The 576,716-nt window shown below is 37.3% G+C and overlaps 1 protein-coding gene and 2 long non-coding RNA genes across 7 annotated transcripts; 2 read left to right on the top strand and 1 right to left on the bottom strand.

Annotated features, from left to right (window-relative positions):
- The first annotated feature begins 210,338 nt into the window (after nt 1-210,338).
- LOC114003583 lies at nt 210,339-218,784 on the top strand. The gene is made up of 4 exons (XR_003546300.2): nt 210,339-210,448; nt 215,481-215,526; nt 216,252-216,399; nt 218,676-218,784. It is a non-coding gene; the product is annotated as an uncharacterized LOC114003583 (long non-coding RNA).
- Nucleotides 218,785-278,082: 59,298 nt separating this feature from the next.
- Nucleotides 278,083-559,985, top strand: CHRM3 (cholinergic receptor muscarinic 3). Of its 5 annotated transcripts, XM_039388797.1 has the most exons (4): nt 278,083-278,260; nt 360,969-361,081; nt 424,234-424,335; nt 546,284-559,985. In XM_039388797.1, exon 4 carries the CDS (start codon nt 546,303-546,305, stop codon nt 548,103-548,105), a length of 1,803 nt encoding a protein of 600 aa, XP_039244731.1. In that variant the 5' UTR covers nt 278,083-278,260; nt 360,969-361,081; nt 424,234-424,335; nt 546,284-546,302; the 3' UTR covers nt 548,106-559,985. The 5 variants fall into 5 exon arrangements, 4 of the variants coding, with proteins under 4 accessions (XP_039244731.1, XP_027606481.2, XP_039244744.1 ...); XM_027750680.2 differs by lacking the exons at nt 278,083-278,260; nt 360,969-361,081 and adding an exon at nt 421,558-421,693; XM_039388810.1 differs by lacking the exons at nt 278,083-278,260; nt 360,969-361,081; nt 424,234-424,335 and adding an exon at nt 450,140-450,183.
- LOC120324754 lies at nt 281,207-283,484 on the bottom strand. Its single transcript, XR_005566285.1, has 3 exons — nt 283,388-283,484; nt 282,670-282,898; nt 281,207-281,265 (listed from the first exon to the last, which is right to left on the bottom strand). It is a non-coding gene; the product is annotated as an uncharacterized LOC120324754 (long non-coding RNA).
- Nucleotides 559,986-576,716: the final 16,731 nt, after the last annotated feature.

The following is a 576,716-nucleotide window of genomic DNA, read 5'->3' as shown; positions in this document are numbered from 1 at the left end:
GTTTGTTTGGCAGTTAAACTGGACAAATGCAAAAAGCCTTCATTTGGGAAATCAACCAAAAAGCAATTAGATAGAACCACAGGGAGAGGACAGGAGTCCCTTTTCAATTACTCGTTGAGTGATTTGATCACAAACAAACCTTAAGTAACAACTACGTTGTACAGACAAAGAAAACAAAAAAGCCAAGCCCTGTAATAATGTTTGAAATAAGTCACTGAACCATGATATTTGTTTTAAATCCATCAATATTCAGAAATCAGTGGTAACGAAGTGGCAAGAACAGTCTGCTCAAGCAGAGAGGAATATATGTATCACTGTGCCTGGCCTCAGGTTTTCCCTTGAAACAGGACAATTTGGGGGGGTGTTTACAAAGCCCAGCCTTGGCAAAGGGGCCTGGGTAACAACTGCCTGGGGTAATATGAGCATACACAGAACATGCAAACACAAACTTGACTGTGGAGGAGACATAAAGGAGGAAGGGAAACATAAAAGAAGCCTGAACACCTATAACTGTGGGGAGAAAGAAAAGAGTAGCAAAGCTACAGGCAAAACTTGGTTTGATGATGTAAAAAATCACTCCCCCAGCAGCACATCTCTGCCAGACAGAGCTGCCTCCTGGTTCAGATGCCAAGGTGTGCCTGTGCCCAGCAAGGGCAGCTACAAGTATGCCCCACATCCCACTGTGCAGATCTCAGTTTGTAGACAATTTCATAACATTTTGGAAGTGTTTAATATTGTGGTGTTTCTGTTGTATTACTGGTAGCTATCCTGCACTTAAGGTTCACTGACTGCTAGTGAATCATGTGTCATAGAAAAATTGATAAACTGCCTTGATCTGGAGTTGATCTTTTGATATTCTAGCAATCACATCCATGATTCCCAGACTTGTCGCTAAAAGCTGTTGGTAATAAAAGGTTGAATTATCATTGAAAAATAATTTACTGCACAGAACTTCTATCTTACAACTGAATAAAGCACATTTTGAACTTAGAGCAATGTTGCTATTTTTGTTTCTTATTTCTACCACTACGACTTGAATTGCAAGTAGTCCTTCTCGTGAGACAAAGCCAGAGATGGCCTGAGCAGCCAATACCAAGGGGATGCTGCAAAAGAACCGGGGAAAGGATTGTTCAGTTCTCCTGAATTCCTTCATCTGCAACCTTCTCATTTCCAGGAGTGTTTTTAATACTCAGATATTTTAGAAACAGAGAGCCTGTTCATATACAACTGATAGTTTCCTAGCATAATTAATTTCATATTCCCCTGGAAGGTCAAGTTTGTAAATATGAATGTCAGCTTTCAAGGTGTTAGGAGAAAAGGCTGCCTGAGACTGGAATTTGGCCTCTATGGGGAATATAGTTTATCTTACCTGGGATATTTTAGGATCACAAACTGTATATTTAAAAACCCCTCCTCCTTTGCACAATTAATTTAAGGGAAAAGCATTTGAAAATAGAAAACTTCTAGGAACATTTACAGGGAAGATAAATTTTATCTTCCCCAGCAAGACCCAACAAACATGAATTTAATTCAAATATCTTTTGAAGAACATTCTGATTTTCCTTGAGTGGTATTTTATTTCTTTTTAACAATGGGATTATTGGCAGATGCTCAGCAAGCTGTCCATCCTTATTATTTATCTACTCCTTTTGGAGCCTTTCTTTTCACAGTAATATAAAGAGCTATCTTTACTTTAAAAATTAAGGGATTAGCAGTTTCTCAAAAATGTAATAGACAGCAAGTTAACCTAAACTTTTCAGAATACATTTTTCACGGATTTAGAATTTAAAAACATGAAAAAAACCCACTAGGAATGTAGAAACGGGACCAAAGTGGTACCTAAAGGGCTGTTAATTCCTTATATTCAAGGACTCTCAAAGTTTTTGAATTTTGGGAACTTAAAAAAAAAAAAGTAGATGCATTTACTGTAAGTAGATATAGAGATGCATTTGAACCTACTCATGTATCTAGATTTTTTTTCCTCTACAATCTTGAAGTTGAAAACACAATTAATAAAGAAGAAATCACCAATTCCCACAAGATAATAGAATCTAGGTGTGAAAAACAGCAGCTATGGAGAAATATGTAATGCTACCAGGAGACCTCTCAGCTGTTTTCCACATCACTCAAAAACCCAGCCATTTTATTGTTCTGCCTCCATTAGAATAAGATGCATTTAAAAGTGAGATGCAAAAGATGTTGCTAATTTTAATTGTTAGCTCCTCTATTTCTTCATCTGAATATGAACACATTTCTAGAGAGATCTACTCTAGTCTTCCTTATTTTGCTACCTTTCTTGAGGAGTTGAGAGACTGTTAATTGAAGCATTTCACCAAGTTTACATAATGAAACAATGTTATTTTAACATTTTGACATTACTTATCTACTTAATGCCAAGTGAAGTCGATGAAATTAATCCAGTGACTCAAATAATGCATCTTTTGGAAACTGCCTTCAATTTGACAGTAAGAATTGATCATGCTTGAGATGAAATTAAAACAGAAAGTGTGTCTTTTTCTTTTTTTCTTTTTTTTTGTCTTCCCTTCTTTTCATGAATAGAAATCTTTAGACATTAAGAAAAAAGGCATTAAAAATTTTATGCTTTGTAGTTTCTTAAGTGTAACAGCTAAAGATATTGGGACACACAAGAAGCAAAATTGGACAAATGAGCAGAAAAAGGCAGGAAGTTTCAAAATTTGATTAGCCAATGGGAGCAGAAACTGTTTCCTTTGGCACCAGCTCTGTTCTCAGGAGCCTTTAGCTCTGTCTCTCACAGCCAAGTTAACACTGAACTTGAGGTTGTAGAAACCTCCGTGGAGGCAGCCAGTGTGATATTTTCCCCCCTTTTCCCCAAAAGAATCAATTACTTTTATGATTACAAGGCAAACCTAAAAACTCTTCCACTCTTGTTTTTGTATACACAGGCAACCTGTGGTTTTGTTTTCGTTTGTTGGGTTTTTTGGGGGGGCGAGGGGGTGGTAAGGAGGGGTAGTTGCTTCCTTTCACCTCTGAATGATAAGAAATCACCTGTATCTGAAGATTTTGTGAGTGCATGAAACCGTCTTTGCTGAACAGCTTAGAAATTACTAGGCCAATCAGTATTTCACAGTTTTATGGTAATAAAATTTAGACTTCCACTATAAATAGGAAAGAAAAAAGGTCCACTAAATAGTGAAGAAAATTTCAGTAAGTCCAAAACAAGGATATATAATTTTCTTCATTCGGCTTCTTTAAACAATAATAATATAAGGCTTTTCAAATCTATCTCATATAAACCCATAGAAATTGACATCTGTGGACCATGATCCTTCTGGATCTAAACTAGTACTTTATAAAACTATTTAACATCATCTTCTCATTAAATCCAGTTTTTTCTCAGTTTGCAAAATTAGGTCTTATTATCATACACCAACTATAATAAGTGTAGTAACTAGCAGAAATACTTTACAAAAATGCCTCTGAATAGCAGCACAAGGGAAGTACATTGTCATCTCTTGTTTTCCCTAATTTTTTCTGAATTTATTTCTGAATTATAATTTATTAATTTATAAATTTTAAAAAACCAGTTCAGGGGTAGGGAAAGAATATGAAGTATGTGATTAAAACACATTTCTCATTTTTGCTGGTTAAAACATATTTTTAATCAGCAACTCAAATATTAACTTTCCAGTAGTATTTGAATGTAACTTGAATTCCTCATTCCATTCCTGCAGATGAGTTAATATATGTCTCACATTATGAGCAAACAAACAAGTAAGCAACTCCTACTCTTGATGGTTCCTAATTTTGTGTATAACTAAGTGCTAGTGAAACATACACTTAAAGTGGGCATATTGTATAATGACCATTTTCCATTAATTTAATATTAAACTATTTACCACATTTCTGGAGAACTACAAACAAAAAGGGTTTAACCATGAACTAATTTGTTTAAAGATCAGATTACAATTTTTCTACTCTTATAATCACAACTAGAATGGATATTTCTTCTTAAAAAAAATGATTTTGACATTGAAAATATATCCTGAAAAAAAAAGAAAACAAAAGGCAAGAAAAACAATGTGAAAACAAAGACTTATTGAGCAGCAACACTTTTTTTACATCATCAAATTTAGTTGATAAAAGCAAGGCTTCACTTTAATACAAATAATTGTGCTAATTAGGAAGTCATCTTATGGAAAAGAAACAAAAAACTTGACAGAAGGATGCGTTAGCATTAGTTAACTTGTAATACATTCCAAGTCTTTCTATTCTAGGCCATCTTTCTACTAGGCCATCAGATGAGCTCTAAATATCAATTCTATGATGGCATGTTTGATTTGATGTACTTGATGTAATTTCTTTCAGAACTTCTGCCAAAATATCTGAGAAAAATTCAGATAGAATGGAAGTGTCCTGACATTTCTTGAGAAACCAGTGTCAACATAAGTTGATAAAATGCAAATTTAATCTTTTCCCTTCTTGCTATTTTAAATCATTCACCAGTTTCGTCAGCTAGTATATTTTCATTTTTGATCCATATGGACTTATAAAATACACCCACTCTTAATGCATTTAGAAAATTGACTGTCAGTTATCTCTACCTCTGGCATAAGACTCAGAAGCATGATATAGAGCTTCAACTATGCCAGGTGGACAGGGCATAAACTATATGGGTATAGTGCCATCTAATGCCATGGAGAGTTCAGAGATGTTGTGCTGTCATCACCTTCAACCTCTGGAGAGGTTAACAATACCAAAGCATTCAATGATCAACAGAAAATTTAAGTGAAAAGAGTTCCCGAAATAACCAGAAAAAATTCTAAAATAAATAGTACTGAATATATTTTTCTTGCTTTTACAAAACTGTGTCTGTTTTAAGGCATAACATTTTGAAATGTTTTAAGTACAGCTGAGTGAATATCTAGATCTATAGTTATAAATGTATTATATCCAAAAATTATGATTTTGCTGAGCCAAATAAGTTAAAGGGGTCTATAGACAGAAATATCAGTAGAATATCAAGAGAGAAGGCAGAAATGGCCAAAGGTTACTGCCATAGGAAGAGATATAGTGGTTTTTTTTTCCTAAATAAATTTTGACATAGGATGACTTTTAGGCTAAAAATCCCTCATCATCTAGTTATATTTACAATGTTTTCTACTATTCCCTGTGAGAAAATTAATCCTGAAGATATTTTACCTGTTTGATGCATTCAGAAAATTTTTGCTTTGAATCATTATTCCTTTGATTTCCCTCCAACTTTTGTTTTCCTGTTTAACTCTTTCTCCTCATCTCTTATGTTGCATGAGTCATCTTTATGAATCAATTTCTATTAGCTATCTTTGCATTCTTTGGCTTTGCATCAGATTCTCACAGCATCAGGTATCCAACTATGACATCTAAGGCAATGAATAATTCTATCAAACTGTTTTAATCAAACAAAATATTATGTATTTATGTGGTACAGAGCTGTACCATTTTCTGCTGCCTAAACCTCATCTTAAACCTTATGTTTTTTTTCATAAAACTAATGTTCTCTTAACACAACCCAGCCACAAGACACATTAAGATTTATTGCTAATCAGTTGACAGAAGTTCTTATGAGTATCAGAGTTTGTAAGTTTTATTCTCAACAGATTTCAGAACTGGGATATATATGACATTTCATCACAGCATTATATCTAACCACAGTATGTACTAGTACGATTGCAGACTAGAGGAAGCATCAGTTATCATATTCCTGTCACCAGAATGTATTATGTGTTATGAAAACAATTATAGAAAAGGCTTAACTGTCCTGTATCACTTCACTGCCCTACTTGTTTTCCAGTAAGCTGAGAGCTGTGCAAGAGGTCAAGAAATAATTGGCAAAATGTTTTCCATATTTTATTTTTGTCTGCTTATGCATGATCTACACGTCTAAAGAATGAATAACTTAAATCCAGGAGAGGACAAAACTAATTCATTCAATGAAATTTCCTTCCGTTTTCACCACAGTCAAGTTTTAGTAGTTGGTATCCAAGCTGTAGTTGAAATCCTGACTCCAAACACTATGCCTGGTAATCAAGTGAGCTTCCTGTGGTTGTAAGGCACATTGCTGAATTCTGATTCAAATAGGCATAAATATCAATCTGTATTCTATGTAATGAGAATTAATAGATGGAGGATAGCAGAAATATGCATGCTAGTTTGTGATCAAACTGGAATCACAGGCATGGGAAAGGCTGTAAACTGGTGCTCAAAAATCTGCTGATAAAGAGGCATTAGGCTTCTCTCAGGAAATCTGTTTCAGTTACTACCTATGTTTCACCTTTGCTGGTACATCTTAGATATTTAAAAATTTTCTCTTGCTTTCCTCTTAATATTATTCAAACCCCAGTTCCTTTGTACTTTCCTCATGCCGTCATACTTTCTACATTTGTGATGATTGCTTTCCATCTTCTGACAGCCATCGTCCATCCAGATTATATCTTTCCATCTAGTTTGCATCTGTTTTGAAGGGTTGAAGATAGGCAAGATAATCCAGCTGAGACCTTCCCAAATCTGTATAATGAAAGGATTATTTACTGTCTTTGTACTCCTGTGAATAAATCCTTCCATGGGATTTGACTATTGATATAGCATAGAATTGCTGGTTCATGTTTAAATATAATTTTCTATTACACCCAGGCTGTTTTCTGGTGTTTAGCTAGATGTTCTCAATCCTGCGTGACCAATTATTTCTGCAGAAGCACAGTATCTTGTACTTGTTGAATTTTAGTTGTTGTCTTTTAGTTTCCAGTTTTACAAGGTCATTTTTATTTTGAAGTCATCTTTCAGCAGCCACTCTCAGTTTGGATGCATCTGCAAATGTAATTAGCACAATCTCTATTCTTTCATTCTGCTTTTAAATGAAATATTAACCTCTGCAGAATCTCACTTGCACATCCTTCCATTTGGGTACACTGATACTTACTCTCTCAGAAAGGTTTGTCCAGTCATTAGATTCATGCTGCAGTGCTTCCATCTAGATAACATTTCCACAGGTTGCTTATAAGATTTATCAGATATGATTCAATTTTTCTGTTCCAGATTGAACATAACTCATTTAATTGCTTTTCTTGTACATTTTCAGAGTTCACTTGTTTGTTTCAGCATTTTTCTAGAGGTCAAAATTAATCTGATCATATCTGCAAGGTACAAACTCCTACTTTTTTATCCTTTCTGAGGACAGCTCCACTCTTCAATTTCATTTATTTTCTTTATTTTTCTTGAATATTCACATTCAATGCTTTGAACACTGAGATCTCATTAGCCAATTCTTCTAGTAACCTGGAATGTGCTTTAGCACACTCATCATGATTGATATGAAACAAATACCTCAATCTCCTAATTTTAGGAGATTGAAGAACAACAATAGCTGTTCATTAACATTTCAGCTTTCATTTAATACATCATGCCTCTAGTATAATAGATAAATCATCATTTTAACTTTGTACCTAGACTTCCTGCTTCTACAATTTTCCCCTTACTTCCTTTGATATCTTTACTCATCAGGAAAACATTGCCTGATTCTGCATGACACATCTCTGAAACACCACACTTATAAAAATCACATACAGGGACAGTGTTATTCCTATCATTCGTTTTGTACTATGCCTTCTTATGAACAGTATAACAGCTTAAAACTCTTGAAAAATATCTAATTTCCATGGAAATTGCCTACAATATTGTTTGCCCACAGGATGGAATTCTCATTCTCTGATTGATACAAGGCTAGCAGCGAATCTCATTTCAATTTGTCAACTATTTTGATACTTGGCATAATTAGACTGCTGGCTAAGAATATCTTCTGCATCCATGCTTTGGAGGCAGGTAATGACGACAGACATACTCACATAACAGCCTTTCACCCAGGAGGATCCAGAAAATGTTGCTGAGAACATGGTTTGAAAAGCATTTGCATTTTTGGATTGTTTTATTGACCACAATGAAAGAAACTGTTCAAGAATCTCACTCCAGGAATAAATAGCATAATATAAAGAGAAATATAAGAATTCTGTGTTTTGGTGAGCAAAACCATGGAAAATTTGAAACATCTGGTATCATGTATTATGAAGGATATTCTAAGAGTATTCATTTAATTTTATAATCTTTTCTTTCCTTGCATGAATCAAAGGAAGTATGGGAGCCATTGAGAGGCAATGAAAATCAAGTACTGAAACACTAGTCACAACTTACTCTGAAATATCATATGCAAATTATTTAGATATAATCACGTAGACTTGTGAGCATTCCCCTGATCTTAAAGAAAGACACTGTCAGAGAATCCATAGGTATGTAATAGTAATGAAAATAAATTTGTCCCTTGTGACTTGGCACTTTCCTTGCAAAGTCTGAGTGACGACTACTAAATAAAAGAGGCGTGTATACAAAAGCAGTTGTCATTTCCAGGTAGGTTTTATTTTCATTAAATAACACTTGTCCACAAAACAGGAGGAGAGCAACACTTCCTCCTTCCCTGGGGCAAAAACAAATTCAACCAATGAGTTCATCAAAGTCATTTTAGAAACTTATAGGATTCAGTGGTCTGCACGAGGAAGAAAAAAACCCCAATGATTATTTCCTGAGAAAAGTAACAGCAAGAATGCAAAGTCCTGAGTTGTCAGAGGGAAGGGCCAAGGGCAGCTAAATTTGAGCTACCGCAGGTAATCCTCAAAGTGTCACAAGAACACTGATACTAGAAGTCAGCTGACACCATCAGAAATTTAATGGAAAGGGAAGTGTGTTCAATGACACAGTTTCCTACAACATAAAAGTACAAAACAACAACAAAAAAATCCAGCATGTCAGTGATGTCGTGGGAAGACAGCATATTCAGAGATCATACCAATATTTTCTGAACCATCTGATTAGTCAGCTACAGAGATATTGATATCAGAGCTTTCTTTATACATGAGAACTGCAAGAATTTTCTTTTCAGTGCTTTTGCACAGAACCATCAACTTTCCACAGAACCACAGAAGAGAGACTCTATTAAAACCTAATTTTCTCCTGAAGCTTGAAATATTTGGAGGGCTTCCAGAAGCTCTGTACTGCCTAGACAGCATAAGAAACCAACAACAGGTATTAAGGATGAAGAAATATATACCGTTTCCTTTGGATGTGGATATGTTCTCCATGTGAGATGAAGGGCAATATGGAGCACTGATCACAACCTTGGTGCTGTTGTGGTGACTAGACTTAATTATTTCAGAAAAATTAACATATTTTTTATCTAGAAGCAGAAAAAGGAGATTAATCACATACCAGAGTCAAATGTAATTGGATCTTAAACACAGAATAGGCAAAAAAAAAAAGTGTTTAATTCATGGTTCACTCATATTTATAGGTCCTTTCTTTCTATTACAAAAGTGTAGTACCTCCTGTTGTGATTACTATTACCCCAGTGGGTTTTCTCAATGTATCTCTAGGCACCATGCTCAGTATGATAACCTTTTCAGGCTTTGTTCTTTCATTGTGTCTGCTAATGGAGAAATTTCAGCAGTCCCCTGCTGAGGGTTTTCTGTAAAAGGATAATGGTTGCCTTGTTGGAGGGACAAAAAGACCTATTTAGAAAAGTATGTAAGCCAGAGCAGCAGAGTTCAAGGCAGAAGAGGAGCAGATAACTCAGTAACTTTTACAAAGTCCTTTATGGATCACACACTGTATTACAATTTGCATTGACACAAGTTACAACTCCTAAGTATTCTAAGTTGTCCTAAACAGGGGGAAATAGAGCAGAATTTTTTTTTATTCAGGTTTGTTTTCTACCGCTTTAAATTTGTTTCATGACTGTAATGTAACTAAATATTTATGCAGTTATTTCTACAAATGGGAAAAACAAAAATCTCTAAAAAATAATCATGTGGCAACTGTTGGAATAGAAAATACAGAAAATAGAAGGGAAAGGAATGAACTCCTTGTAAGACTGAAGAACATTAGAATACAAATTTCCAGATAGACTAGTCATCTTGAGTAACTGCAGTCCTTTAGTACTGTAAGAATTAAAAAGTAAGTGCCATATTTTTTCAGGGAGGGGGCTGTTGTATGAATGGTTACCACTTCCCTAGCAGAGGAGATGGAGTAGCTCTGCCCATCACCTTCTGATTTATCCTGGACAAGGCAGGTCATTATGGAGGTAGGGACACCATGACTAATGTGGTCCTTAATATCAAGTATGATTCTTGCACTTGGGAAATAAGTAGTAGAGCAGAGCATGAAACTTTGGTGATTAGGTGCTACAGTTCATGAAGCATTGCTGGCAAAACTGCATATATTCTCATACTTTAACCTCATCTTTGTCTGTGTTTTTGCAAGACCAATGAACTTGAGAGAAACAGATGTTACCAGGACTCCTTTTCTATTACCAATGGTTGGAAGGCTATCTTCAGCTTTTATGGCATACACAGATTATCAATTTTTAGAATTCAACTTCAAAATATTAAAAAGGGATGTGCCATATACTTTCGTTACACATATTCCTCTTATATTTGCAGTTATGACTTATCATGTATTAGCCTGAAGGAAAAGTTTTTTTCCTCGGTCCGTGGTTAGACTAAGAATTATCTGGCGTTCCTTATGCATGTGAAAACTATTATGATAGGAAACTTTGAAGTATCTGAGCAAGAGGACTATGCTCAAGGAAATTGCACATTATAATTATAATATTTGCATTAGAAACTCTTATACTGGCAACTTAAAAAACTTGATAACTTTCCTGAAGTTATAGTGAAATCCTGAAAAATCTGGCCACTCTCTTTGATTCTACTACAGTATTGAACTCTAGCTAAGACTTTGGAATATTTAGAAAAGAAAAATACTATATATACAATTTAAAATATATACAAAATGAATCCATGTTAGGCACAGGGTAAATCCTATTGCTCCCATTTTGCTGCAGAAAGGTTAACTGCCTGTTTTTGATCATCCTTCTAGCATTTTTAGGTTGGAATATGTGAAATTTGGAAAGAAGGACTGTGTTTTTTGGTTTTGGTTTTTTGGTTGGGGATATTTTGTCTGAGACAATATTGAAATGCCCTGAGGGTTTTATAATGCATGTGCCAGAAAGATTCACTGAATTACTAATGACCTGGTGGGTACAGTGTTTCTGAAGGCAGACTTGCTTCAAAGCAGAGGCTGTGACTGACTAACTGAACACTGAGTGGGAAAATGTATGAAATGAGTAGAGAAAGATTTCTGAGCAAAAGTGATTCCCTGACACTTTACACAAAATAAAGTCAAAAGCCTTTTAAAAATGTAAGGGCTATAGAGGAGATTTTTGTGATTGCTCTTTTCTCAGAAAGACCGTGTAGGAAGTATGCTCACACACAAGATTTGGAGGGGGAAATGCTGAACAAAGGACACAAGATTTGGAGGGGGAAATGCTGAACAAAGGACACAAAATTTACCCTCTCTTCATAAGTGCCAAATGGTAATAGTTGACAAAGTAAATGCAATGCAGCACAGAGATCTACAGACTGTCAGGTGACTAGTGCTGTGACATGAAGAAATAGGTGAAATGACCCACCTTTCCTGTCCCCTGAAATGTCACCCTGTCTGCCATGCTGCTGACCCCACTCTTGGCTCTGCTGAAGTGCCATGTCACTGCTATATCACACATATTTAGATTACGAGGTTTAGCTACAAAGTCTTCCACCATTGAACACCCATCAGCCTGTGTAAAAGTCCCTATAAAATCTGAGTCATGTGACGGACATCCGGGAAGCACAGGCAGGAGTAAACATTCTGAGAATTCACAATAGGAAAAAAAAATTAAAGAGGAAGAATAGGACAGATCAGATTTCACTAGGAAATTTTGCTAATAAATTCTCACTTCTCAGCTTCTCTTGTTAAAGTTATAGATAATTTAGAAAGCTTCCTCCTGAATTTAGGCTCATTCTCTCTTCTTTATTTCCGTTAGTAGGAAATTTAATTGTTATTTCTTAAATTTATTTTATTTGTCTAGTAGTTCGCCTGGATGACATGTATATATTTCTGTATCTGTTTAGGAGCAAAGGAAGAATGATGTGCATTTAAAAGGTAAAAAGCTGTGTATAACAAGCACGAAAGCTCAGTTATTTAATGGATGTCTGGATGTCTTCCAATCTGCATGCAATAGTTTTTAGCATCATCTGGCTCTCTCATCCTCTTTCCAGTAGATTTTTATCCTGTGTATTTTTTTTTAAAGTCATGGATTTCATTTAATAATAAATTCCATTGTGCACTATGTAAGTTGTATGTACTTGTATATTACTCTCATTTTAAAATGTTATATTAGCTTTATTTAGCATACTAACGGAAATTGCATTTTCCCAGCTGTAAAATATAGCTTTCTAGCAAAGACATATTAAGCACATAATTCCAATTGGTAAAGAAAAAAACATTGGGAAAAGCTTGAAAAACACTGTATCTAATAGAAGAATATAAAAAAGAATTGTAGAAGTTCCTATCCAGCCCCATCCTCGTAAATCTTTATTTATCTTTCCTATACCTCAGTTCAAGTATAGTCACCTTTTGACCTCAGCAATGAAGTGGTCTGTGCATGCCAGCTATACAGGGTGATTTTATAACTCCACACATCCTTACACTAGTCATGTGTGTGTGTTTGTGTGTGTATATACACTTATATAAACGGTTTTCTTATTTTATCCCTAATCTCTTTAAAGCCTAATCAGGATAATCCACCATTCTGAAATTTTTATCTAGAAATCTCTTAGATGACCGTGAAGCTGAAACATGCTGATAAAATAGAAGCTGGGGTTGCAGGATCAATACATAAGACTAACATGTCTTGGAAATGGATATTGATTCCATTAAAGAAACAAGCTGCAAGTGAAAGTCAAAGGTTTTTCTTCCTGTTACATGTGGATCATTATGAATAAGCTTTCAAAACAAAAAAACATAATTCTCAAGGCAGAAATATAGTCATTGAATATGAGAGGGTAGCAGTTGAATAGAGACACAACTGAATAAGTTGTGGAGGATTTTTGGTGCATATGTGTAGCTGTCTATTTTTCTATGACCCTTAAAACTGTTTTGAAACTGAAGCAACCTATTATAATCAGAGAGCCGACCATACCACAACTCCTTACCAGCTTTGTAGTTGAGAAGGATTCAGAGCCCAGTGACAGGATCAGTGGAGAGGTCCAGCTCAAAGCAGGGGCATCCGAGGACAGGGCACACATCACATCTCCTCCTCCTTGGACCTCTACGCCTGCCCCTCTGGCACAGATGCAGGCATCACCAGATGTCTGGCTGAAACCTTCAAACCTGCAAACCAAAGAAAAGGCATTTCATTTGCCCACAGACCTTTTCATCCACTTTTGAAAGCCTGCTGACAACCGCCTCTCAGCTCAACAATGATAGTTTCTCAATGCACAAGCACCCAGTATTAATTCAAAATATAATACAAAGGTAAAAAAAAAGAGGACAGATTACATATTAGAAAACACTTTTATAGCTATCTATATGCTTATGTAACTATATATACATGTATGTATGTGTGCAGATATACATATTGCACATCTCAGCCTTAACTGGAGATGACAAACAAAGTTTCCAGAACATCAGAGAGACTACATAATAATCCAAATTACTTTTCACAGCTTTCTTCTCAGTGACTCAGAAGAGCCCGCTGGGTGGAGTCACTATCAAAGTACATGATCAGATACTTGTTCCTGTGGAAAAATTCATCATATCCTACCATGCTTTTCTTCAAATGCAGCATGTTACATTATACAGTACTAGCATCTATATCATCACCTGCAAGTACCTTTGAGACAATTAAAAGGAATAGGTAAAACAATGAAATAATATTTCTTACTTAAGAAAAAATGAAGCAATTTCTCCCGTTTTTTCAATAAGTTCAATAAAGAACAATATAAAGTAGAGCTTGCTATAATGTGAAAGGTGCCTCGAAATCAACAGAATACTAAATAATTCTTGCAATCTTATTAGAAACAAAACTAACAAATCAGAAACACCATGAATATTAAAACAACAATAAAAAGATGTATTTTAAAGTATTTTACCGATATTTAAGAGCAGGCACATACGCCTGAAAACAGGAGCTCTATGTTTATGCCACATTTAAAGACCCAGAAATTGCTCACTCAAAATACACCCAGGGAAAAAGAATTGAGGTTCCTCAAAAGAGGTAAGAAACACTCAGGTGAAGTTCCAATGGTTCTCATCCAGCTCTGGAGATGGGGCAGTTCCTGTTCCTGCCTGCCAAGGGATAGGTTCTGGTCTCCAGGAAGGGTCTCTGCAAACACAACTATACCTAATAACCAAGGAATTTCAGTGTCTGACACCAAGGTGCTATAATAAAATAAATTAGAAAATGAAAATAAAGTAAAATTATTTCTCCTTTCTTCATATCTTTCCTGATAATTAAAAATATTAGCACTTAATTAGGACTATTAGCACTTAATTTACACATATTCTGTTATCAGACTATGCCTCCCAGGAGTATGTTCTCTTTTTCTTCATTTCTTTCCCTACTTTTTTTCCCCGGTAAACCAGTGAATCTTGCCTTCCTTTCTGAAGTGTTCTTATTTTACTGCATTTTTCACAGTGATGCTGAAAATATGTCATCATTAAAGAGTTGTGTTCCAAGAACACCAAATATTTCAATTACATTTGTTAACTTGCTCGCGTTGCATAGCAAGATACTTTCCCTTCCCCTTACAAAACAAATATCTGATATCTATTATGCTTTGTTTGCTTTCTTCTTTCCTATCTTTCTCTTTTCAACATACATATATATATCAGTCAGATTTACTTGCCACTGATATAACAGCAGTGTTAATAACATAGAAATGATCACCTGGTTCACTTCCAGAATCTCTGTGCCAGAGTTAAAAAAAATAACCCAAATGCCAAAAAAACCCAGTCCCAAAACAATCTGCACCTGAACCCTCACAGGAGGCAACAAATAGATCTTGTGCTCATGAAATGATCTACAACATGCTAAAACCTGCTTCAGGCTAAAAGCAGTCCACATTTCATTAACACTCTCTCCTAATCAATGGATATTATCAATAAATAACATTTCATCCCAGTCATAGCAAAGGAATGAACAGAATACTCAATTACAGCTTGCTGAAGTGGGAGTTGTATTAAGAAAAAATTAAAAAGAAGCTCCTGGACCTGCCTTATTTGTATCTTTATTCTGTATTTCACACAGTGTTCCTCTCAGGGTGTGTAGAGGACAGTAGCTTTTCTCCAGTCGGGAAAAATGCTGGTGAGGACTTAGTTGCATTGTTATTAAAATGCACCATCACTTCTGCTAGTGATAGTGAGGTACAATTAAGGCTTAGGTGAACCCTTATGCCTGCAGCTGGCACTGAAGGGGAGTCATGTCTCCTAAAATGTGCTGGAGATCCACGGCGTGCTGAAATGACCTGCTGAACTCCAATGAGGTGAGGGGCCAAAGGCAGACAAGACATCCCAAAGCAGCCAGACCCCCTCCTGCCTGCACGGGCAGCACCAGAGGGGCAGTAGCACTCTTTTCCCATCCCCACTGCCACACAGGAGGCTTGGCTGTTGTGGAAAGTGATGAAAATCCCTTTGTACGGCCAACAATTAATTTTACTGAAATCTGAATGTAAGTAGCGGAAAATACATATGAGAAAGAACACAGAATTTATCTTTTTCTCTTTAAAGTACTTGAGACGCGTTAGAGCTTTCAGGAGGCAAGATATAATTTGCTGTAGGAAATGCATTTTGTCCATGGGAGAAAAAATGTCATATTCAATGAAAGTATAGCTGTCTGATATGGAGTTCATTTCAAGCCAGCTTGCCTTCACAGTGAAAAGGAAAACCCCTGCTTTTCACATGCTTCTCATGGCATTTTCTGTCTCTCAGTAGTTTTTAGCTAAGTGGAATTTGGCCGTGGAGGAATGTCATCTGTCTGCCGAGAGGCAATAATTCTGAAGAAAAGGAAAAATCTCTGGAAAAGCTTTAGAGCATATTTACAACTCATAAGACCTTTCCTCAGAGGTCCCCAGGAGAGTCCATCAGTGATACTTCTTCCTGTAGAGGTCCAGTAGAACAAAAGAATGTAATTTCACGGAAAAGTGAAATAATAGCTAATTTTCATCTTGAACTCTCCACTGTACAACTTCCACTACAAAACTTTTCAGGTATTAAAGGAATAATATAAAGACATAAAGAGAAAAAAATTCCAAGCCAGTCATATGACTTTCTGCAAATACAGTGTTGTTTTTTGGTTTTGATTTTGTTGGGGTTTTTTTTAAGAAAATCCACCCACAACAATTCCATTCAGGAATGTAACTTTCAGTAAGTTAGCAGAAGTTGCAGTTTACTTGAGTAGGGAGAGGAGAAATTTTATAACAGATACATAAAAAGTCTACCATTTTTTTTCTTTTACACTAAAAAAGAACATTTCTGAGCAGTACATCCAGAATAGCACTTCTGTTAGGGTGAATATAGATATCTAGCCATGGTAACATGAGTTTAAGGGTCCTAAATCTTGGCAGAATAAGTTTTTTCTCAGTATTGTGATGCTGCTTGACAGCTCCAGGTACTGAAGTACTTGGTTTGTTAGAGGCAGTTAATAAGGACAAATAAAAGTAAGACAGGACGCCCAGAAAATGAAGAAATGTTTTTTAATGTTTTTTAATCCCAAATGACAAAGATGGAAAGTAATTTCAGTATTTAAGGTGGAAGAGAATACGTTAGAAGAGGACAAAGGGCCAGGGATGAAAACACTTCAAGTGCTCAGCTTCACCTACAGTACTGTCTGTTAAATGACAGTATGTACATGTATGTATCTTATATGCAAGTATAGCAGGAGATGTTTACATAATGTCTTTAATGACTAAAGAATGCCTTCCTGTATCTGCAGATGCCAAATCAACAGAGATCCTAGAAATATACTTTATTTATGTTACTTTGAGTTATTATGCAACTGTAATTGCTTACTAATATTAATGTGATTATAACCACATGAAATAAAAAAAATAAAAATCACACATGGGCTCATTCTAAGGAAACAGAGAATGCAAGCAAAGTTTGAAATTGTAAATACTGTAGTAAAATTCCTTTAAAGGATCTGTCAAGTTTACTAAACACAGCTGCTCAGGTTCCTGCAAGCTGTAAGAATGAGAAGATAGATGAGAAGTCCGTAATTCAGAGGCTAAAATAGTGCTGCGTCTGTGAGCCCTCTCACTGCTTCATCTACCGGTTGTGTGTAGTTGTGAGAGAGCCGTTCCCAAAGACTATATATTTTTACAGTTGAATACAAGCAAGTTTATTTTGTTCCATCCCCAAGAGATGCAAAGGATCAGCACAGTCTGCTTTTATTGTTTCTTTTGGCTGGTGACGAGATATCTACAAGATGAACAGGATAATAAATTGCTCTTTTCCCTTTTGTTTCTCTCTCAGGCACTGTGGACAAGACTTTCATGAGCATTGCGGTGAGCACCTCTGCCAGCTTGATCCCTGTGAGTTCAGGTTTGAACACATTGACCAAGTCTAATTCATTTTCTTGTAAAATTTGGCTTTTTTGCTGTGTACACACACACGCTTATGCTAAACCTCATGACGATGAAAATTCCTATTTTGGGCTTTGTGTCATTTCAGGATTATTAAACCATTTCCTGGAAATGAATGATGAAAACCTACCATTCGGGGATTACTCAAGATACCAATAAAGAAATCATTACTCTGGTCACAAGCGGTTTTCACCTTTTTCCACTGTATGGATGTCTGACCTTTCTCTATAGCATCAAATTCCAGATGTGGCCAAACGACCTTTCCCTCATTGAAGACCAAGTCTCCAATGGCAACATCAGCTTTAGATGGTGCTTAGACTATCAGGCTGTAGAGATCCTAAAGGAAGAAATATAGATTTCTAATCCATGTGTAAGAGAAAAATAAGTGAATATGATTCCCATTGTAGAGTAGTGAATCTCACCCACATAAATGTTTTATACCCTTTCACTTTATGTAGCTACAGCTTGTTGGTGATTCATTTAAAACATATAGTTACTAATTTTCTGATATTCTGGGCAATCTTAAATCTCCTTAAAACACTTGGGAGAAAAAAAAAATAAAAAAACCCCAAGCTGAGATATTTCAAATGGCTACCCAAACCCGCAAGCAATCTATGTCACTGCTTGAGCTTTCAGGAAATACCAGCTTAAAAGTCATTCCTGTAGTCATATGGGATTTAATCTCTCAGTTTCTGCAGTTACGAGTCATGCTCAGAGGCATGTTTTGATGGAAGGCTATACAGCACTATGTGGAGTCAAAATAGTGGCATAAACTGGAGTGAAGTTTGGCAGTAACTGTTGTCATGTCTTTAAAGCAGAGATTTCTTTTCTCCACTGTCATGACCCAGTAAGCTGGTGGGCTGCCACATGCAGGATTAGATCACTATGATGAGCTGAAGGGGCTTTTCAGACATGAGAATCTGCACCAGTACTAAACCAAACAAGGTAATTTTAAGTTAAAAGCAGTACATACAAAACCTTCCCACTCCTTGGGAGACCCAGTATTCCCACACATGTTCTTAATAACTCATCTTAAAGCCCTTTCTCTTGTGCCAAGGCTGTGGTACTAGGAGGAAACCACTTTTGTTCACGTCCCAATTTTTCTGTAACTTAAATGAAAGTGCCTTGGACTTAAAGGAAAAGTATGTTTTGAAGAAAGCTTCCACAAAGTAACTAACTACAATAACTACGAGCACCGAGTGCATAATATGAAAGAACATGTGTGTTAATATAATGTTGATTTTTCTATAAATGGTGTATGAAAGTCAGTTTGTTTTCTTTGGCTGTAAAATACATGAATAATTGTGCATTAACATAATAATACAGTGAAGTGAGAGATTTAATTAACAAACCCTTGAAGTCAGAACATTTCTTTAAACACAAGAAATGAATGTACTATTAATGCCTCAAAATTTTTATAAGTGCACATTGTATTTCACCCTCCTGCACTTGCAGTTTACATCAGTGGCAGTATTTTCCTTCTGCACAAACCTTTCACCTACACTTTTTGAGGCTTTTTTGCAGATTATATGAATTCATTTAGGTACATTTCAGTTTTATGCATAAGCAACTGAAAAACATTGAGCTGGAGAAAATAGTAATGATGTTCGTTCATATTCTCCTGAGTATGACTGTGAGTAAGAATTGAGGCCCCATCTCTCTCCTGGACACATTTTGCCTGAGAGGCATCTTCCAGGGTGGAAGATGCATTTTGCCTCTTGCAGGGCAGCAGGGGGATTTGAAGGTACTGAGCAGTCATAGCAAAACTGGGGTAATAGGCATTTCAGTCTCCTGCAGGCTGTTTTCCCAGTGAAGAAGAGGAACTGAAGCCTGGTGCACAAACAAACATGACATTGCAGCTGACTTGGACAAATGGCAGTAGCATATGCTGTATTTTCATATCAATCTGCATTATTGGAAATCTATGCTAATCAGCAAGTCCATGGTAAAATTGACCCGACGGCTACAAAGGGAGCACTGTGGTAACAAATGGGAAACCTTTGGATGGAAACAAACACAGATTGACCTCCACAGAGTGAGGGGAGGAAGTGAAGTTCTTTTCAGAAGTGGAAAGATTGAGAATGATAAGACTTTGAAGGCAAACATATACTCCCTATCTGCCTAGGAGCAGTAAATCTGAAGCAAGTGTCATCTGTCTGAAATTCCATCTGCCTCAGAAGGCTTTTGTGGGAAGCTCTGGTTGATTGTTATGAAGAATTTCTATAATCCTGTTTTGAACGTTCAGCTGATGTGCACTGTCACAGAACCATCTTTATTTCTCCAGTTAGTGAAAATCTTCCATATAGCCAGAATATGTATGTTCCACATAGGATGTTGCAGGGTGTATTTCTGCATTTTTTAGTACTGAAGGAACATTATTTAATTTGTTTTTTCCTTCTCTGATGTAGGCTGGGTAGCTTGTAGAAAAGATAATCAGGTAAAAACTAGATAGGTATATTCAGGAAAGCTAGAAAATATGTATATAGACTTTACTGAGTTCAGTGGCATAAAAACAGGTACTTTACTAGATAATCTGTTCTCCATCTGTCTGCTCTCAGAAAATTGTATACAGTTCCACTACCTTTATTTTCTCCCCAGCTGTGGAATATGTTACTTGGAAACAATCAATCATTCACACAAAAATAACGTTTCCATTCCTGTCACCATAACTGTAATTCTCTTAAAAAAAAAAAAAAAGGGCCCTGAGGTGTTATCTGTTAGCTATTTTTAAGCAGCATTCTGTGAACCAAAATGTATACTTTAGTGCAAATTCTTTGAGGGGAAGTATTTATAGTTTAATTTACAGTAAGGAAAACACAGTAGTTTAAATTTTAGGTCTATTTAATTTTTCCGTTGTAAAATGGAAGTAGTTGTGCTGGTTTGTGTAAAACAGTATATGAACACTACTAATAAATGAAAGCTCAATAAATTGACATGACTAGAACCAAAACCAAGAAACAAGTGCAGGTGGGGCTGCTTTTTAATGGATAATGAAAATTTGAATTGTGTTTTGGGTTTGAAGCAAGTTTATTGTGCCATCCATCTGTTTGATGCCAAACTGGGTTTGAAATTGTTCTTTCTACCAATGTTTGCCATACTTTTGAATGCTAAATTCCACTACAGAAAATTGAAACCAGCTGTGCCTTCTTTCACCTCACCCATATGCTGCAAAATCTTTGCCAAATAAGCTCCACAGCTTTTGCTGGTAGGATATCTCGTTTCTTTTTGTTCTTTTGAGCAATGAAACAACTATCAGAGCTGAAATTTGAATGCCATCTGTGTCTCGATTGACATACAGAGGAGTTATCTCCATGAGCTGGAGTGGTAGCTGTTGGGCACTGCAGGAGCAGCATGACCTTGATTAGCGAAAATACGTGGGGGTAAAGGTACAACGGCACATGAAACACATGGCAGCATCAGCATAGCTATCTTTCTCTTGTCTGCACTGCTGTGTATTTCTCAGAAGAGATCTGAATCCTGAGGAAAGGCAACTAGTGGTATAGGTTGCCCAGAGAGGCTGTGCTGTGGCCATCCTTTGGTGGGGTTCAATATCCAACAGGATAAAGTCCAGCTTAACTTCATCTTATCTCAAAGCTCACTCTGCTTTGAGCAAGTGGTTGGGCTACAGACTTCTTGACGTTCCTCTCAGCCTGAGTTATCTGGTGACTCTGGGATTCTGGGATTCTGAGATGTATCTGAAACCATGCTTGGGATATTTTTTCTGTAATGGTAAGAGAGAGGATTTTCATGTTGCCAAAATAGCCCATTGATCACCATTTTCTTGTCTTTGTTGGCACAAAAACATTTATACTTGAGACTGCTATGGTCTATTTTAGTATTCAGCTGCACTTTATGTAGAAAAGCTAAGACCATGTTCACAGTGGAACAGGCCATTCAAGAAGCATGGTCATGGAGCAAAAAAACATCCAGCTGCCTTAGTTTTTACTGCAATTTTCAGATAGGTATTACAGCCTACCATGGGGGCTTGGAACAAACTTTTTCTACTGAGGTGAAGTTGTACTCTGAATCAGAAAGAGGAGATTCAAGGCTGAAGGACTGAAAAGTCCTAAGATCTAGGACAAAAAGAGAATGATCTTAAATATTTTCAGTTCCAGAAGATTTTGAAATGTTTTTATTTCTACCAAGGGTTACTTCAAGGTTTCCATCATGATAAGGACTCAATTGGAATATACTTGTACAATATGAGAGGAGTTTTAGTTTGGGTATTCTAAAGGTCAGCAAAACATGTTCCTGCAAGTATACTACAGACTCTGTGTCATTCATAGCTCATCCCAAGCAGCTTGGTTCCTCAGGTGCTGGAATTACGGAAGGACCTTTCTCATCTGCTACGTGCACTGAAAGTTTCCCTTCAGGTAAAAAGCAGTAGTTATGATAGCTCAAGCTAAATGTGTTTGTTCTGTCACTAATAACATATCCTGCACCTCACAGACTGAAATAAAACTTACAACTAATATTTGCCGTCAAAAAATATTCACCAGCAGGTTAACTTGTCATTTGCTCTCTGAAGGCAACGAATAAAATTTACTTGTCAATATCTTGTTTTATTTGAAGGAGCACCTTATAAGCTTCTACAGAAATGAGTCAAAGCTTAACTAGTTAGCATGACTCTGAGTAAAGACTCCCTCACTACAGCTTACTTGAGTCTTCATAAGAAAAAAAAGTGCTACAAAGAGAACATCAAGTACAAGAATTTTCTATGGGTTTAGGTGATAGGATTATGTCACCTGCCTTTATGAACTCCTTGTCTTTTCAGAAGCTTAATATTTTATCTGCTGTTGCCCTTATGCAATCTGATATCCTTTGATGGCAATAGGATTTTTTGTGTAGTCAGACTATGTGATAATTGAGTGAATACAATTTTTTCTGAGCATTCTGCATCCACTAGAGTAGAAGGGAAGTGGAATGAAATGTCTATGGTGGTAAGACTTCTTTGAGGAGGTAAAAATTGTTTACAACTAAAACTTCAAGAAGCTGTTATTAAAGAGACATGCCAATTTGTTTAAGTGCAATTTATTGCGAAAAAAAAAGTGCCAGAATGACCACAGTAAAATGCGAAGCACTGCAATTTGCTTTGACAGTGCCCTAAAGGACAAAATAAATGAACCTCAGAAGAGATTAATTTAGAAGAAAATGTTGAGTTGAATGTAAGACATGTTGGCTAGTGTTTGTGGTCAGAAAAAGGGAATTAAGAGTCTGGTTTCCTTTTATGAGTAATATATCTTTCCCATGCAATTTAAATGAAGATTTTACTAGTGTTATTCTTAGAGCATTATAGTTCACACCCCCAGGCGTTTAGTAGGTCAAGTTAAATCATCTGTGGATCACAGAATTTTCAACACCACTAAAAGTGGCAAAATCAAACCTTGAAACTATTTGGACATCAACTCACACATCTTTAAGGTTGTTGTGGTGCTGTTGGTTTTAATCAGATGTCATTGATGAAAATAATTTTAAGCCAGATATTGTGATTGAAAGAAACAGTAAAAATGAGTCAGATAATATGTTTTTAACACAGGCATTTCCTGGTCCCAATCTTCTCCTTTTTAGCACATGCAAGAATTAAAAAAACGTTCTGCATATTTCACTCTGAGTAATGGAAATGTAACACTACAACCTGTAAACAAATTATCCTCTCTGCCACCACTTGTTAGGTGCCTTCACATGTTGAATATTTTCCTGGAAAGCTTTTAGGCACCAGATCAGAACAGAAGACACAACTGGCTCTTTGTAGCTGACTTTATTACTCATTTATTACTTCCTCATTATATTTACAGGACTATATCTGCTTATTTTCATTCATATTATTTTATTATTTTTATTTGACAAATAGGGTAATTTCTCTCTTTCTTTTCAATATCAGTCTTATTTGTGTTGTTCCACCTTCTCTCCCTTCTCCTTGTGACTTGTTCTCAGTTGCCAGCATTCCATGCCTTCATCAAGCAGAAGATTTGTTTTCTTACTTCATTCGTTTCTGTGTTTCAGAACCTGAGTTGTTTTTCTTTTTCCTGGTTTTCTTCAGAGTGGAGCAGTGATTACTGCTCACTGGAGGACAGTACTGTGGGCCTCTTTGCTCTGCTGATTGGCTGAAGGGCTCATCTGGTACCAATGACCAGCAGGCACCCACCATAAGCTATGGCTGCTCAAGGAGAGCATATGTTAATGTGTTTTGCCAGTGGGATTTTCTTCTATCATTTTGAAAAATCCAAGACCCCATCCAAGGAAATAATCAGCTATGCAGGCCAAAATAACACAGACACAGAACCACTTATAGACCTGTGCTACCACTGTACACAAGTGTTCTCCCACGACACTGGTGACAGCCTTTGATTTTCTTCCAAAAGAAATCTTAATTGCGAGGTGAAGCCAGAAGACCTGTTACCAGACTTCTTGCTCATTGTCTCCACTACAAGTCAGAAGGAAATATCATGAGTCCACAGACTCCTGAAGAAAGCCAGAATAAGCAAAAAAAGAACCCAGATGTGTGTCTGAGTTCCTCCACATGTCAGAGAAGTTAATGTTTATTCTCATAATCTTTAAGTAAACCTGCACCTCAGACATACGTCTGTTGTGTCCTCCTTCATATCTACTATCCACATGGATAGAAGAACAAGTGAAAAAGAAGAACAAGAACGAGATGAACAAGTGAAAAATCCTGTTGAAAGTTTGACCACCTGTACATAAATATTTTACCAAAAACAGGACTATCTGTGTTCTGATAGTTCCTATCTCTCAGTTATTCAAATGCAGATAAGTAAACCCTATGTTACAAAACCAGAGTACTTGTCAGAAGAAATTCTATAGCCAGTCAACACTCAGGACACAGCTCTGATATTCCTTTTGGAATGTGAAGGAATGAATGTCATTGTTTGACATTCTTTAGCTGTGTCATCAGCAGTTTAGACATAGGGATTAAATGATGAAAGAAAGAAAGTGAAACTGCTGGTTAAGTTTTACTTGTGCCATTTTGGCAAGACTTGAGATTTCATTTTTCATTTCAAGCTCAATATTACTGCATAATACTGCACAAAGTAACTCCACAAACCCTGAAACAACAGAAGCCTAGCTTGCTAGGCTGTCATGCCCTGAGGCCCACAGCAGTGCCTGATGTCTAATAAATGTGAGGTAAAGATGAAGAACACGCTAGTAGTGTTTATTCACCTATTTTCAGAACAATCTGTTGAATTTAGTGGAAAGTGGGGACTTGCTTTATAGATAACAAATTAAAAACAGTAAGCAGAAATATAAGTACTAACATTAAAAATACATTCACATAAAGCCACTTTCTTTCACAATTGAGTCTACAAAGCATATAAAAGCTGTAAGACTTTTACTTATGTAGTGACATAAGTAAAAAACAAACAAAAAGTAGAGTAAGAAGTGGTATTGAGGGCTCATGAATTCAAGTAGATTTTTCCAAATAAACTTATTTAAGCACCTTTAACTTCCCATAAGTTATTCTCAACGGCCACATCAAAATAACTTTTTTTCTCTATCTTTTTATCTGTCTGTCCCTCTATATCACTGTATGTCTATACATAGGCCTAGATAACTCAGAAGAGTATCCAAAATACTGTAAAATTCTGTTTCTATATTAATTTTAGTACTGAAATAAATGAGGTTTTATGTGAATTACCTGACTGTCAGAAAAACTCCTGACTTCCACCTAACAACCAGGACAGACTTATTTGTCTAGTTTGCTTTGTCTACACAATTAGGTGGATTTCTCTACGATATTTTCCCCAAAATCTGACCTGATCTAGTTCATCATAGTGTTTATCACTTTGAATTCGGCTCAAGCAGAAACCCACTGTCATTAGTCCTAGAACTGTTCCCGGAGCCAATAATAAGCGTAAGGTCACAATTGCTGTAGTTGTCCTAGATCACCTTTTAAAATCCTTTTCTTCTTAACTGAGCAGTTTGATAACAGAAGGAAGGAATATGCCACTGAAAGGTACTACAGCTTGATCCTGAGAGTGAGCTTTGCTTTCAGACTGCATGCAATCAGTTTGAGTCTTCCTGAATCTTTTAAGAATATAGGATTGAAACGGATTTCTCTATATCAAATTAATATTATGAAAGCTGTTATCAAGAGTTGAAACTAAACTCAAAGTTTCTGGCTAGACACAAGATGAAGTTAGAAAATAAGAAACAATAAAACCAAGGCAAATCAGCCATGTTCTCATTAAAGTCAATAGACTTTTTGTCATTGGCCTCGATAGGGGAGGGATCTGTCCCAGATTCTTCACTTCTCCCACTAGAAAAAGGAAATTGAAGTCCGTGTTGCCGTTTTCCCACTCCTAATCTCATTTCCTCATTTTCCTCTCTCTCCCTCAAACCTAATTCTCCAGGGACTCTCTGAACAAAGTAGCAAGTATGAGTGGAGGGCTGCAGAAAGGGTGTGATAAAGCACACGCAACATACTTTAAGTTTTACTGGCTATTCAATGCATCAATGTGCTGTGCTTACAGCTTGAAATCTTTGCTTTACTTTAGTCTAAACTATATCTGATATAGATCCAGATATTTTACAGACAAACAATATTATCCTCTGACTGGCTGTTTGAGTAATTTTCACCTCAATGGTAAAAATGGGAAGATATTTTAATACCACTGAAAACACTGGGGGGCAGTGTGATCTAGAGAAGCATATGTTGGTGCAGCCACTCTGCCATCTGCCTGGGGTGTCACTTTCGGAAGGGACTTCCAACTTTATCTGGCAGCTCTGCTGTACCTCCTTGAAAGGCTGAGAATATGTGCATGTGCTCTGCCTTTTCTGGGGGGATGAGGCAATGTAAAATAAACTATGATGTAATGATAACAAAGTCTGACAGTCGAAAAGGTTTGACTTGCCATGAACGTGCTTTGAACAGGTGGATACTTGTTTCTTTGCAGGACCATATGAACTGTGAGAACAAGCAGTCTCTGTGGTGCCTAGATCTGTGACTGTGTCTGGCAAAAAAAGTAAATCTTGTCTATTATTTCCAAAGTATACTTCTTCCTGACAGCAGTATATGAAGACTGCTGTAAATTGTTATTGGCTGTTGCATGTTTTGTACTTGAGTTTTGTTTGTTTGTTTGTTTTCAGTTTATTATTTCTTATCATTCACAAAAGCAAGCAAGCAAACTAATAAAGTTTATAGCATCAACTAACCTGGAAAACAAACAAAGCATCTGCAAACACAAGGGAAAAAATACACAAACACAACATTTCCCTGGACATGCTTAAGTACATTGCTGATTTTTATTGTTGACATCAGAGAGTACTGTTATTCTTGTTGGCCTTTTAGTTCAGAAAATTCTGTCCTGTACTACATCAACTGAATTTTTAAATTATACAGAGAGTGGTGGAAACCTGGTGGCTTTTTTAATAACCAAAGTGTCTAATGCTGTAGTTTGATTTCTGTAATTGTAAGCAGTCATTCATAAGCATGATCTTTACAAATGGCTTTTATCTGAAAAATTACTCTAAGGGGATTGCAGTCTACAGGTCCAGCAAAAAAAATCCCACATTGATTTTCTAGTTTAAGAGCAGGGGAGATATTACTGCTTTAATAACGTCATGAACTTTGAGTCCTAGAAATGGTATTGAAGGGTAACTTCCACTCAGACATATTAGGAGGAATTTACACCTTGAGGCCTTCTACATGGTACAATGTAATATGCAATGTATGAGTTAGCTTGAACATGAAAGGCAGTATAGTTATAGTCTCAAAGAAGTCTTTCATTTGGTGCATTGTTTCTGGTCTTCAGCCAAAAGTTATATCTTCAACCAGTCACTTTTCCGCCTACAGTGTATCCAAAATAACTCCTAAAGCAAGAGTTGTGATGTCCTCTGTCCCATGCTCAATAGCCCTGCTGTTGGTATTAACTCCTTGATAGCATCAATAGCTGCATCTATGTTTCCTGACAGCCAGAAAAACCTGGAAAGGTGAAGAAAGTGCTATGAGAAAAGCTTTATTCAGAAAAGAACAGTCACATCGTGGCTCCATAAGGCTCTCCTGGAATATGTAAGGCTTTCCTAATCAAGCCATCAATTGAATGAAATTGGGCATACCTTCCTTTCTTAATTTTTCTTTGGTCATTTTTGAGAGCTTCTATGCTAAATGAAAACAAAACAAAGCCAAGAAGCCTAAGAAAAATACCTATGACACTATAGCTACCTTTGTGGTAAACCTTTAAGAAAAAGGTTCAAGCCTGCCTCATGCTAGTTAGACATTTTGGGGGGGGACTTGATTTTGTGGGCGGGTCATGCTCTTATTTTGGATCTGGTTTACATACATAATTTTAATTGTCTTTTGCTATTTAATTGTTTTTTCTATGTCTGTATATAAGTATATAAAGATAGAATATGTTGTCATATGCATGTTATACGTACCAGAAACCAAGATTCATATCAAATGTATCTAGAATTAAATAAGGATACTGTCATTCTCTGCCTTGTATGGAGGAAAGCCCTGAGAGCTGAAGCAGTGACAAAGATTGGCACTACCAGAAATATAGCTCATGATCTCTAACGTGCTGAGGAATGTTAGAGGGAGGTTGTTGTCAGAAAAGATAGAGAGATGATCAGCAGTAGTAAATTAGGGTCTTTTTTGGCATCATCAAGATTATTGGCTGACCTCATATTTCTGAATAATACCCAGGAATCCACCAAATGAGAAAAGAGCTACAAAAAACACTAATTAAATGTGCATTCTCTCTCTCTTTCAGACTGATTAGCACACATAGAGGTTAAACCCTAGAGAGTAAAATGTTCAGCTTAGAGAGTATAAGGAAAAATACAATGAAAATACACAAATCAATCTCATTGGAAAGTGTATTTGCTTCTACTCACTGGGGATTGATGATTTAGCCTACTTTCCTTTTCAGTCCACAAAAAATCTACAAGTAAAGTTCATAGTTACAGAATTTCTTTAGTTTCACTGAGAAATGCAAGAAAACCTTCAAGATTTGCATGCCAATTCACCAGGTTCACTTGAAAGTCCAGACATCCTTAAGAAGGTCATTCAGATAGTCTGAGACACTAGTACTTATTGCCTCTAAGTTGCATAGAAAATAAGCTTCTTTCAGAGAATAGACCAGGGCCTGGGATTTAGACAATGTGACTAGTATTCAGAGGGCATCAATAAAGTGATATCTTCAGGTACCTCAGTTCTCTAGCTCTCAATTTTGTTTTCAAAAGTTACTTCAGATGTGTGAAATGTGACAATTAAAATGCTTATTGCTACTCTAGGTTATTTTCCAAGATTCAAACCAGGGAACAAATTCTAATACTATTTGTAGGATTTTTAAGCTTGAATTTCCATAGCCTCTGCATGCACATTTTTATAGTCTGTATCGATAGACTTCAAATCATCTAATTATCTTTCATATCACATATGAACAAGTAAATTATCACTTCCACACCGACAATCTTTGTCATCTTTACCTCTTTGCATCTAACATTTTCCTTCTCTAAATGCAAACCTTAGCCTAATTTTCTATTTGTACCAAGGTGTACACCCTTGTATATTTTTATTTGCATTAAACTATGCTACACAGTAAAAAGTGGCATTTCCTTGGGGTATTCTAAAGCACATTTTTAAAGGTTTTTAGAAATGCTAAATACCAATAATGTCCATTAATTGCTCTGAGGACACACATATAATTATTAAAGCTAACCAAGACCCTGTTGAAGAACCTTTTGTTAAGATAACCAACAGTAGGAAAAGCATAGGACTCCATGAAGTGCTGCCTTTTGTAGCAAAGTACAGCCGAGTGGATTGCCTAATCAAACAGATTTTAAAATCCCAAGACGAAGTACACATGCAGTCAGAATAGCCCCATACAGCCTTCTTTAAAAGGTTGATCTTACTGGACATTTATTTATGTTGGGGCTTAAAACATCATGAAGAAAAATGAAAGGACTATGATCTTCCTCTGCTTCTTCATTGGGATTTTAAGGTATATGTACTATATCTTCAGGTCAGCACAAACTAGATTCATGTTGAACTGTACCAAAATGTGAGTATACCTTCTGCTTTACTGCCTTTTCCTGATAATGACAGTCAAGAAAACACTTCAAAAGTAGGTAAGCAATGTAGGAAGAGATACCCATGAGTCTGTGCTTTTGAGATTCAGAGAGTTCACTTTTCACAGGTTATTTCAGCTCCAACACCAGGGTGTGGACATTTATGCAAGGAGTTTCCTGTCCCAGACTGAGCAGACTGACAGTTCATACCATCACACCATACTATGAGAGATACACATAAGGAAAATTAGAAGTCAGGGCCCCCTTAGCATCTTCCCTCCTAGTCTGCCTTTGCGCATTTTCAGTCTTGTTCTACTTGGGCTTCTGGCCTCCCAGTTGCTTGATTTCCAGGTCCATGGACTCTGTTGCTATAACAGTTGATCTAAGCCACTTGCCTTTACTTGACCTAACAGGATCAAGTTGGATGTCAGGCTAACAACAAGATCTTGTTGCAAAACTTATGATTCCAGAGCTGATAAAATGTCTAATAGTAGACTGAATCTATCTAGCTGTCCAAATCCATCCTCACTATTCCCTTTCAACAAGGGGGATGGGAACTGGTTGTTGGATCAGGAGGCATGTACCTTAAAACGCTTCAGTGTCTGTGAACAACCTAGAGATCACAGACAGCAGTATTCTACAGCGAGAAGGTGGTGAAAACTGTACCTGACTGTCATGGTTGAGAGAATGATCCTTTATGGCTATATTTAAAGCTAATGCTTCCATCTAGACATTTCAAATAAAAGTTTTAGGCATAAGAATGACAGTGAAATCAGACATGGTAGTCCCAGATCTATCATAATGGTTCTATTCAGAATGTGTCTTTGAGATGTGTTACTGGTCTGTGTGTGGCTAGTGAGAGCTGACTAAGTGTTTCCCTTTGGTATCCAGTTGAATTGGAAATACAGAGCTGGATGTTCTCCAAAACCATCCTTATTTCTCCATTACAACAACTGAGTGGATGTGAAAGAGACAAATTGCATTCATTGAAAATGCATATTAGAAATGACATTAGTATTGTACACTGTTTTCTAAGATATAAAATTGATCACAAATAACATTTGAAGGTAGAGCATTTATTGACATGGAACAGGTCATTGCAGACCATATCAATACATACACATAACATCATTACTTAAAAGAATATGTGCTATGCAGTCAGATTATGTAAATATCAATGGAATACTAAAATATACTAGAAAGTTGTATTATGTATGCTGAGTTAAGTCCAGTAAACTGGGCAGAGGAATCTGCAATTCTGCTTTGGCTTTTCAGAGCTTCATCTATTGGCAGAAATATTCTTCCTTGTTAATCAAACAAATTGCAGCTACTGGCAAGGGCAACTTCATTACAGGAGACTTTAGTAAACACACACATACTGCTAGATACAGTGTCATAGACACAAATGATGAAGAAGAGAATGGAGAGGATGCTCTGATAGACACAATTTAGTATACACTTTTGTTAGATGGATACTATCGTCAGGAGTGCAAGTCATCCAGGAAAGGGATTTGGAAAGGGATTTGGTTATTAGTATACTTTTAACACCAGGGCACAGTGTTTTTTAAACCTCCAGGGAATTCTAAAAGGGAATATTTGTCATTGTTTATTGGTAAAAAATGGTTCATGTTGCCCAATAAATTTCATGGGTTTTCAGCATTAGAACGTTTTTCCTAATCTGATTTGATCTTTATCTTACTTTTTATTTCCCTTTTGCTTTCCTGTCTGACTTCCTTTTTACATTCTCTCCTCTCAGAGGAATTGAATGAATTACAAGATTCAGCCTCTCAACAAGCATCCAGAGAGAAGCTGTAAAAGGACATTACTATTTTAGCAGCAGTATTTCTACATATGTATTATTTAAACATATTTGCTGGAATTCCAAGCATGGAATGGTATAGTAGAAGCACATGATCTGAACAAAGACCCCAAGCATCACACACTGACCCAGTTATGCTTGCACATCGGAGATTGGGCACCAGAACAGCTGCTCTCCACTTCTTTCCAGTAAATCTGAACATGGAGCACTGCACTTGTGAGCAGAGTGATTCCACTATGGATGTGTCTTTGTTGACAAGTTGCACCATGTGACTAGAGATCACAGTACCACGTACCACCACTACTGAATTTGACCCTGAATGTGGAGGATTGCAAAACCTATTTCACAATGGACATTTCCCCATACTGGTGGATGAATTGGCTGGGAAATCTCTTTGAAGAACTCACCAAAGCTATTGAGGGAACCACAGCCATGACATGAGGTTAGCTTCAGATTGCATTTTTGTGAACGACGTTGCAATAAAACTATAGGTTTCACAGGGGTGAAATGTAGGGAACTAACTCACACACTACTGTGGCATTTTTGTTTCCTCATGAAACTAAAGCATCCCAAATTCCAAAATATGAACTTCTTTTCCTGTACTCCATAAGTTTGTATATGGGAAAGTGGAGATCCTTACCTTAGACTCTTTCTCCCACATGAACAAGTTAGATAAGTGTTACAATGTACCTGTCCTATATGAAACATTTTAATTGAAATGTAAGTACCAGTACAGGTCAAGTCAAAATATCTCTCTGATGGAGTATACCTTTTTGAAAACTGACTTCTTCCTTTTGAAGATATTGATACTGATTTTCTTTGGAAAAAAAAAAAAAAAAAAAGAAGACTTGCTTCTTATTTTCATCTAAAAAGTATTTGAATTGAAATGGAAATAAATCATTTTAATTGACCCCAAGCCAGTTTACAGCCGTTTGGAGATTTGTTTCTGATTGTTTTTACTGTGCAGTGCACTATGATTACCATTTAACTGCGTAGTTATCTTACTGTGCTATATTCTTCTGCCCATTATTTTTGTTTTGGGCTTTTAAGTGACATCAAAATGCCATGTGCATGCTTTGAAATAACACAGTGTATATATTTACATTAGCAAGAACAAAGGTAGTGTTACCTGGATAACTGTGGAGATATTTGCAAAACATTTCCATTTCTTCATAGCAAAAACAATTCCTTGTGTGCTTCAAAAGCAAAGGAAGGCTCAGCTACATATGCTGTGCACTTGATGCATTCTGAGCTTTGGTAATTTACTGAATTTTAAGAAGGGCAATCAAAGTGGTAAAAACAATTCATAAGCAATTACCTTTAAAGCAAGAGGCATAAAATTTTTGATTAGGCAATTCAGGCATTGTTTAAACTGAAGTTGCAACTAGATAAACTTCATTTACTTAATATATCATCATTAGTTTTAATCAGGAATATTTGTTATTTTTGATGCTAGAAAAAAGTGAATGAAATTCTGATTCAAAATTCACACCTATCTTGATGCAGACAGTCTGCTGCAACATTGTTTTAGTGAAACTATCTATTTCTCCTGACATCCCATTAATGAAATGAACTTGTTTGCAAAACCATGATTCATATATGTGGATTAAGAAGGCCATGTTTTACAGTCCAATCTTAAACTATCAAGGAGGTGGATATGGTATTTGGTTTCTAATAGAAGAATAGTAAAAAGTTTACACTGAATTTGATTGCATGGTTTCCAAGAATTTTTCATAGTATTTAAATTGAGTTATTAATAAGTTTTCCCCATATTTACTTTACTGATACTGAAATCTATTCCGGTAATTTCATGAATAATTCTTCATGAATGTTACTTCTGCAAGTTCTTCTTTTAATGAGGCATCACCTACAGGATATATTGCAGCAGCCAGATTGAATAAACTAATTTTCCTAATATAAATATTTTTACTGGCCAGAAACTCTTTGATGTCTTTTCAAGCACTCCCAACAATCTGTCAAGTTAATTTAAAAAGGTAAAGATAGAAGCAACTGAGTCTGAGAAAACTTGAAAGGTACACAAATCCCATCCTTGTATTACCAATAAACTTCACTGCAGAAATCATGTTGTGTTCTACAATTTCAGATGTAAACACAAGAGAGATATAGAAATAATAAATATATTTATTTTCTAGCTATAGGAAGGGGATTACATTTATAAAACTGTTTTAGGAGTATTTGTGCTCACTGAAAGGCAAAAGGGTCAACTGTCAGTTTCTGATATCTTCAAACCTTTAGATGATAATAATTTCATATCCAAAATTTTTGTGCTTGACTAAATGATATTTTATTACTCGTTAAGTATAACACACATCATGGAAAAAAAAAGTCTGCACTGAGAAAGATTTTGGCTTTGACAAATCATCAGTTTAATATGATGAGGGGAGTAGGGGGAATGGTAATGGTTTTAAAGGGTTAAACCAGAATAGTTCAGTACATACACAGTAGAATAGTTAAAAGTCAACCTTGGGCTTCTACTTGAAATTTTTATTGGAATGGTTTGTAACTGTCTTGCTCTGGGATCTTGTTAACTGCATCTCTCAGAAGGTTTTAAGCTTAATGATTTGAAACTGCCCTTCTTTAACACAGTAGGAAATACATGTAAATCTTTGTTAGAGTTAATAGTTTAGATAATTACAGAAGTTTTCAGACTTGCTCTTTAATTTGACAGGCAATTTAGAGGACGAAGAAAATGTGTCACTTGTGAACCCTATCAGGAAAATGCTTTTTCCTCTCCGCTTCACTGCTCTCTGCTCTGCTAATTCAGAATGAGAATAGCAACACCTTTGCAACATCAAATTTACTGGCAAGATATAGCAGTTATTTTGCTTGGTGGCCATTTCAGCTTTGTGCAGAAACATAAGACTCTCAGACAAAGCAATATTATCCTACAATAAACACCTCGCTAATACACATCTTTTTCTCCATCAGCAAAATTGATTATTCAAAGTTTAATACATACAGATGTAGCAGATTCAGGAAATAATTTAATATCTGATAAATTAAAAGATATTAAGACCTTTATTTAAGATCTATAATTTCATAGCTTTCTTTGGGAGAGAATAACAGATTTTTGCAATTTCTAAAAAGAAGAAAACTGTTTTACTGTAGACCATTAGCTATACACTTAAATCAAATTTAAGAATCACAATTTTAACTTTGCTATAGCTTATGAAGGTTAATCTCAACCATTGATTCCTATCCTGTAAACTTGTCATTTCCTGCTTATTAGGAGCTTTACTCAATATATCTGACTAAAGAACAAATAAGATGATTGACATTTGCTAGTCTGTAAACACTGGGACTGACATTAATGACTAAGCCACAGGAAGTCATCTGGTCCTTGCTGGTTACCAGGTAAGTAAATGTGCCAAGAAGCCTTTGTGGGTCATAGAAGAGGTTATCTGCTTTATTGATTTTTATACATAGGGTTGATTTATAGTACTTTAGACAATAGACATAGCCTTTAGATAGACACAGGTACCGTGGCAGGACTGTATTATATATATATTGCATATATTATGTTATAATATATTATAGTATAATATAGTAACAATGCTGCAATTGTCATAGGCCCAGGACAGCACCATTGGACATAAGGGGGATTTTTTCCGTGGAGTAATACAAAAGATCCTTTTCTAAGCATCCAGCTAGTAAGAAACATTACACATATAATGTGGCCATTACAGCATGTGCTGTGAATGTCTGTAAACAAGTGAAATGGGACTGCTCTCTCTCACAGTCAAAGCAATCTGAGTGTTAGGGTTTGAAAGCCTTGAGAAATACAGACTGTGAAACACAACATCACAGTGTTTCTATGTGCTATAAGGACATTTTGCCTGGCAAAGAGGAAAATCATGTTGGCAAGTTCATTTGGGAGAGAGAAGAGAAAGCTGTCATACAGGAAAGAGGAGTCATAGAGCCATACTCTCCTAAGGGAATGCTACCACCAGCCTCAGTGTCATGTACCTGCCTGGCCCACACTGCAGAGGCAGCAAACAATAATCTTAGATTGTAAAGGAAAACTTTTAAACAAATTCTGCTTCTAAATTTTCATAAATTAATGCATTATAGACTAGGAATTTCACACTCTTTCACTGACTTTTATTACATTTCTGTTCCCCCTTACTTGAGAATATGCCCTGCAGACATGAGTCCACCTGCCCACCCATGGAAAGCCATCTTTCACAGGTCTGCCAGAGCTCTCTCAACCACATAAACTCATTTCTCTGATTAATTTGGTCTTAATACCCAGAGTTAAAAATTCCTGTTCTTTCTCCAGGCCAAAGTAGCATCAATTCCAAATGAATCCCAGGGATGATATTGTTACACAGGTAGTAACTCTCCTAAAGTTTTAGGCCACAACTCATGCACATCTCCTAGAGCTCTCATTGTGCCTCACAACCTGTCACAGCCCAACTTCCCTAATTCTCACTTAAGCAATTTGTAGGCAATGTAGACCACTTTAGCATCAAGATATTGAAAAGAAGGGGTCCTCTTTTTTTTTTTACTTATAATAGGAAAGTGTTGTATACTATTAGCTGTACTTTTGTAAGTTCCATTTGCTTTTACACATAGGTAACCACAAAGAAAAGCGATTCAGATCCCATTTAGATTTCAGTTGAGAGCTAGGTAACTACAAGCATTTATTTTAGTTGGTCATTGTAGATTGAGATTTGACCATGAACTCTGCATAGATCATAATGGTACAAATAATATTGTGGCACTAAATGCAACAGCTGGGTATCCTTTAAATCCACCTAGCTGCAAATGCTACCATTGATAGTTGTCTTCTGGCAACAATAAATAAAATGTCCATGTCTGTACAACAAGGGGACAGTTCCAATAGCAAATTTCATCATTACTAAGATAAAAAACAACAAAAACATTTCTTTTCCTGAATAATCATAAACTGTTATGCTGAAGAGTCTCTTAGGCACTCTGTGCTTTCACCCAATCTACATAGCCAGAGGGTAATTTTATTCACTGTGACTTGCAGAAAAAAAGCAACAGTGAATGTCACTTAACAGTAATGGATATTTGAAAATACTTAAGCCCTTAATGCTTTTTTTCTTCTCATATATAAGAAATTAATCTCCATTTATTTTCATGGCAAGGTACTGCTCTGTAAATTAGATTTTCAGAAATGTTAGCAGACTGTAGCAAGATGAAATGAAAAAAAAGCTTTATATATGGTGGAAGTAACAATACTGCTGTTATTATTAATGTTATTATTACTGTTATTTTTACTGAGATAAATTTGGGCACTGAAAGAATTTTTTTGTCAATATGAATGTCTGAGTTATGTTTGCCATAAGATATTGTCAAAGGAAAGAGTCAGATTTTTTTTTTCATTTCTGCAGTACATTTAAAGTAGTTTTTTTTCACAAGGTTCAAAAGACTGTTTATTTTACAGTGAGAAAGAACAACAACAACAACAAAGTGGCATTGGAAGTAAAGCAGCAGAAAGAATAACTAAATTCAGCAAACTGTAAACCTCACTGGAATCCTGCACATTTAAACAACTCCCTGTTTGCTGGATGATCTGCAAACATGAAAATAAATGCAACTGCAGACCAAGATCTTATTCACAGCCTATGCAACTGCAGACATAATGCCTATAGTAACTACTCACTGTGCAGAGCTGTCAGGAGATATAAACATGAGCGTAAACTACGAGCTAGGGTCATGACAGAATCTTGATAGTAAAAGCTATTGTCAGTCAGCTGTGATTCCTCCATAATCATAGATCTTGGGACTTAGAAAGTCCAGGTGGTACTTGCTGTAGCTAGGAGCCCTCAGGAGACTGATGGTGTTTCCTGCAGAAAAACATGCTTTAATATATTGGAAAGGCAATGTCTGAATGGCATATTTTTTCCATGATCCTCCTGGTGCATCATACACACAATCTACAGAATATAAAAGTGGCTGAAATGGTGAGCTCAAGGTCCCAGTGGAAAGTCTGGCTTCCCCAGTTCTTATTCAGTAAGTAATTGGAAGCAGTAATCTTATTTATTTTCTTAAAATAGTGTTCTTGTCACCCTTTTATTATAAGGCATGATAGTTTTGTTTTCACATGAAGTACTCAAATCCAAAGTTTCCCTAAAACTCTTCCCTAGTTTAAGAAATTTATGTTTATGCAGAATGAAATCTCCTGTTTGTCACAATATGAAACAAGCTAGTTGACATTAGAGTTCCCTTTAACATTTATGATAGCATGCTGAACAGAAACACTTCTGCCCTGGAGGGAAAAGCAAGACTACTAGCAGGTCTTTTCCATATGACGTGATGTGAGTCAGTAGAGCATGTGTAGCATTCCCAGAAAGTACTGGCAGCAGAAGATTGAGCTTCCAGGAATTGTATTACTTAGAGCACAGAGCTCCAGGTTTTCTCATTGCAAGGTCACTCCACAAAGTTAAAGGTGGAATTTCTTTAAATCATATGAAGCTCGACAGAGTTAAAAATATATAAAAAACCATATACAGTTGAAGGTAACATGGTATTCCCAGGCGCAGAACCTGTGGGCAATGATATTTTAGGAAGAATAACCTAGAAAATCAAAATTCCCCAAATCATCACCCGGTGTCACTGTTTCAGGAAAAGGAATAGTTTAGGTCAGCACACCTCAAATGCAAGCACTCAGTATATCCCCTTCTTTGAAAAATAATCTTTGCTGGCTAATAACAGCTTAGGCTATACATGACAGCACTCAATATAGCCATATCTACCTCTTTTAGGATCTAGCACAAGGTTAGGGATCTTGGATTTTCTGTCATGGACAAGTCTAAACAAGCACCAGAAGAGTTATGAAGCCACTGACACTGAATTTCAGCATGGGTGAAATTCAAGCTTAAACAAATTTGTCCACAGAATTGTTTTGTTTCAGTGCATGCCCTCAGAAACAGTGTATGCATTGGCTATACTGAGTATATTCAGGGCTTTACTTAGTCAGCTTCAATATAAATGGTTTGTTGTAAGGAAACATATTTCACTACCGTGTCTCATCAATATACGCTAGTGTACCTTCTGAAATTCCTGATTGCACCCCTGACTTCATACTGTTTAGTTTAATCCTACTTCTCTTCAGTTTTCAATATGCCCCTGCCACTGTATGGCATCCTCACCCTCCTGTGCAGCTCCTTGATTCAGATCTGATATGGTTTGAAGCTGGCTCTCTGCCAAGTCTCCAAACCTTGCCACAAAAACTCCCCCTGTCTCCTGAACCAAGGGAAAAGAAAAAAAACAAGAGAATTGAAACGAGAGAGAGACAGATAAAGCAATATCACCATCGTCATGGCCAGGCTTCGCGAACGAAGATTTGGGAAGGGCTCTACCCACGTTTGTTACAAGCGCGCTGGTGGCTGAAAAGGCCAATACGAGACAGGCATGTCCGGCTACAAAAGCACAGCAGAAAGACTCCTTAGGTGGTAAATTCTGCAAGACACGATTCTTTCTGCATTGTCTTTTCTCCTCGAGAGTGATCCTGTGTGCTTTCTCAAAGGCATCAGCAGCGTTATAGATGGTGTGTCTCCAGACCTCCCGACTGGGGCCAGAGTAGACCAGTTATGTTGATCAATATGGCCAAGGTTGAGATGTTGTTTCAGGGAGTCCTTGTATCTCCTCTTCGGAGACAGCCGGTGGCAAGTTCACCATAAAGCAGGATCTTAGGGAGGTGGTAGTCCTTCATCCTTGAGGCGTGCCCTGCCCATCGCAGCTGTGTTCTCAGCAACGTGGCCTCAATCACAATACTTGTGATTGCTGCTTGTTCTAGAACAGATGTATTAGTCACATAATCTGACCAGTGGATGTTTAGGACTATATGGAGGCAGCATTGATGGAAGCATTCTAGGAGTCTCAGGTGGCAGCGGTAGATGACCCATGATTCAGATCCATATATGGATCTAAAGCAATATATATAAATATATTTACATTTATATTATAGTTATATACAATTGAAATATATATACAATTTCAAAAGGAAAAGGGAAAGGGAAGGGGGAGGGGGAAGGAAAAAGGAACACAAACAAAATAAAATATACACGATCAATAGCCCAAGATCTAGCAACTAAAAGAATTAGCAAAAGGATATCTTACTACTCTCCTTGGGACCTCAGAAAGTTGCGCTGGAACGACTGTCGGCAACCTCCGTCTCCCAGGGTCAGCAAGGCCTTACCAGGCCTCACTCCCCAACATGACAGACTCAACAGCAGGCAACCTGCACCTCAAAGCTGCTGGAAGGAAAGAAGAACAAAGGTCTCTCCTCCTTTCTTCTTATACCCTGGCTTAAGTAAAAATCGTAGGGAATACCGGGTAAATCTGGGCACTTCCTTGGTTACAAACTGGTCACCAAGGAAGGCCTAGACTAAACTAGCACAAGATCATAAAAAAAATATTGTTCACCTTTTTAAACTAATGAATAGCTAAACATTCCCAAAACTTTCATTAGCTTGAGTAGGAGCAGGATGTCTTAGGGAGTATCCACACACTCCATACACATATAATTTTACAGACTACCCACAACGAATGCCTAGTGATTTGTAAATGCATTTTCCCCTTCTTTCTCCAGAGTAAGAGCTTCCAAGCAGATTGGGTGTTGGGAAATATCTGACATCTTTTCCTTGGTCATCTGTCTGCATTATAATGCAGCAGTGACCTTGAGTGACAGTTTTAAACTATACGCCATTCTTCCTCTTAAAAGAAATATGTCTTTCCTTTCTGCTTTGTTAAGCTGAACAAAGGCTGGAAATACTATGTTAAAAAAAATTTAGTTTTGGGTAATGTTACTTGGAAATTCATAACTGTTCTGTGTCATTTAACACACTTTCTGACTGTCACCCACAGCTTAGTCATATAGGATACATCTCAGGACACCAAGCCTTTGGAATCAGCAATTTAACATAAAGTTTTTTTCTTTCACTAATCACTGTTATGTATAAATCTGTACTTCCTAACACACTTAGCTCCCAAATAAAATTCATTTATGTCATCATGACTTCTCTGTTGTATATCTGGCCTTGATTCCCTGGAGAGAATAAATGGCAGTTTCAGGGAAATGTTTATCAATTCTTCTTTCTCCCTTCTTTCTTCACCTTTTTCAACCTTTACTAGATTTTACATGATAATGCTATGTGAAATCCACTGATTGTAATCAGGAAAAAAGAAGAAGAAACACCAGGTGTGTGAAATGGGAAATTTTAAAGAACTACTTTTCTCATTTCCAAAAACATATTCACACTAAAATTAAATTATACACAGTCTAAAAGTAATTTTTATCATTGAAGAGAAAAAATTCCAAAATGCTATCTGTCACAGTCTCCATATGTTTCCATTCTTTATATTAATAATTTGCCAAGAAAAATATCTAAATGCTATAGTCATTCCCTCCATTTTAAAAAATAATACATTGTGGAAAATACATTGGTTGTCTACATGTTTTCAACATAACTACGCAGGACTATATGTATAAAATCTCATGGCATAGTCTGCACACCACAGCTGGCATTACAATTTTATTCAGATTCTGATAGCTGCTTATCATAAAATCAGAAATTAACAGAGAAAATATCTGGAATCAGTGTAACTTCTGTTTTCACCCAAGTGTGCTGCAAAGTGATATGAACCAGAACTACTGATATTGCAAATTGTGCCTTTGTTTCCTTTGTCTTTTTGGGTTCTCATGTGGTAGGAATGAAGATATCAGGAAGAGGTTCTTCACTCAGAGCGTGGTTGGGCATTGGAACAAGCACCCCAGGAAAGTGGTCACAGCACCAAGCCTGCCAGAGTTCAAGAAGCATTTGGGCACCACTCTCAGGCACATGGTGTGATTCTTGAAGCTGTCCTATGCAACACCAGGTGCTGGACTTGATCCTTCTTGATCCCTTTCTAACTCAGGGTATTCTATGATTCTAAATCCTCCCTTCTGGGAAGGGACTGGGTGGTTGAAGAGGCCATACCAGACCTGAATAAGAACAGGCTGAACTAAAAATGACAGCCATACTCTTCAGCAAGGCTGTGATTCAAACACCTCCCTTTGTCATTTTGCCTGACTAAGCAGAAATGAATCATTACACAAAGACAGACTGAGAGAGTCATCATTTGAGTAGGTGTTCTCTATGAAAATTTTGAAAATGTAAAGTGCACATTTGGTACAACCCTCTTCTGCTCTTCTGAGGAGTATTGCAGGCACAGTTTTGTCGTCTATGTATCTGGTTCCAATTAGGTTCAATGAGGGCAGTAACAATAGTCCTGGTTTAGGTGTCAGAGTCAACACCACAGTTCACAGGCTCCTGCAGTGATTTAAGCCAGGCCCTGACCCCAGGCCTTTGAGTTTAATGGTTTCTAGATTCCTTCTTTTTGTCAGTCATTCCCTTGAAGATTCTCTGGATAATATGGAAGACCAGGGAGGCTAGATAAACAAATTATTGAAGGAGTTGTTTTCTAATGCAATCAACAGTTTGAGTGTAAATGCTTCCTTTACAGTATTTCAACAGATTCCTGTCTATTATAGAAAGAATAAAACGCCTACCTAAAATGCAAATCATAATACAAGTATCTCGATTGGCAAGATAACTTTGAGTGCATTTCATGTGACTATTTAATGAAGTCTTATAGTGTTCTTCCTGAGCACATGCTGAATAAAATACAAAATGCTCTATTTTCAGGGTGTTAAAATGAAATCAATTCTTAGTGCTATTGCTTGTAACAGAAACTAAATTTTAGTTCCCTGAGATGAATGCTTCTCAGAAACTTAGTCAACCATGACTAGAAAACAAGGTCATTATTTCTGCTTTTCTAATTCTGATTTTGAATGGCACTATTACTTTCAAGCTACAGGAAACAAACCTTCATGCTTTGTTTCTCTTCTTGAGTGGTTTGAAGGTACAAATTATCTCCCCTGCATATACAATGAAAAGATTTTATGACTTTGATTTAAAAGAGTATAGAGGTGAATTTGAGAGACATCTATTTTACTGGTATTGGCACAAAACAATTGTTATTCAACATATTTAAAAAATGTTTATATGCAAAATGTTTTCATTCTTAAAACTGAAAAAGAGGAAAGTTCAAATGAAAATCCAAAATTTAAATGAGGAGACTTCTCCAAGAAAATTTTCTATTCCAAAAAAAAAATTACATGTTTTCTTTAAAGCAATTAATTTATAATATCTAGCATTCCATCAAGATTAAAACAGAAAGGTTAAGCTAGCATTTATTCTTTATTAATAAGGCCAAACATGACAATTCATTACATTATTTTTCTGTATTTCAGATTTAATTTGTCACAGATTAAAAACTTCAGGCACTCATCTGACTTCAGCCATGGGACATTTAGTCCAGACTAGCCATTGCAGCTCCTTTACTATTCAACTGAGTGGTTTTGAAAGCATACTTTTTTTTTTTTTTTCCCTTCAAGGAAACAGAGAACTTACTTTCTATTTCCAAAAACTGGAGTTTCCTCATGGGTGTGTGAGGGTCTGAATCAGGGATTAACATTAAATTAACACAATGGATTTTTTCCCTTATTTTTTTTTACTGGATAACTCATTTAAATATTGAATTCCAAGGGGGTATGTAAAATTGACTTTCATTTTCGTGAGTATTTGTACTAAGGAACTTAGGGTTTCAAACATTTCCAAGTGTAGCCAGGGAATAATTACCTCATGTATGAACACTGAGGAAGTCTGCAGTTTCATGTCAGAAGTTGCAATGTTTCCAAAATATCTTTCCATTTTTTCAAAAATGCTGCTTTTACTGTATCCAAGAACTATATGAAGGCATAGGGAAACCATGTTACAGTAATGTTACGCAGATGAACTCCTCCCAGATGTCTTGGATGCACACTTTCAAATTCTGCAGCAGCCAAAGGGAGCTGGCAAGATACTGCACCTGGTGTTAACAGTGTTGTGTGATTCAAAGCACCATTTAAAAGAAAAGGCTAAATATAAAATTATAAGCATCGGAAAAATGCAGGAATAACTAAGAAGTCAAAATGAAGTTTACACTTACCTGTTGGTATCACAAATAAGGAAAAGAGACCATGCTATGCTAATGCTTGCTATTACAACCATTATTATTAGATTCTGAATTACTCTTACATTCTGAAATTTTTGGATAGCATTTTTCCTATCCCTCTGCTGTTTTACTTTGAATTTTCACATTATTGTCCTATCAGATTTGTGCTGACATTCACTGGAAAAAGAAAAATTAAGAAAGCCCTTTCTTGCTAAAACTGGAAGAGAAACCTTGAAGTCTGAGTATTTGTTTTACAATTGTTAAACATAGAAACTCCTCTTAAAAGTGAACTAAACCATCAAATCAGGATGTTTGTCAGCATCTGTTTCCCTTTAATATTAGTTTCATATCCAGACTCAGCAGACCTTTTAGCAAGACTGATTCTTCCCAGCAATTGAAACCTTCTTTGCAAATTACTCCATTGAGGCAGAACTACCTTTACCATGTCACGCCAGACTCCTGACAGAAACATGTCTGCAGTGACTTGGGTCTGAAGGCCGGGCAGCACAGAGAAGGTAGTTGTTGGTGAAACCCTTCCCTTGCTGGATCTGAGTCACTACTCAGCATGTCCCAACATGCATCCTTGCAGCCCATTTCCAAAGAGCGTGCAGCACAGCCTCAAAGCAAGCCATATGTACTTTGCTAAAGTAAAAGGTCTTCTGAGTGATCATCCACTTACATCTGCTCTGCAGTTGAACGTTGAACTTCCTGCTGGAAATAAATGACCAATATGTTTTCAAGTACTGTGGTCATTTTCACATGCTGTCCTCTTCAATTCACAGATTTCCATGCATTACCGTGCTTCTATAATGTTTCCATGTTTCTAGCCAGAAACTGTTCCTGCCAGGACATGCTTTCTTGTCCTTCCTCAGCAGAGAAGAGAGCCCTGCTCTATGGATACTTAAACAGCTTGCACACCTCTGCAAATCTCTGCACTGCACAGACTTGATCTCACCTGCACCTCCACTGTCTTACACCAAAATCCAAGAACAGGGACTCTATATCTCAACTGCAGTGCAATTGCAGCTCTGCCTCATTCTCTGAAAAAATTCCTAGGCCTATTCAGATTACAATCATATCCCTGCCAAGCTGAATCAGCTGATCAATCCCCAGCACAGCGATAGCTAAAGCAGTGACTGGCAAACCTATACCCAGGAAGATCTCTGTGCCTAGTGCCAGCTCTAGAGAAGCACGGTCTGTACTTTGATTAATTTCCTGAGTTTCTATTGCCAACTTCAATCTCTTGAAAAAGCACAAGGCAACCTTAAAAGTGAATTGAAAAGGTGTTTTGTTTATAATCTCTTGCTGAGATATTCCTCATTATGGAAGATGGTAGGACTGAAACTTACTTCAAATAAAAATGTTAAGCTTTTGTCAGCTGGAGAGGTCAAATATGCAGTGCATGCAACTGCAAGGATGGAGGTAAGGCTGATTTCTCAGGGATGTATGACCTGTGATTTTAGTCGGAGTTGTGAGCAGTCATTCAACATGTCTGAAAAATATTAAGCCTTCTAAAAGAGCACAAGCTGCTTTCTGATCCTGTTGCTGATGTATCTTATCTCCCTTTTCTTTCCCTCAGCCAGGCAAAAGAGATCCTCTCACTCCTGTTGAGGCAGAGAAAGTATCAAACCTTCAAAACCTGCATCTAACTAACATGGAATAAGACATAAGGTTTGTCCCCTAGCACCTCCTGCCATGTTGAAGTATTCTTTACAGGCACTGAGAGGAGAGAGCTGCACACAGGAGTCTGCTCTGCCGAGCTCTGGCTCTTTATCTCAGATCCCAGCCTCTGTATCACAGCAGTTGCTCCCCGAGCTTTTGGCCTCTTGACAAGTCCTATTCAGTAATGTAAACTAAATGAGTGCAGGTTTCCTGATAGTAACAGCCTTTTCTAGGAATTAGAGCTGAGGCTATCAAAGTTATAATTCTTCACTTAGAGAAATTTGATAAGAATAATTTTTTGGTCAGGTCTGGTCAGAGCTGATTTGCAGTCATGAGTGCTGTGGGCAAAAATCAATTTAGATAATCTAACTCCCCAGCAATCAAACTTCAGACTACATGAAAGCTAAATCTAGTCTTGTAGACCAAAATACAATATGTGATGTACAAGCTGTTTTTGTTTAGCTGACTTAAATTTAACCCTCATTTAGATGAATTTTTATGCTTTTGGAATAATTTAATCAAATTAAACCCAGGCCACAGTAATCTACCTTGTGTTAGGATTTTTTCCTAACACTGTTCTTCCTTTAAAGGTGCGAAAAAAATATTTTTGAGTGAAGAAAATATTTAAAAATACATAGTCTTGTAAACACAGATTAGTTAAAATATAGGAGTTGCAAATTTAGCCAAGTCACTTCCTTCTCTGTACCTCAGTTTCCCCATCTGTAAAACATCCTCAGCAGTGAAGCATTTTGAAATCCAAGAGAAAGCACTAGAGGTAATGGTACTGTCATCAGCTCTGTTTAAAGTTATGCCAAACAGTAGTTAATATGGTATTTTTCAGGAGGAGAATATTTTATCCTACTAGAGTAGAGAAGCACAGAATCATAGAATGGTTTGGTTTGAAAGGGATCTTAAATATCTTAGAGTTCAATCCCCATGCCGTGGTCAAGGACATTTTTCAGTAGATCAGTTTGCTCAAAGCCCCATCCAACATGGACCCCGAACACTTGCAAGGATGGGGCATCCACAGCTTCTCTGGGTAACCAGTTCCAATGTCTCATCACCCTCGTAGTGAAGAATTTCTTCCTTATATCTAATCTAAACCTACTGTCTTTCAGTGTAAAGCCTTTATCCCTCGTCTATCACAACATAGCCTTGTCAAATGCCCCTCTCCAACTTTCTTTCAGGCTTTTTTTTAGGTGAATGAAGACTGCTATAAGGTCTCCCTGGAGCCCTCTTTGCTCCAGGGCGAGCAACCTCAACTGTCTCAACCTGTCTTCATAGGAGAGCTGATCATCTTCCTGGTCCTCCTCTGGGCTCACTCCAACAGGCCTTCAACTAGATCAAATTGCTCAGAGTCCTATCCACTCTGACCTTGAATATTCCCAGGAATGGGGAGGTTTTACTGTGAACTGCAATCAGAAAAAAAATTAGACAAATCATTAAAGTCCAGAAAAAAATCCTACTGAGTTTCCACGCCTTCCTTCAGAAACTGAAATTCAGATTTTGAATACCTAGCTATAAAAGAGTTAAAGAAAACATTCTGTTAACTACAGACACCCTACTCTTTTGTATGTTGAAGACTAAAGGACTTTCTGCATTTGCACTCTTGTAATTTGTTGGATTTTTTTTTTTTTTTAGTATTGCTTCTTCAAAAAGCCTTCAGAAGTCACACATAGTTTCAGAATAAAGTTGGGAGCTTTGAACACAGCAAGTGCTTGGAAGCAGGTGATTTCAGAAGCTCAGAGGCCATGTCAGTTGCAGCTGCTGTTTTTCCTTGCCAGCCCAACTGCTGTGTGTGAATCCTCACCCAGATCTAGATCAGGAGTCAGATTTGATGGCATGAATGCATAGTTATTGATACAAAGTAGTTGTAAAAAACATGAAAATAAACATCTACTACGAAAGAAGCAATGCAGTTTAACAGGTCACACAAATTTGTTGACCTAAGACAGGATTTGAAAACAAAAGGTCTGTGTGAAACTGGCTCCAGCTAATGAACATACATTGTTAGTGTATACTGAGGGAAAATAATACCTGTTTGTGTCTGAATACTGTCATTAATATTTTGAGGATATGAATCTTCACTGTGCATACACTGTCTCGAATATGCTTGTGAAAATATTAACTTCTGTTTCTGGTTATTGTAGGCATCACAGTCCCACATATACCCTGCAAACTTGTCTTTGGTAGATCTGATCATTGCCATGATCTACAAACACACTTTTATGCTGCATGTCATCTGATTATGAACTCCCCTGTGGTCATGATGGCAGTGTTGTCCTGCCCCTGAGAAGACAAGAGGCACACTCCAAACACTTGTAAGAGGCACCATGAGCTTTAAATCTATGGGGAAATGTGATTAGTGGGAAACCCCTTGATACTTAAGTAAAAGGGGGAAAATAAGAAAACAAAAAAGAAGCTGAAATTTTATTTGAGATTTATGGTACTATCTGTACTTACCAAGGGTCTTGCTATTGTTGTCTAAAAAGTTATGGGGAGAAAAAGGCTCTCCAAGAAATTAGTAGAGATAAGGTAGAGAACAGCTCTTTTAATGAATACCTTCTGGTCATGGAGTCCAAAGACATGCCCACATACAAAATACTTACACTTTTATATCTTTACTGATTATCGTATCTAATGGGGACATCCAATCCTAAGACCCCTTTTGCCCTGGTATGACCCTCAGAACTGCCCCAGTGGAGGCCTTCCAAGGGCCTTGAGTCTTCTATCCAGTTTTGTTTACCATATCTCTTATTATCCCAGTCCAGGTGCATATACTAACAGAATGTTCTTGAAAAAAATCTATTGCCTTGAAGAGGCAGTTAAAAGACAGCTAAACAGAAGCTTCAGGAATGTGACTCACAAAATGTGAGAGAGTAACCATCTAAAGCTAAAAATCTTAAAAATTCTGAGGCATCACTAGTATCATACACATTCTAGTATGATACACTAAGTAATAGCATTTCGTTTCATGCACATGTCCTTTGTCTCAAGGGCAGAGCTTTTTCCTGAGTAATAATGCCATTGTTGCAGATCAATTGTTTCTTCTGTCAACTTCTTAATTTTTTTTTCCTTGGGGTATTAGGGAAGATGTCTAGACAGAAAATTTTCTATCAATTTCAGCCTTGATAACTCTGTTCAAAGTTGAAAGAAAACAAGATATAAAAACCAGACTTTTTATTTCTGTAGAAAAAGATGACTACATGGCAAAGTACAGGGTTCTTTTTCACAATGAAATCACCCTTGTCTAGGTCTGGTGTTTAGTCTTTGCCTGTGTAATTTATTTATAAGAGGTATTAAATATTTGTAAAGCTTGCTTCTGGTCTTGTGCTTCAAGGCAATAAAGAGAGAAAATGTTTACTCCTCTCATGATCTACCATGAGTGTTGCTTATTTAATTTGAAAAGAGCTTCATTCCACATTTCAGCTGTTTACTTGTTGCAGAAGTTTCACAGCTGAAACAATTTTACTGAAGTGGTGAATGCTAATATATAATCTTAGAAATTAGTCTACAAATAGTCCGAATAGGCAGAAGCAATTCAAATTCTTCTGAGCCTGAAGCTTTTCAAAAGCTCCTGGATAGTCAGGTGAGTGGATTTGGCACACAGAGATTTCTCCTCTCACATACATACATGGATCACCCTCTACCTAAAAACCATTCAAGTGTCCTCCTTTTCCACCTCCCTCCATCCCTGCCTAAGCACCATTCTCTGCTCGGCTACTTCTCTGCTTTACATGCTATCGCTGCACAGTTTTAGTGCTTAGAAGAGCACTAACAATGGCTCAATGCCTGACCAGTAAGCTTGCTCTGTCACTCATTTTCAGGACTCTCTCTAGGGCACAGGTTATTCAGAGGAGTCCTGTCCTTACCAGCCCAGCATTTCTCCAAGTACAAACTAAACCCAATAGAAACATAACCACTGGGTGTTTGGGTTTTTGCTGCGATACTCAGGCTTATCCTAATAGCTTGGAGTATTTGCTCGGAAAGTTGTCACTCATGAGAGTGGTGTCCTTCTGTGAAAGCCACTGACATCTGTGTCCCATAGCTGCAGCTCTCAGCAGCCATCACTTTGTGCTAAAGGCAGCCCCAGTCCAAGTCATTGGGCACCTCCCTGGGGACCATGCAAGGCCATGTTGGGATGTGGATCCACAGGCAGGCCAGTCTTGCTGGGGCCCACGGCCAGGCATGGCAGGGCTGTGGGCACCTGGAGTTAAACCCTGCTGCACCGTTGCTGGGGTAAGTGCTCTTGGTTCCAGGGGGCTGACATGGCGTCCTGGGCTGTGAGCAGGTGGGGGAAACCCTGAGAGGCTATGCAGGAAAAGTAACACCTGCAAATACCCTCTGAGTCCTGGCAGCATCTTGCTTTGAGATGGCTTCAGAGTTAAATAGTCCTGAAAGAAGACCTGCCTCGAGCAGCTCACATCGGGAATGTGGTATCAACAAAGTTTACATTTTTTAATCTAGAGCAGTACCAGGTCTGAAGAAAACAGAGAAGTCGTCACTCCCAGACAGACAGGACTTAACTCCCAAAACCAACACCATGTAGAAGATCCCAACAACAAAGCTTTCCAAAAGCAGCATGACCATCCCTGCCCAATGTGATCCTGCTTTGACACTCGCTGTCCAAAGTGAGGTTTTTCAGGCCTTTGAGATGGCCATGCACACACAGGGGAGCTCAGCATTTGGGTTCAGACAACAAATGTGTCTGCTTTTGGGGATGAAGCATGTGACAAGAGTTTGGGCTTGGAGCCCTGGCTTGGGCTTAGGTCCATCTATCCTGCAAACACGAAAGAGTTTCAAGAAATGAAAATCCAACAGGTGGATTCTGGTATTTTTCCATCTTGACATATCAGGAAAAAATTTGTGCAATTAGAAATGCTGCTATGATTTTTTCATAGACCATAGCATCCTGTGAGACTAATTAGCAAAAGACAGAAATCTTCCTAAAGATTAAGTCAAGAAGAAGGATTAAATGTTTTCCTTTTCTCTGCTTATTTCCAGTGATTCAACTAGAAATTAACAAAATGGTAGGAAAATACAATAAGATGAGAATGATCCAGCTATAGCACGAAACACTGTTACTGGTAAGTTTGTAGCTAACACTCTAGGTGGTCTTAGCTGTATTCCCTTGAGTCTTTTTCATTCGCTTTCTCACTGTATATGTGCCTGGAAACATGCCTTTCAAGCCATACTCTGTGCAGCTGCCGGATGAGACCAGTATCTAGCCTAGGCTTACACGGCATTATGTATTTTTCTTGAAGTGGCTGAAAATATTTATGTTCTATGATTCCTAAATGAATCAAGAAGAGCTAGGTTTTGTCTTCTCAATCTTTAAAAGATAATAGCCCACAAATGTGTATGAAAGTTATTCTCTGTAACATCTACAGTTTTTTACACAGGAAAAGCTTAAGTTTGATTTAGCTTAGAAAACAAATTGGAACGTACTTTTCCAGAAGCCAAGTGGGAACATCTGCAAAACAGTGGAATGCTGTATGGAAGCCACAGGGATAAAGCAACTGCAACATACCTCACAGCAGCAATAAGTGATAAAGCACATCACTCACTCTGAAAAACATCTTTGAGTGTCTGCCTTACTGTCATTATTTCCCTTCTTCCAGTATAAGGAGAAGCACGTAACAAAGTTATTTGTCATCTCCTATAAAAACAGAAATACAAGTTTAAGGTAATTTACTTTTGCCCACATTCCATTAGATAGCTGTCAATGGGTACAACTCTGCTAAAACAAACCATCATAAGAAGTGCTCTAGGAGAAAGACAACAGAGAAAGCTATTCACCAATTTCCTTATCACTTTTTGTTGTTTATGAGAAACAGTTATTTCATTACCAATCAGATTTGGCTTACAATTAAGGCGCAAATTAAAAAGAAAATTAGCATAGTATTTTTTAGGAGAAAGAAAAGATGGACAGAATATGATCGAATTGGACTTTAATATTATAGAAATATCAGAAGGCTGTGAACTTTGGGATCTTACTCTCTCATTCCTCCTTCCTTATTACGGTCAACATTTGCTGATGAAAGACTGTGGCAGCTAAGAATGCACCTTTAATATTACCCAGATTCTTCCAGTACAGGTCACCTTACTGTAGGCTGCATTGCCATGCCACACCAAAAGAAAGTCTACCTGTTTTAGAAGAGAGGTGCCTGATGATAAGACGGCAAGTTGAATATGAGTCAGCAGTACCCTGGCAGCCAGGAGGGCCAACCGTGTCCTGAGGGCATCAAGCAAAGCATCGCCAGGCGGTTGAGGGAGGGAATTGTCCCGCTCTGCTCTGCACTGTGAGGCTTCACCTTGAATAGTGTGTGCAGTTTGGGGCACCACAATATGAGAAAGATATAAAACTCTTAGAGAGTGACCAAAGAAGGGCAACAAAGATGGTGAAGGGCCTGGAGGGGAAGCTGTATGAGGAGTGGCTGAGGTCACTTGGTCTGTTCAGCCTGGAGAAGAGGAGATTGAGGGGAGACCTCATTGCAGTCACAACTTCCTCGTGAGGGAAAGAGAAGGGACAGGCACTGATCTCTTCTCTGTGGTGACCAGTGACAGGACCTGAGAGAATGGCCTGAATTTGTGTCATAGGAGGTTTACGTTAGATATTGGAAAGAGATTCTTCACTCAGAGGGTGGTTGGGCACTGGAAGAGACTCTCCAGAGAAGTGGTCACAGTACCAAGCCTGACAGAGTTCAAGAGTTTGGACAATACTCTCAGGCACGTGGTGTGACTCTTGGAGAGCGTCTGGGGTTAGGAGTTGGACTCAGTGACCTTCTGTGAAATGTCACAAGAAAACTATAAAAGAGGGATATTTGACAAAGGTTGTCTCATTGCTACTTTTTAAAAAACTTACATGGTCTGTCTACTTATGATCTAAGTAATATAATCATAGAATTTTTAAGGTCGGAAAAGGCCTCTAAGATCATCAAGTCCAATTGTCAACCCACCACCACCACTGTGCTCACCAGTAAACCATGTCCTCAAGTGCCAGTGGACACATTGGAAATAATTGCTAAGGTATGTGATACATTTATTGCAACCTTATAAATAAACATCCTTTTTCTCCTTTTCTCTCTTCCTTCCTGCTTTTCTCCAAGGGCTGGAACACATCTACTAAAATTCTAAGTTGTCAGTGGCCAGGATTGAATGCACTTCACACTTAAATATCTTGCCCTCAAAAATAGGTCACAAAGAAACCCCAAAAATAACACACTCTCCTTTTTTTTCAAAGTGCATGACCATTAATTTCTACCACTGGATATGCTTTTGGCATTATGGATCTCTACACCAACTTGAAAGTCAGTCATTCACTTAGATTCACAAGTCTGCAGTTACACTGGTTCAATGTGAGTTCTTGATGATCACTCTCAAAATCTGTCTAAGTCCAGTAAAGCAAGGCCTCTCCCATATCAATCTTTGGCACAAAGTTGAAAATAAAACCACAGTTATATCTCAAACATAACAAAACTAACATCTACCTCGTCTTATTTGTCCAACTGATTTAGGATGGAGGATTGGGTTCCAGTGAAAGATGGCAGCCTGGTTTCAGATTGTCTTTGAAATCAAACTCCTTTGCTTATTATCCTCTTTATGGTAACTACAGAGAGATGTTGTTCAAAGGTATTCCAAAGTAAATATGATTCTCACTTTTTTCCCTGACACTTTCAAATTCCTACCATAGCACACCTGCCCATACTCCCATGTTTTAAGATCAATCCAAGAAAACCAAAGATTTCAATTTCTGTCCTAAGTCACCAGAAATCTGCTCTCCTTTATTGTGAGCATCCATCTGCTTTGAAAAATATCTATTTTATTGTAGACATTATTTTCCTTTGCCCACAGATACATTAATTTCTTTGCACAACTATTTCAATCACATCAGCAGATCTTGACCAACAGAATAAAAGCTGAATTACTTCTCAGTTATATGGTAACAAAGTAATTCATTCTCCTGGTTTCTCTTGGTCAGATTTTGGTTTGGACTTCTCCACCAGTCATAAAGGTAGTGCTTTTAACAAATACCAAAACCAATCCCTTCCTGCAAGGCAAATTCTCTCCTGTTTCATCTCCTCCTTCTACCCCATGTGTCAGTGGGTAAATCACAAAGAGTTAAATACCTACAAGCTTCCCACACCACAAAACCGGTGAATTAGATGATTATAAATTATCAGGTTATCGAATCACACATTTTTCCTTAACTACTTGAAGGATGAAGTGGTAACAGGGATAACACTTTTTACCTCTTTGGTCTCCACCACTGTAGTATCTATGTGTTCTTATCTTCTGGGTTTTTTCTTCTGGTTTGGAAAAGTACCTGTAAGTATTTGGAAGAGCTATGGAGCAGTTGGTTCACAGTTACACCAGAGCTTTACCCTATGTGGTCTCTTTCCTTTCTCCAAGAAGAATAGATCAGTTCTTCAACTACCCATTAATTAGATCCAGGAGCAGAGTAGGATTATTTACAACCCTTGAACATGGTTCAGAGATAAGAATTACTGAACAATGCTCCAAATTCAAGAAAGACTAAAATATTCAAACAAAGAACAGGTGATGGAGTATTGAAAAATAAATATTTGGGAAATATCTTTTAATATCAGCTGCACTTCAATTTCAGTATTGTGTACAAAACAAGAAAATACATTCTTATAGCAGTAACTTTACATAAGGAGCGTAGTATTTGATCAACTTGCTTTGATCAGTTCCACATTCGCTTCGGCATGTATAGACTAGCTATGAGTTACTTTAATCTGTCTTGCAATCCATCAGTGATGAGATTTTGTGGCTAAACATTGTAGTGGCTTTGTTTCTCAATAAAAGGATAATGCAGAAGTTCTCCCTCATGGTAATAACTGTATTTAGTCCAGAGCTACAGTACTGTGGATATTGCCTAAGCAATTGCCAATGAATTCACTGAGGGAAAAGAACAGCAGTAAAAAGGAACTATTTAACATAAAGTGAAACTCAATTTGTGCTGTGAAGATTATTTGGCAGCTTTTTAATGTTTTTTTTTAATGTTGACAACATTTTCTCCAGATGTGGTATAATATATGGAATTTTCAGTTTAGCAAAGATGTAAAAAGAGGGAGAGGTAAGGATGTAAGATGATGCCACAGCATGATAGAAATAGACCAAAAGGGGTCATTCCCTCCTGTGCTCTGTGCTGAGGCAGCATAAATAAATAAATCTAGGGTACCTAAAAAAAATCTATACTGTCTTTACTGTCCTTAAAAGCTTTAGTGAAGGAGATTACATAATCCATTCAGATTATCATGACAGATTTCTATACTAACATGTATTTATGGCTTTGGAAAATTCCCCCAATATTTGACTTCAAATTCTGTGTTTGGGGAAAAGGAGGAGAATTTAGTCTCCCTTGTAACAGTTTTGTACATTTTATAAAACTGTCATCAGTCTTCCCTTTTTTAGATTAAATAAAGCTAAATAAAAACATTCAAGTATTCTTTTACTTACCTCTAGACTATAATACTGTGCTGAAGAAATGTATCTGAAAGAGCACAAAGTGCCAGTTTAAACATAACCAGAACTTAGTAAACAGATAAAATATTGACCTGCATCTTGTAGAAAACATTCCCCCTCCCCCCCCCCCAAAAATAATTTCTCATTATATTCTGGATCATCTGCTTAGAAGAATGTTTATTGGTTGGTCTTACTTATAATTTGGGAAATTGCTCTATTTACCACAGCTTTTATGACTTTTAAAACTTGTTAGGTTGTCATTCTACTATGTTCAATCCCACTTAGTCACACTTGGCTTAGCTCTATTAGCTTATTTGATGCCTTTGATACTAAATCTTCACTGGCATGATCACAGTATATCCATTTTCAAATTATTACATTAATATCTCCCATTCTCCAGATTTCTTTGAAGCAATCATTGACTGTAATCAAAAGCCTGAATGTTTTTGTGCAGCTGCAGATTTATCTGTCTGCCACAAACTTTTAATTACAAAGTAAGGAAAAGCGAACAAAAACATTTGCTTTACCAGAGTTTCTTCCATGAAGAGCTGTTTGAATCTGAAAGATCATCTGGTAGTTAAGCTACACTCTCATATCAAAAATTATATCATTAATATAAATTAAACCACTTCAAATACTCTGATAAAAAGGTAAAATATGATGAAAAGCAGTTTTTATTCAAAAATTACATATCAGACAAATTTAATTCCTTGAATCTCTACCTCTACTGCCAAATTTGATATTTAAAAAGACTTTTGTATATTTTTGATCTCCTGAACATTTATCCTACCATCACAGCTCATAGAAAATTAGGTTCTCGTTTAAATTTTTCACATCCTTCTAAAAAGCCATTTATTTTCTCCACATATAATCACAATTACATACCTTGTTTGTATTTAGTTTCCACAGCATGGTTGGTGATATCTTTGTAAGTGATTAATTGGATAGACATCACACGTACAAGTTTTGAAATCAGTATCTGAACAGATTCTTGTGTTTATGAAAAATATTTTTTACCATAAGCCACATTTCTGTGACTATTTATAATTTTTAAAAAGTGTTTTTATTGTTTAACGAACCACCGAAGAAACAATGTGCAGAAATACGCTAATATTCCAACATCTCTTTGTAACAGGTAACAATTTTTTTCAGAAGAGTAGAAGAGAAAGAGAGAAAAATTGATTTGCAAGTGACCAAGAGGCTAATACAGGATGCGAGGAGCCAGAGGACTGTAAGATTCATATACAGGGGTTCACTCAGCTACTACAAAACGTGTTTGATATATATTCATAGTTAGACATAAAAATTTTAAAATCAGTCTTGCAACACCAAGAACTCACAAAACTTTTAAGACACCGTTTCAACACAAACAGTAAGGAAATACTTGTCTCTTATTCAACCCATTTTCTCAGTGTCAGATTGTTAGTACACTGAATGATCCACTAAATTCTTGTCTTTGCAGGGTGACAGACCCTTTTCTGTGGCTTTTCTATTCTTCATTTTCTACCATTTCATGTAATGGAGTACTTTTAAACAATATTTTTCTGTGCATGTTGTGCAGAACAGTGGTTTGGTGGATGGCATGACCTTCCATGGATTAGAACTATATTGGAATTCTGTGATTTATTAATCAGCTATGAATTCTGTAGGAAATGGAACGCCAACCCTTGGTCTAGAAGAGTTCTGCATACTCTCAAACTTTCTGGATCCAGTACTGTGAACTAACTTCACGAGTCTGCTTTTAAAATGCCTTGTAAATAACACCTTCCATTAAACCCTCCAGAGGACTTCTAGTTTGATAATATTGTGATCAGATTCTGAATTCTAGCCAAATTTAATATTACTTATTTTATCTGGCTTGATTCCTAGGACTAAGTCCACAGTGTCCTTTGGTCTTGTTAGTTTGTGAAATAAGCATATACCATCTACAAATGATATTCGTGTTTCTCCAAGGACGTTACTTTCATGATGCCTGTGACTCTTAGCTGCCCTTGTTATAGACTATCCTTCCCCTTCCCAACCAGACAGAGGAGAGAGTAAGGTGGGAAAAAAAAAAAAACACAAATCGTGGGTTGTGATAAGGCAGTTTATATTTATGCAAAAAAAAAAAAAAGCCAAAGCAGAGATATAAAATGTTTTAGTTTTTGATATAAAATGTATCGTCTATGTGTAATGCTGTTGGTAGGTTATTCACATTCCTATCTGTTTAAATACCACTAAAATTTGAGGGTATGAACTGTTCACATTTTGTCTTCAGTGCAGAGTGCACTATGTAATGTTATTTAACAAAGTAAAATTATGAAGTCGTGGCATTAGAGAAACTAGTTTACAGACACAGAATTTCAAAATAAGGTTCTGAGAAATGATTGGAAGGAGAAATAACAACCTATGCCTTGGTTGTCTTCTCTGACCTCTCACTTTTCACATCATATGAGTAAATCAATGCATTCAGTGTTCCAACTACTTATTTATTTTCTATGTGGAATGCTTTCTCTCCTTTCTTCCCCCCTTATTTCTGTTTCTTCCATTTCAATTTACACTTGCCTCTGTCAGATGATGACACTTTTATTATGGTAAAATTTATGTTTAGGTCCACAGGATAGGTCATTAATTCATCTGCTGACTGTCAGTACTGTATCTAAGCTGTGTACTAACCTGAATGCCTAAGGAGACTCCTTGTTTAGTCACTAGCCTGTGCTGTGTGACAGTTGGCCCCTCTGAAATAGTCATTAGACAAGACTTCCTTATACTTCCATGTATTTGCCCACCTTAGCTTTTAAGGAAGTTTTTTGTGACCTAGACAAGTATGTGCATGCTGCTATTCATTGGGGTGAAAGAGCACTGTGAGGGAATGAGTAGGAACAGATGTATCAGCATTTGTGTATCTCGCCTGCCCTTGCACCTCTGGGCCATTTTTCCTTCCTCAAACTCCTTTCCTTCATGCGCTTGTAGCAGTACAAATTGGACTTGAAGATTGACCTATGTTGAACTTCTGTAAAAGTCTTGTCAATATTCTCTTTTTTTTCTTGACACTTGTCATGCCAACAGTCTCAGTATGGGAACACTTAGCATAGAATCTCAGCCTAAGAGATTTTGTGGACGTGCTTTTTCTCCACAGTTTCTCAACTGGGCTGCAATGGGAGACAGACACCTACTGATGGGCTGGAGGAATTGTGGCACCCACTGGTTCATGCATACCAGGTGTGTCACCAAGGGCTGAAATGTTTCCTTGGAGACCAAGAGTCCAGCTCTCACTCCCAGGAGCCCACTAGCACACCACAGAGGAGGTCCATGAAAGGCTGTGGGCAATACAGTGTCCAGGGCTAAAGCATCTTCCTCTCAGCTAATTCTAAGTAAACCCACAGTCTTTAATCAGAAATCTAGGCTCTAAAGGAATTCAAAGAAAGTTAATGAGGAAGAAATTGTGAGGAAATAAAATGTCAGGGTCTTGTAATTCAGCTGCTTCAGAGAGGCAGGAGTAATTATTCCCAACTGGGATTTTCCACCTGAAACATTGTCCAAGAGTGGTCCACAGAACTCTTTATGCAGCACAGACTGAGGAACTGGCTATGGTAACCAATCTGTTTTGTGGTTTACACACTCAGCCAGGGTGCATAAAAAAAGGTTTTATTTCTTCCTCTAACTAAGGGAAGTTAAAACTCTTCTATTCTGATTGAAATAATTGAATATTAATTGGACCATGAAGAGAGAACAAAAGACCTGCACGAGGGTTACAGCATTTATGTAGGTGTCAAGGCATGTTTAAATATTTTGTAATAATTATCTAGTGGAGCTGAGCATCATTTCTCCAAGGTGAATGCCCTTCCCTTCTTGTTCTCTGTGAGCAGCCTTCAACACCTTCTGAATCTATCTGGCTAGGTACATTGGAGACAAAGAAAATTATATGAAAAAGATCTGCAGAAATGGGTTCCCTGAAGGACTGTGGTTGTTCATTAGTTTTGCAGACACGCTTCTACCACTCCTTCCTTATTATCTCCTTAAAAATGTGGCAGCAACTCTCTTTCAGTCCTTCTTTTTTATTTTTCTACCTCTCTTCATATGGAGAAAGGAGGCTGCAACATCTCCTAGTATTCACACATTCAAGAACATGTAGGTGAATACAGAAAAAATGAAAAAGTAGTTTGGAGAGTGGATTTTGGCAACAAGATCTCTCATACATTTACAACTGGAATTGTCTGTAATTTATCTGAGCCTGAGATACTTCCTTAAGCAATACTGAGTCCCTCAGATTGCACCTAATTGATAGATATAGATGTTGGCATTTTTGCAAATTATGCATAATCTTGCAAATCTTTTCCTACCATGCTTTAGGGAGTCTTTGCATAGGGCTAGAGCTTTAATGTGGAGGTTGAGAATGGAGAAAGAGTCCTGGTTTTTTCACAGAAACCTACGTTCACAGATTGCCCTGATGCAAAAATTAGTCTTTCAGCAGAGAAAAGCTGGCATGGAAGAATAGGGGCAAAGTTTGTATGTTGACTGTGACAGCATATCTCTGCTTTTTGTCCTATGCTAAAAATCATTCTTTCTTGGGACAGCAAGATGCATGCATCTGTTGGAGCATGATTCAAGGCAGGGATGAGACATAACTTATGAGACGTCTCAAAAGAGAGACTAAAAATTCCTAATAATGGAGTTATGGTGCTCAGTAGAAGGCAATAATAGAGAAAAAGGTGGAAAGACATAAGCAGCTTGAATAAGAGGAGTTACCATATAATTAACAATGGAAAATGCGTATTTTGCATTGAAGGAAACCTCAAAAATTTGCACCGAGTTTCAAACAGGGCAATTGCTTGGCTCTGTGGCAATGCTTAACTAATACAGCATTAGCAAATGTCCTTTTGGTCATTTTGACAGTCATGATTTTTGTCTAAAATTGAAAGCTTCTGTTTCTCAAGTGATTGACACCTGGAAGTAACACTTGGTTATGAGTGATCATTTCCCCAGAAAAGCCTTACTGGAGTTACTTTGTCATTACTGCTTCTGTCCTTGTATGTGTTCATCTTGACACTTATCTTTTGCTTTTTCTGCATCTGATTTTTTTCTTACCATTTATACTGCCTGTGGAAAATTAGCCTCTTTTTTATGAGAGGCTGTGGGAAGGGCACTGTAAAATTATTTATCTTATTTTTAACTTTTTCAAATACATGTTATAGACCTTATGAAACTACTCATGGCATGTAACCCATTCTTCAGGTAAATAAGTAATATGAATTTTTAAAACTCATCTGAGTAAGAGATGAAAGCCCATATTATCTGTGAAACAGAGACACAACTTTCAACAGAAAGTTTGTCTCTCAAGCCAGGGACGACCTCTCAGTAGTTAAATACTGCAAAATATGTTAGTAACTCCAGTGAAGGTTCAACACATCTATAAAATATGATCACCCTCCTTCTTTTAAAATATAACTAAAGAACAGAAGTTCATTAGTTCAGTGCCTCTGCCTCCTAAATCAGAGACCAGCAGTAAAGAGAAACCAAAGTATTTAATTTTAAACAAATATGTTTCAAATATCTTTGTAATTGAAGTCAAATTAAATTTGATTTGTAAAATGTGACAAATCTCAAAAATTGCATCAAGAAACAACACAAGAAAAAAAAATTACTCTTTTTACATCAAAACCCAATGCTTTTGGAGGCTAAATGTGAAAAGTTTTGACATTTTGAATGCCACTATCTTGGTAACAGCTCTATAGATTGCAACTTCAATGCAGTAAAGCACTGCTTTGTAGTTACTGCCTCTAGCTAAGTTATGTTTTGGTTTTTATTCGTCTTTCCTAACACTCAACTAATAACATCATTAACCCAGAGTATTTTGATTCCAAACATGAAAATGTAGAGGTGAGTGCTTTTAGTCCAGCATGTCCCTTTAAAGGATACTTCTGAAGGGAACAATTATTTAAAGAAAACAATGACTAAAGATAATGTATAACACAGTACATCATATTTCAATAATTTGGAACACAAAACTACAAGAGTAGAAGAAAAGGATTTTAGCTTCTACCATTGCTATTAAGAGTCTGTTTTTCACCAAGGAAAAGTAGCCAAGCTCAGTCCTGTGCTTAACAGGTGCAGCTCTGTAACAGTTATGTTAGGTATTTCACACCATATAGCTGATGTTAAGCAATTCCAAGTGCTCAGTTGAGCGTATTGCCTTCTTTTTCTTCAGACAATTACAAAGATTTAAGAAAACTGGGAGCTGAAAATCACATGCAGCAACATTTAATCATTAGCACATTGTCCAAGGCCAGTGATTTCCAATCTTGATCCTGATTCTGGCTTGTTGTTCACTTCCTGACCTGTGAAACAGAGATAACATTTTACTTACATATTAAGATCCTCAGATATAAAACAATAATATAAAAAGAGCACTATTATATGTAACATGTATCTCTTTCTCCACATTATTTTAATTTTTTCCCTTGTGCTACATACACAAAAAATATAGATTGTTTTTAACTAGACTATAAATTCTTATATGCATTCTCAGTCATATACATTCAAAACAGTCAGATTAACTTTGAGAGTTGGGAAAGAAATTCATTTTTACTTTAACAGAAAAATAAATTTTACATGAACACTGAAAATTGAGTCATGGATTTGAAAACTGCCATGATTTTCATTTAATACAGAAATATTTTTGTTACGATGTTTGCAAACCATTTCTCATTTCTTTGCATAAAAATAACATAGCAAAACTATTCCTATGGGAACAGTTATTAGTTATCTCTGAGTGTTAAATGAATTCTGTAGCTTAGCAGGGTGCTCTTACATTATTCAGATGTACTAAATATTCCTATTTTTCTGTGAAGGGTGTGTCTATAAAAAAAGAAGGACATAATATTGCATTTTTTATAACATAGGAAATCATTAAGAAAAACAGAATTTACAAGAATGTGTAAAAGAAATAAACAGCAGATAGTGGTGGTTGTATGCACATATATTCAACTGCTAGTATCAGCTTTGAACAACTAATAGGACACCAAATCCCACTGATAAAAGAGTTCTCAGATTTTGGCTCTGTCCCACCCTTCTTGCTTTGCTGCAGGAAAGCGATGGCAGCCCGCATGGGCCAGAGATGCTGCTGCTCCCTGAGTTTCAGCCATCAGGAGCCAGGTGGGGACATATACTGGCTCTGTACCCAGCCATAATTACAGAGTCTTTACCAGAAGTAGTGGAGAAAATAACAATTAGACTAAACATTTCGGACACACAGAGAGGATTGCCAAAAAACCTGACAGATGTCAAACCAGGAGACAGTCAGCTTGTGTTCTGCTTTGATCTGTGTTAGGACAGAAATAAGATGGCCAAGCCTGAGAAGTCTGGTAAGGTAAGGGACCTTACCAGACTGAGGGGTGAAGTTCTCCTTGATCAGCTCTGAGTTCAAAGTCTTCCTTAGTCTTCCCTAGTGGAGTTGTCTAATTTATAAAACAGGAGTGAAATTCTTATGACTGTAACAACATGCAACTCTGAATATAAGAAGCTTCCTACATTCATTATATGCTTTATTTCTGATAATTTGTACGGTGATATTGAAGGAAGCATTATGCACTCTAATTGGTTTAATTCTGTTCTTACCGAAACATATAAAGAGATCACACACTGAAGTGCAAAACATAAACTGTTGGATGATGTTCTGGTAAGTCATAAGGATTTGTAATGCAAAATTACAGACACCCCACTAGTGTGTTCATGAATGGATTTTTTTTAAGTTTTATAAAGCTTTAAAATAAGAATTAGGATATAAAAATGCTATGCAGACTGGTAGGTCATTTTTTATTCTGGTAGTATTGCTTGTCGAATAAAACTGTGGCAGTTTCTCTTGTCTAAAATACAATCCAACTTTTTACTTTGGTTTAATGTTGGGTCCTTCCAGTTTTTCTTCTACTTTCAAAGTCAGTTCAAAAATACAACCACAAAAGTTGAGACTTAGAAATTAAATATTCTCTTCATTGCATGTTACGCACAAGGATTCTTCTGAGACGAAAAAAGTATAGGCTACAAAAATCTAATGGGTCTTAAGAACGAATAAGTATAGCTTCAGGTGATGACTGGGATATAGGAGGGAAGTTTAGAAGACACTGATATTCAGTTAGTGCTGATCTTCAGTTGGAGATCATGAGGGAGATAGCCTTATGGTTGCCTATATTCAGATGACAGCTGTCAGTATCTTCCAACGGGTAAAAATCTTACCTAGAGAGGGTATAGGAATGCTGACAGACTCCACATTAGTGGAAATCCATGAACTAAGCATTTTGAGAGTCTTTAGCTCCTCCAAGGTCAACAAATCAAGCACAAATATATTCCTTTGCCAGTAGGAAAATCAATATTCAGTTGTTCCAAAGATTATAATCTTCCATGAATTCTGTATTTTTGCTGATTTTTAGAAAGACCTGTTAGGAAAATATCACCAGAGATAGAGTGAGAATACATACCTGGAACTAAGAACATTTTAAGAACACTAATTAGTAAGTCTGAATGTAGAGAAATTTTACACAAATATGATAGAGAACATTTTACCTTCCTTTCTTCTCAGGTCCTTGTGGCTTTCCCTCTTGTGCAAAACAGTTCTGGAATTTTGGAAGCCCTTTCAGTTATTGACTGAAATAAAACAGTTTGCTGATATGAGTGTCAGATTCGTGAAACAAAATAAAAAGAAAATTATCACGTCTTTACATTTTCATTTCCTCACTTGCAAGACTTGAGTTGCAGTTTTTCTCAGACGTTGCACTTCAGTTTTAGAATGATAATGTATGAGCAATAAGTTTAATGGAGCATAAAATGCCTTTGTATAGAAAGCATGGTCAGAATTGCTTTTGTGATCTAGATTGCTCAAATGGTGCTTTATCTAATATAGAGAAGGCCTGAAAGTGGAAGTTGTTTATGCTATTGAAATATTCTACAGTTTGCTTTCTTCATTTTGAATACTCTGATGACAGGGAGGGCAAGTGAAGTATGTCACCTACCAGAACACTGCTTGCATTTCTCTGTCACATGTTTTCATGTGTGCAGTAACTACTGAATATTTTTCTTTGGATAAACTCCATTGCCCTCTCAGTGTTTCTTTGCCTGCAGTATCTTCTAGTTGGTTTCCTGTTATCTTAATATTCTGGATGGATAACTGTTTCAAGGTCTAATTCTTGAATGACCAGATAACAGCATCATTTAATATAAGTCTGGAAGTCCAGAACAGGCTTCAGCACAACATCGTTGGCTGTTAGAGAGCTGGGAGCAATCACAAGGAGATAGCAAAAAGGTTGGGATTCTCTTATTTTCTGGCTAATGTGCCATGAGTGATAACTACAGGGACTGAGTGGAGCATGCACAGCATATGTGATTGTCTCATGTGCCTGACAATGTTTGCTGACATTGCTCACTTCCTCAGAGACAATAAATCACAGTAAAGCTCATTCTAAATGGGGGATGTCATGAAGAGAATAACTCTGAACAGTTTTCATTAAAATAGTGCCAGGAGCAGAAAAACTGAGGATTGTATGCACCTCTAAGAGAATATTTCATTTGTCACATACGTGACCAGCATGTAAATATGATGGGTAAATCATACAGTTAAAATGAATTTTTCTTTACTGAGAAATGAGACTTGGTCATTGGAGAATTAGAAGTAGTAACTGCTTTGAGAGAGTGCAAGTTATGTATAGTCAGATGGTTGGTCCATTATAGGCAAGGTGCTTTAGGAAAAAAGTGGGAGCAAATAGGGAAGAATAACAGGATAGAATAAGAAACAATCCCAGATAACAAAGGAAGAGAAAGGGAAAATCTAGTGGGATAGAAAGAAATGGAGGTGGAATATAATTATTACAAAATAAGGTACATAACCTATATTATTTGTACATTTTCTTCTTTGGATCTGACTACATATAGGACTTTAAGTCTTGCTTTTTCATCAGTATGCGGCACTTCCAAATACCTAATCATGTTTGCATTTCTACAATACGTTAGTTGAGAAGAATTAGATTGACTTTGTACATCCCATAATGTCCTTTCTTGGATCTTGTCAACCTTAAAAGTGAGTTCATCAAAGGATAAATAGGAAGCTTTTTTGCTCTGCCACCCTGGTCTTCCTCCTAAAGAATTCCTACTGTCACTAAATTCAGAGGGGGGGGGGGGTGTTGCCTAAAAGATTCAAGGAGAAAAAAAAACCTCCAGGGTAATTTAAGTAGGAAGTAAGATAAGGGAAGATTTTAATGAAGCCTCTCAGGCTCTGGAAATATAAATCACATGCACACCCCCTGACCCAGGTGTTATAATTTTTATAACAATGTCCAGCCAATCCCTGTTCGTCCACCCCCCAGCCTTTGCCCTGTTCTGCCCCTGACCCGCCCCTCAGGAATTGAGTCTGAGGGAGTTTTGAGACCCCTTCTTCCTCATCTTCATCTTCTTCAGAGCATGTAAAGTCCTTGGAGGCTTTCCAAAGTCCTGGGTGATATCTTGTTGTCCAGGCCAGGGTGCAGATGTTCCTAAACAGAATGAAGGCCTATCTTGAAAAAGAGACTAAATGTTCTACTGGAATTTAGGGGGAATTGATATGTAATAGGGTAATAGGGTTGGGTATATGTAACTACTGTGCTAAAGGGTGAGGGATATAATACAGTGAGAAAGATACTACAACTACATTTAAAACCTACATTCACTACATAACTCTTCTAAAACCTATGAAAATTAAAAAAAACAAAAAACTCCAGGGCAACAGGGGAAAAAAGTTTTATTTAAGATAAATAAAAGCAAATTGAGGTTTTCAACTGCTGAATGTGTTTGAGGAGCTTGTTACACGAAAAACCTGAAGAAAAGCAAAAGAAAAGTATGAGATGATGTTCTCCTAGAAGAATGAAGCAAAATGATGAAAAGATAAAACCACTGTGTTGCCATGATTTTAGGTGTAAATAGGGGGGTTTATCACTAATAAAGTGATTCCTCAAAAAACAAACAAACAAACAAAACAACTAAGCAAACAAAAAAAGAGTCTGATGTAACTACCTGCTAATACCAAATAAGCCTGAGTCACACCTTTCCAAATACCAAAAAAATGAATGACCTTATTTCTTACTTAGGTCTAATGTTTAGCTGTGACGCAGAAATGTCTGACTCAAGAAGTACAGTTGTTCAGTTTTTTATGAAATAAAATTCCCCACAACATTAAAAGGCGAATAAAAACTGGCTTAGAAACTACATTAACATACTGATGAAGGGAATTTTCTCACTATTTTTGCTTCTGTTTGACTTCATGCTCCTGCAATGAAAAGATCCTGTGGGTTTTGAAGTAGTGTTTTCTAGAAAGAAAACTACGTGCACAAAGGTCAGGTGTTTATTACTGTGAGTTAATTCTATCTAGAAAAAGCATATCTATACTTCAGAAAGCCTGTAAAGAATGTTCAAATTATGTGTACATCTAGTTCTTTTATAATTTATAGTAGTTAATAATACAAATCATACTAAATTACATACAAGCTATGAAATACATTTTCATATACAAGAAAAAAGAGTATTGTTGCTTGAGCAGGAGACTTATGAACTTCACAAGAAGCACCACTGACTTCAATCACCTGTTCAATGAGCTTGCACTATTACACATTGTGAAGGGTAGCTGTTTGCAACCCTAGTACGTATACAGCATAAGAAAGACCTAATTCATATAGCTCTCTGCTGGAAATCAACTATAACTGCAGAATAAAGCAAACTCATCCACTTGATCTGGATACACAAGAACAGATGTTTCCTAATTAGAATCTAATAGAAACTCATCAGCATTATGTATCTGTTAAGTTTGCAACAGAAGACAAATCTCTCTTTGATATCTCTAAATGTTGTCATCCAATATTAGCAATTAGAGCATGGAAAATTTTCATAAGACTTGGAGATAAAAATAAAATACTTCTGTTTAATAATGGTAATAGAATTAGAAAGTTTATGATTTCTTACTCAATATTTCACTTAGACCATACAGACCTACAAGAAACATTAGAAAGAATGTTTTCTTAGTAAACAAATGAAATAGTACAATATATTAACTATAACAACAACAACTCTTCAACATGCATCACCAAGAGGAAATACTTCTTTTTTTCTACTGTTGGTTGGGATTTTTGTGGGTTTTTTTTAAACTAACCTGGAAAAACTGTTTGTTTAGGAATCAAAAACTTATGCATCATGAACTGATTGCCGATGATTCTGTGGAAATGTAAGTAAAGAAGTGTTCACAGGCGAATCAAAGGAATATCCTCTGTGTACAGATACCTGAGAGGCAGGTGGAGTACCTATTAAGCACTCATTAAGCACTGAAATGTCTGTTTTTTTTGCTTTCTCTGTGTTACATTAATTGGTCTCACAATTCTGAAAACCATTTGATTTAACGTGTATTTTGACACTTGTGCATAATGGAATACAATTCGAGGGACACAGAGTTATTTTAGTGTGATTTGATCAGACTGCATATTAAACCAACACATAACCATCTTCCTGCTCCTTCTTCTTTTCTCAAAGCCCATATCCTGGAAATCACCATCATTAGGTACCTCTGGACAAATACTTAATGTCTGCCCAAGGTGTGGTTGTGGGTTGAAGGTAAAATTTATGTTGAATAACGGTGAGTATAATCTGAGATAATAAGTATTTCGAAACTGAATCTAGTATTGTATATACCTGACAAATAATCCATAATGAATTTAAGATACAACAGACATTTTAAGATTAATCACCAACAGTCAGATTAAATAACCTGCTGTTCAGTTTGTGATGTGATGTACATTAATAGTTTTGGCATATCTACAGGCTAAAATATTAAATTAAACATTTTCTTACCAAAATCACAATATTTATACTTCAGAAAGCAACACTATAAGACTGATACATCCATGTGTCTATTTTGTCTATTTTTTAGGAGGCAATATGAGAAGAGTAATGCCATTTCAATGACAAATTATTGTAAGAATAAAAAGCACATTCTTAAGGATATTTAAGAATGCAATTTCATAGAGTCATAGAATTATTAAGGTTGGAAAAGACCTTTAAGATCATCAAGTTCAGCTGTCAGCCTAGTACCACCACTAAACTATGTTCTTAAATGCCACATTTACATGGTTTCTGAACACTTCCAAGGACAGTGACTCCACCACTTGTCTGGTCCACTGCCCAACTACTCCTTCCATAAAGAAATTTTTCCCAATATCTAATCCAAACCTCCTCCATGGAAACCTGAGGCCATTTCCTCTGTTATTTTTTAATTTTTTTAGAGTTCTTTATATGCAATATATAAATTGACTTCATATTTTATAATTAAAATGTTACCTAAGTCAACACTACACAGATGAATTCAAAGTAACAGACACCTTCAAGCAAATATCTCAGCTTTTCTCTCAGTCTGCTTTATAGTCCATCCCTTTAAGGTCAGGTTTTTAGATGTCCTAATTCTGAGGAGTTGGGAATTTCCTCATTAATTTTTCTGTTCAGTCTGTTTAAGATGACAAAAGAAGAAGACTCTTATCTGTCCAAAGGAAGATAAGACTTTTTGAAGCAGTATGACATTCACAGTAAATATTCCTGTATGCCACCCAAAAATCTAGGGGTCAGATATCAGTAGCAATTAAAGACCACTAAATGTCCTGTATCCACTAAACTCGATGTATCAACAAGTTGCCATCATTTATCCAGTTTTTCATTTAAAAGGCTGCACTGCAGTGACTCACTCTTGAGGTGAAACTCTTGGATTACAAAAAAGCTGCTTATGGACAAAGTGCTTCCCTGTCAGCTAAAGTGGAGAAGTGAAAAACAACACTGAGTGGCTGGAAAGCAGCCAGGTAGAAAGGGACCTGGGGGTACTAATTGACAGGAAGCTCAACATGAGCCAACAGTGTGCCCAGGTGGCCAAGAAGGCCAATGGGATCTTGTCCTGTATCAAAAATAGCGTGGCCAGCAGGAGCAGGGAAGTGATCCTTCCCCTGTACTCTGCGTTGGTGAGGCCACACCTTGAGTATTGTGTTCAGTTCTGGGCCCCTCAGTTCAGAAAGGATATTGAGGTGCTGGAGCGGGTCCAGAGAAGAGCAACAAGGCTGGTGAAGGGACTGGAGCATAAGTCCTATGGGGAGAGGCTGAGGGAGCTGGGGTTGTTTAGCCTGGAGAAGAGGAGGCTCAGAGGTGACCTCATCACCGTCTATAACTACCTGAAGGGAAGTTCTAGCCAGGTGGGGGTTGGTCTCTTCTCTCAGGCACTCAGCAATAGGACAAGGGGGCACGGGCTTAAGCTCCGCCAGGGGAAATTTAAGTTGGATATCAGGAGAAAATTCTTTACAGAGAGAGTAATCAGGCATTGGAATGGGCTGCCCAGAGAGGTGGTGGATTCACCATCCCTGGAGATTTTTAAACGCAGATTGGACGTGGCCCTGAGTGCCATGATCTAGTAAATGGACTGGATTTGGACCAAGGGTTGGACTCGATGATCTCGGAGGTCTTTTCCAACCCAATCGATTCTATGATTCTATGATTCTATGATTATTTACCAGTACTGCTCTGCAACTCTTTTTTCGCCACAGAAAACACAGCCAATATTGTGGACTCTAGCTAAAGGGAAAGGCACATACTTTCAACCTCTCAGTGGTGTGACATTCGCCGAGCAAGGTGGTCTTAATCTTATCTGTATCAACCCCCCTTTATCCATGCCCAGACCCCAGTACAGGTTTTCAGTATCGAAGACAACGTAGCTCGTGCAAAAGCTATTAATTCCCTTCCAAGCACACTGGTGATGCACTGGTGCCACTTTAGCAGAGTTCACAGAGGGTTTCTGGTTGCAGTTGTGTTGCAGGAGCATAAAATCCTATTGCATGTGCCTGCACTCTCATTGCACCCTCCTCGTTGCTAGTGGTCCCTGTATCCTCATGTCCATGGGCAAAACTGCACATGACAGTTCCCCCAGCCTCATTCTGTCAAAGAGGTCTGGGTAAGTCCAAGTGTGTTCAAGATGGAGGTTGATTCTTGCTTTTGGTTGTTTTTTTTTGTCTTTCCCACAAAGTTCATTTGAGAGTAGCAGGTTGCAGAAGGGAATGTGTGTGATGATGTCAGAAAATCTGATAGGGCAATAATCTCAAGCGGGAAAGTGGTGAAAATTTTCTTAGGGAGACAGTGTTTTATTTTCTCAAACAAAACTTTAGACACCCGAGTATGGTGTACCAGATCCTCACATTACTAGCTATGCTACTTGCAGACTGATATGTTTATTTCTGTCTACCTTTCTTCTCAGTCATTCCCTCAAAGCCTCTCGGTAGTATAGCAACATGTAATTGTCCTGCATTATATTTTAGGTTTCATAACAATTTTAGAAAGAATTACAATTCTGAGTCCCTCTAATAATAACTTCTTTTTTTTTTTTTTTGCCTGTCAATTACAAATTGTTCCCAACCAGTTCATCCACTTCTTTCTTTACTCAAAAAAAACAAACCAGAAAATAAAGCTGGGCAACTGTTTAATTTCAGTTTCCTTCTTTTGGTAGCTAACTTTCTTATTATTTCGTATTCAAAAGCTTGTTTGTAGAACATAACGTAGTGAAAGTAGTGTTGTTTAATATGAGAGGTCTCATGTTCTGTGCTCTTAGCGTTTGCAAGAGAATGCAATGTTAGGAAAGGATGGTTGGCCAGATGTTGAAAGTAATCTGAATTCTGGCTCTCTGAAATTCTTGAAAGCTTTATGATTTGAGGAAGCACACTCTTTAAAATGTGCTCAAGCATTATGGAGGCTTAAATATTCTTTTCTCCCTACTACTTCTTCTTTTCACTAACTCCTTCACTCACTTCCATGTCTATAATTTGGCCCCAGGTATCTAAAGATGGATGAACTCATCTTGGAAACAAACAAAAAATGAGAGAGAGAAAAACACACATGAAGATGTTTTGCATTCCCTAAAGCCCTGGTATTCAACCTTCAAATTCCCTGCTTGTTTGATGAGGTAATGGTATCAAAACCTGAGAAGAATTACAAGCTAAACCTAGGTTTTAGTGCTGTCACCTCTTTGCTGCATTCCCTATTGCGTCTGTTTGAAATATGCCTTAACTTCTTGAATTGGATACTGAATTGATATCAGAGGCATAGGAGATTAAGTTTGAGTACACAACCACTGTGAGAGGTTTGCTTTCCAGCTTGGATTTGGATGAGAAAGAATTTTTTTAGGATTGTTTTTAATGTTTTTGATGTGCAGCTCTGATATCTCTACTGCAGACAGCCTGAACAGCCTGAATCAATTTGATGGTCAAACCACAAAAGACGTCACCCACTCACTCATGGTCCTCAAAGCAGAAAGGAGGACACTTCAGTAAGAATGGAAAAGGTTCTTGATGTATGAAGTATGTCAGTTGTCTGTGCAAAGTGAGAACTGAGGCTTCACAGGGTAAATCAGTTCAAGAAATAACAAAGAGCTCTTATTCACTTTAGAGTGAAAAGAAAAAGCAGGCAATGTTTTTAAAGCATAGCTTTAATTCAAGTGAAGTGATTAGTAGCTAATCACATACTTAATTTTAAAAGATTGAAGTGCAAATAATTGATAATGTTACTTGAATTGTTTTTAAATATATTAATCAAAATTCCTGTCTTGGATTTGAGTGTTAGCTGATACTTCACTCATACCCACATGTATTTCCATTTTAATAGTCATTTATGCTCCCTCTGATCAACTTTGAGATGACTCTGACAGGAAAGATTGCATGTGCTGGTTAAAAAAAAAAAAAGTACAAAAGTTCTTCTAGTTGTCCTTAACAGACTCCTGTAACAAAAAGAATTTACTTTTCCAAAATCCAATGAGCATACATGACAGCTAAAAGAGGGTGATGTGTTTGATACAACCATTTCTCCTGCCTTTATTCACTATGCAGAGGAAAAATTGGGCAGCAAGTTGCATAGGTCCTTAATGTTCAGGGTGTCAGGAAAGCATCTGAAAAGCAACTTATGTAACCTCATCTGTGCTTTATCATGAATTGAATTGACATGATTCGTTCAGAACTCATCCTCCTCTAAGACTATTATTTAGCAGTGGCTCAATAAGTCACTGTCTGGAAGAGTGTCCCCACTGACTGTGTAATATCCTGATAGAGGCCGTGTTTTCTCGGGGAAGTTACACAGAGTTGTTTGAAACTCCCTTCTAAACTGTTACAATTACCTCACTTTAGATTTGGAGTAACTCCACATAACGTTAGTCTTACAACAAAGGTAAATTTTGTGCTATGTGTATGGCTAAGGTATATCTACAGGGTATTGAAAAAATGAGACTTTCAGGACCGGAAGAACTACAGGTTATTTCCACTCATGAGAACTTTCACTTCCTACTTGAGGTTAGTCCTTGAGAGAAACCAGTTCAAGAATCTGTATTGATGCCGCTAAAACTACTCAGTTGCGATTTTTCAAAGTAGTCAATAATTTCATATTTTAAGATAGATATGCATTTATAATAAGGAGTTCTTCTGATCTGATGTTAATTTTCCTGACAACCTACAGAAGTGCTTACAAAAATGGTATTTGAGGCATGTTATTTTACCGTCATGAGAGGCAAATGCACTATAAATACAGCTTCAAGTAAAATGTAACATATTGAAGATATATTCACTTCATTTACTTGTTAAATGTCCACTCAAACTATAAACAAATGGATACTTGAAAACCTGTATTATATGAATTTTTATTTGCATTTAATGACAATGACTTTCTGTTATCAGTGGCATTTCTTTTCATTTATTTTATTGTTTAGTTTTGTTTGTCTTCTTTGTTTCCCCTTAACTGACGTATTTTCAAAAGTTATGATTTTCTTTTTTTGTTTGTTTGTTTGATTTTGGTTTTTTTTGCGTTTTTTGTTTTGTTTTGTTTTGTTTTGTTGTTTTTGTTTTGTTTGGTTTTTTTGTTTGGTTTTTTTTTTTTTTTTTTTAGGAATGTTGCTAAAGAGAATCTGTATTTAATAATATAAGTTATATTTACCTGTCAGGCATAGGCAGTCAAGCAAAGGGCAAGCCAGAAATAGCTCCTATGAAAAAGCTGGAAAGCACTGGGCTTAAATAATGTTAATAATAATAGAGTTTTTTCATTCCTCAACATTTTTGAAAGGGGAGGAAAGTTCTTCCTTTTGCAACAATCAGGAGGAAATTTCTTTAGGTGAACCCCAGAGATATGTTTGCTCCCTCAGTGGGTTGAATATCAGGTGCATTCTTGCACAACAGCATAACATATTAGTGATACTTAGAACTAGAGGAAAATAATCTGCTTTTCATGAAATTACCACTTTAATTTTTTCACAGGACAAAATATACGGACATGGAGTCAAGATTTTTAACCCTGCAGAAAATCATATCTCCTATACTGGTGGACTCAGCCTCAGAAATCATAAAAATCCCTGTCTATTTCTTTCCACTTAACTTCAAAAACAGTCTTCAACACCTCAAAAATCTTTTAACAGAGACTCACTTTTCTGCTGAAATGTGGATGTGTGATGAGAAGGCTTTGCTAGGGTTTTTTAATAACTACATTTTTTAAAAATAAGAAATTTGAATAATTTTGCATTCAAAAAAATTAGGGAATGAACTAATACTGCTCAAAGCAACAGAACACCTTGGCTTAGAACATACCCTCTCTGATACCCTTAACATTAGCTCTGGTATTTAATTGAAACAGCTCTGCCTGTTTTGATGGGCCTTTGGAACTGTTTTGAACCTGCTTTTCAGGAGCCATAGAGCACCCGAGGAGAATTTGGGAAAAAGTAAATGTAACACAGCAACTTGGATTGCATGTAACAGAAAAAAAAAAAACAAAAAAAACCAAAAAAAACCCCACAAAAATTATTAACACTTTTGCTGTTCTGCAGACTATATATTAACAAAACACTCAAAATTCTCCAAAGACTGTGGCACAGAATAATTGAAACTTTCGATGAATATGGGACAAGGTTCAGCTTGTTAGGATCAAAACACCATCATATTATCTAAAACATGTAGCTTTTTGTGATTTTTGGAATTGCTGGTCCCTTTATGTTCCATAGCAGAAGCCTTAGTATGTGTGCTATAAATAAAATTAAAAATCACATCTGTGTTGGTTTTTTTTCATTTTAAAGGAAAAATTATTAACTTTATTAGGTATATATTTATGTGTAGTTATATATCACACACAGGCATAAAGAGTCAACAAGAAGACTCAGAGAATCTTTCTGGTATTTTTGGCTTTCATCAGTAAACAAACCTTTCAACTCTTCTATTATCTATATTGATACTTTAAACAAACATACCACAGCTTGAAAAAGTTGCATGTATTATCAGGAAGTACACTGAAGCGCACCAACTTTCCAGTTGCTACATCTAGTCTCTCTCTATGTCTCTTGCTCAGAGTCTGTGTGTATACACATATAATAAGATAATCTGGTTCCTGGTGTGGGGTGGGTTCTCTGCAAAATTGCTACCCTTTATTGACAAAGAAACCTGATTCACTTCTTAATTTTTCCTTGGTAAACGAGCTTGACGTGCAATGTCTTTATTGCTGTGGGATGGACAGTAGACATCTTTTGACCCCTAAAAACTTTTCAAACAGCGTATGCAATAACAGTAAGAGAAGAGCTGATATTCACTGGTCAAAAGCTGAACTTGGGCCAACAATGTTGTGTTGTTGCAGAAAAGAAACTCATATGTCAACATGAGAGCTGGAATTAAGCCCCATGGAAAAGCTCTATATCTTTGGTCAGGACTGTTAGGACTCGGTAAGAATACTGTGTCCAAGTTTGGGAGCACATGTCAAGAGAGGTGTTGATAAAGTGAGAAAGACCAGGGGAGAGACATAAGAAAAAATCAAAACAGTTGGAAGGACAGAATGGGGAAAAAAGAGCCATTACTAAATACTACAGAAGAAAATTAAAATTCACCCAGATCCTTTTGTCTCGATTTCTTCCTTCTTCTCTGATGACAGTTGTAATTATTTTCCATAAGGTTTAACATACTCTAAAGCAGAAGGACCAAAAATTTGTCCTTTTTGGCAAGTATACTTTTTCATGTGCTAAATATAACATTAATATTATTTGAAGAAAACCAAACATGTAAGCTCATCATCCTAATCAGGATTTGCACAATTCAGTTGTTACTTGAGTTACCTATGCATAAGAAGAGATTGTCAAGCGAAGGACATGAATTAGAACTGCAGGTGGTAGACCCATATGCTATTAACATCACCAGTGCTCTACAGTTTCTAGTCGTAAGGTTCTCTGTTATTCCATTGCAAAGGTATTTATTTTGTATGTTTGAGAAGTGATTGCTGGGAAGACCACAAAGCCCTGTGTGCAGTAAAGTATGCTTTCTATAGTTTCTATATTTAGCATCTACATTGTGCATTCTGGGGATAACCCTGAGAAGAGCCTTGATTTTATAGTTTCAACTTCTAGTGTAAGACATTTTTCATGTTCATGATCCTGGGAAGATAAAAATGTCACTGCACACTGGATGTGGCAGACTCTACCAACAGAGATCTTGCTACTTGTTGATGTGATGGCAGGTGCACTGGCGTGGAGACAGGCAAAACTTGGACATAAAAGACCTAAATACTTTTCTTGAGGTCAAGCCTATCTCTGTCTATTATTTTGGACACATTTCCTATGTGCCTTTTTGTTTGAGGTTGTGTTACTCTTACTTGGTTACAGAACATATTTACAAACAAGGATGCTTTGAAGAGTATATGGTGCTATGGCATTCTGTTATGGGCCACTTTGGAGAGATGTCTGATTAGATTATTTCAGGTCAGGTCACGTGAAAGAACTATAGAAAGCATGTGTGAATGATACTGCTTGAACCAGAGGTAACCTGATGAAAAACTGTATTTATTTCTAGGTATATGGACATTTATTATGGTAAAAGCTAAAAATACTGTGTGGTGATCTTCAAATTGGATATGGCAGTGTAATTGCCACTGCAAAAACAGAGTAAACAAGAAAATAATCAATGCATCTAGTAAACAATTGACACTCCTGTTCTCTTCTGTAGAGGCAAAGTAATGATTCCAATTTGACCTCTTCAGCTAGCTAGTTAATGAAAAGAACATAAACTCTTCAGAATTTGGAACACACTGGTTTGTTTCAACAAAGAGTTTGGCCCACAACATTTTCAAGAGACTTATTTTAGCACCAATACAAGTACAAAATCTTATGCTGTGCAACTCTGAAAGGACTTAGAAAGGTCTGTTCAACCTCTTTCTAACTGTGTCTGTCTATAGTGCGAAAAATGTTACCTTTGTCTTTTAAATTATTTTTTTCCAACAATTTTTATTGTTTCTTATTGTATAAAGATATCTGCCAGTTTTAAGGTTGTTTTTCTGTGGAATTTTTTTCCTTTCTTTTTCACCTACATGAGGACTCAAGTCTCTGGATTTAAAGAATTGGCAAATATGATGTCCTATAATGCAACAATTTATAAAAATAGGTATTTCTAATTGTCATTAGGAGGAATATCATGTCTGATCTTTCACACACATGTAGGTCCAGGAGAGCCTAATAAAGCATTTTTGGTTAATAGCCATCCATCACCAAAGAATGAAGAAATGGTTCTGGATCTGTGAGGAATGTGAGTTTAAAGAGAGAGATTTGAAAGGTGCGTGTCAATGAGCGTTGCTTTCCTGATAAATGTAGGTAATAGATTTTGTATCTCAGGGTTGCTCCTACAGTGATGTGCAACTTTACAGATTGAAATCTTGTAATTTATATATATATATATATTTAATGATAAGGGCATAAACTCTCACAGACTTGTCTACATTCTTTTCATCTTAGAGAACCCTTTAAGTGGAAGGACACCAATGTATCATAAAATATATCCTATTAAAGTCAAAAAAAGAAACTGGACTGAAAATAAAGGTTCAGTCCCTCTGTTCAATAGAGCACAGAGTAGTATTTACATCCTATATACTAGTTTAAAAAAGTAGTGTACTTCAAAACAGCACATGCAAATGTTAGTGACCTTTGATTTGTAATTTAACATAGTTCCTCCCATTTCTGGCTAAAGCTCACTTGATTTAAATTTCTTTAAATTGAATATGAAAAGCTCTAGTCAGACATATGGGCAGGGAAATAAAGCTTGACATTTCTCAGGAACATAAAACATCTTCATGCCATATATTTTTATCTAAAAGTATAATTTAATAAAAACTAATACTAAAATTGTAATACTGGCTGGTTTTAAATTTAATGTAATTACAAGGAAATGTATTTACATACTTTTTGGCTTTTTCTGAATTAATTCCTTAATGAAAAAAGGAAAACTTCCCACTAAGAAAAAGATAAAACAAATTTCTTTTGAAGGAAACTGTCTAGCAGAGCAGTTCTAAAGTTAGTTAAAAGTCATTCCCACTTAGCTAGAGAGCTGGGAGCAAGTATGAAAAAATCTTTTCTCTCTTCAACTTTCTGCTCCACAACTGACAACCCTAATATGAATTACAAAGATTGATGGTGAATTACTAGATTATGGAGCCTTCATACCTCAAGTGCTCAGCACGTTTACTCAAATGTTGACAGTAGGGGAATGGAGAAACATTCAAAAGTGGGCTTTTTGTATGCTTAGATGCTGTGAAATATCTTCTTAGCAATCTTTTAGCCTTTTAGATACCTTTGTTGAACTGAGTTCTTCAAGAAACTTAATAGATACCTATTTAATATAACAAGATAGCATGGACCCAAGTGTGGATCTCTTTACAACAGAAGCAACATAAACAACAAAAAGCACCCCACCCCCAAACGAAGAATGCCAAGTGTTTCTAAAGTTCTCTTCAGAGAAGCCTCATGAAATTAGTACGTAAGCTCAAACTGAAGTTTCACTACTGAAGTGAAGCTCTTGGAATTTTTTTCTGATTTGAAAACATGACCAAAAACCCGTAATACTTGAACAGACATTGAAATCTTTGTTCACTTTTAGACAATGGGAAAATGTAAAGAATTGTATATATTCTTTATTTTACATATATATGAGTATTTTATGATAATTTGTATACCCTATTTATTCCTGCTTTAAAATTTATATATGGGTAAAGTTGAAGAAAGAACTTTCTTTAATGCAAATGGTATTTCTTTACTGAAATCATTCTTCACTGTCTGATATGACAAAAATTGCTAATGATACACACCATTACTCTAATATTGCCTGACCGAAATCCTCAGGTTTAGTGTTCAGATGTTCCTAGGATTCTGAACATTTTATAACCTAACAATGTTTTGAGTATGGTAAAGCTGATAATTATTCAACATGAGGCTGACAGTTTCATTTTGGACCTGGTTTTAGCTTTCCTTACTGATAACATATCATTAACTGATGAGGAAAAAACTACTGTCACAACCACTATGATGTGCTTAAACTGCATGCGTTCTACACTTTGATAAACCAGCTAGACAAATTAATATAAAGTTAAAAAGAGTAGAATAGAAAATCTCAGAGGTTTTTGCTGGTCACATAAAAATTCCCCAGGTACTAGTATCAGTTTAATTAGTGAGATGGTTAGATCCACAGACCCACAGGCCTACATTCATGGCTGTGTGGTTTTGAATACTGTCCTCTGCCCCACGTTTGGGCTTTCCTCCTCTGTCTCTCAGGGTTCCACACCAAGGTTTAGATAATGGAGGAGGGGGAGAATACACAGTTCTGGTGGAACTGTAAGGGTGTTCCAGCATTTCACAGGTCTAAGACCATGTAGAAAACACACCATATCTTGGAAGAACACTTTTTTTACTCCACTATCCTTCACCAATCTAGGGTTTATCATGGCATCTACTATTGTGTTTTGTCAGTCTTTTGAAAAGTCTTTCAAAGAAAAGGGTTTTACTTTCTTCTGGAATGTATGCTGTATTTGAATGTGTGTGTTGCTTGTGATGATAAAGATGATTCCTTTCTCAGTTTCATTCTTATATTTTTGCCTTCACCCTTTTAGATGCAAAAAATGCATTTTTAACCACCTTATTCAGTACAAGTTTAACTTGCATAATCTTTTCATGTTAATTCTCACTCTCCTGTCTTCTGAGCACTTGAAATAATCTGTGACAACTCTCTGTTTTGTCTTCACCTGTGCTAAGAATGACACAAGCTATAGGGAGTAGAAACATTGCATTCCACCTTTATCTTATGATAGCTCTCTACGGAAGATCACGTTGACCTTTTTTGCTTACTTATCACAAGCTCATATAGCTTTATACTGCCAGCCCACATTGGTCATGGATCATGTCATGGCAGAAGTGGAGATATCCACGAGATTCTATATGCTTTTAAAGAGGACAGTGATAGAAACACTATTTGACAATGTTAAATTTTAAGCCAGCCTGTTTTGAATTTCTTGGTATGGTCGAAGCTTTATTATTCCATTGTTATTCCTTTAGTACTGTAGTTTTGACTTTTAGAGCAAGTAATTTCTGCTTATTACATGTCTATACATCTTGCCTGAGGAATATTCCAGTTTTGCGTTGCTTCCATGGGAATGACTTGTACCGTATTTATTTATAGAAAAAAAAATACCATAGAAAAGCTAAATGCCCTTTTTCCCTTGACCTTTCTGTTACGGCTTTGAAAAGAGTTTATTACTTATTAGGAATGATAAATAATCAACAGTCAGTAAGACAAAGAAATACATCTCAGTGAATGAATTATGCCCACAGTACAAGACAATAGCTAGTTTCCCATGAGAGGTCCAGAAATACAATTAGTGTTGTGTTTCTGTCTTACTCCATAATAAATGCATCTGTGACCTACTAGTTTGTTACATAGGGCCAGATTCAAGTGTGAGATTTTGCTGCATTTAGGAGTAGCAGCACTGAAAATCCCCCTCTCAGATGCTGCTCAGCTCTGTCAGGGCCTAGATTTGAAGGCTATGAGAAGTGGACTCTTTTTTATGTGCCCTCCCTGTTTCCTGTAGTTGAGATAACACTGGAAACCTTGGCACACATTTCGCATTTGGAATAGCTGGGCTTTAAAAAATAGGTATTCTCCAAACAGGTTAGTCCTATACTTATTTTAAGAGTATATCTGAAACATAAGTTTGAGATCAGGAAAAAAAAATAATTGCATTGTTCGCTACCACTCACATCTGTGAGACAGTGGTCAGAAAAGTCTTTGAGTCAGATATAGACCTTGGTATCTATCACCTCCTAGGAGGGTGTATGAATCAGCAGACTATTAAGGGTATTTTCCTTTTGTTGAAACAGTTTTGTTGCAGCAAGGATTATTTGCACTGCCTGGAAACAGAAACTCTACTAAAGTGAAATTTCTTCCCTATTATGGTTCTTACTTTAAAGAGAATATGTACTTTAGCTTTATAAATTAAAAAAAAAATCTGATTCAGAAAAAAAATCTTTTTTCTTCCTAATTCATGGACTGTTACTGTTAACAATTCAGAAAACACTAAGTGGACCTGAAACTATTAGTGTTTGTGCTAAAGGTAAATCATGATGCAGCTTCTAAATTTTAGCATTATTAACAACCATTTTTCTTATATACATCTTTCCTCCCCTAAGCTGAAGGTGAATCATTACTGTTTTTCAGTAGAGAAGTCCTTTCCACACTTATTATCTAAACATTGACAAGACCTTTGAAAAAACAGGGTCATGCCCTTCTATTCACAGAGAGTTGAGCTCCCTTAAGGTGATGAGTAAAAACACTGCATTGGGCATCACCTGTGCCAATAGGTGCTTCACTAATGAGTTCAATATTTTATATTAAATTTATCACCTCTGAAATTAAAGCAAAAAAAACACAACAGTAATTTTGTTCTTCAGAGCAGTCACCAGATCTTGTTTTCATAGTAAAAGCCGCACTGTCAGTATGACAAATCATGGATTTGTCAGACCCTTTGAGGTAGCTGAAAATGAATTTTGTTTCATGAGATCATATGTTTCCTTGTTAAATTTAACCATTTTTCTTTGCTAGAAACAGGTTTTTGACAGGGATAAGATGGAAGGAAGAGGAAGGGTTCTGTTTGTTTTCTTAGTAGTTTTCATTAGGTTCATTATTGAAGATTTATTTAAAGGCTACATCCTGTCAGAAATCCTCGGGGAAGAATAGGATGAGATCAGGGTCAGAAAATGCCACTGGCTGCTAAAGAGAAATGTGATACTATCCACTACAGAGCAAGATGAAGAGAAAAAGTTACGCTGAGCTGTTTTGTCTGCTATTGAAGCCACACTTGATTCTCATTCTCAATGGAAAAAGCTCAAGTGCAGAAAGATACAAATTATCTGTGCAAACACTGTTTTGGGGAAAGTATCTTAATAACTCTGCATCCAGGGAGATGAAGGTGCTGTTTTATCACTATAGTGGTAAAGAGTATTGATATAACTTTAACTAAAAATTCACAGCCTTGTGCATTTTTTACTCATAATTTAAAATCCCAGCATATACTTTATTTCTTGGCCAAAAATTAAAAAAAAAAAAAGAAAAAAAAAAAAAAAGAGAGGGTTCATTCTTATTTGGACTCTCAAAAAATTAATTTAGTGAGTGTAAAAAAAATTTCAGAGAGCATCCTGGAGACTTAAGTTCTTGGTGTTTGCAGAAGAGCAGTATGATTTTTCACTTTATAAGCAAACATGTCAGAACCTTTGTTACATTATCCAATCTTGAGCCTAGTATTCTTTGAGCTGAATAGTGAATTTGCCATTCCTTAATTTGCAGATACTCTTCCATCAGGTGTGCTTCAGTCCCAGTGTGGGAAAAGAGCAAAAAAACAAGCCCTGTTTTTAGGTGGGAAGATAGCTTGTTTTCTCTGACTTTATTTCTTGCTAACTGAATCTGACAATATCAAGAGCAATTAAGGTTCTAATATACAGCCTCAGACACCAGAGATTTAATGTAGACTAGGGTCACTTTTCATACAGGTCAACAAACAGCAATCACTCAAAGCTGTAAATCTTACCGAGAGTGATTTAAATTGGTAACCTGGTGTGGAGCAGTCCATATTCCTGAGATCTGAAAGGCAGAAGTGACAAGGAAATTGACATTATGGAATTTTTATGACCCCTTCATTACTTGCTCAGGGGTTATGAAACCATTACAAAGGAATGACAACATTATGAATGATAGAAATAATGACACCAGTAGTGACTGGAATAATTGCATTGAGGTTTATTATCATCAGGGAGAGAATGAAGGAAAAATAAGGGGAATAGAACAGGAAATGAAATAGGCAAGAAGGCAAAAGAAAAATACAAACGAGCATTTTATATGGTTTTTGAGGAAGGACAGAAAAAGATTAAACACTTTTCATAGAAGACAACAAATATTATTTCTAATTTTTTTCTTATAATTCTAGCTGCTACCTTTCTGACTTCTGTGTATTCTATGACTATTTGTAGGTAAGTTCAGGAAATATGGATTAGATGAATGAACAGTGAGTGGATCAAGAGCTGACTGAATGACAGAGGTCATGATCAGCAGAGTAGAATACAGCTGGAGATTTGTAGTCAGTGGTGTTCCCCCAGGGATCAATACTGGATCTAGCCTTATTCAACTTGTTTATCAATGATCTGGACAAAGGAATAGAATGTACCCTCAGAAAGTGTCCTGATGAAACAAAACTGGGGGGATACACCTAAAGGCTGTGCTGTCATTCAGTGAGACCTTGACAGGCTGGAAAACTGGGCAGAGAGAAACCTAATGAGTTTCAACAAAAGCAACTGTAGGGTCCTGCACCTGGGGAGCTTTGGGGCTGACCTACTAGAGAGCAGCTCTCCTGAGAAGGGCTTGAGAGTATTGGTGGTTGATATGTTGACCATGAGCTGACAGTGTCTTCTTGTAACCAGGAGGGCCAGAGGTAGCCTGGGGTGCATCAGGAAGAGTGTGGCAGCAGGTCAAGGCTTGTGATCCTCCCTCTCACTATGTGGCCATAGTGAGGCCACGTCTGGAGAACTGTGTCTGGTTCTGGGCTTCTCATTATAAGAAAGATAAGGAGCTACTGGAGAGGGTCTAAGAGAGGGTAGAAAGATAATTAGGGGTCTGCAGTATTTCTCTTGTGAGGAGAGACTGCAGGACCTGGGTCTGTTTAGTCTAGAGAAGGAAGACTGAGGGGCGATCTCAGTATGCATAAAAATATCTCAAAGTTGGATGCCAAGAGGATTGCTAGATTGTTTTCAGTGGTGCCCAGTGACAGGATGAGAAGCAATGGCCATAAACTAAAACACAAGAAGTTCCACCTCAACATGAGGTAGAATTTCTTTACATGGAGGGTGGCAGAGCACTGGAACAGGCTGTCTGGGGAGGTCATGGAGTCTCTCTCTCTGAAAACATTCAAAATCCACCTGGACACATTCCTGTATAACCTGATTTGCCTTGGCAGTGGGACTGCATAATCTTCAGAAGTCCCTTCCAACCCTAATTCTGTGATTCTGTGATTCCATTGCATGCTGGTTTTTCTACTACCTTTGCCTTTTTGCTACTCCATTATTTGTAAATGAATGAAACGCCCCTAGTGCATGAACCAGTTTTGCCTATAAAACCACCCAAAAGAAATGTGCAAGGCAACAAATTAAAATCAAACTAACTTAAGCACTGACTCTGCTCCGCTCATTTTTGTTGGCTTTGCGATTACAAAACATCATTCATTCTGTAGATGAGAAAAAGGGTTAGAATAATACAGACAATATGCAGAATAGCAAGTTCTGTTGAAACCTGTAACATCACTGAAATAACAATGAATACAGTCGTGCAAGTAATATTTTGATGGAAGTAGGTGCAGTTAAATTATCCCCTGAAGATTAATAAGAATGAATCATCAGAATGATGAGTAAAAGGGTAAGATAAATATTTTAAAGATATTAGGTATTTTAAATAATTAGTAGTCATTAAAGGAGTTATTAAATAGTCAAGTTTGTTTTAAAGGTCTTACCTAGATCTGCAGTTCTGTTTGAGTAAAAATCTTTAGGAAAAAAAAGCCTCAAACTCCTAAATACTTCACAGTTATTTTTATATACAATTTAATTTATTCACAATAGAACACAGGGAAGGTTTAAAAAACAAACCAACAAAAACACCGCCCTCCAAAAAAACCCCCAAAACAAAACAAGAAAAAAAACCCAAAACCAAACAAAAAAACCCCAAAGCTCAACCAGTGCACAGCTATGGTTGGGGTTGAAAAATAAAGGTCTACATTTCTTTAGCTCTACATCTGAAACCCAGCAAATAGCTAAATATATTTTGCGGCTACAGACAGGGCATTTCAAGGTATATGAAAGCTTCCAGAGATTGAAGGATCCCAGAAGGATATGAATGCACTATCACTTTGAACATAAGTACAATATTTTGTGACATTACCTCAGAATGTTATCTTCACAGAAGAGCTTGTGGACCAACATGTATAAATGTTCCTTAGCCGCTGCGAGGCAACAGGAACCGCCTTAATACTGGAGGAGGTTAATAGACCTCATGTAAATGTCCCACTGCTTCTTCTGTGAAGATAAAAATCTCATAAGATTTTCTTCATTAAACATGTCATAAGAGAGATTCTGCAATTGTTATTCATGCTGAGTAATATATTATCACATAAACAGCAGTAGTTGCATCAAAATGCGTTTTGTGATGGGAATGTCTTTCAGTAAATCATCCAAAATTAAGTCAAAGCTCCACATGGTGTCCAGGGATGGTTTAGGGGAATAAGATCATTACCTGCAAGTGTATTGGTGAAAAAAACAAATTAAATTCAGAAATCATATTAATGAGTGCTAGTATAAATCGGATCAGTGAGATATCAAATGTTTGAGATGAAGATGATGTGGGTCAGTGATGTAGCCTGCTCCACTCACAACTGAAAATGTAGAACTACCTTACAGCTTCATTCAGCATTTCACTTTTATACAGGACAAAAATAAAGTACATAGAATTAGAAAATTCACAAAAACAACACTTTGAAAAATTAACATAGTTTTGCTTATGTCTGCTAGAATTATTAGACAAAAATTATGTGCATTGACAAGGCAGAATATTATGCTTAAAATTACTTTTTAGACCATTTTGATTTGAAATAAGTCTATCAGTTAGTGAACAATATACTTTGTTAAGAAAAATTTGCCATTGCCATAAAACATCCAGGTGCACTATGTTGATGGACCTTCAAATCTGTATAAAATGTATGAATGAGATTTGAGTATTAATGACAATAACACATACTCTTGAACAAATGCCTTTATTTGACCTCTGGTGAAATTGTACCATTGGTAGGAGAGCTTTCCTCTGTATTCTAAGAAGACATCCACTAACCATGTGGGAAGAGGACATGTCCAAGCTCATTTTTAGTGTTTTGTACAGAACAAAGGTTTTAATTGGAACCATATTATCTCAGGTCAGCATAGCACTCACTTGAAGCTTGGTAAAGTGCAACTCCCATGCTAGGTTCAAATAGGGGTTATTGGGTTTTAGTTTCAAACCAAGACCTGGAGTTTAAAATCTGTATGTGCAAATCCAAAATTCAATGCTAGCATACAATTCAGCAAAGTATAAAAAGCCAAGTGTGTAACATATATTTCTCAGCTCATGTAGACAGTTGTGGCAAGAGACTGTGTAAAATGTTCCCCTATCCTCCCAGGAAATTAGTGAGAAGCACTGTCTGCCACTAATTTTCAAATAAGCTACAAAATCAAAGATAATCAGTATCTGTCAATGGAGTGTAATTTTGAAGGGCAATTACAATCAGTGACTATTTTCTTCAAGATATTGGTTTGCAAATAGTTGTGGTCTGGCGCCCGTTCAGGGTAGCGATTTCTGCCTGCTTGCTGAATGTGATGAGCTCACCCTGTCCTCTGTGAGCTGCCGCAAAACTCTCCCATCACTGCAGGATTTAGAAGCGTGACAGTATGTTTCCATAGAGCCCGAGATGCACTTTTACCATCTGAAATGTCGGTGTGGGTCTCTTGGTTCAGTGCTTTACCAGTTGCTGTGTCTAATTTGGAATTACTTTTGCTTTTACATGTTCTTTCTTTCTTGCCTTTCTATAAACTCCAGGCTGCAAACAGAAGCTCCTGAAATCTCCTAACTAAAAGCCTGTGCTAGTGGGGCATGATGACTGTGTCTTTACTGCTTCAGTCAGAGTAAAGATTTCCAGATGTTTGTCATGTTTGGATTTCTTTGATCAACTGTTAATATTATGTATATGCAACATACAACACACAAAGCATGTGTTCCAATTTTTAGGAGGTAACAAATTTTCTAGTATTTGACTGTTTTTTTCCCTTGTTGACTTGAAATTTTACAGTCAGTCCTCCAGTTGCTTTTTTTGTGTCAGTCATTGTGACCTTAGACTGCATCAATTTCCAGCATAACCTGATTTATAGAAGCCAGATTGTGACAGAGTAGTGGGGTGCTGGGAAAAAAAAGAATGTGATAGTGGAGACAAACCACTAGAAAATTTGTGTTATTAAATATTCCTTATATTTTAATTTTTTATGAAGCAAACATATAGGGGCAAAGTGCCTCATAAATGGATATCATCTATAGATCACACAGTACTAATAAAATTATTGTCAAATGTTGTGAATCGACAAAATTCCTGTGAAAACAAATCCACCATTGCATAGCAGCATTTGAAGCTGGGAACTCATGCAGCAGAAGCCGTCTGGGATTTCACAGCCAGCAGCATGTGACCTGCACTATTTGACAACAGCAGCCTCAACAAAGTGCCAGTTGCCAGACCCAACCTTGAAGGATCTTTTTCTGAAGACTGTCACAGCAGCATGTTTACACAGAAATGACTGTGAAATGTGTTGTCATGTCAGTGTGACCAGCTGTCTCCCTCCAGTGACTAAGAGAGTCATCTAGGTTGTGTTCCAGGGTGTTTTTGTTACAAAGCTTTTCACTCTTTCCCTGCGACTGAGCAGTGATACTTGAGCAGTGCCACTAGCACATGTGTGTTTACTAGTCTGATTGTGCAAGGTCACGTGGAGATTTTTGGTACTTTAAGGCCTATATTTCAGGTGAGTGGTTGTCTGAAGCTGTCTGAAACATGAACCTAAAAGTAAAGTTAAAAATCGTCCAAATTTGCAGTCAATTTTGGAAAATTGTTGATGTATATTTCATCAGCCCTGTGAATCCAGAAGCAGTAAGTTAAGGCCAGCTTGCACACAGCTTGGGTCAGTCTCCAGCTGATTCTACACATGCATACTTGAATGCAAGTCAGCTTGAGGCTCCTGATTATCTGAAAAATCTCAGTTCAGATAGGCTGAAAAAAGTCTTTCTTAAGATTTCCAGATGTGTTTTTCAAGTGCCCACCTGCTGACCACAGTGTCAAGATAGACTGCAAAGGATTTCAAGTTCAGATTCCATGTAGATACACTGGTTTTGGATCCAGAGTTTACTCACTGTAAGACAAATGCCAGTTGTGTCTTGCATGATACAGAAAACTAACGATGCACACTAAAAAAACCCTTTTGAGGTGTTTGGCTGGGCACTTTCTTCTTGGAAAGCGTGCTTTATTTTTCTGTGATGTAACTCCAATTATTTAATAAATTAATGATATGCAATACCACAGAAGGATGGAACTACGTTCTGTTGCTTATTTTTGAAAGAAAATACAGATATGGACTGAGAAAAATTAATATCTTTGAGATCAGGCACGGTGTCTCATTAATCTTGGGTGTGGAAGAACCAGATAAATTTCAGTGTGTATTTTCTGTTATCTAACTGGGTAGGTTTATTCTTTCCTGACAAGGTTCTAGTAAAAGAAAGTAGCAAAACTGAACCCAGAAGTTATAAATATATATTAAAAAACCCCTATCAGGTTGTAGTTGAACATTCATAAGGAGGAAAAATATTGTTTTGTTCTCTAAATATTTTTTAAAGTTTTGGTTATATCTTCAGGATAATAAAAATCCATATTAATAGAATTGGCAAGTAGATGTCAATTTTCTTCTTCAAAACTGTTGAAGAACAATAAAATTGAAGATATGTAAAAAAATAATATTGTGAAGCACAGTCATGTGAATGGTGAAAAAGAAGAAATATATGGACTTCTATAGAACCCTTTAATAGTATTTCTTAAAAAAAAAATTTCTGTATAATTAGCTCTGAAGTTATTTGTCCTATGTATACTTGTCTTGGATTGACCGATGAAGATGTCTACAAAATGTCTATATGGACAGCAGAGACTCTTAGTTTTTTCTTCAAAATGCTGAATTATATGTCCAAATTTAATAATATAGGTCTTGGTTTTGATTCAAAACTAAGTAGTCCTTGTTATCCAAAGTTTGTCTTATTATATTTGGAAAGCCAATTTACTGTTGTTGTCAAAAGAAAAAAAAGCTTTGAGTCTCATAATTTTATTGTGTGATATTATAACTACATCTTCTACATATATGATTAAAAACAGGAATAGAGTGAGCCCACAAAAACACAGTAATATTTGCATTTCTAGGTTAAGCTATTCCAGACACAATAGATTTCAAAGATAAAAAATAACATTTTTTCCATAATGAAAGAAAAGAAGCATATGCTTCTTGAAAATGAGTTGTTTGATGTCCCGAACAACAGAAAACACATAAAAGAAATGTAAACAGATTTTATTTTTAACAGTTACATTATAGATATGTATGTGTGAAAGAAACACAGGGAAAACCAAATTTGTCAGGGAAAAATGAATTAAGATGACAACTGTGCTAGAATTAAATCCTAGTTTTTAACATATTTTTCTTCATATGAGTTGATATCTTCACCTTGCTTTCTACAGATACTTGAAAAAGACATAATGATTCATGGGCATTACAGATATGTATTTTATGTTTTCATTTCATTGCCATATTGTATAGTACTGTTTTCTGACCAGAGAATAGCCAAACCCTTTGACTAGACCTCTTTTGGACCACTGTCAAAAGTACTGATGAATTTTACATGTATACTTACATATACATCACCATCAGATTCATTATAATTTTAGTCAGAACACGTGTCCACAGAAACGTAAAGAATAATAAAAACATAAAAATACACTATAATTTTATGAGAGGGGTGTACATAAAGGAGTCAAAAAACATATAATATTGAAGCTTAAGATTTAAAAGAAAGGAGGATGCTAACAGGATTTTATGGGAAAAGAATATTTGATTTCCTAGTAGAAAGCAAGAAAACTATATCTTAGTCTCAAGTGAGAATGAGCGACCGAATAATGCAAATATTAACCTATACCTTAAGATTCAGAACCCTGAGAAAAATGAATTCTGACTCTGTACTTCTACTTCATTTTGCCTCCTCCTTTGTCAGAAATGAACCTGTAAGGAAAATGTAGAAATTAGAGATATGAAAGACAGAATTAGTTACTTGTAACGGTCATGGGTGAGTACTTAAGTCATTGCTCTTCTGGTTCTTATTAAAGCACTTACAGAGTCATATTTCAAAACAATTCACAGTCCCATCTTGATAGGGTTATGGGAAAACTATTAGAGGTCTTAGATGGGTTTAATACACACTGATGGCAAGGTCTTCACAAGCTTAAGCTGAAAGGTTTGCAAAGGTGCTGCTCTACAAGTGATCTCGAGATACACGGCATTTTAAAATCATATCTGGAAAGACTTTCAAATCAGACAAAGGACTGTGTTAAAACGTGAATTATGTATCATCCTCCAATGTACTTCAGTCACTCCTAAACTTGTCTTCCCTTCTCTTGCTCCTTCTATCTCTCAGCCTGCCTCAAACTATACCGTAACTCTCAGATATCAGAAATTTATTGAGACAGGTTATACTTCTGTCACCTCATATTTCTTACATTCTATTTGTGAAAAGAGACTTAATGCCCATCCAATTTATGGCAATTGTAAGTTCATCACTTAGTTGTTCAAAGTGTGCCTGTTTGGTTTAATTTTTACTTGTAAATCAATTCCCTGAGAAACTACTGTTTGTTAGAAACACCTAAGTTCTTATACTAGTTTTCTTGCTAATTTGCGCAGTGAGCTTGGACAGGTCACCGATTTTCTCAAGAGGTTAGTCTATCCAGCAAACGGATAGCATAGTACACTTCTTGTCTTCAAAAAGTTAGCTCAGGTGTGAAGAAGGGTCTGTGCATGGCAGCCCAATGCTTCTCTGTCTGGACTTATTCACCTTGCAAGAGAGTTAAGCTTACCCTCAGGGATCTCCATCCACTATTACAGGAAAGGCTTACTTATCTTTCTGCTATAAACTTGAGTTAGTGACATGTTCACTGTACTACATCCCAATGTGTTTTAGTCTTATCGAGTCAATATTACATCTCTGTGTATTTCAGTGCATAAAAAGATCTCTTCAACAGGGAAACCTTGAGATTACTACACACACCCACGCTCCTTTTACCAGAGAACTCATTATTAGAAAACAAAATATCCAAAACTCAACAAACAATTTACACAGTGTCATTTCTGCAGGAACATATGCTTCCAACACTGCAACTTATACTTTCATCACTATTAGAAAGTTATTTCCCCAAGTTATTTCCTACACACATAGCATGCCCAGTGCCCCTGCTGAAACTGTTAAGTGTGTAGGCATACCTCAGCTTCATCATTCTCGATCCACAGAAGTGGACTGATAACACGCACTTAGCTACCACAAACAAGGTTATGCTGTAAAACAGAGGGGAACAGCAACCATGTTTTCTTATTTCCCTGGTCCTTTAGGAGTATTGGTACTCATTCCACAGCAAATTATATATTTTACATTTGGGAACATTTCCAACTGATTTGGGTCAAGTTTTTTAAGTACACAGATTACATCCTTTCTGTATTCCGTTATTTTTCCTTTGCATTGTAACTGTCAGGATCCTGCCTCTCTGACAGTACTTTGTTGCCTCCAGAAATAAGGCAGTATTTTTTCCTTTTCTGTACCACCTTAACTGAAAAGTCAGTACCTTTTGAGGATCTCTCTGTGTTTGCTTTATGAGCTCTATAATCAACAGTGTTGTCACTGCTTATTACAGCTCTTGATTTATAGAAAAATGCAACAATAGAATAAGCCTTTTTTAATTTTAGTTGTCTGATTTAATGCTTCATTGTTCTCATATTGCCTTGAGACTTGAATGTAACACTTGGATGTGTAACTTAACACCAAATGACACTAATAACTGTGAGGCTATCTATTCATCAGTCTTGTCTGGAAAATGTCATCTGTTATGCTCTTTTATACTACTTAGTCAATAAAAAATTCATACACCATAAAAGACACAGGCAGGGGACTCTGGGTACAGGATAATCAATTGTCCTAGAGTAGAGCTGGACTAAGCATTGGGTTGAAAGTTTACTGGTCAAGTAAATGACATGTAAAATAATATCAGTCTTTCTTTAAGAAAATCACCTACTATTGATTTAAGACAAGTGTCTTCCTGAAGGGTTTTTTATCCAGATAAAAGTCTAAATGCTTCATATTAAAAATATCAAAACAGTATATTCTTTTTTTTAAAAAAAATATTTGCTACCAATTCTGCTGGGTTTTTTGGTTGGAGCGGCTGAAATTCAACTGGGATTAGAATTTGCAGACATCCTGAAAATGTGTCCTTTTCTGTTTAAAAAGCAATATATATTAAAACAACAACAACAAAATGTCTGAAAAAAACCCCAAAACTCAACACACAAAAAAATCCCACTCAAGTATGTATTTCTGAATTAATTGACAAGCATATGGAGACCATGACCGCAATCCAACCAAGCCTCTAAGTACATACTCTTCTTTACTTTGGGTCTTCTTTCCATTTACTTTAGCGAGTGATAAATTTATTATTAGCCCAGGCAATCTCAAAATCTAGGAATAGTAGTAGTACAAACTTTTAGCAAGATAATGAGCAAGTGAAAAAAATTGTCAATCCTGGATCGATGAAGAGTCCTCCAAGAGTATAAATGAGCATTTTTACACAATTCTGTGTTTATTGATACCTGACCCATATTCATTCTGTCCTGTTTTTCTTCTTTCGTGGGTGGTTTCACAGGAATCTGATGTGATTGAGAGAAACAACTTCTGCTTTGCTCCAAGCACCATCAGAGATCTGATTCCCTGCTATTACAGGGGTGGCCCTATGGAATTGTTATACTTTCTTCATCCCAGACTAATCATAAGCTGGGTAAAATAATGTAATTATTCCTTCTCAAACATTTTTATTAAACCTTGGGGATGTTAGAATTTATATTCAAAGCACAGTAAAGTTCAGATCTTTCTGAATGATGACTGTTTCTCTTCTCTGATCGTGGCTCCCTGCAGTATTCAGAAAGCATGAATACCTGATTTTCAAGAAAAGTGTCAAGGACCTCCAAAATAAATATCAGACATATATTATGAAAGATTTTTTTATTATTATTATTTAATTTTTAATTGTAAACTTCTGATTTTTAGTTAGTTTTTCAATAGATATTCACCTCTGGCCTTCCAGGTGTTTCTTCCCTATTCAAAATTGACCCTTTCCCACTGGCATAGTGGTAAAATTTGTTTTGAAAACAAAAAAACCTATCTTGGGAAATTTTGAGTATAAAAGAGACAAGAAGGACTATATGCAAAAATAACCCCCTCTTAAGAAGTCTGTCATGAGACTGCAATTTTTACACATTGCTATTTTTTATTAAAGTTGTGTTCAGAAAGACATCTTCCTATGTATTCTTTGTGTGTACTTCAAATTTTTATTTTTATAACTAATTATAGCATCAGTCAGTCAGAGGAAGTTTTGTTTGATAGCATAACTCTACATTATGTGCTAGCTTCTGCAGCAGCACACCAACAGAAGCATGATTTATTCTGGAAAAAAAACAGAGGCAAGAGAATGAGAATATTGAGAGCATAAGCTACCAACCACTCTTGGTGGTTGGTTTTTCTGTGGGGGAAGAGCCAGAGGGGTCTGGAATAATCTTTCACCTCCATGACTATTGCATAAGAGACATACAGATATACATGTTCTCATTTGGTTTTAAAGGCATATGTAAATCCCCCACAGTATGCTCTTATTCTTCAGCAAACTAAAAATTGGTTAGTGGAGTAGAAGTGGAGCAACCAGGAGAGGGCCAGTGGGTGGGAACAATCTTTGCTGTACAGTTAGAACTTAATTAAATCTATTTGTACTCTTTGAATAAAAATGTGTGGGAAGTGGGTAAAATCTTACAGAATTCCACTGCTTCAGAGGAAATTTGTTTTTTGGTTTGGGGTAGAACTCTGAAAAGAAAAGCTGTGCAGGGCAAGGGTTTTTTTATCTTCTTAAATATGTACTACGTATAAAAATACATACCACAAGTATATATGCAAAATACACACGTACATACGTATAAAATACATAGGGAGAAAAAAAAATTGCCTACATTGCTATGGACAGTACTCAATATTCCCACGTGTTTATATACAGTCCTACAATTTAATTGAGATGACATTTTGCTGGGTTGTATCTTCTTGAGAAAGATCAAAATTTTTCTTAATTTTCTTCAGGGATGTTGTAAATAACTATTTTACAACATCCTCAGCTTGAGTCTCTTTTTGTCTAATAATTGATCGGTAATTATTTTTTAATTGCTCTAGGCATTTGTTTTAAACTTGGAATAGATTTAAGAGACAAAATTTGTGCAGATATTGATTGATGGCTAAGTGGCAAGTGTATATTTCATCTAGTTATTAGCATTTTGTATTTCAATTATTCTGAGAGCAAAGTGGGCATGATAGGACCAGTCCTAAAATATGGTAGCAAACAAGCTCTTCCCAGCATATCCTGAGGAAAATGTCTCTAGAGAGACCTCATCAAACACCATATGAGGGCTTACTGCATTGTGGCACTGATAGGGTTTGTATTGCTTAGTAGAACAGTCTGAATTGTGTGATAAATCCTGCCTGTTTGAATAAAAACCTGTAATAAGGCCAAATGAGAAGTTTTACACAACTGAGGAAAAAGAATAATGGAAAGCATACAAATAGAGCAGGACAATAGATATCTTGGAAAAGGATTTCAAAGAAAATGATGCAGGGATTCACAATGGATGGACAACTCAGTTGTAGCTGCCATTGTAATACTGGGTCAAAAAGGCCTAATTCAATCATTAGATAAATACAGATAGAGTGAGTAGAAGGGTAGAAGTGATTTTGCTTCTGTACTGGGATTTTTTGTCCAACATTTATGAAAAGGTTGTTCAAAATCTGAAGAGATGCCAGAGTGAAATGTAAGAGTGGGTTCGGGAAGGTACATAGAGCTTAGTGTGTTTAAGCTATCAAAACGAAGTCTGAGAAGTGAGTTGAATCATGAACATGAGCACCTTTAGAGGGAGAAAGGACTAGTAGCTGCAGACCAAGCCCAGGGCAACTGAAGCACATAATTTTAAACAGTAAGTATGGTCAATCCCTGGGCAAATGGTGAAGGGGTATAGATTTCCCATGCCCCAAGGTCTCCCTAAGCAGAAAAGAAGCCTTTTGGGTAGAAGGAGAAAAGTAGCAGATGAACTGACCAAATTTGAGTTAACCTGAGACCTGCCTGGAGCAAACCTTGAGTAAATCAGAAGTCCATTAAGATTATTGCAGAAAGTCAGGGCAGAAAAGGAAACTAGAGTCTACAGCTCTGCTCTGGCCATTCTCACCTAACCCAAGCCTTGCACACCACTCTGGGTTTAGGAAGAAAGACAAGATCCTGGTGCAGGAAATGTGAAAGAAGGATGAACTGAGGTAATGTGGGTTTAGATAACTGCTTCTGCCATAAAGCTGTGGTGCCCTGGGCAGGAAGAGGAAAGAAAACCCTTTGAGTAATGCAAAGACAACAACCTGAAAGGGAGCGTGGGCCGTGTCAGCCCTCGCTGACAGCCCAGTAAGACTCCAGGGCCCTATTATGTGTCAGTTTGCTTCTATGAGTCACTGTTGCATGCATGCTCATATATATATGTGTATACGCCCCCATTCACCAAAATAGCCACAAAGCTATTTATTATTCATGAAAAGTCCAATTTCGGAGTCATTGCCTCTACCTTTAGTCGCGGTCTAAGATGTTTTTCTTTACTAATAATCCAGTTACAATTTTAATAGAAAATAATTATAAAGATGTTGTTCTAAACATTTTTGTATGGGTATCCTCAACAAATTTTCCCTAAATATACATATGGTTTTATACAGTTCAATTTAGTTTGACTATGCGATCATTTCTCTTAATTTTTACCTTGCTGAATGGAAGGATTTCTGCTTAAACGTTGTGTGTTGAAGTAGTCATAATTAGAGAAGGAAAAACAAATATCTAAAGCTCTCGTATAGTGGTGACATTCCCTGACTTAATTTTGGAAAGCAGAATATTGAAATAATTAGTCTGACACCTCTTGTATTTCAAGCAGATTTCTTTTTCTGGAGGGTAATGTATATTTCGATCACGTTTTTTGTTTTTCTCTGAACTTCTCCTAACTGATTTCAAGTTGGATAGAAGCACATTTCTGGCAAATAGAACTGCTTATAGGGAGGAAGGGGAAAAGCCTTCTAGTTATAGTTGGAATGTTCTTTCCTCTGAATATGTCACTAGAAATATAAAGAGGTGTGACTCAAACTCCAGCATTAGAACTTTAGCCATAGATAATTTTTTTCCCGACAATTTTCCTTGTTGCTTTTTTTTTTATTTTCCTGTGGGTTCTCCATGAAATATATAGAGAGACGTTCAACACAATCCCAGACTTTATTTCTTCTTAGAGAAACCTTCAGTAACATTTATGGTAAACTGCTGTTTTTGAGACTTGTTCTACAAGTTAAGAATATGATTAAGCCACTCTTTGACATTCAGATTCTAACACTTTATTTTGGTACTGTTAAATCCTGAAAATACATTCCCTTCATACATATATTTTGCCACAAGCACTCATATATGTCTTCATGTAGAAGGTGCTTTCATGGCTTCATGAACTTATTGCAGCTTGGAAAATCCTGCTGGACACTCTGGATTAACACTTTTTCTGTCTGTTTTGCTGAACTTTTGCTGCTATTTTCACTCATAGTGCATAACCACAAATGTAACTACTTCTACTTGTAGACTGAAAGCTCGTTTCACATGCCAGTATACAGCTTTCAGAAGGTAACAACACACTTTTAAATTTTTTTCTCACTCTGTTTCAATTTGAACTGAAAAACTGGAAACAGGTATCATGTATCTATTTATAGTGCAAATACTAATCATCTGTGTGTTAGGGGTTCCTTTATTCTTTCAAAAATGAGTCCCTTTAATTAAGAAAACTATTCAGCTTGAAAATAAAATTAATAAATTCTATAGTGAGTGCTATAAAAATATTCATTTAACATTTAATTCTGCCATCCTAAGGAAGAACAGCTTCAAAAATCTGTAAATCTCAGTCCTTATAACATTATCCATCACATTTCACTTTGGTACTTGTGTCAAAATAACTTGATGGAGTCAATCCAACATTCCTAACATTCTCAGAGCATGGGCTTTTTAACCATAATGGCTGCTCAGCAAAGATGGGTGAATTTATTCATCAGTGTGAGAAGTTTTCAAGTGGGGGAAGGTGATGAATCTAGTGGCTAACAAAAGCCTCTACCAGAGATCCCCTGAAGGGATGGGAATTCAGAAGAGTCTATGGATGATCTCATTTGTATTTGCAGGAGAACTGAATAAACACAACCAGCAGTCAGACTTCAGAATACTCTAGTTATCTGTATGTATTAGCACATTTAGAGGATAAAACAAACTTTCATTCCCTAATAGATCTGTTGGATAGAAAATGATATCAACTTTGGGTCCTATCTTATTGCAATTAAATAATCATTGTAAAGTTTTCATTAGTGGTACCTCAGCAAAGACTAGATAGATCCTGAGGGTAGCTGTGGGAGATTTTAACCTTTTTTTTTCCCCTGAAAAGTTCATCCATTTGAGATTTTTAAAAAAGGTGACTAGAAACCAGCTGGTCAACTCGAAGGCTGGCAAGTAACTAGTAAGGAATCTGTATTATCCAGATTTGATTAATCCATATTATCCAGATTTGATTAATAGCTAAGACTCTGAAAATACAGCCTTCACCACCATTCTTAAACTTCTGGTAACATAGACATATATTAGTTTATCTCTCTGGGCAGGTCTCTGGCATTGTCAAAAGTGGCAGAATCCTGGCTCCAAATAAAATGAAAGTATACCAGTCAAAATGGGAAGATAGCAATATTACAATTTCACAAAGTGATTAGTTACTCCCCAAAAATTTATGTACTTGCATTAGATTCAGAATCTGCCCTTACTTCTTAATCTGATGTTAACATAAAAGGAAGGTCAAGATAACTTCTGCATACTATAATATTTTGTCTATTTCCTTACTTTTCTGCCCAAAAGATGAAACATGAGAAATACTGTCTTTTTGGAGTAATATTCATTGGTTTTGCCTGCCTGTTGTTGTCTTTACAGAATAAATGTTTCCTTGTAACGTCAGAGGTCATTTCATAAAAGTGTGGGGTGAGCTGATGAAAGAATTGCAACAAGCAAGTAGTGCCTTACAGTCTCTGAAAAGTGGTATGATGTTGTATTTCTACTTGCTGAGAAAATAAAGTAAGTTACTCACTTTTCTGTAGTATCTTTTAACAAGCCCTCCTAGCTGTGCAATAATATCCAAGATAGTAAAGATCTTCAAATGGAAAAGGGTAAATTGTGTTATAAAATAAAGGTGTTCCTTTTTTGAGATCTGAAAAATGTGGTTCATGTGTTGTGTTACATGTCCATAGGTGACTAGTTCTAAATCTGAAAAAAGTAGATCAGGAATTAAAGGTATTTAGATACATTTCTTTCAAAAAGAAATATTAAGAGAGACCCTTACACTTTCAGAAAAGCAATTTCAGTCAGATAAATGTGCATTTATGCAAGGTTGATTAGTATTATAAGAAAAAAATTTACAGAAACGACACTAGATAGACAGGAACCTTGATGCTGTGGTACACATAAGAACAGACTAACCAAAATTTGGTTAGTTACTTTTAAATAAGCTGGGTTTGAATGAAAGGTCCTTATGTTTCTTTTGTGTTTTGTGCTCTATCAAACCATTGATATCTGAATTACCATTGTGTAATTCAAAGAGAGAGGGAAGAGTCAAAAACTCAGGCTCTTACGGGAAAGTAAAATAATCTTTGACATTTCCCTAAATCCTTAATTCGTCAGTCAGCAACGTGGAATATTTTCTCTACTTTAACTAACCTCAGGAATCAGAGGCGCCATAGTCATGTGGTCTGATATTTGTATACAAGGAAGTAGAAGGTGAAAAATTGATTGTGGGTCATTCATACAAATAAAGTATTTGATCCTTTGTTGACTGAGAAAGGAGATGAAGATAAAGCAGGGTACTCGTATGTGTACTTCACTCACCGAGAATGCAAAGGCATGCAATTCAAAGGAAGACATGTTTCTATACAAAGCACTTTTAAGCTAAAAGTTGAAGTCCATTACTTGTAGAGTGAAGGATGTATTGAAGGGCATCAGGAGGACTTCAGGCATGACTGTGGATATGGGTCTGCAGGGTCATGTTTGGTGCTTTTTTTCTTTTCATTTTAAGCTTTATGAATTAAAATGTCTAGATTTGGCCTTTTTGAACAGGACTTATCTGCATGGCTCTGCCAGCAAGTACAAGTTCTGTGTCACTTCTGTTCATTTGTTCATTCTGTTCATCGCTTAATAATTGGATGGGCATTGTAATAACAAAAACTTTGTTGTGCTCCAAACACAGCTTAGGCAACATGGTACAAAGAGTACAGGATGTTATCTCTTAGACCATCATTAGTAGTCCAACTCTATTATCCATAAAATGAAGTCAAAACACTAGCAAAGAGTCTGGAAGCTGAAATCTGGCACTTAAGCAAAGAAACAGGGAAACTTTATTTGAATCGAGTAATTCATCCGTCTCCCATCACAATGCCTGCCAAAATAAAATATTCTTCTTCTGTTGAATGTCTAGGCCATGTTTCATTCTGGTTGTTATTTTATATGAGCTTCTTCACTTCTTTCTATCATTAGCTTTGTTTTCTGTGGTTTTAAAGCTCTAAAAAAATAAATTACTTAAGCCCATGAATAAAGAGACAAAACTATGTGAACCAACTAAGACTGCTGAAGAAAAGAGCATAATAAATAGATAGTTTCAAAGGAAAGTAAAGAGAAGTAGGTAGCAAAATAAGTAGATAAATTGCAACAAAATAAAGGAAATTTGGTAGCTTTTCTCAACAACTTCTTGTTGCAAAATCTTCTTATGTTAACCTAACAAATAAATTTCTGTATTAATTTATATTTTTTGCTGCTCTTTTTGTTTTCCAATTCCAATAGTATTTTGATTCCTGTTAATGAAATAACAATGGATAAATACCCTGAAAAGTTTGTCATAGGGATAACATTTAAACTTAAAGACAGAATATTACTTGAAGCTGCTCAAAATTAAAATCATCTCTAAATGAGTGATGTTCGCTGAAAAGAGGTTCAGAAACAAGATGTTCTCTGGCCTTGAATCTTAGCCTAATTATGACATCAAAATCAACAGCTTCTACTATATATCAAATGTGTTGGGCTTCACAAAACAAGGAATAAATAAACATTGACCATTCTGATTTTCTGCTATTTTATCAGAACAAGCTGCTTTCTCCTCGTGATAACTATAGAATGCCAGTATTACAGTTTTCCAATAAGACTTGTAAGGGTGTAGAAAAAGAAAATGGTATACCACAATGATTGATTGCTAGTAGTGATTTTCCTAGTAGTAAAATGAGAGAAAATCCTTAATGCAATAAAGAATTTCAGAATTATAATCCCTTCTTACTGCTACGCTTTTCTGACCAAACCATAAGGGCAAAAATGAAGTGGTGCTGTGAGTGTCAGAGTGGGAAGAGAGGAGATTTGGGCAAAGAAGCAAGATTAGTTTTGTGAAAGACAGACACACTTAAAAAAATGTAAAAGGATCCAGTCACTGGTCTAAGACTAAAACATATTTAGGAATGTTGGGGTATCCAAGACAAGCAGATGAGAGCAAATGTCTATAATTTCTAGCTGCATGCATATTTTTCCTCTGTTAAACGTGATTGATTACAGGAGCTCCAAACAAGAGATATTTGTATTTCCAGTAATAGGGACTTCTGAAATGGAGGAAAAGTATATTCCCAGAGTGCTCGTAAAGCTGTCACATGGGGAAAAGCTTTGAAATTTTTTGAAACTCTGAGTCTGACTCTCTAGGGAAGCCAGGATTCAAAATCTCCTCTGCTGATGAGGTTAAAAAGTTAGTGGCTGTACCTGGCATCCATTTAGATCAAGGGAAATATAAGAACATGTGGGCTTAATATCATGGGATTCAAAAGAGCAGCTCTGTGAGTATGCACCTGGGGTATACAATATGTTTGTTACATAAGATAATTACATGAAAAGAGCTCATTAAAAGAACATTATTAAAGTTGCAAACTAAAAATCAGGACTATTATTTTCTCTACACTTTTGCTATTGGGCTCATGATTGTTCTATGGATGTGGATGCTTCTATTTCTTACATTCTCTTTGTCAACACAGCGAAGGCTCAAGGACACAGCCTAAAGGACGCACACTGAAGCTCCTTTAAGGGAAAAAAATCAAAACTAATTAGGATACCATATAACTTTCAAAGATGTTAATCTGTGGGAGAGGTAACGAGAAAGAGAGGACACTTACTGGATGATTAAGCAGAAGTCCACTCTTCTGTATCCTTCTGATAGGGTTCTTGAGATGATGTGTATAATCTCCAGAATAAACTCTTGGGTCACTACTACCTTTGGAGCTATGTCCATATTACAATAAAACAGCCAAGAGTCCTTGAAAAGAAGAGCCCTCAAAGGCAGATATACAAAGAAAAGCTGAAGACCCAGTGAATTGAAAGTCAACAGAATGTAAAGGTGTTAGGCTTGAGCACTAGCCTGTTAAGTGAAAAAAATTGACTTAATTTGTTAGTCTTTGTTACATAAATTTGAAACAAAAACAGTAATGATTTATCCTACACCCTATTGGGAATTCAGACTCAGAAGGGATTTAGATTTCTGTCTAGCCTATTGGGCCTCCAAGATAGCTTACTTTCCCTTCCACTGGATATACATCGGAGTCTTCCCTGAAGTAAAACAAGTCACTCAACATTGAAACATTTAAATAGAGGTTACTATTTTCTTTTAATTTTTTTCATGTATTTTCTCACTGTATTACTTTCTATCACTTATCCTATCAATCTAATCTATCCAAAATCTACAGACACAGTCAGTTCTTTAACTGTTAACAAATCACTTAAGCAAGAATAGGTTTGAGTGGAGAAATCATTGTGTCACACAGGTGAATTTATACAAATATGTAGATTTTTCCTGGAATGAAACTGAATCTGCACCATAAACTCCCACTGTAGTTGATTATTTCTAGCTTTCAGAATAATTTTAAAATCATGCTACTTTTATTAGAATTGGAAGTAATGAAATCTCACAAAGCCGAATTTCCTGGTCAGGTGAAAATAATTTGAAACTGGATGGTTTGGGTTTTGTGGCAGTTTTTCACACATGTTTTCCTGATTATTTTCTTGTTTTCTATCGATGAGCTACTGATTTACTCCACTGAGAAATTAAAAGCAAAATTCAAGGAGTTAAATCCTGGCTTGGTTGAAGACAGTGGGACTTTTATTCCTGAAATGAATATCAAAGTGACACAACCCTTCCTCCCTAATTAATTGCATTAACATTTGGAAAAAAAAAAAAGAAAAAAAGGAAGTTTTGCCTTTGTCCACCCAAACAACCCGGAAAGTTGCATGTTTAAATATGGTTGTTCCTATGAAGTACTGAAAAACTATTTTGGAAACTTTCCCATCAAAGCAGCTGTGTCCTTTTAGCTTGAATCTGACTAAGGACCCTGTTTTTCATTCACATTGCAAGAACTACTGAATGCAAAGCTGTTAAAAGGAGCTTTTAAGATCACTTGAGCAGAGTTCACATTTTTAAATGTTAAGGCATTAACTTTTTGGTAAAAATATCTTATTTTAAGATGAAGTTATCTATAAAACATTTTGATAGTGAATGATATGATGCTTTTCAGTGCTTTAACCTTAACAAATAACTCTTAATAATTTTCATATATTCTTCTATCATTGTTTTGTTTTCTGTTTTGCTTTGTCGTTTGTTTTCATTGGAATTACATAAAATATTTTTTATATATATATAAAGACATATTGTTCTCATAAAGACAAAAAATTATATAGTACCGGAAAACAAGATTTTACAAAGAAATGTTTTTTTTATAAAAACAACAAAAATCTAACAAAAAGTAGGACATTAGTAGAATATTTTAAGCATATTGGGGTTTTGCTATCATGTAAAGTACAGTGGATCTCTTTAGTCACTGAAGAAATTAGGTGTATTCTATGTACTCATAATACCAGTTCATGCATGAACTTCAGTGTTTATTCTATCTAGACTCTGATGGATCATTCACTCAAAGGGAATGATTGCATGAATCAAATCACAAGTTATTGGACTCAGTAGAACTTCAGGGCTACATCCCAGGACCAAGGCTGGGATAAGGAGTCAAGCTAAGTGAGCATATAAAGCCTTTCTATAACTAATTTTCAATAAATCAATGTTTTCTTAAATTTTTTTTTATTCTAAAAAAGCCAAGTAAGCAATACTGTGAAAATATGAAGCTGATCTGTTAATAAAGTAACCTATCCTTCAGTGGTATTTAAGACTTTGGTGTTTCATCACAAATAGCTAGACAAAAAAAATTCCATATCCTTGACTGATTGTCCTATGCAAATGAAATGAAATAAACTCAGTGGGTAAAGCAAGAGAGAACAGAACAGAAAAAATGCTTTGCTCTTTAGTGACAGCAAAATAAAATACCATATTGATAATATGGAAATGACAAAAAAAATATCCCATTGAGGTACTATCAACTGTGAAGCTCTTGTTCCAGAGGACTGACTCCAGGAAATTAGAAAAATAGTCAAAATGCTCTTGGATCCTATTTCATTACTTTGCTTCATACATATCAATTATAAACTTTAGCCCATTGTCAGGGCTGACTCACTTGAAAAACAGTGGCTTTCTCACATCTGATTTCTCAACACCTGAAAAACTGCCATCCATAAGGTTATAAATACTGGAAAATATGGATGTGAATTCATTACTTTTTAATTATAAAGAGAGAACTTAAATGAAAAATAATAATAATAAAAAGGAACCTAATAGAAATTCTATTCTTTGCTGGTAACCTACTACAATATATATATTTATTGTTAGAAGCAACAAAAGAGGATGTGTTTGCCAGATGAAAATATTTCTCAAATTTCACTGTACTTTCATAGGGACTCAGGAAATGTTTTTCATTTATTTTTTTACAAAACCCTCATTTTGCATTTCTATTTGACTTTTTATGGTTTTCCTCCTCAGAAATCAAGAAGATGTATGCAAAATGAATCCCAAAGAATAGTCATTTTACTTTTTTACGAGTCTGTGTTTTCTCGTAATGAATACCTAGGTGGTTATTTCACATTTAAAGTAGTTCTATAATGGTTTTCCTTTATTACTTTAAAATGTGCATGTCAGCAGTTTTCACATGTGATTGCCTTATATCTCATGAAGCATAGACTAATTTCTAGCTTGTTTCGCATCTGGATAACTGCACGTTGAGAGAACAGAAAAAAGTAACTGTTACTTTCAGAGAACTCCTATTCAAGATTAGTTAGTGCTTTTGCTAATGTTGTTTTTTGGAAAACTGGCCTCTGGATCTGTCAGAAAATTTTCATTTGAAACACTCTGCCTTTAAACAGATTTCTTCGAGGGCAGGGGTCACTCCAAGTACCTTAGATAGGTAGATTAGGTAATTCAAGGTGTTGAATTAACTCAAATGTCACATCAAATGTTTAACCAATACTCCATGTGTCTCTTACAGATCTCACTTTAGTTATACTTGTTATTTGAACAAATGTCCTAGTTACCTCAAGTATCATCAATATCTGGCACTAGAAAACTACCTCAATGGATGTTGTTTGTTTGGGGGCTGCTATTTTAATCAATAAAAATTTATGGACTTCATGTTTTCATTTTTCCACACAAATTTCTCAGAATCAATGTAGTAAACCAGGAAAAAGTACAAATATATGCAATAGGATTACTACAATATTATGGTGTGAGAATGTTTCTATATTAAGGATAATTCTCATGAAACTTATACTTGGAAAAAAAGTCAACTGATGGGAGATCTAGGAAATTATACAGCTGTGAATGGTATGGCAAGCATAGATAAAAATTGAATATTTATTTTTTTTCTTAAACTGAGTGTTATTATTTGGTACCAGACTGTAAATAAAAGGAAGCCTTTCTTTTCCCAGAAGAGAGACAATTTTTACAGGAATTTTTTCGAAACAAGTGTAAGGTAACTTCAGCTGTAGCTACTATGAGTAATAACTCGAATTCAAATTCTAAGTCAGGAAATTTCTAGAAATTTCTAGAAATCTTCCCGCTGACTACTGGGAAGATAAAACAAACAAAAGATCTCCATTATTTGTTCTTATGCTCTAATCTTGTATTAGTAGATGCTCCTAGACAAGTGGTTTGCTACACCTATGATCTGACCAGGTTTTCTTGGTGAAGTAACCTGTCTACCAGGAAGCACGTTAAGAGTTAAATTACAATCCTTATAGGAAATGAGGTGATAATGGGGGTGGAGATGTGACTAGTTGGCTGGATTGTGTGTATAAAGGAGTCTCTTTCACTTGCCACATGTAGCCTTCTTGATAGTGTTGTTGAACACGCATGCCACAATTCACCATACGCTTTCTTTCAAACCTATCCGACAAATTTACCTGAGTGTAAACCTCTGAGAAGGTCTGCTCCTTTGCAATAGCATCATGTAATGTGCTACTGTTTCTCTTAGGAGTTTATCTGCATTATGCCTTCCTGTGTATGTGTTCCACTTATTTCAGATCATTGTTTGAAGTGATAAAAACCTCAAAACAGAGCATGGACTTCTTTTCAGGACCATTGCTCTGCCTCTTACTTTCTGTACCACAGCTGATGCTATAAATGATCTGGCTCATTTCCATTGCCTGACAGACTGAAACTGGAGTGGCAATGCCACTAGCCACTAACCATATGCAGGACTGAAAGCAGTAATAATCCAAAGCAATATAAATGAAAATCAATAACAAATATTTTCAGGGCATGTTTTGCATCAATTTCTAACTCTTCCCATTGAAAATTAAATTTCAAAGAAGTTCTCACAGTAAAGTCTAAGAAAAATCGACAGGGGAAGGGGATAGCACAGGCAGGTACAGATTCTTTTCACTGCTATATTTATATTCTAGTGTTTTACTTTTCAAGTCAGCTATTTCTGTGAACCTAGTTAGAGTGAGCTGTCAGGAAGTGTTCTCCTATGAAACATAGAAATGAGGAACCCTTGCCAATGACTCCAAGTGCTTAATGCACATGAGACTATTTCATAAGCAAATGCAAATTATGATCTATTTTGCTGGTTTGCCACAGATGATTTTTTCAAAGTTGTCTTTCATATCTTAGCCTTCTGTCTTTGGAGAAGAAAAGTCTGTTGTCTGAAGGAAACTGACTCCAAATGCTGTAAGTTAAGGTCTTCTCAGCTGTCCTATATTGTCGAATATGATTACTCTTATTTTTCATATAGTCATTTGATAAACATACTTACTGCTTTTATCCATTGATTTATGGATTTAGGGATTATAAAGATCAATTACTTACAGTGGAAATGTTCTAAGATCCCATAGCAGGCTCTATTCTTTAAAATTTTCTATTCATTTTTGCTATATTTATAAAATAATTTTAAATATTTGGATCCAGATTGAGTAAGAGGTTAATGTTAAATGTTAATGTTAAATGCAGTAAATTTACAAAAAAATCCCATTAATTTCAGAGAATTTTCACCCAAAAGTTTTATATGCTTTGGGCAGAATTCATTAGGGTTCTATGAGTCATACAAGATAGCCCAAATGAGTCATCTCATCTGTGCTTCCTACATGAACAACCCAGGGAGCACATCTTTTGATAGGACTGATCTGGTACAAAGATCTCAGAGAGAGATGAGGTTGCCAGTCTGAAAATGTCTTCTTTCCTCTAATGATGCAGGGTTTGTAGACTAAATGCCTATTTTTAGATGTCTAAATTCAGAAGAAATTAATTCAGAAAAAATATACACCCCTTAATGTTAAACATTTCATACCTTTAAATTTAAGCAAAAATAGTCCTCCTTAAAATCAGGGTACTCATAGGCTGAAGGGGGAGGAGGGTTGGCTTTTTTTTTCTTTACCTTCCAAGGTTATCAACCAACAAATTCATTCATTCATTCATTAAAGGCTCAATAATTATACTGTGTCTCAAACACTGGTTACTAACTGACTTAAAGGAAAACTACTATAAAAATACATGTATAGGACTGTAAGGCAACTTCAGACACAAAAGCCTCACTTGCGTCACTGAAAGCTTCCAGATAGGTGAGCCAAAAAGGCAAGAAGCCAAGACTGAAGAAGTCAGAAAAAGGCAGAACAGAGGGCATGGATGAAGAAACTTACAGCAAAGAATGCCTCAGTGTTAATTTACAGAACACCTGTTAGTTCAAAAGAATCAGCCAGAGGATTTCACATGCTGGCCCCATGAATATGCATGTAGACTGATTCATAGCAAGGGGAAAACTACCTTGAATTTACCAAATCTAGAAAACATCTGCCGAAACATAAATTCCTATGATACTAAAGCTCTGAGGTTGTTTATGCACTAAAATGTGCCTGCTAGCTTTTCCTTATAACACAGGGAAGAAATGAGAAATCTAATAATCGTTTCTTTGGAGCTTAAAAAAGGATACTATGTCAGTTGATAGTATGTAATTGAAAAAATATTTTAAAGTGTTTCCTTTTGTGTTGTAATGGTGGGATGTGCTCTGGGATATATTTTCCTTCCAGGAAAGTGATGCACAGCAGGCGACCAATAGATCAGAAGCTGAGTCTAAGGAACAACAAAAAGAGGGGTGAGAACTGACCGAGGGAAAGGAAAAGAAAACAAGCAGAGATCCTGCCCTGAGATCAGCGTGGCTCAATGAGTTTCCCCATGCTGCAGTAATTACTGACCTTGTTTCTCACTGTGCAGTTGCCTCCAGTGAAGATGAATAAAACAGAGGTGCCTGAGTTGGTGGGGTGCTCTCATTTAAGTGAGGTGAAGAGGACCAGACACAGGTCCCACAGCAAAGACATGGTACAGCTCCTGTCACAGTCTCTCTGTATCACCAGCCTGTGGCCAGATGCTTGTGTAATAACTGTTTTAAGGCACACAGACAATGACATTCCTCTAACGCCGCTCTAAAGTCAGAACAAAAAACTTCAGTAACAAACAAGAGATGGTTGCTTTCTTGGTTATGGTAATATGAAACGTGAAATGTAAGAGCTTTTGTTTGTTTTGAGGTTGCTGATGTTGATTGAAATCACTGCTACCACAGTGGATGGACTGCAAGCACCTTAAGAATAGATAGAGATTATTTTTCCTATATTTAAAGCTTAGAAATCTTACAAAGCAATATAGACTCTACATTAAAAAGCATAACCAAAATTAACCTCTAAAAATAAGAAAGAAAAAAGAATATTTCGCATAATTTTTATATGGGATTCTTCAATAATATTGGAAATTGGTCCCTTTTCCTAGACACTGCATAGGTGCTATAGAAAATGCCAAGGTAGATGGGTTTCTTCTCATTACCTTCTTTTTTTTCTGCAAAATTAGTAGTGGTTATAGTGGTTTTTTTCAGATTTCGATTGTTTTCAGAAGAGCCATTGTTCCATTGATATTAAAAAGAAAAAATAAGTAGTCTAATCTCATCCTGTGTAAGGAAATTACTTTTATTTTACTAAATCATGTGCGTGTACAGTGTGTTTAATTCAGAAAAAAAAATGTCTTAATAATATAATACATATTCCATTGTATTAGATGCAACCAGCTGCCAGAGAAGTAGCAACAAATGAGAGACTAACAGAATAGAGAGGATAATACCCTTTAATGCCTTTCTTATGGATTCCACAAATCCTCTTGATATCTTCATGTGAGAAGAAGTCTACATGATGCAAGAAGAAGTCTACAGGATGCTGCAGGCTTGGGCAGAAATTGCTATACAGGCTAAGTGTTGGCCTCTACCTGACTTCTGAACTGCAAGAAGGCTGCACTTCATTTCCTTATTGAAAAGAAACTATTGTGTTTATAATTTTTTGTGAATTGGAAGGATTTGTTCACCCTTAATATACAGTAAGTTTCAGTTTCACCTCTAGAAATTAGTGTAAATGAGATGTTCCACTAAATTCTGATAAAGACAGAAACATTTTGCTTTTGATGGTCCGTGAATTGTATTTCAGCAGAATCATTGAGAGACAAGTGTTTTGTCATAGTCCTTATCCACCTTTTTGGTACATCCACGATCTGTTTTTCTTTAGAGAGGAAGACTCCATCGTTGCAGAATCACAGAATGTTTAAGGTTGGATGGGAGCCCTGAAGCTCCCATTTTCCAACCCCCCCATTCAAGCAGGGTCATCTAGGCCTGTTTGCCCATGACCATGTTGTCCTAGTTAGAACAGCTGGGACCAGTTCATCACTGTATGGGTGTAACCCAAAACTGTGTATTCTATAGCCTTCCATGCCATTTCCCAGAAACTGTTATCAATAGACCATTTATACCATCTGTCCAGAGCAGCCTGACTCCTCAAAAATCTTTCTTATAGCTGTGTGATCAGTCCTTGATAAATACTTGAATTATGCTGCTTTTACTTTTATTCATGTGTTTACGTTTCAGAGAAAGGGAAGTTATGGCATTGCAAACAACTTAAAGCACAAATCTAAATTCTTTTAAGGTTCCTTGATTGAGAACGGGCATCATTGAAGAAATTTTCCTATTCTCTTTGTGTTTCTTTCCAGTATGTGACCCCACGAGTGACACTAAATAGACAAAGAAGGACTTTTATAAAGACTACAGTTATTATTTGCTTCTGGATGCATGTAGATAAACACAAAGAAGATAAAGCACATGCACATGTGTCACTCTTCTGCAGATCTGCAGGAATTGCAATGATGTCTCAACAGTTCAGTCACTGTCATCTTGTTTGTAGAAGTTAAAAGCCAAGCACGCACATGCAGTATAGGACTATAGGTTGTACATGAATGAAATGTCAATTGGTAGTCTGGATTCATTAGAAAAATTGGTAACTACATGTTTTTACATATCTCCAGTTCATTTCCAATGATAAAAGCATGCTCTCTGCTTATTACAATAATGCAATAAAATTCTGGCAACTGACATACAGATTTTAATAAGGTAATTTGTTAAGGAATACTTTTAAAATACTGGAGGTCTAAAGGTGCAACAGAACAATGAGAAACAAAGACTTTGGCTTTTCCTGAAGTAAGATTGTTATGCATTGTTACAAAGCAATTGTCATTGAATGATGTGTTCTGTGTTCATTATACTGCTCACTATAATTACGATCACAATTAAACCTCAGAAATTGTTACTGTCAGTTTAGGATGCATGAGGCTGAAAAGGCAGTTTGCACTGCAATGAATTTTATTATTATTAAAGGCTGGCTAATCATAGCCAGCTGCAGTTGACCAATCTGGGAATCTCACACATTTAGGAATGTGTCACCAAGTGTATTCACCTAATTTTGGGGTTGTTTTTCCAGTTACATTTCAGCCATCTCTTTGAGAAGAGCAATCTTAAACGACCTTCTTCTTTCACTGTCCTTGTCCAAACCAGCATGAGCAGATTACACCTTTTCTTAAGCATTTTTTAATGCAATTGGAAATACTTCGTAAACAGATTTGGACTGCTGTATTGTTATCATTAAAAGGACACTTCTATAGATTTGGAAGTAAGGTACAAAATATTAAATTTATGTCCTCAAATTAGACTTTGGACTCAGAAAATTTTCATTTGAAATTCTCTCTTGTAGTGTTATGAGATAAAGTTCAGAATAAATAGAATTTAAGTATTTTCCTCCAGATTTTCAAATTCATAGGCTTTGATTTTGAAATACAAATCTTTAGTGCTTTAGATGATACTACAGTGTAATGTTTGGTTATAAATCAAAATATATAGATTATATTCTAACCACAAATCCTTATGAAATAATAGATTAAATTTTGCTGTTTCATTGGTTGGTCCAATTGGAATTTTAAATTTAGTGCTTGAATTACTGGAGATTTGTACTTATGTGAAGCAGAACAGCATTAAATATTTAATACAATCATCATATTTTTCAGTGTTATTTGACTTATTTTTAACTTCAGTAAGTGCACAAATTTTTATATCAAAATTATTTCTGATCTCAGAGAGCAGGAGCACTTCAATTGTTGTGTTTGACCTCCCGTATAGAATCCCAATTTGTTAGCGAGTGAAGGACTCAAGCCCTTGACACGTATCAAGAACTGCTTTCGCTACTGAACTTAACTCTGTGAGTTTTGTAACATTTGATATTTATTATAACAAAAAGACTGTGCCATGTTTTGCTATCTTCAGTTACTCGTTCCTTAACTTGTAACTGAACTATAGGCCTTTGTGTTAGGGAGAGTGAGAAAAGTATGGGCTATGAGAAATCACGACAAATATTCTCTCAAAAAGTAATTATTTTACAAAATATGACATAAAATTTAGTTGTTGTAAAGTATGAAAAGTCAGTACATACTTCAAATTTAAGTCCATTGCTGCTTGAAAGCTTTATTAAAAAGACTATTCCCATAAATGTTACATAACTGCTATTGCAATATGCATTCTAACTGTAAGATAAATTAATTTTCAATTTTTCACATTCACCTTATAAACAAAATCAAGGACTTTAGAAAATAGTATCCATTTGTCAGCTGCAGAAGTTAATTTGAATTTCCTATGTTATACTCAATACAGCTATGCTCTATGCATATATGAGAATATGTAAGAAAGTGAGGGTCTGAAGTGCATGAGAATAGGAGGTAGAGAAAGGACTTGGAGACAGAGTCCAAGGAAAAGAGGCAGGACAGACACGGTATGTCCACGAGTATTTAAGGTGAAAGAAACTGACCCTGACAAGTCTGCATGAGAATATGAATAGTTCATCGAGGTAGTCTGTTGTCATGAAATTTAGACTTAAGATAAGATTTAGGTGTTTACCTCTGTACCTGAGCAATACCTTCAAGAAAGTATTAAAAAAAACTATTTGTGGAATTCTAATTGCATTATAAAAATGGGATTTTTTAGACAGTTTTGCCTGGTAAATCACAGTATCAAAGTATTCCAGCATTCAGCAGTATTCAGAATCTTGAATTTTTACATCACTCTTTATCTGTATTTAACACCTAGACTCAACAATTTCACCTGAAGTGATAAATAAATCAGGAGTTCATTGCCAAAGTCTCCAATGGTAGACTTGTTCCTGAAGACACATATGAGATCTCACACTGATTTCATTTTAAAGGTGGTCTGTCTATTTGAATTTGACTCTTTTTTTTTTTCTTTCATTTCACTTCAAATTGACAATTGTATCTGTTTATATCTATGGCAACAGCCACAAGCTTGCTCTCCTGATTTTCTTTTTTTCTGTATACATCAAATCTTATGCCAGTTTTTGTAATATAGGAGACACAAAGACTTTGTTTTCAGTGTGCTTCATTTGGTGGTTAGCTTTTCCACTTCTGTTAAAATAAACTTGCCTAATAGTTTTGAAATTCAGAGCATTATTAGTTGTTGTTCAGCATTTTAAATGCAAGCCTAAGCTTCCGTCATAGATAAAAAAAACCTCTGAGTTCCCAAGTCTGAACTGTTGTGCAGTTAGTATCACAGTGATGAAGGACTCCATGGCACACTGCCTTAAAAAGAAGAGCTAGGTTTCTGTGTGTCAGTAAGATAGTTAACTTCAAAATATGTAATTTTTAGCTCCTATACATTTATAAGTTTTCACAAGAATGTGCTGTATCATCAGATGAAAAACACAATAGCAAAAGTATCCTCACCCCAAAGCATCAAGGCCAGAAATCTGAAAATTTATTTGAAATTTGAATCTAAGACATAATACAAGGTTTTAAATTAGGAGTATTTCCTATTCTGCATAATGACCATAGCATGGTCATTACCCTTTATCCCACTGCATGCAACAAGCCCAGTAACATCTCTGACTGAAACAGAAGTTGTACTGTTGATGGCTAAGTACATACTCCTTATTCAAGTGCAATATTGTAGTCAAAGATCATAAATTATACCTGACAATAAATATTTTTGTATGTAATTCATGTATGTCATTGTAGTTCAAATACTATCTTCCTGAAGGACATTTAAAGCAAAGAGGTTGAAAAGCATGCATGAGGATAATCAGTAATAGGAATTAAAAGATAATACCATGGTCTTCAGTGAATTTCCGATCTAATAATTATTTTCATACTCAGATATTAGAGAATATTTTAAATGCCACTTAGATATACTTGACTTCTTTTAAGCTTTGTGTAGTGATTATAGTTCTCAAACCTACCTCTAAAGTTAATAGGTTTCAATTTCATATCAATATGTTTACTCTGTTCACTCATAAATGAATTAGAAATTAGAAATTACTACAACTTCATCATTGTAGATGATACTTGGATTTCTAGGTATACCTCAGCTGGGTCCTTAACAGCAAATATCAGAATCCAACTACAAAAATTCTTATGATCCTGCTTTTATTTGCACCCTTTTAATTTCACATGCTATGAAAACAAGTAAAAAGAATGGCCCTGGGAATTGTTAAGGTTTTATTGCAATTCAAGTATCTGCAGTTATAATGGAAATTACTGGAAAAACCTTTGAAAGCCTTTGAAATATGTTTATCATATCTTCTAATCCATTCCAACACATTTCACATCCAAAATATCTCATTTATCACTTTACAGAAAATAAAAGATAACTAAATAATCTTTTTTGTTACTCATAAGATAGCTGCAAGAAAAACTGAAAACAATTTTTCCTTACTGATGTTTTTCTTTGAACATAACCAAATCTATATGTTTACTGAAGACTTTTTCAGTTATTAGCGGGGAATTTGTAGGAATATAGAGCACTCATTTTCATTATGCAATTCTGTTTATAAGCATCTACAAAAAATACTATAAAATCTCTATATAAATGTTTTTAAAGATATACATTTACTTTATTTGTCTTAGTTGTTTCAAAAGAAGGATCCAAATTATGCATCCCTTTTTCTATTCCAACAGAACCAGAGACAGAGGAATAAAAGCTTTTGACATGTTCTTGTTGTAGGCAATACATGGCTTGTGTCTTGTCTACTGTATAGTAGACAAATTGTTTGAGCACTTTGAACAAGCTCTGACTAAGTTTTGAGGGGGGCAGCATTTTAGGAGCTGCTCTGATCCTGCAAATATACGTGGTTAGTGCATACCTCAGAGTCCACCAATCCTGGTCAGACAGCAGTGATCATTACTGGAGATGGGTAAAGAGGACCCCTGTGGGGGTTTGACCCCAAAGATCCAATCTCCAAGCTCCCCCACAGTTTACCTCAACACCGAAGAGAAATTTTCAGACAGGCACACCTCAGCATGGGAATTATATCAAAATTTGTTACTACCACACTAAATAATATAGAAACTAAAGAGCAAATAAATACACAGTATTAATATAATCCCTACCATCCCTGGACCCTCCCACATAAGTTCAGGAGAAGTTTTCAGGTCGATAGTTAAAAGTCTCTCTCTCATTGGGGTATTAGGGAAGAGGTCTTCTTGCACCCCCACCAGCCCTCAGCTCCTGCTGAGGTCTCCTCCTGAGCTGGAAGAGAAACACTTGCTTCATCAAATCTTCATCACGAAAGTCCAGGGAGTCAGCTTGTGAGTTCTTTCCCCTTGGTTCCTGACAGTTCCTTCCCAGAGAGTAAGATGTTCACTCTCCCTCTCCAGGCTGCAGGTTTCTGGGTCTTGCTCAGTCTTTCTATCCCAAATAGTTTTCACTAAAAGTCCTTACCCAGAAAAAGCCTGCTAGTTTGGCTTCTCTCTGTTTTAGTTGCTGCAGCTTCAGCTTCCACTTGTCACAGGAGGCATTCCTCCCCCCGCATTCCTCCTTCGGTTTTCAGCTGCTCCTGCCCAAACCTAGAGCCTCCTCCGAGCCCCTTGGCCCATCTTCCATTTCTTCAGTCTCACTCAAGGTCACTACCCTCTCCCCCACCATTATGGGGACTCCTCTGCCCGGAGTTCTTCCAGCTCTGCACATCGCAGCTGCTTCTCGGGGCTTCGGATCACCCCTGGCTCATCTCCTGGCTTGGCTCCAATGCTGAGCCTTAAGTCCACGCCACCGCCTCTCCTGGGCAGTGAGGGGAAAGAGCCTCCTAGCCTTGGCCACAGGCATCCAGTCCAGTTAATATACTGTCCTGAGCTCCCCGCAGCCTGGTCAGGGAGGTAAGAGGGCCTGGCTCCTCCCGTAAAGGAGCCAGCAGGCCTCTCTCCTCTCACCTCATGGTCTCACTCTCACACACGCTGCCAACAACTTCCGGCTGTTGTAATATCTAATTTCACAGGGGCAAAAAAACCCCAGCTCTGATTGGTCCCTCAGCAGAAACTCTCCTAGGACCAACTACTTCCAGCCCCCTCTAGTCCCCTGTTTGCAAACTCAAACCATTTTTAACTCTCAGACTCTTTCCTGTGCAATTAATTTTTTTTCACAGATGGGTTGTTTAAACAATTTGAAAAAAAAAATAACCAATTTCCTCAGTTACAGTAGTGAGGGGTTTTAATATTACAGAAATACTTACAGCAACAAAAATAGTGAGGGCATCTCACAGAATTATTCATATATAACTGGCAAGGTTTAGAGATAAAATATAAAGGACGTATCCAAAGCACACCCTTTACTAACAGATCTCCAGTCCACACTTTCTCTGACACAGATAATAATACTTGAAATTGTGGGATCTATACATGTTGATAGAAGTTGTTCTTTCTCAGAGGAAAAGCACTGTTGCCTTCAAAAGCAATTTGCTTTAGCACAGAGTTGACTGAACAATGAAACCATCTGTCTGCATTTACCACCATCAAACCAAGGCAGGGTCCCACTCTTAACTTCTGGTGAGCATCAGTGGAGCTCCACAAGCAGAACGACAGCAGATTGCAGTTTCAGCTGATGTCTGAATTCACCTTCCACTCTGTTTCTGGGCATAACCTGAAGGTAAATGTTACTCCTTCCCCTTGCAAGCTTTCTCATCATGGGCATCCAAGTACACCTTCCTGCTGCTTCACCAGGATGGGACAAAGTGCTATCTGCTCCTTTTACAGAAGTCCTGTAAGACACATAGTGGCAGAAGTTTATAAGTGACATGATGGCAGCTATTTACTATCATAAGTATTGGTCATTTTCAATAAGGTCATTTTCAATAAAGGATAAATCCCCAGCCACATAATTTGAGGGAAGTAACTAAAGATTAAAATTTTTAATTGAGTTGTTTCAGAATATTTTAGTAGCCATCCAAAAATGTCACAGTAAACCAAGACTAAATTGGAAGAAATACAAACAAAAGGAAGAGGATATTTACGGCAATAAACTAAAGCTAGGAACTCATAAAATTGACAAAATTTCTGGAAAAACATAAGGACATTTATAGAAAATTGAAAGATAAAGTATTTTTCAAAGAGCATGAAAAAAATAAACTGAAGTGAGTTGTATTGATCACACTTTTACTTGATTAGGGGGTTCATCTTTTGACTGATAAATCAACTCTAGCTGATCAATGAAAGTTGGCAAGCTCTACCCTTTCATTTCAATTACATGACAAGGGAAAGCATTCAGAAATAGATATTATGACAGAAGATGTCAGATGAGTACTTCATTCGTACAGTATGGTGAACTATTTTCTATCGTATCAGTAACTTTGGAAGGTTTTAACAGTTACAGGAGTTAGACATATTCAAATGAGGATTTTCAGATAATTTGAAAACTTGCATTTACATAGGTCAGGAAAAATCCCTTATTAACATTAGTTAATGTTGATTTTCAATAATTCATGCAACAGTCAATATTGAAAAAAGGCAATTGGGATGATTAAACTATTTATGTCTGTCAGCTTATCATAAACCCTGAAGAAAAGTGTGGACAAACTTATAATAATATGTTATTAATAAAGATTTAAAGGAAAGTAATGTACTTCTTGCCAATAGGCGTAAGTTTATGGAAAACAGATCTTGTCAAACGAGCTTTGTACCTTCCTATTGCTGAAAATAAAATCAATTATCTATGGAAAAAAAGAACAAGTAGCAAACTGTGGATACAGGACCAAGTCAGAGGCCTTGTATTGGTTGTGGGAAACTGTTGCCCCAATGTTTACAGGATGCCTACCTGAACAAGAAATCCCCCTGGAGTAGTCAGACCAAAGGAGCAACTCTTAAAATGCTATGTCTGTTTTGCCTCTATTTCCCTCAACCTTCACAGGTAAGGAAGGAGATTGGGATTATCCTCAGTTTCTTGGAATGGTCAAATTTTCAGGGGAATAGGAAACACTGAAAAGAGTTTCTAATAGTATGAATGTGTGCACAATTTGTGGATGTAAAAGCAGTCAGAGTATCTGTATTCGGCTTTGTTGCCATCTCACATAGGAATTCTCTGTATATTCAAGAAGTTACTGATTAAGAAGGCCACTGACAAACTGAAAAAAATTCATGGAGAAGCCATAAGAACAGCTGGAAGACTGGAAAGATGCTTGAGAATCTGAGAAGTCTTTCACTGATTGTAAAAGCTTAGCAAAGATTAAGGTGTGATTTGATAACCTCTTATAAGTGCCTATGAGGAAACAGGAGTTTAATAGTGGAGAATAGTTGTCCCATGGTTACAAATTAGTGTTACATAGATCAGACTAAAGAAATAAAAAGACATGAACACATTTCAGGCTTACTGAAGTACATAAAAAAGAAAGTGATTAGATTTTATTTATTTGTAGAAAACTGTAAAAGACAAAAAATATGAGGGTTTGATCTGAATCTTCTTCAATACAAAAGGAATCCCTATTCAGCCCTAGGCAAACCAAAAAGAAAGAAACCAAGTCAGACAAACAGATAGACAGAGATTAGATTTTACATTTTCACTGCATTTCTAATCTCCTTTTAGGTGTAGAATTTTGATTTATCGTGGACTCAGTAATATATGTGCAATGACTTCACAATAAGTAATTTCAAAACTTGGGCTGCTCATCCCAAACAACATTCATTTGATCAAAGATTTTTTTGCTCCAAGGATGGCTATAATGTTCCAGCTAAGACCTTATCACAATAATACAGAGATCAGAGAAAAATCTACTTCAAATGTCATAGGCACAAATTTTCTGCATGGAAATTGCTCATTTTTTTTTTTTCTGACTCTCTGCCTTTTTTTTCCCGACTCTCTGCCTTTTTTTTCCCCCGCCAACAACAAAAGGTTATTTAACCTTAATCTTTTTGCGATTCAGGTTATTTTGTAGGCATTTTTTCAGGCAGTGGCCTAGCTTATTATTCCTGTCTATGTGTAATATCTTGCGCTAGAAAAAATAGTATGGTTTTTCCTGGCCCTATCTAAAATCTGACAGGATTTCTTTGAATTTCATGATAATAATTACCATCTTCTTGCCTTGGTGACCCTTCATACTTAATGAGCACACCTTCTGTTTGCTTCTCTGGGTCATTCATACAAATATTGAATAGTTTTATACCCTGACCCTTTGGAGAGTGGGAGCTGCTTAGCTTTCCATTTACCTGTGTCATTTTCATCTAAACCATGTTTTTCCTTATTCTTTCCAGGAAAGGTGCACAAACTTGTGGTGAACCTTACTGGAATTGCAGTATAACTCCTCCATCTGTAGGAGGAAATGAAGCTTGCTAGGCATGATTCATTCCTGAGACACAAATGTTGGTGGTTATTCATTCCTCTGCTTTACTCAATGTGTTCACAGTTTTCTTGTTTATTGGCTCCATATTTTTTTCAGCAGTTGGAGTTTGGAAGTTAGGCACCTCCTGTATGAAGCAATGCACCATTTTGCTTTTCGTTTTTTGTTCATATCCATCTATCATAACTTATCAGAGGCAACCTAAAGCTCAGCTTTTATTTATGAATTCTTTCAGTGCCCTGGGAAGAAAAAAAAAACATCAGACGAAGGCAGTTTGAAAACACCTGATTAAGTCAAGTATCAATTTGTTCCTTGCTGAAGTCTTGATCCTTCATGCTTGATATTAGCTATGACAGCAAATGAGCTTTTTAGCAAGAGTGGAAAAAGTCATTAAGTGTTTAGAAATTTTCAGCATCATGTCAATCACTTTCAATCTCTGCAGAAATAAACTAACAATCTCTCGTTTTCATCCTACCTCTGGAGTACTTACTTGTAACTGGTTTCCCGTTGCAATTAATTTCCTCCACAAGTTTCCTTTTCTGACCTTGTTTTTCTAACTCAAACTTTAATTGCAGTGCTGTGTTTTTGCAGCCATCCTCAGTAGTTTGACCTGGTGTCTCTTTTCTATGCTGTTCACTTGGTGCTTAAAATGACAAAGAGATTACAGTCTCTCAGTTTTGTGCCCTTGATATTCTTGTAAATTATTAATTCCTTTTACACCTTCTCATACAAGCCATTTGAAACGATCTTTCCTTCCAATTCTCTGTTTCATTGAGGTCTGGCTTTCTGAAAGCTATTGTTTTCATTCTGCCCCAATTTGCACACTTTCTTTGGGTCATGAAGTTACAATGTCATGTTCACTCACACCCAAGTTATCTTTTAATCTGATGGCCTCAGAGTTCTTCTCTCTTGATTGAGATAATATGTGGAATTTCTCCCTTATGAATGCCCTACAGTTTTGCTACTACTTGGAAGAACTTGCAGGGCAGTAAATACCTACCTGTGTCCCTATTTCATAAGTTGTTTCTGTTATTAGACTTTTTTACTGACGATTACTCATTTAAGGATTTTAAAGGATCAGAATGACATCATCTACTCTGGTTTACAGTTACAGCAAGTATTTCTGCTTGTGATTGTTCACTGGCTAATTCCGTGTTTTGTGAGACTGACACTTAAACCTCTTCTATTTCAATTTCTCTTTATTTCTATTTCAGTGCCAGATGTGAATCTCAGATGTGGCTGAGGATTCAATATTTTGAGATAATCTCCCCTGTAACTCTCATATCCTTTCAAAATAAACTTATTTTTACCCAATTCCTTTGTTTTGCCTGTGTTGCCATCTTGCCTCTGACTACTTGTTCAGCACAGTGAACCTGTGTGTGTGTGTATGCATGTGTCCATGCCTGCACTTACCTGAATATTGAACTTAGAGGGTGATTTTGTATCCTAAGGAGACTAAATAATAACAGACAAAGGAGTGTTTGATTTCTAGAAGTACAAATGTCAACTAAGCTGCCTATAATACATGGATTTAAAAACCTTTGGGCTCAACAGGAATACTCATGAGAACAGTTTAGTGACTGCAGCAACCTAAAAAATGCTTAAAATATTTCTTGCTATGGAAGTAATGAAAAAGTTATCTTAGCAATGCATAGACAGAGACAGTTTCACAAATCTTCATAGATTAATAATCTTAAAACCTGTTATACATGCAATTTTAAAAAGCATTTAATTTTTGTTTTTCCTTACCATATATCTCTTTGGTCATGCCTTTCCATTTCCTTAGAGGTTTTGGAATTGGAACTAGACAGTTCAATTTACTTTGGCTCATGCTTCCTATAAGTCTGCATTTAAGCATCTTTTCCATGAAAGACAAATAAAAAGGAAACATATCAAGGATGCAGAGGACTGAGAAAATTGTAATGTTTTTCTATCTGGAATTAGAGTACCTAGGAATTATAATTTCACTCTACATTAAGAACAAATTATAGTTTGTAACCCTTTGTGTCCTTAATATCATGATTCAGTGAGGACTTTAAACATCTGTTCTACTTCAAAATATACTCCCAATTGCTTTATTGGATCAGGTCTTAATTCGCTCAAAAAGATAAATGGACCTTATGAAGGTCAACAAAATTGTGCTCTGTGTCTTATTTTCAAGTTATTTAATTGAAATCACAGAGATCAATTAATTCCAATGGAGCTGGTTTACAGATATTATATTTACATATTAAGTACTAAATTGAGGCAAAATTGAGGATTACTGACAGTCTAAAGGCTTTTGATTCCATAGCTTTCTGCAATGCAAAGCTATGTGTGTGGAAGAGTTTCCTGCTAGAAAATTTTATACAGATTCAATTCTTCTCACCTAGCATTTGGTTCATAAACGCGTGCGTCTTTCTTAAGCTACAAGCACATAGTCATGGAATGATTTTCAAACACAGATATAAAAATAAGTTAATGTAAATAAACAATAATGTTTATAGATGGGAAATGCTACATACTGAATTCCTCAGGATTAATTTTTGGAAAACTTTAGCTGTATCTTGTTAAGATGAAGTTTGGTTCTGATTTACAGGATCACTATGGAGTTCCTTATTAAACTGTCACTCAGAGAGTACAAGAGTGGAAAACCCATTACCGTTTTAATTAGGTCTGTGGTAGTTTTCAGGCTGGTGACAGCTGCCCACATGTGGCTCAGCATATATATTATCTGAGTGGCAACACTACCTCTGTCGTGGTAGAAGACTTTCCAGTTATGACAAAAGGGAAAAGGATGTTGCTTTGCCCCTTAGGGGGCAGTATTACAATCCAGGAAAAAGCTTCAAAGGATAGATTTATTTTCTTGCAAAATATGTGTAATGAAAAAACATGCTGCAGATTCATTGCATTTTGCTCTTTTTTGATTTATTTCTTACTCTGATATAGCTGCCTTGCACAAACACCCAGTTACATCCCTCTAGGTACAAATGTTACCAACAAAAAATTAGATGAATGAATACCAGAGAACTATATCGTTCAAATATGTTGTGTTTATTGCACGACTACAGGATTCCAGGAAATAATTCCATGATAAATGAGGTGTTTGTATTTCTGGACTAAACTGGGTAGGGTCAGGTGATTGGTAGCCCCCATATCTCATTATCTTTCAGCTGTTAATTGCTTTCAGTTCCAGAAAATGGGGTGAGACAGAATTTTCTAATGTGCTCTTGTGACATGGAGACAAACCAAATTTTCAACAGTGATCATGAAAGTAATGTGCCTGGACTGTCATTCAGCCTTAGGTTGCAATATACCTGATCTGTAACTGTGAAGGAAACTAAGGTACAATATTTGGAATGTTTACCTGCTCTAGAACAAGTTCATGAAGGCCTACACTTACCTCTGGTAAATGTGTAATAGAAAATCCCACCTCCATTGATAAGAACATGTTTGGAAAGGTTGATGAACTCCTTCAAATTGCCTTGAATTTGCTCAAAACTGTTATCATTTAGTAGCTAATACTTCTTATAAACCCTAAAACTCCATATGATCACGAGTAAAGCATTCAGTTGTCACACAGTCAGCATGCTAAGTCACATTTGAAAAGCAGAATATTCTTTGCTAAGCCAGGACAGTATTTCTTAAATAGTGTCTCAAAACTAGATAATGACTCAAGTCAGGCCCACCAAAAGCAATAGTATCACCTCCTGAACCCAAGTGATTTTTCTTTTCTTCTACTTTCAGAAGGAAAGCACTCTCTCTTTTTGCTCCAACGTTGCACCGGGAGGTGCTGCTCAGCAGTGTGGCAAACAGATATGGTACACAAACTGAATCATTCATTGAGTATTCATGGGCTGACACTAATACATATACTCGGGGAGCACGCTAAGTATCTGTTGCCACACAGGTTGCTGTTTCTGCTCTTTTAAAAAGTAGACTAGTCCAAACAAGAATCTGCTGTGAATCAGCGAACAGTCTCTCTCTGCCCTTTGTGCCAGGATCACATGCTGTGGACTGCTGAGAAGAATGCCTTAATTAATTTTCCCCCATCTCTGACTTTGATGACTCCTTGATCTTATCTTCACCAGCTTTCCACTCCAATCTCACTTTTTTCTGCATATCCTATCTCATCATATTTTCTGTCACATTTTTTAAATTCATCATTTAATACTGAAAAATATATACATTTTTTGACTTTTAAGAGATCTTGGACTGCTCAGCAGAAATAAGTAAAGTCTGCCAGTCAGAAGACAGGCCAAAATTAGTGTGCAATCAAAACTTTTCCCACGCATATAAATTACTCCCTCTCCCAAAGTCATAAAGAACAGATGGATGAGACTTTAGTATCATAAAATTCTGTTGACTAAAACAAGAAATAGTAATTGGGACAAGAAAAATCTTTCTGCTCTTCACTTTTTGGTCTGAGTTCTTGAACTTGCTTTCAGTAAAAGGACAGAATCCAGAGCTATTTGTCTGGAAAAATAAAGTTGTGATCAGCTAGTAAATGAGGTAATTCAGCCAGAACATTTGCAAGATGGAAAAAAAATGTTAGCTGTGTTTGCCTGAGAGCTTTGAGAACACTGAAGAGGATGTATGGCTGAGCTACTAAATTCCAAGCAATGGTAGCTAGAGTATGAGAGAGAAAACAGAAAGTTACATCAAGATTGCCTGTTCAGTGTTCACGGTCCATTCTTCACATGATGGAAGAATATAACAGTAGGTTATTTTTTTTCCTCTCTGAATTAAAGACTCTCTGCTCATGAATCTCACATGTCATCTTGCTTCCATCATGACCTCCTCTGGAGATCTCTGCTGGTCAAAGGTTTAAAAAAGTGATAGTAATCCATGTTAGAACAAGGAACTTGGAAACATGTTGGCCTTTTGCCAGTAAAAGGCAGTTTACATTACTAGCTTTCCTTGAATTACCTTTTTGGTGATATGGGTAAGACCTTTCAGACAGATAGTGGATGAAGAATCACATTTTGTATCTGTCTCCACTAAAGAAGGGATGCCAAGAAACAGTGGATTTTCAAAGGAAGGCACAAGAAATCAGGAGCCACTATGAACATTTCAGGCTTTTTACTGATTTTATCAAATTTATTTTAATGTCTGATATAAAAGAGAGTTGAAACACTGGATCATGATCAGTTTCTTTGACTGTGTTCTCGGAAGAAATATCTGTCCCCTCAAAACAAGTTTGGATTTTTTTGATCACCTTCACATCTCAAAACTTGCTTGTTATCAGAAGTAGCAACATGTGATTTCATGTGGGGGTGAAAACTAGTAGGGGCATAGTACATGAGCCTAATTTGAAATTATGGTTCTATGCTAGGGCTACTCAGCTAATTTTTTATATCCAGTGGAGAAATAAAGTGGCATATTGTTTCTGATTTTGATATAGAGAAGAATTTATGCTTCAGAAGTCAGTCAAATTCTCTTATTGTTTACACCTGACCAAAAAACCCCGAAAATTTCATTGTCAACTAAAGATTGCTACATCCACAGGTATACACTGAACTTCAGTATGAAGACTGTTGAATGAGTGCATGAAGGCAATGTGATTTAAATTATGAAAGGTTTCTAAAAATATCATAATCTCTTCACTGTGGAATTCAGCCCAGCACCTCTAACGAAACTGGCAATGTGCATCAGCTGAATTTATCATGAATCACAACGTATGAAACAGCACTAAAGTTACTAGTTTCTCTCGTGCTTATAATTATTCTTATTCCAATAATGACTCTGTATAATATTCAGACTACTTCATTTCTGACAACAAGAACTGAATAAAGGAGGCGGAGAAGTAAATACCGTTATTGCATATCCTAAAAAGAAAACAAAAAAGCCTTTTTTTTAATAACTTGGATTTGCCTTCCTACATTAACTGATCTCTTGCAACCAGAAATTTAGATGCTACAGTATAACACAGCAACACAAAACACCAGTCTCTCATGCCAATATGTTTATTTCCATTTGAGAGGCTAGAGGAGTATTAGATTTGTAGCAGCAATTCTATAAGGAAACACTTGATCTCCTAGCTACCATAATTATTATCAGCTGCAACTTACCAGGTTTCCTCTTATTAATGTTATCACTTGGCACACATTTATAATGCAGGTTTCGCCAGTTATTTAGCTGTCTGTGAAGTGGCTTAACTCCGTAAGGCTTGGTATTAAAAAAAAAAATCTTATTCATTTTGAGGAATATAAGCACATGGCATCATCTGCAATTTAGTTGAATAAAAAGGAAGTCAGTTGGGAAATTTCTACAGTTGGACTAATTGCATATAATAGCCTAGGAAAATATGGATATTATAGATGAAACTATATCCTTCAAGAAAGCCTCCTTACGCTAGACATTTTTTAGATCTCCTTCTCCTCCTTTCTTTGCGATAAACTACAAAAAATTTGAACCTCTCACTAAATTATCTTCCTTTAATTATTCAAATTTCAAATAGAATGTTTTTCATCTTTTGTCTTCATTTTCTGGCAGAAAGTAGAACAAATAAATTAATTCCATTAAGAGACATTAGAGGTCCAATATAGCATACTAAATCTGATCAATAATACACCAACTTATTGAATCATCTTGTAGTAAGTTGAAATTATTTTAACAGCGTACAGTCCAAAGTATTGAAACCAAATTCAAACTCTTTTTGTTTTACATGTAAGAATTAAAGGAACCAAACTCTGCTCATTTATGCCCAGGGATCCCACCAGCAACTTCAGACTTTGTATCAACCATTGATGCACACAAACATTGCCAAAAATTATATTCCTATGCTAGCATAGTGTCCTAAACATATCAATCTACTCCAATCTACATTGCTGGGGATGCAATTTTCTGAGTAATACACTAGAAAGAGCAGAATGTTCAGAAACCCAGCGCCTACACTGGTCTGAAGTTGAAAACAAGGTTAGTTATGCTGCTCCCTGAGAAGTCAGAATATTATTTTCGTCATGTCTGATGGGTGCTAAATCAGATTTAAAAAAACCAACAAACAGAACCTCTTTTTATTAAAAAACAATCAAATATGCTCTTTCTTTTTAAATAAAAATATGCTCCACAATAGAAAACTTATGAATACAGAAAGAAATCATAGAACCTTGCTGATGATTGATACACAACTAAAATTTATGAGACATCATTATTTTGTCAAGGGATAAAATAATTCCCATTTTCCACATCTTTTCTTGGTTGAATGGGAGTGTTCATAAACTAAATGTTCATTGTTAGAGCTATAAGTATATGAATAAATACACATATGTACATATATATATATATATACAAATGTACAAAAAAAATTCCCTCCAAGCAATGTATAGTATTCAAGGATACTGACAGTTATTGCTAAAGGGAACAGGACAATCTGTTTGTGTCCATGGTGGATTTGATGAGCAGAAGGGAATTTAACAGTGTGAAGGAATATTCAAATTAATCTTTATTAGAAGTGTTTGCAATGTGAATTAATATCCAAGAGGGAACAAACAAAAATAGATTATGTGGGAAGTGATAAGAGTCTTCATTTTTGGACATCTTTACAAGCAAGATGGAAAATACCAGGAAAAATACAGTTAATCCTACATTGGAAGAAGAAAGCTGATCAGATGATCTCTTGAGAGCCCCTAGACACCCGAAGCAGAGTTGTGTACATCTTTCTGGAGGGTAAAGACTGGAAATTCAACTTAAGTGTTTAAGAGTGCATCCACATGACTGTTTTAGTTTGGCTCAGGAAGATGCCTTCCATGTGAATTTTGCAATGGTTCCCTCACTGCACTCTGCATAACAGAGGGGCCTCGGGAGGTGTGAACTCTGTTCCCTTTAGGTAAACCTGTAGTGGAGGATGCACTCTGGGATCACGCTTAATAAATTTTAGTTGCTAGTAGTCAATCAGCTCGTGGGATCATACTAAATTTGTCTGGAGGAAAGTGACTGCAGTGCAGACAAAGGTCCTTGTACCATCTGTGTTACTGACAGAACATAAATTAGTAGATCACCTCACAATATGATGGTGTCCCTGCTCTTGTGGTCCTCTGCGCTTTTGACTGTTGTCCAGCTGCCAACACATAGGTGCAATAGATTGGGAAAAAACTGTGAAGACCTGGAGAACAGGTCTAGGACTGACTTCTGATTTCTCTTATATCAGAAGCTCTTTCTGTTAGACCTCAAACTCATTTCCAAATGCTTGAAAGGGACTTGTCTCTCTTGATGGTTTCTCAGAGTGTTTCATATTGCACTGAAACCCACAGAGGACCACGATCACAGATAACCTACAGCTAAAAGAAATTGTTAGTAATAGTGAAAAGGATTGAGAGCAGACACCAGCATTAAAAATGGAACGTTAAAAGGACAGAAATGGCTCGACTCTCAGAACTTTTTCCTGATGTTTGCAAACTACAGAGAGCTACTGGAGGTACTGAATGAAAGAGAGCAACATGCTAAATGTCAGTAAGCATCTTTGAGGTACAAACACACGCACACATGTACACGTAGTGATTTAGCAAGAAGCTCTGATAATAATTTGTCAGACAAATTGACCAAAGAATGCAGTGTTGAATTGTCTAAAATGCAAAAAGCGGCTTCTCTGATCAATTGCATAAAGATGAGATAAGGTTCACAACTTGCAGTCTGCAGACTTTTTATCATCCAGCTACAAACTGTTGCATATCCTCCCCCAGATCCTCTCATTTGGGAGGGACTTCAAAGATGCCAAGGTAGACAAAAGAAGAGGATGGTGGAATATTGTTGAAGATGCATAAATTTAGGAAAGCCTCAAGTCTTAAAAATCTGCCAATAATTGTCTTTCTCTCTTACAAAGCCATTTTTCTTTTTCCTGACAGGGTGTTACTTCTATTATCTTTGATTACAGAAAAACACAATCGCCTATTCAAAAAATGAAGGACTGGCTTCTCTTTTAAACACAGGCTGAGCGCTGGTAGGCTGCAGTATTTCACTAAAGACTGAAGTTAGACTGAAGATAGGAGACCCAGCAAGGAAGAAGATAAAAACGGCAGCACATTCCTGTGTGAAATGTTATATTCAGGTTATCTCAGAATCAGACACCACTTCCAACCCTGCGTGCGTGTGAACTGGCGCCTGCAGGCACCACAAGGTATCGTTTCCTCCCGCCACAAGTCACCATGGCAGGATTTTGAAATTGCACCTGAGTTTAACTCTCTCACAGATCCACCGTCCAATCTCACGCTTACCAACACCTGTACAGCTGCATTGCAACAAATGCCAAGGAAATGGTAACTCCCTGTGGAGCTGACCCTACCCAGGGTGCCACCTGTATCCCTACAGGCTGTTGAAGTCCATATATCCAAAGTTTAAGGTTCAGCGCCCAGCAAGTTTTCTTCCACAGAAAATGTCAGGTTTTGGGATTGAGGTTTTTTTGGTGAGGAACTGATTTCTAACTCTAACCATTAGATAATAAACCCCCCCTATTTACAAACAACAAAAAAACTTTTATTAAGGCCAAAGTCAGTGATCTTGACTGGATTGTAGATGATGTCATTTATTTAATAATCAGTGAAATTCTTTCCCACAGAAAGAATGAATGATACCTGAATCAGGGGCTTATCTTAAAAATACAGAGACTTGTTCTTTATGTGGTCTCTATCCAAAATAATCTTTGGAACTAAATTATTTTCCTCTCATATTTCACACCAGTATCAGTTGAAATGAAAACTAACTTTGACAAGTACAGTTTTACTCATTTATTTAGGGAAATGTCAGCACAGTATTTAAAGCAGGTATGGCAAAAGAATGATCCCTTAATGCCTGTTTAGGTATTTCCAGGAGTCACATCTGAAATTTTTAGGGAGAAAACACAAGAAAAATGAAGGTCGTGCAGTTGGCATATAAATATTCCTTTGGATATTGTCCATGACAGTTGGCTGTCATACAAGAACAGGTGAATTCCCCACAACCATTTCAGTGTTTGAGGAAGTTGACAATTGCTGCAATAACTAGTGAACACATAGTTCAGGTTAGAAATGTGTACCAGGAGACAAGGTTACGGATGTTTTCCAGAAGGCAGAAAACAAAAGGCCGGTTATTTAACTGATCCAGGTGGTAGAGGGCAGGAGTGTCAGGCTGTTCTGAATGAGTGTATGTGAATTATCCCATGTAGCTCCTCAAGGGAGCACTTTTTGAACACACAAAAGCTCAAATCAGCTCACTAGCAGCAATCTAGAATTCCAGAAAAAATTTTCCCACTCCTAGAGTAAATATAAGCATTTTTTCTCCTTCTGAGATGAATTATCTATTAGTCTTAATGACATAGTCTCTGAAACCAGCAACCTCTACCACTTCATATAAACCATGAGGTTCTTCGTGCAAACATACTTCGTAGCACCTTGTGAGCACAGACTGTGTGAGAGTATTTTTTTGAAAAGGTAATTACTGCATGTCACTCATGAGGTCACTGGAGATTGCTGCACAACAGGACTTTGTTCTCTGCTTTTCTGGGTAATTATGACAACAGAGCTAATTATCCAATAACACAGTTGCAGTCTTCCCTTTAGAAAATCAAAACGAGGGACAATTTTATTTTTAAATACATCAGATAGTCTTACAAAAAAACAAACGTGGTGCGTATTGTGCTGTACTGTTACAACATTACACTCTCCAAAGCAAATTCTCTTTGATTTCCAAACAAAAGGGAAATGAACTGACAATAAAACCAATCTAAATAATCAAATAATCAGAAATTATTTGCTTAAAAATATTTTTCTTTTTTCTCTTTATTTTCTTCATGTGAAACCTGTGAAGTTTACTAAGGTTACGTTTTTAAGCTTTTCTCTGCTACAACAGGGAAATTTTCCTCAGCTGAAAGTTAAGACTGACATAGACTTGTGGCTAAGAGGAAAGCATCAGATATCACAGGAGTCATGATAATATCATAGTGAGCTCACCTCATAGCTCCTGATTGTGAATCCCAAGTTGGTCGCAGAAACAGCTGGCATTGAGGTGACTGAGCAACTGAGGTGCCAGATTCAAGGTTGCTATCATGAAACAGGGACCAAAGATAACATACTTCTACCCTCACAGAGATAGTAGAGCACATGCTCAGGCACAAAGGTGCTTCATTATGTCTGTAGCCCTCGTAAGGCAAAGAACCTGTGGTGAGACTGCACTGTCCTGTTCCTTCTGCCCCTTCCTCTACCATCCTTCTGTGCTCTTCCCACCCTTTCCTGAGCACCATACACAGCTCAAGTCTTTTGGGACCCACTTTTTTTTCCCTAGAAATCACTCCAACAAACTTTCTTTTAAGTCTTATTTATTGAGAAAAAGAGTATATATTGATTATTTTGCCATGAGTTGTGTTTTGTGTATCTCTTCTCTTTCCATCCTTGCCCCCTTCCAGTCCACAAACCCAGATATTGTGTAAAGCCATGAATGATCAGCCAGTGCTAGAAATGGAATGTCAGCTTCATTGAGACAGCAGTGAAAAACAATATGAAAAGGTCACAACTGTGATAAAGTATCCTGGCATCTTTCTATTGAGAAAATTCAAGGCTTCTGATGACTTTGCGGAGCTAATCAGAAACAGAATGATTTGGATCCAAGCTTCCCCTTTCCTTGCATAAGCCCTTTTCATAAACAAATGTAAGCAAGTAAATATACCCCTTAACCTGGGTTAAGGACTATATGTAGATTATGGTATCCTAAATCATGAAGTGACCATGTTTGGAAAGGATAGTTTTTAAGCATTATCAATCTGATATTCATGCATCTGAATTTGGTTTCGTTACCTAAACATGAATCCAGAGCAGCTCCATTGACTTATCTTCATTCTTATTAGGGTTACTGTGAATAAAATAAAAATAAGACTCCCATTTTTATCATCTGATTTCCAAGTGGAAATATATGCCCTTAAAAATGTAAGAGGGCTATTCATTTTCATTTTAATGGGATTTCTTACAGGTTGCTAATATGCTACTTGAGAATTACTTCAAAATGCAAAAGGAGAAGTGTTTCCTAATTCTGGGAACAGGAAAAGGGAAATTATGTTTTGAGATTTATTCTACCAAAATATGCAGAAAGATTCTGTTGTGAGTGGATTTGATTAATTAATGCATTAAAGTAATTATTAATAACATTAATTAAGAAAGTGAGACTATCAAGAGAATACATTTCAGTGGACAGGTTAATACTAACTCTGAAAAACATTTCATGACTTGAGTGCATCAACTGGGTGCATGGAAGAGGGATTGGTGGAACGCTTCTCAGAGGTGGAAGCAAATTTGAACTATTCTGTCTCAATGAAAAAGGTACAATCGGGTAGCTCTTGCTTGCAAGGTGTCCTCTTTTTTTCTGCTTTTCTCTTTCATCTCAATCTCCTGTTGCAGGAGCTGCTTTCAAGACTCTTTGCTTGGAAGAAGGGTTTCGTACAGCTTTGTGCTGCAAGGTTAAGTGAACGAGATAGATTACTTGCAGTCTCTTTTGGGGACATCTGCTGCTCCCAAGCACTCAGTCTGGCTATGAAAATGCCACTTTTGCCCACACCTACAGTGCCACCATCCTAACCATAAAAATAATGAAGAAATTTATTTCTGAAGCTTTAAGAGGCCCTTCAAATTTCTATAACAAATTCCTCTCTACAGAGTCTAAACATCACCTTATCTTTACAAGCCTGTAATAATAATTAAGAAAAATAAATAAATAAAAAAAATTAAGCAGAGCTTTAAAAAAAGTGTTTGTAGACATGCTTTTCTGGTAATTGCACATAGAACATTTCTACCATAGGAGTATTTTGGATAATAAGGGCTGCAAAGACCAGTAAGCAGCACCAGTCTCCCTTCCAAAATACAGCATTTATTGCTTGAGCTGTCAGAGCTGAATGAATTTAGCATGTGGTGCTTATAACAGTGCATTAGCTGTTATGTGCTTGACATGTGGCAACAGCTTAAAACCATTTGAAAGAGGCTAAAGCAGGCTTCTGCACAGCGAGGGATCATATTGCTGGAGCAAACATTACTGCACCTGTGAGGGTAGCCTACAGACGCTGCCTTTGAGATGCTGGTTTGCATCTTACTAGAGAAACCTGCCTTTGTGGTGTGAGCCTGCATTTTGTAAAGGTTGTCTGCTCATCTGCAATGCAGGTGAGGGAAAACCAGACCCTGCTTCCCTGCCCCTCCTCAGTCTGAAAACAGGTGCCTTTAAAAGGATAAAGGAGTTATGTTCACTCTTACAAGAGATGTCATCAATGGCTACATCAGAACATCATTATGATATAAAATATGGTAGTATAGAGCAAAACCAGAAGGTATTTGGAGCTTCATTTTCCTGGAATAAGACATCAAGTATCAAGACTCTTTGAAAACAGCAAAGCAGTGCACTTACCACGGATGACAGTCAGGCTGTATCTTCTAAGTAGTTGCAGGTTTGAAGCAAGAATTACTCAGAAAAATCCAGTAGTGCATGCAGAACAAAAGGCCCAGAAGACTATTTTGATGACTTCTTTTTGATGCCTTAAATTCCATGAATACTCCTCTAGTATTTATGCAAAAGTAACAGCCATAAAATTACTGCTAAGATTGTCTTTCCTCTCCTACAGTTGCTACTGCCCAAAGTTTTTCTCCAGTCGTATTTTTAAATGCTTAAGGAAAACTTGCATGCTGTTATCAACAGATTTAGGCTGGTCCAGACCAAGGACAGGAATTAATTCCACGACCTCGGCTCTCTCCCAGACAATATGCTGCTGTTTTCCCCCTATGTTGTACAAGCTCTGCACCCACTCACTCACATCTGAGCTGGGGCAAACAACACAAAGGGGTAGCAATTCTCTCGTGGTCTTCTGATTTCTTCACAAAGACAATAAAGCACATATATCCACACTCTGTACTATTTTAAAGGAAGTTTTATCCTATAATTGTTGTACAATATCTACTTAGTAAATACAGTCTAATCTAATCTTAGCTAGGAAAATCAGTTCATCTCCACTTAACTCTCACATTGACAGATATACTTCGAGGAGATGCTGTTCTTCATCAGGGCTCAGTAACATAATTTTATGGGAAAGATTCATGTAGGCTTATTGACATGGTACCTAAATACCTCACACTTATGTAAAACATATATTTAAGAAGCATTTCAGTAAGAAAGACCCTTTTCTCAGAGCTACAAATAGTAACAAGCAAGGACTTACATCTTTCTTTTAAAAGTAGAAGAGTATATATCCATTCCACTTCTTTAACTGAATTCAATAATTAACTGAAGGTCTCCAACAGGATATGGAAGACAAATCTAGAAAATTATATTCAGGCCTAGACACTTCTCAGGAGTTACTAACTTAGTACCAGACTGTTGGCCATTTAAAGAATTGGCCATTTCTCCAACCTCAGCATTGCTGTTTTCACCTTTGAAGGGCACACTTTCAGATTTGTTACCTGGAGAAGTGAGAGAGATTGCACAGATCCTTAGCAGCTCCATGAAGTGGGGAAGAATGGGATTTTCACCCCTTTTTGAATGGTTTCTATGTATCTCTATCTTCTGGTAGCTTAAGGTAAAAAAAATTTGAGAGCCTCCTATACACTCCCTGTGGGGTATGATCATTAGGCTGCAGTGTTGCTCCCTCCCTAGTTTTCTCCTTCTGACTCAATGACTCCTTAAATACTGCAGGCAATTTGAAACTTTTGAACAAAAAGGAATGAAAGTTCCCTATTCTCCATCTCAGTATGTGTCCAGCTAGGGAAGTCTGAAGCATTTGTACAGGACTTCCTTGAGAAGGGTTTTAATCTCTTACGTCGTTTCTTGCATAATCTTACAAATGAATCTTACTTTATTAAAAACTGAGTCATAGGCTTCACTTTCCAATGGACACTGCTTGAAAAATATTTTTGTGGGAGGTACTTTGCACAGGGAAAATAATTTTGGATTGTGCAGAGCTTCATGCCAATGAAGGCGTTCGACACAGGTGAACTTCTGGTGACGGCTGGGCACAAGTGGTGCTATAAGAACTCAGGGAAATAACACTTTCAGTGTTAGATGTCACCTGGGATGAGGTTTTAAACCTTCTCTGTATGGGATTCAAGTGCTTAAATTCAAATACTTAGTCTAAAAAGAGATTTGCACAGAAAGCCTCCAAGGAAAGGCTGAGTAAAGTAATTAATCCAAGTCTTGGGGTTAACAACTGCAACAGTGATTAATATAGCAAGAAACAGTAATTCCTTTCAGTGCAGGAGCAGAGACAAATGGCATTTGGGAAGAAAGAAGCCAAACCAGGTGTCCATCATGGTTCCTTCTGATTTTGCAGACCTATGAAAGAGAAAGCTTCAGTAGCTATTACCAGTTTTATCTTCCTGACACATGAGCAGCTCTCAGTGCTGCCATCATCCTTCACTATTTCCTCTGTTCCTTTTGTTTGCTAACCCAAATCATCACACTTCACCTTCAAAGAGCAGGCAAACCCCTGAAGGCTGAGCCTGTCTCTTACTCTGTTTGCACAGGGCACAGCGTGATTCTGACAGGAGCTGCAGGAGCACACAAGCTTAGCTTAATTCATCAAATGCTCCTAAAAGGAAGGAGTAATTTAAGGGAGCAAACTGACTCCAGTGATCCTGGGGAAATGCAGACCGCAGATTTTTTTGATTGGATTTTTTTGGGGGGGAGATGGGGGGAAAGTTTTTTTGTTTGTTTGTTTACCCCAGAAGAATTGTTGGGTCAGTACTATGCTATATCAATACTGTTGTACCCTGCCACACCAGCACCATAACCAGGGCACTTGGTTTTCTTCCAGGATCTTCAGACATTGAATTCTGAAGTTTGATTTTTATTTTATTTTCAGATCTAGATTGTGTTATTTAAACAGACATTATCTATTTCTTCTTCTTTGAGGTTCTCTGAGCATGTTCTAAGGGTACAAAACTTTTTTCCATAGCATCTAGGGAGCCAGCACCCACTGGTCCCAAACTCCACCTCCTTCTCCTCAGGTCGCTGTCACAGTTAAATATGCTGTTTTGCAGAATGCTAGAAAGGGTACAAGTCCTCACTCAGGAAGACATTGTTCTCAGAGTACCCCATGATGTACTTGTATAGTGTAACTTAGTAAGCGGGGTCTGCTCTTTCCCTTAAAACACAAAGCCATTGCAAATCACAGAAAGCTGATATATTGACTTTTGAAAGTAAAGCTTATTTCTGCCTTATTAAGTAACTGCTTAAACAGCCTCTCCTCAGCTTCAGCAGCTAAAAATGTTTGAAGGAGCGACAATTCTCTCTTTCTCAAAACTTTACAAATCTGCATGAAAGCTATTTGAAAAAAATCACTATCCTGCTGCCTTAGGGGATTTCAGACTGGTTATTGAGCTAGGTAGCTTTGCTGTTGAAATGATAGTCTCTCTTGTTATAACTCTGACTACTGGGTAGTGTACTACCTACGTGACTAGCTTCAGTGAAAGGCCAGCTCAGATATAGCACGCTCTTCTTCACAAGTTACTAGAATTTTAAGTTTTCTGGCAGCTCTCAAAATCCCACATCTACCATTGTCCCCTTACTCTAACTAATGCAGTTCATCAGAGAAACTCAGTTGATTTGCTTTCCAACCTCTGGGTTTCTGGAAACTCATGAATAAATGAAGCAATATAGGCTACCTTTATTCTCTGAAAAATTCAGTCAGCTTGAAAGTAATGTACTGTCATTATAGATAATTTTCTTAGTTTATTATTTCATCATTTTTAAAGTCCTTGTGTTATTGGAAGCTAGGATTTTGCACACATGCCCATAGGTCATTTTCCCCTAAATGAATGGAAGGCGAACTAGATGGCTCATTTCTTTTACATCCTTTAAGACACCCCATAAATACAAAGACAGATTATAACAATTTACCTGGATGGCTGGTGAATCTTGTATGAATTTGTCCAGAAACTAGCAGACTAATACAACCATGACGGTCAACAGTCAGCTTGTGTTCTAAGGCTGTTTGCCAGCACTATGAGACAATAGCCATTATTGTATATCACTTTAAAAATGTATGTAGCTTCTGTTTTGTGTTTGTGGGATTTTTCTTCATTTTAGAAGCTTTGCTGAGCAGCAGTTTTCTTGTAATTATAGAAGATAATAAATGAATTCAACCCTAAAAAAAATACAGTAAGAGGAATGAAGTTGTGATGCTTTGTGACTGTTATACAATTTCTTATGATGAGTACAAAAAAGGTGTATAAACTATATCACAGTTCTGCAGTATAAACAGCTACTTCCTCTTAAGATGAATTTTGTGAGTATTGAAGACTATTTCCCATATATAGACAATCCAAGTATCTGTGAGTAAAGAAACCCAAACATACAACAACAAAGTACTGAGTTTTTGCCAGAACCAGTGGGCTTGACATAAAATATATGAAGGATTAACTTTGGTTAATGAAACAGGGTGCAAACTGTGTTCACTTCAACAGTTAGGATCTCCTCCCCTGAGAACATGCTCCCAACTTCACTCTGAGATCCCCTGGAGCAAACCAGGCTTCCTGAATCTTAGGAGAAACTGTATGCTGCTCAGCAAAGATAAGTTTCAGATAATTCTAGTGGTTTACCCTGTTGTAAATCATCGAAAAAATCCTACTGATGAAAAAAGTATAAGTATTTTTACAAGAGCTGTTGATTACACTCATATACTACTAACTCAAGTATTGCTTTTCAATTAGATCATGGTGTGCTCAGCCCCACAAGTCAGCATGAAGGCTAGAAAAGTCATCTGGTCCTGAATTAGTCTATTAGCATAAGTGTTTGTGACACTTTGTGTGTCAAGCTGATCTAAACAAAAATTGATACAACATGCTTATTAAAAAAAAAAAAAGGCAATCTTTCAGCTCACTTAAACTGCCACCTGAAGTTTTCCCTCATACTTTTTTTCTCCTTAACATTTCCTCCAAGATATTGCAAAAACCTCGGCTTCACTTTGTTCCTGTGTGCTTAGACAGAAGACTGTCCAAAATAGTTTTTTTCTTGTATGAACAGCAACAAAAAGGTACTGTAAGAAAAAGCTGAAGTTGTTAAGCAGGTTCTTACTTTTACAGACATTTACACTCATTTATGCACTGTGGGTTGCTAATGGCAATTATTTTGTTGTCATTTACCTAGCAATAACTACCACTTGACCAACAAAGCTTCCTCATGAAATCCAACACAAATAAGAATTCCCAGATCCCATTAATGATTTGATTTTGTCAGAAAAACACACAGAAAAAGAAAAAACAGTCTAGCAATAGATGAGAAACAGTCTCAGGCCAAAATGGATAAATACCATGACTTTTATTTCTTGTCTCTTGAGTAGGGAGGAAAGGAGGGAATATACCTCCTATATATGGAACTATAACCATATGAACAGGTCTTAATTGTATTTGACCCAAAATGTTTTCCAGTTTTGAAGATATCTAAAGATACCCATGGAAAAAGGATGGGAACAAAACCTTAAAATAGGCCCAGTTTTGGATACCTGATGTATGAAAGTCTTTCATTTGCATGAATACTGTCTCCATACTCTTTTCCATACTTGGCCTGCACTGGTTCTTTTCTACTAGACTCTTGAGGGGCCACTGGAAATGGGAAAATTAAAATAAAAGGAGAACATTTGTATTCTGCTGGAAAATGCATTTGATGCAGGGGATTCTGATTACTAAAGGGCAAAGAAAATCTCAGATTTGTGAGGAAGGAGCAAAAGGTGACTTTGACAAATCTCAGGTTATAAAACTTGAGATACCTTAAAATATTGAAGCATTTAGTGATCCGTCTCTATTTTCTCTATCAGTTTTAAGTGCTTTGAAGATGAGTGTTTTAGGAATCAAGTAATTCTGGATACACCTACACTAGCATTGCCAGCAAACATTGCTTGGACAGTGAAAATCAATAGTCTCTGTTGCCAAACTGTCCATATCCTGGTGTGGACCCAAGTTAACAAGAAGTCCCCCTTGTGAGTCCCTGGAGCAATCTAGCTGTCAGTCTGGGTCAAGGACAGGGACTGAAGGGGGTTGCCCTGTTCTGGAGGAAAAGTGCATTTTGTGGGAGAGATATGGGCTGTCTTGTCCACAACTCGTGTCCTGGACACGTTAATTTTTAATACAGTTACACTGTAACCCTCCTAAAAACCAGAAAAGAAGGTGGCGATACCTTACTTTGAGTTTCATTTCTCTCTCGGGTAACTCTGGCAGACTTTTAGGAGCACTTCCACTCTGCAGCATCGCAAACTCACACATAATAAATATAAATGGATAAATAAATAAATTCAGTAGGCTAAAAAAGCTTGGGACAGGCCCCTGGTTATATGTTATGATTATCCACATATTTTGTCAGCTAATTTGCTGTTTCTCCCTCTACAATTAGTCTCTGATAAAAATCGTCCTCTTCCAGAGCAATATTTTTCTGTTCTGTTATAGTTTACTACGTAATTCTCACTACCAAATTGCAGTGTCAACTTTATTGGCACAATTTAATTTTATTTACCAGGAAACAAAACACTTCAACCAGAATAACTGGTTTTTCAAAGTTACAATGAAGTGGGCTTTCAGAGAACAAAGTAAATATTTAATTAGCAACAAGTTATGTAAAGCAACTACCCCTATAGGAAGTGCACTTTCCCCTTCTCTGTGTAAGAGATTCATTGTTTCCAAAGAATAATTTTGTCAGAATAATGACTGTAGGGCACACTTACATAAAAGGAAAGACTATCATGCATCAGTAGTGATCATAAGTAATATTTAGCCATCATTTCTTTACCTTTTGACAAATGTTCAGAGTATTCAAAGCATATTAAAGAGGTCTCATTTGAATATCACATAAAGCTGTCTGCATTTTAAGTGTTTATTACATTGAAATCTCAGAAATACGTGTGTATTTATGTAAATTGACATTTTTAATGCTTGATGTATTCAGAAGGTGAAAGCATCTTATTGCTCTAAATTACTGTCTGGATTTGTAGAAAAGGCAAATCCCTTTACAAGCATATGAAATGAAAATAAGAGACTTGTCACAGGTTCTTGTTTTGCCTGGATAGTTTTTCTGCTGTCCACTGTAACCCTCATGTCTTCCTAGAAGTCGCTGTCCTACCCTGGCATTGTCACAGTGCTCTCTGACAGTCACAAAAATTGCCACAGCCTGGTCTCCCTCTGTGATTTCTTCCATGGGCAATGATGAACAATTAAGGATAATTAAGAGTGACTAATGAGATAGTCTCAGTGGGCTTGAGCTACTCTTTTAAAGTTCTGCTTAGTCAGTGACGCTTCACAGATAACTTTCTTCTCATTGTCCAGAGATTGCAACAGGGAGGAAAAATCTTCAGATGTGGATAATGTAAACACTGGAAAAAGAGGATAGAGTCACATAAAGGGCCCTAAAAGCTCAATATTTGCAAAATAGAAGTGCTTCTATTCCACTAGCTGAGGAAAACAGTGAGATATGGCCTTCTGAGGTTATTTGCAAGCCATATTGGGGACCTCTGACCATGGGATGTTTCTCTCAGATGACATATGGAGCGGCAACATGTCTCAGGGCTGACAAAGACGGTCACAGGGCAAACACAGATGAGTTGATAGAATGCAGGCAGCTGCTGAGGCTGTCTGTGCCACAGGCTTGCTGGCCCAGGGAGTTTCCCATGAAGAGACTTTACCTTGTCTTGGGCGAGTTCTTCCTGTTGACTCTCAAAATGCCAGCTGCAGATCCATAACATCTCCAGTGCATTGGCAAGCCTGAGCACTCACTGTGTTCAGTCATGGCTACACAGACTCAAGGAAGCCTGGATCCTTGTTTGCCTGCTTTGATTTGTCTTTACTGCCAGGGGACATTGAAAATACAGAATGAAAATCTATCCTGGGATGCTCTTGCCCATGTAATATCTTCCACCGAGTGATGTTTTCTTAGCAAAGAATCAGATATGTGGGCTCTTTTCAGTAACCCTTACATTAACAGTCTTGAGGGGGCTAGGTACATAAATATACATAAACCTTTTTCATAGTAACAAGAGATAAAGTCATTTGAAGAGCAATCCTGTAAGTGCTGAATCCATAGCTGATTCATAGAGTTATCCATGCCTAAAATTAAGCCCTAAGTGAAATGTTTAGATGACTATCAAAATTCATACATAGTGGTTTTGCATATCAGACTCTTTAACGGTGTATGTGGCATTGATAAACATGGTGGAACTGAGGAAATATTACACTAGAGATGAATACCATTATCTTTATTAAGGTTTTGCTTTTAATTATGAAACTATTTCACTGTTTTGTCATAATAATCACCCTAGGACCTACTGATGACTCTATAATATTATATTATAAAATAACATTAGTCTTGACAGTCTCAAAGGTATGTAAAATTATAGACAGTTAGATTTTAAGATTTAGGAAGTGCACTTGAGACATCTGAAAAAGGGAAAAACCACTAGGTGTACTTTCATGGTTGTCATCATTTTCGCCAGACAGCAACCAAGCCCCAAGTAGCCACTCACTCACTCCCCTACCAGCAGGACTGGGGAGGGAATTGGAAGGGTAAAAGGTGGAAAACTCATGGGTTGAGATAGACAGTTTAATAGGGAAAGCAAAAGCCACACACACAAACAAAGTAAAACAAGGAATTAATTTACTCCTTCCTATGGGCAGGCAGATGTTCAGACATGTCCAGGAGAGCAGGGCCCCTCACATAAAATGGTTACTCAGGAAGACAAACACCATCACTCCAAACTTCCCCCCCTTCCTCTTTTTTCCTCCCACTTTGTATACTGAGCATGATGTCATATGGGTTGGAATATCCCTTTGATCAGTTGGAGTCACCTGTCCTGACTGTGTCTCTTCCCGACTTCTCATACACCCCCAGCTTCCTGACCAGTAATGGCAGTATAAGAAGGAGAAAAGGCCATGGCTCTGTCTAAGCCCTGCTCAGCAATAACAAAAATATCTCTATATTATCAACCCAGCAGAAATCCAAAACACAGTTCCATACCAGCCACTGGGAAGAAAATTAATTCTTCCCCAGCCAAAACCTGCACAATGGTAATGTATCTTTCACAGTACAGAGCACTCTGGAACTGTGAAAACACTACCACTTATGCTGGACCTGAGTGGTAGCACCGTAGTTCATGTTTTGTAGTCTTTCACTTAGAAGGTATAACTAAAGTTATACCTTTATATGCCTGAATTCCCACCTAAGGATGCTGGAGACTTCCCACCATAGGAGAGGCTAGAGTACTTCTTCTCTGAGGAAAGGCTAAGAAAATTTTGATTAAGCCTGGAGAAGAGAAGGCTTTGGGATCACCTAATTATGGTCTTCCAGTACCTGAAGGAAGCCTACAAGAAAGATGGAGAGGGACTTTTTACAATGGCATGCAGTAACAGAACAAGGGGGAAGGGCTTCAAACTGAAAGAGATTAGATATTAGGAAGAGATTCTTTGTTGTGAGCATGGTTAGGCACTGGAAGAGGTTGTCCAGAGAAGTTGTGGATTTCCCACCCCTGGAGGTGTTCAGTTCCAGGTTGGATGGGGCTCTGAGCAACCTGGTCTAATGAAAGGTGTTTCTGCATATGGTGGGGGGTTAGAACCAGATGATCTTTAAGGTTTCTTTTAACTCAAACCATTTTGTGATGATTTGATTCTAAAGTATAAAATCTTGCATTTATCTTCTGCTTCAGAACTGCTGTCAAACTACTTGAAATGGGTAAACTGATTTAGCTGTGAGGATTGCAGTCTGATACAGAAAGCTCAGAACCTGCTTTTGGAAACCAATAAAATCACAGTTGCAGATACCATAGCTTTAATCCATCTTGATCACAAAACATGTTATAACCAGCTTTTCTGTGTGTTGGAACTCATTTATCATTTTGAAATGAGCTCACAGAAAGGATTAATTTTTTAACCCTCTTTTAGTTTCAAAATATAAAAATCAAGAGACAAAACCATTTATGCAAAATGGAAGCTGCATGCATTATTTCTATTATGAAAGTATTTTCTCTAGAAAGGTGGTAAGAACAAGGATTTGCATTTCTATCAGTCATTATTCAAGTAAAAAAAACCAGATAAAATATGATTTAAATCACACTTTGAAACTTTATAATAAGTTTGCTTGAGGTTTCTGGACACTACATATAAATCTCACCTTTAGAGAAATCATTATATGCAAACATATTATATTCTATAAATATTGAGCTCTTAGGATGATATATATATATATATGCTATTTTATTCCTATAGTCTAAATTCTGTATAGAATATAGAAGTTTACATTTTAAAAAATATGCATGCAATAGTAGGTTCTTTTTAATAAAGATAACAGTACTGGAAATGTCAGAGTTGCAATCAATATATTTTTTGACCATACCAAAACTTTTCAGATTAAATTAAACATTTGGAACTTGCCATTTGTAAATCAAAAGCAAATTTACAAAGGTGGGAAATCATAATTTTATTTGTTTATGATTAGAACTAAGGACTCAGAGATGTCATTACTTAAATTTTGAACAAGATGCTCTTGCTAGAGCAGGGAATAAGCTGGAGGTAAAATTCAGTCTTTCTTGAATTTGGAGAGAATCTACTATTGATATTTTAAGAAAGTCAACATTTGTTTTATCCTTCTTGCCTACAGGTCAGTACCTCCTGTCTAGTGCTTCAAACGCAGTTTTTGGGGGCATGATCATTCTGGTGCTGAGTGGATATCCAGCTTCATCTCACAGGTTTTGCAGTGCCTTTTAAGTTTACAATAAAGCATCAGAATCCTTTATGTGTACTGACTGTATCCTGCTTTTGGTTTGGCTTGTACAGTGTGTCTTCCTGCAGAGATGTAATGATTGCATCTATTTGTTATGTGAGCTGTAGGGTAAGTTATTCTAAGAAATACGATACTGCCAGTTATGCATCCAAATCTTTTTTAAAAAGTTGCTCCAAGAGTTTGATGAGGTGTCGTTACAGATGTATGGTCCATAGGATTTGACAATTCAGTAGTGTATTTCTTCTTTTAATTTTATTTGCTAAGTTTTACATTTATTTTGTCAAATACATACTGTTGCCTATCAGAGAAACATCAGTGATCCAATTCAGCAAAGATGTTAAATCTGTTTGTACTGGAAATTGTAAAATTTTGCTCAGAAACAGGAAGGCAGTAAAAAATCTTGAAAACATTTCACTGACATTCCCTCTAAATGACAGAAAAAGGTCTGGACAATTACTTTTATGAAACAGCCCTAAAAAGCACATTACAAAGTCTCATCTGAAAAGACAAACAAAGAAATAGAATACAGGATTTTTATTGGAGTTTCCAATGGAAGCAGAGCAGCACAAACTGAATACAACCAAATGCTACAGAGCACACAACTAAACACTACTTAGAAAATACTCGTATAAAAATTGAACTGACAAAACAGTAGGTCTAGCTCAATGCTCCAAGTTTCATACTATCAAAGACAAGATGAGACAAAAAATGCCTGTGTTTCATACTGCTTCCATCTAGATTTGGCTGAGATTAGTCACAACGGTTTATGTTTTAGTGTAAAGTTTTCAATATTTTAATCTGCTATGTTTCTAAGCCTTTTTAAGAAGGCTGTGTGATAAACTAATACACAGCTGTCAGGAGATTTTCTTCGGGTCTAAAGGTGCATTTTGCCACCTTACCTTTGTCAAAATGTCCACTGCTGATTCCTCCAGGTTGAACATCTCTCTCTTCTGTTATTGTCACACATTTAATTCACAGGGAAGTTACACAAAATGCAGCTCTCAGTTTTTAACTTCAAAAAATCTCTCCAGATATTTTATTCTCTGATCTGTCTCTCAAAGACCAAGAGTGGCTGCTTAAGGGGGGTTTTATCTGCTGTTTTCAGAACAGAAAACAGTAATCTACATGTTTACCAAACTGATCTCATACAGTGATTCCCCATATGAAACTCAAATTATGTAGTTTGCAACAAAAATGTGTCCTGAATGGCAATCTGCACTTCATTCTCACTTGTATTGTCATAGAACTCCTTTCATATCTTTTCTTAAATTTTCACTTTACCTCTCAATGAAAATTTTGTGAAGTTTTGCATCATAGTACAATAATATTCTTCAAGAAATATTTGGCTGCATTTCAAAACTACCCAAATGGTTTTTGTTCCATGCTTGTCTTTTTATATTGCTAAGTCTGTGGTGTGTCAACCCTGGTTGGATGCCAGGTGCCCACCAAAGTCTATCTGTCACTCCCCTCCTCAAGTGGACAGGGGAGAGAAAATATATCAAAAGGTTCCTGGCTCGAGATAAGGACCGGGAGAGATCACTCATCAATTGCTGTCATGGGAAAAACTTAACGAAACTAGTTTAATTTATTACCAATCAAATCTGAGTAGGATAATGAGAAATGAAACCAAATCTTAAAAACACCTTCCTCTCACCCCAGCCTTTCTCCGGGCCTTAACTTTACTCCCGAATCTCTACTTCATCCCCCCAGAAATACAAGGGGATGGAGAATTAAGGCTGCAGTCAGTTCATCTCACCTTGTCTCTGCCGCTGCTTCCTCCTCAGGGAGAGGACTGCTCACACTCTTCCCCTGCTCCAGCATGGTGTGCCTCTGACAGGAGACAGTCCTCTACCAACCTCTCCAAGGTGGGTCCTTCCTATGGGTTGCAGTTCTTCACAAACTGCACCAATGTAAGCCCCTCCCATGAGGTGCAGTCCTTCAGGAACAGGCTGCTCCAGCATGGGTACCCTGCAGGGTCACAAGCCCTGTCAGCCAACCTGCTCCAGCATGGGCTCCTCTCTCCAAGGATCCAGAGGTCCTACCAGGAGCCTGATCCAGCATGGGCTTTCCACAGGGTCACAGCCTCCCTCAGGCATCCACTTGCTCTGGCCTGGGGTACTCCATGGGTTGCAGGTGGATATCTGTTCCACTGTGGATTGCCATGGCTGTGGTCTGTGCTGTGAGCTGCAGGGGAATCTCTACTTCAGTAGTTAGAGCACTTTCTTCCCCTCCTTCTTCCCTAACTTTGGTTTCTGCAGGACTGTTTTTCTCACGTATTCTCACTCTTCTCTTCTTCAGCTGCTGTTGTGCAGCAATTTTTTCCCCTTCTTAAATCTGTTATCCCAGAGGCACTACCACCATTGTTGATGGTCTTGGCCCTAGTCAGCAGGACGTCCAGTTTGAGCCAGCTGACCTTGGCTCCATCAGACACAGGGGAAGCTTCTCACAGCTTCTCGGAGAAGCTACCTCTGTAGCCCCCTCCACTACAAAAATCTTGCCAAGCAAACATGATACAAACTCTCAATTTAACTTAATTTATAAATGTTACTGAAGATTTATTATCCCCTTTTTTGGAACAATATTTGGATGTGCTAAAATTGCAAGAAGTATTTACCACTTTAATATTTCTCCACATCTCAATAGGTCGTTTATTATACATTCGGTACGTACTCTTTAAGAAGATATATCCTTTCTTGTTTAAGGCAATATGAATTGATAATGAGAACAAACACATTTTGTTGTCATAAAAGTTGACTATTGCAAGTACTTTATAGCTGCAAATTGTCTATGTTTAACTAGTTCATATTTCATATAACAATAAAATGTGCTTTACTGTAAAATATTTTTTGAAAAATATTAACAATTTGCTGTTTATGACCTTTTTAATACAAAACAAGCTTGGATGTGCAATATATCATGAACATTTGCTCCTTCGCTTTTGTGACACAAAAATTGCATTGAGTAATCAACTTCTGGTTTTGAATTTTGATGCTGCGGTTACTTTTCTAAAATCCCACTGATTATTATCAATTTTCTTCACAACTTCTAAAAATGCTGCTTAGCGGTACAGTAAGTGACAGGTTAGCTAACCTTCCTAATGGCCTAGAAGGATTAGGTAACCTGCACATGTTCTATTTTAAGTACCTTTTTTCCTCTTAACGAGCTATTTCTATCACCTTACTTTGATACTTCATTAATTTAATTTAGGTACCCTCATCTGATATGCAAGCTATGTCATATTTTGCAACATTTTTCTCTTATATATTCATGAGAAATCTTTCTTACTTTTTTCTACCCTTTCATTAAGTCCTAGTGGACTGCACATATTATGTATTAATAACATTAGATTACTCCAAAGTATGATTTTATAATTGTTAGAATTTTTGTTTCAGTCATTAGTTTGGGAGCTGTGTGCACTGCTACAGCTGAAACAAAGCATCTAGGCAGCACCAGGAAAATGGTGTTCAGATGAATAAACAAGGGAGAAGGTTGCAGCTCCCAGGAACTCTCCTTGAAGATTTGAATGATGCTCGGAACAAAAGCAATGTCTGCATGAACATGCAGGTAGCACAAAAAAGAAACAGTTATGAGTCTAGCACTCATTAGATACACAGCTTTGCTCCAAGCAGAAGGTGGACTTTAGGTTTCAGCAGACATTAACATTTGATAAGGAAGAATAAATAATGGCTTGGCCGTAGGAAAGATTCAAAATGCAGCTGGAAACTATAACTTTGTCTGGTTTTGCATATGAACATATGTATTGCATGTTCTGCATTCAGATTCATTAAATATTACAAAACTATTGAGCATAAGAAAGATTAATGTTGCGTTGATTCAAATGAACAGCGACTGGGGATAAAAAGTGACTGCTGCTTTTTTAAAAGGAAAAAACACCTTTTCTTTTTTTTCTCCCCTCTACAATTTTGGTATTGGAATCGATTGAAAATGCCAACCTTTGGAATAAAATTCCTGTGTACCTACATTGTTTCATAGCTTTCTTCTCCATACTTTTTTTAGGCAGGTAAAGCACAGGTAGTCACTAGAAACAGAATGCCTGCATCAGCTGAACCTGTGCTTCAAGGCAGGGCTACAACACAGGAAAGAAAATGAGGAAGCACTACTTGCAGTATACTGATAAGGAAAGAGACAAACGTTGAAACATTCTCTACTACTACTGGGTGTTTCACCCCAGATGGAACTGAAGAAGAGGCAACTACAGCCTGATAGTATCGCTTAAATCTTCATTTCTATTGCTCTGCCATGAACTGATCTGTGGCATGTCCTTAACATTTTGTTGGCCATGAAACAGAGTAGAAGCTGCAGTTGTACTCATGTCTGGCATTGAAAGTCTCCCATATATTGCAGTTAAGATGATAACCACACCGTGGGCCTCACCTGAATAACAAAAATAAACCCAGTTAATGAGTAGTAGTAAAGCCTAAAGGCTTTAACACTGGGAATAATTTACAGCATAAGCCAATTAATGTTGCTAAATGCCGTATGACTTCCCCAGGGTGTGTACATAGGGAACTGCAGTGGCTCCAGTCCTTTTGTCTATCACTCCTCTGCCTGATTAATTTCAGGTTATTTCATACAGTTTCTTTAAAGATGACCATTTTTACTTTAAATCCATTGCTATTCACAACAGGTAGATTTTCTCCCATTTTAGATTTCAGATGTCACTGATGTTTGTCTTCTGTTTTCGCTGGATATACATGTGCATGTGGTTATGTATGTACTGAGCTGCAGCACAAATATGCCTTTAGAGATAGAGGCCATTAAACGTCTCCTAAATTGTAGACCTGAAGCTTTTCTTGGACCTTTTAGGATGTGAATTTTCAGCCTGTTCTAGTATTAAATGATAAGTATAGTGGCAGAAAAAAAGGCTTTTCGGTGCTGTGCAGGGAATGGAAGTTCAAACTTGGGACTTGCACTGAGGGATGTCCCCATGTGATGCCCATGTCAGGGGGTACCTAATCTTTCACTCTGAACTTGGGGCAAATGGATGAAATTTTAGCCATACTGCAATCTTGTTACATTATCAAAATAAAGCAGTGTACAGTTTTCAGGCTTCAAAACTCCCCTTGAACCATGTAGATCTGTTCTGAGATTGTTTCCACTGTAAAGGACATTTTTACATTCCTGATGAGATTTAGTCAAGCAGCAGAACAGTGAATCTCTGAATAATCCTGCATCTTCCAACCCATAATTTAATTTCCACCCCATAACTTGATACTTGATTACACTCCTATGTATACCTACACGCCCTCCATAGGAGTTTGTACAATAGTGCTGTTAGGGACAGATTTCACTTTTCAAGCTTCACATTTCCAGTTCAATCATTTCATGGTTTTCCCATTCCTTTCATAGTCCTAGGCAGCTATCCTTTAAACAGCACTCTTTGAGGACCCTCTGCTTCAAACAGTGAAAACTACTGGTCTGTAACAACATGATTTCGGGGTGGGAGGGGATTCTGGATCCATCATCTTTTCACAGGAGAGTTCATGCATTTCACATTAAGCAGTAAAAGAGGCCTTGAAGCAAATCTCTCAACCAGTGAGTAGCATACACACATTTCAGATGCCACAAAAGTGCTACATTCAGCTTGCTAATTAGGCTGCTCATTTTTTCCCTTCGCCTTCCTTCTGGCCCTTTGGAGAAATATTTTTTAAAACCGGTGTGTTAAGAATTAAATTGGTGCTTGGAAAACTTTTCTGAAAATAGCCTTTGCTTCTTTCTGCCTGGAGAGACTTGGTTAAAGATAAGAAATGTGTTAAATAACAATTCAAAAGTTAATGATATGAGAACTCTACCCTGGGACAGTCAGAGTGTTTGGATTAGAATTGGTGTTAGCCTCCAGCAAATCTCTATAGAAGCTCTGCTGTTGTGTCTTGACTCCCTCCCTTCTTTGTTGGAGTTTATTTCCTTCATTTATCCTCTTTCCTGAAATATTTTTTTTTTTTTATTAAATTGTGCTGAAGAAGTCATGTGGATAGCAAAGAAGCACAAAAAAGGTGTTGAAAGGTTGGGGGAAAAAATGTGTGAAATTTGTCTGGTTTTCCTCACCCAATTAAGAGTCTGTTACGCAGTCTGCATATACTGCCTGTGGCATTTTCCAATCCTCTCTGAAGATTTTGAACCAAACAACTTTTGAGAAGAGGCTGAGAGATTGTGGTTTGGGAAATGTGAAAAGGGATTGCAGAGGATGGGGTCTTTATTCTTTCTTCTACTACTAGACGAGTAGTTATAGCGAAGGGGCAGAGACATTGATTGAAAGTGCAACCTGAAAGTCTGAGAGGTAGCAGGCCCCTATTTCAGCAAAGAGCATTTCAATTATATGTAACAAAAAATTTTCTGAGTGTTGCTCAAATCATTTACCCAGAGATTTTTTTGGAACCTCCCACTTTGAAGAGATTGTAAAATCAACTGGAAAAGGAAATGACTACCTACAACTAATTTTTACTTTGGCCCTACTTTGGGCAGGAGTTTGGCTCAGATGAGCTTCATAGGTCCCTTCAAACCTCAATTACTCCTTTTTTTAATAATTTAGCAGTAGATCCTATGTCTGAGATATGATTAGAAACAAGGAATGTATTTGTCAAATCATGTTGCCATTTCATACTTTCTATCTGTTTTTTAACTTTCTCTTTTATTTATTCTGCAACTCTGACATTTGTGGTACAGCACTGTTGGGAAAAACATCTTTCTTGACCTGTCAAAATTATTTGCTTGATTGCTTAAAACTGTTCCTTTACCCCCATAAGAATCATTGAAATGTTTTAAAGATATGGCATTTCAAGTGTCCATTATAAAGTAAAATAAAAATATTTACAAGAATCAAGATAAAAATTAGGAAAAAAACCTGCATAAAAGAAATTTGGAAAGCTCACCACATCTGAATGTTTTGCCTCTATATAAATTTTTTATTATTCTCAGATCAACCTGATGCGCTCTCCGTGCTGTTAAGAAAGTTTCTTACCTTACTACAAGACTCCAGTGGTTTGAAGATCAAAGAGCTAATGATCATTATCATACCCAGCTGTAGTTACAGCACTTCCAGAGAACAGTAGGTAGTACTTAATGTAGGGCATGCAGCCCTTGTGGTTCTCAGGTATTTCCCACTATGACACTGAGTGGTCAAGAACATCTTAATTTTACTGTGACTTTAAATATTTCTGTTGATTTTTATGTATTGTAGCAATGTCTCCAGTGTAATGTTGTTTGAAGAGCTTCAGATAACATTCTTTGTCTATTTTCCAGCATGATAATAGATGGAAAATTGTTGTTCTGCAATGACAGATTCTGCTTAACTTTAGTACACTCTGGAAGAGAGACTTGTATCCTGTGCCATAGTCTGCGTAAATATGTATGAATTTAACAACTTAAAGATTAAGCCTTGCTTTCACATGATTAGAGAAAGTAAAATACCCAAAAGTTCCCACCATCTTGGGCCAGATCAGGTTTTTATCTGCCATGAGACCTTTGTGCCACAGTGGAGTGTAGGTCAGTCCATAGCTTGGTCACCTGGACTTTTCACTTAGTCCTTTCTTATATATATTTTAGAATCTTAAAATGTTTATCTAACCTAAAATATACCTATATCTATCATATTTAATATAAAAGAAATGTCAGTGTCTCATGAGGTTTTTTTTTACTGCAAACACTTGTCCATAATCATTACATGTATTTCCCAGTTCACAAATAAAATATGTTGCATTCTTTCTGGTCAATGTTTGTTTGCTACAAATGAGTTTTTTAACCTGCTGAACCCAGCACCTTATTTGCAAGTGATTGTCAACTCACAAGACTATGGTGATTTGTTTTAAACAGAAGATTGGTGGGTTATTAGAATATCAAAGTCTTCTAACTTTACTACAGGCTCAAACCTTTCTATGAGCAGTTGCAAGTGAAAATGAGAATAGCTCTGAAATTGTTAAACCAAAAAAATGAACTGCAGAAAAAGGTCAAGATTTGTTGCTGAAATATAAGCACTTCCTTCTAGAAAACAAGCCAGTTTTGTTCTTTTTAGCAAGGTCATGTTGCCAATTCATTTCATCTAACTTTAAGAAACTGCTTTTAAAACACTCAGTTTATTAGATTTAGGGTTTTGAGCTGATATAGATCGTTGTGGCACCAGCAAACCTCTGGACTTACGTCAACTTTGGATCTGGTTCTTAATTTTCTTTTTTTTTCTGTGTCTTGACCCATAAATAAAAGTGGTTATGACAAGATTTCTTCTCACAGGATTTTACAGGTCATGGATGGAGTCACCAGCAATAGGAACTCACTGAAATAATTTGCAGGTTCTTGTGTAACAGGATATGCTGCTATGTTCTTCCCATTCCCAAAAGGCAGCAATACAGTCCCAATGACAATAGAAGATGATCTACATGTAGCTCTTTAAGGGATCCTGCCTGCCACAAAGATCCAGTATGGACTGATAAGACATATTCACACCTCCCTGACCACCTGTGTCTCCTCCCGATCTGCTTCCTCCCTCTAGGAGGTGCAAAATGCAAAACCAATCTAAATTTCCTGTAGGAAAGGATGAAACCTGAAACTGAATTCGGCTTCCAAATTTTTGGAAGTATGTCAAACAAGAAAGTGAACAAGTCATTGTGCGTGTGTTGAATCCAAGGGTGCAGCCGTTCTGACTCAAAGCCTGGTGCTTCTGCAACCCCAGTGTGTGACCTGGGTTCAGTCTGACTGCAGAGACAAGTAAGGTTTGAGAAGGTCCTGGGCTGGAGCCACCAAATGGCAGGTAAGATGTTTCATGACCACAGATGCTGAGGCTATAACAGCTGGCATCTCCAGAATTCACAACCCCTGATATGAGGAAGTGAAGAAATAAACAACAAAGGGAAAAAGTGATTAGGGGGAATCCATGGTGGCTAACTCAGCAAGACCAAGGCTCAGCCTTCTCTAGTCCGAAGCAAAGGCTCATCAATCTGCCCCTGACTGAGAACTGCCTGCAAAAGTGTTTCATTCAGTGTGAGGAACATATTAGTGCTTAGCCTGGCACTGTGTTGGTCTTGGCCCTCTATTGCATGCATTATGCCCCAATAAATAACTGCTATGCTCTCTGTGCTGTGCCCAGATTGCTTGTAAAGTCTCTCTGCATACGGCAAAACATGCCTGAATCAAAGTGACTCGTGAGGGAGAGAAATGTATGCTATTGGCATAAAGATTCCTGTCAACTTCAGTGTTTGCATTTCACTATAAATATTTTAATTATTGATAAAATAATTATAAGGAGGGAATGGGGAGGTACAATTAATGGGAAGGGACAAGGGAGAGGGGGGGAAGGGAAAAAAGCAAAGCAGAAATGTCTCTGAACTTCACCTGAAGCACAGGTTGTTAATATGATATTGTACTCAAGCCAAGAGTGTCTTGAGGCATGAGCAGAGATCTCCCTCACGTGCAGAAGGTTGCTGAGACCTCTATAGTGCTCCACAGATTACCCAGCAGCCCTACTGTTGCAGGGTGGCCATTCATCCCCAACATGTGTCCAGGGGTGCATTGACTCCTTCAAATACAGTCTCCCCTGAGGTTCACACCAGGGTTGAGAACAGAGGAGGGAAAACAGGAAAAGAGCAGAGTTTGGCATAGAAAAGTAAAAGGGCAAAGGAAAGAAAAGCAACCTGCCATAAAAAGTGAGATATTTATCCCAGAGTGGAACAGAGGTAGGATAATTTTAATTTTGTCACATTTTTCTTGGTTTAATTGTATGTAGACATAGAGAGATATTACAGATGAGTTGATTATCAGGTAAAATATTAACCTTTAGTATTCCATACTCTTAAATGCTAAAATTGGCTTGAAGTATAAAGTTTCATTTTTTTTCCTAAAGCTGATGTAGATGAAACACTGATCGAAGAAAATTTTACACTGATCAAAAAAAATCTCCCTTGTAATGGATCTGAATGTATTTTCTTTCAGTACTGAGGGAAATTCTGTGTGCAATAGGACACAAAACAGATCATTCAGTTTCTTCTACTACAAATCTCCACGGAGCATGGAAAATCTCAGATACATCTCATTAGCTTTCCTGCATGTGGGTCTCTAATTATGAAGTGCTATAATTGATCATTTTCCTTTTCAAATTAATTTATAACATAAGAAGATTTGATTGCGGAAATGTACAAAAGGAATACTTTGGTTTGACCTTACAGCTTGTTCCAACTCCTTGGCTGGTATCCATCAGGATCATTAAAATCAATTAAGAAGTAAAGTACAGGACATCTATTGTTCTGCCCTAGAATCAATAGACCCTTTCAAATCTCCTATAATTCTAGGGATCACAGTAGACAGTTTAAAGAATTACTCTTTTGTAGAATCAAGGTTCTAATCCTGCATATGATGACTTTGTTAGGTTTACTTGCCTCTTTAAAGGCAAACACATAGGCTTTTGGAGATTGGAAATATAGCATGATCTTTAGAAGTGCTATGCAATCCACATTCCATCTCTGATACAACAGACATGCTGACTGAAAACTAAAGTATAGCTCATCTCTTTGCTACAATCAATTTAATTGAAATTGCTGAATATTCATCCTGCTAATGGCTGGTCATTTGTAGCTGCAGTTATATTTAGAAAAGAAAAAAAAAGAGATATTTGTATCTAAGTAACAAAGATGTGGCCCACGTCATAGCTCCATGTCTGGATCAGCTGGTGGCAGTCATTGCTGCAAATGAAATAAGAAACATGGTGAAGGACAGACTAACACTGTCTTTATGGCCCAGAAGCTACACTACTGCAGAAACAGTAGCGTAGTAGTTCTTGGAGCCAGAAACAAGCTTAACTTGTTTGGTGAAATAGGATCATTTCACGGGAAGTGCCTTTTCTTGTAGAAACTGTAAACTCAGAGCTGGGAGAGTGTTCACTCTTATTTGTGTAGCACCTGTAGTGCTAGAGGTGTCAGTGCTAATGCTGAGTAAATGTTAAATAACTCTTTTTATTACATATATATATATATATTTATATATATATATGTATGTATATATATAATGCTTTTTATTATTTAGTGGCTATTGCCGGGCTTTGGAGGAGCTGGTGCTAAATGTAATGTGTTTCAATCACAGTGAAATATTAGATACTAGATAGTCACGCTGAAAAGTAAGGGAGAACGGAATATAGTACCACACACCTTATTTATTACCAAGTTTAATACACATGAAGGAGAAAGAAATGAGGAAAGAAAATTCTCTAAAATCGATGCCTATTGTTATACTCACACCTTATTTGTGGGCTCAGAGGAAGCACATCTTACATATATAAAGACAAGAATTTATTGCTCATATAATCAAAACTGACAAAGTATAGTAGTTTTTCATCCATATCTAATTGTTGTGGGATGTGCACATCTCAGTTTCTACCCCTTTTCCTGGGGTTATGTTCCCGGGTTCTCTGCTCTGGCAATGGGAAGTGTTATGGCAAGCTCTGAGCATCTGGAGTCCTTTACCCAGAGGAACACCATGTTTGTGTTGATTGTTTCACCTCACTTGGCATCCTTCTTCTATGTTTGCTTTCATACCTCACTCTTTCCCCATTGGTCTGCTGCTCCATGTTGTGTCCAAACTTATTGCATTTGGTATCTTTTTTCTATGCTGGATGCTATTGTGTGTTCTCTTTTGCACACCTGGGTCTGCATTTCTTTGACTGGCCATGGCTGAGTAGTTTGTAGCCTTGTAATCTCTAGCACCAGCTTCTTCCCCATCTCATCATTCAGCTGCTTTTGGTGCCTCCACTTTTCAAGGCTGCTGTCTCACCAACCTGTGGTTCGACATGTGGCATCATTGTGTTTAGAGTCATCAGATCATGATGGTGTGATACAAATACAGAACAAAGGAAGACAAATTAGCTGTAGACAACCTGCAATTATGAATTATGTTGTTACAGCTAAACCACATTAAAGCAAAGCTTCTGGCAGGTCAAGAAAAGTTCAAACAGAGCAGGCATGACAATCCTCAGACCTGAGGCCTTGCAAACACAGTGGAACACTTATGGCCACTTGCTAGCAATGACAGCACCATATTGTAGGTTTGCAGGGTAACACTATTTGCTACATGTAAGTTCAGCAGTAAATCTTATAAAATTAATATTTTCTTCATCTGATAAAAACTTAGTTCAGCATTAATACATTGTCATCCTGCAGTGAGAAATAATCACTCATTTTTTCTACTGAAAAGCCAACTTACGTCTGTTTGCATATTCAGTCAAAGGACTGCTAGGCACTGATTACTGCATAATGTGTAATAAACCGTCATAGGTGTCTACATTAAAAAAATGAGTAAAATATCAATGCGTATACTTTACTTTAAAATGTGACTTCTGGCTTACTTAAGTATAAGACTAAATATAAGCATGATATAACTCACAGTCCTTAATACCATCTGTATTTGTTATCATCCACAGTTTAAGGGTAATTTGAAAGAACTTTCCTAATTTGTAGGAAGAAGTGCTCAATTTCTACACTGACGATGTGAAGACATCAGAAATTAATGCTTTTCTTAAATCAGTAAGTTATGCCTGTTCCTCTTTACACCTGAAATTCTCAATCTAATGCCCCATCAGACTGCAGTCAGCTCTGCTGCCATCTGGGCAGAGATAAAGGAGAGTGTCCCTTCCACCTCTAGACACCTGGCCAAGGAGGGACAGAAGGGACACTGAGGATTGGGTAGTGGGAAGGGAAAATGGCAGGGCATCCTCTCCATTGCCACCAGTCTATGGGGGTTACAGGGAGAGATCCTCTCTTCTTTGGTCATAAGTAAAGGTACAAATGCTACTCTTATGGCAGATTCACAGCAAGGATGGCAAGAAGATGGAAGGATCTCTACTGTGGCCCTTGTGAAGAAGCAGGACTCTGTTCCCCTGAGCTGTGCCCCCAGGCTTCCATTCTGGCATGCCTACTGAGGGCTTCTCCACCCTTTTCTTACAAGCAGCTTTAAATGCCTCTTTTCCCTAGGTGGGCCCCAGGAACATTTCTAAACTCGATGTGTGACTGCCAAAGAGAGAGGGAGGAGCTAAGCAGCCTGCTGCTCCTTGGCTCGCCCTATCAGCTAGCTAGGAAACTGCAAAATGCTGACAGCTGAAAATCCATCATTAAAATGTTCTTCAGCATCAGTTTTTCTTTCCCCTATCACCAGCAAGCCCCCAACATCAAGACAAGCAGGGTGACCCTGACAAAGAGCTGACTATTGGCTTGTGTGTGCCAGCTATCAGGTTTTATTACCGCTGTTTTCTGTCTTAGTGGAGCTACTTCTGATCGTGTGTCAAGAACATTTCCTGCTGCAGAAAGCAGTAATCTATTTTGTAAAGAAATAGATCACCTAAGGTACCTCCATGAGCCAGAGTGTCTTTCTTCCCTAGTAGTACTTTCAGGGTTCGGCATCCACTTTGGATGTTCTCTGTACAAGACCTAGATTCGCAAATATTTGAAAATCTAAAAAGGAGAAAACAGCATTTGCTTAAATCCTTCAGATTCAGCACAAACCACAAACTTCCCCTTGTAACTATCATTTGAAACACCTGACATTATAAGGGGCAGGATACAAGCAAACATGCTTATAGAACAGAGAAACTTTGGCAAGAAAATCCTCTGTTAATATTCATTAACTTAGATCATTTGTGTGCGGCGTGAAAAGCATCACTATGGAAAAATAAATTGCTGCATCCATTTCTTCTATAGAGCAAACATTGCAAGGACTGGTCTGCATTTTGTAATAAACTGCCCGTTGTTTCTTCCACTCTAACATTTTGATGTTTCAGTTTGTGCCATATTTCCCTCACAGATATCGATGAATTCCTAAAAAAAAGCAAAAGGATGCTTCTGAATACCACAAGAGTTTATACATATTTTTTTTTAAGCATGTTGAAATTTTCCAGGAAATCCTGAGATCCCAGTTTTCTGTTGTGCAATCTCCACACCCGAGTTGTTTATTCTGAATTTTTTTTCTTTGGCAATTGTTTGTGCCTGGAAGATGTGAACTTTTACAGATCTAAGAAAGAAACCATTATGTTTTCCAGCATTAAAGACTGTTTTTTTCTGCTCCCTCATTGTGTTTTTAAGCTTAAATTTCTTTCAGCTTTTTTATTTTCTTGAGAAATTAGACATATAGCATCTTATGTTACTCCTATAGATCATTAATTTTCTCCTCATAATTTTATCTTTCATGAAGTTTGCAGTATGATATTCTATGTAAACCCTTAAGTACTTCAATTTCTACATATATCTCAGCTCTCAAAAACACATATCATAATATTTTATTTTCAATGTTTACTACCTCTGGGGTGGAAAAAGCTCTTTATTGTTTTAATTAACCATCAACTGGCACAATTATTTTCACTTTTTTTTCTTTTCTATATTACACAGATTACAAGTCTTGAAAGGAAAAATCTACTATATAATAAAAAGCTTTTTAAAGAACATAACCGTACAAATTTAATGTAGTATACATACTTTTCTAAATGGCATGTGTTGTGGCTAAAATGGAGGATGCAAAAATCCTTATTTTTCAATTCCTATTGTTACATTTGAAAGAGAATAAAATTAAACTTATCTGAATTAAAAATTCCATTTCCTCATCTGTTATTTTTTTCTGAAAAACATTTCAACTAAGGCCTTTGAAAATATTTTATAACAAAACCTGAATACGTGGAGGATAATGATATATGGTAGCAAATGTACATATTCTGTTTGACTACTCTACAATAAATATAGGGAAAAGATATATAACCCCAATGGAGAGCATCTCTTACGTGATATTTCTATTTGCAGGATTAAAATAATCATGTTGTAGCAACATAGAAAAAATAGTTCTTTCTTTTTCTCTTGCATATGTAACTGACTCCTAAATGAAATATGGACATCTCCTTATTACAGGCTCTCAACTTGTCCAGTAAGAAAATGTACATTGTATATTTAATTCTATAGAGGAGAATTAAATGATCTTGAACAAATGATCTTGAACAGGAACTTTGAATGCAAATTACCTTCCTACACAAATTAAAAATAAGAAAATAGAAACAATTATAAGTACCTGTTTAAATCAAAGGGAAAAGGAGTCATTTCCCAGAATTTTTGCCCAAATTTGGTATCAACAAAAGCTTTGTTTACATAAATTTCTATAATAAATTAAAGCCGGGTCTCCCTTCTCACTTTCCTTTCATAATAAACTTTAGCCATTACAATAGGATATTGCTGAATGAAGGAAAGCCAAAGTTCAACAGGCTTTGCCAATGGAAGCAACTCTCCTGCATATTGTCAGTGTGCTTGTATTTGCACCTTCTTTCTGTAGCTTGTTATCCATGGGAACGTTTAATCTACATTTCAACCATATTCCATTTTCTTATCCTACTCTTCCATTACTACTGGGTCTGAGTGCAGGCAAGCATTATATATAGTCCAGGTGGTGCCAACAGGTAGTCTGTTTGCATTATGCTGTCATCACCATGATTTATTGAAACCACTACCAGAGAAAGACATTAAATTTACCTTATTGTCCCTCAAGGACCAAGTTTTAGAGCTTATAGTGGAGAGCAGAGTAGAGTAGATGAAGGCTGTAAGGCTTCCCTCAGCCACCAAATTGATTTTGTTATGTCCCTGTGATGCTGAACCACAGATTCATAAAGTTAGGTTGAAAGCAATGTTTTCATGAAGACTTTTCAAAAGCGCTTGTACACAATTTTCATGTCCTTTGTTAAACATGAAAATGCCAAATATTAAGTTCTTCCTATCTCAAGACACTGACACTCTGTTGATAGAGTAACACAGGAGATCTATTAAGTAATATTTTCCTTGCCATATAAGCCACAATAGGGAATCATTTCAGTCAGAATATTAGCACAGGAGTCATGTCACTAAGATCAACTTCAGGTCTTCTTCACCTGCGCAGAGAAAACAGTTGGAAGAAACGCTTATTTTAAATATGTCTACATTACCTTTACTTCCTGTCAAAAATTTCTTGCAGAAAAAGTTTCCATTTATCCTGTTGTGAAAACAGGTGTCTGTCATCTGCTTCAGGGAAGTGCAGTCTGCTGAGATATTCCTGCTTGGTTGTGTGAGAAGCGACTGACTGAGGCAGAGAGGCAGCCACCCACATCTGCAGCTAAGATAGGATTGTTCTCATCTTAAGAAAACAACACAATATGATCCAAACAAACAAACTGATCATTCACTATCTTTTCTAAAGGAATCGTGATAGTGCAATGTTGACTCACTTTAACCTTTTCGGTATCATGTCTATTTCATCACAGTTTCAGATTTTTTTTCACAGGGACGTACGAAATAAAGTTGTGAACTAGCAGAGGATGTTAAGCACATTGCAAAAAACTTATGCAGAAGCAAGCAGATGAAACATGAATCCCCCTAGAACAATGTACAGCTCTGTGTTTTTACCTTTCTTTTGTATTGACCATGCCCTTAGCTGAATGTCTCTCTTCCACCAAAGTCAAACTCAACATACTCTGTGTGCATACCTTTTTCATGACACTTTTCAACTACCTGCAGTCCCAGACCACCGGACCTCTAGGTTAAGTATGTTTTGGAGTTAGATACATCTGACCCAACAGCCTTATAAACCAAGCCAAACTTCATCCTCTAGTGAATGATGAAGGAATAAAAAAATACAGTTTTAATTTTAGGCGGGATTTCTAACACAATTGGATTGCTATGAGTAATGATACCATTGTACGCATTTAAGAAACAGTAAATTAAAATTTCTTGCCATCTTAATTTTAAAAATGAATTTTTTAGTACCAGTAAAACTAAAGTATAAACAAGTAACTTAGATGAAGATTCATGCTTCAGAGCATTGCACTTCAGGATTTTTTGGCATAGAGGGGGCACAAGTAGGCCAGCTGACCCAAACTAACTAAAGGGATATTCTATACCATATGATGTCAGCTTAGATATGAAAGCTAAGGAAAGGAGCAAGAAGGGGGGTGTTCGTTGTTTCCAATGGCTGCCTGTTAAGAAACCATTATGCATGCTGAAGTTTTGCTTCTCAGAAAAGTGGCTGGACATCAGGGCTGATGGGAAGTAGAGAATAAACCTTGTTATTTTCTGCTTCTCTTTTGCACATGCAAGCTTTTGCTTTTTGCTTTAGCAAACTGCCTTAACCTATGAGTTGTTTTCCATCTTATTCTCTCTCCTCTTATGGCTGGGAAGGGGAGTCATAGAGGGGCTGGGTGGGCACTTGGTGTCTAGCAGAGGTCAACCCACTACAATCATATAAAGATGTACTTAAGAGGTACTTCATATTGAGATTTGAAAATAGAAAAAATTTTAGAAGAACAAAAGAGAAGGATGTGCTGGAGATTTTGGCATAGAGGAAAGATGTAGGAGCAGATGACTAGGTCTCGTATTTGTGGCCACAAAAGACTGTGATCATGAACTAAGATGGAAAAAAAGGAGATAAAAATACAAAAAATAAAGACATCAAGCATGGAGCACAAGGGTACAAGATAAACAGCAGCTATTCTCACACAAAGATATGAGGAAGTCTGTAGTCTGTTTGCACAGGCAGTCACACTGTCAACCCATCCTTATACTTTCTTGTTTGACAAGCGTAAAAACAATCTTTCTGTAGCACCTTGTGCAAAAACTCTTAGCTTACTAACTCTATCAGTAACCTACTAGATGTTAGCACTCTCTGGAAACACTGTAAATTCCTTTCACTGTTAATAACTTTATTTGAAATGTGTATCTCAGCCACACAGAACATGCCACCGAAGGCAAGATCCTCCCACTATCCAGCTCCAAGGATAGCTGTTTCTTACCTCTGCTCTCTGTGTTAGCAAGTATGCTCACTTGTTGGTTGGTTCCAACCATGTCAGGGAGCTGACATGGGATGCTAAAGAGAAAAGCTCCTGTGGGGCAAGCTTCTCTCATGTTGCTAAGGAACCTAGAAAGTTGGGAACATGGATGATTCAGAGTTCCTTAATGGCAAATGAAAAAAAGAGGCAGTATGGTCTGCCCTGGTTCTGAGGAGTTTAAAGGAGAGATCCAGTCCCTGGGAAATCTGTGCAGGGGAAGAATTTTAACAACATAAACACCAAACCAGTAAGTGAAAGGAAGTGAGAAAGGACATGTATTCAATATGGTTATTGTTAAGGCTCTGGCTAAATATATGGCATGGACATGCTCTCTGGGATGCTGGGCAATCAGTTGGAAGAGAACGGCTGATCACAAAGATGGTAAACTAGAGGACTTAGCATTGCAAACAACAAAGACACAAACATAATTTAACATTACGACTGGAGTTATATACAGATAGATTCAAGGTAGCTTCTTTTTATTTAAGAGCTGTTCTGTATTGTTCAGCCCACAAATAGTAAGATAACTTCCAGAAAATATGTTCAGGGTTCTAGAAAATAGGACTTTAAAAAGAAACAGTTGAAGTCCTCCTTAAGTCTTAACAATCACAAAACTTGGCTATGTGTCCATGACAATGAGAGTATAATGTTGTCTACCTTATGAACTGATTTCCTTCAGCATGTATCTGAATAATGTGCCCTAATTTCAGCATTTTTGTTATCCAGAAAACTTCTGCTTAAAAAAGAAATTAGAATGTATACTCCTGAAAGGTTGTATGCTTTATAATAGAAAAACTTCTCTGACTCATATACCTAAACTGAATAAGAGAAAACTTATTCCTTCCCCACGAGACTCTTTGCAACAAATCTTATGCATTACAACATCTACATTGAAAATGGTAAGTCAGTCAAAATACAGAATTATCACCTTTAGCTCTTTTTCATACATTTTTCAGTAGGGTTTTTTACTTCTGCTTTATTCCATAGTTGCATAATATATGAAAATAAGCCTTTTGATACTCTCAAACTTATTTTGCAATTTCTCATTTACTGGCTTTTACACATCAAGATGAAAAATAATGTTCAAGGTATATATTTAACTTGGTTCAGAACATCATATTTCCTTTAACAATTGTGATTATTAAAATCATATCTAATATTAGAGCAGAAAGATAATTCAAAAAATCAAATAAGATGACAGGACCAATTATCTAAGATGTTTTATAGTTTAACTCATTAGTAATATTTGAGTTCAAAACTGGACATCACTACCCATAATGAAGGGGAAAAAAACAAACTAGGGTTTACCTGTGTGCCCTGGAATCCAGGAGGGCCACCCATGTCCTGGGGAGTATCAGGCCCAGCTGGTCAAGGGAGATGATTGTCCCACTCTGCTCTGCACTGGTGTGACCTCAGCTCAAGTCCTGTGTGCACTTTTGAGCACCCCAATATCAGAGGGATATAAAGCTATTGGAGAGCATCCAAAAAAGGGCCACAAATATGTTGAAGGGTCTAGAGCAGAAACCATACAAGGAATGGCTGAGGTCACTTGGTTGTTCAGCTTGGAGGAGACTGAGAGGAAATCCCATAGAGGTCTAAGCTTCCTAATGAGGGGAAGCAGAGGGACAGACACCAGTCACTTCTCTCTGGTGACCAGGGATAGGACTCAAAGGAACAGCAAGATGCTGTGTCAAGGGAGGTTGAGTTTGGATATTAGGAAAATGTTTTTTACTGAGAGGGTACTGGAACAGGCTCCCCAGGGAAGTGGTCAAAGCACTAAGTCTGCCAGAGACATCTGGACAGCACTCTCAGGTACATGGTGTTATTCTTGGGGCTGTGCTGTGCAGTGCCAAGAACTGGACTTCAATGATCCTTGTGAGTCTTTCCAACTCAGGATATTCTATGATTCGGCCATTCTGTGCATTCATAACTGCTCTGGTAATCTTTGAAAAGCAGACACGGAAACACACACTATAAAAAAAGTATCAGAATCCTGTAGGCATCCAATCTGTGGTGTTAAATATAAAGGAAAATATTTACATCTCAAATGAAACATAAGCAAAAATCTAAAAGAATAACGCTCAAAACCCCCTCCCCACCTTCAATCTAAATTTTTGAGAAGCTGTAACCTTATAGTACAACTCTATAATTGTTCTTAAGAAGATATGTTAGGAGCAGATTGACTGTGTCAATCTGAACTAAATTTCCCCAACTGAGTGAGAGAATACAAAAATCCATGTTAAACTATTTTGATATCTAAATATTGAGATAATACCCATTTCTCACGGGACTAGGCTGTTCACTGTTCAAAACCACTTCTAAAAAAGGTTAGTAAATTCAGTAAATGACATAAATGTGTTGTTGATGTTCTTTGTTTTCATATTTCAAAAGCTTGCGGCATCCAGTCAGGAAATATAAACAGTGACGTGTCAGTGGAAATATTCATATCCTGCACCTCACAAATTTTGAATTCTCCACTTCATCAATGTGTTTGAACTGTTCACGAACCCACCCATAAATCGTGAAAATGGTTTACATATGTGACTTGAGCTTGAAATCTATAGGCTTTCCTCATACTCATTGTAATATTTAAACTGATCCTAGTATTACACTTGTACTCATGTCATTTGCTTACCCAAAATGGACTGGGGAAAATACCTACATTCTTTGGCGAACTCAGGTCTTTGCTAGTGTTAATGGATTCATGCATATACTGGCCTAGATGAAGGCCACATAACTACAGAACTAGATAACTGCATGAACACAAGAATTATTAGAATCCTAGATAATGCTTACGGAGTGCTGCCAAAGAAAAGTCTTTAGGAAGAATGAAGTAATTAATCAAGACTGTACTAATAACAACCCACATATATTTCACTTTCAGTGTTCAGAAACTCCTTTTTAGGACTTTCTGTCCCCAAGCTCGTCATGAAGCACTCATGAAGAACAACAAAAAAGCACTCACTTCTAGATTTAGCAATTTGTGTCTTACATAAAGACACACTGATAGATGAATGTCTAGACTCATTAAATGAACTTGACACAGTTTTATAGGAAGTGGCAGCTGGTCTTAACTTGCTGCTTTGAAAAAGGTCTCTGTGCTGTCTTTGTGAGCAAGTAGCTAATATGTTACTGTAGGCAGGAACCACGCTTACATTAACATATTAGGCAAGATACGGCTCTGCCAGTGGCTGCCATATTTTTGTTTGCTTATGTTATAATAAATTACTATTTAGTTCAGGATAAAAATGAGTACCAAAGTCCCTTTAGGAGTCTATCTATTTGACATTGGCAGGCAACCCTCAAGTAGCTGCACAGTATCTCCACGGAAGAGGACTAGTGACCTGGAAACTCCTAGAGAAGAACCTCACGTCAGTGTTTTTGCAGTGATACTGAGGCAAAACAAAAGGCAGCTGATTTCTTTAAAATCCAAACATAGAGTTCATGAAGAAGCAAGAGTATTCAGGAAACGCTTCTTACATCAAACTTTCGCAGATCAGAATTGGTAGCCAATTTGAATTTGCTTGTCACCATTCCATTTTACCCTTATGCCCTGGCAGAGATGCAACATAGAGCATTTACCATGGCACAAAACCTTACGTTGCAGGTGAAATGGTGAAGATGTCACTCTGCTCAGAAGGAATTTACAGACCTTCAGAGAGGGACAGAGGTAAATTTATTTTCAGCGTATAAAGTTTCAGTCAATGATAATTTTCCTAAATGGATATTAACTTCTATTCAGGCAGAAAAAAATAACTGCAAGGAAATATCCATTGTGCAAAAGAAGCAATAGTCCTTACCTCTTAAATGCTGCGTGCTGTAGCACTATATCTGATGAGAAACTTGTTTAAACATGTCTTAAAATGGCTCTTTGTGGTCCCTTTGCAAACACGTGTTTCTTCTTCCCAGCACCCCCCACAGCAACTGTTATCTCCCAGGCAGGAATGTCCTGGGAAAGGTGTCCTGAGGTGTCCCATTGGTCCTTTGTTTAACCCCTTCCTATTGGCTGTTGACCCTTTACCTGATGGTTTTTTCTGTGTGACCCTGAACTTGTGATTGGTTCCCCTTTGACCCTCCTAAAAGCCTTATAAACCCCTTCCCAACAATAAACTCTCTCTTGCCTCCTCTCCACGCCCGGTGTGCTGTCTCTGTGCCTGCCATGGAGCCACGTGGGTGCTGGGGGGAGGGGAGGGCACCTCTCCCCTCCAGGCTCGGGGCCTGAAAAACCCTGTGTCTGGAGTCCCCCTTCCCCGTCCACCAAAACGTCGGAAATGGTTCTTCAGACGGAGAAGGAACTAGAGCTGGGCTCCCCCACGTCGAGGATGGGGAAAGGGAAACCCAGAGCGTGCCAAGTGATATAGAATCCCTTAGCGGACAAACTCTGACTTTAAATTTGAGTCAAATTTTCTTCAGAATTGTCAGCAACTGCACATTTTAAAATGTGAACTTTTGTTACCTTGTTTTATAATGTATTCTGTAGAATGTATATACAGGTGACAAGTAGCAGCTTTTCGAAAAATATTCCTCAGATTTTCTCTGTGACCAAAGAACTACTTTATTTTTTTTTTCAAATATTTAAAATTATTGCTACTCTCAAAAAAAACCCAAACAACAAAGGAACAAACAAAGAATCCATAAAAACAAGAAAAACAAGAAAACATCAGCCTGTCACAACAAATTAGGAATGTCATATTATTTGGTCTGCATGCTTCTGATGTGCTGTATATGCTCTACACATCACTACTAGGTGTGAGTGTAAAAGGTCTCACATTTCCGGATAACCTTTTATTTTAAAGCTCCTCAATTCATATAATCACACTCCAAGTTCTGTTCCTCATTTATGACACTCTAACAAGCCCTTACAACATACTTGTATGTATTTGTAAAGGCTTCTGTGCGGGACCACTGTGGAGAGAGGCTTAAGAATTTGAGTCAAGCAAATCAAACCGAGAAAGCTGAAGAAAACAAGACAAAAATATTGTATCTACACTTTTTTTCTTTTTTTTAAAGCCAAAACACAATACTATGCCACTGTAAGGGACTGAAATATTGTTAATGTCTTAAACATTGTTAAAATCATGGAAAGACTTTTTGTCAAACTGCAAAGGAGCAACTGCCCATCTATGATCACTGAAGTACACCCACTCCCCATCCCCCTCCTCTAATATGCCTCCTGACTAGAATTTCGACCTTGAGAGGAACTTGAATAAGATTATTGTAAACAAGGCTCAGGGAAGAAGAATGTATCCACAAAGAAAGCCAGACTCAGTAGTACTAAGAATTAGCCCTAGCTGGGCTCAACTGGTGGAGAAGGAGGATTTTGGATATCTGATGGAAAAATCTCTCCATACAAAAGAGAAGAAGTAAACCCCTCCACCTCTGGGAAGATCACATACACAACAGACTTTCATGTGAGAGGCAGTTGAGAAGGGGACATAAACAATGGGAGACCCCCAAAGCATTCCCCCAGACTTATTCCTGAGGCCTTCCACCACCAGAGGACTGCACATGATCCAAGTGATGCAACAAATCCAGAGTCTGTCACAAGAGACTGTAAAACTTCACCTGGGAAGGTGCCTGGGATCTCCTGAACATCCATTAGACATATGGGACCCTCAGCACTGAGAATGCCAGAAGCAGAAAAGGCCTCCGGTCTGTGTAAGCCCTGCTCAGCGATAACAAAAACATCTCTGTATTATCAACTCTGTGTTCAGCCCAAATCCAAAATGTAGTCCCATACTAGCCACTAGGAAGAAAGTTAACTCCATCCCAGCCAAAATCAGCACAGAAGGGAGATAAAACTAAGCTCAGACTTTCTATGACATGCTAAGGACAAGGTCAACATAGCTGTGCAGAGCTGAGTCAAGGAACATTCCCGGCCTGACAGCTCTGGTTTGGGGATGAGAAGAAAATGATGGTGGCTGAAATCTAAATTGTCTTTGGCCTCTCTTATTCAGCAGATGACTGAATAAGACTCTCAAAACAGGATAAATTCTAGTTTAGAGGTATGATTGGCCAAGAGTAGATCTTTGTGTTCAACAGCCTCTTGATGTCCTTGATACTCTGTGTGGCAAGAAAGTTTACTTTAATCCTTAGAAAGAAGCATCTACCTGTGTTCATGTAGAATCACTTCATGCCGATGTGTTGACGATAGGGGCCGAGCAGTCTTTGTCTGTGATCTATTTGCTTGTGTCATGGCACCAAGGACTGCAGAAATCCCTACCCCTCATCTTTTTTTCATTTTGAAAGGCATATAACTTTTCAATACTTCCCTGAGTGAAGACTGTTGCATAACTTTGGTCATCTTTGTCACTCTTCTTTTACTCTTTTGTAATTCTATTATATTGTTTTTGAGATGGGATTCAGGATTGCAAGCAATCCCCAAAGCAAAAAGGTGTGTTATGGATTAATGCAGTGACAATGTGATGCTTTTCTTGAAATACCCTAACATTCTTTTTGGTTTTGAAATTGTTTCTTTTCCTTCAAATATCATGAGTATTGATGATTGCTCTCAAAATGTCTGTTAAAAACATCATCATAATTTCTGTAATTACTTGGCTTGACAGTGTTATAAAAACACCTTGATTTCATTAAATTTGTAATTACTATAGCCTGTTGACTCTACATTGCAGATAGATTTTAGCATTTCTGTGTACTCCCAAAAGATCTCTGGCAGATTGTCATCACCTCCTGAACTGTCTGTTAGCATTATGGTCAATTACACATTATAATCATAGTTTACTCCTTCTTGCTCCCAAATCGGTTGTTAGTGTTTCAGGTATGATTGTTATTTGTTTTTCAAAGAGTATAAACACTTGTACTAGCTGAATATTTTTTGTAGATGATTTTAATGGCACTTTTACTTTGATATCCAAATGGCATGTCCACTGATGAGTTTAAGGATGACAGAAAGAATTAATTGTCTTCAGTAAGATCCATATTTTCATCATCTGTTAAGGAGTATAAATGTTTCCTGCAAGATTCATTTTGAATCTCACAGAAACTCACAGCAAAAAAAAAGCAAAAAGGCTTCTTTACCAAGCTGAAATGGGCAGTCTCTGATTACGATTTCTAAGTTGGATTGCCAGCCTACTCTACCGATTTCCTATAGCAGTGGAAAATACCCTTTGCAGATAGGACCTAACTCAGCTTCCCTGTGGACAAAATAATTGTCTCTTACTGCAGACTGGTTGCATTGCTAATGCATACCAAAAACTGTCATGGATTACCTGCATCCCTGCTGTGTCTTCTATTTGTAACTCTTACTACATTTCTCATCCATAATTGCAGTGCATGCAAAGGACGCCTTGATGCAGGCACAGCACTGCAAAGAGAATTGTAATCATAATAGGGTTTGTGTCTGGAAGAATAGCTGACTCAGACAGCAGCTCTGCGGATGGCACTGCACACACCACATCCATCTGGGAACAAAGCTGGATGAAAGTAGCATAAGGGGATTTCCGAATATTTTCGTGAAACCTTCTGAGTTTCACACCAGTGTTATTGAGGGCCTCACAACCCCCACGCTCACTGAACAGAAAAACTGGGATGTTTTCTCATTATTCAAATAAAAGATCTGCACAATTGCAATAGTTCAGGAACAATCCAAAGGAAATAATGGGGTCTTTCTCTACAAACACATACAGAGTGATTTGATGATCACATTATATGCTATAAATATGCAATCAGTTGTCTAAACTGATGGTGCCAGTGGTTCTCCAAGTAGTTAGGAATAGTAAACCTACAATAATATTTGTGGTTTGAGAAGAGATTGATCATACACAATGTAGCAACTATATCTCATAATTGGGACAGAGTCCAAACCCAGTTCATTCTTAGATTGATTACCTCTGGCTTTGGAGCCCATGAACTCGAAGACTGCAACTCTACATAGACCTCACAGCCACAACTTCTTCGTCAACTCTAAGAAAAGTCTAGAGAGGATGCATCTTCAAAAAATTAAATTCTCCCTGTTTGATGGGTACTCTATGTCATTAGACTGACGCATCTCTGAGAATTCTTCAAGGTTGTATCATGTATCTTCATTAATTGCTGACACTTTACTGTCATGGCCTCCAAGGCATGGTAAAAACACATGGTGGACAAGAATGCCAGCAGGTGGAAAGCAGTGTTAAAGGAGTGGTTACCAGTAGAAGCCTGTGCTCCTGGGGTGACTACAGTCAAGAACTTCATTCATCGTGCTGGAAGTGCAATAATCATATTCTTTTTCATTTTCAGACAAAATGTGGGAGCAATGTGGAGGACACCATCAGCATAATATCTTTAGACTTCGCTTTCCTTAAACAGATCTCTCTATGCCTCTCCTTTCTTCAGATCCAAACATTATTAATTAGCAGAACCTTCCTGGAAAGGATTTAGATTTGAAGCACATTCAGTTTAATTTGAAATAGATTTTATTCAATAGAGATGAACACAGGTTATTATATTTTAGGCTAGGTAACAAAGGTCTACATAAGAGTATGCAGTTGATCGTGATTCATAAATAAGACATGTATCAACGATGATGCCTGTTCTGGAAAAAAAAAAGCAAAGCATCTCATGGATGTGTGAGCAAGACACATATGAGATTTGAAGTAATTCTCAAACTTTACTCAGCTCTACTTTAACCCCTGCCTTTATATATAGTGCTGAACATTAAAGACAGAATCAAAATTGCAAAAGTTGTTGTAAGCTTAGAAAAATTATCTTCAAATAGGGATATTAGAAAAAAAAAAAGAGAGAGAAAGACTTAGTAAATAATATGTACAAAATAGCTACAGAGAGGAAGGAAATGAACACTATTGTCATAGGCAAGAAAATTTATAGGCTTGAATTACAGAAAGTACAGATGCCCTTGGGCTGGGAAAAACTTCTGATAGTAAAGATGATGAAGCATGAGCATGGAAAGGGGATGTTGCAGAATCTCCTGCTGAGAGTTTGAAGTATCAAGAATTAATCAAGAATTAATCAAGAACCTAGTATAAATGGCTTGGACACCATCTGGGCAAGTTCTTACTCGAACCTGTTTTCTGTGATTTTACACTTCTTTTGCAGAAGCAAACAAATATATTCCTTTTGTTAGTGTAAAATAATAATAAATAAAAAAAACCCAAAGCCAAAACCACCCCTGCTGTTAATTTCCAAAACGCATGGAAACATGTATACTGATGTTAATGGAGCAACATGACATCAGTGATGTTCTAAAATTCTCTTTCTAGATTTATTTAAGACAGAACCTGCTTTGATTCATTGATGATTAGCAGACTGAAGAAAATTTGAACCTGTTGGAATTTTACTTCCTTGACATCAGTGAATCCACATCCATGTATATTGGATCTAAAACTGGCACTGAAAACATACATGTTTTCACTTTCTTAATTCTAAAGAAAATCTTTTCTAGTTCCATAGGGACAAGCCCACCCATTCATTGTTCTCAGGCTTAACACACCCATCCATTCTCATTTCTGATCCCATTTGTTCTATTTTAGTTTCCTTATCTTCTGTATTTCCTTCTTGAATTCTAATATTTATTTTAAACTATAAAAGCCAGAAACTTAAAATTCAAAACCAGAGATTACTGCTGATTATGTTATCTTGATTGATATTTAATTGTTGGCAGGTACTCCATAGCTACTACTGAAAACTTCAATAACTGATTTTACTAAACATAAAATAAACAAAATCAGTAAGTTTAAAATCAAAAATATTAACAATATTTATATTAAATAATGAGTTACTATTTACATCTTAATAAGATATAAAATGAAAGTGAATATTCTACATTGGAATACCTCTTTGTTATTATGCAAAAATAATTGATTATGCACATGCTCATGTATTTCTACATGCAGTAAATGCAAAATGAATGCAACAAAATTCCAGATTAAATGCCATTATTAATAACTGGATCATTGCATATCAAAAATAATAAAAGACACATCCAGCAGATTTTAGTTTCATGAATATACTCCATTTCCTGTGGTTTTAAGACCAACAGTTCCAACTGAGCCACCCTAACTGAATAGGCTGTATTGTGTTACTGTACTTTCAATGCATCATGCTTTTGGTGAGTGAATTATTTTTTCTGATACAATCAAACTCATTTTATTCAGTGTTTGTAATGTGTTAAGATCATGCATACAGCCAGCTTCGCTGGCTTATCTAGAAAGTAATAGGTTAGTTACTTGCAATCATTCTTTTTATCCTAAGATAAATGCTAGATATGAGTATTTAGGCTTTTGTGTTGCAGGCTGGAGCTATAGACAACGTTATATTTATGACTAACAAAATTTGATACATGCTCATTGGGCTAAAAAAAAAGGATTTTACTAGTGTATAACATAAATCAATGAACACTGAAGTACAAGTGATATGAATCCTCTTGCAAAGACAGTTCCATACCTCCTTGGGTTCTGCATTTTCTATTACTGATGGATATAGTGATCGTCACTGTCTGAGACTGACCAAAATACTGCAGACCCCAATAGACACCCATTTTCTATTCCTTTATCAAAGAGTAATCTCTGTCCTTTGGTGACAGCACAGATTGTGCTGTTTTGGACAATATTAAACAATACCAGCATCTTTTAAAGGAAATGTCAGCACCTAATGAACAAAGCCAATGGGCTGCAATGTGATAATAGATTTTAAAAGAACTCCCGTATAAAGGGGTGTAAGGCATCGAGTTTTAATATGAAATTGTAAATCTATTTTTTCTACTGCGTAATCCCTCTGTCCTTTGAATCAGCATAAATAATATGTAGTACATGGCATGCCTTATGGTTTTCTGTTTCTCTCATGGTATGTCAGGAGCCATTTACCCTGAATATAGGAAAATGTCATCAACAATGTTGTTTGAGAATGATTATGAAATCCAAAAATTGGATTTCCTAATGGCAACAACACTTCGGTTTTTATACTAACAATTATAGTAAAAAAATATGATCGCAGGTTGTTATAAAGTGTGATGCTATAGTTCTTTTCATTAATGCAATAGGTAAATAACTTAATTTTAAAATAATACCACAAGAATCCCTCCACACAGCATCAATTGCTCTTGGTCGTTCTTGCACTCCAGGGCTATACCACCACCTCACACATGGATTAATGTTCTAATTATAGTCCTTCTCAGAGCCTACTTCACAGAGGACTCACACTGTTACTGAAGACTAAATATATATAAACATATGTTTTTCTGAATCATCAAATTAGTGGAGGAGACTGAGTCCCCATTTGAAAAGGGACTTGTGAATTTTGGGCCCAGATTCCACCTATGTGATCTTGGAAAGGATAGGATTTGGAGAAAAAGAGAAGAAATGAGATAGGGATAAGAAGTAGGGATCAGAATATACAAGTAATGATAGAAAAATTGCTAGAACATAGTCTACTAAAATGGAAAAAAATAGCTTGAAATACTGTGCAAGTACAAGTAGATAGTTCAGTAACAAATTGCAGATGACTTTTAAGAGTGATGGTAATGCAGTAATGGAAAGCAGATTTTCTTTGATTTCTCTGTACAACTTTATCTGAAATATCACTATGCATTGTATAAGCCTAATTGTTAATTTTTAAATTAATTTTCATATATACATGATGTGTGTTAAAAACAAGAAATATGCAGATTGATAATGAGCAATTTTAGATATTTTCTTGGAGGGAGCATCTAAAGTGTGTGTGTGAAAAATTAAGGAACCTTCATAACTTGCTCACAGTTTCTGCCACTTACTTAGTCCATAGGAATTTATTGCAGATGGAGTCATGTACTTCACTCATAAGACAGAAGCAACAATATACTTTATTGATATAACAAAATTCAATGGTAAATGATTCAATGTCAAGGTACATTTACTTACTGCATAGATGACAGGATCAGACAAAACTTCCAAGACCCTCCCACTGATGTTTAGAAAGCACACCCTTGCCTTCCAAAGTCCTTCTCAGAGAGGATTGTAGGCGTGAGTGGATCCACTCCTGGTTCCAGACTCAGTCAAGACTTTACATCTAAATGATTATGTATGCGTAATCAACCCTTTAAATCACTCAGGTAAGATTTGAAAGTTTAGTAGGCTATTAATCACTTACCAAATATCTGACTCAATAAGGATTCTCTCAGCCTCAAGACCTTAAGATGCGTCCCTAATCAGGGGAATATCCTGGAGAGCCACTCATTGTAGTTCGTGAGAGTTCAACAGCCCTTTGGCCACTATTTATGGAGTAAGATGATTGACTTATAGTGATATATGTAATATTTGGATATTTGCAAGGTGTCCAGGTCACCCTTGCAGCCCTTAGGTTCCACATTGCCATCTGTCCCCCAAAGTACAGAGAAAGCTAGATGCAATCATCACAACCCCCACTGGTGGTTATGGCTTAAGCTGAGGGGAGTAGGGGGCACACCACCACATAATTGTATTTTGAAATGTATGCTTCAATCGGCATCTAATCATCTATATGAAAATAATGAGATAGAGAGACATACAGAAAGTAACCTATTTCCAACAACAAATATTGAGAAATGCATTGTGGAACAGATAACAGCAACTATGCAAGTCACTGGGATGTAAAAGAATTAAATTAAAACCCCTGGTCCAAATTATTAAGTTAGATTTTCCTTATTTGACTATTCTAAATTAATCCAGAGCCTTCTGTTGTCACAGAAGTGGAGCATTTGACAAAATTAATATAGATCCAACGAAATACTGTTTTATCTGAACATCCATAGAATTGTAAAGGTTAAATCTTATCTTTCCTTCTTCTCAAAACTTGTAAATCCTTTAAGATAAGAACGTACTGGTGTCCTTATCCTTGACTGGCTTGACTGGGTACAGAGGACACTGAGTAACTTTTATTTTAGTGAATGCTATTCCTCTATTTCTTTCAAATTTCTGAAATCCATTTCCTAGACTCCACATCTTGGAAAAGTATTTCTAATCAGTGCCAACCTGGTCCGCTTTACTAAAGCCAATGATTTTCTTGAATTTCTTACAGCAATTTCGATGATTTTGATGAAGTTTAAATTTTTCCATTTTCTATTTTCAAATACCTTTGTGGAGTAAATTTGCTGCTGTTCTATACTGAAATTTTCTTTGTTGTTCTGTCATCTTGGTGCAAAGCAAGACTGTAAATGTTTAGTATGACTGTGTTACAACAAGTTTTTAAATTTTAGTGCTGGTATTACTTGTAGGACAAGCAATATTATTGTCTTGTAAAACTGCTAAATTATTAAATACTTATATGTGTTATGAGAATGTACATTCTTAGGCAAATGGTAGTATAGAATAATTAATTTTATAACTTTGAATTGTAAGATTTGTGCCAGAACATAATTCAGTTGGTCAAAAACTCCTTTCAGTCTTTTGTTAAGTAGTCGTAACAGATCTAAAATGCACATAGAGTCCTACTACATGCTGTTATACATAATCCATTTTGGGAAGTCATATTGCTTTGGATTAGTATTCCATGGAAAATACAATTTTCTAATTTCTCTGAATAAAAGTCTGCCAAACCCAATTTTCATTATGCATTCTCATACCATATCTATGATTTTTATTTATTAATGGCAAGACTTCTCAACTAAAAAACTCTGAGGAATTTATCTATCTTTAATATTTACTCACTGTGGTCAGAAGAGAGGACTGATTGATTACAAATCCTCTACGTGCTGCTATTTTCAGGAGGTCCTCAGTAACACATAGTGCTGGATCAACCTACTGGTTGACTGAAATAATTTACTTTTTTTTCTTGAAAGGATGTCAGTCAGTGCACAGTGGAAGGTGATGAGGGAAATCTCAGCCACACTAAAGGTCTTTAAAGTTCTTCTGAAGCCAATGAAGAAGTCTGAAGATCTGAAAAGGTAGAATAGAGCTGAGGATCTGACATTTCCCTGACTGGGCAAGGATATTCAGCCCCAGATCTGCAAAGCATGTTAAGATGTTTCCCCTATTCATATGATGGTGCATGAAGCCTGATACAATTACCGCTTCCTGAAGCATCTCAGGAATTTCAAACTTGAAAATGGCCAATTTTGGTAAAAATGTTTATTCACTAGAATGATACATTAAAAAAAAAGCCCAACCATAAATAAAAAAAAAAAAAAATCCCTTTACAGTCAACATCAGCAAAAAACAAATCTTCACTAGTACGGAAATAAATTGACCTTGAAAGAACCTATTGGATGACACACCGAGAATAGGTCAGACAAATATATGGTGAATGGTGAATGTTAGGCTTAAACTCCATTTAAGCAATTACATCAGAAGCACTACTTCCAAATAGGTAATTTATATGTGTCAAATACGTCTGCCTGTCTCTGACTTAGTATAATCAAAAGTAAGATTTTGCAAATCAGAGGAGAAATAACTACACAACACACAGAGTAAGGGAAAACAGGGAAGAGTAGCATTGCCAATGCAGATTTTATAACTGTTCCTTCTTCATTTGACTTGGATTTAGGAAAAGTTAATGTTTATTTTCAGATTATTTCCCAGGCAGAACTGAGCAAATATAAAGCCACTTTCTTTTCCTGGTGCAACTGTTCAAATTCACATAAAAATTAACAGGTTCTGTTTATAACAGCAGATAATTTTACCCCAAATATTTGCTCAAAATCAGTGCATGTCCTGAGTAGTTCATAAGTTATTCTACTGCAGCAAATCTACTGTGAGTCAGTAAGTCTTATTCTGCGAATAAGGTGACTGCTACAAAAATAATTCTCTCTTTTGAAAAAAAGATGACCTTTTAAGACTGTTCCAATCTTCCTGGCAAAAAATGTACAAACTCCAGCTCATTAATTCTTCCATTGTCCATATAGATCATCCTGGAATGAACTTATTCCTTCTGTCAAGGATACACTTCAGAGGGATAACTTCCACTGTGCTGCTCCAGCTGTAACAGGGCATTCACAAAACTGGGGCTTTACTCCATTTCTGTAAGAATGCTCCTGTTCCAATTCTAACATCACCTTTTTTTAAACCCTAGTGTTTATGAAAGGATTATGCAGCAATGAAGTTTCCAAGACATGTATGTGGTGGTATTAACAAAACAGGGCTCAAGTCATTCCCAGTTATGAAATCTCTCAGATGCTTTAAATTTACATCTAAATCTTACAAGAACTTGTTGTTTAAAAAAAGATTTGAGGCAACTCAAATTTTAATTCCCTATGAACTAATTGCCTTAAAAAGTCATGATGGAAATCAGTATTTCATGTGCTTAACATACATACACTGTGTTAAGCATGTTACTTCCATGGTTTTAGTCTTTTCTGGAAAACTGCCAGTAAAGCTGCAAGCAGCCTTTTGACACATTCAGAATAGCAGGAAACCTCTTAATGAATAATTATTTCTACAGAATTGTTTACACTCAGAAGTTTAAATAAATCTAACGCTTACTTTAAGTAGAACCACATTTGTCTTAGCATGCTGTTAAAGTGCATATAAATCATAATTTACCTTTGCTGCATAACCTAATGCAATCTATTAAGGAAATAGTTCTTTTAATAACAAGACTACAGGAAACAGAGAGCTCAATCACACACAAAGAGACAATAAGATTACTGTTAATACACTTTTAACCTTTTAATAAATCATTCCAATTAGCACACAGAACTGAGAGGGTCAGTGCCTGTTTTCTTACAAGCCCCATTTATGGACCGACAATTTTGCCACCCCAGAAAACAAACCCAAGTGCCAGAAATTAGATGGTGTCCCTACTCACTCCTTCATCCTCCTGGTAGCAGGGTTGGGATGTCTCAATTTTTTCTGAGAACTTTGTCATTAACAGTCAATATTTTTATAATTAGAAGAAATATGATTGAAAAGGAAAAAAAGGATGCAATTCCTATATTCATCTGTTGTTATATAGTGTAATAAAGACATTCCTATTTGGTCTTATAATTGAAAAAAAGGCATTATGATGCATAGAATTCTAACCTTCCTACCCATCTCAAATTGTTTACCACTTAACAGTTATAAGGGACTGAAGGTTTACAGTCAAAATATTTATTTGTTTTATCAGAGTAGATTTATGACATGCTACTGGCAAGCAGAAGACTATTCAAAGCTTAAATGACAGATCAATATAGAAAAATATTGACAATTTGAAGCACCTCAGGCATCTGTAAATTTCAGGAACAAACTTCCTCCTAATACTGACAGGGCCTTTCACTTTTGGCCTCCAGACAGTGTCTACCTTATCTCAACACCAAACAAACAATATGTCTGAGGATTCCTTCACAAAGTCTTAGCCACAGTTGCAAACGTGGTAAAAAAACATTTTTCCAGAGGGTTGTTGAATTCAGGAGCACAAGCCAGTTCTCACTGTGTTTTTGTCTTCCTCTTTCTTTTCCTTCTTGTTTCAAGCAACTTGATTAAACCATTGATAGCTCACAGGAAACCCCAAAGTTTGTTTCAGAAGAGCAAACAATTTTCTAATCTCCCTCTGATTTATTACCTGAGTGGTTGCTGGCAGTGAAATAGCCAGTAAACACACAGATTAATATGTCACAAGCGAAATCAAAAAAAAAGAAAAACAGAAGACACTTTTGACGTCAAGAGGGAGGCGCACACAGGTTTCTACAGCTCTTTTTTTTTTTTTACCCATACATGCACAACTCATGACTTTGAACTTCCTTCCAGGAAAAGGATGCATCCATTAAATATACCCAAGAAGTACATAGACTGCAGCAAACAAGATCACACTTTGTTCTGGCTTACAGAGTGTTCCTCCCATATTTTGCTGAAGGGTTTTTTATCTAGCTTTGACTCTACATGCTGTGTTTGGCTGGTGGCATCCTCAGTATGTCTCTCTAACCTTTAACAATAAAGCTCCAAAAGCATTATAGATCGCAGTTAACTTGGTAAGTGCGGCTTAACAGAGGCAATTTCTTGTTTTCTGATATTATATTGACTATCCCTGAGTTGTAGATTTTGAATTTGCTTATTCCAAATACATCTTGCTTTGTAGCGAGGTACCCTGGCTAGCTCTGCAGGACACTCAGAGCATTTCAGAGCATTTCACAGGACTCTCAATGAGCAACCTGCTCTCACACATGCCAGCCATTTAGTGGTCCCTCCTCTGGGCTTTCATGGCCCCAACAACATGCAATGTGTTCCAGCAGAACCCCATGCACATCAACACTGATGCTGACGGGCACCGCACATACCCTGTTGTGGCTCCATATAGAGCACTCTGAAATAAGCCACCAAAAGCAAGGGACAAGGCTGCGGCTGTTGGGTATAGATGGCACCTCATACAGGCACCATCCAGGAAAGAGAACCCTAAGGAAACCTGTGATTAGCTGAAAGACTATAACATTTCACATGGACCTTTGCTGGAAGGTAATTGCATCATCAGCTGATAGACTTCAGTCGTTAGAGTTCAGCACTGTAGCTTCAAGGAGCAACAGTAGCAAACTCCTACACCAGATCTTTTCCAGGTGTCAGATGGACTTCAGGAACCCCATCTTTATGACGAGTGCTGTTTACCTTCGTATCCATGGCAAACAACAAAAGCTTATCGTGTGCTGTTTGTGCAATTGATAAGACCAAAAGCAAATAGAAAAACAACAAAGTAAAATTAAGCTTTGGTTAAAAATTAATTAGCTATATATATATACCTGATAAAAACATGCAAACAAACATATATTATAAGATAAAAGCTCTAGGTAAGAAGAAAAAGCTTAGAGTTTAAAAAATAGCCAGGAGAATATTATGACACATCTAAGTATAGAACTGCTTCTGTATTACAGGATATTCTTGCTCTGGTCTTTTTCTTCATGGCTGATCCCTTCAGCTCAACTCAGGTCTTACACTTGAGATGAACATCTTTACTGTGGTTCTATTTGAATCAATGTTCACAGAAGCAATTTGTAACAATCTTCTCATAAACATATATGATAAAAAAGCAGGAGTATATTTACAAAAGTAGGCAGAAGAATTTGTGTTGTAATGCTCACATACTCTTCCTGTGAAGACAAGCAGGTGAATATTTTTACGGTATTCCAACACCATTGAAAGGTTTTCTTCTCAAATGCTGGCTACCAGATCCCTGAACAGCTGGCTTTAGGTTTTCTTTCCTCTTTAGTGGACTATAAAAAACCCCAAGGTTAACTGGCAGATCAGAATACTTGTAATCTTCCCATATCTCCATCCAACATCAAGCTTAAACACATATCATGCCATTAAAAAATGCTACTACTGTAGCAGGTTGAAAGTTTTTTCCTGTTTAAAAAATTGTTTGGAAGTGCCACATTCTCAAATCTGAAACTTTTGTGTGGGATCCTACCAGCTTGAATTTAACTGACTCTGCCAGAGAATTGCTGACCAACACGGAAATGACAGATGCCAGAGCACAAGGTAAGCAGGTGATTGGGTTGCAGGCTTGGAACATAATTAGCTTAAATGTGAAGTTTTTTGGCCCTGAAGATAAGAACTGTTTTATAGTGTTGCCCCTCTCCTGTGCAAAGAAGAGAGTTTTGCTTTTTTTTCTCCAAAGACAGGCATGTCTCCTCACTATCTTTGGAGGTACTATCCAAATTCTAAAAAGTAGTCATTTCTTGATTATTAAAATGGAGGAAATAGCTGTTTCTTAACTCTTTTTTTTCATACTTGAATCTAAACTCATTTGATTATCATCTACAGCTTTTCAGGAAACCTTAGTTTATTTTTAAATGCTCTCATTTTTTAGAATGTTTTTCTTAGAAGAATACATTTCCTTTATAATAAACTTTTGCTGTTTAAAGAGGGTTTTTTTGACTTAAAAGAGAACACAAAGTCTATATAAATGCTGAATAATAAAGGTAATTAAATGTAAAGTTTAGGGGTAATGAAATGGTTATAAAACCACCATAAAGTTCACTTTCTTGTGGACTGAAGAGTGCTTTGTAACATTTTTGTTCACTATCTCTCAGTAAACCTGGTGTCACCTCAGAGAGGAAAACAATTTTTGCTTTCTCCTCTTTCAGCGTGGGTTCTCTGATTTGGGTTAACTTGTTTTGGGTAAATGAGAAAAGGGGACAACTGTTCTTGGAGGTCTTTTCCATTTTGTTAAGATGATATACAGAACAGTAATGTAGTCTTTCTTCTAAGCCTGTAGACTACACATAGCAAACAGAAATACGCACTTTTCCTGCACTTTTTTTTTCTGTCTCAGCTAAACTTTGTATGGTGGTGGTAATCCAGTTTGCTATATACACAAAGAATGACCAGGCAAAATAGAGCAGAGTAATATAGTGAATAATGCATAGATAATGTAGATATTATATGATACAGTATGACAGAACAGCAACAATACCTCTAGGTGGCATAATATAATGACTTTTCCTGGCATGCAATGCCAGTTGATAGGAACCAGAAGCCATTATCTTGCCAAGAAGCATTTAGAAACAGTGTGAAACACTGACCTAATGCAATACAATTAATATTTTTTCCAAAGGTAAGAAAATACTCAGTGAATTGCTTGACATAAAATAATTTTTTAATTTATTAATATTTCTGTAACAGAAATTCTAGAATGGTCAAAATATTCAATAGTCAAAAGCAAGCAAATTCAGAGAATAAAATAACTTCTAAAAAAATGGAATGGGGAACCACAGTCTGTTATATTCATTCCTTATTACTAAAAATATTACTTGGTACAGAAATTATGTATGTATTACTGAATGGCTTTTTCTGCTGAGACTGGATGTATGGGTGATAGCAGTTGGGAAAGGTTCCTATGATGTGCCTCATTTAGAAAGCTGCCTGTACAAATGGTGTGTCCTCTCCTGTCCCAGTAGTTCATTGCGATTCATTGTCAAATTCTGCAGCTTGTTCCAAAGAAACCAGGTAAAAATCAGATAGATTTCTCATTTGTCCTCTGTTTGTCTTCTGCCCATAAAGCAGAATTTCCATGCATCCACTTTTCTGCAGCTTACCCATGGTCCATTTTGGCCACAAGCCATGTGTTTTTATTAATATGGTACTAAGCCAATGCTAATAATCTTTTCCTCTCCAGCAGATTTTATTAGATTGGGCTAACCTTAGTTACACAGCTTCCAATTTAAATCTGGCTCAGATTTAGGCACTTTACACAGAAGATAAAGTTCTTACATGTCCACAAAATTTCATTTAACCGTAGTCTCCATTAAAATACAAGGATACAGTATTTTACTGGCTCTAGAGTGGGAATTTTTAAACTGAGATTAGGTACTTGTGATTTAAAAGTATAGAGTTTTCACAGTTATCTATCATTTCATATAAGAGATCTAAATTCTATTTTGAAAGTTTTTAAGGCAGAGCAGGCTCACAAAAGAGGCTGTGAACATCATAAAATAGGAGACCTTGCTTAGAACAATTAATTAAGGGCTCATGTACCCATGTCCTTCTTACCTATACCAAAATGTCTCCTTTCAAGAGCTACTATATATCCTATACTTTTTATTTACTTCTTACTACAGCTGCTTTCTAGCTGTTTCTGATGTTTCTGCTTTCACTGTGTATGCTCTGTAGGAAACACCATGAAGAAATGCTCCTGAAATCAAAGTCAAAATAATTTATCTAAGAGCAGTTGAATATGTAGATAAAAGTTCACCATACTGCACTTAGATATCAATCTTGAAAGTGACTTTGAGTCAAGGAGGAGCTTTGATTGTTCTTTGAAAGCCCATTTCCTTGGGATTTCATCACAATATCTGATAAACTTGAGGGCTCCCCTAACGACTGCAGTAAATATCTGTCCACGGGCAGTCATTTAAATATGATTTCAGTTCATTAAGTTGGTATTTGCAATGAAAAACAAAACATATTTAGTTTCCACATCATCCAGGTTTTACTCACATTTTTAGTTCTCATTTTCTAAACTCTACTTATCTCAATCATCAGAGTTTAGTGACTGTGCTAAAATATATCAGTTTTTGTCCACAATTACCAGAAATTATATCTACTAAACATATTTTTGCCTTCCTTCTCCCCAAGTAATTTATTTTAGTGTACAGATATTTAAATTGGCTTGACTTGGTTTATTAATTCCCTGATACATCATGCCTATTAAATTGTTCTTTCCAAAGGCATCCAAATGTATAATTACCTTCAACACATATCTGCTCAATAATATCTTAGTGCAGGAATCAGATCTTTTAGTTTCTCAAAGACCTGTTTAATGCCTTGCTAACAGATAAATGAGTGAAAAGCATTATGCATTGACAACATTTTGTGTAGGAGCAGTCTATTTTCATGTGTAAATTCCAGCACCCATCAGAGCAGGTGAGGGACATCAGACTGACTACACTATGCTTTTTATACCACAGTGTGGTATGGTGCAGAGAGGTGTAAATAATAGAATGCTGTGTGGGACTGAGTTTATATAAGTCTGACTAGTTCATAGAGTTTGATATAAAGATACATATGCTGATATAAAGATACATATGCATGGATACTCACTAAAGCAACACAGCATATTTATCTCAAACTGTTTATTTGGCACTAGGCAAAAGAGAGTAGAGTTGTGCCTTGTTAGCAAAGAAATTACATGTATTTATATATACACAAAAGAAATCCAACAGAAGGGAAAGGTAAGTGTTCAAATTTCATATTGAAAGGATAAAGTCGTTAATCCGTGGGGGATAGGCAGTGTGTCGAGAAGCGAAGAAGCTTTCAGTTTTTAAATTAGTAAACAATTCATCCTGATCTTTGAAAATCTTTGAAGTCTGAATATTGCCTGCAGTATACAAGGTGTAATTGAAACTCCGTTTGTCTGAGATCAAACCCAAGGGAAATTGCCTGAACTTGAGTACACTAGTCAGTTCAATTTAAAACAGCCTTCTGAAGACAGCATGGGCTTTGCTTGCCTGCTTGTTTATTTTTTAATCTGGCATCTTCCTACCAATTGTTAGGTAAAAGCCCCTAATTAAAGGTGGGTGTTATTGTGAACAGTCAAATTGGTTTTATGAAGAAACAAAGTTTCTAGGAAAGATCTATTATGATCAGCATAGAAGGAAGCAGCACATTTGTCTTGTTTTGTGTCAACCTTATTTGTTCCTTGTCAGTAAAATAGTGGAGTTTCGAAGCTAGACATTGCAGCTTGGGGAAAGTAATGTCAGACATACTTTGCATCACAAATGAAAGGCAAGTAATTGCAACTGCCTTTAGAAAAATCCTAACAGGACATCTGCCTGTGTGTGAAGCGTAGGCGTCTATCTAAGAGCACACAGACATACCGCGTGCAACTTTGCAGGACACTTTATGTAACTTTCATAAGTTGCAGAAAGTTAAGAAAAGCATGGAATGACAGTGGGAACAATTCTCTAACTTTTCATTCCCCTGCACAGGACAAAGAACTCCACAAGCTGGAAACCAGTTGATCTGATGGCTGCTTATCCAATAGCAAGAAAAACAATACCCAGAAAATTATCTTAATGGGTTTTTTTCCTTGTGTTTGGGACATTGCAATTCTATCCTAGCTACATTTACTGGCAAACTTACTAAACAAACAAGGCTGTTCAAGCTCTCCATCTTGTACACTGGCTAAAAGTGGAAGTTTGATAATACACGCCCTTGTTATGGACTGATCATTATCTCTTTGTATATGGTTTGTGGGGTGCTATTTTTGTGAGACAAACAGAGCCAACAGAACCGCACAGAAGTACAGACTTTAGGTTTTCTATCTTCTGCCAGATAATTGTTAGCAATATAACTAGTGAAGGATCTATTTCTTTGCTCTAATTGGTAGGAAAACAATGCATACACCATGCACATCTTTCAGTGAAGAGAATCAAAAGGAGCCAGAAGCAGATAACGAAACAGATCTTCCACTTCTTTAAGCCATCTGGTGGAAATGTACGTGAAATAATACATAAAACTCCACTCGAGTCAAATATTCCACAGTCGAGATGTAACAATAAAGGTTAGCAGGACTGGGAATACCTACGTGGTTTAGATATACCTTACCAGTTAAATCACTGATTTCAAATTAATGCTAATAACAGAACTCCTGCTCAGAGCAGAAGTGGTAAAATACAGGATATGGGGAGCATCACTCTTGCTCTACAGTGCAACTCCTAAGACTGAATTATTTCACATTCTCTATCATAAAGCATATTTTTAAACTAAGCTATTAATTTATTTGTTTTCACTCTGTGGAACTCTGCCACCATGAAACTGCAGATAAGATTGAAGGATGAAAAGGAATACAAAAGTAGAATCACTGACCACGATTGAAGTGACTGAATCAGAACCACGAAAAACAGCCACAGCTACCACAGCAGTCAAATGCTTCTCAGAAACTTCTTTAAATACATGAAAAATTACTGATGCCTTGGGCCAGATCTTAAGATTGTACCATGTATTAATCTGTGTACTTCAAATTTTAGATGAGATTTGTCATGCCCATTATAAATGCAGCATTGATTTTTTTTTTCTGCCACAATCCTGTGCCTTATCCTGATCTTTGTAGTTTCCCGGAGAGTCATACCCAGGAGATTAGACACAGGGAAAGCTATAGGAGAGTTCTGAATGCTTCTTCATATACAGAACTAGGTGGGTAATATCAAATCATCTGAGGGATAATCTGTGGATGGGGTTCAAAACTACTCTAATACCAATCACGTTTCTGTCAAAGAAGCTGTATTGTGCCCATATTTAGGGAGAAAAGCAAACAGGGCCAAGAGGTTTTCTACTGTGTTTCACATCTGACAAATCTGCTTCATGTCCACACGGCCAAAAAGACCATAGTTTTGGGGAGAAACTTATTGTTGAACTCAGTCCAGAAAAAACATGTGAGGACCATTACCTAAACAAAGAATGGCTCAAGGGCAATTGCAAATAGGAGCAAAAATCCAGGCTGGACTGGGAGGTCAGATGAGTTCTGTATTTGTTAGCCTCTGGGCCACAAACAGATGATTAAAAAGCCAGAGCTGCATTCTTGTAAGCATTGCTATGCTCTGGACTGGGAGAGAAGAGGCTGAGCTCCCTCCTCTTTCTGGACCTTGTCTGTGCTGAATGACCTCGCTCGGTGATCATCAGCCCACAAACCTGGCTTCCTCTGAGTTTTGCAAGGCAGCAAGACTGTCACCATCAGGGCTTGCTCCTCTGTCTTTGTTCCACCCAGGTTTTTGTATAGCCAGGCTCAATTCTAGCATTTCTGAATTGAAATAATTTTAACTCCCAGTACCATCTCCTTAGCAATTTTACACTGTCACAGGAAGGTAATATTAATGGGTAGGCTACTCAACTTTTGCACATCAGTGCAGTTGAACAGTTGTGATTATAGTCTGTCTCTTTGATTACAAACAGCAATTTTAATGCTAAAATGACAACTTCCACATTTAATAGTCCCAAATGAAAACCCAAAAAAAAAGGTACATGACAACAAGGAATACTATAATAAGATATGAAATGTATAATCTATTATCCAACAACTACTGAATAGCAAAATATTAAAAAGACAGTGCAACCATAAAGTGCAATAATAAAAAAATAAACTACAAAAAGACATGGAAAACCATCAGCGGCTAATCCATGTAACCAGATATTTTTTGTTTTGTGCAATGAGTTGGTAGGAAACAGACAGAAGAAAATACTAAACTATACACTGAACTGTACTGTTGAACTACTAACTGGAGCTATCATTTTACTTTTATTCACTTTCAGAAGACCTTAAACTTACAGCATTGCAGATTACTAGTTTGGAAGGGAAGATGCAGTGGTTAATAACTTTGTGTAGATTTCTAAACTTTGCATTGGAAATTTCCTATGCATTTATAAATGTAACAGCGGAGTAAAAATATGTGCTTTCCACTTTATCAGAAAAACGAGATTTTACATTTATTTACATTTCAAAATAAGTATTGCATGCTGAAATGGTTAATTGAGGGTATATCTTAAAAGTAGACTAATGGCCCACCTGGGAAAATATTAAAACTGGAATTCAAACCTTGCTTTGTAAGAGTAATCAGAAGTTTCCTGACAATAATTTACAATCCACACAAGCAGAGTTAACTGAGCACTAAATTCTGAGTTACTACTGATGGACTACACAGCCTCTGCCGGTAGTCTGGTCAGGAGAGAAGCTGGTTGAAATAATTAAAACTGGATCACCAAAAATAATGTTATACCGTAGGCACTGCAAAATAATAGTGATCCCAGTATTATTATGACTGTATTTTTGCAACAGTAAGAAGTCACAAAAGAAAAATTATCATGGGTTGATGTACAAAAATATTTTGTTTAGTTGCTGTAATGCTCTAGCTCTTCCTAATCTGCCCAATGTTTGGATAATTTGCCAACCTGCCAACATTGTTTGTGGTGGAAGGATGTTCCCGTTCAAGAGACTGGAGGTACAAAAGCATTCAGGATTCATTGGGGAGACATGGGAGAGACTGCTTTTAGAGAAGGGAGCGCAGGGCTCAAGGGACATCCTGACCGTCTTTCCAGCACTGGGGCCAGGAGGCTGTAAACTTTGGGAACATGCACCCTAAGTTGCTGGTGGATCCTGCAGCATGGCTGCTCAGGAGAAGACTTTGTGTTTTTTCAGAAAGTTTTGGTCCTGATTTTCCAAAGAAACTCATAAATAAATTCCCTTTTCATGGAAAATGTAAATATTGTCAGTCCTCATTCCCACTCAAAACAAAAGCTTAAAAAATTGAAATTTCACCAAGAATGAAAATCCCAAGCTTTAGTAAGCAGGTCCCTTTGTTTGTCTTTCATTTGTTTAATCTCTTCTTTGTTTTGGATTTCTTTTTCATACTGTTTCATATAATATCATGAACTGGACAGTTGTTTCTTGAACAGCTTGTTAGAAAAGTTCTGCTAGGCACTTTCTTTGTTATCATTTGAATTTCTAAAGTACTGGATGTTATTTGATTGACGCAGAAATTGCATACATAAAATGAAAAATATATATTATTAGCTAGTAAATATATTCTGAAATACTAGCTAAGGAAAAAAAGGGGGTGTAAATTGATTTTCTATTTAACAATAGCAAAATTTACAAATTTTTCCAATTTTACATTTACTCATTTCTCCTGTTTTATTATACATGAACATGAGATTCTTCAGACATAAGATGAGCATGTTTCTTGCACATTCCTTTCCCAAAATGGACATTTGTCACCTTAGCATCAGTCAGACCCACCTCTGACACGCAAAGGTTTTGTGAAATAAAATATACACACATTTTAAGTTCGCAAACATTCTGTAGCTATTTCACTGCTGCAGTCAGTGAAAACATACACAGTGATAGTGGGGTCAAACCAAAAATGTGAGAGCTGGGTTAGCAGCAAGCACAAGCTCTGGTCCTGTGACATTTAAATCTTCATCACAGCTGACCTTTTGTTAACAAGAGCTAGCCCTTCGTGTTGTTCAAATAAAAGTTTGCTTTAACAACTTGCTTCTCAAAAGTGTGAAACACTTCATCCTTGCTTCTTAAAAATTATTTTATTATTACATTTCAAAGTTACCACTGATAACGAAACCTACAAACCTCAAAGTAAATGAAAGGCAAAGGCAAAGACAAAGAAAATAAAGCATTTCTGAAAAGGTTATACAAATAACTGTAAGAATCGTTAAAGCTTTTTTTTTTTTCTTTTGAATAGAAAGCTTGGTTTTCATTCTTAGGCCAATCAAGCACAACACACTAAAGGATTTTAAACCAAGTTTTAAAGTAGGCAACTCTTATACACTACATTAAAAGGCTTATACACTGATGGATCTTCTGCAGCCCACACTGCTTTTTATATGCAGGCAAGAAGAGTTTGCTCAACATTATGGCTTTGGAGAACGAGTTATACACAGCTATTTGTTACTTGAATATCCACCTATGTTCATATCCTGACACCAAAAGGTTTCCTTGGCTGCAACATCTTGTTCCAAATGTTTATAGGGCTTCTTTGTCTCACCTTTTGCCCCTGTCACTAGGGACTGTGCCATCACCTGTCCATGCCCTGAGCCTTGCAGGGGTCAGGTGGGGTACACAGCCCCAGGGAGTTGCCGATGCAGCACGAGTAAGCAGAGGACCCCAAGCCTTCTCTTCATCCTCCTGGGTATAATTGATGTCCCCACATCTGCTCCTCTCTCTCCCCTTTTACTTTGCTGAGGTTAAGGGTATAAGTCCCATCCTGAGATGACGTTATTTTAAGCAGACAAGGAAGCAGTTAAGCCAACATGAAGCAAGATGTTGATGACAAGCTTATAGTACAGCTCTGTGCCTTGTAAATTCTCTCGAGTCTTTAGATTTTTAATTTTGTCTTCAAAGCCCTCTGAGCGCCCAGAGTTTCATATCTGTTCCTTTCATGGTGATTAGATTTTCCTCTTTCCTTTTCATTTTTGCAGTTTAACCCACCTTTCTCTGCTAATAAAATCATGTCGGCAACCTCATCTTGTAGTCTCATTTCATTTGTGACAATCCCAGCTGGTTGGTTGTTTATTCTTGAGTCCTTTATTGGGTCTAAATAACGCCTTTCAGAGTCCCTCTTTTGCTTTAAATGTCCTTTAGCTGCCCATGACCTTAGGTTGCATTGTGATACTCTGGTTCACTCCTTTCCACTTTGAAATGCTAAATTCTTTCTCATTCTCTTTTTTCACCACAGTCGTCTGAGGACCCCGGCTAATATGTTCTGAATTTCTTTTGGCCAATCCCTGTGTGCCTCTTTCAAAATTTCCTTCATAAAAGCCAACTCCTTATCCTTTTCTCATAATCTCCTTCAAAATTCCCCCTGTAATTTTGCTACACTTCCCTTGGCCGTAGTTTCACTTCAGCACATGGCCCAGCTGCTGAAACAATACCCTGTGACCGACTGTTGTGCTTTAAACCAATAAAGCAGGTACAACTTGCCAACACTGAATAAACAGTGCACTGAGGTTTCTGTTTCGCACTGCTGGATTTTTTTTGTCTTATATTCTCCCAGTTCTTTACAACTGAATCCCTGATTTCTAACTTTCTTTTGCTGCAAATAAATCTTTCACAGAGCATGCTCTCCTGCAGCACACTTACACGGTGCAGGGGAGGGGAATATGCAAGTAAGGAGACTCTGCCTACAGATTTAGGTTCTGTATGGGTTACCTTTAATGTTTTTTGCATAGGTTCATGTATTTGGTGCTTAGACTCTTTCTGTGCCAAACAATCAGTGTAGGTTATTGCAGGGTAGGGCCAGAGGTAACCAGGGTGGAGGAAACACGGCCGGGAGCTGTTCCACCCTGGATATTGTGCTGAGCACAAGCCAGTAGGGAAAAGCTCCATCCATTCTCTTTAGGAGGCTTATTCACAAAGAAAGTAGAGACGAGGCATGTAAGAGCCTTTCTTTAAATGTCCAGCTAGGCATCCTCACCTTGAGCCATGGTCAAGCAGTAGAGGCGCCCAGGGTGCCCAACATGACTTTGACAGTGCCATCAAAGCACCAGAGCCACAAGAGCGGCTGGGGTGGATGTTTCAGCTCTGAGTCCTGGCTTCCCTATGACCACCTGAGACTCATAAATACTTAGTTACAGCTAGCTCTAAGAGTCACAGTCCTTAAGCCTCTGTCGCTTAAAAAAAGAGAGTCATAGCACAATTAAAATCTTTTGAAACATAGCAGGTATGCAATCCATTGGTGGTTCAAAGCCCCAGACATCAGAGTGAGAAGTAACTGTTCATTATGACGGAGTGGAAAAGTCAGAGCTACAGGAAGGGGGCTGTGAGTTTTCTTTCTTGTCCTATTTTCTTTGAAGTTTCAGTTTTTTGACATTTTCCTGCTGGTTTTAACCTCTCTGGGAATAGTTTCACTTCGAAAAAGAACTACAGCCCTTGCCACCACCACCATTTCAGGAAAATAACCAAATTAAAAAAAAAGATTCCAACCAAAAAAATATAAAAAAAATCCTTAAAAACCAGAAACAACAACAGTAAAAAAGAACAGTTGCAAGAAGACAAGAAAAATATGAAAACATGTCATCAACACAGCAGGACTACAAATCAGTGATGTCTGAAATATGGTCAGAATACATCCCTATGATATTGTGGCAATAAGCCACTTACTTCTTCTATAAATCAAATTATTTGTTAACAAAAGCTTGAGGTTCTTCCAAACTAATTTTGAAAGGAAATACTCATTTTCAAAAATGCAAGATCTCTAGGACGTGTGTTAACCTCAGGGCTCCTGGCTGGTTTTTCAAATTTTTATCTGTTCATTTTAATATAACAAAAGACACATAAGTGGTTAGAGACTGGTACTCATGTCTCTGTGTATCGTTCAGTGAGTTCTTGAAGGTATGAGTGCACACACCTCTGCTCTCTGCCTATAGCTGTGACAGTTATTAACCATCTTACTCACTTGTTTGAACAGACGGAGAACAAAAGGGGAAAAACAAGTGTAAATATGTTATTGGCGTAACCCACTTTTTTTTAACCTTTTGAAAACTGGAGAAGTGCTGGTGGCCTGCCTTGAAATGTGCAAGAGGCTCCCTCAGGCACTGTAGAGTCCCCTCCAGTAGATTGCTGCTGTCCTTCTTGCCTCCTGACGCAACTACCCAGAGATGTAGTACTGTCTTGGAGATATGGGTCCAAATGGCTGTGGATTCTTCCTTTAATTGTCTCCTGTCCTTCCAGCCTGAGTGATAGGCCCAGCACACTTTTTAAAGGCTGTTCCAGAAATCACAAGTAACAAATAGTTCATGCCAAATATAACCAAAAGGTGACATGATACCATGAGTTTAAGTTTTAGAGAAGCAATGAATGTTCCAAAGTTTTGTGACAACTGTGTGAAATGTGTTAGGACTGCATGATAGACAGTGTGGTTAAAGAGTTATGCAAAGATTTTACAGGCTCATAACAGAGCTTGTTCTCATCTATTGTCCAGTACAGCTGTAGACACTAGTGACAGACAGAGGCAGTGATGGATGGAGTGAAGTTTCTCAGTTCTGTCCATCTTCATCATGTTGGAAGGCTTTTATGAATTCACCTTGTAAACTAAGGTCCTCACATGAGGTTTTTCCTATGAATATCCACAAGTATTTAACAGGGTTAGCTCTACAGTTCTTAGGAATCAGTTGAAAATATTTTTTTTTTCAGTCCAAGAGGATCAAAATGAAAATAAACAATGTTGGAATACTCGCTGGTGAAATCACTTCATTAAAATAAAGGTCTGCACCAGAATGCCTCCTCTTTTCTCCTTCACTCTTTCCAGGTGTTTGGACTGGGCTACTTACTGGATGTGTTGATCTCCATGTGCTTCTCCATAAAAGTTAAAAATAAAAACATTTAACAACTTTGATTTAATCTCTGAGGCAATTTTGGAAAACAACTTGAGCCTTTTGTTTGAAATCTCTTGGGCATGGTTTTTGCAGGTGGCAGTGCCCCTGTTTGCTATAAGGAGAAGTGGTTTACCCAGAAAACCAAGGGCAGACCTTGAGCCCAAGTTCCTCAAAATTTGCTCAGTGTCTTGGCACATTGCCTCTCACCAGCCTCCTCTATTTGCCTTTCACAGGGTAGAAGCCCAGCCCTTTGTGTCCATGGGTACGGCTCTGCTTTGTGTTCAACGGGTCTGCACAGTCCTGCCTGCCTGCGCTCCTTGGGCAGGGGTGAACAGGAACAGGAGAACACATAAAGTAAGGTCAATCTCATCAAACACAAGACTTCAAAAGGAAGTTTCTGTTCACAAAGCTGGAATTCTACTGTAAGTAGTGTCACAGAAGAGGTGAGAAATCCTATTTTCTTGCCCTTTTTCTACTTCCATGGTCATAGTCAACTAAAGATTTAGAAAAGTCATGAGGTTGTCTTATTTTCTTCTCATGGGTATGAATGACAGTGAAAGAGAACTGTTGATTCCTGTGTGCTAATACTAGTATTCTTTTTCAAGAAAAGGCTCTTAGAGAAAAATGTAATTAAATATGTGTTTAGTAGACAAAGATAATTTCATTGCATTCTCTTTTTGGCCAAGAAATAGTCTTCCAAAAATTTAAAGTGGGGGTATTTTGCACACTTTGAAATCCTGCATGCTAACATTACCTCCTTCAGTTAAGACACAAGTAAAGCACCTGCACATTTCAGAGGCAAAAGTCTGGCACTAGTAGATTCAATTTTAATGGCAACAGACCTCTCGCATAACAACAAGAGGAACTGACACAACATGATCATCTTGCTATTGTTACTTGAAAATGCATCGGATGAAGGAACCTGGAATTCCTGGTTAGCATTCACATGCTGACTGTCCCTGTCATGCCAGCCTTTAGGCCCACAAATCACACTTCAAAAGTAGGGGCTTTCTCTTCTGCCTGCACCTTCCTGTACCAAGTCATCCACCTTCAACACTATGTCACCTTCCTGATGGGTGCCTGGGCCACTCTCATAGCTTTTTCACCTTCTTGTACAACACTGCTTCTTTGCTTTACACTATTTCATGACAACTGTAAGTGTAAAAGTAAAACCTGCCTCCCGGCCAGGTGCTGTGAATCTTAAATGCATTTTTCTATCTCAAGGGAGATTTTATTTTGTCTCAAGAAGAGATTTGGACAATTTGCAATGTACAGCTGAGGCAGGTGGCAGTGCCTGGCGGTTTTGTTCTTCTTTTAGCTCCTGTACTCAGTTTCTCAGTATGGCATTCTACAGATTTGCTTCCAGTATCTATATGGAGATAATTTTTTTTTTAAAATGCAATTTATGGTATAAAGAAGTGACACTTTTTTAAGTACTCAGTTTGGAAATACTTCTGCTTGAACACAGTTGTATAAATGAGTCTTCAGATGATATGGGTGTAGAAAACCAGCTTTTTGGAGTCAACACCACAAAGTTTGTTCAACCAGAAAAAAGCCACCTTAAACATAGTATTGCAGTTTATTTAAAAGACTCAAAATAAGTAAATTTCTAGACAGGACTTTCTACTAAAGTTTTAGCACAAAAAGAATTATGGGTATTTTTACAAAAGAAATCTAAGTACTTTTATTAGTTAATTTTGTGGTGAAAAAATTATATCTAATAAATTCATCTAGTTTTATTCATGGGCTTGACTCTTGGATTATGATTTTTTAAAATATCTAACCTTTTTTGAAATAAATCTATATCACAATTTTCCTTTCTGGACGATGCCAAAATTGACACCAAGAGTCTTTGTAAAGGCATTGTAAAGAAATTATTATAAGTTACTAAAATGTAAAGTTTAAAGATATTTAAAAGTGTAAAAAGGCAACATAGCTCTTCATTGCAGAACTAATAAGCATTCTGTTTAACCTAGAACCTTTTATCAGTCCATCCAGTGAGCTGAAAACTTAGTTATTGTAATAACAGTAATGGCTATATCTTACAATGCATTTCTCAGTCATTGACATAAAACATGTACAAAGAACATAAGCATCAGTTTCTGGCAAGAATAATAATAAAATATTACTGGTTGAGGGACTCTTTGCAGGGCAAGGAACGTGATGCGAGTGATGACAAGGCAAGAAAATGCAAGGAAAGATGGGGGGGCTCATACTGCCAAAAGGGTAGTGCATGAAAAGAGCATCCTTCATCTCCACTAACAGAATCCCTGTTGGAAACCTGATGTGTATTTGACATTTGGGCCTGTTTCTGTGAAAAGCAGAGAGTTTTTAGGGGTTAGAGAAGTGAGTAGATTTGAAAGAGCTCATCTCCTGAGAGAGGTTTTAAATATTACTTTATTTTTCAATGTATATGTTGAATTGGCATGCAGGGACCAATACGAAAGGTTTGCATCTTTACTTGCTTAGTGTAATAGTAAAACATATTTGTGAGGTCACTCTTATGTGGTCATTCTCAAAATTAGGGGAAAGATCAGGCAAATGCCTTCTTCCGTTGCAATATCTGCAACATTGGACTCTATTATATCTGAAATATCTATTAGCATTGAGCTCCATTGCATGAAGAAACAAACATATTAATGGCCAAATCTAGGAATAAGGTTTCAAGCTATTCAAAGATATGAGGTTCTTGGATCAGCAGGGTTAGCAAAATTCTCCCGTGAAATGGTTTCAAATTAGCAGAGAGCATGTTTTTCATCATCCATGGTAATAGAAGTTACACCATTTGAAACTCTACTCAAAAACACACGTTTTTACCTCTGCAAGGAAAGTTGTCTTAAATAAATAAATGTAAAATAATTATACAGGTCATCTTTTAAAAATAAAGTAATGAATACTTTTAGCATTCTAAACCAAACATTTTACATAATGCATTCAAATGACTACATTTTTCTAAGACACAAGATTAAGATTGATCAACCAAAACTTGCATTGGTATGCATACTACACATTATTTTTACAGTTATTTTGCACTAAATGTTTAAGAACTACACAGTAATTCTCAGTAGCTTGTTATCTGAGGCAACCAATCTTATGAGAAATCATGAATATAAACTATACTTCAGAAAAAGACTGTTGTTATTTTCATGTGTCATTGAGTGGAATGAACAGGGAATGTTTCTCCAATATGGTGACACAGAGAATATTTTTTTCACTAAATTTTTAAACTAATTTTATTCTACAGTCTGAAATATCATGTGCACTTGCATGATTAGTGTGTTAGAGGGTCTTATGGTGTTGCAGGAAGTGTTGTTTACTTCAAATATAGGTTTCTTTTTCAGAGCGACTTAGACACTGGATGTTTCCACATCTGACATGTATGCACTGAAGTCCATAATGTACCCAGAGTCCTCAGGCTTCCTACAGGCACCTTGGAGCTGGAGCCACAGAAGTCAGCTCTTTTAACAGGATACTGTGCTTGAACCCAACGAGCTGACTTATCAGTTTTCCGAATTCAGGCTCAGACGGCTCAATCACCCACCTTCAAGGTTCCAGAAGCAAGTTCCAGGAGCCATCTTTGCAGCTTGACTTTTGCTAACTAGGTAGCAGAAAGGTCAGTGCAGCTGAGAAGCCCTGAACTTCAGCCAGGCGAGTAAAGTGTCCAGGATGACCTCAGCACAGACACTACAGTTGTAACCGTGGCTGGATGTGAAGGCTTTCTCTACCAGAGCCTTCACTCTTTGGTGGAGAAAGAGGATACATGTTTTGGTCTTTCATCTTGAAAATCCCTATGTAGTAAAATATGACATTGATTTGGGTGAGAACTGTTCTCCTGTTCTGCTAAATAAGAGAAGTGGAGGCTACTGTCAGTCTGTCAAGGGACACACACTGTCCAAGATTAGCTCCATCCAGAACAGACTACTTCTTCCTCTTGCTCCTGGATTTCTTCTGGTACTCTGTGTTCCTAAAACAGAGACATTATTTTAGTTTGTGAGATGTCTGAAGCAATGTTGAAGCCCACCAAACTCTTGTTTCTGGAGCAGGAACCTGAGGCTCTGTGTTGCATGCCCCGAGATCTGACATGAAGGGGTAGGAGGATACAAAGTTTTCTGGAGATGTGTTGCAGGATTTTAGGAAGCCTAACCTAATTCAGTCCTGGAACACTGTCGTTTGGAATTCATCTTTGGAGTGAGCTACCTCTAGACTGTACTTGGAGAGAGCTAGCTGATGTCACCCCGCAGGAGAATTGGACAATAAGCTAATATTGAGGTCAGACAGGCATGAGTCCAGTACAAAAATTCTCCCCAGCCTTCTTTTATTTTGCAGCACAAAAATTTTCTGGAATCATTTAAAAGAATAGCTTCATCCTAATTATTCATGACAACCTATGAAGTGCACAGCCACAGCTGCACTCAGGGGTCACACTTGCACTGAAATGACATACACAGGGTAAACCCCCTGTTCCATCCTCCTCCTTCCTTTGCAAAAAGCAAGCACAACACTTACATGCTGTTTATACCTCAGTCACATTTCACTCTGACCTGAATGCAAGTGAGATACAGACCTTGTGTTTCAAGGGCAATTTTTTAGCTCAATAATTAAATTAAATTTGAGGGGGTAAGCTATATTGAATGGTTGAGAAATTCTGAGACTTATGCTAAGGATCTATCCAACACCTGTCAGGCGTAGCATGAGCTCTTAATACAATCCTCTCTTCTATTCATCTGCAGCACTAAACACTGATTCAGAAGTGATGGCTTTTATGCTGCTTGCTGCTGAAGTCTGAGCTATGACTCCTCACCAGTAGCACATCTCCTGAGAGTTAACTGCAGTGTCTCAAGGAATACCTCTGCTGCAGTGTTGCATGTCACGACTTTAACAGTGGTTAATGGGTTTGCTATTACTTATTTTATTTTGGGATGACAATGACAGATCTTTGTTTTAAATATAGATGTACTCATTCCAGTAAGCTGAAATGTAATGTCTAAACTACTTGGAAGTATCTCTTTAAACACATATGTAAGGAGAAAAGACTTCTGCATTGAAAAGGGACAAATTTTAGTGAGTGAAGAGAAACACAGGCTACAGAAAATACATGTAATCAGTTCTAGAAATGCAAAAGGATTCTGATACCACACAAGACAAACATTTTTTCCTCCCTCTCTATAAATTACCATTATGTCTTAAAACAGGAAAGTGATTCTGGATTTTAGATAATGGCACATTAAGTCTTGGTCTTTGTTTGGCAAAGCTTTGTACAAGCCCATCTCCATGTTGTCGTCCACATGTGCCTTTCCAACCATCGTCCTCTCCCTGAGGCTTGAGAGTGACATTCAGTGGAAATGGGTTTAGAGGAAGCCTCCTTCTGCAGAGACCTTTCAGCGAGTGTTCTCCCTATCCATCTTCCCATCTTACTAAGGTTACCACACATATAAGTGTGTGGAGTTTACATCTCTTTCATAGAGAGCTCCACGTGCCACCTTTCTGCCTTGAGGGATGCATTGGCAGTTGGGTGCAGCGCAAACATGCTCAGCAGTAAGTTTAAGACCAATGTCTGTTTTTTGCCATTCTACAGCTGATTGGTACAAGATAGGGAGAAAGAGGCTGCTTTACAAAACACATTTTTATTAAAATCTCTGAGATGAAGAATTGCCATCAGTATGAACAGACACAAAATAATTGGATACTAAATGTACAGCATAATTGACTTCAGCTAAAACTGGGGTTTTGAAGGATAATAACTGATATCTTTTTCCTATATAAGAAATGGCTTGCAGATTATGAATAAATAAAATGGAAGGAATTGAAACTTTAAAAAAAAGTTCACAGCACAAAATGTCTTTGAGAACATTAAGTGACTTCATGAATAAAGACTATGATCCAAGACGCTTTTAAGGATATGTTAAATTATAAACCAAATGGCGTGTTAACTATACCTAATACTAAAAGTTAGAACCATGCTTCATCTAGGATTAGATGCTGCAATAAGACAGCCTCAGAAAATGAAGATGGTGAAAACCGCTGTCAGTCTCTTTCTTTGAGCATGCCACTGTCAGCAACCCTGATGATAGCAAGCAGAGTTATAGGGAGGTACTGACCCATCTCCCTGCTCTCCATTCTGGCCAGGCATAGGCCAACTCTGGTCCAAATGCTGCAGATCTGAAGCAGGGTCCTGTAGAGCACAGGCTTCACCCAAGCAACTGGATTAAGTTCAAGCATTTATAATGCAGAAGCAAAGTAAGTTCCTGTCCACCTTCTGAGATCTGTGCAGACATACTCATAGGGTCTGAATGGAGAGTAAAATCCTCTGGATGTCTGTTTTCTCTGCAGGGTGTGCGTGGTCTAAATCAGCTTCTGTTTCTTTCTGTTCTAGAGCTGCTGAAATGAAAACATGAGACAGGTCCCTCAGATTGCATTTTCCTGCACGTCACATTTTTTGGGGTCTTTGAACTCTAAAAGAACAAGCACCTAAGGATAACACAAGTCTGCACCATGCAAGTAACAAGCAGGTGACTTAAAAGATCAGAATGGCACATATTCTTTAGTTGATGCTACAAGTAGCTACAAATTTCACTCCAGTAAGACAAAAAAAGGGTGATAGGAGTTAGTGTAAAACTAATATAGACCTTTATTTTTTTTTAATTTATTGATTTTGTACTTTGTTAAATTTTTTTCTCTTCAGAAAATGAAGAAATCACTAACATTATTTAAACTGGAATAATACTGCTAATGTTTGCAGTGCACACAATACTGAGATTTTATGGTTTGTAATTAATTTGACACTTAGAGCTGTATTGAAGGCCAAATCCATATGACCTGTGTTTTACTGACAAACCTATCCAATAACGCTTGTTAGGAATTTTTCAATTAAATAATTTTTAATTCAGAACTTTTCCTGGAAAAGATTCGGTCTAGAATTCCAATTAAATGAAAGAGAAAACAAGGGAGCAAGATGTATAGATAATACCCCATGAGTAAGTAGTCATGGCACTCTTCAGGACAAAGGAAACTCTGGTTCACGTCCTTCCTGTATACTCTTGAGCTCATTTTTTTCCATAATATTGCTATAATACTTTCTAAAAATTTTAATAGCAATTTTTAAAGTATTTTAAACATCATCCTTGTGTAGGACAGGGAGGTTATCTACTCTGCAGCCTCTGTAGCCTGACTATCTGAAAACCAATAGTAGAGTCACAGAGCACACATGTAGAACTGAACACATTTCTTTTTACCAAATAAGAGTAATTGTCAGGCTTACTGAACAAATCTGGGTCAATTAGATCTGTGTCATAACTTCATTCCTTTCAAGAGCTGCTTTTTTGCATCAGGCAAACAATAACTCTGTAGCTGCTGGTAGCCAATATTTGTTTGAATTGTGCAATTTTAGATAGAGATATATAGCAGCAGGAAAGCAAATTATGGTAGCAAAACAGCAGCAAAGTGGTTAATCTTTCTTTATCCACTGTGTCCTTAGAAGATTATATGTGGAAAAGATAATTTGTTTTATTGGTAGTTTCCAAAAGAGCCATGATATAAATACTCAGCTATCTCCAGTGTTGTGTACTTAATTCAGTGTCAAATTCTTCTCCAGCAAGCAGAAACTCAGTATTTACCTAAGAAGAATAGCAGATATGAAACAAAACTGTGCCTGATCATTTGATATAATGCTTACCAGCATGACCAGAATTTTTATAATTTTCTTGACGTGACATCAAGAAAAGGAACATCTGATGGAAATATTTATTTTCACAATCTTTAGTGGTTTGAAAAGCACATTTACCTGTATGAAGCAGACTTTGCTATAGCAACTTATGCTTTTTTCCCCCCAGTTCAGGTCATTTTTTGGGATAAATTACTCTAAACTGTCTGTAAATGCCACTGAAAATGATCAGAGAGTGTCTCTGGCTACTTCCAATACAGCATAAAAGGGCTAGAGCAACCCACACCTGTGACTCTTGGAGCACTGCTCAGAGGCCTTGCTTGAGATGTAAATAATTTGGGCAAGAGATATGAGACCTCATCCTCTCCAGCTGCTGCTGCCAAGAGGCCGTGTTCTTAAAAATTCAAAGCCATTACTCATTTGTCTTGACTCAGTCATATCAGATAGAAAACACAACACATTCCAGAAGCTAAGCAACAGAAAAGAAATTCTAAAAACCTGTGAAGCTTTCAGTGAAATGATGCAGGATGGAGTATCTCATCATCTGGTGCTGTTGACAAGTGAACTGAGGAAGCAGTCTGTATTCCCTGAACTGTATGACAGTATGGATGTTTCCCAGAAATAGAAATTACAGAAAATACAGGGGTATGGTAGCCTATTACAGTACTCCTCCCTTCTACAGGAAAGGGTAAACTACACCTAAGCCATTCCTATGGAGAAATACCTATCAAATCCAAATACAGTGGGTTCTCCCTTCGATGCCCATCCCTCAGGCATCCTGGCCAGCCTGTCCCCATGCCCTGCTAAGCACACACCCGCCAGCAACTGGAGTGGGAAGCTGTCAGCTTTTTCTCTTCCTGGGGACAGCAAGAAGGAAAGGGACAACCTGAAAGGCTTTTTCCCTCAGCATCGAAGGAACAAGCATGGATGGAGGGGCAGGATCAGCTCCTGCCATGCAGACAGTCTCCCCAGAAGCAATAGCAGCAATGGCAGCAATATCTTTGTAGCCCGCTCCTGCTTCCTTCATCCCAGGCTTTTCTCTTCCCGCAGTAGTAGCACAAGATTCTGACTGGTTTTGGAATTGTATCACCTTCAAACACTGTCAGGCTTAGCGGAGTGGGCAGGATCTTGGAGGGGCTAGTTCAGCCCTCCTATATCTTCTACAGAACCACAAACACATCCCTGAGAACCTCCAGCCTCAGGACACCTCCACAAAACTGCTTCACTCTTCTTTGTCTCTTGCAGCCCTCCAGTGACATCCTTCCTTACTGCAAGCTGCCACATTTGAGCTCTAGCCCAGAGCCCTTGTCCACCAGAGAATGTCCCATGCCACACACACCTCTCCCAGCATCCCTTCTTTCTCCCCAAACCACAGCAGCTCCACCTGTGCCTGATCCTTACATGTCAAGCTCTTTTGTCCAGTGGTGTTTCCCTGCACTAGGGTTTCATTCCGAGCATGGTACATCGATTTTCCTATCAGACTCATACAAAAAGCCCATTAACAGAGACATATGTCTGCACTTCCATAACACCTTATCTAACAGAAACAATCTTTCCTCTTAATAAATTGCACATGGCACAGCCATTAATAGTTAAGGCTTTGTAGCACCACTATTTGTTTTCAGAATGCGTTAACACTTGCTTCTACAATTTCAGTGTTTGCCCCTCTAACCATTCTCACTTGTGTTTGAGCTTTGGCTGAGCACAGGAAACAGTTCAAATAATTATTCATCTATTTGGACAATAATGGATAGCCCTTCTATAGTTACAACTAAAATCACTGTCTCATTTTACACTTCTAAAATTTTGATTCCACAAAATTAGTTTGACACAGAATTTTAGTCCAACATTACCTCCAGATTCATAGAGAAATAATTAAGCTGTCTTTAAGCTAAATTTAAATAGCACAAAGGAAAAGGCAGTAAAAACTGGTTTGCGGTTTGCATTTTCAAGTAACATTCCTTTGTCTACCTCAAGCTTCTTAAAAATTCATGCTTAAGGTATACTTGGCAGTAGTTTTATAATTAAAAAGCTATTAAGCTTTCATAGGGAAAAAATGAAAATGTGTTTTTCCTAATTAGCTAATCATAAATTTTTCAAGGAAATAGTCTTCTTCTAGAAAATGATGATTTGAAGAGGCAAAATCATCAACAGTAGTATGCTGATTATAATATATTTTTCTTACAAAAATCAGTACATCTCCCCAGTTAATTAAGTCTGTCCTTTGGTAGCAAGTTCACTTCACTGCCTGGATAACTCATATCCTACCTCCCACCACTGTCTTTATAGATGCTGCACAGTGAGATGCCAGGAAATTGAGCAGTTAAAAGTGCTCATCACCTCATCAGTTCCATTCTGAAAAGTTGAGAGAAACTTCTGAATCATCATTTTTCAATGAATTTTCTGAACCCAGAAGGAAATACTTATGTTTATAAGGGCATATTTAGCAATTTGGAAAAAATCTTCTGAAACAGATCTCTGACCTTCCCAGTTAATGCAGTATAATTGTAGTTTGGAGTTGTAATTCATTTTTCCAAAGATTATATAGATTCTGTGAATATTAGCTCTCTATTACAAACATATAAAGGCCAAACTGAGGACATATTTATAATAATGATTGCTCTTCACTACAAAGGAAGTACTCATATCTGGTCCCATGACTGGGACCAGATTACTGTTGTTTTACAGAAAATAAAGATTCACAAGCAGACTGGTAAAGTAGCTTATTTTTTAGAAGAAAAGTGATCATTAGGTGTATTATATTCCATACACTCAAGTCTCTCCTGCTCACAGAACCCATCTTAAAGATATAAAAACACTTTTCTCCAAACATTTTATAATTCAACATGAGATGCATATTTTCCAGGTGGCTTTTAGACATTAATGAAAAAAAAGACTTTTCAAAGAGAACACTTTCCACACCCATTCAGTCGCACACTCTCATACATGCTGCACCAACAGCAACTGAATTTCCTGCCACAGAGAATTTCTACCTGCCTTTGCAAGCTGTTATGAGAACTCTTACTTACTTTGATGGCTGATATCAATCTGGCAAAAGGCTCCTCCAGGTTTTTTATGCTCAAAGCAAAATACTTTCTGCAACCCCCAAGAGCTCTGAAAGCAGAGTCTATATAGCATATTATCTAAACTGACTTAGGCATCTTGCTAGTAGTAGTTCGATTGATTCTTGAATACCTAAAGTACAACAACAGGTATCTTTCTCCCTCATCTGTAAACCGAAGTTAAATGTGACAAGCAGGGAGAGAAAAGGGAAAAAGACAAAAAAATAGTGAATCTTTCAGTGGGGAATGTTTCTATTGCTAAGTAGTGAGAAACTAGCAACTGGGAAGTGAAGACGGGAGACCTGATAAGATCATCTTCTTCTAAACTCCACAATGAAGAGAGGACTTTTTCTGCCACTCCCTATCCCCAGAACAGTTATCCTACTTCTCAGGGGTTACAGTCTAAGTTGATCTCAATTCTGTTCCCACATTCCTGAAATAAAAAACTAAGAGAGAGGTCCCATTTCCTTTGCTTAGCAGTACTCAGAAAGAAGCTGTTTCCAAGAAAGAAAGTGTTTCATTGAAGAGGTCCATTGTTCCTCCACCTCAATTTTGTGGTTTTTTCATTGCCTCTCAGTTACTACGCCTGGAGAGTGTGAAAATGACCCTGGTACTGTAAAACTGAAACCTAAAAAAATGCATGCATCTCTTTTAAAACCATTATTCATTTAGTGTCAGACTGAGGATATTCTTGGGCATCTGATCTGCAGGTAAAACTGCCCTTTGTACTATACCACATTTCTCCACCACTGGGCTTCTGGGCTCAGAGGGCCAGAGGTGGATGGGAGTTGCAGTCTTGAGGTTTTACATCAGGGCACTATAGAGGGAAACACAAGAGAATAATGGCATAGAAGAGGAAAGCAAGAGAGAAAGTTTTTCATAGAGTTTAAGCATGGGGTAGATGTATGATTTCTCCCAAAGGATAAAAAGACGTGTGACACGGATGGGACTCAGAAGAGGGCACAAAGCAAGTCTTTTGCTCAGAAGAATTATTTCCTTCTTCCAGAACCTGAACAGCTTTGCATCCCCTCTGTCTTTCTATTCCTTGCCAGGTTTCCCACTACGAGTCCAGAACTCCATCCAGAACTCCAACAAAGTGCTCTTCTGTGTCCCACACATGGGCTCGTTTTAGCAGCCCCTGGCAGCAGCATTCATTGAAAAGATTCATTTTCCTGAGGCCTGGGAAGGGCAGTCCAGGATAGAGCATAAAGGTGAGTGCTTGCAAATGGAAGGAGTAGGTAATGAAGGCTTACTGAGGTGGCTCCTCTAAAGGTGATGAAAGGTACTTGGAAATGTAGTTCAGTCCTCTCACATCTTTATGTGAGAAAGCCCGGGGATGAGCATTCAAAAGTTGCAAAGAGATGCCTTCATGGCCAAGTGAAAATGTGAGGCGTGAAGATAGGTTAAGAAAATTCCGCAACTACGACATGGAAAATAGTCACTGCCTAAGAAAAATTAATACAGATTTTATAAGATTATGTCAGGTTCTGTCATTTTCCTTAGAAAGTATTTTACTCTCTGAAAGATGTGAGGTTACAGGAAAATCAGGTTGGATGAGTAAGTTCAAGGTTGTGAAAAGATGTCTTCTTCAATGAAGCAGCAAAAAGAGAATTTTTGTAGTTATGAGGAGACAGAAACCAAGAGGACCTGGAGATTCCTTTCCTTGGAGAATATCAAGAGAAGAAAAAACTGTTCTGCGGCAAAATATTTGGCAGTCCTATGTCAGTATGGTTAATAATTAAGATTAGATGAATAATTTATTATGTAAATAGCTATTTAAATGACAAGTCATTATGATTTGTTATGAACACTGTATGTGTAACCATAGATGAACTGCCAGTTTGACTCTGATAGAATAATCAAGACCCGAATTAATAAACGATGATGAGAGATATTGTTGACAGACATGTCTTCCATTTTGGAGTCTGGCTTTAGCCAATTTGGCCTTAAATGAAAGAGAAATCATTTTCAATCTACATATCCATTCTTTTTGTTAGCAGATTGTCTACTTTTGTTTGTGGATTCGCATGAGTTCCTGATGACAGCTGACTCACACACACTGTAAACCAAGAAATATCAAGCAAAATGTTGTTTGGTAGTGAAGTAACTAAAACATATAACCATCTAAATATTGACACAACTTCTGTCATATGAGCAGCAACATATTTTTTATGTGTCTATTTCTTTTAATGAGGAATCTAAAATGCCTAAGATCTTGTTAGTGAGCAATATTTTGTCTTCCATGAAGATGTCTTCAATACTCTAGATTTCAAAAGCAGCATGGAAGTAATACAGACACTTTTTGCCAAAGTTGTTAAAAAAGTAGAACCAAGGAGTCCTGGCTGTGTACACCGCAATGATGCTACTGGGCTTCTGCAAACTCTGTCAGAGGCTAAGGGGTGCTACTACGGACAGAAGCAGGAGCACAAGGTAGACACTGTGGCCTCTGCTGAAGGCTAAAGAAAGATCGAGGTAGCCTTGCAGTGGGGAGTACTGGCAGTGGCAAAGGAGATGCCAGTTCATTACACAGATGTGTGAACTCTCTGATTTCTATCAGGTTCTGTATCAGATTACCAGAGCCATCACAAAGCTGCTCTGGCTTTCCTTTGCTTTGCCTGTCCTTTCCTTCTGCTGTGATGTGTTTTCCAGAAGCACAGAACCAGTACTCGGCTCATTTTTCAAAGCCTGGTCATGTGATGAACACAGCAGTGTTAAAGTTATAGAGGGAACATCAGGGAGCCTGCAGCTGCTTGGACCAGCCACCAAAACACTGAGATTCTCTAACAAATGATCCAGTATTGCTTCAGAGATGGAAAAGATGTGCAGAAAGAATAAAGTATCACAAACCTAGTGCCTTCTAGTTCAATAGTGTCTGCTATTTAATTGCAGCTCATGTATGTAAAGATGTGTTTCCACTGAGGATACTAAAGATGAGAACAATCAGTTTTCTCGTCCCTATTAGGAATGAAAGATACATTATGCCTCATGCTATTTTTAAAAGAAGAAATGTCTTTAATATCTGATAGTAGCATTATGCTTTTACAGATTATATTTGTTCTTAAACATTGTTATTTTCATAACATTATTACACAGAAATTATTAAGGGGAACATTATACAGAAAGAGAAACTTCATAGTTCGTTAAACACAAAGGTTTTCTACTCTATTCTTGGTTCGTGAGCAGGGAAAATGGACGTGCAGATGTGAACTGAGGAACCAAACCGCTTACTATGCCTAACAAATTATTTATCACTTTGAACCGTTATGGGAAAATTATTTTAAGTAAGCTGATTTTTGATGGGAGTTAGATTCAGTGACATGGAAAATTAGTTAATTTATTTTAGATTTACCAGATCATTCATTTTGGTGTTATACTGTTTTCTTCTGACATTTTGAATAAATTGAAATTTCTTTCAGTTTTAATGTAAAGACTTTAAATGGAATCTAATAAAATAAAACCAAAAAAATATTTGTGAATTTTCAAAAAGTTGACTTTTCCTTGGTTTTCACTTGATGAGAGTTGAAATTTTGCCAGCCAAACAATCAATCAATCAATCAAACAAACAAACTAATTACCTTCACATGCTTAATTTGGAAGAGCATCAGGAAAGTAATTTTGTATGTATGTCAGTGGTATAGCAAAGGATAAATATTAATGAGGTAGTAAAGTTTACTCTCTTCTCCCATGCTTCACACATGCTTGTTGACTTTTTTCTTTTCTGTTGCTCCACAATCTTGCAATTACAGAAATTATATGGTATCATTGTCCATTAAAACTGTACATCAACTGGACATCCCACAAATCTTTTCCCAAATATGCGCTTGTTTTCCTGTAAAATATTATATGTGAATGTAACTGTGCAGCCACAACTGACAAAATGATGTCACATTAAGCTAGTCTTGAGTCTAAGTCCTTCAAGTCTGTGTTAGGATAATTGTCCCAAAAGATAGAGACTTTGAAGAGCTACTAGTAGAGTGAAAGTTGTATTGCTGTTCTGAGATAGGATTACTGTTCTTTCTTTTCCTAAGAGAGCTCAATAGCACCTTTTTTGACTAAATGGATCTTAATAATTAGAACTTTAGTGATGATAGGTCAAATGGGTTTACTGAAAGTCAAAGAGTGAAAATAACTTACAGAAAAAAACTATATACAATTATTTCCCTAATTGCTCTAAATTCTAGGCTACTGTATTTTTAAGTTAAAAAAAAAATTTAAATACAATTTTTACTTTGAAAACACTGAAAAAATGTGCTATTTATGCTCTGATAATTTTTGTTGTTCTTAGTCTGTGTAAGGGTTTTATAAAGAAGGATTTTGTTTAAGTTTAAAAATGTCAGGCAGTCCTGAAATATCTGATAGGGATATTGAGCTTTCTCGTTGTCGTTAATGCTGACCCACACAGATCTGGTCACATTTAAGAGCTCTGCTTTAGTCTATGCTGCGCTTCTGGCCTCATGCAAGAAGCACAGTACAAGTAAATGCCCTTGAGGAAGAACACTGGTATGTCTCGAAGAGGTGCTATTTCATCCTACTTCATGTTTATGCTTTAAGACATTAAATCACAGCATCCCTTTGTAAATCATGACTGTTTTGCCTTGGCTGTGAGCAAGCAGACTACCAGCAGCTCTATGGTGCAAAGCTGCCAGAACTTTGCTCTTCAGTCTCTGTCATCCTTGGGCATCACAGAGCCTGGGCAAGGCGGGAACAGAAGCAGAAACAAGAATAGGTTAGAAATTATAATTCCTAATACATGGTCAAGTTTTCCAGAGTTAGGCTAATCTGTAAGTGCTACTTTTTCTGAGACTGCATTTATATTTTTTATAGTATATCATTAAATCAAAGAATAGGTTTTAGTCATTGCTCCTGACATAATTGTTTCTTGCCCGGCTGCACGGGAAAATAAACTTTGCTGCAATTGTTTTTCTGTTTCTGTGAAAACTATAGCACATTCACCTTCGTATGATTTATGCAAGTATGATAAGACATGCATATAAAAACATTGTTTTCTCTTACCTCTAATGTCAATATGTTGTGTGAGGAAGGAAGCTGGGAGGAAATTGAAGTTTTCCTCTGAAAGATCATAAATCTTGATCTGTTATTCATTAATGAACTCCATGTAGCTCTTAATTGCCAGTAGATTTGCTGTGTAGAAAAAGAGCAGGGTAGAGAGTCAAGAAGGCATACAGGCAGCAGGAAACCACAGGTGTGACTAGTGCCTTCCTTACTGTAGCTTGCTGAGGTGCCTGACAAATACATTGAAAAAGTATAAAAATTTTGACGGAAATAAGCCTACTTTTCTGGCATTTGTCATCAAAATGGTGTCAAAAGCAAAAGTATTTTCTACTTAGGACAAATGCTTAGAGGAAAAGAACCCCTCTGCCTTTTAGGATCAGTTTGGTGATGAAGCTTGCCACTTCATTCCTTTATCAGCTGCTGAATTTGTGAGGGCTAGTGGTTCTTTACATGAAAACTGCTGAAAAAAAATCATAAAGACAAAGCAGTTTTGCACAGACTCACATGTAGACAAAAAAAAACCCAGAGTCTGAGGCCATAAGTAGCTATTTAAATAGTCTGTATAATATATAAAACTGCAAACCCCCACTATGTCTCACCATTGGGAATTACAGCCTTAGTGCCTATGAGAATCCCAGAATCATCTAGGTTGAAAACAACCCTTAAAATCATTTAATCCAACAGTAATATATTTTGAATGGCTAAAATGTGATAGGATGATCCTACCTGGGAGGTAGATTAAGAAGCTGTATTTTTTGCATTTTGATAATAGGTACTGAAATAACATAGACAGAAACAAACAAACAGGAGGGGATGAATTGCAGAATGACAGAAGGTAACAGGGTTTTTTTGTTTAAGTTGCCATTTGAATCTAACAGAGCTCTTCTTGGCAAGACAATGGAAAAACAGATTTTTCCAAAATGTCTTATCATATCCAAAGGGTACAGGCTAGAACAACTAAAATTTTTAACCCAAACAAACATGTTCTAGAAGGCAGACCAATTAATTAGTTTTCACATCAGTACTTTTCAGCTGTGATAGTGAGAACTCTGCTGTATCACACTTGGTTTTATGTCTGACAGGAGGCAAGGGAGAGTTATTGGAAAACCCTGTATCTTGTACGCTTCATGATACCCAAATTGCTGCCAGGCACTGGATGATGGGGGGATGTATGATACAGCACTCTGCAACACATATGCTGCCTGTCTCAGACCAGTGGGTGCTGCCCACACCCCAGCGTATATCAGCCATAGGGCAAGTAGAAAGGCACAAGCATAGTTCACCCAATGCCTCATCTTGATTCAAAGACACTCTGTGCTTTGTTTTAATCAGGGCCTTAATGCTAAATCATACAAAGACTGTTTGTCTGCCTAGAGAACATTTTTTATCATCAAGAGAGTCATATAGAAAAGATTAAACAATTAAACACTGTAAAGGGTCTTTCAATTGGAACAGCTGGGGGCTCATGGCTCTCTCCTGTCGTGCATGGATGGGCTTCATTGGTCTGGAGTTGCCAAATGAGGAGGCTGCCATGAAATATCAACACTTTGTTACTTTCTTTTCCTCTGTCCATATTTAAAACAAATTGTGTTCAACCAAATTATAAATTAGCTTAAGAAGTTGGAGCTATAGCAAAAACAGATATGACCACCTCTTCAGGACAAAGAACTGAGTATAGTTTATCTGAACAAAATCTATTTAATTGCTTAGTAGGAGAACAGGACACACAAGTGTCCACAAAGCAAGTGGGCATCTTGAACATATGGTGCAACTCATTTTTGCGTCTCCTCTGCAGCACAGACTTAACCTTTGATTTGTGCTTCTAGCTCAGCTATGGCTGAGCTTGGTTTAATTCTCTCATTCCTATTTACCATCCCGCTTTTTCTTTGTTTCCACCATCAGTCTGCAGACAGAAAGCTGACCTAAAGCATGGGTTTAGTGCTGATCTTTCAGTCTTTTCTTCTGCTTGTTTATTCCTCAACTTCCAGAACTTTATACTCTCTTTTGTAACTTCTGATTCCTCTTGATTTTTCTTTTTTTCTATTGACCCTTACATGACTTGACCGGTAAGTCCCAACCATTTTCCAGCAATACTTTTTCTGCTCCTTGGGATCTCTTCTTAAATCTTGTTATAGGGAAGAAGAGTATGCAGAGAACAGGAATGAAGGAGAGGAGAGGAAGAGCTGTCTTCACCAGAAGCTTTTTTCCTTTTGCTTCACATACAGACTAATTCACCTTCTGCTTCACATACAGACTAATTCTGTACTGATCAGTGTAAATAGTTGATTAAAATAGATTAAATCAGGAAACAAACAAAAAGAAACCTATCAAACAACCCCCAAAAACTATGAAAATATATGAGAACAGCAGAATTTGTGATTATTAGTTACTCAGTTCTGATTTATCCCTGGTTAGAAGAGTGCATCTACATTTAAAGCGCCATTACATGTTATCAGTCACACTTTTGAGACAGTACACATCTTACCTTTACTGATCTTAGATCATTATCAAAATTATTTTTTAATTATCTGCTTTCATTTGGGGGAAATTCCAGATATGTCCTCATTTTAAAGTTTTATTTAAAAAATAGGTCTGAACTTTCATTGCTAGACAGTTAAGCTACCTAGAAGGAAACTTCCTTGCAAGAATTGTCTTCACACAGTTAAATACCGCTCTCTGTTGGAATTGTCCAATAAATTTTAGTTGTTCCAACTGACATTATCAGCAGGCTTATATACTTATATATCAAAGATGGTTAGGGCTGTTGTATTTAAACAGTCCTAATGCAAAACTGGATGATGTAATTCATGAAGTGTGAAAAACAACCTTGCCACTTCTATTGAAATACTCAAATGTCCAAAATGCTAGCTGAATCAAAGCAGAAACATGGATTAATTTGTGTAGCTTCTCCACATTGACTAGTCTTCCATACAAGCTTCTGTTTTGAATCCCGGTCAGCAAAGCAGCAGTCTAAATCTTCCGTAGATGAAAACCAGGGGATTTGTGATGAAATTCATAATTCTCTTGGAAGTATCTCATCCATGCTAGATAATCAAAGGCATAATATCTTAAACCATGCTTGTGCGAGTGTGAATAATATTTTATTTGCCAGCCCCCTTAGTTCCTCATAAGATGCTAAGGTCAAGTTTGCTCCACTGTGGGAGCGGTTAATGTGTCAGAGAGTTTTCAAGAAGCTCGGGGAAAAAAAAAAGCCTCTGATTCCACTCACTTTTAGAAGGAAACCATAGAGGAAACCTTGGCCAAGATCACTGTAGATAGTGTGAAAGTTTTTCAGCTGGAGAGATTGTAACACAAAAAACCTTCAGTAACTGCAGAGTAAGGAGATGATAAATATAGGGTGAAAAAAGGAAATTCTACTATTGTTAATTTAAGTCTAATTTATTACTTGTTCTACTTCTCTCTGTAGTTCCTTCTATATTAAAACTGACAAAATTGGGGTTAAAAATTAACTTTCCACTACAATGAATAAGACAGGAACATTTGCCATCTCATGCTTTTTTTGTTCTACTTGAGGGTTTAGGAAGACATCATAAGAAAATTTATTTTCCCCTGCTCTAAATTTATATAGCACATAATACAGTTGTCTACAGAGCCACATCATATCTAACCCAGAACATAAATGTTAAAAATATTTTTTTATCGGTTATAGGTTCTCAACATCATTTTCTAATGCACTGTACTTACCTGAGCTTTTTTAAATCATTTCATCCTCATCTCCTTCTCTTGTTAACTAACATAACTGATAAACTTAGAGATTTGAGGTTTTTTCAGCTCTTTATTGAGCTGTATGAAAGAATTGAAAAAATGGGATAGAAATCTCAGTTTTTTACCATTTTAGGTTGTTGAGGACTAAGATTTGTATTCAGATTGATTTTCAGTTACAATGGATCTACAAGTCAATAAAGATGCTGATAAAGTATGGTTTCAAAACAGCAGGATATTAAGAAGTCTGTATTGGAGAACAATTTGGATTCAAGAATAAGACTATTCTTTTTAAAAAAAGAGAGAGATTCAATACAACTAAAAGACATCAAGTGAAGCAAAGCTTTTACTATTGTTACGCTTTTACAATTGTTACACTTCTAATTACCATAGAATTCATTAGCAGTGACTAACTGGTTTATTACTTTGTTTTTCTCATTTGGAAACAAGTACATGAACTTGGTTCCAGGTGGTGAAATTTTATTTGGTCTGGCATAGGAAAGGAATTTTAAACTTTGTCATAGCAAAGTGCATGGTCCTTTATAAAAAGTTGTTCTAAGCTCTGTAATTCCTGCAAAAATTCCAGTGAAATGCAACGCATGATAAATGTCTGAGTGGCATCTTACTAAATCAGCAATCTTACAAAATCAGCATCTTACTAAATCAGCTACCTGGACTTCAGCAAAACCTTTGACACCGTCTCCCACAGCATACTGCTGAAAAAGCTGGCAGCCCACGGCTTGGACAGAGGCACTCTCTGCTGGATTAGGAACTGGCTGGAGGGCCGGGCCCAGAGAGTGGTGGTGAACGGTGCTGCATCCAGTTGGCAGCCAGTCACTAGTGGTATCCCCCAGGGATCAGTGTTGGGCCCGGTTCTATTTAATATCTTTACTGACGATTTAGATGAGGAGATTGAGTCCACCGTCAGCAAATTTGCAGATGACACTAACCTGAGGGGGAGTGTCGATCAGCTGGAAGGCAGGAGGGCTCTGCAGAGGGACCTGGACAGGCTGGAGAGTTGGGCTGATTCCAACGGGGTGAGGTTCAACAAGGCCAAGTACCGGGTCCTCCACTTTGGCCACAACAACCCCATGCAGTGCTACAGGCTGGGGACAGAGTGGCTGGAGAGCAGCCAGGCAGAGAGGGACCTGAGAGTTTGGATTGACAGGAAGTTGAACATGAGCCAGCAGTGTGCCCAGGTGGCCAAGAAGGCCAATGGCATCCTGGCCTGTATCAGGAACAGTGTGGCCAGCAGGACCAGGGAAGTGATTCTTCCCCTGTACTCAGCGCTGGTGAGGCCACACCTGGAGTACTGTGTCCAGTTCTGGGCCCCTCAGTTCAGGAAGGATATTGAGGTGCTGGAGCAGGTCCAGAGAAGAGCAACAAGGCTGGAGAAGGGACTTGAACACGAGTCCTATGAGGAGAGGCTGAGGGAACTGGGGTTGTTTAGCCTGGAGAAGAGGAGGCTCAGGGGAGACCTCATCACTCTCTACAGCTCCCTGAAAGGAGGTTGTAGCCAGGTGGGGGTTGGTCTCTTCTCCCAGGCAACTACTAGTAAGACAAGAGGACATGGTCTTAAGCTGTGCCAGGGGAGGTTTAGATTAGATATTAGGAAGAAATTCTTTACAGAGAGGGTAATCGGGCATTGTAATGGGCTACCAGAGAAGTGGTGGATTCTCCGTCCCTGGAGGTTTTTAAGATGAGACTGGATGTGCCACTTAGTGCCATGGTCTGGTAACCACGGTGGTGTTGAATCAAGGGTTGGACTTGATCTCTGAGGTCCCTTCCAACCTGGCTGATTCTATGATTCTATGATTCTATGATTCTATGATACTGGTGCTGAACACAGCTCTGGATTAGGTGGAAATGAGCATGGCTCTTGCTTGCCACAAAGTTACACATTTCAGAACCATCCAGCAGAGGAGAAGTGCTTGATCTCAGGCTCCTGTGAGCAGAGGCTATCTCCCTAAATCCTATATAGGTCAGTCTGACAGGCAAGTGGTTCTTCCCACTCCCCTTCCATTTCTTAATCAGATGTCTGTGATCCTCACAGACAATAATCATGATATCTTAAGCAGGGTAAAGATCCTTCCTGCTGGATTTTAAAAAGTATTTTTAATAGTTTATCTTCTATTTACCACTTAAATATGGAAATTTCAAAGAAGTGCACTCTAGCCAAAAGACTAGAGAATTTTTTTGGATATAGGATCAAACACTTCCATATTGCCTTGGTCAGAAGTCTGTGTAACTTCACTGTAGGAGAGTTGAAGGGAATATGATAAGTACACAGATCAAGACTTCCTTAAATACATTGTTGATGCAGTTACACAAAGCCACTGCCCAGAAGTAACTGCTGTCCTCCCGTGCCCTGATAACTGATTTCAACATTTCACATTTTATTCAGTTCGAACACACATTTTAAAAATACTGATAGAAGTGTTACCTTTTTTTTTCAGTGGCATGCAAGTAAATGCAAACAAAATGCAAATATTCATTTTCTTTCACTGCATTTCGGAAAATACAGACTTCTTTGACTCCAGTTGCAGAACTTTGACAAGGTTTTCTTACTCCTGTAGAAATGCATCCTCTTTCTGTCTTTGTCATGTATGAACAGATTCTACATTCATCAACCAACTGCTCAGCCTTCAGAATAAAACTCATAATCTTGGACTGCAGTGGTACAGACCTCATTCATCTGTCTGGATAAGCCAGGAAAAGGAAGCTCTGAAAAGAACATGGAAGAATAGTCACCTGTTAGTCTTCTTGCTAGCAATTCCTTCTTATTCACCTGTTTTTTTTCCCCTTCTGTATCTCAGTTTTCCTAGGTCCTTTCAACAAGGGTTGGCACATCTTCTCATTCTAAAGCTTTATTTCAGAACATCATTTAGTTCTGTGGTTAAGCCTCCCCCCACCCCCCAGGTTTATGTTCCTGTTTAAAGATTTATCTTTAATTATAAAATTATGTAAACTAATTTACACACGTTCGTGATGCTTCTGAATCAAGTTTCAGCTGCACTGAATGTAAACTGTACAATATACACTCAGGGGGATTAAATCTCTTTTTTTCTTTCTAATAACTTAAATGTTCTGGCTCTTCTGAATATGTAAATAACAAATGAAAAAGAAGGGGAGTCTATAGGTTCAGCATTTTCCCAGAGAGGGCCATCTGTAAAGAGCACAGATGACTCCTGTGGTGATAATAGCCATCATAGAGCCCTTGTGTGTGGGCCACAATGTTCTGCATCAAATTAACCAACATACCTACACTGTCATGTAGGGTAAACCAAGTCATAAGAAACTGCATGACAAAAATTAATGTTTTTTTGGGGGTCACTCAATAGTTATGGACTAAGATGAGAAGATATCCAGCCTGGACACCTTATTAAGTGTTCAAGTACACAAGCCTGTCTATACTGTTCCAGTACCTTACTGGGAAGTGATCCTAGTGCACTTCCTGCAGATTTGTATAGATGCAAAAACAGAAATCTACAAAGACACATAATGAGATTAAATGACCATAGAAATTATATAGAGTTATTTGGGTAAAATAATTCTTGAGATATTCAATAGTGAAGAAAGTGATTAATTCCTAGAGAATATTTCCATTTTCTATTCAAGATTTCCTGTGGGAAGACTTTGTTTCACACACTTTGATTAAAAAAAAAAAATCAATGTAATAAATGTAGTTTTTACTTTTCTTGGATTTTGCTGTTTGGTTGGGTTTCTTTTAATATTCTCTTTCTTCTCTTCCAATGTTTGCTACTGCATACTATAGTACTATAGAGGTACTTTTTGCTTTGTCTTTTATTTTGCCATACTTACTTCAACTGGTTCTTCAGCTGCAGAAAAGGTGCAGAATGCTATAGATAATGAAAGAGTAGAAGGGAAGGACATTTTTTTCATCACTTGTTATATTCGTACCATTTTGATAAAATGCATTTATGCATAAACCACTTTGTATAATTGTTTTTCCTTCCCTGCCATACACTAACACATTTACAAAATACTTCAAAAATCATTTTAAACCTTATAGAGAATTGATATTTGTTATCTCAGGCTGTGACAACAGTGTGATTTTTAGAACTATAGATGTTATATCCAGTCCTAGCATCTGATTTATAGGCATCTATAATATGCAGCTGTTGCATTAATTACAACCACTCACAGATACAAGAAAACAAGATTCTCTACATTATGATTAAGTTTAAGTTTAGGCAGACAAAAAGGTGATGTGATAGCTCTCTTTATTGTGTAATAATGGTGCAGACGGTTCTTCCTTTTGTGTCTAGTGGTAACTTAATTTCATGGTCTACTGTGTAACTAGACTCTATGGACTACTAGAAAGCATGTGAGAGATTAAATTATTGATGTCAGCATGTTCCTCATACAGATGTTTAGAGAGAAAGAATTACTTGATAAAACAATTATTGCCTTCTAAAACCATGAAGGCAAATTCATTCTCCGAGGCATAACTTTGGAGAAGCAGTAATACTGAAGTTACACCAGAACTATGTATCCTAATTTTTTTCTGTCTTGAAAGAAAAAATGACCTTCACCTTGGTTAGGGACCCTCTGATATATAATTGGGATCCCAGAATCACAGAAAGTTTGAGGTTGGAAAAGACCTCTGGAGGTCGTCTGGTCCAACTCCACTTCTCAAGCAGGGCAATCTAGAGCAGGTTACTCAGTACCGTGTCCAGATGGCTTTTGAATATCTCCAAGGATGGAGACTCCACAACCTCTGTAGGCACTCTGTGTCAGTGCTCAGTCACCCTCACATTAAAAAAGTGTTTCGTGATGTTCCAACAAAACCTCCTGTGTTCCTGCTTGTGCCCTTTACCTCTTGACCTGTCACTAGACACCACTGGAAACACATATAAACACACTGATGAGATCCCTTCTGGGTCTTCACTTCTTCAGGCTGAACAGTCCCACCTCTTTCAACTTTTCTTTGTAGAAGAGATGCTCCAGTTGCTTCAACTTGGTGGTCCTTCACTTGAGTCTTTCTAGTATATCCTTGTCTTTCTTGTACTGGGGAGACCAGATCTGGACATAGCGCTCCAGCTGTGACCTCACTAGTGATGAGTAGAGGGGAAGGATAACCTCCCTCAATCAGCTGGCACACTACCCCTAATGCAGCCCAGGATGCCATTTGCCTTTTTTGATGCTCAGGCACATTGCTGAGGCAAAGAAGACATTTATTGTATCAGCTTTTTCCATGTCCCATGAATCAAGCTGCCCCATCTTGTTGAGCGAGGAGCCTGTGTTTTCCCCAGTCAAACTTTTGTCACGGAAGCTCTGGGCAGAATGTGGGCTAAAACATACTAGATTCCTTCTGCAGTAGGGCCTTACTGCAAAATACTGCTTCCAAATTTCCTCACCCCCTCTAATTGATTTACTGTATTTTAAATTCTACTGCCTTTTTAGAGCCTGCTGCCAACAGGGGAAGTAATAATGCCCAGAGCAAAATTTATGCTCTTCTGTACATCTTATTGTGTATGCACAGAGACTGGCAAAACCTGCACAAAGAAAACCTTTAAATCTTTCTGTATAGTTTATGCACAGGTGCACTAGCCCAAAAGGCCACTGAAAAAAAATAAAGATATCCTGATGGAAGACGTTTTTTCAGCTGAAACCTGGTGGCCTTTTAGGATTTTTTTTTTTTTCCAAGTCATGGTGAAGTTAGCTAAGGAAGTCCTTGCTGAACGAAGGGGAGGATGTTGTCACCAGTTACCCTTTAGCAGACTGCCTCCAGCAGTGTATCCTTGGCTTCCTCCTTCCAAGTCCAGGACAAGAGTTTATGCAATCCACATTGTAAATTTTTAGCAATGTTTGGTACATAACAGAAGTGTGTGAAATGAAATGCATCCTAGTTAACTAAGAAATTGATTTCAGTAACTGGAATAAATGTTTGCTAAAAAAAAATTAAATAAATATGTACTTGCTGGCAGGTATTTTTGGTGTTTGTTAAGAAGGTAGGGAACTTTATGTCTCATTAACTTTGTGCGTAAGAAGATCATTAGTACAATTGCACAAGCTTTGAGTTTCTAACTGAAATGTGAGTTCTTGGTTGTATAGATCTTTATCTGAAGAACGAATTAAAAGATAAACTTCTGCTTTATGTACTAGAAATCCCCCACTTTTCAGTATTACCAGGGAAGATGAAGGACTGTCGGGCTATTGTTCACGGCAAGGTTTCTGAAATCTGTGGTCCATAGGTCTTTGTTCCTTGGTAGGACTAAGTTGCATCTGGAATTGTATTTGGTAGAATAAGAGCTTTGAATATGCAGCAGCCCTAGGGATCCACCTCCCATAATTTTTGAACTACAAAATCAAAAATAAATTATCCAGCAACAGACCATGACAGAAAATCTGGACCAATATTAGATGAACTGGATCCCACCCACTGCTTTTTCTCATTGTGATTACTGCCATCATCAGAGGAACTAGGAGACCATTACAAAAATAGGCATTTGGGTGTAAAAGAGAATTACTATTGTGCTTAACAAGAAACAAAGAAGAATAAAATTTCATCATATGCATAGAGAAGAGTGTTGGCCTTTTAGGTGGGAACAATCCTGTACTGTTTTATAATGTTCAATACCTGATGAACTAAGAGTCAAAACCAGCTGGATGGTTGAAGAGAGACTTTATAGATACTAACTCTTATAATACCATGGTATCAGTTGATGTTATCAATAACAATGAATTCTAAGATTAAAGTACAGAACAATGAAAATTTAATATCCCATCCAGTCATTATGGAAATACTGTACAGCATATACAATGAAATGATCATAATTACACCTGGACACTGCCTAATTACACCACACCAAATTTAAAAATCTACATGCTATATGTTGACTTTTTTTTTGCTACTTTGTTTCTTCCCCCCCTTCCCCCTTAAATATATGTCTAACGCTAAGTGAAGGTTAAGGAAACTCCAGGATCTATATTTGCTATATTTGGCTATAATTGACACCTGTTCCCTGACCTTTTCATGGCTTTTGCAGAGCCTAAATTGGATTAAGAAAATACAAGAGCAGATACCTGCCAAAGGTAAACCATTTTTACTTTTTTCCCTATCATAATTTCCTTAAAAAAACAAAGAGAAAAAACCAAACCAGACATATTATTTTTCCTTTCTCTGTTATTCTGAAGTAATAGTACAGGTTTTTTTCTTTTTAACTCCCTGAATGTACAGTCAGTTTTTCCTACTTCTTAGAATAACTGAGCACCATGCACTGTGCTGTTTTGTGGATTTCCATATGCCATCCTAAAAATTGATCTCTCCTGCAATTACTGTGTGAAAATACCATGGCATTTACTGTAAGTGAAGGATTTGTTCAATTGCCTTCGTGGAGAGTTTCTCCATTCCTGCTAGGATCTCTAAATTGGCTGGTTTTTCACTCCAGAACTGCTTCACTATTGCATGATAAATGCTACCCTAGACCCAAGGAACCAGACCGCTTAATTGTCTAGATGCCTAATGATAACACCTACTATAAAAACAGTTTTTAATTATCATAACATTTTCTGCATTTTTAATGATACTAATGATTGAAAGTTTGGCCATATTATGAACATGCGGTACAATAGATTACAAAACTCCCAATTTGAAAACATAAAAAATAGTTTTCTGATATGGTAAACAAAGAAACCAAAATGGAAGGCATTTGAAAATGTTCAGATTTCACATTTTCAGATATTCAGATTTGCATTCAAATCATGACACTGATTTTGAACCATGTATTTAATATTTTGTTTCAATTTTTATTTTCTAGATTTCAAAATGGAAGTTTTGCCTCTGAAAATATGGATTGGGAAAAGAAAACGAAGCATGTAGGAAAGTTAAAACCTCCAAACAAGCATGTTCTTCTGTCAACTTGGACTTCTTGTAAACCATCAGATGTTGCCAGTTTTATGGCAAAGGTATCAGACTTCATAAATTTCATGGATTCTAAGTGACTGAATCCTGAGGTCAAATGAAACGAAAATCTTACAGATTTATCATAAACACTCATATATTAAGAATTTACCTGAGGATTTGTTGAGTGTTTTCTTACTAGAACTGAAAGTGGCTCAAACTAAAGGTCTTGGGTGAAAAAAAAGAAGTGGAAACCATATGAAGATTAAACATTATTCACAGCTTTCACAAATAAAACATTTAAATTTTACATAGATTATTCTTTTAAGATGAGACACAGTGAACCATTCTTGCTTTACAGAACTCAAGTAGGTGTATCACTGAACATATATCAGTATGCTACAGTAACTTTGCAAATATCTCCATCTAATACTTTGTTTTTCTAATACTGAGATGGAGCTTAATTCTGACAGGCTGCATTTCTCCTGGCATAAAGGGATAGCATAAAAATGATAAGTAAGAGGCGAGGGAAATCTTGTTTGTATGTAAGTGAATACTTACGCAACACCTTCTGAGGATAGCAAGGTAACAGAGGTTGCAATACAAAAGGATATGGAGAGGGCAGATGTGTTGGGGAGAGCAGATGCGTCGCAAAAACCTTCTTCTGAAGGAACACATATTACAGATTCAGAAAGGTCCAAAACCAAGAAGTTGTGACACACCCCTATGAAGCACCATTCAGCTCATTTCTGCTGCAAATTCTTTTTTGAAGGCCTTTCAGAAACTGCAGTGTGCTGGAACAGTCACTATTTTAATTTCCCCTGCCCTTGCTAGTCCAGCACCTATAATAAGGTAGCAGGACCCAAAACTGTACCTCCAATAAGTCTATTTACACATAGAAACTCTGGAAATAAAGGTGAGGCAGAAACAGCCTAGAGAAACCAACAATATCTAGGAAACACAGAGAGCATAAACCAACAGAAGCTTCCCCTGATAATTATTGTTTTATTCTTCTACTACAAGTTTCAATGAAATTATGAGCAGGTCAAAGTCTAGACGGTTTAAGAACATTTACCTAGGAGACGATAATACTTACCTGCTATGAATGAAAAATTAAATAATCACTTTGGATTTTTCTTGAGTAAATTGCAATTTCTGAAATTCAGGGCTTGATCAAACATGCAAACTGAGAAAATAGCCTCTGCAAAGCTCTTTGCTCTCTTTGAAAAAGAGCTTCAAGCACTAAAATAATGATGTACTAAGCAATAGAAGAGGCATTTTCTCAAACACTACATCTTGCAGGCTGCAATTTTCAGTCTGCTCAGGGACTCTTGACCATGCAAACTAAACTGAACTATTGCATGAACAATTTAAAAGGTATGGATGCTTTTATCCAAGCTGATACTCTAGCTGAAACACCCAAAATTAGATCATTTTGCTGGCACTATCCTGTCTACCTGTGAAACTCTCCATGGCTATTTGAGTTCTAAATTTAAAAAGGAATTATAGGGTCTAGGCAAAAGACAGAAACAAAAGAGATATTGAACTATTTTAAGATTACTAAAAGTCATATCTGAAAGTAGGTATCCTGCTTTGGTCAAAAGTGTGGAATATACTAAGTACTACCAGAGGATATCTGAATGCACAGTAGCTCACTCCCTGAACCAAGAGACTCCTCTGACATCCCAAACGGGTGACAAAACCCAGCAAGTTACTCTTACCTATAATATTTTTCCTTTGTTATCGTTCCCATTCACCACATAAAATAGCTAGGAAAAAAAAAACAACCCATCCACAAAAACCAAACCACAACCCACATTTGTCAATCACCTGTATTTGGACATAAACTAAATCAAGGGTTGGGTGTTTGTGGTCTTCTACCTTTTTACCGTCACTGTTTTTATTTCTGTTTATTAATTCTGTGCTGGTTTCACCAGTACTGCTGTACTTAGGAGTCATGAGAACTTTTATATGTTTGCATCTGTGGTCAGCCAGCACAGTGCTACAGCCCGGGAGGATGCTTCCTTGATGTGAGAGCAAGACAACAGTACCCAAGTGATTGGAAGCATGCAGCAGACTACCTATATAACTGGTCATAAACCACCACCTAAAGAACAAAAACCACCATTGAGCAGCACAAAGACATATTTATTAAAGGTTAGAGGAAAACATGTCAGAAGCAATGGAAGTACTTCAAAGACCCTAAGAAGATTAAACTCTTCAATTTTTGGCAATTTTTTATGCAAAGAAATAATATGTGGTAATATTTCATAGGCTGTTATTGCCCATTAATATTTTGGCTATCCAACAAGAACTAAACTGAAACTCTTTATCATTACAGGGAGAAAGAAGGAGGAAATACATCCATCTGGGGACATGTACTGCACTGACTCATTAATGGAGACTGGTGTATATCCCACCAGTATATAGAACAAAAGAATGATTCTCGGCCTGGTACTAATTTTTATTTTCCCTCAATTCCACTCCTGAACTGAAAAATTAGTTTGTAGAGTTCTGGCCACAAACATTGTGCTATCCTATATATACATACCCAAAAGATTTTCTTCTACAAAGTTAACCTCACTCCTATAAAATAGTTTATTAATAGGTGGACTGCTTGAAACATCTTTATAAGTTTGTCATGAACTCAGTTAAAGGCAGAGTTCATGAACTTGTGCGCCATCCTGCCTATATTACATCCATGTCATTCTCTCCAAAAATTTATAAACATATATATCTGGTGCACTTAGTATTTTGGAATCAAAGCCTACATTAAATCTCAAGAGGTGAAAGACTCATACGTTTGATCTACTGCATAATTTGGCACTGGATTTACCTTCTCAGTCCCCTGTGCAGTCCCCATACACCCCAAGATGTATGTGATTTAGTCAAAAACAATTACCAAGCTTAAGACAGAGCCAGCATGGGGAGGTTCTGTGGTTGGTAGTAGACAATCAGGAGAGGCAAACTATTGGCTCCTGCCACTCGCAAATCTGAAATTTCTGAAAAAGTTGTATGTTTTGACTACACCTGTTGGTATGAGGGAGAATCCAGAGGCGAAAACAAACCAAAACACAATAAACCAGCTTTAGTCAGCTAATTAAAACAACTTTAGCTCATACACCAATGAATTCTTGACTCATACATAAAGTCCAAAGCAGAAGTTTTGCCTGAATATTAAAATAATTTTGTAAGGAATTTAATTGATACAAGTGTGGAAACTAAACATGCTGCAAATTATCACATTGTGGAGTATATCATGGCTTGCAGCAAAAGGTAAGCACGGTAATGTTCACATGGCCAGAGCACCAATTTATGTCCAAATTCAGCAGAGAACTCCATGCAAAACTAAAACTTTGGATAGTGCTAAACGCACAAGTCAAAGAAAATAGTAATCTTTTTCCCTGTTGCTTTTTAGAGTGTAGTTTGCTTCAACATATTTGCATTCTGCTTGGATCTCCCAAGTTAGCCCCGGGGAAGCCCGAGGATCACGCCTTCAGGGATTTGCAGCTAAGAGAGGAGTGGGCTGCTCTTCCTCTTTGTTGCCATGGTTCCTGAAAAATAATTGGCATGTTATCACAAATGGTGACTTTCAGCAGCTGTGGCATGCGAGGATTATAGTCTTAGCAGATATATCAGTTCCCCGACTGACATTTTCAAGAGAGCTTCATGGTGCATGAGCAATATTGAAATGTGGCCTCAGGGATAAGAGAAAAGCCTCATATTTTCATCTGGAGTGTCAAAACTACTTCTGGTATGTAAGAGAGCAGGGACTTGGCTTTCAGATCACTTCTTTTTCCTGAACTAGGATACCTGGCGATCACTGCTGATATCTGCCATGAGTTCAGTTACTCAAGTGAATAAAGAATTTGTTAATGGCTCTGCTTTGCAATGGAAAATTTTGCTGATTGTTCCACAATTGGTCGCAACGCTGTTACTATTTTGATCCAATCTGGTAATTATTCAAAACTCAGTCATCAATGTATAATTTACGTGGGCTTCTTGGAAATGATAAATTTTATTTTAACAAAATTTCAGAGTGGAAAATCATGAAAGAATAAGCTGTCTATCTGAAGCCTAGATAAGAACATAATGCAAAAAATAATTCAAGTCATATGTCCATTTTATTCTCCAGTCTTTTAGTTTAGATTTTGGGATGATTTCTTTCTAATTGTGAATTCTTTGGAACTAGGGTCATACTATGTGCCTGTATATTCTGAAATTATTCTTATAGTAGCTAAACTTGAATTTGAGTCTTGGCTAGATTTTCAGGAAAACCTATCAGCCCCAATCTCTGTGTTAGAGAGTTCTGCTTCCCTCTTAGAAGACCAATCAAGGTTATGATAATTATGGAGTCTGAAGCATATTAATGTTCACATTTCAAAACGTAATTTCATATCTTCCACCTTTCTGTCCTACTTCTCAAGCTCTGAGCAGAAATACTGGAGAATGGAAGGAAGGTGGGACAGAATTTATCAACTCTCATCTGCCTCTATTGTGCCACTTTAATGAGAGGTTCACCTTCCATGTTCCTCTGTGAAACAGAGCAAGATGACAGGGGACCAAGTGAAATGAAGTAGCAGTGAAAGTGCAAAATATGTTAAAATAAGGTAGACCATGGAAAACAGCTAGAATAGATTAAATGGTGAGGAGCAGGAGGGGAGGAAGTGGATGGGTGGAAGTAGAGAGAAAATAGAAAAGTGAAGCAGATAAAACTTAGTTCAACCTGAGAAAGTACAGCAAATTTAAAGGTGCAGAAACTGAGAAGGAAAAAAGCAATCATTAAAAAGGAGAAGACCATCTTCTCAGAATACAGAAGCAGAAAACAAAATGCTGTTTAGGGAGGTGTAGGAGAAATGTTCAACAAACAAGGACACAGGGGGAGAGGACACAAGAGTAAGAAAAATAGCAACAAAAAGATCGGGAATTAAAAATGTCATTGAAGAACCGGAAAGCAAAATAAAAGATGCCAAAAAATTGGAGATAGGAAAGAAAATAGTATCAAGTAAATGAAATCATAGGTAACAAAGAAGAAAACATTTCATAAATAGAATAAAAATATGGAATAAGTGAAAGATATAAGCACACATATAAAGAATGACCACAAATGGCAATAACATTGTGTCATGTGGGTATGACTTAAGTTTGCCCGAAGAGCAGTTAGTATTTTTCTCACTGCTGGTCTGCAATTTGTTGATTAAAAGTATTAATATACTATACTAGTGAAAACATATTTCACAGTGAAAAGCTGTGTATCCATAATAGAAATGGACTTGATGTGTACATGGTCTGAGGACAGAGGTTCAGATAACTTGTTTTCTACACTTCATTGTACTCCCTTATCTACAGCTTTATCCTATCATGCTAATAGGATACCATGGTATCATGACCTGCAAGTGATTTGAATGAAATCAGTAGGACCACTTGCTGAGCAAGGACATGACTGTTGCTTTCCCTAGGGTCAACAGCAGAATCCCCATTGCTTTCAGTGAATAAAGATCAGAGAGTAAGATAATAGTGGCAAGAAAGAATGACAAAACTGTATACTATACATATTGAATACATGCACTGGGATGGGTGCACAGCAACATATTATGTTATATATAAATGTAAAATATTAGCAGCTCTTAGGAATGTGTCCCCTTTCCACCATTAAGTACAAATGAAAACCCCTACAGAACAAGGGGATGTCAAACGAATGCCTTAATATTGAGAAATATTGCACCGATAAGCACTAGCTAGACATTTTGTCCAAAAGGTATAACAAGGTCCTTTGCATATGCTATTTATAATCCAATGTTAGATAAATTATATTCACTCGGAAATTTCTAATAAATTTTTATGAAAAACATATTACTTAGTGAGTAGATTTTGGATGAATAGCAAACATTTGTTTTAATACAGTGTAAACAGATAGAATGTACATTGAGGAACAACAGCCGGAATGTGTTTAATTATACCTAGCTAATAGGCTTCCATCACCTCAAAATTCTTAGATGACCAAATGTCTATACAATAATGTATGGAACTTTTTTCACCAAATCAGTAAAACTTTTAAAGATCTTTGTCATGTAGGCAATAATCCATTGACAAACTTTTTTAAAACTTTGATCCTTCTGGAGTTACAGTATCTTCTGTTTTATATGGATAAAACACGGAAATAGTGTCTGACTTAATGCCATTAAAAAAAAATGGGAAATTTTATCATAACTGGTTTCACTGCCCTGAACTCAATGAGAATAGTTGTTTGATTCATATGTAACTTTTTTCCAACTTCGTGCACTAAGTTGAATATTGAGAAAGGAAGGAAATTATTTATTTTTTAACTGACGCTCTCATTTTCATTATACTTAGTTGTCATTTTCTTAGTATTTTGGAGACTCATTTCTGAGCACACAACTCACTAAGGGCTTGAAGTTTTGATAGTGAATTATCAAACTACATTTGTATGCAAAATATGTTTGCTAGAACTAACTTGCAGAGTATACCTCTAGGGTGAAAAAACTCCTGTAGGTCACTCAAGAAACAAAGCAAGTAGAGACATAATGGTGAAGCCAGAGAGTCCAAATGGCATGATTAAACAACAAAAGGAGACTGCAAAGAGTAGATAAAGATGTGTCAAGACTTATAATAGCTGGAAGTTTTCTGAATATTCAAATGAATTGTCTTTTAGTATCCACAGTATTAAATACTGAAACCTATATTTTTTGTTAGCATGACTAGAAAATAGCACATAAGGGAACATTTAGAATGATTAATCAAGGGGAGGAAAATGAGAAACAGTAACAAGAAGATAAATTCTATTACCATACTACCCATTCCTGTCACAAAATGCCTCTTATTGGACTCTATGCTATTCAAAATCCATCCAAGCTCATGTTTGCTAACTGAAAAAAAAATTACACAAGGATCCTCTTTCCTAGATCTTTGCTAAATGGGTCTTCTTACCTATGAATAACTTTATTTTACAGTTGTTTTGCTTGCAATGAGCCAATACACTATGGAAACATATTCATGAGTGAAAATAACTTCATATATCTTCATATATGGCTACAGTCATGCAGAAAATAGCCATCAGTCACAGTAAATCTAATAAAAAAATAATACTAGAAATGAATGTAGTGCTATGAATTTTGTCACACTGTCTGGGTTTGTGATTCAGTAGGATTTCACAAATTAAATAAACTGGGGCCTAGTATAATAAACTTTTGTGCTTACAGACAGATTAATTTACCAGATCCATCATACAGGCGCCTCATGAGCCAGGCCTGGACTCCAGCCCTACCACCCCAAAGCCACCAACCTTTGAGCACAAAGGAAGTGGGTTAGCTGCCCAAAGATGGTGATACACTCTGGTCTTCCCTGTAACTCAAGAAGGGCTGTAAATGGAAGTGAAGCTGTTTTCAGTTTAGCAGAAACGTGATGCTGTTGCTCTGTCTGCAAGAGAGGACAGTTGCAGTGGTGACATCCTGGCTAATTGGGGCAGCAGGTCCCCAGAGTATGCCCCTCATGATCACTAGGGCCTAACTCATACTCTCTCATCATTATCCACCTGGGAAAAAAATGTTGAGTTCCCCTAAATTTTGCAATGGCAATGAGGTAATTTATTCTCAAAGGCAAACTTGCTTGGGGCTAAGTACTAGATGTGGTATCCCAATGTAGAATAGATGCATGAACTTCCCCCACCGCATTCTACATGAAATCAAAATAGATACCCTTTCACTTGTACAGTAAACTTTCCTTCCATATATGCACTCCCAGTTTGCATTTGTATCTCGAAATTCTTCCAGCGACATCAGTTGAGAAAACATACAGCTCTCATCTTATGCCTCCTCCAGGAAACAAAGTCTATGTTTCATTTTATTGTCTGTAAGAAAAATTGAAACAAGCATCTTGAGAACTATTAGTCATGGTCTTTTCAAATTTGGGATCTCTAATGATATATTTTCTACAAGATTATCTCATTTTTTGTAGTTCTACAGTATCTCACATGTGGTCTTGAAGCTGTGTAAGTTCTGCAGACTGTTGCTGTGCTATAAATAAAATATCCATGGGGGCATTACAGAACAAAAGAAATCCCAGTATTTATAAACACCTCCTCCACAAGGTCCTCAAATATACTTGAGCGTCTAAGCCCTGTTATAAACACACAGACTAGGAAAGCCACAAGGCAAATATGAAGGCAAAAAAATCAGAATATATTTAAGAAAAATGGTCATTTATCTTGATGCATTTGCACTATGTTGGCTTAGTGCCCACAGTGGAATGCAGCAAAGAATGGAGAATGTTGAGGAGGATTTTTAATAAGCTTACTTTCCAAATGCATCTCCGGCTCTTCCCAGATCATTACAAAAATCAGACATAGAAGGCTGTCACTAGCAAACCTGATATCCTTTGTGAGTAGGGATATTCCTACTACTAACTTCATACAGCTATCAAAATATTTTATATCAAAATATTTAGACATGCTTTGCTTAATGAGAAGGATCACTTTGGAGAGAAAAATGTATTTCAAAAAAAACTTTATGAATCAAACCCAACCCCAAATCTTTGTAGCATATTTTGTAAAAGTCACCAAAATGTTCAAATCACAGTGCATATTCTTGAGAATTAAAAACAATTATGTGGTAAAAGTTAATTATCTTTTGCGGTAACACCAGCCAGTCTCATTTAAAACAATTATGTCTAATAGCACCCATTCATTGGGCAGAGATGGAATTCAACATATAGTGAGACAACATATGAGTTACCTGAATCCTTGGAGGCTATAATTTGTATCTATTTTCCAAGTCCTAATACCTCTGTAAATACACCTCTGCATTTTGTCATGCATCTTAGATCAATGTGCGGCTGGGCTGTCCCTAAAAAAAAATCCATTTGGTTCTGGAAGATGATTCAGAAAATGTCATTAATCCACACTCTGGACTACAATTGCATGGTGCTCCAATAGGGCACTGGAGTAACTACGTCCCACAGAAACAGAAAAAAAATAAGGTTGTTATCACTTGGTAATATTACAGGTCACAGTGTGGAAGTTCTTTTTAGCAGGCTCTGCTATCCACAGATTCTTCCATATTTCTTTACTATACAGTCCGTTATTTCTACATTATATAGTGTTAGTCATTGAAGCAGATCTTTGTTCTAGATGTCCTAGAACAAACCATCACAATAGGAAACCTGTCTCATTGAATTCAGAGGAAATATTTACGTTGTTTGTTTTAAGATTTTTGCTACCTGGTTAGTAGCATTGAAACATTTTGCTGCCAAACAAAGGACATATTTCACTTTTAAGTGTCTGGCTTTTAGGACTACGATGTTTTCAATACTGATATGAACTTATGATGTCACTCACTGATTTTCTTACATGTGTTTAAATACATTCTTTAAATACGGTAATTAGATGAACCTAATTTCTCTATTTCACTCCTTTTCTGTAATGCTTTCAATCACTCTATTACATCATTTACAATTAAAGGCTTGAAAAAATCCGCACACAACAAAAAAAAAATCCAACCCCGAGGAACTTGTCTTTAAATGCTTCAAACTTCAGTAAACATCAGTAATCTAATCAGGGATATTAGCAACTGGCAAATCAGGATCCCTTATTGTTTTTAATGACAACCTTGCAGCAATTTGACTATCTCATTAGAAAGTCTTCCTGTCCATTTGGAACTATTTTATGTGTCTTTAACAGGAGTTCTATCTGCAGCTTTTCTAACCAGAGCTGGCCTTTGCTATTTCAGTCCCCTGAAGAATTGAAATGCATCCATCCTCTTCTCTGCATCCCTATAATTTACTGTGCTCACCAATTAAGAACCTCTGAATGAAATTGTGAAAGGGGAGCCACCCAGTCTATACATAGATGGAAAACCCAATAGTGTAAACTTATATGTATTTCATGAACAGAACAAGTAAATTAAAAAAATCACCCTCCAAGTGAAGAGTTCAACGATTTGTTGTTTTTGTGTGGTGTCCTCACATCAGCATGGACACACACATTTTTCATGAGATTCAAGAAGAGAATTTCACCAGAAGTCACTCCACACCCATCGTGGAGAAAAACACTTTACCGAAAGACAAGATATTGCCTTTATGTTCCTTTGCTTTTGTTATTTTGCTAATACTAAAGGAAAGCTAAAAGAAGAGCTTCATGAGGCAGCTCAGCTGTAATTCAGACAGTGGACACTCCTCCGCAGCCCAAGCCAAGTCCCCTTCGTAGCTGGGGACCCAGTTCCTTCCAGAGGTCCCCATATTGGATGCTTCCTCTAAGGGCAGGGCAAACTTCCTTGCTCCAGCAGACCACCTTGGTAACCAAAGGGGCTTTGGTTTTTTAAGGACAGAAGTCCCAAATGAAAGAAAGTAGCAAGTCATGCAAGCTGCCGTGCATATGAGCTTAGGCACACATTGTCTCTTAGACCTCTCTGCCCATGTTCATGCCCTCTGTATTGCTCTTGCTGACCTTGGAGTGAAAGGTAGAGGCTAACTTCTGTTTTCACAGGAAAAAGATTAGAGCTACAGTTCAGTTACATTTTTTTAATCTTCAGAGGAACAAAGACACACGAACTGATCATACACTAACTTTATATTGCTTTGACTCCAGTACTATGTACTACATACTATCTTTACTCTGTAAAGGTACTCCCGAACAGAAGTATGTGAAGGAAATATTGGGATGACTGTGATTAGGGAAAAGGAAACTGAAGTCCTATTAGATTATAAGCAGGGATTTACAAGAGTATATTATAATAGAGACAACCTGTATGTATGTATTGGTTTTCATTGGGATAGAGTTGATTTTCTTCTTAATAACTCATGTGGTGCTGTCCTGGATTTGTGACGAAATCAATGTTGATAACACACCTGTGTTGAAGTTGCTGCTGCGCAGGGCTTATGTGGGTAAGTACTTTTAGGATGGAGTTTGAAAATAGGAATCAAAATGCTGGAAATTTGAGTTTTCATCAACTTTGATATCAAAAGTGTTAAATTGCCTTAGAGTCATTTTTGTATGCTGATAGTGGCTATTTATAAATGTTGAATAATATTGTTACATGATATCACATTAAAAAACCAACAAAACTGATCATGTTGGACTCTTCATTGTCTTTTTTTTTCTCTTTAAATACACTTAAGTTGCTGTATCTTAGGTTAACTAAGAGATTTACTTTTTACGGGACAAATTATTGATGAGAAATTCAGCAGTTATGCATGATAAAGGTCATTGTAACATTGTGATTTTTTTCAATCTTGATGCAATCTGTAAGCCAAGGAGGGCAGCAACACATTTTGTAAAACCACTAGCAAGTTGAGAAACAAAGCAATAACTGCATTTCCATTTAATTGGCATTCAGTTCTTTCTAGATTAAAAAGTATGCCTTGGAGCCTAAATGGGTTACTTACACATATTTCATGATTTTTATACTGCTGATTCTAAGTACAAAATAATGATTGCTGTCACCTCCCACAGCGTGTGTGTATGCACTCTACATCATACATGTGTCCTAGGTGGAAAACAAAAGAATAAGGAAAACACATTTGTTTAAAATCAAAGCTTTTCTCTTCTTTCAGCCTTCATTCTAGTGTAAGGTTGCAGATAATAATGCCTGATGAAGACCTCTGCTTTTTGATCCATTTGAAAATATAGATCTTTTTTAATTTCTTTTAAATTACAGTTAAATACTACAAATGTTCAAAACTGATTTTTTTTCTAACTGAAAATCAAAGAGACTAATGGAGGAGGACAGAAGGAAAGGATGCAGAGGGGGAAGAAAAAAGTGAATTTTTCAATAAAGCAACGTTCTTGTCAGAGATTGTTCTGTGACTCATTTATTTGGAGACACAACAATAAAGTAGGACAGTGGGATGCTGAGATGCTAATCAGGAATAGAGACTGTTCTTTCCCACACGCTGCAGTGTCACTGCAGTGCTTCTCTCATCTCTGAAATTCAGTCCTCAAGACATACATTCAGTTGGGTGATATAAAAGTAAGTCTTAAATTACAGCCTTTATCCTGGTAATTGTCTTTTTTATCTTTCTAAATTTTATACCTGAATGCTCTTCTTCCTTCTCTGTATCTGTCACAGCTTTTGTTCTTGCTTCAACATGGGGGCCAGCATTATCCTCAAATAAGGCAGAAGTCAAATGGTCCCAGTTGTCTTAATCTTCTTTTTATTCAAGCCTCTATTCTAAGACCTAATAATGTCTCCTCAGTACTACTGTGACTGCAAATTGACCTGTGATGCGATGTGACCTAGGATCAATCTTTTGTCTGCTGTTTTGGAACAGATGAAGTGTTATAGAGGTACCCAATATCACATAGGCTTTATAATGCCCATAAATGTACAGTTTTTCCTATCTTATTTGTAGTGATTTTGGTACCAGCATTACTTCTGACATATCTTTATTCATTAATTTTTAAATATTTTGCTCCAAGTGCTTCACATGAATATTGTTCATTTGGCCTTCCATATCGTACTTTATGTCACAGTTCATTTTTTCATTATGTGTTTTTACTCACACAGATTATGGTAGCTTAAATAATGAACACACATGGTACTCCTTCAATGGTTAAAATCAGAGAGGCTGGAGTGGTGACTGACATAAAATAATATACTGTAAAAGATCAAAGGAAAATAACCATTCAGAATAAATCAAGCAGAATTTATTTGCATTGCCACACAAACAATTCCTAATACCAGCTGCCTGTCTGGCAAACTTATGTGCCTGTATATGGGAAAGTCAAACTGAGTAGGTGTCAGAAACCACACAACAGATTTTAAAACTGATCTCCTAATGATCTTTCTCTGTCATAGCTTAGCTACAATATCTTTCCCTATTGTATTGGCAACCATGTAGAAGGTCTGTTTTCTGTTTATGTGCAAAAAAATGTAATCCAAGCAATTAGTGATGGTCCAAGACAGAAGATTTCCACAAAATTCAGCATGTGTACTACTTAACTAGAAAATAAATGTTTGTCAGATACAGTAAGGAAAAAGTTGAAGGATAAGTGAAAGGTCCAAATTGTCTTGGAGATAGAAGTTCAAATTTATCATTCACTGATCTTCCATTCTGGCTGTTTCCGTGAGTAGCAGTTTGCATTTCCTTTTTATACATAAACTAAAGCCTGACATAGTGTGGTAGTTTAGTCTAGGCCTTCCTTGGTGACCAGTTTGTAACCAAGGAAGTGCCCAGATTTACCCGGTATTCCCTACGATTTTTACGTAAGCCGGGGTATAAGAAGAAAGGAGGAAAGGCCTTCTCCCCTCTTTCCTTCTGGCGGCTTTGAGGTGCAGGTTCCCTGCTGTTGAGTCTGTCGTGTTGGGGAGCGAGGCCTGGTAAGGCCTTGCCGACCTTGGGAGACGGAGGTTGCTGGCGGTCATTCCAGTGCGACTTTCTGTGGTCCCAAGGAGAGTAGTAAGATATTCTTTTGCTAATTCTTTTAGTTACTAGATCTTGGGCTATTGATCGTGTATATTTTATTTTGGTTTTGTTCCTTTTTTTCCCTTCCCCCTTCCCTTTCCCTTTTCCTTTTGAAATTGTATATATATTTCAATTGTATATAACTGTAATATAAGTGTAAATATATTTATATATATTGCTTTAGCTGTCTCTCTCTCGTTTCGGTTCTCTTGGTTTTTTTTCTTTTCCCTTGGTTCAGGAGGCGGGGGAGTTCTTGTGGTGAGGTTTGGAGACTTGGCAGGGAGCCAGCTTCAAACCATACCACATAGGTAGTCTGAGAAGGCCAATAACTGCAGGTGAATGCCGTGCTGGCACTGCTCCTGGAGCGTGGGTAGCTGACTAGGTGCTCGGTGTGAAAAAGGCTTGGGAGAAGACTGGGAAGCTGGTGTACTACAAGATCCAAAATATTTTGCTAAATACTGTGGCTTTGTTTAGAAAGAGAATTATGGGTTCAAAGGGAAAAAAAACCTAGCCATGGCTCTCTGATCTTAACTGTTTGGTGCAGGTCTTGTTAAATTTTGCCATATCAGTTTTACAATTTGACATGACAGCCTAAAGGATGACCTGGACATGCCCAATACCTCAGATGACAGGTTTCTCCCTGAGATTCATATTTCGGACTGCTTCCCATACTCAACTGCACACTGAGACAGTGTCAGCACAAGATCATCAGTAGTAATGATGTCTAAAACATCATACAGCAATAGAGTTATGAAGCAGCAGAAACTACGTTTCCTCTGAAATCTGTCTGATTTTGTAATGGTTTAACACCAGTCAGCAATTAAGTCAAATAAAGGAAGTGGAGGTGAGGGTCTGAGTTATGAGTGCCAAGGTTGCAGGAGGCTAGGCCAAAGGGCAGCAGGTTCGATATCAAGTACCTGCTTGATAATGCTGAGCATATTGCCATATGGTATGGAACATCCCATGGGTCAGTTTGAGTCAGCTGTTCCAGCTGTCTCCCCTCTCAATGTCTTGTGCACCCCTAGTCTGCTTGCTGTTGAAGTGGGATGAGAGACAGAAGAAGTCTTGACACTGCGCAAGCACTGCTCAGTACATTAGCAGAGATAACATCTCTATATTATCAACACTGTTTAAAATACAAATCTAAAAGACAACCCCATACCAGCTACTGTGAAGAAAATTAACTATACCCCAGATAAAGTCAGCACAAATTTTTATAGGTTATCTTTAACAACCCAGAGTTGCCATTTGGAGGAGTGGATGAACAGTGAGGTTGGAGGGATGCTATTATTATTACTGTGAAGGACACTGAAGCTATCCTATGTGCAAGGAATGTCACTGCTGTATCCTTGTCAATAACTTCAACAGGGACAATGAGTCAGTTGGTGGTCTCCTAAAAACTTCCTTCCTTGCTGTACCTTTAGTTTCCAGCATGACCAAATGCGCTACGTGATTCTGCAGCTGCGATATGTTTCACAGCCACAGGGTGCATCACACTGGCAGCTGCGGGAGCAAATCCTCACGGTGGTGGTGGATTCATTTGCAATGGGACAGTTTTGGCAGACCAGACGGTGTCCATTATGGGGACCTCTCAGACCAAGAACCACAAATAAAATTTGTGGATTCAATAATATCTATAATTCCTAGGATATTTTTGCAGGGCTTATTTTCAGAAGTGTGCTCAACACGCATTAGGAAATCATCTCAGTGGGAAAAGATGCTTCTGGAAGGTGCAGACAGAGACTGAACAGCACTGATTTTCCCACTGCTAATGTAAAGCTTCTTCATTGTTCACATTGCTATCTAGCAGTTAACAATTATACAACAGGAAGGAGGCTGGAGACAATCAGTTAATGCTGACTTTTGTGCAGCATAGGCCTTGTAAACAGTACATTTTGCATTTGCTGTTGTATTTTTGGGTATTTGTCTATGGCAAACACTTAAGGTTGTAAATTGTATTATTTTTTATTTATTTTATCTAGGAAAAAATATCATTGAATTTGAGATGTTAACATATGAGAATGCTAAAAAAATTCTGAAACTGTTCTGGACATCTGAGATTTCCCATATTAGTTAGTGGAGAGGAAGTGCTTATAGGAAATTAAGTTAAAACAGCTACAAGTCTAGACATTGTTTTTATAAATTATGCAGTAAATGAACTGCATTGTAGTGTCTCCTACAAAAGTTTTCTATCAAACCTTTTCTTTTTAAGAGAAATTTTTGACAAAACTTAACCTTCTATGGAATACTTCATTGAAAATTGTAGATGGGCCATTAGGAGATCAAACCACTCCGAATGAAAAAATTCTTAGATTAAAAAAAAAAATAATTCTTCCATCTTTCATGTTGTGACAAATAAAAAGCAAAGAAAAGAGTAAACCTTTCTTTCCAGACTAGCCAAATTAGATTTTTATTGTGCCTCTTTCACTTGGGCAAACAATCTGTCCAAATGTGGTCTGGAAATCCTATTTGCAAATATGTCATAAAAATGTATTTTTATTTTGAAAGCTGCAGATATCACTTATTAAATATTTGATGTTTGTAATCAGTGGAAATCACACAAAATGTCTTTTCCTATTTCTTCCAACAAATAGTGAGTGCATGTAGAAAACCCACCTCATTTCTTGGGTAATGTCCAAACATTTTCCATTTTAAAATACTCTAGGTATATTTCTAACAAGGAAAATTTTCCTTTTGTTTTACTGTCTTCACTAGGAAGGCAGTAGCTGTAAGTCTGAAGAAAATTCAGTGTTAGGCTATTATAGACTAGATGAAATATAAAGAACAAGACCTTTGGTACTTCAAATAAGACCACTGTCTAAATAATAATTACATATGTTCCCCTTACCAACACTAATTACTTTTGCTTTCAGAAGTCAGAATGTATCCATGCAATAAATTACTTTGCAGATGCAGTTTCAGATATGAAATTTTAGACTCTGTTTACTGCATCTAAACTGCAGTCATGATTATATTACTATTTATTATTATTCTATTAGTTTCACTTTTTCAAATTTCTTCGCATTTAAATGAAGTTTAGTGTAGAAGTCCCTGCAATTACTGAGTTACAGTTCCACTGTAAAAAATCTGGAACAGGAAGTTTATTTTACTTTTTTTTTCTTCCCTCTTCTTTCCTGTCGTGATCCAGAGTTCTGAACCAGATTACTGACTCAGCGAGTGCTGAGTCAGGGCCACCCCTTGGGCCAGCCCCACACTGCCAGGTCATGATCAAGTCCACATCTTCATGCACGGGGCACAGCAGTTCTTGCTTTCCCGCTGCACCTCTGCAGCTACATCCTAGCTTCTTGACCTTTAACACTAATTCTGACGTTAACTGGTACAAAGACAAAACAAATAGGTAGTGTTCATGCTGGTCCATGCTAAGCCTGACAATTATGATGGTTGCAAGGCAAAATTAACCCAAATACTGTACAGTGCATCAGACTTTTACAGGCTGGAAGATGTTGAAGTCTGAGGATAAAATTAGTATTGACCTGACCACAAAAATAATTGAAGATTGACAAATAAATCCTGTGGAGTCTGTGGAATTTCAGCAGTGTTAAAGACTGAAGCATGATGCGATGTTCTGACCAAGACAATATCTGACTATAAACATTCCTAAAATTAAATATTTTCATGATAAAAAGACAAAAAAATTCACTGTTCTGACCAGCTCAAGTAGGTAAAAGCTGTGAGCATTACCAACCTATTCCTTTACATTTTTCCCACACTTTATATTATTATTGATTTCTAATCAAACTGGAATTAATTTAAAACATTACTCAGAATACACACTGAAGGCTTATAACAGCAGTGTCTAGTAGTAGGCCTTCCTCATTTTTCCTGGCCTTGGAAGTCGGCTTTCACTTGCTTTAAACTGTTCACAAAGCACAATGTATTGAACAGGCAGGTAGAATCACCAAATAGGCAGCTTTTGCACCTTGAGAGCTCCAAAAATGTAGTGTTTAGTTACAAAAGAATGAAGCTACTCTGGAAAACATCTTTTAGTTGTCTTTCCTGAGTACTTCAAGAGGGGTTATGAATTCTTCCAAGACATATTGAGTTTCTATCGTCTTGAAACCTGTGAGTCCTTCCTTGGTGTGCAGTCTGGTCTAAGTCACGATTCCTAGTGCCTGGGTCTTACTTTCCCTTTTGATTGTTTTCAAGACCAGCATAAGACTAGTATGTTATAACAAAGAAAAATTACATGTCAAAGATTAATCTATGGGTTGAAGAGCTCACTGAAATATATTTAAGAGTAAGACTGATTTAATAATATCACTGTGATTTGCTTGTTAAAAGATTTTTGGAGGGTTTTAAATTGTATTGGTCAAATATTTGGGGGATTTTTTAAATGCCCCCGCTGGACAGTTTTACCCTACCTAACACAACAGAGGAGCTGAATCATGACATCATACTTTAAGACCTGTCAAAGTAAGAACATTCATTCAGAAAATTCAAACTTTTTCTGAGAAGAAGGATAATAGACTAGTGATTCCTTCAGGGCATTATCACCAAATCAGGATCTGAAATATCACTGAGTCCAGTTTGGCCATAAAGATGTTAGAAAAGGACTGAATTTTAGATTTTATGTAAAAGATAGATCTCACAGTAGTAGTAGTTTGATAACAGTGGGCCCATGGGAGTAATAGGATGGTTTCATTTTCTTATATGATGTTTCTAAGACCAAACACTACTGGAAAATTTTGATTTAAATATGGCATTCCCATTTTAAATAGGCTACCTGGGAAGGTAGCCTATTCCTGGCTCTCTGGGAAGGTCCCAGATGACTGGAGGTTGGCGAATGTCACCCCAATCCACAAAAAAGGCTGCAAGCAGGACCCTGGCAACTACAGGCCTGTCAGCCTGACCTCGGTGCCTGGCAGGGTTATGGAGCAGATCATCCTGAGTGCAATTACACAGCACCTTCAGGATGGACAAGGGATTAGACCCAGCCAGCACGGGTTTAGGAGGGGCAGGTCCTGTCTGACCAACCTGATCTCTTTTTACGATCAGGTGACCCACCTGGTGGATGAGGGGAAGGCTGTGGATGTGGTCTATCTAGACTTCAGCAAGGCCTTTGACACTGTCTCCCATAATATACTCCTGGAAAAGCTGGTAGCCCATGGCTTGGACAAGTGTACCCTCTCCTGGATTAGGAGCTGGCTGGAGGGTCGGGCCCAGAGAGTGCTGGTGAATGGAGCTGCATCCAGCTGGCAGCCGGTCACCAGTGGTGTTCCCCAGGGGTCTGTGTTGGGTCCAGTCCTGTTTAACATCTTTATTGATGATTTAGATGAGGGGATTGAGTCCATCATCAGCAAATTTGCTGATGACACCAAATTGGGAGTGTCGACCTGCTGGAAGGCAGGAGGGCTCTGCAGAGGGATCTGGATAGACTTGAGAGATGGGCTGATTCCAATGGGATGAAGTTCAATAAAGCCAAGTGCCGGGTCCTGCACTTTGGCCACAACAACCCCCTGCAGCGCTACAGGCTGGGCACAGAGTGGCTGGAAAGCAGCCAGGCAGAAAGGGACCTGGGGGTACTAATTGACAGGAAGCTCAACATGAGCCAACAGTGTGCCCAGGTGGCCAAGAAGGCCAATGGGATCTTGTCCTGTATCAAAAATAGCGTGGCCAGCAGGAGCAGGGAAGTGATCCTTCCCCTGTACTCTGCGTTGGTGAGGCCACACCTTGAGTATTGTGTTCAGTTCTGGGCCCCTCAGTTCAGAAAGGATATTGAGGTGCTGGAGCGGGTCCAGAGAAGAGCAACAAGGCTGGTGAAGGGACTGGAGCATAAGTCCTATGGGGAGAGGCTGAGGGAGCTGGGGTTGTTTAGCCTGGAGAAGAGGAGGCTCAGAGGTGACCTCATCACCGTCTATAACTACCTGAAGGGAAGTTCTAGCCAGGTGGGGGTTGGTCTCTTCTCTCAGGCACTCAGCAATAGGACAAGGGGGCACGGGCTTAAGCTCCGCCAGGGGAAATTTAAGTTGGATATCAGGAGAAAATTCTTTACAGAGAGAGTAATCAGGCATTGGAATGGGCTGCCCAGAGAGGTGGTGGATTCACCATCCCTGGAGATTTTTAAACGCAGATTGGACGTGGCACTGAGTGCCATGATCTAGTAAATGGACTGGATTTGGACCAAGGGTTGGACTCGATGATCTCGGAGGTCTTTTCCAACCCAATCGATTCTATGATTCTATGATTCTATGATTCTATGATTCTACCTTTAGATGAATTGGAAGATTAAATACGAAGTTTTTTTAAGCAAAAAGTGATGCTGCTTGTATGTGTAAATGCTAGAACAGCTATACAGAGAATAAATCTGATGGAAGTATGTTCTTTCTTGACTACTGCTTTCTATGTGGTTGAAAGTAATTTTTTTTACTTTTCAAGTATCTACCACTGGTCAGATGTGGACATTGATCACAAACACTTTAAAATTGTATGAAGCATGCATTTAACATAACTATGCAAATGGATTTTGTGCTGAAAAGTCTTTTCCTTAGTGACAGATTACCAGTGAAATTATGTACTTTCCCTTGATTGTCTATTTCTTTGGTGGCTGAGTGGCTGTAGTTCGTAGTTTGCAATAAAGGTAATTTGCTACATCCACTTCACTTTCTCTTTTGTTTTCCTGGTTAAAAAAGTTAATGGATATCAAATGAAAAAACAGCTAATAAAATGAAGAAATATCAATAATATATGTATCTATACATTCACATTGTGCATATCCAAACCAAGGAAAGGTCTCAAAGTTGTTCAATGTGTTATATGACAGATTTTATGGAATTTGATATCCTCATGAACACCCCCAAACATGCTGCATGTGCTGAGTGGGACTCTGAGGTAAAGTCTGCAGCTGCCTCGGAGCAGGACTGCTACTGTGGATGGACACCCAACCCACTGCATAGCATGTGTATCAATGGAAAATCTTGCTCTACTCTTCTTCCTTCATGGACAGAAAACAGCTTGAGTGTACTGTGATTTTGCCATCATGTTCCTACCTTCAACAAGATGGTGCTCCTATTGTGTTATTTATGAGGAGTGACATGCCTTTGACAAAGAAACAGAGAGAGCAGAAGTATCCCACGTAGTTCCTCTCTCATCTCATAGCCCTTTCAGGAATTCACTATGGCTAGTTGGGCTCATAGGGTTTAGTGTCATCTCTAATAAAATTTAAACAAGTTAAATCACAGCCTTTCAGATTCTCTCACATGAATCAATCTAATTCTGTGCTGAATTTTCTAAGAGTTTTATGAATTAAATTGATTTTTACTCTTCCTGTTCATCCACACAGTTACATGAATAAATTTAAACTGAGTTAGTGCTATGCCCTGGGTTAGAAATTTATTTTCACTCACTAAACTGAGAAATGTTCAGCACTTCCAGAACTAAGTTTTCAAAAACTTAAAGGAATTTAAAGAACTTACTTTATTGCTGTGTCAGACTCCTCTATTGTCATAAGCAGAGGTAGTACCTATGACCTCTTTTCCTAGTTAGCCAAAACAACTGGCCAGGGATTGTATTGTATTGGGAGTGATTCAGCACAGATTTGCCTCTGATGGCACAGGAATCAGTGACCCCAGATTACAAACACCATGGTACATAGGCCTGATACAGAAAACAATAACCAGCATTTAGAGAACTTGAAATAATAACCAAGTCTTTCAGACAAACATAGAGACCAAAAATGTTATGAAAAAGAATCAGGACACTGGCTGGACAGATCTGGATGTACTCAGAGCTGGAAAGGACAAATGATTTTTTTATTATTATCATTATTATTATTATTATTATTATTTTACACAGAATCATTGAAAACAAGTGTATTGTACTTCTCATTATCTGTGGTTTAACAGAACTTTAACAGTATCGTGTACTTTTAAGTAGTCATTGCATTCATTAAGGATCAGCTGTCAAGTAAAACTGTAGCAGCCCTGGGTATGTAATTGAGTCAGGCTCCAGGCAGTTGTTGTGTAAGTTATGATGAAGAGCTTTTACCGGGACTGAAATGAAGGGATTGTTTTTCTTACACGTCGACTTGTCCCTGCCTGAAATACTTCTAGGGAGTTTTATAATCCCTTAGTTAAACCCTGGGCTTAAGTTAAAATACATAAATCAATGAAGGGATACTTTTTGATTGTTTTGGAATATAAATTACCTCCTTGCTTACTTAACTGTTTCATAGAAAAAGGTTTCTTATTTATTGACTTTTGCATTTCATGTAGAGAAATAAGGTGTATGAAAGTGACTTGACTCTGAAATCCTGATGGTTTGGAGGAGTCTCTCTTGTTCCAGCCTCTCTAACACTCTTGATGAAAGCAATGGAAAATCTGACTTTATTAGGAGAGAAAGAGAGATCAATATTTCAAATTATTTATTTATATAATTAACTATCTTGGAATAAATCAGGCTGTAGTTCCAAAAAGCTTCATATTTCTTACAGACAGCTGGTCAGATACTTGCAGGGAAAGCCATTAGCAAATCCCATGTGCGGTATTCATTATTTGTGCGGTGCATTTACAGTTCTTTGCAAAGCAAGTGGCGGAAGGGTAAATAATTTGCCTTACGGAGCAATCTGAGAGACTGTTTTTCATTAAATGTACAACTACATGAGCTGCTTACAGAAGGAAGACAAGTTGGAACTGGAGTTAAATCTCCAGGGAGAAAGTCACTGATCCAGCATGAGAGACACCTTGAAAAATTTTCTAAAACAAAAACGTGAAAACATCAGTGCCCCAGATGCATCAGCTTCAGTTGCCATGTGGGTTGCTCATTGAGTTCACTGCACCCTGGATTTTGTAGAGTTATGAACAAGTGTGACACGATGGCTGGACCATAAAATACTGCTAAAGGCTCTGCTGCTATCAATCCAAACTCTCAGCTGAGCTACAGCTAAAAAGTTCAACATGTCAGAGTAAGAGCCAAAGACGACACTGTGAAAGCCTGAGGTGTGGGTTAGTTGTCCAAGGTCACCAGTAGGAAATAATGTGGAGAAAGGCTGCTCTAAACCCTCTTGAAGAGAGATTTGAACAACGGAGATCCATTTGGACGAATACAAGAGGAGAGTATTCAATACGTAACAAACATCCTGGAAAAAAGCACAAATAGGTTTACAAAGTAGAGAGGAAGGGACTGACGGGCAGTGACACTGGCACAGCAACACTGACTTTTTAGTTCTGTATAGAAATGCAAAAGTAGATTCCTATGTGGAGCAATGCATGAAACATTAATGAAGAAAGCATTACTGCTACCATCCAAGTCATATAAGAAAACCCCAAAATATGAGGTATATTTGCAGATCTGTGTGCCTGCTGGCTTTAGGGCGAGGAAGCAGCACATAATATGTGAGCTCAGACACCTCCCTTACAGAGGCCTGTGCAGCTCCAGCTGGGACACTGGGTCCCTACCGTCTGCACTCAGAAGAGACATCAACCACAGATGGCACTGAAACTGGTGAGGCAAAATTATTAGGTGCAGAAAACAAAGCAATATCTTTGAGCATAACCATCCAAGCATCTAACCCTAGATATAAATTATCAAATTGTCCATGGAGAAATTAACATGAGGTCTACCAAATTGCTTAGTTCTTGGTCAAGGGTCAGATTTAAACTTGGCTAAGTTCTGAAGATGACTTGGGTTAGTCCATATGATCAAGTAAATGATGGTGTAGAACTTTTTATAAGAGATTATAATAATATTGTGGCAAATAAACCAAAAGCCAGAATGTATTCCAATGATGTTGGAAGAATATATATATGGATATGTATATATGGAATATACTCATCTGCTGAAAATTTTTACCAATGATCTCTGTGTACAGACTGATGATTGAAATTTTGATCACTTGTGACATTTCTGTGCATCTACTCTTCATGTTTTCACATTTGTATCTGCAACTCAAATGGTAAGGGAAAGGTGATAATGTGGTACAAGCAGAAGGCAAAGTGTCTCTTTATTCTTGGAATTCATCTACAGGAATGCCTCCTCTAAAAATAAAATCCCTGTAGGGAAAAGAGAAGGGGGAGAGCAGGGTAAGTGACAACTGTTTCATTTATCAATTCAAAATAATAGTGACACTTATGCAGCATATAACTATAAATATCTTAAGATTTATTATATCTTCCACATCGAAACAAGTTATAAAGCATTTTTGCTGTGATCATGAGCTTTTATGGACTCTTGTCGCTTATATGGATTAACAGTTGCAATCTACAACTTCCTTGTGAGGGGAAGAGGAGGGACAGGCATTGATCTCTTCTCTGTCGTGACCAGTGTCAGGACCGCAGGGAATGGCTGATGTGTCAGAGGAGGTCTAGGCTGGATATTAGAAGAAGGTTCTTTACCCAGGGGGTGGTTGGGCACTGGAACAGGTTTTCCAGGGAAGTGGTCACAGCACCACGCCTGACAGAGTTCAAGAAGCATTTGGACAATGCTCTCAGGTACATGGTGTGACTCTTGGGGGTGGTCCTGTGCAGGGCTAAGAGTAGGACTCAATGATCCTTGTGGATCCTCGTAGGTCCCTTCCAGCTCAGCATATTCTGTTTTTCAGGGGTTCTGTGAGCAATTTCATATACCAATGGAGGCACCTGGAAGAATGAGTACAAGAAGGAATGGGAACATATGAAAGAATGAGAACATATAAAAGAATAGGAATCTTAAAAAGAAATGAAACAGCAGCTGAAACTAGAAATTTATAAAACTGATTTTAGGAAAAAAATTCCAAAGACTGTAAAAGAAACTATGTGGCAGAAAGTTGAAATGTAAGTCTTGATGAAGTGACCTTTAGATTGATTAGCAGTGTTTATTTGTTTTCTAGCTTAACTAGATTTAGTTGCTTTAGTTGCTTAGTTGCTTTCCTGCTCAGAGAGAAAGCAATATAACATTTGCCCCCTCTATATTATTTACCTCCTCTACAATTACTTTATAGCATATTTATAGGATGTCTCCTCTTACTCATTTTCTTTCTAAATGAGACAATATTTCAATATCATTCCATAGACTAACCTTTCTGATAACACTTCTTGTCCGTTTGTGAACCTTTTATGCTGTCACATTGTTTTCTGACACAGAAGTGAACCAAATATTCCAAAGAAGAATCTATAATTGATCCTCATAATGACAATATCAATTTTTTGTGCTGTTTTCTAGCTTATTTTTCACATCTTGTCCTTTCAAGAAATGATTTGGACTTGAACAATTATTGGAGCATAAGGCGTGTGTAGCTCAAATTTCCCTGCTATTGTACAGCAGCCAGGGTTTTTTCCAATAATTCAATTAACCAACAGCTGCATACACTTCTCCAAGCATTCTGACCTCTCTGAAGGTGTTCAGAGCTTTCTCTAGTTATTTACAGCTCAAATGTTCACTCCTCAAATATCCACACTGAAGTTGTCCATCCTGCGTTGCAAGATGCATGCAAATTTCCTTTCTTCCAGCTGCTCCCATACAGCGAATCACACCTCATAACTTTCCAAAACTAATAAAAAAAACCCCAAAACCTAAAACCAAAAACAAGGACTTGTGAGATTTATGGTTGACTTTCCACTATAACTGTCTGAGAGGTCGCAAATGCATCAGATTAACTTCTTTTTATTAACTTCTTTCACTGTCTGTGAAGAGGAGAGAGAACTTGCCATTGAATGTTCTGAAATATGCAAAGTATTATTTATACATTACAATAAAAGGTAATTTTTGAAAGCAATGGTCCCAAACACATCCACCTTCCCCTTATTCGGGAAGCCAGTACCCAGAGACTGACAGTAGCTATGCCAAGGGAGAACCTATATGCCTGTCTTGTGCATGCCTTCCCACCACCAAGTCACCCACAGCTTTTCCTGGCACCCAATCAAGCCCTCTCTTGAGGTGTCAATTCTTGTATAACATAGTGCCACTCTTGTCTTTTCCTCTCTCACTTTCCTTCTTATTTCTGCAGTCTTTCACCCTCAGTAGCCCTCAGCTCCTTGTCCCCAGCTCTCTCCTCCCAGTGCAGGTCCCCTGCTTTCTCCTGCTACAAGCTGTACAGCCTCCTGTCCCCTTCACTCTGGGGACAAAAGTGCCTTGGGAAACGGATCATGCCTGCACCCTGTCCCCTCCATCACTCCTGCTGACCTTGGTCCAGACTGTGTCCTGAACTTGGTATAAGCCCACCTGCAGGTGTCACCTCAAGAAGAGTTTAGCCTTTTTAGTTGAGCAATCAATTTAGCCTTTTGTTCTCCCAAGACTTTCTCATTAAGACAGTGCACACAGCTAACACAATTAGCAATGCTTTGCTGTAGCCTTTTGCAATTCATTGCATCTACTCTTTTTCAACAGTTGCTGTTCTTTCTCCAGGTAGCATTTCTATAATTCTCTTAGAAGAAATTAAGGCAAATGTATTCTGCTTATTGCTTACAACTTTATCGTTTTCTGTATATATTTAAGGGCTACTCTCTTGCCATTTTCCTTACGCAGTGGAATTTTATAAATACATTAATATATTAAATATGTTTGTTGTAAAAGGTTGCCTACATTTCCTCGCATGCTGGTACACCTCTCGATTAAATGACTCATACAGATCAATGACTCAAAAGCACTTTATATGCAGATATATTCTGCATTTAACCTGCAGACCACCCACTGCCAGCAAATACAATTATAATTTCGTAATTGGAAGAGAGCTGGAGGGATGCAGGAGTTTGCATGCACACATGTGTGTGTGCCTCACTTGCTATACATGTGTGTATGTATGTACAAGTGTATGGATGTATAAAAATGTATATGTGCATACTCACTGAGGATGAAAAAAGAAAGGAAATGAAGTGAATTAAAATGTCTTGCGTAATACGATTGTAACACACTCAAAATGTAGCATACCAGCATACCAGCACCAAGTGTGCTATAAATGACGGTGAAGGTCTGCCTTAAGCGCAAGGCAGGGTAATGGTGCTCCAAACCTCCTGCCCTGGTTTGCCTGGCTTTGGTAGAGTATTTAAAGCACAGCACACAGGGAATGGAATGGGGGAAGGGTGATGCAGTGGTTCTTCCTCACCCACAATCACACCTTTCTGTCACTTCATATCTTTTGCACAATTAAGATTAATTAAAGAAATAACTGATGGGGATTAAATAATAGCATATTCTATGGGAATGTGTTTTGTCCAGGTTTTTAAAATGAAGGCAATACAAGAACAGCAAAACCTGGAAATAATTTGGAAAGAAGACACCTTGCTGTGATATGATTTGTAGCAACAGCTATGGTACAGTCACAATGACTAAGTGTTTGCAGTGCTAATAGGTGTTTACTCCCATACAGAAATGGCTGTGAATTTTTCATCAAAACATGTTTTGAACCAATCATTCTGGTTTTGTGTGAATTTTCAAGTTTAATTTTCTTGAAAAAAATTAAATATGGCATAAATTTTCTGTCCTTTGTGAAAGGTCATAATAATTTACTAGTAAAATGCTCTCTTCTGTTTTGGTACCTTATTTTTTTAAAAATATAAAAGTAATTCATGTTTGTATTGTCATTAAAACTGAACACTGGATTACAAAACAGAATAAAAGGAATGAGCTTGGTCTGAAAAAATAAGATAAAGTATTTCAGTGAGGTAGCAGGTCTCTTTAGCCATGTTAATAGAACTGAAGTAGAACATCCTAACAGCATTAACAAGCACTAGTGTTGTGCTAGTGACTGCAATTTCTGACAGTGAATAACGGTGAAATAAGAAATAATTCAGAAAATTGGAAACAATTTCAAATTTTTCCAAACAATTCAAAATACAAATGACAAGTTTCTTCATAAAAGAATGTTTTTGTAATATCAGAAATGAACACATATTTGAAAGAGAGTGGAAATGAAAGCAACCATTATTAATTTCACTATTTATTTTACATACATATTTGTAGAGAGACATTACATTATGAAGACCAATGTATTGCAGAAAGTAGTTATTACAGTTCTCATTTCAGCAGAGGAGACTGGAATATTTTTCCAGGCTTCATAGCAAAGCTATCACAGGGAAGAGGAATGGATCGCATGGAGCTGGGAAGCAGAAAACAGTATTGACAACCAAGACCTCAAATACTTGAGAAGAGCAGAGGGGCAGCTCCATGACTCTTTCCTTTCATGGAGAAATCATGGCTGTGGGTGCAAACTCCCAGCCAGCCAGTGTAGCATCAGGGGGTTGGAAAGAGCAGTAAGGCAGTGAGTTAATTTGTGAGATGTGACAGCTCTGAAAATGTAAAACTACAGGTGCCTACGTGCAAGTGTGCTGCATATCTTTGCCCTTCTCTTTGATAGAACAATTTTTCAGTGACCTTTTAAAAATAGTAAGCTGAAGAAATTTCAGTCAGCTGATAGGTACTCATGAGAAATAAGTTTCCTGTGTAGTTGATTATACTTCAGGCCATGTATTAAAGGTGTTAGGTTTAGACAGAAATATTTTTTTAATGCACATGTTCTTCAGCCATCTCACCAGATTTTTCCCATGTCAGCAGCTGGTCCCTCTCACAGTCCCGTGTGGTTTCTAGAGCAAGATATTTAGCAAGGAAATGTCATTTTAGGCAGTGATTTCCTTGAATTTTCAGTTCATGTAATTTGGATAATTATTTTCCCATTTTTCCAACTAATCATCCACTTTTAAAGTTAGAGGTCTGCTCTGGACTCCTGTAGTGCTGTGTGCAAGAGGGGAAACCATGACCGGCACATACCCACACCACTGGAGGACCTTATTCAGGGTGTGGGACTGGAGCTTTTGTTTCCTTCTCATGGGCCTTTCCATTTTCATCAGGTCTATTTAAATCAGGTGCTGAGGCTACAAAAATTACCCCAAGCACTTCTTTTCCTACCAAAAAATCCCCTAACAAAGCAGAGCTGATGGAGTACACATAATGAATTTTATATAATGGGATTTTGTGGTTACTTTGAATTTATTTTCAGCTATTTGAAAATACAATGCGGATATCATGACCATGGTTTTAGAACAACATACCTGGTTTTATTGGAAGGATGAAAAAGTGATATGTGCTCTGATGTTAATGAAAAATACTGTCCTAATTTCATGAAAGTTAAAATAACTATCCAAGATTGAGATTTCAGGCATATAAGGTTGGAAGAAATCTTCCAAAGTACCAAAGAAAATTTAAATTTAAATATTCAGTGAAAAAAAACACACTTTCTGCAAACAGCCTGGTAAGATCAAAGTTCTAGCACCTGTCAAACTCCAACAGCTTGGTTTTTTACTTTTTTAACTAAAGATTTCTTCATTCAAGTCATTTATGTAAGTGTCTGGAGAAGGTGAGAAACAGTGATTCCAGTGAAATCATGTGTGTTTTCTCAGATCTACTGCCTGCCGCTGCTCGTCAACCACAGCATTCGTTTCACATCTTACGCACTGAGTCATTGGAAAGGGAAAACATTTTCTCTTCTATTTCCCCAGATTACAGTGTCAGTGCATCACTGTATCACAGAGTATAACAGACTCCTCTCCAGCAAAGGTAAAAAAGTGAGATCACCCACATCCTGATTTTCAGGATTTAAATCTGTATGCCTCAGCAATAAGTCAAGTATCCCAACTATTTGCCAACGACATTATTTAAACATTACTTAACAGTTGCAAGGGTCCTGCCAACGGAGTAGTCAAAATGTAAATGAGCGTCTTGAACTGAGAGGGTTCCTAAGAGTGGGCAGTTAAAAACCTGCAGTCTTTATAAAGGAAACAATATAGGTGATAGTGGCAAAAAATTCTCCCTGCTATGTTGAATTGGCGTGTTTCAGCCTCCAGCTGCAAGGATCACCCATAGGGGTGCAAGGAGAAGCAATTTTCCATGCTTATCTTGCTAGTACTGACTGTGACCATGGGTTTCAATTAATGTAGGGCACTGGAAACAGTTTATTTACACAGGCATTCTTTCTGATAAGCTGTTTCCATCTTTTTCATCTTTGTTGCATCACAGTGAAGCAAAACATTGAAAAGTCTAAAGCGAATTAGTTGCTGCAGAAATAGATCTTGACAATGACCTACCTGGGAAAACATATTCATGTCGAAAATGCCAAGCAAAGGAGTAATTTATCTGATTAATACTGACTATTTCTTCACTTTCTCTTAGTTCTGTGAAGCTTGTGTCTCTAAACTTAGCTGAAATGTAGCAAAACCCCCACTAATCAATCACGATCACGCATGATACCTTTCAAAGAGCTTTCTTGCACTCCTGACTAACTTTATCTAGACTTAAATTGAACACTGCAAGCAAAAAAATTACAGACTATATTTAATCAGTCTCCTGAAACATCTAGTGCTCCTCAAGAGCTTCTGTCACATGCAGTTATTAAAATATGGTGTGGTGTAAAAATCTCCCCTTCCTACGTGACAGCCCACACCATGAGGCTACCACGGAATTTTCTGAATATCTTCCTAACATGCAGAGCCACCTTTCACTTTGGCAAGAACTTCACTCAGAACAATCTGTGACCCAAAAAACCTGATTGCTACTGCTTGCTTTGGTGCAAGGAAGGATAGTTTTTTCCAGACTAAGTGTAAACAATAAAGCTCACAGGGAAGATGAACAAAGTGGCTCCTTCTACCTCTTAAATTATTTTTACTGTCTTAGTTGACCTTGGCTATGTTGCAGCCTCTCAGCCAGATTCCTCATTTCCATCAGCATTACTTCAAACACTTTTCTCTCTTCTGTTCCTCTGATGTCTCACTCAAGATTGTAGCGAAGAAAACAGGAAAATTAGTTTAATAAGACATTGTTTTGTGCCCACCATATTCCTGGTTTGTGTTCTTTGCCTCAATCACTAGGTACAGGCATATTTGGCCTGGAAAAACAAATCAAAACAAAAATTTTTAAAAATTAACCAGTTGGGGTTTTTTTACAGTGAAATATAGGAGGAAAAGAAGCTTGCAATTGCATCAATTTCTCTCAAACTTCTGGGCAATTTATGTTTGCACATTCTTGACTGAGCTTTCCTACGCCTGCAAGAGCTTCCTCCAACACATTCCTGCTTTGCACTGTAGGACTGCTCATCACTCCTCAGTCAGATTCATTTATTATACAGTGCTCTGTTGATTGTACTTGCCTTCAAATTTTCATTTTGCATCCTCCAGATAAGTTTTAGATCTGCTAAAGGATCAGAACAACTCTATTTCATTAAAGCTTTTCTTCGTACATGATTAGTGATGGTGATAATTCAGGAACAATAATAGAATTCGGATAATGGTAGCTATGATGATTCTGAGTGCTTATGTTGGTTCTGGCTGGAATCAAGTTAACTTTCCTCACAGAAGCTGGGACGGGGCTGTTTTGGATTTATGCCGGAAACAGTGTTGATAACACAGAGATGTTTTAGCTATTGCTGAGCACAGCTTACATGGCATCAGGGTCTTTTCTGCTTCTCACCTCATCCCACCAGTAAGGAGACTGAGGGCTCACAAGAAGCTAGGAGGGGACACAGCCAGTGTCCCAGCTGACCCAAGGGATACTCCAGACCATTTTGGATGTATAGTTTCTTCCAAAACATTATTGCTTTTGGCTGGCTAACCACTACATTCTACCTACCAAATTATAAATTACACAATTTATCAAAGCAAGTAATCAGATAAATGGTTTGCCCTGCCTCCTTTGCATTTTTTCTGTCTCAGATCTTCTTCCCACTCACATGGAAGGGTGAACATCACAACATACCCTTCTTCAATCTTAACCTGAAAGAATTTGGGGTTTGGTGTTCACAACCTAAGTGTGGGAGGAAGGAGCCAGCTTTAGAGAAGCACAACTCTCCCCTGTGCTCCCAGGCTGACTCTGCAGCCTTTACATGGAAAGGTAATGTAGGCTAGAGTGCTGTAAACTATCCTAAATCTGCATTTTCTGATAGGAGGAAAGCCTGTAGGGAGTTTGGGAGGGAGGCATACTGGATCATAATTTTTTTCTGTACTGTTGTGAAACTCATTTCTCTAACATTGCCAGCTCATTTGACCCTGCTGAACTGGTGGAATAAGCTATTCGTTAATTAAGTTATTAACAATTTAAAAATAAAAATTGATACTTTGGTTCTAATTCAGCAGTCAGAAAATCATTCTTGTTCTAAAACAAAGGGTCTGGCAACTCATATTTCAAACTTTTTGCTTAAACAGCAGAACTGCGGCCCCTAGGACTCTGCAGAATTCCTTCCAGTTTCTGTTACTAATAATACTGTTCTAGAATGCATTCTGGCTTAAATTCTTCTACTGTTTGTTCAAAATCACCCAAATCACACACAATTTGAAGGTAAGTTTAAGTCTTTGCCTCATTCACAGCCCTCAGCCACCCAGTTTGATCAGCTAGCATAGAGGAAATGAATAATTATTTATCTTGTTTGGTATTCTTATATTCGGTATTCTTATATTCAGTATTCTCCTTAGAAGAATAATGATTTCCCTGTGACCAACAAAAAACTTCATAAAGAAGTTTAATTCTATGATTTCTGCAGAAATTCAACTCCTAATAGTTTCTTCTGGGCCAAGGAATAAGTAATGAACTCACTCCCACTTACACCTCCGCTTTATTAAGAGTGCATTTTGGAAAGTGAAAAATACTGTCTCTCTTGCTTGAAATACTCTGGTCCCACATGAGCTTTGGCTTTTAACTTTGATCTTCTGACTACTATAAAAAGTTTATTTGAGCAAGTGCGGAATTTTCCAAGCGCTTTCTCTTACACTGGATAGAGCCCAGCGTAACTCTTTTGCAGTCCTATGTCCTGCTGGGCCTAAAGCTCAGCCCTGAAGACAGAGCCACCTCCAGGTACCCAACACACTGACTTTACCAAATGAACCCAACTCCTCAGTCCTAACATTAAAGGTGATATAACTGTGTGCCTTTTCACTGCTTAACTCTTCTCTGTCAAAATGATTGAAAAGACCTACCTGGATGCTAACTTGTGCCATTGAGCACTATGGCTCTGGGTTTTTATGTTTCTTTCGCTTTGATCCCTTTCTGGAACACAAGCTGTACCAATCTAGCATCATCACTTCAAATTTCAGAAGTGAGAAAATGAAGCACTTGCTGCGTCTCCAAAAGCTGAAATGAGATGTGATGTAGTGTTTCTACATAACGGCTGATGATTTTCTCCTGCTGCAGTGAAAATTGTGACAATATATGAAATCATCTCTGTAGCTGACAGTTCAAAACATGTCTAAAAAATGCTAGTATGGGCACAGATAGATGTTCATTGTGATAATTCCTAGATGGAGAATTCTCAATACAATTTTTCATGAAAAAAAATATAAGGGGCAGCAAAAACTTGTAATAGGTTAGATAAATCTTCTGGACTATTCAGGGTTTTCGTATTATGCAACATTTTTTGATGACCAAAATTTTACAAAATAATTTTAAAAAAAATTTAATGTCGTTGTATTTATTGTAATGAGATGAATACAGGCAGCTTATATTTTACTTGTATACCTCTGTTATCACTTAACCCTGCATTAGGATCACATATTTTGTGTACTGATTACATTGAAAAGAATCAGGTTTTAAAGGGAACAAATTTAAGTTTCAAAGACTCAAATGGCTCTTTAAAGCTGTATCTAAACCAAAGTAGTTCTTCAGTCACACTCCACTCATCGGTGTTTTCTACTGGCTAATGGAAGCTGTTCAGCATGCAACGTGACACAAGCCTTTCTTCTGTGTAGAAGATCACTATCCATTTTCTAAGAGGTGTAGTAAATCTAATACAGAACAGTAGGTTCCAGTTCTGGCCGCAGACACATAAATGTAGGTGTGATGACATTTGCTATACATTCCCTGATAACCAGTACTCAAGGCTGAAAAGAATTTTCAGAACTATTTTAAGAGGGAAGTGTTGGCTTTCAAGTTGGAAGAGTTATGGTCTCTATGATATTTAATTTCTGTCTTTGAAGATAGTGTATATGTGCAGAATCAGAAAAAAATAATTTGTTCACATATTGTTTTTGTCAGGTTAATTTGATCCAATACAACATGAAATTTCTAATTTCAGTTAAGATTCAATGATTTTGACAAAGATGCTGCATATGTAGGGCAAAAATAATAGCTCCATTATACTGCCTGCCAGATTGAAATGATGGAAGTGATAAATTCTGAGTTTGAAGCCACTATAATTTTAATTAAATTTAGGAACTCTGATACTGCCTGACCACATTACTAAAATCACTGTCTTATTGTTAAATTGTTTTTGGTATTAAAAGATAAGACAGTTGTCATATGCATTTGTTTCATTTTAGTATGCCTTCAAATCTGTTGGTAGCATTCAAATGTTGCCCTTAAATATCCAAGTTGTTTCACAGTTGAGTTAATTTAAAGTTTTTAAAAAAATTGTTATTATTCATTTTATTATTTTTTTGCTACTGCTAGAAGAACTCATTGCTTTCTTCAATCAAATATTGACCAGAATAATATAATCTTCAATTATAACCACCTAATATCCTTTCTCCAGAATGAACATTCATAAATTAAAAAAAAAAAAAAATATGATAATCCTATTCCTGTTACACGGTTGGTCTTACTTCACGAACTCTTCTACAGCCCTTTTCATTCCTTCACTATCACAGTGGGAGCCTAGTGGACCATATATAGAAATAGCATTCTACATTATTCCTGTGCTGTGCCTTCTGGTTCAGGCAGGTGAGTAAACTCCTACTGCCACTGACAGGTACTGCCTAAAAAGAGTGCTGGACCAGTGTAGAGGTTTCACTTCTTTCAGTATTTTTATGTATTGCCCCTTAGAAATGGAGTGGTGGCAGCTTGTGGCTGATTTGGAGGGGAATACAACAGGATCAGAAACAGCTCAAGATTTTAATTCCTTTTGCTCCTTTTTAATCTTTATCTCCAAATGGTACTCCCTGGGTTTAAAGCCTCGGTTTAGGTCTTCCTTGCTGAGTCGGTGTTTGCTGAGTTTGACTTGCAGCTGAAGCAAGAAAGCTCCCAGGTGGGGATGAAGAGAACTACCAAGTTTTTTTTCTGAGCCAAGGGCTTTTCAGAGCTTAAGGAGAAGGTGGATGTTCATGTGTACATAGTTGGAGCCACAGATTTCTGGTTACTCATGTCAACTTACAGATCACATTTAGATGCTACAGTTGCCCCAGTTCTCCACTATATACTATAGCTCTTGTAATAAGCCATGGTCAATAAATTATAAAGCAAAAATGGAAAGAAAGACACACATCATCTCTTTTTTTCCACTCAGTCTCATTTGGTTCAGTTTAAATACTTTATAGAGTTCAGTTCCTGTGAAGGTTGGAAAGAAAGCAAGCAGGTCTCTTAACTAGCAGGCAGATAAATATCTGAGAGAATGAAGGATCAACTCACCAAGTACTGGTTTCCCCTTAACCAAAATCTGTGTTTTGTAACTGGGATCTGAGACCTCAGGGTTTCACAGTGAATCCTGAAACACAGGCACAAGAGGGGCCTCCCCAAAAATGGCATGCAACCACCTTTTCAAAGCTTTTGTTCTCTGAGGAAACAGAACTGCATTGAAGGATTTCAATTTATTTCCTTTACTTCCCGAGGTTTTGAGATCTGTTTTTGTTGTTCTTGCTTTGTACGCTCTGTGCTTGCTTTATAAAGAAAGGTATTGCTCAACTGTAAAAAATGCAAGGATGGAATGAAACAAAAGAAAAAGTCCTAAATGTATATGCATTGATTAACAGCTGGCTGAGGAGAGTGTGATGGCAAAAACATGATGGTCTATAAATAGCTGAAGGACAGAGTTAAAAGACAGTGTGGGAATAACAGAAGACATTTTCTATGAAATATCAAGAATTTATCATCAAAATATTGGGGTATGTTTATAAATGTTTAAAAAGAATGATCTACTGGAAGACTCTCTCTTTCTCTGTATCTTCCATATTTCCAACATACTTCAAAAGGAATAAGCCATCCTTTTCTGTGAATTATGTAACTACATGTTAAAGCAGCATTTGAAAATACTAGAGTTAATACCCAAAGAAGATGTTCTTAAATGCAAAATGTGTCCAGAAAATGAAGATGATCAGGATCAGAACTAACGTTGCTGAAGGCATGGTTAGTTATCAGTAAACTCCCTTCTCAGCAAGGAGTGGGACACAATCACTATCCTTGCTAGAAGGGATGGCTCAAGAAGGAACATGGATCCACAAATTCACGTCTAGGGTGTACTCCCTGGAAGAAGCTCACACAAGATAGGTATGAATTTTTATATAACTTCTAGATTAAAAAATCTTGGCAGATGCTCCCAGAACTACTTCTGATCTGCAACCAACGCAGCCAAGCCTATCAACTGGGCTTACACAGCCATATTCCTTTTTATGCTTTTGGGTTTTAACACTGTAAATCCTTCATTACTTTCTGAATCTTTCATTGTTTTCTACACAATGTTGTAGTCCAAGCAGGAGGGACTGACAAGACCCACTACAAAGCCTGCAACTTGGACTGAGTGCCTGGCAGTGGTTACAGCAGTCAATAAGCTCCTTGAAGCTGTTTTCTGTCTTAGTTTTGCATAGAAGGACACTAGTTTCTGTGCTCACAGGCTGTTCCACACCACATGCCAAAGCATAGCAAAAGCTAATTAGGACAATTTGCTTTGATGACATCTTTAACACAGAGGTACTCTGTAGAAATCCTCTTAAAAATGGGATACATTGGTTGGACACTCTGAAGATAAAAAATTTATTAAATTTTAATCCCTAACATCCTGCCCAAATGTTTTAGCTGTGTGCTCAGGTATAAAAAATGACATAATAATCACTTTTTCTCCAACAATCCTCTTCCAGGTCCCTGTAGGTTTGGGGTCATTGCTCCATCCATGGAGATAGCAGCTCTCAGGGCAGGAATTACCACTGAGACTTGTACCTGTTGGCAGCAATGCCTCCATGAATTCCAAAGCCAGGGGTTTTAATGTCCTTTTTGTACAGCTTTGGATGCCATCTTACTTAGTTGAACAAAATTTTTTGGATCTGATTTTGCCATCCCCCATGGAGACCAATGATCTGCTTTGGGGGCTGAGTATCTGGAAGTTGGGCACTACAGTATCCAACAAATAGAGAGAGGAAAAAGAAAAACCTGAAACAAAACAAAAAAAAACCATTATGACTATCTCCTGGAAAACAGAATTTCATAGAAACTAAAAGTTTCAGAATTAGAATGTTAGAATGCCATATTTCATGTTCAGAATTATACTTATTCCTGTCTGCTGATGACTGCTTAATTGGCTACTTCTGCCTCATGGGCCTGCTTTCAGTCTCTCATACAAACACAGCAAATCCCTAGCATAGCCTGTAATAGATAATTTAAAATGTTTATTCTTTTGACCAAGAGCAGGTGAAACTCCCATATTCATTTCTCCACAGTTTAGCAGGCTGTCATACAAAAAAATAACATAAACCACCCACATCACAGAAATTTAAGCACCAAAATTACATTCCTGAAATAAATAAGTACATTATACCAAACTTTGTAAAAATAAATTAAAATAAAACGGTTCACCATATGGGACTCTGTCAAGCTCTATGCCTGTAGGTGTGGGCTAGTCATCCCAAAACAAGTCTTTGTATCTGAATATTTTTATTTTTAAAACCTACAAGAGCAAAGCAACAACAAAGTTAATAATAATAATATGAGGTGACCGCAGTATTTTTCGCACTTGGTTCTTCCCATGCAGCAGATATAAATGAAGCCAGAGTAACACAGGCAGAAGTGTATACATGCTCCTTCTGTTCACCCACATATACAAGGGCAAATACAGCTCAAGTGACAAGATGAGTTTAAAAGACTTTTTCCCAGCTTTTGTGACTTTTATTGCAGAACATCATGTAGTGTGAATAATAAGGGCCACAGAAGTTCCCTTATAATTTACATATATAGACCATAACTTCTGTTTAATCTGCAGCATATCTTTTAGGCAGACTACCTTTTGGATAGTAAGATTTAAAGGATAGACAATCCTGTATTTTCTATGCAAATTAGTACAGTGTTTTTTACTCTTGCTACTTAATTGGATATAATTTCTATTCTGAATTTGTCTAAATTCAATTTCCAGGCATTGGATTTCATTATCCTTATTTTACTAAATTAAAGAAGTCATTATAGGAAGTCTTCTCTCCACTGAGGTACTTCTGAAGACCATGATCACATCACATGTTAGACTAATTAACTATCCTGAGTCTCTTAATTCTCTCTAGACCTCAAATCAAGTTTGTAGCTTTTTCCTGAACTTTCCTAATCTTTCAGCATTCTTTTCCAAAGTGTAGGTAGACTCAGACATGCTCCTGCTCCATAGGAGCCTCACTGTGATGACACAGGACTGTGTCATCTCCATCCCTTCCCGGCAATCCTCAGCTCAAACATTTGAGGACCGAGTTGACCTTTGTGGCTTTGACATTGCAGTGGGAATTTACATGCAAATTATTTGGCTCCTGGATGTCTGACTTTTTTTTAGATATGCCAAAAGTCATTTCTCTCTGATAAACCCATGTAACTGCTTTGTCCTTAGCAACTTATAGCAACTTACCAGTTTGTGTATAACTTACTATTTTTGCTAATAAAGACATTTTGTATTTTCTCCAAATCATGCTGAGCGTTAGTGAGAAACACAAGAAGTTCAAGAAATATATATGCATAAAGAGATTATAGAATTTGAACATAACAAAGCAATTTTGAAGTTGTACAATGAAGACTGTCAGTTTATTTGGTTTGTGAAACCAAATAACAAAAGATCAAACTATTTGAAAATGTTTAAAGTTGATAAGATACACTGTTACTAAACAAATTTCTAGTTCTAATTGAAAAAAGAATCTAGTTTGGCAAGAATAAATTCCCTACTCAAGCTCATGAGAATTTGCATGAGATGTACTTCCACCCTTTGGGTCACCTCAAGAAACATTCCCATGTAGCACTTATACAGCTCAGGTTGCACACCGTGTACCTAGTCAAGGTTGAATCCTGACTACTCTTCTTTACTGCCAAATTTCTATAATTTTTCTGCAAATGTTTCTTCACCAGTGAGCCTGAAGTATTTTAACACTTCAAATTTCCTAACTTTGTCTGTATTTTATTTGTGATGTTTGTTTCACTGCTATATCTTAACTTCCTGCGCCTTTAAAACAAGGTATCCTGCAAACTTTATCAGGAAACTAAAAGCCTGCACAAACAGCAAACGTGGAGCTTACAGTAAACTCCACTTTGCACTGGATTTGACTCACTTTTTCAGTGCTAAATACATAAAATATTCACTCCAAAATGCTGAGTTAAGTGGAGGAAAAGCTGTTATTTTAGATTAGTTTAGTCTGTCAGTGTCCCTGTAAGTTTGTGTGGTTTCTGCTCAGAAGACCTAGTGCCTAAAACCAGTCAGTTAAATATTAGGCACCTAACAGGAGTGGGGGTTTGTTGTTCTTCTGGAAGGGCAGCATACTGAAAGTGCCAGAAAACATATCTGGGTCTGGACTGTATTCCAGCTGCTGTCCTTCCTCTTCCCTTCTTCAGGTCTCATTGCAGAAGTTGAGGTTGGAGATCAGGGAGTCAGAAAGATCTCAGTCTGATTTCAGTATTCATCTGGGGCTTGTTGAACAGGACATTTGGAAAGAAGACTACTTTCTCCTTGACAGTGAAACACGAATTTTGTCTTAAAATCTCAGAAAGAAAATGATAAGTGGAATCCCCAATGTCACTTCCACAGTCATTTTGTGGAATACAATTGTGCTTTAAGAGCATTTAAGAGAGTACCTTGACTGCTAATTTGAGGATTCAACATACTTCAAATATAAAGACTATTCATTTGAAAAATACATGTGACAGATTTTCCGTAGACTTATTAGTATAATCATGATGAGCAAATTCAATGAAGAAGATTTCCAGGGAGGGTAAGTTCACTTAACAATAATGAGAAAGGGTAATTTATACTTAAATAAAGCTCTGCTAAGGATGAGCATACACAAACCTATAGGTCTTTTCATATTTTGTGAGAGAGTTTCCTCCCATTCAGATTTCTTTGAGTTTGTTTTTCCTTCACAGAATAGCAAATTGATTTTAAAAAAAGTTACCAAAAAAAGTTATTTAAAAGTTATTTTAAAAAGAAGGTTTAAAGACTATCAGGGTGACAGGTTTTCTCTTTTGATATAGTGACACGATTCACTCCTGGCTGAGAAATAGGCACTCTTAATCTCGCTTAACAGGTTTCCATGAGAGGGAAGGTACAATCACTTTATCCAATACAATAAAAGTTAAATTGAATCCCAGCCTCAGCTAATTGAGGAAGCAGCTGGATGCTCTATTGGGAAAAAAGATTATCTTCCTATATTCACAATGTATGACTGGAGGAACAACATACTCAGACGTTGCTCTGTACACACACACGTAATCCAAAATTCAGATGCATTCTTTCCTATAAGGAAATGCTATTGCTTCTTGATTCTGACGAATCAAGGAATTTCTTCTCAGGTAGACTGGAAGAAAAGTCAAGATCGTCTGAAAATTTCCCAGGCTAGAGACACAAGTTCCTGTCCTAAGTCTTATTAAAAACATAACTCATCATTTCCTTTGACCTTAATGAAAGCAGAATAGTTAAATCCAGGGCAATCATTTTATGAGACAGAGCTACATCTCTCCAACATACTCACACAATAATCAACTGAAACAAATTTTCAATAATGTCAGAGCAGCAGAAGCAGGTCTGCAGAACATAGCAAGTTCTGCATTTAAGCCCTAGTAGAGAGGTTGATATACTTATTTCTCACATTTCTATCTAAGCAACCAGCTCAATTACTATTTTTTAAGATGTCTGAAATAGAAAAAAATCACTTGATTTTTAGAAAACAGTTATTCTTACAGCTGTTACTCTAAGTACTGTTTGACTAATAATATATCCATATAATATAACAAATATGAAATTAGTCCTGCAACTGTTCCCAGAAAAGTGTTCCTTATTTAGTCAGCTGTGAAAATAAATTCAGATATTCCCTCGATAATTGGTACAAATGTATGGTTATGTTGATGACATCTCTTGAGAATGAACTTCAAAAATTAAATTTACTTGGGAATATTTCCAGCAACATATATAATTGCATATTTCAGAAAACATTTTCTTTGAACAACACACACACACTACTTCTGTGATCATCATTTTTGTGCATAATTTCCTTTAAATAGTCCTTTTAAAAAGCTGATAAGTCTAATCAGAGCTTACATAATTTCTGTTTAACATTTACAAAAGTTAGCAAGTCTTCACCAAAGGAAAACATCTCTGGAAAATAGTACAACTCAACTCACTGCTGAAAGATATATGTGAATACATCACCAACATTTTGCATTTTCTGGTAAAATTCAAGTTTTGTTAAATCAAACTAAATTTGACTATAGGAAGTTTGGAGAGTTACAACATTTTTAAAGAAATATTAATATTCCTAAATATGAAATATACAGGAACCAGTGCTCTTGCTAGCAGACAGATATAATCGTCTGTCTAATCGGCAAAAACACTGGGTAAAAATAAACAGTCATTGCTTAATGGCTCCATCCCAGTGCTCTTCAGCTGGTGCAGTTCCAGAGGCAATCCTACACAGAGACAATCACCTATACATTCCTACCAAAATTCAACCTGCAACTTCAGCTGATGTAGCAGCAGCCTTCTGGTTCTGTCATTGTTTGTGAGTTTTACTGAATGATAACTTTCTCTTTTGCTTATTTTTACAAAAATCACTTTTTAGAAGTGCTTTTGTTATACTCAACTGCCTTTATAGAGGCAAAAGTGCCTTTTCCCATTAAATGCAAATCCTGTACCCTTCTTGGCCCACATCTACTATTGTTCTCACTATCACAATTTCTGATACTATGAGGTATTCACGCAGCGCAGTTTGACCAAATTTGTTTCCTGAATCTTATCATGCGTAAAGAGATAATCTAGCCCACTGGTATATGTGAATACAGACTATTTTTTTATTTGTGCCTTCATTGATTTTATTAAAGAGCTCTTAAAACTAATATGCAGATGGATGTTTACTGAATTTAGTTCCAGCTTCTTGAACAAACACATGTTTTCAAAGCATTTTGGTAGGTGAAAATACAAGTGAACAAATGTGTATACAGTAGTGGGTGAGAGATTGTTTCATGTGCACTCCTTTTTTTTCAATTTAAATTTAAATTTAATTCGAAATGCTATCTTTGTAGAAGATTTTATTACAAACTAGATTGTTGAGACACTGTGGAAAACCAGACTGAACAGAGTTAAGAAGCAAGGTACAGAACTACCCAGCTTCTTGTGGTGTAGTGGTGGCTTTGAGCATTTTCTTATTCATACAATTTTTAATGTACAGCAGATCTCCAAGTTATAACTAAAAACGCTTCTAAGTGACAACGCGTATGATCTTAGCAAGAATTAGAAGGCATTATTTTGTCATTAATGCAGTAAAAAAATAGATGACTTTGTGGTTAGGATGAAATAGTAAAATTCACAAAACCCAGGATATATCCTCCTTGGTACTACATTTCACTGCATTACTTATGCTAATGTACAGGCTACCATCAAAACCATTTCATTTGAAAGTTATTGTTTTCAGGGAGAAAAATAACTGAATGACAAGAATCAGAGGCCCCAAGTTGAAAAGGGCCTTGAAGATTATCTAGTCCAAACTTTCTTGGCAAAAACATGACCTAGACAAAATGATCTGGTACCCTGTCTGACTGAATTTTAAAAGTGTCCAACGCTGTGGAATCCACATCTTCACTGTAGTCACCCCTTAAATACTGAAATGCAATGATAAGGTCTCCCCTAAACCTTTTTTTCTCAAGACTGAACAAACATAGTTCTCTCAGATTTTTTTTAAGTGGTAGATTTCCCAGTCCATTGGTCATCTTTCTAGCCCTTCTCTAGACCCTAATAAATTTTTGAAAACTAATATTTATCCCTACAATAATGCCCATTTTGAATTCCAGTGAGTTCAGAGGAAACCACGTAATATCTCCATTTGTTCCTCGATGTGTAAAATAAGCATAATACTGTTAATCCATCTGACAGGTGTGTTTAAGCCAAACATACAGATACCTGGAAAGAAGATGCTTCAAAAACACAAATCCAGAAAAGCTATCCCCGGTCTTAAACACTGTCTAGATGTTGTGCATGGTTCTTCTTTACTCATCACACAAACTAGACTTCACTCACCATACCTTTGACATTGGACTTGTGCCACCACATCAGCTGTGACTCTTTCTGGGCTTGTTTCTTTACCCTTCTTCTCACTGCTGGTATTTCTTTTCAGGCTGTAGAAATGATCCCTACATTACATACATTATGTAACTACTTAAAGCTACTACCTGATAACTTTAAAAGTTTTTTTCAACACATTCTTAAAACTTACTTAAAAAAAGAGGAATAAAGGTTATGCTTTTATGCAATTTTTATGTCTTTCAAACATATACAAAAGATAGAGAATAAAAGATAGCATTGGCTTCCTGGGTGTGTCAGTTTAAAATAGGATCTTAAAATATAATGCAAACTAGAGATTATTCACTAATAAAATTCTAAAACTATTTTTTTTTAACATTACTCCTCAGATACTTCAGGATAATTTAAATAAAGCTTCCTTGGGCATGCCAAGTATATATTTGTATGTAAAAAACTCCTAATCAGAATAGGATTAACAAAAACTCCCAATGAGACACATAGATCAGCCAAGTGAGATTTGAATCGCTAAAGATGCAAAAACCAGATGTTCATCATGATATATATAGCTCATACTCAAAAGATATATGACATCAAGGTATTCAATACAATGTCTTGGGTAACTAAATTTGCTTATAGGGAATTTACAGGTGCCTGCCTGAAACAAGGTGGTCTGCCCTGGTCTGACAGATTCCTTTACAATGCCCTAATTAATTTTTCTGACTATATGATTTAATCATCAAGTCAAGAAACTGAGCCCAGGCCTAAGCTGGACAAATTACTAACTTTGGGACATGACTCTCTGGATTGAAGTTTCGTTTTTTACAATGATAGTTTTTGAATTGCATTTTAGCAATATTGACTAAGCAGTGTAAACTGTCATGACCAAGTATCATCCAGAGCTTCCCAGCCACAGTTGCAAGGCCTCATAGTTCCCAAAAAATCCTGCATTTTGTTTCCTATTCTTTTTTTCCTCAGAACAAAAAATTATCGTACAGAAGAAGCAAGGAGTTGGCTTCTTAATTTAGCACTGTATTACTCAGCAATTTTTAGAGGCTTTACTGAAATGGGAAGGATACCAAATAGTGACTGGTTGAAATGAACATTTTTCTTCTCTTGTGATCAAATGGTCTGATAGGGTGGTACATCAATCCTGGATGGTGGTCTGGCTTTCCTCATGCCACTGTTGTGGCACCTGTATTTCAGAGAATTTTGTAAGAATGGGAAAATTTCCCTACGTGCCCTATTACGTGCAGTGTTGGTAAAATACAATTGCAGCACTTGATATACTATGACATCATATATGGTCTGCATTATAGGTATAAATGTGTGTTTATGAGCATGTGTGTTTGTGTGTGCATCTGCAAAGAGGAAAACCTGTACAAGCTGTTCTGTGCTCCCTGGTGCAATTTGCAGCAAACATTATCTGTTCAGCTGTGTCTGTACAACAGACACTCTGTCTGAGTAAAGACACTCTCTTGAGCATGAATTAAGTTACCCTCAGTATGAAAAGCATTTTATTGATCCAGTCCCTGATAGATTTCCTTTTGACTCAATTTTTACCTACAGTTATCAAACCATAGAGCTTTAAAGGGAAAATTCAATAACTGCTTTTCCTCCTGGGTACCGTGTATCTGGAAGACCTAGAGCTTTAAAAGTATCTGAACTTGTAAGAGGAGTCCCATTCCCCACCGGGGAAAGGTGGGGGAGGACGGGTTGGGGGGAAATGGCAAAAAAAAACCAGAGACAAAGCAGTACCTTGTTTCTTTGGGGAGATCAGGGTTCAAATTCATGCTTTTTCTGAGAGAGAAATATAACCGTCATCAGAATTCTTGACCATCAGGCTGTAAGTCATTTATTTTCCCATAGTTCACAGAAAAAAAGGACCTACGACAATCTCTTGACAAAACATAAGAAAAGCTGAAATCTCAGAAATAATTCCAGCTGTAGTACTTTAAGATGTATAACTACTATTGGCATTTTCCTTTGGAAGGAATATTCTTCAAAAGACGAACACATTCTTCAAATGAACAATACCTTGATTTATGATGACAACCTGTTTATGAAGTTTTTGTTACACTAGAAAGATTTTTGCTCTTCTGTTTGCTTTTTAAATGAAGCTAATACACTTTTGAAAGCTTTTGTGTCATCCTAGTGAGATGTATTATCCAGGGTTTGGGAGGAGAACTTCCCTTTTTCTGTATACGACTTCCTTTTTCCTCCTCTCACCCATATCCAGGTGTAATTTTTTTCCAGCATTGCTTAGGTCTTTTTTTCCAGTTTTTCTTGATTCAGATAAGTAATTAGAACTCCTAACCTTTGCCCAATATGTGTGACAGGTTAGACTTGGGCTCTGGTTTTACAATTGGAACTGCCCGTGTGCATGGCCCTGTGAAGGGACTGGTTTTGGCGCACTGCTCTCAGCGTGGAGCCATTCACACTACCTACTGTATTACTTGTGAGTAACCATTTGGCCTCTTTCCATGTAGCTTGCTTTGCTTTCATGCCAGTAAAGCAAGCAATAACAACTTTCTTTACCCTCTTCTTCATAGCTGTCTTTTGTTATTGCTGCTTTAGTAATATCAGGTGAGTGATATTGGCAGGTGTCTTCCCACAAATGCCAAATTGTAATTGCTTGCTGCCACAGGACAGTATAGTGTTCAAATTCCCGGGACTCACTGCTCTCACATGAAATATAAGGACTTCTGTTAAGAGCAATAAAACTTATTAATAAAAAAGAACAATCATTAATGATAAATGACTCCAAATGTCCATTATACAACAATCACGTGCAAGGGGTTGTGACCTCAAGTACTCAGATGCGCTCAATATTTACAAAGAATTACATTCTTCCACAATAGCAGTAATACAAGGAAGTTTGTCATGCTCAGATTTCATAAAATAACATCTTCAAGTACAACTTCCCTATCATCAGTAAAACAAGGAAGTTTTTGTGTATTGCAGTAATAACACAGAATTCAGATCCTGAAGAGCATCTTAAATATATTAAGAGGATTAAATGATTGCATGATTTTAATATGATTTAATACAGCAAAAAATATAAGGCAGCATTTGCCAGAATTTCTTCAGCAAAGTCATTGTTGCCAGAGGAGATACTTAGTATGAAAACCATACTACAGACTTTGATGAATGGTGAAGATAAATTATATGAGTTAACTAAAAACTGGGAGCAGAGTATATTTGATGGATTAGAACAGGGGTTAAAGAATGACACATAGACAGAAGGAAAAAATTCAGAGTACCTGGAAATCAAACGCTCATATTTAAAGGAATAGACAGATAGATAGAAATTCTATTTCCAGTTATGCCCTTGACTTGCAACATGACCTTGGCATCTCTGACATCTTTTGACATCTCTGTCTGGTTAGGCATAATGGTGTGATGGTTTTCTTGTAGAAAATACCCATTAAAAAGATTATTTCTACTGATTTTTTTTTGTTTGTTTGTTTTCTTTGGAAACAAAAAAAACCACTAAACCTCCAAAAACGTTAAGAAAAAAAAATACTGAAAACTTAAAAGAAAAGGTTAAAAGTTCAAAATAGAATTCCTCCTTTGCATTTTGCATCAAAGATTTTCAAGGAATGCAAGCACATTCTGAAAAAAAAAGTTTGTCAAGAAACACATCTTCCCATTAAAATTAAGTTATACCAGAAAAACACAGCAAATTTGGCCAACCAACACCATTACATGCCTAGTCATCTATATATTCATGAAACAAGAGTTTTCAGTGCCCAAAAGGATATGGCTTTCAGCCGACCAGGTGAACTGAAAGACACAGAGCTAGCAGTTTTGGAGTATATAACATGCTCCCTGCTGAGGGTATCCTCCATCTCCACGCAGGCTCTTATCAACAGCAGGACATACCTTCAGATGCATTCATGACAAACTTTCTAAGAATACACAACGCTGAAACAATTTGCTCTTAGTAACAACTCAATATATGATTCCTTCAATGACATTCATTTATTTTAATCACTTTGCTTAATTAGTCCCAATGATTGTTCATTGCTTTCTCACACAGCTTCTACTAACCCATGTATAAACTGGCAAGGGGTGACAAGAGTGTCTGCTCCGCTGACAAGAAGATGGAATTATTTCTGGATTCATTCAGACTATAGCACATATAATGACACACATCTGATAGGGATGTGATGAACACACCACAGTATACAGAGAGTTAATTGGTACAGCTTGGAACAAAATGCATGCAAGACTGACAGCAGATCTCCAGAGTCTGAGATGGAGTTCTTTTCCACAAAGAATATAAAACTGGATACAATATTATAGTCATAAGGTAAGTACAGAGGAAACACTGAAAGCTGGTGTATGGAACACAAAGGATCTATGGAGATCACAGGATCTCCAAAGAGTCACTCTGAAATGCCTTCCTTGCTCCATAATTTCCTGATGAAGCCAATGAAATGTCACTAACTTCGCAGTTTCATCACACGTTTGTTTCCACTTCAGAGTTAATTACTTGAGTTTTTTACTTTCCAGCTTCCTGGAGGTTCACATGGCAATGAGTTAGTTTTATTTTACAGCTGCAAGACTGATTTTTGGTGCTAGCTGTTCACACATCCCTCCTGGAGATGTCTGTAGTTTTCAGCAGCTAGTTTGGCTTTGAGCCAAAATTGAGGTTGCCTTAATATTTTCCTGGCTTCAGTGAGGTTGAGGTTAGTTCCCAAGAAAGACAAAACAGGGAGTGCTCAGTGGTTTCACTCTGCTTTTATACACTTTGTACACAAATAAAGCATGGACAGTAATTTTTAACACCTCTAAAATAATCTGCTTGTTATCTTATTGTGCTTGTTATTGCTTTTGCTAAAATCCAGCCTAAATAAACTCTTATGTCATGGCCACAGCTGTGCAGTTACATTTTTCTCATGCAGGAAAAATCCTAGATGACTGCAAGCTTGATTCCTGCCTGTCTCGTGTAGTTAAGTACAGGCAAGTAGACATGAATTGTTGCATTTTTAATTTAATATCTCGCACTTACTTTGGGAAGATATAAATAAAAGAAAGCACAAAGCAGTGAAGAAAAATTAAATCAATGGAAAATAGCATATATCTTTAACAGCTCTATGTAATCTATGTAAATTAACCAATCTACAGCAATTACAATTATTAGAAATAGCGCAGGTCTGTGTTGATAGCTTCTTAAATACTTTTTTCTTTATTTGCCATCGAACGTTACCTTTGCTGCAAACAAAAAGGATCTTGTTCTTTCAGAAAATGTTTAACATAAAGGTGACTAGCCTTTTAGTTAAGCTTTTTATGACTAAGGTCATTTAGATAATAGAAAAAGTAGACTTTTTATGCAAAGTCATTATTTAGAAGAGAAAATAAAGACTTTTATGTACACGCGATTGGATAATCAAGTTTTTTGAACACATAAGAATTTTCAGCATGAGACTAGCCCTGAAATGGATGATACTGAGTTTTTAAAAGTAGGCCTTTATAACACTTGTTAACTTGTTACAGGTAGTCACATAATGGCTGTCCAAGAACCTCAAATGCTGCCATGACATCTCTGACCTTTCTTGACTGCTTGCTAAACAACAAATGTACTCTAGCACCATCTCCCTGGCTCATGCCCAGCGTCACCAGGACTGAGCAATAACATGGGAAGTCCTGGCCACACCAGCTTTTGTGCTTGTAACAATTCCTTGGTATGTACAGATACAGCATTTTTCAAGGACACACTCAAGGGCATCTTGAGTTTTGTTCTGTTTTTTCTATGTTTCTATCTATCTATCCATTTTTGGTATACTGTACAGTTAAGAAATTAAAGGGAAGCATTACTGATGATCTATATGAGATTTTATTTCTGATCTGAGAGCAGAGATTAATCCTAAGATTCAGTCTATCACAACTGATATTTGTCTTTAGTTTCATTAAGAGACAGTAAAGTATAATTTCTGAAAAAAAGTAAAGAATACTCTTTGTCCCATATTAGACACTTTTTGAATCATTTTAAAAGGCTTAAGTCATGTTAATATGGCTTCTACTGACACCTGGGATACAAGACAGGAGAAAAACACAAGAATATTTCCCCCAATAAAGTCACAGAAATCTCTACTTTTATAATGTGATGAGTAATGCTGAACATCAGGTGGATATATGGTTAAATTATTATATGACTTAGAAATACAATATAGTAAATAAAAAAGCATAACACGAAATTGCATTACATAGGAAATTCACATTATGTATGAATACGCAAACCATAGAAGAAAAGGAAGATATATGTAACAAACTTTTATGCTTAAAATTAGAAAATTCTCAAAAAAAAATTACTAACCTATGAAGGAAGAAAACCTTACCTAACTTAGAGGTTATCTAAGTTAGAGTTTATGTATTAAAGGTTTGGGGGTATGCATGATGGAAAATCTCAGTCTGAACATAGCTTCAAGGTCAGAGAGACACTATATTGGAATAAACATTTAGTTGCTATTAATATAAAATTAATCTTTTTAGAGTAAATAAATCTCTACCTTAATGAAAAAGATAACTCTCTCTATATAAAGATAAGGTCCCTAAACTACCTTTGTGGTCTCTATCCTGGCTCATTTTTTGCTTCTGAAACATTTCCTGTTTGATGGTTCCCTATCATATAATTTCCTATTACCATAACTAAAATGAAGTCAAATGTATGCTGCTTATGACAGTGTCTCACATTTCCTAAGCTTTTACTGATTTTATATTCTCACTGAAGGATATTTTATATTATTTTATATAATCTTATATTTTTTAACAGCTGTAGGGTGACTAAATGAATGAACATTAAAGTGAAGGGTAGCAGCACAAGCATAGTAGGAAAAATTCCACGAGCAGCCTGCTCTGAACATCTGCCCAGGGAGCTCCATATTAAGGGAGGTGATATAAAAATGCTGCCCTTCATAGGCTCATCCTTTTACTTGCTTCCTTCATGTTTTCTCTGGTATTTGAACTTTGATCTCTGTCAGGCTTACAGTTCTTCAGAACTACTTTCATAGGCCTATGGAACTACACAGTGTTATGTGCAGCATTAATCTACTGCTCTCAAATCATATTTATTTGTGTGTGTTCATGTAGTATAACTTGTACTGACAGGAGTTCTTTAGACATGCTACAAAGTCAGAGGTTTTCCAGTCATTCTTCACTTAAGTGAATACTCAATATTCTTGCTGTGGCAAAAGATAAGAGAGTGTATTACACTAAATCATTATGTTTACATTTACAGTTAAGTCCGTAATATTGCAATGGAACAACTAAAGGCTACAAGGTAGAGAGTTCCTTCATTTCTACAGAATGTGAAATTTCATTACTCCTGCTACTACCTCAGGATCCAGGATTTACTTTCCTGAGGGCTTCCTCAAATGCTTCCGGAAAGGTCCTTTTTATAAGAATTATGAACACAATAAAGAAGGAAGTTAATCAGAACAGTTAATTCAATAACTCCATGTTTTGTCTTTTTCAATTAACATTCCATATCTAGCAGTGTCTATCTACTAATACGTAAATTTGGAGTAGTTCCTTTCCTACCTTTTAACTGACCATGATCTCTGAACATATGCATGCTTATCAGTATAAATATGTACATTTTAGGCCTTGGCTTCACAAACAGTGAAACCAAATATTTACAAAAATACACAATAGAATTGTACATTTATTAGTGAGATTCTTGTATAACACTAGCATGTAATAATTCCATGTCTGTGTTGGCATAACCATTTGCTTGCACTTTTTAAAATGCTCAGGATTAAAAAAAAGGAGGAAAATTGTCAATCTTCTCTCACAGGTGTATATACCCTGTACAAAAATAACCTCTAGAAAAAAATCTGCATCCAACTTTGAGAAGAGGTCACCATGAGCAAAAATGTGTGGGAAGGTAGAAGATAGGATCAGTCAAATCATAACAAACACAGCAAAATAAAATTTAAAAAAAATAAGAGAAAATTCCATCTTCATTTGTTTTTTTGCTGGTTTTTTTTTTTTTTTATATAAACTGTGACAAACTCTCTGCCTGAATCTTATTCTGCATTAGTGCAAAGTGCTTTTCAAATCTGTGAGTTTCTTGATCAATTACCCTAAGTGATTAAAATATCTGCTGGAATGCTGCAGAATATATTATTTTATAGGAACAATTTTTGCATATGAATATGCACATTAAAAGTATGAAAAATTCACTACTGACTCTGAAGCAGATAATTAGGCTCAAATTGAAATTTGTTTAAAAAAATCCCCAACAACTTGATTTGTGAACCCTTTGACTGCATAATTCCCATAAATTTAATTATACTGCAAATTCAGAAGAGTGGAACTTCAGCACTTCTAGGTTGTTCACACCGCCTTTTTTATTCAGAGCCTTCAAAATAGATCACAAATATTTATTTATTAATCCATGATCTTATGAAAAAAATGGTCTTCACATTCCTACCTCTTTCCATCTTCCCTTTCAAGAGACCACTGTTTCTCCTGGCTGCCCCAGCCCAGGATCAAGCAATTTGCAGGACTCCTTGGAAATAACTTCAGCCACACAGACCAAATTTTCCCTGTGAATAATTTCCACTTGAATGTACAGATCTTAGGGAAGCTGCCAAATCCTTTTCCTACACTGTTGAACTGCAGGGATTTTGCCACAGAGATGGCACCTAACTATACCTCAGGGGACTTCTGTGAGAATTTGTTAAGACTCCTGATGATGGAGGCCAACCATTATTGTTCATTCTTTTTTCAGATCTCAACAGGACTGTACTTATTGCGCTCTAATCAGCAGCATGACATGTTTTTTTGAAGTGATAGGGCACCAAAATACACATTTTCCTGTACTGAGTGAATTGGAAAATCATGTGGTTTTAAGTAGCTGTATAGGACAGTGCAGCAGCTTGTACTACAAAGCAGATGAAAAGATTTGCCTTGCTTTGGCTTTGCACTTAGAGAATCAAACAGTTAAGTGCCTGCTTTTATACAGTGAGTGATGAATGTGAATTGTGTGGATTGGAAAAGGCGTGGGGTTTTAAACACAGGCTCTTCCCATTTCGCTTTGGTGCTGTCAGGTGGCTGCTAATTGACTCCTGCTCTAGTGCCTGTTTCTGGATCATTACTGAAACTGTGTTAGTCATAGACTCCCTGAGATGTTTTACAACATTTCTTGAATAACAGGCAGCTGGTGTACAGTGACAACACACCGTACAGGCTCCAGTCCTCCACACACTTGGTATGCTCTCAGGAAGGGGCAGGTAAAACAGAGAACCCTGCAGAAAATTTCTGAGGGGAAAGAAGGAGGCATCTCCAGAAGGGGATTTCTGCTTCCCCATTGTTCTGTAAACCTTGGTGGTCCAAAAGTAAGAAAACAGGAATTGCAGGTGGCACATTTTCCTCCCTCCTTTTGGAGAAGATAAGGAGCAGTTCCAAATGTGATCCAGAAATTTGTCTTGAAGCTGTGTGAATTTTTTTCATGTGTTCAATGGTACTCATTTTAGGAGAGCACAAACTTCTACTCAGGCTCAAGCTTCCCAGCAATCAGCAACAGCCTCACTCAGATGAAAGGAATACTGCACAAGAGCATTGAAGATTGGAAGGTGCAAGCAATGAACATTAACGGCCAATTAATGTTTTCTCTGTTTTGACAGAGCTTGCCTTCAAACTTTGAAAGTATATATAAGCAACTTTCATAGTATCATAGAATCAACAGAATGGCTTGAGTTGGATGTAACCTCCAAGATCATCCTCCCTTGGAGGTTGGAACACCTTCCCAATGCCTTCAACTAGATGAGGTTGTTCAGAGCCCCATCCAGCCTGGAACTGAACACTTCCAGGGATGAGGCATCCGCAACTTCTTGGTACAACCTGTTCTAGTGCCTCACCAACCCCACAGTAAAGAATTTCTTCCTAATGTCTAATCTAAACCTACTCTCACTTTGAAGCCCCTCCCCTTTGTCCTGTCACTACACGCCCTTGTAAGCAGCCTCTCTCCATCTTTCTTGTAGGCTTCTCTCAGGTACTGGAAGGCTACAATTAGGCCCCAAAGCCTTCTCCTCTCCAGGCTGAACAATCCCAATTCTTTCAGACTTTCCTCATAGGAGAGGTGCTCCATCCCTCTAAATCAACTTGGTGGTCTTCCTCTGAACTCACTCCAACAGGTCGATGTCCTTCCTGCGCTGGGTTCCCCAGAGCTGGATACAGCACTCCAGGTGGAGTCTCACCAGAGCAGAGTAGAGGGGCAGAATCACCTCCCTTGACCTGCTGGCCACACTGCTTTTGATGCAGCCCGGGACATAATTAGCTTCATGTTATCATTCCCATCACCCTTTACTTAATTAATAGATACACAGACTAAAATAGGTTTAAACTTTTCCGTGTTTTTCCACTCCTCTCTATCACTCAGATATCGGTAGCATTTACTAAAGATTGTAAGACTTGAGTTCCCTTCAGCATCCAGCATCACCATTCCCAGTTAGTATTACCATGCTATTATGATATTGTGGAAACAGAAAATGTATATGAGTGTTAAGTTAATCACACTTTTTATCATATTTATATAGTTTCATGTATCATGTTCTAGGTACTAATGTGAAGACTTCCCGTGTTTTGGTCTAATCTGATGTTATCACAGAACACTTTGCTGATGTGCTGAAATCCTGGCTAACATGGCAGTCACATAGCCACAGATTTGCTATATGTATACTTTGGTACACCTTCCAGACTGACTCCTCTTCTCACAGTTTCTGTGCAAGTCATTACACATTCAAAATATTCCTATAGTTTATAGCTTTTTTCATTGTTTCTAGCAAAAGCAAAGTAATGGAAAGTGAATTATTTAATATAAGGAGTAGTAAACACATACTTTTTGAAAAATTTCCGGGTCAATGATCAAAAAATATTACCTGCATGATAGAGGTGAAGTTACATGAATTGGCAGAGGACCGACTTGTCTCTGTTGCTATGTGAAGTATCTCCAGCTCATTTGATACTCCACTGAAAAAACTCCTCAGTGTGTTCTCTATATGAGAACTGGACTCAATCAATTTCCATTAGTGGGAAAACTATCTCTGGACAAAAAAACCCCAAAAACCAACAAAAAGCAAAACCACACCAAAAAGAAAACAAAACAAAGCAACCCAAAACAACAATAACAAAAAAACCCTAACAACTTTTTAATTCACTATAGCAGAAACACCTTTTCATTTTCTTAAACCTGTCAAAACCAAAAATCTTGTTGGCTTAAACAGAAAAAGTAACTCAGGTGTGGAGATACTAAGGATAAATAATGGATATCCGTGTGAGACTATTCCAAAATTAACTTTTAGTCCCACAAAACTACTGAATTTCATTCTTTCAAGGTATTTTCCAAAACAGTACCAAATAAACCACTAGATGTTCTGGCTTTTCCCCACATAGTACGTACAGATCACCATAGTGGCTGTCCACATAGATCCCCTAGCAGCACTGCAAATTCACCTATAGAGACATGGTGGGTTGACCTTGGACAGCTGCCAGACACTTATCCAGCAGCTCTCTCTTAAATTCCCTCCTAAACAGGAAGGGAGAAGAAAATAAAATGGAAAGCTTGCAGGTTAGGACAGAGAAATCACTCATTGTTGCCCCTCATGAGCAATACAGATTTGACTTTGCAAGAATCACTTTAATTTATTGTCAATTACTAGCAGTTTTGTATGGTGACAAATAAAGCACCTAAAACACCCTCCTCCATCCCTCAGCCTTTTTTCCCAGGCTCAACTTTACCCCTTTATTTCCAACTCCTATTTCACCCAACTCAGGGTGGCACAGGTGGTCAGAATTGTAGTCAGTCTATGTCAGCTCTCCTCTGCTGCTCCATCCTCCTTGCACTGCTCCCTACTCCAGCCTGGGGCATCCAGGGCTGCTGTCCTTCAGGATGAACTTACTCCAGCCTGGGCTCTCTATGGGCTGCAGGTCCTGTAGGGCATGGCCACCTGCCACTCTGTGACCCTCCCCAGGGGCTTCAGGGAAACCATGCTCCGGTGCCTGAAGCACCTCCCCCCATCCTGCTACTCTCGGCTTGCTGTTCACACTGTGGTACAGTTTTTAAAAACATGAGGTGTTTGGCCCTTTCTGAAACACGCATTCCCCAAGGCACCCCCCAGCACGGCTGCAGGGCTCAGCTGAACCCTGCAGTGAGTACCTTGGAACTGGCTGGAATTGTCTGTGCCCAGCTCAGGGCGGCTCCTGCCTCTCCTTGCAGAGGCCCCTGAAACACACCCCACCAGCATCTCACCACCTGCACCTTACAGAGGAGGTAAGGGGAGTCCTAAATGCACAGTTTGACCCATTTTACAAATGCGTGATCTATTCTTAAAAGCATATGAAGTGAGTCAGATTTGAAAGGAATGCAGCTATCCAGACACTCTGAGGTAATGGAGCTTGACCTATGCATTTCTGATGAGCACTGGATGTCCGCACAATAGGAATAATATTTACCTAACATTTATTTTTAGAAGTTAGAATCAATTAAAATATTCAAGACCTGAATCTTACCAACCTAAATAATCTGAGGGATTTTTTAATCAGTTTAAAATATTCTGTGACAAATGCTTAGAAATGTATGCCAAGCCTCTGGTTTCTGCCCAGCAGACCCTCTCCCAATCCCTCCATTACTCTGTCATCATCCATACTTGATTGATGACACTTCAGGACTTCACAGTCTGAGATTAATGACCAAGTTCCCACATCTTGGTCATCTGATTTTGATGGAAGAAGTGGGATTTGAATTGTGGAGGTTAAGAGAGGAAAATATTTTTCCTGCCTTACAATGGCTGAAAGGTCATTCTTGAGCTCAAGTTGTTGAAATAATTTATTGTGAGCTACTGAGTCATAACAGAGTTACTGATCTGTCTTTTACTACAGTGATATTCTATTTTTTCAACTGTCTTTTTTTTTTTTTTATTCTGCAGTATTAAATAGCTCTGTCTGCAGTAACCAGAAATGTTTAAATGTGATGCAACTCCATAATGACACATCAGATCTGTAGCTTTTACAGGCTTACCAACAGAGAAAAGCCTTGATGGGACTACATGCTAAGAAACAGTGTTTTATTTGGGAAAACCATGCCTCTATCAGCTTGGAGTGCATCCTTTATTTTCAAAGTAGCCTGTGCATACTCACTTTCTAACAGGAGACGGTTTGAGACTTCAATGCTGATCTACTTTTTGCATTTCTACGTTGGCACTGAGAGCCTTCCTACCTCATTAAACTTGTCTTCTTTATTTTGTGCGCTTCAATGTTCTGTGCAGTTGAGGGGGGTTGATATATGTCTTATTATAGCTTTTAGTAACTCTGAAACATTGCCTAGAAGCTAAAATTGCTAGTATTTTACAAATCTAATTTTTTCTCCAAGTCAAATAACAAAATATTTTTATTTCCCCACCTAACTTAAAATATTTTTAAGAAGACATTCTGGATCATATTCCCTGAGTGAATATGGAAACCCAACCCCTTGAATAGTGTATCTACCAAAATGAGTTTCCAGTTTCTAACTACTTTGATTGCAAATCCTTCCCTCAGAATAACTGCAAATGTTTCTAGTTGTTATGTAAAACAGTCAACACCTTTTCTCCAGGAAAACTGTACAATCCTCCTCTTCACTCTCCCTTTGTTTTCCTTGTCTATTCTTTTGACCCTGAACAATGATTAAGGACTGGAGCTATGGCCTCTGCAGGAATATGGGTCTCATCATGAGAAAATGGCCACATTAGCAGAATTTCTGTAGTTCAATAAATGAGGAGTAGTGTAAAGCTATCATGGAAAATAAAAAGTATAGGAGAAAAAAACCAACAACCCACACACAAAGGAAAGGAAATGCTGGATCCTGTCATGAAGTTCTTGGGCTCCATGCTAGTCCCTATACAGATTGTATTTTGGCAACATAGCCTTCTGTGTGGGCAAGAGGCCCATGAGTTGCCACAGATTTCCAACCCTCCAGCTCAACAGCCCAACCACCCCTTCAAGAAGCTTCAGCCTCTCCTCATGAGGTTTCCCTTCACCTGTCTTGTGTAGAGTGTCCAGCCCAGCCTGAGGGGAGGCATTCTTAAGAGTCTGTTCCCATCAGACAAAGAGGTGGAAGCTAAAAACGAGCAAGGTAAAAGAATATGGGAAATTACAACACTGAAAAATGAGCTATTGAAAATCCGGTTTTAAAAGGGAAGAGCTACTGTTAGAGGAAATTTATACTCCTGCTGGGCATTAACAGGTGCTGCAGGAGGAAGGTGATGTGTTAGATTTTTGTTGTATCACATTATGAAAGACAACTTCATTTCTACTTACCTCATTGTTAGATCTGCTATTGCTACTGCATAATTTCAAAATTTGGAAATGATTATGTAAGGCTTACAGATGTCTTTAAAGGATTAATTAATTGTTTTGGAAGTGTTCCCCATTATGTGAGAGGAAAGTGCTATAAAAATCAAATTACTATGTTACCAAGTAATTGGCCTGGAATTTGACTTTCAGTCTTGACTAAACTAGCTTTGTGTAGAAAACGCTCCATCCAAACACACTTTTCTGATTGCATACGTTTTTCTCACAAATGAACTGACAGTTGTTACATCCAATAATGTTTGAAATTATCAGTTTGGAAAATTGTGAACCACTGTCATCCTCAGCAGACATTCTCTGAAACCATTATGAAACATGAATGAAGCCATATTCTCTAGAGGTGTTAGGAAAACTGCAAAAATTGCTTCTCATTGTTCCAGCTGTGCTTAGTTACTGGCTTTAGTGTGACCCTGATCATAAGCCATTAACGTGATTTTGATTTTGCTTGCACTGCAAGGATCACCTGAGTTTAGGGAGTGGTATGTCGTTTGCACTGATTTACATGATGAAAATCAGATAAAAGGCAGTTTGAGTAGATTGTGCCTAACATGATCCTTTTTTTTAGACAAGACAAATAATTTTCTTGACAAGGGTAATTCTTCAGACTTGATCTATTTGGCACTCAGTAAAGCTTTTGGCACAGTGACACATGGGGAATTGTTAGTTAAGCTGAAGAGGATGAGGATTAGTACAAGAATGTCAATACAGTAAGGCACTGGCCAAAGCAAAGACAATGAGGTGTTTTGTGCTAACAAACCATCAGGCTAGATGCGTACTGCTCATGAAACTCCGCAGGGAGCAGCAGTTGCTTGGCCTTGACCAAAGGGACGATCTGCCAGCTGAGGCTGCTGGTGAGACGATGGTCAGAGGCAGTGCTAATGCTGACTGATGAGTATCTGGTGATAAGACAAAAAAAATTGGAGTGACCATAAGATCACAGTAGTGCATAAAGTGAGAAATACAATGAGGCAACATAGGATAATACATGTAGAAGGTAAATACAGGAATTTCTGCTGTGAGCTGGATGTTGGCCACAAGGTAACTATTAGCCAGAAATGTGATGTAGCAGTGAAAGCAGCAAAGTGGACAATGGCTTACATTTCAGGGCACTCTCACCGCTTCTGAGCTCTTTCTAGCTGGCTGTATTTAGTACCTTGTCTAAAACTGGTATATAATTTCATATATATTGAAGGAAACTCAACTCAGAAACAAAGATGATACACCAACGCAGCTTGGGGAAGCAGAAAAGTGGAGAACCCAATTTAAAAAACAGAACTATGAAAGCACAGGTTTAGAATAGCAAAAGTAGGGAGGGCACATTATAAAGATATTAAAACACAGGAGAATGGTGAGCTAGCTCAAGTCAAGGCTACTATTGTCAGACAAGAGGAATGGGAATAAAGTACTCAGAAATAAATTGAGGCTTAAAATTAGAAGTTCCTAGCTATTACAGACATGAGGATCTGCTGTTCCAGAAGAGCAAAAAGGACAGGAGCAAAATGTAAAAGATGATCTTAATCATATGATCTTCTGAATGAAACTACATGATTCCTGATTCTATGTGACAAATGAGATCACAGGCAAGGAAGTGGTGTTGTCCAAGAAGGTCCTTCAAGGATAACTTTAAGGAGTGCTCAACAGAGATAACTGAGTTGATTTCTAAATGAGCTTGTTTGTGTCTTAGCTGCAAATAACACAACCACAGTGTATCCAGAAGATGACTGCACATACTCTGGGAACTGCAGTGCCATGAACAGAGGCAGAAAAAGAACAGTAAGTCAAGGATGCAGAAGCAATATCAACAAAGACATGGATGCAAATTCAGTGGTCCTCAACAAAAAGTGTATATTGTGCATCGCTTGTCCAGTTGTCCAACTGCATGGTGCTCACTTGTATATCCCCGCCTTTCTTGTAGTGCTGTTCTCTGTGAGGGCTGGAATGCTCCTGGTGACTTGGTCTTGATCCTACAGGGGCATCCCACATGGCAGTTAAGTTCTATATTGCTCAGTGAGAGGAGAAATAAGTTAAGATTTGAGAGATGTGCAACTTATGATGCCAGATTTGCTTCTTATTCATAAAAATAATCAATTAATGTTTCCTAGTTAAAAACACATACAAACCAAACAACCAAAAAAAAAAGCCCAAAAAACCAAAATAAAAACCACACACCAAAAAACCAACAGTATTCTAATATATCTTCACCTCTGTCCCTTCTTAGGAATATATTGTAAAGCCCTATATTATACCTAGGAGCTGTATTGTTCAGGTTTGAACCTCCGATCTCTTCTCAGTCAAAGATCTTGTTAAAGTCAATGGATATTTTCTGTAAAGGGTGTTATTTAGCAGTGGCCCTGAAAGATTTATTCCCATACCTTAGGCTTCTCTAAACACTTCCTTGCTGCCTTGACACTTACTTCTTTATACAAAACATTATCCTATATGTGTTTTCTAGGATCATTGATTTTTGTGTGTATACGCTTGCTTTAAAGACTCATTTTGCATGACTCAAGGTTAAATATATTTATGTTACACAATTTTACTAGGCAACTGAGCCCTGACTTATAAAGTATTGATACGTGTCTTAAAACATGGCAAATTCAAAGCCAAGCTGATCTCAGCTTGCTTTGAATCTTAAGAATGTATTTTCTAAAATACATTCTGCATTATGTACATAGATGAGTTTTGCCACAATCTCAGAAATTAATGAGGTTGTGGTAGACACAAAGCTATGTATTTTTTGACCCTGGTCTAATCATACTGTAACTTACCATTTGGAGGTTTTTTTTCTCCCCCATATGAGTGGTCTATATGTTAATAATATTTTTCACCTCAACCTGAGATCATTGCAGCTATATTTTTTGTGCTCACAACTGGGAAGCGCTTACACAAATACAAGTGACAAAAAGCAAAAGAGTCAAATTTGCAGCTACATCCTCAGTGGCATAAAAAAAAGTACACTATTTCTAATATAATCTTAAAGCCAGGGCTGCACCCTGTGAGCTCATCTCTGACATGTAGGGGTGCTGAGCCCTCGGCAGCTGAGGCGCAGAAACACCAAGGACAACTGCACTGTGAGTGGTCACCTGAGACAACTCAGTCATGGGTTTTTGCGGCTGCACCAAAACCCCAGCTTAGTAGTGCAGGGTATGGTTCTATTTCTGATGCTATTTTGAGATGCAAAATAAAAGGACAAGCATAGGTGGGCAGTAAAGAAATACACCCACAGCTCAAAAGCAGAGGAATCTTTGCACACCGAAATTCTTTAATTTTTTTTATATGTAAATAGTTTTCAGTTTTTGCTTTTTCATCCCACTGGTATTTTTTAGAGTGTTGTGAATTACTCATTGAATTAATTTAAAACCAGCAAACTAACAATTTTTCTTTCTAAGTGTTGAAAATTTAGTACCTAAATTTCTATATATTCTTTCACAGTCTTTGGTCATAACCATTTGTCACTAAGGATCCCATGGCATGTTCTGTGAAAACCCTGGTGTCAGGGCATAGTGGGCAGGTAATCCTGAATACATGAGGTGCAAGATGGACCTCCAAGTTTTTAAAATTTCATTCTGAAGGTAGTAGATAATTGAAACAATATTATTTGTAAGATTAATGGAGGATTGGTGCCCTTGAAAGGATATACTGCTGTTTTGTTTATATTCTCCAGAGCACTACTTTGTAAACTTTTCTCTTACATGTAGCCAAGAAATACACAAGCAGGCAAGCAGAACACATCCTGCTCCTTTATGCCATAGCAACTTGGTGGCGAGGAATGCAGCCCACAAAAACAAGTGCTAAGTGCTGAACTTTCTTTGTGTTGAATAATTTCAAGCTAAATTTATTAATCTTTTACAACAGAAGAAACACGACAGTGTGAGACACCTCAGTTTGATGCAATAATTTATAACATACTTTTACAGGATCTTTTAAAATGCAGATTTCTTATGTTCTTCTGATACAACATATTTTAATTGAGTATAAGCATATATTAATAAATTATTTGGGTTCCTGTGAGTTTGTAGCATATCTTGATTAGCTGAGAGGGGAGAATATTTTAAGCAGGCCTTTCGAAAAGTTGATAGTAATGAATAAATACCATATTAATACATGTTATGGAGCTATATAATGATACGTCATTTGGTTGATGTTATATGCCTCATTAAGAGGCATATTTAATATGCAATGGGAAACGATTTACTCTCCACAAATAGGACCACAGTCTTCAAGCAGTAGGTGCTCATATATCTCAATTAAAGCCAATAAAATCAGATTTAAAAAGGGGAGGGGGGAATAGAGAAAGAAAAAAAAAGGAGAAAAAAAAAGAGAGAAGAAACCATGGCAGACTGACAGAAGGTTTTCCCACATAATCTCATTTTCTGTGAGTCCCTGCTACTTCGCAGGCTGTTTGCAAGGGATGGCTTTGGCAGCCCTCTGCTTTTAACTCCCCGCACCCCGAGGCAAAGGCTGCGGACAGACCCCCGCCGGCTCGTCCCCACCAGTGTCCCACCAGCTCAGAGCCGCCGCGGGCCGTCGGGCCGCCCGACGTCGCGCCACGGCGGTGCCGCCCGGTAGCCGCGGGTTCCCCGCAGGGCCACCCCGGGGCACCCGCCGGGCCGGGCCGGGCCGGGCTGGGGTCGGCGGCGGGCGGGCGGGGCCGGGCTCCGTGAGCTCACGGCGCTCGGGCCAATGAGCGGAGCGGCGGCGGCGCGGCCGGGGTGTCCCTCGTGTGGCGGCCGCATGGGGAGGGCGGCGGCGGGCGCGGGGCGAGCGGTCCCGGCGCGCCCCCGCCCACCCGGGGGCCGGCACTGAAGGGGCGGTGCCGCTGCCCGGGCACAGGTGCGGCGGCGGTGTCGGTGGCGGTGTCCGTGTCGCGGGCGGGTGCGGAGCGCCCTCCTCCCGCCGGCGCCCGGTGGGGGATGTGCCGGCCGCCGGGGGCGCGCCGCCCGTGGGAAGCACACTCCTAACGCCACCTGGGTGCCGCGGGGAGCGCTCGGCGCGGAGCGGGCGTTGTGGGGTCGCCGGGAGCCGGGCAGGTAGGAAGGAAGAGAAACGCCGGTTCGAGAGGGTCTGGGGGGCTTTTGTTTGCTTGTCCTCTCTTACGTGCGCTGTTGCCAGCGGTGGGGAGCGGCGTGCGGTGCCGCCCGGGCCGGCAGCGCGGTGGGACTCCCCGCGGGGAAAGTTGGGGACACGGTCCCTGCGGCGGGGTGGGTGAGGAGCCTTAGGACCCCCTGCCCGCTGCTCCCTGCCCTCCCGGGGCGGGGGGCTCAGGCGGTCGCAGCGGCGGCGGCCGCCGGAGGGCTCCGCGGAGTGCGGCGGGGCTGCCCCGCTCCCCGCGGGGCTCGGCGGAGCTGCCGCTCCCGGGGAGCGCTGCGCCCCTCGAGCAGCGCCGCGAGGTGCCCGTAGGCTCGCCCTTCCGCTGAGTCGGAGAGGTCGGGGGCCGCCGCCGCACAGCGCGGCGTCTTGTCTTGCGGCGGCTCGCCCCGGAGCCCCGGGGCAGCGCTCGACGTGCCGCCGGCTGTCGGGCCGGTCCCGCGGGGGCAATGCGGGGGCGCGCAGCGCTGCGCGGCCTCCCCGAGGGCAGCCGCTGACCGTCCCCGCGACTGTGAGCGATGTCCGCTCCTTTCTGGATCCAACGGGGATCGCGCACCGGGGTGCGGGCCGGAGTTTGGGAAGGTAGCGGGGGGTAGGGTGTGCGCTGCCAGCGCACCCACGGGAGTGTCTGAAGCGGAGCCCGAGTATTTACTTAAAACCATAACTAGCAGTATTCCATTTGCTGTGTAAGTCTTGGGGCAGAGAAGCCCAAATGGACTCATGTGAAGGGCTATGGATCCACTCATGCGGGTTTTCTTACTGATTAACTGGTTTCTGATTGTCTGGGATTACTTTGGAAAAACGCAAATCCCAGCAAATATCTGTGCTGACCATATATAGAAGTAGTTGCAGACTGAAGAACTATAACTTCAGTATTGCTGACACAGGTTGAGAAACTTTAAAAACAGCAAACAGAAGTCAGGATATGTCCTGAGGATGTTGCCCAAGTGATATATTTTTTTGTGTTTACATCCTACATTGACTGAAATATTACTACTTTTTCTTTTTTTGTTTATGTACCTATACACCTCAAAGTTAGTGAATGATATATTGATTTTATTTCGCCTGCCTCTATATTTAATCTGGCAGTATTTGGTTTACTTAGTTGTGTTGGACCAGGACTGCAGTAGGAAACGCTGCTTTTTCCACGTTGGAAGCCTGGTTTGGTGACTTTCAGAAACGTGCTTCAGCTTGAAATCAAGCAGGTCACTCATACAGTAGCAATTTTCCGTGGCAATAAAGAAGTATTGCAGGGTTTTCTGATGTTGTGCCTAAAAAAGTTTTCATGTTTTTTGCTCTCTTCTTAAAAAAAAAAAAATAATATAGTTCTGTTATTACCAGAAGCTTTTATGTGTATTGCCCCATAGAGCACTATGAAGACTACATTTTTCCAGTGCTGAATCTCGTTCAGAGTAATGTGTTTTTACGTTGGTGTCCTGTGCATGTTAACAGAGTAACTCCAGCATTAGGAAACAAGAATCAGTTGACTTGAGCTGAAACACTGAAAACAATTTTCTTGGGTTGTTTTGAATGTAGCAGTTTTGCTGGATTTTAGTAACAAAGAAATGAAATGCTCCAGGGATAATCCGGTATGAAATTCATCTGACTTACTGCCAGCTATATAAAAACATGTTGCAAGTTCTCCTCTTCTACCAGATGCACTTTGCCACCAAACCCAGAAATTCGGTTTTTTATCCTTTCATGTTTCATTCAAAAGAAATAAAACCTAATTTATTGCAGAAACTGTCACGAGGTGTAAATTCATCTCATTTTCAAGTAGATGAATAGTAACTTTCTGGAGGGAACCAATGGCATACTTTGTATCATATATCTGTATATTGTCAAGTGCAGTCCATTTTTCTTTCTGTTACTGAAAAAAATTCATCTTACTCATAGTAATATAGTCTGCATCCAACAGCTTTATACATTTTAGAGTAGCAGCCTCAGTAGTTGTTTTCATAGTGAAAACCAGCCATGACCATATGAAACATCACACAGTGCTCAATGGTGCCTTAAATTACAGTTCTAAGTATTAGTATTAAGGAGTAAAATCTCTTGGTTAATTTGTAAGCTGGTGTAAAAAATTGTTGCACTTACTACACTCTTCATTCCAAAGCTATAGTAACTGCTTTAAAACTCTCAAACCTCCCTTTCTTGCATTAGTATTTGGGTTTTAGCCTTAGTGCTATCAGTGTTTTCAGGATCAAATCCTAAATGCTAAAGAAAATCTTGTGATGACTAAGGTAAAAAATTTCTTCTACACGAATACTACAGCATTATGGTTCATATGTCATATCTCCTGTTCTCTCTGTCTTGATTGTAGCAGACAACCTAAATGTGTACTTTGTGCCAACAATTCCTGTGCTTACGCAGCGTTATGTGACTCAGAAAGGGGTGCAAAAGGTGCTTGATGCTTGGAAAAAGTCTGAGTGGTCTGGATGACCTTAATTAATATTGTTCATTATCATATTACAGCTTGTTTGCCATTAAGAGGAGATGGTGTTCTGAGGATAAGACAAAGTATTTGTGCAATATTTGAAGGCAATGAAAGCTCTGCTCGGTGCATGTAAACGCATGGTTGCTTAGTTTAGTACATAATATGATAGAACAGTTTACTAATATTAATAGCGTCGCATACTATAATGGCAGATTTTCATTTAGTGAAGATATATAATAAAGCTTTAAAATAAGGAACAGTATGGATAAAAATATGTGGGGAAGGATATGCAGTGCCATCTCAGTATTCTTATCTGTATTTAAGTACCATATTTTATGAATATGTAACAGATATTTAAATGGATCTGTAAGCTTGGAATAAAAAGAAAGAGCCTGGTAACACCAAAAGTAGTCTGTTTTGCAAATCCATTCAACAGTGTTGCTACATTCCCTGTAACTTCATTCTGTGTCTTCAATTGAAGAATATAAATTCTGCCAGACTGCACGGCTGCTGTAATGTGTGAAGCTGTCAGTTAGAGATGCTGGGAGAGTGTCCATCACCTACACCTCTAGAAGCCCAAATTATGCCTCTCAGTCCATCCAGCAGTGTTGTAGCATGTACGAAACTATGTACCTGATGGTGTTGGGGTGCAAAACGTTATAAATAAATCTAGTATAAGCCTGGTGTGCCATGATTAAACTACGACTTCATGCTCAGGAGCTGTCTTATTTTTCTTTTAAGACAGGATAAGAGCAGGCTGCAACATACTTCTTGTACCTTGGTTGAGTGCCACTGTAACACAACCTTGTATATGGAACCCTGATTAGGAGATTCAGTGAGGGCAAAAAGAGAAGGCATTCTCCTGAATGTCAAATGTTGAAGTTACTGTGTGTTAGAACGATTAACCCTCTTGCATGTTCTAAGTGTGTGGTTTCATACTGCAGGCATCTGTTGGTGTAAAGGAGGGTAGGCTTAAGTGAATTTCTTTATTAAATATTTGCAAACTGAAGGCAAGGTCTTTTCTGTGGTTGGAAAATCTTTGGAAAAACAAAAGATGTCAGTTATATTACAAATGATAAATAATCAGTTGCTAGAATGAGAGCTAGAGGCAGCTTGATACTTCTGTAAATTAATCTTGATGGAGATAGTAATAGAGAAATATTTAATAATATAGCTAGGGTATGGATAATCAGAAAGTGTTTTCCTGGATATTATTCAAAAATGCAGCCACTTGTCAATGCCATTACCTTTCCTTTTCTGTTTTTTGTCCTTTCATTCTAAAGATAAACAAAAACCTAACATTTTTTAATTTAGAACACTTCCCTGCAAGCAAATTCAAAGTTTTGTTCATTTACCCAAGTGCAATACATCACTATAGTCACAGTATCAGAGTCCATGCAGACCAACCGTCTGGTCGATCTCTGTTGTGAGCATTATTCCTAAACTTGATCTCCAGGAAGTTGTGGCTGCTCTGCTAGTTCTTGTGGGCATAGTGAATGTGACCACGGGGTTCAGAATTGTCCAGTTAAATTCAAAAGAGTTGATGGAATTGGGCTCTATAATGATCTATATTTCTGGTTATTTTTTCTTTCCCCCTCTGGGTAAGGACTCTGTGTGATGATGTGTAAGGTTAATCTCTCACCATATTTAGATGATAATCTGTCCTTCTGCATTCCCAGTATATCTCCATGGGAAAAAGATTAATTGTGACATACAAAAGCTTGTAATACAAAAGTCAGAAGTTTATCTCTAACAAACAAGTTCATAGAGGACTGAGAAACTTGGAAGGAAGGGATTAAAAAAGTGCTTGGAGTTTCTAGTGCATGTCTCTGTATGTACATGACTTCTGTTAAAGAAAATTATCTAATCTCAATGCCAGTGGTTGGCCAAGGGGTTTTGTGCAATGTGGTTTACCTGCTTAGCTCTAGCTGTGTTTGTGTTGAACATTTTGTCCATTACTGCCTTATTTGACAGCATTAGGAGCCAGATGCTGAAGGTTCTTCACGGACCTTTAAGGCTCCACGTGATATATGAAGGGACCCCTTTTCAGGTCAAATGTGACATCAGTTGTGACATCATACATTGTCCTGCAGACTCCTTATTCTTGTATGTCCTTGTCCAAAGCAGAAGATCCTTCCAGCATCTAGGATTAATGGGTTTTGAGAAACCTCAGACTTTCATGCAGGAACGTTGAGAAGCTATCAGCTATAACATCTAAAGGATATAAACATGACAGTTTTGAAGGGGAAAAAGATGCTATCTATCATCCACAAGACTTTATAAAAAACCTCCATCATTTCATTATGAAATAAGTAAATTTGAGTTCAGTAATTATGTGGGTTTCTAGTAGCAGGAAATACACTATTAAGGCTGTCAAATTGTACATTAAAAAAAATCTTAATAAATACATACTGAAGTAGGAAAGTGTTCCACTTCCTTCAGCCTTACACTTTAAACAGGTTTGCAGAGACACACTATCCTTTATGGGATTTAAATAGCAAGTCAAGCCTAAAAAAAAGGAAAATTCTCTCTGAAACCTTAAATACCTTGTAGAAGGTACTGGGCTGCAACAAAATCAAATAATAAATAATTTGGTGAGATAATTGTAGTGTTGTTATAGAATATTAATTACCTCGTTCGGTTTCGTGTGACCTGGAAAACACTTATCCGCTTCATGGCTATTACTCAGGAATGAGAGTGAGCAGGTCATTGTCTTGAATGAACATACTTGCACTCACTAAAAATGCCAAAGAAAGGTCTCTGCAAAACTCTGAAAGAACAGTGTCAAATCTACAGAGAAAAGTATTAAATTTCTCTTCCTTATGCTAATGTAGAGGATCTTGTCCCACCGAGTGCCATTATGTATGAAAGGAGACACATCCTTGTGATCTTATGGGAATTCCTGAAACACAACAGAGACTGGGTCTGTCTTGAGGTATTAAGACAGCAATACTCATGCTGCACATACTGAAGCATGAAATATCCATTATGCTTGCTTTGATGGCTGCAAGTTCTATATTGGTCACCTATGCAAAATCATACTGCTTTTTTTGTTTGTTTGGTTTGGTTTTTTATTTTTTTTTTTATTTTTTTTTTGGCCAGCAGCCTTGTAGCACTTTCCCATATTTCTCTAGTAAAAATTAATAGTACTAATTGCCACTTCTTTTATCATTAATTTCTGAATCAACATGAAGTATTGCTATAGCAACTAATCCTTTTGAACTTCACTGCAGACAATTAGTAGGAGAATTCAATCTTAATATGTAATAAGCACAATAGTAAGAACTATTCAAAGGATTAAGGCGCTTTTAAAGGGAGTAATACAAACACTCAAAACTGTCATGAAAGAACAGAACCTGAAAATTTTCAGAATTATCTTTATTAATCATCTCCAGTTCCTATACGAAAGTGCATACTTGTTTCAAACAAAATAATTACAGCACATTGTGTCTCATCAGAGATAAAATACATCACCCTGTGGAATACTCTGCAGATTTTTATCTTTGATAATAATGTTTCAACATAAACTGCTGCATCCTTACTCAAAGTGTAGCTGCCCTTTAGCCCTGAGAGTGGATGTGCAGGAAAACCCTAAGCAGGTTTCAGGATTAGCTGGACAGCAAATAATCCAAATTTATGAGCTCAGAATTAGATAGTGCTTTATCTCTGCTTTTTCACCAGCATCTTTTTTTTTTTTTCCTTCCTCGAAATGGATTGCTATTTGCATTTTACCTTGTCATCTCTCTTGATAACGGGCAGACAAGGGAAGTTATCCATTTATGCGCACACGCACATCAGGAGGCATAAGGGGTGTGGAAGATCCAAACACCTGAGGAACATTGGAATAAAAGGGAAATATCTTACACTGCAAGTCCAAGATTGATATTATTGGCCATGATAGATTTTGAGGTAGTGAAAGCTTATAAATCTTTAGGGGGAGCTAGGTTTCTGAGGATGTTGATTGCACTGAAAGAAGATTGTGTGAGAACAGAGTATAAGGACAGGTGAAGGGTAAGAACAAGACAACTGTAAATTAAGGAAGAGTCAAAGAAGGGGCAGTGCCTGTAGGAGGGAAGTCTGAAGGTAGTGTTGTGGGAGCCTGTGACTCTTACATACATACAGGACAGAGAAAAGAAGAAGAGGGAACAGTAAAAGACACAGAAAAAAATGGAATAACATGATTCTAGATTCTAGGGAGAACATGCCTGTGGCAGAAATCCCGGGAAGGATGTGACAGTTTCCTGGGGGGGAAGGGTCGTTGTGTGGATTCTTGCTTCACCTCAAGAAGTGATGACTTCATAATGGTGCTTCACTGGATGTCAAGACTGCCTCTTCTGTGTATTATTGATATATGTTTCCGTATATGCAGTGCCTCTGACACCTAGCAGACCTTCTGTGGTTACTCTGACCAGACTGTTAACCTTACAAGTAATAATTGGTAGGACGTAAATATTGAAAATGAAATTGCATGGAAGGCCACAGCTCTGCAATTTTTTCTTGTCAGAACACGTCTTCTTGGAGAACCCTTCAAAGCTCTCTGCATAATGTCAAATGGTACCATTTTCAAGCAGTCAAAGCTTTAAATTTCCCTTCCACTTGTACCTCCTGGTTGTTCCTTTTATTAGCATAGTGATATGGCTTTGTTAACTGGGAAATCCTAAAGAAAATACTGCAATAAAAGCTAAAAGAGCATTACAAAATCAATAGTGAAGAAATGCTGAGTATCTTTTACTTGCAGCGTTCTTGGAAGACGAATGATCCTTGGAATATTTATGTATGTAAACATTGTTCTAAAATATCTATCGCAGAAAGCTTCTTCTAAGAAGCAAAGTCAGTTTAGTAGTGTCTCTTAAGGAGGTATGGAAAAAAGGAGAATTGGAGTCGTATCTTGGGCCTGGAGCTGCTGAGAGAAATTTGGGGAGATTTAGATCTAGTAAGGAGGCTTGTGGTGAAGAGTTGTTGATTTCACATGTCTTTATATTGTTTTTCTGGTCATTGTTTTGTATAAAATTATCTTATATTTCCTGCAGGAAGTGATGGAAAAAAAATCCACTCTTAAAAAAGACATAGATTTTCTCTGGAAGACAAAAACCATTGATCTCTAGTGTCTGGATGCAGTATAAAAAATAAAGGGCTAAAAGAGAATGACTTCAGAGCAAATGGTGATGAAAGAGATGAAGCAAATGTGTGTGGAAGAGAAGCTTACCGAATTACAACTCAAGGAGTAAAGGATTTTGCTATAGAAAATAGTTGCTAAAAATAATGCTATACAATGCAAAGGGAACTAATATAAATAGAAAAGCAATGAGAATAATTTGTAACTCCATTTCTGGAAGCTGCCGTTCAGTAGCTACTGACCAGTGATGATGTGTTAGGCAGATGTATTGGTTCTCCTTTTCCTTGGTGCTAAACTGCAGTGTGATATGGGAATATATCAACAAATCTGAAGACAGTGTCTGACTTTCCTGTTGATAGACAGTCATAGATATATGCCTTGGATTGTCAGGTTTTTCCTTTTCAATCACACAGCAGTTTTCACTGGAAAAGCATAGTGCCTACTAAGACTTCCAAATAAAAATACAAGTGACTGTTACTTTTCCTCCCATTCAATATCTCCATTCAAAAAAACTCAGTTGTTTTGTGAAAGCAACTATGTGGAAGGTGAAGATGAACTGTACTTTTCAGAAGTAGCAGACGGTGTTTATACTGTTCAGTACTGAGTCAGTAATTTTCATTCTCACTCAGCTCAATGAAAGCTGTGTTTGTTTGCTGAAGGGAATGCTAAAGAGGCAAAAATGTGCAAGCAAGATTGAAAAGAAGTTTGTTGGGTTGGCGTGGTCAGATTTTGGTAGCAGGAGGGCTACAGGGGCAGCCTCTGTGTAAAGCTGCTAGAAATTTCTCTAATGTTTGATAAAGCCAGTGCCAGACAGCTCCAAAACAGACCCACTGATGGTCAAGGCTGAGCCCATCAGTGATGCTGGTAGCATCAAGAAGGGAAAAAAGTTACTTTACACGACAGTAACTCTGCAGATGCCAAGGTCAGTGAAGAAGGAGTGGGAGGAGGTGCTCCAAGCACCAGAGCAGCCTGTGGTGAAGACCGTGGTGAGGTAGGCTGTCCTGCAGCTCATGGAGGTCCGTAGTGGAGCAGAGATCCACCTGCAGCCAGTGGAGGACTCCATGCTGGAGCAGGTGGGTGCCCGAAGGAGGCTGTGACCCTCTGTGAAGCTCGTGCTAGAGCAGGCTTCTGACAGGACCTGTGCAGAGAGGAGCCCACACTGGATCAGGTTTGTGACCTGCAAGGGACCCATGCTCAAGCAGTTCATGAAGGTCTACAGTCCATGGGAAGGACTGTGTTTGGAGAAGTTGGTAGAGGACTGTCTCCAGTGGGAGGGACTCCATGCTGGAAAGGGGAAGAGTGTGAGGAGTTCTCCCCCCGAGGAGGAAGGAGCAATTGAGGCAATGTGTGATGAACTGACTGTAGATCCCATTCATGGGGGAAAGGTGTTTTGAAGATTTGGGTTTATTTCTCATTATTCTACTCTGATTTTGATGGGGCAAATTTTCTAACATTACCAAAGTGGAGTCTGTTTTTCCCATCATGGCAATCAGTGAGTGATCTCTCCCTGCCCTTATCTTCACCCATAGCCTTTTATTTTCTTTCCCCTGTTCAGATGAGGAGGGGAGTGATAGAGCAGCTTTGGAGGCAGCTGGTATCCAACCAGGGTCAACAAAATGTTTATAAATACAGCAATAGGTTTCATATATAATCTTTAAAAACTGCCTAAGATGTGATAATTTTCTACTGCAATCTCTAGAAATTTAGAATTTTCTTTTGCAGTGATGTTGGCTTGAACACTTCCAGCTTGAGCTGGATAGAACTTAAACTAAGTTACAAATTCATATTAATTTGGACACAAAACTGTTTTAACTTTCTTTAATGTAAAAACTCTTTGGGAACTGATGAGTTTTTGTGTTGATATCAAAGTTTTAGGTTCATACCAGTGATTAAAAATATTGGATGTTTATTTTACTGGTAAAAAGTTAATTGAAGGATTCATTCAAATCTTATTTTCAATACTATGTTTTTGAAGATCATGCTTTATATGAGATATGTTTCTCGTAAGCACAACCCAAGCGATCCATCATTAAAAGCACGTTCTTACAAGCTTTAAAGCTGTTTACCTTTCCATCCAGTTTGGGGAAGAAAAATGTCATTTGTTATATTAATTTCTGCATTCATTGTGATTTATTGCCATCTGTGAATAAAATATTGAAGCTGAACAGATATCATGATTTTTACTAGTGTTTATTAGTCTTCTCTCCTGCCTCCTCCTCAAAAAACAGAGTTAAGTTGTTAAATGAAAATGATGATTCTGTAAAGATGCTTTTTTTTCAAGAATACTAAGCAAGCATGGATTTAGTTTTACAGATTTGTATTAGACGCTTTCTTTAATTAGGTTGGAAAAAACTCATTTAAATAAGTGCATGTTGAGTCTGACATCCAGAAATGTGGTTCAGTAAATAGGTACTTGGAGTGCAGAATTTTCATGAAGCATTACATGCTAAAGCTTTTCAGGGCTCTTGTGAGCAAATCTACTGCTGATGTAAGCTGCCAGGATCAGCTCTTGAATTATGGGTATGGTAAAATCACGCTTTTAAATGCCTGAAACAGAAGAATGAAGGCTATGTGACTTGTAAGCTGACAGCAGCAATCAGGAGGAAACCAAACATGATCTCAAGTGAACTTTGCTTGAAATAAAATAGTACACAAAAAAGCTCATTTCTCCTAATTTCTTCCCCACGCTTTTAGCACATGTACACAATTATCACTTGCTGTAATATTTGCAAGTTAAGAAAACGGAATTTCAAATATCAATATGATCGGATATGTTGTTTTCAAGGAGAGAATATTGGAATTGAAACAATTTTTAGCATATTGATTACTTTGAATGTAGCTAAATGTCTAATACCTAGCAACCTGACAATATTAGCATGCTGAGGTCTTATCCTTATTACATCAGTTTGAAAGTTTCCGTGGTACAGTGAGTCATACAGGCGACCAGTGTCCTTTTTTGTGTCAGATATCATCAACTTATTTCACTTCATATGTTGTTGTTTGGTGGGTTTATTTGTTTCTAGGAATAATGCACTTTTTTTTACAACAACTGTAGTTTTGCTTCTGCTTCGCTAAAATTTCACTGTCATTACTGTTTCTGTAGAAGTTATGGAGAGTAAAGGTTCCTTTAAAAAAAAAAAACAACCAGTCAACAATAACCCCCTGCCCCCCAAAAGCCCCCCAACCCCCCAAAAAACCTGAAAACTGCAAAGCAACAAACAAAAAACCCCACAAAGCCCAAACCTCATCTTTTTTATTTTATAAGGTGGTAACATTTTCTTGATATGGCTTACGTAATTGGATGGGTCATAATTTATTTGTCTTGTGTATTGATTTATATAACAAGAACACTAGAACACTGAGAACGTTTGTGTTACAGCCTTTTATGATTGTGTGACTTGCATGACTTTGACTCTGCTTTATGATTGTGATTGAAATTGGGTGTTGCAATGCCATTAAGGAGAGCATTTCTGAATCTTAGTGTTAGACATACCAAAACTCGGATTTCCAGGCTGTTTCTTTCAATTACTCAGATTTTTTTATTTTTTTTATTCACTGTGTGTTTGAAACTGTGGTGGTGTTTGTTTTTAGCTTTAGCAGCTACTTTCCTTCATTATGTATTTATTTTTTACTATATTAAAAATAACTTCTGATGGCCTTTCACTTGTTTTTTTCAATTTGTAATGCTGCTGCTCCTGATCTCAGGGTAAACAAATGTAATGGATTCATTGGTAACTGGGTTGAATCTACAAAGTTAAATTATTAATTTAATTTCTACATGGATTGTGGAAAGTCCTGCACCTACTTCATGGCCACTTACAGGTTAGTATTGTCAGTTTAGGGAATGTAAGATAATTACCTTACTGTTTTTGGCAGAAGTCCTAAAAAGAGACATTTCTGTAAGAAATTTGAGAATTCTGATGGTTAAGATGATAAGGTATGCTTGGGCCTGAATGTGTATACTAGAAAACTCTAGTTCTGATATCTCCCTTCACCCTCCCCTCTCCCCCTCCCCCAGTCTTTGATGCCAAGTATCCTGGATTATTAATGATTAAGAGCAATCAATAGATGCAGAAAATGTTCACTTAACATATTTGGATAGCTCATGCAGGAGGTTATGTCTAAAAGCTACAACATAAAAAGGAAACACTATAGAAGTGTTCTTACATTTGATAGATGTGTGTATACACCATCTGGCTGTGTTTCTGTCTTAAAGATGTGGGGTGACACCTAGCACTGTTAAGCTACAGGTTGGGTTTTCTTTTTGTTTTGGATTTGGACAAATTGAAGTTTCACTTCAGCCTGTCTTTCACTTTCTTTTACTTTTTTTTAAGCTCAGACAGTGAAAAGTGTGGGACCTTTTCTGCTCAGTTTTACTTGTGTGTTTTGTTTATAACATTTTTAAACCATGAAAACTGGAAAACTGAAAAATCCTTCATTTTTTTTTTCTACCAGAGATATTACCCTCTCCTAGTAAATTGAAACAGAAATGTGAATTCTAGAAATATGTGGCCAGTTGCTCTTGTTTTAGCCAATGATGTGCGTGGAGTGTACGTGTGCAAAACAAGGCCTGTCCTAATCAACTTAAGCAAAATAAATTGAAATAAATATCCCCAAACTATTTGCAGCAGTTACATTATATTAATTTAAATGAGATTAAAGCTATAATATGTGTAGCTATTTTCATGTGAAGATAAGCTTAAGAAATATTCTTCCTCTGATCCTAGTTCGGAGTAACAACCAGACCAGAACCTTTCATTTGAAGATTATAATTTCCCTCCTGAATTTCTAGTGTCCTTTTTGCACCCCTCTGCTGGTTAGCTATATATAATTTTTCCAAGTATTTTTGGTTATGTGTATTTTATTTAAAAGTTCAGTTCTGATGAAGTGATCTGTGTATATATTAGGACTTTTATTTGTGAGAATCATGGAACTGGAATAAATATTCTAAATAGGTAATTATGCACAAAATTATAAGAATAGAGGTTGTTATTCATAGGTTTGGGTAGGAAGTTTTTGTTTTGATTGTGCTTGTTAATCGATCTTGTGTGGATAAAACATGAATTTTATTGGAGAAACTTGAGTGAAATGGCACCCACGGGATAGAGTTGAGGTTCTACAGAATGAACCTGAATTGTATTGTGCGTGTGAAGGCAAGAACGTCATATTCTGAACCGGGCTGTAAGAGGGAAAGCTCCTTGATATAGTACTGCTGTAATAGTAATACGACTAATGGTGGATTTGTGGTGTTTTGGCATTTTATCTTTCTGGCAATATTTGGACAGAGCTGAGAGGTGACTGAGAAACTGACTAATCCATAGAACAAAAAGATGAGTAGCTAGTGACTTGTCAGTAAGCAATTTTCAACAGCTTTAACTTGGAGTTTCAATGATTTTAATGGATTGTTTGACTGCATTATTTAGTAGCAAGGCTTTACCTCTGGATTTAGTGAAATCTTGTGCTTTTGTCATGTCATTGGGATATCATGAAAATATGTGAAAATGGCTTCAGCAGTAATGTAGTGCAGCGTGCTTTGAAATGGATTAAATGACTCTATGTTAAAGCAAAATAGTTAGTGAGTGCTTGCTAGCCAGCTGAACTTTACCTAAATTAATGGTCATATCAAGTTAACAAAAAATTCTGATATAGGCAAAGAAAAGGTCATTGAAATAAGGAAGTCGTGTTCAGGAGTCCATACTGACACCAGAAGATGTAAAGTTGAATGTGCACAGTATGTTTGACTGAGAGGCTACTTTTCCTTGTGTAATTGTATATGGTGTGCAAACAGCTGTAGAAGTATATTGTGATATTTTATCCCAAGGAGCTTAATGTAAAGAAATGTGGGTTAGCATCAGAGTGGTTATAAATTAGCCATATTCCATTAGCTCACATTTACTTATGTCAGTTTGTAGCTCCTCTAAAGTCATCTTCAGCTTTGCACAGAATACCTACGATGTTCACTCAGCTTCTGCCACCCATGAGAATTTTAGATAACTACAGCTGAAGCTCTTTAGGCCTCTTGAAGAAAAAGAAAAAGGCACTATCTAAGCAGACCATGTACCAGCTGCTTTATTTTCCTTTTGCACACCCTTGGTGTTATACACTTCTGGTTCCTTCTGTATTGTTTGTGTTTGTTGATCTTTCTGAGATGAAAGTTACTGCAAATGTCATCTGAGTGTTAGTGTTGCAGTGTCCATATTGGAAAAGCAAGCGTATAATTAGTGACTTGTGAATTCCCCTGTTGATATTTAGAAGCTTTGACCACCAATCCTGTATTTTAGGAGCTGCTTGAAATTGTTGTAATGAGAGTGGAGCTGAAATGTGCAAAACTTTGGATGCTACAAAAGTGACTTCATTGCATAACGACTTTGATAAAAAACCTGAAAGAAATAACTCAGGACTGAGGAATTTGTTTTCTCTTCTGGCAAAGCCTAAAAATTAGTCAACTAGCTACAGTCAAGGGAACTTATCTGGTTTTTCAAGCACGTATTAATTCCACAACAGCTATATTACTACCTCAGGAAACTTTTAAACTCTTTAGCTTAGGTGACAGATGGACGTGATACTGTCTAATTTTCACTGAGTTAGTGCTATGGGATTTCCCCTTTGCTGTTCCTGTTAATCTTCTCTATTTAGTTAAAATTCAGAGAAAGGAGATGAGGACAGTTATCTGACTGTAGATGCAGGCTGGCCCCCCAGGAGAGTTTAAAGTTTATAATGATTCTAGTCAGTGGGGAGGAATTGTTGAAGTTTAAGTTTCTGTCATTCATAGATCTGAAGTGCAGTGCTTTCAAACTTTGGCATTACCATTATGCCTTGAAAATCTAGATAGATAATTTCCATTTCCACAGGACAGTGCAAGTTGTCTGATAGTGAGGTACTGGGAGCCTGGAGGCAATTGCAGGCGTGAGATAACGGCAGGTGGTGTTGAAATAGTTCATTAGCATGTGTTCCTGACTTGGACATGTACAAGCATTTGCACAGGCACCTCTCAATGAGGGAGAAATGTCAAGATGTGGCTCCTGGAAGTCTTTGTATGTAATCTTAAATGACTCTGTCATGGTGGGATGCAGCTGCATCTCAAGATGCTTGTGAGTTTGTAAACTGCTGGTTAGTAATGAATCATTTGTGCAAAGGATTTCATTTTTTATCCCTTGAAAAATGGAGCTGCTTGTCTGCTTCAACAAAAAACTCCCCTCCACCCAAAAGTTTTCAATATTCTATTGCAGTTAATTCCACAGGACTTTGACTGTGAGGTGGATCACATGATGGTGGTTTTTTTCTGGGTCTTCAACTAGAGGAAATAGTTTGGAAATGGGTTTCCAGATTCCCAGCCATCTGTTAAAGCTTTCTTTCTTGAGACTGTTTGTTATTTCTGAGGCTGCCTTATATTTCTCGCTAAACTGTAAGGCTGTAGTAGTCAAATATTTCCACAAACTGGGTTGCTGAAAAATCCTTCAGTGACAAATTTAAGTCAATACTTCTATGTGGCAGTATAGCAGATGTTTCACCATTAATGTGAACTGCAAGCAGAACCGTAAGCATGTCACAGGAGAGAAGCTAATCATGTATGTTGAAGAAAAAATGAGTGAGTATTAGTGCTTGTGGACTAAGGCATTTGGAAGCTCTTGTACAGGGGAAGACAAGCAGGATTAGGGTAGATGCTACAAGATTATAGCCTTTTTTTTTTTTTTTTATACAATGACATGGTATTTTAAATCACATACCAGATAAGAAGTGAAACATTTTCTCCCTTACAGTCAGGGACAGTACATTAGCAGGTAATTTTCTAGCTCCTGTTGATCATATTGACAGGCAATTTTTAATTAGGTAGTTTTAGCAGTGCTCTTCTGCCCAATAGCTCTTGCCATAATCAGGATGGAAAGAATTCCTCTGTATGCTCATAAAAATTGATTCAATTTTTTTTGTCCGTTTACGTTTCTGCTCTGCGCAAAATGAATTCCTGTGCTCGGCCTCAGTTGCAGACCACTTCTCCACCAGAAGTGCAGTAGTCTGGCAAGCCAGCAGAAAGGGTGGAAACATGAACAGCAATTGCCAGAGCATTGCAGTACATTAATTTTACCTTAATTATACTTTAGCCCGTGATTAATACAGGTCACTGGTGGCTGGTCATATTGTAGATCATGCTGAAAATTGTACAATGACAAGTACAACTCCTCTGAGACATTTTGACTACCTTGCTTAAATAATCATTGTTTAAGCATGGTAAGGAAACTGTTTATTTTGAAAATGTTTCCAAGAAGTCCTAATCCCCTTTTGGGGTAAATGAAATAGTTCATGCTATGAGATTACTTTTAACTGTGGAAAGCAGTCGGGTTGAATACTGAAAAGGAAACAGAAAAGATGATTGGCTGTTTTGCTTTCTCAGCAAGTAAAGTGAAAAAATTTCTTTGGATTGGGTAGATTTGCTCTTTAGCCCAAGGGCTGAGTGGAATGTCTTTGCAGGTCAAGATACAAGTTGATCAGGCAAACAAATGTGTTCTCAGGAGAAGACTTTGGACCAAGAATGCTTAGAAGCAGTCTAGTTCAATGCCTGCACATCCGTAAAACTCATCCCTGGATAAGAAGGGGGAATCATTAGCTTAGGATAGATCACTCGTTTGCCATACAAAGTAGCACCACATGCTTTGTTTTGAACATGTTGTAGTCATTTCCCTAGAGACAGCCCCAAACATACAACTCCTCTGGTTAGCACTGCTTGGAGATCATGGTTATTCTTTGTGTAACCAGCTAGCATATACCTGAACAAGAACTCCAGCTGTCACTGTCCTCTGTGTTTCTTAGCAAGCATCCCTCTTTCTGTCTTAATTGCAAGTCAGATGTTTTCTTTCTCCATGTATTTCATATCATGTCATGTTGCTTCAACAGCAAGGCCAGTGCCTGTGTCTCCTCCTCAAGGGAAGAGTTGCATGTGAATGACTTGGGAGATGGCTGTCCTGTAGCTGCATCCCCTGCTGTCACTATGCAGACCAATGAGCAGCCTTCCAAGAGTCATGCTTTGTTCTGGGTTTTCAGGTAAACTGAAGTTACCACTGCTTTGCCTAAAAGCTATAAAATGGAGCTACCTCAGGACTAGGTGGGCCGTCTGTGAAGCAAGGACAGGAGCGCAGCTGAGACTGACAGTCTCTGTGTACATTGTTCTTGTTCGTCATTCAAAGCCTTCTCCTGCCAAGGAGAACAGTATAGTCTCAAGTAAACTTAAGTGTTTTCTTGGGAAGTCAGTAATGTATGCTTGAACCCACGGGTTCAATTCCACACTGCCTCTGAGGATACTGTTTGGCCTGAGTGACAATTGTAAACTCTGCACATGGGCTTTTCTTTCAAACTGAAGTCTGTTTACATGCCCTTTCCTTGCTGGTTGAGTATAAATATTTGCTTGAGAGAAGATAATTCGGTTTGGTTTCTGTTTTGCTATCAAGAAAAATCTTGAACAGTAGTAATTTGGGTTAAAACCAAGTAATTGCAAAATCAATTAAATCTGTTAGCTTCACAGTTTTGTTTAAAAGACAGAAGATTTATACTTCTGAGATTATTGAGTGTTTATATAAGAAACTACATGAAAGGGTTAAAGTTGAGTCATAACAAGACCTAAAGCAAAGCAAATTATTTGCTGACAAAATCCACAGCAAAAAAATATTAAAAAAACCCCAAAGCAACAATGCAAATCCCTTCACGTGTAATTGTGTGTTATATTCTTGGGAGTTGTTCACTGGCAGCTTCTCTCAGGAGCAATGACTAAATACATAAGTGTATGTGTATGTAAGCACAGTTCTACAGCCTCTAATTCTTGTTCATATTGCAGGAGTTGGCAGGACCTTCCATAGATGGTAACTGCTCTTCAGTTTTAATTTCATGCACAGAAGATGTAATATGTCTTCAGAAGGTCAAAATTCCCTTCTTGTCATCACATACAGTTATGTGAGATATTTTTTTTGCTCGTAGGACCAGATGATAGCTTTCTTACAGTGATCTGCAAGTGGGAGTAGAAAAGAGTTCTTTTCACACAGTCCTGCATAATTACATTTAAAATGATGGAATGAGTCAAGGCTAAGTTGTCTGGGCATATATGCATGCTTAGAGGTTAGTATAGGTACGGTAACTACATTTCTTAGATAATTGTCCTATTCTTTTTATGTAAATGTTTGCAAGGATATGAAAATTGCATTCACTAATACCCTTCTATCAGTAGGCAAAAAATGAACAACAGGAAGCTCTCCCTGCTATACTTAATTCCATATACAAAGTGCTTGACTAATTTGGCCACAGAAGCTGTTCCACTCTCTCACGTACATATATTCTTCATTGCCTTGATATTGCAGGGATTTTGTTCTTCCGTGGAAGTAAACAAAAATGTTCCTTCTGCTATTTTAAGCAACAAGTGGAAACTTTCATGGGTGAAACAAAGAGTTGAAAAGTAAACTGAAACAGCTTTCAAGTTTAAGTTCAGTTTTGGGGTTATAAGCTGCTTTTGTAAGACTTCACTGTAGCCTCATTGCTTCTTAGAGATGCATGATTTTACATGATTGCAAAACACTTTTAGCATTTCCCTGAGGTAACAGGAGAGAGAAAAGACTTGTCTGAGAAGACTGAGGAGCTGGAAGCCCTCAGTCATCCATTCAAAGTCTTTGTTGCTTCTGTGGTGAGAATCAACTAATGGAGAAACCATTTGACTAAAACCTGTAACTGCTGTGTTTTTCCTTATCTTCATCTGGTTTTTGGTCTCTTCTAGATGCTTTGTACCTTGAGTCTAGAAAAACGCTACTCTTGCCAAAATCGTTCTTTAAGTGCTATAAACATATCCTTTTGTTTATATCCTCAAATTTTTTCAGGATGTTGTCTTTTATTACCCACTGTAAAAATAGAAATTGTAACTACTGATATGCCTCTTCTGAACTCTGATTTTTGATTTGCATTTAGCCGAAGGTGCCTGCAATTGCATTTCACATTTGGTACGCTGCTCTGCTTCAGAGGTAACAGCCAAGTAGAAATACTAATCTGTGGTACGAGAGTCATAAAATAATCATATGAAGCTCCTAATGATACCGATTTGTCACTTGGGATACTGAATAGCATTTTCTGGGGTGCCAGTATAGATCTGTAAGAAGTAGAACATCGTTTTCATCATCAGGCGCTTAATTGAGATGAATGAAGCTGGAATTGATACAAATGTTGTGCCCAGTCCTTTCCCGGAAGCACGCTTGAGGGAAATACGTGCTGAATTCTTCCTCTGTAAGAGTCAATAGAAATTAATTAATTCACCTCTATAGAAAGAGGGTCCAATTAAATTTATTATGTTGGACTGAAAATTTTTTACCTGATATTCATATAAAAAACCTTAAGAGGAAAAGCTAGAAGCTCTTACTATCCAGGTATAGAAGCATTGTTAGTGCAGCTCCAACTGCTTACATATTTCAGGTTTGCAACATCTGGGTAAAAACTGAAATGGAATGGTGTGGTGTTTGTTTTGTTTTAATTCTTTCTTAGCATCATGATAAATTAGCCTTAAGTGTTTATCTTTTCTAAAATCATCTTTTACTTTGCTGTTTTGAACTCTGAAAGCATGATGGACTGTAAGGCAAGAACACCCAGACTGAAGTTCAGTTTATTTTGAGCATAGGGCTATAGTACCAGTACTAGGTCAGCCTGAATAAAAACATTGTTTTTTGAAGACACTCCCACTTTAGCATGGTTTGAATTTTCTGTGGTATGGACCTTTTCTCTTTAATTTTTCTGTTTCTTCAAGTTCTGTTTTAAATAATTACCATTTGGAAAAATGAAAACCTTCACCAGGTGAGCTAAAGATTTATTGGTTTAAATTATTTTTGTAAACAGTGAAATGCTTCTTTTGTCTTGCATAGCTGGTTTAAACAATGTTTATTTTTATTATTAGCAGAACCCATTTTGGGTTGGAGCAAATATGAAATGCTATGTAATCTGAGCAATATACTTCGTTTGCAGGAGGTGTATCAAATACTGTCAGATGTCATGTTCTAAGAATCCATTCTGATATGTACTTGTGAAATTATCGATACTGTTATCATTGCAATAGGGTTTTTCTATGAAATGTGACATAGGTAGTACTATGGTTCTGTGGTACTATGTACCACACTCTAGTTTCCAAACTGGCCTAATTTATACAATAATCATAATTATCCTAGTCTGGTAATATCCATGTGTGTTGAGGAGATGAAATGGTAGCAGACAGGAGAAATGCTGTTGCAGCTGTAAGCAGACTGGATATAGTTGAAGTGCAAGGCTTTCTAGTATAGCTGAACCTTTAAAAACTACAAGGACGACCTCACTTGCTCCTGAAGCACAGAAGTCTGAGGCAACATATAAAACATGTAAAAATCTCACATATGCCATATGCCAGTTTAGGATAGGAGAGGATGCATTTAAACTGCAGGCTTGATAGAGTTGTCTAAATTGAAATTTTGGTGCTAGCTCAAACTTAAGGCTTATCTCTACAAAGGTCATCAGATATCCAGTTACAAATGAACAAAGAATTGGTTTTGAAAGCATAACTTATAAGTTTCCACCTGTGTAATGGTTTACACAAACAGGCTCATGGGATTTTGTTGCAGTACTGACACCCATGAATGGCAATTTCTATGAAGATACCATTGCGTGTACACTGCTCATTTCTCTTCCACTGAAATACCTATCTAATGCAGAATATGGTTTTTTTGTTGCCCTACCAAAGCTTTTGCCTATGCTATATGAGAATTTGTCACACCTTTTTGCATCGCGTGAAGTAACTAGCTTATTTTTATTGTACGGTGTTTTGCATTAATTGCACTTCATCAATCTATGAATTTGTTAAACACTGTGGAATGCAACAAAATCATTCAAGCTTTCATATATTTCTTTAAGATGTGCTAGTTTAAAAATGTAATTCATGGGTGAGGTATAAGTAAACGCAGTGAGATACTTCTGCCCAATTTTGGTATGCTGTTCTCTTTCTTCCTAAGACTAGATGAAACTGGCTTCACGTACGTGGTATCATTTGTTACTACACATTAGAAAAGAGATGGAGATTTTTCTTTAGCATTTCCCCAGCTGTGCATCACCATATATAACTCCTTAGCTTCAAACTGCATATTTCCTTTAAAATATATACCCATTAGCGGAAAAGATGAACATAATTTTTGAGAAATAGAATACAGTAAGTTGAGAAGACAAAGTTTTGTTGTTTTTTTTAATAAATCAGAAAAATAATTTAAGTGGTTTTTTTAAATTATTATTTATGCTTTTAGCTTATTGGTTTAGTTTCCTGTGAAATAATAAACATGCTCCTTTCATGGCATGTTTTCATGGTTTTTTCATGGGAAAACTTGGCAATACTGATGGGAATCTAAGCCTCCAACTAAAACTGTGGCCAATATCTAGAACTACCTCCAAAGGTCTTTGTATAGATTTGGTCTGTTTGTTTGAAATTATGTCATAATTTAGTGTTCATAGAAGTAATTTTAAAGTGGTACTTTCAATTTATGGATGATCTTCAAAAGATAAGTTTAGGAGATGTCTCATTTGTTCCTCAGAAGGGAAAGGAGATATTTGCAGATTTTGCTTGGTTCTTTAGTGCCTCTGATTGTGTTCATGGTCTAATGTAAATCTGGTCAACTTCCTTGGTCTGAAATACCTCTTGGATTAAATGAAATTTATAACTTATTCTTGTAGAGAAAGGAATAGGCATATTTAATGGAAATTAATGAGCTCAGTTTAATTGAGATTGACATTTTAATCTCTGTCTGAGTAACTGTGGTATATTACAAGGGTTGCTGCAGTGCCTCACATACTGGCTTTTATCTGTATAATGCATGGCAGTTGTTATCACGTCTTGCATCTTGGCTTATTCAGAAATAAAAGCTTATCCAAAGTAAAATGTATCTGCCATTTTCTAAAAAACTGCTTATTTTGCAAAAGTTAGTTCTTCTTTATTTGATTTTAAAATTCATTTTGGAGGTGAATTGAACTATGATCTATTCAGTAAATCCACACTGCTTACACAGAGTACCTAAGGCACACACTGCAATGTTTGCTAATCAAGGGGCTTAGTTTTCAGCCATGCGAGGGTGCAGACCCTTAATGTCCCCCTCCTCCAATGTATTTTAATTTTACTTTTGAATAATTCTGCTTTATTTCAGTGTTTTTAGTCTCTAGGGAAAGAGTATGCTACAGAAGAAACGAGCACCTAAAGTGCAGCTCAGAATTTGGGAATTTCTGTCTAAAGAAATTTATACCTTGCTTGTTAAATGATGGAGTCAAAAAATGCCTTGACACTTAATTTTTTTGCCACAATACAGGGAAACATGAAACATCATGTAGAAGGCTGTATACCCACTAGTACTAAGTGGTTTGGGATGGAAGGAATAAAAAATCCAATGTTGTCTGCAGAGAATGAGTGTGAACTGGAAAGAAAATAAAATCATTAGGAAGCTTTCTGTTTGTTGGCCTCTCTCTGTGAATTGGAGAGCATTTCTTCCCTTGACTCCTTTGAGCGTGCTAAAGCTTTAGGAGGCCCCAGTCACCTCTGAGATTCCTGACTGCCCTGGTAAGGGCTTAAAAAGAGCTAGCTGGGACTGGCACTGGGAAGTCAGCCCAGGCTGTGCAGCCAAGAAGGGAAGAAAGGTCACACAAAGGGAAACCATGCGAGGAGTCTGAGGATCCTGCCACCTGCTAGAGGAAGATGTAAGATTACTCCTCTGTAACTGCCCAAAATGTTGAAAGCTATTCCTTTGATGGGAGGTACCTTACATGTACAGACTGCAAGGCAGCGGAAGCAGCATGGTTTTTGTAGTCCCTTGGTGCTTGTTGAAAAGGGAGAGAACAGCTTCTGTTCCTTGCTTCCAGGACAGGTTATGCATTATTTCTGGTGAGTCCTGATACGAATGTGTAAGCGGTTCCAAAAGCAAAGAATGGAAGTTGGGAATGTGCTCATCACTTTATTGCACTAACTGCATTACCAATAAAACATATGCTAAATGGATTAAGAACAGTCTGCCATCTCAAAAGTGGCTCTTCAAAAAGAAGCCTGTCCATCATTTCAGAGCTTAAAATAATTTTTGTTAATGATCTAGAAACAAAGATGAAATCATTGACAATTATGCTGTCTACACATTTTATCAAAGCAGTAAACAACTATGACGGAGAAATCAAAGGAGTTACACGGTTGAAGCAGCCAATTTCTGAAATCGAGGAAGTCTGGTAGACCCCAGTCATAAGGCTAGGAATCACAGTCTGAAACACTTGAACTTTGAAAGAGCCATTGACCCCTAGGTGGTGCTGTAGAAAAAAATGATTGTGATATCTGTATATTCATTATATATATATATATATATATATATGTATGAGAACACATATATGGGAATATGTGTATACCTCTGAGTGTGTATCTAAATGTGTGTAAAAAAAACAACTGGTTACAGTTGGTGAGGCTGACCTTAGACACTTTTGGTATTTGTATTGAAAACAAATGTTAAGAAATGAGGAGGAAAACACTGAAAAGAGCAAATGAGCAAGAAGTTGGGAGAAATGCGTCTGGGAAAAAACCGAACAAAACAACCAACCGACAAAACAAAACTTCATAGCTCAGCTTGCTAACCATATCAAAGATAGAAAGTTAATGCAATAATGGTGCAGAGGGATTTTGAGGACAGAAAGCCTAATATTAAAGCATTCTCTCTAATGCTACAGTCAGATGCAGGATGACTGAGAGTGAAGTCCAGATTTTAGCATCAGCATAGACAGGTTACCACAATCAGTGAAGCTGTCCAGCCCCCAGCACTCCTTCATCACATCTCCATCTGTGCTGACAGGCCTTCTCTGGCAACTTAGCTCTAGGACACCTGAACACAGCAGATTAAATGATTGAAATGAGATTTGCAACATACAGGAGATCAGAAAAAAAAATCTTTGTGTACAGAAGTAATATTTTCTGACCTTAAGTTTTATTAAATGTTTTTATACCTCCAAGAACTGTCCTTGATGTTTTATAGTTGAATTGACTATTGACTACTGTTGCAACAGTACAAGGGGTAATGGTTTTAAACCAGAAAAGATTAGACTCAGACTAGATTTAAGGAGGAGTTTTTTTAGAATGAGGGTGGTGAAACACTGGAACAGGTTGCCCAGAGAGGTGGTAGATACCACATCCCTGGAAATACTCAAGGTCGAGTTGGACAAGCCTCTGAGCAACCTGATATTCAATCTAGTTAATGATATCCCTCTTCATTGCAGGGGGATTGGAATACATGACCTTGAAAGGTCCCTTCCACCCCAAATCATTCCATGATTAATTTGTCTGTACAGAAATTGTATGATGGCCTCACTAACAAGGTGGGTTTGGTTCAAATGTAACTCAGTTGCATTACATTGGTTAGTATCATTATTGGACACGTTCTCTTAGAGCCTTCAGTATCTCTGTCTGATCACTTTTCAGAAAGGGTGAAAATTGGCCTTTTTTGCCTTTGCACAGTCTATGTATTTAGATGTTTCTATAAAGTGATATTATGGGTATTGAATATTTTTAAGCCTTTGAGTTTTGTTGGTTAAAGGAAACCAGTCAGTATTTCTTCTAAAATAATATCTTGTGGATATTAAACTCTCAAAGTTCACTAGTAGTGTATTTTGAAGCTCTAATTTCAGCTAGTTGAACAGAAATCTGGAAAGTTCTATTTAAAGTGGGAAACATTTTTTAAAATAAAATATAAAAGTGATAAAATGCATTATCCTATGTCTGTGTGTTTCTTTGCTCCTGCTTTAACAAATTGTGTAGCAGAAATAGCTCTTCATAACATTTGGTTTCTCATCTAATGGTAAAACAAAGGAAGACCCAAGGAAGACCCGAGTCTAAACCTTTATTGCCATGGTTCAGAAGAATTGAAGATAATGACACATGAGCCTCGATGTGCTACTTGTTCTGGAGAACAATAGGGGAATAATTCTTTGCACTAATAACCAGATGATGTTTAAATTAAAGTTTTCTTCCATGAACCTGTGATTAATTTGTGTGTTAATAATTTCTTTTCACTTAAAGAAGATTCAGAAAAGAAAAATCCCATGTGCTTAAAGACCACAAAAATATTTTAAAAATTTAATGAGAGTTAATTAAAAAAGCTGATGTCTGAGTTGCTTCTGAGACTATCCTAGTAGTAAACTACTTGCCTAAAGACTCTTCCAATAATGTTAGTTATTAGTGGTAGTTGTGTGGGGGTTTGGGTTGTTTTTCTTGGTTAAAACTTCCCAAACCACTAATGCTGCTTCTCCTCGTCACGGCAATCCTAAAAGGGAGCAGCAGAGCGGAGAGAGCTCTGTTTTGGTCTGGATCCACAAATGCTGCCTTTTTTCCCCCATTGCACAAATGCTGCCAGGGATTCTTCATTCAACCACAGGAAAATGGGAATGGCCACTTCCTTACAATTTGTCTGATGAAGGAGATGGAGTTCTTGAAGAAGAAAACTTCTGTTTTCTTTACTTTCATCAGTTCCCATTCAGTATCTCTGAATAGATGGGTGGTCCCTGGACAACTGAAAAGAAAATGTCAAAACGCAGCTCTCTGTCAGCTTTGTCTCCATTATACCATTCAAGTAATTTTTTTTTTTTTAATAAGGAATAAAAAATTAATTCAGGTAAAGTTAATTAAATGGCTGTTTTGAATATGGTAGTACAGTAGAAATCCTGTTACAATAAAAGAAAGAAGATTGAGGCTGTTAACTTTCAGCACTGATCATGCAGTAGTATTATTAATACTCTTTTTATACTCTTTCACCATGTGGAAGAAAGAAAGAAAGATAAAGGGAATGTAAGGCTTGTGTGCTGGTGTGCACCTTATGGTTTGTTCAATCACTATGCTATTAATCTCTGTGAGGGTTTTTGGTTTTAGTCCAGGAAATCGTGGTGTATATTTATTGAAAGCAGTCTTCCATAGGGTTTTGAAATTTATCATTAATTTTTTTTCTTTTTTACCTCACATGCGGTGCATTCTGTGAGGTCAGTACATATGTGTGGACAAAGAACCTATTTTTGCATTATTTTCTGTTCAATAGTTAAATCATTACTTGCTGATCCCTGTCTTAGGTCTGTTATGTGGTTTTAATCCAGCTCTCTGCACCATGAATTTCTTTAAATTCTTTTGCATGGTGAAATACTGGAAGAAACCTTTATATTGTCATGGATTAGTAAGGCAAAATATCAAAATCTCAGAATTGTCTCTCAAATATGCTTTGTTGTTCCTAGGAAAAACAGCTCTCAAAGTAAAAGTTTCCCCTTCTGTGAAGGTACTTTGAATAGCAGGATGCTCCAACCTCCCAAATATTTACTTCTCCAGTGAAATTCTTAGTCAAGTACAAATAACTGGTTCTATCTCTGCAAGTCTCCTAAGTATTTGTGGCTTCAAAATCTTTAGGTCCGTGGTGCCGCTGCAGCTCCTATTGACCCCTTTTCTGCTGTTTCGTTGCACTCCTGCAGTTGGCTATCTGCCATTTCTTTCTCACTTATTCTGTAGACAGTTAAAAAAAATCACAAAAAAAAATTAAGGAACAAAATATTTTTGGCCTGATTGTTATGCCAAGCGTCACTTATCAATGTTGATATACTGTCATTTAAAAAGGAAAAAAAAAGGCAATTCACTCCTTCCTTCTTAGCATAAAAGCTTTTAGTAAATGGAAGGTGGGATGGGCTGGGAGCCAGGAGTCTGGGTGCTCTTTTCTCTCCTCTGCATACTGAGGTTGGTTGTTCTGAGCGGTTCGCAGTCCCTATTGACCAAAACCTCTGGTTTAATGTTGATGTAACAAGCATTTTGTATATATTTAACTGATACTATACTCAATCATTTTAGTGAGTGTTTGAAACAGGCATCAAATCTCAGCTGTTTAGCATGCTTTGATCTCATAAAACTTCCGTCATGAATGTGCAAAATACATGCTTGGTGGTATCCTAAAATCTGACTTCCTTAGTAGGGCACAGTTTTGCTTCAGAGATGAGTAATTCGGGAACTACACTACTGAACCTGCTGTTGTCCTGTGGCAATGCAGTGTTACAAGTAGTGACATAGAGAAGTGTGGGCAGGAAGGATGTCTTAAGGAAAAACAACAGATCCTATGCTAGCAGTTAGCTATGAGCATCTTCAGGAGTCCGTGGTACAACCAGCTGCATTTTATATTCCTTTTGTAACTCCTCCATTACCATGGGAGGCAGAGAGAGATCTAAAAGATCATGTGTTTATATCTGCCTTATCCACTCCATGAAAGGGATAGCGTAGAATGGGTGTTTATTATGAAAACTGTAGTAGCATAAGCAGTAGTCCTGACCCTGTGCTTTATGCACTTCGTTATTAGAACTTTTTGAGCACTTCTCCCTGCTCCTCTTCTTGCTAATTGCTCTATTAAAGGTTTCATAGTAATAGTAAAGTACGAAAAAAAAAAGTAGGCTTTATTTATAAACAGATTAGTAATGGATTTTAGTAAAAAAAAAAAGTAGTGTTTTTAAACTTCATTTTTACTTCTTGATCCCTTAGTGCTTTCTGCCATATGCTGCTGCATAAAGACAAATAGAACTACTGGAAGGGAAGATCTGCTGGAAAATGGTGCCTATTTGTGTTTTGTTAAACCAGTAACTGTTTGCTGGCATGCAATTAGTAAAAGAACAATAAATCAGATGTCAGTTTATTACAGAAATATGAGTAATATAGCACTTGAAATATTTATGCTATTAGCTTCAGATGAAAGCTCAAAGATCTGCTAATTTTATTTGCATATTGGAGTCTGATAAAAAAATGGCTTTGCAAGGCATGCAAATACCACCTCTCTAGTGATACTTGAACATGACAGTGTCTGAGAACCATTCTGGGGGAAAAAAAAAGCTTCCCTCTTGGGAGGAAAAGTACACTAAGAATATTCTAGATTTTTGACAACAATAATGCATTTTTGACATAATGGCATTATCTGACTTTCAGTGCAATACGTGCATAGCATCTGACCTAGAGAAACAAACTGAAGCAAGGCAAAGGAAGTCTTCAGAGGAATCTCCAAAATGCAAACTGCTTGCCTGTAAGGAGCAGTATGAAGCATGGGGCAGAGAGGCCTGCATACTGGCATAAGCATTTTCACTTTGGACAGAGAGACTGGTTTTGTAGAATGGTTATGCTTCTCACAAAGCTCAGCAGAAAAGAACATAATGTACCTAAAAAAAGAAACATAAGTACACATATCCTGTAAAATGATTTGTTTAATAAACTACTACATCCCCTAGTTGGAATAATTTCCTTGAAGATGATGGAACATGAATGTTTGTTATATATTTGACACTAAAACATGATTTTTTTTTTTTTTTGATAGCCACAGTTGAAGCAGTTGAACAAAAAAAAAATAGTCCCGTGAGCATAAGTAAAAGTTAAGTGTTACAGAAGCTAAATTGAAATCGGTATCCTTTATGGCTGAAAGCATGTGAAGACTACGACAGTGTGAGTTTAAGTGTAATGCTGCAGAGGAGCCTTCTTAGTCCTTCCTCTGTTTCCTGGTGACATTTGATTGTGTAAGTAGGAATGTTTTATATAAATTAAACTTAAAAACGAACAAAAAAAATGAATGAACACAAGGATATTGCACCACAGAGAAAAATAAAACAGTAAATATACCGTGACTGAAGACTACATCAGTTAAACTTTTATAGCTACAAATAATATCCACGTAATGGTGAGAGCGGGTCATTTCAAAATCCAGAAGCTTTAGACCTTAAGACGGGACCTGGGGAGTGAAAGGGCAGCCAAACAGAAAAAGTATTAAATATCTTCTGCTTCATTATAGAGGTAGATGTAAATGGTTTAAGGGGGCTCTCTGATCAGGAAAGGTTGCACATAAGGTCACTTTCTTTTTTGGCCTGAGGTTTTCTAAAGTTGGTCCCTACTGTGCTGCTGTGGAGAAGCTGTTTGGAGGCTGGGTTGTCAGCAGTGTCAACACACAGACCCTTTCCCTCCTTCCTGACGTTGATGGTCTTATGTGTGTGTGTTTGTTAGCTGCTTTGCAGTTTCGTCCTAGGGGGTCCATCATGGCATTTCTCTCTGACAGCACTTAGTAAAAGTACAGTCTGAGACTTGTGTATGTAAGTCACCAAGATATAAATACAATTGCAGTCATAAACAATTACTCTCTAGTAAAGGCTGGTGCACAGCTCCACTGTGAATTGCACAAGTACCTGTTATGTCAAACTGAGACTTCTTCTACTGGAGAGCTGAAAGCTTTGCCATATTGTCAGACATTCACAAATTCATGTTTGTGTTACCTGGGAAAAAGAGTGAGTGGCAAATGGCAAGTTTCTTCTGCTCTCCCAAAGGTGTCATCAAAATTACCAATTAAGACGAAAATCACCAATCTTGACTCAGGTGAACAGACCATCTTTACTTAACTTGCAAAAGGAAAAAGTATCAATTATATGTGTTTGATAAATAGCAGATACAATACCGGCTGCATTCCAAAAACCGCTAGCAGAAGTCAACAGAAAAATGAGATATCAGTCAATTTCATTACTACTTAAGTACTGAAATTTCACACTAGATTACCCAGGGTATGAGGAAAAGAGCTCATATTTACTATTTGTTTTCTGGAAAAGGCCAAATCAAAGCAATAGCAAGGATGTCTCAAAGACTACAGCAGGCAAACAGGTAGGAGTTGGTGGTGCCATCTGCCCTGAAGTGCTTGCTGCAAGGGAACTTTTCAGTTGATCTGTGTCTCTCGACAAGGTAAAAATGGTAAATCAATGTAGTTTTCTCTTGGCTTCTTGCTGAGTTTTGTGAAGAGAGATTCAGATCAACATTTACACTAAATAATAGCTATTATTTCAAAATGATCTCCCAGTTGTAGAAACTGAAATTTATTAAAATGTTCAAATGTTTTGTGTTATGACTTAAAAATTTTTTATTTCTTCTTGATGATAAATCAGATTTCTTAATCTGGATCCTATTTTAACCTTGTTAAAGGAAAGGGAAATAAAATGTTTTAACCTCAGTTTGTGCATGGTAATTTGGGATTTCTGGGAAGGTTCCTAGCTTTTTGATACATGTGCATGTCCTCCTTTCCACAGAATCACAAAATTAAGCTGTTGCTTAAGAGAAAGACTCCTGAGTGTGTGTTTCTGGATATCTGATTAGAGTCTTGATGTTCATTTCTTAATGTTTGGTCGAAGGATCCATGCTGCTTCTCCAGAAATAAGTTGGCGGCGTCTATTAGGCTGTTTGTTTTGGGGGGGAACCCAAATTATCAACATCCTCTGAATTTTTGTGTTAAAAACATTACTTATATTTAATTATTGATTTTAAAAATACATTCAGGGACATGGATTAATTAATTGGTGTTGGTGATTACATCTCCCTAAACCTTTCCAGCAAGTCATAGTTCCTGGCTAGAGTGAGGAGCTTTATTTTCCTCTCGGTCTTCTAGTCTGATTGAGCCGATGACAGAATAACAATGTTGATTAAACACACAATTTGGTGTTTATAAAATAGGTCTTGCTACACTTTCTTTGTAGGACCCGAGCATTTGACCCAAGTACTGTGCCTTGAGGGGTTACTGTAGTTCATCTGAGCTGTGTTTTTCCTTGAATTTGCAAGGAACTGAAAGCGTGAATGTGGGTGATGACTGTGGATTACTTGACGTGTAACATCTACGTAAGTCACAAGAAGGCAAACTTATGTCAGAGGTCTCTTGAATCACTATCCAAACACATCTGACTGCAAATAAATTTTTTTTTCAACTGTGTCACAGAGTGTTTCTACCCTGGAGATCGTGTTGATTCCCTGAGTCACTGATCTTGAATAATTAGAAAATAAATCTTCATGTATTTGATTTAAATAGTTGGAGTTGTGTCTCTCTGTAAAGAAACTCTTGAAGATTAAAATTTTCTAATCTTTGAAGTTTATTTTTGTGTATCTTAAAATGTTTCTTTTCAGAATAAATATAATCTTAAACTGTAGGCAGATGTGTGTATGCAGGTGATTCCACAAATTTAATTCAAACCAGCTCTAATTCATATTTTTAGTAAAAAGGATTTGCCTGTCTTTTATTGATGAATACCACATGCAGGCAGCAGTTTAGGTTGTTGGAAATAGATGGGTAGTTCTCTGTGTTATAAACAGTGTTTGGAGCTTTTTACATTCTTCAAACTTTGAAGCTAAAATTAAAAACAAAAAAAACCCTAAAACCTTTCCATTCTACACTGTAATTGAAGCAGCAGCTGTTGAAATGTTGAGAGTAAGACTTCTATGGTCAGGAGTAGGCAAGCCTTTGATGGAACCCCATAGTGCTTACCTATGAGAAAAGGGGAAACCTTGGTACCCATCCTTGCCTGAAGGACTTGCGTTTTCAAGTAATTCCTCTGATCGGGAAGCTATTGCTTGAGGGGCAGTGGTGGGATATCACTGTATCACCTCTCTTCTCCCACATCCCCTCCTTTTTTTAATTAAAAAGATAAATATAAGTGCTTGTAAGGTAGTGAGAGGGCTTGGTTTGATGGATAGTTTGAAGATCTGTAAGGAGTTAAAACAGCATGCTCTTGTTGCTTTGATATTGTTGGACAACAAAGGCCTGTATGGAATCAGAGGTTGGATGGTTTAAGGATGTTTGCTTGTGAAAACCTAAATCTCATAGAGGCTCAGGGACTAGGCAGTCCCTGAGACTAGAATATTTGAACACTGCTGCTTTCAACATACATACCTGAATTTCTAACCTAAATACCTCATAGGACAGAGCATAAAAATCTTTTCTAAATGACCGGGAAAAAAGATTGGCTTAATCATCTTGCTTGAAACAGGTATCCCCTGTGGAGGAACTCTAATGCAAACCAATATATCATGACATTTTTAATTGTGCTTCAGGGTGCAATGGTCATTCATGCTTATTTCAGTAAAAAAATATGGGTTGCAGAAGTCTGAGATAATAACTCTATATAACTTGCTAAGGACTTTTGTCAGTCCTCTTTAACCCCCAGTTCAGTTTGTAACTGTAGATAAAATGAACTGGGGGAGGGGAAATCAGTAAAACTTGCAATAGTAGTTTTTTTTTCAAATTTTTTTTTTTTTCTTTATACATATTCAGTGAAAGCAAAAATTAAAGTTCTACAGAGTCAGGAAAGCCTCCTTACCCCAATATTTAGTGTGATTTCAGGTTATGTAGTGTTTTAAGAAAGAATGTAAAATAAAATAAAAACCAAACCAAAACAAAAACTAAGTCTCTAACCTGAGGAATAGGACTTAATTCACATCAAGTTTGCTGGATGCATCAGTGTGTTAAATTTAGTTAATAATTGATTGATTATAAAAATACTATTTATTTTAAAACCTATTAAGAATAGTTTTAATTAAATATAAAAATACAGACTGACTTTACAAGAGTCATAGCGAGGTGTAGCAGCATGTGATTGAAAATTTTGTTGTTAACACTGAAACTGTAGATTAAGTTTTTCATATATGATGTGTTCGGATCACAAAGAGCTTTATTCAAATGTCAATTTGAAAAAGAATGAAATGTTTTAAAGTATAGTTAAAAGTTTTTCATATAAAGTTTCCACAGTATGTAGGGCTTTTCAGCAGTTTAAAAATAAAGTTATTAAAAACAACTGCCATTTTATGGAGAACTTTAAAATGTTATTTTTTTAATTATTCCAATTACAAATGAACCCACACACATGCTTCAAAAACTGTCAAAAAAAAAAAGAAATCTTTTGATATTAAATGCCAGCACACAATGTGAATTTGGTGAAGCATTTTGATGTCAACAAGCAGCATTCTCTGGTGTATAATTGTTTGATTGTAGTTTTTTCCAACTAGCTCTAGTATACGGTGGCTTATTTATGCACTTTTTATTTGTGTATATTTTATTTTGTATGGCGTATTTCCATTTCATCTTAGGACCTTTATAAAGATTAAGCTTTATAGAGCCTTTTTCTGCAGATGTTATCCTCATTAAACAGGAAGGTAAACAAATACAGAGGAAGGTTAATTGAATTGCCCTGCTGCAGTATGGGAGTATTGGAGCTGGAACTACAATTTGGGAATGATTGTTCCCAAGTCAGTACTTTAATCTAATATAGCACAGGAGTCTTTCCTCTGGTATTGTAAAAGTAGAAAAAAAAGAGGGCAGAAAACACAAAGTTAATGATAAGATCTTAAAGTTAAGCTCTAAGGTATGTTAAGACTGTGTTTTCCTGTTATTCCTATTTCCAGGAACAGCCTGCTTTCTTTCATGCTGTAGCAGGTAAGAAAAGTGGGACCAACTGTGGCCAACAGGAACCTTGCTGTTCATTTTAGGGACCAGAGTTGTAGCTGATCTTACATCATAGTTATGCTTTCTTATGTATTTCAGTAAGTGACAAGGCACAAATTTTTAAGGTCCGTTAAAAACTCAGCCTCACAATGAAGACCACTTTAAACCCATCTGTATGACTAATGAAGGAGGTTACCCTGTATTCATAGCAATGATTTTGTGGTAATTGACTCTTTAAACAAAGTATGTGGGGTTACTCTCCTGATAACAGTAAATCCTTGACACTTGGAAAAGCTGTACAGGTGATCTGCACATGTGTGGGTGGCTGCCTTCGACCAAACTAATCTAAGTATTTGTTACAACTTCAACTCCTGTTCGGTGTTCTTATTACACTTAAATGAAGATTGACATTTGGGATCTGGACATGAAACATATTGCATTGATTGTCTGATTTTGGAAGAATTATTTAGTTGTAGCCTTTACCTTTTACTTGAGTTTCTGTCAATCACTTGGTTTGGTGGTCCTGTTTGACTTGTAGTGGAAATTGAGGTAAGTAGTGATGAAATGGGGCTCATTTAATGCCAAACCCTTCAAATGCAAGGTGGTGCAAGGAGAAGAGGGGAACACAGAAGGGAGAGTGGCTTCACGGGGAGAAATCCTCATATGTGGACTGCAGAAGCATGGCCACAGGTGCCATGCTCTCTTTCACAGAGCCTATTTAAGGGCAGCCTTTGGGCTTCCAGGGAAGGAAGGAAATGCTTGTCAGTGGTTGAGAAATTGATGTGTTCGAAATCTGCTTTCTCACTGTGCTCTTTGGAGCTGCACAGAACACTGTGCTGAAGAGAAGCAAGGTTATGGATATGTTGCAACCTTTGCAGGAGTGATAACTTTGTAATTCTGTGTTTCAGCTGTTCGTTATCCTGAGCATTCAGCACAAATATGTTTATGGAAAATTGAAGACTTTTATATGGTAGTGGAGGGGCAACAATCCCTCTTCTCTCAGAGGGGTTTTTTAACAGAAGGCTTTTTTTTTGCTCAAAGCAAATGTCCAACTCCTTATTACTTTTTTGGGACTGTTTTTGTGTTAGTGTAGCTTGGTTTTAAACTGCATGTCAAAAAATTATTTACCACAGCATCTGTGATAATGTTCTGGGGACCTTGGCAAATATCTGGTAGTTTAGGTCCATATGCAGGTACTGGGTCCTATCAATAAATAGTTTTGTGATAAACAGATGAAAATTACTGGCAGGTACGCGTAAGGAAAAAAAGACAAAAAATTAAAAAATAATTGGATTTTTATTTTTGAAAAGTGTCTTTTCAGTAGTTTTCTGCCAGAGCTCCTGGCAGATAAACTGGCTTATTTGGGACTACAGCTTTAATGCAAAATTTGTATGCTCCCTTTTTCTTGCTGAAACTTTTGGAAGTATAACAAAGCTGTAATACTTTTGTCCTTTCTCTAAAAATATTGAAGAGACAGTGGAGCCCAAATGCTTTTGCATGGGTATGAGAAAGTAGGCTAACTTGTCTCCATGAAAAGTAGTATTCAGGGCTCCTTGCCTTGTCTCCTAAGGAAAAATAAGGAAAACATCTGTTTATACAAACATGGTGACTGTATGTGCTAGGGAATGTACTTCGACACTGACGAGCTGAAAGTTCAGGATCTAATTTACCTGATTGTAGCATGTTGGTCCGTATCTGTAATTAGCCTCTAGTCATAGTGTCTCTTGAAAATTTGACCTTTTTTGCTGAAGATTTGCAATGTCTGCAACCAAGAGCAGTTCTGTTATCCTCTCACAATGGGAAGACTAGATGTTTATGAGTTCTTTTCTAGTTTTCTTGCCTGTGTGGTAACAATACCAGTGGAATGTTCATAATTAAGGATACAGAAGAACAGACATGTATTGTGATACTCTGAAACACTCTTGGAAGTATTCACTTTTAAAATGAGTTTATTGAAACTCCACAGATTATTCCTCATGAGTGCTGTTGAGCTGTGTTTAGAGGGCTGTGGTAGAGCTGGGCCAGCACGTGAGACCACAGTGATTAGGCTCTGTTACCTTGTGATGCTGCTTCATTTTTCTGCTCTGTATAGTAGCCACTTCTGGTCTTAGTTCTACTTCTGTGGTTTTTGAGAAGCTTAAAGTGAAGGATTGCTGTGACAATTCCTTACTGTCCTGCAATATGAGTGGTGTTGACCCACACTGAAGGAGGTGGGGAAGGCAGCCTGGTTGTCCCTTACAAACCATTTCTGGAGTAAAGGCAAGCACTAGTGTTGGTTGGCCTGGGCACTTCAAGATGAAGTTGTACCGCAGCACCTGATGTACATATATCTCTCTGTAGCAGCAAGTGATTTTTTTCCGGTTCACAGTTTGGAGAAGAATTTAGAGACTTATGTAATCCTTTTCACTGTTAAGCTTAAGAAGGCCTAGCCAATTTTCTAAAAGTCCGAGGCCCACATTCACGATTGAGGTGAACTTTCCCTTTGTCTCTGTTTTTCTCCTGCACTGGTTCCAGGGGCCGGTGTAAATGCCTTCAAAGGGAGAGAGAGAACTGCACTGAGAAATGTAGGGACCATTTGGGCTCTTTCCCCAAGAATAAACAGACCAATCTGTTCTGTACATACTGTACAACAAGGAGAGACAGGACTGGTGTTACGAATATCTCTGAGCTGCTGGTAAGCACTTTCCATAAATACTCAGTATAAAATTAGAGGAAGTGTATTAGTTTCCTGTTGATGAGAAAGAGGTTACTTACAAATTGCTATTTTTGTCTCATTGTTGACTAAAATTTTGTAGTTACCTCTGAAGAAATATATTGTGAAATATATTGATCTCTGGATTGCCTTCAGGCACATCCAGAGTAGGCTGAGTCCAGTTCAGTAAGAGGGAGAGCCCAATGGGTGGGAGGCAGTGAAACGCCAACACATGAGCCTCTGTCTGGCACTGTATTGGTTGTTCTTAGTCTTGAGGGCTAGAAATTGGGAAACAATAACTAAAGTTGAAGAGTTTGGGCATTTTATTCACACCAGGGTCTGTTGGACTGTAGCAGTCACTCTAGCTCCTTGAAAAACAATCCCTGGTGGATGAGCCTGTTTGTAAACACTGACCCATCACCTTTGTTGGGAGTTGGCTGAATGGTGTGCCTGCAGGAGCAGAATAGAGCTCTGCTGATCAGTGATCTCACCCAAGATGTGTTTACTAAGCAGGCTGGGCATGGCAGGTGGTTAGTGGTTCCTCTCCTGCCCATGGCACCAGGCAGCAGATGGCAGGGCAGCCTCCTGACACCTTGGATGCCCAGCTCCAGCCCTGCCCAATCGGCTCAGCCTCCCCCTGCCTGCAAATATCGTGCATGCAGCAGCAGCAGCTGCTTTCCCTGGTATGATGGCTGACATTGCTATTTGCTCCTTCACTTTTCCTGCCCACTCCTGATTTGGAGCCGAGGTCTTAGTGCTCTGAACAGGGCCTGGCCCGCAGGTGGGCTTTAATCTGAGGTGCGCAGGAGAAAGCCCAGCAGTGCAGAAGAAAGTCCTCTGACTTGCAGGTGCTCCCAGGAAAAGGGGGAAAGAAAAAAAAAACCAACAGTTTTGAATCCCCTTTGAACTGGATACCATTCCCCCCTCCATTGTTCTGTGTCTTTAGGTCACTGTATGTCTTGTAGCTCTCCCTCGATGTCAGAGCAGAGGCTATGGGGCATGACTGTCCCTTTTACAGGCAGAGAGCCAACCCAAAATGAGCTCTGCAGCTCTTTTGTTTAAGAGCTGAAGTCTGGTGTGTCTGAATAATAAATCCCAAGCAGAGTCCCATGTACTTGAATGAAAACTACCTGCACAACCTTTTCCCCCCCTTCACAGTATAATCCCATTGACCCTGTGCTTTTTCTTGCTCCCTCTATCTTTTTTCCTCAATTTTTCTCTTTCTTGTTTTTTGGTGTTTTTTTTTTTTTCTTTTGCATACTGACAGCAACACTACTTCAAAAAAATTCTTAAATGAATGGTTGCAGAGCCTGTGCAGGTACACAGGCCAGCAGGGAGCCCTTTGGAGGAGCCTGGCCCTGTTTGCTTAGGGTGAGAGGAGATGCTTGTGACCAATGTGGAAGCAGAGCCTAGTGAAGAGGGGTGGGCTGTGACCTGGCTTCCCTTTCATCCCAGCACTCCCTCAGCTTCATCCACTTTGAAGGCATCTCCCTTAGGCAGGAACTGGGGATGATCTGGGAAAAGCAGGCCTGTGAGTGAGGGTTGTGTCCAAAAGCTAGGGCAGGCCTTCCCTTATTGCCTCTGCCCTAGTAGGTGAGGAATAAACAAGTGTATCCTCATGCTTTCCCATCTGTGCCCTATTTTTCCTTCCTTTCCTGTCTTATCAATTTAATCTGTACTATAGGGTGTTCCCAGTGAGTTGTCATAATATACCTCTTGTTTTGAGGGAAGGAAAAATATTTTTTCCTTCAGTTGTGTATAGAGAACCTAAGCACAAATATCTGCTAATTTTGGAGTCTTAGACTCCAAAATTCAGGCTTTCAGTTTGCCAAGAGGGTCACTAATTATAATAATTATGCACTCATTATTGTACCAGCTGCTTCAGTGTCCTGAATTTTGGAGCTAATTTAACATCAGGTAGCACTATTAACTTTCTTGCTCTTCTTACCTGAGAATTTAGCTGGTTTTATTTTCTAATTTTTTTTTAAAGTTATCACAAATTTACCTGCTATTTAGTATTGTATTTATCTGAAAATCCAACAACATAAGGTTTTTGGGCATTGTTTTTCTAACGTGTGGAATACAACAGTATCAGAATCAAGCTTAATTTTAGAATACCTGAACAGACAACATTACTGTTTTCTAGGTTTTGGATATAAATATAACTATTTTTCTGTTATTTTCCTATGGGTTTCACATCCTGTACAATTAGCGAAAGTGAACTAAATTTATAGCTACTCCATGTTTGAGTAAGAGTTAAGTTAAAAATTGGGATTACTTTTTTTTTTAATAATTAGACTATTAGTAGAAATAAACTATTTTTTTTAATAACTGAGCTATTTCTAGTAACTAAGTTCAAAATGAAGAGCTAAATGGTATGTGAGGTTTGAAAAGGATCAGTGTTGCTACTTTGTATTGGATTTTAACACATGGGTTTTGTTTATTTTAAGTTTGTTACCATAGAAGTATAAACTGAAAGGTAGCAATGATGACTTTGTATAATATGTTATATTAAATAAACTTGTCCTGTTAGCACTGCGTGCGAAGCTTTATTTATATTACAGTAAGCTTTTTCTGCTGCATTTACAATTCTGCTATACAGATAAACTAAGGAATCTCATGACAGTATGATTTATTTCTCCCTGCAAACTGCAAAATGTTAGTATTTTTAAGCCTATTTACCTGAATTAGTTGCATTTAATTTTCTGTTGGAGCACCATCAAACCTACCACCCGAGAAATGAAATAGATGAAAGTCTTATCTTCTTGTTCATATGCTTAAAGGATGGGCAAATATTAAATATTGTGTTTAGAATTCATTGCTGTTGCAAACAATATTCAATAACCCTTTAAAATATATTCCTGCCCTGCAATAACAGATGAACTGTCACCTGCCACCAAACTAAATAAATTAAAAGAGCTGGTAAAATCACACATAAAGCTTTGGCTGTTTGATCTTCTATACTGTACAAACGTACTCTTTCGGAAATCAGTGAATTTATGCTTCAGGTTTGATTGAGCTGAACAGGTGCAGCTGAGTGAGTGACTTGGCCTGTAATATTGGTGGTGTTGGTGGTGATAGATAAGCTGTGAAGGAAACACTGAGCCTGAACTTCCAGTCTCAGGACAATTTGTAGGGCTAATAAATCAGAGGGTGAGGGCAGGGAAGAAGTATTTCTGTTTACCTAAAGGAGCAGACGTTGTCTGCACTCCAGGCAAAAAGGCTGTGAAACGTCATAGTCCAGTCTTTTTATATAATATTTTCATTAAGGTACATACTTCTGACATGATACAGGTATAACTCCCTCTGTGAACATCTGTTCCTTTAAAAAAATGTATAAAAAAAGAAGTATAATTTCATTTCATATAAAGATAGAGCTGGTAGAATTAATTTGAAATACCTTGATGGTAAGTATTTGGAGTTAATCTCTTCCTCTTTCTACCCTTTTCCGCTAAAACTGTTTGACAAAACACAGGGTAACCTATTCTTTTTGTAAACTTTGCCTCCTTTGGTTGCTCAGCTTGATACAGTTTCTGTTCATTAGGAGCTTTCAACCTTCTTAGAAGAAGAGCTGACTCCCTTCATGTGCAGGACACCATATGGCAAAGTGTCCTGCATGAGGGCACACTCCCTCAGGCATTATGAGCCACCAAATTCAATGTGATTTGAAGTTATAAACTATCTAGCTTAAATATTTACAGGATTTTTAGTTATTTATCTGAAACTTTTGTAAAAATACATGAAAGTAATGCATCTGTTTTTTTCTGCAGAAGCTTTCTAACTTGCAGAAAATGATAGGTACCTGGCTTCCATGAAGACATTAAGCATTCATACTTTTATTTCCAGAATATATAGAAGCACAAAAGAAATTCCAGCTCTGCTAAGCTCAGTTGAATGTGCTGTGATCCACACTTAGGTTTTTGTGTTCTTCCTGGCTGGACCAGTATCTTGGTTACAAATTCGTTTTGTGAATGTGTGGTGTGGTTCCATCAGTTCCAATGTCCTGTGAACTGTTCAGTCTGTTTTCAAAGAATTTCCTCCAGTGTTCAGGTTTGGTTTAAGGCTTGTTGAACGCCACATTTGTTCGTGTGGGACTAGTACCCATGAAAACTAAGTGTTGGTATTTGGAAAAGCTCTAGATATTACTACAGTTTTAAATAATTGGGGAGTGGGAGCTACTACTAATGGGCTTGAGCAGATCACTGTGAAAATGTTAGCCTTTATTTTGTTAACTACCTGCTTAATTTTTTTCATTTTCTGTTTTTTTTTTTCCCTTGTTCTTTTTCCTGGAACAGTGGAGTGGGGGAATAAACTTGCAGTTCTGTAAACTATTTTTCTCAACTGTGTACTCTACTTAATACTTAAATGCTGATCCCATGTTTTCTTCTCCCCCCCCCCCAATGAGCCTCTCAACAAAAACTTGCAAAGAATACTAAGAAATAAATTTACAAGAAAACTTAGAAATTATTGAAATGTGCTCTAATAGATTCTAACCTAGTGGATCTGGTTTGTCTGAAAGCATTTTAGAAGTAGGATATTGTTTCCATCACTGTAGCAAAATTATACTACTGTGAAGTGTTTTTAAAAGAAATATTTGCTATTTTTTATGAAGGCTCCTATGTAATTAAAAAATGGACTATTTGGCTATGATAACAGATTTTCTCATTTGATATATTGATTTAGTAGTTATTTTTATTATTATATTGAAGATTGGTTTTTTGCATGAAACGAGTAATGCAAAATCCCTAGGGCTGAATATCAGGTAATAGTCAGTTAAAAGAACCCACCAAAAAAGAATGAATCAACAAAATAAGGATTAAGCAATGGTGTGTAATTGAGAAAGACACTACTTTTTAGCATCTGAGCTAGATACAATAATGACTTCTCTGGGAAATTACAATTTATCTGACAGCAACTGTGGCTGATTTAAAGTTTCATTAGAAAATACTATTATTTTGCCATTTCTGGTGAAGGTGAGCTGAAATGATTTGTGTAATGTGTCTGCAGCACAGCAAGCTGTAATTCGAATATAAATTGATACTACCTGACCTCTCTTTGTGCTTCCTCTGTCAGTAAAAAACCAAACTGAAAGCAGAAGGCTTTATGCATTTATCAGATAATGCTTACAAAATGCTCTGAATCTGACAAACAGGAAAGAGTAGAATACTTTGAAAAAGTAATGTAGCCAAATTGGATTTCTGGTATTGAGCCTGTCTGTTCTAGGTCTGTCTGGGTGTCCGTGGACTCCTAGGAAGGCACAGGGCAGCCTGTGGTCCGGGTTGTCTCCTAAAGCCCCGTGAGGTGTCTTACTTGTCTTAGGTGTTACTTAAGACATCCAGGTACCTATGGTTAGGCAACAGAAATGGCTCTTAAATTTGTCTTAGTTAACAGACCTGTAGACATCCAAATGTAGGTGTGGAAATCTCAGAGTGGAACTTCTCCTAAGAGCTTGAAATTTTTCCTTATAGCATAAGGTATCATCCCACTTTTTCTTAAAACACAATGCACAAGGTCAAATTTGCTGTCAGTGTTTCTGAATGTGGATCCTCCCACTTACATGAGAATTCTCCTTATGTACTTTTCTTTGACATATACATGTGTGAAGATTTTTCTTTCACTGCTTAGCTTATCAGTTTATCCTTTGAAAAGAATTAAAAGCTGAAACCCAGCATCATTTTTCATTATTTCATTTTATGTCTTTGTTATCAGTATTAAACAATATGTAGTCACATGAAAAATTTTGTGCTTGCACTGGGATGACTTTAGATTATGTTTTCCTTTATGCAAGTTGGGCATATTTCTGTGCATGTATGTTATTTTTTTCAAAGTAAATTCTTCCATCATTTTGCTCATTTCTTCTACTCTGATCTATCTGCAGCAGTTTTCCAGCCACATCTCTAACAGAGATAAACTTCAGCTTGTCTTTGTACTTTATCATGTTCTTATGTGGTTTAAAACTATACTGTTCTGTAGTCCTGTTGCATAACATTCATGATTCATGTTGAATTAATTTCCTCCAGGGCTCTTATTAATGTTGCTTTTTTTTCTCCCTGTATACTAGCTTATTATGAAGACACTCAGGTCAGAAAGGCCTGGTAGTGCTAGAAAACAAGAGCAGGGAAACAGAGACTAGTCCTATGTGGGGAGCAAGAAAAAGTTTATGTCACTGGGGAGCTGTTAAAATCTCTGATGCTTGGGCCTGGGGAGCAGGGTTTTTCCCATTGCTGTAGTTTCTTTCATATCTAAACCACTATTAATCTAAAGACTTTATTGTTAAGAAATAATCTGGTTTTGTAACCTTTGCCTTTCACTGTTGCACGAGTACTGAATATGCAGGTATTTAATTTAATTAATATCACACATTTCAACGTTTGAATTATGATGTGTACAACAATACCTTTAGTTGAAAAAATAAATGAACATTAAAAGTGAATGTGCTTCAAAAGTCTTTTGAGGATTTTATTAGCCAAAATACAGTTTTTAACTATCGTGTATGTCTGGTTTCATAAGAAACTTTCTTCTTATCTAGAGGCTTTCTATATCACCACTGTCAACATCAGGCTAGGTAGTTCACCTAGATTTTTTTATTACTTACTGTTCTTAAAAAGTCAACTTTCCCATTTCTTAACTAAACACCTTGAAACATTTTTCAGAAGGATTGTGTGTGTGAGTGCAATCATCCACAGAGTGCTAGGAGGAACTGTGAGTGGTTAAGCTGCTGGCATCCTGCATCTCACTCTTCTTGAGGGCATGTGGCTGCTGCCGTTCCTGCAGTTACAGATGGGATGCCTCAGAGTTAGGTGGAAAATGACTGTAAATTTTAATGTAATTTGGCTGCCAGAATCTCTTAAGCCACTTCTAAAACTTTAAGGTATGATTGAATGTTTCTTGGGAAAGAGATTTTCCCTAAATACTCATTTTTTTGTTGACTGAAGGCAGGTGGGTTTTCATTGAGCTGGTTTTTGAAACTGAAAGAATCAGACTTGACTGGAAGTAATTGTTCTCCATAAAATAAATAATCATGTAATTCTGAAAGATGATTCTGTGTTCTACATACCAGTCTTCTCAAAATTGTTTCTGTTGATATATCTGATCTGTTCATATTACCTTTATTATTTTTAATCATATCAAATGCCCCAGTGTATTAGTTTTATATCTCTTACTTCCTGTAATATTAGGCCAAAGCATTTACCATAAATTTTTGATCTGATACAACAACATACACTATTTCCTCCATACGTTCTTTTTACTTTACATTTACATTAGAGGAAGTTGCAGGTTGCTTGCAAGAAATCTGTTCATTGCTATGACCTGTGTAAACAGCTGTCAGATAGGCTTTGGTATCTAGGCACTAGTCTGACCTTGCAACAACAGCAGACTCAATCTGCCCTAATCCAGGGTCTCAGGCAGGATGAAGAGGTGCTGCAGGGAAAGATGTGTATCAGTCACGTGGTCTGGTGGGAGGCAGAGTAGTGCTCAGGAAGGACAGATCCCTTCTCTTCATGCTTTCTATTAAGTCTACTGGTGATTCAACATAATGAATAAATGAAGACCAAAGCTATGCAATGATATTCTTTTTATTAATAAACCAAATCCACCCAGTTTGGAAGAAGTCAAATTTCAAAATTACTACTGGAAAAATGTTGTCAAATATGACATTCAACTGAAGTAGGACAATTAGGGTTAGGTATATTTTGCTTTTTTGCATGTAGTTTTTTGGGAGTTGCAGAGTGTGTGTGTGTGTATTTTATTTATTTAACAATTCTATAAATAATTTATATTATAAAAGTGGTGAAACAGGGAAAAAATGAAGTGACTGGGTACTGCTTTTGATAATGTGCTAAACTATTAGGCTGGTAGTGAGAGTGATCATGTTACATGTAGTAGACTCATATTCAACTCACTTTTTTGCTTAGGGACACTTGAACATGCAGCTTCCCTCTCTGAAGAAAGAGCTCTGTTAACCAGACTAGAAATAACTCAGAAATGAGGTTTATTGTGCTGCTCTGTATACAGCATTAAACACTTGGGTAGAAGGGACTGGAACCAAATGTTTAATTTCCCAAAACATTAATCTAGCCACCAGGCTAGAGAGTTGCATTTTCTCATTACTCCTCCCTTTCTCCATTTATATACAGTTGTATAAAGGAGACAGTTCCAATTGTCCTGGAGTATTAGAAATTTTCAGACTGGCATATCATTTTCCAAAGGGTATAACTGAACCATGTCTAATTCAAGTGCAGGAACGAATGATTAGCCAAAAGATACTTCAGTAGGTCAAGTACCAAGATGTACATGGTTCCTCATAGAGACAAAGTGTTACTATTTTTACTTGCTTTATCTGAGAAATTTTTATGCCCTTAGGGTTGTCTCAAGGAGCCAAGAGAACTTAAGATCCAGTTTGAACTGAAATGACTGTGACGAAATTGCCTTCTGAGCTGCATTAGGAGAAGTGTTGCCTTCAACAGGATCATCAGGGAGGTGATCCGTCCTCCCTACTTGGTGCTGGTGAGACCACATCAGCAGTGCTGGGTTCAGTTCTGGGCTTCCCAGTATAGATGTGGGCACAGTGTAGCAAGTCCAGCATAGGACCACAAATACGATCAAGGAGCTGGAGCATCTTCTCCATAATGAAAGTCTGAGAGAGCTGTGACTCTTCAGCCTGGAGGAGAAAAGACTCAGGGGAACCTCATTGATGTATAGAAATACCTGAAGGGAGGGACTGAAGAGGAGGAAGAAACACATTCCTGTGGTACCCTGTGAGAGGCCAAGAGTCAATGAGCCCTGATTAAACCACAGGACTTCCTGCTGAACATCAGTAAGCATATTATTACTGTGAAGATGACCAAACACAGGCACAGGTTGCCCAGAGAAGCTGTGGAGCCTTACTGGACGGTGGACCTGGACTTCCTGCCATATGCGACCTTGCTTGAGCGGAGAGGTTGGATTAGAAAATCCCCAGAAGCTTCTTCTGACTTAATTTTTTTCTGTGAAAAATAAGTAGCTCTTTATTCTTCTACTCACAAGTACTCATTGACCATTTAAATGGCATGTACGTAGGTTTCTTATTCTGTCAGATTAAGATATGAAATACAATATTGAAAAAAGAACAAACCCAAAACTGTTAAAAAAGTGAAAACAAAAATGAAGTCTTCCCTTAAATTTGTAGGGGAAAGAAGCCAATCAGACTGATGTGATTAGTATGATTACATAAAACACAAGAAACTTTTGGCATTTAGATAAACTCTGAGGAGTTGTTTTTGATAGAGAGGATTATATGACACAAGAATCTGTTCTTTTAGTCTGAAAACCATATGTGGGTGACTTGAAACATTGTTTTGCTTATCTTGACAAAATAATTATTGGGAAAAAAAAAAGTATGACTTTGTGAGAAAAGGTAGAAAAAATGTGAAAGCAGCAGGTTCATTTCAGTATTAACCTGATTACTTTTGACTCCCAGATTACTGGAGCAGTGAGAAGCAGCACATGCAGATGTGGTCCTTGCTCCCAGCACCCAGTCACTAGGAATTTTGATATGTAATTTGAAGAGGGAAAGCTGTAGTGACTATGTTCCTGAAACCACTTATCTCTGTGCTGTTTGGATGCCATTAAAGCTGCAATTGCAAACAAGGCTTCAACAGAGAAAAATGTAAATTTATTTTTATTAATATATTCTAGGAAATAGAAGATTTCAAATGATTCTCTTAAAAAATGAAATGTAAAGCATGTCTTTATAATATTCTGAGCTTCATTGTTCCAGTGTGATGTTGGGAACCCACTTCTCCTTTGGAGTGTCATTGGTACGTTCAGGTCTCCATGATTTGGTCTTCTATGGCTAACTTAAAATAAAACTGGTATCAATGGAAAGGTTCTTGTTTACTTTGAGCTGGAGCTGAATGGTGTCTGACACTGCAGGTTTTGTCTCTGTATTCAAAACCAGACACGAAGGGGCTGTGCGTGTTTTCTAGATTTCGGTGTCGTTCCTCTTGGCCATTCCTTGATGACCTGACACTACATACTTGTTGCCATGGCCTCAGTTGTGATGCAGAATAGGTCGTGGGACTGTGCAATGGACTATAACAAGGCATGGTTGGAGGCTAAGAATCATCTTTATTACAAAGCTGTTTTCAGCCTTCATCACTTCCCTGGCCTGGATCACTGCCTGCCCACCCAGCCTCGGACATCTGAGCTGGTGCGAGCACTGTGGTGGCCAAGCAACAGGCAGGTAGGGCTTCCTTGTCCTCACACTGCCGTCAGGGACAGTGCTCTGCATTCTGCATGTGAAAATGCAGGCAGTACACATTATATGTCACTGGGAATCAAGTGAAGAAATATCATTGTATTTCTGAATGCAGTTTGCAAGCTGCATTGTGTATATTAACTCTGCACGATCAACAACGGTGTTTCTAAAAGTTGTCGCTTTAGTCATTTGTACAAACTTTAAATGTCACATAGTGGAGTCCTGGGTTTTCTATGACTGAATATGATCTAACATCTCCCTTGTAACTTGACTTTCACAACTGTATTTTCCATTCTTCTTGAGAAGATTTCTGTGCTTTTTAAAACAACAGGCCATGGGATTCAGACCAACAGCAGAGCAAGGTGTAAGTCACAAAGATCATCTTTCAAATTCCTTTTTAAAGTCTTCTCCTCCCCTTTTATTAAACCAAATCCTTTGCAATTATTAGCAAATATAACCTGGGTAAAGTTGATATCATTACTGGCAATGGAGAAGTTTGTCTCGAAGACATAGCTTGAAGAGGGTTGGTTAATATTTGATTATAGGAGACATTGCTTGTAAGTTTGTTTGTTTACTAGTAAACGAGATAGCACATACTGAATATCAGAGTGGTGAGTTCTGTCACTTTAAAGCTTTTTATGACATTTAACAATTGTTAAAAGAAAAAGCTAAATCCTTACTTATACTACATTCCAAAGGAGCAATATACCTATAGCTTTTCTTTTTTACCTCCTTTTAATGAATCTGTTCCTTCATTTATCTTGACTGAAGGAAAATAATTGTGTGATTGTAATAGCTATCAACAAGCAGGTTGGCATAGCATGGGTCCTGCTTATATTTTCTGCTTTCATTTCAGTCCTTTATGGTGATTTTTTTTCTCTCAAGTTTAATAATTATAAACCTTATGAAAAGTTGATTTTTTTTTTTAAAGATGAACTGAGAAAGGGTAAAATTATGCATTTGATATGTTACAAGAAGTTTAAAACCAGGCAGAAGATGTGCATGCTTATATGGGGAAGAAAGGGAGCACAGGTGCTAAACTGGAGAAAATTACAAATTTCGCCAGTTAACTTTGGACCACTACTTAGGCTACCCAGATGCTAGGTAGTGAGAGACTCCTAAGCTTTTAAGTATCCAAGTAAGCAATTTGGATTGGCAAAAAGATTTTTTCTTTCAATCTTCTAAAATAACTTTAGAAAACATTTTTTTAAAAAAGGAAAACATTCAAGAGCTGGAATCTGTGAAATAAGTAAATTAATTTATATTAATACATGTCATAATTTTACTTTGTAGTAATAGAAAATAGTGAGCAATAGCTGAACAAACAGCATAACCAAAGAGGAGAGATTCTCTATACATGTATTATCTGTTAGTTGCATATTATAATAAAATGATCAAAATCAATAAAATAGCAACATTTGAATTACTGAAGTTTCTCTTTGCATATTAAGGGAATTGAAAGTGATGGCCCTGCTTGACATCAGTTTGAGTCATTTCAGCTAATTTCATTTCAGTGGTCAAAAATAGTTTAAAACAATTCCATGTTTTCCTTGAGAAGTACTTTTTTTTCCTTTTGTTGTTGATTTTCCTGCCTCCATGCTCTTGAGAGCTGTTTTAATTATTTCTACCGAAATAGTTGATGGCTAGCTGCTCTATTTCAACTTTACTGAAAAGTGTAGATGCAAAAGTGAAAATTAGTATCAGTTTAACCTAATTTAAGACAGTTCTTTCTTTGAACATGTCCACAGAATTTTCTTACAGTTTGACAAAACATTTGATGGTGGTTTCTTGAGATTCAATTCAACTTCCTTGAACTGCATTTTCCACAAGAGAATGTAGCTTGAACTTTTAGTTAATTTTCAACAGCAGCTGCTTTTGAACTTAATTTTCAGTTAGTTTAACAAATGGAATGAAAAAAAAAAGTCGTCACCTGGAATATCAAGGAATATTTATTATTTCAATCAATGAATTAAGATTATTTAAATATTTCTGAACAGTCTTATGTTGTACAATTTTTTTTTCAATCTATAGAAAAGTTACTACATTAGAAACAGGAATAGTAATTTATTCTGCAGCCATGAGTAATTTTACAATGGAAGTCTGCTAGTTTCCTTTCTAGCATTTATTTTCCTGGTAAGCTGCTTTTAACAGATTTCTTCAGTGAATTTATTTTCCCCTTAGGAATTGTTAATACCTTCATTCTTCTTTTAGTTGTTCACATATATGTTCTACTGTCACTAATGAGAAAAAGCTGTGCTTGTTGGTAAATCTTGGGTTTTTTTGTATCCTGAAAAATACAGAAAATTGGTGCCTGCAACTTGTTGATCCTCCCAAAGAAAGGATTTGTGGAGTTGCTTAACAGCTCCTTTCTCCAGCTGTTCCTTTTCAAACCTCTGCTGCTGTTTATCCCTCAGCAAGGCTGCTTGGAACATGTGTTATGTGATACTGGAAGTGATCAGTGCATGGATGGGGTTCACTGCTTGTCTGAAAACAGTAAAGCTGGCAGCAGCAGACTTCTTAAATCTGTACCTTTTTTGGAACAGGGGGCTTGTGAATCTTCTCCACAATGCAAGGTGCAGTCTGAAATGCTTTGCCTTACTTTTTTTCACTGAAGTTACTTTCATTCTCTCCTACAGCATATATAAGCTATAAGCATGCAAATAACTTTTAAGTAATTCCATTAGCTTTGGCAGGATAACTTGAGTATGTAAAACTAGACATACTTGAGTACTTTATTCAATCAGGGACTAGATTTTTCATAATCTTCTCTTTATTTTTCATCTGAATGAGTGGGTCAGATTCAGGAACCAGATGTCTTACTTTAAGAGCTCTGCACTTTGTCAGTTGTGATCAGCCCATACTTTTTTTTTTAACCAACATTTATTTTCTTCCAGTCCAGAGAAAATTAGATCCTTGCTTTGTTAACAGCTCTTTTAAAGAAGGCATAAGTAATAAACCCACCAAATTAACAATAATTGTATCTCAGCAGCACAGCTTTGAGAAGTTGCAAGTAATTTTAAAATTTCTTTAGAGATAAAGACAACTAATTCTGGGGCTCTTTCTTGTAGGTGTCTCTTGAACAGTGAGGTTAAGTTACAATAAATGAGCAAGCTATTCAGTGTAACCTCTATGTTGTGCATTCCAGGGCTTCTGGAATTACTAGAATATTACATCAGGCTAAATGTTGTATAAGGTATTGAAGAAACTCTTCTTAAGCTGTGAGAGTGAAAGATCCTTAGTGTCCGTGTTTCCTTGACCTAAGATATATCTAAATTTTAATTACAGTGAAATGTCCCAAATGGCATTATTTCTGATTATATGCAAGTTTTGTTTATTTTCATAGTTTTCCAGAATTTTTTAGAAGCTTTTATATTAGCTTGTTAGCATTTTGAGGAGATGCAAATGTATCCTGGTATAAAGTACGTTTTCCTTCGCTTGGTTTTACATGCAGTCTATACAATGTTAACATTCAGAATCCAATGAATCATTTGAAAATATCACAAATCCTAGTGAGACTCTAGCTGTAACATGGATGTGAGCTTCAGAGACCACAGTAAAAATGTAAAGATTGATTAGTTTTAATTAAAGATAGGTGCTTAAAACCAATTTCAGGAGAAATACTTTTAAAATCAAAAACTACGTCATCCAGAACTATCATTTTATAACACCTAAGTTTTTGCTTTTTGGTTGTTAAGCAAGTGGTAAAACCCTGGCTTATTATGTCTTAAATTGATAGGGCAAGTTGGAAAAGAAAGAACAAAGAAATGGAAACTTCTGAATACCTATTAGGACTAGTTGGAGCGTATTTTATGAATTCGAATTTTTAAGCAATTCAGTAAAAACATGGTGGTTTTTATATTGTATTAGTTTCTTAACTGAGATACTGTGTTGTACCAGTTCTTAATAAAAACAAAGTTATGGTGGCAATAAACTTAATCAAGTCTCCGATCTTATAAATATAAATTTTACACAGTGATGTTCCAAAACCTCATATTGAGTAACAATTGTGTTCACTGCCATTAATATTTTTGATTAATGTATCACTATTTCTGTTGTTGTCTGAAAAATTCGTAATACCTGTAGTTTTTCTGTTTAAAATTAATCTTGCTAACTATTTGTAGAATAGTTTTCTTTCAGTCTTCTGGAAGTGTTACTGAATTCCAAGTGGCAGTTCCAGTGGTAGAGTACTTCTAACCCGTATCTTGTAAAATTTTTTAAAGGTAGTAGTTTGAAATTGCTGATGAAAAGTACTGTAGCTGCTGCTTAGCATTCTACTTACATGCTAGCAAATACATATTAAATAAACATTGCCTGGCTTTGAACTACATATTGGTAACTTTTGCCATTTGTCTATTACTATTTGTTAAAGTGCTAATATTTTATTTAAAAAGTAGTTTTACTTTTCTTCTGCATTGTAAAGAATTCTGGATCATGTCTTGTCAGTTACAGGTTTTTCACTATGTATGTACAGTAACCCATATGTACTTCCTGGAGAAGTAGCCCATCATTGGAAAGATTTCTTCAATTATAAATAAAATATTCAATTAAATTTGTTCCTTTTCAGTAGAACTAGTTTTACAATTGGACAGCACACTCTCTTTTGCATCTGCGTGAAGTCAAATTAGATGGTAACTATTATTTTACCGTTTTTGTGTCTTCTTTTTATAGCATTTCACAGATTTTCAGGAACAAGTCATAACAGATATTTTTCCCAACATGTTTCATTAACTCATGAATACACCAGCTTATTGTTCTCTCTTTCCTCCTTAACTAGTTATATATATAACTAAATTTATCTAAATTTTGTGGAAAAATCTGTTTTTCGTGCAACATGGATTCATGCATGAGATTTCTGATTAGAAGAGACAATTACATAAAGCATATAACCAGATGGTCACATACCCCTTTAAAGGTGTGTTCTAAGAAATAGACCTGCTTTTTAACCTAATCTTTCTTTTACTGTTTCTGTAAAGCACCTGGGTGTTTCTTGAGCTTAAAATGTTCAATCCCATGTCCTGTCCTTTATGTATCTTTTCAGGGGTTCTGATGTCTGAGTGTCAGTGTATCTTTCCATGTGTTTCTTCATTTTCCTATTTCAGGTTTGAATACAGTTCTTTCCTGTATCTCTAATTCATGCCATTCTTTTGTTTCCCCCTGTCATTTCAGTATGGATTTCTGGTAGATTCTTTGCATTAGATTTGTTTTAAGGAACTGTGATCAATCAATAAATTACATTAAATCACTTTTATAAAACTCTTTTCCCTTTTTGACTGCCTGTCATCAATTCACAAAATGTTCCAAGATAGAAATTCTTGCTTATGTATAGTTCTTATTTGTATTTGCAATTCTAATAACCTTGTCATTTTCCTTTTTGTTGCCATTTGGGAGCTTTGCTGAAAGAGTATATTCGGGTACTGAATCTCCCGTCTTTAAAATATGCATTCAAGTCCATTACAAGGCAGAATTAAAATAACTTTGGTAGTTTTAGTCCAATCTTTTTCTGAATTTCTGTCCCATAATAAAGCATAATTCAGAATACGTGCCCTTTTCTACTTCAGTTGGTTTGTGTCAGGGATACTGCAGGTAAAGGCTGAAGTACATAAAAGCTTGCTCAGCACATCACTACTGTTTGTCTTATCACATTAAACTTGTCTTAATATATTTCTTGAGAACATTTAAAGGGAAAAAGAAACATTAAGCTAAACTCTTCATGAGGAGAAAGACAATCATCCCCTTTTTTTGCCATCATATTAATCCTCAGAACCATGAAAAACAGCATATTTTCTTTGTTTTCTCTGTGGAGAATTCCTTTTTGGACTGGATCCCTAAACTATAACATTAAACTTGGTAGCTTATTTTGGTCCCTACGTGGCTTGTTACTGACTGCACTGATTCACATTTTCTCATCTTATTCAGGACTTGGAAGTATAAAATATAGATACCTTCTTACAATATGCCATATAGTACTTAATTACTAAATCTGCTTTGCCATGCAGTAGTCTTGTTTGAATGCCATCATCTTGGGTAAATGTGAAATGGTTACTCTGTACTGGCAATTCATTTAGTTTTACAGCTTTATTAAGCATTTCCATGTAATGAACCCGTTAAGCATGGCTTGTGTTGTCTGAACTCACAAAGCAAAACAGATCAACCTTTTATTTGTTGGTGACTAATCCTGATGCTTTCATATTGTTATAGTGTATTTACTGTCTTCTAATCATGCAAAGTATAATTATAAATATCAGAAAATGCTGAAGCCAGCTGCAGTTGTTGATGTTGAAGACATCAAAGTCTTGGTAACATTAGTATAACAGAACCAAGTATCTAGTAATTTACAAAGAGAAAAAATAAATAGCTAAGGGGTAGATGGCATTTTCCAGATCCTTTCTGTAAGAGAAAGTGATTCCCATTCCCACATATGCTGGTGAGCTGATTACTAAAGGAGGAAGCATTGTAAACAGTGTGACACAGAGTAAATTGCATCACTTGTCTTCCCAGTTAAAATACACAGGAAGCAAACGACACCTGTGCAGAGAACACACTTTTAATAGTTCTCTGTTTTATCTCAGGTGACAGTGTCTAATGGGGGGGTTCTTTCTTGTGTGCATTTAGCTTCTGTGCCCTGCTTTTTTTCAGCCTGTCTGATTTACCCTTCTCACTCATACAGGCCAGAGTCCTTGACTTTTCAGGCCGTTCTCTCTCTTCTGTTTGAAGTGTGGATTTGTGATTCTTGGGGGCAAAGGGATTGGATTTTTTTCCCCTACTAAATTCCAGAGGCTGCCAATGCAATTCAAAAATTCCAGCAGCTGTAAAGTAAAAGATTGTTTTATTTTATTCTGTGATATAAGCAACTAAAGATTTTTATAACCATTAGAGGCCAAATTATCCTTTTGTTACTCCAAATAGATATATTTGTATGACTAAATAGATATTCAGTGTGGATTTTATCCACAATGAAATCTACTAGGTAACAAATATATTTCTCTGACAAAGGTCTAGCTCCATCAAAAGAATGATCTAAATGGATGACTGTAGGTGGTTATGAATGTTATGATCATTATTAGAGTATTACTAAGAAGAATAGTGTTAAATGGCTTTCTGGTTGTAAACTTTGTTTTCTAGATATATTTTATTCCTATCATTAAATGAGGTATTTGAAAGGCCCTACACTGCGGCTGGCAACCTCAACCTTTCATTAACAAAACTTTCAACTGTTTATTTTCTTGCTGATTTTGCTTTTAATCAGAAGGAAAAATATTCGTATTAGTAGTCAAGTTGGCAGCTATAATTGTTATTTTAACTTTCTGTGTCCGAGGACAAGTAATGGATAACCTGTGACTGAGTAACTCTTTTCCTTTATTTGTAATAAAAGGGGTTTTATGGTCATTCATGTAAATATGAGGAATATTTTATGATAGAGTGGATCAGAAAACAAATCACAGGTGTGGACTGTATTTTAAATGCATATTAGTTATTCTAACATTAAGCCATGAAGGAAGGAAGGCCTGTTGTGTGCCATGTGGTTGACTCTTTTCCTCTGTCCCACTATAACCAAGCCCTTGTCTCTTTAAGGAAGCTACTGATATTTTAGAAGAACTTTTATAAAGCTAATGTTAATAACTGTCTTTTTGGTTACAAAAAAAGCAACAGAAAAGGAAGGATGTGTTAAGAAAACTACCGCAGATTAAGTAATTGTCGTCTTTTTATAAAATAATTCTGTAACTTGGGCTTGGTTCCTTCCTCTGCCTGAAAGGTATTTCCTCCCTGGGATGGTGCAGTGACTGCACGGCTATAGGGCATTTAGGTGTTTTTAAAGGCTGATTACAGATCCCAGTCCTCTTAATTTCTGCAGGTCATACGGTTCCCTTTTTTGCACTTTTTGCAATGGGTGTGGGCAGGGGTAAAAAGGGTTTTTTTGTGCATGTAAGTGGGAGGAGCAGTTCCAGGGATGTTTGGGCAGGTGTCTCTTGTCTCCGTGAGGATTAGCGGAGCCTGGATGTTCACGGAGAGAGATGATTCTTTATCCCTTTTCCCCCATGTCAGCACGCATGTTACAGCAGAGGTGTGCAGGGGGTTGGCAGACAGCCCCTCTGTGGTTCCTTCCGCCGCATGACCACATGCATGATCACATTGGCACCCTGCCACCCCCCTCCCACTTTTACTTGAATGATTTTTTTTTTCCCATTCAGGGGGCTTCTTAGTTTTAATTCTAGCCTTGATTAAGTTCAAATAGACCCCAGTTCAGGCTTTTTGGCTGCTGGGAGTTCCTGAGAACCCCTGGTATAGACAGGGCTGGCACCATGCCTGTTCCCTATCCTGTGTGCACATCTGTGGGTGATCTCTGTTGCCTGTGATCTCAGCCCTGCCCCTGCCTGGAGAAGGCCAGTACTTTTCAGATCACAGGAGTTACACGTGGAGTCTGATTTAAAGGTGTTCAAAGGCAGGACTGCATCCCATGTTTAAGCATTTTAAAGACATCAACCGGATGTCTCAATCTTAAGAAATGCCACTCCTTGGAGTGCTGTGATTTGTCAGTAAACAACCCCATGTGTGAAACGCTGTAGCTCCCCTGTGCTCTGGTGAGGTAGGGTAAATCACTGCAGGGTGGCTAAATATTGTTGGGTTTGGAGCACCAGTGTTACTTATGACAGGGATTTGCTGAAAAACGCATAGATTCTTGCATTCAAAGTTGAGAAGAATTATCCCTAGATGGGCAGGTACCCTAAATTAAGGGTTGGACCTGATGATCTGGGAGGTCTTTTCCAACCAGGTTGATTCTATGATTCTATAAAATTATTGTCATCGTCGTTGTTGGTAGTAATAGTAGTAGTATATTTAAAGTAAATTTTTACACATTCTCAGTTCAAACCTGAAGTTTCAGAATTGTGGTGGCAACGTCACCGCAGTAGGTAATGTTTAGTTAAAAATGGCCCAAATGATTAAAGGCGAATGACTGTTAGAAGAAGGGAAGAAAAAAAGAAAGGAAACACACTATTCAGACTACAATAATATACATTTGGACTGCAGTATGTGGATAAATTCCTTCAGACAGCTGGAATGGACACAGTTCTTTTATTCTGAGATACCACAGCCAAAAATGTGAACAGTTACTTTTTTTTTCCCCCAGAAAAAGAAAAATCCAATTTTTTTTTTTGCTGTCCAGGTCAAATAGTTTTCTTTTACTTAGTCCAGTCTGTATTTTTAATGTACAAATGATGCCAGAGTAAGTAGAATATTTTTGTATAATACAAGAACTAATTGTGTCATTATTAAGAATTATCAACAGTCAGAGATGTGTGTGATAACCCAGCATGGATTTAAGTGCATGCATCTGTGCCATTCTGTTAGGCTGAATATGAAATTGGGTGCAAATATGTTAATACGTCTAACCATTTTTGTCTGTTACAATGCTGTACAGACATGTAAAAATGAAGTTAGGTCAGAAGTATTATGGTATTAGTAGAACCTGTGAGTTTGTCTGAATGTAGACACATTAATCATTTGTGGTTTCTTATTCTGTGCACATTGCATATGAAGAGACTGGGCTTGAAGTTATGTAACACCTACACTGTCTGTAATAACATTATTTGCATTCTACTTATCAAGGGACTTATTTCAGAAAATGTTAATTCTAAGATCTTCTTACAAAGTGAACTGATCATTCTTTGTTTTTATTTGAAAATTTTCTTTGAAATGGATCAGGAAACCATACGTACTTATTTGCATTTTCCCTTAAAATGTATAAATTTAAGCCATCCACAAAAAATAAACACTACAATTTAAAGGTATTGCAGCTGTTATTTGGAGTCTTAACAAATACTGTAAACATCCTTTTTGCCTTCCATTTTTTTTTTCCTCTCAGATGTGTGAAGTTTCCTTTTGCAGGAAGAGGGATAATAACTATCTCATTTCACCCTAGGACCATCCAATATGCTTTTTCCTTTGAACTGTTTTCCACAATATCATGTCCAAATGAACTTTTCACTTTGAATAGTTTGTTGTTTTATGTTTTGGTCCCTACCTCACCCCCTTAAAAATCAAAAAAATTTCCTTTCTTCTTGGGTAAATCTAGAGTAACTCTTTTCTGAGAACTAGCAACACACAATAAGTCTGGTGGTACCCACTGCCAGATCAAGTGATGCCCAAACTCATTCCTGGCTCTGCTTATCTAGTGCTTTATAAGTGATGATGAGGCTAGTACTCTGGGGGAAGGGGGGGGGGAGGTATGTGGGGGAACATGTGTACCCCACATAATGTACACACATGTGTACATTATTATAATTCTGGCAAGTGTTTAAGTCTCTTCTTCTGACCACCAGAGAGACTGGAGTTTATACAGTGTCTGAGAAGCTTATGCTGGAGAAAGTATTGTCAAAATGGAAATATTCTTGCTAAATATCCATGCCCAAAAAAGTGGATAGTTCCGGTTAGAAAGGCTTTAACTAGTTATGATTGACAGCTGCTGTTTTTCCTTATAGTTTTATGTCGTGGAGCATTGTAGAAAGGGGTGGCACAATACTAAAAGGGGTGGGCTTACTGTTTGTTTCCCTTTTATGATTACCGTTAGTATCTTAGCACATAAATCTAGCAGAATTTCGTTTGCAAGATGGGTATATGTGTGAGGAAAGACATTGACTGTTGTGTGATACACTGTAAAACATATGATGTAATTTTCAGTCTTGTTATGTGTCAACTTCATAATTTGCAAAAGTGTCTTTTTTCCTAGATACATTTTTGAAAGAGATTTTACTGATTCAGCTGTATTTATCTCCAAACTTGACTAAGTTACATAATTTATTCAGATGATACTCAACTATGCCTAGATTTTTGTTACTTTCTTGTACAAATTACCTTTATCTTAATTTTTTAAGTTAAATGGCAAGAAAAAAATTCTCTGGGAAAGACAATTTCCAAACTCAGTTTGGTACTTCTGCTTCAAATTCTTAGTTAAGATTCTCTCTAGTTTTTGTTTTAGTATGTTGACTGTTTTCTTCAGGAAAAAATGGCTTGCCTCATTGCAATTTGCTAGCACACTTCTATCAGCTCTGCAACTGTGGGCTATTTGAAAGAAAATTTGTGAGAAGTGGTACCATGAGCTGAATTAAAAACAGCACCTGTCCCATCTGTATCAAGTCAGGGCCCATAAACTGGTTTTCTCTCAGAGAGGTCGTCTGAAATCAGTTACCTAATATTCTGCTGGGAGCTGGGGAAGTGGGAAAGGAGCTCGTGGCCTGGCAGCGTTTCCTGCAAGAGTTCAAAACTTTCTGTTCCAGTTTGCATAAAGTGTAGTTGTTAGCCCCCTCCTTTGGAGTACAAATGTGTAAACAGTAATCCTGAAAATAGTACTTCTGTTTCTACTAAGGAGGGTTCTTTTGTTTTGTTTTAAGAAATATTTTTCCTCTACTTTCATTTTGTGCTTCTCTGTGTTTCTGTTCACAGTGGCATATGCGTCTGCAAGTTGAACGCCCCACTCCTATCTACTTTTATATGTAATGCTTCATGAATTTAATTTCCTGGTGAAATTTCTTTCCAAATACAACTTGAAAACACATTTCTTCTTTGCCTTTCATCTTAATGCTTCTTCCTTGCTTTGATGTATTATTTAATTCTGTAATTTTATTATTTAACACCTGAGATCATGCTGAAGTATGATTTCTGAGAAGCCCACTCTATAGACATGCACTCTGTTTAAAGCTGATTAGAAATTTTCTGAAAACAAACAACAAATATTTTTTGAAAGTGGAAATTTCTGAGGCTAAACATCTTATTTTAAATACCTGGGTTGAGAGAATTTGGCCAAATTGAAGGTAGGAGTCTGATGAGAACCTGGCGGTCTCAGGAGCTATGGCTTTCTTCAGATAGACAAAAGCAAAGTTTGGAAAATAAAAAAAAGGACACATAATTTTATTATTGAATAGTTAATAACGACAACAACAACAACAAAAAGCCATTTCTAACTCCTTGCTCCTGGTTCCTTAGAAATTCCATAAAACTGATGAGAAATCCACTCATGGTTCTGGTTTTGCAGTCTTGGGTCCTTCATGGCAGGTAGCTCAAGTGACTCAGAAAGTCTGATTTTGTGCATAGAAATCAACTTTTGCATAAAACAGAAGAGAGAAGTGAACACTTAAATAAAGATTAGTATTTGGCATTGAGCCCATACTCCTGAAAGCACCATTTGCCTGATCCCTCTGGAATCAACAGTTAATACCATCCTAAAGGAATGGCAAAATATCAATTTAGTCCTAAAATTCTCCAAACCAGAACAAGGTCTCCAGAAGGAGTTACAGCTGGCTGAATTTCATTCTTACAGTTTCTGTATATCAGAATAGATTGGTGTTCACTGTGAATGGCTCCCTTGATTCTGAAAAGTTGCCAGCAAATGGTAATTTTCTTATGTATCTATTTATTCTGGATATCTGCTGCCTTGATTATCTCTTAAACATCAGGACTAAAGAAAAAAGTGATTTACAAGACCTTCTTAGAACATAATTATGGGAAGTGACACCTGACTTTTTCAAAGGCAGGTAGTAAAAATACTATTGTTATGGTCCTCCCTGAGAGATGAATTTTCTGCAGCACTCATGGTACATCTACGCGCACGGTGTTCTGCCAAGTGAAAATAATTGAGTTAACTTTGAATAAGCAGTCTAGTCATGTCAGATGTATGTTCTGCTCGAGTTAAATGCTGCTTCTCAGCAGTGTTAATTGAAGTGTTGTACTAATATTAACTGCCTTGTGCACATTAGTGACCTTGCACTTTTGATTCAGCACAGTTTCAGTGAATTTAGACCTTTGGATGTCTGGACAGTTCAGGTTATTTTCTAGTTACCATTCTGTGAGAAATAATTAAGCATTCAAAATTATGTTCTCTGAATTTTTATTATCATTAAGAGCATGCACATATACACGAGTGGGTTTTTGAAAGATGCAACAGTATTGCATGCCTGAAAGTAAAACAAACAAACAAAACCTCCTTAGTAATTACTCCTTTCCTGGTTTCCTTCTTTTGTGTTTCTTACTATCTAGTTTAAATTCTGCTTTAAAATATATCTTTTTGACCAGTATAAGAAACAGCTGAGGGGCTGTGAGTCAAATGAGATTTCTTCATCTGATGGATATAAAAAGAGAAAGTCAAAATATATTTCTACATACTGCATCTTCTAGAAAATGTGTTATTATATATTTGACTGGATAAAGCTCTAATATTTTTGACATTATATGGAATTTTTAGTATATTGTGGGGATTTATGACCTAGAACCCGAGCAGAGACCAAAGACTAAACTTGTCCTTCTCAAGAAGATCTACAGCACTGTTTTATGTGACTTTAGGCCAACTTCCTTATAAAAATAGGCTAAAGAGGGTTTTTTTTTTCCTTTTGAGTTCTATATTTGTTTTCATTTTTCAGTAACTTGCTATAGGTGTAAATATTTCTGTATGGATGCAAAAGCAATACTTTCAAGATTCTTACTAGTGATTTAGGTTTAATCAGATTTGCCCATTTTTCCTTTTTTTTAAAAAAAAAAATTGCATTTCATTTTAGCCCTTAACATTTAGAAAAGTTGCTAGACAGTTCCAGCTGGCAGGATTTTATATGTTGATGCAGCTGAGGACTTACTTACCTGATAATCTGCTGTTAAAGTAGTGAAAAAGATTCCTACTTAATTAAGCCATGTGTTAATGCCATAAAGTGGCATCCTATACATGGTAATTAGCTGCAACTGTTGGTCCCTTACAACTGGTATGTGGTTCAGACAGTGTAGGTTGTCTTGTCATGCATGGGGGAAATGTGATTAGGTGCCATGACGAACTTCATGTGTTGTGAAATTGCAGGGTCAGAGAATGTTTTTTCTCAGAATTTCCTTCTCTGTCATGGTCCAAAGTTGTTCAGGGACAGCCTCTTTGGAAGAGCAGAGGAAACCTGCTGATAATTCGTATTACAACATTGTAGTGGGTTAAGGACACTCTCTGAACGTGGTGCACAACCATAGGTTATGAGAACTGAAGTTGTTAGCAAAAAAATATACTTTAGGTGTCTTCGATATACTGAGGAGTGAGCAAGAGCCATGTATTCTAGCTTGACAGCAACTATAAGTAAAAGAGAGACTTAAAGCAAGATAATTATTTTCCTAAAAGTTGTAATCACACCCATGCTCATACCAAAGAATCCCTCAATCTGTAAGTTGTCTTGGAGAAACACTGATAGCTGTTGTGCTGTGTGTGTAGGGGCCCAACAACAATACTTGGTGTTCATCCTCTGGGAAGATACGTGGTAAAGACCCTAATATCTTAAGCCAAGCTATAAAAATGGTGGTAGATTGCAAGTCTCTCATTCCAAATGCTGTATTATGAGCACACTAATTTATGGCATGTAGCATTATCTAATGGCTCGGCTCATAAATGCAAGTCTTTATTACAGTTTCAGTATCTTCATCATTTTAGACAGTAGCCTCTGCCTCTCTTTGATGCAGCCAGATAATTTGAATTATATCATTAGCAGGAGAAAATGTTTTCATGCCAAAAGCTCGTGCTGATCAGCATCTTTTATATCAGCCTTCTACTTTACTGCTGTTCTGCGTGATGTTTCTGTATGTATTTCTGCTGAATCTCTCTAACTTTTTACCTTCATAATGGCTTACCATTCAATTAAAGCTAGTTGGCTGACTATAAAAAGAATGAGCAATGATGGATGGTATCTATATGTAAGTTAAAAATATTTTTGTAATAAGACATTAAAGCAGATTCTTAAGTTCATACTAAGAGTAAGGGCAATGTGAATGGGAAGAGCTGTGGAAATTGGGTTGGCTTACACTATGGAATGAAATTATCCCTCTTCAGAGAGGAACAATTCCTGTAAAGACCACCATTTTGGGCAATTTATGGGTTTTTTTTTGTAATTTATTTCTTTTGGAGGGTGAAGGGAAAATTTTTGAAATACTTTCATTTACTGAAGATGCAAGTATGTATTATTAAAAGGTCTGAAGCTGCTGAAATACTCAACTTAATGAGGAGAAAGTGATGTTTAAAGTCAGGCTTTGCATTCCCCAGTGGATGTACTTTAGTAAGCATCACCTTCTTGAGTTCAGTTCTGGTGAAGTTAAATTTAGCTTTAGTGTTGCCTTTGTCACATAAAGGTTCCCTTGATCAATACAGCAAGAGCTGGGTGAGTGTGGGAGCACCTCTTCAAAATAAAATTTTGATAGAGATAGTTGATCTCTAAAGCTATTCAATGTCAAAAAGTTCTGGTTGGCTTTCTGTTTGGTTTTGCTTGGTTTTGTTTAATATATGGTAATTAATATTTATCAGAGAAATGAAATAGAAGTTCTCTTGTGAAAGGTTCTTCAGTTACTGTGGCATGGTGGATAGCAGGATCTGTGTTATAAGCCCACCTGAGAGACAATTAAGAATCATAAGATGATGATAAAATTATTTTAATGAGATGAAAAGGAAAAACAGGAAAAAAATATTGCTTGTAATGCTTCTATCAATTTGCCTAAAGAAACAGTACTTCTTTATTCCTACATAACTACTTTTAAGAGGCTCTTCTGTGTTTAAAATAACATTTATTTTTAAAAGAATGTTAAGTATTAGACTTTGTAAACATATGGCGTATTTTCCATCTTCTTGATACAGTAAAATACTGCAGTAATACTGTTTAGTGTTTAGCCTTTACTGTGCTTGAATTAATATAGCTACTTTGAAAGGCTTGATAATTATCCTTTCTTCCAAATGGCAATTCAGACAAAGATTGTTCATAAATCTTAACGTGTCTGAGTGGTAGAAGGACAGCATTTGTTCATGTGCCAGGAAAATTAGGAATAATTTATTTTCCAAGAATCTACCCATGTATTCAGCTAAACCCATTCTTTATGAAATTTAAACTGTACAGCTTCTAGAAGACCCGTATACCAAAATAAGAGAGTCCTTAAAGTGTCAGAGAATGAACAAAGATCATTAAGTCAGAAATGTAAGTGTCGTGGAGATTTACAGAAGAGTGCTTTGTTCTGGTTAATAAAGTGTTAAGTTGAGCACTAGTTGAATGTTATCAATTCCATGAAACAGCTATTATAGCAGGTTGACAAAGCTGAAAATATGTAATAAAGTTAAAGTTAAGGAAGAACTTTAAGTTCAAAGGATAGGGCAAACTCATCCACATGCAACTTTGATGTTTGATACTATTTTCTCATGGGAGTGTTCAAAGCCAGTAGCCTTGGGACTGACTTGCTTAAGCCTCTCTCTGTCAGCTCTACTTTTAATTTTTTTTCCCCTCAAGGAACAATATTTTGGCTTTGCAAAATAAGTTGGCTTAAAAGAATTGGTATGTTTAAAAGCATGTTTAGTAACTAGCAAGTTTACTGAGAATCAAGGCAGCTCTATGGAGCCCAGGTATTTTAGAAATCTGGCTGCTTAGGTGGATTGACCAATAGTAATTTTTAGATGCTGTGCTTCATTGATAGTAGACAGATTCCTGTTTACATAATTCTATACTGATAAAATCTAGTAACGGGTAGAGAGCTAAAAACTGTCTTTATCCAGGTTATCTATGTGAAATTATATTATTTTTATATGAATAAAATGAAAATTGAATTGCTTATTGTGATTGGGACGTGCTTGTGGGCCCCTGCCTTTCCCCGTTCCACAAATACAGTCATGCAGCAGGATCTGTGTAATGGTATTTTCAGTTTTTCTCCTCTGTGCATAGAGGTGGTTATAGTTTAAAGGCAATGCATCTAGCTCTCCTTCAAATGTAACTAAAAGAAAATAAATAATGAAGCTCTAGGTAAAATCTAGGTTAACTCTAGGTAAAGAACAAAAAGGACATCTATTTAAAAGAACAAAAGTTTAAAAGAACAAGTTAAAGAACAAAAGGGCATCTATTGATGCTTCCATGGTTTTAGCTTTAGTCTTTCAATGAAAAAGTCATTTTCTTGTGCTTCAATATTTCACTCCTTTTATCGATCACTGGTTACATATGCATTAGTGTTTTTCTGATCAGTGGTGTGGTTATAATGCAAAGCCCCTGTGGGTCCTTACTTATTGCCTACTTGCTGCATGTTGTTTCATTACCTGGTTTTGACAACCACGGACTGGCTTCTTCTCAGTAGAAATTAAACCAGAAATCCCATTTCAGATACATACCAGCAGAGTTTCTCCTGATCTCTTTTCTACACAAGGTGATTACATAAAATCGATTATAAAGTTGTTTGAAATCTTAAATCATTTTTAAGGCAGGTAAAATAGAAAACATAGAGCCTTGTGATTCATAATTTTCTTTCCCCCCCTCTTGGTAGTTTACTTTTAAATTAATATTTCAATGAATTGTTCTTTTTCCAGTTTGGCAATTTTATCTTTGGATTCGTACATTTTCTGACTGCTAAGTTTTAAGGTAGTGCCTCTATGTCAAAAGCACTTCTAAAAAAAATAAGGTACAGGCAACTTAATTTTTAAATTTTTTAATTTTAAAAAATATATCAATAGTTAGTGGGTTGTTTAAAACAATTCTAAAGGAAAATTAATTTTTTTCTACCTGTGATTTTGAAAATTGGAAGTGAAGGTTTCTTTTTTTGCTGGTTCAGAAACTATACATGTATTTATTTTTTATCAGTATTTCATTAGTTAGAAAGCATGTGTAAGCTTGAAAATTAATTGGTAGGTTGATTGTAGAAGTAAAATTATAACACAGGCATAAAAGAAATCCTTTAAGAAAATATAACAAGCCTCTTTCATTTGATTTATGAAGGGAATTGAAATAGTCTTCAGTATTATCCTTAACACTTATTATATCTAATGGGCAGTTAATTTAAGTTTATTTAAGAAAGTGCAGGGAAGAAACAAAAGGGTTAGGCTACCGTTTAGGGAGAATGTGAATGTCAAGCAAGGTGGATCAGAAATGAATCAGCAATTTGCCATTTAAAATCAGATGGCTGATGTGATCTATCTCTTGGAGCTGCCGCTTGATGTTGTAAGGAATTATTTCTAGTGCTTGTTGAAAACCAAAAATACTGCTTTTAAAAAAGCACTTTCAAAACTATGGTTTTGTTCCAACAAGGCAACAGAAAATGAAAAGTCTCCATTTTGGCTTGATAAAAGACTAGAAGGATGCACTTACTCCTTTCTTCTCCTCCCCTTCATCTGTGCAGTGAGGGTGTGAGGTGCTGGTTGGGATGACCAGATTCAGTGAAGTCCTTTTTCTGGGCTTGGTGTGGCAGCTCACTCACTTCCCTGTTTTGCAAGTCTGTGTCCTTGATCTTTTGAGAAACATTTTTCATGGAAATATGAACACAGGGATGCTTTCCAGTGAAGAATGTAAGAGTTCAAAAATTTCCTCTTAGCCTTAGTGTATTAAGTCATGTGCTTCCTGTCCCGGACTGTGTTATGTTGGTGTAGTTAATTGTGGCTTACGTGAATTACAGATTTCAGAGTCTTCTCGAAGTTCCTAACAGAAAAATGTGACCATCAGGAAGCGAAAAATGTCATTATAAAGATGATTCTTCTGGGAATTACTGGATATGTTTGCTTGTTTGTTTGTTTGTTTGTGTTTCTTTTGTTTTGGGTTTTTGTTTATTTTGGACTTATACCTCCTTTCATCTTCTCTTCTATCGCTTGCTGCACTTTGGACAGAAGAAGCAATTAGAAACCTTCCACAGTTACCAAACCTGAAGTGGGCATGGCTTTAACATGTTTGACAGACTGAGCTGGTCTGGTAGTATAAACCAAGCAAATGCAAGTGCATTTTGAGATGATGTGCATATCTAACGTGAAGTCAAGCAAAAGTAAAATAAAACCAGATTTTCCAAATAGATTGAAACTATGTGTTTGACAGGCAATGTTATACATAAAGAAATAGGTTAGTTTGTTTGAGGAGGAGATGGCGAACATCCATACTATTTCTTTAGAAAAGACATCTAATGTAAAGGTCACCTTGTCATCAGAGCAGGTGATGCAGCAGCACTTGGTGCATGTGTTATGCTTCAGTTACTGTAAACTGACAGTGAAATGTCACTGTCAAGAAGTGGTTCAAGTTCCAACCCATCTGCTCTCTGTTGAGTGGTGGAATTTTCTAGCACATGACTAAGTCTTTGGGCAATGGCTAATTTAATCACCTTTGCTTTTAGGGCTTTTACCTGTTGTGGCTTATGTCAGGAGGAAAACAGCACCCTTTATTTCATTCAATAAGCATTGTGTGCTTGTCTCTCTTTCCTTTGCAAATATTTTTAAACTATCTTTGCTTATGTCTCTAGACTGATATCTTCTCTGGGTTAATTGTAATTGGCTGCTTTTTGTCTGCTGTTTGTTAGTTCTGTTTTTCACATTATAGACATGGTATCAATGTGCTTTACTAAATGTATTTCATGGCAATATCCCATCTGTATGGCCGGGACCAGCTGTCCAGGGGCACCATGTGGCTATTACTAAAGCAGTCCCCTGCTCAGGCTTCTTATGTGGCTTCTTCTGCTCCCCTCATCAGGTGGTGTCTCCACTTTTCTTTCAGAGTAGACCTACTGAATTTTTCGTAGCACAGACATAGCCTTATGCTGTAGGACCTGGGAGAAGTTGTTAGCTTTTGGGACCATGCATTACTCTAGCTGCATCCTCTCTCTTCGTGTACCTCTCTTTCTCTTCTTTGTAGTTGATCAGGCCTAAAGGCAGGGACAAAGCTTTCTGAACAGTCGCCTATCTGGGTGGGGGCAGGTATAATGATGGGGATGCTTTGCAGATCTGGGATGACCAAGACTGGCAGGGCTTCCTGGGTGGCCATGGGTTGGTACTCATCCTGAGGAAGACACTACAAAACAAATGATTCTTCTTCGGATGTTTTTTTGGTGCTGGGTGCCTTGCCGTTGCCTGCAGCAGGGGCACACCCCACAATCTGCTGCTCCAGTACCACAGTGCATATTCCCAAGGGCCAATGCAAGCCTGGAATGAAATGCATGTTGAAGGTCCAACATGCATGAAATGCATGTTGAAGGTCACTCTTACCTATGGGGAGAGAATGTATCTTGTGCACTTACCTGAAGACTTGGTTTGGGCATGAGTGACATGTAGGGTTTTGCTCTCCTATCAATCCTGCCACTAATAATAGTCCTGTTATGCTCTTAACATATACCACTGTCCTTCTGAATCAAAACCTAAATGTACCAATTCTGAGCAGTACAGTAACAGTATCATAGTGATTCTGAGGGATTCTGCTTTATGTGTAAGCTGCACAGTGTGTTTTGACAGTGTTCTTTATTTAGTCTTGTGATTGATTACTCCATGCCTCAGTGACATGTACAGTGACAAGAAAATACAAAGTATGGAAGAATTTAAAAAAAGGGTTGCTGTAGTCCAGGTGATAGGCACCGTGGTGAGAAAAAAAGCTCTTTGCATCCCTACCTCTGCCACAACTTGGTAAGATGTTTTCAAGGAAGTTATTTAGTATCTGTTCCCCACTCCCTGCCTCAGATTCACTCCTGAGGATTTACAGAAAGTACAGTGTAATTTATGGGTCTCTTCTAAAGATAACCCTGCTTTCCAACTTCAGGCTATAACTTATAGGAAGCAAATAATTTCTGTTGTATGTGAGATTGACAATGTCTCATTATTGAATGGTTAGAGGTTCAAAGAACAAATTTTGGTGATTGTAGTGTAATTTGATTTATGCCTTTCAGTATAGTAATAGATATGAAATGCAGCTTAAAATACTGAAAGCATCATCTGTTCTCCTGTGCTTGTGAGACAGAACAACTTGTGTTGTGTACTGCCAATAACTGCACATCAAACATTATTGGTATGTGGAATTTGTTGCATATGAGAAACACCCTTAGATTTTTATTTTCCTTTGATGGTTGGGAGTAATTCTTCTTTTTTAATAAGCATTTTTAAAAAATAGTTCTGGAATGTCACATCACTTCTACTGGCACAAATCTGGAGGAATATACATGCCTTGGAACACCTCTCTGCCATGGTGGGCAGAGACACAGATTCACTGAAGAAGAAAACATTGTTTTTGATTGCAAAATAAGTACTTTACTCTCAGTTTTAGTCTTTGAATTCTTGACTGTGACTTCATCTCCTCCAATATAAATCACCATAGTTATGCAAAGGCATAACTTTGAATGGAGCAGTGCAGTTTTATATTTTCTTGGCTTTCTGTTCCTGGAGCTGAGGTCTCTTCCCTCTGAATTTCTGGCAAAAACATGGAAAGTTAAAGATGATTGTATTTATATGTAAATGCTTTCTGTAGCTCTAACAGACATTTGTATTTCTGAGATAAAAGTATTGGTTACCTTTACTCACTTCCTTTACCCATCCTTTTTTCGTTTGTTTCCTTCATCATTTCTACTATCCTAAACTAAGTTTATTCCAGTTGGACATTGAAGTAATAAAGCAGAAATGAATCATCCATGCATCTGATGAGATAGACATCTTAACATGAAGTTTTATTTTAATTGCCTTTTATGGAACACAAGGGAATTCTAAATAGCCAAATGAGCTTTCTGTAGATATCTGTGATTAGTAAAACTGGCCATTCCCAGAAAATGAAAAACCACAGAAAACTTGCATTTTGACAATAGAAAAAGGAAAATGATAGAAATTAATTCGCATTTTTCATATTATTTGACTACATGCCAAAGCATTTTAAGTGTTTCAGAATTGCTCAACACGTTTACAGCAGGAAACAATAATAAACATTTAAAAATATTAATTTAAATTTTTATCTTTTTCAAAAGCAAAAATACACATTTAAAAAATGGGAATCCCTTTTGGGAAACCTGATTAATTTGAATCTAGGTGCAACTTGATTAAACTGGGCTCCTAATATAATTTCTATAACCTGAATCCTCTTCAAAGGTGGAGTGCAAAGTGGTAAAAAGACTTTCTCAAGGCCTTGCAGGAACAGTATGTTGAAACAAGGACTGGATCATCTTCCTGGTGAAAGTCAGGCTGATACCATAATTACAACAGCATCTGCTGACACTGCTGTCTTTGAAAGCAGATCTCTTCCTGATACTCTCCCAGTATAAACAGATGACTCCAAGGACGTGGCATGTCCAGATTTAATTTAGGTATCTCTAGCCAAGCAATGAACTGAAAAATGAGTAAGTTACCTGTGAGATGTTAGCACATTTCATAGAAAATTGTACAGCTATGGCTGTACAGCTGGCATGAGCTTAAGGGAAATTTTGCCTTTTACTTCTTCATAAGGAAAAATTGTCCTTTAAAATAATTATTTTCTCACATGGCATTGAAGGTGGCTTTGTATGTGGATTCCTGGTAGGTCCTTTTCATGCCTTAAAATCAGAGTTTAAAGGATTTTATAGACCCTCTGATTCTTTGCCTTTAGGAAGCACAGATTACATTTTTTTTTTAATTCTTGATATATGGATATGTACAACTGTGGTTTTTTGTCCAGTCATAACTTCATAAAGTTTTTTATGATATGCATGGTCATTTAAATACTTTTATCTGAAAGTCCAGAATAGTTGTAATAGTTGAAGAAAGACATTCTAGACTTCAGAAAGTACAGACTTAGAGTGGGTCCAGAGGAGGGCAGTGAAGATCATGAAGGGACTGGAGCACCTCTCCTGTGGGGAAGGACTGAGAGAGTTGGGGTTCTTCCGCCTGGAGATGAGGAGGCTCCAGGAAGACCTTCTTGTGACCTTTCAGTACTTAAAGTACAAGAAAAGTGGAGAGGGACTTTTTAGCAGGGCCTGTAGCGATAGGACAAGGGGTAATGATTTTAAACTGGAAGGGGGTCAATTTAGATTAGATATAAGGAAAAGATTTTTTTTTTTTTTTTGATGATGAAGGTGGTGAAACACTGGAACAAGTTTCCCAGAGAGGTAGTGAATGCGCTATCCCTGAAAACATTCAAGATCAGGTTGTATAGGGCTCTCAGCAACCTGGTCTAGTTGAATATGTCCCTGCTCATTGTAGGGGGATTGGACTTGATGACCTCTAAAGGTCCCTTCCATCCCAAAGTATTCTATGATTGTCTTTTAGGCAAGAAAGATTTTAAAAGCTCTACAGTGGAGAAGATATGACATTGTTCATTCAGGCCCAAAAATATAGAGCAACTCTCAATATTGAGCTGAAAATATGTCTGAGAAACAGACTCTCTTAAGAAGACACTATTCTTTCTGTCTGGAACCATGTATTACATTTGTTTCTTTTCTCTCTGACCCTTTTCTTTATCCTTTTCCATGTGTGACATCCATGTGCACCCGCTCCTGCTTTCTGTCTGCCTGTGTCCTCTTCAGAGCCAGCATTTCAGAGAAAAGAAATATACAAACCATTTATTCATTCATTCATCCCTTTCCTGCCTCTTCATTGTTCACAAAACGAGCAGGAAGCTATTTGTGCCTGGTGACTCACCATCAGATTTTACGAGGGGATTATGCTGAACCTCACTGATTCACACACTCTTGGCTTTGTTGGAGGTCAATGTCTTGGCAACATTCCCCTGTAAATACCATACAACTACGGAACTGTTGATCTCGAGAGCTTTAAGTTGTTTCTGCCTTTCCTGGTAGTGGCTTTGCTTCCTGTTCACAACAGTTGCCAACAGGGGGACATGGTGACAAATATTGTCTCTTTATTGAATAAAGAAATTTAACATTCAGTTGGTGTGTGGGTACCTGCTCAGCAGCAGCCACTTCCTCTCCCTTCCACACTGGAGCATGCGCTGATTTCTGCTTTCCTTAATTCAAAGAACTGTCGTGATGTGATGAACACTTAAAATCTGATGATGTATTGTTCATGGCCTTTCACTTTGTAATTTTCCTCCCCTCTTACCACAAGAATGCTTCCTGCCCCTTTGTATCTGTCTTTGCTCTATATCTTGCCATTCTTCAGGATGCTAATCTTTAAGGTCTTTTGGCTTAAGGAAGTGTCAACTCTTTGAAACCAGGGAGATTCCCATGAATTTAAGAGTTAGGCAGCAGAATTCCCACTGGGGATTTGGTATTTGCTTGTTCATATTTCTCTAACACTTTCTGCATATTTATGGGCACACACATGATGCAACTGTATTAAGATGTGTATCCAGTGGCATTTGGGAAGGTCCAAGAGGCAGTCCAGCAGGCAGTAACACAGTGTCATTAACTTTGTTTTCCTGAACCCTGCCAATGGCATATTACTTAATTTCTTGCAGAATAAGCCACTATACAGGTGGTATGCAAGACCTTGAAAAGGTCGATTGAAGGCTTACAATAGTGAAAACCAACAAATGTCCCATAGAGACAGGTTTTAGGATGTCTTTCTTTGTGTTGTTGTAGTTTTCTGATTTTTAAAAAGTTAATTTACTCTAAGAAATTGGAATATTAAGGTAGACGAAAGAGACAAAAGAAACTCTCCAGACATGAATACAAGTTTTTACCATCTGACACCCCCAGTCAGTCCTACTCATTCCCCTGTGTTTCTCTGCTCCTGCATGACATTTGCTTGAGCCCTTCTGTGTCTACTGGCACACACAGTTTTGCATAGAGCTCATTGTAGACTCAGATCTTCGTCTTTCTCATTATCTAATATCCAGTCAATAAAATCTCTATGCATAAGAAAATAGTAACAAATAGACCATTCTTCTTCACGGCAATGGGTTTGTCCCTTTGTGGCATGTTTTCTTACAGAATAAAAATGTGATTTCTAAGCTCTATTGCATGCCTTTCTCACATTATAGTAATTTACTCATTACTAGAATATTGCTCTTACCTTTTGCTGCTAAAACATAATCTTTTTCTCCCTAATATAGGGATGTTCAAGTAGATCTGGAATCTGAAACAGCTAATTCCATAAGTAAAAAAATAACTAAGCTTTATTTGTTGTTAATTTGTTTTCTGTCTTATGCCGTTTACGTTTTTCTATCATCCTCACTCTGGGTGGACTCAATTCAGAAATGTCAGTGCTGTAACAGGTCGGCAGATGGAATGGCTGCAAGGCAAAGCAGATTAAGACTGAGTATTTCTTGCCCATTTTTTCTAGGCATTCTTTCCTTACTGCTGTCTGTTTCCACTACGTGTTCATTCTGACACTTGTAGAAACCTCACCACTCAGAGACTAGAGTTTTCACTGAGATGTGAGGAAAAAAAACCAAACCACTTTGTATTGAGGATGTTTTTTCATTTTGTATTTCTGTGATGTTATTATAGCTGATGTTACAAAAATTGATTAACTGGCATTAGAAATTCTCATTCAGATGAACATTGGAGAGCATCTGAGTTGCAAGGTTTGCTGATGGTGTAAACTTATTTGGGATTGTGGGGGAAACTGAAAGAATTGCAGAGAGATTTTAGGAGATGGAGGTAATACCATACAGAGAAGCCACCACCACATGGTGGCTCATGATTGTGTCAAATGTCTGGAGGTGGGGAAATAGGTGGGGTATACTTGGGGATCACTTATGTTACTGCCTGGGCATTTACTTTTGGCCACTGCTGGAAGTGACAGTCTGAGCTCACTGGATTCCTTTCAGAGGCAGTGCAGTCCTCTTATGTTCCTATAAGCTTCTGAAAAGGCAGTGTGTTTAAGAAGCCAGTAAAGCTGTTTCAAACAGGACAAAGAACTAAGCAAAGGTAAAACATGAAAGAAAATAAAAACAAACAAGCCACCCATGCCTAAATTGTACTTGGGAAGAAGTAACTATAATATGGACAATTTATGGATATATTTATTATTAGGAAGTCTTCAGCTGTCTCACTTTGGTGGCTTACACTCTGATTTATAAAGAAAGATGGTAGCCTCCTTGTGAGAAATGTTTTCAGATCACAGGGCAGAAAAATCTTTAGTTTGGCTGCATGTACAAAGCGAACTTCAGCACAAATTCCACAAGATGAGATTAAAATCATACATTTACAATTGCTGTCTATTAGAAACCTTTGGATAAACAAACTCTGTTACAAAAATGATTTGTTTTTCCTGGAAAGAGATGGTCATTAATGTTTGGCTTATCATGGTCACTAAACTCTAAACACAGTTCCCTGTCACTAGAGTATCTGAGGAATTGCTGGTAGATAGTATTGATCTTTATTGATTTTATTGAAATATGTTGAAATGCAATTCCACATAGGTAATCATTAGTTCTCCTTTTGTCCACGAGATATCTTGCATGTAGAAGCCAGTCTTAGAGGTAACCCTGCAGTTGTTATGGTTTTAGCATGTATTTCAGTTTGTTCAGGATTGTTGAATGTCTCATTGTTTTCATTAATTTGTAGGTGTTTTGCTTTAAAAGCAAATAATTTTTTTTGGAAAGAATTGTGCAGCCGTCAGCTCCTCTGTGTGTAATTGGTACCTTGTTTGATGTCGTCGTTGGTGACAAGAAATCTACCATCTCAAATTAGGCTTTTTCTTATACAGAAGACTCCTTGTGTTTTTTTGGTAGTTACAGCTAATTTATCCTTTCTGAGGCAGCAGTTGTATCACTTGGACTCATTTTACTCTACTTATCCCTCATATACTTTCGTCTACCTCATTTTGAACTACAAATTTTTAAACTAAAAGCTGTCTACTAAAGTCATGATCACCACCAGTAAAGAGTATTAAGCCTACCCTAAAATTTATTTTACTATAATGTAATCTACCTTTCCTCTCACATTTACAGTTTAAGCCAATAGAATTTGGATGGAGAGAACGTAAGATTTGAACTCAGTCAGTTCTGTCATTTTCTTCCATCTAGGCTTTGCACATTTTGGTTGAAAGCTTGATAAGCTTTAATGTGATATTTCTATTATTTTTCATATCTGAAATGTGCTATGGAACTTGAATTTTGATACCATAGTAATGAATATTCTGTGAGTACCTAAAAGATTTATAGGAATTTCATATGTATCTTTCAACTTACTTGCACTGGGGAATAGGGTTAAATTTGATGCTCTTCTTCTATACAATGTTATTTTTGCATTATTGATCTACTATATGGAATACTGTAATCATATTTGAAGTCTTGATTTCCAGCAGTTTATGTGACTTTTTTTTGAATCAAACTGCAAAATAAATGGACACAAAGTGCAACAGGCTTTATGTGAAGAATGTCTAGAAAGAGCATTATCCTTTTATGAAAAACAACAGCGGTAGCAAAATACTGATGCAAATGAAACACTTAAGACAAGTTTAGTAATCAGGGCTTTTTAAACAAGGACTCCATGCTTTTTTAAAGACAAAACTAACAAAACATAAATCTAATTAAAAAAACATGTCCCCTCATCCTCCCTTATACCTTACGCTTTGGAAAAAAACCTCACCAACTTTTTTTAGTGTGTTCAAAACTCAGACTACTTTTTGAAAATCCTTTAATACTTTAAAAAAAAAAAAATCTTTGAACTGATAAAACAATACGGTTAGTCATCTTCTATGTGAAAAGGATGTCTTTTAAGAAATAAAAAGAAGAATTTCAAGGTTTCCATAAAGTTGCAAGTTGTAGAACTCCACATGCTCTACAATGTGCCTGAATGAAATTGAAATCTCTTTTTATGTGTAATCTGATTTAAAAAAATAAAAGAGAGACAATAAATAGATTGTAATTGTTAAATGAAATAAATTATACAGTTTCTAGTATTTTACCCAGGTATTGAGGTGCAATACAGGATCACAGTTTTTTTCCCTTGTATGTTTTTTAAGTACACAATTATCCTGTTATTTTGTATAAAGCAGTTATAAAGTTGCATGGTTCTGTGGGTAGTATGAGATAATGATCATGAGTAATAAGGCATAAATTGTGACCAAAGAAGAGCAATGTGCTTTAATGAAAGCATCTTTGTTGATGTTGTATTGAATTATTCTGGGGGGTCTTATTACGGGATTTTGAAGTAGAAAAAAATGGTAACCTGCCTTTTAAGCATTTACCAGCCTTGAAAACATTTTTCTCTCCGATGAGTTAAGTGTTAAGTGACAGCAAGTGTTGGATGTTTATGCTCTCCTCCGTCAACAGTTGCCTATTTCAGAGGTCAGAGGGAAAAGTAGGTTAGTATTGGTGAATACTTTTAACAGTACATAGCAGTGCTTATCATTCAAACACGGTGGTGAAGGTTTTCTTCACACACTGCCTGATCTCCTTAATGCAGGTGGAAACTTGCCAGCCTGTCCATAGCAGAAGGAGCGAGGCTTTGCTGCTGTGCTCACAGTGGTATTTCAGAGCATGGGGGCCTGAACTCTTCAAGTCTGGTTACCAGACAAGGAAATAAAGTCAGCGTTTGGGCTGGATGTTCTGGGGTTTCCTCGGAGTATAATTTTGCAATTACTAAAACTTTCTTTCTGGGTCTTTAAAAGGAGAAAAAGTCCATTGGCATAGAAACCTATAGCCTGATTGGCTGAATTAGCAAAGTTATATCCACTGAGAAGAGTGGTTGAGGAGCTGTTTCATTTTTACTGTACAAATACTGCTGTCTCTTGTGCGCAAGCATTTGTACCTCTTCCATCTACAGAAAAGGTACAGGATAAAGAGTAGTTTCAGAGGAAGGTGTTCTACTGGAGTCTATCAAGGCCGAGAACTATGATTTCTCTTTCTAATGGAACAAAACAAGTGATATGTTTCTTCTACCTAAAGTTTATGAAGTGCTTATCCGTCCATATTATAGCATGTTCTTATTTGCCTTTTGGAAGCTTTTTTAATATCTGAAGCTTAGCCTTTAGGTCATAGCTTTTATAAATTTAGCATAAGCCTTTAATCTCTCTTAAATGATTTTTGTGTGTAACTTATTCTCATAATTGTTACTAATAAAGCTACCACATACCAGGGAACAGTGCGTTCTTGTAGTATTAGAATTCTTTATCTTATTTGTTTATTTATCTATTAGCAGAAAAAAATATTCCCTTTCTCTTACTTACCCAAAAAAGACCTTCCTAGACAATATAACAGAGCGAGAGTAATGCAGAAAAAGAATAAAAAGAATATTCAGATTTGGCTAACAACATCTTGATCAGAAAAGCAGTATTTTTTTTAGGGAAAAGGATGCTAATTTTTTCCTTTTTTTCTTTTTTTTTGGGGGGGGTACCTGGGGTTAAGATACGATAAGAATTATGCTAAAGCAGTAAAAAAAATAGTTTTTTAAACATTGGGTTTTATCACCCATATAAAAATCAGTAATATAACTTGGCCATCTGGGGCTTGTATGGTATGTACTTATGCCTTAATAACAGAAGATGTCTGCTGAACCAATTTGCTCAGCAGTTTAAAGAGCTGCATATATTGTGAACTGATGGATATTCTCTGCTGCCTCCAAGCTTTTTGCATATTGTATGTATTACTAATTATAGCAAAATTACTTTTTCCTTAGTAATTTTGCAGTATGGTATTTTTACAAAAAAAATAAATGTAATCAAACTTTATAACTCTACTTTCTTCTCACCTTTTGTGATTTTCCTCCTACTTTCAGGTTGCTACTTCCAATACAGTTGTTTTAGCAATGAGAATAAAATTCGATGACTGTTTCTCAAGTATTTTTTCGTCCCTCAGAGGAAAAAAGCTCTGACACATGAGCCAAGTGGCTTCCTTTCCCAAGAGACAAAGAGTAATTTTCCTCGTTCCTGTGTTCTCTGATTTGAGGTTCTAGCAAAAAGTTGTGCCAATGCACAGAGGTGCTGAGAGTTCAGTACCTGTTTATTAGTCAGCAGAACAGGATATGAAGATGGGGAACATCCTTTACTATTTTGCGTGTTTCTGAAAAAAAAAACAAACAACAAACCAGGAAAGTTTGTTTTCCCAGTAATCCTTAAATCTTTCAATTTTCATAGGATTGTAGAATGACTTAGGTTGGAAGGGACCTTAAGGATCACCTAGTTCCAGTCCCCTGCCGTGGGCAGGGACACCTTCCACTAGTCCACATTGCTCCAAGCTGCATCCAACCTGGCCTTGAAGACAACCATAGCTTCTCTGGATGACCTGTTCCAGTGCCTCAGCACTCTCATAGTGAAGAATTTCTTCCTACTGTCTAATCTACACCTACTCTCTTTCTGTTTGAAGTCATTCTCCCTTGTTCTGTCACGACATGCCCTTGTAAAAAGTCTCTTTCCCTCTTCCTTTAAGCCTCCCTTCAGGTACTGAAAGGCCACAATTAGGTCACCCCAAAGCCTTCTCTTTTCCAGGCGGAACAGTCCCAGTTCTCTCAGGCTTTCCTCATAGGAGAGGTGCTCCATCCCTCTAATCAGCTTGGTGGTCTTCCTCTGAACTTACTCCAACAGGTCGGTACCCTTCCTGTGCTGGGGCCCCCAGAGCTGGATGCAGCACTCCAGGTGGGGTCTCATGAGAACAGAACAGAGCAGGAGAATCACCTCCCTTGACCCACTGACTGTGCTACTTTTGATGCAGCCCAGGATATGGTTGCCCCTCTGGTTGCAAGTGCACATTGCCAGCTCATGTCCAATTTTGCAACAACCCACTTTCTCACACTGTCTGTACTTATTTTTCTTCAGTTTAGATGATGCAGATGAATTGTTTTCCATTCTGAAGTGGAGATTGGTGATTGGTTGGATTTTTTTCCCTTCACATTGTATTTTTAGGGGGATTGGGGCAGAGAGGAGTAGTCAGCATTTCACACCTGCATCTGTAGAAGAAAGCATTGAGCAAGACCTGGGGCCCCAGAGGGTGTCTTAGAGCAACCAATTACATGACTATAAGGGAATCACAACTGATGAACACTAGACAAACACGTTACATCAGAAGTTGCCAGGTGAAGACAACTAGTGCAACTAATATGAAGGCCATTAAAGGAAAGACAGTTAAACAGTTATAAGGTCATGACTGACATCAGTCTGTGCACTGCATAATGGTCAATTACTGACTGCTTAAATCACCTTATTATAGTGAGACTTCTTCCTGTAATCCAAAGATGGAAATGACTGCTTTCTTCCCCCCCATCTTAAGTTTTATCTTTGCTTTCAAGAAACCAGGATTGTTTCCATATTTTATAATCCCAAGTAGCGCATATAGTGCATATACTACACCAAATTTGGTGTCCTTCATACCACTGTAGAGTAGGACGAATGACCTTTCTGAAGAAGTTAAAATCAGTCTGTCAACCCTTCACTTCTGAGCTCAAATCCACGTTTCTAGTGTTGGCATGCATTAAAGGGGAGGTGCCATGAAGCTGTTGAAACCTGATTTTTCCTAGAGAGCTTTTATTACAAGATAGTAGAGGTAGTATTTCAACCTGCCTTTTTTTTATGAACTGTTTTTGCTAAATGCTAGAATATGTGCTCAAGCCATTAATTCTGACTTTATTCTTTGTCTTCCTACTTTATTCATATCTCACACCAGCAAAAGGTACTGAAATAACTATGGAAAAACTGCTGGTTTAGGTGTTATGTAGCACAACAGGCTGATCGGAAACTTCTTTAGTTCTTCCAAATATTATTTGGTTCATACAATATGAAGATACAAATACTTGCTTTGCCAAGCAATATCAATGACTGCTCACAAAATTTAGATGTGTTGAGAAGCAATATTTTTACCTATGACACCTCCTTTCTGTTGCTGATATGGCAAAAATATTCTGGTGGGTTAGCCATTTTCTACAAGGTGGAAAAGACATATAAAGCTGTTCCTCTACTGCAAAAAGAAGGAATAAGTAGTTGACAGGGACAGAGCACAGTTGTTTCTCACACCCTTTTAAAAATTACACTCAGATGATGTTAAGTGTACAGTTTATTGCCATGCATCTAAGAAGTGATATTCAGAACCTGTTGGTATAAACTGATGTAATGCTGCTGCTGCTGTTCTGTTCCCTTACAGTAGCAAAACAAGTTTTTTCCTCACAAAGAGCTTAAAAAACCATGCGATAAATATCAAGTTATCATTGTGAAGCTTCATGCAGATCTGAAGTAAATAGCCTAAATAAGGACCATGGTTTGCATGGGAAATTAAAAGCAAAATGTTCGTCCAAATACTTCTAAAAAATATTCAACAGAAATAATAGGTACCACTAGTGGAGTCTTACCTAAATTTTTAAACCAAATTGATACTGTTCAGCAGTAATTTGTTACTAGAAATTTTATTTTAAAATAAATTACAATAAAATAATAAATAATTTACTATACATCACAGTGTTGAAGTGTTGAGGCAAATAACCTTAAATTCATTGCAAACCTTGTAATGAGAATGTAGTAAGGGGGGGGATGACTATGGAGAAAAAAACAAAGATAGATGCAAGAGAAATATAAATTATGTTTCATAGTTTTACTTGCTCTACTGCAGGTAGAATTCACTGTTCAGAAATCACAAGTAAATAGTCCTTCCTTCAAGTGAAAATCTCTTGTTTGGAAAGTTACTATCTGCCAATTCTTTGTAAAAATTGCCAATTAGTGTTGCATCTGGATACTTGTATAGCTGCACAGGACACTCAGGAAATTGCCATTTTTTAGAAAGCTTTTGTGGCAATGACACTGAGACATACATACAGTCTAAAACTGTCTACACAGCGAAGTGAATTCAGGATAAAATTTTTACTTCATCTTTGGATAACATCTAAGTCTTTTTGCATTCAACTGACCTTAGAACCTCTGCTCTCGGAGCAGGCTGCCCTTTGTGCTGTGGGTGGATACTAGTGCCAATAACCAGATTTTTTTTATTATTATTATTTAAATGCATGCTGCTAGATGCATTTTTAATTAACTGTGTTTCAAATGCAGCTTCATTCCACTTTTTTTTTTTTTACTTTTTTTTTTCATTTTTGGAAAATAGCATATTAATGGAAGGTCATGTTCTTTGCCCTCTGAGTAGTAGACTTTTTGTTTTAAGTGCAAGCTGAATTGGTTAAACTTTGAAAATAGGTCAGTGGCTAGGCTAGTAGAGTTTGTTTAAAGACCAAGAAGCACTTTATCAGGACTCATTAGACATTGTGGTTATGAGGTCTCACTGTTAAAACAAACTTGAGAGTTTCAAGCAGTCATATGCTACTCCACCGTTTTAAATGTTGCATATTTATATCATTAAAGAAACTTTGATTAAAACAACAGTAATATAAGTTGCTAGAGGCCAAAAAACTTGGTCATTTTCTATATGATTCAGTTTTGTTCGTTATAAGGGGCCAAATGCAAGTAATTTCTCTTGTAAACAACTATTATATTGTTAGTTTTTGGTGTGTTATAATAATCAACATGCAAATCTTTGCATGATCAAACCTAATGAGAGGTTTTAATTTAAATAAAGAAAACTATATAAATAGCAAGCAATTTGAATATAGTCCATGATCTAAAACAAGCTGTCCCTTACTTGTTTTATCATGAAAGCTCTTTAGCACTTGTATGCATTTACACAGTGTGTTGGTCCTGCTTTCCACACAGTGTGTAGCTTCCAGCACTGTTGTGTTTTTGTTTTCTCTTTGTTTTATTGTACCAGGTAATAACCATTTGTTTGACTAATTTAAAGAAACAAAAGAGAGTCAAGAATTATACTTACAATTAGAGGTGCAGGTGCAAAAAATAATCTCCTCTGCGATATAGTTTCGAGGAATGAAAGTTAAGGAATCCAGCATCTAAATATGTAGCCAGTGCAAGATATGCAGCTTGTTCCAGTGGGGTGCATGCAGAGCAGCAGAGACAGTCTCTCTGGGAATGACCGCACGCCACTCTGCCTGTTCAGGTGAGCAGCACTGGGACAGGCTCCTATAACACGACAATAAAGGGTATGCTATTGACTCCTTAATTTTACCTGTACAAGCCGAGCCATTTGCAGTTGTCTATTTGAAAGTAACCATTCATTGATTGTGAAATACACGCAAAATACCCGTGGTTTCTAATTAGTCTTCAGTGCAGGTTGTTTATTAGAAAAGCCCCTTTGCCTTCGTTGAAATGACAGTTTAGATTTCAATAGAGAATAAAGCTTGCAACCTACTTCTGTCAATAATGTTCGCTTCCTTCAAATCAACTTTTCTGATTAGTGACATCAATTGCTAATTCATTTTCCATCTGGGTGCTTGTATAGCTGCATAGGACACTCAAGAAATCACCCTTTTTTAGAGAGGTTTTTGTGGAGATGGTAGTGACACAAATGTACAGTCTAAAACTGTGTCCACTTTTTTGAGATGTGAATCCAGGATAAAGTTTTTATTTCATCCACAGATACCATCTAAGTCTCTTTGTATTCTGCTGACCCTAGAACCTCTGCCCTTGGAGCGGGCTGCCCTTCATGGTGGAGGTGGTACTATTGCCACTCCCTGTACCTGTGCTGGAGCACTGCTGACCTTACGAGGGCTGGCTGCAGGGACATGCGGTCCCAATATAATGCTGATGCAGAGAGACTGCTGTTTTTTGTGTAGTTATATGTGGGACTTTAATTTCAACTAGATGTTTTGTGTCCAGCAGAGAAGTCACAAACTCTTACTGTCCACATGTGCCACTTAAGTGCTGGGAACAGATCAAGACACTGGCTCCAATGAGCAGATTTTTAGTTGTTTGTATTTCAGATGTTTTGTCACTCCTGTTAATATTTAGTAGCTTCCTTCAAAAGCCTCTCTGTGGTGAATAGTACCTTATTTGGGTTTGTGCGTCCTCAAAAGATATAATGATGTTAGTCCTTGGAAGGTTTATTTTTTATTTCATGTTCATAAATAATTGAAAACATCAAAGTCTTTTTATGGCTTTTCATTTTGTTGGCAGTCAAAATACCACAGGAAGGCCAAAACTTGTATTGTTTTGGCTCTGCAGACATCTTCTTGAAAGATTTGAGCAGAATGTGTAAACATCATTTCCAGCTTTTTACATTGGTCACTAAAGCATTCTCAAATGCAGGTCAGAAATCTAGTCCTGTAAGACAAAGCCCACAATTTTATAATGGAATGATGGTCAGGGGCTTCTGTTAAAATGTTTTAATAACTTTGCAATTCACAGCAGTAAATCAGTTCTCTTGCATTTGAGTCACAGTGATTGATCATGTGTATGTAACTGGTCCACTGACATATAAAAGAATGCATTCACTTTAGACAGCATCTACGTCCTAGTTAAGACAGTGCAGTTAAACAAAAGTGTAGTTCTTCAGAATTGTAATGTGACTGCAGCAGTTTCCTTACCAGGCCCTGTTCATTGTGCATATTGATGGCTTTCTACATTCTACAGCTTCTCACACTGCAAAGAAGAATATGCAAAATTTGTGAAAATTTTGGGGAATATAGTTTTAGAGGAAAGGGGAGCATGTGCTCATACATCCTTGAGTTCTCTCATTAATTTTAAACTTTTTAAAGGAAAAAACTATGAGAGTGGAAAATTGTCTCACAATTTTCTTAGGCATAAAAAAGCACCAAACTTTAAAGGTTTTTTTCCTAGTTTTATTGTTGTTGTGTGGATTTTTTGTTTTGTTTTCAGTTGGGGTTTTATTTAGTCCTTTAATCACCTGGAAGTCCTTCAGTGAGGTCTAAACATATGCAAGGAGTAATTTAGGGGAAAAGCTAATTATCTGATTACCCACCTTACTGTCTTGGCAGGGCCGGGCTAGTACCCTGTCATAGGTGCAGAGCTGGAAATGATGAATGATGTAACAAATAGATCACTTTGTCTAAATAAGTTTTGGAAAGAGCTTATGATAAAGGTCCTGGTTCTTGCAGACTTTGAGGAAAAAAAAAAGAGTGTGTCCCATAAAAGACCCCAGGTAACTGTATGGATTCTCTTCTACATTTTTCCTATTTTATTTAAATTTACTATTGTCTTCAGGAAGCATTAAATTTTGAAAGTTTGTACTGCATAATACATAGACACAGCAAAGCTGTAAACTTGAAATACTGGTTTAAAATACTAACATATTCATATAAATACTGTCTTCATCAGTAAAATATTTTTTTTTCAAAACAGGTACATTTTGACGTGTGTTTCAGTAGTAACAGGGGCAGGTTAGGCAGTTTATTTTCTCTCTGTACCTACCCCTGAGCTGCTTCAACCGTGGTGGAAGTTTCCCATCCCTTTTTGCTTTGAGGAAGCAAAGAAAACCAATCAACCAGACACTAACAACAAAGTATAACCAACACACAAAAACCCCCAAACAAACTCAAACCACCAGAGCCAACAACCCTATATTTGTCAAATTTTCAGTTTGAGCCACTGTTTCAGTTTCAGTTGTAGCACTTCCTGGGAATTTGAAGGAACCATGAAAGAATGATTCCATTAAAAAATTCTTTCAAGAAGGCCTACTAAGGATTAATTGGGAGAAAACAAGATTGTTTTCAAAAAAACAAATAAGTTTTTCAGTGCCATATAGCCACTTGGCCTGGAACCCAGCTCTCTTGCTGTTCTGCCCATCAGCAGTGTTTAAAAATGCAGCATTTAAAAATGCAGCTTTGGGACAGATCCTCAAACAAGCTTTGTAGCACTCTGGCCTTCTTGTTTAGTGAAATAGAAACAAGGAATTAATAGGAATAGTAGCTGTTGATGGGGTGGTGGATGTTTCCTGTTCTGCACATGCTCTTAACCCAAGAGCATGTACTTCATGTTAGAAGTGTTGGCTTTGTCAACTGCCTGCCGATGTGTGTGCCAGGCTGCTGGCCAGACAGACTGCCTGCTCACGTGTGGTGCTCTTCCACATCGTTAACCTCTGTTGTTAATTTTGGCATGTGATTTTTGTGTGAAGTCCTACATCAGTGAAACAAGAAGGAAAATAAAATAGCATTTGAACAATATTGTTTTGAGTAAAATGCCGATGCATAAAGCTGACATCATTAAACAACATTGAATAAAAGATCTGAATCCCGAAGTCAGCTGAAAATCAAAAAATCTGCAAAATAGCTGCAAATGAAGTATCTGAGCAAAAACCATTGCAGTGGTTGCAAGAGAAGCTATTGCTGGATGGGGATGGTGTGCAACAGGCTCTTTTGTAACTGTTTTAAAAGTGTGCTTTAGAGAGCAGCAAAGCTGTATTTTAAATAAGGAACACTCAATTTTCACTACTTCAATGCTTCAATGTCTGATTATCTTTTGTGTTTTCTTTTTTTTTTAAGATCTTGATGGTTATGGCAAAATCTTTCTTCAGCTTATGGTATAATGGACTACCAGTTGGATGATTTACAGTCGTCTGAAACATGATATATGCTTCTCCTCTTCCGTGTCCATGGTGAGTTTTGTTTATGTACATACCTATTAAGTACTTCAGAGAAGGAAGTAAATGTTTTTTAGTGACCACATTAAATGTTGTTTCCATTGTTTTCATGTGGATTATCCTAGAGTTGTCAATTTACTGAATACATAAGCCCCACTCTTTTTTGTAAGCTGTTTGAGAATGTTTTAAAAACTTAAGTTCAAAAAATAACCATACAGAATTTTTCTCTCTTTTGGAAGATTTTTGAGCTGTGCAAAGATCCCAATACACAGTTTGAAACGTTATCTTTCCCTTCAGCTTCAAAGCATCTTCACCTTCATGTGGTGTGTCTTAGTTCAAATTAGATTTCAAGCAATTGTTCTTTTTTAGTAAGCCACATACCACAATGTATTTAAGAACAAAACAACTGTAACCATGTTACAAATATAATACAAAACACAGAGGAAAAATAATTGGAGAAAATATTTGGAAAGAGTTTTTCAGTTTTATTTTTGCACTGCATCTCTGTTTTGTGCCTACAATTAATCTGATTTTAGTATCTGTGAACAATGTTAAATATCGTATAAACAATAATTTTGAAAGCAAGGCTGCTCATACTATAACTGAACTATCACTTCTGATTTACAGTGTCCAGACACACAATAATGAAATCCAAAGCACTAGTTGTTCATTTGGCTAAACACATTGACCGACCAAATTTGGATCTTAAAATGTTCCACTGGCTACTCTTTACTACACCAGAAATAACAGCCCTCTCCAAAGAGGGCAGAGTTTCCTCTCCAAATATCAGGTTAAGTATTTGAGGTTAAAATCCCCATGGTTTCACTCTTCTCCTTTATAAGTGTTTAGATTTGCCTCTTACACTACAGTTTGTGAATGATACTGAATTTTATGGAATAGTTGCATTAGTCAAAGCCGTTTTTGTTATATGCTTAAGTACTGTAATGAACAAAGATCGAAGCAATGAAGTTTCTAGAGGTGTGTTTACACTTAGATAATAGAAAGGTGTGTTTAAATATTCCATATAAATGGATAGAGGTGTTTACCAGCAAAACTGGTTACTGTTATTTTTGGTGAAAATGGGTATTTACAGATTGAAATGGACAGTCATATAGCTCTCCTGTGGAGGGCATCTTCTGTCTGCTTCTCTTTTACCAATTTCAGCTGGCTTTGCATTTCAAATTATATGTCTCCCAGGTACTAACCACACAACTCTGAAACTAGGGAGCCAGATAAATAGCAAAGAAAGCATCGTCTCACTTGTTTCCACCTGCAAATCATTGAGGAAAAAAAACTGATGTTGTTTGATGCGTTATCTAGCACCTGTTGATTCTGCAAGGCGTTTCCCTGGGTATTCATTGAGTTCTGCATTGTTCCCTAACCAGGCTTTTTTTTTTTTGCCAAATTAGCAGATTTGCTCCAAAGACTTGACCTTTTCTTTTCTCTTCTTCCTTATCAGCGAGTGCCATACATTTCTGAGCCTGTTTTTTGCATCCTGAATATGCATTGTTTCATGATGAAATAAGGACTTTGTGACAGGTCTGGTGGAAGAATTAACTTCTTTAGACAGAGAAAACTGTCTATCCCATATGTGTAAATACTGCAGGATTTTGTCTCCTTTTGCAGAGATCTACTACACCACATTTTACTGCATTTATTCTCTGTGTTTGCCACCAGGAGAACAAAATCCAGTGCAGTCCACAGCAATTCCTTTGTGGCCAAACTGAAAAAAAAAAAGTGTGATGAGATCTTAAATTGTTTAAGAAATGTCATTTTACATTGGCCTGAAAATTAAAAAAAACACTGCTTTGTCAGTCTTATTTGTTAGAATTGTTCCTCTTTGCAGTCAAAATATTCAAGCAACGAGGATGTGCCTGTGAAAGGGCATCCTCATCCACTCCCCTTGCTGTTGTATCCACTCAAGGCTCATGTAGGCTCTCAAATGTCTGGTGAGTTACTCCACTGCTTCTTTTTAACCAGATAAAGCTAAGGTGGACATCAGGAAGTAAACTGAATGACACCACATGTAATGTGAAACCTAGAGGATTTTCTGCCTTTACTACAGTAGATTGCAGAATGATATCTAGAGGCTAAGTAAGCTTTACTCATCAAATTCAAACCCTACAAGAGAAGAAACAATATTCAAAATACTAATACACATTTAGAATCTATAAAATAATAATGATAATAATATTTCTAGTTTATTCTCAAATCCTATACCCCATTAGACCAGAAAAACCTACTACAGAAAGGTATGCTAAGATGATGAAATGGACATGGTGGTATTTGAGAAGAACTTACGTGAAAAGGCAATAAAATCTCTACAAGGAAGGAATACTCTAAATGCAAAACTGTACATCAGCACAGTTGAGTGCCTTCTGTATTTTCATTCTACTTCATATAGACAACCACTTGAAGAAACAACTCAGCAATTGTGAGATAAGATTACAGTTCTACTACCTGACTTTAAAAAAAAGGAAAAAAAAGAAAAAAAGGCATTGAGAAGAAAACATGGAGAAAGCCTAGCCCTATATCTCAGCTTCTCAGTTCAAAACAAGCTGTCAAAAACCATGTACTGAAACCTCCTGTACTAACACTAAACAGCGTAAGCTTGCATTTTGGATATTTCTGCTTCTGAACTGTTGTTTCAGCCTCTCTGTGCTGAAGGCTCCTCACAGTTTACAGATAGCGGTGCAACTGAAGTGCTCCATTTTAACTGTAAATAATCATTAAAATTTTTAAACCAATCAATTTTTGTTATTTCCATTGCTTTCTGCCTGTTGTGGAAATTCAGAGTTCTCTAGACAGCCGCTGAGTTTTCTTAGAGTGTTGCTCCATCAGAGTTCACACAGGTGCATTCAGTGAACCTGGGTCCATCTGACCACACCACTTGCTAGTTGAGCTATTTGAACACATCATGGGCTTTGTTTGGATGACAGAATAAATGGCATAGCAGATACAGTGAAAGAATCAAAATGAAGCATATATTATTTATGAAAGTAATCACAATCCTACTGAGATATATCCTGAACTGAGGTGCTTGCAGCTAATAGATAGAAACAAAGAAGTAACTGTTAATATTTGTCTTGAAAACTTCTGATTTAGGTGAATTTAAACTAGTTTTTTAATGTTGCTTCAGTACATTCAAATAAAGTAAGAACTCCCCTTTGCCCTTTTACTTTCATTTCCCTGAGCCTTTGCGTACTTCATTTTCAAGCTGATATTGTGATCCAGAAGGACTGCACTGTGTCAAGAGTCTTGAATAAATTATGTCACAGAAGCTTTGAAAGCTACAGAGAAACTAGCCTCAAAGTTAGGCCCAGTAACTGAAGAGGCATTGCTGCTGATGTGCTTTTTTCTAGTGATTTTCTATTAGTAGAGAATCTTGATTAATGATTCTCTATCAGCATGTCCTGATTAATGTGCTAGTCAATGGATTGTTACATCATTTTATTTCCTCTTAAAGACCATCCTTCTAATGTGAGTGTGATAGGTATTGGCTTTAAATGAAGTGCTGCAAACAATTTCTTTATCTGAATGGAGAAAATATTTTCACTTTCTAAAGGTTTGAATTCATAAACTATTTCTACCAAGTAACTACCTCTATGAGCTTTTTGCATCTAAAAAAAAATAGTAACTTTGTAAAGCTGCTTGGAATGAGAAGAGGCTCTGTGGTAATGTTACTATTGTGTTTAAATTCTATGCTCTTTAACTGCAGCAGGCTCTTAAAAAAAATACTGGGTTTAAAGATCCAGCAAACTTGCTTGAAAATAATTTCAGTGAATTAATATTTAATTTTTAGCTTTTCTGCTATGCTGCTGTAAAAAAGCAATGGCAGCCATTTTCTACAAAAGACTAAGGGCTTGCCAGTTTTTTTAGGGTAAGAAAAAAAAGCCACAAGTAAACACTAGTAAACTGATTATTTTTTGTAATTAGAATATTAATCTATATTTTTTTCTCATTAACAATTAATGACATAAGAATATATTAATTGCTTCCAATCTGCTTGTTTGATTTTTTTTTCTGTTCTCCTGCTATGAGGATAAACCTGCTATGAGGATAATCCTGCTATTCCAATGGATAACCAAGATATAGTACTATCCAACCCACTATCAGTTTGATAGGGGCGGATCCTGGAAAGCTGGAAGTGTTTAAATGGTGTGTGATCTAGGAGAGCTGTATCGGTGATGAATTACCTGTGGTGCCCAAGCAGCACTGGCTTCTTCCCTTAAAGTTAAACCTTGTTGAGCTGCATGAAATTAGTGGAACTAACTCAGTGAGATATCATTTTGAAGGGAGAGGTGGCTTTATTTTAGAAAATCTGTAACTGAGTTGACTTTACTAGTTTGTTTTCTTACACTAGCGTGCTCACAGCACTGAAATGCATGTTCAGGTGATCTGGCCAGCATTGCCTGTGTGCTGGAGGCCAGGAGATGTCAGCAGCTGCATCCTCGCCACTTCTCTTGGGTTCCTCTTGGGGGCAACAGATGGGTTTTAGGGATTCACCTCAGAATTTTGTTTACTTCAGCTTCTGCAAGTGCTAGGCAAATCGGCTGCCAGGTGTTCTTTCACGTTTCTCAGGGTGGCTGGGCTGGCAGCAGGAGACACATGGCATCACTGCCTGTGATGTTGCCTCTCTTGCTTGCTTACACTTCTGACCTACACAGCTGCCCGGTTTACAGGGTAATCAATTACACAGTTTTAATTCTGGATACCTAGCTTGAGAAAATATGCTAAATGCTTACTAGAAAAAACGAGGACCTAAAAATTACCTAGGATTAATCACCCAACAATGTATCTGAAAGTGGAATTCTGTTTCTTTTAAAAAAACCCTAAATATATCCAGCCTCTGTTTGGTGGACATTAACTGTTGAAGTCAGGTGGTTCTTTCAATATCCCTGAGAAACCTGAGTTTAACTCCCAGGTTTCTCACAGAAATGGTTCAATAGGGACTTTTGGGGGGAAAAAAAAGTATGTTTCTTAAAGCAATTAGCAATTTTTTTCTTTTTTTTTTTTCATATTTAGCAGGCAAACTTTCTTTCTGAATACTTATTATTTTGAAGCTTTGGAAGTTTATATTATATAAATATAGATGTTGGAAATAGTTTTTTTAGATGACTATAATTTTGAAATAAACAAGATGATATTGAGATATTTAATAACTATATGGCCCTGTGGCAGAGGAAAACAAGTCTTTGATAATCATAGTAAATAATAGTTAATAGAAATAGTTTTAAGAAGACTGTATTAATTTTTTTCCAATCATCTAAATAATTAGAATACTTATGAGTATTTGTAAGACCCAGGGACATGTTGGCTCCTCCCACTCCAGGCAGGACCATTGCCCACCCAGATGAGGGCAGATGTGACTTCTGCTGGCTGCCTGTCCCCTCTGCTCCTGGTCCCTACTCGTGCTGGGGTTTATTCTGTGACATGAATCCACCTTGGCACCTGAGAAGGACATGAGGTTTCTGTGGGCTTAAACCTCAAGAGTGTAAACATCTACCCAGCTAGAGACACTGCCATCAGCTGCATCAGCACTCTCCTTATTTACTGTCAGTTGTTGCCTCTTGTGCAATCAGCAGCTCATTGATGAAACTGTTCACAAATGTAGGCTGCTGAAATTTACAATGAGGTAAGAATTAAGTTTTCATTTTATTTTTAATTATTTTCAACATACCAATGTTATAATATAATTTTCCTAATAGCAGAGAATAGTTATAAGGACATGTGCCCAAATTAAGGATAATAATTTTAAGACTTATTTGAAAAGTACGTTCGCAAAGCACAATGTAGAAAACAAATAAGAATCACTGCAGTTCTGTGATTTCCAACTAATCAAATGCATCTGTATTTCCTCTAACTTTGATTATTCACAAGGCCAGCATCAGCAATAGCAAAGTTGTAGAAAAGATGGAGTTTCTGATAAACAATTTATATTTCTCAGCTCAGGGAAACAAAATCTAGGCATTTGAAAAAACTAATCGAGTACTTGAGAAGGAGGAGAATGAGATTCATAAGTTTAATTCATCATCCACAGTTCATCCACAGTTCAATTTTGCATTCATTGCTTTTAGATGAAGTCTATATTAAATCTGAGTAAATTTTTTCAGAAATTTAACTAAGGCTTGGGTTTTGTTTTTCTTTTTCATTTTTTCTTTTATTGTTGTCTATAAAAAATATAGATATTGGTAATTTTTTAGCTTGAATAGAACTATCTAATTGAGATCAGAACTGTTGCTAGAAAACTAGATCAGTGCAGATTTTTACAAGTACATTAGTCATAGTTTCTGATAGAAGAACTGCTGTTTGTAGATAATGTTCATCTTTTCAGACCCTCTGGTTTCAATGAAATGCTGTTTGATATTCTTCTTCTCCAGAAAATTAACAAAGTTGGAGTAAACTAGCATAAAATTCTCAAAACTTTGTATTTTGTGGAGTTGCTTTTGACAAAAGCATCTTTAATATCCTTCTCTGTTAAGTTTTTATCCTGCAGTGAAGTCTTCTCTCAGTGTCTTCTCCAGGCTGAACAGACCAAGTCACCTCAGCCACTCCTCATACAACTTCCCCTCAAGGACCTTCACCATCTTTGTTGCCCTCCTTTGGATGCTCTCTAAGAGCTTAATGTATTTTTTATATTGTGGTGCCCAAAACTGCACACAGTACTCAAGGTGAGGCTGCCCCAGAGCAGAGCGGGACAATCCCCTGTCTTGACCGGTTGGCTTAGTGAGACATAATGTTCATCATTCTAAGAATTAATATATGCTGTTGTATCTTAATTCAATTTCCTGTATGTCATTAACTGATGCTTTTTTAGGTGTGATGTGTGTGTATATATACAAATGTGCACATACATAAAAAGATAAAATTAAAATTTAAATTATACAGGGGCACTTTAAAAAATAAGTTGTTTGGGCAGAGAAAAGAGGAAAGGAGCGAACTTGGAAAGTAATCTCATTTAAAATAAAATTTAAAATTTTCTTCCATTGCATGCTTTATTTGAATTCTGAATCCATTACTGTGCATCTCTTATTACTCAGATCCTTAAAATAAAGACAGGATTCACCTGGTTTTTCTAAGTTGGCAATGGGGAGAGGCAGACAACTTCAGAAGGCAGTTCCTCTCTTACATCTATCTTAGGTACTTATCATAGATGAGGATATATTACCCTCTGGAATTGTCTGTGCATGCAGCATTTTTATTTCCTATTTTAAAAACAAGCCAAGATAACCTCGAAAACCTCAGTGCTTCCTATAGTTCATTTTATTTTGTTGGACCTGCAGCAATTGCATCTCTGGAGTGACCACACTTGTTCAAATGGATTGTACATTTTAAGTACACAAAAGCTGTCTCTCAAGATGATAGAAACTCAATGGTTTGACATTCACAAAAATAACATACTTTATATGTTGCATGCTACTTGATGCCTTTTTTATATATAAACAGAATATTAAATTTATTAAAACTAGGAGTTTTTTTGCAAAAAAAATAAAATTGGGAGAAGCAAGACTTTTTGAATAATTTTCTACTTTTTCTACTTGTTACTGGAAAAGAGTACTTTATAGCAGTAATACCCATTTAACTACTTTGTGCGATGGAATTTCTCTTATACTGAATCCTGTGTCACCTCTCTTCTAGACAATCTTTGCCTTATTATGTTATTGGGAGTTTTTTACTATTTTTTTCTGTTTTGGACAAGCTTGTGCTCCTTGTTGCCTTTCATGTTGCCTATACTAACTGAACTAATAAGAATCTTTGTCTTAATTAGATTCTTTTGCCTTACACAGGATCAACTATAAGAGTACAACAGTGCTTCAACGTAGCATCAAACTAGTGTCTTGCCTATGTTTACTCAATACAGTAGCTTTTAACCAAATAACCTTTGAATTCTGATGTCTTTGCCATGTCCTCTCGTTGGGAAGAGCTTTACTAGTTTAACATGTTTAATCATCTGTGGTAGACAGTCTTCATTTCCTCTCCTAAGTGAAATGGATGTTTTGGTGCTTAGTTAAATAGTCGGTGTTTCGCCACAGCAATGTGGGCATTTTAGTGGTGTGGAAATTATTTCCCATTGGAGAAATATATAGCTCTATTCAGGACTTGATACTTACAGTCCAAGTTTCGTCTTCAACCAAGTGAAGTTAATGGCTTGACTGCATTATACAAGACTTTCTTCTGTAGTCCTAACTAATCAATGCAATGCTTTAAGGCTGGAACGTTTTGAATAAGAGATGACACCAAGGTTTTCGCCATTTGTAATAATAAATCAAACTGTGTCATTTGGGGTTATGATGACCAGATTTCAGCTTGTATTACATCTTGCCTTATAAACTTTTTACTCCATTTCAATTATACAGTCTGCTGTTCTCTAGTTCTTTCTCTAAGCTGTTTTGTTGCTTGGCTCTGCTGTGTTCCCTCCTCCAGGTGACTTTGCTTCAAATGCCTGGAAGAAAATGATTCCACTTAGAAATAGGTAACAGCACAGTAATATAGAAGAGGTTTTAAAATATCACATGGTCACCCCTTTCATGCCTGAAAGATTGTTGATATCTTGTCTCTGCAGTATTAGAAAAAGAAGCTAGCATTGTTTTATATTAGGAAAATCGTTTTATCGCTTGATAGGCTGCCCAGCTACATTGCTATCAAAGAGCAGTTGAAGGCTTTTGAGAATAGAGCATTTGTGGGTGTGATCATACGCCGGGGAGAGGAGGTGAAGGATCTGCCTTAAAGTGATAAATCCTGTGAGAATTGAGGCATGAAACTTTCCAACAAGCGTCTGAAGCAACATTTTAGCACCTACAGCAGGTGATGGCAATGAGTCTGAAAAGCTCTGATTAAATGAATTCAAGTATTGGTGTTAGAAAATCAGGTCTCTCAAGAATAGGGCTAGGTACATGGAAAGTTGTTCTTGCCAAAAGAGGGTTGGAGGTAATTTAAATTGCAGTGCAACTCTACTTTATGTTAACTCCAAGCAAGGTCATAAAATAATCATTCATATGTTCTGAATGTGAGTCAGCTATGGAGCAGGAATACTCATAGATTTCTTTTGTTTGGAAAATTTATACATTAAAGCTGATTCAGGCACAAGCTCACCGTATTTGTTAAAGTTCTAATACAAATTTTTAACACCAGAAGAACTAGAGCCTAAATGAGGAGAAATGATTCACAATAGATTTTTTTTTTTCAATTTGAAATTTGCCAGTTCTCTGTCCTGTGCACAATAAAGATAAACCAGTAAATAGAAACCTTATGGTGTATGTAGAGGACACTGTTTAAATATCTGTGAAGTATATTAACATTGTGAATAAGCAAGACAGGGTATGCTTAAAAACAAAGAAGGTTTTCTCACAAAATGGAGGACTTCTTATCTGTTATATTTGGGTGCAGTCTAGTTGGACAAGACAGACAGATAACCTTTGGCTATTTTTAAAAGGATGTGGCTTTGGGAAGGGGTGATTTAAATTCTGTGTTTAGGATGGGCAAGGTGACTCCACACGGGGTGACATCATCCTGTGCTCCCAGTCTTTTGTGGGTGACACAGATGAAAGCAAGAAGCCTGTAACTGCAGTGCTATCCATGGGAGGGCTGCATGCATCCTCTGCTGTTACATATGTCTATAATCCTGAGCAATTTATAAGATAAGGGCTAATTCATCTGTTCACAGAGAGTCATTGTTAGTTCAGAGGATAAATAATTATCATCACCTTACTGAGTATTATGAGACTGCTAGCACTGACTTCCCCTTCTATTTGGTTAAAGAAAGCTATAAACCTTCCTTGTTAACTGTGTTTTATGCTGTTGCTTTTATACCACGTTTCTGTGAGCCATATAATTGTTGACAGTTTTTGATTATGTTTGACTTTTATTTTTGCTCCCAGTGTTCTGTGCATTTTAGATTGAATTCATGATTATACAGTGTGTGATTACTGATAAGCTCCTGACTATTTGAAGGACTGAAATAAAGCTCTTTTACTTTTCCTCTGTTTTTCCTCCCCCTTTACTTAAATTAGCCAGGTAGGAGAAGAGAGTTAAAACAAGACACCAATATTCATTGAGAAGAAATTTGTCATTGTGTGGTTATTCTACTGCAAAGAATGCTTTAGTTCAAAGGTATGTGATACAACACACTTAAAAAGCTGCCTGTGCTCAGTCTGGACTAAATTATTGGAATAATTAGACACTTCTCAGACTTGAAGAACTATAAAGCTATAATATTTTTTTTTCAAATTCTCTAATTACGTCATAAAATGTAATGTTTCAGTTTCCTGATGTGATGGGTAAAAAATCAACCAAATGGAGAAACGTTTTTATGATGGCGTGATTGGCTATCCCAGCCAGGAACAGCACTGAATCACCAGACTTGAGAAAGGGTTATACCACACTGAAGCTGAACATGCTCTGCCTTTCCCTCTTCCCCTGCTTCTGAGCCTCAGGCAGCACAGAGGTCACTATCTTCCAGGAATATTTTGGCCATCCCTACTCATTCTTAGGAACTATGACTTTCTAGGAAGTTTTTGAAAACTGAGTTTCTTTGTGTGTTTCCCAAACTCATGTTAACTTTTTCCGGCATCCCAAAATAACGTTAGATTCTGAATGCGTTTTTGCCACCCAGTAACTAAATCCATATTGCTTTTCCAATAAATTAATTGTAAAACTATATTGTGGCAAAAGAATTTTGCTTCCAAATATGTGAGCATCTATATGTTGGCTGTAACCCACTTCATTTCTATAGAGATCCAGAGATCATACTCTCCAGAGTACACTGGAATGACGGTGGTGGTTGTTCCCTGGCACAAGCTCAATAGAAAAAGACTGTCGTTGTTTCAGAGGGTCTTGAGGTGAGGAAAATGGAAGGAACAGGCATACAGGGAAACAAAAGACAAAGATAAAACAAGGCTAGCTATCGTGAAAGTGTATCTGCCCGACAGTAGCTGACACTGAGGTTTCAAAGGGAAGCCTCATGACATTTTATGACTTCAGGACTTGTAGCTGTTCATACATGAATAACGCAGTTAAGAAAATTATTAACAAGTTAGAGAAACAGACTTTTCCAGGTTACTTCACTTCTATGATATCCACAGAAAGTCTGTCAGAGCTCTTCTGCAGTCTCCTAAAGTTTGGTAGGTCCCTAAAATCTGGGGAAAACAAGTGTCTCATGGCCTACTGTGATAAGTGGTAAACTAAGATTATGTCTGTGTTTTCTCTGCAGTTGTGGGGCTTGTCCTCTACTAATGGAGTATATGGATACATTAAAATTCATAATTTGGGAAAAGAATAGGTGAGGGTAATTTTAGACATCTGTGACACAGTGGGAAAAGACCTGTATGTCAGTTTAGTAGCTGGTTTGTGTGCTCTTGCACATACTGGAGATATAAAGAAAATAGAGCAGAAATCAGGAATAATGGAGGTGGGGCTGTGCTTCTTTGGAAATCTCTTCCTTAGAAAGTAGGTCAAGCAGCTCCTGTCACTGTGATGTTTTGTTTATGAGAGAAAGGACAAAATGAAAATAATTTACTAGCACTGCTTGAGAACTGTCACCATCTACTTCTTGATGGAGTACAGGTGGCAGTAAGTGGTGTGTTTGAGTACAAGTTAAATTATCAGTATTAATTAGCTGTCTGAGCTCTCAATTGTTTTTCCTCTGTGAGTTTTTTCTAGACACATCTTGTGGGTTATAGAAAATATAATCAAAGCAGTTGACTCTACTGTATGTGTATTTACTTATCTCTGTTTTATATCTACTTGTTCAAATGTGAAACCTTCTCTGATTAACTCTGCTTGTTTAATCTGGCATAAAGTGGTGGTGGTTTTCTCAACTTTTTTTGTGCTTCAACATGGAGATTTTATCATTTACTTTAATTTGAAAAGGAAAAGTAAAAATGTGTGGACTAATATCAACTCCTACAGGAGTGATTTTCAGGACTTTAAACAGGAGAAAGTGGCAGTGTATCAAACTTACAAAATAAATAAATTCATCAAATTGAGATCAAGTGGAATGTGTTGATATTTTTGAATTATTCAATGATTCAACTTTTTCTGTAATAAAAGTCTATAAATATGTTTCTTATAATTTGGTTTTCGAACAGTGTCTAATTGGATCTAGGTTAATGATCTTATTAAGTCAGGTCAGGAGAGCAGTTTCTAACCTTAGTAACATGTTTTGGACTGTCTTGGTCAGTTGAAAATCAGTTTGGAAGTAACTTTTACTTGTGGAAATAAACTCTTCTCATATTGCTTGCAGAAGGAATTACAGCAATGTGCGGTGGAAAGTACGATACGACATCTGGCATTTGCTTGTGTCTACGTGTGCTGAAATCTCTTCCAGTCCCAGCACTGACAAAATGAAAGCTTTTGGTTTCACCGTGGGTCAGCTATGATACTGACATGGTAGTTTCCTTTCCATAGCCCACCATCTCCTTGCTTTTCTTCAGGTGTTGGGACCATCTCTCTGCTGATGTGCCTGCCCAAAACGTGATCCCGCACTGCTGTGGCAGGTACAGCTGTGTCACATAGCAGGACAGAAAGCCAGTCCTGAGCTGCACAATGCCAGCATAGCTCAATGTGGTGCTACAACAAAAGAGTTTAAATGGTGCCTTGAAGGTATGAGTTGTAACCTGACTTTCTGCAGGGGTGCCTGGGCTGTGTCTCCCAGGCACTGGCAGGTGTAGTGCAGAAGGAATGTTGTCCAGACTTAGCACTGCTCTCCAGTGCAGCTCCCATCCCTCTGTTTGCCAGTAATGCCTGTTTGCTTGTGTCCTTCGTTCCTGAGCTCATTCAGTGGTAGCAGCAGAGTAGGTACTCCAGTATTCTTTGTAAGTCTGATTGGGTTTGGGTTTGTTTCCTTTTTGTATTTACTGATTTGTCAAAATAATGATAAAATTGATGACCTAATGAGGTTTAGAGTGACCTTCAACATGAATAGAAATTTACCCTTTTTTTTTTTATGGGCCTCTTCAATATTTGCTTAATTCTGACTAGGTTAAGTCTCTACTTTATCTGTGTCTCTGCTTTTGTACAGTCCATTTCAGTCACTATCACACTTGTTTCTTCTTGCTTATGAAAGAGATTCCAGGCTGTGTTTTTCCCCTTACTTATTTATGGATCATAACAGATTATTGCTTTGTTTGCTTGCACTAGTTGCTTTTTGAACTTTGAAAAACTTTTTTTGGCATTTGTTGAGGTTCTGATGCTGGTTTAGGGTGGGTTTGTGTTTTGGTTTTTTTTTCCTTCTTTAATGAATGCCTCATTAAATGAAAGAGTAATTTTATAAACTATTTAAAAAAGTAGTTTAGGAGTTAGAAGGGAAGCTCTTAATCATTAGGGCACTTGGACTATGCAGCAACCTCTGAAATAAAAATAATCAATATATTAAATGGATCATATGACCCTTTGCTGTTGAGCACCTCGGTATCTGAATGTCACCTTGCTAAATATGTATGTATACAATCCCAGGTGGCTTTTAGAAGCGTACCTGCTTCAGTAATTTATCAAAGACAAGTGAGACATGGTGGTATAGCAATGTTACAGGACCGATGCGTTGGCAGCCAAGTCAAATCATGTCTGGAGAACATAATTATTTATCCATATGGGACCCCCCTTAAAACAAACAAATACAAAACTTCCCAGATGCAGCTCTTCTACAGAGCAGCCACTGGCATCAGGAAAAGCAGAACGGATAGCATGGTACCTCAAACTGAGTCTTTTTCTACAGGCTGTCAAGGCTCAGTAATCTAATCTGTTGTGTTGATGAGAACTGATGGAGTTAAGCACTGCAGGGTAGGGCCTAGAAGGAAGTTATAAACAGAGGTCTCGAAGCACTGGGGAAGTGTGTTGAAATCAACCTTCTGAACAGTGTGCATCGTAGCTGCCAGAGTGAAAGAAATGGCTGGCAATATTTCAGCTCCTGAAAGGTATGTTTCAAGAGTCTTGGCACAAAAAAAAAAATGAACAGATATAGATACTAAAAAGCAAGATGTTAAAATATATTAAATAAATGCTTTTTATTACAGCTTTGAAGTACTTTTGTATCTGACAAAGAACATTTACCAAAAGGGTTGTTAAGCATTGCAACGGGCTGCCCAGGGAAGTGATGGAGTCACCAAACCTGGAGGTACTTAGAAGACATGGATGGATGGCACTTAGGGTCTTAGTTTAGTGATGAACTTGTCAGTGCTGGGTTAATGGTTGGACTTAATGATCAAAGAGGTCTTTTCCAAACTAAGAAGTTCTTTAGATTTGGGGATGGTGGGTCTGTGTCCCCCTGGCTCAGGTAGTTGAGAGAAATCCTGTGTCCCAGAGGCTGGCATGAACTGTCACCTGGAGCCTGCTTCTCCAGCTTTTCCTTTCAGCTGCAAGACTCTGGGCTCCTCTGTGCAGATACAAGAGGTCTGTGCAACCTGTGCCTCAAATGTGTCTTGTTTGATCTTTTCATCAAGGAGCCCAAAGCCTGGAACCAAGTTTCTCAATCACTGTTTCCCATCAAACCTGGTGAAACAAGTGAGGATTTCAGTGGGGGAAAAGGTGGGGGACATTGTTTACACTAGCAATTACTGAAAAACAAAAGCTTTTCTAATTAGAATTTTCCTTTCTTTTTAAAATTTAATTTTATTTTTTAATATTTTAATACGATGATTTTGGAGAAGCTGAGGTGATCTCAGCTGCAGTGGTGGAAGGGTTACAATTTTCTGTACCGCAAAATCAAGAACAGAATGTTGTTAATCTCTTATCTTAAAATTCCTATTCTCTGAAGTTTTGAAATGTCATTGATACAACAATTTGCTAAGATATGCTAGCACTGCTTTACAGAGCTGTGACATTTTGCATTATAAAATACTTCTTGAAGCAAGGAGGTTATGTATTATCCTATCCCTCTAGGCTGATAACCAGAGTAGAGGTTGTCATTCAAGGTGCAGATTACAGTATGTTACAAAAATTATTTAAATTGTTTCTGAGGTGTTTGAGCAAGAGATATAAAATATGCTAACATTAATTTTGGATCTCAAAATTAAAAACAGATTTGTTTTCAAATAAAATTGCTGCATTATGTAACAGCCACATTTCAGAAAATCTGATCATATTAGGGTACAATTATAGTTCAGGTTTTTCATCTGAAAGGTAAATAAATATTTAGATACATAAGTAAAAGTGGTCTTGATGTCTTTTCTTTTTTTTTTAATCCTATCCTAGAAGCACTGAGTCTACAGAAATTTTCTGTACTCTACAAATTCAACCTTTTTTTTTTGTCTGCAACTTGACACAGTGTAATTTTAACACTGAAATGTTAATAACATTTTCAGGGGAATAATTCATACAGTTCTATTACTTATGTCACTGTGAAGAAGAAAAGAAATTTGCCAGACCTGGGTAGCTGTTAAAAGGTGGTGTAAGTTTGAATAACTTTGCGAAGGACACGCACATCCTTTGTGGTGCAGAACCCTGCCGGCTGGACAAGAATTGAGGACATGCTTCAGGTTTCAGTTTCTGCCTTTCTTTCTGGTTTTGGTGGCAGTGAAGGATATTGCTGAACTTTCTTTTGAATGCTTACAGTATTTTCTGCAAAATAATTTTTTCACGTTTGTCCAATTTAGGAGCCTCCCCGAGCCATGAGCAAGCTGAGAGACCTCTCTGACCCTATTAATATGTTGTAGAACAACTTGTCTACCAGGATAGATTTACCTGACCCAGGGAAATAATTGTGTTAGTTTTAAATAGTTTTGCTCTTGTTTTTAATACAGCTTCACATTTGCAGAGCATAATCTGACTCATTCTATACTGTGACTTTCCCTCTGAATTTCAGCAGAACTCATGTGTTTAAAATAAAATATGTGCCTAAGTGCTCTGGTGGCCAGGGGCCAAAGCGCTCAACATGTTGCAGGGCTGAGCCTGCTGCTTTAATGTATAGTCTTCTCTAGCCCATGATAAATCAGGATTAACTCTATAGAAAGTGTCACAGTTCTGTGAGGAAAATATCTCAGTGCATGGAGGGTAGCTCGGGCTCCTAGGAAATACAAGCAACAGAAGCAATGCCAATGGTTTTTTAAATTTGTCATCAAATGAGGTGCTTTTTGTGGCTAATGAATTAGTCAGTTAATTTTCTCATCAGCATGCTCGAGCTTGTTCTTGCTGTTGAACAGTCTTTTATCTTTTCATACGTTGTTGAAGGTGGCATTAACTTTACCTTCTTTCTTGTTATAAGGGCTTTAAATGCCTTCACATTAATGAATGTAATTTGTGGTTTAATCTGTGCATAGTGTACATTATTGCTGCCGAGGAAGCAGAGGGAATCAAGTGGGAGATCTCCATTCTATCTCTTGTTCTCATTTACACCACGGAAGCATTTGAGGATCCTTATTATGCAAAGCAGTTTGTGGGGTTTTTTTCGCATGGTAATAATGAAATAAAGTGGGATATACTTCAGACATGCATTTTGGCAATTATTATTTGGTAACTAAGTCTTCAGTATGTCATTTCACAGATATTCTATTTTTCTATTAATTTTTGAGAAGCAACTTTTTTTGTTTAGGGGATAATTGAAAGATAATCCTTTAAATTTTTTTTAGTACCTTTCACTAGAAAAAAAATCTGTGTTATTTTGCTTTCGATAAGATACCTAGAGACAGAAGGGTGATGTTAAGGAGTGTATACTTAAATTTTGTTATTGATCACTGAACTCTTGGTGGCTGATTCTGTTGCTTAGTTGTCGAGTCTACTCTAGGTCAGCTTTTATTTTTCTTCTTTTCAGTCAGCTAGTTTTACATAAATCATTACACAGCATACTGAAGTAGCTGTTTTGAACTTTTGGTTTCCAGAGGACATTTCTCTCCTCATGCTTGCCAGTGCTGGCCTGTTGAAACAGGGTTTCAACAGCCCGACTGGGCTGAACAGTTTACCCCCAATGCTCAAAAATCTCCAGGGGAACCTTTAAAATGCTACACAAGCAAGTTTCAGGAATTGTGTTTACTGTCAGTAAAGCATGGAAAAGGAGCAAGTGGCTTTCCAGTCTCCTGAGGAGAATCTCTTGGCTTGTTGACAGAAGTGAAATTATGGATGTAGGACAGAAATAAAATGAAGTGTGTGGAGCTAGTAAAGGTTAAAAATATGAAAGCCAAAACATATAAACAAAGGGCTGGTAGTAGGGCATGCTTGGGACTGGAAGTTGCAGAATAGGACATAGTAGAAGGCCACAGCTATATACCTATAGAATTTTGGGGATTTTCTCAGCAAAACTCAAAGAAAAAACAACCAACAAACAAAAAATCCTGCAGTTTCAATTGTGGCGATGGAGAGTTATAAATAATACTGAAAAACCACTAGCAATTCAGAGTGATTTGGAAAGGATTCTCTGTAGGAGATGTGCACCTGGTTTTTGTTCTGTGTAGGGGACTATTTCCCCGCTGCTTCGACAATTACAGTTCAATGAAATATTCCATAACTTCCAAAACTTCCATACAGTCAAACATTTTGTTTCCTAAATTTGTTTTGCTACTGTAGCTGACAGATTGTCCTACTCCCAGCAAGCTAGCGTGAAGTGGCTCAACACTTCTTTATTCCCGCCACCTATAGCAGTTGGTTATTTCCAAGCAAGTTTAATTGTGTTTTTCTAGTCAAAACATATGCTGGCATCTGTTAAGTGCAAAGTGCTTATGATGAATGAAAATAAACAGAGCGTACCGTTTGTCTCTTCAGATATCGCAGGTAGTGAAATAACAACTGTTAAGCCAGGTTTTCTGGTTTTTTTGTGTTCTCTGAGACATTTTCTACTTGCTAATCATGCCTGTTTCTCCACAGCAACTCTGGAGACCATTACTTGGCTTTTTCTTCCTCTTTTAGCAGAGATCAAATCCCTTCTATGTACAAATTTGTTTATTATTTTTATTTTCACTGAAATAGTGGGAAAAAAATAATGTATGAAAACTCCAAGGCTGTTGTAAGAAAACTTTTATCGTAGAGTGAAAAAAAAAAGATTTGAAAAGCAAAATAGTAGAGGAAATAAGCAGGTTTATTCCAGCAGCAAGTGTTGTTGCTTTGATTAATATCTGGGAAGAGTACACCAATAGCTTGCTAGAAAATGTTTGCATTTTTCAAATGGGAAACAAAGTTTCATCTTCTTTAACTATGATGGAGATTAAGAGCTTTCTAACCAGCAAAATCTTAGGAGAGTTCCTTAAATTGTGATGTGTGTTGTCTTGCAAGATTGCAATAAAATATGCTTATGTAGAGCATAGCTCAGTCTTCACTAATATGTCTTTGCCAAGTGGGTTGTTACTGCCACTGGTCAAAGATTGCTCTGTTACAAGCCATTGTAATTCACTGTAGTACTGTGGTTCTAAAATACATTTATTTTTCACTGAACTATCCCCCAAAACCCTACAAGATATTTCAGGATACATGGCACTGTAGTAGTGGTTTTACATATTATAATAAAATAATAAGCTTTTTTCATGATTTATTGATGTTTATGATTTGAAAACTCAATATTTAGTACCATTAAAGAATATGTGGTTGAGAAAGAGTAAGCTTATGTTTGTGGAAACAAGTAATCCTACAAAAGACTGATTAAGAGGATTGCCGAGTGCCTTCTTTTTATGGAGCATAATGATAGGCTTCAGATGTGTTTTTGCTGAGCTCCCTCTGAAGAAGCTCAGCGTCCACAGAATAATGATGTCAGAAAGAATTTGTGTTTCCCCTTGATTAGCTCATGTCACTTTTGTCTATTTTTCTGAATTTGCTGTAGAATCCTGCTAAATCCTTCCATTGTTCCATTTGTGCCTCAACCTGTTCTGTCAAATCATAGGGCATGATGCTTATGAAAGCATCTTGCTGAATGATCTTGAGCATCTCTGGGTTTTTTCTGGCTAAAGCATGGAAGCATGCTGAGTGCAGGGAGGACAGGGCTGATGGCAGGAAAAGGCCTGTCCCTTGTAGGGAAGAGGGCCACCCCGCAGATGATATCCTTCCTTGATGGTCACTGGGCAAAGCCTCTAGCTGTTTAGAAGGAGATTATGATACTGTGTGGCTACCTAAAGGTATGGTCATAGCCAGGATTCAGTTTTGCCTGTCCTGGAGAGATAGCTCATAACTCTGGGTGCTTTGGGAAGGGCATTTGGTTTACACTTTTTAGCAAATCACACCATGAACTCTCTCCTGCACTTAGAATGATTTATTCTGAAATGGTACGAGCAAGGGTTCCTCTGATAGCCACCCGTCCAGGAGTGCTAGCAGTTGTAGTAGCCTGACTTTGCAATGAAAGTTACAGAAATTTGTAAGAGGACTCGTTATTGCTTTATCAGAGCGCTTCTGTAGGTTACAGTCCTTTTATGTCCAGCAATGGTTATAGGCCTGTTGCTTTTTTCTTATGGTGATTCTGGGTGTTTTACTCACGTCCAGAGGGAGAAGAGATATGGGTATGAGACAGAAAAGAGAAATCTTGTTTAAGATTTGGAATGATACTAGAGATGCAATTGTGAGGAGGTATTTCCATGAAGTTTGAGAGTCTGACTGAATGTGAACATTTAAGGAAGTGACTCTCTATTTGGTCAAGTCCTTGTGCTGTGGTTATTTTACAGAGCTTTAAGCTTTTGCTTTTGTTTAATAATATAGCACTAAAATCTAAAGCAAAAGTAACCTTCCCTCCTCCCCCTCCAGTAAGTAAATAAATAAAAAAATCTACCTTTTATAATATTGTTCCAGACAGCACAAAAAGGACAGATAACATTAAGTAATGGTACTCAAAATTTCCTTTCTTTTCTGCAGGCTTCTGTACATTTGCATCTTTGATTCCTACTTCTCTATGAAGATAACAGGCATAAATGTTTCCTAAAAATGTATCAGCACATTTTTCTGATCTCTGTATGTTTGGGATTTGTCTTCTACCAAGTGTTTGGGGGGGAAGAAGTAATTTTAATACTCTAAGTAATATTTCTCATGATATATCGCTTCAAAGAGAGGCAAAATCCCTATTACAGAGAAATAGATCTAATGCCAGTTAAGGTCTAATAACATCTAGAATGAAACTATTTTATCCTTTTATAAGTTACCTGTAAATATTCACAAAGTTTTGTATCCTAATTTGTCATTTTCTGCTGCAGAAGAGTAAGTACTGATGAAGTGATGAATCCTTATAAAGTCTTTTTGTGGAATGCTATCTTTAATGAGAATCTTGCAGTCTGCAGCCGGGATCTGGATAATATATTGCTTGTGACTAAACATTATGGAAACTTTCAAATGTACTTAAGGTCTAAGAATTCAAAGCTTTTAACTCTGTATGTGATTGTTACGTTACTTGATTATAGACAGAACTTGGGCATCCAGCACAAAAATGTCCCAGCTCCTTGGTGAAGGATAGCTGAGAAAGGGAGAGCTTGGGAAGTTGTCGTCTGGAAGGAGGCATAGCAGGACTCCAGCCTCGCACCTGAACTTTCCATTTGTGTCAAGCAAGAAGGAAAATAGCTCAGGCCTCTTACAGCTTGGAGTGTTGCAACAGAGAGGCTGTAGAGGAAACACTGGGAGTCTAGGAACTAATTACAGGAGCAGTTCTGCAGTCTGTTCTGCAAAAAATGTGGAGGAGGAGAGATGCCATTATGCTTTGGTACAAGTAAAAAGGAGTGAGGAGAAAAGAATATTCGGCTCATTGAAACTCCTGCAGCTGAAAAGTCTCTGTCCTTGGAAACTGATTTGAATATAAAACAACACTCCATAACAATAATTCTCAAAAGAAAAGTTGGAGTAACTTAATAGACCATTTCTACTATAAAGCAAGGGAAAAACTGAGGGAGATGCAAAATTGCCATCCCAGGACAGAGAGGAAGTCTATATACAAACCCTGGCTTAAAGTTTACTGTACCCTGAGATGCATTGGGCCAGCCATGATTTGTTGCTAATCCATGGGTCCCTTCACCTCCTGAGGCTCTGCAGCCACCTGCTTTGGGCCACCCCACACTGCCCCAGGGTGCCACTGCCTCTTTTCCCCAGAGGCTCTGGGGCTTAGGAGTTGCTTTGCACAGCTGCTTTGTGTGTGGGGGAGAATGTATCCAGGAGAGGGCAAGAGAATTACAACCAATAAAAGGAAGCCTGGAGCCTGCTTTTCGCATGCTCGTAGTAGAAAACAGTAACTTCTTGCCTCTCCTAACTCTGAAAAGTTGAGCTGACAGGTAGAAACGGTGCTCTCTCCCATCCTTTTTCCATTCCTCACCTCTGCTGCATTCTTTTCATCAGTCAAAAAGTTGAAACCAATCACTTAAAACATAAAGAGCAAAACTTTGTTCAGTCTCCCTGCTCTATATTTTTTAGATTATATTAATAGGCAAATAGTCTCTTCCATGCCATGCTTTCCTTTCCTCTTTGTGTTGTGTTATATGTGTAACTTTTCTTCCAAGCCTAGCTGTGATCTTCAGCAGGCTCTCTCTGGAATTCCAGAGATGAAAAGCCTATGCCAGGCAGCCAAGCACCATATCTGTCTTTCAGAAACAATTTCAATTGAAAAGGGAAAGTAGCTTTTCTCCTACAGCCTGTGTATAAGCTCCTAAAACCCTTCCTCCTTGAGGCCTTTGCCTTTAATGTCATTGAGATTGTTAGTTGATTTCTGATGCCTATTCTATTAATCCATGCACCTTGTCACTTTTGTGAGGTGTCCAGGCACTTTTCTACTGTGATATCCAAGCTGACTTTCAGCTGGATGCCATCCCTGACTTTCATTTTTTTCTCTGTATAGTTGTAGAGCTGTGCCAAACAGCTCAGATATTTTTATTGTAATTTAAGCATAGAAGGGAGGATCCTGGTAGGATAGATCTAGAACAATCTTTGCGACAATTTATTCAGACATCCAGACACAGTGATCCTGGATCTTTCTTTAAATAATTTTTTGAGTCAGTTGTTAAAATAAAATATTTTATTTTTTGTTTAAAACATTGGCTGTTGTATTATTGTGGATTTTTAAGTTACTTTCTAGGCAGTTAAGCACTATACTTTGTGTTGACTTTGTCTTCCATCATATCAGTATTTTATTGGGTTTTATTGTGTTCTTACTAGTTGTATATGCAGCTTGGTTTGCTAGTGTGACAAGCTTTGACAGTGGTATACAAAAGATAATTAGTAACGTTTGCCCTTACAATTATTCATCTTGACTGTGATTATAAAACTGTAATAAAGGGCATGTAGTAACAGAGAACCCCAGTCAGCAAGTCAGGAGGTACTCTCTGACCCTGAAAAGTGAATATGACTGAAACTCAGTAATACTTTCTGCATTGCACTGATAATATGCACCAGGATTCTTTTTAAGAAAAGAAAAATATGTTGACTTTTTGCTTGACCAAGGTAATCTCAGAAGTACCTAAGCATACTCATCTTTTCTGCTGAGATGGCTTTCCATCCTCCTAGGTGTGGATGTTACAAGAAATAATTCACCAAAACATTCTCTTTAGGCAATGACAATGAATTATAACATTGGGCTGTTCAAAGTATTGCATCTCTGATCCTGAAATGAGTGTACAGATGAATCAATAAAATGCTGGATCATATTAATAATTTATCATAGGGATAATTATGCAGGAAGTAAAAGGGACAGAGATGGCCACAGTCAACTTGCATCATTTCTGAGCATTAAGAGGTGTATTATATGTTTGATGTGGGTTCTTAATGCCGCTTAGAAACATTGGTCTGTAACTATGCAGAACACTTCAGAGAACTGTTAACACAGCCCATAGAACACTGAGAGACTAGTTATTAAAGGTCTGAGCATCAGGGAGAAATAGTGCAAATTTAAAAGTTTTAGTTGGACTGAAGAGTACAGTTTAATTAAAAAAAACAAATAATTGTTAAAGTCATTTAACATTATCAATCAACCTTGTCAGTATCTTACACTTTTTCACCAGTACATTTTCTATTTCCAAAAATCACGTTTGGAGGATCAGAATACTGAGCACAGAACAAGATTCTTCTTTCTAGAAAGGTAGTGCAGGCTTTCTGCTAGCTTCCACAGATCCAGATTTCATTCTGACATCTTTGTGCAGACTGAAAAATAAGGTATCAATAAAAAGTCCTGTTATGTGTATAAAATATCCTGCTTGCATTCTAAGTGAGCATGAGAATCATTCCTAGATTAAAGCCAGGAGTGGTGGTTGAAATTATACAAATTTTCAGACTGTAGCAATATCCTCAGTTGATTTCAGCTGGACCAGAGATACTTTCCCCACGCCCACTGGAAAACATTTGAGACTTCCCTTTCTCCCTGTTGCAGCTAGTTTTGAGCTTTAAACTTGGTGGTGATAAATCTACGTGAGTATTAGCTAAGCATCATATTGTCCAACCTTTTTGGAAGCAAAGCATCTTGCACATCGTGTCTAAGCTAAATGCTGTCACTGAAATGACAGAATTTCTTTTTCTTTTTTTTTTCTTTTTTTTGGAAGAAACTGTACAAACCAACCACTTTGCCCGTTTTTTTGTTTTTTTGTTTTTTTTTAATTGAACATAGAAGATTAGGCTGACCAAGGCAGGTGAGGATAGTCTTTTAACTTTTTATTTTTAGGTGCTTGTTCTTTTTTGATTGCCTATATAGTGAAAATAATTTATCTAGGGAAATTACCCACAGTACCAAAATTAAGCTCATGTGGCAAGTCCCAGTCACTTAGTCTGTCCTTTCTCATTTCATGTCAAAAAGCAGGTGGGTTAGTATCACTTACCTTTTCATTTTCATTACGGCTCATGTTTCCCAGTGTTCTGTGTCATGTTTTGAAATCAGTCACTGGAAGAAATATGCCCTAATTTCTTCAAGCCTTGCTGAAGCCTTGAGACTGAACTTAGGTTTTTCTTGCATAGATTTGAACTTGATACAATAGCAACAGTCAGCAGGCTCTCCAGGCACATTTTTCTCACAAGATCTCATTGGAGACCTGTTAATGATTTACTGGGGCAACCCTCCATCCTGCATGCAAAAGAGAACAAGGATGCATAATTACCTTCAGCTGTTGCCCATACACACCCTCACCTTACTTTTCTCTAGGCTCCCTTCCCTTTCCTGGGTACTTCCAGCATATCACACCAAGTAGCTGTGCTGGGCTGCTCCAGAGGCTGGTGGCTGTGAACCATCAGAAGTTGAAGTACTTATGGCTGGGCTATAAATCCTGACTGGTCCCATGCATCTCAGGGACTAAAGATGAATTTTAAACCAGGGTTTGTACCCAGACTTTTTCTCTATCCTGGACAGTGATTTTTCATCTCCCTTGTAATTCTCCTTACTACATAGTAGAAATTCTCTATTAGTTTCCTCGGAATTTGCTTTTGAGAATTAATGCTTCTGGAATGTTGTTAAATATGCAAAGAAGTACAAGACAAAGCTTTCTGTTACTTCCACTGCATGCCATCACCAACCTTTTAATAGTTAATATAAACCATTTTCATTTGAGTGGCTTTTGTTTCTTTGAGAAGAAAGTTTATTGTATCTTCCCGAAGAGGTTAGGAAGTTAGGGTTATTGTCACAAACTTTTTGAAAATTTTTGGCTTAAAGGATGAAAGCTTCATCTTATGTAGAGAGATTTTAATGTAGATAAGCAGACTTTTGAAGTATAATAGGCATTTAAAGTGAGATTTAAAAATGCTTTACCACTATAAAGAGCTGCTCTGATGGAATCATGAAAATATGGGGTGGGGAGAATCCCTCCTCTTTCATATAATATGAAAGACTGAGCTATTTACATGTATTTTATAAGAAATAATTGAATTTGTCGCTGTAAGTAATGTTTCCTTAGACATATAATAAAGCTCTAGAGCAAGCAGCAGTCACAAGTATTGAGGCCATGTTGCTGAGAACACAGCTGCGATGGGCAGGGCACGTCTCCAGGATGAAGGACCACCGCCTCCCTAAGATCTTGCTTTACGGTGAACTTGTCACTGGCTGCCGCATGAGAGGAGCCCCGAAGAAAAGATACAAGGACTCCCTGAAACAACATCTCAACCTTGGCCATATTGATCAACATAACTGGTCTACTCTGGCCTCCAATCGGGAGGCCTGGAGACACACCATCTATAACGCAGCTGTCTCCTTTGAAAACACACGCAGGATCACCCTTGAGGAAAAAAGGCAACGCAGAAAGAACCGTGTCTTGCAGAATACACCATCTAAGGAGTCTTTCTGCTGTGCCTTTTGCAATCGGATATGTCTGTCACGTATTGGCCTCATAAGCCACCAGCGTGCCTGTAGCAAATGTGGATAGAGCCTTCCCAAATCTTCGTTTGCGAAGCCTAACCATGATGATGATGATGATAATAATAAAGCAGTCTCTTGGAAGAACAGGAATCGAAGCAGTTTGAAGCTCTGTGATCAGGGACATAAATGCTGACTTATGCCTTGTTTAGGTTAGGCTGCATGGCCTCCTCTTAGCCAATCAGCATGGTAGGAGGAAGGATGTGTGCTGACCAGGGAAGAGTCCTTTTTCCATTTAAAATTCCCCAACCCCAAACTTCACTCCCAAATGGACATCCCTTTGGGAGTCTGTGCTCATGGCTGAGTTTATTGTTAACAAAGACAAGGTACATCCCCATTCACAGCTCTAAAAAAAAGTCTCTCTTGGGCCTTAAGACAAGTGATGCATGTGCTCTCCTGAATGAGAGTGGAGGCTTCTGGGGTGGCTGCTCTCTGGGCTCACATTGAGCGGGGAGGTTTGGTCAGGAGGGGATGAGAAAACTGAGGGGGGGGGGGGGGGGGGCACAGAAACCCTTTTGTGCCGGCTCATGTGCTGCTTGCAGCACTCACTGCTCCACTGCTGGCACCACCTGTTTTGTGCCACACCACTTACTGATGTGTCTCTCTGGAGACACGCCTTCATGCCCTTGGAGACAAATAACATTTCTAAGCTTTTTTTTTGTGCCCTCTCCCTCTTTCCCCCACCTCACACCCCCACAACCCCCCACCCCCTGCCTTCCCTTTTTTGTTTGCTTTACACTGTGAGCATGAAGCATTGTTGACAAAATTCTGCTGGATGGGAACCCAAACATATCATACAGGACAAGCTTTTGAAGAGATGAGAGCTTTCCTAATGTGGTAGTCAGGGGTAGTTTAAGGAAGTGACAGTTCTCTTTGATGTCCTGGGCTCCAAATATTTAAGGACAGTGTTGCAGAAAATGAATAGAAGCCCAGTAGTATTATACTTCATTCTGAAATCATTAGCTTTGTAAAGAAACTTTGAAACTCTAAGATTTAGGAAAGATAAATGTTCATGCCTCAGGAGAGAGATTATGAGTTCCAAGAAGCTGAAATCAGATCATCTAGTTCCTCCTCCCTCCCGTAAGCATGGACACCTTCCACTAGACCAGGTTGCTCGCACCTCCATCCATGAACACTTCCAGGGATGGAGCATCAACAACTTCTCTGAGCAACCTGTATCAGTGCCTCATCACTCTCACAGTGAAGAATTTCTTTCCCGTATCTAATCTAAACCTACTCTCTTTCTGTTTAAAGACATTCCCCCTTGTTCTGTCATTATGTGCCCCGTAAAAGTCCCTCTCCATCTTTCTTGTAGGCTCCCTTTAGATGCTGAAAGGCTGCTCTAAGGTCCCCCTGAAGCCTTCTCTTCTCCAGGCTAACGAACCACAACTCTTCCAGCCTTTCCTTGCAAGAGAGGTGCTTCAGCCCTCTGATCATCTTTGTGACCTTCCTTTGGACTCACTCCAGCAGGTCAACATCTTTCTTGTGTTTGGAGCTCCAGACCTGGATGCAGTACTCCAGATGAGGTGTCACAAGAGCAGAGCAGAGGGGAAAAAATCACCTCCTTCAATATGCTGGTCACTTCTCTTTTGGTGCAGCTCAGACTTCAGTTGGCTTTCTGGGCTGCAAGCACATGTTGCCAGGTCATGTTGAGTTTCTCATCCACTTATACCTCCGTGTCATTTTATCTTTTGTCCTGATTCAGTGAAGGACATGTCATCTTTGGGTTGCTGGGAAGGTTTCAATTAGAAACATGTTGAACTGATTCACAGTAGTTGGAAATAATTGAAAACTACATTTTTGCAGTGATTTCTAAAGAAGGCAAGATGTTTACTGTTATGGTCACTCTCCATCTTCCCTGCCCTTTACAATAGGTATTTGAATGCTGAAAGCTAATGTCTGATGGATAGCATTTCAAATCCAGTTGTGTGCACTTCATCTCAACGTTTTGCAATCTTTAGAAAACATTTTAGCAACTAATTTTGCAGTGGCTAATTTAGGAGTAACTGAGTTGAATAGAGGTGATGATTTCATCTCAGGTCTGCCTGTTTCAAGCTGCATTTCCAGGAAAGGAAAGAAATATTATGGTCCCTGCTTTGATACCAAAACTGTAGCTGTTTTCAAATTGTCTGTTTACGTATCATTATCATAGCTGATTTCTATCACTTTAGCTGATAAGAAGAACTCTAATTAAAATAGTTCATGATCTTTGAAATAATTGATATTTTGTTACTTTGTTTTCTTAAGAAACCCTCATTTTTTGTATATCAAGACCATTAATACTTTTTTCATTTCAAGAAAAGTGATCTGTTCCTCACTAGAAGGGCTGAGGAAGTGGCTTAAAATGTTTCAGAAGAACCAGCAGCTTTCCCAGACCTCTGAGTCTGACAGTGCTGATATGTGTGCATTCTCAGTGAAATGCTCTTTTCAGCGGTGCTAGTGTAAGGCATGCAAACCACAGAAGTCACATTAAACTATCAAAATGAGTCTTGCTGCAACTCCTATAATGCTTGTGCTGCCTTGATGGGAAAGAAAGAATTTTCATATTAGATCACCTACCAGTAGCTCTATAAAAGAAATACAGGGTAACAAGGCTAGCTGAGTGTTGAAGATAACCATCTCCATCTCTACTCTGTTTAACAGTCTTATTTCAGTGGGGTTATACCAGTGTAATTCTGGGGTAGTGAAATGGGGAATCTGTCCCCAAGCACAGTTGGTTGTTCAAGCAGTTCTCTGCCTTCTCGTTCGTTACAAATGTACTATAATGTCTACTTGGTGATGATGCTAATTAGAAAGTTTATTGGCTCACTTCATGGGCTCTGTGTAGCACACTGAATTTTTCTGCCATATGAAAGACCAAATCTTTGTAAGCACAGGCAACATATGAGTGTACATAGGGTTTCCTTGTGACCTATCCCAGCATTTTCCATAGATCATAGAATCACAAAATGGTTTGGGTTAGAAAGATTCTTCAAAGACCACCTAGTCCAACTTCCCTGCCATGAACAGGGACAACTTTCACTAGGTCAGGTTACTCAGAGCTCAGTTGAACCTGACTTTGAACATTTCGAATGATGTCTCATTCAAGAGCCTCTCAGGAGAGCAGGAGATGGAAGGAACAACTTGCCTGATAGACATCTTTGGAGTAAGCAGGGAAGAGATCATCATGGCTAGGCTTCGCAAACGAAGATTTGGGAAGGGCTCTACCCACGTTTGTTGCAAGCACGTTGGTGGCTTATGAGGCCAATACGAGATAGACATGTCCGGTTGCAAAAGGCACAGCAGAAAGACTCCTTAGGTGGTATATTCTGCAAGGCATGATTCTTTCTGCGTTGTCTTTTCTCCTCAAGGGTGATCCTACGTGTGTTCTCAAAGGAGACAGCTGCGTTATAGATGGTGTGTCTTCAGGCCTCCCGATTGGAGGCCAGAGTAGACCAGTTATGTTGATCAATGTGGCCAAGGCTGAGATATTGTTTGAGGGAGTCCTTGTATCTTCTCTTCAGGGCTCCTCTCTTGCAGCAGCCGGTGGCAAGTTCACCATAAAGCAGGATCTTAGGGAGGCGGTGATCTTTTATCCTTGAGACGTGCCCTGCCCATCGCAGCTGTGTTCTCAGCAACGTGGCCTCAATACTTGTGACTGCTGCTTGTTCTAGAACAGATGTATTGGTCACATAGTCTGACCAGTGGATGTTTAGGATTGTGCGGAGGCAGCGTTGATGGAAGCGTTCTAGGAGACGCAGGTGGTGGCAGTAGATGACCCATGATTCAGATCCGTATAAGAGAGTAGACAGCACAATGGCTTTGTAAACACTGATCTTTGTACTTTTCTTCAGGTTGTTTATTTCGCCAAACTCTTTTATGAAGCTTTCTGAAAGCACTATATGCCTTTGCTAACCTGTTGTCTATCTCTCCGTCAATCTTACCATCTGAGGAGATGAGGCTACCGAGGTAATTAAACTGCTGGACTGATTTGAGCTCTGATTCGCCAATGGTGATATGGGGATGATGGAAGACTTCCTGAGGTGCAGGTTGATAGAGAACTTCTGTCTTCTTTAAGCTGACTTCCAGCCCAAATTGCTCAGCAGCGTCTGCAAAGCAGGATGTTAAACGCTGCAGAGCTGCTTCTGTGTGGGCTACAAGGGCGGTGTCATCAGCATAAAGCACCTCCTGGACAAGATGGTTTAAGGTCTTGGTGTGGGCCTTCAGTCGCCTTAGGTTGAATAGGCTTCCATCAGTACGGTATCGGATGTAGATACCGTCCTGATCATCGAGGTCTGCCGTGGCCCTTTGGAGCATCATGCTGACCTTCTGCTATATCAGGAAAGAGAAAGGTAAATATAAAAGGGTGTAGTAAAATCAAAACACCTCACTGTAGTATTAGTGTTAGTTGTGGTCATCAAGCTATGGGCTATTCTGAGGTGCCTCCCTTTTGTTCTGATTTGTAATTTGATTTGGGAGCACGTCTGAGTAAGAACTTTGTACTGATCCAGGAGCTGCCTTCATTCACCGTAATAGTACCCATGAGATGTAGCTGAGTCACCAAGTTGGGTTATTTTTTCTAACGTACATCTGTGTTTTATTTAATTATGAAGTCCAGATCCTCCTGCTTTCTGTTACAGGCTTTTTATCTTACTCTGGTCATGTCAAAATCAATTTGTAATTCTGTGGTGTACACATGAAATTAGTTTTAATTTGCTATGTGTTTCCAAGGGTGACTGACATTTAATATTTTCTTCCGAGGGTCTCATTAGTACTGTGTACCCATAATCTATTCTATGGGTGTAATGACAGAGGGTAAGTGAGCTATTGAACAGCATCCATCTGTCCACTTAGCGAATGGCCAGAGGGAAATACAGGGAGAAAATAGATGGATAATTGCCAGCATTTGTGTATTTTGCAGCTTAGAAAAGTCAGATACAGTACTGTGGGTTTGCTGTTAACCACAGAAGATGCTTCTTAGCAGTAATTTGTATATGCCAAGCGATGAGGAAACATGGCAAAACCTGTAGAGGCAGAACTAATTTTCAAGCACAAGAGCAATTGCTGCATGGTCAAAGCAGCAATGTCTTTTGTGTCCCTAACTTCAATGTAGCGAAGCAAGTTAACTTTAATCTAGTAACTGCCACCCCATCTTATATCTTCCTGTAGTCCATATGTATGCATGTGGGTACATACCACTTATGGCCATTGGCTAGCTTTATTCTTGCTGTCCTGTGAGTGACTTGTCCCAGGGGTTTCGAAGACCTGTATCCTTCTGTAAACCTTGTGTCAACAGAAGCTAGAGAAGAAAGATTATTTTTTCTTCTGTTTTTTTCATGTGGCCTCTGAAGTAGCTGTCTGCTTTGTCTCTAGGCTTTAATGAGCTTGGAGGAAGGGTGGTAAGATAATAAAACAAAAAATAATGCCCAGAAGGCAGGGAAAAGGCAAAGAGAGCAGCACACAGGAGAAGAAGCAAGAGGTGGAAGAGTCCATGAGAAAAAGAAACATAGCAGCAGTAGTGGTGCAGTGTAGCACAAATGAAAATCAACTGGAAGTAGCATTTGTTTATGCCATCAGAAATATTATTAACAAAGGTCTATAAAGTTTTTAAGAAAACCTACCCATTGCTCATCTCCTTGGCTACATCTTTGCCCATGTTCTCACCCTGCAAGGATATTGTATGTATTACCAGTGCAATTTGAATTAATGAAATTGAGATCTACAGTGGTAATTTGTGAAGAAAGCATAAGTACTGTATTTGGTATTCAAGGAATTATGGAGGAGTTTGTATTTGTCTCCAACTGAAATGAAATTTCCCTGTACTTGTTAGCTATAAGTAACAATGTGGCAACTTCCATTTGCAGTTTATAGGGTGTTTTGACTAAAAGTTTGAAGTTGATTGGTTGGAAAGAGGCTTGATACTTAAACTTCATTTAATCTGTTCAGGGAGGGGCTACCACCTTCTTTTGTGTATTTAAATTGCTCTTTGCAGTGGGATCCCCACTAACTTAACATACTGTGTTAAATTGAGAGCTTTTTCACTTTGTTAAAACATCATCTGATGTGACTATATACTTATTGAGTATTTTTCCATGAGTTTTACTAATAAGATGTAGTGAGTAATTTGCCTTATAATTTTAGTATCTGAAAATTACTTCATTGAGGCATTTTGAAAGTCTTTGCTTCTCAACATAGTGACTAATATTGTTTGGTGATTTTTCCCTGGAAGAAAAATTTGTTCTGTATTACTCATCTTATATTTCTATTAAAAACAGACTATTTTGGTTGTTTTTATCTGGCAAATTAATGCCTGTTCACTAAAAGAACAGTGATTTCTATTAAATACGAAATTATAATGGATTAGAAAAAGGCTTTCCTTGTGTCAACATAAACATTTACTTTAAAATGTGTTAGGGTTGTTTTCAGTAATGGATCTTCTAACTGTGGAGTAGTATGTACAATCAGCAAAAGAACCTGCAGAGTTTTTTTTTTTTCTCTGACCTTTCATTAGATTCCTTTTAAAATTCTGTTTTGCTGTTCATATTGTTCTCCTCCTCTGTCTGATAAAATTCCCCTATCTCACTCATTGTTGCTGAGGTGCCTATCATAGTGATGCAAGAGTGGGACAGATGGTTAGGGCAGATGAAAGAGCAGATTGTACTGTTAGATTGCAGTTATTTATGCCAGGGCAAAGGACAAGCAGGGGATTGCTTACCAGAACAACTGCTCTTATCTAGACATTTTACAGAGCTTTTGAAGCTTCATCTGCTGCTTGTAGTGTGTGTCATCACAGAGCCTTTGACTTTCATCAGCCCATGTGACCTGTGGCGTAGTGCAACATTTTCTCATTTGCAGAAATGCTATTCTGCACTGCAGAGGGGTTGCCTTGGTTTTTCTTATGTTTGGTCCTGCTACGAATGCTTCCTTTTTTCATGTGCACTTCCATGTCCTTTTTTATAGAAAACTTTTTAAGTGATTTTTAGTTGGGTTTTTTTGTTGTTGTTGTTGTTGTTTTGTTTTGTTTTATGCTGAATTCATGTAGAGCTTTTACTTAAATTGTAAAATTATATTAGCATTTATATTTAGATCCATGCATTCGTTTACATATTCTATAGAAAATATATTTAGATATGTAGTAAATAACTAGTAATAGTTGCATGCAAAATTTACCCTCAGTTTTTCTTATAACATTACAATAATTACTCAGTAGTAGCAAGCCATTACTTGTATCCATGTAAATCTTAAAACAAACAAAACCAAAAAACCTCCCATACATTCGTCTGATTTTTTTTTAGCAACTAGTGAAAACTGCAAGAATTTGCCATATAAACATGCAACCTTTTCCAATATTTCTTCAATATTCTGCTCCATTTGTATAGGTATTAGTTTTACTTTATATATAAATATAAGGTTTATATTTCTATAATATTATATATTATAGCTTTATACTTCTTTTAATAAATACAATTTACAATGTTCTATTTATATAATTTATAATCTTTATATTATAATGATATAATGTCTTTATGTTAACAAGTGACTTTGTGTCAGGAGATTATTAAAAAGAAAGTGAAAGAACAGTATGGATCTTGTATTCCTGTTCAGGTGGTTGTAAAACAAAAGCAAGGACTTATGTCTCTTCCTTTTCTGAGCTTAAAGAATAGGCTAGGCTTTTTGACCTATCTCATTTGCTAATCAGTCACACTCAGCTTCTCTTATGCCTCACATAAGAAAAATATATGGAGGTAGAAAGTTCAGTATTGTATTAGAATCATCTTTCTATATGAGAAATCACATTGGTGTTTTTCATGTAGCTGGTTTGATTGCATGTGGGAATTGGCCATCTTTATGTGTAGCTACCCCCCATTTATATTAATGACATATGAAAGTAGAAAAAAAACCAACAAAAATGTATTCTTGATATTCAAAAGTTAAAATTTTCTTTTCCTTATGTATGTGTAGTAATTTTATAGGAATGTATTCTCTCTCAAAAACAAGAAATGCCAGTATTGGTATCAGATTATTTTTCTTTTAGTCTCTCTAATGGTTCTTCTAAATTATTCTCCCAAATGGCCTAACCCTTTGGAAAAACATGTGAAAGGATGAGGGGATAGAAAGGGGGTGTCCGTCTTCAAATTTTGCTTTTCATATAGATAACTGAAATATTGTGGACAGTATATCAGTTACAGAAGAGTATGCTTTAGCTTTTATTCTTCTAAAGCTCTCCTGTGCCTGAGCTGACTTTAATATAGTTTGGTCACTTTTCCCTGGACTTCTTGGCCTGAACCAAGGCTGCTCACTGCATTTTAGTCTATCACAGCAATTATATCACTTCAGTGTTCAACTAAGCTTGTCAGAAAAGAAACTTGTGCATGAACAGAAAAAAAAAGAACAGAGATTTAAGACTCTTTAAACATATGTTTAACATATTCAACCTATTTGCTCATATTGAACATGTTAAGCATTGGCATCTGGCAAGGGGTATCAGGCTGTTTTTACAACCACCTTCTTTGGACTCTAGAGACAATTTGATCTTGCACATTCAGCAGAACTTGCCACTTCCAAAATTGGTGGTGCTGTTGGATATGCATCTGCACTATGTGCTTGCATCCCAGAGAGCCAAGCATATTCTGGGCTGCATCAAAACCAGCGTGACCAGAAGGTGAAAGGAGGTGATTCTCCCCCACTGCACCTCTCCTGAGACTCCACCTGGAGTGTTGCATCCAACTCTGGGGTCCCCAGCAAAGGAAGGACATTGGCCCATTGGAGTGAGTCCAGAAGAGGGTCACCAAGTTGATTAGAGGGATGGAGCACCTCTCCTATGAGGAAAGTGTGGGAGAATTGAGATTATTCAGCCTGGAAGATAGGGGTGACCTAATTGCAGCCTTCCAGTACCTAAAGGGGGCCTGCAAGAAATCTGGAAAGAGTTTTTTTACAAGGGCATGAAGTGATGGGGTAATGAGGAATGGCTTTAAACTGAAAGTGGGCAGGTTTAGATAAGGTATCAGAAAGAAATTCTTTACTGTGAGGGGGGTGAGGCACTGGAACAGGTTTCCCAGAGAAATTGTGGATGCACCATTCCTGGAAGTGCTCAAGGCTGGGTCGAATAGAGCTCTGAGCAACCTGGTCTAGTGGAAGGTGTCCCTGCTTAGGTGCATGATCAGTTTTTGGTCAAAGAATGCACACCACTAAAATAAAGACACGGAGATTCTGTCTTTTTAGCTTAAAATATTTTGTTCGGTTTTTTCTTCCAAGTTTTAGAAATAAGTAAAGAAGACTTAGAATGTAAATGTGCTGCCTTGCCAAAAAGGAGATCTCGTTTCAGTCGAACTGTCTTCCATTGAAGTGGATATTGGTCTTTTCCCATTGTTCCTCAAGTAGCTTTCAGTGGGTGAGTTTATACAAATATAAATTATTCATATAGTCACATAACTGACACTGCAGTTCAACAGAGTCGAAAGCAAATATTAAATGTAACACAGTCTATTATAGTAAATTCTACTGGGACTATGCATACAGATATCTTGTTTACATTTTCCTACAGAAGAATAATTGTAGGAGTAAGGTGGTTGACAGAAATGAACTGTGTCCTTTCAGTGGCTGTTGGACTACTGAGAGTTTTAGTTAAGTTCAGTAGTGCACCTTTGGAGCAAATCTCATCTGCAGTTTTGTTGATGCTGCGAAGCCATCTTGATGCATGCAAAGTAGACAGGTGGTGAAACTAAACTGGAAGAAAAACACAGTTTAGAAGCCAAAATAATAAGTAAAAGACTTGGAGATTCTCTATATTTCGTGCATTGTAACCTCTTTTTCAAAATGTTACACTTCTGACTGAATCTCTCTACTGAGCCATGAAGCAGAAAACAGTTAGTATGCATCTGCAGTATTAGATTTGGGCCTGAAATAAGTCCAAAGTCAAATGCAGCACATATTCAGTGTTTCTAGGTGGTTATCAGCATATGAAATAGAGATTAAAAAAACAAAGCAGATAAAAAAGAAAGGGGGGAGAAATACAAACCAAACAAACATTAATATTAATCTAGACTTCCTTACCTGTGATTTGTGGTTTGTTGTGTTTGGGTTTTTTTATAATGCTTGACAATATTTTTTTATGCTAATGTACCAGAAAGCAGAATTAGCTTTTTTCTCTGTCCAACCCATCTACTCTTTGATGAATGACTGTCAGAATTGATTTTGGTATGGAAAGCAAAAGGACTCTTATGGATTTTTTTTTTTTTTGATTGATGGATTAATCTTATGTTAATATTAAGAATGTCCCATTATGAAGCCTTTCACTTTGGAAATATTCTGAAGCTGTAAAAATCTGTACGATTCTCAGTCTTTATTTCTAGGCCTTCAGAGAGTATTTTCTGGAAACAAACAAAAAATTATGAGACAATTTGAAATTCTTAAGTGTTTCATTATTCCCTTTATTCACTGCCATTGTTTTAAAATTTTAGATTTATTTACTGTGAAAGCCAATTGTAGGAGCAGTTGTTCCAAGCCTTGTTGTAAGAGAAATAAAAATTGTAATCAGTCTTGAAGAATCTATATCTATTTGCAGACAACAAAACCTCTTATCTAAGTTTTGATATATAGAGGATTAAAAACTATAAAACCTCTTATTGGAGTTTTGACATAATATATTTAGGATTAGAAATATTTGTCGTCATGTTTTGTGGCCTCTTTATCAGCATTTGCTAAGGATGCATTATTGGGGTACAACTCCACAGTCTGGGCTTATTCTCAGACTACAGATTTAAAATGCAAAAAGGTAAATCCTACAGTGCTTAAATATATTAAATGTAAGTAAAATAACTTGAAAAAGCAGATGAAATTCAGCAAGTCACTTGCTTCTATGGTCTAAATTTTACTTTATTTTGGAAAAAAAGGCTATGTATTTGGGAAAGAAAGAAGTCAAAATACTTAAAGGAAGAATCTATGTAGAAGCTATGGCAACATTTTTTCGCTTTTCTGATGAGAAGGATACTGAGTAAGCAGAAGAGTGTATAAGGAGTATAAGATCATTTGGTACTTTTTATTTTCAAAAATTTAGTTGCAATAATGTGTATCTCACCTCTGAGGACTGACTAGAACACATATCTATTTAAACATTGTCTCAGGGTTATCTCGTTTACGTTACAGACCAAAGACAAAATTCTCTGTGTGCTATTTTTGCAGAATAATTGTAAATGGGGGCAGAGAATATGTGTGCTTCTGCTTATCAATTCTGACCTTTCTAAAATTTTAAGGCTGATGAAATTTCCCAAAAAGCATTTATATGAACTAATTAGGTGACATTTATATGAACTAAAGGTCACATTTAGATATGACATGATAAAGGATATTTCCAAAACCCCCTTAATTTATGTTGCAAACCTGCTAGTATTTTCATTTGTGTCTCTATAGGTAGTGTGGGAAGATCCTGAAATAGGTTCCAGTTTGTGTTGGGTATTTATATGTATTTATTCAGTGGGCTTTCTCAGAATTTACTTTAGTCTGACATTATCCAGAGCGAATTTCAGTCTCAAAAAGATCCCAGGCAGAACTCCAAACTCTTCCCTTTGAACTCTTGAGATGATGTAAACTCACTGACTTCCATGAAGTCAATACAAATTTATATTCCGTCTTTTTGCCTTCTGAGTGAAGATTTTTTTTATATGTAAGAGTATATGTCATATCTAGCTGTTAGATGTAAGTATACAATATATACTGCAGAGCCTTTCATGTTAATTCAGTGTAGTCAGTAGTGGGTGTGACAATGAGGTGTTACTGTTGTAAAGAGATCAAAAAATAAACAGTACCGACTCACCATGGGCTTCCTTTGCTCTGGTGTGGCAGCAGCAGAAATGGTCTGGCATCTTGGGGCTCCTCATTTGCTGTTTCTTACCCGTCACGCTCTTTGCCCCACTGACTCTCTGCAGGGGCTCCTAGTGGCTTTGCTAAAAGTTGGGCTGAACATAAAACACAGTTTGGCTAAGTTTTATTAGAGTGCGCTTTCTGGCCAGTGGTAATAAAACTAAAGTGAGTGAAAATGGGAGAAAAGAGGAACGGAGAAAGTACGTCTAAATCATGCTATAAGTGAAGATCACTTGTCATTCTCAAGCAGTTTATTCTGTTTTGGAAAAGCAATGCCAATATTAAAGATGCCAGATGATGAAAACTGATTTATACTGTAACTTTTATGGTATCTTTACATCCTATGTGTGTACTTAGAAGAACTGATATGAAATATATGAATTCTCTTCTTTGGTTCATTTAAAGTTCAGAAAAATAGAAAGAGCTGTCATTTCAAAGAAATACTTCAGTCCAGAGATATGCTGAGAGCACAGTGTATATCCTATCAAAGGGGTAATCCCACATACCTGTCTGTGTATGTCAAGTGTTTTCAAATATATAACTGACTTTTGCACCCGTTCCCAAAGCTTGCATCTCTTCTGATCTTGTCTGGCTTTCCTTTTGTGTAACCAAACCAGAGTACTGCGCGGACATGGAGGGGGAACACGGAACAACTAGTGACAGCCCAGGGGTAATTGATCAGTTGCCCTCTTTAGTAGTTTGGGGAAGGGTGTAAACAGCAAAACAAAATCAGAGGGGAAACGATGCTTTTGAGTCTTACTTCCTCTTACAGCATCAGGTTTTTCCCAGCTCTAACAAAATGGAAAATTGGCTTTAGGGAGAGTTTTATATAACAATGGTTTTTACATAACTCTGCTAACTTTTTTTATTGCTGAGATTACTCTTGTGATGTTCTTTGTGTTTTGGAGTTTTCTCATCAATAATAGGAATTTTTGCATTCTCATACGTATGTAACCTTGAATTACAATTACACATGAAGAAATATTAGAGCAGCAGTAAGAACTTGAAATATAACCATCACTACATAGAAAGTCAGAGATAAGTGTGAATAATAGAGCTGGTAAATTCTTTACCCATACAGAGATGTCTAAATAATGAGGTGTTTTCAAACAAAGCCTTCAATTCCTATTAAATATGAGAATTCCATTGTCTATCTGGTTTTAAGGACTTATTCTCTGTCACCTCTTGCTTAGAGCCCTCTCTCCCCACGTCCTTCTGCCAGCAAATTGAAACTGGACACTGTTCAGATTGGTTTGAATTTGAGTTTTTGTTTTTTCCTTACAGGGAATTTCTCTCCCATTATCCGCTGTTGGCACAGCCAGCATACAAACAGTCAAGGTGGCAAAGACAATAAAAAAAAGGTTTAGCTATTCTCTAATGCTTTATTTAATTGAAATGATACATGGCACAATTTAAATTTCACTAACATAGCTGCAGTCAAAGATGTTTTGCTAAGCATGGCTGACACACAAATGTTTAACGGACTAGATTTATTTTGTTTGTCAGAAATGTGTGTCATGCTTCAACAAAAGGCTCAAAGGATTTTGCCAGGATGTAGCCATGTGACTGAATGTTTTTCTCTGTTTAATACCTAAGCAGCTCTTGGTGCTTTTTTTTTTGTTTTGTTTTGTTTTCGATCTACATTCAGCTTGTGTAGCCTTGCCAACACAGAAGTTGCCAGCAACTCTGAATGTCCAAATTTTAATTTAGTTGAAGTGCAAAATAGCTGTTAATAATGATTTTTGGATTTGAGGAATTTAGCAAATTGTTTTAATGATTCATGCTAATTTACTGATTTTGCAAGTTAATACGTTTAATTTTGCAAAACCTTAAAGAAGACACTAAAGTTAATTGGAACTGTGCTATATTTTCATAGATACCCCTTTTTTTTAAGTGCACCAGAAATGAGAATGAATAGTTTTCTCATTACAAAAAAAATTTCTGTGATCTGACATTCTTCTTACCAATAAGTATCAAGTATATGATTATGCATGAGTCATCTATAATATATATTATATTTCAGTTTGAGCTGAAAGAGGTTAAATAATCATCGAATACAACAATAATCAGCAAAGTACTGAATTTTAATTAGATTTTTGTGTAAAATAAATGAGTAGAACAAGGGGAATTCACTGAACTGCAATTTTTGTAACTGTTAGAAGTTATTAAAAATAGATATTTAGAATACATTCTATTTCTTAGGTAATGTATGCCAGTTAATTTGCTATTCTGAAGGTAATACTGCATTAATAAATACTTGTATCTAGTACAATTTGATAGATTAAAATTGCTTTAGCAACTGTGCTTTTTGTGAAAATATTAACCAAGCCCTGTGGTTGATGTTTTTAAAAGCTTAATCCAGAGGCATATAGAAGATTTGTTGGAACACTGAGGGGACGTACAGAAGTACTTTCCATCTACAGTTACACTCAGAAGCAACCAAGACCAGTTCAGCTCTTAAACCGAGTTTTTTACTTGCTCTGATGTAACAGTTATGCTAGTTTCAAATCCAAAGAGTAAGATATGGACTTGAATCCATATATTCAGGGAACCAGGGTTGTTTAGCCTGGAGGAAAGGAGTCTTAGGGGTGACCTTATCGCTCTCTACAGCTACCTTAAAGGAGATTGTAGCCAGATGGGGGTTGACCTCTTTTCCCATCCTTCTCTCATCCTAGTAACAGGATGAGAGGACACAGTCTCAAGCTGTGCTAGGGGAAGTTTAGCTTGGACATCAGAAGGAATTTCTTCACAGAAAGGGTTGTTAAACATTCTAGTGGACTGCCCAAGGTGGTGGTGGAGTACCGTCCCTGGCGGTGTTCAAGAAATGACGTGGCACTTAGTGCTCTAGTTGACAAGGTGGTGGTCAGTCAACAGTTGGACTCGATGATCTTAGAGGTCTTTTCCAGCCTAAATTATTCTGTCATTCTGGGACTAGAAATTTCACAACCAGCCATTTAAGGCAAGGCTTGGCAGATTTCTGGTGGAGGAGTGTGGGGTAGGGGGAAGAAGTATATATATGGCATTGCTGATGTAGTAACTTTGTTATCTTTCTGTCCTTTTAAAATGATGAAAGAGAGGCAGAGAAAATGGCAATGGAATTTAAGGTAATGTCAAGCTTTTAACATACTTTTTAATGTGATTCCTGGCAATAATCTTCCACATGAAAGTGATGCATGCAGTCCAGTCTTGTGGCAATAGCAAGACACAAAAATCTATCTTTTAACACAGCAATCTACCGTAAGTATTGGTGTACAAAATGCGTTACTTTGAAGTAAGTTTATTCTGTTAGATTAGTTTCAAAGAGTAGATGGGGTTTTGCACTTTCTTTGCTATCAAGCTTACTTGTCATTATCGATGTAAATGAAACTCAAAGAAAAGCTTTTAAAACTCTTCTCAAAATGGAGATTTCTTCATGCATGCATATGGCATTCAACATTTCAATCAGCTGTTACAGGTCAATGGGCCCAAGACTACATTTAGTGTCCACTAACAGTTGTTAAAGTGTTCAGCCCAAGACACGAAAAAACAGATTCACTAGTAATTTGAGAAATATTCCTGGTAAATTTTCAGAATAAATGTTCATGATGGCCTTCAGATTCTGTCTTTCTAAATTTCAAAATGACACTGTATCAAATGCAGTGCTTCACATCTTGGTTCAAAAACTCTTATACCTTGTGGCAAAGTCATAGATGTGGTGTTGTTTATTGATTTAAAAAAGAGAATTGGCTTCTTCTGATTTGAAAGGAAGAGTTGGTTTACATTATATTGGTCTGGGAATCATCATACAGAAATTATTTTCCCAGTTATAAAACTTGTCCATTATACTTCTTATGGAAATTTTCCTGGTGAAGCCCACATAAGGTCAGGTGTTTAATAATCCTGGTGAAATATATCTATAGTTTATGAACATAGAGTTCTCTTCTAACTGGTGGTGCTTCTGGCTCATCCTGGGACTCTTAACTGGATTCTCTTCTGTATTTAATCATGAACATTAATTAGAAAATTGTTATCTATTTCCTAGATATTTCCATCTTCTGTGGATATGATGATTCTGCAGTGTCAATATGAGTTATTAACAATAGTTAATAACAATTAACAATAGTTAATAACTGTGCCAATAATAAAATTGCTTCTAAAGCAAACAGGGGACAGATCTTCTGAGTGAGCTGATTCTTCTTTGTTTCCTAACTGTGCAGTCTCAGTTCCTGCAGAGGTAGATGGTGAACTTTAAGAACTCTGAATAATTCATTTGTCTCCAGTAACGTTGTGTAAAAGGCGAGGATACTTTGGTCTCAGCAGCACCGACAACTTCAAAGAAGTATTACTTTTGGATTTCACAATACAGATATCCAGCTATGCTGAAGTCAGGTATTTTCTGACTGTCATCCATTCCTGTGTTACCACAGAACTGTTTGCGCAGCTATGTGCTGAAATAGATTGGAAAACTGATGGATCTTTTTTTCTTGAGAGGTAGAAAAATTGGGAAAGGAAATTACCAAGAGATTGTCTAATGTTTTGTATTATAAACTGTAGTTCAGATTCTTCTGTAGGCATCCAGAGAGATTGCTTATGCATTATAATCCCCATTTGACAAAAGTGAAATTAGTTGCAAGATTTAAAGCATCATTCAGAAGCGTTTTGCAGTTAGGTCTAGAATAGAATGTGTGAAGTTGAAAACTAGTTAAATACTGTGAACGTGTTTCTCCTGATACAAAGATGTAACCTCCACATTGTGAGTAACTGCTGCAGCCATTTAATAGTAAAGCTGCTGTTAAACAAAACTGACAGAAAACTTGTTCCAGACATGGAATAGTACCAGCAAAAGTGAATTAAACCCTTTGAAGCTTTGTAGTGCTCATAAAAATGTTAATACCTTGAGTAGTACCAATTAGCACTTTATTTTACAAAGATTAAAAAAAATAAAATGTTCCATTATTAAAGAGAGATCTTTCTAACTTCAGTATCTCAAGCTGTATTTTCGTAATCATTAGTAATTGATCTCTACCCCACAGGATTACACAGAAATACAGATATAATCTGCACCAAAAGGAGGCAGAAGTCTTTTGTTTGCTTCTGTTCAAATTTTTCAACCTGTGTGCTAAGGAGTTTCTACCAGCTTTTATTCTTCTGTACATAACAGTACATCAGAACAGTACAGCCGGTATGTAGGAGCAAAAAGAAACACACAGAAGTGAAAGGAGAAGATTAAACATACCAGCCTAAGGCATTTCTAGCCCAGAAATGAGCTTCTCACAACTTGTGGAGTCAGATGCTTAGCAAAAGTCGACGTCAGACACGTAGCTCTGAGGGTGCCAACTGAGAGTGCTGCATGAAAAGAGAAAAATAATAAAAGAGAAAAATAGTTAATGGCTGCTGCGGTGGAGTACAGGCTTGGTGCAAAGGCAAGCTGTGTCAGTGCTGTGTATTTCTCAGGTTCATTTCAATAATTTGCGGTCATCTGTTATAACTGGCATTTGCCTGTTGATCTCACTTCAGAAAGCAAGTTACAGTCCTGCCTTTTTCTTGCAAAGTTCAACTGATACAGGTACAGGGAGAATAAAGCTTTCTTTCTACAATATTTGCAATGGATTGGAAAGCTGATGCAAAGACTTAAAGATCAATTAATTTATATAAAATCATTCACAGCTATAGTATCAACTGACTATCAAATTATCAGTAACAGTATATCAATTTTCAACTGAAATTAGTTACTTGTATCTTTTGGTTAAGCGCTTTAATCTGCTTTAAATGCAAAAAATTCAGTCCATTGATATCAGGTGGATTTGGCTGTGTCAAAACAAAATTTCTCACGTACACTTCTTATATTCTCAAAGTGTGTTAATTTAGTTACTTTGTAATTTCAGTGTTTGGATGTCATTTTTTTCCTGGAACTAGTGCTGGACATAAATGTGAACAATGAGCACTTTTTGCACAGGATTTGCCTTGCTGCTTACACTAGATACGGTTGGCAAAAGGTTGTTTTGATTTGTTATAAGAGATTTAATTGCATGTAGTGGATGACATGGCTTAAAAAAGAAATGTGAGAAGACTGTCAAAAAAGTTGTCAGCTAGATGTTCATAGCTTTCTACTGTTTTCTGATTCTTCCGCAAGTTCTTTTTTCAGACAGACTCATCTGACTCTTATAACTTCCTTTGGAAGAAGTCTCCTCAGGCATTTTAATGACACTTCGTAGTTTTTTCTGATCCACTTGGATGTTTTGCTTTTGCTGAAGAGCCTTTCCTTTGCCAAATATACTAATTCCTATATCTGAATTCTTCTGTGAATATATGAGAATTCTTGGAAAATGAAATATCTTGTCAAGATTTAACATCTTATCATCTGAGTAAGTAGATATATTCCCTGTAACTCAGATGCCTTTATTATTAATTTTCCAAGCAAAGTTGGATTTTTTAAAATTTTTCTTTCTTCATTTTTTTAATAGGTGTATGAAAGCAAATAGCATATCTAGTTTCTATTCAAGTGTTACATTAGAAAACATTAGTAATCTGTAAATATCCCTGAATAAATTTAATAGTTCTTAGACTTGCTTTTCTCTTTCCTATGCTTATATGAACACTGATTCCCAGGGTTTTTCTTTACAGGCTTTCATAGTTGTAGTCCACAACTTACAGTGTGCCTCATCACCAGGTTCATGCTGTCCTTATCATACTTTATAAGGGACATATGCAGAAGTAAGTAACTCTAGCCTATACACTGAAAAAGTAAATTAGAGCAGAGGTAATGCGTTACCTTATCTTTCTCTCCTTGGCACTGTTAGGGCAACTTTTTGAAATAGGTCCACGTTCTCAGTGTCCTACTCCTTACTTGAAGACAAAGGAAGTCTTAGTTCTGGTCATGTTCCGTTGGACATAATGGTGATGGATCTTTGTGACCTGACTGAGTTACAAGCCACTTCTTGCTCTTCTGATGGTACCTGGCAGTGAAAACTGCTTGGGGATGAAAGCGATATATTTTTTTTTCTTATTTTGAGATTGCTGTTTTCATGATGTTTACTTGCCTCTGCTTCCACCTTCGCTGTCCTTCAAAATCCCTGTGAAAAGTCCCACTCAAAATACAGAAGTTAAATGTATAAATCAACAAAATGAGCTGTGACAAAAGAATTCCTAACACACCTTTTAAACATCTTAAACTTCCAAACTACTGTGGCACTGGTGCAGGAGTTCAGATGCTCCTTGTTGCTGAAAAAAAGATTATCAAAAGGGCTATCAAGAAATTACTAAAGAGAGAAATGGCTCAAAGAACCAAGATCTAATGGGAAGAAGGAAAAGCGACAGGGAACATCTTGGTAACACGGAAAGAAAGAAGGGAAGGATATGAAAACAAAAAAGAAATTATTTAGAGGCTAAAGAGGGCTTACAGCACTCACAAAAAACATAATGCTGCAGATCAGGAAAACATAAGTTGACTGAAATTGTGTTTACAGAGATGGAAGGGAAAGTAAGTCAAAGAGCAAAAGAAGAATGAAGGAACATATAGACTTCATTATTGCAGGTTATAATTTAGTTTCTCCTTTTCAAATGTAACATGAAATTTGATGTAGTCAGGTTCAGACCAAAAGCTACTTGCTTTTCTCTTCAAAGTGTTCTTTGCATATTATATCCTACTTAATTTTTTGAAGGAAAAGGAAGTATTGTTGCTACCTTGCCTTACAATGGTGGGCTAGGCAAAAACTGGGTTGGTCATGGGTTTGGTGTGAGCATCCTCAGGGGAGAAACTCACTTTAGAAAGTGTGCTAAAAAATAACCAAAGAGAAGGAAAAGCAGAGAGTTGCAGAGAGAAAACATTGGATCTGAAATCAAATTACATCCATTACAGTGCATGTAGAAATAACCTATGTTTTGTGTTGACTCCTGTACAAAAATTAGAGAGCCTTTTTTTTTTTTTTCTTCTCCCATGCATTTTAAATTGTTCATTTTGTTTATATATCTTCTGGACTACTTCAGCTATCTCTTTAGAAAACACTGTCCTTTTCCATTACTTATGTTGTTTTATGACTTCTTATCCTACTTTAGGAAAAAAAGAAAAAAAAGACCCCAAAAACAAACCCACAAGAACAAAAAACCCACTAAAAATTCTGTTCTAAAAAAATTCTGTCATTGAGTAAAGTGCTCTGCATTTTAGACTGCTGTAACTCTTGAGCCTGGCTAGTAACACTATTTTTTCATCTTATCTTGTCAGAGCTGGAGTAAGATTTGATAAATATGTCAAGGTAGTCTTTAAGCTGCCAGTATTTAATGATAATCCCAGGGATGCTTGGAACAAGAAAGATTCCAAAGAAATTGTCATCCTTTGTAGGAAAATACTTGTAAATGATCCTGTATATTACTTTTTATTAGATTAAGTATATAAGCAGAAAACGTTTTTAGATCCAAAACTTTGTTTGCTTTGAAGTCACAATTCAAAGGGAAAGTTATCTGATTGTTTTAGAAACGAGTAGTAAAATATTGATGAAAATGCTGGTTCAAGAACAGTGCATGGGTTTTGGGCTGTCTCTTCATCTGAACTCCATGTGTATCTTTGAGAACTTGTAACAAGACAAATTCTCCAAGACAAGGTTCTTATAGTTAATGAATTTAAAGTAAGTTTATGCAAATTGCTTATTTCGGATCTGTGAACTGTAGAATTTAGTTGCAGTTCCCTAGAAATACACTTATTTTAGGTTTCGGCAAATCTTATGAAATACGCAAAAGCTGAAGACAATATGGTTTAAATCTCTTTTTAAATATATATACACATTTATAGGTATTATTTCTGATAGTTAAGCAAAAAATTGTCTGGCATTTTGAAAATATGTTGTCAATCTGTTTCACTACTTGTTTACTACCTGCTTATAAACCAGCTAAGCAATCTTGTGAACAGTATAGATATGTATCCCCAGGCTTAAGGGAAAGAAAAATACCCTGTTCATTATGTAAAATAAAACACAAGAGTAATGCAAATGAGACATAAATTGTTCCCATCACACTTACCATCCCAGGTGTTCATAATGCCGCAGAATTTAGCTGTGATAATAAGCAAGTTAGGTTTACGTTATTGTAAAAATATGTAACTAATTGAGAAGATTAAAAAACAAACAAACAACAAAACAAATGTGTGTTTACTTTGCTAATATGTGTTTAGATTTAGATACAAATATGCTGTCCATAATTAGTTATCTATTAATATTCATCTCTTGCTTCATACACACTTGTAAATCATTTGATCAGGATACAACTCTGCAGGGATTGCCAGCTTTCTATCCTATCAGATGGTTCCTCCACCTTTTTTCATTCTTGGATGGCAATCACAGGATGCAAATGGCAAGCTCTTCCAAGATATTTTCTAACATCTGGCTTTTGATGGGCTTCTTAGACAGCTGGACTAGACACACTGGAAGAACTTCTGAGCTATTCTCATAATGAAGTGGTTTCTTGGCCTCTTAAATGTCGTGTCCTCTCCAAGTGCCCTTTGGATGTGAAATGATCTGGATGTTATGTATTGCCAAAGAGTTCACATATGCAGATTATTATACAGCTGGAAGCTGCAAATGTATGGTGTAAATTGAATATGCTGCATATCCACAAGGCATGTGGACAGTTCTGTTGTGATGGCTGCTGTGTTTCACATAGCATGTGAAAACCTCAAACACATGAGTTGTAGCAAATAATTCCACAACTTATTGGAGTAACATGGCTCAAAAGTAGAGGCGAAGGGGAAAGAAGTTTAGATAGTATGACTTTAAATTGGAAATGAAAATTTATGTGAGTTTTGTCTGTATACTAATTTTTCTTTTTTTTTTTTTTTGTTATCTATTCTTGGTCTGTAGTTCTGTATTACAAATAGATAACCAGGGGTGTTATATAGCCTAGTGTGATTTCAGGCACCTTGAAGGAGAATGTTTATATATAAGTACAACTCAACGACATTTTTTTTTTATGGCATGGAGTTCCAACCTAAAGTAAATATTGTGCTTACTATTCAAGATTGCAGAACATGTAGCAGACTAGTATGTTAACAATGGTAACAGGAAACTTGAAAATAGAGAACATATCTTTTTGTCAATTAAATTAAATTGTTGTTACCTAACCACAGAAGTGGACTTGACAGTTACTTGGAAAATAATTGGGTTTTGTCACTGATTATTGTCATAGATAATGAAGATTGTTGTTCTGATTAGTACTTGACTGAAAAAAAAGAAAAGGAAAAATTAAAGATAAGACTTGAAGGAGTTTAGCTATCACATTTAAAAAAAAAGTAATTAAAAAATGTAGGGATAAACACCAAGCCAAATCTCACTAAGATACTTTTGATTTTTTTTTCAAAATGCAACATTTTTCTGCATAAATCAATACCTGATTACAACTAAAACATGGAAAGCTCAAAAATCATTTCACCTTCAATAACCATGTAAAACTAGAATACTTTTAATATCTGCTTGGGCTCTATTTGAAGATATAACATGAATTGAAAAGACTGCATATGGCTGTATTCTTTGAATTCCTTTAGCAATAAAAACAACTTTAGGTCATCTTCTTGTAACGAGGAACTCGGTTTTTATTGATGCAAGTGAAAAAGATGAAATCCAAGAATACATTAGGAGGAGTGGGACAATTTTGTAATTGTCCTTTTTTCTATCCCTGCTATAATGTTAGTGTTGTAAGATGTGTCAACCTGAGGTACGAATTTGCTACTTTTCTCATTGCTAAACCAGTAAAAGAACTTCTGTGTAATAGCAAATAAGGTTTTTCATGATTACAATTCTTACAAGATACTTCTCTGGTCAGATGGAAAAACACTCTTCAGAATCAGTTGAAATACTATGCAGAGGTAAAATTTCTTTCCTTTTTTTTTTGTTTATTACTTTATTTGTATCTATATTTTACTCTTGATGTTATGTTTGCTAAAAAGGGGTTTTTTGAGCCTTCTTGTATTTTGACTTTTATTTTTACAGACACAGAATTCCCAAGTAGCTGATCTTCTCATCCTGTGTCTGGAAAATTAAATCTAAAGTTAGTAGATACAATTAATCTGGATATAAGAAACTTGGTGGTTCTCTGACAGAAGAAAAATTTAATTTCTTTTTAGAGAATGAGGTACAGTTCAACATATTTTCTGATATGATTTGCAGTGCAATGTTCTGGAATGTGCCACTGCAAAACATGTAGCAATCTTGCCATTTTACCAATTCTTCTAGGAGAATTCAGAAAACTAGTTTCTTAATCCAAGGGATAGAAATAGATTGGAGAGTGTGTAGATCATGTATTATAAATCGGTGGGAAAATGTTCTTAGGTTGAAGGAAGGCAAGGAAAGGGAAAGAAAGAAAAGTGTAGCTGGAAATTTCTCTGTTAGGCTTTGTTTTGGAGTACATGTGTGGTCCCTCTTTTTACTCTGGAACTAATCCTGACTTGAGACTCACTAGTCTGTGTGAGGAGCCCATGGGAACTGCTGTACCATACAAACAGGTTGGCATCAAGACTTGCAGGGTGCTTGGTGCAGCAGCATTATTTCAGCAAAACCTAAGAATTCCTTTTAACAGTACAATGCAAATTCAGAATCACCTAAACTCTCTGCTCCTGCAGTATTTGGTTGTTTTTTGGTTGAGTTGTTTTTTTGTTTTCTTTTCTTTTCTTTTCCTAAAAGCTTTTGCGTCTAGGAGTGGATAAGTATGAATGCTATGCATAGTTTTATTGCAAAATGTCATCAGTATCATCTTTTGGGAAGCAGTGACCTTGACTTTTCATCTTGAGCACGGTACATTTCAAAGTGGAAAAGAGAGATTTCTTTCCTTGTATGTCTTCCTTTCAAGTTGAGCACTGGGTTGAGTAGAGTAGTTGGGTTGCAGCAGCTTTACTTAGTAATTGGGATTACTGTGAGGCAAGGATACGGGCAATAACCTACCACTCCAGAGCAGCAGAGTATGTTGATGGTGAGCTATTTTTCTGGTAATCTAATGTGAATTATAGTGGTTTTAGTAATCTCAGACTTGTGAGAAGAAATGAGAGTAAAACTCAGGAATTTCTGTCCTGTCATTCAGTAAGTACAGTTGCACCATTAAAAAGACCAGAAGCAAACTGTGGAAGACAGTTGTTCAGAGTGGAGTTTCCCCCCTTCTCCTAAACAAGGTGCATGTTTCTTCATTAGAGCTTGTGTCTAAGGAAAACAGCCACAGATTGGTTGCACATTAAATTGCTGGAGAGATATCATGAGTTTACCAAGTCATTTCAATGCTCAACAGTTCTGTAAAGATAGGCTTCTTTTAAGTAAAAGCCACTGTCAAAGTCATGACCATTATAAAATTCTATTCTGTGCACCAGAGCAAATCTCAGTCTCAACTAACTCTGCTTTGAAATGCACCTCACTTATATTTCCGAGTAAACAACCAACAGCTACTCCCTCTGCCTGAAATAAGAAGATTCTACTTGGTTGAAGGCTTATAAGCCCCACCTGGGAGCTTGCATTGCTGGACCCTTACTGTTACCCATCATGTGTTTCCTTACACTGCTTTTTTTCTCTTTCAGAGTGGTATGTTTTTAAATAGGTGACATTTTTTACATCTAATGCATATATAAGTGTTTGAGGCATCAACACACTTTTCATAATTTCATACTGCTTTCTGAATTTACGGGCTTATTAAAATGTTCCCAATTGTTCCTTTTGTTTGCTGGACTGAGAAAGATCTGTACTCATACTGTGTAACAAATAATAATAGGGCCTTGAAAAGTTGACTTGTTTGAAGTTACATGGCAGGGAAAAAAGTTTTGTAGATGGAATTTATTTATTTCCCCCAAGGTACAAAGGCTGTCCTTGAATATTACTAGCTATTAAAATATAACCACCCTGTGGTTTAAACTGATATTCCCATTAATTTAGCTCCCCATAAGAAAACTGTACTACTTAAAGGAATAGTTGACACCAGAAGCAGTTTTCAGCAGTGCTTTGCCAAACTTCCAGAACAGTACCAGTATCGAGCAATTAAGTATCCTTGCTTCTCTTTTTACATTATTTTTGCTTCATGAGTGTTGACACTAGGATTCATTCACTGACTTAATGTAGAAAAAGATTATGACCTTATTCCTGAACTGTAAAAAAGCACATACAGCCAATTTATTTTTTTCTTAAAAAAATAAAATAAAATATAGGAATATGTTAACGTTCAGAGTTGAAGCAGCTAGTGTTCCTGTCTGTAAGCAATATATTTGCTTGGCTGGCAGCACTGTTTTAAAAAATAAGAGGGCATGAAGTACTGCCTTAATGCCTGTTGGAGGTAAGCTGTGCTTTACCAAGGTTTACAGAGGAGGGGAAGATGTCTGTAGGACCAAGACCCTTATGCTGAAAGAAAGGTGGCATAGGTGGTGCTGAAAGGGTGATGATGTAGCTTTGTGCTCTCTGAATAACCTGGTCAATGCAAGGACAGTCTCTTTCCTGTGGATAAGGATGGTTAAGGGATGCATTATCTTGGGAACACGAAGCAAATTTGGAGCATATGTGCAGAGTAACACCTTGCTCTCCTTTCTGCTTCAGAGGTCAGTTCAACAACATGTCAACTTTAGTAGAGTTCTTGGCAAAGCCAATGTTTAGTTGTAAATCCTGAAACCAACTGATTTCTCCATTGACATATATTTACAAAGGTTGATGGTGTTATGATTTTCTGTCTGTCTAACTGTATAACATTAACTGTTCCTGTATATAACATCAGACTCATTTTCTCATTATAAATACTTAATACTTAGATTTCTGTTCATAAACATTGCTAATTAAACAATAGCTAAACAAGTCAGGTAGAGTTACAGGAATTACTTCTGTTGCTTTGGTAGACTTGATAAAAGCTTTCGAAGTTTAGTTTAGCAATCAATGAATTTCAGACCATTTTCAGATGACTATGAAGAGTGTGATATCTGTGGGCTTGGAAAATCTTCAGGTCTTGACTGCATCACTGCTTTATAAGAAGGAAAAGGCTAGGTTTTCATTAAGACTCTTGACTTAGTTTTGGGTGGAATCCAACTTGCCTAAAGTTACCTGTCTAGGTGTTGGATGTTTAATCTAAATCAACCATTGTGCATTTTCGGATGATCCTGGTGAGAAGCTGCTGTGAAGGATGATTCATGTCAGAATAAAGTAAGTAGTTAAGTTACGTGGTATCAACAGCCCTCTTTAGGGCATTTCTTACATCTCTGGGAAATTGAGCCATAGGGATATTGCTGAAGGAAAAGATACAGTGTTTTTTAGAATTGATGCAGTTACCATTTTTGTACCACTGGAGTGGTATTATTCCTCCTGAAGTCAGTTAATTCAAAATTTACCCATAGTGACCCTTTTTTTGCAAGGAAAAAAAATGACGCAGTAAGTCCTGTTGCTTACTCTGCATTGGCACTTTGTTCTACTAATGTAAGACTGCTGTCTGAGCTCAGCCTTCAGTGTTTTCACTCTGGCTTTGGCTTTTTTTCCTCTTGCTGCATTTAGAAAAATAGCTGAGCTTTCTGTCTCATTTTCTGTTATGTCAGCGAGATGCAGAATTTCTGTAATTACATTGTTAGCTTGTAATAAATCAGGACCTTACTTGACTTATGAACCCCGTGAAGATGATCACAGAATGTTTGTCTGTAAAGTCTTTATTAAGTAATTTAAAATCTTATCCCAGTGAGAGCCTTGCTTGGGCTGATGGGGTGCTAATTTTATGTTGCTTTCCAGAGGCAACAAATGTCATAAGGCAATGCTACTAAAGATCTTAATTGTCTCCATACATCCTTGTGTTCTTTCATGCCTCTAAATTAATTATGAATTTTAATATTAAGTCTTGGATTCTGTTATTTCAGCAGAAACATAGCTAATGTGATTGTGTACCGTAAGAGTGGAAGTACCTGTGTTTTTAAGGATTATTCCCCAACATTGCAATTATTCAGCAACTGTCTGGTTCAGAAGGTTCACAAAACATTTTGCTCAGAAATGAGGGCTGTTGCCAATAGCTTAAGTGCCTGTAGAAACAGAAAATATGTTAAATAAAACTTACTTGCAGCAAAAACACTGTATCTCATATTAAAGGGAAAGGCAATAATAAACAAAGTCAAACTCAACAGTCCGTGCCAGTCTAACCTGGCTACTTTTCTTCCTACTTTCTGAATTCATTATTGGCTTAAAGGTTATTTTATTTTATTTATGCTGGGTTTTATTTTTTTTTTACAGAATCTAAGTAGGTACCTGAAAATTGTAGTATTGCTGCCAGCACTGGTTCACATTACTTTGAGACTGGTTTTGTATTGTTAACATTTTCTTGAAGAGAAAAATGGTTTTCCAGTATACTTTCTCCTCAACCTGTAGCAGGAAAGAAAACAGATACGAATCCTCTCCCCAATTTCAGAAGCTTCTCAGTTTTCTGAAATATTTAAAAATCTAAGTCACCTCCAGTCATATCATCTATCAAAAATCCTGTGTCATTTTCTTTACTTCCCAAAGCATCACTATGAAAACTGTATATACATGAAAAATAGAATCATCGTGCTTTAGGGAGCATGAATTCTACTGCAAATGTATAGAAACAGCACTACTGCTCTTCAATTAAATTGAAATACAGAAGAAAATGTGCATAGGTAAAACCCATGGTTATTCCAGCTAGAAAATGTGGCTTGAGTTGCCATCAGTTCTCAAGAGAAACATGTATTTTTACATTTTGTCTAGATGATAGCACTTCCATTACTATGATGACTTGTGAAATCACAGAATAGCAAAGCACTGCTGTAACGCAGGAGTGATTATAGTGAAGCAGTCAGAAGAACCTGCTCTTATGATATTGCTTGTGGAATTCAAAGCCTATGGGCGGTGCACAGACCTTCTGATCTGCATCAATTCTCTGTCCTGGTTCGGGTATAGGTCATGCTGCTACTTTCATAAATACATCCCATTAGAGCTTAATCTCATGTATCACTGAGTTTATATACTTCTAGAGTCGTTTACAGTGTCTTACTCATATTAACTGGTCTGAGTAAATGTATATCTGCAACAGATGTTGATTCATACTGCCCTTGGTAGTAATCAGTTCCAAGCTTTTTCTAATACGCAGAATTAAATAAATCCTGTGCAAAACCAAACCTGTATTATCTGAGCAGAAGAGTTAAACCATGATAGGAAAGCCACTGGCTTATTTCCCCTGGGCTGTCTGTCTAGTTTTAGTAAAGTGCTGGGATGATATAGTATACTTTGGAATTTTGGGAATCTGATTTGCTGATTAAATGCTGAAATTCATGACAGAATGTGGCATGACACAGGGGTTTCATACCAGGGGTTTTATCTTCCCATATATCATTCTTTTTTTTTTCCTTCCTCGTCCCTTCTAACTACCAGCTAAAAGCTGTTTAGCTTTTTGGTTTGTATAAACATTCAAACAAAATTCAGGATATTGATAAAGAAAGAAATGGCTGAGCTGCTTTTTCGAGGTTCTGTACTGAAGTTCTGTATACTAATTCGATACAAAATTATAACAGATCTTTAGCTGCACAGAAAACCACACTGCAAGTGATCTACAGAGGTTAACAGATTTTCAGACATGGGCAAAGGCATGTTACTATCCCAAAGTATACTTATGATATTCCCCCATAGGGAGTCAGGAGTGTTTTCCCACAGTGAACCTTTCTCTCAGATTTTGCTCCTCAGCCCTGATGTCTGTGTGGCTGTTCACAATAACAGAGAAAGACAGCAAGCAGGAAGCTGCATTCTTAGCAATGAGAAAGTTAAAAGTCAAAATCAGCAGCTTTTCCTACGCTGGTTTCCGTTATATTAGATGTTGCTGTAGTCTGTAAAATAGTATATGTATTCAGTCCTGGGGCTGAAGTACAGTGAGGCTTTTATACAAAGAGGTGCTATTCCTTCCTGTTATGCAATGAGACCTAAAATGGGCAACCTGCCCCTTTGAACACTGGCATCAAAGAGAGAAATGACTGCCAGACTATGCAAAACTGTCCTTGCTGGGTAGCAGAAACCTCCCAGTAAAGCCTGGGGGTGTGATCGACACCAATTCCTTGGGCATTTTGTACTGTATTAGTTCAATGGGTTAGAGTGTGGCGCTAGTAATACCACAGTTGCAGGTTTGATCCCTGTATGGGTTATTCACTTAAGGGTTTGACTTGATGATCCTTGTCTCAGTCCCTTCCAACTCAGAATATTTTGTGATTCTCTGTGTAGCTTGTGGATGTTACTTTGGAACCCAGTCCATCCAAAAAGCAACTCTTCAGGGCGCTGCTTCACGGACCAGAGCTGCTGAGTTGCTTTGGTGGTGGCACAGGGGAACAAAGTCAGAGTCTGTGGTCAGTGCATGGTATCTCCTCTCTGCCACTCCTTCTTTGTGATTCTTCCTGTTCCAACCTTGAGTCTCCACAGGCTTCTGCCCTTCAGGATGAACCTGCTCCAGCCTGTGCTCTCCCTGGGCCACAGATCCTGCTCCTGTATGGACTGTGTGGAATTGCTTTGTTCTTTTCTAAAGATGTTTTCTCTGAGGCAACGCCAGTGCGGCTGCAGGGCTCATCCATGCCCTGCAGTGGGTACCTTGGAGCCAGCTGGAATAGGCTGTATCTGGCATGGCATCTCTCCTCACAGAGAACATGAACATGAATCCCCAGAGCAGAGGTTTTACTGGAGGTTGTGTCAGCACTGCTGTGTTTGCTGCTGTCCCTGGGGCATGCAAGGCTCTCTTCCTTCCTTTCTCAGGGACTCTCTGGGTGCCTAGGAATAGCCACAACCACAGGAGATAGTGTGGACACCTCTGTCGCAGTGTCCCAGGGTCCTGCCCTCCATCATGGGAAGACACTTGCTCTACAAGAGCTGAAATTGAGGCTGGAGCTGGGCAGGCACCCACATGCCAGATTGTCAGCTCCACAGGGCTTGTGCTGTGGGAGATGGCAGGTTTAGAGCCAGTGGTTGTATGGTCAGGGTGGCCCTGGCCTTGGGCCACACCTTCATCCCGTGGCATTTTTAGAACGATTTCTGAGCTGTAAGGGTTTAAAATTATTTTTTAATTTAAAAAAAGGAGAAAAAAAATTCTTCAATTCTGCAAATAGATTTAGTGAAACGTCTTGGATAAAGAGGTTTAACTCTGGTAAGATGCAGTTACAACTGTTGTTGGGTCTGTAGCTCTTGATTGTAGAGGGAGCTGGACAGTTAACATTTCATTTGCCCAGAGACATAGTTTTATATGTTTGAATATAAAAGCTGCACTGAAACCACTGTCTGGGTTCATTTGAGAGGTTATTAAAGGTTTGCATATACATACTGTTAACTCTTGGTATAGAAGAGTGGATTTTGGTATGTGAGTGTGGGAGATAATTGCATCTCTTGCCAACAGCTTCTCTCTTCTCTGTGCTTATAAGCATCTTTGTTAATCCTATAAATTCTCATCGGAAGTTTCATTAGGACATTTGTTGGGTAATGTTGTATATCCTTGATAGAAACTGAAGTTTAGAAAGAAATTCATGATTACTGAGATTTTCCTTTATTGCCTGGCAGGCATAGTTAGTAAAGGCCAAATTACGAGCCATTTCCTACCTGGATACTCCAGTGATCAAGCAGCACATTTCCATTAACAGACTTACCATCCCTTTTCAGAAAAGTCCATCTGCTTCCAACTGATAAAGCAGCATATCATTCACTGTGCCTTCAGCTGCCTCATATGATAATACAAAATTTTACTCATGCTTTCCCACTTTCTCAGCTTTTACACCAGACATGTATATTGTGTGCATGTCACACACAAATGTTTCTTCAAATGTTTAAATGTCTAATGTTTCAAGAGATTTATTTTTTCCCCTCTGTTTAGAGTAATCAGAGAAACTGAAGAACACAGGAGGCAGAAACATTTTTATCAGTTGTAGAGATCGGTGGAGAAAAGGCTGTCAGTAAGGAACTCATGAATATCTTGAAACTTTTGAGTAACTGTTAATAGTGAAACCTCTATGTGGAAGAAACAGAACAGTATGTTTGCTCAGGACATCTTTTTCAGTTAAGGCTACCTTCCATGAGAAGGGGGTATGTGTTTTTAACCCATAAAAAAAATATATATATATAGTGGAGCCTAATCTCACTCTAAATGGCTGTATGGATCAGAATATTTATCGACTAAGCAGTGAATGAAAGGGATTTGTAAAAACAGTTATTATGGATACCAAATTACGATCATGAAAAATGAACACTCAGGATTCATCAAAATAGATTTAGATATGCAGTGCAATGGGTGCTGGACATGAGATACTCCTAAAGCTAACTTCATCTCATCCTAGGGCCAGCAACTAAAATACATCAGCACTGTTGACTGGTTCTTTGGTGTGGCCGCTTTTCCTGTGTTGACTCTGCAGAGTCTGTACAGCTTAGGGGTAGATGCCTGTAACTGCAAAGATATCTAAAGTTCAGTGGGACCGATTCCTAAATTATTAATGCCAATAACTGTATACCAAATAGTGAATTTCCTGGTTCGGTCTGTTTAACCATTATTATCTTCTAGTGTCATGTAAAATTATACATGACATTTAAAAACTTTAGTGTAAAAAAAAAAACTTTGTCAGAGATGCTAGAAGTCAAGCATCAGTGAGCACCCAAAGGAATAAAAATCTAAATCACTTCTCAAATTTTAAAAAGCTTTCGTGGTTGTGTATCAGATACATAGAGAATTGAATAGGTATTGAAGAGCAGTTAGATTGAAGAACTCTCCTTTTTTTCCCCGATGTTTTCTTTTTTCCTAACAGCTTGTTCTACTGATTAATTCAGACACTGTAGTGCGCTTACAAGATGATTTCTATGTGAGCTGAACTGAGCTGAACAACTTTATGCTGAGCAGATCTGAGTATTTCCATAACAGCCATTCAACTTTGCCACTAAAACACTGAAGTCACTATTGGAGAGTGAAACAAATGTGATTTGTCTAGACTGAACAATTTTTGAGCTATGAGACTACCAAACTAAAATCATACCTGAAATGTTTGAATTTTTTTTACCATACTTCTTCGAAATTCAAAACAAAATGAAGGCTTCTAGTTATTCAGCACCTAAAACAGAGTTGGCTAAGTCAGGACTATGAATTGATTCACCAACAATATTGTCTTAATTCAGGATGTTAATCGTTAATTTTTATCTCTGTTAAACTGAATGAAAGAGGCATACAATTATTGTTTTCAGTCATTCTGAAAAACTACAAGTTGACAAGTTGAACAAACTTGTGTGGTATTAAATTTGTCCCAGCAAAGAACTCTGTTTTGAGCTAGATGTTGTATGTTTTCCTGTCATATCAGTGGAGAGGTACTTTTCTAGTGTATAAACATTGCGGTTGCAATCTCTTACCATCCAGCTTTGATCTTGTCTTGGTCCAGAATGAGCCTAACCTCTTTCTAATGACATCCAGTGAAAGAAGTGCAAGGCAGACACACTTCTTCCAGCTTGCATACTTTTTAATGTCTGAAGTTTAAGAATCAAAATATTTTCTGCCCTTTAAGGTCCATTGGAAACAGAAGCTGCAGACCTGATATTGTAATATGCCTTTTTTCTGATTTTTTAGTCATCTTGATCATATTCATTAAACTATTAAAGCACCTTTTATCTATTTAGATGCATCTGTATGCATTTTTGAGGATGACAAACGTGATGTGTAGTAGTGTTGATTTCAGCAAGAAAATACAAACTAAATACTAAGTCAAATTTTTGAGACTTTTTTTTCCTTCCAATAAGGCAAAAATTGCACAAAGTTCACTTAAAAAAAAAACAACCCATGAGATCACCGTTATCTCTTGATACACAATCAGGTGAAATTTCTACCTTATTATGTATGAAGTTTTTTCAGTCTGTGAATTTTATTTCTCGTAGTGAGGAACCTAATTCCTGTGAAACACTGGAACTCTTTTCTCAGTGCAGAATCAATGCAGATTTGTCTTCTCAAGTAAGCAGAGCAGAAATTGCTGTATCCAGAATTTTGCTTTGTAACAAAAGTAGCTCTCCTATTTAAAGACCTTTGCTGACACTTAAGTCTCAAGTGAGTTTTTATAAAAAATAAATAAAAAGCTAAAGACAGCACACAAATGTTCTTCTTGTTTTAAATGGGGATTCTTATGAATATAGGAAAGGAACCATGCAAATCATACCATGTGATTTTCAATTATGTACCTGGAACACTGAGCACCTACCTGTCTGGACAGCAGCATCTTTTAAGGTCTTATCACAGACGTATTTGTGGTACCACAAATTTCAGTTTCCTGCTCTTCATAGTGTGCCCATATGTGCAGAGCCTAACCCAAATTCCTTGGTTTTGCTGCCCCCCAAACCACACCCAAGCCAAAATCCTGCTAGGACCAGTCTCACAGTTTTGTAACACAGAATGAGTGCCAATGCCTAGAAGCACCCCTCAAATTAAATTTGCCAGCACAGATGTAGTAATTGAGGTCAGAGATGGTGTTTGCTTAAATAGGTCCAGAATTCGTGCTGATAAGTGAGATGGTGTTTTGGGGGGTTTGTTGACATGGTTGCTTCAGATGGAGCTTGATGTTCTGCACTGTTCAAGCTGAATTATCCACTGGTTTTGATTACTGCTCATAAAGAGTAGAGTTTGTTAGCTTTGTAGCTGAATATACAAACAGCACAAGCTTATATGAAGCAACTTAGTTTGTCATAAATTAAGGCAATGAGTTCCAAAGCTCTGAGTCAGAACCTGCATTGTTAAGGGACTAAAACTGGATTATTGATATTAATAGCATAAAATTAAAATATGGTAGAAAATCACTGGGAAGAAATTTTTTTATTGATAATAGCTTGAAAAGATAATTTAATAATTAATTAGTTTATTACTAAATAAAAACATAATAACTTGATGAGAAGGAAATTATTAAAATTCATTTTTAGTTGTCAGAAACTGCAATTCCTCAACTAAAAAGAGGGTCAACTAACTAAAAAGAGGCTTCTGTTTTCAATTGTTTTGCGGTCTTAAAAGTTTACAAGTGACTTAGCTGACTTTGATAAAGAAGCAGACTTTTTAAAATTATTTTTCTGCCCTGATAGTGTAAATGAGAAATGCTTTTCAACATTTATACATTCTGTATAAAAAATAATGGAGCAATTAATTTTTAAAGCGTTTAAGTGTTTTTAAGTGTACTTCTCATTGTCGTTTCATGTTGTTGACGGTATGTAAGCATTCCACTAAGGACCTTTAGGGACCTCAATTAAACAAAAATTGCTACATGCTGTTCAAATTGTAGTTTTACTACATGACGGAGTTACTAGGGTGTAGATTCAGTGCTGCATCACTGGAGTGAGGTACTAAAATCAGAGCTGTTCTTTTGAAAAGTCTGGAACCATCCTTCCTGAGCCTAAAGGTTGAGCTCTCCCACCAAAGGCTCCACAATGTCCTTACAGAGGTTCTGTGTCACTTTTCAGAGTGCAAAGCCTTTCCGGGTTGGAGGCAGTTAAATAGTACACATGAGCTCCCTGGCTGCTCGTTGCCTGTTTCTGAGAGTTTTACTTTCTTTGCACTGTGACCCTCAGTGCAGACACGTTTCCTTGTGCTGAGCTCCCTGTGCATTGCCTATCTAGGAACAGTGGCAGGAACAGAGTTTTAGAATAGTGGTGTAATGGCTAGACCAAGAAATGCCTAGGAAAAGAAGTGTTTCAGGAAGTGGATTTGGATCTAAACATAGTTGTGGGGGTTTGACCCCAAAAATCCAATCTCCAAGCTCCCCCACAATTTGCCACAACATGGAAGAGAAGTTTTCAGACGGGCACAACTCAGTACAAGGGAATTATATCAAAATTTATTGCTAACACAATAAATACTATAGAAACTAAAAAGCACATAAATGCAGAGTATTAATACAATTTTTACCACCCCTCAACTCTCCCACATCAGTTCAGGAGAAGTTTTCAGGGCGATAGTTAAAGTCTCTCTCTCATTGGGGCATCAGGGAAGGGGCCTTTGAACCCCCACCAGTCCCTCAACTTCTGCTGAGGTCTCCTCTTGGGCTACAAGGGAACACTTGCTTTACCAGGTCTTCATCACGAAAGTCCAGGGAGTCAGCTTTTGAATTCTTTCTCCCTGGTTCATGAAGGTTCCTCCCAGAGAGTAAGATGGTTACTCTTTCCTCTCCAGGTTGCAGGGTTTCTGGGTCTTGCTTAGTCTTTTTACCCCAGATAGTTTTCACCGAAAGTCCTTACCCAGAAAAAGACTGCTTGGTTTGGCTTCTCTCTGTCACAGCTGCTGCAGCTTCTCAGCTTCCACGTGTCACGGGGAGGCATTCCTCCCCCTGCATTCTTCTTTTGGTTTTCTGCTGCCCTCGCCCAAATCTCACGTAGGGCCTCCTCCAAGCCTCTCAGCCCGTCTCCCATTTTGCTTCAGTCTCTGCTCAAGGTCACTACCTCTCCCCCACCATTATGGGGGGGAGAGGGTAGCAGCGAGACTGCTTCACTCTCTCTCCTCTGCCTGGAGTTCTTCCCGCTCTGCACAATTGCAGCTGCTTCTCCAGGCTCTGGATCACCCCTCGGTCCATCTCTGGTTTGGCTCCAATGCCTTGCCTGCCTGCCGGGGCTAGCTAGCTCCAACTCCCTGGCTGGCTTCTCAAGTCCACACCACTGCCTCTCCTGGTCAGTGGGGGGGGAAAAGCCCCCTAGCCTTTTGGCCACAGGCACTCAGTCCAGTTATAATACTGTCCTGAGCTCCCCTGCAGCCCGGCTTGGGGGGAAGAGGGCCTGGCCCCCCCACAAGGGGCCCGCAGGCCTCCCTCCTCTCACTTCATGGCTCCAAATCTCTCTCTCACACACTGCCAACAACTTCCTTCTGGCTGTTGTAATATCCTAATTTCACAGGGGCAAAAAACAGCTCTGATTGGTCCCTCGTCAGAAACTCACCTGGGACCAGCCAATTCCAGCCCCCTTGAGTGGCTCAAACTGAGGCACATAGGTCTGGGCTGAGAGAGTATCAAAGGCTGTTCCTATGGAAGGGTTTGCCACACTGACACGTCCAGGTTCTTTCTAATTAAGAATTGCTTGACATTGTTTGCAAGACAAAAAATATATATTCTGGCCGTATTTAATCTGATTTGCTTCCTTTCCTTTCCTTGATTAAAATCTAGCCTCTCCTGTTCATTTGTTTTGGGATGTTCAGATTCACTTCCACGCTAATGCACTGCACTTCCTGACTGTGCATGGATAGTGGAGGGAATGGCTATCTTCCAGGAGAGTGTTTTACCAGAGAAGGGAGAGACCTTTGTTGTTGATAGTATATCAGAGCTATGTTAGAAATGCTGCGTTAGTGTGCTGCAATGTACATGGATAGTAAATGTGTATTGTCTTCTATTCTGAAAATTAACTGGAATATAGTCTTAGCATTGTATGTTAATAATCTGAGCCTTGCTGTTGTTGTTGTGGAGTTATTGTCGGTTTTTTCTTTGTTTTCTTTTTCTCCTGAGAAACTGAACATCTAGCATAGCCAGTGTCTTCTCTGGTCTGTTGCCTCCTTTTTATAACACCTGGGAGTAAAATCCCTTGGCATTCTGGTAAAGGCTAAGACAGTGAGCAAACGTGGAACATATTGATTCAAATTCACTCTTCCGTGTTGTGCAAAGGGGTTTTGAAGCCTTAGGTTTCAATGACGTAATAAGTGAGATAATAATGGCACATGGTTCTACTAATTATATATATTATTATATATAATAGCCCATATAATTATATTTATATAAAATATATATATTTATATAAAATATAATTATATATTTTATGTATTTATAAAGTAAATATAAATTTTAATTTAGTATGCATAGAATATAATATTGTAAGTAATTATATATATATGATATACATATATGGTTTATAATGAAATGAAATGAAATGAAATATGGTGATGCAAGGCTTGATATGCAAGCAGGTAACCCCAGGCACTGGGTTGTGGCTAAAGTTTTAAAGAAAATTTATTTTAACAGTCAAAAACGTTGCAGTATGTATCTGAATGACACATGTGCTTTATGGCCTGCCTGGCCCCCCAGATGGGAGCCTCCAGACACCTCTGTGAGAATTTTATCACTTGTAGCAAGGGATTCCCTCTCAGCAGACAGGTAAAGAGAACATACACAGCATCCTGCAAATTCCTTACCACATTAAAGCTTTTCCCTGGCAGCAAAAGTTTCCTTGAACAAGTGCTGAGCTCTGTGTCCTCTCTATTTCTTCCAAAGATGATCTGCTCATAGAGGTCAGTAGTTAATCCTTCTCTTACACTTCTGACTTCAGAAATTTACAACTTCTGCAGAGGAAAGCGTGTTGATTACATTTTAATTATTAATATTTTGCTTCCTCTGTCAACTTTTAAAAGCATCAGTGTATTTAATGCAGCTGAAAATATAATGTGTGGGGTATATTAGGAGTTTTATTTTTCTAGCTCTCTACAGTTTTACATGAAATACAGTATTTCAAACCAATTTTATAAAGTGGTTAGCTTGAAAGACTGAATAATTTGGGGAAGAAAAAGAGACCCCAGTTCTTAATTCTGCCCTTGTGTCAAGCTGTCCCTTGATCTGAATGAGCTCAGCATCCCATCTCCCTCTGTGCCTAGAGGTGCCAATTTCTGACACTAGCCAGAAAATTTGCTTTGCTGACTCAGCTGGAGACTTATAGTAATAATCTACCCAGGAAAGTGGTGGATCACCGAACATTGGAAACTTTTAATATTTAGCTGGACAATTCGCTGGGCCATCTTGTCAAGACTGTGTTTTTGCCAAGAAAGGTCCAACCTGGTATTCGTTGATTCTATGATTATTCACGCTGTCTTGGAGAAACTGTTATCTTCACTCCAGTTTGGTTACTGGGTTTGAAAAAATCATCTTAAAATACTGTGACCAAAGATAGCTCTTTGGAGGTAAGTGTAAGCATCCCAAAGGCTTATCAGTACCATCTTATTACCACTGCTTCAGATCTCTGTGTCATAAATGCATGCTGGAGTTGTTCTGTTTTCAACTAGGTCTCTCATATTTAAAAAAAAGAAAAACAAAAAAAAAATTATTCGGCAATAGAAAATATTAATAGCATTTGTCACCTCTTGCTCCAAAGGAGGCCTTTTGGCTCATGTGTCTATGCCTCCCCCATTTTTCTGTAATCTGTTTTAATAATTGTTCTGTCTTTTGTTTTGTTCACAGCCTACATGCTGACACAGTATCAGTTTTGTTTCCAGAAGAGGAGTTCACAGAATTACACAGTGTCTGATCCAACTAGCCGTTCTGATGATCCTCACTGGCCATGTAGGTAAAATTCAAAAAACCCTTTACACTATATCTTTGAGAGTATTCAACATGTTGGGAAACAGCTGATTTTTGGCAACAGTGCTCACTTTGTGGAGTCAGGGTCTTTTGGAATTTATAAACTATAGTATAACTTATTAAGTCCCTGCAACTTGTGATGTGTTTTGTTGTCAATAGGTGCTCAAAAGTAGACTGTCATATGTCACAATGTGTTTGGTTTTCTTGCTGCATCTTTTTTAAGTAGTTGTGGGTGCTGGCAACACTGTGATCCCTATCATTCCTGTAGTCATATCTGAGCTAACTTTAGCAGCAGCTGCAGTGGTGAAAATTTCAACTTAGGCACAAAACCCAGGAGAGAAATGGATAAATTCCTAAGCAGCTGTTAAAGCTTGAGTTTCTTGTTATTACAGCCACACAGGTAGCAGAATAAGAGCTAGCGAGATAAGAGCTAGGCTGAACAGGTTTACATGCATGAATCTCTATTTGTCTTAAGAAGAGTAGAGGAGTACCATGGTACTGGTAGTCAGGAGAACGATGCCTTTAGGTTATTTCTGTTGATTATATTGAGCTTCTGCACAAACCTTCAAGTTTTCCATGAGTTTCAGACAAAATAAAAAATGTAGCCAATATTTCACCTTCAGGATTTCCCTGCAGAATAATTCAGTCTTGCTATAGAAGAGGTGGGAATCCAACAATTAAAATTCAGTTTCTCTAAAAGTGTGGTTTTCCTTTTTGTTTTGATATTCTACCTGCATTTACTTTCAACAAGTCTCTTCCCTTTGAGCTAGAAGACCTAGGCAGAGAACTAAATTGTTCTGATTAAATTGCCAGCATTCATTATTTCTTGACTGCTTTCTCCCTTGTATGCTATGCTGTTTTATGTCTCAATTGCAGTGGCATTTAAAATAATTTACATGAATTGGTAAGCATTTGTGTCTATATTATGGATCGTATTTCTTTTACATTCCTTACACATTCAAAGTTCCGCCTTGGTTTGCATTTCTAATTTTGTGGAAATGAACTGTAAATTTGGATTTGTAGCAGTAGTTTAGACGGCCTGTATTTACACATGCTGGCACACTCTTTTTACATGGAAAACAGCTCTCCTTGTATACTTGTTTTAGGGACCTTAACACTGACAGTTTATTGTGATTGTTTCTGGAGTTTCTTGAGATTTCAGTCACTCAGTTGTGGCTGGAGAAAGCTTCTAACCAAGTCATCTCAGGAAAGCCTTTTAAGAGCATACTGGCTGAATCATATGGCTTCAATTTAACAAGTGGCTCAGATGAATCCTGAAACAATGCTTACTTCTGTTTTTGTATCTCAAAATTATAACATGGTATATTTGCACACTGTTACTCTGTTGGCCATATTCAGTTACATTTGATTCTGCCTTTCATGTTGTGCTGACCATATTCCAGCTTCAGATGTTTTTTCAAGTATTTTGTGTAAGGTGAAAGATTGTGGATTTGGGCCATTTTTTTTTCTTTAGATGGCAGCATTTCTATAAATAAAATACTAAACACACATAATTTTTCTGGTTTGGTAGTTAAAATTAAATTTAAATTCTCATAATTCATAAGTGGGTTGCTATCTCCAGATTGGAGAACAGATTCATATTCTCTATTGTAAGTATCCAAAATCTTTCCCAATTGTAACTGATGGGGAGGAAAGCAGTCCCAAAAGACATATATTATGCTGGAGAGGGTATCACGTCTAAGAAGAATGCCTTAGTAGATATTAGCAGCACAACTATTCTTCTGCAGAAAATATCAGAGTACCTCAAAGGAGCTGGAATTGAACTGTATTCAGTTTTAGTCTGAAAGGAAAGTAACAAAGAAAATACCTCAATTCATATAATTAACTTCTGCAAATTTTGTTACAGTCCACATCTCTCTTCCTTATAAACACTTAGTATTTGTCACTTGGACATTGATGTAACAGTGAGGAAACTGTGAGCAAAAAATAAAGAGTTAAAGCACCAACTTATATAATCCATTTTCAGAAAAGCCATAGATTAATATCTGTTGTTTGGATTTTTTTCCTAATAATAAATTAATGTCATCAAAGCCATTCATGCAAACAAATATGATGGTTTCCTTTAGATTTACACCACACTGTCATGCTACCTCTTAAGAGATTATAGCTATAAAAGAAATAATAGAATAATGTTCTTTATTACCCACAAATGTGCAGTGCGTTAAACAGAATTTGTCAGTTCATCTGACATGTTACATTAATCAAGAAAAACAGCATTGTCTTTCTTAGCAAAGGTACATTAGATAGACTAGGTTGTCAGAGTTTTAAAGTCTTGCCTCAAATACAAGGATAATGGTCACTATGACATACTTTTTTCATTTAATGCAAGTAATGTTTGTGCTTTAGTAGCTTTTAGCAAAGTGTAGATGTTTGTAAAGGTGATGGTACAGCTTGTCTCTGTAGTATATTCATAAGATTATTTAAAAACAAGCCCAATGTGTTAGAATTAATTAATATTTGTTTCATGTAGTCATAAATTTGATTATAAGTATTTTAATGGATTTAAATATCTACCTGAAACTTTCTGATATTGATAAAATCTACCAACTCCATCAGAAATTTAACTCCAGAGCATGATCTTTGTTTTATAGTTACACAGAAATATTATCCCTTGAAAACAGATTCAAGCTCTTAATCTAAAGCTAACGAGAACTAGTATTTTAATTTATTTATCTATTTATTTATTTATAGTCTGTGGTAGTAGGTTAGAGCAGAAGAGTAGCTTTGATAAAAGAAAGAAACAATTCAAAGCACTTGTAATCTGTGACTACAGCTGTCATGAGTTCATGCTGTAAGCAGTTGCACAGTCAGCCAAATCTTACACTGCTTACTTGCCTGGTCCCTTTGAAGTGACTTGCAGTGACATTATCTCAGGAGAAGCAGCACAGCTTAGACTATTGTGTATCTGTGGCTGGAGTGTTGAGCTCATGGTTCATCCAGAAGGATTAGGTACTGTTATGCTTTCAAAAGATGATTAATGGCCAAAATTCATTTTCTAGAGGCAGTTTCCTCTTCGTATCTAGTTGTTTAACCAAGTCTATGCAGTGGCTATTGAAGGTGAGGAGAGCATTCCATTTATTCGGTCGCAGTTGTGGCAATTTTGATTGCTTGGAGGAGAAATGTGACACAAACTAGGCATTTGTAATTTGCATCATGAAAGAAAGTGTACTTTTTATACTAGAATTAAATTTTTTAGGATTTATTATTTAAATGAAAGATGGAAATATTTATGCATTTAAATTTGAGTATACAAAATATAATTACTCCCAACTGAAACTCCCTCTAGGGTATAGTGTGAACAATTATTCTTTCACTATGTGCATTAAAAACTCAAGTGAAGTGAGTTGAGTGAAGTGGCTGAGTTCCATTCCCTCTGAAAAAACATAACTTTTATCAACAAAGATCTTTCAATAACTTCTTTCAGAGGAAAGACCATTAGTTTGCAGAACAACAAATTTCTGTTTCCTCTGGCATTTTAAAAAATCTTGGGTTTTCTTGTCACGCACTTCACCAGACAGATCATGTTTAACTTGTGAGGACTGACTAGTTTGCAGCTGTAGGTGGTATGTGAGATACAGACTTCAGGAAGAGCATGATTTCCATAACCACTTCAAAGGAAATACATTATAAATAAAGTACATTTCTCTAGGGGCTTGCAAAACCATTCTGTTTATAATTTAAATTACATTAAGCTAAATAAAATAGTACAACAAAACCCTCAAGAGAAAAATACTTCATTTAAGTTTGAACATTACATTACTTCCATTAATTGGAAGTATTTTACTCTCTCTCTAATAGTTTATTTTTCATTGAATATATATAATTAAAAGTATTGTCATTACAACAGCAATTCTTTCCCCTTTTGTGTTCCAAGCCCTTCTGTTCAGTAGATCACTATAGTTTTATTTGCCTGCATTTCTTTATTTCTCACAGCTTTATTACGGGTGACTAACCCGTGCCAGACGATTACCATCGCTGTGTCGTGCATGTTCAAATTTATCAAACTCTTACTGGAACTGAGTCTCTCAACCAGCCTGAAGTTTTGTGGCAAAACAAAGTGGCAAAAAAGTGAAGAGAGCGAAGCTTTCTTCTGTTGGAATGTTTTTTAAAGTCTGCTCATCCAAACTATGACGCTTGCTTCTTCCAAAGTGCTTGCAGGACTAACTTGAGCATAGGCTTGCAACACAAGCAACAGAATCCATTAGTCTCCCTATTCTATAAAGGCAATTTGGAGGCAGGGGGGAACCTGGTAGGATATGACTATAATATGTCTTCCAGGAGAGGATGACTAAGAAAGTCTTGGAAAACCTCAGTGAACTATCTAATTGTAAGAGTATTTTATTCCACCTTCCTTTTTCACCCTGTGACAAGAGACCCTACAGGCTGAATCAAATCAGGCTATCACTCCTAACAGAATGGAGGGCAGTCAATCTGCAATGCCAAGCTCCTCTAATATTGACAGCTTTGCAATATGGGTTTCTGTAGAAATAGTCTAAGCACATATAAGCTTACAGAAACTGAAACAGGTTGTATAATAAAAGCAGTCCAGTCCCCTATGCAATACTTATTCTCACTTTAGTGTCAACTTTAAACTGACCGCTAACTTCAAATTAATCTCCATTTAAGGTCTAAAGCATGCTTTTTGTTTCATATAGATGAATTTCAAGTGATTAAAAATATTTTAATGTGGAAAAATAAATCTTTGCATCTAAATTTTAACAGTATTGAAATATATAAAAAAAAGAAAAAAGTCGTGCACACATTTTTCCTTAATTTATAAAATTAAGGATTTTTTTTAAAGTGCACTTTTAAAAAACAATAGTAATTAAAACTAATGCTGGATTGAATAAAAACTTTGATGATCTGAGAGTTTCATGTTAGGCTGAGTAACCCTTGAAGAAAAAAGATACTACAAAATATGAAAGCTTAGACATATTTTCTATTAACTCAGAACCTAAAAGTTTTATGAAAAAAGTAAGGAGACAGTCACAAAAGTCTAAAGAAATAACTTCTACAGTACATTTTCTGAAAATTTTCATTATTGTTTAAATAAGTTTACAAATTCATAATATATCCTAAAGAAATATTTCTTTTTCCTTTCTGCTTTATAAGATTTTTTTCGCCTCCAGTTTTATTTGTTTGTGTTTTAAAACTAGTTTTTGTTCGTATTCTAAATGGTTGGTAGGTGATTAAATAATAGAGGTAATGAACTCTGTAATGAAATACTGAACTTACTATACTGTCGCAAATAGGAATTGTCCTTAGTTTTTCTGTATTGTTTTTAAATTTCTGGTGGATAAAAAGCTGAACATGAGCCAGCAATGTGCACTTGCAGCCCAGAAGACCAGTCATATCCTGGGCTGCATCAAAAGCAGTGTGGCCAGCAGATCAAGGGAAGTGATTTTGCCTCTCTACTTCACTTTTGTGAGACCCCACCTGGAGTGCTGCATCCAGCTCTGGAGACCTCAGTACAGGGAAGACACAAACCTGAAGAGAGTCAGAGAGCTGTAGCACCACTGCTATGGGGAAAGGCTGAGAGACTTGGGGTTGCTCAGCCTGAAGAAAAGACTCCAGGGAGACATTGCAGCCTTTTAGTACTTAAAGGGGACCTACAAGAAAGATGGGGACTGACTTTTTAGCAGGGCCTTGCAGTAGGACAGGGGATAATGGTTTTAAACTGAAAGAGGGTAGATTCAAACTAGATATAAGGAATAATATTTTTACAATGAAGGTGGTGAAACAGTGGAGCGGGTTCCCTAGAGAAGAGGTGGATGCCCCATCCCTGGGACTCTAAGCAGCGTGATCTTTTGAAAGATGTCCCTGCTGATTTCAGGGAATGTTGGACTAGATTATTTTACAGCACCTCAAACTGTTATATGATTCTGTGAAATTTATTCTAAAAATAATTTTCATTAGGCAGTTAAATTACACCATGATTTTTTTTTCATTCTTGTCTCCTATGTCTTTCCACCAACTTTGAAGTTAATAGATAATAATGTTATGATTTTAATAAATGTATATGCATATATTGCTACATATTAAGAATAGGTCTCTGGCTGGGATGGATTGTGGTAGGCTGAATAAAAAGGTAGTTCATTAAAAATCTGAAACTGTTGTTCTGTGAAAGTTTACCTTTCTGTAGGTAAATGTATGTTTGTATCTCCAATAAACTCAACATGCTAAGATGGTTCAGGTCATACTCTTAGGGCTGATTGCTTGATCATAACAAAGAAAGAAAATTCCATGGAGAAATTCAGGTTGGTGGCAAAAACGGGAGACATGGGGTAGGAGGGTAGCAGTCCTTTCATCCCCTTCCCCAGCTCTCATTACAGCTGTGTCCCCCTCGCATTGCCTGCTCCTCTCCAGATCCACAGTGCATGAGGTGACAGTGAAGTTCTCCTTGTAAACCTTCATGTGCAAGGACTTAGGGAGGAACTTCTAGTCATTATCATAGTAATACAATGTTAGGATTTTGCTGAAATGTCTGTATGTTGTTTTCATAGAGGTGCATAGCTAAAACTGTGAAGTAGCTGGAGTTCCTTTAATGAGGAACTACAAGGCTTTGAAATGAGACTTTGTTTGGAATTTGCAAATTTTTCCATTTGACCAGTTGTGCATTTAATCTGTCTTCATATGCACACAGCTGCCACCCGGACATGCTCTGAATGACAGTAAGGCAGTAGATTGACAAGTTTTATTCAGAATACAAGTCACAGGAGAACATAGTTCAAAGTTCACTGAATCTGTTGTTTCACTGCAATTAAAGTAAAATCAACTTTCAAATGGATAGTTAATGTGTGAAGGAAAATATTTTAATTCCAAAACATCCAGAAGTTTCATTACAAAATATTTTCAACCTTCTGTTCATATAATAACACCTCACCTGGTCTGTTCTTCTAGTTACGTTGCTTTGAACGACAATCTCATCTCATATTTGCACTTTTCATACTGTCGCTCATGATGTTATAGCACTGCCTTGAAATATGCCCTCAAATCATACTTTTTTTTTTTGATCCTTGTTTTGAATACTGTGGTGAGCAATCAAAAATGAAAAAGATTACAGTATTAAAGTCAGATGTGCTTCAGGATATGTTAAGTTGCTTAAATGCTTAACAATGTAATGTAAAACATAAAACATTTATATAGATCTTAGCCATTTCTTTTTTTATCCTGTCAGTTTTCTGGGTAATGTATTGTGTCTGATGTGTTGGTGGCTGCTATAAAAATACAAATAATAGCAGATATCATATTGGAAGTATCAGTCCAGCTGCAGTTAGTAATCAATGTTGCTTTGAAGCAGAGAATGTAAGAGGAAAGGAAATGGTCCAGACAAAGAAGCTGCATTTGTACTGTTGCCCTGGGATTTTTTCAAGCTTTTTTCCATTGTAGACTTCAGAAGAATAAGGGGTTATAAAACTAAACTTTATACTCAGTTCTTGGGCACAGTGCATCACTTGTGCATGAAAGCTAGAGAGGTTTACAGTCAGCTCTAGCAAGATGGTCACTGCTCATCTGCCTGGTGCTGAGGTGATTTACAAAGCTTATGCTCTCATGCCAGTGCATATCTTCTGAAAAATGCCTGAATATTTTTGGGATACTCTTGCAGAAATGATCATACTCTAAGGTATAGTGACTCTCAACATTGGCCACTGTATTTATCTAAATCTAACATTTGCTTGCATGTAAAAAGAAAAAAAAGAAAGATTTCTCAGTGTTCAAAATGTTTTAAAATCTCAAATTTGTTTAGTGAGGTTCTTGAATAGGTAACTGTCTGGAGCTCATTGTTTCAGAACAAATTAAGCAGGTGCTAACTTAGGCTTGCTGCATGCACTGATACACTAAGCGTGAGAGAAGAGTTGGACTTATGTTCACTGCAACTTGTAACTACTTTGTTGGAGAACTCGTAAAACTTACCCTAGTGATTAATAGAAAAGAAGAAATTGATAGCGTACCTTTACATTTTTTTGTTGTAGAAAATGTCCTATCTCCTATATTAATTTCTATTAACAGGTTGACTGTGTTGACAGACTGACACTAAGGAACAGAGCTTAGGGATGATTTTGTCCTAGGTGGAAAAGAATTGATTACTGTGATTCTTTAATTTCAACTTTTTTAAAAACTAAATGAATAATTTAATTAAATAAAATAGTTGATTTTGTTGCTTTGATGATTATCTTAAAGTGAAATGAAAAGTATGGTCAACAACAGCACAGCAAATTTGCAGTGTCACACTGTGGCTGAGGAGATGCCCAAGACAAGGTACTGCAGCACTTGGGAAAGATCAATCGAGACGTTGTACAACGGAGAGCAGAGTTTTGTGTGGCATGGTAAGAAGGACTCGGACTCAGTAACCCAAATGCCTTCTGCTTCTATTTGTAAATGGCAGTCAGCCAAAGCATTTTCAAAATTCGTTTCAGTTTGTCTTTTTTCTCACTTTTTAGCATTTGTCTCATAGATTTTTTTCTGCTGCTTTGTGACTTCTATGGGGTCTGATGGCCAGGGTCTCAAAGTCTTTGTGTGTGATCATTGACCGTTCCCTATGGAATTGCAGGGTGACAGAACTGCAGGCAAAACAGCTTTCAAGAGAGAAATTCTCAGCCTGATTTCTGATTTTCAGGTGAGCTTTGCGCACCACTCCTGTGCCACTTCATCTAAAGTTACTGGAGCCCTGGTGTGACTGTGCAAAGGGATTTGAACATCTGGAGGCTCAAGTGGGCTGAAAAACCTGTACTGGGCTGCTAATTGTCTGGCATTTACCAGCTTGACTGACTTGTGAAACAAAACTTGCGAAGCAACTTTTTGACATAAAATTTGTCAGCGACATCTGTAATAAATGAATGTAATGTCTATCTTCAAAAGTACTGAGCCAGATCTTCAGGCTGCGTTGCTCTGAATAATTTTAAAAGTGTATCTTCTTCCCTTCTGAAACATTAGCAGACATTGAATTGTTAATAAGAACTTGGTGTACTTAATGGTCCCTGAGGAAAGAAACATCAGGTGTTTCGTGTCGGTCTTTTTTTTTTCATGTGTGGAACACCAAGCTGTAGTTTGGCTGTGATATACTATATTGTTTTATTTCTCTCTCCATGGGAAGTAAGTTGAATTGGATACCAAAGTATTCCTTAGTGCTTCCTAGGGAGAGGATATGGACTCTTAAGTTTCTGGTCTTTTGTTTGTGCAAGCCAGTGCCTCTTTGATGGACTGCATTTCTACTTTCCTGACATGAATCCATTCCTAGGATTCCTTTTCCTCTAAATAGTACCCAAGATTTTCCAATTATTATTATACATTATCTTCATGCATCTTTCTTTTAGGGACTATTTGGCTTATATGCCTAAAACCCAATTAAGATTAGGAAAGGTTTAAAGTACTGGCAAGTTCATCTTCCTATTAGTCTGTTTATTTAACTGGGAAAAACTCAGAAACCTAAGGACTATCAACCCATAGATCCCTTTTTCTCTGTAACCAACATGTTGGTTCTATTGGCATTTTTTTGGTTATTTGTAATTGCTGAAGAAGCCTTTGAAACTGTACCAAGTATCTACCAAAATATACAGGATTGTGTAATGCATTAGATGTCATTAAATACTTAAGTTAGATCCCTAGTGCACATGTACAATCATTACTTGTAATATGTATTAACAGTTTTAGCTCTAAAAATTTAAGGTTAAGCTCTGCAGTAGGCACTGTCATTAATTTGCTCATAATTTCTCAGTACACATAGGGATTTGTTGGAGAGGGTCAATAGTTAGTGGGGTATTTGCTGAGGTTTCTTCCTCTTTTTAAAGATAGTTTTGAATTTTATTTCAATTATTTCAGTGAGTCTGGTTAGCTTTTTGAAATTCAAAGAAATTAAAAGTGTACATCTTGAAAAGGGAATAAATACCTGTATTCTTTTGGGTCCTGATTCTGCTAATGCTGCCTGTGGAACAGAATAATGCTATAGGAGAGTGCCTGTTATATTAAAATAAAGAATCGAGGAAATAAAGCTTCAGACTTTCAAGACTAGAAGGTAGGGAGCTGTCTGTAAAAGAGGAATATATTTAGAAAAATGATTTCAATTACTAGGACTTATTTCTAAGGGGGGAAAAAGAGAAAAAATATGTATTTAACAACAGTTAGAGGAACTAGGACTTCATCTCTTAAAAGTCCTGTGGAGGACCCCTATATGCTAAGCTGCGCAGAATTTAATCTACCTCCGAATGATGAAAGGATGAGATGAGCCAGCCAGAATTTAAGCCTCTGCTTCCAGGGAATCTAGGATTTTTTACCTTAGTGATTAGATCTCAAAGGTACTTTCTCTGGCTATAAATCCCTCCTAATTGATTAAAAGAATTTTATACAAACTGAGTGTATCTCCTTGAGGTAGTAAGGCGCTTCCATTATTTCAGTACAGCAAGTGGATTAAAAGTCAGGTATTTGAGAAAACCATAGGTTATTCTTGGTTGGTTTCTTCTTGTTTCTCCTTTTTCATTTAGAATACTTGTTGCATAAGTAAATAATACATCTTTGATTTTCCAGTTCAGTTTCTGGTATCACGATTCCAAAATGTCGTAATTTATATTTCTTATATATCAGATGTAGAAAATTCCCTGAACTGAAGATTAGGAAAAAGGGATTCCTTTCTTTACCTATCTATTTATGTATACATGCATTTGTTTATTTTTTACATTTGCTCGCATGGCTAAAAGTTTAAAACCAGTGGAATTCTGTTGTTCCACTTGTGTGAAGCTTGAATAAGCATATGGCAATGGAAATACAGAAAAACAGGTGACTACTCTTGATCTGCTAATTAACTCAGTAGTTTAAAAAGGCTGATCTTGGTGTTTAGAATTTTAAATATAAAAGCAGAATAGGTTTTTTTTCAAATGTATTAGTATCATATAGACCTAATATGAATGAAAACATCTTTTTTTCTTGAAATTTATGATTCAGCATAATAGCACATTTTCATTTTAGGATAGTCTCTACATTCTCTATCATCAAAATCTGACTTTCAACATAGATATATCAAATGTTTTTTCATCAATTTTTTTTGTTTGTTTTAAAAATCTAATTATTTTTTTCATCCTGAAAGTATCCAAAGAAGCTTAAACTTTCAAGGAGAAGTTTTAGACTATTTTTTTAGAATGAAATAACATATTTCTGACAGTTTCCTGACCCAGAATACCATACTCAGTTGTGAGGATTGGGTCAGAGAGGAGAAGCACGTGATTTCGAGCTTTGTGCCAGTGGGAGGGGACATGAACCCAGAATTTTTCTGCTCCATTTACAGAGAGCTGAGAAGCAACAGCAACAGTATTGCACTGGGAAAAGCTGTGCATTATTTCATTTCTAACCTCTGTGCAGAAGTATGAAAATTGGGGTGCTTGGGATAGTCCAGCGTATCTATTCTTCATCAGAAGAAAACAAGCACAATCCATGTTTTTATATGTGCAAACACATCTCTTGAAAAAATATCTCCCTCTGCCTGACAGTGACCAAATGAGCCTATACGTTTGTCTCACAAATGTAATAAACCAAGGAAACAGAACATTTATAGGATACCGTTAATCTAAGAATAGCACAGGATACTTGTATCTGCAACTTCTGGTAATGACTAGATAGGAAGCATGGATAAACTGCGGGAGATTGCCAGCTCAGATGGGATCTCGGTAGGCAAGGACTTGACAGCACAGTTGTCTGGGGGCAAGCACAGCACTCTTATTCACAGGTGTAGATGCCTGTATCAAGGTATCTGTTACTATGCTTAGCCCTCCACAGAGGGCTATAACAAGTGGGCTAGAGTGGATACGGTCTAAGCTTCATTATGATTTTAGAGGAGGTTAACTAATTACCATAGATAATTGCAAGGAAAAAATTCTACAAAACCAACAGGATGGATGCATGATCTGTTCAAAGCATGACTTAGAGCAGACTGCGTTAGAGCAAGCTGACAGGTCGTACAAGGGATAAGGTTGCTGTAGCACAAAAATTGCACAGAAGTACAGCTGTCTAATGTCACTATGATTCCATTATTCCATTTTAATAGTTGAAAAGTGAATTCTGTGTAATGTTCTTCAAAGGCCACTAGAAAAAATCTGTAGTAACAATACTGTGCTCAGGGTCCTTCCCTGAGCAGTCAGGATTGGTTGTTCTAAATGTATGATTTTTTTTTTATTTAAAAAAAAAAAAAAAAATTTCCTATTACAAAGTCCAAAACAGGAAAACAGTAGCACATAACCTGAACCTCTTAGTTAGGGGTTGTTTAGAGATTTTTCTAAATTTGGATCATAATTCACACTCCTGTCTAGTAAGCAATGCAGTTTCAAAAAACAAATCACTTTTTTTTTTATACTGGACATATTGATTGCTTTCTAGATGCTGTTCTCCATAATTTTTAATGCTATCCTTCCCATAGCAATACTGTATTATTGTTTGGATGTAAATTGATTAGATATCACATATGCGTTGTGTTCCATTGCAGAAGGTGTTAGCTGAAACATTCACACTGCTAAGGAAGGATAAAAAGTGTCGAGGCAAGATTGTGCTTGTTCTTTGTTTCTGTGGGAATTCATTCCTCCCGTTCTGGCTAATTTTTAGGAAAAGTTTCTCTACTTCCTGTGTAATCAGTATCTCCATAGAAATTTCTATTATGCCGAAACAGTAAAGTTATATGCTTGTAAAAAGGCCAAGTTCCTAAAGGACAACTTGAAATATTACTCCCAGAGGGATCAGCCTGAACAATGCACTGCGAAAATGTAATCATGTTTAGGGATCTGCCCATTAAGCAATACTGCCATTAGTGTTTGTGGCATTTTTGTTGTGCAGATGAAAATATAATGCAGTATTCTATTCACTATTGCATGCCGTGTAACACTGAAGTCCTATTTTTGTTTTACATTACGTTTCTCCAGTAAATTACTTTCCTTCAAAAACAAAGCTTCTGCCACCCAGTCTGTCCCCTCCTAGTCACTACCAACAGGGACAAGTTTGTCACAGTGGAAGTGGTGGAAGGACTTCAAGAAAATGGTAAGCAAATAGATTAACAGTCTGAGCTCATTTGCTGCTCGTAAGCATGCAGGAGGAAGAAGCATGGTTTAAATCCTTGATTTAAAATCAAGGAATAAATTGTTTGATTTTCACACATGAGCAGGCATCAGAAACCTCCACTCTACTCAATATTTCTTATATGTCTAGGAAAACTCTGATTTACTATAAGTCTACATCAGGCAAAGCATCAGCAGCTGGTCAAGGGGGTGCGATTGTTCCACTCTGCTCTGCACTGGGGTGGCCTCACCTTGAATATTGTATGCAGTTTTGGGCATCACAATGTAAGAAAGATATTAAGAGAGTGTCCAAAGGAGGGCAACAAAGGTGGTGAAGGGCCCTGAGGGGAAGCCGTATGAGGAGCGGCTGAGGTCACTTGGTCTGTTCAGCCTGGGGGAGAGGAGACTGAGGGGAGACCTCACTGCAGTCAACTTCCTTGTGAGGGCAAAAAGAGGGGCAGACTCTGATCTCTTCTCTGTGGTGATCCAGTGACAGGACCTGAGGAAATGGCCTGAAGTTGTGTCAGGGGAGGTTTAAGTTGGATATTAGAAAAAGCTTCTTCGTCCAGAGGGTGGTTGGGCACTGGAACAGGCTCCCCTGGAAAGTGGTCACAGCACCAAGCCTGACAGAGTTCAAGAAGCTTTTGGATGATGCTCTCAGGCATGTGGTGTGACTCCTGGGGATGGTCCTGTGCAGGGCTAAGAGCTGGACTTAATGATCCTTGTGGGTCCCTTCCAGCTCAGCATATTCTGTGATTCTGTGAAATGTTGTTGCCACTCACTCACAGCCATTAGGAACTCATCTTCCACTAGATTTTAACCTTTAATGAGGTGGCGAGGAAACATAATATTTGTAAAAACAAAGAATTTAAAAAAGGATATTATACATGTGTACCAGTTCTATTTTTTGCTGTTTCTGTTGGAGCAAGGTCATCAACTTTTAAATGAGAAAAATTCTAATTTCTAACTTCACAACCCTTGAAAATGAAATAGTATCTAAAAAGTGCCTTCATAAAAGCATCATCAACATGATAGTATAGTTGTAGTAATTTGTGAAGCTGCACAACATATTTATTCAGTCTGCAGGCCAAAACACTTAGTCTACTAACTCTGAGGATTCAAATAATCAAAATAAGATCCTTCCATCTTCTACGCTTTCATCTTCCATTCTTTATCACCTGTAGTTGAGGTTCTTTGAACTTACTGTCAATCAGTTTTTATTCATTGCCTGCTTAAAAGGTCTTCAATTATACCTGTGCTTTTCACAACTGCTACCAAAGAAATCTTAATATAATGTGTTTCAGAGCTAGCAGAGGCTACATGCCTTCAAATGCTAGGAATCTGTTATGAAAGATATAGTATTTTTTATTATATGAATTTTATGAATTCTTAGAAAACTTCAGAGAATGTTGAGTCATACTACTTCATTTGCATACACTATCCTAATTCTGTTCAAAAATGTGTTCTTAGATCTGTATAATGATTTTACCTGCATCCCATTTTATCTTTTGAAAGAATCACTATAATCACCAGTCTGCTTTATCCCCAGCCTAAGGTAATTTCATAGACCCTTTGTGAGGGCTTAATATGAACCTGTATCCCCTAATTGCTCTGTTTCTGTGTGAGCTGTTTTCAGACTCCTCTCACATATGAAAGATATTGCACATATGTAAAGTGACAAACCCCCATAATGTGCAAGGTTGTAAGACCAACCCCTTAAGTTTCTCCAAAAGTTTCCAGATATGGGCATGAGATAAAGTTTTAAAACCGTACCGTTATGCCCATTTAAAGAACAACTCTTTCTGTTACACTAGAGAAAAACACTGGCTGCATTTCAAAGTTGAAAACATATTTTATCATTTCTTAACTTTTCTTTTGCTGATCCTATTTTTTTCTTTCATCATTTTAATATAGACATGCTAAATGGATTATCACGTGCTCAAATTAAAACCTTCTCAAAGGGGACCCTGTCTCTGTATACTGTGAGGAATCTTGATATCCTGCTGCAGCCTATGTTTTCAGCCCTACTTTCCATCTTTCCTGTTCTGTCAGCCACAGATAAATATAGTTAACACAATCATTGCTGTCTTATTCACAAGTTATGATCCTGCTCTGTTTTTTTAAATCTTATACACAGTAACCGTGCCTAACTTGAATTCTCTGTGTGAGAAGGGTAAAAAAATTAAATAAATAAAAATAGTAGATGGGATTCAGAAAAACCTGGAATTCTTTTTTTTTGTTTGATTGGGTTTTGTTTTTTGTTGGTTTTTTTGTGGGTTTTTTTTGACATATCTGTACTATTTTAAATATTGTTTTCCTAATGTTCTAATTCTTGGGTCTGTGAAGAAGTTTGCTTCTGACTCTTTTTCTGTAATATTTTTTTTCTTTTTAATACGTATAAAGCTATTTGAAAGGTGTCATCAGATTCACTATCTTTCTATGCATGCAGATCTATTCCAGGAAGAAGAGGACAGTTCTCTCAAGAGCATATCTCCGGTTTAAAAACTAGTTACACCAGTGTTCAGATTAGCCCCTTACACATACTTTTCTTTCCAGATTAATTTCCTGCATGACTTTCCTCTGGTTTAGATAACAGTTAAATGATGTTTGTAGACCTTCTGATCCATGACTATGACATTTGTTTCCGAAGTAATACATTATGCCAGGATGGAATCAAAGTAGCTGAGCCAAGGACTGATCCAAAGACAGACCGACTTTGGAGGAGTACAGAAGTGGGGAACTGTCTTGATTTCCTCCTGTGTATCATAAGCAGATGCTGAAAGCATCTATGATCTCATATTCCGAACAGCATAACCTCTTCCAGATTTTGCAGAGATTAAGAAAACTCAATCATAAATTCTAGGTTTGATACAATCTTTACTTCAGACTCCGTAATCCCCAGGTAGAATTTGTTTCCTTCTCAAATGTGGTTCCTGTTATTACTGCCCATCCATTTTTTGTCTCCTCTTAGCAATGCACATTACCATTTCTTCTTGGTCTGCATGACCATGATTGGCTTGGCTTCTCCTTGCTGTCCCTGACCTTTTGACAGAGTAAAAGATATCCAACTTCATGCCTAGTAAGCTAAAACAGCACAGCATATTTTGTGTTCCTGACAAATAGTTCTGTCATGAGGATGGCTCTTCAGTTTCCTGTAGCAAAGTTGTATTGCTCTTGACCTATTATTATTTATTTAGGAAAAAAATGGTTATAAATTTTGTGGGGTTTATTTTTTTTCCGTAAAATCCACAATAAAATAAGTAAAAATTAGAATAATCTATAAAATTTCATAAGAGTAAACTGAATTTCTTTCTATAAAGAAGGTGGCAAAACTGATGAAAGGCTGCTGTTATAATTTTACTGCAGTTCTGACTGCCTCTGAATAATTTTTTGACAGATCTTTCATGGGTTCCTGGGAGAGTAATTCTGCCACCTGCAAATACATCTTAAGAGGAACATAAACTCTTGCAGCATTGCAAGGTCTGGAAGGAGAAGAGTAAGGCACAGCATCTACTGGTACTGCAGAACTACAAAGTACCTAAAGCCAGCTTACATTTCCAAGGGCTTCTTTGGACCAGGAGCAGCTTAGTGTTGCTTTTAGCCTTGTTTCCTAGTAGAGTCCATGCAATCAATAATTCCCTGTGGTGCTCTGTATGAAGCTCCTAGTAGGAATGAAAGGTTACCCAGGACAGCAATCATAAGAGCCTTGGTGGCAGCACTGGGAGCAAGTGGCAACCCCAGAGATGCCATCCTCTCAGTAAATAGTAACTATTACTCTTTTTTCATTACAGTCATCTTTGTTCCTGCATAGGTAAGGAAATCCTTAGATGTCATCTTTGTTTAGAGATTAATTGGTTCCATTTTGCCAAACTTCTTGGTTGACACCATTGATATTTAAGGTAAGGAGAACTAGAGCATTGATAAAAAAAATTATATAGGATCATAGAATTTTTTAGGTTGGAAAAGGCCTTTAAGATCATCAAGTCCAACCAGTAACCTAATACTGCCAAGTTCACCACATTAACCACATTATAAGCCAACACATTAACTGCAAAAGGTATTTAAAAAAAAAAAATCTTCAAGTTAGGCTCACATAAAATTAAACTGCCATGCAACACTAGCACTTTAGAGATAATTTCTCTTATTTCAGCTCAAAGATAAATTCAGGGTTTTTAATTAGTAGTTTTTCCTTCTTAGCTTTCCATTAGCAAGGTGAAAAGAACATTGTGGCATCATGAAAAGTCCTATGAAATGTATATTGGTCTGTTTTCAAAATAGACCATGGAGTTTTTGTCTACTAGACTGTGATAAACTGATGACTATGGCTACAGTGTAATCACTCGAGATAACGTGCCTCATATAAACATCCCACAGCTAGCTTGGGATTGCTGGATCTGGGATAATTAGAGAGTTCAGTTCAAGTTAGCAGCCTACATCCGTATCTACCAAACTTCTCAGACATATTGTACAGTCAGAGTGTTAACTGACCTTGCGCTTCATGTTGCTGCAGATGTCAATACCCTTAGTATCATCCTACTACAGTCTCTATGCCTGTGTGACTGTTAAAGCTTCTAGAGTTTTATTTGAACAGGGAACATGAAATGGACCATCAACAATGGTCTTTGCATTGATTTTATGGGGCATGAGCATTCACCACCTCGCCAATAGATTTTGGGACCAAATGGAATCAAGCAGCTGTTGTTCTGCTTAGACATTAGAATTGAAAATGATAATAAAATGCTTTTGCATATCTTCCTTAATCTTAAACTTTATAGCTATGCTTAAAGGTAGGTGCAAGATGAATAAACATCCCTTAAGAGTCTTTAGTGTGGTAATACACTGGATTCCTTTTAATTTAAAGGAGTGTACTCTGCAAATAATACTGATATTGGCCACTTTGGATTTTAAATTATGCCAATTACTCTGCAGTACCTCAATCCATGAAAATATTTACAGGCTTCTCTTGGGCTTTCTTTGGCACTGAATCGCCAAGATCAGGGCATGTATAGCCAAACCTGATGTTTATCTTTCATGTTATACATCTATGTTCTGAGCACCACCAGAATACGTTTTTAATTAGTCTTCAACCTCAAACTACAAAAGGTGAACCATGTTGTCATCTCTGTACAGAAAGCCAGTCTGAATTGTTCCAGCAGAAATTCCAGGCTGAATAGAAGATGGCTCTTCTGGAGTTTTCAAGCTTCAGAGGCTAGACTTTTCCAGCCAATCAGCTAAGCAGCAATGACAGAAACACTGCACCCACTGACACAATTCAGAATTGTGTTGCAGCAGGAAATTGCCCTGTGATCTTATGGACTTCAAGAGACATTTGTTTTCCTGCTTTTTGGTCTGTATGCATATGCTGGTTGCTTTTCCATCTGGCTGATAAGTACAGTTTTGTACCTAGTTAGTGTGCACGAGTGGCAGCCTTCCATCATCACTACCCATGCTTAGTGCCCTTTGGAAGAAGCTCTGCCTTTGTGATAAATGTAGTGCTTTACAACAGTCATATGGGCAAATTCTCTGTGAGTTCCTCTCGTAATCCTATGATATGATATAAGCAAAATTTAGTAATAACATATGTAGTAAAGCTTTCAGCGTAAGGTGGAATTCCTACATGGCCTATTCAATTTAGAAGAGCATCTATATTTGATTTATTTGGTCTTTTGTGTTTATTCTTTGAGGTTTTGGGGTCCTTTTAAGCATTCTCAAAGACACTTAACTCTACATTCACATTTTGCGTGTGTATCAAGACAGCCTGTCTTCTGCCTCAGTTGATACAACAGCTGTTGATACCAAACAACCTCTTGCTTTACAAGTTCATTTTCGGAGGAACATATTTACCCCTTTTACTCTCATTAAATGGGAATAAAACATTTGTATATTTTTCCCTGGGTGCAAATAAGGGAAAACTGGTCTTAAAAGAAAACTGATATGTAAAACAATCTTCTGTCTAGTGATCTTTCCTGCTCTCCCATCTCGAATTGCAGATTAAAAATTCAATAACCCAGATGTATTTATATAACATTACAACATTTTTAAACTTAAGAAAACAAAAATTAAACAATTGTTTTGGTGAACTTTGATGAAGGATAAGTTTGGCCTAAATATTGCCTTTGGGGCAGGTGGTTTTTTTTTTTTTAGTTGTTTGATTTTGTTTGTTAGGACTGATATTATATAAACACATCTAAGTTATTGCATTCTTTTATTTTTAACTAGAGAGCAGCAGGAATTAGGAGGAAGCAAACAACAACTCTGGAATGAGAAACACCACTGAGAGGACTCAAGTGTTAGTAGCAGGTGTCAGCAGGGCACTGGGCATGAGCACAATATTCAAATCATACTCCTGCAGAACTGGGCTGGTACATCATGATTTTGCTGTATCCACTCTTGTGCAAGAATCTGGCACGTTTCTGATCCTTGGATATATTTCAGAATAATCTACTCTGGATTAAAAACAAAGAAATATAAAAAGGAAAGTAGACTTTGCAAAACTGTGTGATGTGCCTGCAGAACTCACCATCAGAAAGTGTTTCAAGATACAAGGTAAAATTAGATTTTCCCAGATTTTGCGTGTTACAGTAGGTCTTCCTTGGTTCTAATAAGAACCACTTTTTTCTAACTCAGTGCAGGGCTTACAATTGGTATGAGCTCTTACTACCCTTGCTTTTGTTTGTGGTTATTAATTTTATATTATTACCAACTTTATTTTTTGGGGGGGGACATAAAAGGAAACGCAAAGGGCAATGAATTAATATTACAATCAATAATCAAAAATTTTCTATATTTTATATTCATTCATCTTATCTAGTGTGGTAAATTCATCTTTCCCTCTGCCTAGAAAGTTCAGGACATGATTAAGTTAGGGAATACATACAATAAAGATACTAAACTATGGTAGATTTCTCAGTAATGCTTACGTTTATAATGAAAGCTTATTTCACTGAAACTGAACATGTATTACTTTACATGGACAAAGGAAAAGCCAAAACTTAACTCATGAAGTTATATATTGTCTATAATAAGAATTTTTTTAATTCTCTAGTCTCGAGATTTGTCAAATTATATTTAATGTGTTCCAGATGCTACAATTAATCTTCAAAAAATGTATAGAGAATTGAGAAAAGACAAAATTTTATTGATGTCCTTTCAATTACAGCTGAACTGATTTGTGTCCATATGTGTATTTTCAGGTACATGTTTTTGAAGGTAACTTATTTATGGAGTATTTATAGTTAATTCTGTCTTTTGATCAATCACTACGGTGGAAACTATGTAATTATCAGGACCAAATTAATGTCAGACCAACTATTTTATAATAATTGAGTGGTTTTACGTGCCATAAGAATCAAATAATGTTGCATTGTTTGTATTATTCCACCAAATGCAATATATCTAATACACGTATATAAATATATTTCTTGTCTCAAAATTATATGAAATAGTTACTTTTGATTTCTAATTCAGGCTCTTTTCTTAATCTTTTGGCAAGACCATAAGCCCTAGACATGGCAAGACTTTCCCAGCTCTTCACTACAGAACAGTGATTATTGCAAAACTGCATTTTTTCAGTGCTATACTTAATTATGAGAGGTTAAACTGTAAGCCTAGCATCTTATAGAGTATATAGGAAAAGGCACCTACAAAGCCATCACAGTGTGTGAGAATCTCCCTAAAAGAACCACCAGGAAGTGCTGAGGAGAGAGATGGGGTCTGTAGCACACCTTTCATGCAGAATAAAAGGAAACTTCATCTTGCACTCATGAATTTTTTTCGTATAGTCAGTCAGCAGCATTTGGCACACACTGTACTTGGAAAAGTATTTTTTCAATATAGGTTTGAAGAAAACGTTTTGCTTGAAGAGAATTCATGCTTCCTGCTCCCAGAGGGTGTCCCAGCTATCTGGGAGTGAAGCACCATGATTGGGCTTTCCCCAGCAGTTCTGCCACCAGGGCCCTCCTTTGCCTAAAGCAACAAAGCTCAGTGCTACCTGCAGAGCTGAGGCATCCTGGCCTTCAGAGAGCAAAGGGTACCCTCCCTCCTGAATAACTTGAATATTTTCATGTAAATGCAAAGATCTGCAGTTTGTATCAGCTCTGTTTTATTTTACCTCTGGTTTGGTGACCCCAGAGAAAGTGTCAGAGAAAGCCAAAGAAAGGGCTGTGTGTAACTCCCTATATGTTTGGGGGGGTTGGTTATTTTAGGAGGTGGTTTTGTGTGTTTTTTGAGGGGATTTGTGGGTTTGGCTCTTCAATTCCCTTTTAGGGCATCATTTTGAACTAAGTAGCACATAATCAGGCAAAGTTATTGAATTCTGTTTAGTGTCTCTATAACTCAGTGTTATGAAGAAAACCTTCAGTCAAGCGTGGTTTTAATAACGGCAAACCAATGCCAAAATTAATGGGTTTAAAGGATTTTATCCTCTCAGGTCTCCAGAAGAATAATTTAAAGTTTTTATTTTTCCTTGAGCACTGTTTTTTTTCTTTTTAAAAGCTTTTCATTTTCAAATATCAGTGTGTTTCCTACTTGTTTTCATACATTTGAAGGGGTTTTATGCTTTGTCAGATCTCAGTAAAAATTAAGGTCTATTCAAATGACCTGACTATCCCTGTAAAGCGTTGTTGATAGAGGGAAGGAAGAAGAGTGGGAATAACAGCAACATAACAAATGAGAGAAGAGAGTGACAAGGCTGACGGATGTAGACTAAAATCCCTGTGTCTAAGGCTCCACAAAAATAAGGTTGAATTCTTTCAATAAGTTATGTCTACATCTCACTTGAAACCTCAGTAAATAGGATGGAAGTTTTGTTTAGGGAATGGTCAATATTTCACTTATTTGACTTCACCCCAAAAACTCTCTTGTTTCTGCAGACTTTCAAGATCGATGATACTTTTGCCTGTCATATCCCCAGGGAGCATTGCAGAAATGAATGGTGTCTTCCTCCACCTGCTTGTCACAGAAGGGCTTTTGCTCACACCTGAGGGAGATTTCTTTACATGCTGGGACTTGACCTTATCGTTGTTTACACCCACGGCTTGGTTGAAAGTGATCTTTTTCTGAGCATCCTAGGTTTGCTCCCAATTACAAGGATTTTGTTTTCACACTATTTATGGGAGTTGCCTTCTCCTTGAGGAATAATGTGCTTCCCATGTCTCAGGTTAGATTGAGACCACTCTCCATGTTTCACCAAAAATTGTGTTGTCTGTAGAAAATCAAAGACTCCTTCATAATTGCCATAGATTGCTTGTGAATGTGGTGAGGGCATCTCCACCTCAGAGCTGCTCTGCCCTGGCAGCTCTCCTGGAAAGAGCAGGCTTAGCAGGACTTCTGTCCTGCCCCAGTTCAGCCCTGTGCTGTGGTCCCTGCTCTTCCATTGGCCCCACCGTGTGCGAGACCACAGGAGGCTGCAAGGGGCCTGCCAGGCTGAAAACTAATCACTTCAGGCCTGAGGAATGAGGGGCTGCAGCAACCTGTGCTTCAATTAAACTGCTCCATAATTGGGACTGCGTCTGCTCTATCCCATCCTGAAAGTGCAGTCCCTCTCCTCTCCCACTTATGTGTTTCTTGAAGAACCTTCTTGATACTTTCTGCAGGAGGAGTGAATCTGAGCATAGCTATGCCTGTGGTATTTACTCTTCCACTTTCTTGTGTTCCCTAAATTGGATTATAGAATCTGAAACTTTCTTTTCCAAGATATTTTATCTAAATTTACATTTTTAATGTATTCTTATGTTGTGATTTTTTTAAGTGACTTCTGGTGTTTTCGTGACTGACAGAGTATTTTATGGACTACAGGATGTAAAATGTGCATAATGAGCAAGGTCTACTTCTTAAACTGCCCTAAAACCATCCATGACAAACCGATGGCTGAGGTGTCAAGTTGGGAAGTTGGAGTGTTTTTCCCCTGGTTTCTTTTTCCTACTCTTTCAACTTTAGGAACATGTAACATTACATGGTCAGAGACCCCGTTTCATCTTCAAGAGGGCACTGCTTTTACAGTCCCTGTGCGTTGAGTTCTTCTGTGTGAGTCCATGGCCCTTTTTCGCTGAGTTACAACTAAATGATCAACTCTGTAAGGCTTAAATTATGTTTAATGCCAACATCCAAAAGTAGCCTGGGAATCATTTTACATTCAAGTAAGGATAGTGCAATCCTACAAACAGTGATTAGTTTCCAGTTCACTCCTCTGGTTCACAGGTGTCAGTGGGAGTACAGTGACAGAGCTAGAACACATGGTTAGTGACTAGAGGAACAGCAAGCCCATCGTATCCTTGATTTAAATGAATTGTAGCTGCTGTGCAGCCACACTAGAAATTTATATTCTGAAGTTGCACAAAGGTGACAGACCAACCAATATGCCACCAAAGAGAAGTTCCACTTCTGCTTTCCTGTTACCAAGATTCAAAGCAATGTGACATCATTTGTCCCCTGTTTTTCTTCTAAAGGTAGAGGTAGATTTCCCTTGCACGGGACATATCACACATCACAGCAATAAACTGGTGTGACACCATTTCTTTTCACGCTCCAGAAAGAATCAAGCATCCCTTGTTCCTGATAAATCTGAAGTACCGGGGTTGAATGAACAAATGAAGCTCTGGGCTGAGCACAGATCTGGGCTTTCACTGAGAGTCATTGCTTTTATGCATTGCACAGATTCCAGAGACAAACATCAGTTTACACATGAATATGGAGTAAAATGGTGGTACCTAAATTGCACATGACTGCATCACTAGACTGAGAATATTTATATGTTTCTGGGAATGTGTATACTTCCTCAGTCTCTTGGGTTTGATTTGGAGCCTGATTTGTATGTACAAAATCTGTGGGAAAATTTAAATTGTCTTCATTTTCTATTTAAGAGAAGACTTATTGCCAAAACAGATTTCATCACCAATTTTGTATTGGTTGATAAGTATCTGCAGAATTACTGTGTGCTATAAGGTCACTAGCAGAAAATAGATTCCACACCAGAGACTGAATATTGGCTACATGTCTTAGCAGCGGCCATGGGAGAATATTCCTTCATTTTGTGTCTCTGCCAAAGAAGCGATGCAGATCAACTTTTTACCACAAACTCACTGTTGTATGCAATAGTACCCGCGTTTGCATGTGATTGAAAATTGAGATAGTTATTTATGCTGGTTGATTTTGTAGTTGTATTCAGATTGACAGAAGGAAGTTCAGTCTTTCATGACCTTCCAGCTGTTCCAGAAAGAACCTACTAAATGAAACACTTTACCATGGTATTTGTTGTGTTCTAAATTTATTCTTTTTACTTAGAAGAAGAATTACTTCTTAAATAAAGGTAAATGCATCTACGTATCCCTAACCACTGATCGTAGCAGTGCCACAAGTGGTAATAAAGAGCAGACATAGAATCACTTGTGCCAATACATCAATGCCAGGATAATCTTTATTTTACTGCTGCACCTTGGCACTTATAAGAATTCACCTCCTCTCAATTTATGCAAACATGAAAAATGATTTTACTGTATTGCAATGTATGTTATTTTTTTGCTAAACTTTATTTCTCATGAGATAATGGCAAAGTGTTTACCTTATTTTTGTTCATGTAATACATCCATAAGTGTTGGCACTAAAATCCTATGCTTGTATGTCCAAAATCTTTGTTTCAATTTTGTGAAATAGTACTCATCATAACTTCTTTTTCCCTGTGGCTACTTTCTCCTGACTTATAGATAATGCAATTAATACAATATGAAAAGTAACCATTGTCTCACTGTTGCTGATTGCAACAACAGGATATGAAAGGAATATTAGCTATATTTTTTTACTAATGCAGTATTAATGGATCCTAAAGTGCAAACCTTTTTCAAATGAAATAGCAGATGCAAAATGCTGTAGCTCAAAAAGGGAAACTGTCCAAAAGGTCAAAGCAGGCATGACTATGTGCAGGAGCATAAACCTCATGGCTTTGCAGAAAGGTACAGAAAACAGTGCAGGCTGCTTTGGTTGATAACATACGTACTTCTGTACATGCAAAAACCTTTTTGGGGTTTTTTTGGATCCATCTGCCCTTTGTCCAGAGGTTTTTGTGACTTTCCTGGAGACACAAGTGGGCACGGATAGAATTTACTATGAGATGTCATTATCTCACTCTTCTGAAAAATCTCAGTATTTGTTCATTAGAGATGCTGTGTTTTTTGCTGATACACAGACTAAATTATGGAAGTGTTTCTTAGCATCCTTCTTTCATGGATGGTGTTTTAATTATTTTGGTAAATTTAAGAGGCAGTAAAACAGCAAACAGAGTAAATAGAATATTCTTTTCATATTGAGAACCTTTTGGTTCCATTTGGGAGATTCCTCTCCTGAGAGAAAGTTTTGGAAGTTATGCCAACCCTTTCAAAATTATTTTAATTATTTTTGCATAAACATTATACAGAATTGTTCAAAGGAGAACTCTGGATATGATGAATTTCACAGTACCTATTTGCATGGCTCAGAAACAGTAACACTGCATTTCCTATCCTAGTAAATTTAACAGTTATAGCAGTCTAAGTTCATGGTTCATTCGTCAGTTGTACTTTTGGTCCTCTCATATTTGCCATTCCTCTAACAGATACCTATCAGTACACAGTCTCTAGATCAGATCTGAAGTAAGCTGATTTTTGTCAAGCCGCTGGGTAGTTCTGAATTCTTCATTTGACATTTTTTAGTATTATGCCATGGCAGCTGTCCTCTGTAAGTCAGGGATTCCTCTATCACCAGCATACTGAAAAATATCTTGGAGCATCCTTTCAGCACATGCCTGTTAAAGGTAAGGGAGGGAAATGCTTTCTGTGTATTAAAAATGTAATAACTGTTATGTGGAATGAGGGGATAAGCTCTGTTTTCATTTGGGTTTGTGAAGACTTTGAAGGAGCAGCTTTGTGGGCCTGTGGTAACATCACATTAGTTTTGTGTAGATAACATGCTATTGTCATTGTATGGTTCTTCAATCCAGAAGGAATTTATGACAGGTTCTTCTTGAAATCTGTTACGCTACTGGGAATGTAATAATGTAATGGGGCAAAACGATTAATTCCTTGTGTCAAGGGGCTTTGTCTCTACAAAATACCTAGCAGCAGCAGTGTTCAATATGTTCTTAGTACTTTTATTTCAGCTCAAAGAGCAGCATTTTCTCTTAGTGTGAGTGCTGAAACAGGCAGTATGTTTTCCTTTATCATATTTAGTGCTGCATGAGGAGTACATAATCCTCAGTTCAAGCTGATAAGCCTGAAAGGGATTTCAGCTGCTTGTTTTAGCAAAAAAATCTTTTCTGCACCTGCTTTATTTTTTTGTTGGTCATGTGTTCATTTGATAAACAGTTTGTGTTATCAATACAACAGGGGGGTATTTTTTTGGCCAGCATGACAGACACTCTGGCTGGCTGACCCATCAGTTTGGTGTGAGATACACCAAGAAAAACAACAAATTCTGATCAAGGCAACAATGTGATTATGAATCATTCTCATCCTGTCAAAAAAATAATGTCCTCTGTAGAAAGCATCATTTTAAAATCAGCTTGTAGAAAACTGCTCCAGCATAAACATGTACTCTTAAATAGACATTGCATCAGCCACGAAACTCACATGGCAATCTTTTCTGATTAAAGACTAAGGTAGTCAGTTAATCAACTGACTTTTGTATTAGAGATCTTCTCACACGCCTTGCCAGAGATTTATGTCAAGAATGGGTTTCAAAACTTAGCATATAGTTTGCATAAATGATTACTGTTCTGGTGATGCCCTCCGTCAGGAAAAAGGGCACTAGTTTCTACAACCATACTGAGAACACTTCATTTTATAGATCCTAGTTTTTCATCAGCTCTGTAGTTTGGAAAATGGAAATCATATTGTGAATATTTTGGGAGTATTCACAGGAATTCTTGTATCTCAGTCTGAGGTGATTATAGCGTTTAGCTCTTGTTCTTTTCTGAGTAGCCTTCTGAAAGAGTAAGATGGAGAATAAAATGTTTTCTTCTACCTGAAAGCCAATTTTCCTGTACAGTTCAGCAAGGAGAAAGTCTTAAGTGGTGCTGAAACTGCCAGCTCACTACCCCAACTGTCCCAGTGGCTGTCTTCACTCCCCAATGGTCTTGATAACAGTGGCTGACAAGCTTTGGGTCTGTTTTACAGCTTGTTTTTAGGCAAAGCATTCTTAGATACTCATTTTTTTTAAACCTATTTTCACTTTTTCCTGTTATGAAGATATGCCATATTAAGCTCTTCCATAAAGATTTTCAAATACTTCAAATTTTTCTTTCATTTGCCTTTGTTAAAACAAAGGCAAAAATCTCTGGTGAAAGCAGACTAAGACAAGCTTTTACATTAGGAGCATTATAAAGTACATTGCATTGTGCCATTTGTGCTGATATGATTTTATTAGATGAGAAAACCTCAGAGAGAAAGCCAAAATCATATCAAGTCAGAAGCACTAATACTTAAGGGAATATGCACTGTATATTCAAATAATAAATGATTTTTTCATATAAAGAACCCCACACATTAGAATTTTTAGAACTCCCAATTACATGAGTGTAAGTATTGGAAAGAAGATAATGAAGATCCTTCTGCAAGGTATTTCATTTGAGGAAGGCAAAAAGAAAAGAAATGCATTTGATGGTTTGGTTGGTTTTTTTCTTCATTAGATGTTTGCAGATGAAATTGCATTACTAGTATAAACTATTTCAAATCAAAATATAAGTGCAATTCCTTTACTGTCTTTTCCACCAAGGGATGACTTTCTATGACTTTTTTTCCTCCAGAAATTGAGCAAAAGGCTTCCTGTCAGGACCCAATCACCTGAATAGTACTTGAATTCAACTTCCCTGTTCCAAAACCATCACCTACTCTCCACCTTGGGTAGCATATGGTGCAGATGCTCATGCAATAAGCTGGTCAGGAAATGCAAATTCTAATCAATTTTTTTTTTGTCCCTCGCTGGAATGATTTATGTTGTGTATTTTCTAATATTAAAAAAGCATGGTCACAGTGAAAAACAGCTCAGAGCCTTTTTATCATATTGCCTGTGAATTATGATATTATCAGCCAAAATTATGGCCTCAGGAATTCTTGCAAGGATCCCCCATCCATTTCGACAGAAGAAACTGCCCACCAAATCCTCTTGATATTTCTATATCTGAACCAAGATTTAGAAGGGAGATGAAATAGGGGAAAGAAACAGAAAGACCAGGAAAAACATGTTCCTGTCTCTGTAGCCTGGTATAATATGGCTAAAACAATCTTTCTGATGATATAACTTTTCTAAAATACATAGAAAATAAAATTGCCCGAACTCCTGAGCTCGTGTGCTGTGGACGAGCACAGTGCAGTGACACAACATCTAGGTACTGCAGCTCTATTTGTTTGTTCTTTTGCTCGGAGTGAAACCTGTAGTTTTACAGAAATTACTGAATACCCTCATGACTTGAACTGGAAGACAGGTCAGAGCTTTCTAGACCCCATCTCAGTTCCTCTTCAGTGGTGCTTAACTTGGCTTTGAGTTCATGCTTGCTCAGTACTGTTTTCTCATCCCTCTCTGAAATTTCTCTCAGCTACTCACAACTTACTATCCCAGCTAATTATGTGACAATGTAATAATTGATTTGTAGGTGCTTGCTAATTATAGTTAATTGTGTATGCACAGTTGTGATTTTCTCTCATTTCAAAGCAGTGTGATCACAGCCAATGAAAAGATGGAAGGAGGGAATGTGTGTGTGCATGTTTCTTGAAAACTATATAAATGCTTTTCTAGTTTTTAAATGCTGAAGATTCAGCTACCAGTTGAGCTGAAAATGCTGCCAGGGACTGAAAAGAGAATTGGAATGTTAGGGTGTACCTTAGGTATACCAATATTAATCCGTAATTTCGTGTTGTGGAAATCCTGCCTGAGGGGCTAAAAGCTGGGACTGGGATTTCTCAGACAAATCTCCAGGAGTATTAAGCTTATATATTGGTGATGGGAGAACTGGGCTGTTCAAAATTTGTCAGTATCAGCCTTCTTATGTACATTTCTGTACCTGTTTTCATTCTTCATTCTCCAGCCTACATTTTATCCCGTAGGTATAAAACATTGAGAGTTCTGGTCTAATACTAGTCTGTAAATGTCTATGGTTGTCCTGTCCTGAGATAAATGTTTGTTGGTAAATATATCCAAAGTGTTTTTGAAAATCGTGGAGAAAGCATTGTGGATGTCATCCTTATGCCAGTGAGTCTGAACTCTTTATGTGGGGTTCTAGACCACTGTATTTGCATCTAAATCTTGCTGTATGTTATTCCTGCTGCAGTTCTAGGTGGACTTTGTTTAACGATGTATTTTTCCATGGCTTTTAATCTCCCCTGGACTTTCATAAGAAAGGAACTTTCCTGCTAGTCTTTTGGAAATAAAGGTGATAAAGGATATATAAAGTACTTTCTTCTTTTCCCTGCATATAAGAAAAATATTATTTTTAATTCATCTGGTAACATGGATTGAACTGGTTATGAACTTGAAAAAATTCATCCTAGTCTAAGGAAATGTGGGCTTTGTCTTTCCACTGTGGATATGGCCATGAATGGCAGAAAGCCACAGTGAGGCTGAGAGTGTAAAAGGGTGTGTGCTGGCTGAGTAGGCCACCTTGTTAGCTCCTGACCTGGATAACAGGTGATAAGTTATTTCCCGGTTCCAAAGAAAATGAATGGGTAAGGAGGTTCACTTTCACTTCCCACCTCAGAAAGGGGCTGGCAGTCAGCCAGACACGCATATAACACAGGAAACCTGCCTGCAACTGAGGAGCTTTGGATTAGTTTTTCCCACATGAAGCAGGCCTGAAGTGCATTTAGCACTTTTGCTATGTCCCTTACACCTTGCTGGATGTTCTGCTTTTCTCATTCCTGGGTGCTTAGTGCTGAAGTAGGTGTCCCTTTCTTACCACCCAGGAATTGTCATGAAGCGTTCATAAGAGTTTTCATTTGAAAGTGAAGTGTGCTAAAGTACTTCAGAAAGCTCAACTTCAGTGATGGCAGTGTCAGTGCTTTGCTGAGCGGTGTCTTACAAATTGTAGGTGTGCATTGTAGACCCATTGTTTTCCAGAAGTATTGTGGTTTGGGTATCCCACCCTGCCTCACCACCACCCTTTTTAGTTACAGCTCTTAGTAACACATCCGTAGAATTGTTCATCTGTTTGTACAACCTGTATTCACTGCTCCCAGTCCTGCCCTGGCTCTGTGTTGGACTGCAGCCAGGTGCAGTTGTAGGACAGGAATCAGGGTTAGTTATCCTCTTTGGTAACGCACTGGCTTTATGTTGAGGAGCAGCTTCAGGGTGAGTAACAACATGAAAGTAATTGTATATGGCTTTAAGTACAGAATGCATCAAAGAAGCAGGAGGGCAACTAGTTATCTTAACCTTACAAAACTGCTAGGGAAGACGAGAGGACAGAGATGTGAAGAATAGGAAGAGGTTTTCCAAATCAGTTTGTCCTACATTCTGTGATAAGTTGTTCTGTGCCACCTTGGTGATGCAGAACAGCTATAAAACTGGTCTAACAACATGGGTTTTTTTGGATTTACTGCTTCACCAGAGCACTGCAAAACAACTGGAGTGTAATGATGAATCAGTCCTGTTTATTTAATTTTGTTTTGCATACTTGAGCTTTACAGCAACATTATTAATGGCTAAAACTTGAGAAACATTCATCTTTGTTTATAGCAAAAGCTGAAATAGTTGGGAAAAAAAAAAGATGTTTTCCCTCTGGTTTTTAACTTTTTCAATTAAACTGCATTTGAATTTTCAGTCTCTTGAGATGCATTCTTCAATATCTTTTCTCATGGTTGAACGTGTGTGTCATTTCCCCAGAGCTGAATTCCCTAGGGCTAAGAGTTACTTTACATATTCCTTAAATACGAGGCAATAAAGAACAAAGGTATTGAACAAATGGAAAGGAGGAAAAATGCTGTAAAAGTCATCATCTTATGCAGTTATAATTATTACATGTTGTCTTCTTTTGTATCTCTGCTTTACCTTGGATATCCTCTTACATAATTTTATGTGCATATGTTGTACTTAACTGTTACTTAACAACATACTGTACCAGTTCTTTAGCAAATAGACTCTGATGATGGCAGAGAAATTGGAGGTTAACAATGTTCATGTTGTGAGTCCTGCCAAAAACTTTGGACTATTTCCATTGAGTTCAAAGGTGACTTTCAGCAATTTAAACTGTGGAAATGAAATTTTGAAGTGTGGTGAAAATTATCAGGTGGATTCTTTAGTAGCATGAAAGTTTTGGTTCAGTGCAGATCTTCTCTTGGGCCGAAGAGTTTGGCATTTTCCTTTGTATTACTTTTATTGCTCCACTACTTCTTATAGCAATGATCGACGCTAAATCTGAAACATCTCTCTATTTGTAGTAACTTTACAAGCCAGAAGTTGAAAAATGGGCTTCACATATTTGTGTTCAAATGGAAAGAATTTTTCTGTACACCCTACCAGTTTATGGTGGTTGTGTTTATTCATTTTCAGCCAGCTCTTAAGGAAAAACTTAGGATCATAAACACCTAAAATTGAAATGCAATGAAATTTAGTAAAATATAATTTCTCATTAATGCATCAAGTATTTTTTCCCCTATAGATGGCTTCACCATCGTGGTGACATTTGAGGAAGGGTCTATATTTGTCACTTTTCTAACAATTTACAGCGAGAGCTAATCTCACTTTATTGCAAAAGATGGGTCCACAGAGATTATCCTGCAGTGTTATGAAGCATACTCCCATCCGCCAAAGGGAATCCAAGAAACTCTAACTCTCAAGGTCTGTCTGCAAAACATAGCTGCCAGCTTAGGAGTTCTTGTACAGCGGATGTTTTACTCCAATGCACCATGCTCCAGAATGCGTAGAATGATGGATACACAGTGCTTGCAGGGGGAACAGAGCAGAAATGACATAGATCAAAAAAACCAGATATCCTCTACCAGAAATAAATGACACTGATTTTTTTCAAAACAGCTAAAGATAGTTGTAAACTCTTTATTTACCTGTGGATTTTTAAAATGTGATTTTAAGTGAAATACAGAATATTCACATTGCAAATATATTGAACTTAAGTTGAAATTTGGATTTCATGGCTTTTGGTGTCTGTGGTTATCCACTCATTTTTAAGAGCAAACTCTAATGGGAAATAAGCCTGTTACAACATTCTGACACTGAAAACAGTAATTCCATCGCTTCATTAAACAAGTACCAGTAAGTTCTATTTCCAATCTGAAATATTTTCCATAAGATGTTATTGCAAACATCTGAAATAAATCCACATAAGAAACCTGATTTTTCTTAAAACTGCCAGTGAATAAACACACATGGAGAGACATCTTACTACTAGTCCTTTTTTTTGGATTCTACTACTTCGAATGTTAAAGTTAGTTTTAAAGTATGCATCATTTTGACTCATTAGAGAAAAGGTTTGCTTTTAGAGACAGGTTTGTGTGTGGGTGGAATTTTAAAGCATATTTATTTGATAAGTCTGCAGTCTCTGGGTACAGAAAGCACCTGTTCATTGACAGCTCCTGCTTCCCGTTGCTGTGAAGCAACTGGACTGCTTGGGAGAGCCTTGCTGGCAGGTGGCTGCAGAAGCACTGGCCTGTGCCCCTACTTTCACCCAGGCTGTCAAGACACACTGAAATTGGGTGTTCACTTAACAGCTCTAGGACTGGAGCATGGAATTGACATAAAGCTGCCCTGGTGTTTCCTTCTTTGCATGAGGAAGCACTCAGTGCAGTACAGTACAGTGAAATCCTGGCTCTGTACTAGTGCAGGACAGTGTTCAGATTTGCTATGCCAGTATAGAGCAACCTGGTTTGCACTGAGAAGAGATACTATGGCAGTGGCAGCTGGTTTATTCTCTTCATTTTTTTTTTTCATTTTCAATCCTAGCTCTCCAGGGGCCTGCTTTGAAACCTGGTGAAACCCCTTGGATGTTGTATGCCTTCAGAATGAAGTAAAATAAGCAATATCTTACTTTTCTGTTCTAGAGGAGTCACTGCCAAAATACAACTCTTCTAAAGCGTGAACTTTTGAAGTTGAAAAGTTGCCTTCTTTCTAATGTATCACCCTTCCAACTTGCTCTGGTATTTCCTCAGGTACATTTAAAGAGATTTTGTTCTTTTTTCCTAGATGTTTATTGCAGGACTTCTGTGTAAAACTGTAAAGATACTTTGGTAGTTAATTCAGTTAGTGGTTCAGTATTAACAGGATTACAATGACTTGATTTCTTATTTGGAGTCAAAGTTGTCATAGGTGTTACCAGACTTCAGGTCTCTAGTACAGAAGCAGTAGTGAATTTGCTGTACAACTTCATGGATTTCATGAACAGAGTTGAAACACCTTGATAAAATGAACATGTGCTATTTTCTGTGAAAATGTGCTTTCTTTTTTTTTTTTTTTAATCCTTGATAATAGTTTTATTCAAGAGCTCGAGTCCAAGAACATTCTTTGAACACAGCTATAATTGCTTATGAATATTCCAATTATTGAGAAGGCAGTGGTAAATCATCTTGTCTTGTCTTCATAGAGAAAGAGGAGTGTCATTGTGTGATGAAGACTGTGGGTGGGTAATCAGGACTGTAGAATTTGAAATACTCTTTTTTGCCATTCTCTCTGACTTTCTTGCTTCAATTCTTCTAAATATGTCAATAATAGAGTCACCTCAAAGGGATACTTAATAATTGCAAAATGCTTTTCAGCTTGTAGCGGAGAAACGCAAAGACGCAAAAATAATTTCTTAACTTATTAATTATTAATTTTTTTCTTTTACTTGTGATATATTAAAATGAAAAGGAAGTTATTTTTCAATGGTTTCTTTATGTAAAAATGCTAATAATAAAGATATTTTAATGATCCTATGGATATGCAAATACTGACACAATAAAAAGTAATATGGCTTTTTCTTTTATTCGTAAAATTCTGGTTTTTAACTTCTTTCCTAATAGTCCATTTTGGTTCCTATTTAAGTAGCAGTAAACTCAGTACAATTATCCATTGCCTTCAGTAGGGAGTTCAATAACATCAAAATTAGAGCAGCAAAAATCTTGAAGACTTTCAGTAAATTATTAAGAAATAATTGAGTACTCTGTGACCAAAGGAGTTTTGAAAAGGATTTTCACTTATTGGCAATTACCTTGTAGTTTTCCTCAGTTAAATAGGATAGGATGTATCTTGCGTTTCAGTAGGTTTAACTGTGGTTTTGTGCTTTTAATTATTTGTAAAGCTTGAAATGAGAATGCAGTGTCTAGGCATAGTTAAGACAGAAACTACGTATAATATCCACAGTAAACATATTAGAACTACGCAGAAGTCTTAAAATTTCACCTTGAAATACAGGTGAAAAATGAATTTATTTTTTTTAATGTAAGCTCTGTGGCAGTCACCAGATCAGAGAAATAATGACTAAACAGCACTGATTGGTACTGACTTACTAGTGATATTCTGATCTCCTACCATGAGAAAGACATAGGGAAGGAGAAAAACCCCATACAGCTCACAACCCTCAGTGTAACCCCTAGTGCAGTGCTTGAACGCCTCTCTCCAATGATGTGAAAGAGTTTGAATTTTTTTCCACTTCTTTCATCTTCTTTTTTAATCTCTTTATAATTGTTAGGTTGATGCAATCAATATTTCTTCTATACATTTTCTAAGATAGACTTGTTTTAAATTAGTGCCACAGAGATCAATTCAGAAACTTCAAGTACTGAAACCATTATCTATTAAAATGTGAGACTCAAATTGAGAAGAGTACAGGGTGGATCTTGTGCTAGATACTCCTCTCTGTTTCACATAGCCAGTGGGGAAAAGTTCCTGATTTTTTTTTTTCTAATCACAGTATATTTTATGTTTAGTGTGTGAGTGTTCTGTAATAGTTATATATCTCTGTTCAACTCTTACTACCTGAAGTTCACTGTTAGTGTCTTAAGTGAATTCAGTGCCTTAAGTGAATTAAGTTTGTCTACTGATGTGTGACTTTTATCTCTTGTTTTATCAAACACCCTACACAAAACTGATGAGATGATTCCAGGTGAAACGGACCAAACACCCTCATAAGATGTAGCCTGAATTATTAGAAGAAATGCTTAAAAGACAGTTCAGTCCTTCTTTGAAGTAATTAAAAACACTTAGGACAATATCTTCAATATAGTTCCTACACTGAAGAAATTCTAAAACATCTTCCAGAATTTATGTAACATTCTGAAAAGGAAGTGTATCTTTCTCGTTGAGTGTTATGGATAGTATCAGTTATGGTACAGCATGCAATATCATTTAGAGTTTCAGAAAATAAAATGCCCTAGGTCCACTAGCCTGAGAGAGGAAAAAAATCATTTATTATCTAGGAACTTCCTTAAGATATAGAAGCACACAGCATTACAAGAGTGAAAGAGATGTCAATTAACCATATTTACTGTGTTTTTATGATGGATTGTTACTTACTGAATTGCATTGATGCAGTAGTAAAACATGAAAATAGTGAGATCAATTCCAAACCTCTTTATTTTGTATTTCTTTGGTTGTAGTCAGATGTTTCAACTGACATCTACTTGATAAAATGAGCTACTGCTTTCCCATGTGCCTCAACCCCAGCTCAGCACCACTTTGTGGAACATAGTTTGTGAGATAAACGTAGGTTTACTATGTAAGAATTATTAATGTGTCTCTGAAAGTGGGATTTATGCCTTTGGGCTCTGTCAGACAAGAGAGTGAGACACATCCTGAGCACTTTTTTACTCAAAGACAGAAGGCACTCATGGGATCAGCAGACACATCTGAGATACAGAAAGAAAGTGCCAGAGCACGGAGCCTGCAGTGATGGAATTTTATTACTTAAGTGTGCACATGATGGCAAAAGAAATCAGTAAATATGTGCAAACCTTTATGGCAGCGCCGAGAGGTGATGGCCATCATATCCAACTGTGGAGTGCCATGTCTGTGATAGATAGAAGTGTGGCACCCCTAGTCCTCACGGGAGTTTGGGCTGTTGATATGAGGAAAGCATCATTACCTCCCTCTCAGCATGGAGTAGTATACCAGATGTGCATGCAGTAATCCTGGTGAAGAGAGAGGAGGTTATTTTGTACTCACAGTCTCTAAGAAAAGCAATTAGTTGATATGAAAACTAGTTTTTTCTGTGTCTACAGAAAAATAAGATGGTTACCTCTGAGCATTAAATTTGTGTTAGCCTTTATTATGTGAAGTTACATTGCCAAAATATATCATGTCAGAAACAAAAAGGACAAATTCTATACATAGGAATTTGTGAAATAATAAAACCTAGATATTTATTATACGGTGGACACATAACTTTACAAAAGTTCATGTAATGAACCTTTTATGCATGCCGTTGTTGATCATTTTTGATTAATAAAATCATGAAGCTGTTGATACTGTTGCATTTTGAATTGGTGATTTGAGATTAATAAGTTTAATGATGTAGCTTCAGATATTTTTTCCAAAATGTTAATTCAGTACTCTTATATGTAATAAAGGGAGAATATCTAAAACATCTTTAGTTATACTTATCATAAAAAGAATTTTTAACATCACAAGAGAACCTCTTCTTCTACCCCTTTTTCCTGCTTCAGATCCCGCTTTTTCCTCCTAAGGCTCTACAGTTTAGGTCACCAGTAGATTCTTAGTAAAGTTGTGCTACTGGTAGATCTTGGTATAGCAATTAAGTATAAACAGATAGGTTAGTCAATTTCTATTACTGTGTATATGCATATATGCATATGTAAATATGTTTGTGTATAGACATTCATGCACTTCTAGTATTTTGCTAAGCTAAGATGCTGTTTCTATTAAAGTTTTACATCCAGACTTGACAATTATAATAAAATTCACCATTTCTTCTTTTTCACTGGAGTACAGTTAATGATATTTCACTCTGCTGAAACTATTAAGGCACATAAAATTTACTGACAAAAAACCCCAAAATTGGGAAAATGCCTCCACATTATGTCTATTAAAAAATACTTTGAATTAAATCCTTCACAGGGATGTGAATTACACTGGCTCTGTTTTTAAGAACATTTCTTTCAAGTAAGTTCCAAGTAAACTTATTTATAGTGGTTGAGTTAACTGCAAAAACAAAATTAGATTTCAGTATAAAAATAGATGCTGTGGGAACAACAAACAATAATTGTGCTGCCACCCTAATCACTGTGGACAGGAAAAAATGCTTTGAGAAAAACATGTTGCATGGTAGCATAATACATATTTAATTTTCCTCATTTGATGTGAAGAAAATTAGATAAATTGATATAATCTCTAAATCCAAAATTAAACCACATGTGTGAAATAAATTCGGACAATTTATCAGTTGGACTAAGTGTATTTTCTCTAAGAAAGGTATGAATAAACTCAGCACATAACCTTTTTTATACACAGAAAATATTATGTTGAAACTATATGGAGTTTGTCTCACAACTAAATACATGACCTATTTGTAATTCTTCGCATATCTTGAGTTCATGTTGTATAAGTCTATCAAATCAAATGTGAGATTATGGATTTTTCCTATCTTTTCTAGAGTCCAGTGCAGAGTAACTTTCTTGTCAAACTAGCCAGTGGGCACCCTGGCAACATTTAGGATGTGAAAATAAGGGCAAGTATATTCAGCAGCAGAGGAATTGCAGGGAGAGCAAACTATCTCCAGTTTCAATGAGGAACTGTTCAAGCCAAGCTTTGTAACTATAGGTTTTCATGATATTGGGCAAGACTGTTAGTGTAAGTAAATACACATAGAGTTACATGAGTTTGTAGAAGTTTAGTACCTTTCTTAACTCACATGAATTTGTGTTTCAAAATCCTACCTCTTTCACCCAGAACTAATACAGGTAGAAAATTAAGCACATTTTAAGCTTAAGTTCTCTCCCAGGGCTTTTCCTCGTGCCTGTAACAGAGATGTAGACTGTTGAATTTCTTTTCTCTAGATGAAACTCATGCCTGTGCCTCATTTTTTGGCCACCTACAGTGGAGAGCAGCATGCTTCTTGGCCCACTGATATGATGAAATTTCATTGGTGAAGTAGTAAGAGGGTATTTGCTGAGTTATCTCCAAAGCCTGGCAGACAACTATTGGGGTAGGAGAAATTAATGTGAAGAGAACAGGGCAGGAAAAAGAGATATTTTGTGTTGATAATGCCTTTCTCATTCACCTGACCTCGGAATGCTTGTCCTAGGTCCTTGATCCTAAAGAGGATATTTGTTTAGTGGCAGTTCCTCTAGTCTTACACCACTGATATCATGCAGTCAAGCTTCTCTGAAGTATTGCTTTTGAAGATAAACATTACAGAATTATAAAACCTGTGAACAGTGATGTTGAGTACCATTCATGTGTTGCCAGCCTGAAGCATTGCTAAGCCTACACAGACTTACGCACTGCGGGCACACTGGGACCTGCATCTGTTCAGCACGCCCTGCGTGTGTGCTCTGCAAGCTCCCTCTTTGAAGGTTTTCCAAGAAAACAGGAACAGAGTTTCTCTTTGTTCGTGCTTAAGACTTACTTCTTAGTTTGGACATTGAAATTGTACGTAATAACCTATTCCCACAGAGATGCTTCTAAGACAGTTCCTAGAAATAAACCTGGCTTCCTCCACATCTCTCTTAAGAGTTTTATGTAGAGCCTTTATCCATGTATCTTTTCCTCATGTTCTTTGAGCAGAATTATTCTGTTTTCACTGCAAGCTTTTTCTTTCCAAAATACTGCTATCAGCAAGTCAATCCCAGTCACTCTCAAAAGGATCATTATTTATTTATTCATTATTTATGAATTATTCATCATTCATTACTTATTACTTAACCTTCAAAAGCAAGCAGAGGGTCACACAACAACAGGACTTTGTGCATGTGACTTATTTACAAAAGCTGGTAATTAAGACTAGAAATTCCCTCCTATGTTTGTTAGTTCCATATCCAACAAGGAGAAAAGATCTTTCCTGCTTTCAGATTCCTTATATTATCCTGGCCAAGCTGACAGCTTTTGTGATCCTTGCCCTGGAAGCCTTGAACTGTTCACTATGCTTCTGGCTCCACTGCTTTCCCAAAGCCCTGAAAGGTCCAGTATTCCCTCGTCTGTCTGTCCTCTGCCGTGGCAGTTCTGTTGTGGGCTGGACAGGACCAAGGAGTTGTTTTTCTGTGGCTGCTAGATTGGCATTCATTATTTGATTGGGTGCCCCTAAGTAGCTTCATTGCTTTTCTTTATCTGAAAACCTGTACCATTTAATTTCATAGCAATTTGCTGTGGTTACAAACATACAGAAGTTGCCACCAAATTTTCATAACTATTTTCATAACTCTGCAGTGTTTCCTTTTTCAGCTTGACTTTGCACTCTGACTGAATAGAAAAAGGTAAATTTGAAGATGATCATAAAGGTATTGTTAATAAAGAATAAAGAAACAAAGAAAGAAATACTCGCGCTATCTACATAGGAAGAATATCTTCTACCAAAATAGGTGAATGGCAATGAGAGAAGACTCAGCTTCAGCTATAGTTTACTGAGATTGTTAAATAGCTGCATGCTATATTAGAAGAGTCTTCTTTAAAAAAGCTAAAAGAAAAGAAAATTATGCAGGGCGAACTGAAAGGGAAGGTCTGTGAAAAGATGGGAAGCCTCAGGGAGATTGCTGCAAGGAACTGGGCTTCTTTGTCACTTTCAGAAAGCCAAACTTTCCTCAGCTGTGAGAGAAGTTATTAGTCATGTACATCTATGTAATTCTTGTTAGGTTTTGTACCTGCTACAGATATTTTCATTCAGAACATTCAGAAATCATTAAATTTCACCAAGTGTTTCTTGTGTTGATCTAAAATGCTTTAAATTAAAGAGTAAGTTACTTTCTGAATGATGAATAAGACATCAAGTGATAGAGGATCAGTTGTTTATTTTAATAGATTTCCTAGTAGATACAGTCACTATACTCCATAACAATGTGTGCATTTTGCTTGTTTCCAGACATTTATATGATCTTCAAGCCACTAACTCTAATAGTGCTCATTAATAGAATGAAGACCCTTTTAGTATTTCCTCTTTTTGATAGCACAGATACACTAAATAGATTATGAGTGAGTTTTCTTTTGATTAAGGTAGAGAAAATTCAGTTCTTGAGAAAAAAAAAAAAAACAACTCTCTATTCTGCAGCTACTCCTAATTTTCTATTTCTTTTACAACATTTCCACCAGAATTGATTGTATTTGTTTATTATAAGTTTTCCCAATTTTATCTGCAGAGATAAAATTAACTCCTCCTTATGCATGTGTATATACATATCCCTTGTTAATATGCTTTATTGATCTTATAACCCTTTTATGAAAGCATTCCTCTAGGAACATCTCTTAGTCTGCAGGAACCAATATGTCTTTATATTCACTGTTTCTAGGTTGGGTAGCTACCCAGTAAATAAAGAACACCTTTAAAATATTTTTTTCACGCAGACCCTGAAAACAGAGCCTTCCAGACCAAATGTTCCACCAGAGGAGTTCCATAGACTTCTGTGGAACTTTCTGTGGGATCAAAGATGTCTTTTCATGGAGATGATCACAGGAACAGGCTTTGTCCTAGCTGTGTAACTCATCTGGTGACACTGAATGGAAGAAAAACCTCAACTCACACTGTTGCCATTTGTTAATTTGGCACTGTCAGCTGTAATTGCTGTTGGTTAAAGAGATTTTATGTGAAGTCTGATTTTCACTGCCTCCTCCCTCTGTGCTTAGGGCAGAGAAAGTATATCAGTAAATATTGAAGAGCAAAGCTGTATTATGACTGACAGTTATCCTAATTCTTTGAGATACACTGGTATCAGTAAAGTAATGTCTGTTCAAGAATGAAGTGCCTAATTTCACTTTGTTTTGATTGCAGAGCTGATTTGTTTCAATCAAAGAGTGACAGTATAATTTTTAAGGCAGGTGTCATATGTGCTTTATTTTTTAGTTCTGTGGTCCAAAATTGCAAATAACTGACTTTCAGTGGCGTGGTCATATCTAAATATAATTATATAAGAATAATACAAGAACAAATCAGTGCATCAGATGCATCCAGCAGAACCTGTTTCCAAACGCTTCTTGACCTACTGAGAAATCTTTCACCAGCTCCGGGGCAACCTTGTGAGAAAGTCCAAAGCATTCAGCCAGCTGTTGTTGCAGGCTACCATGGCTCATGCTCACCTGCATTTCACCTTTTCTGCTTGAGCTATCCCTTTCTTAGTGCCCCCTTTTCCCCTGGCATCCCTTGTCAGCATCTCGTTTGTTCTTTCCCATTGCAAACCTAACATTTGCTGTGATTACATTGTTCACAATGCTCATTTTTTGTATCACTTTCTCCTCTGGTACCTATATTGTTTACCTAGTCTATAAATTCTTCAGGGTAGCTATGGTGTTTTGCTGTGTATTTCTGCATACTGCAGAATCCTGTGAGGCTCATCTTTTGCACGGGTTTAGGCACTACTGTAGTAAAAATGATTGATAATACTAAAAACAACTGTAATGTACTTGGTTTATAACTGTACCGTAAAGGAAAATTACTTCTTCACCCAGCTGCTGATTATACTTTGTATTTTGTCTACTGTAGCTGTAGATATATATGTCTCCCTCTACAAAATAGTTTAATATCTTATTTTTTTCTGGGCTGAAATTTAACACTGATCTATATCTTAGTTATTTTAAGTCAAGAGAATTCAACTAGTTTGACCTCACTGAAGTTTCATTAGATTTCCCCCAAATCAAGTAGAATAGCTTGTCTGATTATAAGAACATTATTTAATTGTTAGTATTTCTACAGTGTGTGATAGGATGACCTTGGCTGGATGTCTGGAGCCCACCAGGCTGCCCTATCAGTCCCCCTTGTCAGCTGGACAGGGGAGAGAAAATGAGATGGAAGACAACTCGTAGGTTGAGACAAGGCAGTTTACTAAAGCAAAAGTGAAAGATTGCACAATCACAAACTGAGAAAAAAATTATTCTCTATTTCCCATCATAAAGCAATGTTTGGCCACTTCCTGAGAAGTAGGGGTTCAGCACATATAGTGGTTGTTTCATAAGGCAAACATTGTAAATAACGAATGCCCCCTATGGAATATTCCTTTGGTCAGTTTGAGTCAGCTGTCCTTTTGTGTCCCCTCACAGGATCTTGCCCACCCCCAGCCTACTGATGGGGGGTGGAATGTTGGAGAGACAGGGCTGATGCTGTCACAGTGCTGGTCAGCAGTTGTGAAATCACTGGTTTGTTATCAACACCTTTCTAGCTACCAGTGCAAAGCACAGCACTGTGAGCGCTGCTTTCGGGAAAATTAATTCCATCTCAGCCAGACCCAATATCATTCCTACCTCTTATTCCATACAATTTGCGTAATACTTGGATCTCACATAATTTTTATATGTATAAATATATATATATTCTAACTATTCCATTGTATTTATTTCTCATTCTTGAAATCCCTTCTTACTGGCACTTACGACTTAAATTACATCCTTAAACCATCTTTATACACCACATAGAGATTTATACATTTTCATTAACTACTCTCCCCTGTCTTTTCACAGGTAGATATTATTTTCCCATTTAATGAGCTTTCTCCACCCTTACAGATTTTCAAACACAGGTCATGACTTGGGCTTCATTCCATCAAGATTGGTGCTTAGGACAGGAAAAGCAGCAGACTTGATTATTGGGCACCAACACCAGCCCAACCTGGGCCATTGTCACACACTCCTTGCTCCTTGCTAAATTCACTCTTCGTTGGTTCCTGTCATTCCTGCTGCTTCACATCCTGCAACATAGAATTTATGTCACAGATTATTTTTCTCCCAAAGTTAAGTCTCCATGAGACACACACTGTGTCTCCCCATCCTTCCATGTTACTCACCAAGTACACTCAGGTCCTTGAGCGAAGACAGTCCCACAAGTGGGTTTACCTTTTCCCATGGGAGGAGAAATCCACGTTGCCTTCTGCAGTAACTTCTCTATCTGTAGTACAGGGACTTAATCTCCTCCCACAGTATGTAGGGGGTTTCTTTGAGCACTCAGTTAGCAGATCCTCTGGTGTTAACCAGCCAAGTGGTTTCTGTTAAATTTGCATCCCAATGCTTGCATGTCCCATTGCCTAATGCTCTTAACATAGTCTTTAGCAGTCCATTATACCTCTCAATCTTTTCAGAGGCTCATAGCTGATAGAGGATGTGATATATCCACTCAATGTCACAGTTTCTTTGGCCAAGAATTTATGAGGTTATTTTGAAAATTAGTCCCGTTGTCTGATTCAATACTTTCTGGAGTACCATGTTGCCATAAAATGTGCCTTTCAAGGCCTAAGATGGTGTTTCAAGCAGTGGCCTGGTTTACTGGGTATGTTTGCAGCCATCCAGTAGTTGCCTCCACCATGGTGAGTATCTAACACTTGCTTTGGCCTGTTCGTGGCAGTCATCTAATACAGTCAAATTGCCAGTTCTCGTAGTATTGGAAACCCAGCCACTGTCCTCTATTCCAGGGAGATTTTACTCAACTGGCTCACTTGATTGCAGTACGTTTCACATTCATGAATGACCTGTTTGATTGCCTACATGGTCAGGTCCACCCCTCTATTATGAGCCCATCTGTATGTTGAATCTCTTCCTAGATGTCCTGATGTTTCATGGGCCCATCAGGCTGTAAAGAACTCACCCTTCCACTCCCAGTCTAAGTCTACCTGAGCTATTTCAATTTTGGCAGCTTTATCCACATGTTAACTGTTTCAATGTTCTTCAATGGCACGACTTTTGGGCATGCGAGCATAGACATGATGCACCTTCAGAATCGTGTTTGCTACCCGTGCAGTGATGTCCTGCCACAGTGGAGTAGCCCAAATGGGTTTAACCCTGCATAGCCAATTGGCCTTCTTCCATTGCTGTAGCCATCCCCACAGGTCATTAGCCACCCTCCAGGAGTCAGTATAGACATAAAGTAAGGCCATTTTTCCCATTTAGCAATCTTTAGGTCTAGTTGAATGGCTTTCAATTCTGCAAGTTGACTTGACTCCCCTCTTTCAATGGTCTCAATGATTTGTCAAGGAGCTTTTTTTGCACAAAACAAAGTAAAAATACTCAAAAGAAAAGAAGATAAACTGTCACACTGATTTAGAATTTATTTTAGAGAAACAGTGAAAAACTACTCACTGTGCCCACACCAGATGCACAATCTATATACACTGGGTTTTTTGGAAGTTGTCGTGGTGTAGAAAAGATATTTAAGGGAGACATTAGACTTAAGGGAGACATTTTGAGGAACCTAAGCAGGGGTGGTTATATGATTTCTTTGATGCTGCCCCAAGTGTTTGAGGATTTCATCTGTCAGGGTACTAAATTGTCTCCAAAATCTTAAGAATTGTAATGTTAGCTAGAAAAAAATGTTTCATGTTCCCTTGCAAAGCACTGAAGGGCTGTGGGCTCACACAGGGCCCATTGTGATATAGCACATCTTTGTGCTCTAAGTTATGGTGAAATTAGGTCTGGCATAAAACCAACACAAAAACTAAGGGAGCTGATATGGCTCCCTTGATACCTCAGCAGCTGCATGTACTGCTTATTGAGAACAAAGAAGCAGAATTTATCCCCTACTACCATTATTAGGATGGTGTGCATGTTACCCACACCTATCTACTACTCAAAAATTCTATGGAATGTCATGAGTCTCGGTAACCTGTCTTTTATATGCTCTCTTAACAGTCCTAGTCATATCTCTTCCCAATGTGAGTGCTCCTCTTGCATCAAGGTAATCTCATACATTCATTTCTTGTATTTTTGATCTTTTGTTGTTAAAATAACATGGTCCTGGTTTCCTGCAGTAAGCAATTACAAAACTCATTTCTTATATTACTTCGTTGGGGGTTTTTTAAGAAGAGTAGAGAAAATACTCGTTTCCTTTAAGCTGAATTATGCTGCTTTGTTGTTGTAATCAAAATACTGAAATTAATATTTACCAAAAATCCCATATTTATTCAACTGTTTAGGCAAACTAATTAAATGATGCACCATACCTCACAAGTGGTTTTTAGTATTAAAGACCATGAAAGCTTGAAAATAAAATTCTGCCACAAATATAAAGCTGTATATGTTGTGTGTATTACATATGCAAGTCTACTCAGAGTTGTAGTACAAAGGGTTGCTTATGGTGTTGTTGGGTCCGGATGAAATAATGACTTCACTACCTGATTTTAATGTAAAAAGAAAATCCCGTGATCTATAGCAGAATTGTAATTTTTACAGATGCTTGAGAATTCCTGTAGTTCTCCTGTTGATGTTCAGCTGACCAACCAGATTGGTTGTGAAGCCCTTATGCTGACTGAAAATATATATCTGTCATAGTGCTACCTTGCATCTGTCCAGGTATAGTGACAGTCAGGGCTTCTGAAAAAGGACCTGCTTATGATGCTTTTGAGAGCCCCCAGCTGGCTACATGCAGAACAGCTTAAGAGAACTCTTGTTTGCAGCAGCAGCAGTAACATGTTTATGAGAAGTGTTCTAAACTTCTGCAAGTTAGAATAAAGGCATTTCAGCAAAATGAAAATGCATATTCTATTCAAAACCTTAACTTGGCTTCACACCTTCTGAAGGGTGAGTGATTTGCCTTTTATTTATGGAAGAGGAATGCAAGATCACACTCCGACTGCAATATTATAATGAAATATCAGCATGCTAGAATAAATCACTGTGACCAATGTGTAAGAACCCTCACTATTTAGCTTGGATTAGACTTAGAAACCATTCTCCTTGGAAGATATCAGATAGCGTTTCAGTATGCCATGCTATCTGAAATGACATCTTAATTAGCATTTACTTTCTAATGTATGTTTTCTGAAAGACCTTTAAGACTAAATTTTGTCTCACACAGTCGTTCTGTGTGATTAAAAGGTCATTAGAATCTGCCTGTACACCTCCTTCTGCTGTTATTCTCTCAGGCCTGGAAAAGGTTAAGAGACATTTGTTGGCTCAGTGAGGCAGATGACTCATAACTTCTGGATATAAGAGGGGGAAGTGGCTGCCTGAAAAGATAGAATCTAGGGTGTGGGCTCAGAAGTCCCAAAGTTGTCATCTTAGCAACAGGCTCAATAAAATAAAACAGCATCAACAGAAGGTTTGAGCTGAAGTTATTTTACTTTTGTTGTTAATAAAGACAAATCCCTGAAAGGCACTGGAATAGGATTTTTTTTTTTTTAAATTGTGGACTTCGTGGAGAGCAAGTGTCTAAGGTATCTATTCCCCAAAGACTAACGCAAAAGGTTTATGCCAGATGAGCAGAGCAAGATCAGAATACTGACTACACCAGTAAACTTGCAAAACCCAGTTTATACCCTTCTCTTAAATGTTGTGGGGTTTTTTTGCAAAAATATTGTTGTAATTTCTATGTTCCATGATATTATCTGATTCCTTGGCCTCACTGAAGCAGGTACATAGCATGCAACATGCCTAAAAATAGAAATATGCCTTTACTTTTTTTTTCTATGTGGGATACAAAAGAAATGCATTCAAAGTGAACATAAGAGGAAAATAAGAGAAAAGTAAACTGAAATAGTTTAGCTGTATTTTCCCTCTGTCATTCTGATTTCCCTTGTGGAAATGTCTTGGTGTATATCATAAAAATAATCTCTTATATGATTATCTCCATGCCACTGATAAATTCAATTTACCCTTCTTTAAAGCATCTAGCTGCTGAGCAGTCTTTTCTTTGTTTCTGAGCGCAGATTATCTCTTCTGTCTGCAATCCACATCAAGTTGAATTTTTCTCCCATTCCATCATAACACTTTTGATGAGATTCTTACTCTCATTATCTTTAGAAGACCAAGCCTAACTGTGTGCCTGCTTTTATAAAGTTCGTATGTTCCTGCAGTCGCATCTCCTGAAGAGATACTGTTTTCTCTGTTTTCTCTTATGTTTAACTGATTATATTTTCCTGACCACAGCTGAAATTCATGACAATGTTTAGCAACTGCTGTCTTTGCTATACATGGATTTCTTTTTTGCTAACATACTTGGACTATGTGCTTTGTAGTAAAAGGAATTGCTTCTAATCTCTTGTATTTTTTAGTTTACAGCTTCAAATGGTTGTTTGAAATTAAGGCATATATAAACCTTCCACATCAATCATCATTCGTAACATTAGCATTATGGCCTAAGATTGAAAGGTTAAGTAGAATGCAAGAATATGTAAGGGGAGGACAAAGCTGTTCCTGAGCCTGTGTTGTGCAATGTGGAGAACAGAGACAACAGGACATTGGTTTACAAGCTGTTCACTTTGCAGCAGTTCAAAGTCAAATCAATATGGTTACAGGATCTAGGGGATTTTTATCAATTTAAATATTTGTATGCAGATAACAGCAGTGGATGCATAGCCAGAGCTTATTGTATTACACTAGTACCTATTTGCTACTACATTGATGGATCATTGAAATGGGAATATATTCTAAGGAACTCAGAACTCAGAATATATTCTAAGAGAGAGAGAACAAATGTTGCTTTGCATTCACCTGGGATTTACCAGGAAGTCTTGTACTCTAATTTGAGATGAAACTCTAATTCAATCTGCCATCATCCTAGTTATCTTTCTTCTCTCTGCTTTTACAACCACTGTAAACTATTTATTTCTCCAGGCATTCTAACCCATATCCTTCTGTTACCATGTAAAGTCAGTATTCATGTATATGTGATTTTAGAAATGAAGTTTCTGCAAGCTTTTCCTTTTTTTAATTCAATGAGATTTTATGTTAAACTTTTAATTTTATGTAGCTCCCGATTTCTTATGAGTTTACATTTACAACTTTGATCTGCCAGGTTAACCCAAGAGTGCCATTCCTTCAGTCATTTTTTTCAGAATTGATTTCTTTTTCTTCTTCAAGAAATATCTCAAATTGCCCTCAGTTGAGTAGTTCTAATTAAGAAATACGAACTGCATTTCATATAACCATGTCTTTGGCAAAAAAGATGGAAATTTGCACCTAAGCAATCAGTTCATTGCATAATTCTTGCTAATTGTTCCCCTTATGAGTGTTGTAAAAGAGACAGTGGCAAACAGGTGCAGTTGCTAAAGAGTATGGCTCATACAAGTGATCTCTGTCAAGCACAGAATTCTTTTTCTAACATTTTCTCAGTGCTTCAGAGTCCTAGAGTCAAAATCAGAAGGAGCTTACTGGTTTTATAAAGCCTAAACTTAGAAAACCAAGTTACTCAGTTCCCCTCCTAGGCCACTTTTCATTGTGTATGTCTCAATTAGCTGAACATAAGCCATCTTTGATTTACATTAGAGTGCGAATGGAATCTGTGAGGCTGTCTGCATAACACAGTACTGACATTCAGCACCATAAATTTTTTCTTTTACCACACTGAAGTCATCCCCAGGCCTCACTCAGGTACGTTCTCCCACAAAGTGTATCAGCAGCACAGTCTGCTCAGCAGCTCAGCCTTACTTGCGCACCCTTTATTCCAAATATCACATTATGGCATCCTCACAAATAATCTGACTACAACAGTCTGGCTGATGCGCATTTAGGAGGGAAGGCTGGATGGATGTCTTACTAAGTTGTGAGTGGTAAAATGTCAGGCAGCATTCATCTGAGATTAATAATATGCTATGACAACATTTTTTTCCTGTATATCCTAGATGTAGATAGTGCTTGTAAGAGTTAGTGATCTCAACAAGCTCAAGAACTGACCTATGGGAAAGGAATCTCATGAGGTTTAACAAGACAAGTCTTAACTGGTGCCAGGTGCTGCACCCGGATCAGGGCAACTCCCCAGTATCAGTCCAGGATGTAGGATGAACAGATTGAGAGCAGCCCTGCCGAGAAGTTCTCAGGGATACTGCTGGGTGAGAGGCTAGACATGACCCAACTATATGTGCTTGTAGCCCAGAAAGACAATTGTGTCCTGGGCTGCATCAAAAGCAGTGTGGCCAGCAGGTTAGGGAGGTGATCCTGCCCCCCTGCTCTACTCTCATGAGATGCCACGTGGAGTACTGCATCCATCTCTGGGGGCCTCAGCACAGGAAGGACATCAATCTGTTGCAGTGGGCCCAGAGGAGGGCCACCAAGTTGATTAGAGGAATGGAGCATCCATCCTGTGAGGAATGTCTGAGAGAACTGAGATTGTTCAGCATGGAAAAGAGAAGACTGCAGGGTGACCTAATTACAGCCTTCCTGTACCTGAGGGTGCCTACAAGAAAGATGGACAAGGACTTTTTACAAGAACATGTAGTGACAGAACAATGGGAAATGGCTTTGAACTTAATGACAGTATGTTGAGATTAGATATAAGAAAGAAATTATTTACTGTGAGGGTGATGAGATACTGCAACAGGTTCCTCAGAGAAGTTGTGGACGCCCCTTCCTTGGAAGTGTTCAAGGACAAGTTGTATGGGGTTTTGAGCAGTCTGGTCTAGTGAAAGGTGTCCCTGCCCATGGCAGGGAGATTAACTGATCTTTAAAGTCCCTTCCAACCCAAGCCATTCTGTGATTCTATGATTTAGGTAACTGTAGTTGTCCTGCTGGTTTGCATTTGGGACAGTAACAGTTGAGTGTATCTATACTATATATACTGTACTATGCTATACTGTTCTACCTATACTGTATCTATAAAGTTGCTTCTCAGCTCCAGGACCATTGGTAGTAATAAATGAAATTTTTCAATTATTGGAATATTTTATGTGACATTACAAACACAGACAGAGAGAAATAATAATCTGTGTCCTACGTTGTTGACTGTCCATTAAGTAGTAGCACAGGAACTTTTAACATCTGAGAGAAGAAACAGTGTATTAATTCTTCTCTCCTCCTATAACGCTATCTCCTTCACAATTCAGTGCTGGCCACCACAAATGTCATCATTTAACTTCATTAGCCTGAAGAAAATTGTCTTATGTTTCCTGTTGTCTTCCGCTTTATACCTATTTTATCACAGGCACCTCTGATTGGAAGGTCACATCTTTCCTTAGTTACAGCATCTAACATATACTGACAGGTAGATAATGTTAATCCTCTTGGTCTCTCACATCCAAGTGTTCAGTCGCTTTTAACAAGTGACTCACTCTGGCAAATGCTCTCAGTGCAGTTTTGAGGTGATTCATAGAGACTTTCCATGATCCTTTTAAAATTCAGTTCACCTAGGTCCAGAAAGAAGAGTTCAGAACATAGGAGATAACCATGACCTTGGCAAGTTGAACAACCTTTGCATATATATAAGGGGGAAAAAAGTAACCCTTTGGAGCATCACAGATACTGGATCCTACAAGTATGTGGACTTAGGCACAACAAGAGGGGCAGAGAAGTATAACTTCTAGACCTCTTATTTAACACTTTGCTATTTCCTGAATATTTCTGCTCAGTATTACACAATGTGGCAGGAGGACACTTTGGAAAAACTGTGTGAATTTCCAATTACTGAGAATATTCAAACTTTGATGGGAGTCAAGGTGTTATTTCCAAGCGGGCACAAAAGAAGGTTCTAATATCTGCTAGTCTTCAAGAAAAGAGGTGCATTCTGTGTATGTATCTATGACGATACTGTCTAGAGTGACACCTGCATTTGGTGTCTTTACTATGCCCTATTCCATCAGGAGAGACACCAAATATGAATGTGTATTTCGAAGAACTTAGTAGTATTAGGTAGAACTGTCGACCCTTATTCGTGATTCACACTATTAGTTGCAACAGAACTAGTGGTCCGTATATTAAAAGCTATGGTGGAAAAGCTGTTTGTGTTCTTTTTCTACCTGATTTCTGTCACTGTGGTTCAACACTGGGAAAATACCCACGGAGCAGCAGTGACTTGAACATGGGCACTGAGCTGGCCTGACTGAATTCTTGGAGATCTTAGGAAAAAGCTTGGCAAGCAGAAGTAGGGCACCGTTTATGTCCGTTAGCGTCAAGGCTGCATCATACTTCATTTCAGACAGATTTTTGTTTGTTTCCTAGTACAGCCTATTTTGATTTGTTTGTTTTAATAGAGGTGAACAAAATAAAGCAATTATTATATAAATGTTATAAATAATATTATTTATGTAACAAGACATCACGGAAGGAAACTTGCTGGCTGAAAGACTTGCTGAGTGACTTTACAGTCAACCTTTAAGGAAGGAAAAGTAACAGTCTGAACTTGCCATACCATCGTGGGAAATCTGAGCCTTAAAGTTACTGTGGACAGTCATTCACTGAAGAAGTAGTGGAAAAGTGCATGATTTCTGTCATCCAGCCTACAAATAATGTTTGGAGTCTGTGTATCTCATCAGTATCAGCTACACTTCATCTCAGCTACCTGGCCATTGCTATCAAAGTGCTACTAGTGCTGAAAAACGGTTTTAGAAATAACTCCACTCCTACCGGACCTGTGCTTGAATAGGTTTTCCTAATCAATTGTCTTTATAACATTTCCTCAGTCGATAGGGACGGAACTCTTCTGAGACTTCTAATGAGATTGGCTAAAGATGCAATGAAAATGACACCCAGAGGGATTGCAAGGCATAGCCATTGCAGTTGCACAAGTGTTTTTTCCTCATTTTAAGCAACACAAGGATCACTGTTCCTTCTCCAAATCAATTTAGAATAACTGAATTCTGCACAATTCTGATCAATTCAAATCAGTTCTGAACAACCATACGGGTTCAGACTTGCATCTCATGGTTTTCCCTGCTTACATCTGAGCACTGTGGAAAAGTGTGGAAAATGTTCCTACCAGTCTTGGCAACAGCATTATCAAAAAAACCAATGCCTCACTCTTCCACATTTGTAGTTGCCACAGGTTGTCTTGCTTCATCACAAAGACTTGGAATACTCTTGATGTTTTATATCCCTCATTCATGTGAATCAGGACACACTGCCTTGTTTACAGTCACGGAAGGATTGTGCTTGATGTTGCTGTTAGGACTGTAATGCAACTCCTTATAGAGCTGTTAAAGTCCAGCCTTTTGTAATGGTTCATTTTCCACTTTTGTGATGTTAGTAGTGTTGTCTGTGTGAGTGCCTGTTTTGATAACCATCACAGTAATGGAGCTCAAAACTTCTTTATCAGTTTTTCAGTTTAATTCTATATAAGATCTTATGCTGATGGGCAGGCAGCACATGATTCATGCTGAAGAGAGTATGTTTGATGACAATGTACCCATTTGTGTTCGTATTTAACCACTGTTTTCCTTTTGAGGATGTAAAAGCCATATAAAATGTAAATCAGTCTTCTGTCAGTAAATCAGAGCAGTTAGAAGAAGACTGAAAGAAATGGGAGCTAAACAGGGGAAGCAGCACTGCTGGCTTTTGGCATAGCTCAGTTGAGGTGTTCTGCCATTCAGTCACACAATGCAAAGGCCATGTAGAGCAGCAGTTTGGGGGAAATCCAGCCTAAGGATCACAATTGGTGCCACTTTATTCACATTTCCTTCATCTCCTATGATGAGACTTGTATTTTGTCCTAATATTCCATACACTAGCAACTAACATTTGCTTTTCTCCTCTGCTCGTGGGATGCTTTCCCAAGATGAAATTTACTTAATTTTTAAAGAAACTGTCTTTTGGAACCATAGTGAGAATGAAATAAATATTAATTACACTGATTTGCATCAGACCAGGGAAGGAGGGCTGAACGTGATGCTATGACTCCAGCAGGGTGTAGGGATTGTTAGTAAAGTTTTACTTTAATTCTCAGAAAAGTCTAGCTCTCCATTCAGTAAGTATGACTGGAAATCTGCCCTAGAGGATCAAAATCACTGTATAATTTCATAAAGATATTATGCTTGAAAAAAATGCAGTTGTTAAGACCACATTTATGTAGTGAAATACAATTAGGTAAGTATTAGGTAAGAAAGAAAATCATATTTAAAAAATCACCCTCAGGATCTCTGCTCAGTGTGTTGTAGATACAGATACTGATCTGAGCCCTCTACAGTCCATGCAGAGGACTTTCATTTCAAAGGATTTTTGGACTGAAACTGTGAGTGGCAGAGGACTGGAAAAGTACACTCTACAGACAGGGTGAAAATATTCTGGTCAGGAATCATTTTTGGATACTTTAACCTTATTGCTTACACTCCATTTGAAAAGGGGCGGTGCATCTTACTAGATGGTTTACACATAAGTCTTTCCATGAAAAAAGTTCCTTCCACCTTTGCATTGTGTTCAGTAAAGCAATCACTTCCTCTCCCAGATACTTGGAGAACTTTCTTGCACTACTTCACAAATGAAAACACCTTTCTTTTATTTTTTTTTAAACCATTTTAATGTGTTTGTCTGGTTAGAAGCATGTAAAGTAGCATATGAAAAAATAGAAGTGCTTGTTCTAAGATGAAAATACTTATGCTAGCGCAACAGTTGTTTTATGTAAATACTAAAGTAAGGTATTTCTGAAACAGGAATTTTACAAGTGATTGTGTGTTTTTATACCTATTTATATGTCTTGAAAGGGCTGAAATCCCAACTCGTTATATTTGGACTGGGCAGTGCAGTGTATCGCTGAATGGCTTTGCCCTGACATGGCAGTGGAGTGTATCTATCACTATCTCTTACAAACAAGGTTGGAATATGTTTCATTAAAAGCAAAAAAATTATAAATCATCAAGTGAGAACTACTAACTGTCAGTTGCAGCTATTGTGTTCAGCTTCCTAAGAAGATAGGTCTTTGTGCTCTGGCAAGTTGGCCATTAATGGACTTCCCAAACACAGGAACTCCAGCCAAGGTGGGGACGGTACTGCTTCAGGGAACCAGGTAAGAGAGCCATACCCTGCAAATTAGCCATGTAGAGGTATACTGACAAGTGCTAAAAGCTTGATTGCATTTTTGAATAAAACACAAGGAAGGAGCAGTGTTTTGCTTTGTTACCCCATGAGCAGCCAAAGTATTGTGGAGCCACAGTACTTACATACCTTTTGGGCCTTTTCCTGGCCCAAAGTAGTTTTACATCTGTCTTGCATGTCTCACATATCAGCAGCTAGAACAAGAAAGGCTAAACTGCACCTCACTTTCCCTTGCCAGGGCTCTTTGTTGGTAAGGTCATTCTGAAAGAAGCCTTGGGTAGCTCAGTAGGAAGTTTGGTGAACTGAATGTGTGCATGAACTGCTATAAACATTAGCCATGTGGAATAAATAAGTATATTTATTTATTTCATTATTTTTCGGTATATATTTATCTGTACTAAGTATAGACAGATCCTCGTCATGGATATTTCTCAACCTGAAGAGTGTTCACTGAAAGTAGGTAATAGTAGGAGAGATACTGTGTGTTGTGGTAGGTGTGTGAAATATAATATGCTAGAAATCTGCCTTTCTGGGGCAAAAAGTTAGTATGGATGAGAGAAAAGAAAAATTGCTGAACCTTGATTCAGGAGATAATGACCTGTCTAAAGTTTTAGTTCCTACCTACATGTTCCAGAGGAGACACAACATCACTCAGGATACCTAAAATGATCCAGTACATAATCTTTGATTGGGTTAAGATGACAAAAGTGACAAATCCAAGGATTCAGGCAATAGTTTGAAGAAAAATTCTCTCTTCTGTGGTCTAAGTAGTGTTCGGAATATATAGCTAACTAATGTTTGCCTGGTTTAGCTTCTTAATTGTATTGTTTTGTTTTTTCATGTGGTATTTGCATACTTTACTTTCAAAATATTTGTTAAAATTTAACATATACAGTTTTATTTGGATTAGTGATTCAGTGTCAAAAATTAGTTCCTTTCCTTTGAACTCCATCTGTGTTTAATTTGTATTCATTCCATGAATATTCTGGCTTAGTGTGTAGTGCAGTAAAACAAGTAGGCTCAAAGCTAATCTGTTTTTAGGAGAATCCTGGAGAGCTGATAATTCTAGGAAAGCAGAGGAAAAGATTCAGGAAAATACAAGTTTAAAGAACCAAGGCAGATGTAAAGGAAAGTTCCCTTAGTCTAAGGACTAGTTAATCTTCTCATAAATATGACCGGGGAAATTACCTCTAAATAAATGTGTGTTTATATACATACTGTATAAACTGTTCATCTTCAGAAGTAAAGATCCTTATGTGTTTTGACTAGTCCTGACTGAGTGGAAAACAACTGATGTGAAGCATTATGCTTCAGAGCCTTGCCTGAGAGTGGAATATTGTGTAGCTTCACCTCACAGTAGACAGGGAATACAGATGTATTTGGTCCTTTTGCAATTTTGACGTACCCTGTGATGAAGGACATGCTCATTTTTACTTGGAATGAATAAACATGTGTTAATTTTGTGACTATTTAATTCAATACAAAGTTTAGTTGGTAACCATAGTAATAGTGGAATGATTTTCATAATTTAGAAAGCAGTAGAATTCACAGGAAATAGGTTGTTCCCTGGAAATTGTGAATGTTCAGGAACAGAAAAACAAGAGTAACATTACATTAACTATTATGTATCTTAGAGAAATGAAGGCTAATGAAATAACAGATATAATTCATTAGAAGAAAAATTTATGAAACAATATTTTAAAACAATTTAAAATCATTAGTGATCAAACAATTTAATTTTATAGTTCTTTTGATACTTCACAGTAAAAAAAGTTCATTAATACCTCTTTAGGGGGAGGAGGAAATGGGGTCACCTCATTTAATCAGAAAGCCACAGATGTTTGACTGATCAGAAGGTGAAAGCCTTATCCATAACTTTAAAGAATATTCTCTTTTTTGGTAGATAAATTTCACTACAACTGTGTCTGTAACTCCCTGAGTTTCGTTATTTTATCTTTAAATATTTGCATCTTGCTTGCATATTTTTCAGAGAAGACACAACTTATACAATACAATTTTTTAACTAGCTATCTGGCCAGTTTTGCTCACTTCAGATTCTTTAGCAGCATATTAATTTACAAGAGGAAAAATATTAGTCACATAGACTGAGAAGAATGGAAGTGATTCATTGTCTCCAAAAAATCTGCTGTAAACTATGGTAGGATTTTTATTTTTGTATTATTTCAACAGCTTCAAAATTACTTAATGGTTTGTTTTACCAGTTTACCAGTATTAAGCTTTTAGTGTGTTTGAGTTTAGTAAAGGCTCTGTTACTGGTTTTTTTGGGGGGGAAGGTTGGGGGGGGGTGGGAAGAGAATTAAAACTGTACAGTCTTAAGATATCTTAAAGATAGGTGCACAGTCCATCGAAAACAACTTACTTCAAGAAAAGGAGAATTATCCTTTCCATTAAATGCTCAGTTTGTCTTCATTACAGGAAGCTGTGAGGACATGGAGCTTTTTGTATTGCCAAGGAGGTTTTCTAAATGTGATAACTGAGTAATGAGCAGGAATTTCAAGGGGATACTGTTCTTATTAAGTTCAAAAGGAGTTTACTTGACCTTGAGATTACTAAAATTGAACCTTGTATTATTTTTATAATATATTTACAAAGCAATTCACTTTGTGCCTGCAACACGGTGCTGTCCGTGGTACATTAGTTTTGCTTTTGTCTTGCTTGAGCCATCTTGACTATATTTTGCTGCCCACAGCAGAGCCTCCTTCTTGTAGCATTAGCAGTCATTTTCTTTCTTTCTTTCTCTTTCTTTCTTCCTTTCTTTCTTCCTTTCTTCCTTTCTTTCTTTCTTTTTCTTCCTTTCTTCCTTTCTTTCTTTTTCTTTCCTTCTTTCTTTCTTTTTTTCTTTCTTTTTTCTTTCTTTCTTTCTAATTAAAATTAATTACAAATTAAAAATGCAACAAATCTGTTTTTGTCGTTCCTCCACGTTCAGAACTTTTAGCTAGCATGTGGGATGATGTTGCAGTGGTCCTTCAGAGTTGACCAGTGCAGCAGGAGCTGCTTCAGAAAGGAGTTGCATGTGAAGGATTTCCAGGTAGCTGGAACTAGACTGGAAGACCATTCAGAGCCTGCATTTGTAAAGAACTTTAGTGTAACCTTCCTTTTGGAGGGAGAGAGGAGGGAGGAATTATATGGGATTGGAGCTTGATATGTTTATGAATTACAGTATTTGATTTCTTAACATTGCCTTTGTGATCCAGAATATGCATTCCAGTTCTGTTTCCCTAAAGTTGCATTATGTCTAGAAATTAGAACAACTGTAATGGGGAAATACTAGCAAATAAATACTGTAAGGAGTACGAGTAAGTATACTTCAGAAGATGAAATAGAAACTCTATAAATACATTTATAACCCCTCTTCACATTTCCTTGTTCTGTCCTTTAGAGAGGCCACTAAAATTTGAGAGTGAAGGTTACAAGCAAGAGCATTAGCAGTTTCTAATCTCTCTTCTAATTCACAGAAATCCCAAATAGCAAATGAAGAAGCTAATTAAAGACACGATTCCAATTACAATGAGGTTCTGTGCTGAAACTAACTCAAAAATTTTATAATGAGCATCAATTATCTCTCAGTGATTCCAGAACTTCTGAAATCACCGAGAACAAAAGATAAGCCAACCAAAAGGTGAAGTTCCTCCTGTAAAGTCTCACTCTGCAATACAAGTCTGTGATTTTAAAATGAGGTTTTAAAGCTCATACATACTTTAGTTGCTTGCCAGTCCTTCTCAAAGTGGCACAGTGGGCAGTTCTGTTCCCTACGTTATAGCTGCACGTCATGAAAATTTGACAGGCATGAGAATTGAGCACAGTCTGTCTTTCCCACCTATCTTCCCACTCAAGGGTTTTTATCCTGCTGGGTACATTCCTTCAAGCATATGCAGATCTGAATCAGTAGCCTGTGGTCTCCCCATCAGTATATGTTGCTCTGTTAGTGTCTCAGATGTTCAGTGTCAGACCTGGTGGGCTCCAGTTGTGTGGTCATTCTTCAAGAGGCATGTCCATTCATGCTTTGGAAAGCAGTGCTTATAGTGATAAGAAAAAGGATACTTAATGTGCAGGTAGTGAAATTAAGACAACATAAATTTAGGTGCCTGTGGGTGGATGTCTTCATATGAATGAAGTAGGTGATCTTCTACTATGGCCAATGGTGACCTTGCCAGTACTCAGAAAGATTTATTTTAACTGCTTTGATTGTTTACATAGTCAATTAAACCACCAGAACCATAACACAAAATCTATGAATATGTGCTCCTTATAAAAGAATGTTTAAAATCCATGAATCCTACATTTGCTCAACCCAAAGTGATTATACTATATATAGCATATTCAGTGCCTTCTTGGAAATTTTAGGGAAACATCAACTGTGATCATCTATGGATTTCTACAGACAATTGACTTAAAAAGAATAAAAATACTCAACCACTGTTGGAGGCTAGTTTCCCCCCAAATAAACACCTTCTATTGAGATTAAAGCTAACCGTCATCACTATGAGATGCATTTAAATGTTATTTAGTAGATGAGTCTAGGAAGTGAAATTCAAGCCTTTCCAGGTTAACAAAAATAGTGGACTCAGCAGAGATCTTGGTTTTATGTCTTCTTACAGTCTTTCTGCTGCCATGTCTCTTAATTTCCAATACCAAAACCTCTTCTTTCTGTGTCATAAAGTCTCTTAGCCTGTCAGTTCTTTTGGCCACAAACTGTGCCACCTGCCTGTTTTACACAAATAACTGAAGAACGTTGTAAATTTAAGCCAAGGACCCTTGTGCCTGTCCTGTTCCTGCCTGGGATTTTCCTTCATCATAAGAGCTTGGATGCAATCAAGACAACATCTTAACCACATCAGTAAATCAGTTAAGAAAACCAAACCAAAACAAAGGGAAAAAACCACAAACAAACAAAAAGCCACCTTTCCTAAACAGGGATATTTTTTTACCTGGATTACATCAATGATAAAATGCACTATGTGGCCCATTACCATTTGCAGTGCAACAGTGATGAGTGTGAAGAGTTGAAATATAGGCATAGGACATTTTTCACACTAGCTTCCTTCATGAAGAAAATGTCCTGTGTAATCCAGAATGTAAAAGTAACCTCTTTTTCCTAATTATCTCAACTTGTCTAATAGAAGGTTAGAAGATAAAGAGATTACATATGCCTTCAGGCTGTTTCTTGTCTTACACCATCAGAACTGCAGAAAGGGAATTTTAAAGAAAAAAATTAAACTTTTTTAAAATTTAATTTTTTTAAATAAATAGTACTTTGAATAACAAAAACTCACGGTTGAATAAAAAGCTGGGTATTTTATAAATTCATATTTTCTTGTATAGCAGGTATATTCAGTATTATACTTTTTCAGGTGGTTTAAGATTCACAGGTACAAAATTTGTTGTACTTACCTTCAGTAGTACCTCACCCACTATAGATATGCATGTGAAAAGGTAAGCAAATTTGCTAGACATCTGCAAACTGTTTCAAAACACATTGTACTTGGTCATAATTCTTACTTGTATTTCACATCTCAAATAAAATCACACTAGGTTGGAGCTCTGATCCCATTTTATGAACATCATACTTAGTATTGGATAAATCGCGTGCAACTTGCTTCATATTAGTATTGATTCAATTCTTACTGTAAGGTTAGTAACATGAAATTAATTACTTTTCCTGTCAGCAGTCGCTAATCCAATTCTGTTATTGATGTATTTTTCTGTCTCTGCCCTCTGATTTTTCTGGCTCTTTTTTTCTCTTTTAGAAAGAGAAACACAGCAAGTACAGCAGGGCCGAGTTTACTGGGTAGAAGGCGAAGGTTTGGAGATAGCTGTGCAGTCTGAAGCACTGTACGGGTGATAAGAAGGGGAGCAGCTGGGGCTCTTTGCTGTGTGGCTTCCACATGAAGGCTGTTTCCCCTTTCCCCACTCATGCCGCAGCTGTTACTGTCTGGCAGATTATCTGATATGTGGATATGTATAAACTGAATCTGATTTCCAAGTACATTACCCTCCTTCCTTAAAGACTATGCAAGGATAAATTAAATTATTTTCCCACCACATTGCTTAAAAAAACCAATTGATTAATGAAAAATAAAATATTCTTATTTTAATTACTCTTGTTAGTTACAGAATTGACTTAGATATTGAGTTATATTACATCGGACTTTTAGTTTTAACAATGAACAATTTTGAAAATTCCACCTGAATTCACTTTTTGTTTGGATGTTTTCTACTTTGTTCTCATTGATTTCCACTGATGTTCTTTCCTCATACTCCATAGCATTCTCCACTTTTTTTCTTCTCCTATTTCATAGTTCTTTTCATAGTAGCCATTTGAAAATAATGTTTTTCTGGTAAGACAGTTCATATTTAAATATGCTAAAATATATAAAAGTTTTGTGAGATTGAACACCAGAGCAAAGACAGTGACATTAAATGCTGCTCTATGAAAGGTAGAAAAACATCTTCTGAAGAATACTGAGGGCTTTGAATTGTAGTTTGATTTTCTATCAGAATTGACCTTCTAAATTATTCATACATCCCAGTAAAAATAAAATCTTCTTTGAAGTGATCAGTAAAATCTGTCTGATGCTTATAATTTAGCATGTAATGCAAACATCAAAAACAGATATAATGCCAAATTGAGAATCACTACCTTTTATTCATGATATGTTATAACTGAATAATTTAATACTTTCAATGCATCTTTTTTAAAATATTATTCAAAATGTCGGTAACATTGGAATGGATTAAAAAACCTGACATTTCATTTAGATTTCATAGATTTGCATTTTATAATTTAATAGAATTTTTTAGTTGATAACATGGTTTCTTTAGCATTTCTAAGTGTTCTTTCTGCTTGAAACTTCGTGACCTCTCATGTTTTCATTTACAGTGCCACATGGCACATTTACATAGAGCCACATTTACTCTGTACACATGTATCTTAGGTATTGCTTGATTTAGATTCAAGAGACTTACTTCTCTTGCTCTGCATAACTATATGCGCATCTATCAGATCTGCAAAATTAGTGAGGTTACTCTTCACACAAATGTATGCAGTATCTCAACTAAACACAGAGATATAACAGAAAATATGAAACTCAAGAAGAACAGTAAGAACACAGCTGTGAGAAAATGAAACCATTTTCTTCCTCATTGTTCCTCCTGGAAGTTTCATAAAATGTGAATTCATATTTTTATTTTATTAAGGTGTCTTCCATGATACCTATTTGCCAAAGTACTCTCCGAATTGAATGACCAGAACAGGGGCGTTTGAGTTTTTGGGCTTTCCTGTGGCAAATATGCTTTATGCTTTACATACAAAACAGAAGGATGTCACTGTTTATTAAAAGTGGTGTTTGAGTGTTCCTGCCTGCTGGAGAAGTCCATGGTAAGGAGAGAGGCTAAGTCAGGACAGGTTGTTTGCATATTTGTGGGAATAAGGGAGATGCTTCATCCATCAAGTATGGAACGGAGTTCCCAACACAGGAGGTGAGATGCAGGAGCTTTTCCTGAGTTGGCTGCAGTGGCACAGCAGCCAAGGACCAAAGGACGAGAGGAAAATACTTCTACATACTTCCCAAAGCCTACCAGCTCAAAGGGAAGTCAAATGTTTCTTGTGTGCCCTTTTTCTTCACCCCTGTGGGGAGCTCAGCAAAAGAGGCAATGTGTCAGTCCTTGATGGAAAAATGTATTGTGAGCTGTGTGTGAGGAACCATATGGGATGGATTTGACTCAAAACCAACTACAGCAAAGTGTACTTAATCAGTATAAAATCTTATAATACCATCCTTAAATCGACAATTAAATGAGAATTGAGGATCTATTAACTTTGGCTTGGTCCAGCTTTCTCTTTGGCAGATTGCAGACACCAACTATAACCATATAAGGGCTTAAAAATAAAAATAGTTCACAAATAGTTTCATGCCAAAAGCCTTTCTTTTTGAAAATGCAACAAGTAATCAGATCCTTGAAGCATTCCTTTGATAGCTAACCATAGGCATAAATTTTTATCTATGTGTATTCATACATTTTTTATTATTTTATGGTTGTCCTTCAGTGATAGTATATTCAGAGGGATTTAATAGAAACTCTCTAATGTCTTTATCAAGTTATTTTCTAAGGGTTAGGATCCTTGCCAGTGTGTATATATTTTACTGACCTTTCTTTAATTGCCCTGGCATTACCATTACAGCATTTGAAAATTGCCCTTAGTTTACTTGCTGAGTTGCCAGTGCTTGTATTATCTTTGCCACCTACAGAGAACCACAGTAATACTTGCTGATAATATCACACATTATTCTTGGCTGTACTTTGGCTCAAAGAGTAGGGGGACAGGGTGAGGGGGGCTGCGTGTCTTTTCTCTAGCTTCAGTGTTCTGGTTTTTTCTAAAGAAAATCACTTCACTGCAATACAGTGTCCCTTTCCACTCAAGAGGCCAGTTTAAAAGCTCATCTCATAGACATTACCACGTTTTCTTCCTGTTTTAATTCAACGTTATTTTCCATCTATTCACATTTGAGTTTGTATCACTATTTCATCAGATGGTGGTATGTTAAACTATATTTTATCGTAATCCAGAGTGGATTTTTGCAAACTTTCTAATGAAATTTATTAATCAAAATCACAGTAATTCAGGGGGATAACCAACCTGTAGTATTTAGCTCCAATTTATATATATATATATTTTTTTTAAGTAGAATCATGGAAATACTTTGCTGTGGAGCCACCCACAGTTGATAGATTCCTATTTTCTATCAATGTATATCAGGCATATACAGCAGGTGGAGAGTACTAATCATCACTGACTAAGTACTTCCTAAAACTTATCAGAGTCTTTTGGAATACCAGTTCCACCACTCTTTATATTAACCTTATTTTTCCATCTCTGTTTTTTTTTTTATTGTTCTTAGTTTTTTCATCAGCATCTTGGAGTCTTCCCAGTCAAGGAGCATATTTTCTTTCATATGTATTCTTTTCTAAATTTGAAGAAACTTAGCATTTGAAATCTGAGACATGGTACATATATTTACGATCAGGAAAGTTAATATATTTTGCTTTCGTGCCACTAGTAATGCTCTGCACATCACCTACTCCTTCAAAACACTGTTTCTGATGATGATAGTTACCTATTCCTTTTAACTTTTAAAAAGCATACAAAAAGGTCACAATACCAAATTAAGGGCCTCAAAAAGATAGATTTGTGTATTTAAAAGTTATTTTATTGGGGAAAACTGAAATCTAGCATTTTGCTATTGGAGGCAAACACAACTGAATGAAAATGATCTAGAACACAGACGTTTCTTCTATTTCTGTATTGTTCAGGATCCTTAGACACTTATGCATCTGGACCAGTTTGTTTCAGCTGGTTTACAAAATACAGAACAAAAGAACAGTGCATGTACCAAATATGGGAATTAACACTGAAACAAATTAATAGAAAAAGCAATGGGGATGTGTGTTTGCAAAGATGTAATATGACTTGCTTGTGTGCAAAATTTTAACAGGAACTGATTAGTAAACTCCTAAGTAATTAGAATATGATTTTCCTTATGGGAACTCATGACCTGTGCTAGAGCAGCCCTGTGAGTTTTGAGGAGTCAAAATAAAGGAGATATAGAACTAAAGTATTTAATCATAAGAAGAATTCAGAACCCAGTTCTCCCTGCCTTTGTATCAGCACCAGGACACTGTGCAAAAGCTAGCTATACAGCTGTTACTTTGATTCACCCAATAAAGCCTGGGTCTTCATGTTGTGTAAGGAGAGATGCAGGCACTCATTTATCCATATAAATATATTTTTGGGTCTACATACCTGTCTGAAGTTAAAATCCGAGAGAACACTTAGAGAGGGCAGTTGTAGGTATTTTCAAGGCTGGACAGAAAATGAGGTTGAGAGACCTGACTCACTGGTTAATAACCTCTTGTTCATTACCTAGACTTACAGCATTTTAATTTTATTGAGATTATTATATTCCATCCTCACTTATTCTGATACAAGCTAATGGAGAGTTAGACGGTTTTCTGTTTTCTGAGAAAAAAAGGTAAATAATAATTACAGATGACATTGTTCCTTAGAAGTAGGCACTTATTCCTAATATGTTTAATATTGCATCTGAGGAAGTACGCTTGTCCTGACTCTCGGTGCTTGTTCTTATTGGCAAACATGCCTTCCTACATTGTATTAAGCCAGTGAGACAGCTTTTTCACTGTAGCAGATTTTTGAGTTTTTTCAAGTCTTTGTATGAAAATTTATTCTGACAACTCCAGGTTCAGTCCATCATTTGCTATCTGTTCTCAAGTTGCTAAGCAGTTTATTGCATTTCCTACCTCATTTTTAAAATGAAGATTTTTGATTCTTCAAGACTTTGGGTTTTTAATGCTTTTTGATCACTTCTCACACTACCTCTGCAAAATGGAATATTAAATATGCAAGGCAAAGTTTTATACTTGACTGTTGTCTTCCTTGAAATTGTGTCTGTACCTCAGCATAGCACCAAATAATACCAAACTGAAATGAGCCCTGCTCATCCTATATGGGTCTGATTTTAAATTTCTGGAGAATCGGGAACTGATACTGCATGGTAAATACATGCTTTATGTGTAGTTCTATGCCTTCCCAAGGGTACAAAGAGTGACTATGATATACAGTATTAGCAGGAAAAAAAGAAAAAAAAATATAAGAAATTAAATGAATTTTCCAGTTGATATATGTATTCAGGTGAGATTCTCTGACTTTATAAAGATAGCGATTCTGATGGGTTTTTTCCCTGTAGTTGATACATTTTTAATACCTCTTTGCTATCAGAGCCAGCTCCTTTAGCTGGAAATTCAAGGATCCTTACATCCACTGCTCTCTTTTATTAGTTCTGCTCCACTATATCAAATAGCCTTTATTGTTACCTATGTTACTTACAGATCTTCTGTGCACAAATCTCTGCCACAGTGCAGAGGAGGGCTGGTAGTGAGGTCTTCTTTGAAGTCATATCTTCCACTGGCTTTCTTCAATCACTCCTAAGGTGAAAAAAAAAGTGAGGAATTAGGCAAATTTACTTCTTGATTTTAATCAAATGTTGTTTCCCTTTTGCATACTTGCTCTCTCTATATAATGTCAGTTCTTCCTACCACAGAAATTTTGAGCTTGTATAATTGAGACATAATTTCAGATATTGAGGTATGCTTTTTCTGATTAAATCAAAACAAAAATGGAAAATTAAGTTCAATATTTGACATTAAAATAGAATTGAAAGACAGCCTAATGTTTCACATAAAACTTGGCAGCCATATGCAGAAGGGATGTTGGTATCTACTGACACAAAGGCATGTTGGTAGATACCAACGCTATTCCCAGCAGTCACTGAGAAGTCCTGTATAGCTTAATCTACAATCATCCAGAGACACAAATACCAGTATCTCTGAACATCTGTTTTCTTCCAGGAGAGTTCACCTAGAAAGGTTTATTTTGGATTACTTTACCTGGGTTTGAGAAGAGGGATCATCAAGTCCCACCTTAGAAAGTCTTTCTGCCCCACTGGTGCTCCACTTCTCATGTGGCTGCAGTTTCTTACAGTGCAGGGCTGCAGGATGCACACTGGCCAAGGGTTACTGAGAGCTGGCAGGGTGTGAGGTTCACCTATAAAGAGACTTCAGATCTCAAACTAACAATCACAGAACCATAGAATGGCCTGGGTTGGAAGGTACCTTAGAGATCATCTGGTTCCAAGCCCCATACTGTGGACAGGGACACCTTCCACCAGACCAGGTTGCTCCATCCAGCCTGGCCTTAAAAACTTCCAAGGGTGGGACATCCACACCTTCTCTGGCAACCTGTTCCACTGCCTCACCACCCTCACAGTGAAGAATTTCTTCCTCGTGTCTAATCTGAACCTACTCTCTTTCCGTTTGAAGCCATTCCCCCTTGTCCTGTCACTACATGCTCTTGTAAATGGTCTTTCTCCATCTTTCTTGTAGGCTCCCTTCAGGTACTGGAATGCCACAATTAGGTCACCCCAAAGCTTTCTCTTTTCCATGCTGAACAATCCCAATTCTGTCAGACTTTCAGCATAGGAGTGGTGCTCCATGTGTCATGTCTACCTCCTTTTTCTTTCCCCTCCTCTCCTTTGGAAATTAAAGCTCAGACAGGGGGACATCAAAGATCCTATCAGTCCTGTCTTGTTTCCTCAGAGGAACTGGTGGACAGATGTTGTTTCTGTGAAACTGATATTTTGATATTTGGCTTCCAGACATAAAATCAAAACTTGCATTTAATTATATTTTTGCTTGGAATTAATGTGGTTGTACTGTAACCTAGAATTTTAATGAGCAATAAAATGTATAGAATGTATGGAAATATAGTATAGCACATCATATGCACTTTATCACATATATTACTTCAGCTGAATGAACGCTTGATCAAAATGAAATACTGTATATTGGAACAAAATTTTTTTGAAATTTTCCCCATTATGTAATCAAAGAGTTGTGTTCCAACAAAACATTTCAAGCCTCATATAACATTTTCTAATGAAAATATCTTCCATCAATTATTTTTTCTCTAACATTATCTGGCTATTAAGTATTGTTTCTTGTAGGAAGCATATGACATTTGTTTCACATAATTCATACTGATTTCCAGGGGATAAAATACCGACAGATATCTTCAATTAATGTATGACACTTCCACTGTGATATGGATAACGTAATGCTGCCTCTTTCACTGTGATGCCTTGCAATAATTGTACCTGCAAAAAAAAAAGGGCAAGGCAGGAGCTCTTTAGCTAATAAAGGAGGAACATCATGGTAAAAAATTCTCTGAAAAGTAGTGGCCATTTTTCTCCTTTTCACCAAACCCAAGTTTCAGGCCACCAACCATATTTCTCATTTGGGTCTTTTTCTTGTGATGAGGTTTGAATGAAAATGGGAGGTGCAGGACTTGTTTGTGATAAAATTTCAACTCTGAATATCAGTTTTTCAGACTCATGCACATAATTTTGTATGCCCACCAAGAGTCTTTATTGGCTGTATTTTAAATGGATATAAGTTGATATGCTGAAGGGGAATGGGAAAGGTGAAGAAGGGTAGGGTTACCCAACAGAATCTAGCAAAGTTTAATGGGCATTTTCACCAACAGCTGTTCTGCATGAAGCAGAGTGCTGACCCTGATTCTATGGAGCAAACCAGGCACAGCAAACCACTTTTATAGCTGGCAAGTGTGATGGCAAGTTATAGCTGCTTTTAGACAGACTGGGAAAATGGCAGCATCACATACGTGTGACCTTGGCCACATTAAATTTTACTTGTGTTCTGGATCAAGTCAGAGTCCTCCATCTGAGTAATTCTGTGTAGAGAGGACTCAGGGCTTCTTTCCTCCACTGCTAGTTTTGATACCAAGCCATTACAGTGGGAAAATAATCTGCAGCTTTAATTTTTAGAAAGAGGCACTCTTTAAAAGAAACATCAGCATTTATAAAAAGGCAAGTATCGGGTGCTATCCATTGTTCACCTAAAAGAGGAAATTGCTTTTTCTCAATTGGTTCTCTTCACTGCCTTATAGTTTAGTGTCAGTATTTGCAACATTTTTTGTATTTCTATGATCACTGCCATCTAAAGATCCTGAAAAGCATCCCAGTCCCTCAGTTGCATTTCCCCTTTTTTCTCTGAATTCTTTTACAGATGAACATATATACACGAAATTGCTATGTGACTGGTATCCTGTCCTAATGTCCTGTGCTTGATACTGCATTGAGACAGGATGATAGAGCTCATAGCTCATGCCTCCAGAGCTCAGACAAATGCATCTTTAATCTTTTTGGTATTTCTGTCATTTTAGTTTGGTTTAGGGGGTTTTTTTGTTGGGTTTTTTTTGTTGTTGTTTGTGCGTTTGATTGGTTTGGTTTGTGGGTTTTGGGTTTTTTTTGGTTTTTTTTTAGTTTACTGTCATTGTCAACCCTGAGTGGAAATTGTTCAATATCTCCAAAGGTTAAATACCCTCAAAAGGATTTAGAGCTTAAATGAAGTGTAACCTCTTTCCTTATAGCTGTGAATTAACTGAGTTCCAACCTATGGAGGTTTCAAAATATTTCTAAAGTATGAGATGATAAGACTTCAAGCATCATAAGACATTTCTCATTTCTCTAGATGGTGACATTTTACAAATTGTGAGATTAATCTTTGGTTTCTAGCAGAGGAAGAAGTCCAAGCTGCTTTAGTTTAACCCTTTGGTTTATAGCTCTTTTATATGGCTGAAATTCTGGAGATTAAGGAAAAGGGTCTGAGAAAGGAAAGGTTCAGGACATTCTTTTCAATAGCTATTTAATTAGTTGTCTCATGGGGAAAATAGTCCGACATAAGTAGAAGTAATGTCCAGGTATCTTTGTGCTTCTATCCTACCTCTGTATGTTTTCCTATGAATTAATACATATTAGGCCATGTTTTGTTTTACAACCTGTGGTAATGTAAATACAAAATAGGATGAAAGCTGCAGCCTATGGTCCTCCTTGTACTTATCAAGAGAGACAGCTACAGGGAGACCCCTGGTAGGAAATGTTAGATACAATATTGTATTCATTCCCTCACTTTATCCTAGGCTGTTGTAAAGCACCATTGTGTGCTGTTAAACAGCTGATGTGTTCCACTCCAGAAACACACTTCATTTCATTGAACAAAAATTCATCAAGATAGCAGAGACCCTATCAGGATGAGAGCACATGGCTGCGCTGGCATCTGCACTGTGCATGGAGAATGTTCCCCCATATGCTCACATGCTGGTGATGTGGCTGCATGTACAAGCATTGTCAGATAAAAATCTGACTGAATATCAACTCCTTTTCCCATTGTAATTACGGAACTTTGTGACTCTGTGACTTTATGGGAACTAAAATCCTACTTTTGTTCTCCTACATTGCTATTTCATTTGTAAACAGAACAGTAACTTTAATGGTTGGTGTAGCTGGTTTGATTTTTTTTTTTTTGCTTTCAACTCCAGGGCATTTCATGCATTTTTTAATCTTAAAAGAGCACATCATTGCACACATTCATGGTAGGCATTTGATGCTTCTTCACTCTGAAGAAGTTATGACTCTTTTAACTTAGAATATAGATCTAGTGAAATTCATATTGAGTGACTCAAGTGAAATGTAGGGTGCAAAACTGGTAGCAACATATTAAATCAAGTCACATTTTCCATCTGTCTTGGGATGTATAATGGAGAGCAGATTTAAACATATTTTGATCTTTTTATGGTTATTATCCACTACTGTGGATGGTTTTTATAACATGGTACTATGCATTTGCCCTTTGGGGGGAGGGGGGGCATGTGTCTGCTGCTAGGTTCATAGGTGGAAGTCCTTAGCTAATAGTCTGTAGTGGTAGTGCTGGGCTGACAGTTGGACTTGATGATCTCACAGGTTGTCTCTGCTGCTGCTGTGTTCTGTGGTTCTTCCTCCTTGAACACAGGAGGCCAGAACTACACAAGATATTCCAGACCATTTCTGCAAAAACTGTAGAATCATAGAATATTTTGTTTTAGAAAACATCTTTAAGATTAAGTCTAACCATAAACACTGCCAAGTCTGCCACTAAGCTCTATGTTCCTGAGTGCCACATCTACATATCTTTTAAATACCTCCAGGGGTGGTGACTCAACCACTTCTCTGGGCAGCCTGTTCCACTGCTTAATAGCCATTTCCTTGAAGGGATTTTTCCTAATATCCAATTTAAACGTCCCCTGGTGCAACTTGAGGCCATTTCCCATTGTCCTATCACTTGTTATGTGGGAGAAGAGGCCAATCCCCACCTGACTACAACCTATTTTCAGGTAGTTGTAGAGTGGGATAAGGAGCCTCCTTTTTCTTCAGACTGAACACCCCCAGGTCCCTCAGCCACTCCTCATAAAATTTATGCTCCAGGCCATTCACCAGCTTCACTGTCCTTCTCTGGACACAGTCTAGCAACCTAATGTTCCTCTTCTAGTAAGGAGCTCAGAACTGGACACAGTACGTGGGGTGTGGCCTCACCAGAGGTGTTTTGCTCAAAACAAAAGCAAAAGAAGTACTTCTGTGGTAGAGGTCTAACCCGATTTCAGTTTAGAACATATTTGCTGTCTTTAATATCGCATCCTTTCTCGACCGTCCCCTCAGTTTCTTTTCCACTTTTTTTCTACTTAGAAATTATATTTTGCCATTTGACTTTTTTTTCCAGTCTCTGGCCTGCTGTATGTACCTGTCAGCTTCCACACATCACATAGCTGCAACACACTTTCATTTCCACTCCTTCCTGACCATACTGCACTTCTGCAAATGTGCCAATACTGATGTCTTTGGGAAAAGCATCACCCTTTATGACATCAAACTGTCTATTCTATCTAGTCTTTCTTAAAGGGAAAATTTTGCAGCTGTAACATCCTGCTATGCATGGCATCTTATAGAATGAAGTGAATGGACAAGCAATGATTAATGACATTTAGTGTAGACTGTGTAATACCTGTGCTCTTTGTAAATTAAGAAACCTAATCTGTTCTTATTAAAAGAAGAATGAATAATAGACTCTTTATAGTCAACTGCTCTTACCCCATCAGTAGGAAAAGGACGGCCAAACTCTCTGGAAAATAGGAATGTATAGGTAGGAGTCTTGGTAAGGGAAGATTGGGTTATGTTCAGCTCACCTCTGCTGCACCTGCTTGGACTTCCTTTCTGCAGCAAAATTTCTGTGAGTGGTGAACTATGCTGATAGTAGTTTTTTTCAACAGTTGCAAGTGAATTCCTCTATCCCATTTTGTAGGGGAATTACTTGTTGGTTTACAATGGCCAAAATGTTTATTATTATTTACACCTCTGCTCAGTGTCACACATCAAAGTTTCCTAATAGGCACACAAATAAGCAGTAGGGTTTTGTCCATTTTAAAACATAAGATACTATCTACATAAACTGGGGCTTCTCCAGACATTCATTTCCTTAGCACTATTTTTTTTTTGTCTTTGTGGTGGTTTCACTCCAGTTTTATTTAATTTATATTGGTTTTCTCCTTTTTCAAGAAAAAATAAGGCACATTACAGTGTACTAGTCTTCTATTTGGACAGTGTTGGATCAGAAGGATTATTTTTCCCATCTGGATTAAGCAAGTGATGTTTCTGCTCTGTTCTGTGCTTAACTCAGCTTTGCTCATTATTTATATGAAACGTTGTTAGCCACGTTCTTTTGGTTTGCTTAAGATAAAACAGTATCTATGGATGGAAAAATTCATAATGTTCAACTTAAGCTCTATCATACCTTTATAAAGAAGCTGTAAAAAAACAAGTACAGAAAACTGTTAGGCTCCAAGCTCACAGCAACGTCTTTCCAACTGGGGCCAAGTTTCTCTCAGGAAGTCACCAAATTAAACACTGATAGCCAAACCCCAAGTATAAATCTCTGCTATAGTCACTAAGGTCCTAAACACATAACTCCCCATTCTGTTGTAAACCTGGCTGTATAACCATCACCAAACAGTTTAATCCACCCTTCTTTGCTTACAAAGATACTTCTAGACACAAGGTGGTGTGTCTAGAAGTTGTTCAGAGGCTATGGTCGTAGTTGCCATATAAACATGTAAAAATAGAGGAATTGCTATCTGAAAATATTTTCAATCCAGAAGCTGGAGAAATATGTTGTTTTTATCCCCTGAAGGGGCATGAATTTACCAAACTTCCTAATTCTAATATTCAAACATTAAATTCCTTTAGAAAGGAATTTTTATGAAGTCATCTGCATGGTGATATGGTGCCTTGGAGATCAAGCATCTCATTCTTGGATTTTTCTGTAGGGTTTTTTAAAATTATGAAAGTTCTCTCTATATCAGAATAAGAATGAGAATATTTACTCTTACTGCTCAGAAACTATTGGGGTGATTACAGATTAGTCCACTAGATCCCTTTTTTTGTTTCCCAATTTAGTTCCTAATGGGCTTGAGTTCTAAAAAATACAGTTGTCTACTTAAACTCATCATCTACATGGGGTGATGGAACATGCTATCAAAAGTCTATAGTTCCTAGACAAGTCATCTGTGTTTCAAGATTTTTTTAAAATTGACCTCGCCTTTAGAAGACTTGCTACTCAGTTTTATCCAGCTCAGCTGCTGTTGAAGTTAAATAAAACAAATTGATTCTTTTTATCAGTAGATTGGCCTATGAATTAGGAATACATCCCTACAGAGGAAAAAGGATACATCATTTATATTTATTGTCTCAATTGCATATTGCAGGTCTAGAAGACCAACTTCCCTTGTCAAAAAGCAGAATTGACAGAAAGGATCTCTTACAGGGCTGCCTGGGGCCTTTGATCTGCTTCCACTGTGGAGAAAATATTTCATGCTAGATATTTGCTGCCCTGTATTGCCTCTTGCCTTTGCCACAGGGAGACTAAGGATGAAACTATAGCTATGTGACATTTCTCAGTCCATTCATAGAGCAGCTCCTCTTTGTGCTGTGGTTTGGAGGAGGCTAAAAACTTGCAGGAGATTAAAAACAAAGCCAGAATTCAACCACAGATTATATAATTGGTTAATAAATAAGAATATAAAAAAGGGAACAAGCACTCATAAACAAACATATGAGGCTTGTTTCAGAGTCTGTATTTCTTGTTTCTATTGCTAGGATCAATGTAGCTCAAGGAAATTCACATTTGTTTTCTCTGTACATGAGTGGTTTTGACACTTCATCTTCCAAATGTGCATATAACAGCACCTTTATTTAGTGTTAATGTCAAAACCTAGAGCCTCACAGCATCTGTGGAATGCTCCTAGAGTGCTTAGAAATAAGGCTTAAAGGAAAAATCATTCAAACTTCTGTTTCTTTCAAGTGGAGCATGGAGCAATCAGACTTGTATGAATCAGATTTATATAGTTCCAGGCAGAAGGAATAGCCTGCTTTCAACAAACATTTCACTAACTTGAAGTGTAAGAAGCAACATATTTATCAAACCTATGTTGAAATTTTACTTTTGAAAAGAGCACAAAGACTTCTTGTTTGTGTGTTTTAAGACGTATTATTGTCAGCTACTATAGAGCCCATTTGTAACATCTGCCAAAATAGGAAGAGGCGTTTTCTAGTGCATGCAGCTTCTTAAACAGGTACAGAATGCAGCCAGCCTTCTTTTCATGGATAGAGGCAGCTGAGGGGCTTCCTCTAAAAATAAAGTATTATGCTAAATTAATTTTTTCATGGAGAATTTCCTTCTCATCTGTTCACTTTTCAAATGTAAAATATAAATAGGGAAATTTTAATTTATTAATTAATATTTTTTCAACTTCATTAAGGTATCCAAATGTTTAAAACAATTTAGACCAATCCTTAACTGTTGTCTCTCTCACACTTTTTTTTAACCTTAGTTCTGTAAAAAGTACTTTCATCACTTAACTGCTTTTTTAAGTAGCTTAGGCCAGATAGCATTTGGGAAATCTACATTTCTGAATGCCTTCCAACTGTTTTTTAGCTAGAAACACAGTATAAAATGAACAAGAACTGCAAAAATTATTTTATTCATGCAAAAAAACTGAACTAGAATCATAGCAAGAAGCATCTGTTAAGTTCAGCTTTTAACAAAATGCTTGCTGGCTTCTGTGGACTCAGATCCCCAAACTTTTTTTAAACTATTCTGTTTCTAGATTTGTAAACAATTTCCTTTAGACATCTGTCCAAATTGCAATTAGGATTAGGTAAATACTTAATGCCATGATGTTTATGTAAGGAGTTGCCATTACTGCAGTGAAGACCATGGGAGAAGTTCTGGCTGAATTCCCTTCAGGGGTCTGGAGCAAGTGCAGACAGGAGAGGCAGCTGTACTGTCCTTTAGGAAGATGATCCTTTCTTCTCCATCTGTTCTGCTTCCAGCCAGCTCCACTTAGCCAAGATCCCTATCCATACTGGGCGGGGAGCACAGATGTAACAGAGAGCACCTGTGAATTTTCTCCAGATTAGCTGGAACTAGGTGCCCAGATTTCCTGGGACAGGACATATTTTCCCATGTATTTTTGAGTCAATCGTATTTTTTCCCTAGCTTTTCTTTCAGCTGAAAACTGTGGAATCTTCAGATGAAGCTGTGAATATTTCAGCAAACTCGGAATTTTATTCTTCCCTTTTTGAATCAATACTCTTCCCCATCTTTTATACTAGAAATGATATTGTACTGGAGATACCCAAGACAGACATTGATATGCACTAAGCAATGAGTGCCTGTTGTGAGAATTGTCAGCTGACATCCAAAAAATCCATGAATTTGTACAATCCTCTCCTTATATGTCATAACACTTTATTTATTAATATAAATCTTCCTGTGTAAAGTGCAGTCTCAGCAATAACCAGTTGTGAACCAAGCTGACTGAAGCAGCTGGAAACCACTTGGAGCTCTCTCCAACAGTTGGAGCTGCTGCAGGTGAAAAACCTGCTCACATTCACTCCTGTCATAGGGTCACATTCTGGCAGTTCTGAGGGACAGTATGGAAGAAGCTTCAAGGCTGTTTAGAGATAAAAGAATCTTTGTGCCTTTGGGAAAATTTCTCGAGGCATGTAAGGGGGAATGGAGGAAGGAGAAACAAGGCCAGTTTGTAAAGCTCTATTAAGAATTTTATCATATGGACATTGACAGTTTTATAGCCTGTTGGACAACCAGAAAATAGATTTTCTCAAAATCAATAAGCCTCGTAGATGGTTACAGCAGGATAGGGTAGTAATCAAAAAGCTGAAATAGAGGACTATTTAAGCTCTCAGATACAAGGGAACAAGCTGTTAAAATCAAATAGTCTCAGCTGAGTTTTCTATATTACACTACTTTATGAATCTATCCTATTTAATTTTCATAAGATGAAACACTGACCATTTATGAAAGGGAAATGTGAGACTAAAATAAAATTTTCTGTAATGCAGTATTTCAGGGAAGTGTTCTAATTAGGTGAGTGAATAGGCAATTAATAAAGTACTGAGTAATCTGAGTAACAATCAAAGGGGTTTCTTGGAGGATTTTCTTAACTTTTCCTGAAGTTAATTTGCCATGTTCTTCTTGTATTATTAGATTTTAAGTTCAATTCATTAATAAGGAAGATTTGGGAATATATTTAGTTGCAGAAAGATGGTTTCCAAGCAGTGAGCTGTAACCCTTCCTGAGAATCACAAAGGCTTTAAGATTGACTGAAAAGGCTTAGGAAAAGCTTAAGAAATACTTTCTTCTGAGACAGCTCAGGCCTTCTGTGGGAGCAATACAGACAACCGAAAAGGGATGAGTCAAATTATTGAAAAGTTAGAGAAGCACTTCTATAGATTATGCCATATCTTAAGATAGCCTATAGGCTGAAAATTGTTTAGAAACTGAAACAAACACAGAAAAAAGTAAATAGATTGTGATGCAGGGGCTGCATGATTAAATTGAAGAAGTAAGTTGTGAGGGGAAATAGATCACAGCATCCTTCTGATCCAGAAGTCTCACAGTCAAGGGCTGCATGCACTGTTCCAACAGCCCGTTTCTGCCCTCAGTGGGATGAGATGACTAAGGATGAAGCCAACTAAGGATTTATTCTGATATACAGATGTTCTGGTTTCGGCTGGGGTAGAGTTAATTTTCTTCACAGTATCTAGTATGAGGCTATGTTTTGAATCTGTGCTGAACACAGGATTGATAACATAGAGATGCTTTTTGTTATTGCTGAGCTGGGCTTATACAAAGCCAAGGCCTTTTCTGCTTCTTGTACTGCCACGCTGGTGAGCAGACTGGGGGTGTATGAGAAGTTGAGAGGAGACACACCCAGGGCAGGTGACCCTAGCTGACCAGAAGGATATTCAAGCCCATGTGACAACGTGCTCAGTATATAAAGCTGAGGGGAAGAAGGACGAAGCGGGGAACATTTGGAGTGATGGCGTTTGTCTTCCCAAGTAACCGTTACACGTGACGGGGCTCTACTGAACCTGCCTGCCTGTGGGAGGCAGTGAATTAATTCCTTGTTTTGCTTTGCTTGCATGCACAGCTTTTGCTTTCCATATTAAACTGTCTTTATCTCAACCCATGAGTTTTCCAGCTTTTACCCTACTCATTCTCTCCCAGGTGATGCTGGTGAGGGGGTGAGCAAGCAGCTGTGTGGGGCTTGGTTGCTGGCTGGGGTTAAACCATGGTAATAAGTACATTTAAAAGGTTGGTGATTACTTAAGGAGTGAACCATTTGTTCAGTGTCATTGATGTAAGGAAAAACTGAAACAGTGACACGTTTAGATGGAAATGCCTATAGGAAAACTTAAAGAGTAAGGAGATAGAGGCACTCTAAAGAAGTGGATAAAGCCCTTAAAGTAACAGACAAGGAGAACTAGATAAGGAAGAAAACCCCACCAAACTCAGCAAGTTTTAAGTTTCTCTTTCCATATCTAAAGTTCTTTGCTGTATCTTCAGAGTTGGAGAAACGTAAACCAAAACAGGTCAAAAATACAGGCATTAATTTCGTTCAGCATGGAAAGCCTGCTTAAGGGAAGACAAGGCATGTTCCAGACTAGCAAACTGGGTTGACAAAGGAGATAAGTTTCTATTGTCCTCTAGTGGCCTGCAGTCATGCCCAGTGTAGTTTCTCATACTTCCAATGTTCCTACAAAAAAAGAATTGGAAAGCTTCTGTGCTTGCATTAATGTAGGGGGAAGGCAAATGCAAAATTAAGAATTTTTCAGGGAACAATCATTGTCTTGTCTGTGCAATTAGTAAGTACTGTACCATTGTGCATCCTATATAACCTTGTCTTACAGTATATTTTTTTGTCTTACTGTTGTTATTGCTGTTGATATGACGTCGCTTCAGAAGAATCTTCTGATTCTCACACTGGACATCCCCCACTGCAGTCCCTCTGTGGTTGTATTCAGGGTAATGGGGTAGGGAGCAGTCATACCCCAGGGAAGAGTCTAACACTATCCCTATTACCTTTGTGGCTGCATCCAGCCCTTAATTAGCTGTTGCAAGATAAACATATGTAAGAAGCCAAAGTTGGTGTAATTCTTAACTTCACTGCTTGATGACTTAGCTTCAAGTGTGCTATTTTTCTCCTGTATTACTTCAGAATTGCTTTACCATTTTAGCTGACACTGTAAACTTGTAAGCATTTCCTTTTAGTCTGGTGACTGAAGGTCTCAGCACCTAACCTTTAAAATTCTCTGATTATGAAGTCCTGAAGGACTCCCGTGGAGTGAGTGTTACAATAGAATGCACATATTTTGGATGTTCCTAACTGGAATTTCAGGTACTGTCTCATTTACGTATATAATTGACATGTTACCAGGAGTCTGGAAGTCTGGTAACGTAGCTGAAGTTTTAAAAGCTGCTGTAGCATATTTAACATCTCTAACATTTGAAAAAAAATATTCATCACTCTTTTTTTACAGAGTATATTTAGTTTTATTATTCATTTTGAAACAAGATGGATGATTTCAGGTTACTTACCAAGTTTCTGATCTGGATGTTTCTTGAGGGCAGTTTGTTTTAAAGCAAATGCCACACACATAACTCTTTAGGTAGATCACATTAATAACTGATCCATTGAAAGTCTTGAGTTTTCACTGATCAGGTGCAGTATTCCCTGCTATGTTCCCCAGTTTTCCGTCAAGCACTGGTCTTCACTGTTATTAGTCCCTGATGGTGGTAGCGTTCCTACCCAAGACATGATGCCGTTTGCTACGATGATCCCCAGGACAGGAAAACCTGATCAGCAGCACTAAGCAGCTTGCAGGTCTCCACTCTTTCTGAGCACTGGTGCATTCAAGGTTCACAGCATGAGATGGAGCTGCAAGGAGCAATACTGCTCTGCTAGCCCTGGCTGTCCCTTCCTCTCCCTCCCTGTGGCCAAACACCAGTGGATCTGTGACCCAACCCAACCACAATTCCACCTCAGAGGTAGATAACATAGAGTTTATCTACAACTCCAATCCTGATGCTGACACAAGGTATAGGCTGAAAGGCATAGCTGGGAGTGAAGAGAAAGGTTGTCAGCAGCTTGTTCTTTGACTTAAGCAACCAAGCCATCTCAGCCGCAGACTTAGATGTGCACAAGTGGAGGAGCTTGTTCTGTAGCTGCACTACTGAGGGCAGGCTGCCTGGAACCAGCTGGCTGATAGCCAGCTTTCTCACCTCATGCAGGGACAAGTTCCTGGAGCCTCAGCATGCAGCCTGTTCTCCAGTCACATGCTAGGCCCCTGTTTATATGGTGCATATGAATCACAACACCAGTATACTTTGTTTTTCAGACTAGCTTAGACTAGTACAGCTAGTTACTGGCTAAGATAAATGGACGAGTTTGTCAAATGCCATCCATACAGTAATTCTGAAAGAAGAAGGAAGGAGGATGGGAGAGGGAAAGAGAGAAAAAAAACAAACTTCAATTCTCAGGTTTTCCCATAAATCTGGTAGATCAATCTGAAGAAAAAGAAGAATTTGCTTCTCTTACAGCTCTGAAAATTGCAACGAGACTTAAACAAATTCTTCTTAAACACCACAGGATGCCAATCAGCATTTGACATGATCTCAGAACCACTTCTATGCTCCTCTGCTGTAGCTTTGTTTTAGCTCTGACTGTGAAGACTTGTTCTTTCAAGTGCCTTATGTTCCACCTTCCCTCTTCAGGGTTCAGAAAATTACTGCTATGCAGCCACATCTGAAGGCTTCCATATCAGGGCATGGCCATATATGATAATAAATGAGACTGTAATCCTTGCCTTGGTGAGTTGAAGTTTGGCTCAGCATTGTTTACATAGGTTGTAGTGTTCTAATTCAAGAGAGAGATTGTGAAGTTTTGAGTGTGCCACTGAAGCTCAAAAGCACTAACTTTCCAGACACACACTCACACACAGGGAATTGAGGTGAAGTTGCAACTGAGAATGTAAAACAGCAACTTAAACCCCAGGATAACAAGCGTAAAAAAAGTTGCAAGCAAGATACAGGTAATAGCAGTTAGATCTTTCAGAAACTTTTACTGTGCTAATAAATTATGACGTGCTAGAAAAACTAAAAAAGAAAATGGTAATAGACTTTAACAAGCAACTAACTGATTCAAGAAATACTGCATTAATTTAATCATTAATAGTATACATTAGCATGATTTCAGGCAATGTCTGGATTTGCTATTTTTAAAGTTGCCTTTTTCTTTTTTCTATTCTGATGTTTGCAATGCTCGTGGTACTGAACCATTATGAAAGGGTAACTCTAATCATCCAGGTTTATATTTTTGGGTGATTATAGGAGAAAGATCAATGGCATAGAGATGAATGTGTTATCCAAAGCCTCCTTTTTTCTTCAGTGTATTGTGGGGTTCTGAGGGTTAATCACCAGGTCACCCATCTGGAGACCCTGGGCAGTCCTAAGACTAGTTTATTCTTGGAGGCAGAGGCTGAAAGAGACTGGCCCAGAAGCAAGTGATGTTGAAACACAAAGGTACACTGTTAGATTAAATATGTCATGGGATGTTGTCTCAAGTTTGATGTCAAAAGCAGTGGAATGTGGTATAAAGTAAGCAGATATAAGCCAAATCTCATTGAAAAAAATCAAGAAATGTTAAAGGAATGTACAGGAATGTTCAAAACTAAAGTATATAAATTTGACTATCTTCTCTTTTCCTTGAATGACCCTGTTTTTTCTATGGAAAATTTTCAGATGCACACCATCCTGAACCCTTTTCCTGCCTCCAGCCTTTCAGTTCTCATTTTCTGTAGGACAACTAGGACATAACCTCCCAGATAACTTCCTGTCATTTTATTGTACTGACACTTGTCCTTCTTATCTGTTTGCTCAATCCCCTTTCCACTATTCGAGTTTGCATCTAATGTCACACTAAATCATGATTGTCCCATCCTTCTGGGCAGCAGCTGTGTCTCTGTTAGTGTGTGGCCACTTGTTGAGGTTTAACTGGTACAGAACTCACTCTAAAGACAGAAGGGGTGATGTTTGAGTAAAATCAGATTAATGTTAGTTCATAGAGTCAGAGAAGTCTTCAAGGAAAGGTTTGCACATAAAGCAATTCACCTGGGTTTTGTCTCCACTTTTAACTAGCTTGCAACACATGTTACATTAAGGGTCAAGTTCTGTGATATCCATTTATTTATTTCTGAGCAAATACATTGAGAGGCATTTTCTTCCTGCAGGTGGATGTCTTTGCTTTACCACTTCCTGTTTATTATCTGACATTTCATTTCTTTGTAAATCTGAAGTTTACAATTCATGCTGTGAGTTCAGAACTGGTTATAATACTTTAACAACATAGTGAGGATAGCTGAAAGCCAAAATTCACTGACAGTAGATCCCCTTAACAAATTACTGATACACTATGAAAGCCCATTTCAAAGTAGTTCTTTTTATATAAAATAATTTTTTTTTTTTCACTTAGCTTTTCTTCTTTATTTACTAGGACAGCTCTAAGAATAAAGCCTTTATTTTTCAGGACAATCCTCTGTTTGCTATTAAAAAAATTGCTAAATTGGTTTGGAGAAGACAATAATGATAATATGGAAAGTGCAATATGTTCCATTCATATTATGTTAACATATAAATCTTTTGTTTTCAATGTATCTCAGAGGTTTTTGAAGCATCAAGTACTTTGGATGAGCACAGGTATGTACCTTTTCAAAAAAAATCAGAGGCTCCTCAGAGCCTTTCATGGATGGTTTCAGAATTTAAGCAGTTTCTGGTGTTGTATCTGTTGAGCACCATTGTTCTGGCAGTTGACTGAAAAAAGTTAAGTAAGGTCTTATTAGTTTGAAGATAGGAGAGTTAGTGAAGCTGAATAGCTGCCTGAGCCAGAAAGAAATACTGCCAGGAAGTGAATGATTCTGTCAAAATTTTGTTGAAATATTTAACCAAAATTCATGTCACAGGTGTATTTATCATTTATTAAGTTAGCAATAGAAAAACATAGAGAAAGGAGTGAAATATGGCAGTATGGTTTGTAGTTTAAGGGGGGGGGGGGGAATCACAATTTCAAAGCAAAATAAGCAAAACAGATACTAATAGGCAAATTAGAATATCAAAATTGGCTGTTATAGGCAGCTTATAAGTCTAGCAGATACATATTTTTGCACAATTTTTGCGTAGACTTTTAAGGTAGGAGCTGAACTCTCAGTTTCAGAAAATATTTCAGAAATCTTATAATTTTCAGATTGTTACATGTTCTAAATTATAACCCCTTATGTTATTCCCTCGGTAGTAGATTCAGTGATAAAAAAATAGCACTTGGTGCAACTTTTGCTATGATGTGCCCTACTTACATGTGTTTATTGAGGTATTATAAAGTATAGACATAGAAGGCCACTGCACAATGCAGCACACATTGGTTATTATTTCTGAATCCATGTGAGCACAGTGAGAAGAATTGCAAATGTCTTCATTACTGCGCCATTCTTAATGCAGTTTCTTAGCGTGCTGTGACGTTGTACTTCCTTTAATAGAGATAATTTTCAAGCAGCAATTCATATAACAAGTTCTCAGCTGGCAGGCTCTCCGAGCCCTGGGATTTCTGGCAGGAAAATTGGTGAAATTACGTAGGGTGCCAAGCAATCCAGAGGATATCCAAGAAAACATATAAGAAGGATACTGAGTTCTTGAAAACTTGCTTCTATTTACTCTTCCAGTTGTCTTTCTCTACTGTCAGGCTTTCTGTCATTTAATGTATAGAATGATACGGCTAGCTTGTCTGTTCCAAATCAGACCATTTAATTATTTTTCTCTACGAAGTTCCCAGCCTATGGAAAACTGCAAACTAGGAAAAAATGTTTAGCCAATAGTTTGTGAATTTGAAAAAGGTGGCATTTGAATGAAAAGGGAATTTGTGATAAATCTAGGCAAGTGGTATGGAGCTTATTTTTTAGGTAATACAACATTTGGGTTTAACAAATTTCAGTATTTGCTTGTACCAGGTATATGACATCTTCCAAGCTGTGGAGTTCTGCCCCAGCTTCTCTTTTTGTTTTGCACACAGTGTCAGGCAAATATAAGGACATCAAAGGCTGTTCAGCACACAGTATTGCTGTGAACAATGCCTCTTTTTATAAAAGTTGCCTTTTGTTTGAGGTAGATAGAAACAAAGCCAGCTGCAAGTTAATTATAACCTGAAAGGTAATCATGCTGGATTGGGATCCTAGGGTGTTAAATGACTGTCACAAGGCTGGCAGTAGGTGTACCAGGGTTGTGTGGCAGAATTACTGCAAAAGAAGCCCCAGGGAATTCTCTTGACATTTCCTGGGAATTCATGGGGAGATACATTGCCATCATGCTGTATTCTCCTGCTACATGAAATACCAGCGCTGTCAGCCCTCTGTTTCCTTGCAGACAGAGGATGAGTCGAGAGTACTCTGGGAACCCAGACCTGACAGATGGGCCAGCAGTGCTTTTTCGTTGGGCTGGATGAAGAATTCAGGTCCACATGCTTTCTGTGTGCTCTAGGAGGTCCAGCAATTACAGAGTGACTCAGAGGTCACTCTGAGGTTCTGAGTCAGGAGTTTGGGTTTATGCTTTTACACTTAAGTGCATAGGATATGATCGACTTTTGGAAATAATGGCACAGGGCTTTACTTCCTCAGGAAACAGGAGCACAGCAGCAGGTCTACTGGTTCGTGTATGATATTTACATAAGTGGAGCTTCACATTTCTGTTTTCCTGAAACGACTCCCATGAATTCATAGGACTGGCTTACATTAAACAGTAGATAATGATTAAAATAAAGAGTCAACTTGAATAAATAGGAATGAGATAAATGAATTAAATTGGAAAAGCAGCAGGAAATAATGTGCCTTGGGAAAATGACTAAAATGATCTATGGAGAGTGACATTGTTGAAGAGCTGTTGTAATTATGTAAAGTAGTCAGCAAATCCAGGGATCTGTCACATGTTTTATCAAACTGGTTAATTTGCTCTGTCATTTTTAACAACATGTTCTTCATCCTACATGTCCATACAGGCTTGCAATAATGCATGTTTCTTTCATTTGGCAAAGATGTTTTCCTTTCCATTTAGACCAACCATTATAATCCACCTCCTTCATTGTCAAAATAGTGTTGACAATTTAGAAACAATTAAAAGCTTGTACAAGAAACATTCATCCTACATTTTCTGAAAAGATGAGATTCCAGTTAAAGATTTTCATTCTCTTTTTGATTAGCACTGCCTGTCTCAGCAAGGGTTTGTGAAATCGTTTTAGTACGATCAATACACAACTTTCAGCCAAATGTCAGACTGCAAAAGATATTTTAATGCTATTACTGTTTATCAGAAATCAGTATTCTGAGCATTGGTTTCTCTCAGGCTTTTTGATTTCTGGCATCCTTGACTTCCATTATTTATTTATTTATTTGCTGTCAATTAAGTTTGTTATTAAGTTTACAGTAAATTAAAATCACAATGCCTTCTGTCTAGCAAAGATGGAATATCTACTTAGAATAGCAGCATGTAGAAAATACAGCATATAAATGTAAACACATTTCTGTATGTACAAATCCGGAAAGAATCCTTAATGAAAGAACTCTTCAAAACAAACCAGACTTTTGATCTTTAAAGAGATGGAAATCAGAATTACATGCTGAACTCCTTATTAAAAGGTCTGTTATTAGTGTTCCAATATCAAAAGCTCTGCAAAAATAGGAAGCGTCAAAACTGAGGTGACTTGTGCATGTTGATATATAGCCTTGATCCTTGACAACCTCACTGCAAGAGCAGCTTGAGGAAAGGTGAAAAGAACAAGTCCTTTGAACTGTTAAAGATTATCTCAGCTCTTCTGTGCTCATTCCCTTTTTTCTCCCCTAGCCCCATCATCCAGTGTGCTCTCTCTACATTGCTTCTTGTTCTGTTTTAATTTTTCAATTAGTTTTGAAAGACAACAAAAATTTCCTGTCAAGGTAATGTTTCAGGAGCTGGAGAGGAGCAGTCAGCTCAGACTGGTGGTGCTCCTGCAATCCACAATACAGTCTGCCAGGGTCACATTGTAGCACACCCACTTCCAAACTTCAGGATCATTTCATTTTCCTACATAGTGATCCACCTAAGCAGCGAGCAAAATACTCTCTTCTTTCATATTCTTCTCCTCCTTTGTCCTACCAAGAAGGACAATTTGGAAAATAAGCATTACTTTTTACAGGAGCTTTGCAGCATTTGCACATGAACCACATCATCTAAGCATTGAAGCAAAACTAGCACTGTGTGGATATAATATTTTAGAAACAAAATCTGGCTCGTATTTGGGTATTACAAAAGCAGCTGAACTCTACTCAAAATCAGTGTTTATTCTGAGTGTGCTTCTGAGTGTGCTCACCGTGAAAACCTGACAATATACTTAAAACTGAGATCAATGCATCAGAGATACCAGATAAAAATTTACTTGTAGAGTCCCCAGACAGATCCTATAATATCACAAATCTGGGTTTCATCCGCTATCATCAGACAGTGCAGTGCTGCCAGGGTGCTCATAAACTTCCCAATCTCTTTGGCAGGAGGCTCTGGGAAAGAGGAGGGCAAGAAAAGAAGCAAGGCAGCAGCAGTGGAGGAGGGGTGCCTGCAGATCCTTCGGCTGATCTCCTCCTGAGGCATTCAAAAGACAATATTTACCTGTCTGCTTGTGACAAACTAACCTTCAAGTGTGAATTCTTAGACATCACATGGGAATCTGATAAATAAGGGTAAGGAGGGAGGAATCTCTGCAGCACAATTAAATACTTCAGAGTCATCCATAGGGTGATTTTGGATGTCTTTGAAGCACAAAACCCATATTTGCACTAGAAAGTGAAAGTCTCTTGCTTCCAGGAGCAGTGTTTGTACTGAACACTCCAGTGCCATTGCCAGAAGAGATGACAGTTGTGTGTGTCATGCCAGGAAACATCTTTGGTAATTTAATGGTCATTAATAAATATCAGTACAACTTTTAAATATTTTTTGTAACCAGAAGCACTATTGCCTAGGGCTTGAAAAATGAGATTAGTATTCTCTGTGTCGTAGACTCTTTGTGTGTAGCTTTTGCATTTAATAAAAGGCAATTATATAAAAGTCTGGGCTGCCATTCTCAATTTTATACATGACCCTTACAGAAATAAGATAAAAAACCACCAAATTTTCTATTGTGTTTCCAAGGAGAATTCATAACTGAAAGGGAAAAATAATTATCCATGGAATAAGCCAGTGCAAACAATCATAGGACCTTTCTTTATTTGAACAACACTCCACAAAGTTTCTATACAAACCTCAATTACAGTTGCTATATTCAATCTTGTTTGCTTTGCCAACACATAGAAATAGCTGTCACAGTTTATGAATGCTGCACTCTGATAGAAGGTCTGTGTATCCATAAAAATATCCAACACATGCTGCCTAGTTCTCTTTGCACAGAAAAGGAAAATATTAATGTCAATCAGTTCTTCTGTATCACCAGAGCTGGGAGTGGATAGGTTTAGAAATGAAAGGAAGTTTCACAATCCAAGTCCATATTCCTGGTTGCTGTCTATAGCCAGGTTATTTAAGAGGATTCATGTACTTGTCATATATTACTCTGTGATGATTGGATGACTTATTGAAATTTAAAAAGAAATGCTAATTTTTTTCAAAATATATGTTAGGGAAAATGTTTACATAGGTATACGATAAAAAAAATCTTCACCTCCAAATGGAGCTTTAAAATTTTGCTTTCCCCGGACATTTGGTGTAACTGTGTGTGAGAGAAGGAGAAAGGAAGGAAAGAGTGTATGCAGAAAGCAGTAGGGGTAGTATGAGTGGCCTTCCTTCCAAATCGGTTAAATGAAAACTGCACAATCAAATACACAGGAGTTAGGAGTATGACTCTGAGTGTGGAAAGGAAGTTTTAGCTTAATGTCTGGCAGGAGACTGCTTAGGAAGTGGTTAGAGGGGAGGAGCTGTAGGCAGCAGTTGTACACTAATAAATTACTGATGAATATTTCTGATAATAAAACAAAACTAATTACTGGTTTGTCATGGCAACTGTAAAATGTAGTTTTTGCTTGATGATGCAAACAAGGCTTGACATTGATGAAAATTAATTTAGACTGAAGGGGACAATGTTTTGAATTATTCAAAATAAAACAGAGCTGGTTTAAATTGCAGTATTTGTAAGTGAGATACAAACAGGTGTCTTATCAACATGAACATCAAGCCAGGTGATGCAAAGGTGGATTACAGTCTTTTAGCTCCGTCTTCCAAAGTCCCATATATGGGAATATATTCGCAGCTATATGTATGCTCATATGTGATTATATACTCAGTTATGATTATTCATCTTGAGAGCTCAAGGGCTGATCATCTTAGAAGAATGATTATTCTTCAACTCCCAGTGCTCATATTCTGAATGACCTCTAAGCAAAGCAGAAAATTAATGGCAGCTCCTTTTTCTTTTGAAAATAGCATGTTTTCCAAGTCCTGTGGAAATATAATCCACTGGACAGTTTCTTTAATTTCTTCTAATCTTTACTACTTTTTAAGGGACAAATCAAGGAAATGGGATTACATTACTCTAGTTCACATCAACATAAGCTTGGAGTGACTCCTGACTTCCTAGTGAGGTTGCTCTAAATGTACAGTGATACAAATGAGAAAATAAATTGACTCATAAGGTTGTATGTCCTAAAAATTATTTTAATATCCCAAAGCTTTTCTCCACATTGTCCTGAAATTTAAAATGCAATTCAGAGGAATAATTGTGAATGTTAAAATAGTGATTCTAGGCTTTCCTTGAAGGGTATTTAATCTCAGTTCGGAAATAATTATTTTTCATTTAGTTTTGTATTGCTACTTTGTTTTTAGAATCGCAATTTCAGTCCATGTTAGTTCAATTTCAGCAATCAGGCACTAAGAAATACTGCCTGTCAGACTTCAGTGACCACTTTGCAGGAAACTACTAAGAGGTTCTGTACGTCTGATTCCTAAATTTCTCTGAGACTAAACAGTCAGTTCAACTGATAGTAGCAAAGAACAGAAAATATTTAAACATTGTAGTGGGGTTTGCCCACTTAAAATTGAAACCACTGTGTTCATTGCATACTTTTTGGAGGTATATAGAAAACATTGTTTTTTCATATGAAAACAACTTGGTGCTTTCTTTTAATGAAAAATGTCTTTGTGTGATGGGTAAGAGCTGGTTATTTTGATTGTGGCAGTTAAAGGTAGGTGATATATTAGAGGGTCTGGTGTATTATAGGATCTGTTTGTGTTTGAAAAGGAAAATTTGACATTTAATGATAATAAAAGAACTTCTGGATTATTTAGCACTTCTTGCAATAATCAGATGAAAAGTAATGACAGGACAGCTGTTAGAATAAAGTGTGGGCTTCCTATTTCTGATTTGGAGCAGGATCTAAATGTAGTGGCAGTTAATAATTATAATCGTGGGAAATTAAACCAGCACTTAAATATTTTAAAAGCTTGTTAGAAAATGTTTTTAATATTCTATTGCTTCTATAGAGGCATAGGAGTCTCCTAGGGAGAAAGGGGAGGGAGGATGTGGGGGTCAATAGATGACATATTTGTTTCTCAGGAGGTTAAACTGCTTAATCGGTTTTAATCATAGCTTGGAAGACTTGTCTTTCCGCATCTGAAAACTGAACTCAGAAATGTGTAACTGTACCTTCTCTGCACTTCAGACAAAAGCAGAGATGACAGGTTTGACCACCTTCCACATCTTGGAGAAGCACCAGGAGGATTCAGGAAGCTTTTTTTTTTTTTTGCTAGAAGTGTTAGGTCAGTTGTATGTTGCAGGCACAACTGTGCAGGAAGTTATTGCAGACACCAGTCATAGGGTGATCCATCACTGCAGGGAGCTACTGGAGAAACACGGAAGGAAGAAATGGTCTCTCACTACAGCCTAGATTACTGTCAGAAAGTCTAATATAACCGCACTATCAGTCACAACTGTTCCTAGTGTTTCTAAGATCTTTGTTGCACAATTTTGCCTATATTTTTTTGTAAATAAAGAAGATCCTACAGAAAAACTCAGACTAGTCAAATGAAGCTATGACTTTCCAGGCATACCTGGATGGATATGAAGTAACCCTTCTCCCGTAAGAGAACACTATAAAACATTTCATGAAACAAAATTCAGAACTTGTGGACACATTCCTATAGTAATATAAATGAATTTAAAATTATAATTTATTTAAATTACTACAGAAATTTATGCTCCTAACAAAACTGAAAGATTGGTCTCATTTTTAGCTATCACAGTTCTGTTTCTTTCTTTTTATTTTTAAATTTCCAATCATTTTTCATTACTGTAAGATAAAATATTTGAAAGCTGAGCAGTGTTTGGTAATTTTTGCTTCTTTTGTTTTATCTTTTACAAGATGATAATTAGATGTAGTTCGAATATCTTTGGAAAATATAATAAGTAGGAAACAGCACTTGTATCATTTATGTAGCAGCCCTAATACAGATGTTCTGCTCTTATCTGGACACTTTTCTCTTAGAAACTTAATATGCTTCGCAGACATACATAGACTGCTTAAATAGTGTCTAAGATGAAGGTGCTTTATAGAAGTAAAATCTGTTCTTGTAAGAATCAATACTGTTTTGGTACTTTTTTGGTACTCTTTTAGATTAACTGCATTTTCATTAACACATACTTGGGTAGTGATTTAAAAGAAGTATTCATTTAGGATGAAATAAAGCTCTGTTGAGAAGAGTAATACAGCCCTAGGAAGCAATTTAAGTCAAGGTCTTAATGGGACCTTACTGGGCCCTAACTGCTGCATAAACTCTATGCTACCTTTCTTCTGAGGCACTTTTCCACTTTGAAAACATACCATAAAGAGCTAGAGTTTTTAAATCAATTTTGAAATTGAAGAGAGTTTAAAATTAAAATTGTATGTCTCTATTTCTATTTTTCTTTTGTGTTTAAAATTAAAGAAGAGGAGAAAGACCTGGAGTGTGGAAAATCACTCTTTATACAAAATTGCTCTAATGAATTTTTTGCAAGGACAATCATAGGTGTATCAAGTACAACATTTTTGATACCTGAGCTGTTGTTAAAATGTTCTTATTATTTTGGAATCAGCTTTAGTATCTTGGGACCTGCATTAAGACTTAAGCAATAGAATTTAACTGCTATCTGTCTCCGCTCTTCCCAAAAAAGGTGTTTTGGGTCTACTGGAACTCTGTTGCTCCTTATTGCTTTAGGCTGTACAGCCTTTTAAAGCCCATGATAAGAAGCACTGTTCTGAAAGACCACCATAGGTGTTGGTTTTCCTTAAACTAAGACACTCACTTCCCTAGCTCTGCTCTCCTCAGGTCATGAATTAATCTCTCACTTGCTGCCTGGGGTATTTTAGACATATCTACAAGTTTTCTTGGCCGTGCTTTCCTCCCTGACTTCTCTTCAATATACAGATCTAGATTTAAAGGTGGATCAATGCAGAAGCATCTTCCCTCCTTATCTTCTCAAACGCCCTCCACTTCATAATATACCTCTGCACATGTGGGATGCCCACCTCCACGCTGCCTGTGAGAGCAGTCCCTGCTAAGTTCCCTGTATGGTGCTTGGGATTTATGTTACCTCTTTGCAAAGCAGGGGAAAATTTAAGCTAGCCCATACCTTGTGGTCAAGTCTCAGCCCCATTATACCATCACTATAGGCTAAAGTCCATAGGAAAAATCCCTGGGTCCCTGCTGAGGTGAAATTAGCTTGAAGGGAGAAAGGTAGAGAACTCTACCCCAAAATCTTGGACAGCACATCAAAATTTAACTGTTTCTGGCTCTCATCCCTAGCAACTTTCTCCTTATAACTTCATTTTGCTTACACAAATGAAAAGCCTTTAGCCCAGTTTTGAGTACAAAACTGAGTACATTGTATAGAACTGAGTACATCATGGATATTTACAGAATATATTTAGTAACCAAACTAAACCAATTTCATTATGACTAGAAAAAAATTTCACTTAGTTTGCTTTCACTCACAAACCTCTTTCTTGGTGTTTCTTATATTTCTTTTCTTCCTGAAAAACCTGTCAAAGAATGATAAAATATATGTCTATTGATATTTTTTAATTCTGTCCTGGAATCCGGTAATTCCTCACTTCTTGTGCTTTTGCCAACTTTTGTATATAAGCTGCCAGTGACAAACAAATGTGGCAACTATGTTATGCTGTCTTGTATTCTGACATCGGAGACATATATATGTCTATATATGTATAAATGTGTGTATATATATATGTGCCCTGAGGCAATATGAATCAGTGCAGGATGTGTGAGACTGGCTGAAGATTTTGTAAGTGGCCAGAATTTCTGCAGTAGATTAATGTGGTATCTCTTTTCTTTGAATATTTATTGCTGTTGTGTAGGCACAACGTAGGTCTGGATGCGAGGCTGATTGCTCTTTGTCAGCCCCATTCACAGACGGAATATTGCCACTTGCTCTGCGCAGTGTGGTGAAATCTGTGCAGATGTCACATCTACTTGAAAGGTAATTGAGTATCTGTTGGATAAAGGGATTTGTCTTATTCTGAAGTGTTCTGGACTTCTAAAACACAGTATCCAGCCTCGGCTCACAAGAAGAGACTACACGTAGGGAGAGCAGTTAGGCCTGAGGAAAAAGCAGACACCTTTCTTTAGGTGCTTTTAGCTGATGCTCGGGCCTGGCTTTCCCACACAATACATAGTCTGTTGGATGGAGAGGACTGCAGGACAAAGTCAGAGACAATTGTTTGTGAATGATAAAAATCATTCAGTATGTTCACATGAGATGATAAGATGTGATAAACTAGACCCTCCAGCTTAGGTTGTGAGTTGTTTCCTAATATATTTCATACCATGAGAGCCTCTTCTTGCTTTTCTAATACCTTGCTGAGAGGATTCACCCACTTAAAATCTTCAAATAACTGTTTCAGCAATGAGTATCATTTTACAGTAAGTATTTTACCCTTTGTTGTCAGTGAAACTGGTTGTTATGTTCAGCAGAGTCAGAGGAAAGAGAGTCAGCCCTGATGTGAAGGATCAATGGTTTCCACTTTTTCTTTCTGAAAGTCCAGTGAGGGTGTTGACCATACTTTGGGAAATGTTGCAGATCCAAATCAATACATATTGCATTCGAACTCACAAATAATCAGCAGCCACACTTAGATACAGGTCAGTCAATATTCACATCAAGTTCACATCACATTTTATCTCCTGATAAATCTCTGAAAATAAAAGTCATCTAGTGAGGCTGCTCATCATCTACTCCATTACAGGTTAAGCTACCATGTGACAATGTCAGTTGTGTCTTAAAAGTAATAGACTTCCTTTTTTTCACTCTTGACATCTTTGAAAGAAATGGACATAACCCTGTAGACTAATCTCCGTACAGTTTAACACCCAACACTGTTGGTATTGAAGACTGCATACCACTTTCTTTGTTTCAGAAATAAATAGAAAATATTTTTAAATAGTTACTTCCAGAGAAAGGATTATAAATGTAACATCACTGGACATTTTTTTATAACTATTTTACTGTTCTCAGCCATCATTATTTGCAGCAGGGTCTTTCAGTTTTTATTTTTCTTCTGTTTGTGAATAGCTTGCTCTCATAATTGATCCCTGCAGGGATTTTGTATCTCAAACTTCCTTTTTAAAGGATATTTCCAATTAGTCTGGCAGTTTGTCTATATGCTGGGATAAAGGAAGCATGTCACTTTCAATAGTCTGAATCAGTTTTTACATTGTGAAGAAAATGTATTGAGGATGTCTAAGATCAAAGTTTTTAACCATCTTGACAACAAAGATTGCTACAAATGAAAAAAATACCTTTTGCAGAGATCTTTGTAAGAATTTGATCATAAAAGTAAAGCCCTCAATAGGCAGCCTCCAAAGTAAAGATATGTTTGTAATTATGGTTTTAAATATACTGAGAAGAAATGCAGTGCAAAAACTAGGAATACATGTTTTTGCTAGTGATATCAATTATTTCTCTGTGAAAAACCATAAGTAAAAATACAGTTATACACTGTGATGCCACGTTTTTAGTGCTGGGGGAAAAGGCAGGTAGGAGTGAAGGGGTAACAGAAAGGGTAACAAAAGTCACCAGATGCTAAGAATTTTGTCTGTGGATATACTAATAAAGAAAACGTCTTATTCATAGCATGGTTTAAATTTAGCTCTGTAGTGTTTAGAAACAAAGGTACCATGAGCAAATAGAAATAATCCCTATAAGTAAACTGTTTTCTTTATTGAAATCAGTGAGAATGAACTTAGTAAAACTTTTATTGACCTGCTGCAGTTAGTAATAGCTGTATTCAAATGTCATTTACAGCACAAGACTTTAATTCATAAAGTTGTCACTAATGCAGTAGTTTTGTTAATGTGGTGCATTTTAGTAATTGTCTTCAGTATTGCTTTGCTTTAGTTTTAGAGATAAGCTGTATGAAATAGTACTAATACACCTGGAGGTTCAGTATGGCCTTTTAGTTACTTTTATTAATTAGTCTTTGCTTGACAGGAGCATTTCTTTCTTCACTGAAGTTGCAAAAAGTCTTTTAAATAACTGCTCTCAAAAAAACCCCCCAGAACCCTCAAGAACTAGTAATTAAAATTAATCTGTGGTCTCAATCTTTGTCTTGTCAGACCAACTGAAGTATAATTCATGGTAAGAACATGGTCTTATTGGATTGTTCCACCAGCTTGTTTCCAGATGTCGAATCACATCTCCGGTGTGGGTCCTACCCATGTAATCTGAATTTCCCATGTTCACAGGAGACATTACAAGGGAGCTGCATTGCCCAGGATTGCTGCTTTTATGCGTGTGTTTTGCTAATGCACGAGGGCCGTTGTTTGACTGATCTGATGCAAAAGCAGAGCTTTCCCTCTTTTGTAGTCTCCTGCCGACTGACCAGCTGATGTGTGGCCATGACAGCAGGAGCTCAATGAGGCACCACCTGCAGTGTTGTGACACTTCCATTCACACTCTTTCACTTCACCCAAGTGAGATGAAAAGTATCTCTGTCTTACTGAGCTGACATCTTCACCTCTCACTCTTTCTTGGTTATCAAGCTGTGGCACAGGCAGGTTTTCAATAACTCCTCACTTTCACCAGTTAAATAAAATTATTTATATTTTCTGATTACGTTGCTGAGGTTTGCACAGCAATCTCAACTCCATTTGAGAGAAAAGAACAGACTCGGAATAAAAAAATTGAGGAAGTGTGGGATTAAGGATCATTAAGCACTGATCTTCATCAGTAGATATAGTCTAAAATAATAGTCCCTAAATGTCCCTACTCCTGGTACAGAAGTGCTTTAGCTCTCATTGTCATCATTGTTGAGCTCTTATTTCAGTAGAGCTGTATGTCTCAGCCTGGCCGTCCTGTGGCACAGGCTGCATCTGTAGCTTTTGAAGGAACAGGATTTTTTTATGCTGGATGTAATCCATGAGCTGTGAGTGATCACTGGTGGGAACAGTTACTCAAATTACTGTTATTAGTACTTTGTGCATGAATGCAAGCAAACCATAATTGACTGGAAAAAAATAAAGGAAGAAAAGTATTTTTCATGGGAATTGAAAACTCACAAGCTCCTACAAGCACAAAAGGGCACAAAAATGTGATTAATGTGTCAAAAGATGTTGTAAACTTTTATTGTAGATGAGACCTTCAAAAGATGAAAACTTTAAAACCTGTAATAACATTTTTATTGAGTTTCAGGTGTGAATGTAGTGAAGTAAGCCTTTTCCATTGCAGTTGTTCCTGATACATATAACATTTGATCTGGCAAGGTAAATATGTTCTCAGAGTCTATAATAGCAGAGAACAAAAGTCTTAAATTTCACTGGTACTGAATTCTTCCATTGCAAAACATTTGGGTGACAAATAAATCTTTCTCTCAGATTAAATTTTAAAACTATACATTTTTATAGATTTTAGAAAACTTTAGATAGCTAAAATTCATTGGACCTTCTAAACCGTCTCTTTGCTTATGTGAGTTTCCTCCTTATAGTACTTCTCACTTCCCAGTTTAGTTTGTTTAGGTTGTTTGCCCGTTTAGCATTTTAAAAACTTTCTTCAGAACTTCAAATGTATTCTAAAGGCTGATAGTTTATGATTCCAGGTGTCATGGTTTAACCTCCAGCTGAAACCAGAGCACCAGGAAATCCTCTCTCACTCATATAAAACTGAGTACCCTTCTTATAACACTAAATAAAATCCTCCCTTTCTTAGAGCTGCACTATGGGGTTTTTTGCCCCTGCTGTTAGCATCTGGATTATTCTTGAGATACTTGTGCTTCATTACTGGGAATAATTTCTTTGAAGATGTAGGACAACCCGTGAGAATTACGTTTCACTGATTCTGTTACAATTTCCAAAATTACTTGGTGCTCTTCGACATTTTAAGTATTTCTCCTGTACTTGCCATTTTCTTTAAATGATACGTTTCCTCACTCTCTTCCCATAACTCAAGGACTTCTCTTCCTCAAACTTTTCTATTTTTCTTCTTTAATCTCTAGTTAGTTTTTAAGTATCTTGTATATATTAAGCTGCCTTAACTATTACAGTACTATTACTTTCAGCCTTTCAGTCTTCTTAATATGAAAGACCATAGAAATGGCTGTGGGTCATGAAGAAAACTGAAATTAATTTGTAACTAAAGGATAAAATCATACTTGTGTGAAAAAAAAACAAAGCATGTAATTTTTTCTTTTGTTCACATGCCAAAGAACAGAACCTTGAAAGAGCTTTCTCCCTTAGCTGCAACATATAATATTAGTATGCTGAAGTAGTGTGAGGCATATAGCTCCCATCTAGGCTTAAAGTGTTAAGGATATCCACTGCTGCAGAATCAATTTGAAACCTTAAGCCTGAAATCTATTCATGTTTGGGAAGTTTTCTGTTCACCTGTTAAACAGTTACTAAAATAGGATTAATTCAAAATTAAAAGAAAGACCTTAAAATATGAAGATGTCTCTCCAAAACAGTTTATTTTTGTAATTTTTCCAAAATTCAGGGTTAATATTATGAACTACCAATTTTATTTGGATAGTTAATATTTAAAATGAATATGACAGTAAAGTATATCAATATTGTAAAAAAGATTTTTTCTCAGATGGATGATGTTTTTAATCATTTCACATTTTCCACTATTTATATATATATATGTGGTCTGATTCTGTAATCTCAGATTTGTAAGTGATGTTCCGTTAGGGAAGTCAAAATCAGTTGCACAGACAATGTTCTTCTCATTGGCAATTGCATCGATATTTGTATAGTAAATTTTTCTGATCAGCACCAGTGGATTTTCCAAAAGATGCTACTGGAAAGCAGTTTGGTATTGCTCAGGGACTATCCATTGTTCCTGCACAAATATACAAAAGTAAAGGACGGAAGTTAATGCAGTATCCATTAGCAATGACCAAGTATCTGTTTTCTTTCCATTATTTTAGCCCTTGTACACAATTCATTTGTTGTCTGGCATTGAGGATTCTGATTCATTAACAAATGGGACAAAAGAACCTTAATATTTCTGCTGAACCATTTTTTTGCTATGAAATTCAGTTCCAAGCGTCTGTCAGAACTAGATTTGATGCATGTATGATAGTACACAAGTGTGTGCATTTTATATATAAAATATGCAAAAATACTCATCTGGTATCAAGAGTTTTCTAATTCAAATACTTACCATCTGGGGTTGTATTCTCACGCTAGGAACTAAGATGCTAATAATTTTTTTTTTCTGAAGAAGTACAATTTCCAAGTCATAGAAATATTTGCATTAAAACTTTCTGTAGGAGTATTTTCTTGGCAAAAATCGATATGAATTTTTCAGGTAGATTTTACTCAATAAATGGTGAGTTGATTTTGTTTTCATCTGGACTCAGTATGTCCTGGAAGTTTCTTGCCTCTGAATATTGAGACAGCTGTGCCTAGAAATTAAAAATGGAACTTGCAGAAGCAGTGCACGGCTTAATACACTGTTAAATAAATGCAAAGTGCTATAAGTCATTGCAGTCCACTTCTAAAGGTGAACCAGAATTAAATACCAGCATGTCAGAAGTTCCTGCTGGAAGAGAGAGTTCACATTTCACTTACCTCTGGTTTCTGGTTGCTTAATTGACATTGTTTGCTACAAGTAGACTTTGCAGGCAAAGATAAGTCATATATGCTACTGTGATAGAAAGTATATGTTGATAGAACTTTTCCCTAGAACTCTATAAAGTATTAGTAACCATTTTTTACTCCCAAACAACCATTGCACATACCTGTAGATCAGAATTTGACAATTATGGTTAGCAGAAACAAAACAGCCAAACTTGCTACATATGGCTGCTTCCATTTTGTGCCAAGGAATCCTATGTGCAAATCCACATGACTGGAAAAGACCTGAGAAGCTTCAGGGATTCCACTGAGGTTCCCTTGGGAATCTCAGATGGAGATACAGAGGAAAAAGTAAATGAAAAATTGGCAGCAAACCAGAAGGAGAGTTCAAACAAACGGGACTGACCACCCTGACCACTTCTGTCAGAGCTTGGTTTATTTTTTTGTTTCCAGTGAGCATCTTTAGCATTTTGCATGCTCTAAAAGGAACAAGAAGATCCTATCCTTTGTATACAGGATCTCTGTTACCTAAAAAATCCGTATCAGCTAAATTAGTATCTATAAAAAGAAGATAGTGGGAAATCTACCTCAGCCTAATTTCTAAGTTTATTCAAAACAGTAGATATTTGGGAATTACAGGTTCTGCTTAGTATTCTAGAGCTGATGCAATAATATCAGGCAAGCAGAAGTGTGAAGGAGAAATTTGGGGATGTAAATTGCTTCTTCCTCAGAGTTGCTAAAATTTTATTCAAGGTTAGATTATTACTAATCTTGCACAGGTGCTCAAGACAGAAATTACAGAAACTGCAAAAAGCTGCTGCCTCCCTGTTTGTGCAGAGATGCAGTTCCAGCAGCTGCTCTCCCTGAGTCAGATGTGTGTGATACCAATGCAGAGAGAGGTGCCAATCTGTTGAAAAGTAACAAGCTGAGGAAAGCCAGTTGTTTCTCAATAGCTAATGTACCTCTTGTGTCAGGGAGCAAGTAAGGAATCTCAGTGCATCCTGCCTCCTGAGGAGGAGAGAGAGCTGGGTGCTACAGGAAAGCACTCACATTAAGAGAATTTATTATACACACAGAAAACAAATTAATTCTGCAGTAGAAACTGACTGATATATATAAATATATATATATAGTCTCACAACATGGTTGTAGTTGGATGACTACATGTTGTAGATCTTTGGAGTCCTTGATTTGCCTTCCTAGTTATTTCCTATTTCTCCTGTGTCTTTTAATGAAACAACTGTGAAAAAAAACAAGCTCTGGTGTATATAAATAGTACAAGAAAATTAGGTGAGCCATAAAAAGTTGATAACCATTTTTTCTAGTTTCATGAATATTCCATAATCACTAAGAATACATTCTAAGAGTGTGCACATAAGTACACATACTGTCACATGCGTGTCTTCACTTGTAACTGATATGCTCAGCTTTGATTAACCTGTCCCTGGTAATAAACTACTGTTAGCAGGAGTTAAAGATACGGTCTGAGAGAAAAGAGGCAATCTGGCCAGCAGTCTCTGTAAATGCATATATATGTCATATTGACATCAGTAGTAATAACTCCCATAATCAATATATCAAACTGCCCTCTCTTTGCTCCTGTTATGATGTACTTTTACCTTTCCCAAACCTATTCATTTAAGTAAGCTAGAGTGTATTTGTTTGTATAAATGCAGAGTGTATTGATCCCTGGCAAGGATCAAACTAGTGATCTGTTTTGTAAATGTCCACTGCCGAACTGGAAAAGAGAAAGTTTGGCAAAGGAATGGGTTTTACTAAGGAATGATGCCTTCCTTCTTTCAAACAAGCTGGTTTAGATCTAATCAAGGGGTTTTTTTTAAATTATGGATTGATAATGTACCAAGGTTTGTTTCATTAAGTCCATACACTAAGGCAGTGATTGCCATGAAGGGCTGTAATACTAAATCTACAATTTCTTAAGAAGGTGACACTTTTTAGTGTGTAAGATCAGGCTTCAAAATAGATGGGTAGAGAGTAATATGTGTTCAAATTTTCAAACATGCTGACTGCATTTATTTCTATTAATTTAAACATAGTAACTAAATGTAAACCCAAAGAACTAATTAATGAAAAGGGTATGTGGGTGTATAACCAACCAGTCAGTTGTAACTGACTCTCTGCTGTGACAAAGTTCCAGTGCCATTTTAACTGGACTCAAATCCTACCTGAATATGACTGCCCAAATCCGATCCTTTCCTGTCAAATTTTTCCTGGTGATAGAAATGAGACCAGGCACTGCTGGAAGGAGTGTGGCTGTGGTTGTCCGCCTTATAACACTTCCTGCCTGCAGCAAGACTCATGTCACTTTGACACTAGCATCTGCAGAGGTCCATGGTATGTTGCAGAACATAATATATACCTTTTTCTCTTCAAGACCCTATTTCTGCTACTCAGCAGCCACAAGGGAACAGCTTTGGGCTTTCTGCCTTCCACCAACACAGCTGGCCAAACACCAGCACAGGGTTCCCTTGCCTGATTTCTGTGGGGTAACAGAAATATGTCAGTCTGAGGAAAAGGTTTCCTTCTGGATATAAAGCAGACTTCTAACACCATGAGCTATAGAGCTGGCAAGGTTGCCAGGTATGGGAATTCAAGGACCTAGGCAGTTGCCCTTGACAGGAAATTTGTTCTGTCAAAAAAAAAACAACCTGCTGCAATATTTACAGCACTAACTCACTTTAAAAGGTTAGCCATCTAATGTCTTGCTTTATTGCAAAAAATGATTCATGACTTCTATAATGATGCTTGTTATAACTGGTGAATTCTATATTAAGATTTTCAAACGATATGAAACTTTTTTTTATGTTTTCTTGGAGAGAGTAGTTTGAAGCGTTTAGAGATGCTAAAAATGAAAGACAAATTAGCAATTCTTTGAGAGTTCAGGAACTTAAAAGTTAATTGCATAGACCCAGTGCTCTTGTAAATAATTAGATATAGTCTTGACAATTAAATAAATTGTGGTTTCGTTTCCTACTCAAATAGATTCACCAAGGCACAAAACAAGACAAGATCTTAAAGTTTATATGAGTCTGTATTTTGAAGTTCACCTTTAGCCATCTTTGGTCTTCCGGACTTTTCATGTACACAAGTCCACAACTTAGAGTGAAAAGCTTTACTAGCACCATTGAAAATGATATCATGAAGAACTTTGTTTGAAAGTTATAAAATCGGTGTAAGAACTTGAAGAAAAAAGGTTGACTGCTAAACTAAGTGGTTGACCTGACTCTCATAAGTTCTAATGATGTCAGATGGGACACTCTCTCCCTTCACAAAAGGCCATGTGACTCTCTTTGGAAGTATTGGAAGTTTAGCTCTAAAATTATCACCTTATTTTCTCTTTACTTAAATACTCCAAACCCCTAGGAACTATCTCCAAGTAGTTATCTGAGATCTGAAAACCAGTTTTAATTATAATCCAATTAAGAGTGATATGAGAGAGTGTGAGATGGAGCTGTAGGATGATACTTGAATGCCATAAACCATATCTAAGAAGATACCTGTATAATTAGCATAACCTTATATCTGATTCTTCCACTGGACAGCATCCTCACGTTGTCTCTAATGATTTACTCCTGTACATCGTCAGAGATTTCTTTCACATCTTTGAAGCACTGATGTTTTAATTCCTTTGTTGACAGTTCTTCTAATTCTTCAGAGTGATCAAAACTGAGTGCTATTGAATAAATTCTTCAGTTTGGGCACGTATAGCATTTAGAGGACCAAGAGAAACACACTCTCTCGTCTTGTAATTGAGTTTCTTCTTCTGAACCTCCTGTAGAGCCATTTGAGTCAGTACTGCAACAGTGCTTGATGGAAAAAATTCTTATGCTTGATACAGAGCCTTTTAAAAAAGAGACTCAGAAAAGCTGTACTTTGAACAATTTCTAACGAGCTTGTGCCTGCACCTCAGCAGAGTACAGGTAACTTCACATCTATTCGTCTCTTACAAAGAGAGCTGGCCAGAAAGCTTCAGGTACAGCAATTTTCATTGCTAAATGCATTTTTCAGGAAACAGAAGATTTTCTCTGGAATCTAGCAATTCTATTGAAATTTTAGATGTAAAAGGGTGTAAATGCATTATGTAGACTAATGATTAACTACTGATATTTTTAAAATGTAAATATTTAAAACGCTTTACACACTTGACATTATCAAAGTAAAATATTTTGACACTGAAATATTTTTTTACATTGTCAATATGGAAATCTGCTTGGATTTCGAATAAATCAAAATAGAAAAAAAAGCTCTTCTGAATTAAAATTATTGGCTTTTCATTCTAAACAAAAAAAAAAAAAAGAGGAACATTTCTTTTGAGCAAAAATAACATTTTTCGCATGCCCAGTTTTATTCATAGCCTGTCCTAAGCTGCTCCAAACATTCTACCAAATGAGTCTTTTTTTTTTTACCACTTTTACACTGATAAGTCCATATACTTTTTTTGCAGTTTCATGAAGAGTGCTGGAAAAACTCTGAAACTGGAAAGTTGTTTTTTTCAAACTATAGTTTTAGAAGTCCAGGTGCATTTTATCCTCCTTTTGCCTGAAGACATGCATTAATTACAGCCTCAGGATTCATGGAAACCAAATTTACTTTCACTGAGCTAAGAAAATTACAACTATCTTTAGATGCAGCCATTATTTTTCCCATAGTTCATAGAGCACTATTTTGAAGCTCTGCCATCAATCACAAAATTATATGTAAATTAGATTGTATATTTAAAAAGCTTCAGTAGAAATATGTAATACTGAAAGTCAGAGAGAAAACATTTTCCATGCTGAGATCTGAAAGCAGATAGACTTCATGTAAGTTCAAGGCATTTATTTCATTGGAGACATTAATCACATTAGAGATGTGAGACCAATACCTTTCAGATAAGCTACTGAAGTTATGAGAGAGAGGTTTTTTTGTGGAATTTGAGAAAGCAATCATTGATTTGATATGATTTGTTGAATTCTCTGTTCAGTATATCTTGTCAACCATGCAATGGCTAAGGACATTAAGGGGTCTCCACCAGGATTTGTGCAGTGGTTGTGTAAGAAGCAGCTGTATTTGATTCAGGAAATCTTTCATTTGCTTTTTCGAGCAAACTGGCATCAAATCATCAGGACAGGATGTGTCACAGAGGAATGGCTCCTTAGCATGTACATGTTGGCTGGACATTCACAGAGTCTGATGTTCAAAGGCCAAGGTGATACAATATTTGTTGTCAAGGCTAGTAAATGGTCACAATATGGTCCTCAGCAAAAAGAATCTGTTGAATGAGATTAGTTTCAGTTGTGCTGCAGGCTAGTGGAAATATATTAGGTTTTGAGTGGTAAGTGTTATTATTTCACTGGGGTTTTTTATGATTTGGTTGTGTGGAGTAAAGTGTTTCTTTAGTTGGAGAAATAATCAGTATGTTACACCTTGTTCTTGGGAGCTTTATATAATAAATGTTTTAAACACACTCAGATGGATGTCAACCATAATGCATAGTTTCAGCAGAATTTATTTCTTTGGAATCTTAAAAGCACCTGCATAAAACCAACATGTCAATCAATTAACTTTGTTTAGTTTTAAAATTGCCTAGCATTATATTCGGGTTGCTTTATTTATCAGTTATGACTATATGTGTGGTCTCTAAGGCAGCATACTCTCTTAGGGCATAGTAGACTTAGGCACATTAAATCTATAGCAGATTTAACCAGATTTAAGAACGTGCATGCATGAAGAACTTACAGAAATGCTTTTCTGAATGAAGACTGTGTTTTAATTAGGATCGCAAGTCTGAAGATCACATTCATGGATTATCTAATCCACAATCCTGTTTCTATCAAACATTCTCTTCAGAAATGTATTATGCTTCCCCTTAAATTTTTAAAGCCTTTATGGTTTCATCACTACAGCTGTGATATGGACAGTGATTCGGTTTGGTTTGCTTTGATGGGTTTTGATTTGGCGATATTGTTGGCCAACCTATAGCAATATATACTATCGTGTGATAATTTGAATAACAATTCAGCATATCATTGGCAATTATAATTTTCTAAGACTGTTGCTGAAGAAGACGTACCAAAATCTTAGAATGAGACCAACAAACATGGATATAAAAATATATAAAAATATAAAGATATATATATAAATAATATAAAGATATAAAAATAAGTGGGAATTTTGCATGTATTCAAAAATGTGTGGGGAATAACTGTCAAAGCAATACACTGAAATTCAGTTTTTAACAATACCCTAAGTATCTTTAGAGTGGCAGGTCTGGGTGAGAAACCAAAGTCAGCCTCTGATTTCGAGTTGTTGGGGTTTTTTATATGTATATATATTTATATAGGGTTTAGCTGTGTAACAGACCTTCATGGAAACTTCTGCTTGCAAATAACTTATACATTCTGTAAAAAATATTATGGAAATTATAAGCTTGACAGACAGCAAGATCCCCTGAGAATGTGTGAGTGGCAGAAAGGATACAATTACCTCAGCCCACAGGCTAATGCAGAGGGCGTTCATAGGGTTGAGCTACAGTGCAGTGAAGAACTAAATGTTTCCCAGTGGTCCAGCTGGGTTCCTGTGCTCAGAACACCGTCCATCTAATACCTGACTCCTACAAATAGCTCTGAATTAAACCATTTCTATTTGTCCAATGGTGAATTGCTACTTAATTGGTTGTCCTCATCATTCTCTGATTGCAAAAAGGCTGGCGGATATATGCTGCCAGTTCTTTTAAGATAAAAGAAAAAAGTTGTTTGTTTTGTATATCCCACATCCACTCAGATCTTGGCTTGCCTAGAAGGTCAAATATCACCCAGTCATATAGAAAACAATAAGCTTGCAGATCATTGTTTTTCTTCTGGGTAGTTAAAATGTGGAAAATATAGCAAATCATTTTGGTGAATTATATGTTTTATGCAGTTTTGATGCAGTTTATTAATTAATTTTTCAGAATCCATTCTGTAAGGTCCAGTTCTAAACTTGTAGAGTAACAAATACTTCTATATAGGCAAGTGTATTTGGAAATTAGTGTTTGCCATTGAGTGTATTTTGAGTGAAGACATAAATGCTGTCCTTCATTTACTATGATCCAGACTTAATATCATTTTTCCAGAAAACAAGCAATTGAAAAATACTACTTCATTGCTGTTTTACACTTTATGAATTTATTTACCTCTGTGAGTTATTAGAAAAAACCTTGAATAAGAACAGTAGTTTTTTATTCCTGTTTTGCATTAATGGAAATGAACTGAAAGAAAAATGAGAGATCAATACAAGTTTTCAGAAAAGTCATATTAACACAGATATAAAGAACCTCTGATGTTTGTGTATATGTAGAAGAGGTTAGAGTGAAGGTCTTTTGACAAATAGAAGAATAAAATTATTAAAAAGAAATCAGGGCTGTTTGTTATTTAAAAGGCTACATGCAAATCTGTTAAGAGCATGTTAAGTGCATAGCAGCCTGGAAGTAAACAACCTGAGTTGTCTAACAGAAGCCTCATAAGGACAGAAAAGTCACTTCAAGAAGCTTTTGAGCACTTGGGACAGTCTCCACTCAGAACCAGTGGGAGTCTCCCATGCAACTCCCTTGCAGGTTAAATTTCAGCCTTTGTTGGTTAGCAGTAGTCAAATACAGAGAGAGAGAGAGATCTTGCAAAGTCACACTAAAAAAGTATGAATATGTTAATCCAGTTGATGGCAACCTTCTGCAATGCTGAGTGATCTGAATTTCTTCACTAAGTTTGCTTGCACTGTCTGTATCCACTACTGAAGATGAGTAAAGGGAGCAGACTCAGGGTCCCATTCTAATCAGGTACAATAGCATCACTCAAGACCTGTGAAAGTATCACTATTCCACTTGGATTTCTCAAATCAAATTTCATCTACACATCCAAACTAAGCTTTGATATTTGCCTGGCTTTAAAGAAAAGGTCAAATTAAATAGCTATTAGCTATTTCCTATTAGCTTTAAGGCGTTTTCTTCCAGAGGCATGAATATATCTTGTGGAATAATGCAGCTGGGACTTGGACATTTCAATTAGGTTAATGGATTTTATACCCATTTATAAAAATGAGCGATTAAAGTGATGTACAGAATGGCACACCAATGACTCCTTTTAGAACAGGGCCCAGTTTAGCCTAATGACTTCTCTAACCAGGTGACATTGCACACCCAAGGACTCTGTGCTTAAGTATATACAGGAGATGTTTGCATGGGTCTTTTCATTGGAAAGTGTTGACCTATGCACTGGTTTTCACAAGATCAAGGAAACAAAAATGGTTGGGTTTGGGAATTTCTTCACGTTAGAAGAAAAAAAAAAGTATCTTCTTAATTTTTACAGAAAGAACAACCTCATTGCCGTCCACATTTAGTATACACCTCCTAAACAATTAAATTGACTGAATTTGCTTACATTTCACTGCTATCCATTAAAGTTAAGTATACATTGCAATGTAAATTACTTAATGGAAAAATCTGCCTTGAAGAAACCTTCTAATGGAGAAATTATTTTTTATAACTTCCTAGGTTTGCAATAATTCCTATTTAATATTGATGTAGATGTTTTGAAAAACAGTTATGAGTTATGTCATATTACAGAATCACAGAATATATGAATTGGAAGGGACCCCACAAGGATCATCAAGTGAATCAGATTAGAGATGAACAAGTACTTGAAGCAGCCAGCAAAATGAATATGTATATAGTAAAATGAAAGCATCATGAATTTGTTCTTCAGTTACTGCTAAATGAGGCATTCCAGACTCCTGCCCAGTGTCCCTGTGTATCAGTTATCCCCATACATTTTGTTAGCACTGCTCTTTTCTTCTCCACCTATGTGTTTAGATTATGACTGGTGCTCCCTGCCTTTGACTAGAGTAAGGCACTGTAAGTGTAATCATCTGAGATTTGGTTACTCAGGTTCACAGCTTCCAGATTTGAACTCCTGTTCTGATTGGCTTGATTTCTGCCCAGAAGTTTTAATGAGTAAATGAAAAAAAAACAGCAAATACTGGTGGTCAAGTGAACTCTGACCCATTGTATTGTGAGGGGTGTGACTGCAAAGTTACGTTGTGATATTTACTACACAGCATCCCAATCCAGCAGTGCACCTGGAAAAAACTGCTAACAGTGAAGTTAGCACTCAAGAGCTTGAAGCTCAGGTCACACATCTGAAACCCTGCCAAGCTGCCTTCTCATACCTGAGGGTTTTTTTGCACACACACAGAGTAAAATCCCAGCCTTTCATCTCCTTAAGGTAACAAGTGCTTGCAAATGTGTTAATAGCTCTAGAGATTTTGTGTGCTGTCGCTGACCATGAGCTCCCTGTAAGGTATATCCCCATCATATCCTAAAACTCTCCTGTACTAGAGACTGTAATATGGCTGGAGCTGTAAATGTCTTCCATTTCCCTCTTCTGATACAAGTATTTCTCTTCCTTCTTCTGTTAGGGGTTAGGCATGCCCCCCATTTCCAGCTGACCTTCTCTTTGTCCATGCCAGCAAACTTGCATGTGTATTCATGGCTCCAGTTTGCCTTCTAATGGCCAAATTTTTTAGTCTTAAGTGATATTAAGGCTTGATTTATTATGATTTCCTTCCTTCCTTCCTTCCTTTCTTCCTTCCTTCCTTCCTTCTTTCCTTTCATTACAAACTAAGAGGGATGAGAAGCTTTGCAAATGTGCTAAATTGCTCAAATGAAAGAGAAGTTGTTGAAATTGCTAACAGAGTGTGTTGAAATAAGAGCAGAGTGAAATCTTGCAGCATTGGAATTAAGGACAGTATTTCCAGTTACATTGGCATTTATTGTTTTCTAGCTCTCACATTTTCACAAGTAAAGCACACATTTTTGTTTCAACTTCTCAGAATAGCTTTTCCTTATTTTTATGAAAGAAAAAATAAGTATTGATGAGTAGAGAGACTAGTGAAACATTGATTCCTCTAGGTCCTATTGTTTGGAAATTATTTCTAATAGCAAAATATAGACGGCATATTACACCTTTTTGAATAAGGTCACAGGAGTGAAACAGTAGAAACTCATTTCTGCTGACAGTTTGCGTCTCAGAAATTGTTTCCTCTGGTTCACTAATGAATCTTTTTTTTTTTCATTTGCCCTTGTCTGACACAATTTACCTCTATCTTGGCAGGAAAAGTCATTTCCTCCTTTGAGTAAATGAGTGATAAAGGACAGATGAAAGGGCAGAAATGTGCAAGTGCCATCAAAACCCTCATTTTTGAGTTTAATATGCTACAGCTGTAGACGTAAGGCATTTCTCTTGTAGTTGAAAACACAACCAGCATGGGGATATAGATAGGTTTACATGAATCCTAAAGAGTTGCAGCTTATTTGTATTCATTAATAATGTGGAGCTTGGAGGATACTGACTGTACAGATACATTTTCAGCTGGAAAAATTATGAAACAGGAACAAGGTTTAGTGAGAGGGATTGATGGGGACACAGAGACATTTGGAAAAGCAAGCTCAGATCAAAACAGTCTACAGTGAGATTAAAGTTCTATTTCAAAAGCGAAGGTAAACATTAATACACAGCAATTGACTATGATTCAGAACTGTCCCTCATGGATAAATTTTGCCTTTTGAAAGTCTTGCCAGTTCTCTGTCAGAAATTAATATTCTGACGTGTCAGTAGTTAAGTTAGTATTACTTCTTTCAAAATCCTGGAATTCCTGTATGAATTCATAATTAATCACTAATTTCAGTAGAAATGAAGATAGTCTGAATTTCTCAAATTGGGCCACGTTTTCTAAAGTAGGCTTTTTGGAATTTTGAAAAAGCTGGAGGCACTGAATGCTAAATGCGTGTTGAAAGTTAATAGGTACTTTTCAGTGATGGTTAGGTAAAGCAATGTTTCAATTTTCATTAAGTATTTAGTTAGAAAATATACATTTGACACACCATATTGAGAATGGCAGGGAAATCCCACACCATTTTGATGATAAATCCATAATATGGCAAAAAATCTAGAAAATCCCACTGTGTGCTATAATGATAATAGAGCAGTGCAATTAAATCCTTCATACTCAGTGCTGTAGGCACGAAGTTAAGAATAGAACACCCTCATATGCCATTTTACTTTGGCTGATGCACCTTAATTTTTCTGTCTGATGATTTTTTAAACTGATACAATGGAGTTTGTCATTACTGGAGGTACCCATATGTATAGAAGTTGCTTCTGACCTAATGTAGACCAAATACACCTTTAAATCATAAATAAAAGAACAAATAATGCATGTTTTAATCATATTAAGTAATGTACTTTATTGTTTAAAAAGCAATTGTATTCAGTGACCAGAGCAGTGTCCTTTCTTATCTCTCTGCTTAGAATTGCTAACATTGATTTGATAAAAAATTCCAGTTTTATGTCTGTCTGAAACATTATTTTGGCTTTGCAATCCTGAAAAGTAGAGGCCCACCTGGTATATGTATTTAATCTCTGAAAGAAGCCAGCAGCCAGTGATTGTGGATCCACCTAGGAGAAGGACATTGATACTGAGCTGTTTCATCTTTGAAAACTTCTTATACATTGCTTCTAATGTTTATCATTAACACCACCACACCACCATGTCATTTTCCCCTCTGGTCACACAATATTACAGTGACATGGGTCCTGCATTCCTATTCACAGCTATTCAACTTGCTGTTACAAATGCAAGTTAGTCTTCTTGTGCTACAAGGGAAAACAGTACACCCATCTGATGTGAGTGAGCTTATCTTTGAAAGCTCATGCTATTGAAACAATTTGGACAGAGTGAAGCTGGCAATGTAACCAATATTGAAGACAAAATAAGCCTTCAGGGCAGAGATAGAGTGAACACTCCATTTACACTGTTTTTTTATTTTGGTGGAAATTGGGCATTTTTTTGTATGTTACGCCCTTCAAAGTCTCTTTTACATTTTTAGAAAGAAATATCGAAACCTAAAGTGCTAGAAAATGCATCCTTCCTGACAGTTAGGGATACATGTTATTTTAACTTCCCACTGATGTGCTGTTTCTCATCATCTGTGGAGTTGTGAGGTATTTATGACATAGAAGTTTTTGTGTATAAACAACTTTGAGCTCTGCTACACCACCAAGAAAAGCAAAGTAGGGAACTGTGGTTGTATTTTCTTTTTGTTTACTTTATTCATACATCTGATAACAAGACATTGAAGTGCACAGGAGAACTAAGGATGCAGTATTTATGGTTACAAAGAAGAAAAAAATCCCACTTTTCTAGAAACGCTGTACATAAATATGGCAGCTCAGGCACATTCCCACACTGTTCAGTGTTGCCTGGCTATTGCTGCCAGTACTATGTTGCAACAGTGTTTGACCTCATGAAGATCAAGGTTTTTCAAATGTTAACACAATTTTCACATGTTCACTTTCATAATATAATTTGTTATATGGCTTGTACATCACTTCTGGACTGACCCATGAAAATTACTAGTTCTCACTAAAATATGAATGTCACTTTAAAAAAAAAAAAAAAGAGAATCTAGGGTATTTCAGCATGGAGACACTTGAGGAGCCAACTCCAGTTTCCTTCCACATACCCTCTGCCCCCGTATTTCAGGTGCACATAGGTAAATCCAGACAGTGTATTTTCCTTGTGCCCATGGTTTTATTGAGATACCACACACTCATTCCCTTCCAGCGACGGCTGCCTCCCCGGTAACAAGGAGTTGTTGAGGTTCCCAGCTACTGCTATTCACTGATGTGAGAATAGGCTTGGAAATGTGTTGTTTTTCTTTTACTCAATTATCAGTTTTAATGTCTTATTGTTTTATTGAGATTGAGCTTTCTCTGCCTCCTTTCTCTCATTAAACAATACTGAATCAGAGAGGTCCCATGCAATGACTACTTCAGGAGAAAGCATGATGGATTTGTTCAGATGCTTTCTCTGCAGCAGCTGGAGTGCCAGGAAGAAAGACTTGACTCAGAAGCCCACGTATTTATTTGCCATCACCTGGCTTCAGCTTGCAGCTTCAGTGGCTTCACTGTAATGCCTGGTCTCTTTGGAAACCTGATTCTCTTTTTAGCTCCGTTCTCCATGCTCCTGTGCCAAGCATCTGTGATCAGATCTCAGCCTCAGCCAAAATGGTATAAAACTATTATAAGTGGGTGAGGGATTTTATATATTTATTTAACACAAAGTGTGGGTTTCCTGAAAGTCTGGGAGGCAGTGTAGCTTCTTCCTTCTTTTCACAAGGGTCATCACTGGCACTTTTGTTGTCACACATAAGAGAAATAAGACATTGATTTGTTTATAATATATGCCAAAACAACTCTCTACACTTGTCTTGTTCTGTAAAATTCTGATATTATTAACAGACCCCTCGTTCTTCTCTTCCCACTCCTTGAATTTGAATTTCTGCCATGAGAAATAAAAATTTATCTTTTTAGGATAGAGGTATTTTTTTCCAACCATTCTCAACCAAATTCTTTTTCTTGATTAATTTGGAGGAATTCATTGCTGAAGATGCTTATTTCTGTAGAAAGGTGGTACAAGCCCCAGCTGTTCTTGGCCTGCTCACTTCATTATACCTGGACTCCTCTCCTGACTGTAGCTGTGGTTGTAATAGCCTTCCTCTCAGAATAGGCCACGGGAGCTACCATAGAAAGAGGGAGAACTGATGACAGAGAATTGCTGCTCCATCTAATAGAAATGTCTTTTTACGTCAAGTGATTTTGCTGCTTCTTTGAGTTACAAGAATCCTTATCCTGACAGGAATGATTGCCTCCATGCCCTCCCTTCTTTCCCTGCTGACTTCAGATTCCAAGGAGTTGGAGCATTGCATCTTCATACATCTTTTTACTGTATTTTATAAGTCATGTTTATTTTATCTTTATCTAGATTGGTTCTGTTTGTTCAGTGAAATTTCACACATGGCTCCAGGAGCTTTTAACACACAAGCATTCACAAGCATGTGCAGTTTATGCTGACCATTCCACTTTTCCCCTTGTACCCCAGCCCTGGGTGCAAACCCTATCTGCACCTTTTTCTCACCAAAATACATCCCATGGCCCACAGGGCAGGTTTTTTAGAAGAACACAGTGACACTGAAGTACAAGTTTCTTGCTGAATACAGGGAAACAGGTCACAAGTCCTGCAAACTGGTAGTACCGAATTTAAAACTCCTCTCAGAGCTGTTACTCAGATCATGCAGGACAACCACAGAAAGTGCTTGCGCTGGCCTTTTCACAGTAAACCTTTAATCCCGGAAGAAATGGTACAGGAGAGTACCAGGAGCAGCAACTGAAGTTCCCATTTGTCCTTTGCTCTGATGTCCACCAGCAGAAATCCAAAATCCTTTTATCTTTTCTGGAGTTTGTCCATGGGTTGCTGCAGATACTTACCTAATTAAGACTTCTCAGTCCTAGGAGCTTTTACCCACATGTATCCCTGTAGGACTGACAAGAAAGGTTAAAAGAACAACAAACAAAATACGCTCCTGAATGGCAGTGAAACAGAGAATTCTTTTCTGATCCTAAAAAATAATTGGTCAGATAGACCCACAGCAGCCTAGAAGCACAGCTCCCTGGCTAACCAAAGCATAAAAGTGGGGCAGCTCAAAGATACAGATGAATGGAAGGAAATACTTAATGAAGCATTATTGCTTCTATTTTAGGGCAATGGGACTTTGTGAAATGATGTGCAGTGTGCATCACTATTCTTAGTTCAAACATTAAAATTCCTCTGACCTTTCGGAGCAGGAGATATTTTTTCCAGGTACAGATTCTTTTCCTTCTAGCTTTCCACTTCCTTTCTGGAAATAATATATTTGCCATTCGAGCAACTCTATCAGAACTAGGAGAAATATTTTCCTTCTAATTTAGCTAGGACTCCTGATTTTTAGTCTTTGGTGATTATCCTAGATTGTAATGGGTTTGCAAAATGCAGGTTTTATAGGCTTGAAAGAGCAAATGCAAACAATCATTAGCCCACTTTACCTTCTTATTTTGGAAGCAAAATCCTGTTACTTAGATAGGAACCTTTACAGGTAATGTAATTATATCTCCATGTCTTTCTATTTGCCATGTGCAGAATGCATGAATCCTCAGAAATTGCAACAAGGAGGGAGCACACAGTACCATGACTGCATTACCTAGATAGGGAGTAGAAAGCTTGTACTGTAATAGAAGAATATATAGTTGCTGAATATAAAAATGGTCTTTTTTTTTTTTGACAGGATGATTTTAACATTTCAAATTATGTAGACAAAAACCTACAAAGATATAGTTCAAGATCTTTCATTTTACAAAACTGCATATATGAAAGTTGAGGAATGCCTGTGAATTACTAAATTTAATTTTGCACTACCCTTTCAAGGTAAGGTGATGTTATTTTAAAGACTGCATGCACTTCTCCTGTAGTGTGTGGAAATCCTGTGACAGAATTAGGAAAACACTTGAGTTCCACATTTAACTTCCTTAACCTTGAGTTCTGCCTCAAGGCAGAGGAGTTTTACCTCCTCAATCTTGTGCCTTCTTCAGTACAAACCTCCTACAAGCATCAGGCAAGAGGGTCTTAAAGAAATCAGTGTTCTGCTGTGCAACTGCATTGAATTGCTGGAGCAGGTCCCATTTTGCACACTGAATAAAATCGTTGCTTTGTGAATGCGTATTCTCTATACTAGTACTGATTTTTAAAACTGTAGTTCAAAAACTTAAATTCTTGGGATATATTGGGATATATTTCAAGTAGAAAAGCAAACCTACTGAAATATTAGTAGGAAGAGGACTCTGTCATGACATCTACAAAAAGGCATTTATGCACATAATTAAAAATAAATTTTTCATTAGCACTTCCTCCCTCACTGTCAGGTCTGTTTTCATAGGGGGTGTCTCCATTTAGTGACATGCCCACATGGGCATGTCTTTGCTCTGTAATTCAAAACAGAAAACAAGCAAAAGAAACCCACAAACCCTGCAAACAAAACCTAAAAAAGGAGCATAGCATTGTAGCATTATTTGATTACTTGTCTGTATCTCACTAAAGAACAATTGCTCGCATGCATTAAAATCCATGCATTAGTAGTGCCTGCTACAGTTGATTTCCCAGACTTTAAAAATTCCTGGCAGTGTGCATCCAGGGGATTGGAGTTTGGAGTGGGCCATTTTGATTAATTTACGGAATTCCACTAGGACTTGCAGATGTAACTATTCCAGGAAAAAAAGAATTTGTTATACTACAGCAGAGAACACAATTTTTGGTAATTTGGCTGCTCATTTGATTCAGACCAGTTCTTGGATGACATGCATTTCTTTTAGCTGCTGTCCATATCAAGGAATAGATATAATTTGTTTTGTAATTTCCATGTTAAGACAAAGGCTTTATGAGGGGCTGGTTAAGATTTTGTTGTGAAGTCCAGAATTTCACTTCTCAATAACTATTGTGCCACCTAGTGGGTGTTAAACTGCACTTTTAAACAGATGGAAAGATTGACTTAAAATATACCAGTGAATAATGAAACATGGTGTTTGTACACATAATTTTGAGTGACATGTTGAAACAAAAAGTATTTTCCCTTTTTCCCTGATTATTTACCAAGGTGCTCCATTGATGTAGGAAATATTCTGTTTCAATTATAGCATAGCATTTTGCTTGCAATTGTATTAAAGAAATATAATTCATAAAAAGGGCACTTACAGACCTCTTTTCCTCCCTGACAATAAATCCATTTCAGTAAATTACTAGCATATTTCATGTGCTTACCAGTATGAAAGGATATCCCCAAATCTCAGATGTTAGGAATTTCCATTCTGGAATACAATTAAATAAATACACTGAAAATGTCATTTTCTGACCAACTATGACAATTTTCACTTGGCACCAAGCAATGCTTTAAAACATTATTATGTTTGCATGCTTTAAGGCATTATTTAGAAAAAATAATAAACAGTCTGTTATGTTAAAATCATAACATTCTGACAGTTTCTCTCATAAAATTTCCTTTTCCATCTAAATAGTTTGTGTCCAAATAGCTATGTGTATTTCATTAGCCAATAGCTATTTCTTAGTAATTTGTCTCCTCTAGCTGAAACCTCTCAACAGATTTTTTTTTTTCTTTCAGCTTTTTAAGTAAACCATCTGTCCAATGTGGAAGTATTGGTTTTGCCACAATAGATGGCAATAATATTTCAATCACCAAAGCCAATAACAATAAATTTCCCTTAATAGAGCATTTCCTAACATTGTTCAAGTCACTTTGTTGCATCTTATGTAAAATTACCACCCTATCCGTTATCAACAAAAGCTATAGTAGCTAGTCTGCTCTTTTAGCACTTGCATGCAGTGCCATAGTTACAGTAGAAAATTCAGTGGTCAGCAATAGTGCATTTTAGAACCGTTTAGATTCTCTGAGCCTCTATGGAACCTTAAACTCTTTTTGTTTAACACATTTAAATGCTACATGTTAGCGATCTTTCATATGACAGGACCTGACACGAAGTAAACATATCTGGACTGGAGACTTGAGTATCTCTATGCCAGACCTTGATGTAAATAGAAGTGTTTGGGTTTTTCCTCCCCACCAAATAAATAATAAAATGGAGCTCCTCTTTTTTCAGTATTGTTTGTCAGAAAATAACTAAGATTCAACTTGAAGTTAACAGAAAATGAATTTACTTTCCAAACAAAAAAAAAATACTGTTTTGAGAAGACAGAAAATCTGTGGTTTGAGAGGGGTTTTTACTTTTTCTTTTTGGTGGGCTATTTATTTTCCCTCCGTGAAAAGGGTTTCCAGAAAAAAGTATTTTCAATTTTCTGGTTTCAAGGCTTGACAGACATATTGTCATTTCATTTTCTTCTTGCAGACAAATAAAACTGAAAAAAGTGTGTCAGGCGAGCTTCTTTGAAGCTCAGTGTCCAGGCTCTTGGACTTTTTGATACTTGAAAAATGTTTGTACTGTCTTCCAGTTTTCCCTGCTGGTATATTTTGTAGTCAACAAACAGAAAAAGCAAAAATGTATTTATTTTTAATGCATAATCAATTGATTACTTTGTTTTAAAGCAGTTTCGTTAAAGATAGTAAAGAGGTCTTCTTATGAGGTTTGTTGTTCCTTGTAAAGGTTCTTAAAGGCTAATATTCACAGTAAATATGGAATTTAAATATATTACTAAAAGTATTACTAAAATTAGGAGTGGATTAGAAACATAATAAAATTTATTTCTTTTATCTAGCATTGATAATGAGTTGTTCTTTATATTAATATGCTCAATCATGATTACTTTTGTAGAGAAAGATGCCATTTCATTATAAGAGGAAAAATTTACTTACAAGGCTTGCAATTTTTTTTCTCTCTATCTAGACACGTAGTTTTCCATGTCAGTTCCATGTCAGTTCTGGCATTTATCAACATCTGGGAGAACAATATGTTTAATTCTAAGAGTTCCCCTTACTTTATTTTCCATGATCAACTTTTTAATGTGATTTTAAGTGTCTCATTTGGGAGGATTATCTGTGAAGTCAATGGACAGTATTTAATAAAGAGATAGCTAAAAATTTAGATCACTACTTTGATTCAACATAATAATAAATAAAAACTATGAGTAAATACCCTGTTAAAAATTGCATATGTAATAAAATATTGAAATGAAGTCTCTAAGATGGATAGTTTTTAATCAAGGGAAAAAATATGCACCGCTCACAAATAAAGGGAGTAACTGAATGGCATATATTTTTCTTTCATCTCAATCTAATACCATACTTATCTTCAATGATGAAGCCAACCCTTTGGCCAAACCTTCCTGTCCCCAGATACCTGCAAAAGTTGGTGGGTTGCTCAAAGTGAGTAAAATTCTCAGTATTTGTTTGTAATTCTGGCTTATTTTGGGCCACAGGTCTGTTTTCTCCAATTACAATTAGACAGATGGTCTATAATTCTAATAAAGTTCTCTGAAAGAGAAACTGCCTGAAATTTAAATAATTTCCTCTCTTTAAAGAAGTACACCTCTTAGATTTAAATTTTGATCTGATAGTCAGTATTTAGTGTAATCTTAATTAAGCAAGACCTGATTTACTCTGGTTTTCATGCATTTGAAAACCATAGACACATCCAAGCTCAGATTTTTGAAGATTTCACTTTGTTCTCTAGGAGTTGTTTGGACAATGATTACTAAGTGCACTTGATCAAGAAAGAAAAGAACTTTTCCTTCAGCAAGAATTTCAAGAAAGGATTATTGTGAAACTAAAAGTCATGGTATGAGTTTTAGGTCACTGAGACTAAAGACTATATAAATGATAAATAGTACAGAAACACTTATTCAGTAAATGCTTATGTCTGTGAAAATCTCTGTCCTCTTAGCTATGCAGATTAGGGTGTATGTTTGTTATATATGATATATTTGTAAAAAATTATGCAAGAGAATTATACAGTTTGTATAAAAAATTCAATCCTTAATGGAAATCTTAAGTGCAGGAGATCAGAAATACACATCTGGGTTTTTGGACAGATGCAACATACCTGAGATTTGTTTTTCTTCTCTGGTCCAGTGGTAACACAGTACTTATTCTTATGTTTGTGTCCATATAAATAAGCAGATGTTTCCACTCAAATCACTGACCACTAAAACACATTAGTATTCAAAGTTACATTTCTATCATAATATAAAAACCCTCAGTGAAGGGTTCATGCTACATGAAGTAAGGAGTTTGGAAGAACAAATACTGTAAGAGGAAACAAAGCATAAGCAAGCAAGTCCTCAGAGGATGTTGCAGGTGCATCTGGGCAGTATGACCATAAATCTTTCAGTCCAAGTGAAGGAGAGGGTAGATGTTTGGCAAAAGTTTGGCAAGTTAAGGCATGAAAGAGACTGTTCCCATGGCCCAGCTTTAGACAGCAAATTTCCTGGCTGTGTCAGGTAGGCAGCCTCAGGTACTCCTAGCATGGCACCCTTAGGTGTCCCAGCAAGAACACTTCAGGTAATTCCTGAAGTGTTCCCCTTTCTCTCCCTGTCAGGAGGGATGCTCCCTTCTTCTCACTGCACAGTTGCAAGGGAGATGGATCACGTAGACTGATGCTGTGCATTAGGTTCTCTAAACACTCTTCAAAGTAGTGAAAACAATATATATGATTAGAAATGAGTTCCTAGTTTGCTTATGCTAGACCTCACACTAACAGCAGCAACACAGTAAGCAAATAATAAGCAAATTTAATTCATTAATCACAAAAGTGATTTTAAAGCACTGAAATTTAATCTAGGTAATTTTAGTAAGCATAAACAAAACATATTTATGAATGCAAAATGGAAGAACTTGAAGTGTTACTAAGATATGTTTGACTGAGCTTTATCTGTATCAAGTTGATAGATAATTAGTGAAAGATATAGTCTTTCCTTATAGCGATATTTGGAATATGTGACAAAGGTATGTGTATATATAGCTGCAGATATATGTGTGTGCATGTGTGTATACACATATGTGTATATAGACATGTACTTTCATCTGCAGCTATGTATACACATACTTGTCACATTATATCTGACATACATTTGTATGTATATATTCTTATGTGTATGTGTAAATATATATAAAAGTGTATGACTATCAGTCATCTGTTTGTATCTACTGTGAACATGCACAACAGTGGTCAGGATTGATTTCTATGGCTCTGCATTCTCATTCTGCAAAGATGCAAAACTATATTTAGTGTAATGTTTTTAATCATCAGTGCAAGTAAGTCATGGTAAATGTGAGGTCCTATTCACTGATAATTACACTCTGATTCCTGTTATCATATAAACGTTCATATGGAATCTTGCACCTTGTGCTAAGCTAACTTAAAGTGATATGAGCTACTATTTAATAAATGTAAAACTGTGAATGCTTTCATCTTCATTTTTTTCATTACAAGTTTTTAAAATTCTTTATTGTATTTTGAAAAAAACCCCACTTCTGTGTGATTTGAAAAATTGGTATATATAATCTTGCAAATAACTTTAGGGAGACTTAAAAATTCAGATATATGGTTTTATTTCACCAAATAATAGTTTTGGAACAAAGCATATGTGTTAGTTTAGGTAACTTCATTAAGCATTCTGAATGCTTGATTTCTCTATGTTAGAAAAGACTTTTATAAATCACTGCATGGAGTTCTCTGCTGTTTAGGCTAATGTGTATATAATAGCAATGCAAAAGAAAATGGGAAAATAAAGCAAGCAATTTTCTTGTCTGTGTAAACAGATGAGATGTGAAATTCTTGAACTGTAAAGGCTTGCTGGTTTTGAGCTCACGTATAACCAAGCCCGTAGAGTGCTGTCTGACTTCACAGAAAATGCATCTTAGAGCCCTTTAAGGACAGCAAGAAAAACATACTTCCCTGTTGTGAATAGGGGAGTTTAAGGAAAAGAAAAAGTTTTGTAAAATGTGGAGTATTCACAAAAGCACTTAAACATAAAGTAAGCAGAGAGAAATTAAATGCACCGAAAATGTGTGACAGAACTGTTACCACTGTCTATTCTATTTTACTTTCTATTTACAGTAATGTGCAGTAAATTAGACTATCAAAAAAATTCAGACTTTAATTCGTAGTTATACCCACTTAGGGAAGTTAGTGACTATTTCTGTAGCTGCTTTCTCCTTCCTTTCCAATTGGTCTTAGTAGGATATGTAATATCTCACTCCCTCTGGTGGGCTAGGGAGCAGAGATACACTGGGATGGATCTGTGTGAAAGTCTGTATAGCCAGTGTCTGTACTGGGCCTGCGCTTTTCCTGAATAATGCTGGGAAGTGCACATTGCGTCTGGTGTTCTCCAGCCGGTATCTTTCATTAGATTCTATTAAAAAACAGAAACAAGAACAAAAAAACCTGGAAACCACAGGGAATACCATTGCAGTAATCTTAGGTAGGTAATTATATATTCTTGGGCTAAAAGAAGTTTCTTTTGTTACTTCCTGGCTTGAAATTGTAATGTAGTGCATCATACCAATGGTTTGTAAACTCTTACCCTAGCATGTAAACCTATAATCATTTCACAGTTTGGTTTGTTTACCTCACTCAGGCAGTGCTGCACTGTTTGTTTTACCAAAGTATGTACGTCTGCTTTCCCACTTGGTCACACATCATTCTGTCTTTGAGTTTGGCTTTCTGGGTAGGTGCTGGCAGGCTGCACTGCAGATGCCACTGTTTTCTTGTCAAACCCAGGACACTCTCTGTCCCTGTAGCACTTCTTATATAGAAAGCAGAAATTGCATGGTAGCTTTCGAGAATGACAGATAACATAGCTTGCCTTGGCTTCCTAAAGGCAAGAAAATCCAGTTATGCTGATCTGGCCTGTTATAGTGGTGGTGGTAGTGATATTCTTTTTCTCTGTAGATGAACATATGATTTATATATTTTTTATTGAATTAAACAGTTCAATTACAGGAACTTGTAGAAGAGGCAGGATAACAAAAGACTATACTCCTGCTACCACTCTCATTTTATCAAATAGTCCACTCAATGGGAGTTTAGGGGTCCCTTTAATCCCCAAGGAGTTAAAAAAGTTCCAGATGCAGGACTCTGCACTGGGCAGCAGGGGACAGTGGATGGGTTGCTCTCAGTTTCTCCTCTTCCTCTGTTACTGGACTGCTAAGGACTGTTCAGGTCTTCATTGAAACTGTGACTTGGAGGAGTTACTTTGAAGTCCAGGGATGAGAGAACTGACCTAAGAAATAAAGGTTTGGTTCAGCACTCATTCAGCACCTGAAAGACTGCGGCTAAATAACAGTGTTGCCAGGCCTCCTCATCATGAGTCTTTTGAAACATGGCATTTCTGAAAGGATTTATTGGTTAATTTACACTGAAACTTTATTTCAAAGTCTGCAATCAAACAGAGTTCACAATTGTTTTGTGGACTTAGTGATAGATAGTGTGGCATTTACACATTAATTTTGAAAGGTTATTTGTATTATTTATGTGGTATTTGTTTTGGACTTCCAAGGCTAACACTCAGATTAGTTTGTGGTTGTGTTATGCAGTGAAAATGGGAAGTACTACCAAACTGTTACCTATTTTTATTTCTTATTAATACTGTTTTCTACCATCACTTCTAAGTGATATTGGGTTTTTTTCCTATGCCCTGTAGTGGAAGTTTTATCTCCTTCATATGTATATCTATAGATCTGTATATCTAGATATAGTTATGGATATAGATATAGATGATATGGATATGTAGATAGAGATAGATATAGATATAGATAGATATAGATATACATATACATATAGATATAGATAGATATAGATATACCTATAGATAGATATAGATAGATTAGATATAGATAGATATATCTCTTCTTCCTGGTCCTTTCTTGTGTGTTAGAAAATACCAGCTTATCTTTTTTTTTTTTTTTTTAATGAAAAAGCAGCAGAATATCGTAGTCATCTAAATTTACTCATCAGACTTCTCAACCAATACATAACTATGCTGACTGTTACCTTGTAGAGGTTTTAGAAATTTATGGCTGCAGAGCGGATGCTTTCTGGCTTGCATCCTCTGCTCTCTGTCCCTAGTGTGAGTGAAGGAAGGTCTGCACCCTATAACATTAATCATTTCTGGCATATATTTAGCAAATATCATTATTTGAGATCTCTCTCATACTATTCTGGTTTTGACCTCATCCTCTCTGACAGCTCTGGAAAGAAAAGCCTGCTTCCTAAATAAAACACTGTGAGAAGAATGGTTTCCAGCAATCCTGTTTAAGGTTTTTTCTTGACTATGAGTAACCACCTTGGCTCATAAACAACTGGCAAGGACAGTGTCAACAATTGCTTAAGTGATTGTTCACAAGTTAACTGTGTGTTTTTTTCACACATTGGAAGGGGCAAGCCAAACTTGAATGCTGCTTCAGTATCTTTGACAAAGGAGAACATTGGGTTTCCAGAGGCCTTTATCTGTAGTTTTTGAGTATGTGGGATCTCCATTTTTAAAGATGTATAAATGAATGTCATCTTTGGCCAAGGCAAGGAATTGACCTTTAGGGGGTACAAATGCAAAACAAGAGAGCATGCTCCTCATCTAGACCTCTGCTTGCCCTTATGAAAATTACTCTCTGCAGACTTTTGTTTCATTGTTGTAGTTTAGGTGAGTCTCTCTCTCACACAGTGCAGATTTGACTTCTTCATATTCTTTGAAACAGCATGATAGTGGCCTGCCCTACAGAAGCTCCATAGTCAGAAGTAATATATCTTGAGAAAGAAAAAAAAGAAACATGGTCTGTCCCAGAGATTCTCTAATAGATGGCAAGGACGTGGTAAAATTGTGTCAGAAAAGTTCATTCATTGTGTCAGAGAAACAATTCGACAAATTTTCAGAATGTCTTTTTTTTTTACCTGAACTTTCATGCGAAACTGCACATTTATTTCCTATGAACTTTGCAAAAAAAAAAACTTGGAATGCAAAAGTTTTTTAATAAAAGATAGTTTTAGTTTCAGTGTCCTTAAATTTCAAGAAAATCAAAGTTATCAATGTTAATTTACAGTTAATAAAAATCTTACCATTTTTCTTTTTAGAAGGTGAACTGCTCCAAGTTTTCAATCTTTCTTTCAGGAAAAGACTTAAAATTTAACTGCGTGATTTACCAGAGCAATATTTACACATTATGTTCATATTCTATGTGATACAATGATGAATGCATTAAAAGTGGATTGAATTAGATTAAAATAAGGCATCATCACTGTAACCTTGTATTCCTATTAATAAAGAGAAACATTAATATCTTGTTTATGCTAAATTTCAAAATAGGTGTGGGGTTTGTGTTACTGTGCATGATTGAGGGGAAGGAACTGTCGGTCTATTTATTAGATATGTTAATGAATCTGCTCCATTTAAAATCACATAGCATCTCATGGCTTGGTAACAAAACCAAGTACAGTTCAAGTGAAAAGAGAATTTAGAAATTGATTAAAAACACAAACAATAACAACAACAAGAACAAAAAACTCCTTTGGCTAAATATTTTTGTGTAATACCAGTGTATTGTGATACTCATTATTATCTCATGCCATAATGTATTGACTCTAGAAGGACTCACATTTAGAAAACAAACAATGACAGCATATTCTGTTCAACATTTATGGTTGATGATAGACTTTTTCATCATAATTCTTGCTTCTCGATATAATTGATTAATTACTATGAATCTAGTCAGCTGACCACAGAAGCTAATGAAATAAGGGAAATGCAAATTCCTATTCTGAGCGTGTCTTCATTTTATTATAGTACTCTGGGAAAAGGATTAAGGCTTAATTATCCCTTTGATGGTTTTTCTCCTCTTTTCCTAAAGTGTTTAACGATTGCTTTGACATACATCTGCCAAACATTTTTTCCTTACTCTAGAGACCATAGTTTCAAAGGAACTTTTCACCATGTTTCCCCAAAGACATTTTGAAGTCATTAGATGTACAAAATCCTTAGTCTAAGTATAAAAATGTGCATGAAAAATTAATACTGTCATGTGCAAAAAGTGCTAATGAGAAGTTTTAGTACCTTTATCAGGTAGCTGAAATGTAGATGAAAATGAAAAGGGCTTTGCAGCCTCACAGGTTAGAATAGCTTGACATAGTGAAGTGATGCTGGATTGCATCTCTATAGTTTAAGATAAGGCAGAACGATAATTTTGTTTGTAATTAGCTATAGCTGAGGCTAGCAGAGGTTGGGTCTGTCTTTTGCTAGTGCCAGGGATAGCACTGGGGACCAGCATTGATTGGAACTTGGAGGATTTGTGGCTGCATGTGTTTAGAATTTAGCTCCAGGATGGTGGACTGTTGAGATGTTGAGTTCAGGGCAAATCCATCAGAGAGTGTTTTAATTAAGAGTTAGAGTTAGAGGGTGTTTTAATTCTACTGTGGGTTCAAATTCTCCTGGGATTTTAGTTCTTCTGTGACTGAATATATGTAAGGAATCGCAATGTGATTAGTACAAAGAGCTCAGATTAAACACCAACAGAAAGCAGAGCACTACCACATACATATTTGGCTTGGAATGTCTGACAGGCATCTTGGCTTTTAAAGACACCTTTCAGAGTGCTGAAGTGATTTTATGTATGAGTATAAGGACGATTATCTATTTACCATCTTCACTTGTTCACTTAATTTTTGTTTGGTTTTTCTCCACTGCAGACTATGTCAGAGAGCCACAATGATCATGCAAAATAACAGTTCAGCCTCACCTCTGTTTTCAAATGGGAGCTCCTTCTGGAAGAGAGATTCGCACAGACCAGGACTCCTTGAGGAAGCAGCATCACTCATTGGCAGCTATGATTTCCCTCAGACCACAGAGAGTTTTACCTTCTCCGCTGTGGAATCAACAAACATGACCCTAAATGCCACAAGCAAAGACCCTCTGGGTGGACACACTGTCTGGCAAGTAGTTTTGATTGCTTTCCTCACGGGGATCCTTGCCCTGGTGACCATCATAGGAAACATCTTAGTGATTGTTGCATTTAAAGTTAACAAACAACTGAAAACGGTCAACAACTACTTCTTGTTGAGCCTTGCTTGTGCAGATTTGATCATCGGTGTCCTTTCCATGAATCTTTATACAACATACATCATCATGGACCACTGGGCTTTGGGAAGCTTAGCCTGTGATCTTTGGCTCTCCATTGACTATGTTGCCAGTAATGCTTCTGTCATGAATCTCCTTGTTATAAGTTTTGACAGGTATTTTTCCATCACTAGGCCACTAACATACAGAGCCAAACGAACAACCAAAAGGGCTGGGGTGATGATTGGTTTAGCATGGATAGTCTCTTTTGTTCTTTGGGCCCCTGCCATCTTGTTTTGGCAGTATTTTGTAGGGGAGAGGACTGTGCCTCCTGATGAATGTTTCATCCAGTTTCTGAGTGAACCTATCATCACTTTTGGCACTGCCATAGCTGCCTTTTATTTGCCAGTCACCATTATGAGTATTTTGTATTGGAGGATCTACAAGGAGACGGAGAAACGCACCAAAGAGTTAGCAGGGCTACAGGCTTCGGGCAGTGAAGCAGAGGCAGAACGCTTTGTACACCAGACCGGCAGCTCCCGCAGCTGCAGCAGCTATGAGCTGCAACGGCAGAGCATGAAACGCTCCACTCGAAAGAAATATGGACGCTGCCATTTCTGGCTCACAATGAAGAGCTGGGAACCCAACAACGACCAGGGAGATCAAGATCATAGCAGCAGTGACAGCTGGAACAACAACGATGCTGCTGCCTCCCTTGAAAATTCAGCTTCCTCTGATGAAGACGACATTGCTACAGAGACCAGAGCCATCTATTCAATTGTGCTGAAGCTTCCTGGTCACAGTGCTATCCTCAATTCCACAAAACTACCCTCCTCGGAAGATCTGCATGAGTCAGGGGATGAACTGCAGAAATCCCACACAGAATCTAAGGAAAAGAAACCAAAAAAATCGCACCCTCCCAAAAGTGTTCAGGATGGTGGAAATTTCCAAAAGAGCTTTTCTAAGATTCCAGTTGAGCCAGAGTCAGAAGACACAACCGCAGCTTCTGATGGCATCTCATCAGTAACCAAGACATCTGCAACCTTGCCCTTGTCCTTCAAGGAAGCAACACTGGCAAAAAAGTTTGCCTTGAAGACCAGAAGTCAGATCACAAAGCGAAAACGAATGTCACTTATCAAAGAAAAGAAAGCAGCGCAGACACTCAGTGCCATTTTGTTTGCCTTCATCATTACATGGACCCCATATAACATCATGGTTCTGGCAAACACCTTTTGCAGCTGTATCCCCAAAACTTTCTGGCACCTGGGGTATTGGCTTTGCTACATCAATAGCACGGTGAACCCCATGTGCTATGCACTGTGTAACAAGACATTCAGAAGCACCTTCAAGATGCTACTGCTGTGCCAGTGTGACAAACGAAAACAACGCAAACAGCAGTATCAGCAAAGGCAGTCTGTCATTTTTCATAAGCGGATCCCTAGGGAGGCTTCATAGAATAGTATTTTTTGAACAATAAAAAACCAATGAAACAGGGATGAGATGGGACAGGATGGGATGGGATAGGACGGGACAGGACGGCACGGGACAGGGCAGGATGGGACACAGGATAGTAAGGAATATGACGGGATGGGTTGGGGTGGGAGGGTGGTTCCAGGGTGCTGATTCTATGATTTAAATATCAAGTCATGAAAGCAGCTGCCAGACTTATTTATCCTTTCAATAAATCCAGTTTAATATAAAAATCAAGTCTGCATTCAGCAAAAACTAACAAACTTCAGTGTTTTTACTAAGGAATGAAATATTTAATATAGTTTTCCTACAAATTTGCAAGAAGCTGTATAGCAGTTATAAACCCATTACTTATCTGCCCAGCTCTTTGATCATAATCAACTCTGAGATCTCAGGTAAGCACATTTAGCTAGCCCAACTCTTCTGTTTCCAAGGAATCCAGCATCTTTCTATTCAAGTTACATAAAGAGGTAGCAAGTTTGTGAAACAGGATTATGAAACTATTTGAGAGACTGTACAGGTTGAAAAATTGCTTCTTGTTGTCCAGGTAGAGTTTCCTGTCTACTTCTCTTCTGGTGTATTGTTAATTGTCCCCCTGATTCCTGATTTCCAAGTATCTATGTGTGCAGCTCATGTTATATATATGTGTGTGTGTGAGAGTGTATGTATGCATAACATACATTCACACATGTAAAATACACACATACTGGGAAAGAGGTGACCTAATGTTCTAGGTTTTACAGGACCCCTCATCATAATTTCATGTGATTGAAATTTTAAAAAGGAGTCAGAAAATCATGTTATATGTATATAGTTCATTATTTGCCACCCAAAACTTAAGTTTATCTCTGGAACCAAAACATGATGTCCACATTTCAAAAAGAGAGAACCAAAGTATAGCCTGTGAGCCTAACAGTCTACAGAATTTTATAATGGGGTAGATGCCCAGTAAAACCTTAATCTTGAGCATAGTGTCTCTCTGGAATGTGATCACACCTCTTTAAACGATAGAAACATGAAAGGAACTGAGGGCTACATTTGGGAAAGAGTTTGAAGCTATCTTTGTAGGGCGTATGATATTGGAACTCCAGATCAGGGCTGCACAGTACTGATGCCCAGAGGGAGCTGCTCAGGAGCCAGGCAGGCACAATCATCAGCAGAACCCCCATGTTATGCTGGGGGGTCTGTGCTGCTGTTGTGGCACACACAGGTGCTGCAACACCTCGTCCTGAGTTGCACCGTGTGGATGCACCACCATTCTCGGAGCCAGCTCTGATCTAATGTGCAGTATCTCTACAGCTTCCAATGAAAGTTCAAGTTATAATTTTCTGACAAAACTTGGTGGAGCCCCCCTGCTTGCACTGTCTGCCCAGGTGATCTTCAGATGCAAAAGATTTGTTTAAAAGAAATGCTTTATATTTGCACATGAAGGATGCTCACTAAAAAGTGTTTCTTTTCCAGAACCTGTTTTAAAATCATCAGGAGAAGCGCACCTAAATCCGTTTGACGCTAGGTTGTTCGGTGTTGCGAAAAATGTGATATTGCCAATTTCTTACCTGGCAATTTTTGATAAAGACAATTTTAAAAGGGCTTTAATATTTATAGCTTAGACATAACCAGTAATTCCTGGTATTTGTGATGTGGTCTGCACCACATAAAAAGTCACATATAAAAGTCAGAGGTCCCCTGGGGAAAGGATTGTACTTTAAACTGTTGCTCTAAATCTGATTTAGTTACATGTTGAAAGATTATTTTGTATTCTCCTTTGAACTGACCAAAACTTTTTTTTTATTGCTTAGACTCTTATTTTGCTGAAAATAAAACAAAACAAATATCTTATTTTACAAAGGGGCATCAGTGTTGTGAACACAGAACTGATGTTAAAGCTGCTTTTGTATTCAGTGTAAGATGGTGTTTACAGATGATTTTGACAACAGTGGAAATATATTAAATGGTGTCTGTGTATCTGAACTATTTAATTTTGTGTTATGTTCATATGAAGAAATATTTATACATATTTCACCAAATGTTTTATTTAATGTTGATAAATATTGCTCTTCAGTCTTCAGCTGTAGTGTCCTTTTAAAGTGATTCATAAAGGTCTGCTTGAGAAATGAATAAACTATACCTAGCTTTCTTGTCACTAAAACAAATACTTTCTTTTGTATGAGTTGTTTAAAATGTCTACCCTAAGGTAATCTCATAAATAATATTGCAACTCTACTGCAAGTTTTAGTATAAAATACAGAAAAAGTTAAAGCTTCATCCCTAAGTCACAAGTGCATTTTTAACTGAAGATACCAGAATTGTTTTACCAGTTTGGTAGCCACATAAAACCAAAGCCTTATAAGGCACCTGTGTTGCAAAGAAAATTAATGACCTTTATTTATAGAAAGAAGCATGTATTTGAAATATATTCATTACTCAAGTTGACCTTACAAATGTTTTAACATTTAAATATATATCTATATCTATATATATTGCCATATTATTATATTCTAATATCTAGAGTAGTGCTGTGCCCCTAATACACAAAATGTGAGAGCATGTAAGGAAGCCAGAGTTCATCAGGGGGATTTATGGTATATTAGTATTGATTTTACAATGGGAAACTATTATTTTTATTGAAGTTAAGCTTCCTTGAAAGCGTCCGTCACCACTGTTTACATAATAGGAAGAGTTAAATCCTTGGATTGTTTTAACAGAGAAATAAAAAACCTGTCTTTTGATGTGTGAACAGGCTTTAAAATGTTATTTACAGGCATCATAAAATGTGTATGTATACACATATTGTAGCATAGATCAATTTAGTTATTTATTTAATGGAATATGCACTATAAAATATTAAGGATTGGCTGTGTTACAACTACAATGGGGGATTGAGTTAATTTGCATTTTATGTCTCTGCGTTTGCTTAAAACCCTTGCACACACAAAAATTTTAGCTGTATGCACAAGTGGGTATATTATTTATGAACACAGGCACACGCAATAGTTTGCAGAGGAACAGTGCGAGACCAGAAGGTACAATCTGACACTGCATTGGTTTTAAGAAATACAAATAATGCAATAGTTCATCTGTTTTGAGGAAGATTAAGTCAGAAACACAGTAGAAAGCATCACTGATGGCAGACAAACAGCTCGGTCCCATTAACACTATTCACATGGAAAGCTGCATTTTCAGAGACGAGTGCCCATTAATTGCAATAATACCAGATTAGATTCCATATGAAGAGGAACCAAAAATCAGAAGCGATAGCCAGACAGGAGCCATTGGGTAGTCTGGAGAAATCTTTGTAGAATAGACCCCAATCACTGTCAGCCTCTGAAGAGACAACAAAACACTTTAAAATATTTGCTTGGCTTTCTCAATGTAAAATTGTGATAGAAGTTTATTACTTCTGTACTGGTATAGGCAGTGGGAAATATCTGATCCAAAGATCCAGGAACAGGGTTCATGGTGCATGAAGCACTTTTTCCTACCCCAGCATAACACCTTTTCTGCAAAGGTGAACTGAAAATCAGTGTGGCATTGTTCTAAAACTAAACAAATATAGGAAAGGCCTGAATAGTTTCCAGGATCTAAACATGCAAATCAGGGTAACCTAAACAGTAAATGTCCTAAAGGATTCTGGCAGTTTCATAAGGATACCCACACAGATGTTCTGAGACAGTTGATGACCTTTCTCAATTATGTACAACTTCACTTTCTTATTTTACTGTCTTGATTATTATATTTCCTTACTTCTTCTGCAATAATATTCTAGAAAATCTTAGTTCATTATCAACCTTGTGTATCTCAGTAGTGAATACAGGTGCCAAAGTACACTTGGTTTGTCTCTACGGAGTGTGAACATCAAAGGAAATTTTTGTCTTTTTTTTCCCCTGATCAGCAGCATCAGTAATTTCGAAGACACAGTTATCATCATGCTACCATATATATGGTAGGGGTGGTCATGCTGTGTCACGCTAACCTATTTATAAACTGCTTTTCACTTGCCCCTTGCCCATCTGACTGTGCATCCCTATTCAATTTTATATTTGAGATTCTAAACCCTCATTCTCCTCCAAATGGCTCCTAGAGTCTTCCTAAAATAAGCTCTACAAGCTTCTCTCGGTACCAGGCTTTCTTTCCTTTTACAGTCCCCCTATGCAAAGTTATGTGCTCTTAGACTATCAGAAGGCACCATACTAATTCCAGCAGTTGTAATGTTGGGACCTGATGCTTCTTTTCTAAAGATGTATAAGAACATGAAAAAGAGATGGAGCAGGATTCATATATTCCAGGTCCTTATTGGCAAAAATGGTCTTTGCCGCAAGTTGGCTGTTCACCAAGCCTGACCTTCTTTGCAACTCCTGGGATGATCTCTCCATAAGGATGTTCTGCCAAGCCCCCACTAGCTTAAACTTCACCCACTTCATGAATCATCATGTATTTTAATGCATTTGGAAATTTTAAAAAAAGTACATATTCATTGTGATAACTCTGAATATTTTTTGACCTCCGCAAATCTACTGTCTCTTTTCACAACTTGCTTCCAGCTTCTGTGATTTTCTATTTTATATATTCTTTTTATCTTTTCTGTGTGTACCCATGCAAATACCACTGCACTGGCTTCTGGGAGCAGGTCAAAGTGATACATATTGTAGATTGCTTCTTGTGAGCCCCAGGGGTATGTAGAGATGTCTGGTGAAGCTGAGCTGTTCATAATGATGTCTGCCTTTTCTCTCTCATGCACTACACTCCCATGATACTCAAGTGCTTCTGTTTGGAAACTTAGCTAAAGCATGTATGACATTCATGTTTTCATGAAATTAAAAACTTTTTTAGTTAGGATGTTCTTCCTCATATCAGGCATAGATCATTTGTAAGTTCTGCACTTTTCTACTTCTTTCTACTTTTAGGACCTGCCAGCCAGTTATTGGGAAAAATGCTAATTTGTAATGTCTGATACTTGGGCATTTTTCTACTTCAGCTTTTAAAGCAAGAATATAGATAATCCAGTCATTTCCAGCTATTTGTTGGAAACAAGTTCAGCATGAATAGAAATGTTTAGAATTATACACTATGTTTATTTCATGTTGTACGCTGTGGCACTGCAACTGGCTGAGATTGACCATCACAGTATTTGGTACCACTGACAATTTTTCACAGTCTTAACTGGCAGGGTCATTAGATGTGCCACACTGGCATTCAGGACTTTGACTACTCTTCACAATCCGTACTGTACATGCAAAATATAATAGATTGTAATTTTTTTTTTTCTCAAGAGAGATCATTGTAGTTATTTCCAGATACCTTCCTAGTTGTGCTTGAGGATTTTTTTCTTAATTTTGGATATTTAAATGACTTGGGAGAGTTTCAGTCAACCCTGGCAGAGATTGAAAAATGGAAGGAGTAACATGGGAAAGCATTAAGATAAGTGTTACTTATTTCATTACCTATTCCAACTTGTGTTATGTGGTATGCATATTGTACCTATACATCTCTATGCACTACATATATCTCAGAAGGATAACATGTATGACTGTACTGTGCATGTACCTACAGAGAGAAGTACACGCATCTAGAGCAATGTATACGTATGTATATACAAACTTATGCTGAAGTTGTCAGCAGTGGTAAACACTGCCTTTGATGCCTCATCAGTTGTAACTGGACAGTGAAACTGTGTTTTAGTCTGCTCTGCTTATGTGCAAGAAAAGTTTCCACATCCTTCCTTAGTGCATATTTTTACAATTGCATTTTCTTTATTTCTGGATGTGGCGTTTTCAGTGTATTGTGCTGGCTCCTCAGACATTACCCAAAATTTAGAAATGCATGACCAGATTTCACTTAGTGAAAGCATTGATGCAGTAGTGAGCTACTGCATGAATGCTTCACTAGGTTTAACTCTGTTAGTTTAAAAAAAATCACCCTACCTTTACCATAGAGGAAAATAAAGGCCTCTTAAAGTAGATTCTATCTAGGTTCACATAAGAGAAACTCCTATGTTCATTTGAACATCACTGTCAGTGTCTCAGCTTGGGAAGAGAAAACCAGTCACTATGAAAACAGTTTGAGGCAAATGTCACAAACATATAAAGCAAGTTGCCACTGCAAATTCTTTAAGATAAGAACAGCACTCATCCCATTAGAAATAAGAAAAATAAAATTGCCATCCTCCCTCACCCTATCCTATTGCTCTGCCCTTTCTGTTGCATGGAATAATACTTTTCGTGTGCCAGTCCCACAGCTGGAATTGTGAAAGCTTTAAAAACCTTGTTTGCCTAATAGGTCTAAGAAATACACAGTATATCTAGATCATTCACCTCTTTCTGGTTTTGTAAACAATAAAACCTTGACTGAATTCAACTGGGATGTGTGATGTTGGCTTAAAGGAAGGCCTTCCGAAAATGGTGATAAAACCATTTAGCCCAACTGTGATGAGGATAGCTAACTTTTTTTTCCAAGCTAGTGAAGCTATACAATTTATGTAACTTGGCAAAAAGTGTGGAAAAAAGCTCAAGACATTTAAAGGTTTTATAGATGTGAACATCCTCCTTGCATAAGGGTGCATAAACACATGTGCCTAAAAACGTTCAGAGTATGAATGATTCTGTAAGCCAAAAGCACACGTCACCATCAGCTACACTGTTGGCAGAGCAGCCTGACAACCCACTCGGGCCTCTGTGAAAATATCCTTATTATAGCAGTCTAGGACTAAATAACTAGGCATTAATATGTAAGCATGGCTTGTTTGTCTGGGTTCATATGCATTTTTCAGGAATTTGAAGGGAGATACTAACTCTCTCCAAGACAAAAGTTATTTAGTGCAGTCACTGGAATGAAAGGACTCTAGAAATGCTCTGGTAATCATCACTCAACCATAATTAGCAATCAGAAAACACAGGACGTTATTGTACAGAGAGAACTTATATTTATTTTTCAAATCATTCATAGGGGCATATTTAATTTACTTACAATACTCAAAAGATCTCAAAAATTTTACACTATCAAGGAAATAAAGTCTCAGGACAAGAATCTGATCCATTATGTGGCTTCAAAAGATCCAGTCTTCTTGAACGTGTTTTATTCTGTATTGAAATCTTTGGGTAATTAAGACACTGTAGTCACTTCTCAAATACTACTTAGTCTAGAGATGCCAAAGGGATGAAGAAATGGCCAAATGACCTTCATTAATTTGTGCTTAATGTGCCCACATTAAGAATTATCATAATTGTGTCACAGACTAAGTAACACCATGAGGGCAAAAGATACAAGCCAATTTACTTTGAATCTTGCACAGTGCTGCACTCTGCCTTGTGCAGATACAGCACAAGAAATAGACTTGTGCAGTATATCCTGATGCTCCGTACTTTTCTCCACTCCTTACTTTTCTTTCATATACATTCAGTCCCCTTCTAGTGAATATACCTTTTGCATATACCTATCGAATACCCTCTGCCATCAATATAGAAGTATGCCATTTCTTAGCACCTGCAAAATTATATGAAATCAAATATAGCTGGAGTTAAGCAGTTCTTGTCCTCCAGTGGTGTGAATTTTTCTCATGCGGAAATGCATTCCATTTGCTTGCCTCATATATCCATTAACAATGTTTAGTTTACAAGTGATATTAGGACAAAAACTTTCCACTTTTCAGGCTATAGAAGTATACCTGAGTAAATATTTGGTTTCTTTATTCAAAATAAGTGTGATTTCTTGACCATAGGCTAATCTGAAAAAAATTGTCTGTGTAAAAGGTAGAACAGGATTTATCTTCTGCTCTGCCCATGCACTTCACTGAATATGCTGGAAGGTCCTTTCAGGCTTGTTTTCAAAATATTACAGCTACATTACGTAGCTGCTTATTTCCCCTACTCTGAGACAGGAACTATCAGTATGAAAAATGCAAGAGAAACTTAAACTAATATGCACGAGTGCCATTTTTGGGGTTGGGTTGGGTTGGGTTGGTTTTTAGTCTGTGCAGTGCATATTGACTGACATGGAATCCATCATTAGAGGTAAAATATAAAGACTAAAGATTGGCAGCTGCTCTCAGAAGCAAGCTGCATAGGGAAGGATCATTGAAGTCCATGTACTAAGTACACAAAAGTGCACTTAGTTAAAGCTTAAAAAAGCTGGATTTACCATTCATTGCTTTCTGAAAGAAGTAAGAAAATGCTAAATACAATGTGAAATTTTGTAGTTGTAAGGTGTAGATGTTAGAAGATGTCAGTGAAGGAGATGTAATTTTTTTATATGAATTATCCCTGGTTTTCTAGAGGTGTCCCCTTACCCAGTTGCCTCTTACCCCAGTTCTTCGTGCCTCAAAGTTGACCAGCATTCATGGGACTTCTGCCTAGCAGAAAGCTGGAACTGGGTTCCTACCCCTGCCACCCTGCAGCGGGAAGGGTGTGGACCACACCAGTCAAGTTGTTACAAGAAAAAGTCATAAGCTTCCTGCTTCTATTTGGAGATAGCGGGTATTTTTGTGATAGAAATAGAGATAACATTGCAGGAATCTGATGAACATATTTTATGTGTTTCCTGATATATTTTTCTTATGCTGTTACTTGAAAGTTTTCTGTTCTTCTGATTATGGAGCAAAACAAGTCCCAGAGAAAATATCTGAACATATTTTATATAAATTGACATTTGCCTGTTCCTTCCTGATTTTGCCATATACGGGGAAATTACATGTAGTAATTAAGCAGCTCAGAAATTGCTTTCATAAAAAGGAATTTGTAATTTTACTCCTTATCAAATGCTGATTTTCTTCAGCCAAACAAGTGGAGCTGAATGTATTGTGAACTTATAAAATAACAGGAAAGAGTAGAAAGGAGACCCTCACCTTCTGCTGTGTAAAAAGACAGTAACTGAGCATTCACTCAAAGTCTGGTATCTATTAATCTAGTCATAGCCACCCATTTAGATACAATACAAAATATTACCATTTTTTAAATTACTGGATAAGTTGATCTTTTTTTTGCTAACAAGTGCCTTACTGTGCAGCAATCCTTCCACTAATTAAATTGTCTCAGTAAACTCTCAGAAAGAATAATTGGCCCTAGCTCATATTGATGGTGATTTGCAACACTAGCACAGAAATTGGAAGAGTAGAAGTAGATAATGATGGAAAACAATCATTTTCCTCATCTGCAATGTTTTAGAGGAACCTTCCCTTTTGCAGCTAATAAAAACAAAGTAAGGAAGGATATACTGAGAGAGTCTCAAATGCTTTCATTGGTGTTCTCTCCTCTTGAATGACTGCCAACTCTGCAGTCCTGAGGGCAGAAGGTGGATGGCCATGTGTGTTGATACAAAAGTGAATGCGTTTGTCCAGGTCAAGTGGCCTAAGAGAGCTCACATTTCTCCTTTTACTGCATGGGTATCAGCCCAAAATGTGCTGTCAAAACTTGGCTCCCCCTGAACTACCACACTGGAACATTGTGCTCCTAAGAGATTTTCTCCTGCCAAGATGCTTTTACATCCTTTTTTTTTTTTTTTTTTAATTCCCCACATAAAACTAATCAGGTGGCACCTTCCCGTGTGGAAATTTCCTTGCAAATATATTACTGTAATCTACAAATGACTTTTACCCTGTATGCCCCTGATAACAATTGCATTAATATAAGCTGATAAACTAATTTCTTTAGTTGCTGCTCATAGAGTGGCTTGCTAGTTAAGATAAAAAGTAAATTATGGGATATAAAAGACATATCTGATTGTACAGTAAAACACTGTGTGCCAAGCAGTTGGTGAGGTAAGGTTTACATAACCACTAGAGGTTGCTTGAACTTTTGAGATATATTTCCATGTTCTTTTTTCCTCTCTGAACACAAAACAGGCAGAACAGAGAACAAGCAATTAAGAAAAGTGTAATTGTTTTGATTATAGTGATTTGAGATTAGAAATTGCAAGTGGGTAAACAATCTAGAGAAAGTGTTTTGAAGTCTTCATCGTGTAGATGAGGTCCTTTGGGGAAACTGTTGTTCCCTTCAGTGTGGGAGGATTCTCTTTAGATGCAGATTTGTAGAAGGAAATTTTGACTCCATCCATATCCTACAATATTCTTTGGCTGCTATTAATTCACTTAATGACACAGTTGGTTACTCAGTGAAATTGCTTTGTGCTCTCGTAGCCCCCTTTTCTGGGGGCTGATCCAACCCCAGCTCCAGCTGATGGAAAGACTCCCACCGTGCATCTGAAATGCACATATTTCCACTGGATAGACAGGAGGTGGGCAGCTTGGAGCTGGGCTGCCTGGCCTCTTGTCAGCATCACAGACCTCCACCTGTGTGCCCACTCACTGGGCATGAGCCTGCAAAGATATTCTCTTGGAAAACATAGAGCAATCAGAGTGAGCCATCCTCAAAACATAGATTGATAGGTAGATATAGATAGATCGATCCATTCTTCAACTTCTCTTCCCCCTTCCTGATGCCCAGTGACAGCACATTCACACAACAAAAATAGTGGCTTCTAAAAAAATTTCCATCTGGACTGTAAAGTGCAGTGGTCTTTATTCCCAGTAGCATTAGAGAAAAATGGAAATGAGGAATTGCTCAGCTCTTCCCTGTTTATGACTTTTTTTCTTTCTTTCTCATTTAAATGATGTACTCAGAAAATTTATTTGTTTGGAGGAAAGATTGTGGGTTACTGATGCAGCATTCTAATAGATATTTTAGCATACTCAGAGAAGAGAAAATTCAGTTGCACAAATAGACATTTTGGATTTCTTTTTTCTTTCTTACCAAATTCATTGCAGACAGTTTAAGACCCACCTCTATCTGAACGAGTGTCTTCCTGTATTTTTGACAACTGAGCAATTTTCTCACACATGCCAGTTTGCTCAAAGTTCTTTCTCTATCTGTTTTCTTACTAATGGTTTCTGAATTAGCAAGCTTTTGACTTTCTGATGGTGTACAGAGTCTGCACCAGCCTAACTACACAGAGTAATCCACCTATGGTATGAATTTCCTCTACTTTACCTTATCTTGTAGCTTGAACTAGACCCTTGGCATTCTCAATCATCAAAAACTCACAGCCTAGGAGTTTGATCCAATGCTTTTAATCCTCATAATATTTAATAAAATAGTCAAATGCATATAATTGAGGTGTTGAAAATACCAATCCATAATCTAACCCATTACTTCAAAGTACCACATCAAATATATTTTCCTATTATTTGTGGAAGCAAATATCTCAGTGCATAGCCATGACTAGCTATGTAGTCTATAAAGACATCCAATGCAAAACAGATATTCTTCAAATATTTCATTAAATAATGTGATCTAATTCATCCTGGCTGAACAGACATAGTTTAGCTCAATCCTGCGGTTAAGCCTTCTCCAAAATTTGCATTAACATCAATGGAAATTCTAGCAAGAGCAGAAAAATCAGTCTCTCATTATAGGACAGATAAATAACACTTTGGTTTTATATTTCTAGCTAATAAATGCAATCAAATTACTTAAAATTTAAACACTCAAAGCCTGTTCTGTGCCCTCAGGGAACCCCTTTCTCTATCCCAGTGCAGTAAAGCTGCATATAGCAGGACATATTCCACTAATACAGTAAAAAATATATGGATGTATAAGACTAAACAGCTTAAAAAAAATCATACTGTAAATGATGTGATTGAGTGAAACTGTGTGTGTATTTTTAAGTCTTCAGCATAGTTGAAGTTTTAACTTATTTCAAATTTTTAAGTTGAAATCTATTAATATTTGGAAATTTTGTACAACCTTGTAAAGTTAAATACTATGTCACTGTAATTTATTTTTGTTGTCATATATTGACACATGCTCATTTATATATGAAGTGTATTGTTTATCAATTGCTTCTAAGGCAGCAATAAAAACATGAAAGTTGTTCTCATTTTCCTGTCACAGCTGTCATTTATATCCAGTATATTATTTTAATACTTTTAATTCTGTTCTTTACTAAAACAGATAGTGTACTGTGTTTTTAACTATGTGTCTTCCAGTGCTCAGTCAATACATGGGCTATTCTTGCCTGTACAGCTGCGAGAATTTGGGATACATTGTGCAGAAGCCCTGGGAAGAGATTGCCACCTCAGAGCATCACCTAAAGTGAACATCAGAAAATGAAATGGAACAAAAAGTCTGAACTGCTACTCTTTTCCTACCTAGTTTGATTTTATTTTTTAGCTGAAAAGTTTCCACATCATACCATGTGTCCTTTCAGGCTCTGTGAAGTGAGGGGCTTTCAGACTTCTTGCTACAATAAGTGAGGGAAGAAGTTTCAGAGCACCCTAGAAGTCAGTCCTACTGTTGAGATTTGATTCAGTAAAATACCTCTTCTCCAGTTTCCCTTCATCTTGAAGGAAAGGCTTTAAAACTTTCCTTCATGAGTGCAAACTGTGTAAGTTAAAAGTACTTTCCTTACCCTGTGCACTGTGGAATGTACCTGCAAATTCACAGCCTTATGGAATGGTTACACATGTCCTTTCCTCGGTCCAACCCAAAGACCAGGCATGTAACAGAGAGCAAATGTATTTTCCCTATATCAAAGAGCACTTGTTGCTATGAAATGCAATCATCTACAGACTTTTAAGTGTCATATCTACAGCCAATGTAAAACAGAGGGCATGGGAGCAATGAGCATAACTGGAGAAGTTTCCTACAGTGATTCAACTTCTTTTCCTCCCTGCTGATCTGAGGAACATAAATGTAAGGAGAGCTAGAAACAATAAATTTCACTTTATGCAATGATCTCTGCAGTAAAGTGCTAGAGGAAATGCATAAAATACAAAAAGACAAGGCCCTGGACATTGACTGTGAATAATATGAAAGGAAAACAAATCTTGTAAAGTGGGTTTGTTTGCTTTTTATAGTTACTACAAAGGTGGACTATTTTCTTGTTATATGTCCTTTGGTATCTGCTGATGTCATGAGCCTTTCTTTTTCATCACTGTCAGATTTCACCTGTCCATCTTCCTTTCTTTCATTACAGGATGGAATAGATTTGTTGTCACCCTTTCAGGAATGCATGTGAACTGTGGATCACAGAATAACTCAAGCAACTGATGCACAGCACTCAAGCAACAGCTGCTGGGAGCAGCTGAGGGTGCCCAGGCTCAGGAGGCAGATGGGCAACAACCCACACTACCAATTACAGCTGGTCACCTGAAAGTGGTAACTCTCCACCCAGATTAGGAATGCCTTCTCAGTGATATAAACTAACCTATTTATGCTGTAAAAGAGTAAAGAAAGAGGAGGTTCCTACAGATAATACAGGTTGGAGTTTAGAGGTGGAGGCTGCTCCTGGTTGCTGTTTCTGGTGAGTTTGGAATCCTCTTGCACCACCTTTAAGATTCTTAGTGCTGCATTCAAATATTAGTTGCTTCAAATAAGGCTAAAACAGTGATAGTTATAGGTCAAAATCCTGGACTAAAGTTTTAAAGGTGCTTTTAAGTAATTCTAAAGTAACTCTGGATTGGAACTAAAGCAAACTCATGAGGCAAGTACCTTGAAGCTGTGTAGTCCAGCTCCAGTTCAGAAGCCCGAAAAAAATTTGTTATGAAGCTATTCCTTCCTAGTTTTCTGAACATTCTCAACCTTCTCCTTAATGCAAATATCTCTGTGCTGCACTCATTATAAATATCATTCAGGCTGCTTTATCAAATAAAACAATAAGCTATCCCCATGTCTTGTAACCAGAGTATCTGCCACTGTGGCAGCTAAATACATCTACTCAATGCAGGAATAAAATGTAAAAGCACAAATCCTTTTCTCCAGACAGCAGGCTGTTTCCTGATGATGCTTTCAAAATGGAAATGTACTTCTGCTTCATTGTACAAATATCCATATGCTGTGTTTTTCAGCACTTATGTCAGACAGCTGATATAACGCTTCACAGCTACTTGAGTGTGCTTACTTAATGAAACTAGATGTGGATTCCAGTGAGTTGTTTGTATCTTCTCTGAAGCTGTTTATTCTGCGATGAAGTAGTAACTTAGCAGGGAAGTATGGGAAATTGTTGGCTTATTGAAAATGTTTAACAGCAAATTTTGTGTTTCTTCTATCCAGCTGGGGTCAAAGAAAAACAATGCAGCTCCTAATGCTGCTCAAACAGAACCTGAGAGTGTGTTGCTTAGTCTGTTTCTCAAGGTTTCCACACACATTTTACAGCTACTTCAGCGAGGATTTGCACTATCATTAACTACACAGACCTCTGGCTCTGAAATATGGTGGATGAGTATCTTTTTGTAGCTATGAAGTATGGCTATTTGGCAGACTTTTACATGGCTTAAATTAAAACATGCTTATATCAGAGAAAAAAAAAGATGGGATTTCCCTCCCCCTCAAAATGTCCATTGGGGGTACAGAGCAAGAGCAGCAAAATATCCAGTTGATATGATGCGGTTAAAAAACCTCAATTTTACTTTGGATGCTTTTTGCAATTTTAAGGATTTATCATCTTGGTTGTAGCCCGTCTGAAAGATAATTACTTTAAAGCTGAAAGTTTCACACAATCCAGGAGGAATCTTGCACAGAATTAATGTGCCTGGCTTTTGGGTTCTTTTAACAGAGTAGGAGAATTGTACGAGTCCCTTGGATTTATTAATTATGTGACCAAAAGATTTTAGAAATGAGGAAATAATTGTCTTACCTCTCCTCCCTATAACAATAAAAGGCTACAGATACTGTGGAAACAGCACCTTTTTTTTCCACTGTATGTGCCAGGCTGTGAAGATTGTGAAGTTTTTTGCCAAATATCTTTTCCTCTTGAAAGACACAGGGACTGAGGGCAGGGCAGTAACTCTTGAACACAAATCCAATCCACACAGACAAAAAGTCTGTACACTCTTCTGACCACAGCAGTGTTCCCTGTGGAAACTTAGCAGTGGAAATACAGAAAAAAATGAGAGATACAGCTGTTATCAAGAGAGATCTGAGTACAGAGAAGGATGATATGGAGCATCTAAAGGTGTATGCATACTTGTGGCTTTATTATGATTTTTATTATTCAGAATTATTGTAGCTATATAGTACATAAATGAGTCTGAGCCTGCAGCCTTGCTTTTGAAGCTGTGCACTCTTTGACAGCATCTTTGGTTTTGAGAATAAACACCAGTATTTTGTTGAAATGGTGGGAAGGGGGAAAAGAAGAAAGGACTGTGCATGGAAGAAAATCATCTGGGATTTTCTTAAGAATTAGCATCAGATTCAGCAGCTGTTATTTGACTTAATGTGTAATGAAGTTAATTTGTCCTAAGTCTCAAGCCTAAGTTGATCTCTCCTGAATAGGGTTGTATTTTGCTTGAGTGATTTGCAACAGTAATAGAACATATATTATGTCCAGCTTTTCCTTTCTGTTATTTTTAGGAAAATGAGTATGACTAGATGATTAGAATGGGTGGATGGTTAGATGAGATGGAATATCTCAAATGGCAAGAACTATTTAATTGTAATAAAAATTAACTGCAAAGATGCCTGCAAAGATATAGGAAGCGTACGTGGAGACTGGTGTGACACTGTTAGAGAAAGCAAGAGAGAATAATATCTTGTTACCAGTCTTCTAAATATCCTCATAATTTTTTGAGTGATTTGAATTCTCTATCTGTCAATACAGGGTATTTTTAACCTTGTTGTGAATGCCTTTTCCAGATGAGACTAAAGGAACTACTAAAGCATCAGACAGCTACCCCTTCCCCACTGTGGACAACATCTCTTCACTCATAGGCAAATTTCTTAGCTACTGCAGAGAAGTGCACAGAAAACCGTTAGACCAGATCTAACAACAGTTAACTACCAGTTGCTGATAGTTACTTGTCAAAAGACTTACTTAGAGCTACCTGACTGCCCGATCATCTGATCTACATGTGATCACATCCTTCATTTTGCAGATATTCACAATTTTAATAAAATTTTAGAAAAATATAAAACCTGGTTCCAGCTATTGTAAATATTAACAGGAGAGCAACTAGGCTGGTGAAGGGACTCAAGCACAAGTCCTGTGAGGAGAGGCTGAGGGAGCTGGGCTGTTCAGCCTGGAGAAGAGGAGGCTCAGGGGAGACCTCATCACTCTCTACAGCTCCCTGAAAGGAGGTTGTAGCCAGGTGGGGGTTGGTCTCTTCTCCCAGGCAACTATCAGCAAGACAAGAGGGCACAGTCTCAAGTTGTGCCAGGGGAGGTTTAGGTTAGATATTAGAAAGAATTTCTTTCCAGAGAGGGTAATCAGACTTCGGAATGGGCTGCCCAGGGAAGTAGTGGACTCTCCATCCCTGGAGGTCTTTAAGGAGAGACTGGATGTGGCACTTAGCGCCACAGTCTAGCAACCACAGCAGTAGTGGATCAAGAGTTGGACTTGATGATCTCAGAGGTCCCTTCCAACCCAGCTGGCTCTATGATTATTTGATTATGCATGTATATAGACTATACAGACTATTATTCTCTCATAAGGAACAACTCTTAGAGAGATAACATCATGCCTGGTAAATCTGTGTACAATACCTGTATCAGCATCCCCTTACTCACATAGCATAGCAGTTACTCTTCTTCTTACATGCTTTAGAATGATTAATCACTGGTGAACAGTTTGTTCCTTGTGGTTAAGCTTCTGTGGGACATGCAATACCAGAGTAAAGAATTATCCAAAGAGAGGAGGTAACTGATAAATCATTTGAGACAATCTTAAGGATTGCAGCAAAGGTTGTGGAGCTCCAGATGATGTTGAAGAGAGCATCAGTAGGAATGGGTATTAGTAGCCTTGATTTCTTCTGTTACCAATGAGTAAAGCTCAAGAATAACTGAATCAAACATCTTAGCCAGCAATACAGAAGATGCTGTTTGGGATCATGATGTAGTTTTTGATTCCAGTATGCTTCACATAGATTTCTCTGGAAACTCTTAGGCCATTTTCATTATCCTTGTGCTAAGCAAAACTCTTACATTCAAGCCTAAATTACCATTTGAAAGTGTTTTGTACACATGCTAGCAGAACCTACAGAGTTATACAAGATTATAAACTCTGTTTTCAATTACACTGGTGGGATATATAAATTTGATCATTCCTAAAGTTTGGGCTGTGTTAAGCTCTGAGGCTTTGGTGTGACACTAATTGTAAGAAGAGGATAAGGCTAATTACAGCAGAGTAAACTGACCTAGTAAGAGAAACCAGATCCTTTAATCCTGTAAACACATAAATCAGTTAATTGCTAACACAGTTGTTCTTGTGCAGGGAGTGGCAAGGAGCTATGTAGTCTCAAAGACTGTTCCAGTTTCACAGACAACATCTCACAGAAGTGAAAAAGCTTGCCAAGGATTCCAAATCAAGCTGGTGACTACAGACAGCACGTCAGGGAGAACACAACTAGGCAAATGCTGTGGCTCTTTGGGTTTAGTACAATATGTGTTTTGTGAAGGAGAAAATGAGAGACCCGGGCCCTAGCTAGAGAAAATGTGTGGTGATGAGGAGGTTTTTCTCAGTAAGAAACATACTGACCAAAACTATCTTGGGGTTCTTGCTATTAAAATTACTGAGCAGGGGTGTAGCTGTCCGTATGAAGCAGTCTGTGGTGATCAGCTGTAGGAAAACCCCAGAAAGAAATAGGAAATAAGAGGATGCAGTTCTGGAGAAATACAGAGCTGCATAGCTGTGCACCTGGAGAAGGTAGTGCTCAATATAAAGGGCTTCTGGATGTGGGGGATGGTGTGGTCCCAACAGCAGCTTTAGCCTGCAGAAATGTTGCACAGCAAGGGTGAAGAAGTCAGTGCTTTTGCCTTCCAAGAGAAAAGGGATAAATATGTATCTACTATCAGATGAAAGGTGAAAGACTACTTTTAAAAAAGCTCTAGGTCTTGGACTCTTTCTTATACCAGAAAGCAAGAACTTGTAATTTGCCCAGAACACAAAAAAATCATAAGTGGATCAGAATTACTTTTTGCAGTATTGAGCTCAGAAAGGCTGTTGGGTAGATAAGTGTGGTCTTTTCTGAACATTGCGTTTAACAAGTCCTTCTTCTCTGTAAATGTTTATTTTCAGCTTTATAATATTTAGTTATAATGCATTCTTTGGGCTGACATTGTGGACTTCTCGGTGTTAATATTGCCACAATAGTGAGAGACAGTGCATTTTTCTGTTTTGTTCTTCCTATCAGTAACAGAGAGCATCAAAGGAAAAATTAAAAGAAAAATATTGTATTAAATTTTTAATAATACTTGGAAACTTCTTTTTTATGCAAATATATATGTGATTTTTTTTTTCAGGATAACTCAAAAGCCTTTTGTGTTATTTAGCTCATGTCAGCGTCTATAAAGGCTCCTACTCACAAAGCGTTAGCCACCTCATTACACATACATTAGGAGAACAGGTTTTGGTAACAGACAGCATCACATGCCTTCCTTGATAAATGGCATGTGCCTTGGGAAAAGTCCTGTCAGATATGGGAAATGTATGGCAGATGTCTGGGAGCTGCTCTGTGAGCAGCCTGGTGCTGCTGATTAAAATTCCACTAAATTGTATTAGCAAATAGGTTTGCTATTGCCAACAAGAAATGAAATCTTTCAGAGTCAGACACTTAAGACAATATCCAGAGCAGCAGTGTTTATATGTGACAGGGCAGAGGAGCTATTCCATTTCAATAAGGAAGAAATCTATGCAAGCATTGTAGCAGACAGGGTTTGACCTTACAGAAACACACTGACACACAGTAATGTAAGCAGGCTTCGTCTGAACATTTTGGGAAGAATGGTAGCAAGTGAAGGCAAGCTGTGCAATTTACACACCCTACTTGCAGTTATGCCTATGCGCCACAGTGAAGGCATTTGCTTGTTAACAACAGAACTGAGATAAAAATTTAGCTGTGGGACTCAACTAGAGACTTCTGTAAGCAGCCACAGGGGAAGGATGGCATGACAAGGAGAGCGTGCTGAGTTTCACAAAAGCTTCCCAACAGCCAGGCAGTGGGGGTTGTCTGCCTTGTCTGATAAGGCACAATGCCTTATGTAAATTTAAATTAAAATAATGCTCTTGTCAATTTATAGTTATATTAGCTTTGCAAAACTCAGTAGTGAGAGAATTACAAATCTATGCTATTTCTTTTCAGACCCCGAGGCTAGATGAGTTGGCTCGAAGCAGAGTACTGTTTAGCACAATTATTCTGAGGTTACATTTAGAAACACGTCATTTTAATTGTATTCCTGAAGCTGACTCTCTCCATGTTTAATGGAGTTACACCATAGACTCTGTCCCCACTTCCCATGTTACTTGCATTGAAAAAATTTTTTGCTACCTTTATCTTGAAACATTTGATTTTTATAGATTAGAGATCCTTAGCCCCTTCTGCATAAAAAACCCTGCCAAATTTCTGAGGGAGATTTTCCTTCACAGGGTAATGCAGAGGAATGCTGATTCCTGATCTATTTCAAGGTTTGGTGCTGCTTATTATTCTAGCAGTGCCCAGCCATGAACTTAGTTGTTGACTAGATTGGCTCAGTATATTCCAGCTTCAAATTTGTGGGAATAAAATTGGACCGGCAAACACAATTCTAGTAATATAAAATTGTAATCTTAAAATAAGTCTAGTGCAGAAAACTACTTTTCACATACTCAGAAAAAATATTCTTTTCTTTTACTCTGATCAAGGGCATTTTATTTATTTATTATTTTTCAGAGTATGGATACTGTAGCCATGACAACAGTGGGTGCCTAGATTGAAAGTGTGGAGATACAACAGACATGCCAAAAAATGCATTATCTGTCAGGATAAAAGACTCCTTCAGGATCTTTCAATCAAAAAAACCAAAGTCCCTTAGAGCATATTTTAACTCATATTACTTTTAATGCAAGAGAGGCAGGGTGAGGTCCACAGCAGGGAAAGTGACTGAAAAACATCCCCAAACCTTTACTCAATCCCCATCTGCATTCCACTTTCTAGGACTTTCACTAGTACATTAGAGTTACAGCGCTCAGTTTAAAAAATGAAAGTGCATTCTTTCTTTCCTTTTATCTTAAAACAACAAATAGCTTTAAAATTTCAGTTTCAATAAAATGTAGCAACATTAATATCTTCGCTAAAAGGAAGGGAGAGAGGGAGGAAGGGAAGGAGGGATCTGTTTCCTCTGTCCCTAGCTAGGTATCCATCACAGCCAGAATTTAGAATTGAGGACAAAGGGAGCCCATGAAATTCAGTGGAAATCTTTCTTCTGTGTTCATTATTTTCTAGTTCCAGCCCTTAAGGGCTGTATTCCCTTATACCTGGACTCATAATGCAGGCAGCATACTAAAATGTTTCAAGCTCCGGGAGCCTTAGCAGTTTTTCTGATTTAGCTCTATTTAGCCTCGTATGTATGTTAGGATAGGATGCCTGCAGTTAAGTGCCATACTGTCAGAACAATAAGTTTTGGTTTACTTACAGGCTTCTGATGCTACTACCAAATTACATGAGGGCTCACCCAGGAGGGGATCCCTTGGCTGATTTGATTGCAAATCACATTGTAAAGCCCACAGCATAGACACAACACACCTCACGTGCTAGGTCCAACCATCAAAGACATGAGAGTTTTCATCTTTCCCCTTTGAACAAGCTCACAAACACAGCATAACAATACTCTCGGTCCGCTGTGTAGGTTCCAATTAAGTTTGACATTGAGATTGGGGTTTGGTTTGTGTTCAAAACCTAGGTACCACCTTCAAGTGTACTTATTTTCAATGGAATTAACTCCATTGTGAAGGATGGAAGCCACAAAGGTGCCTGGCAATTCCTTATCCCTCTGCCTAGACATACAATCCGCAGAAAAAAGAATTGCAGGTTTCCCCCTCCAGCATGCAGTGCTTGAGCTGCAGCACAGAATAAATGCTGCCAAGCGTTAAAGGATCTCAGTGTTCTGTGCTGCGGTGAAGGCAATTGCCTTTTCGTTGGGTTTGCGTTACCTCTCTGCACACCTACCACATGATGCTTTTCCGGCAACGTTGTTGTCTCTGTCTTATCTTCTTTCAAAGAAGCTCAGCTCAAGGTTTCTATGGGAACTTGTGATCAACTGGGACAAAGTCATCAGAGCCCAAATGAGGGAGTAAAGACTAAAGAGTTAACTAAGGAGTTAAAAGCAGTCAATTGTCAGTATTTCAAGACCTGCTATGTTCCTTGCAGTGACTGTAGGGATGATTTATTCAGTCCATTATTTGGTCTTAACATTTTACCGCAAGTGAACCTCAAAATGTCAGAATTAAATAACCATTAGTTTTGGTGGTTTTCAGTATGAAAATAAACTTTAAGAAAGATATATTTGCTCAAATCCAGCAAAATCTGCAATTGCTAGGCAAACATAAACCCATATACGGCTAAGCCTAAAATCTCTATGTATTTTATAATTTAGAAGTTGATTCACTGTGTGCAAGCCAACAGTGCCATCCACTGATTTTTTGTGTTTTCACACAGATATTCTTCAAGATGTTCTAAAACAACATTTGATTCTAAAAACATTTTTAAGGATGCTTGCTTAAGAGAACAGAATCCTTTTGAACAGATCAACAAATAATAAGGAAAAAAGTCCATTTCATAGTCTGGTGGGATTTTTAATGTACTCGGTTCTTATATCTGTGTGGAGCTTCTCAGCTTTTACAGGAAGCTGACCTGTAATAGTTAGACACTTTTGCATACTCACCTTCCAAAAATTCCAAAATCAAGCAAAAGTCTAAAGATCAGATGGAACTGACAATACTGGTTATAAAATATTAAACCTTATTCATTTATCAAAGGCTTGAATTTGAGCTGGTATCACACATCACTCTGAGGGTGCTCAGATCCTTGTACAACATTACTGCTCTGCAAAAGTCTATTAACTCTCTCTCTCTCTCTGAGGGGAAAGTGTTTTGATCCAGGATATAAAATCAGTTTCCACAATACAAATGGAAAGGTCATGCATTAGTACTCCCAGAATTAGGGACTTCTAAAAATATTTTTTTCTATTTAAAAGAAGTCAGGAGGTAGGAGAAATTTAATTAACTTTGGTTTTTAAGTCATTCAAGGTCCTTTTATGGTTACATTTTATCTGCCTAGTTACATTGAGGCTGAACATACTGCTACCATTGTTCAGGCTGAAGGCTGTCCTTATAGTAACTGTGGGAGCATCCCCAAGGAGTAGCACTGTGTTACTGCTGGAGACCCTCATGTGCCTGCTTACACTCATATTTTCCTGTAGCTGCAATGCAAGCTACCTCTTGCTCCTACTTCCATAAGATTTTGTCACATGTAGAAGAAAATTCTTTTTCTGTGATCAATTACATTTGTAGTAACTGGTCTTCTCGAGCGTTACTTCTTAATTGTCTGTTAGAAGTCTGGTAACTTTGTATGTTGTTCAGATAAACATATTTTGTATGGCACAGTAATAAATGTGAGCCTTCTAAAATTGAAATAAAGTTACATTTCGAAATAGTCTGTAAATAAATGATGTTGCAATAACATACGGGGAGGGGTGGGGGAGCAACACGACCAACTCTCCTTCCAAGAGTTAAAGTAAATCACTTCTCTAATAACCCATTAGAGAAGTAATTACTTTCAATTGTTTTTTTTTTCTGTAAATCTCAGCAGCAACTACTAGGTGGCACTGCATGATCATGTGAGAGAGGGCAGTGGGCCACGCAAAGCTGTGCTAGCTCCCCGGAACTTCCTCACAACGCCATAAGGAATAAGTGCTGTTCAGTCTTCTAGCTGAACAGCAGCTATCTACCAAAAGAAAAAAAAAGCTATAAGAAAGCAAAGAAAGCATGACAATATAACAAGATAGTTGATAGCTCAATTTTTTAAAAAATTAGATTGTTGAAAATTGATTAAATATGTTTTCCTATTAAATTTACTTGTAGTCTTTACCATTAAATATATAACTATATGAGTACCTGCCTCTGTATATCTATATACACCTACAATTTAGATGATGTACATCATCCAAATAAAATAGTACATGATGTTAAATGGTATTTATTCTTAAAATCTTCTTTCTGAGCAAATAAAAACCAAGAAAAGATCTCTTTTGTAAAACAGTTCTTGATCGTGTTTCTTGGTGTTTAACTGAACGTTAAATGTTGCAAGGAAAAAGAAAACTTGTAACAGAACTGCTTAATATTGTTCCTCTGGTGTCTTCCTCAAAGGCAGAACAACCAGGAGTTAATCGGGGGCAGGGAGTCAGCATCATCTCGGTGTTTTTCACTCTAAGCAAATACATTCATCTTACTACATTCTCCTACACCATATTGCCAGCTCTCTGGGCAGTCCAAGACATGGACCTGAGGAGGGTGATGTCTGAACACCTGTTCCACCAAACACCTCCCTTTCTAAAGCCCATGTAAACCAATGCACAGACAGACTCCTGGAAGCAAAGACTGGAAGGTGAGGTTCGCCTTTGCAGTCATGCTGCAGAGCAAGTCAAGTCCCTTGTGCTGGATTTCATTCCTTCCCAGTGCACACTGGCTGTGCTTCAGGCTCTGCAAGTGGGCAGGATCTGCCTTCTACCTCCCCTGGCTCCTGCCCTTCTCTAGCTGGCAGCCAGTGGTTCCTCTGGCCATATTGACTGGGAGTTTGACCCTCACCATGTTTCCTACATCTTTTACCAATTCCTGCTCTGCAGAAGCACTGTATCACTGCTAAGTCTTGTCTTTACACAAGGGCATGCCTTCCTTGGTAAGAAAGATGCCCTCCAGGCCAAGAACATGATACTGTGAATCCCAGGTACATGCATAAACCTATCTCAGAAACTGGAAACTGTTGTGATATTATCTCAAGCTTAGGATTTGCTGCTTCTTGGCTTTTAGCAAGTTTTGTTTAACATTAAAGGACAATGAGTTACCATTTTCAGGAGCCTTTACCTCACAACAGGCTCTAAGGCTTTGCATCATTTATGTGGGCCACTGACATCAAAAAAGATGGTGGGTTTTTTTCTCCAAGTACAAATATTTTAATTTCAAAAATATTTATCTTAATATATTGCTGTCCTTGAGAATCCACTCACCCAAAAATTGATAGCCTCTAGCCTGTATGATCTTTTTCTTTCTGCCCTGGCAGTAAAGGATCATCATTTTTTTAGCCTCCTTTCCCTGTTAAACCCAAATGACAAATGAAAACATTATAACTTCTCAACTGTCTCACCATCATACCTGGGGTCTTCCACATTCATTTTCAGGTATGAATTGTTTCATATCATTTTAGTAAGAGCAAGAGCAAAGAAGTGGAAGAACAAGAACTGAGGCCTGGGGAGAGAGAGCAGCTTCAGCATATACAAAAAGGGATCAGAAGACATACAAAAAGGATCAGAGAAGGAGCCTAGGAAGGGAAAACTGAGGAGCAGGAAGAGAAATATGGTGATTTTTAAAAGCTTCTGTTTGGTATTATGCTGTGATGTTTTCCCAATGCTCCACTGTCTGGAGTTGGATGGTTATACAAATTCATATATATGTGGTTTAGGGAAGAAAAACTTGATTCCAAATCTATGAAGTATATTTGAATAATAGTAATTATTCTAAATAAATTTCTGGTTTAGCCATATTTATTTATTTAGATGTAGAAGAAAAGAATGTAACAATGGACAGTAAAGCAGACCCTTATAACCTTTCCTAAGTGCTGTCCTGCTGACGATGTAGGAGCAGCTAAACAAGACAACAGCCAGCCACCTGGATAATAGAAGAAGAAGAAGAAAATGTTAAAGCAAAAATATTGTGGTCCTGAGCGAGCCAGAGCTAAGATTAGTGTGTGTGTGAAAAGAATCACAAGGTCAAGCTGGAAAGCTGCTTGAAGCATGATTGTTCTCTGTGGCTGAAGGCAGCCACGGGAGTGTCTGTGTGGTATGTGTGCAGATAAGTAACACCTCGCCTGCCTTGATAGCTCGGACTCTTGTTCTGTATATAAATGTAGTAATAAAGTTACAAGAGAGTTCTTCCTGGACAAAGTCTGTCTCCCATGGATTCATTCGCCGCAAAGGGTTCTGAGTGAGGGATTTTCACCGCATGACATCACTGGCAATACTAGCAGCGAGATTGATTCCCAATTTCAGCATCAGATTTTTAATTTGGTAGCTAAGCCTAGCTCCACTTAATTAGTTTGCTGTATCAATAAATGTGACTGACAACCCATGCCTCTGGATTGTTTATTTTTCCAATAAGCTATTTTGCTAATTATGCTATTTCCTATGCAGGACAGCCTAACAAATGTGTGTGAAAACAAACCAAACAGGTATGCTTATTATGATCAAAAATGCACAAACCTCACAAAGTTTTTCACAGATTAACTAATTCCTTAGGAAACTCTAGCTGGTAGAGTCATAACCAGTGGTTCAGCCAAACATCCACATGCTTGCCTTTGTACAAATACCTAAACCTATTCAATGAAAAGGTAAGAGTTGATAATATATATTCTCATATCGGGACCATCACCCTTTTTCTCATGGCTTAGTTTGTAATATTTGTAGTTAACTGATACAAAAATTTACGTTGTGCAGGTCCAAAAGTCTGCTATATGTGCACTCATTTATATCACATTCTGAGACAAAAATATAAAATTATTAAATTATTAGCACAGTTTTATTTGTAGAAATTAATCTGGGAAAAGTTGAATAAATTGCAGCACTGCTTTTAATCAAAACCAAGTATTTGTCAGTACCTAAATATAAACATTTTCCTCAACATTAATCTCGATTTATGTTCTAATTACTGTGCTGTTCCACAGTTGTCTCCTGTCTTCATTACTCTAACTTCATCCAGCTCCCTATCTAGGCAGCACTTCCCTGTTTCCCTCTGAGTTTACAGAACCTCGCCAAGCATACCTCTAGCACTGCAGAACCCACACCAGATGTTTTTGTGTATGAGACAAGCTTTTATCAGCCCTGTGAAGCCAGACCAGCCTAAGGTAAGTTCTCCAGTGATGATTTAAAAAACTTTGTATGCATGGGGAAAACTGGTGTTGCTCATCAGTGTGAATGCCAAAAGGCTGGGGATCATACAGATGTCATTCTACTTGGCTTGCCAGCCTACAGTGAATAGCTCTGAACTGTGAAGCCATGTTACATCTGTTTTGCCTAAAATGAGTCCAGAACAATTCAGTACCAGACTTCACAGGTTTGCATTTCACTATACAGAAAGAACAGAGAGGATCTGCTACCAGTGAGGAGGAGAAAAATCCTTCAGCTATGCCAGCAAGACTGCCAATCTTTTTGGAAGGTACTCAACAGCTCCCTCCTGCTTGAAAGCATGTGGTTGTTCCCCACAGCACTTCTTTTAGCAATATGCTGAGTCTTGTTAGCCAGGCTAAGTCCTGATACCCCACCAGTCACAGTGAGCACAGGGCTGATCCTGGGCTGGGGTGAAACTCCTTCTGCCACTGCCAAAAGCAGCCTGCTGGGACACTTGTCTCAGGGGAGCCAGGCTGATGGCCATGCTCTTAATGAATGCCTGCCACTCCAGGCCTTTCCTGCCATGTGATGCAAGAAGTAAGGAGAACAAAAAAAAGCTTTGCCATATTCTTTCTACCTAATCTCTTTTTGTCTCCTATTCTAGTTTCTTTCTTGCCTGCTTATCTTAATTTTCACCTTATTTGATTCCTGTTCTGTTCTCTGCCACAATATTCATCCATCTTTGTCCAAATGTAAGATATTGGTATGCTCGGTTTTACCTGCTCACTTAAGGTTAATAACAATAATAAACAGATAATAATAATAAACAGTAATAATAATAAACAGAGATTAACCTGATGTCTGTGTACCATGTAATTTGTTATGCTAATAGCCATTTAGCAGAAAAGAGTCTTTCAACTTCTGCTCTCCAGGGAGCTTTTCTTTTTCTGTTTTCCCATATTTTTCAGTCTCTATTGTTTTCTGGTTTCTCCGTGTAGAATCCTACTACAGCCAACAGAGAAAGCTACATGAAAATCCTTTGCTGACAGTAGTAATTCTGATGCAGGCACTGGGACACCTGTGGCAGAGCCAGGAGGGCTGGTAAGGAGTCACAGGTGCAGTTTCACACCCCTGCAGACATGGTAATTTCTATTGATGATCTAACAAAAGAGGAAGAAGGAGGTCTGACTTTCAGTGCTTAAACAAAATATGTAGGCAAAGCATCTTAAAACTTAAAGTTTATTAACTAGATTCTTCATCCTGAAATCCATAGGAAAAAATATCTCTCTCTACATTTGGAATTGTGGGGTTTTTTCAAAGGAAAAACTAAACAACATAACTTTTTTTTCCTCTCATATTCACCAATAAGTTCTTAATTGTTATCTGCCTGACAGTGTACATGCATCATTCTGGAAAAAAAAAAATCTTTCTTTCTCCTCTTGTAAAGAAGCATTATCTAAATGCTTCTTGGCAGTTGATGATAAGAGCAGAGCCTGTAATATATTTCTCCAATTAATTTCAGGCAGGGAGCCAGATGTTACTTCTATTCAGTTTGCCAAACCTATCGGAGTGCTTAGATTCTGACTATCTCTTTTTTTTTCTGACCCACTACAGAGGCGGAAGGAGTCAGCATTAAGTCTTGCCATAAGCACTTGATTGAATACAAGGTATAAGAGAAACTAGAGCCTCCATTCTGATTCTTCTTAAGGTAAGTTTTGCTGTCATTTTAGTGAATTCCTCAGGCTTCTACTGGGTCTTAAGATACTGTCTCAAGAAATGTATCCTTATATATTCATTAAATTCAGAATTGTTTAAATGTTTGGGGGGTTATTTTTATATTTTTATACTTTTTAGACAGCATTATCCTGTACACCATAAAGATGTCTTGCAAGAAGCCTTCTGAAAACAGAAGTAATTATGTTTAGGATTTTTAAAAAATATTGATTATACAGCTAATGTTTTGCATCCTAAGGGTAGGAACCATTCAACGAAATCTAACTTACTTTATTTCAAACTAAAACACAGGAAGGTTGCCAAGTTCAGGAACAGGAATATTATGGAAAAACTTCAATCATGCATATATCTTAAAATATTCAGAGTTTACTGTGGAGGAGAAAAATTTTCAAGAGAAAATTTGGGGTTTTTTTTGTTTGTTTGTTTGTTTGTTTTTTTAAACAAGGAACTTAGCACTGAATGAGGAAAAATAACTGAATAGGGAGGAGGTATCATATAAAGTATGCAAACTGTACACCAAAACAACGTGCTTTTGTCAGTAGCAAACTTCAGATTGGTGGGTTGGTTTGAAAAGTAATGTGAGAAAATCTGTCACAGCACTTGTAGCCTCAGCTTTAGGCAGGATATGTATTTGTAACAAACGTTAGAGAACATAACTCAGTGTGACCACTGGCACATAGAGTCTCCATCTCTTACTTGAGGAACACTTAAAAGGACACGGTTGCATCTATAGCCAAATCTTCTTCTCTTTGTTCTTAAGCAGCGTCTGTCTTATTTGGTGCAACTGGCACTACCAAGCAGCTACAGCTCAAGACCTTTCTGAGAAGTGGAGTTTGAGGACCATCTGGGGGCTCAAAACAGGGATACAGCTTTAGTTAGGGCAGTGGGCTTTTTTGTAAGGATCGTGGTCTTCAGTGACTTGAACACAAGCCTTGGGCTCAAGGCAGTTCTGTTCCTTAATTGTTGGACAGTTTTTGAAAAAGTACAGTGTCTGTCCATGCTTTCATGCTTGTAAAAGGGACAAAACAATACC

This window comes from Pipra filicauda, unplaced genomic scaffold, assembly GCF_003945595.2.
Source record: "Pipra filicauda isolate LSUMZ 115617 unplaced genomic scaffold, ASM394559v2 scaffold122_size2191957_pilon, whole genome shotgun sequence".
NCBI lineage: Eukaryota > Metazoa > Chordata > Aves > Passeriformes > Pipridae > Pipra > Pipra filicauda.
This window is presented reverse-complemented; position numbering and strand designations above follow the sequence as displayed.

Excerpts from the sequence above, each read along its gene's own strand:
- CHRM3 (XM_039388797.1), top strand. The coding sequence starts at position 546,303 with ATGATCATGCAAAATAACAGTTCAGCCTCACCTCTGTTTTCAAATGGG.